At 37.6% G+C, this 576,716-nt stretch overlaps 1 protein-coding gene and 1 long non-coding RNA gene across 3 annotated transcripts; both read right to left on the bottom strand.

The window, feature by feature from the left end:
• Nucleotides 1-90,726: 90,726 nt before the first annotated feature.
• Nucleotides 90,727-568,315, bottom strand: NALF1 (NALCN channel auxiliary factor 1). Its single transcript, XM_065677949.1, has 3 exons — nucleotides 567,500-568,315; nucleotides 102,200-102,371; nucleotides 90,727-91,183 (listed from the first exon to the last, which is right to left on the bottom strand). The coding sequence occupies exons 1-3, from the start codon at nucleotides 568,313-568,315 to the stop codon at nucleotides 90,888-90,890; spliced, it is 1,284 nt and encodes a 427-aa protein (XP_065534021.1). The 3' UTR covers nucleotides 90,727-90,887.
• On the bottom strand, nucleotides 505,368-531,166 carry LOC136013689 (uncharacterized). Of its 2 annotated transcripts, none has more exons than XR_010612319.1 (3): nucleotides 530,801-531,166; nucleotides 511,499-511,619; nucleotides 505,368-507,075 (listed from the first exon to the last, which is right to left on the bottom strand). It is a non-coding gene; the product is annotated as an uncharacterized LOC136013689 (long non-coding RNA). The 2 variants fall into 2 exon arrangements; XR_010612318.1 differs by having other exon boundaries at nucleotides 505,368-507,072.
• Nucleotides 568,316-576,716: the final 8,401 nt, after the last annotated feature.

Here is a 576,716-nt window from a genome sequence, read left to right as displayed (position 1 = left end):
TCACCTGTGTTCACTTTTAGAAAGACCGGTCTATGATGGGAGACCAGGCCCCATTTTCAGATGCTGCACTGCATCACATTTTAGATTGAGGCTCAGGAACAATTTATTTTTGGTGGCACTTGCTTGAAATAAACCTTTCCCCCCACCATTAAGTTCTCTAAATATAAATTGTTGTCTCCTGACATTTTCTTCATTACTTTTGTCTAATTACTGAACTGTAATAACTGGTTATTTTCTGTTCTCCAGCATGTTTTTATTTCATTTCCTTTTCTGCAGTTAGTGACCTGTTTTCTTGATTGATTTAGGTACCATGCTTATATGTGCAGGGGTTAAAAGTCATTTTGGATTCCCTATTCTCCCTGAACAGTTTTAGTCCCAATCTTTTCAATTGCAACATGAAATTGCCTCCTGCAAATGAAGAGTAGCTCACACTGCAACCTGAAGTACACTCCCAATTTTATTCATGCTCAACTTCTTTTGATTTAGTCAGAGTTTATAAAAAGTACTGGATGTAGCCAGTATTCCAAAGGTTTTAATTTTGACATTTTTATTATTTAATACCATTTTTATTGATGCATTTGAAATACCTTATGGGTGTTATCAGCTGTGGAAAAAGTCCACTCAAAGTAAAGTACTTACATATATGTCATTTGTTTTTCAAGGGGTGTGCAGATATTAAAAGAAGCACAATATCAATGTCTTCAGCTATTCAAGTTTACACAGGTTAAACTTGTAATGCCTGTATTCTTTGTATTAAAAAAATGTGAAAACCACTTTGAGACAAATGATCAGACTTTCATTGTATTCCTGTTTGGAGATAATTGAAATATGGATTCATTACATATACATTGCTATCACATAAAATGCTGAAGAATTCTTCATTTTCTTTTCCTATTTTCTACCCTTCCTTTTCCTGGTCTACTGTCTGTAGACTGTGCCTGACATGTTTATGCCCAGACTGACACTTTAAAAGAAAAGATTATTACTTTTATTTTATTTTAAGATTGAAACTGTACTTTTCAGCTCTGAATTTGAAACTAAGTTTACTACTTGTGGGCCACCTGTGCTAGATATCAATCCCCTATATCTAGTGTTTACAACCTATTATCCTGTGCTTATATAGTCAGAATGAGATGTCTGGTCTTATAAGGACATTATCTTAGTGTGCATCGTCTTAGTGTGCATCTTCACACACTGGGGCTAGTAATTGTAAGCTGCAATGTTAACATTAGCCAGCTAATTTATTCCTAAGTGCCAGAATCTTGTGATTCTGTGATATGTGACAAAACTTTTGATCATGGTGTGGAAATATATACTAAAAGGCTCTGCAATGCTTACTAATTAGTAGAAAAACTGGCATTAGTCTGAGAAAGGCAAGTTGTGCCAAAACAATTGCCATTGCAGTAAAACAACCTTGCTATGCTTGTTTAACTACAGTAGCTCTGGATGCATTGTTTACCACATTCTATTGTCTTCATATATGATTTTTCCCAAACTTAAAAGAGGAATTTTTAGATTGAAGAAATCATATGACTAAATTTCTTATAGAGATACTACTATATTACTGGAATTGTGATTTTGTAGATGGATGTAAAAAGTGAAACCTTGCAGACAAAATATTTATAATGTAGAGAAGAAAACACAACTTAAGCCTTCTGGGATACTTCATCAAGCTGTTTTAAAAGACTGAGAAATAAGATTGTACTTGCTCATGGTCAAGGGATTTCTGAAATAGAATATTAAAGGTTTGTTAGAATTAGGTTTCAAACAATGTTGGGCATTTCATGCTTGAGTGATGAAAAGACAATTATTTCTCAGTGTCTTTGCTGCCTCTGGGCATGATTAAATAATGGAATTGTATTCTCAGAAAGATGTGGTTTATTACTTTAAACAGTTTTTCAAGTTGAAGTCTTTATAAATAAAAAGAGTTATAATTTGAAAAAGATAAAAGCCTTGTGACATTTCATCCCCTCTAAACATGGAAGAGAAGGAAATGTGCATAGTAATATCTATAACTTTTAGCATGTGGTTTTCCTGAGGTAGGTATTCTCGAGGGAAAGAAAATGTGATGCTCCCAGGGCCAAAGGGCTCTGCCCATGTTGCTGGGTTGTTTTATGTTTCTCATAGCAATGGCTTATGCAAAAAAGCTGAGTGAACTGATTTGGGTTTGCTGAATTTTGATGGTGTTTCCACAAGTGGAGAATAAACTGAAAAAACCCAACCACCATATTCAGATACTTACTTAACTTTGCCATTCCTGAATGTCTCCAAGCCAGACTGCAGCATTTGGAAAGGCAACCACTCCTTAGCAGGGTTAGTCCTGGAGTACTAGAAATATTCTGTGCCTGTAGAAAGCTTGTAATCAGGTCATTGTCAGGTATCATTTCTGGCCACATCAGGAAATTGGAGAACTGGGCTCCTTAGCAGCACTATGCTTTGGGCTTCAGCCCACAGAAGTGTTCGTGACCTTTCCTGTCCGGCTGACTGGTCTCACAAACAAGATCTGCAGGTGCAGTCAGAACCACAGCTGAGACCAGCCACCAGAAATCAGTGGCTTTTAATCTATTAAAATTGGAATTTCCCTATCTCCTCTCTAGTGTCAGATCTAGCCTCCTAGCCACTACATGATCATAGAATCATAGAATAATTAGGGTTGGAAAGGACCTCAAGATCATCTAGTTCCATCGCCCTTGTCATGGGCAGGGACACCTCACACTAAACCATACCACCAACCTGGCCTTGAACACCGCCAGGGATGGAGCATTTACAACCTCGCAACCCATTCCAGTGCCTCACCACCCTCACACTAAAGAGCTTCTTCCTTATATCCAATCTAAACTTCCCCTGTTTAAGTTTGAACCCATTACCCCTTGTCCTGTCACTACAGTCCCTGATAAAGAGTCCCTTCCCAGCATCCCTATAGGCCACCTTCAGATACTGGAAGGCTGCTATGAGGTCTCCCCGCAGCCTTCTCTTCTCCAGGCTGAAACAGCCGCAACTTTCTCAGCCTGTCTTCATACGGGAGGTGCTCCAGTCCCCTGATCATCCTCGTGGCCCTCCTCTGGACTTGTTCCAGCAGTTCCATGTCCTTTTTATGTTGAGGACACCAGAACTGCACACAAGGTCTGAGGTCTCAGGAGAGCAGAGTAGAGGGGCAGGATCACCTCCTTTGACCTGTTGGTCACGCTCCTTTTGACGCAGCCCAGGATACGGTTGGCTTTCTGGGCTGCGAGCGCACACTGTCGGCTCATGTTCATTTTCTCATCGACCAGCACCCCCAAGTCCTTCTCCGCAGAGCTGCTCTGAATCTCTTCTCTGCCCAGTCTGTAGCTGTGCCTGGGATTGCTCCGACCCAGGTGCAGGACCTTACGCTTGTCATGGTTAAACTTCATGAGGTTGGCATCAGCCCACCTCACAAGTGTGTCAAGGTCTCTCTGGATGGCATCCCTTCCGTCCAGCGTATCAACTGAACCACACAGCTTGGTGTCATCGGCAAACTTGCTGAGGGTGCACTCAATCCCACTGTCAATAATAATAATGAAACTGTTGGGAACAGTCTTCTCTGAGAATAAGCTTCCTGCTCCCCCCGGTCCCCTCTCTGAGAGAAATTTAGCTGGATCAACTTCTCCTCTGAGCTACTGTGTCTCCACAAACTCTGGAACTGGCAAAGGTGAAGGGGAAAAAACAGCTGAAAAGAGGGAAGAGAATCACATCCCTGGTGTTCAGATGGATTTGCATACAATACAAGCAGGAGAGACATATGCAAAATTAAAATGTCTGATCTGTTCTGTTGCTTGACTGCACTAAATCAGGATAACCATGCTCTATTTACATGATATCTTAAATATTCTCTATACTTGTTACGTTCTTAGGATTTTGAATCTCTTTCAACAGGCCACAAAATCTTTGTGGACTACCAGCTTTTCTTTATAGTAAGCAAGATCAAGCTTTGTGACAGCAGCTCAAAAAGCAATACTTTTGTGTCTACTCCTACTCGGCATTATTCTGTTGTATGTATCAAAGCTCCCCTCTTTTTATCAGGTTGCAGAATTGTCCCATTTGTATAACTGCTCAAAGTAAATAAATGATCAGACAACACTAAGTGCAAATGCAATTGAAGCAATTCATTGTTTGGTCTCACATCAAGGAGAAAACATGTCAAAGAACTTGTCCAACCAGAGCAAGGTGCCAAAATCCCTAGATCTAGCCTTGGCATATGGTATTGAACAGATGTACTGGATATGAAAAATCACAGCTGCCAGCTAGCTGATAGCTACCTAAGAATCAGTCAGTGCTAATCTGGTATTCCAATGCTAGATAAGATCTATGTGGTGTGTCTGTGGGTAACTAAAGCTCTGTTTACATTAGGTTGATAAGAATGGATGCCATACAGAGTGTCTTAGGAAAGATGTATCCATTTGTGACTGCAATCCACGTGACAGCTAATTATTTAAAATGAACTTTCCTATTACTGCATCAGAAAACTGCATCTATAAAACCAGGACAGAAATGGCATCTTCTTCCTGAGATCCTATGGGAGTTAGGAGCAAGCAATTGTACTTTGAGTCTGAGTCTTATTTTAATAAGGTCTTTACTGTGAAGTGCAAAAAATCTTTAAAGTGAGTTAAGTTGGTCAGGGTAGCAGAACATTTTATTAAAATTGAAAGTGGGGTCCACAATGATTAGGTACACTAGGAACATCCCTGGTGTAATTTCCCTAATTTCCCTTAGCTATATTTTTCCTTCATCTCTTCACATTCCTTTCAATGAAACTGTTCGGGCGTAAGCAAGGTTAGAATTTTGTCCCATTTATTGTATTACAAAAAATATTGGTTCCACACCACTTGAAAAGTTGCCAGTAAACATTTTTTTCATTGTGGCCAAAACACCTCTTGTTTCTAGCACCTCCAGATGAAATTAGCGCTGTCTTATCAGTGGTATAAAATAAATAAATAAATAACACTCCCCTCAAAAAAAAAAAAAAAATCTATCAACTTCTGAACATAACTATTTTGAGTCTGACATCTTCCTCAGTGCCTCCTATCTATTAATTTGCAAGATTTCAGTGCCTCTCTTTCCTATATCTTACACTTGCAAAAAGAAACATTTCCCAGGTGTCTTAGAAAAAAGGGACAAAGTCTATCAAATTCAGACTTCCTTTTTAGTGTTCTCTCTAATGTCTACATTAATTAAATAAATGCATTTTTAATTGAAATACGTGAAGCTTTCAAGTCAAACTGAGTTCATGTCCTCAGGCACCCTATTAATGGAATTTTGGAGTGACAGTGTGTGCCAACCAGCTGGGTCAGGGCCACATTAATGCATCATCGAAGCTTTTTCTCTGATGGCTCAAACCATTCATTCATTCTAGAATGGAAAATTCTATCCCTTCACAATCCTTGGAGAAGTAACATTTCATGAAGTCTCAACAGATTCCACATGCAGTTTGGAAGATATCTGAACCAGGCTAGTCCTTTTCAAATATTTTATTTTATAGGCTGTCAAGTTTTAACAGCAGTTACTGCTCTTCATCATGAAGTTTTGTCTTCCCTTGTAAGGAGAGAGGATCATTTATTGTTCTTTTACTCCAAAAGAGCTATGCACAAGTGCATTAAGTACATAGAACAATAAATAGTTTCTGGGATTGATTGATGTTATTCTCAAAGGACCAAAGCATTTTCTTTCTTTAAAAGGGAATAAGAAGAAAACAGCACAAATAGACCTGAATAGATATGTGTTACAATGGGTTATCCTTATGCAAATAGAAAGCCCAGTCACCATCAGCAAAATGTATGCCAAAAAAAAAAAGAAAAAGACAAAGAAGAAAAAAAAAAAAGAGAAAGGGGTGGATAATTCCCTTGCATTGTTGACTAATGAAGCTTTCCAAGTTATGTACATGCTGCTGCTGCACATCCTGTGTGTTTTGTATTGGCCAGGGATGCTGGAGCCTGTTCTGCACTTTAACTGTGTAAGACCTTCCAGAGTCCCCCTGAGCAGGTGGACTCAGTCACCAGTGCATGCTGGTTTCCCAAGACTCATCTACATTAGTAAACAAAAAAGACCATAGACTCTTACCTGGTCAAGAGGCAAACTGCTGCAGGCTTATACTTTTATGCCCATGTTATTTCTTCCCTCAAAATAGAGCAACTATACCCTTACACTGTCTGTAGGAAACTGGGGGATATGTTGTAGCCTGAATTTTCATCTGTACCATTTGAGAGGGTGTCAGTTGACACAGACCTAAATTATATGAGGGAATGTATTTATAGCTAAACATTAAAAGTGATCCTTGACCAGTAAGCAAACCCATGATTTTATAAATATCAATACAGGCTAAGGGTGTGGGCATCACCATAGCAGAAAGATACTTGAGAGACAAATTACCTCCTTGTTACAAGACATGTAGACCTGAGTGAAAGCTCAGAAGCCTGAATTTGCTTAAAATATAGGCAGAAAAGGAAGTAAGAAGCTGCTCTTATGCAAAGCCTACACCATTTTATCAAGAAAAAAAGCTGTACACCATCTACAAAGGCTAGCATCTTCTAAATCTGGTCACTTCCTTCTTAGCAGTGTCCATTTTCAAGGGGACACTTTCAGTGTTGCCTACTAAGGAGTCTGGTTACGCACTTATTCACAGCATGAATACAGAAATATCTAGCCATACAACAACTTGGTGCAAATCTCTCAGTTTCCAGATGTCAGAGCCCATCTTACCCTCTACCTCTCTGGCCTTATGAAAAATTAATGTAAGAGGGACAAAATGCTTTTTGTACATGCTGTGAAAGACATCTGCTTCAGCACTTGCAAGTCTGTATTCCAGACCAAGTAAGACTTTAAACTAGTTATGAAGGGGGGAGGGGATTTAACTGGGCCTGTTGGGGACAAGCCCATGAGGAACATGCTAGGGATTGAAGGATGGCGGGCTAAGGAGGACTATCAATCTCTTGTTTCACTTGTGGGAAAGGATAGCTTTTTAGACCCTGTCCCGCAGGGGAAAAAGGGTACTAGGACTGGCTCCCTGAAATGCCTGTACACCAATGCACGCAGCATGGGGAATAAACAGGAGGAGTTAGAAGTCTGTGTGCAGGCTAAAGGTTATGATCTAGTGGCAATTACAGAGACATAGTGGGACAGTTCACATGACTGGAATGTGGTCATGGATGGCTATGTCCTTTTTAGGAAAGATAGGTCAGCGAAGCGAGGTGGTGGAGTTGCTCTTTACGTGAGAGAGCAACTAGAATGTATTGAGTTCTGTCCGGGGTCGGATGAGGAGCAAGTGGAATGTCTGTGGGTACGAATCAAGGGGCAGACTGGCACGGGTGATACAGTTGTGGGGGTCTATTACAGACCTCCTGATCAGGACGAAGGAGTTGATGAGGCTTTCTACAGGCAACTGGAAGTAGCCTCGCGACTACATGCCTTAGTCGTCGTGGGGGACTTTAACTACCCCGATATTTGCTGGAAGACTCACACAGCCAGTCATTCACAGTCTAGGAGGTTCCTCGAGTGCATTGATGATAATTTCTTAATGCAAATGGTGGACGTACCAACTAGGGGAGCAGCGCTGCTAGATTTAGTACTCGCCAACAAGGAGGGTTTGGTCGAAGTGGTGACGGTCAATGGCAGCCTTGGCTGCAGTGACCATGAGATGGTGGAGTTTAGGATCCTGTATGGGAGGAATAGAATACCTAGCAAAGCCACAGTTCTGGATTTCCGAAGGGCCAACTTTGGCCTCTTCAGTCAACTGCTAAGGGAAGTCTCATGGGAAAGTGTACTAGGCGGTAAAGGGGCTCAAGATAGTTGGTTAGCATTCAAGGACCGCTTCTTCCAAGCTCAGGATCGGAGCGTCCCAATGAGTAGGAAGTCAAGTAAGGGATCTAGGAGACCGGCGTGGTTAAACAAGGAGCTGCTGGGCAAACTCAAGTGGAAAAGGAGAATCTATGGATTATGGAAGGAGGGGCTGGCCGCTTGGGAGGAATATAGGACAGTTGTTAGAGGATGTAGGGAGGCAATTAGGACAGCTAAGGCCTCCTTGGAACTCAATCTTGCTAGTCGGGTTAAAGACAATAGAAAGGGCTTCTTCAAATACATAGCAAATAAAACTAACACAAGAGGCAATGTAGGCCCCCTGCTGAACGAAGTGGGTGCCCTGGAGACAGAGGATATAAAGAAGGCAGAGGTGCTGAATGCCTTCTTTGCCTCTGTCTTTACTCCTGCAGACTCTCCTTGAGGGCCCCGGATTTCTATAGCCCCAGAAGGAGTCAGGACAAAGGAGGAGTTTGCTTTGGTAGATGAGGATTGGGTTAGGGATCAGCTATGCAAACTGGACATCTGTAAATCGATGGGTCCGGATGGAATGCACCCACGGGTGCTGAGGGAGCTGGCGGAGGTCATTGCTAGGCCACTTTCCATCATCTTTGGTAAGTCGTGGGAAACGGGCGAGGTGCCTGAGGATTGGCGGATGGCAAAGGTCACACCAATCTATAAGAAGGGCAAGAAGGAGGACCCGGGTAATTATAGACCGGTCAGCCTTACCTCCATCCCTGGAAAGGTGATGGAACAACTTATTCTTGACTCCATCACGAGGCATATCAAGGATGAGGGGGTCATTAAGAACAGCCAACATGGTTTTATGAGGGGGAAGTCATGTATGACCAACCTTATAGCCTTCTATGAGGAAGTGACTAGGTGGAGGGATGATGGTAGAGCGGTAGATGTAGTTTTTCTTGATTTCAGTAAGGCATTTGATACTGTCTCCCACAGCATCCTCATAGATAAGCTAAAGAAATGTGGGCTTGACGATCAAGTAGTGAGGTGGATCGAGAACTGGTTGAAAGGAAGAAGGCAGAGAGTTGTGGTCAATGGCGCAGAATCTAGCTGGAGGTCTGTGACTAGTGGAGTTCCTCAGGGGTCGGTGCTGGGACCGGTGCTGTTTAATATTTTCATCAATGACCTGGATGAGGGAACTGAGTGCACCCTCAGCAAGTTTGCTGATGACACAAAACTGGGAGGAGTGGCTGACACACCAGAGGACTGTGCTGCCATTCAGTGAGACCTGGACAGGCTGGAGAGTTGGGCGGGGAGAAACTTGATGAAATTTAACAAGGGCAAGTGTAGAGTCTTGCATCTGGGGAAGAACAACCCCATGGACCAGTACAGGTTGGGGGTTGACCTGCTGGAAAGTAGTGAAGGGGAAAGGGACCTGGGGGTCCTGGTGGATAGGAGGATGACCATGAGCCAGCAATGTGCTCTTGTGGCCAAGAAGGCAAATGGCATCTTAGGGTGCATTAGAAAGGGAGTGGTTAGTAGGTCAAGAGAGGTTCTCCTCCCCCTCTACTCAGCCTTGGTGAAGCCGCATGTGGAATATTGCGTCCAGTTCTGGGCCCCTCTGTTCAAGAAGGACAGGGAATTGCTTGAAGGAGTCCAGCGCAGAGCCACAAAGATGATTAAGGGAGTGGAACATCTCCCTTATGAGGAGAGGCTGAGGGAGCTGGGTCTCTTTAGCTTGGAGGAGACTGAGGGGTGACCTCATCAATGTTTACAAATATGTAAAGGGTAGGTGTCAGGATGATGGAGCTAGGCTTTTTTCAGTGATATCCAGTGATAGGACAAGGGGCAATGGGTGTAAACTGGAACATAGGAAGTTCCACGTTAACATCAGGAAGAACTTCTTTACTGTAAGAGTGACAGAGCACTGGAACAGGTTGCCCAGGGGGGTTGTGGAGTCTCCTACACTGGAGATATTCAAGGCCCGCCTGGACAAGTTCCTGTGTGATGTACTGTAGGTTACCCTGCTCTTGCAGGGGGGTTGGACTAGATGATCTTTTTAGGTCCCTTCCAACCCTTGGGATTCTGTGATTCTGTGAATGTGTGTTTCCTAAACACTGGCTATACAGGCAGAGAGGGACCTGGTTTTTTTTTTTTTGTGTTGTTGTTTGTTTTTTTTTTTTTGTGGTTTTTTTTTTTTAAGAGAAAAAAATCACTTTCGGCCTGTGAAGAAGAGTTGTGCTTACAAACCCCAAATTGTAGATGGCTGTGGAGTAGTATGCAGGACAACCCCATTGCCTACTGCTGCTGTCATTGGTCCCTCCCTACTCAGCTTGCTCATCTCTCTAAAATATTGTTTTAGCCTTCTGTCTAGCATCACAGAGAAATAAATATGAGATTGTGAGTTCCAATAAATGGCCTTTTTTCTCCTCAAAGCATTCCTTAATCATCTCTTGTAATAACAAGATATGAATACCTTTCTTAATATTTGTTAATATAAATTTTTGTTACCTTGTTGGAGAATTGTTCAGGCAGTCATGATACAATTCATAACATAAGAGGTTCATAACAGAAATGAAAGAGCAGCCACACAATTCAGATCCATCTAGTTCAGCAACACTGCATTCAAGTTTATACTTAAGGAGAAGAAGAAAAAGAACAACAGCATGTGATACTTCTTCCTAATGCATTCCTAGTCTTCAGTAATTTTCAGCTCAAGCATTTTCCTCAATGTCTGTGGCTTGTCTCTTTAGTAACCATTTACAAATCTACCTTTCAAGTACCCCCTAAAGTCTACATATACCTCTTGTATTGACTAGGTTCTTTGGCAGGTTGTTACAAAGGTTAACGGCATGTTGCATAAAAAGCTAATTTTTTCTGTCTTCTTTAAATCTAGCTTCTTGCACTAGAAGAGTGGTGAGTAATGAGTCTCCGGTTCTGTAGACCACTGTGCCATTTGTAGTTCTGTAGACCTTTGTCTTATGATCCAAGCCCATCTCTTTTCTGAGCTGAAGATTTCAGCCTATGAAGTCATGCCTTGTAAGGTACCACTTCTATACAACCGTCCTAGTAGTCTTTGAACCTGTTGATACATTTTCTGAGATGAAATGACTAGAATACAGAATAAAAAAGTGTGAATAATAGACATATATTCCAGAATAATATTTTCTGGTTTATTTTCTTATTTATTTCCTAGTAATTTCTAGTATTTAAATATTTATTTTTTTTTACTGCCTCTTAATGATAAGTTTATGCTTATGTGCAACTACTTATCATGCCCTCAAAGTCCTTTATCCGCAGAGTAATGGACAGATCAAAGCTCGTCTTGTACACCTGAAGACAGAGGTTTTGTTCCTCAAGACCTTGCATTTGACTTAAGTTCCAGCAAAACAAAAGTTTTATTTATCTTTCTCTTAAAAAAATATTTGTTGTCGACACACAGAGTTGTGTTAGAGTGAATTTTCCCTAATATAACTATGAACAAAAGATTTCCTTAGTTCACAAAAAAGTACTTCAGTGTATTTTGTGTATTCACAGGGCATTAGACAAGAATCGCCCATCTTGCATTATACTCATTTTTACGGAGTGTGTAAATAAGAGATTCCAGAGTTGCCCAGTCCTATCAAGACCTAAAACTTACATTAGCACATAATTCAAATGAAAGGCTTGCAGATGGAGAAAGTTGCCTGGCTTATTGTAGTTGTCAGGGTTGAACCCTGCCTCTGTGCTGTAAGCAAGAATCAGTCAGCTATGACTCCCTCCCTCTCTGAAACACCTCCTTCTCCTCACCTCCCCTGACCTCATGCTTTGTACAACAGCTGTGGAAAATCAAATCATCCTGTAAACCTGCTTTCTGCTGGCCAGCTGGCAATGTAGGCCAGGACCAGGAGTGCCAGAACCTTACAGCTGTATGTGTATCGCTGCCTATTCATCTCTAGCATATGCCATATGCCAGTCCCTGAAGTGAGCTGAGAGGAAGATCCATCTGAAATGAAACTCTTTCATCAGAACTTAAAAGTGTTCCTTCCCACTATCTCGCCTTGTTCCTCTGATCTTTTCTGCTAGCCATGTATTCTCTTCTCCCTTACTCTAGGAATCACATGCAGTGAATTAATTCAAGTTTGTGGCCCACTGCTATTTTTTTTAGCAAGTATAAAAAATTCTGTGTGACTTTTTGAGTGGAAGGTGTGGCGAGTCCAACTTGTCTTGAGTAAGTAATGTAAATGTAGGATTTACTGCTCGATGAGTTCAGACAAATCTGTTCAGGCAATTTAGAGTTGATTCGATTTTCTTTCCCATGAGGTCAGTACAGTGCGTATGTGTAGGGTATAAGGGACAAGAGGTTAATTCAAAGATACGGGCTATTCTGCCTACTAAAATAAGAGTGTCTGTCAAAGAACACATACATTTTCAAGTTATTTAAAATGTTTGCTTACTTAAATAATGCTTTTCCCCTTAAAAACCAGAAGCAGACATTTCTTTAGTTCCCAGATTTTTGAACAGCTTAAAATAGAGGTGGCAAAAAGCCAACATGCTTAGTAATGTGCAGTGGCACTCTGAAGGCAAACACAAACAATAAAAATATCCTTCTGCACTGGCAGAGCTGATCACATTTGACTGGAATGTGGATTTCATTTTTTGTTAAAAGGTAAAGCCTTCTGCCATTCCAAAAACACAAACCTCACCACAAGTGGAAGGAAATTATTTGAACAGAGAATTCAGGGCAGTCACACCGTTCTTTTTTCTTTTTTTTTTCAATGCTAAATGTAGTTGAGAAAAGGACTGTTGCAGTGGAGTAAAGTTCTTAGAGCTTTCTTAGTACTCTAGCCTGCATATATACCTCTTCTTGCTTAACCTTTTCATGTAAAATTTAAAAAAAAAAAAGTCTTCTGAGTAGAGCAATATTAAATTTTTATTGCTCATGTCATTTTTCTAAACAGATCCAAAGGTAATTCCAAAGAAAAAAGAGAATCCTTCTACTGTTTGTACTGTATTAATTTTTTCTCTCTTCTGAGTGTTACTTGGTTTAAAACAAAACATAATACTCCTAAAAGTGCAGCAGCAGTGCTCTTCTTGAATTCTTGATCTTCCTGTTCTCTTGGCTGTTATCTTCTGAGAGAATCTGGATGGTTAGCCCTATGTTGAAGATTACACTTGCGAATTATGGGGCTACTCTACTCATAGTGTCTAACTTCAAGCATCCAACTTGAAAACTCAAAAGTCCCTCTCAGGATGTCTCCTCTCTTTAGGCTGCATAGAGAACATGTGCTTCTCAACTGGGAGTCTACCGATTGGTCCAAAACTGCCTTCCCGAGTAACAGTGTGAATTCCTTCCTTCCCCAATATTCTTATTTTTCTTCATTCACCTGAGACTATACTAGTAGCAGTATAAACTGTCATGGAAAGCTAAGCTCAGCTTTCTAGAGCAATAATTTAACAGTGTTGGTAGAGTTTCTTTTTTTCTTGGAACCAAGTTAAAATCTAAACCACTCAAATCTGACCCTTTGGTAACTGAGAATTATCCTCTTCTTTCTATTTTCTTCAAATATTTGTACTGAGTAAACCAAATTTGTTTACATAACTCTGAAAAGTTGCCATCTGGCAATCTGCTGTCTTGATTCATGGCAGAGTGTTTTGTTCCTGCCAATTTTAAGCCTTTGTTTTAAAATGTGTGCTGAAAACAACCCAATTCTCCTTTCCCCTGAAGTCAGTGGCAGAATTCCCACTAGTTTCTGATGGAGCAGGATCAAGCTCAAACAATGATGGAAGGTAATTAAAAAAAAGTAAACTCAAAGTATCATTAAAGGAACTGCAGTACCAATTCTGTTTTTTGTTTCTTTGAAAACAAAACGTAAGGTTTTGCATATATCAGTCAATAGCTCTAGGCAACTTGAAACTGAATTAAATACTGTACTTCTCAGTGAGGTCTTTTTTTCTTTTCTTCTTCTTTTTTTTTTTTTTTTCTTTTAGAATATATCCCCATGAGAAAATAAAGGAAAACATTTGAAACAGTGCATACAGTACTGTGTTTTCTTCTCTGAAGGCTAAAAGAAGCTGCTAAGCAATTCTATTATTCATCACTCAATACATACAGACTTCGTAGAGCAGGTTGAATTGTAGGACACAAGATCATAGCCATACTACTTAGGCTGAAACACCATCAGATCTCACAACTGAGAATAAGGTGACTTTAGTCCCTAGGATAAAGCAGGGTGTTTAAGAAACAGTGATCCACTGTGCTCTAAGATTTACAGAAATCTTTCTATTTATATTAGGGGTAGCTGGATCACTTTTCCCTAATGTTGTCTTCAGTGTCAAATTTGAACTATGCCATATTTGTTGGCCCCTATGGCCAAGAAAAAGGCTGAAGCCTTGATGACCTATGATCACAGAAATGTGCACATCACCCCTTTCCCAGAGCAAGATGTTGGCCTCCGTGTTCTGACCCAATTCCAGGTGAATTCCACTCTGCATCCCTGGAATTGTCCTGTAGTTTTAGCTATACATAAATATATGTTTAATTTTCTTCCTTTAAAACTGTTGCTGTTGTGCAGTGTTACTCGTACAAAACAGCTGTGATATTCTCATCTGAGAGAGCTGCATGTCACTGGGAAGGAAACTGATACCTGCTAAGGTCCCTGGGCTTGATAGATAGCTGTTGCTAGGAATGGTAATGCTTTTCCTTCCCCCCTGCAGACTCCCAGTTTCAGCCTAACCCCAATATTACACACCCCACACACCCCCCACACCCCCCCCCCCCCCAGATATAGATATTATTTGAAATGTAAATTTAGAGCAGATATCCAGAAGGACTTGCTACGGGGAATCAAAAGTCACCTGCCCCAAGCTGCATTCAAGCCTTAATATGTGGTTGGTATGTAGGCCTTTTTTAAACTTTCACCCTTGCTGTGCCAGCAGGAGATGAGGAGTTCTGCCATCATTATTATTTTAACTAATGGACTAATTCTCTGTTTAAGCGATGGAATGTCAGCCATATTGGGTCCCTGCAGGTAGAAGGAAAAGACTACTGGTCCTACTTATATACTAGTTAAACATCTGGAGTCATTGTGTATGGATAAAAGAAAATTTAAACGTGAGACTAGGAGTTAGGTTTTTGAAAACTAAGGAGCTAAATATTTGAAATTTTGTTTTTAATTATTTGGGTTTTTTAGTTAGCGATCTCCCTTCTTACTGCACATATAAAACTGTTTCATTTTAAGTACATGTAGACTGACTCCATAAAGATATATGACGTACAGATCCTACAATTTTAGTCAGCTAGGTAGTTTCTTCTACTTTTCTTGGTGTCTTTGATTCTAGGAGGCCTTACAGAGCCTAGCTAGCCACTGGGCTGTAGCTGCATGCTATTCACCCCAAACTTTCTGTGTGAAAGGTGTGTAGCAAATTCAGGACATTGCACCTGACGCTAGATTGGTTTTTACTTGTGAAATCTTTGTAGAATTCCTCTGAAATCTATGGAGTTACACACTTGACTTGGGGCTCACTATCTCTGACCCAGAGAGTTAACTGTGGGCTGTTCAGCAGGACCCACTGTGATCCTTACAAACACAGTGATGTCTTCTCTTTGAAAGAAAATTAAAGTGTCTCAGACTGTCTTTGTTGTGGAAACGCCTAAAACAAAACTGTCAAATTTAATCCATTAAAAGAAAAAACAAACATCTGAGAACCACAAAAGTGGAATCTTGAATTGTGATATGAAGCTGGATGTGTTTTGACATGGGTTTGTATTCTTTTCACATCTTTTCTCAGGATGTGAGGATATCCTGAAGTATGGGATTGGAGGTAATGTTATTGATATAACACTAAAAAACTCCTGTTTTGTTCCCACTGTAAGCTAGCTCTTACAGCAGCTCGAATGCAAACATTAATTTCCTGTGGTGGTAGGAAATGTATATATTCAGTGGGGATCAACAGGCAGAATTATTCAAGGGAGACAGTGTGCTTCAGTAGTTGCAGCAGGGAACTTGAAAAGGTCCTGGACTGGTTTCACCATCTTTCTAGGTCATTCATTCACTGTGCGACCTCAGATGACTCACTTGACCTCAGTCCAACCAGCTGCAAAGGCAGGTAAAGGAGACACTCTCTGGGGAGAAGATACAGGGTCTAAATTGAGTCTACCTGGAGAAACAACTGCAGTTTTGAACTGGCAGTATTCAAGTTTTATGCATGTAAAAAGTATAGAAAGCTAAATCACTTTTAGTATCTGATTGTGAAGCAGTCGCCATATATTCTCCTTCATGGATCATTTCAAAGCTCACATGACAGCATTAGCTACAGTGTCCTTCCTGTGCATGGACTTAAGCTGCCTAAATGATGATGAGTTAGCTAATAAAGATAACAAGTATTTAAGTAAGATAAATTCTCTCCTAGCTGAACTCTGATGGTCAACAAATATAGAGCCTGCAACATTCTAGTACAGCTTTGCTTAAGCCAGGCGACGTGACAGATCATGCACAGTCAGACTCAGCAGGCCACTGGTGCATTGCCAGACAGAAGGTGCGGTGAGCCAAGTGTGTCCTTCAAACTGAGAAGAGTCCACATCTATCAGAGAATGTGCTCAGAAATGTCTTATGGCAAATAACATAGCGAAAGTCACTGCTAGTATGAATGAGCATGACTATTTGGAGGTTAATGCTGCTGTATGTTCACTGTCCCCACCAGGATATTTTCACTATCATATAGATGTATTCATTAAAATATTCTGCAATAGTTATGGCCAAATATTCAATAAATATTAATTCTTTATTAAAAGAGATCTATATTTTCCAGTCCTTGATGCTGCTGCCTTATGTCCTTTGAAGCACAACTGGAAATTGTCAGTTTTAAGAATGAGATGTGGAATATTCAGGAATAATTTTAAATTGACTTGAAGTGAGCCCTAAATAGATATTATGACAATCTTTCTCTCAACTGACACAGGGTGTTGCTAGGAACAGAGAGTGAGTGACATTTGTCTGATTTCTTGTGTACAAAATGCCACTGAAAATGCTGGAACTACCACCTCTGGTGAGATTAAATATTCAAATTACATTTCTGAAATGTAGAGTCATTATTCTATACTTAGTGCAGACATATTGAGAGGTTTGTAAGGTTTGCCATGAACTTTTTCCCACCCTTCTTTATCCCTTTCCCCTTTGTCTTCCCTCTCTTCCCCTTTGTCTTCCCCTTCCCTTTAATCTCTTCCTCCTACCTCCTCTTCTCCTTTTGCCTCTTTCTTCCTAAACCAGCTCTCTTTTCTCTGTTTCACCTTCTTCCTCTGTCTACCACCTCTCCTTTTTTTGCTTTTCCTCTCAAGGAGGGAGGGACGATGGTGGTGGTAGAGAAATGTGTGTTTTAATTTCTTTATTTCTCCTCTTTTTCTTTGTTTTCTCAGGCAGGTTTCTTCTTTTGTGATCTAGTATCAGCTTTGCTGGTGTAGATCGAAATGAAGCCACACAGTAAGAGATCACACCATGTATTGCTATTTCCTATTTTGGGTTTCTAGTCTAAAAGAATCTCACAAAATCAAGCTTCAAAAACGCATCTGGATTTGAATTATGGAAGGTCAAATCTTGGGAAATCTGCAGAGGTTTAAGTTGTTCTGTGTTGCAGTGTTACTTTCAAAATGTACCAGTTGAAGCACCTCTTAATAATTCTGGAATGTTTAATGTGATTATTGTACACAGAAATTTTTTGTCAGATTTTAATCCCAGGTATAGGCTTTTGTTGCTTATCTCTTCTTTAAAATGATATTCGCACACAACATTAACTTTATGATGTCTTATATGGAGAAAATCTTAAGTTGATCAATTTTTTTTTTGTGTTTCTTAATCTAATGAAGTTTCTTATTTGTTCATTTTATGACTACTTCTTATAAAACTAAACCTTAAATTATCTTTGACAACAAAGGACAAGCTGATTGGTGGAATTTACCTTCTGTGAAGACAATGTTTAATCCTGGAGGGGAAGCCTGTGAGGTATTATTACACATTAGTCTAAACGCTTTCTTATCATATATTGAAAGATTTTCATGGCTGATGTACTGAATTAAAAAAAAAATACTCAGGTATAAATTATTCTAGAGGAGTACTCTGAAGTGTACTACTTTAACCAGGTATCATGAAATGCAGCTTCCATGGGACAGTAAAATCAAGAGATACAGAAAGTGTTTCTTCCATATTGAGAGTCACAGGGTTCAAGCCTTTTGTATAAACATCTCATCCAGAGAAGATTAAAAATGCTCATTCAAATTTGATATGACCTCGATTTGATTTTTTTTTTTCCTTTCCTTATCCCCTTCTCCCACCCCCCATTTAATTTCTCCTAGAAGGAAGAAGGCATTCTGAAACATATTTTGCTCCTCCAGCCATAATGGTTGGCAATACTATATGAAATTACTTTGATTCTTGAAATGAGATAACATTGCTTCATGTGATACATTTGCTCATGGGACATTTATAAAAATATGTTTTAATATGACTAAGTATACTAATTTCTGTTGTGCTTAGTGTTGAACTCTTGCACACTTGTGGGAACAGGAAATATCAGGAACAGGAAATGTTTATTGCCACCAAATGCCATTGTATTTTATAAAAAAAATACCAAATAAAGATAATTTATAATAAAATGTGTAGTAAGGGATACAACTTTGCTGTTTGAAGAAAATATAATATTGATGATATTTCTTCTAGACAAGAGAGGTCTTTTTAGTGAGGAAGTGTATAGAACTGACACTATGCATGTGTTAAAATATGTAAGAGTGATGTATCAGATTATTATTTAAAGAGGGCTAATTTTCATGTACCACTAATCTTCGCTTATGAAGAATGAGACCCAAGAAAAGTTTTGGGTCTATGGAAAAATACCACTTTTCTCTAAGACTGCTGCAACTCATGTAGCCCTAAAAGTGTATGGGGACAAAATCCCCACTGAAACTAAAGGAATTACTTACTTTCCTCTGGTGAGATTAACAGAGAAAAGTAGTTAAATTATAAAACCTGGCAAAATCATTATCTGAGAACATACTTCTAAGCATTCGGGTGATTTTAATGGTTTAATAGCATTTCTCATATGACTAAAACTGAGCAGTAGAGATAGGCTAAATATTCCTTATTAAGTTTTCTGTTTCCTTTTGTTAAAAATATTTTCTTCCTTTCTTTCTTTCTTGCCCCCCCCTTTTTTTTTTTTTTGAGTTATTATTGTTTCCGAATATAGTGCTGGGTAGCTTTTGGTGTGTATGGAAAGGGAAACTCCAAACCTAAATCAAGTAGATATTGCCTTATAAATTGGAATGTTTCTATGATTTTTCCTTAAGGATTTTGGCGGCGTAAGGTTTTCAAAAGCCTCTAAAAATTATTTTTCTGGAGGAGGTCACAGATAACAATCACAAAGTTTGTTAGGTAATAATCATCCAGGCAGGCTGGCAATATTTGATGAATAATGAACCATGAGAGTTCAGATTTTCTATGTATCCTGGTTTTATTAGAAAAAGTTGTACTGATTATATAATAATCAATATTATTATATATAATAAGTTGTATATTAACACTAAGCAGAAGTCTGCAAGATGTTTTTGCTTGCTTTTGTCTCTAATCTTAAGCAGAAATACTGGCATTACCAAGTTGCAAGAAGCATTAAGCAGGCTGTATAGCTTATGCCCGCAGTTCAATGCAATTTGCTGTACAATGGGTGTAGCAGTTCGTGAGGGTAGTAGTCCATAGCTGCCTCAGGCTGAGCTGAACTGAAAGCAAGAGTGTTTACCAAATGAAAAAATGGCTCAGAATTTTCTGGCAGCCTCTGCACATCAGACATCTGACTGAAAGGCACAGAACTCTACCGCTTTCTAGTTGCCCTATGGAGCTTGGTCCCATACACAATTTGTCTACAGAAGTGATTTTCAAATGCTTACTTGATGCCTGCACCTCACATGATATCTTGTTTCATCTCATCTCATTTCATCTGACCTCACGTTATTCTTTTGAATAAGAAACTTCTTTCTGAGCCTTGCAGGTGATAAAATAAAAAAAAAAAAATTAAAATATTGAAAATAAAACTACTATAAATGTGTATGTCTGAGGAAGAAACACATGCTTCAAATTTTATAAATTAGTATGAAGAAGGCCGCCTGTCCTTGCTTCCATTTTTTATAAGCCTCTTTTTTCCTTTGAATTTTCCTCAGCAGCTCCTTATCCATCCAAGGAGGTCTCCCGGCCCTCCTGCTGCACTTCCTTCTAGTTGCTATGCAGCACTCCTGAGCTTGTAGCAGGTGATCCTTGAATATCAACCAACAGTCTTGGGCCCCCCTGCCCTCCAGGGCTATATCCCATGGAACCTTACTAAGCAGGCTCCTGAAGAGGCCAAAGTCTGCTCTTTTGAAGTCCAGGGCAGTGAGCTTGCTACATGCTCTTCTCACTGTCCTGGGGATCTCAAATTCGACCATCTCGTGATCACTACATCCAAGGCTGCCCTGGAGTACCACATTCTCAACAAGCCCTTCCCTGTTGGTGAGCACAAGGTCAAGCATGGCACCTCTCCTTGTCGGCTCCTCTATTACTTGCAGAAGGAAGTTGTCTTCCACACAATCGAGGAACCTCCTGGATTGCTTGTGCCGTGCAGTGCCATCGTTCCAACAGATGTCAGGGTGGTTGAAATCCCCCATGAGAACAAGGGCCTGTGAGCGTGAGGCTTTTCCTATCTGTCTGTAGAGTGCTTCATCCACAGGTTCTCCTTGATCAGGCGGCCTGTAACAGATCCCCACAGTAATGTCTCCCACGGCTGTTTTCCCTTTAACCCTGACCCACAAACTCTCTGTAAACTGCTCACCTGTCCCCAGACAGAATTCCATACTCTCCAGCCTATCCCTAACATAAAGGGCAACTCCCCCTCCCCGCCTGCCAGGCCTGTCTTTTCTAAAGAGCCTGTAACCTTCCATTCCAACACTCCAGTCATAGGAGCCATCCCACCATGTTTCTGTGATGCCTATTATACCATACCCCCGTAGATGTGCACACATCTCTAATTCCTCTTGTTTGTTCCCCATGCTACGGGCGTTTGTATAGAGGCATCTGAGACGAGCTCCAATTTAAGCCGGCTCGTTGGCTGGAGCAGCTGGAATATATCTACATTGTTCCGAGCATTTATTATAGGTGTTGGCAGCTGACTGGATGTGTTGGGATGGAATGATGCCCCCCTTCCCCAACACATCTAGTTGACCAGTCTGGCAAGCCTCCTACCAAAACTGTTCTTCCCCTTCTTTACCAGAGCAGCTCCACCAGCCCCCAGTAGATCTGGCCTACTAACTTCAGTCCTATGTTCAAGACACCCAAACCACTGACTATGACACCACCCTTTTAACCATTTATTAACCTGGCCAATCCTCCTAGCTTTGTCTTGGTCCTCCCCGGTGTCCTGGAGAATTGACAAAAAGACTATCTGAGCACCGGAGCCCCTAACCACCTCTCCCAGGGCTCTGTAGTCTTTCTTTATGGTCCCCAGTCTACTACTACCTATATCCCTAGCACCCACATGGATCACCAAGAGCGGGTAATAGTCCGTGGAACTTACTGGAGCAGGCAGCCTCTCTGTAACATCCCTGATCCATGCCCCTGGTAGGCAGCACACCTCTCTCGAGGCGGGGTCAGGCCGACAGACGAGTGCTTCCGTCCCTTTCAAAGTAGGGTCCCCTATTACTACGACCCGCCGCTTTTTCTTTGTAGCACCAGTAGAGATCTTTACCCGTGTATAATCCAGCTGTTTGTGGTGCAAGTGCGTTTCCTCGTTAGTCTCCTGCAGGACAGCAAAGGGGTTCTGCGTGGGGACAACAGATTTAGGAGGAAGCTCCTTGCCTTTAATTGTCCTTTTCCTCCTTCTTTTGTTATTTTTCTTTGCCACTAATTCCCAATTTCCCGGGTTGGTGGCCTCTTTCTTTCCTTCATGAGCTGGATGGGAAGCTTGAGGCCCCCGCACTGTACAGGGCTGGAGCAAGCAGCCCCGCTTCCTCTCAGCTACCCTGACATCTTGCAGCCCGCTAATAGCATTCCACAGCTCAGCCCCTGCTGCAGGAGGGCCTCCATCAGGGAGCACCGAGCGCAGCCCTGCCCGTCATGCTCCTTTCCCTCACAAGACGGGTGCAGGCACCCTCTACACTCCGAGCTCTGCACTGCAGCCTCCCCTCTCATCGGCTCTGTCTGGGTGCCTACGCTGGCCACCGCTGGGGCAGCCAGAGCAGAGCTCCCAGCGCGGGCCCTGCCCATACGACGGGTGCTCACCATCCCGCCCGCCTGCCCACGCGAACTGCCTCGCCGCGCTCCTGGCCGCTCGTGCTCCCTGGGGCAGGTTTTTAACCACTCAGGGTTGGTGCCGCTGCTCCTGGCTCCGCCCCCGTGAGTCAGCGGCTCTCGTCCGCGGAGCTGCCGGCTCCTGGGCAGGTCCTGTCGAGGACTTGAAGCTCCCTCGGTAGCTCTGGCCGCTCTGAGTTGAGGCTCCCGGACGCTGATCTCTCCCCCGCTCCGGTGTTAAAGGCGTCCTCTCTCGAGCTACTCACCTCAGCCATTCATATGAAAAGGTGTACACATCTAGTTAATGAAAGTTTGATCTAGCTCGAAAGGAAAATTATTTCACAGCCATAGGGCTTGGTAAAGGGCTATTTTAAATAATCAAGTAATTTTTAGGTTGGTCAAAATACCTGATTCATTATAATTCAAAAAAATACATTTCATCAGCTATTGTCTAATTGTAATTCTAAAAAATAATTTCTATTTTCAATTCTTGAATTAGAATGTGAGTATATGTAAATAGTGCAAGTATTCATAAATATATATTTTAAAATTGAATAAACATGAGGTGGATATAACTATTTATGGAAGCACAGTATCAGGAAATTTAAGACTTATTCTGGATGCATTCTGTGTATCCATGCCTCAGTTACCCCTTCTGCAATATAGCTTTTATTTCTTAGGTGTCTTATTGTGAAATTGAGTGAGATCCAGTTTCCTATTGAATGGTATTATGTAAACTGTGAGACCACTGTTGTATAAGAATATTGAAGGAGCTTGTAAAGCAAGCTGCAATAATTTCCAACTGTGTGTAACTGTAAGGTCACGTTTGCTTCAATTTTTAAAATGCTAGAGTTGTTTTGATTTTTTACAATGAATACAAATAATGAACATAAAGCAACTCTCTATGTATACCTAGATACCTAGCAGTTAATGAAAATGGTTGTGGAGAGACAGAAGAAAAGTAGCATGGGTGTATATTCTGTAATATTCTTGTAATAGGGCAGCTGCAGATCTAATCTCATTGCTGATTACATTTTGAAGGGTTTTGTCCAAGAACACAGGAAACAGGAACTGGTTGGGAGCTTCTTAATGAGACGTCTCAATCAGAATATCTATGAGCTGTGAAGACTGAAAGCCTTCTATTTGGATGCCTTCTCAGGTGAAGGAGAGAATTTATGTTGACAAGAAACAGTAATTGCAATGCAGCCAAATGGCCAAGACACTCTTTCATGATGTTCGCTCCCTACCTTGCTTCTGCTACAACACATTTCATTGGAGAACATAAACAGTATCTACCTTTGTGGGCTGCTAAAACATCTATTTGTGGTTTTTTATAAATTATAGTAAATGAAAACCTGCCTGTTTCAGCAGGTGGTTTACATCGGAAGTGGAGACATGAAGTAATTCCAAATTATAGATGAAGATTCCAGTCACTGGACTGTTGATTTTGTCTGTGAGTCTTTCTCTTTCTTGCACATCTCTGGGATTTCACACGGGAAAAGAATGAAAATTAAAAAATCCAAAATAGAATACTTAATTCCTCTTAGCCCTAATAAGAACTTGCACTCCATAGAAGTTTTGAAACCATTAAAGCATAAGTGAAACTAACATGATCATCAGGAAACAGTCAACTAGTTGAAATGTGTTGATTTTGCAGCTACACAGATTTCCAGCTGGAATGTTCCTGATAGTAATTAATTTCCCCCTACAGCACTGTTTTCATTCCCTTGCTGGGAAGAGAACTACAAAGCCTGGCTCTGCTGTAGTGTCTGGGAGCAAAGAAAAGACACTCCCACTTCTCACTGCCTCTTTCTCAAAACTAAACTCAGGTGGAAATTTCACTCCCAGTGTATCGCTTTGATTAATGAGATTATATCAGGTCCAGGGCTAAATATGCTGTAGTGTTCATAAAATGTTCGATTTACCGGAACTCTTTTCTCCTGATGGTTAATACAAGTGTAATGGGCTGTCATTCCCAACTGTTTTGTCACATATTTGCTACATAACCTGAGCCTACATAGGAACTGAGTCTCACTTTAATTATTGAATTAACACAATTTCATGGTTGATATGCTTCTTTCTCACCTCTGGGCTTTATATTTACTGGTCTGCTGTGATCTTTTTCCCTATTCATGCAAGGAGAAATTAATGTGTTTGCTTGGTGCTCATGCATAACTATCCGTAACAATCCCAAATTAAATTTTACCTGAAGAAACAGTCTTGCATCAAAACTTTTCTCTACGGCTCCTTATAGACTTAAAAATAAGCAAGACATCTTTCTTTTCACAGTTAAAGGCATACATTTCCATTGCAGGATGCTTGTATCTAAACTATCTGTTATATATTTCAGTTTTATGCTCATATCTTGAAATGTGTGGCCCAAATTCCTGAGGCATGGTAATTATGAACCTGGGTCCTGTCCTGCCCCTGAATGTCACTCTAGCTTGTTCAAGTGAAATAACTTCCACAGTTTAGATTTCAGAGTATTCAGAATTTTTAGATATCTAGAATATTTAAGTCTTCATCTAAAGCAGGTTCTTTATCATTAGACCAACATTCAGATATATCAGTGCAGCATTTAAAATAGGGCATTGTCATCTGTGGTGGCAGGGTTCCCCATTATCTGCAGTAAAAGCACTTGGGGGGTGCTGTTCTTTTCTTTTGGAATGATGCCCACTGTTTTCTAAGCACTCACAGTGGGACAGACTTAGACTTAACAAAGAGAATCTTGTGCCAAATAAGTGACAGATCATCACATTCATCTCTTCCTTTCACTCTGCCACCTATAAGCCATACGAAGTAATCTCCTATCATGGTGATAAGCATGGCTAAGAAGGCAATACAATGCAGAAAAGATAAAGTCATACTTATGGAAAACTGCAAATGAGTGATTGTAAAAACACACATTTTAGCCTTGGAAAATAAAGTGTTGAATCAAAAGCCTCTTCACTAGCGTTTCTTCCTTTGTTCTCACCTAGTTTCTTTTCCCCTATTACATTATAATTGTTGTTCTCTCATTTCATTCTCATAAGTTTTTTCTCCCCAAGGAGAGGATGAGCGATAGCTACTGCTTTGTCAGCTCACCTGGAAAAGCATATAAGTAGCATGACAATTAACCAATACCACAATATACGTGAGAAGTGGGATATGCTCCTTCCAGGAACTGTTTCTCATAATAAGTAATAATTTTTCAGAAAGACCATTGTCATCAACAGGACCTTAAACTATCTGTGTCTTGAATGAATCTGTCACTAGTAGGCCATTGAGGGCAGTAAGGGTAGTGAAGAGGCGGCATCCCTCCACTACCCTTTCTTGCATTTTGCAAACCAATTTTTCCTGTCTAAAACTGTTCAGTAGGACATAATTCCGTTTTGTTAGTAATTGTAGTGAAACTACAAATACCTTTTTAGCAAGAAAAGTATTTAGTGTGCGAATAGTCTGCTGTTCATCTGACAGCTGAAGGAAATAAAAAGAAAGAGATTTATTATGGTAGTCTCTTGCTTAAAAAAGTTTCTCCCCAGTCTTTTATTCTCCAAAATACCAAATTCAGACAGATTTTTTGTGACTTCGAGAGCTTTATGCTCATTTACTTACTACTAGAATTATTTTACAGATGGAAAAGTTCAGGGTTATGTGCTGTCATCTACAGCATTTACTCAGGGGAATATTGAATTTTTCATAGAAGTTATCTTTTGGAGTTATATGTCACTGAACTTCCTCCAGGAAGAGGGATTGCACACTTGAGAAACAGTTGCCAAGTTTGTCTTGTACTTGTTGAACTTAATACAAAAGAGACACACTACGCTGTTTAAGTACAACTGAACTTGAGGTAGCCTTGTTGAAACAGGAAATCCATATTTTGTATATTCTTTCTTTCAGAGTACATATTGAAAGTACATTTTTATAAACAGATATTATACAATAGGCGGTGCTTTCAGAGTTGACAAAGACCTTGGGAAAGTTAATGTTTTGCTATTATTAACCAATCAAGAAACTGTACTCCCTGCTCATTTTTCTATGCAATGAACCATAATTCTTTTGCTGTTGTGTAACCTTTAATTTTTATGGAACATTACCTGATGATGAATTAAAAGGAACTGCAATGCAAGACCAGAGTGAATCTGCATGCATTGCATTTTAAGGTTTTTAATTGCAATTATTTATTAAACTTTCCAGCCTTTATCTTTTTTATATCGCAGCAAGCCGATCATATTCTAGATTCTTAGACTAATGACAAGAATGTTCTACACTAGAAATGCTAAAAGGCTACAATGTTATACAGTGCTTGCATATCCACCTTAAAACTCTTGAATTTCCAAAATATGTATTTTTCTGGTAAACAGTAAAAGAAAACCCATGCAACTAAGAAATTAAACCAAGAAAATCCAAATCCAGCTGAAAAAGGGTTGAAATGAAGATGAGAAATGGGAAAACAGTTTTAGGACAAAACTGTCACATTTGTTGCCTGTATTTCAACTAAGAAAGGGTTTCTCTCCTGTCCCAGTTCAAACCTTTTAGTTAACAATTTTATGAAACTGTCTCAATTAGACCAAGTTTCTTCTCAATTGTCATCTACTGCACCTTGTCCTTTATTAGCTTAGCCTTGTAGAACATCCTATCAAATCATTTTAAAGTCCTGTGTGTCTAGTAGGATATTTTAAAGTCTATGTGCATATTAGCTGCATTAGGAAGAACCAGCAGGCTAAGCGAAGAGCTAATTAATCTCTGTTTGGCATGCCTGCAATGTTCTGTTCAGTTCTGGGACAGAACAGATATCAACGCACTGGACGGAGTTTGGAGAAGAGATCCTTATGGACAGTAAGGGTGCCAGAGCACAAAATATACTAAAGAAGCTGAAGGAATGGGGCTTTTTTAGCCTGGAGTACAGAAGCAGAAGGAGAGGTCAAACTGCAGTCTTCTGCTACTTAAATTCTGTTTATAGAGAATAATAAGCCAAGCTCCTTCCAGATGTCCACAGAGAAAAGACAAAAGGCAAGTGTCACAAACTGTAGCAAGCAAAAGTCTGATTACATGTAGCTGCTGCCTTCTGGTGATGAAACTCCAAAGAAAGGAATTAATTTTCTTTCTCAACTGTGCCTTTGCAACTCTTCATTTTTATCTAACAGGAAAATGGCTATTTGCCTCACATTCATGTACAGCAAACCTGAGCACAGATGACTGCTATCACCTCCTCACTTCTCATGGAGGGTGAAGTCACGTCATTTTTCCCTTTTAATATAAACAAAATCTTAAATTTTTCATCTTAAGGTGATTCAGCACTCTATTTACTATAAATTGCTCATCTACAAACAACCCATGTCAAACTTACAGCTCCTGCTACTTTTAGCTTTCCATAGTAACTGCAGATGGCACAGTAAAACTTCAGAGGTAAGGAACAGGATAGAGTTCTTTGACTAAGCACACCTTCTACTCTCACCCCCACCACACACAGACTCACATACACACCCTTTGTCAGATTCTGGTGGCACATTTTTACATTGCAGAACTGCACGACGGGGTAAGAGGGCAGGGGAAGTGAAAGCTGACATGAATGACCTCTTCCATGTTTTGTCCACCATGAACATACCACACCTACTTCCTGTACACTGGTTGAGGTAATCCCATTCTTTCACAATAATTTGCACAGGTATTTTGCCTTATTTCTGCAAAAAAAGTCTAACTGGAATGAATTGCTACTATAGTATATGATCAGAAGCTTTTCAGATGTTAATGTGGAATTGCAGTTATGTAAAATTAAAAGCTTTAAAATAGATTGAATAATAATAACCGTCAATAGGTTGGCAGACCGACATCACTTTGTAAGACTAATTTCTATTTCCTCAATATTGTCACATTTGTTAAATACAAGCTCTAGTTGATTTTTTTAATTTTCCTTTTTTGTGATTACTTTTAGGATATCTTTCTCTTCTAGCACTTTTTTATTTGTTTGTTTGTTTTAGAATTTCTGGGTCAGAATCTTAAGATTTTTGCTGGTGATTAGTTGATCTTATTTTTTTTCCCTCTGAATAGTTTTCAACATTTTCTACTTAAAAAGCAAAAATATATTTGTATCATTATTGTCTTAAAAAAAAAACAAGAACTGGAAGGATGGAATGTTAAAGAGGATCCAGGAACTGATTCAGTTTGGTCCAACACATCTGAATCCAAATGAATGATCCCCATAACTCAGCTCTCTTTCTCTCTAATCTCACCAGATAAGCCACTTTGGACCTTAAATCTTTGAGACACATGCAATTCTGGATGCAAGCATACAGACAAAACTTCAGTTCAAATATCCTGTTGACTAAGCTTAGTCAAGATTCGGAAATGATTTCTCTGCCTAAATCCCCTGCTTCATTTGTCATGCTTTAAGCATAACCACAACAGCATTTTGTTCACAAGATAAATTTCATGCCCCTTTTAACTTTTCCACAGTAGCACAGCACACTGACACAACCAACAGGTGATCTAGCTTCAACTCCCTTCCAGTGTGAATGAATTTTGACCCAGAATTCCTTTCTTTGGCAAAATCCTGCTCACTCCTGAATAAAGAAGTGATGATGTTGTGTCTGTCTATAGAAAATGTATGAAGTCTAATTCCAGCCTAGTTGTAAGGACCCTTCAGTAAAAAAATTGAGGACCTAGTGACATTTTCTCCTCTGTGAACTGTTTCTATATTTCATCCAGTTGTGCTTTCATTTCAGGTCCTCACGTGAACCAGTCACTTTGGATTCTCTTCTGAATTTATAACGAATCCTGCACACCGTGACACAAATTTCAAGCTTTCCACCTAGTGACCTTGGAAGCTAAAAGATATTCCTGCCCATGTTTTTTAAAGAACCCAGCTCTGTTGCTGGTTCTAGCTTCTACCCTTGAACCACGAGGCTAGGTGACAAATGGTAATGCAGTCTGGGGTTTCTCCGAATTCCCTCTTAGCCTTTCACTCATTTGAAAATGCACTTCAGTACTCTTCATGCACATGTTCCCTGTATTTTGGGATGTAATCTTATGCTGACAGCTGTGGCCAAAGATCAGTATCTTTTTCAAGGTTTTCTGAAATTCACATGTTCTGTTATTATAGATAATAATTAGGTTTCTTTGAAATCAGAACACCTGCACAAAGAGCAATTTTCTCTTCTTGTAATAATCTACACTGTACTGGATATTGCCAAAATACCTAAAATACCGGTGTCTGAATAGGATTGTTCTCCCTCATTACCCTACATCTCACCTTGGTAGTGCAATGCATTCACAATCCTGTATTTATGGCTAGAGTCCTAACCATGGAAACAATATGTAGTAGCACAAATTCAGTGCTGTGGCTTTACTTAGAGATCAAACTGGCAAAGCAGAGAAGGACTGAAGAGAAAGGTTGCTATTTCAGCAGAAATAATTTGAAAAAGAAAAATGAATATGTGAAACTATAACAAAAAGCCATTCTAAATACTGCTAAATTATTTAAGTCTTTCTTATTCTTTGACACATAAAAAGTCATATACTTAATTTGCATTACTTTAGGCATCACTAAACCAGGGCTTATTTTAACAGCATTTTAAGGCATTGGCTGCGATGCTTTTCCATTTAAATAGGAAAAAGAAGGGGGAAAAAAGGTGTGCTGTGGTGTGAAGGGAAATCAAGTCCTTGTATGAAGCTGTCACCTGGCCAAATTCTCAGCTCTGCATGCAGTTCATTAGCTTTAGAGCATGTAGTGATGCCACTACATCTGGTCCATCTGCCCTAGAGAGAATGAAAAATCAAGTCCCAAAGATGAGGGAAAAAAGTGAGGCAGTTGGTTAGCCAGAGGTATAATTTTGCTTTTGCAGCTATTGGCAAAGTGTACATGGGATGTCCACCAGGAGGACTGGCTGAAGTTATCTCCTGTTTCTCACTCCTGACTGTAAAAGAAGCAGAGCTCCTCTGGAGCTGTAACTATCATTTTCCATCTGGAAAAAAAACACTCTCTGATGGGAACAGGAGCATTTCCACTGCTCTGAATGGAGCTTTAACTAAAACTCAGTGGTAGGACTCACTACATACTGTGCTGGTGAATTTGCCAACATTCGTGTTACATCTTGTTTGATCTCTACTCAAATTTTCTTATACACTGTCTGAAGAAGTTACTGTCAAAATTTGGTCCAAACTTGGCAGATGCAGTAACTGGCTCTCAGTGTTGTTATCTAGTGGGATGTAGCTGGCTGTACATCACTGCAATCAGACTGCAGTAACCTGTAAAGGCATTAACCACAGCAGGAAATGTTTCCTCTCATTCTCTTCTTGCCAAAAATGTTGGATGTGGCAACAAGCTAGGATGGGAATACTGCTTACAGCTCCTTCTTCCTGTCCCCTTTCCACCCCCTATCTGTATCCTGCAGGAAAGGTGTCTCTTCTTTCCCACAAGCTTCCATAGGTACTGGGACAGGCAATCAGAGAAATATGACAGATGTTGCCAAGCCATGCATGACAGAGCATGTCTCCCTCCTCCCAGCTCACATGTTCTTAAGGCCAAGAGTTCCCTTTGTTCTTGAGGAGATCCTTAGCAGTAGGAGGTAACTGCCAAGGAAGAGGCAAGTTGGGATGGATGAATCTTAGGATGAACATCTACATAAACCATGCACTGAATCACATAAGTATAGACATTTCAGAAAATATTCTTAATGTATGAAGTTTTTTTTTCTTACATTCCTTCAGCCGTGCTCAAAATTATAAACTTTGGAGTTTTCCAAGATTTTGACACTTATGGGAAGTGCTTGTGTTTGTACTAAGATTCATTTTAAAGCTAATTATGACTTTTAAATCTTTTTGCAGACAAGATGTTTTGGGGAAGACTTGGTCAGAAAGTTTGTCACACCTACAATTACAAAATTGGAATATTTAAAACTAAAATAAAAAGGCGTTCACATAACACTGAACAGTCCACATTTAAATCATTATTAGAAGGTTACCTAACCCCTCAAACTGTTGATTCTACCTTGATAGCAACCTTGATTATTGACATGTTGCAAAGGCTGCTTCTAGCCTACCTGCTTTTGGTTATAGTAATATTATGAACACCATCTGAATTAGCACCAATTTCCCCTTTAAGCAGCACTCTGTCCTTTTACTTTCTATGCTGTTACATGTTCTATTGTTCTGTGTTCTGTGTTCTATGTTCTATGTTCTATTGTTCTATGTTCTATGTATGTTGTATGCTCTATTGATTGTGTAAATACAAGTATAAGAAATGCTACATAAGGTGTATTACACTTGCTAAACCCTAAACCACGTTGGTACATTCTTGAAGCACTGCAGCACGGACTGAAAGATACTGCTCCAACAACTCTCATTATTCATGGATCATTGACATGATAGACCCTAATGGCTCCCTCAAAGCTATTACAGTGTGTTATATAAATGTGAGCCCTTAATCCATGGATCATTGGCACGATAGAATTCAACATTCTTTCAAAACCCTTGCAGTCTATCAAGTGAATGCATACTATTAGAGATCTCTAATTTGTGGATTATTGCTACAATTGATCATTATACTTCCTTTTGGGCTGCTATGGTCTATGCCACTAACATCTATCCAGTGAGCAATAATCAGTAGATAATTGATGCAAGTATTTCCATCTGTTTTGTCAAAATAACTTGCACAGTTGAGAGATCTCTCATCATCTTTTCTAGACTCTTTAATTCTTTAGTTCAATAACTTGTGTTTTCATTTCTTTTTTTTGCTGCATTATCAATTGTTTCTGCAAACAAACAAGTTCATGTGTTCAAATGGCATTTTACATTCATCTTAGTAAAATGGGGTTTCAGCTTTTACTTCTGTTATTTGTGAGATTAAGCACAAAATGACACAGGAAAAAATACGTGTTGTGGCTTGCAAGTGTGGCCCTGAGACTCCTTTACTTTGTGAACACATATATTATTACATTTTGAGTGGCAGATATGGTAAAATGTTCATAAAAAAACCACGTTTCATTTATTTTATGCATACTAGTAATGAATGCTTTTAAATGGACTTTCTCACACAAATTCTCTATTAAAATTCCTGAAGTTATCAACCTAGACCCTATGGATTTGTAGTCTTGCGAGTAACCTTTTAATGTTTAACTATTAGAAAAGTTCTTATTGTAGCCCAGTGGCATTCAGTTGTTTCTGGCCTCTAATAAAATGGCTAAATCTCACCTCATAAATCCCCATAGCTTACATTCTTGCCTGTTCCTGGTAGTATTGTAGTGATAGGTGGTTGGGGTGGGAAACTGATGGACTGAAGAGTGGCTAAGAGAACCACACCTCCCAGGCTGCTAGGTAGCAAAAGAGCTGAATCCAAAGCTCTTACGTTGCCTGAATTTCCAGCTGAGACACAGATGCAGTGAGCTGGCTGCTTATCTCCCTGTGAAAACTTGTCTTTCATTTTCAGCAAATCATAATTTCTTAACAAAAGAAAAAGAAAATAAAATTTCCAATCATTTGTTTTTCCTCTTGCTGAGTTCTCTCTAACCATGGTTTATCCAAGACCCATGGATGGGTCCAATTCATATCAATAAGGTATAAGTCTAGTACTGTTGCAGTGACTGCAGAATCTCAGTTTTATTAGAAGATTTTCTTTTTAGCTTTAGTGGCTACTAAATAAAACTTGGCTTTACTTACAGCTGCTTGGAGACATGAAAGAAGAGCAGGAGATGGTGAAGCAGCAGTGGTTACTAGAGCCCAAAGCTAGCGAGAAAGCCACTTGCTCCCACACCTGCAGAAATATACATGGTTCTCATTTTCTAGGGGGTGGCAAAGGCTGGTTAAGAGAAGAAATCTGCCTGGGGAATGGACATGGGAAGTGATCAGAGATGGCTGTGGTAACTACAGCATGGAGTAAGATCAAGAGGAAAGTTTACTCACTCTTCTCTGCCTCATCACCTGTCTCAGAGACTCAGACATCTGCTGCTATCAGCCAGAGTATTTGGTTTCCTATCTAAGAAGTTCTTACCTAGTCTAAAACTGCTGATCTTGTTTTTTTAAGAGATAACTTCCATTGTAGCTAAGACTTCTGATTTTGTAAAGCCTGCATCTTTTCACAATGAAGGATTGTCATATTAATTGTGTCGCAGCACAGTGTAAGATATGTGAATTCCCTTAGTCTTTTTTCATCCTTCTTTGAAGAAAAAGATAGCAAAATCAATTGAAACCAGATAGGTCCAATAAATAAAGGGGGAGGAAAGGGGGAAAGTATCTCAGCTGCAAGCATATGTGTTTTTTCAGCTAAGAGCATGTATTTTCGGAAACTGTGACAGCCTCTCAGTGGGACAGTAGTAGGTAGTTTAGGCTCCAGAATTGACTTATGTTAAAATGATCACAATCTGATGGAGATAACCTTGGCAAGTTAATTTGCCTTCCCTCTGTGCTTTTAGAAGAGAAAATCTTAAATTTCCATTGATTTTAGAGAATGTAAACACATTATTTTAACTAGTGCTCTACCATTTGCCTCACAGCAGCGTTCAGTGTAACTCCTCAAAATTACTTTCCAGGATGCAGTTCCTCGTTAAAATTGCTCTGAAGACAAATCTGTAGTGAAAAGTTCCCACCACAGCCTTTTGCCTCACCACAGGTTGCTGCCTTCTCAGATGTATTCATTCAGCTGTTTGTACGTCTGTACTCTAAAGCAGACCGATGAAATGACCTTTGGTGTGCACAGTAGTTGTTTTTTCAACCCTGCTGGTTTGACTGGTCCCATTTAAAGAACAGACTGTGTGGTGCTGTATGGTAAGGTAATGCATAGTGGAGGTGAGCTTGCCTGAGCAAGTGAGGGACAAGGACCTCTAAAATAGTTTCCATGGAATAATAGAATGTTTTGAGCTGGAAAAGACCTTCAAAGACCATTTACAACCCTTCTGCCACAGGCAGGGACATCTTCCACTAAACCAGGTTGCTCAAAGCCCCATCCAACCTGGCCTGGAAAGCTTCCAGGAATGGGACAGCCATAACTTCTTTGGAATACCTGTTCCAGTGCCTTACCACCCACACAGTGAAGAATTTTGTTCTCATAGCTAATCTAAATCTACCCTCTTGCATTTTAAAACCATTCCCCCTTGTCCTATCACTACATGCCCTCATAAAAAGTGCCTCTCCATATTTCTTATAGGCCCCCTTGAAGTACTGGAAGGCTGCTTTAAGATTTTTCCGGAGTTTCTCTTCTCCAGGCTGAACAAGCTCTAATCCTTTAGCCTGTCTTCGTACAGAGGTTCTCCAGCCCTCAGATCATCTTTATAGCCTTCCTCTGTATGCACTCTAACAGGTCCATGTCCGTCTTGTGCTGGGGGCCCCAGAGCTGGCCACAGTACTACAGGTGGAGTTTCATGAGAGCTTAGTAGGAGAGAATCACCTCCCTGGACCTTCTGGCCACACTCATTTTGATGCCACCCAGCATATGGTTAACTTTCTGGGCTGCAAGCGCCCATTGCCAGGTCATGCTGAGCTGCTTGCTCACTATCACCCCCAAGTCCTTCTCTTCAGGGCTGCTCTCAATCCAGTCACTATCCAGCCAGTATTTGTGTTTGGTTTTGCCCTGACCCAGGTGTAGGACCTTGCACTTGGCTTAATTGAACTTCATGAGGCTGGCATTGACCCACCTCTCAAGCATGTCAAGGTCCTGGATGGCATCCTTTTCCTCCAGCATGTTGTCTGCACCAGACAGCTTGGTATCATCTGCAAACTTGCTGAGGGTTCACTCTATCCCATTACCTAGGTTGCCAACAAAGATGTTGAACAGCACTAGTTGCCTTCTCCACTAAGTGATACCACTTGTCATTGGTCTACACCGATTTTGTTGAGAGACAGCTCATAATGTATAAGTTATGGAGGTTTTACTCCTACTTGTGGTATTAGAATGAAGCATTTGTACTGTTGTGTATATTCCGGCAGACACATTTTGTGGTGATGTGTGTGTCTGAACAAGGATGATAAAAATGTTCTACTGACTTTTTCAGAAATAAAAAGAAATATGGAAATTATGTAAAAAGACTGCATTTGTTTTCCTTCTTCCAGTGGCCTTTAGGAGGTGTCTGTGAATGAAAAATATAATAAAAATCAATATTTAAAAACAGCCTGGAATTTCCCTTTAAATTATAGCAGTGTTGCTTGCTGCTGCTACATTAACTGCTCTCATGAAGTTGCTTAATGATATCTTGTTAGTGATGGAAGATAATGAGATGATAAGGGCAAAATTCATTGACCTTTTAAAGCTTTTGATTCACTAAATGACACTGTTAGATAAGCTAATTAAATTTTGCTTTTTCTGCTGGAATGATGACTTGGTTCTGATCTTATTTGATTAAGAGGAAAAGTCAGTGGCTCTTTATGCTATCATTCTGATTTATTAGTATTACTATTGAAAGGTGCCTTAGGGCTCAAGAACTGATTTACTTCTTTTTATTTAGTCCTAAATTATATCTGAGATATTTGTGATAAGACCTAAATTCACTTACATGGTATTTGACAATACTCTTTTGTACAACAGTTCTGTAATATCTCTGTCCTAATATGCTTGCTTCCAAAATCACTATAATAAAAGCATTTGAAAAGATAGACTTGAGATAATGATAAAAAACTAACTTCATCTCAGTTTCCCAGAAGACTTGTCAAGAGGAAAAAGACATTCTGCTAACAGTAAGGCTATAATGAATTATCAGAGAATAACATGATTAGTCAGAATATTTTACTCATGGCAGTCTTATGCAAATGCTCCAAGATAAAAGTGTGCAGGCCCCCGGTTCTGCAAAACTCTTCATCATGCATTTACTTCTAGTAATTTGAACAGTTTAAATGTTAAGTCCTTTAGCCTATCATTGGGAATCCAATTGGGTTTGATGAGACTTCTCATGCTCTTTAATTCAGCATATATTTCTGAATCAGACTCGTGGTGCACAAGAAGAAAACGCTAACGCTGCTGAAGAAAGCATAATGTTTGTTACCACATGCATGTGCAATATAAAACTTTCCTGGACTGATGAGATCTTACTATTGCTAGGTACTTTATGGCAAATATGTTAGTTGATTTACATCTCACTATTTTTAGTCAGGTTATTTTATGAAGCACATTATCTCAGACTGTACACTTTCAAATGTCTTACAAAACCAAGTATATTACCTCCATTCATCTAACTTCATTTCTTAAACTTTTAATCTCTCTAAAACCTGATACCAGGACTCACAGTGTGTTGTTTTTTTGGTTTTTTTTTTTTGAAATCTTGTTGACAGCTATTATTAATACATCTTGTCTTATTTTGTATCAGTTAATAATTAAATAGATCAGTAAATCAGTTAAATAAATTTTTTTTTTTTTTTCGTCACTACTTGGCCTGGGATGCTGCCAGAATGACAGAGCTGTAGTTGGTTAGGCAATTCCAAAGACATTGGTGCTACATTAGTATTCTTCTACTCCTCTGGAATTTCCTGAGCTTATTATTAAAAATGACGCCCCATAAACCAGCAGGGATTCTGAAAGCCTCCATGAAACCCAGTTTAGGTGAGAAGTTTCAGCACTTCCAGACTTTCTGCTGCAAAATTAGGGCTCAGAACTGGAAGTTTTGCAACGGGTTTGGGATCTGTAGCTCCAGCCAGGCTACAGGCACTGTAACTCTGTCTGTCTCTGAGTCAGACTGCAGGAGTCCACCTTATTAACTCCATCCAGAGCTGGGGATAATGTAACATCAGCTAAGGGCAGACTAAAATGATCAGTACAGGACCCTCTATGTATTTTTCAGATGAGATCTCTGAAAATAATTTTTGCCTGAAAAAGTTACAAAAGAACAAGGAGCTGCCAAAATCCACAAAATCTAGGAGAGGGGTATAAACAGAGAGAGGCTGATGGGTACACATAAGGAACAGCAGCATCTTACAGTAGATCAATAGACTTCCGTAGCAAAGGTAGGATGGAATGGTTTTTGTGCAAGACCAGAGAAGATAAGCTAATGCAGAAAGACTCTGTGTTGTAGAGTAAATCAAAGTGAAGGTTTGTGATTCTTTCCAGAAGGAAAAGCCTCTTTCCCCATCACCACGGTGCTTCAGATTGACTACAGAAAAGAGAAAGTGGAGCACAAGCAGATTTTATTATTTTGATGGTGCTCAAACCGTCTAGAATCCATAAAGTAGGGAATGCTGAAGTGCTTTTCAGGTTCCGGGTCTAGAAATGTGTCGTGAATTTAGCAGTGGATACCCATGACCAGTTGGTGGTTATCAAGAGGAGAAACTCAGCCAGATTCCTTAACAAAACTTGTCTAAAATAAAAATTATTTTATCATTTGACTTCTGAAACAATGTCAGTAATTTTGAATGATTTGGATTCTGCCTCTGCCAGATGCACTTAAGTGTGTGGATTGCTACAGATGGCACCTTTCAGATCGAGCAAGGGATATGTTAAGAATTAATGGTCTAGAGAATTTTCTGTTTTGCTTTTGAAAACACAAACATGTATGTAAGGTCCTTTTCAAAGTTCTTTTGGAATCTGTAGCAAAATAAATAATGCTTTACAATCAGAGTTTTAATAAATAATGAGACTGCAATTTCTTAGCATCGGTGATAGATTATAGAGTGCAGAACATTGTAAAAAAGCTACTTTAATGGTTAAAGTTTTTTTTGGAATTCAGGCAATGCAAAATTTTACCATTATTCCTGTAAATTTAGTTGATCTGTGCTTACTATCTTCTGGTTCCTTATTGTAAGAAAACACAGTTACGTCTGTATTAGAGTTAAGGCCACTTAACTTTTCAGGATCTGGAATTTTAGTGTCTATATGAATGAGTTTTTTGAATTTGGCATTGCTCTGTCTCATGCCATTCAGAATTCTCCAAAACAAATCTCCAACAAAGGTTTGGAGCACAGAGGCCTAAGGTGCCATTAGGCACATTCCTAGTGTGGACGCCTTATTTTGGAGAGCAAGTAGTTTAGCAGCATGGATGCAGCTGTTTTGCTCCACTTGGCATCACTGTGAGACTGGATTCCTGGATGTACTTAGTCAACTAGTTCAGGCATAACAATATAGACACAGGTTTGAGGAGCACTGTAGCTTAAATCTAGTGTGTCTTCTACAAACATACAGGACCTTCACAGACATTCAGTGTATCATTCTTCCAAGATGCTATTTTGCTTATTATAGTGTAGCTTTATATATATATATATATTTATATATATATATAGCACAGCTTTATGACGTACAATAGCCAAAACAGATCTCAAGACAGCTAGAGCTGTCAATTCTTCTTTCACATGTCCAAGAATATGAACGCTGCACCATGCAGTGCTAAATGGCATGGCTACTGAAATACAATACTGAGCTGCTCAGACAAAAAAATGTTACAAGCCTACAGGGTAAGAGCAAATATTACTCTACAATTCAACCAGTTACAAAATGCATCACTTAAATATAGAACACCAGATTCACTAGTTCTGAAGAATTTTAACAGTTTTTTGAGTAATGCTGCAAACTCTCTATGCCCAGAATTCCTACTGGCTTCCCAGAGAGACCAGTATGTGGCAGATTTATAGAAACAGTTCATCGGCAGTTTGATCATTCAATAAGCAAAACTGTGTAAGGTACATTTTTCTTTAGAAAGTCATGTCTGCTTTATTCTCCAAACTTTTATTTTCCTGTTTCTAATTTCATTTCCAAGTCATGCAGAACAATATGGTGTAACCCAAAAAGGAAACTAAGTAAAAGGGCAGAATACACTGTAGCATGCAAAATGCAGCACAACAGTGGTGCTGAATGCTAATGAGTAATTATTTGGTCTCACCCCAATCAGTCTTGATCAAATAATTAATTCAGGGGCTGACCATATGACCTGAATTTCTGAAGGCAATTGCTGCATAATATCTTTTTTCAATGTGTGAACAGGTGGTTCACAAAATGCAATTATTTTTAACAAAATAAATTCTGTTCATTTCAGTTTTTCAAAAGCTTAACAGCATAATGTGGACTTACAAAAATCTATAAATGTAGCTTAATAATATTTTGTACCCAAAGAACCTTTCTTCAAGATTACTGCTCATGTAGAGGTCTGTTGTATTAGGTTTTAAGCACAGTAGAATTACCAAATATTTGTTTAGAACCTCCAGGTTATCTTAAATTCCCACCACTAAGCATCTATTTATTAACTAAAATAATATTCAAAGAAAAATTTAGATCTGTATCTTCAACTTGGCAAACTCTGAAAATGTAGATTCTTCCTACATGCAGAAAAGTAAATGAGGGCTAGACTATATTAGTGTATTAATTATTGCATTTTGACCTCTTTTTTCCTTACTTTAAAACTGCTTAAAATCCTGAGAGACAATGATGGATAAGGGATACTGAAGAGAGAAGACAGATTTTGTTTCCTTTGAATATGTACCTAAATATTTTCAATTCATGAATATAAGCAAATATGGAATAAAGGCAAATGGAGTCTCTGAGGAAATCACATTCCTTCTCTGAAGAAATCACACAGACATGCCACGTGAAGATCTGAATTACTGAGTGCTATCTTGAAGAAATGAAGATGGTGTGTGGCGTTACTTTGGAAACTTGATAATTAAAGTTTAATATCCTGGATCCCCATTCAAACTATCAAGAAGTTCAAGGTATCATTTCCTTACACTTCTGACATAGCTACAAATTCAGGAATTAAGTCAGGAGAAAAAAAGAAAAAAGATTTAATTGAGCACATTTGATGTGAATTATTAAAATTTATATAGAACTTTTGAACTGAGTGGACCTGGAATCAAGGTTACGAATCTTGTTCCTGTGGTACCTTGGATCTGAAGGGGGGTGGGGTGGGGTGGTGGTCGGGAAAGATTTGACGTAGGATCTTCAGCACGATCACAGAAAACAGCACTGGAAGATTCATAGCAGTTTCAGTTAGACCAGTGATGGTCCCATTTTGAGTGAAACAGACCTTACTTTTAGAGGGAGGACTGACTATAAATCAGTAAGACAGGTTCTGGAGTTTCTTATTTAGAAGAAGAGGGAAATGGGAAATGACAATGCTCCAGGTTGGAGCATGACCACTTCTAGTGAATTCCTGAGCATGCATACTCAGATAGCTACTGCATTAGAATCAAAGGAAAATTGGATATGAAAGAAAAAAAAAGAACATTGGAAATGTTAATTCATACAGGTTAACAGCCATCAATCAGCATGACAGACTATCCAGTTGCCTCGGAGGAAGACTTGCAAAAATGGAAAAAAATCTCCGGACTCTGGGGTAATAACAACGGGAGGTAACTGGCAAGTCCTTGAATCACATGGGACATATTTGAACTTCCTTCCTATCCTGATGTAGACCTCTACAGATTGTTTCATTTTCTGGCAGGAAAGAATTAAGATCCAGTGGAATCATGAGACAATATAGTACTCCTTTTGGGGATTCAAGGGATCTTTTATTTTGTTTTATGCGATTTGGTATTTATTATGGGTCTTTGAAAACTAGTTTATAAGTAAAATGTATAAATTTCTCTAATACATCAATTCAGAAGTACATTTGAGCAAACATTCTGTCTCAAATACTTTTCAGTTTCTTGTGCTGAGAGAAAAAAATTAGAATAGGTATAGAGTGATTCTTTTCCCTTTAAAAACTCCCAGTTCCCCAGAACTTGGGGAGGCAGATTGCATTTCATTCATTGTGCTTAACAGCTACTAATGTGCCTAATGTCCATAACTTTTCCTGATCTTCTCTGTATATTTACTTGTATTTTTTTGGCTGTCATTAACAAAGATTATATTTCTTTCTGAGGCAGCAAGTTCTTTATGTATGAAACAAAACTGCACACCTTGGGCCAGGAAAAGAAGGTATCTGTGCGCAAGTGTCATGTGTCAATTGAGTAGGCAAGGAGGTGGCCGGAATACTCTCTAATGGGTCTGGGTAATGGTAGGTGTATAATATGGGATGTGGAGTGGATTGCACCAAATATGCATGTTTAAAAAGGCCTTTGTTTTACCATTTAAATTGCACACCTGAAGAAGCTGTTCTCTTTTTACTGACAGTTGTTGATTGTGGTTTTGTGGGATTACTTTTTTAAACATGGATTTTAATTGTTTATCTGTTGTGACCAACAGAGATCATCCATCTCATATTTGTATATTGACGTTTATTTAAAAAGAAAAGGTGATGGTTTGAGACATTCCAATCTCAGAAGAAGATTCTGCATTTTGAGGGGTGAATCTGACATTTAAGCATTTTAGATAAGAAGTGTTTATGTGCTATTAAACTAGAGGGTTTGTTAACATTTGTTTGAGCCCAAGAAACTTATGCTACAGGAAATGGGATTTAGGGTTGGCATAGTCTGATTTTATTTTTTTATTTTCCTGTCTAAGCTTGTTAGAAAAGTCAAAGATATTTTCAGAATGAAAAAGAGTTTGAAAGTGTTGCAAAAACCACACAGACAAAGTAAGAGTTGTCAAAGTAAAACATTTTTTTTTCCTGTGTTTTTTTGCAGGACACAAATATGTATCCGTTTATTAAAATTTTCTAAGACTGTGGTTGTTAGAGATAACTATGTTTGTTAAACTGTGGAACTCATGAGCACTGTCATCCTAAGGAAAGTGCTTATAGAAGAAATCTGGAGACAGATGGCTTTGTAAAGCACTATAGATGGCACCCATAAACCTCCTTTAATGTATTAAGAAACTAAAAGTAGAAGAGAGTACACACAGGTATGATTATGAGGGGCTAAACATACTGGTATAGAAAGTATAGAAAGAAACTGCTGACACAATGCTGATAATTCAAGAGTATTGCAGTAATTCTTTCAAGGACAACCTACTCTTTCTTTATTGCAGAGACATTTATCAATAAGTTTTTCAAGTTTTCTCATTTTAGTGATTAGAGATGGAATGGATGAACCCTGCAGTCGGCAGAGTGGCAGAAGGGGTGGCGTTAATTAACATGTTTGTAACCACTTGCTGTTCGGTATCACAAAGAAAATTGTTGCTCATCTTGACAACTATTTTTCTGATGTTCAGAGACAGTGAATGTAATTTAGAAAGCATCTGCTGACCACATAAAGAAAGGATTTAGGAATGTCCAACAGCCTTTTTCAGTTTGCCTGACTGAGAGTATAGCTGAGAGTTCATTTTCCAGGGTCACTAGGAAACATCACGAGCTTCCCAATTGCTTCTGATGGAGGTATATTGAGGCAGCTTTTCAGGACATGAGTGTGTTTTCTTGTACTCTAACTCTCGTAGTTATTATTTGGAAGCTTTTCTTTTACAAATAAAAACACTCAACCTGAAGTGTAAACTGCTTGGCTCAGAAAACTGTAGTTGATATAAACTAGAATTGAAGCATACTTGTGTCTTATCTTGGGGCATCCTTTCAAGAATATTCATAAATGAAAAGGATTGCACATAGTTATACAATATAAATTTCATTTTCCTTTGCTGCAGGTAGCACTGCTCATCAATTGGGGCTATTTAACCTGGAGAAGAGAAGGCTGCGTGGAGAGCTCATAGCAGTCTTCTAGTATCTGAAGGGGAGCTACAAGGATGCTGGAGAGGGACTCTTCATTAGGGACTGTAGTGAAGGACAAGGGGGAATGGGTATAAACTTAAACAGGGGAAGTTTAGGTTAGATATAAGAAAGTTCTTTATTGTGAGGGTGAAGAGGCGCTGGCACAGGTTGCCCAAGGAAGTGGTAAATGCTCCATCCCTGGCAGTGTTCAAGACCAGGTTGGACAGAGCCTTGGTAGACATGGTCTAGCACAAGGCATCCCTAGTATGGGACTTTGGGTGTTGGAACTAGATGATCTTAAGGTCCTTTCCAACCCTAACCATTCTATGATTCTATGGCATTGAACATTTTTGTTTGAAGTGTTTGTACTTTAACAGTCAGAACTGGTCTTAGGATAGCATGAATGTAATCTAAATGCCCATTCAAATTCTTTTTTTATCTTTAATTATATCCCACCTTTGTTAGCATTTCTGACAAATTATGTAGTGATGATACAGTTAAATATACACAGAATGATCAATAAATAAAAATAGTTTAAAACCTTGAAAATATACACATAAAATCCAAACAGCTAATAAATATACCAGGACTTCATTATGCCTTGTTTATGAGGGACATAAACTGAAACATTTAGATAAACATTATCTAAATTCTCAGATCTTTTTTCATCAATGGTAGAAGCAGTGAAATGTCTCAAAATGATGACTGAAAGAATCACTGATGAAAAGGCAATACTCCACTTATACATTAGAGCCCAAGTATCTATAAAGTCTCTCTGTTTCGAACTATCTATTTTTAGCAAGCTACAGCTACATTATGAAATAATCTTTCTATGAGAGCTTCTGCCTTTTCAGAGCAGAGGACCTGCTAAACATGTGTTCCCTTCTTTCTGAGGTGGGTAGGTAAAGAAGGAATGGTCCTATGTCCCACAGGTGAGGCATAGCTACAAAACCACTTAAGATGAATCGATGCAGAAATGTCTGCTTCATCCAAACCTTTCTGACCAATGTATCTGCTTTACATAATTGTTTGCTCAAAGCAGTCTGCAAGCTGACATGGGACTGTAGCTGTCTATAGCAGCAACTCTCTGTGACTCTCCCGATATGTCTTCATATGTGGTCAGCTAAAAGGAGGTGCTGCCAGTGATCCTTCCAATTCTGTGAACTCAAAAACGTGGATGAACATTTCAGAGAGCTGACAAGTGTGTTTATTTTACAATAATTATTCATCCTCTTACAGTTTACATGAAGCTACAGTTGACATGAGGCATTCTGAGAATGAAGGAGTAAAAACTCATGAAATCTTTTAGGAATATTTCATTAATTGTTTAGTTCTCCATGGCTTCCCAAAGCTCATCTAGGGACATCAATTTATTGTGTGAATATGTCTGCAGGCATAGAGTTCAAGGGAAACCCTGGCTGAAAAAATACCACTCACATAAATAAATAAATAAGCTTTTGTTCATTATTTGCTTTTACTTTATTCTATAAAAGCTAACAGAAACATAAAACACATAGCTGCTACACACTGGAAATGAACACAGAAAAAAAGAATGTTGAACAGTACCTATTGCTTGATTAATTTTAGTTCTGCTCCCTGTATATTTAAAAAGTGGTCTTAAAGACTATCATATTTTGAAGGTTTGATCAGAATGAATATGAGAAGGTATCTGAGAATATGAGAATGTATCTGAGAAATTTTACTTAAAATCTTAAAATTTATTATAGAAACTTCAGACAAGACTGTGGACTTATAGAGCAACAGAGGCCTTAAGGAATGTATCTAGAAATAGCTTAGACATTCTTAGAAATACAGCAATATTATAAAATAAGTCTTTTACATTGATGTAAACAATATCTTGCTGTCTAACTGCTAAATTGGCTAGCAGTTCTCAAGAAATTGTTGAAGCAGATGAGCACGTGAATTCTAAACTGTGAACCCCTAGGAAAAGAAGGCAGTTAGTTGGCCTTGCTTTGAGTATTGCTGTAGAATACCCGTAGCAAAAGATGACCTGAAGAGAAAGATCAGTTCTCCTGTAAGTTGGCAGACACTTAGACATTGATCAAAGCTGATACATACACATAGTGCATTGGCTCTCAATTTATTGAGGTACCAGAAAGGCTGAGAGATCCTCAGTATTGGAAACACTTTGACAGTAGGATTTCTAGGAAAAAAAAAAAGAAGGTATTATGAACAGATATTTTTATTTAGAAACTAGAATTTAATGAGCTCTGCAAAGCCCTTCTATGAATCCTGGAACTTGTGCTGATGGTGGAGGCTAGAAATAAGATTGTTGACTCAAACTGGCTCAGCTGAGCTCTCTTGTCACCTATCAGGTTGTTCACCAGAGTACATGTGCTCTGCTTCCACTCACCTTTTGGATTATTCAGACAGAATCACTGAAACACAGAATTGCTCAGGTCAGAAAGAACCTCTTGAGATCACTAAGTTCACCCCTGTCTCTGCTCAAGCAGGGTCAGCTATAGTAGGTTACTCAGCACCATGTCCAGCCAGGCTTTGAATATCTCCAAGGATGCAAATTCCACGACCACTCTGAACAACCTGTTCCTGGTTTGATGTCTCACACAGTAAAAATGTGTTTTCTTTTATTCATATTGAACCTCATGTGCTTTGATTTGTGTCATTTGCCTCTTGTCCTGTCACATGATACTGCTGAGAAGACTGGCTCTACCACCTTCATTCCAACCGATCAGGTAAATGTGCTGTTCCTAATTCTCTCAGTTCCAGACTCCCAGAAGAACTCAAGCTTGCTTTGCAAAAAATGGCTATTCTGCATTAAGATGCAAACACACCTTTAAGAAACCTAACTAGGTTTGAGCGGTGCTGTATTAATAAATATTGTCAGACCTGAACCAATTTGCAGTGCCTACATCCATTGGTCTGCTGACACAATACGCAGATAATCCAACCCAAATGGGATATCTTTTATATTTATAATCATTAGCAAGAAGTGTAGCTATTGGCTGAGAATTTTGTTTTAATTGCCATTTAGCTTTAATATGCTGTACTTCAGGATAAATATAAACACAGAAACTCGTGTTGAATCATTTTGATCCATTGCATTAGGTAGCTTAACAATGTGACATGCTGAAATGAGAAAATACAGATCTCTGCTGAAGATGTGAAGTGCTTAAAATTACTTTTCATTCAGAAAGAACATATCATTTTAGAAGAGGACTTGTGGAATAGAAATAGCATGGTGGAGGATAAGACAAGCATCTTTCAAGGTCATAGGCTGTCAAAGCCAACAAATTCAATCACAATCTCTAGAAGAAGGAGTTTTTGAAGTATAAATGTTGCAGAATATTTTCAAAAGCTTTGTTATGTAACAGCAGCCTTGGGAAAACAAATCTTTTCAGTCTAAATGCATAATTTCCCACTTTACAGTAGTATTATGATATATAATGTTTCAAAATGTTTAAATAAAGTAAACTCTAATTTAATGCATGGGTGACCGGAGAAGAAAACCTGGTTTTCACAGCATTAATCTATGACTTTACAAAGACAGAACAAAACTTTCTTTCAGGGCATATGATCATAGAATCATAGAATGATTAATTATATTTCTTTTTCTCCATGCTTGCCCAAAATTTCATCTTTAATGACATTTCTTAGACTCATAGAGTTAACGAGGTTGGAAAAGACCTTTAAGACTTCAAGTAGGATTGTGAAATATACGGGTTTCTTTACACTTTTTCTTTTATTATATAGATATATATTAATAAAGGCATCTATTTTATCTGAAATGGCAAGTACTGACATTAGAGTTGGTTTAGGAAGTTCACAACAACTTTAGTAAAACACCAGAAACAAATTTCAATCAATGATTTTTTTTTTTTAACTGTGAGCTAAATGTACTTTCCTCATGCATAGTATCTCTATAAACATTTCCATGTAAACTAATGGCTCACACAACATACTCCAATGCACAGATTTCCACATGTTTTAACAAAAATTACTATGTCTGCATAACATTACAGACATTGCAAGCAGAGGAAATTATATACCTGCAAGTGTGGAGAGACTGTTGTGAAGAAGGCAGAGTGAAGACTAAACTGAAGAATGAATTCACCTTATAAACCATCCTCTAGTTCCTTCAAGTTGAGCTGATGTAATTTACACCAATTAAACCGTATTACATATTGAAATGTAGGGGAAAAGTTAAAATACTTGTTTGCAAGCATTTTGAATGAGGCTTCACCAAGGACCCCAAAGGGGTATGTGGTCAAGAGGAACCTTGAGAGTTCAGATGAAGAAAAATTCCAGATAGATAGTTTTCTACAGGAAGATCTCAACTATTGAATTAATTCCCACAGGAATGAATTAACCCACATCCTTAACATGTCTGAACAAAAATACAAAATGTACTCATTTTTAGAAGACATTCGTGTAACAAAGAAAAATAAACAGAACACAAGAAAGAAAATCTAACATGCTGGAACAGGAAGGAAAAGAACTCTGGAGGCAATTAATATGTAATATGAACTGAAGACAGTTAGATATTGTATTCAGATTTTGTGTTAGTCAAAAATATTTTTTTACTTGAGAAAGCATCTAGATATTGTTTTCTAAAGAAATCCAGAGTCTATTTTTCCTAGTTTGTTTCCTTTCTACCCTTCAGGGTTGTTAGCTTTCCTTAAGGAATCAAATCTCTGCCAGATTTTTCTAACAGCCTCTAAAAGAGTAATGTCTCCATATTAGCTTACCTGCCAAAAGTGTAGCAGAGGCAAAAAAACCCAACTAAAACAGTCTGCTAACCAAAGTTTTAGAATTCATCTTCAAGGTGACTGTGCCAGAGTAACTGTAAGGTCACTGTGAATGAAACAATTGATGGATGAGAAGTAATAACACAGACAATCTTTAGTTTCAAATATCAGAATAACTCAAAATGTCCACACTTTAATTACTTTTGTCAAAACACATATTTTAGAAGCAATCACTTAGCAGTATTGTCAAATGTCATGAAAAATTGAAAACTCAAATACATTATTTTAAAGGATATAACACTATTACACTTTTGAGTGTTATATTTCTAAGGTGGTTGGCAAAATTTTATGTTAACTCTTCCTTAGTACAATTTAACTTTGCTCTGGTTTATTAAACATTTATGTTCATATGAGGAAAAAGACAGTGAAAATTAGGTTGACTAAAAAAATTAAATAAAACAGAATTAAAAGTTGGTTAAACTCTCATGAGTATTGGAATTCATAGTTTAGTCTAAAATATTATTTCTCACATACATAATTCGTAATTTTTGTAATGTTACTATTATTCAATTTAGCTTAAATAGAGTTGCATTTTATAGTTACCAGGGAGATAGGCTTAGATCTGGAGGCAAAGAATTTAATAGTCTGCCATTTTGGAACAACAAAGAAGAACTGGGGTGAAAAGATATGAGAAAGTAACAAGCAACCTATCTTTTGTTTAAAGTACAGTTTAAATAACTGCATGGAGCGGGAAACAATGTTAGTTTTTCAAGTCTGAGCTAGTCATTTAAGTTCCATTGTCAACACAAGCAGAGACACATTTAAAGGTGAAAGGTTTACTCCATTCAATAAGTGCCTAAGATTGCTGGGATGAATCTATGGTGGGAAGTAATATTTCTCTTTCCACTGGCAGAAGAAGGAGCTTTGATTACTAACATGGACTAGATGCCTTACTTTTAGCAGAGAGAAGTGGTCTAACTGCCAGCCCAAATCATATATCAATATACCAACCAGGGCAGTAATATTTTGTAGTTTTACAAAAGCTCAGAAAATAAATGAAAATAAACAATTAACAAAAAGACACATTGCAATTTTACTTGATGTTGCTGAAAGTGATCAAAGATGGAACACTCGAGCTATGACTTGGAGATATGATTACAGACTTCTAGTGAAGTTTGTGCTCTAAATCAGTCAAAGAAATATCATCAGGACAGAAGAACATTTCTGATACTCCAACATTTTGTACAGCTCACTGAAAAATGCTAAGACAAAATTAAAGCATAAAGTTAGTAATTATTAAAAAAAAATAAAAAGCTCAAATCTGAGTTATGGCAGGTGGCTATAGGAAATTAATTGAATTAGTGGATCTAAAGATGCACTATCTGCGTTAATGTTTTGTCCTTTCTGTGAAGGCAGTGTATGTCATTAATTCTGTGCATGCCGGTGGTTTTTTTTTCTCTGAAACAGTCTCTATTTAAACACATGCTACTGAATGGTTATCTCAGACTGAGGATCAAATATGTGTGTTTATTGTATGCTGGATAAAGCTTACTTTCGCTAAGAGTAGTGTTTGTTAGTATGAAAGTTGAAAAGATTTAGAGCAAAAAGCAGTAACTTACAGAATGCAGATCATGTAACAACAGACTGATTTGTATTCTTACTTTGCTTTTATATTATACATAAAAATTGAGTACATGCATATCTCATATTCCATCATTAAATACTTTTTAATGATAGTTTCAGAATCCAAATCCTCTTTAACTAAAACAAACTTTATTTTCTTATATACAGAATTACCCCATGGAGGAAAGAAATTATTTGTTCACTCTCTAATGTTATGAGACTTCTAGTGTGTATTTAAGTTGTTATATTTCTAGGGATCTACAGTTTAAATGTCAACAGCTAAACTAGTTGTCTGAGCACCTACTATAGCCAAAGAAAATGAAGAAGCATTTTTAGGGCACGATTTATGTGATATATTTTAAATATTTACTTGTAAACGCAATGGATAATTATCTCAAAGCAGAGAAAATTATTGTTTGGTTTTGTTTGTTTTGTTTTTTGTGGGGTTTTTTGTTTTGATTTGTTTTATTTGTTTGTTTTTTCTGTATCAGTTTTAAAGAGAGTCTGGATTACTTGTTCGGAAGTATCTGTCTACTTTTTAGATACAGAAGGTTCAGTGAGTTGGATCACATCTTCAGTGGCACATCTGAAAACCTAACCATTGGGATGCTTGAAAATAGAAAATAAATCTGCTCAGGCTTGTGGGTTAACATTGCTGCTATGACACTAAGTTGGGCTTTATGCAGTCATTGTCTAAAATTCACCAAGACTCTACAGTAACTTCTTTGCATATCATCCACAAGTAAATAATACTCTTCAAGGAGGGTTCATTCTTCATTTACAGTCTGTAGAATATTCATGAAGTCACTTCAAGCTAGTCGCATATCTAAATAGAGACAAAACACATAAATAATGACAAAAGATTTTAAAAAAGACCCAAGGAAGAGGGAAAAATGAAAATACAGCTCCTTATCTACTCCATGCTCTTTTGACTTTCAAGAGTATATCTATCTGGAAGTAGCAGAAAGTAAACCTCTTGTTAACATTATACTGGTGCTGAGGTAATGACTTATGGATTCTCTTTTTATTTTAGTTTTGTGTGTTAATGGAAGCGTATTACCAGCTTTTTAGCTTCTTATAAAGTTTATGAACACAAATTAGTCAGAGACACTGAAGTAAAATACAACACTTCTTATAAATGATTTCGAGTTTCTAAAGATGATGTCAAAGTTTCCCTTGAGACCTTTGTTTTGAGGAACTGAGTACTCATCTGATAAGAAGTAAAAGCTAGAGTAAGAAACAGAAAACAAATAATAGGTATTAATAACTACATATCAGGAGCTCTTAAACAGTACTAGTAAGGAATTTTAATGGTCCTCTAAAAAGGTGTGGTAGGCAGGCAACAAAATTGCATGGGAGTGTTAAATACTTAATATCTGTCTGGCTTAAGAGTACTAATAGAAAATATTTCCATATGTGGGGATGTAACAGTCCAGCACTGGGCAACACAGTTACCCCAGGAAAAATAGACAGAAATCTACTGACATAAAGTTGCCTTTTACAAATATGAGATATTTTGCTTTTTGAACTGAGACAATTCCCACCTTTCAAAACAAAACAAAAAAACTCTTCACTAGTCTGGGCAGTTTTAAGGCAAAATATCTGCATCCAGACACAGAGAATTATGTCTGCTTTGCTCAGTCCTTTAAGTGAAAAGCTGCTTAATCATGGACAAATCTTAAGGTGGCTTGTAAGGCAGACTGAGAAACTTTAAAGGTTGTTAGTATAGCCTCATCATCTTTGTATAACATTCATAAAGAAAGTTTCAGAAAGAATCTTGGGAAAGATAACAGCATTTGAGCTGTTTAGCGATTTTCTAGGTAGGTAATATATTGTCTACTATTTGAAGGAAGCTTCCATAGGAAGTCCACAAAGGAGCTATACAAGTAGAAAATACCCAAGAAGTGGGGTGTGCTGTACATTTGTTTTCTTCAGAGACTGTTCTTTCAAAGTATAGTCAACATTCTTCTTTTGTTTAATAGTTAATTTAGCTTTTATAATTCACTAGATACATTTGCATATTTTTACATTATAGTGCAAAATGTTTCAAAAGTTCTTCTTACTTTTACTGTTTCAGTTGTAATAAGCAACATGCAGAAGTCACTCACTACTATATATCATTTAGCCCAAACAACTGTTAATACTCAAAACCTAAAACGTGATCCTTCAGTTGGATACACACTAAAGACAATTCTACATAAAGCTTGACAGATAATCTATGTACTGGCCATATTAAGAAGTAATGTCCATTCAAATAAATTGTATTGTAACATTCACCAGATTTCTGAGGATCAGAGAGAAGATAATATTCTAGACAGACTATCACAATCTACAGGTTTCCCTCCTGGTAACGAAGTCATGGCATTTCCATTTCAGGGGAAAAAAAAATAAATAATAAAAGTGAAAAGAAAAAGCACATAAGATATATTTAATCATTTCACAGTCATTGATTAACTCCTCAAAGCCATCTTCCTGCATACCAGTGGTAGATAAGAAATGAAAGGCTGAAAGCAAAGGAAGCTAATAGCCAAATTGACCAACAGCCAGAGACAGTGAGGAAGCTGCTGCAGTCTACTGAGAAAATCAGATGTGTATGCATAGTTAGTTACACACACGTATAGGTACACAAAACTTCAAATATCTTCAGATGGAAGCATTGAAATAAATCTCTGATTTGTCAATAAAAATACCATATTTTTAATCTAGTAACTACATTAATTTTCCTAAAAACATGTGGTCAGAATAAACTCCTGAAATGAAATAACTACTTAGTATGCTATGTATAGGTTAGAATATAACTCTTATATTTTGCTTGACTAGAGTTTTTCTTCTCAACATTTTCCAAATGTTGAAAAAATAAATGTTTACTTGGTGAACCTTATGTTTTCTTCTCACGCTAGAATTTTCAAATGCATTCAGAATGTCTCTTTTTCTGTTTTCTACACACCAAAGCTTCTTTCCTTCAAAAGTGTTGAACAATATAATTTTAAGACTACAATCTCCACGTTTTTAACCTGTCAGTTAAATGTGTTATTGTTTCTAGTTCATTTCACTTTAAAGTGAAGTTTTAGATAAGGAGTGAAAATAAATTTGAAGGGAGTCTGAAATTATTATGAATCGGTAATTTCCCTAGGTATACATATACCTGAAGTATGTATGTATATAAATATAAAGTGAAAAGAAATACTTTCTAAATATCACCCTTGGAAAAATTAAGTCTGGGATCTGGAAAGCCATCTACATTAATTTGTATTTCATTGTTTGCACTTCAGCACAGCAAAAGAAATCTGTTCACTTAACAGCTACCATTTTAATACTGACACTTCCAGTGTAGAATTTCCCTTTAAAGATTATCTCAACACAGTTATCAACATCTGATAGACAGTTGCACAAGTGCAATTTTGTAATTGGAAATCATTTTCTTACACTCCTGAGCTGCTGTAACATTCTGTTAATTGATACTATTTGTTAAAACATCTGTAATGAAAAGCAGTGTATTTCCATCCAATAAACCGGATTCATTAGTTTGTTGTTAAACACTGTGGTTTTGAAGAATGGATAAGAAGCTGAAAGAACAAAGTACTTTCCCAGTTCTTTGCTTCATTAAACAGTCTGAAGGACTTCTCCAAAGGGCATAGCCTTGAATGCATGGGTTATCTCAACTAACCCTCTGCATTAAAGAGCCTACTTCATCAAGAGAGACCCCTCCGTGCCTGTATGTGAATGATAAAAAGGAACAAAAGAATAAGCTCATTCAAACAGTAGGCATTCACTGAATCCAGGTTCTGTGTGGAAGCAGACTTTAGCATGCTTGAAGCACAACAGAACAGTGAGGAAATAATTTACTCTAGTGCTACAAACTTGGAGAGTGAAAGCTCTCTCAAGTGAGGGAGGTTTGCTTTGAAAGCAGATGAATCATGTTAATTAGTAGTGTGTATATCACAGATCATGAAATAGGCCTTCAGGATTTGAAAGTATCAGCCTAATACTGTAAACATACAGAATGCATTTTGCATTTGCTTCTATTATACTTTTAATGAATGAAATGAGATAAATGAAATGAAATAGGATTGTGATTGAATGACAGCATAATAACCTCTAAGAGCAAATCCCTACACAGAAATCTTTTACTTTAACAAAGCATTATTACTAGGGTTTTTCAAAATGATGCTAAGCTTTTTTGCAAGTAGCAAAAGCAAGATAAGCAAAAATACAGTCTTTGCAAATAATACTCTTGACAAGTTCATCAGCAAGGCAATGCAGCTAATAAAGCCTTTGATCTCATCAGCACTAGAAAAGGGCAAATGGCAAACATGAGTAAGTTTCAACAACAGATACAGACATTACAGATAAGAACTTCCTCAAGTCTGCCTCATCAAGAAGAACGGTACAATACAGCAAGGATTCATTTGTAGCTAATGGAAATGAGCATTGAGAAATTTTCAGTAGATATAGTGAGTTCTTAAGAATTCCTCCTCTTCTCCTGATATATATTTTGACCACGGGATTTTGCAATAGATTGGACTTATAACACCACATTTTGCCAGTAGTATTATTTGTCTGATTTCCTATGGAAATGAGGTTTATGTCCATGTTCAGTTGTGCTTGTGTGAGAGAGTGCTTCTTGCTCTCTGGCCCAAGAACCTTTAAAATCAGCTCTTTTCAGTCACATTCAACAAAAGAGTAGAGGTCTTAGGCTATTAAATTATGCAGGTTTTCTGCAAATAGGCAAGTTGGGAGCAACAAAGGTACCTTAGTTGAGGGAAAAACAGCAACATGAGCACGCATGTTAGACACCTGAGTCCAGAACATATCAAGACATGGAAGAGATAAACACCGCAACAAAAGGAAGGGTTTTCATCAGACCTACCAGCTTTTTAGGCATCAAATGTAATCAGCTGTGAGACAGGAAATGGCAAAAAAACCCCAGACTTAATTAGTTCCAGTGAGCCACAGTTCTGGATTTCCGAAGGGCCAACTTTGGCCTCTTCAGTCAACTGCTAAGGGAAGTCTCATGGGAAAGTGTACTAGGCGGTAAAGGGGCTCAAGATAGTTGGTTAGCATTCAAGGACCGCTTCTTCCAAGCTCAGGATCGGAGCGTCCCAATAAGTAGGAAGTCAAGTAAGGGATCTAGGAGACCGGCGTGGTTAAACAAGGAGCTGCTGGGCAAACTCAAGTGGAAAAGGAGAATCTATGGATTATGGAAGGAGGGGCTGGCCGCTTGGGAGGAATATAGGACAGTTGTTAGAGGATGTAGGGAGGCAATTAGGACAGCTAAGGCCTCCTTGGAACTCAATCTTGCTAGTCGGGTTAAAGACAATAGAAAGGGCTTCTTCAAATACATAGCAAATAAAACTAACACAAGAGGCAATATAGGCCCACTGCTGAACGAAGTGGGTACCCTGGAGACAGAGGATATAAAGAAGGCAGAGGAGCTGAATGCCTTCTTTGCCTCTGTCTTTACTCCTGCAGACTCTCCCCGAGGGCCCCGGATTTCTATAGCCCCAGAAGGAGTCAGGACAAAGGAGGAGTTTGCTTTGGTAGATGAGGATTGGGTTAGGGATCAGCTATGCAATCTGGACATCTGTAAATCGATGGGTCCGGATGGAATGCACCCACAGGTGCTGAGGGAGCTGGCGGAGGTCATTGCTAGGCCACTCTCCATCATCTTTGGTAAGTCGTGGGAAACGGGCGAGGTGCCTGAGGATTGGCGGATGGCAAAGGTCACACCAATCTATAAGAAGGGCAAGAAGGAGGACCCGGGTAATTATAGACCAGTCAGCCTTACCTCCATCCCTGGAAAGGTGATGGAACAACTTATTCTTGACTCCATCACTAGGCATATCAAGGATGAGGGGGTCATTAAGAACAGCCAACATGGTTTTATGAGGGGGAAGTCATGTATGACCAACCTTATAGCCTTCTATGAGGAAGTGACTAGGTGGAGGGATGATGGTAGAGCGGTAGATGTAGTTTTTCTTGATTTCAGTAAGGCATTTGATACTGTCTCCCACAGCATCCTCATAGATAAGCTAAGGAAGTGTGGGCTTGACGATCAAGTAGTGAGGTGGATCGAGAACTGGTTGAAAGGAAGAAGGCAGAGAGTTGTGGTCAGTGGCGCAGAATCTAGCTGGAGGTCTGTGACTAGTGGAGTTCCTCAGGGGTCGGTGCTGGGACCGGTGCTGTTTAATATTTTCATCAATGACCTGGATGAGGGAACTGAGTGCACCCTCAGCAAGTTTGCTGATGACACAAAACTGGGAGGAGTGGCTGACACACCAGAGGACTGTGCTGCCATTCAGCGAGACCTGGACAGGCTGGAGAGTTGGGCGGGGAGAAACTTGATGAAATTTAACAAGGGCAAGTGTAGAGTCTTGCATCTGGGGAAGAACAACCCCATGTACCAGTACAGGTTGGGGGTTGACCTGCTGGAAAGTAGTGAACGAGAAAGGGACCTGGGGGTCCTGGTGGATAGGAGGATGACCATGAGCCAGCAATGTGCTCTTGTGGCCAAGAAGGCAAATGGCATCTTAGGGTGCATTAGAAAGGGAGTGGTTAGTAGGTCAAGAGAGGTTCTCCTCCCCCTCTACTCAGTCTTGGTGAGGCCGCATCTGGAATATTGCGTCCAGTTCTGGGCCCCTCTGTTCAAGAAGGACAGGGAATTGCTTGAAGGAGTCCAGCGCAGAGCCACAAAGATGATTAAGGGAGTGGAACATCTCCCTTATGAGGAGAGGCTGAGGGAGCTGGGTCTCTTTAGCTTGGAGAAGAGGAGACTGAGGGGTGACCTCATCAATGTTTACAAATATGTAAAGGGTAGGTGTCAGGATGATGGAGCTAGGCTTTTTTCAGTGATATCCAGTGATAGGACAAGGGGCAATGGGTGTAAACTGGAGCATAGGAAGTTCCACGTTAACATCAGGAAGAACTTCTTTACTGTAAGAGTGACAGAGCACTGGAACAGGTTGCCCAGGGGGGTTGTGGAGTCTCCTACACTGGAGATATTCAAGGCCCGCCTGGACAAGTTCCTGTGTGATGTACTGTAGGTTACCCTGCTCTTGCAGGGGGGTTGGACTAGATGATCTTTTTAGGTCCCTTCCAACCCTTGGGATTCTGTGATTCTGTGATTCTGTGATTTGTGAGGAAAAAAAGTTTTCTTCAGAGTGGTTCCTCTTGATTTCTTTCCCACTCCTTTTCATATTCTACTATTCATCAATAGATCTCATCTAAGGTAAGAAAGAAAGTGTCTTCATCACCACATAAACTGGTGACACTTTAAGGAGTAATTGTAACTTAGGTAAAATTGCGTTATTCATAAAGAATGTATTTCATGGGGAAAATATTGACTTGTTCCCAGAAGACATGAAAAACTCCACATCTTTAAAATTTTACTTTTTGACATCATTTGAAAACTAATTGAGAATCATGCTTATAACTGACAACTCATGCTTGGCAGCCAATTCTTTCAACACACAGCTTAAATATAAAAGACCCTATATCATCATAAGGAAGGTAGTCTTCATAGAAAGAAAAGAACACAGCTCTGAGCTGCCAGCCCTAGTTTGGTTTGTAGACAAAGACATTTATTTTTTAAATTCCTATCAAAGAATTAGAAGTCTCTACAGAGAAATAAAATTATTTACAGTGCATATGACAATCAACCTTAAGATACAACTAAAAAGAAGTTAAATATCTGTAGTTATTTCTACAAAGAATATGATATATAAATGTCTGATATAACCCTAGCACCAAAGAAATCTATTAAGTCAATTTTTCACTTCTGACTTCAGCCTAGAGTGTATGGATAAAATTAAGAAAAAAAATGCTTTTTTTTTTTTTTTTAACTTTTTTAACTTGCTATGGTGAAATTGGGAATTCTCCAGGTGATGACTAAAATGTCATAGAGTTAAATCACATCAGAAACGTACACAAAATAATATGTAGGATAGGGGCAATAGGAACAGGACCTACACAACTGCTACAGTCATATCTCCCTATGACTTTTGATGTGTATTTTGAGTAGATAATTGAGTTGCTGTTAATAAATATTATGTTAATAAAAATTTAAAAATACATATCTGAACTGTTTGCTGATTTCGGTGGAGCTGCATTTCCACCAGAATGCAGATTTACATTCAAAATTCCTTATAATATACATTACATTATGCATATAGTGTATTAGTATCATATGTGTAATGTATGAATATAGAATAGTCATACTATGTGCACAAGTTCTGTTATAAAAGAATACTCTTTCCTGAAAATGACCAGAAGCCATGAAGCGATTGACATTCAATTGCTCCATTTGTTGTACTAATACAACATTATCTTTTCTTACTTCTATGGCACTAATCACTAAACAGCAAAACCTAGAAGTATTACAGGTTGGCAGATAAAACTGTAGTATATAGACAGAAAGATGAAAATAATTTAATGTGCAATATGGTTACCATGAAGACTTTACTTTGGCCAAGAATAGATTGAACAGTTACAAGACTGGACACAAAAGTTTGCCTGAAAAGACTTTGCCTACGGAGTGAAGTTTGGTGTTTCACAAAATTTGCCTTCTGATATATGATGTTTAGGCTCACCACTGAACATTTCATCCAGCCCACAAACATGATTTATACTGTGCTGTTCATCACTGTTTGTTAGAATAATGTTTGCCATATCTCTAAGGTCTTTCACCTTCTGAATGGTCTTTCACCTTCTGAATGATCTTTCACAGGTGAAAGAGATGACTAATATAACTTGCTGTGTCTAGAAAATAATACTGTAATAAATTACAGACCGTACAGCATGTTCTGTAAGGAAAAGTTAAGGTTATATATAGGCAAGTATTGGAATACTTACCACTGAATAAAGAAATATAGTGAAATAAAAACACCTTGTTTCTCACCCTCTTTTGAAACTGATCTAGTCTAGGAATAACTCCATGTTTGACCTGAAAGCTGATAGAGTCTCTATTTTAGCTAAGTTTATTGAACTGAAAACCCATATACAGGTATATGTATGTACATGTATGTGTGTACACCTACACATCTATATGCATGGAATTAGCTGTAATCAACATGTGCATTTTCATTTCTGCTAGAATTTATTCCCAAGTATAAGTCTGTAGATGGCACCAAGCTGGGTGGGAGTGTTGATCTGCTAGGAAAGCTGATTTGAACAGGCTGGACTGATGGGCCATGGCCATTTGTATGAGGTTCAACAAGGCAAAGTGCCTGGTCCTGCACTTGGGCTATGATGACCCCATGCAATGCTCCAGACTTTGGGAAGAGTGTCTGGAAAAAATATTCAGCAGAACATGACCTGAAGGTGCTGACTGATGGCTGGCGGAACATGAGCCAACAGTGTGCCCAGGCAGCCAAGAAAGACAATGGCACATTTCTGACAATGAAAATGTGTCAGAAACAATGTGGCCAGCAGTGCCAGGGAAGTAATAGTCCCTCTGTACTTTCACTGATTAGACACCACCTCCAATGCTGGGTCAGTTCTGGGCCCCTCACTACAGGAGAGACATTGAGGTTCTAGAGCAGGTCCAGAGAAGGACAACAAAGATGGTGAAGGGTCTTGAGAACAAGTCTCATAAGGAGCGGCTGAGGGAACTGGGATTGTTTAGTCTGGAGAAAAGAAGGCTCAGGGAGACCTTGTCACTCTCTACAACTACCTGAAAGGAGACTGGAGAGAGGTGGCTGTCTGTCTTTCTCGAGTCTCTCTCAAGTAATGACCAATGAGAGAAGAGGAAATGGCTTCAAATTGCACTAGGGGAAGTTTAGATTGGGTACTAGGAAAAAATACTTCCCCACAAAGTCTGTCAAGCATTGGAACAGGCTGCTCAGAGAAGTGGTTGAGTCACCATACCTGAAGGTATTTAAAATATGTGTATATGTGGGTCTTAGGGACATAGTTTAGTGGTGGACTTGTGGAGTTAGGTTAGACTCAATGATCATAAAATTCTTTTCCAACCTAAATGTTTCTATGACTAAGCACAATGGAAAAAAAAAAGGACTTCTATTACTGATGATGTACTGAATTATTTTTTGGTGTTAATGTGCTATACCACTCATTCACAGAAATAAATAACTGGTTTCATTAAGATGGCTCTTATGCAAAGGTCTTCTCCTTGTCTTAATTTCTTAAATACATACTAAAGGAATAATAGTTCTTTCACTGAACCAAGAGATCTTTAGGTCACGTTCTATATTGCTGTCACTTTCATTTGCATTCTTTGACTGAAAAACTTAAATATTTCCTCAAAAATTACCGTAATAGTGAAAAGAGAATTACTGAACCTGGCAAGTAAGTAGAAAGAAGACAATATCACCTTTTTGCTCTAAACCATAGTTTGCCAGTTTAACTATCTAAATGATACATACTACATAGGACTCAGTACTAGGAGATGGTACAGGTCTTATTATCAAGGTAGCTATCAGTGATAGCTATTATTGTTGTACATTCATGGAATAACTGAGTGTGCAATGTTGATTTCTGGTCTGTGACAATCAAGGGCAGTTTTTTCTGCTTCATCGTTAATCATTTTCTTAAACAAACCCTAGTACTTATGCCCAGAAAGCCAACCGTATCCTGGGCTGCATCAAGAGGAGCGTGACTAGCAGGTCAAAGGAGGTGATCCTGCCCCTCTACTCTGCTCTTGTAAGTGGAGTATTGTGTGCAGTTCTGGTGTCCTCAATATAAAAACTACATGAAACTGTTGGAACAAGTCCAGAGGAGGGCCACAAGGATGATCAGGGGACTGGAGCACCTTCCGTATGAAGATAGGCTGAGAAAGTTGGGGCTGTTCAGCCTGGAGAAGGCTGCGTGGAGACCTCATAGCAGCCTTCCAGTATCTGAAGGGGGCCTACAAGGATGCTGGGGAGGGACTCTTCACTGTGGACTGTAGTGATAGGACAAGGGGTAATGGGTTCAAACTTAAACAGGGGAAGTTTAGATTGGATATAAGGAAGAAGTTCTTTACAGTAAGGGTGGTGAGGCACTGGAATCGGTTGCCCAGGGAGGTTGTGAATGCTCCATCCCTGGCGGTGTTCAGGGCCATGGTGGACAGAGCCTTGGATGGCATGGTTTCGTGTGAGGTGTCCCTGCCTACGGCAGAGGTGCTGGAACTAGATGATCTTAAGGTCTTTTCCAAACCTAACTATTCTATGATTTTATGATTCTATGCACTCAGCCAGATAAGACTACTGATCCATCTGAAGATTATCCGTATGAAACTTATCCGTACACATCCATATATATATGCCTGTGTGTGTGTGTGTGTGTGAAATTTGCCACTGGATCGCTGTTCAGCTAACAGTGTAATCTCACGAGTGCTAGCAGTGGCATAAGAAACGAGGTGGGAGACATAACCAAGTGCAGGAGGGTGAGACTACTTGCTCTTAAGATGACTTAAAGCAACTGTGAAATTGCATCCCCCTCATATACCTTCACTGGCTGAGTGAAGTTCAGTGTGAGAGATGAGGTTAGATTCTATTAATGCACCCAATAGTCAGGTACTGCCAGATGTGGTATATTTTAACCCTCATTCATACTGGTTTGGAAGAAAAGTCTTAGCTTTTTTCTCCTCTATTTTCCTCCAATTTGCCTTAGTGTGTGAGTTAAGTGCTACACTGTTAGATGATTTCACTATCAAGAATATAAATATGAAACAGCTACTTGTGATGACTACTTACCTCAGAGTGACATCAGATAGGAAGTAGCATCTTATGTCTTGAAATCCATACTGGGCAATTCAGAATGGCAGTGAAAATTAACTGGTCAAGGCTAAAAATGGTATCCTATAATACCTACAAGAATTGTGCAGAAAGAGAATTTGAGTTTTTAAATGTGGGTGATAGCTTAGTCAAGAAAGACTGTTACAGAGCCCCAGAAATCCTTTTCCCATAATAAAGCAGTAAGGGTAATCACAGCATTTTTGTTGTTTGAAGCTCTAGTCAAGTTCACTGAAAAATCATGGGCAGGATAAAATAATGGATTCCGTGCATTTCACATCATTCTTCAATTTTCTGCCATCTGGCAATAATAGTGTCTGTTTAGCAGCCTCTGTGTAAGGCAGCAGTTTGTAAAAATGCTCGAGTCAAAAGAAAAGTGAAAGCACAAGAGAAAGAAGTATGAATGATCGTTACAAAGAGCAAAGAAACGAAGGTGGTGAAACTGGGAGCAGATTGCTGTAAATAATTCAAAGGAATAAGAGATGAAGAGTAAAAGTGAAACAAGTACTTAAAAACTGGAAGATAAGATGAGCATATCCCTCACGATATTAATAGCTGTATCTAAACTGCTGTAGTCACACAGTCATGCTTGTAAAGCCCTTTGTGTAATGTCTTTGCCATTTGAGGTAAATATTTTGAGAACATTCTTCTCTCTAACAACCTCCACGTAGCCTGAATGTGACAGAGAAGAAATCCAGAATGATTTTGTGGGAGGCTTAGCAGACACTAAATCAGGACCTCCAGGTGTACCACAATGCACATCAATCAGGCATGCAACCCTCCACCTCCCACTATCTAAGTGGAAAAGACCACTTTTAGGAGAGCCTTCACACTTCTGAACCTCTCCACATTCAGAAATGTGGAAATCCAGAAGTTCTCATGTGAAAAGCTTAAGGCTTGGCACACCTATAAAACATAGATATTAAAAGAAATTAATTTGAAAGAGTTTGCAAAATTGTTTTTTCTTAGGTGAAAAATTAAATGGGAATTTGCTTTGTGACTAGTATTTCTGCATTTAAACTTTTGATCTGCATTAGATGTTCACAGACTAGAACGAGCTCCAACCTGCCAAGAAGTCTTCAGAACCACAAAATGTTGAGATGGTGAAAATTTTCATGTTCTCATCAAGTTTATGTCCTTGATAAAATATACATTTTGTTGGTTTATTCCCAATCCAAAGAACTTTATTTTCTAGGGTGGGTTTTATCTCTTGATTTTATCCATCCAAATGCAAGGCTTCTAAGCTGAGATATATTTGCTTCCTCTAGCTGGTGTAGGTAAATTAGTTCTTCCAGAAGAAAATTCACCCTGCTTAATTTTGAATTAAATTAATTACTGTTCTAGAGGGGCTTACCTACCTTTCCCCACTAATTGTGAAAACTAAATGCCAACAATTTAACCAGCTAATGTTAGCTGCAGTGAATCCAAGCTTTAAACTCTGATTCGGGTGAAGAACTATGCATCAAAATCCAGACTGCAGATCCTTCAATATCTGGCTCAGCCCCTGCCTGATTGTGGAGGTACCTTATTTTTTACATTAAAATATTCAAGGTAGGTATGTGTAAACTATATGTATGCCTGTATTTGTAGCACCTGCCTAATACAGGAATCCAGAAACAAGACACCGTTCTGCCTCAGTGCCCTGTAGGGCTTTGCTGGGAATGCTGTACGGTGTGTGAGATTGAGTTCCACACAGAATCTGTTTGCAGTTGCCACAGTTTTTTAAACATCACCAGAAAAGGTTGATTTATCCTGTTTAAGTACCAACGGGTTACAATAGTCCCGTGGGAATGGGAAAAGAGATAGTCTCAAGCCTGACACTTTCATGCTTCAGGAAACTGCCTTAGCAGTCAGGCTGCAGGCTAATGCAGGCAGAGGGAGGAGGAAACATCCACACACTAAACAAAATATGTGTCTGTGTAGCAAGGAAAGCAAGGTGGTGTTTGTTTTATCTTTCCTTCTTCTTAACCTTTTCCTGATTTCCCACTAGCCATACAAAGAATTCATTCATTAACAGAAGATTGAATAATTTGTACAGAGTGACAAGGTGATGATCTGACAAACATTCCTAGAACATATTTAACCTTATTTGTAGGGATAATGCTGGAATTAGATGTGAAACAATTTGTGTATGATTTCTTGTTCAATAGACAATTGCAAACTGTAGAGTAAATATCTGCATCCAGGATCTCTTGATCCTAAACAAACGAGTCTCTCTGGTCTCTTATTATGCAGGAATGACAAGGTGCTCTTTATGCCTTTTTTTTTTTCACTTGCCAAAATGTTGACAGATTGAGTCAATTAATCCTTGTTCAAACAATGTTTCCTGTGGCAAAAGCTATGTTATAAGCTTCCTCTTTCTGTACAGCAATAAACACACTTTTATCATCGTTTTACCTTGTGATAAAAACAGGGAAACCAAAGAAAATCAAAAGGTAGTTGGCACAAAGATACACAGAAATGGAAGCAAAACAAACTGCTTGCTTTTAGACTGCTAAGAAAATAAAACTAATATCAAAGCAATCAAATGTAGATGCAAGAGTTGCTAGCAAAGGAACAAAACTGAAAACAGTCTAATCTAACAAGGTAAAGACTGCCAATCATCCTTCCTTCAAGTCCTAGCAACCCAAACTTGTAAAAACATTCCTCTTCCAAATTGTTAGCAGTGGAGATAATTGTAGGGACATGAGTCTGAATTCCTCATGGCATTGAATGGCAGTCTTGGAACTGCTGGTCTGTTTACTTTCTTGGCTCCGGGGTTAATGATATAGACAGCTGAACAATTGGAAGAGAATTGAACTGTATATGGCAAGGTATTTCTCAAGTGCCAGGAGGATAGATGACCCTGCTGTGTTTTCATTTTATGCCCACCCAAAATTATTTTTTCTGAGAGTTTCCAACTGATCTTATGTTTGCACTAGCTTAAAATTGTATAGTTTTCTTTCCTTGTGCAGGTGTCTTTTGAGGTGACATTTTCCATCCAGTGGATGATACAGTACTAACTTGCTGTTGTGAAGACTTGTACTCCAGCCACACTCAAAATACTGCAACATATAACACAGAAATGACATTTGAAATTTGGGAGAAGACAAAAATGCTTTAAAATTTTTGGCATTGTCATATTAAATAATTTTTTCTTCTTCCCTCTTAGGAGCAGAACAGAATCACACATATAAGTGGTCTGGGCTGAAAACCAGAAAAACCTGAAAACACACTTAAAGGTTCACAGAAACCCTCCTCCTGAACAGTCCTCCTAATGCCCTGTTACATTTCATGGATCAGTGGATATGCCATGCCAGAAAAGAGAGCAAAAATAACTTTACACAGCTATTCCAAGGCAGAAATTTTGTGCATATGGGTCCCTTCAGGGAAAAAAAAAAAAAGTACAGTATTATTTTTCTTCTGTTTCATATTTTACATGCTACTGGATCAGAAGCTTCACTCTCTCAGACTGTTTAAAAAATCCTCCATCTTCTTCCAAAATTTTATGAAAGACCTCAGAAATTAGTTTAATAGCTTTCAACCACTTCTTGTAAGAGTCAGGGATTAAATATCTCTCTGTGACCCTGAATCTATAAAAAGTTTATCTGGTAGACTATACAAGTTGCTTGGCAACATAACCCAAACAAGGATCAAGGCTAAATACAAACAGACAATAAATGTCTGGGAGACCAGGCATGTATATTCCTATATTGTAAAAAAAAATAATAAAAATCAATAAAAATAAAAGAATGAAAGGAATGACTGCTAGCTCTCTTCCTGGAAGCCAGTATGAGATCCGACATGATTGCAGCTTGAACTAATTTAAATTCAAAAATTCTTGTTATTTGATTCAAATATATGTAGGAAAGAGAGCAACATAGCAAAGAACACTGATTTGTACAACTTTGGTTGTGCCTTAAAACTACACCTTCAGGAAAGTAAGCTGTCATGATATAGAGAAAACATCCAGCTTTAAGATTTTTGTCATCAAAAACTAGAAACCTGCTGCACAAAATAAGAACAATTTTAAATTTTCTATTTCTTTCCTCATTCTACTTCTGGCTACAAAACAAGCTGTAGCCAGAGAAATGTATTTGCCCTAACAATTTAAAGATTGGAGTAAAGAAATCTTGTTGAAAATGTAGTCCTAACATTTCAGAGTAAATACATATTTTTCAAGAAAGTACTTCCTCTTCCAGTACAAAATAAATTTTTTGATTCATAAGCTATGAAAACTTTTTCCCTGAGTGAATTTTCCCTAGCCAGTGAACCAGAATGAGGTAGAAACTTCATTTGGATGAGGAGACTGAGAGTATAATTGCTAAATAATACACCAGCTCTTGACTGTTGGTCTGAACTATTGTTAAATATCACTTAAATTCTAAATATTTTACGTTAATTTTTAAGGACATGCGAATGACTGCACTAACTGGGACCTGAACCTGGGAAACCCAGTATCTTGACTCAAGAGATGGCCAGTTTGGGAAAAGTGTATAAGAAACCAGCAAATATTATTCCTTTGTGTATTTTTATACTTTCCAGATAAAAATAGATGCTAAGTCAGAAATTCAGTATTGACCACTGTTTTTGGCTCCTTCCCTTATGTACTCATTCTTATTTGGTAAGTTCTTGCACTAAAGTTTCCACCACCCTCTCCTCTAATAAGATCTACAGCTTAACTGTCCTCTTTGTGAAAGTTTGTTTCTCTGTGTTGAACTCTGCATGATGGTATCAGTAGGTGCTCTTCTGGTTTGGTATTGTGAAGAGCAGTGAATTGTCATGCCTTAGTCATTTTTCCTTGCCGTGCCTGATGTAATTGATACCTGCCCTATCACTTGCTTTTTTTTTCTAAGCAGAAAACACCTACTCTTCCTAACCTCTGCCAATAAGTTATCTCCATTATTTATATCTTTTCCATTTTCTCTGTAAATTTCTGAGAGACAGCAGCAAGAATTTCATGCAGCATTCATTGATTGGGACTTACCACAGATTTATACAATAGCATAATGACAATAAAACTTCTACTTTGTTTCCAATCCCTTCCCTCATAATTCTTTATGTTCCGCCATTTTCCCCCACTATTCCTCATTTTCCCCCACTATATTTAACTCAGTATAACATCAAACCCATTTTATGTCAGTTTTCAATTAGAAGGTCAAGATTTTAAAAAGCAACTAGTGATTTTGGAGCCTTAACTGCATGGTTGTAAACATAAGACAATTTAAGAGGGTAGCTCCTCAATAAATAGTTGTAACTCATCCTAAGCTACAAGTCTTTGAACAGGTCAGATGAGTCAATCGTTAAAATCCTTTTTTTTTCACCACTAACTAAAAACTGAGCTTAGATGATGACCTTGGAAGCAGAAGCGTACAGATGTAGGGGGATTCATCTGTATCCCACCTTGCTTATCTAGGCACACTATGCATGAGGAGATTACATATTTGAAGCATACCTAATGTCAAAGCTATCAGCTTTGTTTTTGTTGCTTAGAAGGAATAAATAGATAGGAAATATTGCAAGCATATGAAATTTGTATGGGGTCAGCTAAAGTCCTCTGGAAGTTTATAGCCCTCTGTAATGTGGAAGGGAGAAAACAATGGGAGAACAAAAATACAGTCTCATTTGACAGTGGTTTGTTGTAAATCCATCAGGAATCCATGTATGACATCACTACTTCTTGCAAACATCTTTTTAGATTAAAGGGGTGAGGCTGTTTTTATTGTTTATTTGGGAGGGAAGTCCTATTATTTGGTAAAAAAACAAGGGATTTTAAAGTTTCTTAAGGCCAGCATCAGCATGGAAGAGCAGATGCATCAGCTCACATGGACTGCTTAATGCAGGCAACATTGTAAACTGCACTCTAGGGAAAGGTTTTAGAAGTGCATTTAATTGCATTTTCCACTTCTCATAACAGTAAGGGATTAAATTGAGACAAAATGTAGTGGAACCAGCTTTTTCCTATCTCCTTAAAGAAAGGAAGCTAACTGAAAACCGTGTTTATTAACTCACTAGGAAAAAAAAAAAAAAAGCCTATCCAAAATTAATGAATTTATAAGCCTATTACTTCTCATGACTAATGGAGAATTTTTCATCTGGAATCTAAATGAGTGTTATGAGAGGTAAGAAATGAGGTTTGGAACCTACTGCATTTATTTACAAGTGTTTAATTCTCATAACCTAATGAAGCTAACAAAGAACATTGCAGCAGCCATATGAAATGAGAAACAATGCTCAATTAGACTTTGTATATTACTGAAGGATGTAACAGGTGATATGTGTTACCCAGTATTCTTATCTATTCATGAGAAATACCTATCTTCTGCACTGCTGTAATACTTACGCACTATCTTCCTACTTGAAAGGATGCAAATTCTGGAGGTTCTTTCCGGAAATTTTCTTCTACAAATTATAGTACCTGTAAAATTTGTATTTATGCTGCTGCTTTCTTTTTCTGGAAGAATTCTTTGCTGGATAAACAACAGAGGAATAAAATATGCTTCTTCAGACAAACAGTGACAGTGATTGAGTCCTCATCTTGAGTGTGGATCAGTGGATAGCTGCACATCTTGAAATAACAGAACTTAACCAGTAAGAAGTGACATTCTCTGTGAAGAGACTGATATGAAAAAACCCCAAAGAACAACTGTTTAAGCTTCCAAGAAACAGTTATTATGAATGCTCCTACTTAATATTATCTTTCTGCTTTTCAAGGAATAGTTTTAGATTCTGTATTCCCATACACAGTATCTCTAGGGATGGGACACTTGATGGCCTGTTTCATTAAGGCAATTAAGAAACATAATATTAAGGCAGTGGCGCAGGCATCTCTGAACTTACTGGAAATATCCCTAGGCTTTTAGTGTCATGTTATCTTAAAACCTGAGCTATCATATGAATATATAAGGATAGACGTCTTGAATCAGACCAAAATTTTAGCAAGACCTGAATTAATCTCTGGCTGTTGCCAACAGCAGGAAGAATAAAGTAATGACGTGGTGATGCTCCTTTTATATGCCTTGTCATTTTCTGGAAAATTGTTGCTAAAGGAATCTTCAAGATAGAATTGGGCCTGACAGGTGTTGATAGACATTTCTTCCAGAAATTAGTGTGACCTCCTTGCTTTTTGAGCTTAGTATGTCACATGGGGCAAAGACACTTTCTGCTGCTTGCTCCCAGTAGACACAGCACTAATGGAAGGAAGGAACTAAATGACAACTTTCCTTTTATAACAGCAGTAAAAATATTAGGTGCATGCTAAACAAGCAAAGAAACATCTTTTCCTACACATCTGTGGTGCCAGTCATTCGACACATTAGTTCCTCCTTGCCACCTTCGGTCCTCCTTGCCAAATTCAGTCCTCCTTGCCACCCTATTCTATCCAACAAAAATCTCTCTAGGGTTTTTTTAATCAGCCGTTGCAACAACAATGGTTAACTTGCACCCTTGCTTGTTGCATACCTCTGTTGCATGATCAAGTACATTTGGAATCATAGAATCATAGAATAGTTAGGGTTGGAAAGGACTTCAAGATCATCTAGTTCCAACCCCCCTGCCATGGCCAGGGACACCTCACACTAAACCATCCCACACAAGGCTTCGTCCAACCTGGCCTTGAACACTGCCAGGGATGGAGCACTCACAACCTCCCTGGGCAACTGATTCCAGTGCCTCACCACCCTAACAGGAAAGAATTTCCTCCTTATATCCAATCTAAACTTCCCCTGTATAAGTTTTAACCCATTACCCCTTGTCCCATCACTACAGTCCCTGATGAAGAGTCCCTCCCCAGCATCCTTATAGGCCTCCTTCAGATACTGGAAGGCTGCTATGAGGTCTCCACGGAGCCTTCTCTTCTCCAGGCTGAAAAGCCCCAACTTCCTCAGCCTATCTTCATACGGGACGCGCTCCAGTCCCCTGATTATCCTCATGGCCCTCCTTTGGACTTGTTCCAACAGTTCCATGTCCTTTTTATGTTGAGGACACCAGAATTGCACACAATATTCCAAGTGAGGTCTCATGAGAGCAGAGTAGAGGGGCAGGTTCACCTCCTTGGACCTGCTGGTCACACTCCTTTTGATGCAGCCCAGGATACGGTTGGCTTTCTGGGCTGCAAGAGCATACTGTCAGCTCATGTTCATTTTCTCATCGACCAGCACCCCCAAGTCCTTCTCCACAGGGCTGCTCTGAATCTCTTCGCCCAATCTGTAGCTGTGCCTGGGATTGCTCCAACTCAGGTGTAGGACCTTGCACTTGTCATGGTTGAACTTCATAAGGTTGGTATCAGCCCACCTCACAAGCGTGTCAAGGTCCCTCTGGATGGCATCCCTTCCCTCCAGGAAAGATATTAGGTATTGCATTTTTAGACTGTCAAGCTTCTTAAAGGTGCAGAGACTTTAAGCTCAGAGCTTGGCAGGATGGCCTGGCTAATTTTACAGTTGAAGTAGGAGACAGCTGGTCTTCACTACTCCTCACCTTCCAACATCAACTGCTCCCATTTAGCTGGTGACAAAGACCTAACCCTAACTCTGACTGAGGTACTAAACCAAACCTGACATACAGTGAGTATTGGTTGCATGCTGATCTGGTGTCTGCCTATAACTGGGTTTGGATGTGCATGGCCTTCTCCTTATTGTAATAGGCTTTCCATTCACTTTGTCTACTAGTTTAAAAAATGAAATTTGAAGAGTTGTATTTAGCCTTAGACCTTATCACTATTACTATTTTTTTCATAATTGCAGAATTCATAAAGCCCTGAGGTTCAAATCCTGAAATCAGTTGATAATAGCAGTAACAAAGATTTTGAATAATCTTTAACTTTAGTCTTGACAGAGTTTTACAAAATACTAACTTACAAAGCCCAGCACATTTGTAAGGTGATTATTTTCTTTTTACTTTACAAGGGAAAAAGTCCCTTTTTATTCCATGATCACTTTTTGTCCATTCTGAATTCTCCCTCTGATGAGTCTGTCTTCTTCACATATGTACAGGCTATTTCTCTCACCCTGCTATCTTGTTAGTTTTATTTTATCTTGACAAGCACAATTGACAGCAACATAGTATCTGAAGTAGAAGAATGAAAAAATAAAGGCAGCTTTTAAACTTCTGCATTCTGCCTGCCCTACACTTTCTTCCATAGCTCTTCAGCGGGCTAGTTTCATTTTGCATTCAAAAATACAATCAGGTGAACAAAGCAGCACTCAATTGGATTTTTTTTTTTTAAACCACTAAATTAAATTATCCAGCTGATGAAGGGGGGAGGGAAGGCTCTGGAAATTCAGGAGAGTGATTTTTTTTTTTTTTTTTTTTTTTTTTTTTTTTTAAATAGAAACCCCTCTGCTTAAAATATAAGAGCATTAAAGTGAGCTTTTCTCCTACTTCCATCTCCAATTACTCTGTTCTTCTTGTTATATCTTTTACTACAATATACCTCATTATATTGTTTAATACAAATGCACTGGGTAGTAGAAAAGATGGTTTGTTGAGAGGTCTTGCAGCAGTAGAAGTAATCTGGACTAGAGAGGCTGATCAACTATAGCAGCCATGGGCAAATTAGAAACTAAGAGGAATGGGAGGCTTATGGGTAAAAAGAGAAGCTTTCAAACAAGGAGAGACAGCAGCTTTATTAAATGTGTTTAGAATATTCATCCTTGCTCTTGTTCACAGTCATGGTAGAATCTACTTGAAGAGGAGTTTTAAATAGTTGTGTAGCCTGCTGATTAAATGCACATACACACAGGCACTCTGGATTGCCTAATCACAACCAATCTCCAAAGAGATTTGAAATCTCTTTCATGAGCCAGTTTCTGTTTGGCTTTATTGGTGATCTGCCCCTAGCAGGGGTGTTGGAACTAGGTGATCTTAAAATCCTTTCCAACCCTAACTCTTCTATAATTCTATTATCTGTAAAACTTTATTAATCTTAAATATGGAAAACTAGATCCACTGGGAAAACTTAGTAGTTGCATGCCCTGAAGTTGAAGCACCTGACTTTACAGTATCTAGCAGAATTTTGACATTGAGGTTCAGTATGCAAATATTGTTTAGTATCATTAAATGCTAGAGCCAGATCACATTGAGCTGGCTAAAGGAGCTGATGAACTCACAATGTACCATTTGTAGGGGAAGGAAGGACATTTTCAGTGTGTTTTCCTTTAGATCGCTGGAATGCTGGACCATCTCTAGTAGCTCTGTGTCTGTATATGCATCACTATTGGATTCACAAATATGGGTTCTTTAGGAGTGCCCTATATTGGCTTTCCGTATATGAACACTGCAACACTTTACATCCCTGCCTTCTCTGAGTTTAGGCTATTATTTTGACGTAGTGAAATATTTCATTTTGCAACAGATTTTGCAGTAGCCTCACAGGGTAGTAACTAAGGTATAAAGTAAAATGAGGAAATACTGAGAAGGTTTTCAATAAAGAAAATTATAAGTGTCTTTTTCTGTTTTGTTATTCTGCCCTTCAAATGTGCATTGCTAAATGGAAAACAAAGAGTTGAAAGTTGTATTTTCCCATTTTAAGATGACTGATGAATTGCATGAAAAAAAGTATGGTAAGGAAAACATAAATGAAAAATATTTAAAAATCACTTGGAATTCCACTTTTCATTTTCAAGTTCTTTGATGGTATTGCATCTACTTACCCTAGGTCTCTATATAGAATCCTTTTTTTTTCTGTTGGATTATATTTATAATATAATATATATATGACCTAAATACAGATCTGATCTAAGCAGATGTCTATCAAATTATTTGCAGTGGGTTTGTATGTGGCCTTCTGTACTTTGAGTCCTTGGAGTGATGATTGTCCATTAATTTACTTTTCTTCCTGCATTTTTTTTCTTAAAACAAACAAAAAAAAAAAAAACAACCAACAAAAAAACACTGTATGCTTGCTCCTTCTCTTTTTGTTTGTTTCTCTTTCTCTGTCCACTCAGCCTCATAATCAATGCAGTCTGAAAAGCTCACTATTTTAGCACACATATCATTAATTAGAGTCTTTCTGATTCCGATACAACTGAAGAGAGATATGGATTATTTTTATATTCTTTCTGTGTGGAAATAAATAAAAAATTTGAACACCTTTTTTTTTCAAAGTATGAGCTTACTAGGAATAATAAAAACATGGGATTTGTGTGTATACTGAAATTAATTACATCTAGCTATACCCACTTGTCTTGAATTTCAAATACAGATTTGTGGTATATGCATACATACCACAGAGAGTCAGCTAAAATGTTGCAGCAAAGCTATATGGAACTGTGGGATTGACTGAGAGCTCCAACAACCTCCTGACCTGGCCAGCAAGATACTCAGCAGATGTGGTGTCTTTCCTATGAGGAGTTCAGTGTGAACTTCTTTCTTACTTTCAGTTGTCTCCCTGACTGGGGCTTTCATGTTCAAGTAAGATTGGTAACCGTAATTAAATGCAAATGCCTTAGGTCACTCTTTCCTGAACAGCTTCGAATAAGAGAACAAAACCCTTTGAACTGAAATTTGACTTTACATGGGAACAAGTGCAGAATGGATTTGTGAAGTAATATGTTCATGGGACACTATGTTATCAGCTTTTGATAAAGTGGTTTGGTTGAAGTCAAAAAGGTCAATACCAACATTGCGTTTGACAGGTTCAGATACAGCCAGCAGGTCCTCCTAATAGTTTGAATTAAATACTTTTGGATGTGAGAGGTACCTTTATTTTTTGTATGAAGACTACAGACTGGGGCACACTTCAACTAACTTTAAATCTTCCAAAGTTAGATGGCCAGGTTTGACCTACTTGCTCAAGATTTGTTTATAATCAGCAAAGAGTTACAGGCATTCTTAAAATGCAGTTTGTCTGACCACTCTTAGAGGTTCCTAACTTGGGAATATGAAGGTGATGTGAGTCACTGAAGAAATTTCTAGTTCTTTCCATAGGGAACATCAAATTACTGTCAGGCCGTGACGTGTACCTTTAACATACCAGAGTAAGAGCCTCCACAATGATCAGTCATACATATACCATTGTCTGTTTCATAATTTACTTTCCCAAAAGTTTCATGCGTGAAGATCTATATGGATCTGAGACATAGGGAGGACATGGGACCTGTCTGAATATGCAGCAATGTGAACATTGATCTAATAATTGCTCATGAGTAATTGCTAAGGTGGAGAATAGATATTATCTGCCTGAGTGTTGCATATGAACTAAGTGAAATTTGTCATATATTCATGCAGAATCTCTATCAGTTCTTAAGGAAGATATTTTTCATCTGAAGAGAGGCAAAATGTCAACATAATTATCTCTGAGCTCAGATAAAGTAAGTGCACTCAAAGGATTTTATTGAAAATGAGCTTCTGAGGCATTAATGCAAAAAAGAGAAGAGAATGGTTATGGTGTCTTCAGTTTGTTTGTTTATATCTCTTGGCCTGAATTTATGACAGCTGTCTGGAAAATTTCCACAGGGAAATGCACATTCAACAACATTTCAAATGTTCCACCAAAACATGTCAAATTCTTCTAATTTCCCAATTGGATCCAAGAAGGTTTCTCAGGAAAAATCTGTCTGATTAACAGCCTGCTTTCTGCTTCCTTGACACTCCCCATGGCAAGCTCCTGCAGGGCTGGTGACCTGGGGAAGCTAAGGAACACTGTCTCTAGTGAAGGCTTCCAGGTTCCCTGCTGTGTATCCAGGCCACCCAGAGCCCTGAGGATGTCAGCTTGCCATGCAGCTCCTAGAGCTTCCAGACTACTGACCACATGGCAGCAATCCTGGCAGTAGGCCAGCTTTGATTTGAAGAAGATTGGAAAGTTGTACTGGAAAAAAAAAAAAAAGAAGCAAACTATATTTTCCCTAAGAGAATGATGCCCAGGAATTGACTTTCAAGGAGAAATATCTGTGTGCTGCCCAGATAGGCTTCTGAAATGGGTAAGAGTGGGTGGCTATTTAGCAGTGTGATTCAGGATGGTAAAAGACTTTCTGAACAGAGACCTTGTGCTGGTTACAGTGAGGCAAAAGCTGAGTTCTGGCACCTGTATTTTGCACTTTTGAGAGATAGCTCTTTGCCAGTTTGTTATCATGGTCTGATTAGGGAAAAGTTGCATGCTTAGTCATTTAATCAGTTTGAACCAATGAGCAATTCATTGCAGATTTGGCTCATTTTGAATGAAACATTTCAGTAAGTGGATGAGCTCCTCAGCTCACTCTTCAGATGGAGATAAAGCTGGTAGCAATGGTTGCTAGGACCTATGTAAGGATCTGGTGCAGGCAGTACCAGCTTACTCAGCCCTGCTATAGCTGAAAGAAGATGCACATTTACAAGCAGCAGGTCTTTTGTACCAGTACAATTGCATCACCACTGTGGAGGGTACAAATTAATGTGTTCATGGGCACTTAAAGTAAGACTTTCCTGATACTAAGTTCAGGCAACTGGGAAAAATCAGCAGAAGTTTGAATAAAATAACACACCTCCAGAGACAGTGCAGCAACTGATAGTACAGCTGAAAAATTTCAGGGAGGTGCACCAGGTAGATTGTGGAAGATGGGCTAACTAAAATGCTAAGTGAAAGATGACAGGTCTTTTCTGGAAAGGTCAGGAAGCTAAGAATAAACCAGGCTTTTTGTGAAGAGGAAAACAGAACTAGGGAAACTGGTGTGAAGAAGAGAGGACGAAGAGCTAAGAAACTACATGCTATTCTTCAGTTTCTTCAGAGACAGAATTTTGTACTGTACACATATTATAGCTTTGTTTGAAATGGTTCCCTGGAGGCTGGGTTGAAAAATGAAGACACAATGCAAAATGAATATGAAATATTATTGCTTTGTAATTGAAAGAAAATATATTAATTAGATTGCAAACAATCTAAAAAAAAAAAATTAAATTATTTAAACATTCTGTTTTTTGAGACATATGCGTAAAATACAGGTACAGAATAAACCGATTGCAAGCATTTTCAAATTATTGGGCTGAGCTGTTAGTGACATAGGATGCATAATTTTCATACTATAAAGGAGTGTTGTCACTGTGGTCTCCATCCTTTTACTTTAACGTCTCTTGTGTAATGATAAACAAATATCCAAAGACGACACCAGCACTGCTGAAATGTACAATATGGGTGTCTAATATAATTATAATTAACAGTTTCCATTCATTTGCAGGATATACCCTGATGGCATTGCTCAAGAGAGGGGAAGCATTAGTGGTAATTATGCTTTGACTTTATAATGTTGGATTGAAGTGGTGGTTTTTGACAAAACCAGAAATAAAGAATGGTTGCTTCGAATGGTGTATCAACAGTGCCATCTAACTGCTCCTACAGAGAATCACAAGTTGGCCCCGGAGAAAAACACCTCAGATTCAAGTCCTTGTATTTGTTACGGTGACTGAATAAAGGTAGTTCCTCTCTCTCTATTTTAAAAATCATAACTTACCTGTCTTTTCTTTTTTTTTTTCCCAAGGAGTAATATTAAGCCTTTGTACTTGTTCTGAATTTGATTGTAAGCAATGAAATTTAGTTTATCTTTGGATGACAGGGGCAATTAAAACTGTAGTGGAAATGTACTTGACTTCAGAAGTTCGGCTTTGCCCGGGGACAAGGTACAAAGCAGTGCATATGCTGGAGGGCAGTGAAAAGTTAAAGGAATATGCTGGAGGGCAGTGAAAAGTTAAAGGAGACAATAAACTGCGTGATCACAGGAATTTCTACATTAAATCACAAAATTGGACTACCAGTTTACTATCTTGCATTTTACAAATATTCCAGAAGTGTGTTGAAGACCGCTTAAAATAGGAAGCAGTAAATAACTAACTCAACAACAGTGTCATTCTATAAGGCTCTGTTTTATTTTTGCGCTACATGATGTAGAGTGAGATGGTCTTATTATTACTGTTTTTTCACATCCTGCTAACACTGCTGCTTCTGAAAGTGACCTTCAAAGAGTAAACATTACAGAATCACAGAATCACAGAATCCCAAGGGTTGGAAGGGACCTAAAAAGATCATCTAGTCCAACCCCCCTGCAAGAGCAGGGTAACCTACAGTACATCACACAGGAACTTGTCCAGGCGGGCCTTGAATATCTCCAGTGTAGGAGACTCCACAACCCCCCTGGGCAACCTGTTCCAGTGCTCTGTCACTCTTACAGTAAAGAAGTTCTTCCTGATGTTAACGTGGAACTTCCTATGTTCCAGTTTACACCCATTGCCCCTTGTCCTATCACTGGATATCACTGAAAAAAGCCTAGCTCCATCATCCTGACACCTACCCTTTACATATTTGTAAACATTGATGAGGTCACCCCTCAGTCTCTTACACTCTTACTTAAGTCTCTTACTTACACTGAGTACAAAAGTTTCTTATTTCCATGGTCTAAATCTGATGTTCTTTAAGCCCATTGGAGGTTTCCAACAATACTTACTCTGCTTTTTTTCTCTCTAAATTCTCTTATTTCCAATTATGTAACTTTTCTTTTACAGGTATCCTTATTGTATTTCTAGGGTTTTTTTTGCTAGTTGTTTTAAAATCTTTTTTGCTTTCTGCTACTTCTTTTCAAAAAAGTAATGTGGCATAATCAAAATACATAATTCTATCAGATTAGGTAAAATCAGCGTATCCTTTACAGCTCTGTTTTGCGGTCTTGTTTTCCACTTAGCTGAAATGGAACTAAGCATAAGACAGTTTCAAGGGAGTTCAAAGGGATGGGAGCTAAGAATGAAAGATCTATAGAAAAAGATCTAGATGCAGTAGACCTGCAAGAAAAACAAAATGAAATAAAAGTGGGCGAAGTTTTTCTTTTGGTCTGAAGAACTTCTGCTCCTAAGAGTCAGTGGGGATTAGGATCTTAAAGCACTTCTGGGGGGGGGGGGGGAATAAAAAAAAATCTACTAATTTTTAGCTGTATCTCAAAAAGAATGCTTCAAATTAAACACGTGTATAGACCAAAGCTTTCCATCTTTACTTTTCAGAGTGCTATGATGATGTTGAAAGCTGAGCTGCTATTACAGGGCTCTCAGTTCTTTAAAATCCAAGTGACACAAGAGGGAAAGTGTAGAACCTCTTTCTCTGCCTGCCTTAGCCCTGTAATGACTCACTTAAAGCCTTGATAGAAGACAGAGAAAAACAAGTACTTTAGGCAGAATTATTATTAAATTAGATGTTTTACTTGGATAGGAAAAGCAATTTGAAAACCCATATAAATGTTTTGCAGAAATGTTCACTATGGTAAGTGTCCAGAAGGCTGAAAATACCACATGGGTAATAAGCTATCTACAGGCTCTTTGTGAAACAAAGTACGTCTTCCAGTAGAACATATTTTTTCAAGGTTAGCTGCTCAGGACTTAATGAGATGAAATATGTAATTTAGAAACATGAACATGGTTTCATCTAGTTTCACCCGTGATAAACAACATAGTATAATAGTCACCATGGAGATACCTTTTTCTGCTTTATGCTTACAGCATATTCTCAGCCTGCAGTGTCTGCTTCAAAGGAGTTGATGGAGCAGGCTAAATTTATGATTGCCACCTGGTGGCTAGAAAAGAAAATAATTAAGTTTTGGAATCTCCAGGATTATTAAGAAATAGCAGTTATGAAGGTGCTTTAGCAGAAAAAGCATTTCTGGAGATTCAGGTGATATTCTGTAGAAAAGCCATCTGAAATTATGCAGAGAAATGTATGCAAAATTTTAATTCATTCTTTGCCTTACATTTCATTTTTTAAAAGACTATTTAGACGTTAAAAGAGAAAATGATACATTAAACACAGGAACTGAGATTTGGTCAATACGTCACTTTTGAGGGGCTCCCTGAACTATCTTCCATCAGCATACATGGGCAGATTTTTCTTAACAGTTGGAATTTGTTTGGAATGACACTTACTTATAAACAGTAGCACTGTTTAAAAACAGTCAAAACCAACAACAAACCCCCTGCTAAGTTCATTTCCTGCATTTGTTGTTTGTCCTACATTTACAATTAGATTCTAGGAGAATGAGAAAATAGCATGGAAATAACAATCAGAGCAAGCAAAGAGCATATGCTCTCAAGATTTAAAATGATGGGATACAAATTTCCCTTCTAGTTTATGACGGACTTAGTATCATTGACTGTTCAGACTTACTGTAATGAAAAAGTAAAGCAAATTGTATTATGAAGTCCCCAGCAAATGCTCAACTATTTCAAATAACAGGATAATGGTACTTTAAAATTAAATTCATGATTCTAGGATCACTATGCCATTTGAAAATAGAACTGGTTATAATTTTTTTCTCCCTGTGATTAAAAAAAAGAAACAAAACCAAACAGTATTTGAATAAAGAAAAGTCCTTGATGCAAAGTAAAATTTGGGGATTTGGAAATCCTGTGCCTCACAGTGCATGGAACATTTTACTTTGCCTTCCTCTTTTCTGGGTCAGGTGTCCTTAGCAGGCACATCCCTGGAGGATCTCCTTTTGGAAAGACGAGGTAATGAGTCATGAAGTAACTGGATATGATGGATAATGTGAAATGTATTACAGCAAGATGCTAAGACTTGGAGAAGGAAAAGGATATGAAGCAAGCAAACTTATCTGCCCTCTTGACTACGTCATTCTTGTTTCCAGGCTCTCTTTTTTTTGTCACCATTAATTTGGAACTGGAAACATGTCACATATGGTGGGAAAAGAACAAAAAAACAGGCAAACAGTGCCCACTAGCCTGAAAGGGAAGGCATTTACCAGAAGAATACAGATCTCAGCCACAGGAAGAATTTGAGCCACCATCACCAGCATGCTGAATACTTTTAAACCACTTTATTGAAAAAGTGTGAAAGTGTGCAGTAACGCAAGTAGAGCAAGAAGAAAGATGAGAAAGAAAAAGGAATTAACTTTTTCCTCAGTAATATCATAGTGACTGCTAAATCTACTCTCCCTCATTTCAGTTCAGTCCTTTGGCACTTGGAATAAAAAGCAGGGGTACCTCCCATAAACAAAGGATTTACATTTTACATTCTTGCATATATTTTTCCTGCAGTGTTGCATATGGTATACATATTCTGGAGAGAAAATTGTTTTAAGAATTTGGAATTATGGATATGGAGACTATGGAAGGCTTGTATTTCCTCTGATTATCTTGAACAGTTTTCTTAGTATTTTTGTATTCAATGAAGAACTTAATTTTCCACCATATTTTATAGAGCCTATTTACCTGACTCAGAGCTCTAGATCTGCTGTAGAGCTGGAGGAGATGTCAGCTAGGCACTGCAATTTACATTAAATTCATTTGTTTGTTTAATCCACTATGCTTATAATGGATTTATTCATGCATTTTATTTAGGGTAGAAATTTATTTATTCAGTTTTAAAATTTGACACTTCAGGGACATCTCTTAAGGAGTGAAATGAGATCTGAATTATAAATGAGACAGTATATCATCACTTAAATGGGAATTTTGATTACCAGAAGATCAGCAAAGAGGAGGTTGCTTAGCTCTAGGTCTTTAATTCAATCACACACAGTACAGGACCTGGCAGAGACATTCCGTGTTAAGTTTCTGAATGCTAAGCATTATTAAGAAAGAGAATGTTCAGGCCTATGAAACATTTGTTCCATTTCTATCTTTGCTTTAAACAAAATACTGTGTAAGTTCAAAGGCAGGATAGATTTGTGTTACTGCTCTGGCTGAAGACGAAGAAAAAATTCATAACTGCTTTCCTATGGGTAAATTTTGCACCAAATTCTGTTCTTCTGGAAAACATAGTATCAACATCCATGACACCTCAGGCAGTAAACAGAAAAAAACCTACCACAAACCCATGAAACTCATGCAATCTGTAAAGCCTCCATCAAACAGCTGTGAAAATACTTGACTGTAGAAGGATTCTTCTTGCTCACATTGCCAGCCCCTTAAGTAACCTAAAATTGCCTACACACAGGAGCAGAAATTCAGAGTATTACTGATGACAAGAACCAGATACTGAGATTAGGAGGGCAAAAAATTTCAGCATGGTTTATTGCAGACAAGTCCGAGTAACTGATACTATTTCGTTCTGTCAAAATTGGTGAGAGTATGTGTAACTGGGTTGGGGATTAGCAGCCACAATGCCCTTTATTTTACATTTCCCTAAAACATGAGATGAACTTCCAGTTTTCTTAAGTCACATGAGGCTACACTGACTGTGACATGGCTTCAATGTATCATTCGATATTTCAAAACACTTGGGGTTTTGATGCAGTTCTTAGTACACATTCTGTTGTTTTGCAAGACTGATTTTTACAGCTCCGTGTGGAAGCCGTGAATTTCTATAATGCAATCACAATCATAAGTGACCTTGAAGAAAACATATAATAGCATAATATTTTTATAAAATAGGAATACACAGTGCTCTAATAAATAATATAAAAGAAGACCTATTTGATTTGAAGTTGACACTGATCGTTCCCTGTATGAATATAATGGTATGTATAATAAAGTTAATATTGACAAGAAAGGTATATTTCTCATATTGTATAATTTGGATCATTCAAAGTTAAGTTTATTATGATTCCTTGGTACTGACTTCACCTAATTCTTACCATAGCACTATAACAGCTTTTCCAGAGTAGTCTGGAAACATAATTTTAGTAGCAGCAGAGGATGTCTTTAAAATAGTGAAGTAAAAAAGAGCAACAATGAAACAAACCAACCCTGAAAAAATAAACCCTTCATAATTGCAAATAATTTTTATAATGACAAAAACAAACAAACAAAAACCCCCAACAAAAAACAAAAAAAACAACCCCAAAACCTATATTCTTGAATCAGCTTCTGGTTTGTTTGGGAAATTTTGTCCATCACTGTTAATGTGCCAGACACAGACTTCCACTTGCCTTTTATTGCTACACAATGAAAGACAAATTGTATTACTAGATTTCATACAGCACTGTGTGGCTTTGCCTATGTCTAGTACTCCTTCTCCTGCTGTCTGACAGCATATCACTGTACTACATTCAGCTGTGCTTCCAGTTTCAGCTGTTTCTGAAATCTGTATGTTGTTCTGAATTTAAGCTTTCTTTAGAGTCCCTGATTAGTTTACTGGGAGGGGGGAAAGCCTCTACTCAAAAGCCTACAGAGAATAAGAGAAGAATTCTATCATAGGAGAGAATGTAAGTCATAAAATATTTGCCTGAGGATTTTTTCCCACCCTACCTCCTATGTGAGAAATCAAGATACAGATCATACAAACCCTGTAAAAAACAAACATGTTCTATGGATCTTTAATGGCAGGAAGAATCGAGTCTCTTCTTATCAGGACATGTAAGGTGGATGTCCCATCATTGGAAGTGTTCAAGGTAATGTTGGACATGACTTTGAGCAACATGACCTAGTGAGGTCACTTCCAACCTAAACCATTCTACGATTCTATGAAATGCTCAGGGGATATTAAGCAAGAAGCCATAGTAAGCAAGAAGTCATGGAAGAGGACTGGATAAGCTAAGTGAGTAGAATGATGAATGCATGCTTGAAAAACTCTTGCATGCTTGTTCTGGTAAATGTATTTACTTTGAAAGAACAGAGTCCCTCACTTTCAGTCTATACACTAGTATAGTCTTGTGAAGCTTTATTGAGAAAAGTGGAACAGCTCAACCTTAAACCTTAAACATAAAAGACGGAAAATATGTTATAAAGAAAAAAAAAAGTGTTCTTGAAATAATGTTACATATAGATCAAAAGCTTGATGAGTTTTACTTTGGTTTACACATATTCCATTTCCTTCTTCTTATTCCCATGTGAATAACGGCCAGCCAGAGAAAATATTTTGTTCTGTGTTCCAAATGGTTTTCTTATAATAGGAACCACACTTAACTGTCACTTGCTTTATGCCTGATGATGTTGCACACATAAAGTGAAATCTTGATCTTCTTGTAGTCAGCAAGAATTTGCCCACAGGTTTGAAACAAAATTGAAGCCTTATGTCTCCTCCTTGGAAGCCAGTGGACTAATGACAAACTGGCATTGCTGGTCCACTGGGCTTAAACTATTGAATCAGTGAAATTACTCTAATTCACAATGTCTGAAGCTCATGGCTGAGAAAATCTGGCTTCAGACTATTCTGATATGCAAAAGGAGTTTTTAGTAAATCTGTATGTTGAAATAGAGGTCATGGTGAACTTCATTCACCCATTACATGTACCTACCTGTGTGAGCAAGTGGTTAGGTCAAAAAGGCTAGTGGCTGTGAAGGGGTGAGTAGAAATATCATATAGGTTACAGGACTGTAAGGAAATGGTGAGACTTTTGGCTTATTTTCTCACTATATTTACAGCTCAGATGATTGTTACAAAAGAGTTTTTATTTTTGCCTGACCTTTGCCACAGTACCTTATGCCAGCTTCACTGTATTTTGGCCCATCTGATCAGGAGCCTGAGCACTTATTTCCACAGATGTGTTGCCATCATATACTGTCAACCAAAATAGTTCCTAAAACATTTGAAATCTGAATTGTAAATGTCCATCTACTTACCTCTTTGAACTGTTGTTTTCTTTATCAGTCCCTTTTGAGAATAAAATGCTTGCATGACCAGACAGACAAATATCTAATATCACTTATTAATTCAGATCCTTGTTATAAACTACTGAATATCCCATAGGTAATAAATAAACATGCATTTTTGTAGGTTCCACACCATTGAACTTTGATATACACATGATATAAAATTAAATGCTTTTCTTTTGTGGGTATTATTTTTCTTCTGATTTTTATTCCCTTCATAAGAAATCTTCAATGAACATCTGTAAAGTGCTGATGCTGTTATATGGTACAGTCTGGAAAACCAGTTGACTATGAGGTAATTACCTTGATCTTTATATTTTTTCAGAAGCATTTTTTTTTTAAATAGGTAGCTGCAGTCTAGGTCAGAACACATTATTTTCTTTTTTTGTTGTTTGTTTGCTTTTTTCTTGAGGAAGAAAAAGAAAGTTTATATTCTAAAAGAAATGTTTAAATATAATCTTTTTTAAAAAATAATTGCACCCCCCAAAAAAAGCCTTGGGTTTAATTTCATTCATAAATCCCTAGTACCAAAAAGTCAGACTCACTGTTTGCATCTTTAAATTTATTCTTAGTAGAGCATTATTTTTAGTATTTTTTTCACAATCTTCAACAGTTTCTCCTGTCATTTTGAAAACAAGTTTTTCTGTGAGTCATTGTAATAAATTATTTCATCAAAGTTCTCTGTAAAAAATTAAAGATAGTATTAGTTGCTTAACTAAAGTTGCTATAATAATACAATATTTAATATATTATTACAATTTACAGTAGTGTTTCTGTTTTTGTTTTTTTTTCTGACAGGACCATGTAGCCCTCTTTTCAATGCTAAGAATCATAGGACATTCCATATAGTTAAAAAACACTGATGCTAGTTTAGCCCATTTCAAATAACATCCAGTCCTTAACTCTGAAGAAAGAAGGAAAAGAAAAAGGAAACAAGATTAAACACAGTTAATTAAATTTGTTTCTAACATGAGCTTTCTGTTCATACAATTTGGGAATAACAGAAGACTAGTATAATTTTAATTGCAAATCTGTTAACATAAGCATGTAATTTGTAGCTGCACAGTTCAATATGAATTTCTAAGAGGCCAAAAATCTGGTTTTGAACAAAAGAAAAGAAAACAAACAGAAGAAACCAAGTAGCTTCTGAAGAACTACATAAGTTGTCATTAGGGGTTAATAATAAAAAATGCAATTAACAGAATGCTTAACTCAATTTTCACTGGTAGGGGTGAAAATTTTGTCAATTGTTTTAAATATTTTTTCTTGTATTTATAATCCTGTGTAATTTTTTGCATATTCAAACCCTGAATGAACCTTGTTAGGTTTCAGAAAAACAAAGGTCTATCAAATCAAAGCTCAAAGCTTTGGCTCAACATGGCTTTTGCATAGAGCTGCAGCTAATTATTTGACCTACCACTTGAACAAACTTTTGGAACATTTCATTCAGCTGTTCACATGCTTATTTATCTTATCCTTGTGAGTTTATATGTGCTGAAAGGGACCTTGGGCTTTTCAAATCCTCCCTGAACTCAGTGGAAGGACTTGCACTGCAACTGGCAGGTGTTGATCAATGGCATTAATCCTAGTACCATCTAAATGAAAACCATGAGTCCCATTGAATTCAGTGGACCTGTGGACTAGCGATAGGTAGGAAACTGATGGGAGAATATCCCTCTGTGAATGAAAAAATAAATCCTTTTGTTTTGTTTCTTCTTTTTTTTTTTTTTTGTGTTTCCTGCAGGTGTAGCAAATATAAAGTAGGAGAGCTTTACATCTTATCAAATGCATTTAATTTTTAAGAGGGTTAATAAGGCAAAAATATGTCCTGGGTCAGACTGGTGACTCACTCAGAGAAAGGGAAAGGTGGAAAGGTGGAGGGAAGGAAGGAATGGGAGAAAGAAAAGAAAATTTTTCTCTCTCATTTGTGTTTAGTGGTCTTCAAAACCCACAAAAACTAGTGACTATTTTTCCCATTGGTCATAGGCCTGATATCTTCCAACTCAAGCAGCTGCTCTGCTTTCTTTTCAGAGTTTTCCTAGAAAGCTCATTAGTAGCTGATAAATAGTTAAGTACCACTACCACATAGGAACCTGGTCCTGTAAAGTGCTAGGTGCTCTTCCCCATCAAATACAATAATTAGAACTGAGCTCACTTGGTTGAAATCCTGTATTCCCTGTGCAAATTATAATAAATGCCATCAAAATTAGGTAATGCTACCAAATTATTGACTGCTTAATACGTAATCTGTCAGCATTCCTCAGAGAAGGAAAAGAGCATCTCTCTCCCACATGTGTGCAGTAACCAGACCTTGCATATTCTTACTAGGCCAATTAATAGTTCATTCATTTGTGTCCACCGCAGCAACACCAGAAAAGAAATAAAGATACTTCTTTTTCTTTCTCATTCAGTAAAGAGTAGCCTGATGATCAGGGAGCGGACAGATGTACATTCACAGGAAACCTAGTCACTGCATTCTAGCTGGTATGGGGTTATCACTTCGTCTTCCATCCATGTTTCATGAAAAAAAGGTGATGTAGGAGTCTAAACCTATCAAAACCTCCAAAAATATGAATCCCAGGTGGAGATAGGTGGCTCTATGCTCAGAGATGCTCAGAGAACAATTCTGAGAGGGCAGAGCTAATGTAAGACTGTCTTGTTCAGTGTAGACCACTGGCTTATGTTGCATCTGCCTCATTAGGTTCTCTTTCTTGATCACCAGCTGCTATTGTCCAGCTTAATTGAGAGGTCTATATTTACCATTTATAAGACACATCAGGGTTTGGTGCTGCAATGATCAGTGTTGTCCTGACTTACGATACATTCAAATAAATCTTGCAGTGGCGTATGCAGACATTATTTCCCTCTGCTGCCTGCTTTATCCCTCTGACAGATGCTACCTCCCTTCTTTAATCCTCCCACTGCTAGAGACTCGATGGAAAGGTATGTGTGCCTGCTTTACAGATGCCCTGGTTGGCAGTCTAGTCTTCCCTCAGATGCCACTCTTTTTGCACTACAGTGGACGTCACATCCTCTTTTCTGCTTATCATACTCTGAGACAATACATTCCGGCAACGTCATACAGGGGTGCGGCTGGAAGGGTAATGTCCGGACTGCTGCAAGGAGAGTCTGACAGCGATTTGTTGTCAAACCTCTTGCCCCTTCTGCTGAGATAGTCCTTCATGTGATAAATGAAGATATACACAGCGTGTAAAATCTTCAACCTTACTCGGAGGGCTGATTAGAAAGCATGCCTATCATTTTAATCCTGCCTTAGTTTGGACAGTTCAGCGCATCTACTGCATTTAAAGCATACTAGTGTTCTTTCTGACCTTTGCAATGGGGCCTGAAGGTGTAAGCAGGGCAAGCGCAGTCCCCTCTCAAGAGGAAATTGAGTCACTTTGTGTATCCAAGAGACAAATGTAGCATTAGGAGAATGAGAGACTAGAGATTGTGCTGAAGTTCTGAAGCTTAGTCTGCACTTTGAACAGAGGCCCATAGGACCCATGGCTGAGACCTCCTGTACTACTGATGCTGGAACTGCCGGAATGGGGTCTGTGCTGGGAACTTACTCTGGAAATCAAAGATTTGAATGAAAAATTTAGAAGGACCATAACTAAGCTTATAGGAGACTGGATGGTGGAATGAATAATCAAATTACTCCTTTCTCCCAAATATGTTACTTTTCCTATTACAAAATATGTTTCTGTTGCTGAAATTCTATCTGGGAATCCACTTTCCATAGTAAGAAATATAAATACAATAATTTTGCCCTATTTATTTTATAGGTCTCATCCTTTGGTGTTTTTACTCTACAGTATGTTGTATTCGTAATAATTGTGGACAAAATATATATGTGTCTTTTAAAAAAGAACTATTTCTATCTACATCTACTTTTTTTTTCTTTTTTTTTTTTTTCATCTCTGATATATTTTGAAGAAGTATACCTTGTTTCTCAGATGGATTTTGGCCCAGATCTATTTTGGTTTTTTGTTTTAGTTTCATCACTCACAGTAGTTCCCTCTCTCTTACTCTCCCTCCAGGGACAGATCAAGTTTGCTAACATTTAAAAAATGCTGGAAAAACCTGGAAAACTTAGAGGTGTTCAGTAAACTGAATTGCTCTGAGTTGTTGCAAAACATGTTGACAAATTATATCCCTCAATTGAGATGGTATGGGCTTCAGTCCTCTTTGCCATCCAAAAAACTAGTTTTAATGAGGACTATCATATTAAGAACTGAACATATTATTTTCCCAGGCTTTTCTAAAATGTTTTTTTCCTGCCAGCTGCTGACAGACAGCAGAGCCTCTTTTTACCTCAGAAAGGCTACTGAATTTCACCTCTGCAATGACAAGGCTTCTGTTAATTTGTCCACTATGTTCTTAGCTAAAGTTTGAAACCACTCCTTCACCAAACTAATATAATAGTAGACAATAACAATAAAACAGAACTGTTCACCGTTAGTATGCCATCACCAGTCTCTTGTTAAGACTCAGTTGGCTAGGGCTGAACCCAGTGATCCTCTGCTGATGCACTATGCCCATAAGCAATTCCTGAGTAAAGACTATGGGACAACAAATTGAGACCTGCGTGCTACAGTGAATTTGTTGTGGGTGCGTGCCTGTACCTGTATCAAGGCCCACTGAAGTCAGCATGCACCTGAGCCCAGATTGAAGCCTGCCTGTGCAGGGCTCATCACAGGGTGATGGCACCAATGGTACAGTGAAAGCTGCAATAAGGAAAAATCCTGAAATTTCCTAAGACAAATTTATTTCTTTCCTTAAAGCTACCTCTATCCTGCAAGTGAGTTTTGCTTGTGCTTTGGATAGTCACTTGACAGGTTTCACTGTGTAAATTTGTGTGCATATACATAAGCTGTCTTCAGCTCTCACGATAAGCAGGTATCTTCTGTGCAGAGAGGCAACGCTTACAAAAAGGACATCCATTATCATAACAAATACAGAGAGAGCAGAAGACAATGTCCTTGTCCCTCACTTTTTAATAGAAGAGTGTAACTATATAAGCAGAGTGCCACATCGTGTACCAAATGAAACTTGACATCTCTGCTCTTTGACATACAGCTCTCATTCTTTCCTCTCTAATCACTTAGAACAACATTATTTTTAAACCTTGAGAAAGAATTTCTTGACAGTCTATGTTTGGTTTGTATCTATCGTTCCACAGATTCTTTGGCAGCTGATGGCTTGGTTTCACCATTTATAGAACTAAAACTTCATTCTAAAGTTTTGTTGGGTTTTGTCTTTAAATTATGACATGCAGAAGGACAGCCTTCACCTGCTATCGTTTAAAAAAAAAAGATACTGTCTCTTTAATGAAAGAAAAGCATCAATATAATGTATTACCGAATGCAAACGCAATAAGGTATAACATATAGCTCTGGTTATGTTATATGACATTTGGCTTAGCAGTATTAACATATTGCACAAAATCTGGATTTTCCCTATTGCAGAAAATAAGACATAAAAGACATGGGAAATTTCTCTCTTTCATATGATCATAAAATAAATACTCTATTTTTCCTTTTTCTTCTAATCAATCATTGGCAGAAATATTTTAGTATTACTCCTTTGTTAAGCCAGCTCTTTATCATGTATGTATTAGGCATACAGTACAAGGAGAAATGGAACAAGATGGCAGTTGCAAGTGGCAAGATGCAAATTTATTCTGGAAAAAAAAGTAGTATGTGCACAATATCAAGCATGCTCAGGTTTGTGCCAGGAAAACTATTATGAATAAGGAATGGATGGAATGGAATTTTGCATCATACATGATCGCATGTTGCTTAACTTCACAGAATAGTCCTTGTCTACTCCTGATGTCCCAGTTGCCACCAAGAGAAGCTGCACACCACACTGCTGGAGTGAAAATGGCAACAGATTCCCCAGCAGTAGCCACCTCTGCACCATGACTCTTTGTTTCAAAAAATTAAAGAAATAGACCTCAACAAGATGACAGAGAAAATTCACAGACCATTGAACTGCAGGCACTAACTCCAGGTGGGGAGAGGGAGAGGAGTTTATTACATCTTGTACTTGTGTAATAATTAAAAGTCTGTAATTGTTTTCTGCTTCTTTTTGCCTCAGTTTAATTTGGCTACTTTTGCATGTGATGATGTTGTCACTGTTTTTCCTTATGTCTCTCATATCGTATGACGCGCGACCGAATGTAGCCTAGCATTGGAGGAGTCATATTTTTCACTGACACGACTTGAAAACATTTTAATAGAAAAATAAGGGATGAAGGATGAAAAAGAGCAGGAGAGAAGAAAGAATATGTCTCAAAAGATAGCTCTCTATAGTTTACCATGAACCAAAACAGAAATAATAACTCTTCTTCCTGTGCCAATTCAATCGGGATGAACCAGACTTGCTACTCTATTGGTACAGTGTAAAAATAGATGACAGTGAGTGACGGTGTGAACAAAAAGATGGAAACATCACAAAAATGGATGTTGGATGGCCTTTGCACAGCAGAGGTAGATAAAGGTTATAACAAACTGTTTACTGACCACGTACACTTACTAGAATTAAGAGGTCAGTTGAACAAGAGCTCACCTAGTAAGAGCTTTCCCAGTAGTGTGACTCATCAGCTGTTGCACAGTACCAGAGCACTGCCCAGTTATTGCTCCATCACTTTTTAATAACATCTCTGTCCTTTCAAAAGTCTACATTCTACCATTAGTTAAGGCTTTTTCATTTGCATTTCTACATTTTTCCCCAATTTTGCATCAGTTCAATATAATTAATACATGTGCCTCTAACAGAAAATAAAATAAAATAAAAAGCACCATGTTTTATTGAACAAAATATAGCATGTGCAAGGAAGGGAAGGGAGGAATTATAGAAACAAACCAGTGTTGAAGAATTTTGCATTAGCTGGTGCTTTTCGTTGCCATGTTTGCACAGATCATTTTAGGCTCCTCAGTCCAGGTTGTAGTAAAACACTATCAAAACAAATACTTTTGCAAAATATTTGAGCTTTTGCAGCTTAACATGTGCATCTTGAACCGCTTAAGCAGCATGGTTATCTTTTTTTTTTTTTTTCTCCAGAATTTAACAGACCATAAAGTGTATACAAAAAAGCATTATGCACCAGTGATTAAATGTTCTTACAACATTAATATTTATCAAGGGGTATTTCATATCTAGAAAGTAGGTAACTATATTTTATTTCCTAAGAGAACATTTTCTATAGTTTTCCTTCATCTCCCAGCTACACAGCAAACATCTCTAAAGTGCACTTCCCAAGTGTAGTTAGAGAATAGGAAGGAATGTAAAGTTTTTAAAAACAGCCCTTATTAACTTTTCCTTCCATTGATTCTACTGTAAACTCTAAAAAGCCTTTTTAAAAAGCAAATTCTCGTACACTCAGCAGGTGAAATGTTCCCACAAAACTAAAAGTAAACAAATTAAAAATCACCCCAAACAATAAAAAATCAGCAATCATATTACAATCTTATCTCTTGACTACTCATATCCTAGAATATCCTTACTAGTTTTATTGCACATTTATGAAAACAGTTGTCTATATATTTAAAAAAAAATAGTTTCTTTATCTGTGCTAACACATTCTTGTGCACCCTTAATAACTAGATCAACTTTCCACAACACGTAGATACTAGAAAAACAATGGACTCAAAACCAAAAAGATACTTTGTATTGTAGATGCTCAAAGGCTTCTAGTGTAATTTTTTGAGACAAAAAGACTTGGATTTTGGAAGCTCTTTGCTCCCACTCTTCATGAAAGCTGCTGGTTATATGACAGCAGGAGAACTCAAAACGTAATTCACAATGAATGCCAATCCTTCACCTCCAATATGAAGGCTTCCCAACTACTCAACTTGCTGAGCATAACTGGTTTTACATAGCATACCTAAAAAAGGCTGCTCCTGTTCAACTGACCAGTGAGAAAGGACTGGACTTCTTCAAAACGGGTATTGGAGCAACAGTTTGTTATATATTTCTTTACATTTTTTAACTGTCCGATCCCACCTTGTAAGGAGAGCACTTGTTTGTTCAGCTAAAAGGAACCCCCTTCATGCTCCTTTTGGGTTTGCTCAGTCAACTGGTTTGTGCAAGTGGCAGAGGCACACTGGAATTGTGTACCCATTCATTGTGATTACACAGACAGAAGCAAATGTATGTTGTCTGTGACGGGAGATGGGAAGGGGAAAGGAGATGAATGGTTCCCATGGGTAAGAGGACAGTTAGGTTGTTTTGGGTTTTTTGTGGTTTTTTTTCTTTTTTTTTTTTTCTTTTTTCTTCTTTTTTATTTTTTGTTAAATTTTGTTTTGTTGTTCTTTTTGTGTTTTTTTTTCTTGTTTTGTAGGTTTTTAGGTTTTTTTTGTTGTTTTTAGTTGTTGTTGTTTTTTCTTTTGCTATGTCATGGAATCATAGCAGTCATTCCTCTAATAGAAACTGACAGGACATAAAAGACAGAACTATCAGATGAACACACACAATGACTAGAAATATATTGACAGAGAAAAGACTTAATTTAGCTTTGAGAAACCGTCCCAAAAAATAAAATCCTGTATTAACAAGTGCAAAAAACAAACAAAAAAAGAAACTCCAAACATTAAAACACAGTGTATAAAATGGTGTGAGAAATTTAAGTCACCATACAGCCTTTTAGTCAATAAAAAGCTGTGTTCATGTGTCCTTGTTGTTTGGGTAATGGCCCATTCTTTTCATTTTACCCAAAAGGTCAATCAAGAAGAGATCTGAGGGTAAAGCACTCAGTCCTTGCTATTTTTGACTGAAGACATTTGGGCCTGTTGTGTTTCTATCATATCAGATGAATCCTTTCTTTTATTCCTCATTGGTTGAATTATCTTCCAAAGTAGTTATACCTCCAAAGCCCAGTCCTGTTGAGTTCTGTGCTGCTGAGACTGTAAGTACTGTTTGTAAGAGCATTAATACGAGAACACACAGTTTAAGTCTGCTGTTACACAGTCTTGATGCTGATGAAACTGTGAGTGATGTCCTGTGACACATTGTTGAGCCACTTGTTTTTATAGTCCCTTTGGATTGATGATCTGATAATAGTCCCCATCTGACATCACAGCATTCTGGTTCTGCATTGGTTGGATAGTTTTCATAGAGCCCTGCAGGGTAAATACAAGAAAAAGCAACCATCAGGCATCAAAAGACTGGCAGAATCTGGTAGCACAAAGAAGCAGTGAATAAATTAGTCTAAGCAAAGAAATCCACATCTTTCAGGGAGCCTGAGGCCCTCAGAACACTGGCCATTTTGTATAATTAAAGTTGTTGAAGGGATATGCATTGTCTAACAGGAAGCAGCACCAAAAGATCATTTAACAGAAGTATGACATTGAGCATGGTTGTGTAAAGAAATGGCATTTAAAAGTAATTATTGATATTTGAACTATAAAGATATTTGAATTCTTCCTTTTTGGGAAGTAACAAGTAATCAAAGCAGACATTTCCATAAAACTTGAAACGATCTTGAAATTATTGCTCAGTCTGTAAGCACATACTAGCAATATTATTGCCCACACAAACATAGGCATTAAATAACAAATAATTGATACACCTACAATATTGATGATATTGATTGTCAAAATAATACAGATCAAACAGCTGTACAGGAACAGCTTCAAACAGAACTGTGCAGAGTGTACTTCTTTACCGTACCTCAACTGAGGTTCTTCAGCTAAAGTGTTCTTTTCAGCATATCCCAGAGGCAAGAACAATCTTTCCCTGCCATGCATCAATCAGATTCCTTGATACGTCTGACTATACATCTAAGCCCTTTCTGCCTTTGGAACTTTACTGAGTTACTCAGACTGATCTGATTATGAATTTTTGAACAGTTAGGAAATCTGTCATTTCCAAAAGATGCAACTGTCTTTTTGGAAATTGTCAATGCTGTCTGCATTACTATATAGGACAGTAACACAACCAGAGTATTCCATTTGTTTCTGACATATATTCTTTTCTACTATATTACAAGAACTTAATTATGCTGTTTAATTAATAGTCACATTCAAGAATCATAGAATTGTAGAACAGTTAGGGTTGGAAAGGACAAATACCTTTTCTCCATTAATCATTAACCATACTACAATTTTGGAGTAAATAATTACTCTATGGCAGTGCTAGGTTTCACTAGACAAGAGCCCTATATATACCGAAATATTAGGATAACAGTTTTGGAAGCAGACACATAATTGTTATCATTTATAAATTAACTTTGCCTCTTGGAACAAGAATTACATTTAATGTAAAGTATCACAGCAATGATATTACTTTCAAAAAGCAATGTCTACAAGTTTAGGCATAGCATCCTTAGGTCCAAGTATCAGACTGCTTGTATTTTGTGAATAACCCGTAAAAAAAAAGCAGCACACCTTTAAATAAGACAAAACTTAACTCTTTTGTTCCTACTTCTATATTATTGATTTACAACTAAAAAAGAAGTGCATTGGGTATGCTGAGCATGTTAAAATGGAAATTAAACCTAAACTCTTTTAGATAGCTGATATAATGGTCTACTATGTTACGTGTTATCTAAGTAAAGTTGCATTTACTTTTTGATTCAATCAAGTTTTTAAAGATACAGGAATGACAACAGCTTGTCTGATTTTCTGCAAAGTCAGTGTTTACTTTGCAGGAAATAAGGCTATTGTTTTGCACCTATGCAGTCAGACACTTAAGGCAGAGCACGAGCACTTGAAAATTCTTTATTCTCTATCAGATCTTCACTGAATGTACTTCATGCTTTTTAAGAGATTGTTTTGCATTTTGGAACTTGTAGACAGTTGTTTATTACAAGTATAATAAAGCACTTACTCCTAACATCATATTTTCTGAGATACATCTTTTGGTGTTTGCGTGCATAAGTGTGTTTTTAAACATGGTAACATACAAGAAGTGCCTCCTAAAGCAGGTAATTATATGATCGGTTCTATGACTGCAGTAGCTCAAACTGTTAGTGGTAATTGAAGAGACACAGAGAATGGTTAATGCTTTGATCCCACTGAGGTTTGTTTACTATTCAGACTATATTTCCTGTCTTGTTATAGGAAAACCCAGACTTCCCTTGAAAATCAAAGCCTATATATACAAGCTGGCAATCAAAAGGTATTTAAATAGTTCATATGCACTTACTGAATTATAAATAAATTGAAGACAACTCCACATTCAAAGCTGCATTGAACTTGTTCCTTGATGCAAAATTACATTTCCTCTTTATTTCAATTCAGCAATTGAATTCAGGTTTTGAAATTGCAGTTACATATTTAATAATCAATTAACTGCGGAACCACTATTCATATGACAGTTGCAGAACATTTATATAAATTCAGTCAGAGCTTTTGCACTGAGATAATAAAACATCATAATTGTGCTTCATCACATAGTTGTTTGAAGCCATAATTATCAGTTTTGGCTCCTTGGATCTAATCAGTCTACTCAGTCAAAGAGTTACAAACCTGTGACTTACCAGAAACCCTGGAAAGCTGGCTACATCAGCCTTGGAAAAACAAGGAGAAAAAAACCTAGTTTGTTCTTTTATAAAAACATTTTATATGGATACAGAGTTTGGGGTAAGAAATCAAAAGGGTATCGTCTTTACCCATCAAACCACCAAGGCTTCTTTCTTCCTCTTCTGTCTTTGTAGTTCAGTTTCTAGATATTATCACTCTGTATTACTTGGATGTTCAGAAATTGTATTTTTGAGACTTACTTACCAACTGTTACTGGCTCAAAACCTAATTTGCTTTTCCCTTTTCACTTAAAACTCTCTGCTCTGGATCTCAATTTCTCAACTTTTCTCAGCACTCACCCATATTGCACCAGTAAAAATCTTGGTCCAGGTGGAGGTTCTTGGATGTTGATCTCTATCAAAGATCTAGAATTTGCCAGGATACTTTCTGGTATCAAACCATTCTCCAGGCAGATATGCTGTCACTCATGGAGGTCACGTAAAAGCGATCTCTTTGCTTTTTAACCAGATAGTTTTTTCACATGCAGATAACATTTTGATGATCAGCACAGCAGTTATATCTGTAGGGAATGTGTGTTACTAATGCTGATGAAAGAATTAGGGCTACTCATTTACTTAGATTATGTTAATGGAGACATGACTGTGGATAAAACCCATGTTTTCTGCTCAGCTGACTCATACTGGAAGAAAAAGGAGAGACAGCATGATCATCATGTTCACTTTGTGCAGAAACAGCTTTGGGGGAAAATCAGCAAACTGCAAATAAGCTTTATACAAGAATTAAAAACAAAAGACTGTCTATGCACGCATTGTCTGCTGAACAGCTAGATCACCAGCTAACTCAGGGAACACTGTGGTTTCTGCCTGAGCACTTTAATTTCGTTTGCACAGGTAGCAGCATACAAACAGGTGGTTGCATTTCCACATCTCACCCCAACACCATTGGGATGTGTCATGCTCATAGCTGGATCTGTATCTGTAGCAGTTGGTCGACTTTGGCCTGCTTCTTGATTTCTTTGCTACAGAAAGAGCTATGGAGCCATAGTATTCTGCATCAAAGAAAACTGGTCTGAAAACTGGTCTGGTTGATATATTTGTTGTCATTGATGGGTAAGTATTTTGGAAAGCCACAGAAATAAAACAGATCTTATGGTATGTTATGGTTCTTCCCCATTTTCTTTCTGTACAACTCTAAACTGTAGTCCTTTTTAGCATAGATTTCAGATTATTTTGAGAGGCGTACCAAGCTTGTGCTTGAAGAAAATATCATGAACTAGAAGAAACCAGATAAGCAGATGTGGTATACCTGAAGTTTTTAATACTTCATTTTATTGTGAAGGCCAAAGTAAATAATGTCTGCCAAGACTGATCCATCCAGCAGTGACATCATTGTATCAGTGACAGCAAATACTCTGCATGACATTTCTCCTTCTGGGGAATTATTTTAGAGATTTCAATATTAACATTTTCCAACTATAGAAGGCAAAAGAACACATTAGATACTATACGACTAGATTTCACTGCTTGTTTACATCTGATCTGGAAGTCATCACTCTTCGGTCTTATCCAGATGGTCCTCTCAACTTCTAAGTGACACATTATGATGCTTCTTTTTAGGCATGTATTTTATACGCTTCATATTATGAAAAGTAATAAAATGAAATATAGACGAAGGTTTAAAAATAAACAAATTACTCTTTAGTCAAGCAGATTATTCTTAAACTGGTGAATAAGGCTGTTCAGCTCTTTTGAAAAGGCTAATTTAAATTTCAGACTCTACTCCAATTGTTGAAGAAGATCTGGGTTGCTGTAGGTTGGTTGGTTGATTATTTTTTTAACACTGTATGTTGGTTATTTCAGACAGTTGCCCCTGGAACATTTCCCTGTCTGCTTGTGTCCACATTTAAGAAAAATACATTGTGCTTCCTCAGCATGAATGGATTTTTTTTTCCCCCCTGAAATATGTAGAGGACCAAATTCCTCCTGCAGTTCTAAATCAGTATTATCACTACAAAACTGACTGAGCTGCTGCAAGTCAGAAAAATAAATGAGTAGCTGACTCTCAAGGCTATATAATGAACCTTTCTAGATCTGCTAACATACAGGATAAGGGTGAGATAACTTGATGCTTGCAAGCATTTGGCTTTCCCTACCCACACCCCTTTCCAGTTTTGCTTCTATTATGTACATTTTTTTATCAAAAAAGATTTACTACTATGATATGATAGGAGTCATACATATATAAGTACTGTGTTATCATAGAAAGCTCAAGGATATCAATAGGTTAATTGTCTGCGCTGTTTTTATAGGAGAAGAACATTTGCAGCTAATAAACTTACTATGATATTCATGGAAAAGCCCCAAAATTCAAGACTAGAAAAGCACTAAACTCAAAAGGATGATCTATTAGATTGACAGGTTCAGCTTGTAAAACCATGTCAAATTTTCCTTGCAGGCAGATCCATAGTAACGATTTAAACCATGCTTGTCAAACATAAATAGGATTTGTCCTGCTGTCTGTGTTAACTAAGTATTTTGATATTTTAGGACCTACTAAGAGGTGTGGGCAGGAGGCAAATGACACATAACTATGAGTTATTTTTAGAGTAAGATTTTGGATCAAGTATATACTTTTTTGTCTGAGTTTCCCAGAACAACATAAAGCGAATAGCATTCAGAGATTTTCTCTTCTTGAACTGTTCTGCAAATAAAAGATAGATTGCGCAGCATTCCATATATCACATTTTCTTGAGGAAATTGCTTTTCAAATTGCACTAGAATCAGGGCATCTGTTTTGAAAGAGACACTCTATAGCTAAACCTGCTAGTGAAACCCAGACACACATCTGCCTCTTGAGAGGAAGCTGCACTTTAAAGAATTGTTCCCAATACCTTTGCTGAGCTTTGTTAAACAACAAACCTCCCCTACAGTTTGTTGAGAATTCTCTGTAATAATTCTCACTACGCCCTTAGAAACATTAGTGTTTGCTAGAAGCATGACTGACAGTTTTATTTCTGGTGAATATTCTTTACTCTGAAGGAAGAGGAGTTTCTGAGGAAGTGTTACTTTGCATGGATCACATAAGCATATGTTACTGATATTTGCCAAAAAACGATGCATGGGAGAATATTTACATTATGCATTCCAAGCCACCAAGACGTTAATCAGAACACATGAAATTAGGACCCTAAATTAATATGAACTGAAGGGAAACATGAGTGAGTCAAAGCACCTGAATCACCTGCCTGCTCAGCTCCTCTGTCACTTTGCTTTCTCCTTTCACAACGAAAACTATCAGAAGCCTGCTCAGCACAGGAGAGGAGACAAATTTGATTTTCCTCCTGGTGGCAGAAGACCCATTCTGATGACACTGCTTTTAGGAAGTACCAGAGTGCTGTGCTGGTTTTGGAACAAGCTAATGCAACACATCTCTGCCTTACTGCTGCTCACTACATTTCCTTCATTTCCTTCACAGAGAAACTTAGGTGCTCTGTTAAATTCCATGACAAAAACAGTAAAGAGTTTGAGCATGTGGCTGGAATTTCCTGCCTGATACTTGCTGCTGGGTGATGGCCCTGTTGTGCCAGAAGGCACAAGAGGCCATAAATCTTGGTCAATACAAAGAAAGACCGTAGCAACACAGCTAGCTCTAATTCACCATTCTAAAGTGGTCCAGACTCGGCACATGGACAGCAGTTTTGGGATTGTTCTCCCAGTAGCCAGAATAGGCTATGTCTGTATTAAGTAGTCTGGGGCAAGAGAAGATATGTAGGATGAAACAGCTGGTGCTGAATATCTTGCGTCAACTCTAAATGCATTTTAAGGGTTTTTAACTCACTCTAGCTCTAGTCTAATTCTGCAGATCAAAATAAGCATTAGCATTTGGGACATGCTAGGTATGTCCCAGTAGCACATCTCCTGGCTTAGTTTAATCCAAAGGAACCCAGTTCAAATCCTCCAAGGCCTCTCCGCAGTGAGTATGAACAGGAGATTTGCTTCAAAAGTACATTCCTGAACTAGATCACTAATGTGGATGCAATTGCAGTGTTGGTGTTAATGTCATATCCTGGAAGGGGCATGCGTGGGGAGAGGTCATCTTTTTGGGTATCTCTGCTGCTCATTTGGTGGAAACTGAGCTCTCATGTTTTTTTGGGTTTAGCAAACTGCAGGCCTAAATGCATAGTTTGGTTGTGAAGAAAGCATTTATGCCTCCTGTATCCTGTCTCTGTCTCCACTGGGAGGTGGCAGCAAGCCAAACAAACAGTTCATGAGCTGGACCAGTAGCCAAGCCAGCTGCTGGACCACATTACTTTGGAAGGCAAGGGAAAAGAAGGAGTTGTGAATTATTACCAGTCTCTTTCCAGTGCTTTGTACATAGAGTCATACATCTTTCATCTCTCTTTTCACACTCAATAAGCATGTGTGAAAGAAATCTTCCACTTGTTTCATTCACACTGGGGGAAAAGAAGAAAAGATGACTACATCTATGAAAGAAAATCTCTCTGGTATGATGCTATTTTCATAGGAATCACAATTAAAAACTTTGACTTAGAACTTTGCATGGGACTCATTCATTGCAATCTGACATGTTTGGGTATGTATGCCTGAACACTATTATTATCTCCCTTAAATAAGATTCTGTTTTGCATGGGCAATTCTAGACATCTGAGCTGCAGAAAGAAACATTAGATGAAACTTAACTCATATGGATATAAACTCCAAAGGTCTAAACTGAAAGCAACCATTCAATTTTAACGAATATGAAAAACAGTGTGCTCCAGAACACTGTCTGATGGAAAGACCAACATTTTTCTTCTATTCCTAGAAGAAAGGGGGGAGAGTGGAACACAAAATCTTTTTAGCTAATCGCATATTTCCGTAATCAGAACAAAACTGTGATTCTGATTGTTTTGATTAATCTCCCAAGTACTTTCTTTTGTGATGCAGTTGAGCCACATCCTTACATGCATTTCTACACAAGATTAAGTTCCGGTGATCCACAACTAGTGTCGCATTCCCTCTCCCTTTCCCACTATCTACTTTCGTTGCAGGTAATCAAGTAAGACATTCTCAGGCTAGAATATGTCTTCTTATACCAGTCCTCAAGAATTTCCAAGAAGTCTTTATTGATCCATAGTATAAACTACTTTTTTAATGTCGTCAAAGAAAACAACTGAAAAATTTCTTGGCTAAAATTAGACAGTTCCATGCTGTGTTCTCATCATGTGAGCCTTCCAAGAAAGGTCCTTGTTATTATTTTTGTTCTTATTCCTTTTTACAACCTCCAGTCCTTTTTTGTTTTGCTTTGTTCTTATAGCATCCAACCTTGAGAAAATTCTACTCTGAAAGCAAAAACCCCAAGTCTGTGGGTTCTCTGCCCACTGATGCCACCATCGACCTGCCTACTGCTGTGGTGGAAGAGGGCTGGTGAGGGAAGGCAGTGGCTTGGTACTGCTGCAGCAGCTCCTAATGCCACCAGTGACATGGAGCCACACCAGTCTCTTACTCAGCTGCAACTGAAAAATGACATGTAGCGTTCACACATCCTGCACTCTGTGCTGTAGTCAACATCAAATAAATCCAGTTATCACCAGTACCCTTTTTCCTATTACTTGCCTTCCACAGTATATTGAAATGTTTTATAGAAGTCAATCTTCTGTCTTTTCATTAGCCTCAGCCTCTACTGGACCTTAGAGGAAATAATCTGTTACCATGGAATGGAGGAAGCAAAGCCCTTATTATAAAATTGTTGCTTCTGAAACATTATTAAAGAAAATCAGAATCCACAAATTCTTGATGTTTCTCAGATAAGTCATCCTGTTTAGGGGGGCTCCTTTATTTTCTCCAGAAACTATTTTCTAATTAATTGTTTTTCTTAGCTACCTAGATAGTCTTTCATTAGTTTAATGGAGGAAAAGACTATCGCACCAACATAACCCAGTTCAGTTCTTGCTGGGTTTCTCTGAAAATGTAAGTGAAAATTTCAGAAAAAGGACCTGTAGCTTTTCTCTCCATGGGATACCATCAGAGTCAGGAGCAGCAGGGATATTCAAGAGTAATTTCAATGAGTGACAGGCTGTGGCAAAATGTCATTCATGAGGAATCCCTGAACATAAAGTTTGCTCCTGCTTTGTTTCCTGTAGCAGAGCTCAATGGTGACCAGCTTCACAGTGAAGTTAGATCAATTGGAGACAGCAGACAACCAGCTGTAAGACTTAAATATCAAACAGATATATCTTTGATCTGACTCTTCTGGGTTTTGCCAATGAATTTCACAAATGACAGGAAGAGCAGAAATCCTAGAACATGTCTGCCAAACAGGAGCTCACAGAGAGAGCAGCAGAAGAGGTTCCTCAAGACAAGGGTGACCTGCTTTCAGTTGCTTTTCTGCAAAAGAAATTCAAGTTAACTGTCAAACCACAAGCTCTGTTAAGGTATTTTTTCTGTTGTTGAACTCACTGTAGTTTTCACTAAGCTGCAGAGAAATTTAATTCTTTAGTCCCACAGCAGCTATTAGTCTAATACCTTATTTAGCAGAAGTAAGTCCTCTTATAGAGAGCTGCAGAGGTTGACCATGGGCCTGTTTTCTGGACAAAGTTTGAATTGCAGCCTTGTACTTCTCAGCATCATCTCTTGCTCACAGCTGCCTAGCGTCAGCATGCTGACTCCTATGGATCCAGGAATACAAGCTTTGCTCTGCTGATGCTGAGGGTCTTGATTTGAGAGGACAAAAAGTTCAACCAAATATTAGTGGACTGCTGAGATGAGACTGAGGTTTCCCTGACTTTAAATGTCTGCAATAAGACTTTGGTGACTAATAGGAGCTACAGCAAACAAGAGAGCAGCCAGCACTGTTAACAGAGCATAGAGAGCTAGTCAGCTCACCAGGTGCAGATGCCTACTTAGACTGAATTAAATAGCTCTACCCACTACACCAGATCTTCAGTGACTCTAGTGAGAACTTAATCACAGAGTTTATGCATGGATACCCATGCTACTAATACCTGCAGTAAAATAAGTTTAATCCTTTGCTAAATCTGCATTTCATCCCAAACTGAGATGTTAAATAAGTAATCTTTGCAAGGTCATGTATTTTGTGTGTCTTAGGAATGAATTTGGACTTGGAGATAAAATAGGAAAAAATGAAGATGTGGATATGTATTTACTAAGAGATTTTCTGAAATAATTACAAATATGGTTTTGTTTATTGTTTGCTTATTCTTTGCCATTGTGTATGTATCTGTATACACACACGTATATACATGCACACCCCCCCCATATATATTGTATACATGTTGTAAATAAAAATGTCCTAAGCTTCTCACTTCAGCTTTTATTGTTCTATCTTAAACTGGAAAATATCACTCATTTGCTTATGGCGTATGCACATTGGAAGGCCTATTTATGAAATGCACTGAAGTGCTAAGTACATCACGTTACTGATGACTACCAAATTGTAACTCAGGTTACAATTCGTTATATTGTCTTTTGCATACGGATGAATATTGCTCATTCGTGAGCAATAGACTACCAGAACCTCCCTAAATCCAAACACTGTTATAAGGTGAAGTGAGTTGCCACAAACATTATGCCTGATTCTAAGATGTTATAGAACATTTATGGGGTTTTATATTTTACTCTGCTTTTAAGTAGCTTACCATGGGCAACTGATTTTGTATCAAGGTTTACAGTGCACCCCTAATTTAATGTTGAGGAAGTCTAATTTCAGATATTTGGATCAGGATGTCAAAATATCTAAGTGTTGAAGTGCCTTTTCACTGATTCAGTGGGAATGAGTTGCCTAAACATCGCCAAAATTCTCAGGTGATACTCTAGACATCAGAAAGATGCAGATAGCATTGATATGAGCTGAAGTTTTGTGAGGATGTCTCCCAGCCAGTCCTGAAAAGTGTGTGAGGCACCTGGGATGTACTAAAGCTACTTCTTGCCTACTATGTCCTCCCTGGTTGGATCTTTCTGAGATAGTGTTTGAGCAGAATGGAAAGTAAAATGAACCAAACCATTTTATAAATGTGTAGACCTATATTAGTAGTACATTTAAAAATTAAAATACAGAATGCAAAAAGACTCAAGAAGAGACCAAAAGATCAGCTCTTTATAGGTGAAGAACTAATCCTTAAAATTCTTTGCTAGTGACAGACCTTTTCCCTAGATATTTACTTTCAAAGAGCTGCACAGTTTTGATTGTTACACCTCAGAATCTTCGTTTATTTAACTTGAGAAGGCAGAGGAACAAAGGTGAATATACTAAAAACTGGACTTGCCTTTTTCTTTTTTTTTTTTTTAATATTGCATGACACAGAGCTTCTTTTCTCAGAGCATTGCATGATACAGAGCAATAAAACTCTTCCCCCAAATTATTAAGCATAAAAAAACCCAAACCAGAACCAATTTAATCTAGTAATTTTGTTTTGTAAAGTTAATGACTATGGCAAGCTGTAGTATAAATGTGCATTACTAAATCTGGGCTCAAATCCTAGCACCTCTGATAGGTGAGGTGTGCTCACCTGTATTTGTGACAGAGAATACCTTCAGGTTGTCATAGTTAGTGCTGATAGAAGAAATATTATTCACACTCTCCTATACATATAGACTTATGAAAACAAGGGAAATTAGCTTTTCTATACTATACCTGTACAGATGAAACTTGATAGTCCTCCATAGATGACATCATCATTGTCTGGTAATATAAAGGGACACCTCGTCTGAACCTCCAAACAGTATTGCTTGCAAGGAATTCTGTTGCTGCAGTGAAACTGTGTGACTTCAAAATACTGGGAACAGAGCCAGGCTTTGTAGACAGTCTAGAAAAAGAGAAGAACCAGAGGTACAGATGGATGACAATAGCACTATCATTATTAGAAGAACATACTGTACTGTACACCTACATTAATGTTGCTTTTAAGTAAATTTTGAGAGAATATCACCTGAGTAAAACATGCTCTTAAATTTTTAGTATCTTCCCACTTCAGGAATGAAAATTTCAGCCAAGTCATTCAAAAGAAGTAGTCAAGACTAAGCTTATGCTGTCATTTTATCTTTGTAAACAAGTATGCCTCTTAGATGCACTTTTTTACTAGACACATGCACACATGCCACAACCCCCTCTCCCTTTATCATATAAAAACTGAGATCCTAACCTCATCCGAAGCAGGTCTGAGAAAAAATTCTGAAAGTGCAAGTAAGAGCTTAAAACTGGGCTCAGGCCAGCTCTGCTCTTATATCATTTAGAGCTAAGCTGTCAGGTTGCAATAGATGGTGCTGCTTCCCTTCAAATAAAACCTTATCCAGTCAGCACAAACACGTTTCCTGATCACCGACAGCTGTAGACTAGGCAAAAAACCTGCAACAGTGAGGACCACTGTCTAGCTTTGGAAACTAAAAGGTACACATTAAAGATGCTGTCATCTGATGCTGTGCAGCCATGGCTGCAGGATCTATGATTATTACAATGATTATCATCATTTAAACAGAAAAGCAAAATAAACATGTAAATTTCAGTTTATTTTGCTTATTTTCTTCTGATCAGTGGTCTCTGTCATAAGGATTAAACTAGCCTTTCAGACACAAAAGTTTTGCATGTGATCATACAAAAATAGATTTTACACTAGGCTACAAAGGTGATGAAAAATCTTTGAGGCTGGCTACAGAGAGAGTTTTGTTTGCTTCTCATTTTTTTTTCCACTTATCTGTTTTGAAGTACATTATTTACTGGCTAGATACTTGCTATTTAAGTTATTATACAAGAAAAACTTCCTTTTTTTATTCATTCAGAATATCTGAAAATCTTAGTATCTACCTTTCCTTTTATCACAAGCTGAAAAGCAATACAGTCAGCTGATTATTTGCCTTCTTCGTAGACCTGTTTTCAATAAAAAAGGGAGCAGACTGCATTTTTTTAAGCACTGAAACTCCAAAACCTGACACCTGAAAAGAGCAATCTAGCTGAGAGTTTGGTTTCATTTCAGCATGTTTCATCTCATCAGTTATAATTTCACTCACGTAAACAGCAGCTTAAATTGCATAATTAATTTAAATGCATTAGTCCCAGAATCACAAAATTTTTATCTTTCCTTGCTTGCAATGGTGACAGGAATGGTTAAGGTTGTCAGGTGATGAAGTGAAGCCTTTATCACTAATCTATGTTTTGTGAGTATCTCTTTATAATAGTTTTTGCTTACTGCATTCTGTAGAACATGATTTTTTTTTTTTTAATTACAAATTCAATTTTAGTTGCTTACAAAGCTTTCTTATCCACAATAAATGATTAATGAGAAGGAAGACTAGGTGATGTGTGTACTTTTTGCTTTTGAATAAACTTCTAAAGAGCAAGTGGTTTTCCCAGTGTTGACTAGATCTCCCACTACACTTTTAAAGCTTCAGCTCCTATGTTGACAAATGCAAAAATAAAATAAATAAAGTAATTGGTTTTTCTATTTTTAGTTAGTGAGCATAGTCTGCCCGTCTGACACAAATGTTGTGCCTGGTAACAGAACAATATTCACAGGTGTTCCTGCCTGATGACTAGTGCTGTACACCTGTTTAGTATGAACACAGCTGCTTAGTATGAACATGTTCTCTTCATAGACTGGATCTAAGAGTAGTAAGGTGGTTTATGAATATATTTGAAAATGTACATCAGTTATAGGAAGTGTACTGAACAGCAACCATGCCTGTAATAAGGAAATGAGCAAACCCATGTATTTACTTAAGCAAGACAGAAAATAAATGTTTATTGAAAAGCAATAAATAATGCAATCATAGGTTTAATTTCAGTATGTTTTCTTCTGTGAACATTTTTATGTATCCAGTCTCAGTTCGTACCCGTCATCTTCAAGAGTTTTCAACTTTGGCTCAAAACTGCATTTGAACTCATGAGTATACCTGCTCCTGAAATTTGTTTATCAGATTACTGTCTTTGACTCTGTAGATGTGTAGATGTGCTACCCAAGAGGGAGTACAGAAGCGTAAGAACTGATCTCATATTTGTGCGTACCACTAACTGACTGCTCAGCAGCCTTTCCATGAGACCCATAGCTGACCCAACTGAGTAAGTACAGAGCAGGTTTATTTTATTTTAGAGATAGTGAAAGGTGACTTCTTTAGCTTAAATATTAGAAGTCCATGATTTGGAAATGAAATGTATTGAAATTTCTAAGAAAATTTAATAGAAAAGTAGTAAAGAAGTTCTTCCTGATGTTAACGTGGAACTTCCTATGCTCCAGTTTACACCCATTGCCCCTTGTCCTATCACTGGATATCACTGAAAAAAGCCTAGCTCCATCATCCTGACACCTACCCTTCACATATTTGTAAACATTGATGAGGTCACCCCTCAGTCTCCTCTTCTCCAAGCTAAAGAGACCCAGCTCCCTCAGCCTCTCCTCATAAGGGAGATGTTCCACTCCCTTAATCATCTTTGTGGCTCTGCGCTGGACTCCTTCAAGCAATTCCCTGTCCTTCTTGAACAGAGGGGCCCAGAACTGGACGCAATATTCCAGATGCGGCCTCACCAAGGCTGAGTAGAGGGGGAGGAGAACCTCTCTTGACCTACTAACCACTCCCTTTCTAATGCACCCTAAGATGCCATTTGCCTTCTTGGCCACAAGAGCACATTGCTGGCTCATGGTCATCCTCCTATCCACCAGGACCCCCAGGTCCCTTTCCCCTTCACTACTTTCCAGCAGGTCAACCCCCAACCTGTACTGGTACATGGGGTTGTTCTTCCCCAGATGCAAGACTCTACACTTGCCCTTGTTAAATTTCATCAAGTTTCTCCCCGCCCAACTCTTCAGCCTGTCCAGGTCTCGCTGAATGGCAGCACAGTCCTCTGGTGTGTCAGCCACTCCTCCCAGTTTTGTGTCATCAGCAAACTTGCTGAGGGTGCACTCAGTTCCCTCATCCAGGTCATTGATGAAAATATTAAACAGCACCGGTCCCAGCACCGACCCCTGAGGAACTCCACTAGTCACAGACCTCCAGCTAGATTCTGCGCCATTGACCACAACTCTCTGCCTTCTTCCTTTCAACCAGTTCTCGATCCACCTCACTACTTGATCGTCAAGCCCACACTTCCTCAGCTTATCTATGAGGATGCTGTGGGAGACAGTATCAAATGCCTTACTGAAATCAAGAAAAACCACATCTACCGCTCTACCATCATCCCTCCACCTAGTCACTTCCTCATAGAAGGCTATAAGGTTGGTCATACATGACTTCCCCCTCATAAAACCATGTTGGCTGTTCTTAATGACCCCCTCATCCTTGATATGCCTAGTGATGGAGTCAAGAATAAGTTGTTCCATCACCTTTCCAGGGATGGAGGTAAGGCTGACCGGTCTATAATTACCCGGGTCCTCCTTCTTGCCCTTCTTATAGATTGGTGTGACCTTTGCCATCCGCCAATCCTCAGGCACCTCGCCCGTTTCCCACGACTTACCAAAGATGATGGAAAGTGGCCTAGCAATGACCTCCGCCAGCTCCCTCAGCACCCGTGGGTGCATTCCATCCGGACCCATCGATTTACAGATGTCCAGTTTGCATAGCTGATCCCTAACCCAATCCTCATCTACCAAAGCAAACTCCTCCTTTGTCCTGACTCCTTCTGGGGCTATAGAAATCCGGGGCCCTCGGGGAGAGTCTGCAGGAGTAAAGACAGAGGCAAAGAAGGCATTCAGCACCTCTGCCTTCTTTATATCCTCTGTCTCCAGGGTACCCACTTCGTTCAGCAGTGGGCCTATATTGCCTCTTGTTTTAGTTTTATTTGCTATGTATTTGAAGAAGCCCTTTCTATTGTCTTTAACCCGACTAGCAAGATTGAGTTCCAAGGAGGCCTTAGCTGTCCTAATTGCCTCCCTACATCCTCTAACAACTGTCCTATATTCCTCCCAAGCGGCCAGCCCCTCCTTCCATAATCCATAGATTCTCCTTTTCCACTTGAGTTTGCCCAGCAGCTCCTTGTTTAACCACGCCGGTCTCCTAGATCCCTTACTTGACTTCCTACTCATTGGGACGCTCCGATCCTGAGCTTGGAAGAAGCGGTCCTTGAATGCTAACCAACTATCTTGAGCCCCTTTACCGCCTAGTACACTTTCCCATGAGACTTCCCTTAGCAGTTGACTGAAGAGGCCAAAGTTGGCCCTTCGGAAATCCAGAACTGTGGCTTTGCTAGGTATTCTATTCCTCCCACACAGGATCCTAAACTCCACCATCTCATGGTCACTGCAGCCAAGGCTGCCATTGACCGTCACCACTTCGACCAAACCCTCCTTGTTGGCGAGTACTAAATCTAGCAGCGCTGCTCCCCTAGTTGGTACGTCCACCATTTGCATTAAGAAATTATCATCAATGCACTCGAGGAACCTCCTAGACTGTGAATGACTGGCTGTGTGAGTCTTCCAGCAAATATCGGGGTAATTAAAGTCCCCCACGACGACTAAGGCATGTAGTCGCGAGGCTACTTCCAGTTGCCTGTAGAAAGCCTCATCAACTCCTTCGTGCTGATCAGGAGGTCTGTAATAGACCCCCACAACTGTATCACCCGTGCCAGTCAGCCCCTTGATTCGTACCCACAGACATTCCACTTGCTCCTCATCCGACCCCGGACAGAACTCAATACATTCTAGTTGCTCTCTCACGTAAAGAGCAACTCCACCACCTCGCTTCGCTGACCTATCTTTCCTAAAAAGGACATAGCCATCCATGACCACATTCCAGTCATGTGAACTGTCCCACCATGTCTCTGTAATCGCCACTAGATCATAACCTTTAGCCCGCACACAGACTTCTAACTCCTCCTGTTTATTCCCCATGCTGCGTGCATTGGTGTACAGGCATTTCAGGGAGCCAGTCCTAGTACTCTTTTTCCCCTGCGGGACGGGGTCTAAAGAGCTATCCTTTCCCACAAGTGAAACAAGAGATTGATAGTCCTCCTTAGCCCGCCATCCTTCAATCCCTAGCATGTTCCTCTTGGGCTTGTCCCCAACAGGCCCAGTTAAATCCCCTCCCCCCTTCCTAACTAGTTTAAAGCCCTGTCAATAAGCCCTGCTAACTCCTGCCCCAAAACCCTTTTTTTTCTCTGGGACTGGTGTATCCCGCCTGTCACCAGCAAACCAGGTGTCCCATACAGCAGCCCGTGACTGAAAAACCCAAACCCCTGCCTTTGGCACCAGTCACGTAGCCATACATTAACCTGCAGAGTCTTCTTATATATCCCTTCACCCTCGCTTGCAACAGGTATGGAGGCAAACACCACTTGCGCTCCAGACCCTTTAACCAGCCGTCCCAGGGCCCTGTAGTCTCTCTTCATTGCCCTTACGTTCCTCGTAATAATTTCGTCACTGCCAACCTGAAAAACCAGCAGTGGGTAGTAGTCAGACGGCTGCACCAGTTCAGAGAGCTTCTTTTTAACATCTCTAATCCGAGCCCCAGGCAGGCAGCAGACCTCCCTGTGGGGTGGATCCGGTCGACAAATGGGCCCTTCTGTTCCCCTCAGAAGGGAGTCACCCACCACAATTACTCTTCTTTTCTTCTTGGTTGGGGAAGTTCTGAGGCATGTGGGTGAGTGACTAGCCCTGGGTGACTCACTAGATAGATTTGCCTCACCATCTCCATTCACCTGGCCCTGAATTTCCAAGACCTCATACCTGTTATTCAAGGGCAACTGGGAGGGAGGAAGGGATTGTGAGGGTTTTCGCTTACCTCTCCGAGGAGGAACCTCCCTCCATCCATCCTTGTCCATTAAGCTCTCTCCTTCTGTCTGATGGTAGGAGGGAAGGGGATCCATATCTTGTTGAACCACTTCCCTCTGCCCTTGCCTTAGGGTGTGGTTCCACCAATCTATTTCACTTTCACACTCTCTAATGGCTCTCAACCTTTCTACCTCCTCCCTCAGTTCAGCCACCTGCCTGAGCAGGTCATTTATTTGCTCACAGCGAACACAAGCAGTGTCACTGTGACAGAGCACTGGAACAGGCTGCCCAGGGGGGTTGTGGAGTCTCCTACACTGGAGATATTCAAGGCCCGCCTGGACAAGTTCCTGTGTGATGTACTGTAGGTTACCCTGCTCTTGCAGGGGGGTTGGACTAGATGATCTTTTTAGGTCCCTTCCAACCCTTGGGATTCTGTGATTCTGTGATATTATGGCCTTCTTATACCCCAGAAAATAGAAGGTTTGGTACGGAATTCTTCTGTATCTCCTAGCAAATTCCAAATACTGATTTCCAGAATCTTAAAACATGCACTGTACAACAAAGACTGAAAATATAAATGAAAATATATATAGGCTTGTATTTTCAGTACAACTTCTGCTACATATTATAGTCTTTTGTATGTGTTCATAGAAACGTAAAATCATAGAATGGTTTGGGTTGGAAGGGACCTTAAAGATCACCTAGTTCCAATACCCTGATGTGGGCATGACACCTTCCAGGTTGGTTAAAATCTCATCCAACCTGGCCTTGAACACTGCCAGGGTTGGGGAATCTACAACTTCTCTGGGCAACCTGTGTCAGTGTCTCATCACCTTCACAATAAAGAATTTGCTCCTTATATCTAAACCTACTCTTTCTTAGATTAAAGCCATTACCTTCTCCCATTACTACTTGCTCTTGTAAAAAGCCCCTTCCCAGTCTTCTTGTAGGTCCCATTTAAATACTGGAAGGCTGCTTTAAGGTCTCCCTGGAGCCTTCTCTTCTCCAGGCTGAGCAACCCAACTCTCTCAGCCTGTCATCATAGAAGAGGTGCTCCAGCCCCCTGATCACCTTTGTATCTCTTATCTACTGCATGCATACAATGCAGAAAAATAATTAAAATGGTATTCTGTTTTCAGCTGGTCCAGGAGATGACAAACCTTTGAAAAATCACAGTTGCTAATAGAATTCCGACAGACAGATCTCAAAGAATGTAAAAACACGTTTTTCTGTTGGTTTTGGTTTTACACTTTTTTGATAACAGAAAAAAAACCCAGATAAATTGTATTATTGATGCATTATGGCAACCACATACAGTAAATAACTGTATATATCTAAATATCTCATCTTTTTATCATCAATAGAACTTTAGGCATTTTATATTTGAAAGAGATATGGTCCTGGCTATTAGATATGACACTATGTTGGAAAGATATTATTATATAAGAATAAGCACATCTTTCATGTGCAGAAGCATATCTACAAAGTCTCAGCAGGGTTTAGTGGCAATTTTGCTCACCTAAATAAATTAAAAATACACTACCTTGTTCCTGTAGGGAAACAAAAAAACCCTAAAACAAACCATTGTTGAAAATGTGCACCAACCAATGCTGGTGTCACATACCTGTATTCACATACATGAGTGCCTTCCAGAATGATCATGTTAAAAATCTTCTTGGTATTTGTAAATGATTAATAATATCATGACAAAATATATTATTAATTTGGCAGATGAATTCATTATTTGGCATTCATTTTATGTCTACAAGTTTCAAGTCAATGTCTGGAAGCAGAAAAATATTTTATGATTTCAGCGGCTAAGCACCCAACACAAATAACCAGCTTCAGCAGTTTAAGGACTCTGAATTAACGCTTCATAAACAAACCATACACTAAACTGCATTTGCCTGTCAAATCCTACAGATAATAATGGATTCAGAGTTAAAGGGACGAAAGCAAGGTTGCGTATGGAGAATTTTGAGAAAATAAAAGAGCACAGTGTGTTCTTTTTCTCTCAGGACATTAAGAAGAGCACCTATTTTTGTCTCTTTGTGGGGAATAGCAGTCCAGATATTGTTGCTTTTTAGGGTACTTTGTGTCTCATATCACACATGAGGTTAGACAGTGTCTCAGAGTTTTTCTTTCTGGTCTTGAAAGGCAATCAGACAGAAGTATTAGGCAATATGGTTACATTATTTGCCTAGATAGGGGCCAGTGGCTGCTGCCAGCAATGTGTACAGTATCACCAGGTAGAATAGTATGAGACCACAGCCAGGGTCATTCCCCGAGATCACTCGTAACTGGTTGTGCAAGTGCATAAAACTAATTTTAATTGTATGACCAGGATTTACTAAGGCTGCAAAAATGATGGGAAGATAAAGTTGTATTTACTATGCATACACGCCCACAGTCTTTCTCCCTCCTCCTCTTATTCTCACTCACTCATACAAGCACAATATATGATTCTAAATAACCTGATTTCTGTCAAGACAGATCGAGTATGTAGCCGGAATCATATGAGTCATACTGCATGAGATGTATCAGTAGAGCAGAATGGAAAAGCTCAATCAGTTTCATTCTCTACAGCTGTCAATTCCTCATAGTTTTCAAGAAATAGATTCATCTCTCTTCTCCCCCTTTCCCTGTTGTTCCTGGCTGCCATTGCCATCACAATTCTTGATGAACACTGAAATTTCCAGGAAGTACTTACTTTAATTATTCTACCTGAAAATGACTTTCTTTTTCCCCCCTCACTGAACAAAAAAATTGGTGTTATTGTCTGGATTGTCAAAATAATAACACAAAAGGAAACCAAGAAATCATTAAATACTGTGTAGATGTGGAGGATGTTGGGAGGGAAAGAAAGTAGGAAGAAAGAAATCACAACAGAAGCTCTCTCTTCCAAAATGGTAAATCTTCTGAAACAAAAGAAATTTTAACTCTTTGCACAGATGCTTTAAAACCATATGCATTCCTCAGCATGAAAAGGAAGTCTTCAAACAGAGAAAAACTTAATAGTTTAACCTACCAGATGAAACAGCAGAGGCCCCTCATGAACTTCAGAGGCATTCTTTCATTGACATTTTCAGTCATCCAGGAAATTGTAACTTATTGGGATAAAGGAATTAACAATATTGCCTTGACAGTCTGATATGATTCCTGCTCAACTTCTCCTAAAGCTTGTGAGTATCTTGAGCTAAATTCTGCAGTCTTTATGTATACTGAGGAATACTTAAGGCTGTGACTGATTAATCAATGATTCTCCAAGAATATTCATGGAATAACTTATTATATAAACTGAGCTTTTTCAGCAGAACTGAAAACAGAAATGCTCACTAAAAAGCATTCATTAAAAAAACACCCAAACATCTGGGTTGCAGAGTAGTGTTGTGGCCTTCAAGTTTTGCTCTGTTCTAAACTAGTGGTCCTCAGCCCATGCTATTTCTTTGACAATAGTGAATAAGCTGTGTATGGAGAGCAAAATCTCCTGTCAGTCTGTTTAACATGTAATTTTCTGTAAGCAAAAGTAACCTTAAAGATTCTAGTGTGCAGCAGACTGTCTATATGCAGCAGGTGATGTCTAATTTCTGCCTGATTCATAGAGTTAGAATGTATGAACTATTTAAAGCCATTACATGTACATTTAAAGTTAGAGCATATGTTTAAATCCCATAGTTTGGCTTTTTTTTTTAGTTTGGGTGAATTGTTGTCTCTGGTATTCTATGACATTATCACAATCATAATGTTGTCTCTTCTAAGGTTTCCATCACATTTTTAAAGTATCTAATTTAGTAAACTTCTTTTACTTCATTTTAGTTCATTTTAGTGTCCCATAACCTTAAACGGCATGGTCACCAGGAGTAAGGGAGTTTAAAATAGTATTAGTTCTTTTCATGAGCTGAGATGCTGTCAATAATAGAGTTGGAGAAAAGCTACTGGCAAAGCCTGGAAAGCCTTCTCAGCCTTCACTTACCCAAATAAAGATATCCATTAATTCATTCAAAACTGCGCTTGAACATTGTCTGAATATATCAGACAATATAGATAGAAAATAAGGGGACAAGATCTTGCAATTATGAGTTTCAGGCCAGCAATGAGGGACCTCAGAAGAGCATGCCTATTTCTTCCCGTGATAAAACTTTTGCTGTAAAATTCACTCTAAATCTTATGCATACTGTACAGCAGAGAAGTAATAGCTACTGTCTGTGCAGTGCAACCTCTAAAAGGCTTTTTTTTATTTGGATCACCAGGGTATTATGAGTTGGTTTGAGTGACAGTGCATCTTCTTTAGGAAACACTTGGGTCAATCTCAGTGTGCATCAGGACCTGCGATATCATGCTGTACAAGCAAAGATGCCTTTTAGATAGCTTACAAGTGTATTTTATATAGACTACAGAACCAAAATATAGATTGCTAACTGGTACAAGACCTGATTAAGTCTGACAAGGCTAGTGTTACAAATGTGAACTCCCCCAGGAACTTTGTCAGTTTTGAGCAGTAAAGGCTGTCGGACTTGAGGAAAACTGCCTTTTGCATGTGTACTATCAAAATAAAAGTCAGTTCTTACAGGAAGCCTTCTGCCCATGAGAGCTGTGGGACTTATGCTGGCATTTCTCTTCTACTGGCCTTCATTACCAGTCTTATTCAGAGACTGTGAACAACCTCAGGATAGGGCTAACTAAGCATATAAATAGCGACTGGATAGGAGGGATCAATCCTCCATAAGGCATCTTTGCCAATGAGAATCAGTGGCATAATCAGGTGATAAAATTCTTCATTACATGAAGTAGAAAATATGTAATAAGTGGCTTTGAAGTATGTGGGTTGCTGAAAATAAGACATTTCACAGGAACAGGTTTTCAATAAATAGATGTTGTTTTGTTTTTTTTTTTTTTTTAAAGTTATTAATTTTATTTAAACGCTATCAAAATACAATATTTTTGACTGAGGGAATATTTCTCAATAAGGTTCAAACACTTCTTTCCAAATAAAGTATTTTCATTCTATTTATACAGCCAAACACTGCTCAAACTATTCACTTAAATATACATCACACTTTAGTACTCTACTACATTAATATTGACTCAAAGCTGTTCTTCTTTTTCGAAAAGCTGCTTTGTACATGCACAGACCCCCACACTCATCCCTGCCCCCTTTCTTTTTTTTTTTTTTTTTTTTTTTTTTTTTGTCTGGGGAATTATAATTTTGGTTTTGATTTATTCTTTTTCATTTGATCCCAAATGAACACAGATTAACAATTTCAGTTTTCTGTAGAACAGACATTATATTTTCCAGTTATTCCATTCTCTGTGCAATTTTTAAATTCTTTGTGTTAAAATATTGCATTAGGAAATGAGAACGTCTGTTTCACATTATGGAAACTTATGCCTGAAATTTACAGTAATTTGGGAACAAGCACATCTGTCTGATGGTTATTGTAACCTTTGATTTAATTTATATTTTATTATAATTAATATTGTCTGTATTGCATGTATCTGCATGGATGGAATATCATATGATAAATATTTCAATATTTATCCAGAATATGTGGATGCCAGTGAATGCAAAATATTGCATTAAGACACAAAAACTTTTAGTGTTTCCTAAATGATGGTAAATTAAATAGAGAAACCTGTTTCTTTCCTGATTTTACTCATTAAATAAATAATTCCATTTGAAAGACACATATGCTATATTATTTGAAGATGGATAAAAGGTAAACGAAGGTTGAAATTTATTTGCCAGAACATTGTTGATTTTAGCTTCAGTTAATATTCTACATAACAAGATTTCTTTTAACCAAATACAAATGACAGCAATGACAAGCTGTTCTGCTCACATCTTTGTTTATATTGGAAACAACAACCAGAAAGATGCAAATAAGCCAGCTCCTAATACGAATATGTGTCTTTGATTATGGAGAAATTACTGCAGAGGAGATTGCATCAATGTCTCACTGTCACTTTGGTAATCTCACAGAGATCAGATATAGAAAAGATCTATAATATTCCTATCTGCCAAAATAAATTACACTTCTGCAAGAACAGATGTGAAAAAAAACCCAGATCCACCAGTCTTATCTTTCTGGTGATTAGCCGTCCAATCAACTGGGGTTATCATAATGATTAACTTCCCTGTTGTTTTATAATACCCTAAAACCTGAACTCATCATCTGTATCAGAATTCAGTCTTAGCTCTTAATATTGCAAAGAAACTTCTAAAGAACATAAACATCCCTTTGGGTGAGCTTAAAGGAAATTGAAGATTAAATAACTCATTATAGAAAGAAGTAGTCTGGCAAAAAGTAAAAAGGGGGCATTAACTAGCCTTTGAATTTCTGAGCTTAATAGTACTGCATCTAATGAGATACCATATTAAAAATGTTCAAATTATTAAAATAAAACAAATTAATAATCTTTAAAATGTCTGATGAGTTTCCCTGGAAGATCTTAGGACAACTGACTTCAAGTCACTTTGCAATGAGCAGGAGCCTGTTTTAAACTTTTACAGTCTGTTCTAAAAATACATCTAAATTCATGAACTAAACGACCTGTCAAGGCTGGAAAGTCTTTGTGTTCAACAGCGCTTTCAATCAGTTTTAAAGTGATGGTAGTCTATATAAATGAGCTCAACATGACATTATTCAGAAGACTGATACTGCTGGCTATGAGTGTATGCAGCGGACCAGGGCACTCTCTTTATATCCTCTGCTTCCTCAAATTAAGGACCTGATTTTTTCCTGCTTACAAAGCTCCAGTCTTGTTCAGAAGAGACAATCCCTTATGGGCCCAAAGGGCCTCCATCAACTTGCAACAGCTGCTGAAGATTCCTGGCAGATGAGGAGACTTGTCACAGGCTGGTATAAACATACATAAAAAAATAGTTTTCTGTGCCTTGAAATTCTCTTTGCATTTGGAATTATAACTTCTCTAAGCATAAGATTTATTCAGTTTCAATGTTGAATTTTCATCTTGATCATGCAGGCTGAAAAATTCTCTTGTCTTAATCCAAACAAGCATCTGAAAATTCTATAAATAAGATGACCAAGTAGCCAATGAATCCATGAGAAATAAGAAAATTGAGGCACCAGAGATAAATGCTTTAGAACCTGAAATCTATGCAAAAAGCTACCCCCCCCTGAACTTCAAATAATGGAAGAAGCCTGTCATAGTGTAGACTCTATTAATGATACAATCTGTATCACTGACAAAAAATTATTTTGATTGTGGTCATTTGAAATTGATTAGAAAAACTTTATTGTGTTGCAAACTATCAAAAGACAAAGCAGATTGGCCTTTCTTTTTTCTCTAGATATTTTTGAATGCACAAAAAGGGTTGGAAATACTACTGCACTATTCTACATTGCTATACTCAATGTCCTCAAGTTGTTCTACCTCTTGCCATTATATCTAATGTATAGGCTGACAAGTCCCCTTTCTCAAAGTTACTGTCGCGCACAACTCTGGTTTGAGGACACACACCTGCACCAAAAGCTGGCTTGAGCCCAGGTAGCCAAACCTGGCCTGAATGGGAATATAATGGGGAACATATATGACATTGCTTTCAACGTCATGACGGCTTGTAATCATTCATTTGATAAATCCTGTTTTCTGGGAAAGCAAAATAAGCTTTCCGAATTGTTCAACAATAAGCTCAACAATAAGCTCAACAATAAGCTCACCCAAGAGCAAGTATCCCAAGTGATGAATTTCCCCAGTCTGACAAGGAACTAGACATTTTCCACAACAGAATTAAGCTTGTTATTACAAGAGATTACATAGCAACAGAACAACCTGCACATACCTTTTGCCATTTCACAGGCTGAACTGGTGATCACCAGCACAGGGATTGTAACACAGTCTTCTCACCTCTGATTTCCAGAGGGACCTTGACATGCTTGAGAGATAGGCTAATGCAAACCTCATGAAGTTCAACCAAGCTAAGTACAAGGTCCTACCCCTGGGTTGGGGCAATCCCAGGAACAGCTAAAGGTTGGGCAGAGAAGAGATCCAGAGCAGCCCTGTGGAGAAGGACTTGGGAGTGTTGATTGATGAGAAACTGAACATAAGCCGGCTTCAGTGTGTGCTCACAGCCCAGAAAGCCAACCGTATCCTGGACTGCATCAAGAGCAGCATGACCAGCAGGTCGAAGGAGGTGATCCTGCCCCTCTACTCTGCTCTCGTGAGACTTCACTTGGAGTATTGTGTGCAGTTCTGGTGTCCTCAACATAAAAAGGACATGGAACTGTTGGAACGAGTGCAGAGGAGGGCCTCTTCATTAAGGACTGTAGTGACAGGACAAGGGGTAATGAGTTCAAACTTAAACAGGGGAATTTTAGGTTAGATATAAGGGGTCAAGTTCTTTGCTGTGAGGGTGGTGAGGCACTGGAATGGGTTGCCCAGGGAGGTTGCAAATGCTCCATCCCTGTCAGTGCTCAAGGCCAAGTTGGAACAGAGCCATGGGTGACATGGTCTAGGCTAAGGCATTCCTGCCCACAGTAAGGGTTTGGAACTTGATGATCTTAAAGTCCTTTCCAACCCTAACCATTCTATGATTTCCCAGAAGAGCTGGAAGCATCAAGTGTCTATCTATGGATCTGAGCAAGCTGTCTGCAGTTTGATCCACAGTGACAGCTCATGACTCTGAGTTCAGCATTCTGAGCTCTTATACCATATAAACACAGTATTCCTGAGACTTCAACCTTTTATCCACCTTTGGAAGGCTGTGTTACTTTTGTTTGTTTGTTTGTTTGTGGTTCTCTATGTATAATCTCACCATAATATATTTTGAGAAATTCCTTGAAATCTAATTTACATGTTCTTTACCAGCATACAAAACCCATAATGCCTCTGAGGTTTATACTTCATGAGCAGGCTCATAGTTCATTGGCTGTCTTTGAACTTTTCTTTTTATATTTTAACTCTCCCACTGCTGGGTTTACCTTGGAGAGAATTCGAGGTGTATAGGTGTATTGTGCATCACTTGTGTTTTTTGATTTTTATTCCTCTCTCTCTTTTTTCTATTATTGTCATTCTATTTTATTTTATTTCGATTACACTCTGATTTTCAAATATTTACTTCACTGCAGTTTTTCCTAGAAGATTTCATGTTCTCCATGGGGTCAAGTTGGAATGAAACTATCTGCTGACACATCTAACAATTTGCATAGGTCAGGTACATCAGGGAAAATATTGAGATGCAGTTTTGCCCTTCAAATTTACTTTCATTTGTTGTTGCTATAGCTTGTTCAGCAAATAGGAGACAACATTGGAAGACTACCAAGGAGCTTGTGAATGAAACACTAGACCTGCTACCAAAAATTGTACATTCTGTCATTAAAAAAAGTTAATAGATGTGTTGAGAGGAGAAAATATTTTACTTTATACTCCAGAATGATTCCCTGAGTCATCCAAAGACTCTCTGACAAATAAGCCACAGACATATTTGGAAGCTGACAAGTTAGTTAAAACAGTATTTCAAAGGGGAATAATAAAACAAAGTGTAAACTGTGATACAAGAAAGGCTAATCAGCCTGACTTCTGCAAAGGTATATTCTCTCTCTAATGAATTATAATTCTTCCAAAGCACAAAAACAAAGATGTGATCCTGGCGACAATTTATTTAGCTCTTCAAAAATCCATTAACAAGGTCTCTAAAATAGGTAGCAACAAATTAGATTATTATTGCCTGAGAATAGTATACAGTCACATATATGAACTGGGTAAGGGGAAACAAAGGAAAGAAAAAAACCCAAACAGTTTTCATCAGTACAAAAGGTTAAAAGCAGGGTGTCTCAGGGTTTCACATATGCTATGTTTCACTTAGTAATGTATTAATGCATTACAAAGTGGGCTTTGTAACAACAAATAACAAGGCAGTAAAAGGTACAGAAAGAAAAAAGTTGAAGTGCAAAAAAAGAAATCAAAGTTCAGCTGAACTGAAAACATTCTGAATAAAGAGTGAAGTGCAGTGCTGAAGAATTGAAAGAAATTAAACTTTGCAAAGAGAATTTCAACTATGTATATACCATAAGGGATTATATGTTTAGCATGTAAATCCACGGAAATAATCTGGGTCTTGCTCTTCAGTGAACCTAGGCAGTTACAGCCAGATAAAACAACTATTGGCTGTACAAATGCTGGGAAATCAGATAGAAACAATACCCTGAACAGCCAATACCACACACTTCCCTGGAATACTGTACACAAAACCAGATAATTCCACCTTGAAAGGAAGGCACAAAAATTAAAGAAAAGTGGTCAGTATTTCTGTCACTGGGACCTCTGAAGAAACACTGAAGGATGAGTTATGAAACTTCAGAAAGGAGAAGGTGGCAGGGAAAAAATCTGCGGAATTATGAGTGTTGTAAAGAAGAGGGACAATTTTCTGATCTCCTTGGTTTATGTCCCAGAACCAGGGGGCAAAGAAATAATAAAACTATAATCTCACTCTTGAAATAATTAAGGGAAACATTTTTCCACATAGTGCATACACTTGGCAGCCATACAATAGCATTTTCTTGAGAACAAGAAACTGAGATTCAGAAAATTATCTTTCTAAAGTAAGGTATATGTTCCTTTGTATAGTTAGTAGAGGAAAAATTATTTTTTAAGACCTTAAGGGTGCCCACCTTAGATGCTATGCATAAGTGCAGTGTCTCTCTGAAGAACTTGCAGGCATTTCTCACTGTTGCATTTATAAAGGCATTCATATTTACCTTAGGAGAGCTACCGCACTAGATTGTTAAATTATAATTATATTATATAATGCCAGCTTATAACTATAATAATTTTATTAATATTATTTATATTATATATTTTTATATTGATAACATATTATATATAATTTAATATCATATCATAATATATTATAATGCTTATAATGCTGGCAGAAAGAGTACTGGTATAAATATAAAAACAAAGTCCATAACAAAAATCTCCCATGTTAAGACTAAACGATTAGGGAGGATCTGTACCATTGTTTATTCAGAAATTTCTGTCTTCTTCCTACGGAAGGTCTATTGCTAACTACTGTGGGAACAAGACTGTGGATGGGATGACATATTCATAAAGTCCTGCAAGTGGCAGTTGTCCTTCTAGGGAATTACTCCTAATTTCAGCGAGTGACAACAGTAAATAAATCATGTGCCTGTTTCACTGATATGTGCCCAAAGCACATGACAGGTTCAGAAGGATTCATGAGCTTCTAATCCTTATTGACCAAGCACTGGACACTCGTATTTGTCTCTAAAGCCAATGAAAACCCTACAAACAGTCAATGGAAATGCATGGTACAATTTGCACACATTGTTTAATAAAATGATAAAAAGTAAAAAGATATGTTTCTACTATACTGAAAGGAGAATTTAAATGTTTAGTAAAAAAAATCCCGATGGACAGATTACAAATGAAAACAGATTAGCTTTTTTTATGATGCAAGTCCATAGTTAAGACCCAAGTTCTCTAATTGCTTGTTGTTTCTGTGATGACTGCAAGTCAATGTAAATAAAGGCTGTTAAAACAGCTGAACTTCCTCACATCTTTATACTAGATGCACATTCTTACTACCACTCTTATACTGGCAATAATATTAGAGTAGCTGTATGTTACATCATATCAGATCTTCTTGACCTAATTTTTAGCTGAATCAGATCTGTGATTTGAGCTCTGTGAATTGCAACTGTGGGAGAAAAGACTAATTGGAAATGAGGAACAAAGTAGTAAGGAAGCCCTTTGTCCTTTTATGTAGTCCTGTTCATTTATGGGCTTAAGGTGACTGTGGAGTCTAAACCTTCACCTTGATCGCTCATGATCAGCTAGAGCAGCAGAAGTATAGAACATGTTTCCAATGCGACAATACCCCAGCAAAGACTGAAGAAAAATGCAGAAAAGCATAGAAAATGTAATCAAAAGAGTTTAATATCTTTTTTTTTTTAACAAGAGGCATTAACATTTCTTTAGTTAAAATTAGGTTATTCTTGATCTCTAAATTTCTGTTCGTAACTTTAGATGCTTTAAAACTCTTGAACATATAGCTATTTTTAAGTTTTCACTGTCATTTTGCAGTGATTTTTGTTCCTTAATCAAACCCTGTTATGTCTGGAAGCTCTGCTGTGACTGTCAAAATCCCTCTTTCCTAAATGCACTCAACATAATAATTGCAGATCTTTCTTTGCTAGCCTGTGACCTAGTTATTTATTCTTTTATGAAGCTGTATTTCTTCTCATATTGACAGATTATATTCTCTCTTTTTTTTAAATTAAGATTATGTCTTTGTGAATATCAAAGACGTCTTGGAAAGTCAGCACTAGCAGCTTAGTCTGGCAACCTGCGCTGTATGCAATGGTATTTTGTGGAATACAGAATGGGTAAAAGGCACAGAACCAAATAAATTTTTTACTGTGACCAGCTGTTCTTCTCCCTACTGGGAATCTCACCCTTACTAATAGCCATCTATCTTTACAATGGCAAGCCTGCGTACCTTCTTTAAAAGTTCTCCTTTTCAGCAGAATGAGGAAATAATACATTAAGCTCCTGTGCTTCTTTGCCTTTAAAGTTCTAAATTCCTTCATAGTTGGTTAATCTCAGAAACCAGCCACAGACATCCCTTTTTTTGGGTGATTACTTTTCCACTGATTGACATACAGAATCCTTCATCTAGGCCATGAACTAGCTGTGTGACATGGTAATTCCTAAAGATCTACTCTCATGAATGCTAACAAGCTGCCTGGAAACTTAGCAAATCTCCCCTGTCTACTTTTTCCCTTCTTAATGACTTATTTATACTAAATTAGTTCCCTACCAGGCTGTTAGCTGATTTTTTTTTCCTGTATAATTTCATTTAATTTCTTTCTTTTGTTTTAAAAATACAATCTGTTTTCAGTCACCTAGTCTTCATGGGTTTGAAACATCACAGACTTCATTGGCTGCAATTGAATTGATGATTTCTGCTTTTTTTTTGGCTAGTAAACAGCCTTTACTTAGTTAAAATTATGCAGGTAAACTGGTCACAAAGGCAGAAGCCCCAGAGATACCGAATTCACACAAGCTCGTAAAAATAGATGACTGAATATAATTAACACAACTGAGAGGTTACAAGCTTAATCCTTATTAAACAAAAAAGATGCCATCTAGGAGTTTAACATAAGACATGATGTTAAGGTTCTGTTGGGTTCTGTTGCTCATGAATATACCTGTTTTGTTGCTACTGCTGCGGTCTCAACATTGTAATAAAAAAAACACACTTATGTTGCTAAATAAAAATTATTTCCACTGTAATTGCTTCCAGAGCAGTTACTCTTCAAATAAACAAGTGGTTCCACCATATGTTCCCATGTTAGGCAATGATTCGGGATATTACATTGTTCTTTAATCAGAGTTGACTGTGAAGAGAGTTGTGTGGCTCAGCCTCATTTGGAGACTTATGATAATCTATTTGGAAAAGATTTCTCAGTAAACAATTCTGTTGGAGATTACCAGAACAGGAACTGCACCTTTCCGTGCCACATCTGATTTAAAGCTATTTATGCACTATTTTATCATGTCTTTCATAGAGCACTTCTGTCCCATGTTGTATCTCCATGCTTTTTGGACCAGCAATAACAAGAACAATATTTAAGGAAATAGTTTCTGCGTTAGTCATCCTTCCTGAAAATCCTGTTTGTAGGAAATTTTGTGTTGGAATATCAAAGGGTGATAAAGGGCTGGAAGATCCATGTGTTTTTGAAAGAGGAAAAGCTCAGAATATAAGCAAAGTGGAGGGAGAATCATGGTTCAAACCAGCTTGAAGTGACAGGCATATATCTCCGTGGGACACTCCCAAGTCTGCAAAAGTGATGGGCCCTGGGACCTGGTCACTCAAGGTTAAACACTCCATATGTCCTTCTATCTGGCCTTCTGTCAGGTATGAATACAGAAATACCGTACCTTTGCCACTCAGTGGAATATGAGATGGAAAGTTCTGAAGCCTACAACCATCTCAGCTGTGTAAGTGTACATTAAGGATCCCAGGACACACTTCAGAAAGAAAACTTGTTAACCCCACTGTTCTGACCAATGTTTTCTATATCAGTAAAACAGTCCCTGGTGCCAGGACTTTGTATGTGCTATTGCAAATTGAATAAGTAGCATTTGCAAATCCTGTAGGGGATGGCTTGTGAAGGGTCTTTCATGAACTGAATCCAAACATGTAGTTGTCAAGACCAAGAGGTTTTTTTTTTTTTTTTAAGGTATATTCTGTTAGCAGATTTGGAGGGGTACAAGAGAGGAGAATGAAAGGGCTGACAAAAACTAAGAACTACAGCAGCATATGTGACAACCTCTCTTTCCCTGCAGCTATATTCATCTCCTTGCAGGCATAACTCAAGATATAGAGATGTATCTTCCTACCTCCATTCAATCCAGTTTGATGTCACCTCACTTCTCTTGTCTAAAATACTCCAACCAGAAATAAAGAACAACAAAACGGACTGTTCCTTTTGGCACGCTAATTTAAAGCTTTTGTTATTTAAGCCTCTACAGAACTTTTTACTTTCTCATTTTGGATTTGCATCAATCATATTTGTCAAATATGATTGAACTATTTTTTCATTAATCCCTTGCTAAGTTTTGTGAAAGGTCACACTCTCAAACACCTATCAGCACCAAATACCTTGGCAGCAATTTAGCTATAGGAAGGGAAGTATAGGTGGCATTTATGCCTTCAGTTTCTAAAACAAAGTCTTATTCTCAGCTCATGTATTGCATGGATGAAGGTTTTATCTGTTTAAAATAATCATTACTAACTGGGCACTCCAGGTGCCAGCGTCATCTTTTTCTGTGGTTTCTGTATAATCAATGGAGACACACTGACTCCTACTAAGACTCACAGAAACAGCCTGCCTATGTATGCTAGGGATGCAGAGATTTAGAGAGATTATCTGTCCCTACTCTAAACTCCTGTATCAGGGGATATAAGTAATTCACATTCTATTGATAAACTGCTACTAATTCTAAATATAGTAAATAGACCCAAATAAGTCAAGGAAGTTTATTAACACTGATTTTACTGGTGAGTCTTGCCTTACATCCACAGATCATGGAGTGAATGAATCACAGAATGTAATGAGATGTCTGTATTTGGGAAATGTGGCGTTTCCCTACACAAAGAAGCTTATGATAGGGAGAAATAGCTATTGTAGTTTATTGTAGTTTAAAACCAGCCAACATGGTTTTATGAGGGGGAAGTCATGTTTGACCAACCTTATAGCCTTCTATGAGGAAGTGACTAGGTGGAGGGATGATGGTAGAGCGGTAGATGTGGTTTTTCTAGATTTCAGTAAGGCATTTGATACTGTCTCTCACAGCATCCTCATAGATAAGCTAAAGAAGTGTGGGCTTGACAATCAAGTAGTGAGGTGGATCAAGAACTGGTTGAAAGAAAGAAGGCAGAGAGTTGTGGTCAATGGCACAGAATCTAGCTGGAGGTCTGTGACTAGTGGAGTTCCTCAGGGGTCGGTGCTGGGACCGGTGCTGTTTAATATTTTCATCAACGACCTGGATGAGGGAACTGAGTGCACCCTCAGCAAGTTTGCTGATGACACAAAACTGGGAGGAGTGGCTGACACACCAGAGGACTGTGCTGCCATTCAGCGAGACCTGGACAGGCTGGAGAGTTGGGCGGGGAGAAACTTGATGAAATTCAACAAGGGCAAGTGTAGAGTCTTGCATCTGGGGAAGAACAACCCCATGTACCAGTACAGGTTGGGGGTTGACCTGCTGGAAAGTAGGGAAGGGGAAAGGGACCTGGGGGTCCTGGTGGATAGGAGGATGACCATGAGCCAGCAATGTGCTCTTGTGGCCAAGAAGGCAAATGGCATCTTAGGGTGCATTAGAAAGGGAGTGGTTAGTAGGTCAAGAGAGGTTCTCCTCCCCCTCTACTCAGCCTTGGTGAGGCCGCATCTGGAATATTGCATCCAGTTCTGGGCCCCTCTGTTCAAGAAGGACAGGGAATTGCTTGAAAGAGTCCAGCGCAGAGCCACAAAGATGATTAAGGGAGTGGAACACCTCCCTTATGAGGAGAGGCTGAGGGATATGGGTCTCTTTAGCTTGGAGAAGAGGAGACTGAGGGGTGACCTTATCTGTGTTTACAAATATGTAAAGGGTGGGTGTCAGGATGATGGAGCTAGGCTTTTTTCAGTGATATCCAGTGATAGGACAAGGGGCAATGGGTGTAAACTGGAGCATAGGAAGTTCCACGTTAACATCAGGAAGAACTTCTGTGATACTCTGTGATTGTTAACTTTTGAACGTTAGAACGTTAGCCGATGGCATTGCTGTTGCTAGGCTTGTGATGTAAGTTAGCCTTTGCATGTTAGCCAATGGAATTGCTGTATCTAGGGTCATAACGCAAGCTGGAAGAACGCGATCGGTATATAACCCAATGTGTGCGCAATAAACTTTGACAATTGCTTGATCACATTGATCGTCTCTGCATTGTCCGCGACTCCCGCGTCAGCATGTATTCATCAACTGTTTGCTAATTTTAAATTGTTTTACAGTTCTAGAAGGTTCTACAGATATTATTATTTAATTGCTTGGTTTTCAGATTCTTTTTTTTATAATGATTTTTCTTCCTTAGATACTGATAAAAAAAGGACTTAATTCATATGAGGTAATTTCTGAAAAACAGTTTGAGGTGATGGAGTGCAAATTTAAGTAAATTCACTAGTCTTTTGTAACTTATAAACAGGCTGATTTTTAACAAAAGAGATTCTTCCGTGATCAAAAGATTTGATTAATTTTACACCAGTATAATTTATGATTTCAAATAAAGCATTATATTTTGTGAATTTTGTAAGGAATTTTAAAATACAGTAGCTGTTGCAAGAGTGACAGGACAAGGGGTAACGGGTTAAAACTTAAACAGGGGAAGTTTAGATTGGATATAAGGAGGAAATTCTTTCCTGTTAGGGTGGTGAGGCACTGGAATCGGTTGCCCAGGGAGGTTGTGAGTGCTACATCCCTGGCAGTGTTCAAGGCCAGGTTGGATGAAGCCTTGGGTGGGATGGTTTAGTGTGAGGTGTCCCTGCCTATGGCAGGGGGGTTGGAACTAGATGATCTTGAGGTCCTTTCCAACCCTAACTATTCTATGATTCTATGATTCTATGTGCTAGACTTTTATGGTCTTTTGCTAAAGTTGTTACTCATCTGTTTCTGTAGAAAAGATAAAGGAAAATTTTCAAGGTGGGAAAGTTTCTAAAGAGCAGAGATAGCAGCAACAGCAAAAGACAAGCAAGCGTAAAGAGTTTGCTACTAACAATAATAGGTCATAGCATGCTGTTACTTTATAATTACATCACAGAAATTAATGATAACTGTTTCAGGTTATTAATTTACAACACAGTACAGTTCAGTATAGAGACTTTATACTTCTAAGTTCACAGTTCTCAGAGGCACTGTCAACACTGGCTAAGTCTCACTACGCTCAGGGAGACAAGAAAAATGTTTGACAAATATGTAAACAGTAGTAAAGATTAAAAGGTCAACAAATGTGAATATGGGAGCCTAATATTAATCCATTAAAGTAACATATATACACACAAAAAAGGGACTGAGCTGCTCGACATCTGCTCACAAAAGCTTTTCCATAAAAAAGCATATATGTGATAAGAAAAGATTTTAAAGCAGAATCTTTTTCTGCTGTATTCTAATTAAAGACGAAAGTGCTGAGGGCATGAAATGTAATTAATTAAAACGAGCAGAAGCTGATTGAAAGCAAATTTAGAGAAATTCACTAGATCCTTTTGGAGCTTAGATCAATAATGTATGTTAATGCTTAATAATAAAATATTCTTGTGGTAAAATATGGGTTTGCTTTAAATAAGGAATGAGGCATCCCAAGAAATAAACCAGCACTGAGGACTACATTTTATTCTGGCCATTATCAGTCATGGGATTGCAACACATGTCCAGGTGCTGACTAATATCTTTTCACTGAAGAGGCCTAAAAGGGATGATTCCCATGATTCTAGAGGAGCTTTTATGATCTTACAAGAAATATGCAGTGTGACTGCGCAATATATTCAAATAATTTTTCTGAGTATGCAAACAGACATTTGTGCAAATGCTTTCAGGATATTTATGCAGTTACTGAGTGTTTTACTTTGCCCCTTGTGCTGTCTCCATTCTGAAGGTCATGTTCATTTTTTCTCCTAAAGTGGCCTGTATTTTGGCTTATCTCAGCCCTAAAGGATAAGCGATAAAGCTGAGAGTTAAATCTTCTTTTGTAGTACAGCTTCGAAGTATGGAACAGGAACTCGGGAAACGAAGTTAATCTTTGTCATATATGCCATCTATACCAATTTTTTTTCACACTGGTTTCTTAATTTGACCACAACAGATTACTTTCAACTCCCAGTACTGTTAGGAACTTCAAAACATTTACTTTTTTAATATATTATTATTTCTCTGCAGAGTCCTTCTGTTTGCACTGCAGCCTGTTTTTTCTTTCAACTACATTTTCTATGCAAGTGCATCTTGTACCTGGACATGACCTCTGGTCAGTCAAAGTTTTATGTATTCTGTATTTATTATCTGTGCTTTCAAGTAAAACTGGACAACTCCCATAGTTTCAGAGTTTAAAAAAAAATATAAACGCTACAAAAATATCAGGAAGCATGGGAAGAGCTGTTCAGGGATATCACTATTCACCTAGGTTCAGCAGCTATTTATATCTAAATGGGCCAATGCAATAAAAGTTAGGACTAGTCACATCAGCCCAAGCAGCAGGATCCTGGAGGTGTTCCTGCATGCCTGGCTTATGGTAAGAGGAAGAAACTAGGGGAAGAAAAGTTTTCTTTTTTCTCCTTGCCCATCTGAGGATGACAGCCTTGCAGGTTTGTCCAGTCCCACCCTAGCCATGGATGCTATCAGAGGGCTGCAAACCCTGCTGTTATTTGGTGGCACTGCTCCCCTTAACCCCCTCCCTACTCCCCACCAGAGATAAATTGCATGCCCCCAGGCAGCCCAGAGCACTAACACTCTCAGTTCGGTAATGTGGCAGTTTTCACTGAGTTGTATATCCCCGAACCCTGTTTAGCCTATCTTCTGATCAAACTGAAGGGTGATGAAGCAACAAATGCAACAGGGCACCTGAGTATCCCCTCGCAGGTGGCACATGGTCACACTCTGGCAACTGCAGGCCTCTGGCTTTTCCTCTGCAAGTTTTACCATTTCACAGGAGGAGCAGGCCACCCATTTCTGTCAAAAATAGCTCTGTCCATTTTAAAGCAGGTGTCTCTATTCCTGTCAGCTTCACTGGGATTTATGCTCTGTGATCTGCATGACTAGCAGTGCTTCTTTCATCACTGTTTCACAAGGACCTGATTTGTAAACCATGTTTTCCACTGATTAAAGAGGAAGCTTGTTGAAATAGTAGGATATTTCAGTGTAACCCAGAACAAGTCCTAAATCACTCAGTATTCATGTGTAAAGTAACTCTACTGTCACAATGGGAAAGTAAGTTTCTTGCAGATGCTTAGACTCACTAGATTTCCTGTGTGTCAATCATCCGGGTACAGATAGATTGCTTAAAGAAATCTTATAAAATCTGAAGAGAAACTACTTGTTATTTATACCATAAAGTGCTTTTGCAGCTCCAAGGAACTGAAATGAGACCTGTTTGTTTCACTGCAGGGCATAGCAGCATGCATGAGAAATCAGGCAAGAGAAACTTAAAAGGAAATACTGAGATGCTCTCTTTTTAAGCACTCTAATCTCTAAGTAAGAGTTAGCAGGTGCTAACATTTTGCACTGATTTCTTTCTCTATTTTCAGTTATCTCGGTTCTGTGGAGGTAGATTCATTTTCTGGGTTCAATAAGTATTCCTTCATCTTCCTTGAAATGGAACTGGGGGCCCTTTGATAAATAGATTAAAAGGTTATCAAATTTCACTGTTGCTTCTACAAGTATCTTTGTTTTCTCTGATGAAATGCTCTTTTGCTGCTTTCTGGAGCAGTAACCTCCATGGATCACAATAAATGTCCCTACTCTTCCCACAGCAGGAAAGAAGGAAAGAAAGCCTTTGCCTTAATTCTTCAGTAAAGACATTGAAAGCAGCACTAAACAACAGGACTCTCTCATGTGCTGCTTTCAACAGGTCCCCAGTGAAAATTACAATGCCAAATTAGCCCCTTACTAATGCCATTAACAGAGATTCACCTTGTGTAATTTCCTCCTGTTACTAATAAGAGCAGTTTACATATTGAAGAGTGAAGGAATATAAAGTCGCAGGAAGCTCCAGTGCCTTTACCATACACTCACACAACCATGTCAAAGACAAGCACGAAGTAAGTGGAAAGATGTGATAAAATGAAGTCTCTAACTTGATCTTTAACAGGTTTTAGGTGATTTAATCACTGGATACAAAAAAATAAGTTATCTCATTAGAGCACCCCTAAAGCAAAACACTTCAGGAAAAATATAGCTCTTGAGGTAGGGACTACTGAGGGGGATGCAGAGGCTGCAGCATGCCATGCCTGAAAAACCATGAGCTCCATGAAGAGCAGTGGGAAATAAATGGTGCTGCTGCATCCACCTCCTTACACGGAACTATGCTTTGAAGCACACAACTGGGGATACAATTTTGCCATAGCATGAATTTTTCCTGGGAGATGCCACTCAGGCTCACACTGCAGCCTCTGGGAGAGAACAGGGACATTAGTCCTCTAAGCAATAAAGCCTAGGAGACAACATGTGCTGTCCGTGAATGCATTCTGTGCTGTGTTGCTCTTGTTGGTCTGAGACAGGCATGACTGGCAATACTTCTTTAGATACCGCTCTGCTTTTTCCTAGCATACCTCCTTCAGATGCACTAAAAGAACACTTGGCCAAATAACAGGCACAGGCAAATATACTGACTTCACAGGGGTTCAAGTTAAGCATGTACCTGAGGGCCTTTCTAAATTAAGGCTGAAGCGTGTTCTGTGAATGGGAATAGTGTCTCACACAACTTTCCTTGTGCTTTGCATAAAATAGACTTATTCCCTATAGTTTTGAAGATTTTTTTTTCTTCATTGATTTACTGTTTGAAAAGACTGTTAAGCGAAAGAGCAAGCTTGATGACAATATAAATGACAATATTTTTAATAAAATGATCAAGACCAAAGGACACCGACTGGCTTATATCCATGCTGCTCAGAGATTATTTAACCCTGGTGGTATATTTAAGTTTTTGCAGCAGCTCAAAGACAGAGACAACTGACCAGTAAGGAGTATGAATATTAGGACCCACAGATTTCTCACTTTTCTTTTATAGGTATCAAATATTCTTCAGATTTCTTATGACCTTAAGAAACATCTGTGACCCTTGTAACCCCCACTGTAGATTCAGCTGCAAAATAAAACACAGTAGTCTTTGGCTTCTGCAGTACTTACTGAGTTAAGATATGAGATACTCAGAGAAACAACAAAAAATCAAGGATATCTTCATATAATGTTGCAGAAGCTCAGGACAATATGAACATCACAGCACTTGTAAGCAATGAAAGCAAGCATTCTGAATATATGTAGGTATTCGGAAAGGTACTTCAGTAAACAGCCATTAAAAAAATACAACAGGAAAACAAAAAAAGGTGTTACAAATTCAGGGACATTTATGGGACAGTCACTTCTTGAGGTCAGGAATGCAATCAAAGCCTATTACCATGTCAGCAAAGAATTTGCACAAGTACTTTTTACAGCATCATTTTTTTTGTATAATGTGAAGGAAAAGCCATTTAAGATCACGAACTAAAAAAATAAATATCCAAATTCTACAAGGACAAGGACAATGACAATAGGACACATTGTTCTTGTAGTGAATCTTACGCTAAAATGTTTTTCTGACAATAGTGATTTCTTGCTATTCTGCAACTTTTGCTATTTTCTATTTTTACAAAAGCATCCATTTTTTTCATATTAAGTAAATAATACACAATGACCAAAGTCTACTTAACCAATGACCTACTTGTGGGGATTTAAAAGAGATAAGGTAGATCTTCCCTCCTCCGTACTTGCATACGTGATGACATCTTACATCACACAGACTTAAGGAAGGCTGAATGGAAAATCGGTACTCTTCAAGCCCCAACAAAGCTCTAAAAATGTTTAGTCATGGAAATAGTTGATATTTTTTCTTCTGAAATAGCCTACAGCTTTGATAAAGAAAAAAAAAAACAGGAAAAATGGGAATAGTTTTGAAACTAAAATGTAAGTATAGAACTATAACATATGATAGAACTTGAGTATCTCTGTTATGGTTTTGGGGAACTTATATGTGTAGGGGAAAATAATAATGGGAAAAAACAAGCACTCGCTATGACTGATATCTAAATAAATTTTAAATGGAAAAATATTTCTAGAGTTTTGTGAAAGCTAATAATTTTTGTAATCCTAGCAAAGCAATGTTCTCTTTTCAAATGCATGCTTTAAGGAAGTTCTGTTGAAAGCTCTATGGAGAGGAGGAGAACCACGTGGAAATTGCTTCTAACTATTTCAACTGTTTCTGTGCACTCTGGGACACCCACTGACTTTCATTAATGTAAAACATCAGGAAGTATGGATTTGCTTGTCAGTTGAAGTAGTAGAACAATAAATCAGCTAAGGCTCTAGTAGTATAATTTATCTAGACATCTTAAGAAAAAAAAGCCTTCTTAATGTGGTATGACTTTGGGACTTAAGTGAAACTAGAATTCAGAGCAGGAAAGATATTATGGAATTGGAATATCAATGTATCCAAAAGCACTGATGTTTCCAAAAGATGCTACATTGATGTTGTGGTCTGGCACAAGATAGCCCAGATCCACACTCTTGCTGAATAATGAAGCATCCAAGTCAGAGAGAATTTAGCCTATGCTGGGGCTCCTAAGAACCTGTTCACATATTTTCTGCTTAAGTTTTTTCTTTGTTTGTTTGTTAGTTTTAGTGTTTTAGCACTGCCATAATCAGTAGGTTACTTCATGTAATTCCGAACAACTAGAATATTTTGATACTGGTCTTAAAATACATTAAATATATTAAATATATATACATATTCATAAGAATTTCATGTGATGTAATACCTTTTATCATGCCATCACATACTGATATACTTTTAATGTGTTTTCTTATGTCATTATTTCCTTATAAAGTTAAGGGTTAATGTATCTCTGCTCATCTTTGTGTGAGACTAGTTAACTAAAATTAATAGTAAAAAGGAATAGCAAATTCACAGTTCAGGGTGTATTAAATTAATTTGCTGAAACTTTAAATAGGCTAGAATGTCAATAGGTCAATAGGCAAATGCTCAGAATCAGGTGAGAATCAGTTTATTTATTTTCATATGTGATGTGTAAGAGAAGAAAAACAGAAAGCAGCCATGAAAGAATATTGTTCTTGAACTGATTATGGAATCCAAAGAAAGTAAACTACCCAGTAAAAAGACAACAGAAGCAAAAGATTTTCACATTTGAGTCTACAAACTGACTTGTACAGAAGGACCACTGAGGGAAAAAGCATCTCTAGAATTTCCGACTCACATAATTATCTTGAAACATTATCCCACTGAAGTGTTACCCTAAATAAGTCAAATATAAGGAAAGTCCTCCAAATAAAATGAAAGCAAAGGATTTTATATGCTTTGAAATTTGAAAAATATAGCAACAGAATCTCTGATCAGTATGTAGCATCATATAACAGAAGAAAACCAAAGTAAATAATTTATTCTTAAATAAATAATCCAGGAGACACTGATATGATGCTATACTAAAACCAAGAAAATAGAAATTTAATCAAGGAAAATATCAGCAAATAGATATTGATCAAAATTCTAGGACTAGGCAAAAAAATTATTTTCTATTTAGTAGGGAAAAAAGTCGCTTGAGTGAACACCAGCAAAAGTTTAATGACCAATGCTGCCAGACGGCATCCTAAACTAAAATTCTTCTGTCATTGCAAACACCGATATATAAGGAGGTCATGCTAAGCTTCTTGTTACAGCTAATGAAAAGAAATATGTACTTGCAAAACATGAATTATCCTCTATTATGTAAGAAGTATGAAAAAGGTAGTCCTTGAAAAAGGGAAGTCCTTGGCCTGGTATCTTTCCTGAATGAGTTCCTCTAATTCACAATTACTTTATCAGCCAATGTGCCCAAGCACAAACTTGAAGTTCAGATGTGTAACAGCGGACCTTCAGGTTTGTCAAAGACGTCATTAGTCTTTTGCATTTGATGGATACAATACAACAGGACCTAGAGCAGCCAGAAATACAGTCAATGAAAAGATTTTCCATTATGCTGAAGGTAAACAATGTGTTATTCTGACATTATTAATATTATATACATTTATTTACTTCTATGCACATGGTTCTTTAGCTGTCTGCAGAGTCTGTGACAAAGGTGTTTCCAGTATAGCCATCTCTCTGCTAGTCCATGTGAGAACAAGTCTTTCAAATACCATTTCAATTGAAGATTATATCTAAAAACACAGGTTCAGAAACTTTTCTGGATTCAGTATTCACCAAACACTGAAATTATGTCCTGACTTCATATTGCACTAGGATTTGGACATACTCAATGAGAAATTTCCACTTTCTTTTCTAAGCCATTCTGGCTTTCCCCGCAAAAAACCTTGTGCAAATGGGGTGTGTTACAGTGTGCTCCTACTGGTCCCTAATTTGGCAGATGTTGCATTCCTCAGGAGATAAACCTGGAAAGCAATGTCTACTTGTTCTTCTACTTCAAAAAGCAAGTAGTTGCAAACACTAGTAGCCTCTGTTTTTTCCTGGGATGCGCTGTCTAAAAGGAAGTAATGTTTCCTGGAAGACAAATTTTCAACACAACAACTTCTTATAGCCGTTAACAAGTCGGACAATTTGGAACACATTATGATATAATATCTATGCTGCTAAAATGAATGTTAATGTAAAGAGCAATAAAAAGAGATTCCTTAGCATCCCCAATGCTGTTGTGCTTCTGAATGATACGATTTTTACAGTCTTCTTCATTAGATTCGACATTTCTCAAAGTCAAACATATAATTTTATTATTTCCATAAACAAGACTTAAGATAGGTCACTGCATTACATAAATGAATGAAAATGACATATTAAAGCACTTAGCTATGCTCATACTTGTATGTATGAATTTAAAAACATCTGCAGTTATGCCTGTAGATGTCTTACATGGTTTTGCTTCATGATTATGTTCAGCCATGTGCTACTATTCAACTGTGGGAAAACAGATGTTCTCTATTAATTCTAAGTTCAGCAAAACTGATTCAATTTATGCCTTAAAATGAATTTATATGCTGCCTTAGGGGTAATCTTTATGTAATACAGGCCATTTTGTTCAGTTTGGCCAAGATTGAATAATTCTGTTTTGTTCTATAGCTTTATCCTAGAGGTAGCACAAAACCTTCTAGATCATAAAAGATTTTAATTATCAGCGTGCTAAACAGTATTATTGCCATAATTCTCTGCAAACAGATAAGGTCAGTGCCATAGAGTGAGTATATTAATACCATCATTATCTCATTCTCATCTTAAGCAATCCCTAAAAATCTCCCTAAAATGTTGCACTCAGAATTTATGACTGGATATGCCAAAAAACTCAATTATCACAGCAAAATCCAAAATTTAGGCTCCTAGTACAGACATCTGGCTTAGGACCCCCTTATGATTGGCAGAGACAGGTATATTGATCAGAAGGACAGTTCAGATACTTCATGGGCTAAAAATCCTGCTTCAGATATTTTAAGCATTTCAGTTTGGTAGATAATCCTTCATAAGATTTTCTTCCATAATCCAAGACCCAAATTTAAATCTGCTGTAAATACAGCGACATGATATTATTTAATAAAAGAAACTGAAGCATAAGATGAAATCTTACATCTGTCAAAACAAAATAGTTCATAACGTAGAAAATTTCAAAAGTTGTATTAGAAAGCCTTATCTGTAAGAATTTGTTTCCTCTTCAGAATTCTTCAGTCCAAGCCCAGAACTGGAATTTTCACTTTTACTTTTGAGAATATAGGAGATTACAAAAGTCATCTAGTTGACATTTTAGGAAGAAAATATTTTTTAAATTACAGTCTGCCAACAGAGTGCAGTATGTTCTCATATGTGTGGTCTCCCATATTTCTGCCACCTAAACCCAGCATTAAATAACTGCTGCTACTGAGTAGTTTCTGCTGCTACCATCAGACTTTCTATGGAGACATAAGTACAATAGACTATCTCAAATGAAAACTGTTACTACCTTTACTTATTTTTATCATTAAATACTTCTGTTTGGTTGGTTTTGCTTGTTTGTTTATAACAGATTTAACTATACAGGCATTTTGAAGGGCTAGTAATGATCTATTTACGTGTTCTATAGGAATACAAAGAAGTTTTAAAAAAGGGAATATTTCAAAAGAGTATGTTTTAAACATATAATTGGAAAAGGAAAACGGAGAAACAAACATGATGTTCTCCAAGGTATGGAAAAAAGTTCCACATAGCATTAACTTTTACAAAAGATAAAACAATTTTAAGGTTAAACTAAACCCAAAAGGCTGAAAGAGGAATTTACTGAGAAGTACGTTAGCAATCATTGATCCAGGAAGGTTCATTTGTTCTGCAATATTACAAGTAAACTCCCAGCAGAAATTTGCTGAAGCCAATACAATCTGTCTCCGACACGCGGTACTTTAATTCATTATGTTTATGTGTTAAAAGTTTTAAAAAAAACAAACAGCAGATTTGTTTTCCATAAGCCACACTTTACGCTTGTAAAGGAGCCTAAGATTATACCTTGCATACTTTTATTATTTATGTTTCCAATTTCTGTCCCAAACTCTCCACATAATATACTTTGTTCCCATTCTTTGATCTAATTTCTTGTCATTTGCTTACTTAACTTTTTTGTTGTTATTTTGTTATAACAGATGTTGGGGTTGTTTACAAGTAAAACTTTTCAATTAATGCAAAGCACTTTTCAAGGCTGTCACATAAAAATTCGTGTTTCTGCAATTAAAAATTGTTTTAGATCAGGTTTTCTATCAGCTCAACATATTTACAGGAAGCCACTGCCTTTGAAGCACCATCTAGGAAACAAAATGGTCTTTTACGTAAATTAAGCATGCTATGCCATTTTGATCGTTAGTGTGATCTCTGAAGCTGGTCTATTGAGATGCATAACTTTTCTCAGTATATCTTTATTCATTCTTCATCAGCTCATGCTTCAATCCTCATTCAAATACAATTAATTCATGACTGTACAATAAAAAAAAAAATAAAATGTCTGGTCTGCAAATCAGGTTCCTGGGTTGTAAAGGCTATTGATGACAGGATACTAAATAAACTGTTACCTGCTTAATCTTTCTTTCCTGAAGCAGATAAAGTGTGCCCAAATTAAACATGGTTTCCCATATTGAAAATTCACTGCTAAACAGCAGGAAGTGTTACCACCTGGTGGTATGGACCAGCAGAAATGTACCACCATACTGTAAATGAGCGAGCTATTATGGAAGGAATGAAATGTTTCCTGTGGCTATTTCAGGTGTATTTCATCTTTTTTGCCTTGATCGTTTGAACTCTCAGTGTGAGTGATTAAATATAATGCCTGACTGTTAGGACTGATTAAATGCATTGCATGACTATTAGGCCAAAGCTAAAGATAATAATGAAAAATAAAATCAAAAGTGGGGAAGAGCTAGAAAGAAACAAGACAGAGATAAATAAGTACTTGGGTGTTGCAAGGTGCCAGACTTCATGATTTATATAATTAGAAAGTTATTCCTTGCAGTAATTCTTATACCTCTTAAGATTACTGATATTTAACCTTCCTTAAGTCCCAGTTAATTCAATTAAGCAGAATTTCCTTTTTCTGGGTATTACCCCCTGCTTTCCATTTGGTTTTGTATAAGGCTAAAGAGGTCACCTCCTTCAATGAAAGAATTGGTAAAAGAAACAGCCATTCAGAAAGATAAGAAAATGCATGACCTATACTTCTATACAACTCTTATCTTACATGATTGAATCATGTTCTGCTGTCACATCCTATTAGTATTTTAAACGTATACATGTGTTTTCATTTGTGCTTACTTCCCAAAGGCAAACTTGGACTAGGAAAAACAAAGTTTACAGCAGGTCATGTAATGGAGCTGAAGCTAAAATTTTAAGGCAGAAGAACCAGGAAAGCAACAATTCTTAAAAAAATTTCTTAGTATTTTTTGATATGGATGTAAAACTAACATACCAATTAAAGTTGGTGTTTTAAGACAGATTTTTCAGTATAATAAAGATTCTGCAGGAAGTCCAAATAATTATTAATAAAACCAGCCCTTAATAATCAAAAGGAACCTCTCATAGGAGTCTTGTTTCATACAAGGACCTATGTTATTCGTCAAAAATCTAGTTAACTCTCTTCTCACCGACCCCTGATCCTCTACCAAATATTTCTTTGACTGTTTTCTGAAATAAAGTTATTTGTCTGCTTGTCCACCTCATTGAACAAAACAACAATAATTCATTGTGCTTGTCACCAGATTATCCTCCTGGCCAATTTTTAGTCTAACTCAGAAAAAACTACCCAGCCTCGCAAACTGGTTGGGACTGGAAAACAAGTGTGGAGTTGTGCCAACACCTACAAGTAGTACTGAATGCAGTGACTGAAAAATATAATGGATAATATATTTGGAAAGTGATTAAGTTTTTATAAAAAATATTTTGTATTAACTGAAAACATTCACAGTTGGATAATTTCAATTAGTAAATAATATCAGCTGGGAAAAAGTGGGGTTATTAAATTCAAAAGTCTTGTATGGAAGTTGTATTGAAAAAGTGTTATGATTTTCCCTTTCAAAGTGGTATTTTTATTTAGAATATTGAATACATTTACTATTGGATACAAATGTAAAGTAGAAATGAAATAAAAATCTAGCAACAATATTCTGCTTGCACTTGGCCAAAATATTTTCATTGATTCAAAATGAATTTTTCTCCACTTCGCAGGTTGTGTAGTTCTAAGTCAATACAGGTACATCAAAAGTTAAAATGATTCATTATCTAATACCTAATTTGTTATAAACAATAGTTTTAAAAAAGTAAAGTTCTAAAAGTAAGCATTATACACATATTCTACCACATGAAATTAAAGCTTTCCAAAAGGTTTGTATATATATATATGTTTTTGATCCCACCCTCTTTCTTGGGGACCACAACCAAACTGTCTCTCTAGATCAGTGCCTTCTGCCACAGCTTTCTTTCATGTTTAACTCTTTCTACTACAAAAGATAATTTAAAATATTATGGAGCTTTGCTGTTTGTTTTCAAACCTGGCATGTTAAGTGCCACCCAACTGATAGGGACCCACAGATGTCTACAGAATCATTATTTTCTTAAACAAATCTTAATTTCTATTAATTAGTTTTCTATCTAATTTTTAAAGAAAGCCTTCTGAAATATTAACCTATGGTTCTTCTAAGTTGCATGTAAGGTCTCTATATATTAATGTAGAACATTCTTATTCTGCAATGTCTATAAAGAAGTTTCCAATAATTGATTTGCTTCATTTACTTGCAAAAATCTTGAATCTCTTTCCATTTAGAATTAGTATACTTGTTTAAAAAATGTACACTTCTAAGATGTTAAAATAAAAGTTTTAAAGAAAAAAAAAGTATCTGATACCAATGGGTTTTCATCCCCAGATTTCCCACCCCTCACCCCCAATTTTAAGGTAGTCAAATCAGAACAGCTGCTTTTGGCAGAAGTCTAGGCAGAATAGAAAATAATACATTGATTTGTATATACCATATCTACTTTGCATTAAATGACTTTTAAAAAAGAAAAGTAAAACTTTAATGTCAAATGTGTATGATTCCATTCCTCATCTTTAAATAATCTTGCAATTTTAATGACCTATTCATTCCTACTAACACTACCTTTTTAAATTGACAGAGGCATACATAGGAGGTAGTATACATGAGAGGCAACAAGTATGGTGAGTGCGTATGTGTGCATATATATGCGTGTAAGAGAGTACTTTCGTGCCATGCTTGTGTCTTTTATTCTTCCCTTATATATATCCAAACCTTTGCTTTTTACAAAGACACTGAATAAACATGAAGAACTAATAGAAAGGATAGTGTAATAAGCACCTGTCTTTCAAAAACTTACTTCCTTTGCAGCAAATAATTCTACAGCATGAAGTGTTCCATGTGTTCAGAAGAGGCTCAGGTTTTCATTGTGGGTTTTTTTCCTGCTGTGTCTGGGAATTAAAACTTTGCTGTAATCCAATGGATAATGTTATATATCTCAGAATATGAAAATATTACTATAAACACCTTTCAAAGTTATTCCAGGTGAAATCCATTGGTTTATAAGCTTTAATTTTAATACTTTGCCAGCCTGACAGTCTTGAAATATGTGCCTAAGAAAAAAAAAGAAAAATGATTTCATACGAATACTTATTGCTTTAAAAATTTCTCTTAAATTAGAGGGAAAAACACTAGGGAAAGGTCTTAATAATTTAATAACAGAACTTAATCAGGACTTAGAGGGATCACTGAAGTCAATTAGCAAGAAAGAGTGCTTGTAATACGCAGTCAGGCCTAGACAAACATAAATAAAATGAAGCAGTGCTCTATGCCCTAAAGATATATTATGTGTAATCACAGACACCATATACTGTACCAGTTCAATAGCAGAAAGATTAATTATCACTAGAACCTATTGCCATATATTCCTTCTGTAACAAAATATTTTAATAAAATTTATTTCAATATATATCTGTATGTTCCTTCAGGAGGAAGGCAGAATAATCAGTACTGTATAAGTTGTTTGCATAAACATAGAAGAAAAAGAGAATCAGATACAGTGATTAACACCAAAGTTATTTCAGAAATAAATTACAAGGAAGACTCATGCATGAGCTAAGCTTTCATAGCTTGTTCTAAGTCATGACAAAAACCCTTTATTTCAAAATAATCCTAGATATATGATAACCATGTTCAGCAGGACAGCATAATGACTATGCTTTTTTCTCCAACTACATAGCTGCTATACAAATGTCCTGAAAGCAAGAAGATAAGCTAATCAGAATCATCCCCTGCCAACTCCTGCAATAGCCAGCTTGAGATGGAGAAAAGCACTAGGGCTGAATGGTGAGAATGTATGGGATGTAACTCCTTGTTTGGACTCCTTTTTAGGTTTCTTCAAATACTCTGTGTCTCCTTCTGAGTATTCCTGCTAATTCTCTCTCTATATAGCCACATTTGCTTTAAATGACCAGATGCATTAACGTATAGAGGAGTATAATGCATAGATTTACCCCTACGTGTCTGGTATAGAACTGCTGCATAAGCTGGACTTGAAGCCTTCTGATTTAATTATGGACAACCTGCCACTCAAGCAAGTTTCTCAAATACCAATATAACCACTTCGTGCTGTTTTAACAAAAAGTGTTGACTGATGTTAAAGCTAAGCCAATCTACCAACTAGCTACTCTGAACCCGATGCTGTGAGTGAGTGGCTGGAGTAGATGATGGGCAATGGTCTTGTCCATTTTTTCTGTTTCTACTATTGAAAAAGATAGCTTCCACCCTTCCTTTACCTACTACTTAATTCCTCTCTCTGGTCTGACTTTTCCGTGAGTCAGTTTAGGGAGCTAAGCTGGTACAAAATTACTATGACCCCAAAAAAGATAAATAACCTCTTCGTATCATTTAAATCCCTGAAACAGTTCATGAACCATTCAGGCAAATTTTTCTTCATGTACAAAATATAAGCGAGAGGGGGAAATGTGTTGCATGCATGAAGAGTGCACAGTGCCCTTTTTGGCCGCAGCTAGCCTTTAGGGTGCAAAGCTGTAGCATCAAATTACATGCTAAGGGTTTTTTGATATCCCAGCAATTCAGGAAAAAGACCAAAAGGTGAAAATTTCCACTGATCTGCTATAACAGCTTAATAAATTTGCAGTAGTGTAGTCACTATTCTGATAACAATATTAATTAAAATAAAATAAATATCTCCTACTGACCATTAAATTTCATTAAACACTCATGCCATTGTTTTTCCTGGACTGCTGTATTCAATAAAAATAAAATAAACATTTAATAGACAAAGTGTGCTTGCAAAGATGCTTTATATATTTCAGTGAGAATTAGATGTTTCATTAATGAAGGACACAGACATATTTTTTCATTTTCTTTACTTTCAAAAAATGTTAATCCTTCTGCTTGTAATTGTTTATGTAACTATGAATATTCTGCTTTCATACCAGGAGCACTTCTAATTGTTGGTCTGTTCAGTTTGTAGAAGAATATGGGAAGATACTATTTCTGAAATGTTTAACTATAATATGGATTTATTTAAATCTCCTTAACACTTCAGTTTAGTACTTAAGATTTCATTTCTAGTAGGCATAAGAAAATGGAAAATTAAAATTTGCAAGTTTACTAATACTCTGTGATTTGAAAACAAAACATTATTTTAGTTACTTTTCAACTGGGTATCAAAAAATTATTTTTAAAACTCTCTGCTACTCACTGATACTGAATGTCAAGATAGTAGTACTATCACCTGGCCCTTGATTTCAGTAATTTCTATGACAGTTTACAGCCTACCTACTATATGTCAGAGCTCATAGTTGATCCATATGTTCACTAAGGTAAGGTTCAGACATGGCACTGGAATTCTTTCATTTCTCTAAAACACCCTCCATAATTTACCTGCCAGAAATCTGAATGCCTTTGCAAAAGAACCCAAGACAGCAAAGCCCTCACCCTTCTGTTTAACAATATGCACAAAGATATTCATTTAGGAACAAAGTAGAAGCAATTTTAAAGAAGTGCATAATTAAAATTCTGTGAGTAGCATATCTACTTGAGTGGCACTCATCATTTTCTTAAGGTAGGTTCATGTTCAGCAGAAGACTGAAGGAGTGCTGCATCCCAACTAGAAGGAAGTGCGGCAGGAGGGCCAGGAGACCTCCTTGGATGGATAAGGAGCTGCTGAGGAAAACTCAAAGGAAAAAAGAGGCTTATAAAAAGTGGAAGCAAGGACAGGCGGCCTGGGTAGAGTACAGGGATGCTGTCCGGGAAGCTAGGGACCAGGTTAGGAAGGCTAAGGCCCAGTTAGGATTAAACTTGGCCAGGGATGTTAAGGATAACAGGAAGGGATTCTACAGGTACGCAGCAAACAAAAAACAGACTAGGGATAAAATAGGCCCCCTGAGGAAGCTTTTGGGAGAACTGGCTACACAGGATTTGGAGAAGGCTGAGGTTCTGAATGACTTCTTTGCCTCGGTCTTCACTGGCAAAGGCTCTGACTGCACCACCCAGGTCTTAGAAGGTAGACGCAGGGACTGTGAGAATGAAGACCTTGGGCCCACTGTAGGAGAGGATCTGGTTCGAGACCATCTTAAGAACCTGAACCTACACAAGTCCATGGGACCTGACGAAATCCATCCATGGGTCCTGAAGGAGCTGGCAAATGAAGTTGCTAAGCCACTGGCCACCATATTTGAAAAATCATGGCAGTCAGGTGAAGCTCCCGATGACTGGAAAAAGGGAAATATAACCCCCATTTTCAAGAAGGGGAAAATGGAAGACCCAGGGAATTACAGACCAGTCAGTCTCACCTCTGTGCCTGGCAAAATCTTGGAGCAGATTCTCCTGGAAGGCATGCTAAGGCACATGAAAAAACAACAAGGTGCTTGGTGACAGCCAGCATGGCTTCACTAAGGGGAAATCCTGCCTGACCAGTGTTTGACACTGTTCCACACGACATCCTTCTCTCTAAATTGGAGAGATATCAATTTGATGGATGGACCACTTGCTGGATAAAGAACTGACTGGATGGCTGCACACAAAGAGTTGTGGTCAATGGCTCAATGTCTGGCTGGAGACCGGTGACGAGTGGTGCCCCTCAGGGATCGGTGTTGGGACCGGTCTTGTTTAACATCTTCATCGCTGACATGGACAGTGGGATTGAGTGCGCCCTCAGCAAGTTTGCCAATGACACCAAGCTGTGTGGTCCGGTTGATACGCTGGAGGGAAGGGATGCCATCCAGAGGGACCTTGACACACTTGTGAGGTGGGCTGATGCCAGCCTCATGAAGTTCAACCATGACAAGTGCAAGGTCCTACACCTGAGTCAGAGGAATCCCAGGCACAGCTACAGGCTGGGCAGAGAAGAGATTCAGAGCAGCCCTGTGGAGAAGGACTTGGGGCTGCTGGTCGATGAGAAAATGAACATGGGCCGGCAGTGTGCGCTCGCAGCCCAGAAAGCCAACCGTATCCTGGGCTGCATCAAAAAGAACATGACTAGCAGGTCGAAGGAGGTGATCCTGCCCCTCTACTCTGCTCTTGTGAGACCTCACCTGGAGTATTGTGTGCAGTTCTGGTGTCCTCAACATAAAAAGGACATGGAACTGCTGGAACAAGTCCAGAGGAGGGCCACGAGGATGATCAGGGGACTGGAGCACCTCCCTTAGGAAGATAGGCTGAGAAAGTTGGGGCTGTTCAGCCTGGAGAAGAGAAGGCTGCGTGGGGACCTCATAGCAGCTTTCCTGTATCTGAAGGGGGCCTACAGGGATGCTGGGGAGGGACTCTTCATCAGGGACTGTAGTGACAGGACAAGGGGTAACGGGTCAAAACTTAAACAGGGGAAGTTTAGATTCGAGATAAGGAGGAAATTCTTTCCTGTTAGGGTGGTGAGGCACTGGAATCGGTTGCCCAGGGAGGTTGTGAGTGCTACATCCCTGGCACTGTTCAAGGCCAGGTTGGATGAAGCCTTGTGTGGGATGGTTTAGTGTGAGGTGTCCCTGCCCATGGCAGGGGGGTTGGAACTAGATGATCTTGATGTCCTTTCCAACCCTAACTATTCTATGATTCTAAGAGATATATAACAAAGGACTTTCCACTGATGATAAAATGTAGAACTACGCATTTCTGTATTTGAAATAATTCTGATGTATGAGAAATATGCATAATATATACACGCTAATATATGTCTATAAATAGGAATTATACATACTTTACAATGCTGGATTTACTATTACAAACTCTAGATTTGTATAGGTCTATGTCCATATAAAGGTCCAATGAATGTTTTAATCTGTAATGGACTGAGGCTAGATATAAAATTCAACTCCAAACAAAAGAAATTAAACTTTCATCTTTAAGAAATAAAACTATGTTCATCTAGAGTAATAATTTTCCAAGGTTATATGCTACAGCTTTAAAATATTAAGGAGCAATTGCACAAAGTATATGATGTTGTCTTATAGTATAAACATAAGAAAACTTATTTTGTGTATAAATTTTATTCGAATTTGAGATGCACAACTGACAATGTTATGGACACGTTGAACCTAATAATCAGAACTTTAGTCCAGTCTTACTACCATAGATGTAGATAGATTATGTATAAACTAAATAAATCCTTGTTACCTATAGAAGTATTAAATTAAAAGTTAGCTACTTTCTTTTTCCATTATACTAACATGGGTTCAAATTAAGATTTAATTTCATAGGTACCTAAATACTTCTTCATGTGTGAAATACCAACTTTCATGATCTCTAAAAAAGAAAAGAGTATGGATTAGGTGGATGAATTTGTTGAAAGCAATTGTTCTTTCATCATGATTACTTGCATCTAGTCTATACTTTGTTCAGGAAGCTTCATTCATCCAAGGTGAAGTTAAGAAAAGATTTTATTGTAATTTTTTTTTTTTTGTAATTCATGTACCTATATATGTATTTTCTATAAAAAAACAAACAACAAAAAACCTAGGGAAAGATTTCCCAGTAGCCCTATCTGAAAATTAATATGCTGAAACAGTTTATAGGGTATAGGTCCAGTTAATATCTCATATGAAACAGATTAGGTAACCACAGAAAAAAAATGTAATAGATATTAGTAATCATCATCATAATAAAAATATATTGTCTTAAAATGTAGTGGGAATATACTGCCCTTGCTGTAGAGCGGACATTATTTCATTTATTGTTATTATTCTTACAATCTCCTATTAAATGAAAAAGTTTATGTCAGACTTTAGAAATACTGGGTACTTTCTTTACAAACAAAATAGTCATCAAAACAGAAGGGAACACAACAGTAAGGAAACTGGGAAAACTTATTTCAAGAGCAAACCTTTTCTGTCAGCTCCCTGGTGCCATACTTTTTCTTAATACAATTTGCTGAAGGAGACTTAGTGCGTTGGCTTAACTCTGTTTTCTAGTTTTAATTCTTTCCACAGTTATTTGAAAAAGCACAAACAGAACTCTCCCTGTAATTTCCAAGCTCTTGAGGAGTGAGATACAAAACAGAAAAAATTCCTTCTACCTTTTCCTGCCTCAGAAGACACAAGAGTTTGGAACAATCTAAAAGTGACAGAGTATTATATATTGTACTCCAATGACTCGGGAGAAAGTATCAAACATGTCTGATTACTAATATTTCTTTCAAAAGAAGATGAAAAAAAAAAGGGCATATTGCAAGTCTGCTGCCCCTGAAATTTCAGGATAATATGACACATCATTTTATTTACTGTTTACAGAGCTGCTAAGTAATTCACAGGCTTACCTAGAGCATTCATGTCCTGTTGTCTACTTGGCCAAAACTGACATGTGAAAGACAGGTTTACTACTCAGCCGTCAGGGAGAAAACTGCTGCACATGGAGAGCAACCACTGCTCTAGTAGTAGGACCTACTCAGGAAGCTATGAACACAACGTTCAACTTTTCCCTGAAGGACAGTGAAAGTGCCAAATCCAACCAGTCCTCCAGTTTCTTTATTCCATATCAGATTTCAGGCTCCTCTCCTCATGTTTGTAATTCAGCAGAGTGTATTCTGAGAAGCCTGAGTTGACTGATTATTTATAATAGCAGTCATGGTTTGGAGGCTCTAAATGCTAAGCACAGCAGAAAGATACATACAGAGAGCAGAAAACCCTGCCCCAAGGAGCTTGCCCACTAAAAAGCAAATCCACTAATTAGACAAGTAAGCAAGATAAAACCAATAACTAACACAATGTTTTAGTAAATCCAAAAGTATTGATGGTAAATTAACCAACTCACAGTATCAAGCACAGCTCCTGTCCTGCCTTCCTTATCTTACAAAATACCAGCTTTCTGTATGCATTTTACAAAATTCAGTGTTTATATTTCTTCTATTTCTGTTATGTCATTAATTCCCAGTAGAGCTGCAGACTTCTCTGAAGGAAAAGATTATTCAGTAAATACATAGGACATTCTGTTTCTGTGCTATTGATATAGTCTGATCAGCTTCTTTGATCATTAATACAAACTGTGGAAAGACAAATAAAGCTGGGGTGACATTTCCTAAGAACAAATGAATAGTTCAGATTAAAACGAAGAAGACTGGAGTGCTTTCTTTCACTAGACATAAAATGCAATGGGAAAACACCTCTGATTGTGTCTCATTTTGTTTCTGAAAGTTGCTGAGGGAACTTCATGCAGTGAATCCTATATATGAAATATTCTTATAACTCCAAGAATCATGTACAAAGTCTAGAAAAGTAAGACTTATCTCCACAATGATTGAGACTAATGGAAATGTTTAATAGTTTTTAATGTAATTCTTCATTCTTTGACACTTAGTGAGCTATTCTTCTGCCAAGCAAATGCATAAAATGCTTTAAAATTACCTCAAAATGAAGAATTTTATCTTTGTACAAAAGTTAATGACTGTATATGTCCAGAACAAGATGGAGAATCATGATGATTATATCAAAATGAGACTGTTTTGTGGAGGTCATTTATATTGAAAGGCAGTTATCTCTGGAATATGCTGTCCTCAGAGCCTGATAAGCACTAATCCTATTGCTGTTTAGGGTATGCCGTTTGAAGCGCACCTGTTTGTAAATGTGTGTTCATAAAGCCAAATCCTGTTTAATGCTATAGTGATCAACTGGTATTTTTATAAACTAAAAAGACATAATATGAACCAAAATACACATAAAAAAAGATACATGTATATATATGTTTGCACATTTATATTTCAACAGTGACGTCTAAGGCTATTATTTTAACATATATGAGGAGACCTGCAGAATAGTTTTGAGATACTGGAGTTCATTGCTTTATTCTGTGCATTGCAGAATAATATAACCAAGGAGAATCTCCTTCTCCAGCCAAAATTTCTCCACTGAAATATGTGATACGAAAACTGAAGCTCATTCATGAAATTTGTGTTGATTCTTGTCAAACTGAGCTTAAGGAGCTCAGCACCAGCTACACAAGATCCAATGCATTCAGGAAAGAAAATTGCTCAAGGGTCTTAAAATGACTGTAAGACCTCAGTGCAGAGACATGAACATTTTGACCCAAACCAAATAATGCAGTTGCTGCAGCTAGTAGGAGGTAAACCTTTAGCTGTGCCCAGCTAGTCAAACAGTTCTCTCAAACTGGAAAGACAGCAGAAGAAACTGAATAAAGAGGTGGTAAAAAGGGGGGTGAAAAATCCTTTTTTTTCAGTCAGAGTGCCTATAAAGGTAGCTAGGCTTTGTTGATGGTGGTGCTGTTTGATTTTTCCCTGGCAATAGGGTTTTTTAGTCCTTAATTTTCCCTTAATTCAGTCAAGGTACTTTAAAGACAGATAATTGAAACACTAGTCCTTTATTCCTTGCAAATGATGATGACTGGGACAGAAACCAGGTCAAGAGTTTTACGTTACGAGAACTGAGAAGTTTCAGCTTACCTCAGTGGCAGCTAATAAACAGTCTGTTTTAGAAAATTGATCACTTACTTAAGAGTTTAGTACAAGATCTAATTTCATGTTTTGTTTGAAAATTTAAGGAAGTGGTGATCAACTCCTTGAACTTCAGTAATTCTACACAGTATTACATTAAATGTAATATTTTCCAAGTCCAAGTCTGAATTATTTTTTCTGTTTTAAGTACCAACCCCTCCAGAGTTAAGAGGAAATTATATTTAAAAGCACTTCACTGGTATATATTAATTCTTATCTCTACTGATGAACGCAAAAAAAAAAAAAAAAAAAAAAAGTCATTTTCAGATAAGAAATAACCAGAAAAGAATAATAAAGTCTTGAGCAGAAATATGAGATCTCCTTGCCAAGGCTCTGTTCTGCTTCATTTCCTTAGCTCCACTGCACTACTTGTGCAATTGCATATCCGCTAATACAATGTTGAGATCCCGTACTTCATATCTGGGTAGCAAAGGATTTTAATGTCACAATATGTTTTCATTGTACGTCTTACTCCTTAGAAATAGTTTCTGGCTCTTAAACGCAGTCTAGAATTTATTTCCTCTCACTTCAAACCTTATGGAGCTTAGCATATTTAAAAGAAAAAAAAAACTATTTAGCTTTATATATCTCTGATCCTTCTCTGTTGGGCCTCAGCAATGACATGTATGTCTTTGAGACACCAATATTAATTCACTTAAGTCACTGTTGAACCTCTGCTGTAGTATCATGTGTCATTCATAAAAACATTTAAATTTTTATGTTCTGTGACTATTTAGGCCACTTTTTTCCTTGAATAGTCTGCTTCCATTTGTCATTACAATCATGACTGTCTATGAAGGTATAAAATTTTTACTTGTTTTATTCTGCATTTCTCTTTTTGAATAGAGACCAGTGGAAAAGACATTAGTATTTGTATTAATGAGAATAAATCTTACACAAAACAATCCTCTGCTCCTCAGAAGAATGAAAATAAAAGCCTTTCAATGCTGTTTTGGAGACAACTTTGAACTTCAAGGATTTATTCTCTTCCATATAACTTTAATTACTGTTCATCACTGAAGTGATGATATTAGAAGTGTAATCTTTATGTTCCCATTATACTCAATAGAAAAAGAGAAAATGAGAGACTGTGACAGATGACAGTAGAGAACCAAGTTAGGATTTCCCCCTTCCCCATCTCTCTTTGCTATTTGCTGCATGTGTGTCTAGCTTCTTAATCTAGAACTTAGTCACCTAAATTAGTGTTCTGGATACCACTGTAAATGTTTATTTTTAGCTTTTTTCACCATAATATGGCAAAACATTTATTAGCATGTTTTTATTAAAATTTATGTGGGTTTTTTTTTTCCTAAGATTCTAATTTTAAAGCACAAAAGATACGCTGTTTCCAACTAGCACCAGAATCTGTTCTTTCATCCAAACCCATTAGTCTGCTTCTTGTCTCATTCCCTTAAGTATGTAAAACCTTTCTTTTATAATATCCTCAGTGTGGGGTCATATTCTCACAGTGATTTGCAACACATCATTATTTATTTTCTATACTTCTAATTAAATAACTAGTTATTTCCTCTTCCAACTAATACATAAAATACTATTGTTATTATATTTTACTTAAACATATAGTTATTTTTGTATTTAGTTTCATATTTATTCATATATACATTATATTATATAGTATTATATCAGAGATAATTATATGATCCAACACAGGCAATCCACTAATGCATTGTGCCATTATTCAGTTCACCTCTATACAGTGTGCATGGAAAACTATTTGCAAACATTCTGACAAATTAGAAAAGGAGCTAAATGTTGCAGCATCTTTGCCTTTCTGTGTTAATTTTTCACGAATATAAACTTCTCCTGTGAGACTTCAATGAATTTCAAGTTCATCCAAGCTTGCTTTGTGAAAAATTACAACTATTTTCAGATGGAAATGAAACTGGACAACATTATCTTACAGTAGGAGCATTGATAGATTGTGGTGATAAAGCCACTCATGTTTTTTATGGAACTTGAATATATCTTTGGCAACCCTGGCCTCTCTTAACTGCTAGTACTTTTACTCTCCTTAGGCATATGATAATGTCAAGCAGTAGCAGCAGCCCATCATAGAAAAAAGGTTAATTAACACACCAGATGGAGATGGAGACCTGTTGAAATGTTCTACAGATTCCTGGCCAAAGTCCAGCCATGGAGGTTATTACAAGGTCCAGCCAGAGTCACAGCTGACACTGGACTCTTGACACCTACAGCACAAGTGAATATATATACAGCCTGTAATTGTGCTGGGATACATGACACATTATACCAGGACATGTTATTGTGCAGGAGCTGGAGCACAAAGGTGGACTAGAGGCGGTCTTGATGCCCCTGCTGAGGAGCCTTCATCTGATTTGCATGATTAAATGAAAATGCCCTCTGCTGTGATTTTCTTCATCCCTTCCAAAACCATTAGAATAGTGACAGGCCGAGGCTTCTAGGCTAACCTAGTCATCTAGGCTCCCTCAGAAGCCAACAGAGACAGAAAGATACCTTCCAAAAAAAAATCATCCCTCTTGTTATAGACACTTACTAATTATATAAGATGAGATCCTAGTTGATTTTATTCCAAGCCCTCTCACTGAGCTATAGAACCACAGGCATAAACATTCATATGGAAGAAAGGTTCATTAACTGCCAATAAATTTAGATACTATATTTATTTTTTATATTTTTTTAACTGCTATTGAAAATACTGATACAGTCTTCTAACATGAAAGAGATTAATTTTTTTTTAGCCAGTTTTAAGCCATCATATAAAAGCTTAGAAGGAATGGCCAGGTTAATAAATGGCTTGGCCAGGTTAATAAATGGTTAGAATGGTGGTGCCATAGTCAGGGGTTTGGGTATCTGTGGAGGATTAGCTTGTCGAAAAAAGGTCAAAGGTCACGCTCCCATCAACGAGCTGAAACAAGACATCTGTGTGGAACATGATGCAAACCTCTCACGCCAGATAATGAGGAAATGAAGGACACCGGCAAACAGCAACATACTATGACCAATCACAGCCAAGGCCACTAAGTGATAAGTGCATGAGAAGGAGGATGGTGGGGGGGTGTACGGTGTAGCTGCAAAAATGTAGAAGCTACAAACCAATGATCTTGTAACATGCAAAAGCTGTAAGCCAATGATCTCTCTGAAACCAAACTATAAACATGCAAGCAAGGTATATAAGGATCCATCTGCTTAGCAATAAATGAGACTTGTTGGTCATCATCTGATGAGCTCGTCTCCCGGCGATTCCCACAGGTATCTTGAACATGGGACCCAAGTTAGTAAGGTCTACTGGGGGCTGGTGGAGCTGGTCTGAAGAAGGGGAAGAGCAGTTTTGGTAGGAGGCTTGCAAGGAGGCTTTAAACTAGATGTGTTGGGGGAGGGGGGCATTATTCCATCCCAACACATCCAGTCAGTTGCCAACACCTATAATAAATGCTTGGAGCAATGTAGAGGTATTCCAGCAGCTCCAGCCAATGAGCCAGCTTCATTTGGAGCTTGGCTCAGATGCCTCTGTACAAACGCCTGTGGCATAGGGAACAAACAAGAGGAATTAGAGTTGTGTGCATGCCTATGGGGGTATGGTATAATACGCATCACAGAAACATGGTGGGATGGTTCCTATGACTGGAGTGTTGGAATGGAAGGTTACAGGCTCTTCAGAAAGGACAGGCCTGTTAGGTGGGGAGGGGGAGTTGCTATTTATGTTAGGTATAGGCTGGAGAGTATGGAACTCTGTCTGGGGGCAGGTGAGCAGTTGATAGAGAGTTTGTGAGTCAGGGTTAAAGGGAGAACAGCTATGGGGGACATTACTGTAGGGATCTGTTACAGACCACCTGATCAAGAGGAATCTGTGGATGAAGAATTCTACAGACAGATAGGAACAGCCTCACGCTCTCAGGCCCTTGTTCTCAAGAGAGACTTCAACCACCCTGACATCTGTTGGAGCGATGGTACGGACTGGCACAAACAGTCCAGGAATTTCCTTGATTGTGTGGAAGAAAAATTCCTTCTGCAAGTAATAAAGGAGACAAGGACAGCTGCCATTCTTGACCTCGTGCTCACTAACAGGGAAGGGCTCGTTGGAAATGAGCATGAGTTGGAAATGAACATGAGCCGGCAGTGTGCACTCAAAGCCCAGAAAGCCAACCGTATCCTGGGCTGCATCAAAAGGAGCATGACCAGCAGGTCCAAGGAGGTGATCCTGCCCCTCTACTCTGCTCTCGTGAGACCTCACCTGGAGTATTGTGTGCAGTTCTGGTGTCCTCAACATAAAAAGGACATGCAACTGCTGGAACAAGTCCAGAGGAGGGCCACAAGGATGATCAGGCCGCATCTGGAATATTGCGTCCAGTTCTGGGCCCCTCTGTTCAAGAAGGACAGGGAATTGCTTGAAGGAGTCCAGCGCAGAGCCACAAAGATGATTAAGGGAGTGGAACATCTCCCTTATGAGGAGAGGCTGAGGGAGCTGGGTCTCTTTAGCTTGCAAAAGAGGAGACTGAGGGGTGACCTCATCAATGTTTACAAATATGTGAAGGGTAGGTGTCAGGATGATGGAGCTAGGCTTTTTTCAGTGATATCCAGTGATAGGACAAGGGGCAATGGGTGTAAACTGGAACATAGGAAGTTCCACGTTAACATCAGGAAGAACTTCTTTACTGTAAGAGTGACAGAGCACTGGAACAGGTTGCCCAGGGGGGTTGTGGAGTCTCCTACACTGGAGATATTCAAGGCCCGCCTGGACAAGTTCCTGTGTGATGTACTGTAGGTTACCCTGCTCTTGCAGGGGGGTTGGACTAGATGATCTTTTTAGGTCCCTTCCAACCCTTGGGATTCTGTGATTCTGTGATTCTGTGATCAGGGGACTGGAGCACCTCCCGTATGAAGACAGGCTGAGGAAGTTGGGGCTGTTCAGCCTGGAGAAGAGAAGCTGTGTGGAGACCTCATAGCAGCCTTCCTGTATCTGAAGGGGGCCTATAGAGATGCTGGGGAGGGACTCTTCATCAGGGACTGTAGTGATAGGACAAGGGATAATGGGTTAAAACTTAAACAGGGGAAGTTTAGATTGGATATAAGGAGGAAATTCTTTACTGTGAGGGTAGTGAGGCACTGGAACGGGTTGCCCAGGAAGTTGTGAATGCTCCATCCCTGGCAGTGTTCAAGGCCAGGTTGAATGAAGCCTTATGTGGGATGGTTTAGTGTGAGGTGTCCCTGCCCATGGCAGGGGGTTTGGAACTAGATGATCTTAAGGTCCTTTCCAACCCTAACTATGCTATGATTCTATGATTTTATGAAACAGTTTTGTGTAGCTATTGCAAATGCCTATGTAAGAATGCTTAAGCAAAATATATCTGAGAAAGTAAAATACTTAGACTCATGTTAAAATATGCAAAATTATTTAAATTTATGTGCAATTCAATCTTAATTTAAATTAAACTGTCTTATAACTTCCTTATTCTGCTTTGTCTCTTACTGCTCCAGGGGTTTTTTTCCTAATGTTTCCTGTGCTAACTAGAAAACAAACCCACACTTAGACGTCCTTTTTTTTTTGCCTGAGTGCAAGTAAAGGAACTGAGAAAACAATGCAGAAAAAAGGAGGGAATATTTCTAAAGAGCACCTTAAAATTCAGAAAATTTGTCATTTGAAACGCTTGTTCCAGATAGTCTAAAATAAAATATTTTGTATAATAAGTACAGTATTGTAGCAATCTCAGTTTTCAGCAGCAATGTAAAGCATTCCCCCCCCTTCTCTCTTTTTTTGAGAGTGTATGATATTTTTCCTTAAATCTCTTCCTATTTAGCTGAAAGGAAACTGAAGTAAGCTTTGTAAAACAGAAATGCATTCAGTGCATGAATCTTGTGCTGAGTAGAAAAGCCAGGAGACTTTACAGCGGTAAGTCTGATCTGTGCCCTTTTCTCTTATTTAAACCTTAACCTGAGGGGTATTTGAGTAACTGCCTACTAAACCTCTGCTTCCCCTTTATAATCACTTCCATAAAAGGACAATTGGTAATATGTATATTTCCAGAACTAAGTGAATTAGAGCCATACAGTATGTCCAAACCAAACACCACATATTTAAAAAATGCCTTGGACTGAGAGTATTATGCAATCATTTTAAAATCTATTGCAGATAAAAATGCAACAAACTCAGTTACTTGGTTCTTTAATCTTTGTATTATTTTGAAGGACTATCTCCCCTCCTTCTCACCCCATTTTTACTGGTTACACAACAAAAAGTGACAATTAACAGTTCAGTATGGGGTCCCCTGTTTTCTGAATTCTATTATGCAATCATGGAGAGATGTCACCACTAATGGCAATAAAGCTTTGCAGCACTTGATCATCTTGCTTATTTTCCCCCATGAGATTGCCATAAGATTAGACATACTAAAATGATTTCACCAGAAATATCGATAAATGAAGTTCAAATTAAATAAAATTTGTTTAAATGTTGGTTATTCTCCATCTTGTATGACAGAAGTTGTAATGAACTTCTGACCTGACTATTTTCTGTTTATTTGTTTAAAATTGTTTAAAGTTTAGAAAGATACCTTAAATATACTTTTGGCTACTTTCTTTGGCATGTACTGGTGGCAGGCTAAGGTGTGGGAGAAATCTCATTTTAGTAAGTACAGAATTTTTGTGTCCCTCTCCCTCTGAATTGCTATAACTCTTTTACACTTCTTTTTAATTGACTTTCATCATACTGTTTTCAAAATTTTAATATGCTAAAATAACAAGAATATCTTATTTTAAATAGGTATTAAGTATTTAAAATCATTCTCAACACAAAGCAAAACATCAGTTATTTTTATAACAGCTTTGTTTGTCCCTTTCTGTTAGAAACTATATTAACATTTCAAGTTATTTATGGTCATTGATTATCTCTTGCAAAGACTGCTACTCAGACACTTGAATTTATGAACTTACACATAGTTTTGACAAAAATGATTTGAATTACCAAAAGTAATGTTTGCTAGGAAAAACAACAACAACAACAATAAAAAAAAACAAACAACCCAAACAACCCCAAATTTCACATTTCAGAGAAATAATTGTTTGAAATCCAAATTTCTTTTTTAATGTTGTTTAACATCATAGTCTGCAAATTCAAAATACTTTTTATTGCTTAATGGTACAATTTGTTTGCTCTTGTAATTTATACTGCAGCTTTGATAACAGGAAAGTTAAGAGACTGTTGAAAGTTTTGAGGTGGAGTCCAAGTAAAAACATTTCACATCTGAATATGTTCAGAATTTTTTCTTCATCTCTTAGTCCATAGCAAGGTCATACTTTATTTCATTTTATTATCTATCAGTTATTTCACACAATGGACAGGCTCTAGATTTATGCACAGAACATAGTATGAAAGAAACATATTTTTCCACTGTTAAATGATAACTGATGTTCTTATCATCTCCCACTGCTATCATCAGGTGCTTTTCCTGTGTAATCTAGAATGAACACAACTGGAAGCCACAAGGCTTGTGATCCACTGTTCCCCTGGCTTACCATTCCTGTTCCAGGAAGTTCCTGAGCGAAAAATAGTAGGACTGTTTAATTCTAGTATTAGCAAGAATTATTGCTTATTCTCACACTTTTCGGACTTTTTCCTAGGCATGTGCTAATAGCCACTTCTGAGTACTAAGCTAAATGGGTATTTGATCCTACCTGTGCATTCTTTACTTTCCTAAACACTACTAAGATATGTCTATTGCCTTTCATTGTCAATGGTAATTATATTTTTAGGTGGGAAAAGTGAATCAGGATGGCACTATAGAACATGGAATGGGTCACTAATGAATTAATCACATTTTAAATTCTCAAAGCACATCCTGTTGGCCACCAGAGACTCAATAAAACTTTGAACAGGCTTCTCTAAGTGTGATATCTGGAATCACGCTGGATGGAGCTCAATTTAAGTAGCTCCACCTTGCTGTTCTGCACGCTAAATAGTCCACTGAAGGCAAAAGCTTGACAATAGTCGCTCCACATAGCTGGAGGTAACTTGGCCATTTATTTACTTTCTGCTTCCTTTTCTGTGTCTTTGGTTAGACTTGGGTCTTGTTTTCCTAAACCACTCAGCTTCAGAATGAAATGGAGGTGGTTGATTGGCATAAATGAGATAGACTGGGCTCATTTCAGCTGTGAATTAAAATATAACAAGACTGAGGCAATGGCAGTTCATTTTCTATATTTCATAGAATTATGTAACTTACTAAAATTATAATCTTTTTTCCCCCTTCCATTTTACAGGCAGAAAATTCTTAAACAGCTTCATCTATACTACCTATCTGACAGCTTTGCCTGGGAAAGTGTATGAATTTCCAATTAAGTCAGACTAGCTTAATTTGTTTCTGTTCATCATCAAAATGTGAAAATCAAATCAAGTATTCAACATATTGCAGCCTAGTGGCACAGTATAAGAGAAAGCTGGTATGTAGCAGAGTTATTTGTTATCTAATAGGCAGCTAAAGATTATAGGTAATAACACAGGTTACTAGGCAGGACCTCTTTTCCATTCCTCCCTGCTTCTTTGGCCTGGAACAGCAGAACAATATACCTTTGAAGGTGGTCTGTAAAACACCTTTTGAAAATGATATAACTAAATGAGATGCCTGCTTTATGCTAGGGCACAGAACCTGTTATTTTTACAGCCCTCAGGGTTTTGAGGGACTATTGTCATTATCTAAATTTGGTTTTCTATCGCTCAATTCCTATCAGAATTCAGTTGATAAAGCCTTCAAAAAGTCAGATACCTACGAGCAAAATAGGTACTCCAGCTAGCATCAGTAGAATTGAAGCACTTTAGGGATAAAACAGCTTTTCCCTGCTTCTGCAGTTTAAATGCACAAGAAATAAAAAACTGTCGGGATTTTAGAAGTGGAATTAAAAGGCATTATTAACCTCCATGAGGTATCATGCAGAGACATAATTTTTACTTGCTATCTTTGCTTGACGTATAGCAACCAGCTTCTTTGAACTACTGGCTAGGTTACTTACATGTTCTATTTCTACTCTATTTTAGTCAAAGTTAGTTAGATTTGCCAATAAATATGAATTATATTCTTTCTGTAACTGAATCTATTTTGACATGAAGTGATCACAGAAGCAGCGCATCTCTGTGCAAAGCTGACAGGGTGGAAGACGCTGACACTTCAGCTAGTGTTTGGGGATAATAGATAATAGATACAAGAGAGGACATACGTGTTATCTTACTATAAAAAAGACATGGATAAAGACAATCACATGTTCAGGACTGCTTGCAATAATTGTCATAAGATGTCAAGGGAGTTCCTCCATAACCTCAAATTAATTATTTCTCCGAAGTTCCTCTGGAGTTCAGCAGGAAGCAATTACAAATGTTCTAATTTAGATGCTAGATGCAGAGGAGCACCTCCACTTCAGAGGTTCTCATACAACAGTTCTGTTTATGGAATAATTCAAGTGTATATACAAGGGTGTTAAATTAAAGACTAGAGATAACTCATACTCACTTCCAGAAAAAAACCCACAACTGGATTCTAGCTCACTTCTTCCCTGTTGCATGAAAGGAGAATATTTTTTTGTGCTTTCACTAGCTGTGCTGTGCAACTCACAAGTTCTCATTACAAATAGTACTAACTCTATGTCACAAAAAGTTTTCCAGAGAAAACTAACTGATGGTATCTCTGGATGAACAAATTTGTCACTGAAAACCCATCAGTGGATCAAATGTCAGAAAAAATTATGCATATTTTATAACAGCTAACATGGAAAAAGGAAGAAAAGGATCTGGAAATTCAAAAAAACTTTGGGTAATGTGACAAAAACTGCAGTACATATATTACGTGGCCATGTTGGCACCTGTCATTTATGCGCACATGCAGACTGAAAGAAAGATGAACTTAAACTCCCAAAGAGAAAGTGTTTCCTTTGGCTGCAGGTCAGAGATGAAAGCAGGCTTAAGTTAAGAGCATTTCAAATAATCTCTTAGTCCACAAGGTACTCCAGACAACAGTTTGGAATTTTCAAAGACAGAAGTAAAAGGCATTTTTTAAAAACTGCCATGAAAGGGAAAGAATCAGAGTAAAGCTAAGCCAGGCAAAAGGCTTTAAGACGTGTCATTAGAGAAGGGTTTTCACTGAGTAAGGACTTATTCTAAGTAAATGTATAGAAGGCCGCTTCAAAAGACACTGCAGTAGCAGATAGTGATTTCAAGCAGAATCTAGGCACACTTTAACCATAGGCTTTGGCTGCAGATACCCATATGTTAGCAAGAGTGACTGCTGGACATCCTGAGTGCATACTGTGACATGAGCCTTTAGTAACACCACCTATACGCAGTTCTTGTAAGGGTTATTGCTGTGGAGCTGTGTAAGAACATAATGCTCCCTGTGACCTTTGGTGTGCCATCTAGAAAGTTCAGCATTGTACAAGTGAAGATGATCCTCTGTTCACTTGTCAGAATACTATAAAGATGGGAAGAACATTGAGGCTTGAGAACCTCAACACAGATGGGATCTAAGAAGCATAGTGTTATCTATGAGGAGTGGATCACTTGATCTTACACCGGGCCAGAGTTCCCAGCACAAGAAGGGATGTAAGGTTGCTAACACTGTTTCTATAATTTCCATTCTTTACACAATAAACCTGTTAACCAACCCTGAATGCCAGTGCCTTTCTCATAGAGATCCAAAAGAATTATCATCTCCCCTGTGCAAAACAAAATGTCAGCACTCCAAGACCAGGACTGCAACAAAACTGAAAACAGACAGTTCTGGTCTGGAAAAGGAATTTCAGTAAATTAAAAGTAACTGAAGTTGGTAACAAACTCACTAAGTAAATGTCTAATTATTACTTTTCATATTTAAGCTCAGACTTGTTGCAAGATAACTGAATTAAATTGTTGTCTTATTCTGTTATATTGTTATATACTTATAGACAAAGCCCTGAAGCTAGTCTTAAGGTTCCAGTTTCTGTTAACTTTATCGCTATTATCGGCTATGTAGTGGAGTAGTGAAATAAATTAAAAGTGTCAAGTCCATCTATTTATTTAGCCAATGCATGTTTTACAATGAAAACTATCACAAACTTTGGGGGGATAGGGAAGGGAAATCTTATCTGGTCTTTATGTGATTGTGGAAAGATGCTCCCTTTCTTCGTAAGAGAACAGAATAAAGTATTTTTTCCGGAAGATTCTACATTATTATTCCATACTAGCTAGTTCATTTTCTGTGTTTTGCTCCCTTGCCCAATTTTTTTGTTGTTGTTATCTTCCACCCTGAATTAAATTTTTTTTTCTATTTCTCTACTTTTTTTTCTAAGAAAAATAACTTTTTAAAATATGGCATTCTGTAAAGGATAATTCAGAGCATGATTTCCTTAAGAAAGTTAACAAGAATTTACTTAGGAAAAAAATTCCTATTCTATAATTCAGATTATTCCTGCAAATAATTTAAAGTACACAGTTTTAGTAAGTAATCATGTTGACATTAAGAATATAGCCATTATAAACCAATCATTATTACACATTAATTTTCATAGATCTGTAGAATTTCAGAAATTAAGAAAGAGCTGGAAAACCAACTCTCCCTCTCTACAAGCAAGCAAACAAATAATTTTTTCTTCTCCTGTACCTATGGAATGAGTAGCAAAAATATTATTTATTTCTCCTTTTTGCATGCTCTCAGTCAATTTTTGTGGGCCAGGCCAACCTACTCCATGGCCGCTGACAACCTGCTCTAATTCCTGGAAAAGAGGGTTTTGGTTTACAACGTTCTGATGACAGGAAAGTAAAGGTCCTCCACCACAGCTGCTTTCAACAAACTATGTATTGGGTAAAAAAAGAAAAGTCTGAAGGAAAATGCTCTGCAAAAATATTTGAACTTAATTACTCCTTTTCAGGACTTTATTAAAATACATTTTAAGCTTTAATTATCTTCTTTCATCTGCTCAAAAATTAGCAGTTTTAAATTAAAAAAGAAATATCCTAGTAATTTGTAAAGTATTTTCGATATAGTAATTTATGTCCTCTGGTTTTAGTCTAGGGAATTAACAAATAAAGGAAGAAATAGAAAAATAAATAAATAAAATAACACTGTTTGTGTTAATCATACAAACTATATCACAGTATTATAACTGCAATAATTGGTCAGCTTTAGCACAGAGATCTTACAATGTCCTCCTAAACATTCTTCATCCAGTAGTGTGAATTTATCAAAGAATTAACAATATTAGAAGTTATTTAATTATTTTCAAAGTTGAATGCAAAATTTCAACATCTGTTAGCTTTCCAAACTAGATGTGCATGTTTAAGCTTGTGAATTTTATGTACCTCCTAAAACTTTAAATCATAGTATCAAAACCTTATGTAACCTACAATCCTTTTTTTCTATTTTAAAAATTATTAGATGAAGTAGGGAAGTATCACAAGTTCTATTTTTCAGTGGAGAATGAAAATCCTTTTCAAAGTAAAAGAATGCCTTGATAATCCACAGAAATGCACTCAACTCCTCTGAAACTTTAATCCTTATAATTAATGACACACTCTTTTCCTTACCCTTTTTAATATGTTTTGTGTAGTCATCCAAGCAATTAATTCGATACATAAGAAGGGCCAGCCTGCTTCTCAGAAGTCTCTGGCAGTCAAGGGGAAAAGTACACAAACTGAACGCAAGGAAAACATCATGACTAAATGATTTCTATATGCATAAATATTATCGAAATCAGATTTCCTGACTCTGGATGTTCAGCTGAAAAGCTCCTCTACATAAGGTTCTCCAGAAGACTTTACATTATAAAATCATTTGCAGAAGGCCAGCATGTGTTTTGGATATAGAAGTCCTGTCCAATAGAACTTAACATTTTAAAAGGCAGAGGTTTCTTAATGTCCAGAGTGACCAGACATCCATAAATTAAAAAATAAAAATAAGAACACAAAAACATGAAGCCCTGAAACTGGACTACTGTATGTACACAGACAACTGTGTCTGTTCACACTGTAGTTCACCTACATGGGCTCTCCAGTGCTCACAGGTATACTAGGTCCATTGTGCCTATTCGTTAGAAGATACATACGCATTATATGAACAAATAGTCCCTAAATGTTCATATTAATCCAATTTATTACTGCAAATGACAGATTTTTCATATTTTTGTGCATAAGCTTCAGGCTGACAATTTTGTTGCAAAAAATCTTTTGTTAGTTTGTATTTTGTCTAAAATCAGGTTCACCAACATAAGATTTAATATAAACTGGATTTCTGAAGAGTATTTGCAGATCCCATACTTAACAAAAAAACTGAGAAAGAGTGATGACCATCATATGAAACACAGTTCTAATTCTTTTCATGATGCTACATGGAATAGTGTAATATTTTTTTACTTGCTAAAGAAGTTACCAACTCAAACCTTATGGTTTTTGACATTTTTGAACCAAGTCATTTTAAGACATGGGCCAACTTACCACAGACAGTGCAGCTTATTGAGCCAGTTAATACACTTCACTAGCAATTTTTTTGTTTTCTGTATTAAGTATTCCACTATGTGGTTTGTGATAGTATATAGAAATATGTAAAAAAAAAAAATAATTATAAAGAAGGTCAAGAGGTACAGCGAGAAGTTAGGAAAAGGATTCTAATTTTTCATTGAACAGAAAAAAATAACCTAATAGTGTTGGTTGGGCCCCACTTCCACCATTTCATTTTCCCATGGGGACCAGGCTTTCACTTTCACAGAGGATCAAGTCATCCTTCCTGGGTGGAACAGAGGGGATATAAGCCGTGTGCCCTATACCTATTACAGGCTGCTGTGGTTGTGTTGCCAAATCAAAATATTGGGTGTGAGACCAATTCCCAGTTGATTCTAGGATGCTGTGGGTTGGGTTTTTTTTGGTGAAAAGCAAGGGCAATTTGGCTCCAGAACCTTATGTCCTATTCATAAAAATGCAATAAAATGTAAACTAGAAAATTCTAACCAACCTTTGACACCAACGTTTAATCCTTTCAACTTTTCACACCGGAAATGCTTTGCAAAGCACCAAAAAGTGTGAAGAAATTAAGCTGCAGTTTTTCTAACTGATACAAAACAACACTAGAGAATGAAATGTTTTTATGAATTACAGAGACAAAATGCATAGCAGTTAAACATATGTTAACTTAATGAATGTCATAATCCATGACTGGAAATAATCAGTATTAATTTTGATGAAATATAAGAAATTAATGAATGAGATCATATCTGTGAGAGCACGTTCAGTAATAAAAATGTGAAAGGAAGCAGAATATTTTCACCTTTTTTCCTCTGGCTTTCTGCTTAATTTCTTTTCCCAGAAATGTTTTGTTACCACACTACAAACAGACTTAAACTCAGCTGTACACCCCTGAGATTGTATCTGTGTTTTCTTTTTTCTAGGACCATTTCCTTAAAGTACAAGTTTAATATCAGCAGAAAAGAGGAATGAGAATATGCGAGAGAACCAGCCCTGCAGGTACGAAGGTCAGTGAAGGAGGGCAAGAGGTGCTCAAGGTGCTGGAGTGGAGTTCACCTGCAGCCCATGGTGAGGCAGGCTGTGTCCCTGCAGACCATGGAGGTCCATGGTGGAGCAGATCTCTACCTGCAGCCCAGGCAGGACCCCACACCAGAGCAGGGGGATGCCCAAAAGGAGGCTGTGACCCCAAGTGAAGCCCACACTAGAGCCAGAGCAGGTTCCTAGCAGGACCTGTGGACCCGCGGAGAGAGGAGCCCACACTGGAGCAGGTTTGCTGCAGGACTGGTGACCTCATAGAGGACCACGCTGGAGCAGCCTGTTCCTGAAGGACTGCACCTTGTGGGAAAGACTCACATTGGAAAAGTTCATGGGGGACTGTCTCCCATGGGAGGGACCCCACACTGGAGCAGGTGAAAAGTGAGGAGTCATCTCCCTGAGGAGGAAGGCGTGGCAGAGAATATATGTGATGAACAGACCTCAACCCACATTCCCTGCAAAGTCTTTTTCTCACATTCTGATGTAAACCTCAGAAGACAAAAAATTCTGATTGTTTGGTATTGCCTGATACATTACCACTGTTTACCATAACATACCTTTGCTTTTCATGCAGACTAACACAAATTACTTTGCTTTCAAAGCCTTTATTTTGATTTTATATTGAGCTTGTTATTAACCACAATCAAATATGCAAAATCATATTCTAAATTTGTACCTTTTTTCCTCAATGACTCTAATTTTCCCATTAGTCATATTGGTATAATCAAGAATTTGACAAATTATGTTTTGATTAATGATTTTTTTTCTGCTTTACTTAATAAGCACACAATGGCAATCACCACTGACAGAAACCTTCTCCCATCTGGGTTTTTATATTATAAGGAATGAATTTGTTATTAACTGGCTATAATTTTCTCCACAAACCAAAAAACAGTATGAACCACAGTCAGAAAGTATGTGTAATGCCTGTTTGCATGTTTAAATACAAGTGGGTACTTTGCAGCATCATTTTATGATTGTTAACATAACCCTGAAGACAGTGTTCCAGTATTCTCAAAACATATGTTTGAGGAACCGGCAGGGATAGTAGCATTTCTTGAAACAGTTCCCTTAGAAAAGAGCAAGCTCAATTTTAAAGATATGGATTCCTTTTATGTTCTTATCCAGTATATTTACAGGAAATAAAGTGGAAATGAAAAATGCAATTAGAATGTCCTTTCACACCCTTCTTTACTTCATTTGCTTAACAAAGAAGGAAATTCATAATGGTCAAATAATGGCTCGAATAGCTTCTTCTGAAGGTTTAGTTTCAAGTTACCTTCCACAATACTGAGAATGTTCATTCAGTCAAATTCTGCTGGTTTTTGGGGGTTTTGGTTTTCTTGGTTGGTTTTGTGTACGTTTGGTTTGGTTTTGGTTTTGTTTGTTAGTTTGTTTTCTTTTCTGGTGGTTTGTTGTTTTTGGTTTTTTTTTTTTCGGGGGGGGGGTGAGGGGGTGGGGTGGGGGGTGGTGCTGTGTGTCTGTTGATTTGGTTTGGTTTTGATTTTTCCCCAGAATTGAAATTGACAAAATTGTATTGGTAAGAGCAAATATCTGTGGATCATATGCAAAGCCAATTTTAACCCAACCCCCCTAAAGACCGAAATTGCTGAATTTTATATTGGTATGTTCATTTTCTCCTAATAGAATTATTGCTACAGTTCTGTCTCTGCTTTACCTGAAACTTACTTGCCCTATTAAAAGTTCAACCAAACCTGACAATTTCCCATGAAAAGTTCAGGTTCTGATACGCTAATCCCAGCAAAACACATTTCATCAGAAAGTCCTCTACCAGATGTAGAAGTAAGACCCTTGAATTTTAATGTAATGTCAGCAAAGCAGCTCTGGGTAACTGACATGAAATATTTAGATGTGCCTAGTTTTACATGCCCATGAAGAGCTGGTGTGCTGTTTACCATTGATTTTTCTGAAACAGACACCTTAATCTCATGTATATTGCTATAAGGCTTAAGGGGCAATCATTTGTCTACAGAAGAAGTTAAGGGTACCACTATAGTTTTGTACATCTATGCAGTATATAGCTGGGCTACAGGCAACTTAAGCCTTAAATAAGCATTTCACAGCTGATTAAATCAAGATATTTAAATGCCTGAAGACACAGATACACATTAAGTAAAATTTCCACAATAGCACATGCAAATGACAGTTCTGTTGCTTTCCTACCAGAATGAGTTAAAAAAATACATCTGAAGTTAATGGAACTCTGTAAATATCACCCAAGACTTACAGAATTGAGTGTACAGAAATAGATTAATGAGAACAACATGGCAAGAACACCTTCTGTATAAGCAGAGAATCTGCATTTCGTGTATGAGGCTGTAAGTGTGAGTGTGCGAGTCACTGAACAGGCTTTTTCCAAACTGCTGCTGGTTTTACGCTGTTATTAGACTTTACTGTCACTTATATTGTCTCTCCAACTACTGCTCAGACTACTACTAAGCATCTCCTAAACAACTACTATAACTGAGTATGTGCAGTCACTGGGGATGGGATACATTTCCAGTTCATGACTGCATATTTATGACTATATTGTGGACATTAACCACCACTTGGAAAAGGGATTTCTACCACTGTCTTTCAAGCTGATGTGTCAGTTAATGCGGTTGTTCAAATGCAAAAGATTGTTCGGATAGTAATGCAATTCTGTTCACATAATCAAAATGAGCTTTCATGAAAACAGTATTTGGCTTATCATACCATATTGAGAATGCCTAATAGAAAAATCTAACCCAACTCCTTATTTCTTTTTCTTTGGTTGATAAAGTAAGATTTAGCTCATCTTACTTTCAAATTCAAGAGTATTTGATAAAATGAACAGACAGACTTTATGGGTGATAGCTTCTATCCTGATCAACAGATGAAAGACATGAAGGATATAATTAGAGAGTGCATATCCATACTGTGGTTTATCATTCTGTGTTAAAAAGAGGCAGTTCACATTTGAGTTAGAAAAAGAAGACAATGTTCCATCAGAGAAGGGCAAAAAAATATTCTTAGATGAATCTTTATACACATACATCTGAGACACATTATGAATTTTGCAAGCAGCTTTTATTTCCTCTTCTCAAAATGTTGTAATTGTAATTAATATGGCTCTAGGTAAGAGATGGTCTAAACTTCTTTTTTTAATCTCTCCCTCTCTGTAGAAGACAGGTGAGTATAGAAAGCTTTGTTACACTGAAATCAGTAATGACTGCTCTCGAAGGAAGGAGTGGCAATTTGGGCAGGGCAAAACCTGTCAGTTTCAGATAAGAAAAATGAGCAGATAATTGCAATCTTCAACTTTCAAGGTTCACTTGAACCTTAAAATTAAAAGAGCAAATTCATATAATTTTCTCCTCTTCCTTATACAAGAGACCTAAGCTGCCCCCTTTATTTTTCTGGTGTAAAGGCACTGACAAGAAGATGGATGGGAGAGCAGGAATATTCCTCCTGTTTGTTTTGCTGGTGCTGGTTGGTTGTTGGGTTTTTTTTAACCTTAATAGATCATCTACAAATGATATAATGACAATATAATGGTGGATTCCATTTTGCATGTTTTTTGTTTCTCTGACCTTGGGACTATTGACCTGTATCAGATGCTACAAAACCATCAGCCACCTGCATCTAGAACAATTATTTGCTCATGACAGCATTTTCTCTTTTTTCTCATTTAAAAAAGCTTTTTTTTCTTTTTAATATATTTAAGTATTGCTGCTACAGGGGAAAATGCATGGAAATACACTTTCACCCTGAAATAGTGAAGAATGCTATTTTTTCATTTGGTTGTGTAAGCTTCCTGTTCATAACAAAACTGGGGGCTTGATGTGGAAGGATTGTTTATCCATGTACACCAACTTCATCACTTACTCTATTTTTAATCAAGATGACTACAAATAGACAATGACAGCCCAACATAGATTTACACAATCAATGTGTAATAGCCCAAGCATTCTTCTAACCTCTGCTACTTATGTCCTACCACCTTTATGGTAAATTTTAAAAAGATATTGATTATATGTAAAAGTTTTAGAGAAAAGTGGAGCTAACCTGTTCAGTGACTTTTACTCATCAGACTCTTAAATAGAAATAATTGTCTTAAACATTTTTCAGTTGTACATAAAAAAAATTAGAGAAATGTTACAGTAATAAAGACCATTCTAATTTTCCTCTAATTACCTTTCCTTTAGAAGAGCATATTTACGAGTCAAGCTTCTACTGTAATTGAAAACTTTATTTATTTATTTTTTCCATGCACCTGAATTGAAAGGGAATGAAACTTCAGTCTCGGATTTGGTAGATTTCTTTACTGGCCAGTATGTTAGAAATTTTCAAGAATTCTACCTAATAAAGCTATTATAGAGGAACAACTAATTTAATAATTTGTACAGAGGATCATTTCAAGGAGATCATTTCAAGCAAGAAGGAAAGTAAAACAGAAATTAATTAACTAAAAGGTTGGTTAACTGTAGAAAGCAGTGACAATAAAATCAGATGTGGACAGAAATGAATAAGAAATACAGTAGGCTGCAATAGTAGCCTACAGAGCACTAACAAAAAATTTGAAGTCATTGAATAGATATTCAAGGTATTTTGTTATATTCATAAGGAAGTATTTTTTGTGTGTTTTTAATTTAATTTTATGGTTAGTATCTAGGAAAAATGGCCAAGCAGAAAGACATAACGAGGTAAAAAGGTACACGAAAAATGCAATAAATTGATAATAGGTAACTCTTTGCAATGTGTGTGTACACACTTCTTTTTATATAAAAAATGGATATATTTTCCAGCAAATAATTTATAAAATCCAACCGCTTGTAATCAAGAATTGAAGAATTCTATTGGTCAAAGAAGATAAGTTGCATTCCTATGATTTTTAAGGTATGATTAATGCTAATTCTCTCACTTGTGTGCTCAAACTTAGCAGTCAAGACCTTTTGCTGCCAGTTAAACCATCCCAACAGCTAACATTGGCACCTCAGAGCTATTAGTAACACTGAATCTGAAACTGTTTAAGAGCAAACAAAATGCTGAAGGTTCATGAAATCAATAATGAACCTCACAAAAATATCTCGCTTTCCTACTGAAAATCCACTGTTACAGTTCTGTTCTAAACCCCTGAACTAGAGCTAGATAAGCAAATTTCAAATCTCCCAGAAGGAAAAGAAAAAGTTGGGATGGACTGATAGAATAAAATTTGTGAACTATCTTGCCTTTTACTTGGGCTAATAGTATACTTGAATTAATGACAAAAGGACATATAGACTTTATTGTTTAGATAGGAGTAACATGAAATGTCCAGACAGAATCACCCTGTTTCCTACATTAATCCTTTACATTTCATCTTGGCCACACGTAAGCAGCTTCCAAAATCAAATAACTATGTATCCTTTACTACTGCATAAGTTGATTTTTTAAATATATGAAAAAAAAAAAAAAAAACCAAGGAAGACTGCATTTGCAGATAGGCACTTTTGCAATTTCAGTCAAACTCTTTACAATGTCTCCCACACTGGAGGTTCTGGATATCACAGTTGATACGCTGTAACTGACAGTGTGAGAATAATATATGACCTCATATAATTAAAAAGTTTAGTCTAATATCACTACAGAAGGGTAACTTAAGTTATACTGTTTAATGAACAAGTAGAGCTTCCTTAATAACACAGTGTTCAGGATGCAGAAATTGTAGTTGAACAGATGGAGACTCTAAAGTTTTACATGACTCTGGCCAGCTTGGCAAAAATATGTTTGTGCATAGCCTGTGTAAACTGTATATTTTAATCTCTGCCTTATATAATAAAGGATGAATAGTTAAGAATATGATATTCTGTAGAATTTATTAGTAGCTGACCAGTAGGTAATTTAAAATTTATTATTATGTTCGCTTAATCAGTATTCTTATATAGAAAGGTAATAACAGAAGTTTTATAAGAGTAAATTTATACATATATATATAGACCAAATAAATACTGTAAAACACAAAGATAGACTTTAGCACCAGAAACCTGTAGCCATAAACTGCTGCAAGCTGTGAGTGGGTTCTGGAGAAGTACTCCTATATACTTGACCTGTTCTTAGATTCTTCTGTGGACATTCACTGTTGACTGTTGAAAAAAGGATACTGGGCTACACATTCCCAATTTGTTCAAATCTAGAGCAGCTTCTTGAAGGTCATCCTTACTTTAAGCACTGACAAAAAATGCTCATAACTTACTGTTAATGGTTCATGTAGTCATTATAACTTTACAGACAGAATTCACATTAACAGCATTCTCTTCCAGACAGTAATAATATTATTCTGCCACTCCAGAGTGCAATATTGAAGTCTGAGCATGTGACCAGAGTAAAAATAACACCCAATTTTTATTGCACTCTGCCAGTCCATAATTCTGTTTGTGGAGTACCACTAGTTGATTAACCTGTCTGTTTTCCACCTTCTTCTATTCTGTAACGAACATAATGATAAACAGCTTTCAGGGGAGGCTATATAAACCAGGAGAAATTTCTCACTATATAGATCTTATTTACAGAATTACATGTGCAAAAAAGACTCAGGTATAAAATATGATGGAAAATGCAATGCATTCAAGGACCATTAGAGCAGGTCCATAGAGTTAAAAATACTACCTGGACTTTATGACAGTTCTAATAGAGATTAGTTCTACTTTAGATCAGTTATTAAGTCAGCTTACACCCAGAAAAATCTTATAAGTACTTCACAAGTTGCTCAGGTGTTCAGCTGCTTAATGGCACACTCCTGATTCACTTAGCAGGAGCTCATGTAAAGTGCAACACCGCTTCAGAGAAATTTGACATACTAAAAGAAGTGAACATCTGTGAAGTGTCAGACTTATTCAGATAAATATTAGGTGGATTTGTTAAATAGGAGGTTGAGAGATATGTTGCCCATATGAAAAAGCCACAAAATTTTTAGTTTGCAACTGAAAATGTTAGCTAGGGTGTCTGATTTATTTTCCTTAAACATTTAATTGGCTGTCTGAAATTCCATTGTCCTCCTTCCAGTCAATTATTTTCTTTGGAACCTTCATGTCTCCTTTGGAAGTAAGCTTACTCAAGATAAGCCAAAAGGTAAAATCATTTGTTACCGTATACTGACTAAAACCAACTCTATTTCACCACAGCGTTTTTGGTTGGTAGTGTCTTCATACTGTGTGCTTTAATTTAGAAATACATGCACGGCTTACACTTTTTAAGCTTTTAAGCCTGGATTTGCTCTGCTCTTGTGTCCTGCTGCTGAGAACAGTCATCACATAGTCATTCTGTTTCTTCTAACAGAGAAGCAGCTGTAATATGAGAAAAATTGGCTTAAATCATGTTGTTTCTAACCATAAGATTTTTCAAAGCTTGAGTCCAGTGTTTGGCCTCTGAGAGTCCGAAATGACAGACCAGTATTCATGGATAGTTCATTTCCTACTCAGATGAAGTTAATCAATAGTATTGCTGCAGATGAAAATGAAAATCCTACAAAATACAGCATTGTTTGTAAGGACTATTGCATTTAGTTTCTGCATTGATTCTAAGAAATGCTTACTCGTAATAGTTTTGCCTGAATTAAAAAAAAAATCTGCTTAAATAAAAGCAATGGTATGCATTTTTTTAAGATTAATTTAAACATTCTTCAGATCATTTCTTGTTCACTTATCCAGTGTTTCTGCATGCCTGTAGTTCCACATCCATCACATATCTAAAAACTAACTTGTTAACATTAGAATAATGTAATTATTAGAATAAAGAAGTATTGTCACTAGTCATTACTCGAGGTACTTAATTTTGAAACAAGAACAGGAAAGCATAGAAAACAAGAGGAGACTGTATACAGTTCTTTTGTACCTGTATTTTTGAAAACTATCAGTCTTAAGCATTCTGAAGGTTTAAAAAACCCTCTAATACTCAAATACTCAAATATTTAAATAAATCTAATCTAACTGTTCTAAATTAGAACTCCATTCCCCCAACGTAAAACTGTGAAAATATAGCACTGACATTTGCGCAAATGTATAATTAATTTCATCCCTAAAGAAAATAATTAGAAAACACTAAGAAGGATGAAAAATGTCATAGAATCACTTGAAAGAACATATAATGTAGAAAGTAAAGAAAAAGTGTATGTATGTAATCTGGGAAAGGGTGGGCATCAAGTCTCACAGATTCAAATGAGACCAATAAACAGCAGAAAAAAGTAACTGTGAGACACAGAAAATGGGTGAACCTGATAGATGTAATTGTTGTTGTCCATATACTTGCCTTCTCTAAAGATATTATTTACAGTAGAAAACAAACAAACAGAATATTGCCATATAGTGAGTATTTTGACAAAGCTACCTCTACTGTTGCTGTTCATATATAGGTTACAAATATTCCATGTGAAGTGTTAGTCAGCTTTGAAAAACAAGCATCATAGAAGTGATACATGAAGGTGGCCCTAATAATTATAAACATTTATATATATACATGTACATAAAAGTTTAAAGTGTGTATACACACACACACACACACACACACTTTAAACTGCTATTACTGCAATATCCCAAGCAACAGTAAAGAACATTTATGGAGCCAGATAACCATTTATGCAAAATAACCCTACGCTACAGGACAAGCAGAAAAGCAGATTATGAAATTATTCTCTTATTAACTTTCATTTGACTCTTTCTGTAGGGAAAAAACAAAAAAACAATAAAACAAACCCAAACAAAAAACTAAACCCTGAAGAAATATTTATGGATGGCAAGTAGTGTCATGACACAATTGCGCTAGATCAAATCAATATCAAACAGCTATGTTAATAAACAAGGTCCTTCAATTTCTCTTCATAACTCCTAATGCTCTTCACTGAAAGTTCCTTAGATCTCTATCCTGTTCTGTTCATCAACAAGCTCGGTGGATACCTAGGACATTTAAGGCTCTAACTTTCCTTCCAAATTATTGACAAAATTTTGTTGATTCAGAAGAAAAAAAAAATCAACTCTAAAACATTTTATGTTCTAGTTGAACTATTTGCCATCAATTTAATCAACTACTTAAAATATTGTAGTTGATTCAGAAGAAAAAAAATCAACTCTAAATCATTTTATGTTCTAGTTGAACTACTTGCTATCAATTTAATCAATTACTTAAAATATTGTATTCAATTATTTTTAATACTTGTTATGAACAGAATACAAAAAAAAAATATCATGTTTGGCAGCTGTGGATTTGTGATCAGACAAGTTGTGTGGTACTAATTCTATTCTCTGGAGAAATAAATGAGTAATTACATCCCACATTTTTCTGATTTAAGATTTGGATATTATAGCTTATGAAAATTTTTGCCAAAAAAATATCATGAATGTGGATGGATAAATAATCCAAAAGGGCAGCAGGCACAGACAAAGCATAGACTGGTCACAATCAATATACAGAGTTTGACTTACTTTTAAACCTACCATAAGTGTGCTCTACCCAAACAGTAGCATAGTTCAAGTATTTTCTGAATATTCTAACAAAATGTTGCTGAACAGAGTATCAGAGCAGCCAGTTGGCTGTATTTTGTCCTGTGAATCTCAGAATTTGTGCTCCCTTTTTCCTACTTCTGGGGAAAATACTATATTCATTGAGTGGATGAAAATACAGGGAAATCTGCAAGATGAATCTTACAGACAATTTAAGTGCTATATTATTATTATTTTCTGTAACAAGTGCTCCTTGCCTAAACATAATGTGACCTAGGAGGCCAGTAACTGTCATTGTGAGAAACGGAATAACATTAGAAAGTACTTCACGGCTGGAATCTCAAAATTCTAAGATCTGGATTCATTTGAACTAGGACTTTAAACAAGACATCTAAGTGACGTTCCTTACATAAAGAGAAAAAAACTGAGAGAGAAATTGGATCAGCCCACTTAAGATACAGACAGATCTGAAGATGGATTGGACAGATTTGTGTCTAAGTGCCTTGGGATAAAAATGTCCATAAATGTCAACATGCTTGTTATTACATGGAGTACTTTAATACCTATGTTGCATAGTCCTGGTAGACCAAATCCTGAAATTTAACCTTATGTATAGTCAATTTTTCCTCAATTAGACATCCCCTGAATTTAATGTGATGTTGCCCAAGTAAAAATGAGTCAGAAGAGTAATATCTGTAGGATTTGCATCACTGATAGCAGCAGCAGCAAATTTCTGAGAAGCAAAACTGTTCAACTGATTTGAGCTTAATTAAAATACAAAAATTGATTTTGTGAAAAATATTATTAGTTTTCACTGTTTCACAGATGCAAAAACTAACATTGATTAGGTGTCTAAAGGCAGAGCATATTTTTTTTCTCTTTTTCTCATTTGTGCTCAGTGTGCTACTGTCTTCAAAAGCAGCAAATAAAACATGATACAGTGCAATATTACTATTGTCATGTCTTTATGGTACCCATTCAAGCAGGTTCTTTCGCTGCCAAGAAAATTGCTTGCAGATCCAGGAACTAAAGGTTGAATACCAGTGGATGATGAGTTTAGGCTTCATGAAAGACATTCACTGTTGCTCATAGGAGTCTTTAGTAAATGAGGATTTCATGTTGCGACAAAGTTGTCACTGAAAGTAGGATATTTTCATTCTTTTTCATCACTTACATGAGAAGGTGGTAAGGTAAATTACTTCCATCTGTAGCACGAACTCAGGAATGATGCAAAGATGAAAACAGATTTCTTTCCTAGCAGACTTGGAGACTGAAAGCTGAATAAATATGAAACTCTATAAAATCTTGACAGATTATGAATTTTGAAATAAGAGCTTCCCAAGAAGTCTCCTTTAATCATTTCACATTTCTAAATTAATCACATTTTTTTTTTATTTATTTTTATGGCTGAGATGTATTGATTTATGACTTAGGATCATAGCAAAAACATAGTCGAATATAGATGAACTTCCACATTAGAATCTGTGCAGGACTGGATCTGTCAGAAAGTCTCAGCCCAGCAAATAACCCCCAGAAACTGATGAACTTCTCTGAACTAACACAAAGATACTTTCCTCCAGACCTACTGAAGTAAGTGGTAAACAGACATGAAACTTAGAATCAGCATTGCAACACCTCCCTTTGCTTCCTAGAAGACTCGGCTCTGACTTTTATGCTCCCATTACAACACACATAATACATGTACACTGCATCAAAATGAAATAATTCTGGAGAAAATAAGATTCTGTAAAAGCAATAGTTAAGTGTTCATGTATTGTAGAGCTCTCGGAGAAGAAGTTTTACATCTCAGAAATATGGTGTGTTCTTAAAAAAATATAGTAGAAAATATTTGCATGGATACAGCCAAATACACGTTTGCCTACTGAATGAATGTATACCAATATGACAGTCAAAGCTGCTTTAATTACCTAAGTGTAAAACTAGAATAAATCTACTTCACTACTGTAAGTCAGAAAAGGAAATACATTTGGGAATGCCCAAAATTAAAATTCTTTATCCTGAAATTCTGATTTTATAATTTACCTCACTTGTGAGTCCAGTATTTTCTACCACTTTATCTCTTACTTTCACTACATGTGTGTGGATAATATTTTTTATACTAAAGCAGAAAGATTTCTGCTAGATAACAGGACTTAGTGTTGTAATGATATTATAGTAAAAAAATAATTATAATTGTTTCTTACAGCTGAGACAAGATAGAGGCTAGATTAACGTTTTAGAACATGGAATTTACAGAGTTTTAGAAAAATAGAACTGAGAACCTTTATTTTTCCTTTCACCTGTACTGTACTGAAAAGGAACTCCCTTTTGAGAAATGTTGCAAATGAACTCTTGTGTAGGAAAAAAAAAAAAAAAAGATAATCTGGAGACCACTGGAAATCTGGAAATAAAACCTCAATCCAATTAATAAGCATAAAGTACTGATTCACTCAAAACTATGTGATAATCATAAATATCTGAAGGGAATTCTCCTTATTGTCTGGATGATTCTTCATATTTTCATTTAAGTATAGTGATTATCAGTAACTATAATAACACTACCATTTAAGAATGCATTTGCTTTCCAAATAATTTCTGAATATTTGTGTACAAACTGCTGAACTGCATCTTTCAAAATGAATATGAGACTGTTCTGAATTCAAGTCCTATGACAAGGAACAAAATACAGTGCTTAAAACGAGAGAAGAAAAAAAAAAAAAAAAAGGGATTTATGTTAACATAATTCTCCCAAATGCACAAAGAGGCTTCTACCAAGAGCTTGTTTTTTTCTGCCATCTGTTCATCATTCTGCCTCTCCAACAATGAAGTTGCAACTGTGATTTTCATTTCAATGAGTCTTCTGATTCCACTGGAAACAAATAAAAGGTTATACTGTTTACGAAGAGTGAAATGCCTAAGTAAAATAAGTGCTTTGATAATTTAAGAAGATGATGCTTAATATAATTATTATAAGACAATTATTTACTGTTTTGAGCAATTGCATTGTGAAATGCAGTTTCACAATGCAATGAAATTTTGCTAAAAACTTTTAAAGAAATATGTGACAGAATTTAGCAACTAGCGAACAAGATCAAATTGTATGCAAACAATCTTCAAAGCAAATTTGGCTACTACCAGGAAGACTGAGGGAGCTGAATTATTTGCTAAACTTGGGTAGATGATAGAAAACTTCCAGAGTGGGTTGTTTAATTCTGTTCATATTTTAAAGTACAATCTTTCAAACTACTACAGATTTACTAAAAGACTGTGATCTTCCCTAGATTACACATACAGATAATTCAATGTGTTGATATCTAAGGTATCTGAACTTAAGAAAATTTTCTTAAGCCCCTATTCCACAACAGAATCCACACAAAATGATCATTTCACAATTCACTGCTTCCATCATATTGCTGGGCTCAGAGTGCTGTAATTCATAGAATAATAATTCTGTAGAGTTACAACATTACTCATTTGCAAAGAGTAAATAATGCAGTGCTGTGTCTCGAGGTTCTATTAATCCAACTTTTTCCAAAGTTGCTAAATATCAAATAAATTATAAAACAGACTTATAAAAAATTCATACATCAAGTCATAGGCAGTTACAAAACGGGTGAAAAAAACTCAACCATGATGAGTCTGAAATAAGAAGCCTCTTTTCCAGTTATTTTTGAGGAAAGCGGAATTCTAAGAGAAGGTTATATGTGGAATGGAAAAACAGTAGTTCCATTGTCTGCAAAATAAAAATTACTTTTATTATCAAAGAGTTTATTTTCTGAAAGCACAGATGGTATCAACATGCTTCAGTAGCCACCTTTCAGTAGCTGAGAATAGAATGAGATTGCAAAGTAGTGGAATAGACCAGGTACAGAGAGCACAGCTGCGTAGCTTTGATGAACAAAATTGAGATTTATTTCATTAAGATCAAGGAGAAAAAAAAAAAAAGCTCAGGTTCTTTCCTTTCTTTGATTTAATTTAGGAAAGTTATAAAGCAAAACTACTCTTAAATTTCATCATAACAGTTTTACATTTTCCAGGTGTTCTTGGGCAATAATAATTGCTCAAAGCCCAAGTTTAAAAATAAGTTTGCTACCCCTAAAAATGTTCTCACCTTTCAGGTTCTTTTTTTCAATTATGCATCCTACTGAAGCATCCCCTCTCAGGACTGGGATGGTTAAGTCCTTGCTAATGAAGCTGTGAATCAGAGAAGAGCAGATATTGCAGCTGCATATAATCAGGCACAGCTCTTACCTGAAGATAGTGGGGCTCAGTCTCAACTGAGTTTAATAGACCTCATCCTTTGAGCTTATGTCTTAATAGTGACATCCACTAACACCACAGTGCCATAGAGGTCTAAGAACAAATCATACAAAACAAAACCTGTATAGCTTATTCATTTCCAAGGTAATATTGATAGGGTCAAAATGTTTAATTGTTATAAGGTGGAAAACAAGCAAAAAAAAAATAGACATGTTCTTGAAAGAGACATTGTTATTTTATCATAGAATCATAGAATAGTTAGGGTTGGAAAGGACCTCAAGATCATCTAGTTCCAACCCCCCTGCAATGGGCAGGGACACCTCACACTAAACAATGTCACCCAAGGCTTTGTCCAACCTGGCCTTGAACACTGCGAGGGATGGAGTTTTCATGAAACTGCTACTGAAGGTTAATGATCATGCTTATTTTCACTGATCTTCCATATGTTGTCATGTCCAACTGGTACAAAAGTGAACTGAAAAGCACATTTCTTGGTGGTTGGTCTTAGTCAGCCCCTCCATTTACAGCTTGCGTTTTCAAAGTACATAAAAATGTCTTACTGTAGTAGGCCTCAGTGATAATTTCTCTGACTACTCAGGCTCATAGAAATGAGCGTGCGGCAGCTGGGGCTGAGCAGAGCAGACACAGGACAAAGTTACAAGGTCCTTTACAAAAACATTAGCATTTCTTGATCTTTTCCAGTGTATAGTAGCTAAATATTTTAGTTTTGTTGGTATTATCTTATTCCCATAAAAATAATAGATCTACACCATTCCTGTTTTCTATGATACCGTACTCTTTAATTTTTCTCCATTACACATGCATATATATAAGTGTGCAGGTAAACACACAAAACCTACTAAAAATTATTATTAATATCTTCACCAGCTAAAAACCACTAGAGCTGCCACTGAACAAACTACTCCATTAAACTCTCTCTGCCACATCTACTATGATGTGTAAAACCACACCCAGTCCTGCGCAATCATCCCTGTACTCCAAATCCAAATATTAAGCCGTGAACTCTTGTACCTGCACCAAAAGACTTTTTCAAAACCTACAGACACATTGACCCACAAGACTCCCTTTGCAGAACTGCATCTACACCTCCCCTTTAACCTTGACACAAATAACAAAATCACAAAACTTCCGCTTAAGGTATGAAAAATATATGAATACTAGTTTTATTCCTAACATCTGTGCCTAAGCCTAATATCCTTGTTCATGCAGGACTTTCAAAGACCTTTCTTAGAAAGATCAGTTGATTTTTGACTAATATGATCCTAATTAAGTCAGCACATAAAAGAAACTGCAAGCAAAAATGTTCATGGTCCTCAACTCATCTGAAGTGAAGCACAATAAAAAGTCACCACCAGCTACAGAGAAAATTATTCTTAGCAGTTCTTAAAAATCATACAAACATTAAAGAAGTTAAAATTGTTCAGATACAAAATCAGCAGAAAAGGAACAACATGAGAAAAAAACCCTCTCCTCCTTTCCTCTCCTGTTATCACCTATCACTTTCCTTTCAAGTGTTCTGGCAGACTGTGTCGCTCACAGCACCAGTTATAAAAATAAGGCCTTTTCCACCACTGGAGGGTATTTGTTCTGCCTATCTAGAATATGAATGTTGATGCTGTCATCTGTGGTAAACACACCAGTGACAAGACTAAAGGGGGAATGATAATATCTCCAGAAAGTTTGCAAGTGAAATGTAAGTTATGTAAGTCAAAAATACTCCTTATGGATCATTGTCTTTCTCTTTTTCTATTGTGAGGTAGTTTTTAAAAAGTTCAGCACTGTGGTGAGCAGTAACTCAAGAAATACACTGATGTACAGCTGGACAATAACATAAGAAGAATTAGAGATATTAAGGTCTATTCATAAGGACAAACTTATTTCCTTTCATAGAACTGGTGGCCACAGTGCCTTTACCACATGCAGTTATCAACTTTTCTCCAAAAAACTTTCTGAATTAAAATCTTTCGCTTTCATGTTGCATCCCTGAGTGCCTTTTCAGAGACACTGAACCTTTAAGAAAGTGTAAGAATTGTATTTCTCCTTTTTTTTTTTCTGCTGGTAAAAGGAAGGTGATTCTTCTTTTAACTTTGAAGAAATAAAGCGTGCATGTATATAAGGCAACTGAAATGACTGTAGAGGAAAAAGTTGGTGTTATTTTGGGACAGAACAGAGAGTAATAGGCTTAAGTTGCAAGATATAATTGGGATCTTGCTGTTTCCATAGCACTACTTGGGTTCTCAGTTTAATGTGCTGCTAGCCTCTAGTTTGCTAGGACAGCGCAGATCCATCTCCTTGTTAAAAGCAGGAGGTAAAGATATTTCAGTGCTAAATGTGTGGAGGAGGCCCTGTGTGAGATGGCTGCATAACCTCGCAAAGTCTAAAACATACCCTTAAGAAAGCAGAACAAAACAATCTAAAACCCCACTCCTGCTTATTGCTTAGCAAGATAAGCAGTGGGATGAGAAATAAAAATAATTTCTGTATTAATCTTTTTGTCTCAATTTCCTACCCTTCTGAGCAGCCACCAGCCTGCATAAGGAGCCATCTCAAGTTGTTAAAATGCCTTTTGAAATTTGTGTATTCTTTCCTTACTTGTGGAACCTTTCTATCACATCTGTTTCCTGACTTTGGCTGTCAGGCTATTTCTGACCTTGGCTTAAGCTCCTGGTGTCCGAAACAGTGTTTGTCTCTTAAAGATTCTTATTTGGTTTTGCCCCCTACCTGCTTTTTGGTTTGTTTTTTTATGACGTTTCCACTAGCATAAAACACCCAGTGGATCACGGACTTCTCTGTTCTGCTTTGGGTAACTTTCCATTGCTTCAAAATAAACTCTTCCCCACAGACAGGGAAGAGAACACCAGTTCTCCTGGGCTTCTGCTAACCCATCATCACAACTAGCTTTTAACAACTGCCTTTGGTCTGGAGGGACACAGTGTAGTCCCCACCAGCAATACTGCATGCACTTTAATATGCAACAACGCAAAAAAAGAAAAAAATAAAAACCAAACCAAAAAACCAAAAAGGCAGAGGAACTTAGTAATAACTCATGAAACAGAATCCATAAATTGTGGGTAGAAAATTATTCAAATAATCTCAGCTGATGAACTTATTTGGCTACTTGATCTTTTTTTTTTTTTTTTTTCTCCCAGTGGAACTATTGAGTTCATTGGCAGGGGGAGTCCTTCTGGGACAGCAAATTACATGAAATCCAGACAATCTCTTCTCAAAAAATCTCTAGGCACTTTTGTCTCTCTAAGCTACTTTTATATGAGCTAAAATGACTGTGGCACACCATACTAACAAAACCCTCATGGATTTTCATCCTCCACTTGTCTTCTGTACTAGATAGTGGAAGGGAGAATGAAAATAATGCTCTCTTTTCTCTCTTTATGGTAAGGGCAGTGCATGTCAGTATTTGTAATATACAATACTAGTGAGATTCAGCAGTTTGTAGATCTGCATTTTTGTCATCATTTCTCATCATTGCTACAAAAGACTTACTGGTCAGAATTTGGATGGATCGTTTTACTTTTCTGTTGCCATTTAATGAGAGAAACTATGTTTTTATATATATCTATATAAATGCATAGATATGTTAATGAAAACCAGAGCATATAAAACCAGAAAATGTATGTTGCATGACTGGGTTTTCAATCTAATTTTAATAAAGCAGGTTATAACTGACTGAAGGTTACCTTTCACAGCAGCCATTAATAGAAGTTAATATTGTCAAGTTACTCTGAGATCAAACCTTGCTTGAATCATTAAGACTTCAAGTTTCATATGCTATCATACTATTTTGCCCTTGAAACTCACCAGTGTTGCACAGACTGCAGAAAAAAAAATTAGGTGGAAAATTACAGGTCAGTGAGATAGAACTAGATCTCTAGTTCCATTTTACACAGAGGCTGAATAAAAATAAAATGAATCATAATTTCCTCTTCTTCTCTGTGACTCTTTTTTCCTGGGAATAGAAAACAAATAATACCTTGGTCTTGCTTTCCAAAAAGTGAACTAGGTGATAATGTCAACAGCCATTCTGTTCAACTTTTCCTCATACAGGAGGAACTTTGAGATCCTGTAGGTTTCTGCCAAATACCTTTGCTTCAGTGCAACAGTAAGGGCAAATACATGCACCATAGTTAGTCCCCAGCTCAGCAGGACGGAACACAGAGTAAGGACACTGACTGGCAAGTGATGACAAATCTTGCGACAGGCCCCAGCTGGCGACTCTGCCCTTCTGACAGAGGCCAACAGCAGAGTCAGCAGAGATAATGTGGGCCTGCCTGTCAGCTGCTTCAGCCCAAAGTCCTTTGCTGGCAGCCTAACTGGAGACTTTCAGCTTTTACATTTACATCTCTGAGGGTGAGAGTTTGTGATAAAGCTGAACCAAACTAATGGCTCACTTCCAGTAAAACTGGCTGTTGCTTTCTCCCATGTTCTCTCATCCTAGATGCCTGCTCTCACCTCCTCCCTGCTGCTGACTTTGGCACTCATCTGACCTCAAAATAAGACAGTTCAAGTTGCTTAGCTAATGGAAGGCTAACAAAACTAAAACAGGAATGGATGCCTACTAGTGTAGGTGGCTCAAAGGAGGAAAGAAAACTGTGCCTGTAAGTGAGAAAATGAGGACTGCTCCCTTTGGTGCAAGGAGCGCCTAGACTGGCTCATTTACATTGTAGAACCAGAGTGAAAAATGGAGAACTTGCTTTATACGGCATTGGGCAGTTATTGTCTCCAAACAGAAAGAAGAAATAGTTGTGGATGGTAAGACAGCCACAGATCAATATGCTAGAATCAGCATGCTGCCATGGGTTATCCAGTATTGAGATTACATTGGAGTAAGCCAGTAAATCAGCAAATTGCCAGGGTTTTCCACCATTATGATCTAACTTTCTGAATTGCTGTTGTGCTACTATCTGAAGCCATCTACACTTGCTCTCAGATTGCTCCCACAAACAAGCAGGTAGGATGAACCTAAAGCATCACTTTGTTTTGTGTATGCTGTAATTATGAAAAGCAATCACAGCATGTGCAGGATACTTGAATTAGCTTTAATCTGGCTACCACATCTGTTAAGAGCAGTGAAACTGAAAGAGTACGGCTTCTACAGAAGTCATGTAAGACTGCCTAGGACCCTGCTTACCTGTTTGGTTGTGTTATGAATGTTTGCTGAACTCAGAGCACCTGAAGACCCTTTTGTGCTTACTGAAGCTTAGTATTAGCCCAGGAAAACTGAAATCAACTTTTAAATACAATGCAGACACTGTCTTCATTTGAACCTTTCCAAAACCGGTTTCTGTTGCCCATGAACTACCAAGAAATACAGCAACCCCATTTTCAGTTTCTCAGAGCTGAAACTGGAAAAGAAAACTTTGGAAGGCTTCCTTGCTTTCTACCCAGCAGCTCTTCAGCAAACTAAAAGCATCCTAAAGAAATACGGCAATTTAAACCTGTCAGCATCATTGGACAAACAGTTTTTGACTTATTTAACATCTCAGATTATTTCTGTGGGTTAACTGTCATTTGGCCCTTGATTACAAGAACAAGAGAATTATCCTCTTAAGTACAGCTTCCTAAGCCAAGGAACTGTTTTGCATCATGCATATTCTGGTTGATGCAGATGCAGTTCTGGAGCTCAGAACACAGACCCAGAGTCCTAGGATGCAAAAATATTGCCATGGAAAAACGTAACAAAAAAAACAGGAAACATCACTAAAGCCGAGTAGCTCTTACTTTCATTTAGCTGGCAAAAAACTCAATTATTTTACAAATTTATGATTCTCTGGTTTGGATCATAACCAGGCAATTGAAACAATATTTGAAGGAAGGGGAGAAAAAAAGGCGGCAGGCAAGACTGCTCTAAACCTTCCTTTCAGCTTCTTGGGCTTAAAACATTTCTGTTCTGCTAATTTCATGTCATTCAGATGCTTGCTGTGAATGTTAAATAGTGCCACAAGGTAGAGCAGATAGTTTTCCATTTACACATCTCAGCCTAACCAAACGAAGGAACGAATCCATGTCAAAGCCTTACGTCAGTTTTCCTCAGACCCTGTAAAAAGTTGTGTGCATTTCTAGTTGAGTACCATATCCTAGTACTAGAATTAATTAAGTATAATATTGGCACACAGGGCCTGGGTGGAGCCGGCAGCTTCTTCTGGAGGAAGGACCTCATTTAATGCGCTGAGAGTGCCCTGGTAATAGAATCATAGAATAGTTAGGGTTGGAAAGGACCTCAAGATCATCTAGTTCCAACCCCCCTGCCATGGACAGGGACACCTCACACTAAACCATCCCACCCAAGGCTTCATCCAACCTGGCCTTGAACACTGCCAGGGATGGAGCACTCACAACCTCCCTGGGCAACCCATTCCAGTGTCTCACCACCCTAACAGGAAAGAATTTCCTCCTTATATCCAATTTAAACTTCCCCTGTTTAAGTTTTAACCCGTTACCCCTTGTGCTGTCACTACAGTCCCTGACGAAGAGTCCCTCCCCAGCATCCCTATAGGCCCCCTTCAGGTACTGGAAGGCTGCTATTAGGTCCCCACGCAGCCTTGTCTTCTCCAGGCTGAACAGCCCCAACTTCCTCAGCCTGTCTTCATACGGGAGGTGCTCCAGTCCCCTGATCATCCTCGTGGCCCTCCTCTGGACTTGTTCCAGCAGTTGCATGTCCTTTTTATGTTGAGGACACCAGAACTGCACACAATACTCCAGGTGAGGTCTCACAAGAGCAGAGTAGAGGGGCAGGATCACCTCCTTCGACCTGTTGGTCACGCTCCTTTTGATGCAGCCCAGGATAAATAGAAAACTTTAGAGGAAACAGCCTGGCTCAGGATAACATGCTTCAATTAGCTGCCTGCACTTACATCTCAGTGAATTATGAAGAAATAAAAGACCTGTACAATATCAGCCTCTCACTTTTCTACTAAATTACTCCATCTAAAGAAAAAGACTGCAGGCTTTCTGAACACTTTGGTCTCAGGCATTTTCATACCTACCTTATAGAAAGCCATGATTAATGTGTCTTTCCTACTATGTCTATGTTAAATATGACAACAAAAAACTGCATCAGAAGCACATTTTATGTAAAAGCAAAACAAAGTCAGACGATTAAAAAAAAAAAACTTCTATAAAATTGGTTCCTTTCTTCAAGAAATAAGAGTACTTAGGATTATCTTCATTGGAATATATTTTCTGCCTTCCATTTTGATGCAATGAAAAATGCAATTATTTCTTTCTCTTACCAGTGCAAACTGACTAGCTAAGTACCTTGCTTTAAACACTCCAAATAACAAGAGACAAACATCAGGTGGGTACAGCAGAAATTTTTCTTTGCAACTATAATTAACAGAAAAAAAAAGCTTAGGCTAGATATACATAAGTGTCTCTTTGCTCTCAAGATGTACAATTCAAAGTCCTAATCAATATTCTTGATGAAGACCATATGAAACAAAACTTGCTGCAGTGAGAATCCAGCTCTTCGTTCTGTTCTTGGATAGCCTCGGGAAATTTTATTCTCTGTGCTTTAGTCCCTTTGTTCCTTCTGTATTATGGGAATAACAGTATTGGTAAATGAGCAAATGCTTTTAACAATATTTGTATGAGTATTTGCACCCATGAGTTCTTGCATTCTGCGCATAGAATCATAGAATAGTTAGGGTTGGAAAGGACATCAAGATCATCTAGTTCCAACCCCCCTGCCATGGACAGGGACACCTCACACTAAACCATCCCACCCAAGGCTTCATCCAACCTGGCCTTAAACACTGCCAGGGATGGAGCACTCACAACCTCCCTGGGCAGCCCATTCCAGTGCTTCACCACCCTTACAAGTAAGATCTTCTTCCTTATATCTAACCTAAACTTCCCCTGTTTAAGTTTTAACCCGTTACCCCTTGTCCTGTCACTACAGTCCCTGATGAAGAGTCCCTCCCCAGCATCCCTATAGGCCCCCTTCAGGTACTGGAAGGCTGCTATGAGGTCTCCACGCAGCCTTGTCTTCTCCAGGCTGAACAGCCCCAACTTCCTCAGCCTGTCTTCATATGGGAGGTGCTCCAGTCCCCTGATCATCCTCGTGGCCCTCTGGACTTGTTCCAGCAGTTCCATGTCCTTTTTATGTTGAGGACACCAGAACTGCACACAATACTCCAGGTGAATGTACTTATTAGCCTCTTACAATACGCTACGTCTGTGAGCATTTCTGTCAGTATACTATTTGAGCAGAATGTATCAGGAACTGGATATAACAGGAAAGCATGGCAAATTTAAGCTAATCTATATTAAAAGTACAAAGTGAAAAGTCAGTGACAGTAATTTATATGACCCTTATATGCCAGTAATAATTATCTTCTCAGCAAGAAGTTTCCAAAACTCCAACCATTTTTCCTATAACTAGTACAATGCAAATAGAAAGCTGTATGAAACTGAATACAAATCCAGGCATGCATGCTTTAGCAGCAATAGATCTTTATTTAGGCCTTCATTAATGAAGCCTTTTTTCTCATTTTGTTTCTGCTTCTCATTTTTTTTTTATTTGAGACCTTATTTGGTCATTGCCTCCTGTATTCTTCTTTTAACCAGTCATTTACTGTTCCCATCGAAACATATGCCAGTTTTATCTCTCGCCATACTTTATTTTATACTTTATTTTATACTTTATTATTTTTGCATTTGTTTTATGCTTCTTGTCTGCCACATTTTCACCTCTGGATCTCCATCAAAAATACATTTTCTCTAATAGCTGACTCATTTAGAGAGGTAAAGACATAGTTGAATTATTTCATTTCAGTTTTTGTCAAGATAGAAGTAAGACCTAAAAGTGTTAATCTGAGGCTTTCAGAGACCTTGCAAAATGAAATATTAATCACGAACAGTAAAACAGATCAAGAAATAATGTGCACAAAAGCTCACAATCCACCTAATACCAATCTGCAACAGTCAAAATAATAACAGAAAAATTCAATTGTAATGAGTGTAATAATTTAACTGAGAGAATTATGCATCACTGGCTCAATTTACCAAAGTATGTTGCAGATTTTGCACTGTTTGAAGTCTTAGTGAGCTACAGGTGTATTTTAAGAGATATTTTAGACAGAAGCCATTTAATGAGTGGCTTAATTTCATGAATTGCTGGAAAACCTCAAATGTTCTTAAATCATGTTCAAAAAAGTTAGAAGATACAGTCTTGCAGTCAAAGCATTCAATTTTCTTCAATTACTGTCTTTGATACAGTTTGACTCTCTACAAAAACAAGGAAAAAGATCTAGTGAATGTAAAGAAGAATGAATGGGACTTAGCAGTATTAAGGGATTTTTCCAGACCCCAAAAATAGGTGGAAGAGGTGTAATTGCAAAGGCCATGCAGAGAAGTCTTCACAGGCTTCCTTCTTCCCATGGTCCTTTGCAGCCCAAAGGGGGAAAATACAAGTTGGTTCAGGGAAGCTATAGTGAACAGGATGTGTAGAATGGATCCATAGAAACAGGGAGATGCTACAATGGCAGCACAGATGCTTCTTAGATTAGCATTCTGTGCCTGCCAACCTTCAGAAAGTTTTACTAATGCTTTGTATTAAAGAAGCAGAGTGACAGCAGCATAGATTATAACTGTTAGAGATGGCCTCCATCTTTATTGTTGCTGCAGGTCCTGTTGGAGGGTGATGCTACAATAAATTTCTGCTGGTGAGCTTATGTCATTAAACAATATTCATACTACTAAGCAAAAAAAAGTCAAATATATTAGAAAAAAACTATGTAGTTGCTTTTGTAAAATACAATATTCAGCACTTACACACATAGATTCACTCACACATAAAATTGTGCAGCATATTTTTGAGGCTGTCTTTCCATTGTTTTTATTAAAAAAGTTAGGATTATCTTTAAATCTTGGCACAGACTTCTCTCCAATGGTATAACAATCAGTTTCTTCTTGCTCAGCAACTCACCCAGCACTACAGAACAATTGCTAATAAAGTTTAAGGAAAGTTTCTGCTAGATACTGTAAGTAATATGAATTTATACCCCACCAAAAGTTATAACCTTGGAGGCGTCACCTTCTCCTGACATAGCAGATATGTCACATAAATATGTTTACTTAACAAGCTATTTCACTGAAAATCTCATGAAAATAAAAGCTAGCTAAGCGCCACGTTTTTAAGAGCATTTAAGGAGATGGAGATACAAACAAACCTTTAGGGAGTTTTTGAACTTTTTTTTTATTTTTAAATCATCCCATTCTCCAGTATATCAGTGGATGTCAGATTCTTTACAGCAGGAGCCATCAGCTGGTGAGTTTTTAAGGAGCTCATAAGTAGCTGGCTTACAGGTCCCTCGGGTTATTCCTCTGCTGAGCTTGTGACACACAGTCAACAACAGAGATGAGCTGGCACAGACACTTTTGGGTAGTTTGAACATTTGGCTTTTTATCTCCCACTAATCAAATACTCCCACACTTCATAGCCTCTTCAGCTAAGGCACGTGTCTTCATGCAGGGTTTTGATATATGACACCTGTTGATTACAGGCCCTCTCATGATAAACCAAAGTGCTAGTACACCCTATCTTTAAAAAGATATTTTACTCCTGCAGAGATTCAGACACATCACTGTGTTGAGGGTAAGTTTGTCAGTTCTCGAGTACATTTCAAGTACAGTCTCCCAGAGGTCTTCATTTCTGTGGAATCATCAGCTCCTGGCTCAGATGCCACTTCTCTGGGACTGCCTCAGAAATTTGGGTTGAAATCTTTCTAAAAGCCCATTTATTAAAAAGCATTTATCAATAGTACTGTAAGCAACATGCTCATTCCTTGTGATTTCAACTGCTTGCCTCTGAAATGGGGAAGCACTACTACCTCTCCAGAAATTTCTTTAAGATAACAAGAACCCTCTGCAGAAGTATAAGGACATGCCACTGTCATACAGACACAGTAGTCTTTTTGTTTTCATTATTAGTAAGTCTCTTGATCACAAAATACTAAAAAAAAAAAAAAACATTCTGAAATCCATAGATCTATATTGAGCTGATATTTCACTTCTTAAAAAAAAAAAAAAGTTTATAAAATAGTCCATCATCGGGTTTAAGACTATGTTTTGCAGACTTCAGTGTTTTCTGTAATGCGGAAGGCTGCGCATTACTGTGGCTAAAACAAAACAGCTTCTTAGAAAAATCATCTGCCTTTAGTGAGAACAGATGTTTCAAACTGACTTTCAGATTGAAACATAAACTCCTCTAATTCAAGGTCATGTTTTACTGTAGGGCAGCTGAACTGCTTTTCGATTACATATGGAGGGAGTATCTGGAGCTAAGCTTATTTTGAAGCAATGAAGTTTTGCTTTCCAGAACTATATTCAGTCTGTGGGGAAATTTTCCAAATGATTCTACTTTGCATGAAGTGTGGTCCATTTATCTGAGTAAATACTGATGCATTAAGTGCAGCAGTTCAATGTTGTTGGAAGTTTATACTGAAATTAAGATAAATTCTTTTTTTTTTTTCTCATGAAGCAATACTTCTGTAAATGATCCAGGTACTATAATTTAGTTAGACATCATGTTAATTTAAAACTAATGCTTTGGTTAGACTGATCAAAATACTACAGCTCCAATGTCAAATGTTAATAGCCAAAATGAAGGGCACATCTAAGGGAAATACTGTAAGAAGCTCAAAATAATTTGGAGTTTTTATAATTGACACTATAATTTTTGTTTTATGAATCACTAAGCCAAACCTACTAAATGCATAGTAATGAAAGTGATATGTTTTGTAAGAAAGCAGTGAAAAGAGATAGTTTTAAAGCTATTGTGCAGTTCTCTATCCTTAAATAATGTTGTCTTATTCAAATATCTCAGCTAAAATATATCAGTTTCAAAAAAAAGAGAAAAGCATTTAAGAGACAGCTGCAATACCAGTTGTAATCACATTAGTTAAGAAGGTCATACTACCTTTATCTTGAGAGAAAAAGAATGCGTATGTGTTTTATGTTGGAGACTGCAGTGCACTTGATCAAAAACTGTATTTTTATATGCTTTTGTAAAAGAAAAATTATACAGGTGAAACTTGTTCAAAGTAAGCTGTTTCCAAGAATCCACAAGCCTTGCACCGTTGCCACAGTCATACTTTACCACGAAGAAGAAAGGACACTGTAATAGCATGCTTGCATGAGCTTGCCCTTGAAGCAGAAAAGACCCTGACTCAACCAAATAATCTTGACAGAAACACAGCACAGTGGACAACTGCTCCTGGTTACCCCTCCCCCCTGCCTCCCCCTTTAATAATCTGTATACCAACCATGGTTCTCCACAGAAAGCAAGCAATTCAGAAAGATCCTGAGCTGTACATTCCTTTATCTGGCCCATGCTTCATGGACCAAGTCACCATAGGACAAAAGGTGATACTGCTAAGTCACTTTCTTCATAGAGCAAAGAAAAGGAAGGTGTAAAACAGATGGGCTCTTGTCTTACCTGACTCAGAGAGGCAGAAGTATCTTTGTCATTGATCTGGGTTAGAGAAGTGTTCTACTGCTTCAGACTAAGGCAAAATATTCAGATGTCCTGCAAGACCTATTCCAGGAGTGAAATGTTAGCAATTCTATAGCCCCTACAGAAGCTGTAGGAGGGAACAAGAATGACACCTGTAGCAGCAACAAAGTTACATAGATGTGTTTAGGGATTTTTTCATCGAATGCAACACTATTTTTTTTTTCTTTAACAAGTCATAGTTGAGTAATTATTTTAATTTTGCTGAAGATCCAGCAGCAAATTGATTCAGAAAATGGAAACAAAACATACAGAAGAAATTTTGCAATCTTAATCCAGAAATGTTTCCCAATGCATAAGTATTTTAATTTGCTGACAAAGGTTTTTTGGATGATATTTTCGGTAATTGTTAAGAGTAGTTTCTCATAGAAAAAAGTAACAATATATACCCTTAGAAACCCTGATCTCCGTTTACTGCTTTCATTTAAGGTTTGACCCATTTTTATACAGATATGGAGACATAAGATGTTATCAAGAGGTAATGAAATTTATTTCCATCCACCTTTCAGATAAAAACAAGGATCAGGTTTAACATATATATCATATATCATGATTTATTTAGGACTGGTGGCATTTGCAACCACTCTCCAGATGTTTTCAGAACAAAGTACAGTTCTACTGTTATGAGCTAGTATATTTCACAATCACATTCATAAATGTACCAAAATATGTTAACCCTTAATATTTGGGTCAGGAGGTTGTCATCTCTGCCTCACCCCCACCTCCCAAACTTTTTTATTCTGGTGGCTGGAAGCCTGCTTTTAGCCTAGATTTGTTCATAACCTCTGTGTACTTATTCCTTTTTATAAAATATTACCTGTTGTGTATGCGTTTCTTCTCCCTCACAAGTATTTATGTCCCTGAAGGATTTAGAAAAAACAATTGTATCCATTCTCAGCTACTCTCTTGATAAAGTGCAAATCTTAGGATTGGGTCCTCTAAGGTACCTGTGTGCCTAACTCCTATTTGGGTTACAAACTCCCACTGAAACCAATTACTTCAGGGGGCATTAGGCTCCTCATTAGGTCAGTGTCTAAAGAACTTGGGAGAGACTGAACTGCAGCATCTCTGCTTTTCTTTCATTATCTTTTTCAGACACTGAAAAAACTGCACCAAAGATAGCATCTTCTCAGTGCCTTGTAAAAAGCTATTAATATTCTCCCAAGTCTTTAGGTTAACTTTGCCTTGATCTTAAGTTGACTTTGCCTTTTTATAGGCTGAATCATACTTGAGGTACTGGCTGTGTCCAACTACTGTAATCAAGCCTTTCTACCCACGGTCATTGCCAGTAAATGATCTAATAGTAAAATTACTGTTACTAATCTATAATTGCATACTTGTAACTATAAAATTTCATCCTAGTTCAGCTATGACACCTGAGGACAATCACTTCCTCCTACATAGTATTTGATAAATCTCTGACTACCCACACCCTCTAGCTTAACATTTCTGTGGTTTGATGTCATCAACATAATTAATATGCCTCTCAAATACCTTTTGGTGGATTTAGAACTGGCTGGATGGCTGCATGCAAAGAGTTGTGGTCAATGGCTCAATGCCCAGCTGGAGACCAGTAATGAATGGTGTACATCAGGGACTGGTGTTGGGACCAGTCTTGTTCAACATCTTTGTCGGTGACATGGACAGTGGGATTGCATGCGCCCTCAGCAAGTTTGCCAATGACACCAAGCTGTGTGGTTCGGTTGAAACGCTGGAGGGAAGGAATGACATCCAGAGGAACCTTGACATGCTTTTGAGGTGGGCTGATGCCAACCTTATGAAGTTCAACCATGACAAGTGCAAGGTCCTACACCTGAGTTAGAGCAATCCCAGGCACAGCTACAGGCTGGGCAGAGAACAGATTCAGAGCAGCCCTGTGGAGAGGACTTTGGAGTGTCTGTTGATGAGAAAATGAACATGAGCCAGCTTCAGTGTGCACTCGCAGCCCAGAAAGCCAACCGTATCCTGGGCTGCATCAAAAGGAGCATGACCAGCAGCTCGAAGGAGGTGGTCCTGCCCCTCTACTCTGCTCTCGTGAGACCTCACCTGGAGTATTGTGTGCAGTTCTGGTGTCCTCAACATAAAAAGGACATGGAACTGCTGGAACAAGTCCAGAGGAGGGCCACGAGGATGATCAGGGGACTGGAGCACCTCCCATATGAAGACAGGCTGAGGAAGTTGGGGCTGTTCAGCCTGGAGAAGAGAAGGCGGCATGGAGATCTCATAGCAGCCTTCCAGTATCTGAAGGGGGGCTATAGGGATACTGGGGATGGACTATGCATTAGGGACTGTAGTGACAGGACAAGGGGTAATGGGTTCAAACTTAAACAGGGGAAGTTTAGGTTAGATATAAGGAAGAAGATCTTACTTGTAAGGGTGGTGAAGCACTGGAATGGGCTGCCCAGGGAGGTTGTGAATGCTCCATCCCTGGCAGTGTTCAAGGCCAGGTTGGATGAAGCCTTGGGTGGGATGGTTTAGTGTGAGGTGTCCATGCCCATGGCAGGGGGGTTGGAACTAGATGATCTTGATGTCCTTTCCAACCCTAACTATTCTATGATTCTGTGATTCAACTCTAGTCTTTGAATATTTCTACTAGCAGCACCTCTTCAGTCTTTCGATTTATGTCTCCACACAATGCATCAGTGTTTGCTCCAAGGTGGGCTCTTGTGGTTTTGAGCAAGATTTGGAAAACATGAAAATCTAGAACTTAATACCTGAAACTTTGGACTTGCTCTCATCATTGCTTTGTAATTCTTGTGCTACTGCTCTGCTTTCCCATCCCAGTTAGCAGTTCCCCATTGGTACTGTATCAGTGATTTACTGTCAATGCTGCACTGAAGTTTCTGTAGATTAAACTAATTATTAAGATTACTTGGAAGATCAGTTATCAAAAATACACGCTTAGGTTGTTGTAGTCTACCTTTGGTTTAATTTCATTTTCCATTTACTTCAATGAGTCTGTCCTGGGTTCAGCTGTAACAGTTATCTTTCTCCGTCTTTGTAGCTGGTGCAGTGCTGTGTTTTGGCTTTCAGGTTTATTTTGTGAAGAAAGCTGATAACACACTGATGTTTTTAGGTTTTGATAAGTAATGTTTACTCCAACCAAGGACTTTTTCAGTCTCATGCTCTGCCAGTGAGGAGTGTCACAGGAAGCTGGGAGGAAGCAGAGACAGGACACCTGACCCAAACTAGCCAACGGGGTATTCCATACCACAGCATGTCATGCTCAGTATATAAACTGAAGGGAGTTACCCAGAAGGCCAGATCACTGCTCAGCACTCTGGGTCACTGATCAGTGGGTCAGGCTGGGTATCAATTGGTGGGTGGTGAGCAATAGTATTGTGCATAACTTGTGTTTATTGTTGGGGTTTTTTTTTTACCTTTTTAGTTTTATATTCTCTCCCCTTGTTATTTTCCTTATCATTATTGGTGGCAACAGTAGTAGTTTTGTATTATACCTTAGTTACTGAACTGTTCTGATCTCAGCCCATGAGGTTTACATTCTTTTGATTCTCCTCCCCATCCTGTTATGAGCTGGGAGGGAGGAAGAAGGCGGAGAGTGACCAAATGGCTGTGTGGTCTTGAGTTATGGGCTGGGCTTAAACCATGACAGAGTGTAAGTGTTCTTTTCATTTGATCTTCTTCATCTAAGATGTAAGCGATCTCCTGAACGGTTGATTTATCTGCATCTTCTCCCCCAGTAGATTGACTCCAAATTTATAGTGATTTCTCTATCTGAAAATGTCACCCTGGTGTAGTGGCTCTCCTGGATGTTCCACACTTGCAGATCATCTCAAAATTGTGCTGCGATTCTGCTGCTATCTGAAGCCAGACAGAGTCAAGCTTGTAGCTGCTATTTTAATATGGTAGTGGAATGCTAAAGATTTAGCTACATCAGTCAAGCAAAAACATTTAAGTGTCACTCTTGTCTTTATAAAAGGTTAGACAAATTGTCACTCCATTAAAAATACAAATGTAAAGTGCACTTAAACACTGACCAAGTTGTTACGCTGATGAAACTTAATTACCTGTTGTCCATGAAATGTAACATGCTGCAGAAAAACTCAATCACTGAGGCACAGTCAACATTATTCATGCATTAATCAAATGCTTAACCTGGAGTGTTAAAAGACTTTCATTTTGTCCTTGTTTATTCGATCATCACACCAAAAAGGAAAATATTTGTGTACTGGTCCAAAGAACATTTCAAAGAACAGCTTGAATTGCCACATGACTTTTTTTTTTTTTTTTTTTTGCTACCCGCCATACACATTGCAGAAGGTTTTGCCTTTGTGTTTACTATTATAAACCTGTGGTGCTTCCCTCCTTATACTTGCCAGTGAAAAATATCTGGTATTTGCAGTCTCTTCCGACTACTCCCCAATTAAAGCCAAGCATGATATCCAAGAAGCTGGATGTTTTTAATGTACTGTCAAGATCCTTTCTTAAATGAATGAAAACAATACTTTTAGTTACATTTCACAAACACAAAAATCTGCCAGGTTTTCTTTGCTCCTATAATCACAGGATCAAGAATTTTAGCACAAGTAATCCAGCAGATCTGCAGTTTTATTGTCTTCCCTCCTTTCCCCCTACTCCCAGTTCCTCTCCCGCTCAGATGAGCTCTCACCATCTGATGACTGCAGAAGCCTGATATCTCCTTAATAATATATTGTAACCACTGTTCTAGGGAAGGCAGAACAGATAAAACTGAAAAGATTTGCAAAGCTATTCCTTGGGCAACCATCGGTTTTGAATACACTCAATTAGATTTACAAAAGTAGCAAGAGCAAACTATCGAACTACCTCTTATTATAATTTGCTCATTTACACTTTGATAAATAAATTATTATGCTGTATCAGTTCTGTTCTGCTGTCATGATAAAACTTGCATTTATATAACCTGTAATCAGTTTCACTATGGACACAAGGTAAAAAGTTGGGGCTGTTCAGCCTGGAGAAGAGAAGGCTGCATGGAGACCTCATAGCAGCCTTCCAGTATCTGAAGAGGGCCTATAGGGATGCTGGGGAGGGACTCTTAGGGACTGTAGTGACAAGACAAGGGGTAACGGGTTAAAACTTAAACTGGGGAAGTTTAGATTGGATATAAGGAGGAAATTCTTTCCTGTTAGGGTGGTGAGGCAATGGAATAGGTTCCCAGGGAGGTTGTGAGTGCTCCATCCCTGGCAGTGTTTAAGGCCAGTTTGGACGAAGCCTTGGGTGGCATGGTTTAGTGTTAGGTGTCCCTGCCCATGGCAGGGGGGGTGGAACTAGATGATCTTGAGGTCCTATCCAACCCTAACTATTCTATGATTCTATGATTCTAAAAATTGATTCCAAGATGACAAGCACAAATATTTTTTTACATACTGCTTGGTTTTCAGAATTTACAAATGGTTTGTAGCAACATGCAAAAGGGAAAGTGCTGTTAGAAGTATGTCTACTGCAATTTTTACTGTGCTGAGAACTAGAATGGATGTGCCATCCACCTCTCACGTGCTTGAACTATAGCACATATTTTGCTTCTTGCAGTTTACTTTGCTGCTACTGTTTTGTCAGAAGAGAAAAAAGAAAAGTGTCGTGGTTTAAACCAATCCACACAGGTCATCCACTCACCCCCTACCCCCCCCCCCCGACCCTCCCCACTCCCGGAGGGATGGGGAGGCGAATCAGGAGAATGTAACTCCCACAGGTTGAGATAAGAACAGCCCAGTAACTCAGGTATAACACAAATCACTACTGCTACAGCCAATGATAATACTGATAAGAGAAAATAACAAGAGAATACGATACCACTGCCGAACGAGTTCGACCCCCCCCCCCCCCAGAATAGAGAGAACCTGCCCTTCCGGGTAACTCACAGTTACCTCTCTGGGCATGACGTGCTGTGGTATGGAATACCTCTTTGGTCAGTTTGGGTCAGGTGTCCTGTCTCTGCTTTCTCCCGGCCTCCCTCGTCCCCAGCAGAGCATGAGACTCACAGAGCCCTTGGCCAGAATAAACATTACTTAGCAACAATTAAAAACAATCGGTGTTATCAGCTCTCTGCCCAGGCTGGAAGTCAAAACACAGAGCTTGCACCAGTTATTAAGAAGGAGCAAAATGGCTCCTGGTAAACCCAGGACAAAAAGTCTTTTTTATACCTACACAAGATAAAAAAATGGATTTCAACATGAGATCAGTTAATCCCAGCAAGCCTGAGATGCTTTGATAAATGGTCCACATGCATTTTTCTTATGTAGGTATTACTCCATTTAAAGTTTTTCAATGTCTATAAATAAAGGCATTAAATATCACTCTTTCTCACCATTGGGAATCTTTTAAGTCCTTATTTTTCAGGTCTTCAGTGAAAGTGGAAAAAATATATTTAATCTCACTTTGTTTTCCCCTTCATAAAACACTCGCTGGTTCCCTTTTTCTATTAACTGTTATGCAAAGCAGTTGACAAACTTGAAGGCTAATAATAAGGATATGAGGGGAAAGGTATAAAACTTCCTGCACATCACACGTAAGTCTTTCACAAACTTCTCACAGTTTTTGTTTGTTTTTTTGTTTCTTTTTTCAGATCCTCAACATCTCACTGTTGTAGCTATGGTAGAAGGAAGTTGAACTGAAAAATTCAGATGTACGATTTTGCCAGCTTTTTTATAGCACAATGTCATGGTACCCTTTTGTACCCAGCTTTTTCTCAGTACCTACCTAACATCTGTGCCATTATATTTACAACTTATCATGACCAGTAGGTTCAGAAAAGAGTTTCAATGCCATGGCCAAGCAAGAGTTTGAGCAAGAATGGGAAGCCCAAGTAATTTCATTAATGCAGCCCTCAGTGTTTTCCAAATGTTGGGAATTTATCTTTAAAACATTTCCATGAAGTAACAGAACTGCCAGTGCTTACACAGATGCCAGAAACCTGGACTTGCCCCACCTACAGCTACAGATGATTAGGAAGAAACAAAAATGTGGAAGTTGACTGCATGCACATACTTGTCAATCACAGAAAACTTAGTTGATTCCTAGACATAACTTCTGAAAGTTTTACCAAACTGGAATAGTAAGTAGCCTAAAACATTTCTTACATTCCATTTTTTTATAAGGACTCAAGCAACTCCAGCAGCATCTTATTTGCTCTTATCTTATGAACAGACTTTCCTAACATTGTGTTGATTATAAGAACTGGTAAATTTCCACAGATGACAGTTCTGACACCTACTTCGAGAGTATTCCAGTAAAATATTTATGTTAAATTCTGGTCATACCAATATAATCTCATGCTATTGTTTCTTCTCTAGCTTTATTAAAGTTGTAAAAAAATTTTAGGCCTAAAACTATAGAAAGACAAAGAACTAGCAAGATATTTGTTATTTTTTAAACTTTGCTTTGCTTTGTTTGCTTATGCATAGCATGGTGTCAGAATCTGAGTGCATGTATAATACTAATATATAACTGGCACTTTTTTTAATTTCAGATTTTCTTAAATTTTCAGTTGTTTCATTTAATTTCATAGTGCTTACTGGAAATTTAAGATATACTATCTAACAGCAGTTGACACAGAGTAATAAATCAGTTTTTTTGGAAAGTGATTGCCCCAGTCTGAACTTTTTGTTTTGTTTTCTTTTGCTTTGTTTTGTTTTGTGGGATTTTTTTTTTTAATTCAGAAAATGTTGACTTGCTCAGTTTCAAAATACTAACTATAAAACACAGTATCAATTCATGGAAACCGAGAGAACAAACCCACAAAGATTTAGAATTCAGGCAGTTCCACATCATGCAGCAAACTTTCTTTACCTAAATTCTGTTTTCACACATTCTTTACTTAAATCCTGTTTTCACAGCAAGTAACATTTCAGTGATTCAAATCATGTCGACTGCTGCCGCCTTGAGAGCAGAGGAGTGTAATAAACGTTTTCAATTTGTCTGCACTGGTTTAGCAGAATGGAAACATCAAGTGGAGTTTTCACATTTATAATGAATATAGTCAAAGAATGTATTTGTAAAAATGCATATTTAAAATATGAAAATAAGATCAAAAGCAATGTTATGAGCATTGAGCCATATGGGAAGAGGGCTGTGCATTTTACTAAGATCTGAAGGCTACTGCTTATGCTCAAGTCTCTCGAGTATTTTAATAATTTGTTTTTCTGTGTTACATTGATTAACAGCTGGCAGGCACATTCCCATTTGTTTCCAGACAAGACATGTGTCGTCCAGTAGTGAGTAATCTTTGCTTTTGTTGTTTAATTCTTTGAAAGAATAGCCTTTGAGAGCCAGTAACAGGACTATGGTGCCAGGCAGAATAAAATTGGTTTGCATAGCGGCCAACTTGGCTGAAAACATGCAGCAAACATGAAAGCAAACATGAAAGAAGCTGTCTTATCTTGAAATTTAAAATTGAAAGGTGATATGAGATGTATCTAAGAACACAGCATCAGTGTCTCTTTTGTTGACAGTTCTTCATTAACCATATCCAGTTGTATGTTAAAAAGTAGGAGCAAATCATAGAAAATGATCATATGAATTAATCATTTACACCAGCAAGGTATTTGGGCTACATGAAGCAAATTCTGGTTTTAGACACAATCTTCCACTGGGGGTGCAGAGACTTCTCTCCACCTGCTTGAGACATTTCTGAGCTTTTCAGCACCAACACAGCCCTGTACCTTGAATGCTGAGGATGGAAGAGAAGTGGCATCAGAAATCTAAGAGCTTTAATGCAGGGGGTAATGGGTTTGCTGGACAATGACAATCAGAAAGGAACACAGAAAGCCTGTAGAGAACCAATGGATTTGGCTTCCTTTACTTTATTATCTTTTCAGTAACTCCAACAAAATATATTTGTGGATGCAAAGCATAGCTGCTTGCTGTAGAAATGCCACTAAGAGCTACCTTCAGAGTATTACCTTTGCAAGGATCCATAAAAAGAATATTGTGAAACCTGTTCAGCTGCAACAAACTTCCTTCTGCTCCCAAGCCTGGCAGAGGATATGTTTAAACTTGACGATGTGCTGCAATTTATGAGGTCACCTTAGCAGATCATAAGAGGGCTTAATCATAGAATCATAGAACAGTTAGGGGTGGAAAGGACCTTAAGATCATCTAGTTCCAACCCCCCTGCCATGGGCAGGGACACCTCACACTAAATCGTCTCACCCAAGGCTCTGTCCAGCCTGGTCTTGAATACCGCTAGGGATGGAGCATTCACAGCTTCCTTGGGCAACCCATTCCAGTGCCTCACCACCCTTAGAAGTAAGAACTTCTTATATCTAACCTAAACTTCCCCTGTTTAAGTTTGAACCCATTGCCTTTTATCCATTCACTACAGTCCCTAATGAAGAGTCCCTCCCCAGCATCCCTATAGGCCCCCTTCAGACACTGGAAGGCTGCTATGAGGTCTCCACGCAGCCTTCTCTTCTCCAGGCTGAACAGCCCAACTTTCTCAGCCTATCTTCATATGGAAGGTGCTCCAGTGCTCTGATCATCCTCATGGCCCTCCTCTCAAGTTGTTCTAATAGTTCCATGTCCTTTTTATGTTGAGGGCAACAGAACTGTGCACAATACTCCAAGTGAGGTCTCACAAGCGCAGAGTGGCAGAATCACCTCGTTTGACCCGCTGGTCATGCTCCTTTTGATGCAGCCCAGGATACGGTTGGTTTTATGGGCTGCGAGCGTGCACTGCTGGCTCATGTTCATTTTCTCATCGACCAACACCCCAAAATTTCCTTAGTCAAATTTATTTTCATCTTTCTGAAAAGATTAACTGCTTCAAATCATTTAAACCATCAACTATTATACTTTTTGCCTTTTTTCTGCTACTACTTTAAGATCTTGAATGTGAAATTCCACATAAAACCAAGAAAGTAACACTATTTAAGTTACAGAGTCATTGTTTAATAACTCACAACAACCTTAAGTTATCTCACCCAACTTCAGTTAAATAAATAACCTCTATTCTTTGGAAAATGGTACCACAACCCACACCCCCTGGACACACTCTATCTCAACCAATTCTTATCTCTCTTGTTCTTTAGCTCATTCTCACCATTTTCTAGCAAAAATATTGCTATTTTTTAAAACCATAATACTACATGACATTGCAAACTGGCCTGGGTTCAGATGACTTTGTTTAAATCATGACGCAAACCTTTCAAGCATATACATATTTATATCTTGCACCCAGTCTATCTACAAATACAGAAGTCAATTAATGAATAAATTTCAATTCTGTAAAATTAGACTGTATTCAAATATATAATATGCATATACAATGTTTAGGCTTTTACAAAACCACCCATATACATATGTATATGTCAGTGTGCACGAACAGTAACAATAAAGCACATAACAATAAATAGTATGTACTCATCTGTGTATGTATGGATGTAGACATGTGACTGGGTCTGCAAATGCATACTCATCTACACTCCTAAAAAATTTCATAGCAGATTAACATTATGAATATCAGTAGTCATGGATACTCAAATTATTATTATAATTCCCATTTTCTACTAAATTATTAAATACCAAAACCAGATGAGACTTCCTCTTTTTCAAAACAAAGCACATATGATGCTACTTTATGTCAAGTTCATGACAAACATTCTATTAAAAAAACTGAATGTGTCGCTGGAATATGTGTGATCATTATCATTTAATGTCTGTAGGATTGAGGCAATATAGAAATTCTCCGTTTCAGAACAAACTAACTGCTACAGAACTTTCAGAAATGTGATTACATGGAAAATTAATAATATTTTTATATGATTCATCTAATTTGTCAAATATTAACAAAACAGTTAAAAAGATGTGGTATAAAGAAGAAACACCTGAATATGTACTGGCTAACCCAAATATGTATGAAATACAGTACATGACCACAGGTTTTTTATGATTTCTACATAAACAATAGAATCTCTTAACACTGATTTCCTCACCTACAGGAGCATGCTGCACCTTTTACATCATCAAGTGCCCCCAGAGTGTCTATGCTAGACAGTTCACTGTGCATTAAGCATCAGAAATACTTTTACCTTACTGACAGGACAAGTGTGGCACTAATCCTAACTAAGCACTTTCTCTGCAGAGAGGTAGATAGAAAATAATAATAATAAAAAAATGTATAACAATACTGCTAACACCTTGGATCATTTTACATCGAGTATGCAAATGTTTCTAATAACATACCACAATAGGAAACTGTTATGTCTCCATCGATGCCCAAAAAATGTGTGTGGTCAGAAAGCATTCCCCAATCACCCTGGCACTTACATGAACTCATAAGGAAAACTTATGATAACCTGCTTATTCACTGGCAGGAAATTTATGGGCCTGTCCACAGTGAGTAGACAACTTCTGTGTTACTCTGCTTTGAAGGTCAGATAAGGAAATACTTGTTCACATATATAAAGCTACACGAAATTAACAGATCAGAAAAAAAAAAAAAAAGAAAAAGATCTGGAAGTAAGCTTGGTAGCCTGGGTAAAGAAGATGCAAAAGTACAGACAGCTGCTAAAGTATTTTTGTATCACTGCCTTATCTTCCAAGATTTTGGGTTGGGTTGGGTTAGAGGTTTTTATGAATATTGTATGCATAAGAGACTGTTGTGGTCAGAATTTTAATCCTGACACTTTTATGTTTATAAGGCACCAAACTGGTTTCCACGGCCAGAATAATAAACACAGTGGTTCACGACTGAAAATCTGGTTCACATTTCCAGCAAACTGGGGTTTGAAAAAGAGACCAGCTATGTAAGTATATAATAAATATTCCCAACAGATGGTTGTGACTCTTAGGCAGCTGGCTACAAAAGCTTCAACATACTCTAGAAGACCTTTTTCAATTTCAGATCTCAGCTTTCAAAATTCATTCCTCCATAACTTTAAGAAAATGGATAAACCTATAAAAGTCAACAAGGCCACTTATGATAGAAAGTACTGCCATATCATATGGGAAAGTATATCCCATTGATAGTGGGATCAGGCTAGTATATAGCAGCCCAATGCACTCTATCTTACATGCTTTAGTGATGTTTTCTTCTGATGTGTGAGTGATGTATACACAATTTGTTTGAAAGCCACAACAAAAGGACAGCTTACTGAATGCCATAAAGTAAAACTGCTATGTGATGATAACCAGAAAATAACCATGATGATAACCTCCTTAGAAGTGGCAGTATCTGTTACATTGAAGGAAATTGAATTAAAACAAATAACACCTTCAAAGATAAAATCTACAATGCAGTAATAAATCCCACTGACTGTTTCCTCAAAATTACCTGAAGTTTCTAAGTAGAACGCGATGAAAAAGCAGAAAAGGAAGAGAATGCATTTTTAACCCCCTATTACAGTTCTTTTCCATTGCACCAAGTGGTGTAAAGTTACAAGGTGCTCAGTTTTTTGCCATTTTCCTCATTCTGGTTTTGGCCTTTGTTTTACCATACCTTCTCTGCAGAATCAGAAAAAACACTGTATTTACGATGGCTAACAGAAAGTTAAGGAAAAGAAGTAGAGACTTTTGGAGATACAGGAAAATGAGGACAAATAAATACCATGGGGAACATTAGTTTTCTTGGGATTACATATTTGTTCTTTCATAAAAAGCAAGATTATGTATACTTATACAAGTCTGAACAGCCTTATAGATGCCAGAAAGTGAGATCTCTATTATGCCACAACATTTGCATACTATTTACATAATATGCTCTCCACTTTTAGGAAAATAGGAAAAGGTGGAAAAGGGTTTGGATTAGCACCTTTCAAATGTTGGTCATGTGAACCTGGTTGAAAAGCAGAACTGAGATTTTTTGCTTTTTATGAGCTAGATAAGTAGGGAATGTAATAATTCTGAGTAACAGTCTGTATTGCTTGGACAAGTTTCTAAGCCTACCAGAGTCCCAACTCTGTACAATATAACTAGCAATGCTCCCTTTACAACTTCTCTCTCTCTTGCCTACTTAGAATCTAAGGTTTTCAGAAAAGGGAACATCTCTTACTGCAAGCTCTCTAGGATCTCTTCAAAGGTTTCTAGAGCAATACATGGCACATGTTCTCCTAAATAGGAAACAAAAAGATTTATGTAGGCACAGGGAACACAGATCCTTTGATAACATCATTTGAGAAAGCATTCCTGAAGAAGAGATGTCAGTAAGGAAGTATGAAGGAAGGAATAAAGAAAGAAAAATGTACTGAGGAAGCCCAGAAAGGATTAATGTTCAGTTAATACGAATGATTTAAAGCACCTTTTTATTCCTTATTTCAGCATCTATACAAAACTGATGAGCACAAAATTAAGAGCAAAAAAGCAGTTGAGATGTGATTAACATTTCTCAATATCAGCCTCTGTATTCTGACTGCCACACTGTCAAGGGGATAAAATTATGTGACCTCTCTGCTATGCTGCAGGCAGATGACATGAGCAGCATGCTGAAGAGGCATAGTTCTTTCTGTATGTACCTATTTATGTACTTTTTCAACTTGCTTTCAAAAGACACACAGAAGCTGAGGTAAATCACTGCATAACAGCCTCAATAAAAAATATAATCAATCTACAAAAAAAAAAAAAAAAGGCAATTGATTTGATTCCTGTTGTCTAAACACAGCAACACAATGAATGGATTCAAGTACAGTGAAGTGCAGGGAAACACACAGCAGTTTGAAAATGCTTTTTCGATAAAGAATTTGTTTTGTGTCTATGCAGTTTCAAACCTGTCCTCTGAGGTTTGTTTATATCCTGTAAAAGCAAGCCTTGCAGCAAAAACAATGACCTAGATACCTCTTCTTTTTCCTGTTGTGCACTAACCACCAAATTACAGAAGCATTTCCCTTTTGTCTGAATATGGGTTATTTTTGTTACTATCAATAGCATTTATTATTCAAAGTGGCAAAGAGTTGTGAGCATTCAACACATGTATATACCCCAGCCCAGCCAAAGGCAAAGAGTTAGGGCATTCCTTTAAGAAAAGTCTACAAGAATCACCTTGCAGGTGGGAAGACAGAGAACTCATTTGTCCCAAATACTGGATTAGCACAGTAATTACAAATTTACTGGACAAATTCCAATAGTAGTGCTCCACCTAAAAGCACAAGTGAGATGAATATAGCCATTCCTAGTGCACTTTGTACAGCTCCCACTCATGTCAATGTTTATTAAGGAAAATCTGAGCACAACTATTATATCCTCTTGGCTACATAAAAAATGTGAATGTGCATCTAGTTGGAGGATTCGAAACCAAAAGATAAGAAAAAAAAAGGTAATGAGCTCCTCAGTGAATTCAGGACTGTATTTTCACAAAAGAACTGATGTTCCTTAGGCATAGAATGAATTTATCAGTAGAATCTTAGGCAGCTAGAAGCTAGGTATGTATTTTTAGATTACAGTCTTGGAATTAAACTGATAAATTTGACATACCAGTTTAAGTGCCTTTACAAATCTGCATCTGTGGCAGTGCAGCAGCATTTCCATTAACAGGTGATTTATGTGCAATTACCACAAGCCATTTACTTTACATGTCAACCCTCCAGTGTGGCATTTGTTCACTGCACCATTTGACCCAGGTATCCTCTCTGAAAACAAGATCTGTATGTACTGCTGCACCATTTCACAGGTATCTTGGGCTATTTTTTGTGAAGTATGCCTTAAAAAAAAAAAAAAAAAAAAAAAAATCCTAAAGAAAACTCTGAAGAAGCACTACTTTTTATAACAACAAAAAAATTGTCATTAACAGGACCATATTATCAGATCAGTGTAAGGAATAGGACTATCACAGAGAGGTCTTATTTTCTATAACTAGCCCTAGTAAAGATTACACCTTTCCCCCTAAACAACTGCAACATGTAAGAAGTCTCCATTTCAGCTGACTTTTGGTAACTTCTAGAAACAAGTCTTCACACTACTGCAGACAGTAACAGGTAACAAATTTATGAGCATCTGACAACTGGGCCTCTAAATTATTTTCAAGTGCCACTTATACAATTTTCAGAACGTATTACTTACATTTTCCATGAAGTAGAACCTTATAAGCCTTACTTCTACAATGTTTCCATCAATGCCAGATTTTGTATGTGAGAAATAAAACATCATATCCACAATATTTGCAAAGGATAACCAGACAGAGAAGTTGAAAGACTGGAACTAATCCAAACATTTAATTATTTTTAAAAAATGCACAATTTTTTTAATTTTTTTTTTAATATAAGACTAGCTAGGCAAATGTGCCTGGGTTTGAGCAGAAGCCTTGAAATAAAAATGTTCTCTAACATTGTTAAATGACAAAAGAATATTCCTGCACCATGAAACGGATTTGCTTCCCCTTCTCTCCTGAGTGATTACACTTCCAGGGAGAAAGATCTCCTTTCTATCTACTTAATCAAAAGCTGCCACCATTAGTAATGTAGCATAAGTGTACTGACTTCCACAGGACACCCTCTTACACTCCCTTTTAGGCAGGACTGAATTCTGTTGGTATAAAAGTATTCTCCTTACTTGATCCTCAGAAAAGCTTTACTCAATTACATAACAGAAAGTTTTGTCTGCAGATTATTAAGGAATGAGTGAGTTCAAGAAAAACAAACACCCTTCATAACTTATTTTTATTCCTTCTCAAATAACATGAGAAACGAAGTAGTGGCACAGACAATGGAGGGATATCACCAAGAAATGAGATTTAAACAAGTATAGAATAAATAAACTGGGTTGAGTCGGCAAAGTGCAACACAGTCTTTGTTACAGTTCCATGAAGACACCATTAAAAAAAAAAAAAAAAAAAAAAGAAAGAAGGAACTTAGTGTGAAAAAGAAGTACTAGCTTAGTTTAGTTCCTTTTCACTGGTCTATTTGCATATACAATATGTTTAGATATAAGTCTGACATTTCAGGTGGTTTCTCTCTTGCTTTATATTTTGCAAACCAAATAAGAAATCTATCAGTGATGGTATTAAGAGAAGTCTATCAAGTACCACCACCTATGCTGGGATTATGAGTAGCTCAGGTGTATTTTGCTTGCTTCTTACTTTAATTGTTGCAAGAACTTTTAAACCTGTATTTTTTTAAAGAAAGAAAAAGGGTCAACTGTATCATTATTGTATTTTGTGCTGGCTTGTAGGCAATTTTGTAATTGCCCTTTTCATAACACTTTGAAGTACTTCCAAGTTTCTTAAAACTTGGAACATTTGGACTGTAACATAGCAACCACAGAGCTATAAAGTGTAATACAATAAGAGAGATAATGTCTCATATCTTCCTGATCACATAAAAACTAGTATTTAGATACTGATGTAATATATCTTAATGGTGTCATTTGTGCTAAAATAATAATAAGGGCAGAAAGGAAATAAGGGCAGAAAGAAAAGCAAATGAATCTTTTAAGAAGGCAATAATGTAGAAATGTTAAATTTTGTGAGTATGTAGGTATATATTACATATGTAAATATATTTACATATGTAAATGTTTGTACACTATAAGCTATATATAAAGAACTGCTGTCATGTGTAAATAAGTTGTCATCTGGGAGAACAGAAGAAAATAAGGCTAATCTGTGCCTCCAACTTTTCAGTAAGATATTTGGGGTATCTTTGTGGATTGCAGCTGTTACTTGCATGCCTCCAAGTAGGCTCAATTTCAAAATTATTTCAAAATACAAACTGATTATTTAATTATCTAATTTATTAAGAGTAGTTAGCCATTAATTTATACTGAGAACAGAACAATCAATCAAGGCAACGTCCTATGTGGTAAAGCCACAATATTTATGCAGGAATTACTGCACCTAGCTAAGGGGTTATGAATGTACGGGGAAAATTCTTTGATGTGGTTTTGAAGAGATTAACTATGGAAAATTTGTCACAAGATAAATTAGCCAAACATATATATTACTGTTCTGTTCATTTCAGTTTTGTTTGTACAATTGAAGAGTCATCTAGTACTCAATAACTTCTCCCTAAATAAATAAATAAATAAATTTTCAACTCCCATTATCTGAACTTTTTTATGTTTTTTTCACTAAACAAATGTATGCTGAAAGAAGCATGAACTTTAATCTCCAGCCTAGAATTGTGGTCTGCCTTCCTAATAAAAGAACAATAGTGGACATAAAGATTCAGTTATATATTTATTGCTGACACACTTATCACCTTGTGTACGAAGTTGTGGTTACCTGAAATGGAGAACTTTTACTTTTTTTAATTTAATATACTTACCTCCACCCAAAGAAAAATTGCAGGATCCTTCTCAGAGTGAGGTGGCAATACCAACACCTTGAATTCACTCGCACTTTGTGTATCTTCAAGCAAGTTAAGTTTTACCTGAGGCTCATTTTTTACGAGCAGTTCCAAAATTTTTTCAGCTTGTTTGCTGTAACACAGAGAATATGATGGAACTGAAGCATTGCAAAAATGAGCCTTGCATTTTATTCATGACCTTAACAGTAGAAATAGAATGAATGCAAAAACCATCTGAAATCTTTAAGAGAAATTTTTCTATTAATTTAAAAGGAAGTGTCCCAGGCCTTAGATCTCTCCTGTCAAGTGCTAGTACCTGCATACGGAAAAAAGAACTGATAAATGAATTTTTGAGAACTCATCCTGTAATAAGCTGCTAGCTTCCACTGGCAGCTACTTAAAAAAAAAAAACAAACCACAATATAAACCACAAGACTACATGCTGCCTGCTTTACATGTCTAAAACTCTTTTACTGTAAGAAAACTGCCATAAAGTGGTCATGCTATAACAAGTAATAAACCAAAATGTGATACTCTTATGACAGTAAAAGAGATAAATAGTAAATACAGGTTTCATTTTGCTTTTCACAAATACACGGAAGTTGTCAGGCTGGCAAGTTTCATGGCTGGCAGATTGGGGGAATGAAAGGGAGGAGGGAGGGAAGGGAGGAGGAATGAAAGACATGCATATAACTCCTTCAAGCTGGGTACTGATGTTTTTTTATTACAAATAATTTATGTTCAATAAACAATTTCTTTCAAATTAGGCAGCATGGGCAATTCCTAACCTACACTACCATTCCAAGTAGAGATGAAGGAAGATTACCAGGAGGACATCAGTAATTTTGTATGTCTGAGGCTGTTCAATTCATTATTATATCATGGATACGAAATCATGCCACAGTCCAGGAAGCAGAACAAAATCTCTAATTTTCTCTGTCCAGAAGCCCTAAGATTCTCCAGATTCAGAGAAAAGTCATATAGAAATGTGAACTGAGGATGTGATGTATGGGAAAGGAAAGGACATCTGTTTGCATTTTGGGAAGATCAAAAAGCAGTGAAAGTGAATGCCTGGTATCAGAGATACATTTTGTATAGCAAATAAACAAGAAATGTAGATGGACCTAATAAGAAAATATTTTGTATTTCAAAAGGAAAATCAGTGGTATTGTTAGCAAAGGGGGTAGGTATGAAAGTCTACTGTAGCTGTTTCCCACAAAGTTTAGTTCTCCTTTACAAAAGTATCCTTAGTTGGAAAATACTAAGTTGCTCTCAAATGCTGAATGAAATCTGTGGTCTCAGAGTATTGTGAAAGTATGATGAATCAGAGTGCAGTGAATTTAAATGAGAAGTTACATATTCTCTCTGTAGTTTTCTCATGGACAGAGTAAGTAATGTTATGTTTCATAAGGTGTATAATTTGACTAAAATGGTTTCTGTGAAGAAAACAATATTTACAACCCAAGATTTTGATACTATAGCTAACTCAAACTATCAGTCTTGTCAAGTTGCTGATACCCCATAATGAGAAATCACTGGTAAAATTCTGGTTAACTCCACTGAAATTCTACAGAAATAAATCAATTTTGAGGCAAAATTCACAAAGAAAAAAAAACCAAAACCAGACTCCTTGCAGATTCAAATCCAATTCCAGGGACATATTCTCCTATCCCCAGAAATTACTTTACAATATAAAAATGACAAAGTGGTTAGCTTTCCTAGTTACAGAAAGTTTGAAGAAAGCAATAGTAGACAACAAACATTTTCACAGAAAGATGTGAAGTGATCAAGCCTATAAGGCAGGCTGGTGCTTTCTTACACAGTAAATCTCCAAATAATAGCTTTACAATTCAAGTGGTGACCATTGTGATTTGTGGCAGCTTGCACTGCAAGCTATTGCCCTCTGCTCATCTGTTATGCAACTGAAAAGGCAAATCAGACAAATGTTAGGAATGTTTCAGTATATTTGAAGAGCAGAGTAAATGTCTTGTTACAGTAATAATTTATGTAAACCCAGATATATCAGTATTTAAAGTTAATAAAACAAGAAAATACAACCCCTTAGGTAAACAATTATGTTCTCAATGAAATAATGTAATTTCCTGCAGAAAAAAATAGGGTGTCATGTTTTAATGGTAAAATGATATTTTATACTTAACTCAGAAGCCACTATGTCTGTGAAAACTACTTTTTTAATTGTGCTTTTCTGTTCAAGGTGCCATTTGTGTTAAGTACAAAAGTGAACATACATGAGACATGAGACTTCTCCCAGATTTCAAGCAGCTTCAGAAAAGAAAAAGTGTCTGGATCTGGAAAGCAAGGAGGAATTCCTTTGCACTTTCAAAAGCTCGTGAGAGAGAGTTCACAGGAAGCTGGCATCATCAATAATGCCTAAAGGAATTCATGGAACAAATAAAAGAAAATAGATAATTTCTAAAGACATATTTAAACAGAATTTCTGAAATTGAATAAAAATAAAAGTTAAAATCCTAGACTGCTCCCACCACATTTTCTCAGTAATGAAAAAAATTAATAATTTTACCAGCCTTTGGGAGAGAGGCTATTTTTATCTCAGTGACAAGGTCTCCTTGTGGTATTAAGAATATGAGAGAGATTTATTACAGTTAAGAGGACATTGTTGGTAAATTTTGGAAAAATACACTGTTTTAATGAAACTAGGGGGGTTTTCTGCAGTGATTTTGATGTAACAGGATTATGAATTCAGTTTTATCAAGTTATTAAAAGGTAGGAGATTGGTTCTTACAGAAGCAGCGGCCACCTAATGCAGATTTAAGGCAAATAAACCTTTTTTCTTGTGGCTGTTTTCACTCATTTTTTTATCCAGTGAGAAACTATCCAAACTGGGGGGGGGGGGGGGGGGGGAAGTGAGGAAAGTGGAAGGAGGAAAGAAGGAGGAAGGGAGAAACCAAAACTCAAATACAAAACAGAGCCATTTTTTTCTCTCAGGTACTTGCAGGCAATATTTTTCAGTACCATCTATTTTAGGCACAGTCTTTAAAGGCACTGAATAGTGATTCTAAGTAAAAATAAAGCTGAACTTTAAAATTTTAATTTTCCAGACTGACAGAAGTGTAAATGCAATGAACGCGTCTGAAACATACTGATAAATAAGAGGCTACTGTCTATTTTTTTTTTTTTTTTTTTAATAGAATCATAGAATGGTTTGGGTTGGAAGTGACTTTAAATATCAACTAGTTCCAACCCCACTGCCATGGGAAGGGACACCTTCGACTAGACCAGGTTTTTCAAAGCCCCATTCAACCTGGACTTGTGAAAGGATAATGGAAAAGTTATATATGCAAGAGAGAAAGGACAGTGGCCCCACTCTAGAAACATCTTAGCACTGTGCAGCCCTGCTTGTTGCAGGCTTTGGAAAATATATTGTGTATGGGCAATGATTTCAGGTTAAAAAAGTAAAATAATTTTGCGTAGCTGATTTCGTGTATGAGACAGATGGATCTCTTTCATAACAGTATTGCCCCGGTGATAAGCAAGTCACCCAAATCAACGTTTTTTAGAAATGCTTATTAATAGCTTTTCTTATTTTCTGGATTAGCAGTTTTTGGTTTAAGAACAAGCATCAGAAATGGAAGCGTGAAACGGTTGTTCCTAGCATATTACTGTTACTCAAAAAAGAAAAAACAAAAGAGTCATGATAAACAATGCAGGTTTTTTTTTCCATCTGATATTGATGTTTAAAGAATAAGTTTTACCCTGTGTTAGTTACCTATTTCGTTCATCTAGAATAGAAACAATTAGCACCCTTAGATGGATAGCAGTTCAAGACAATCTAAGAAATGTATGCTGCCCCTCTCCATTGACAACAGAGGGCAGCGAGATGACAAGCTTCAGTTAAACACACAAGTGTCAGGAAGGAGACTAATTCAACAGTGATTAATAATTTTGGAAAATCATTACAATAAAATCTTTACTGTAAAATTTGTTTCTAATGGTGATGCTTGATTTTTCCATATAAAAAGTATCATTTACTCTAACAAAGACATTGAATAGAAAAATACTTTAGAGTTTATAAATAAGTGAGATACTGGACTAAAATTACCATCATCCCACTGGAAATTCTATATTTTCTCATAAATTCTGGGAATAAGCAAGAACACTGATCACATAAAATGTGAATCCTAGTGGCATGTAAGCAAAAATGAGAATTTAACTCTAATTAGGGAGTTTCATGTAATATTTAGGTAAAGATAAATATAATTTCCTGAATATTTGAAAAAACAAGGTTAAAAATGTTACCAGAATTCTTGTGTACTTTTTGGTTTAGAATAAAAGGCTTAACCAGAGGAATATACCAAAGAAAATAACTGCTGGAATAAAACATTTGAAAATGTGCCTCTGGGCAGCATAGCTGACCTTTGTTTTTGAAGATCCAATGACTCCATACACAAAATACAGTGTGACTTTGTGATAAAGTTAAAAAGCTGTTGCCCCACCCGTGGCAGAATAAAACAAACAATATCTTTCCAATACACGTTACTAAGCAGGGGCACTATGTACCTTCTGCAAATAAACATTTAAAAACATCTTTTAAAAGACACAGTTACTGTCCCTAATTAAGAACAACCACAGATTTGCTAAATTAAAGTTTGGAATCAGCTTAGATATTCAATGATATGAAAATATGACAGGATTCCTACATATACCAATCTAGCTGTGCTAATCCATGGTTTTCCCTTTGCTTACCCTGCCAAGATTGATGTCAGCTATTTCTTTTGAACTCTTCTCTGACATATGCCTTTTGCTGGTTACTAGGCAACCAGCATCATCGAGAAAGCTAAACATGTGCACCAACTATTATTCACATCAACGCTTTGTTTCAGAGTACCTCAAAACATCTTTGTCAATTCACAAGTTTGGTTTCCCAGCCTTCAGTCCCTGAGGAACGGCTTCCCATCACCTAGTTCAGAAGGAAATGTGGATGCCGCTTCTTTGCACAAATAAAATCCTCTGAAAATATTATTGAAGAAAAAAAACCAAAACATAGGTCTAGAATTCTGAGGTCTTGATAGCTTTTTTCCTTAACCTCCATCCCTTCCACTCCCCAAAATAAAACCTTAAATATTCATTATTCTTTTAATCCCTCTTCAGGAAATCTTTAATGAGTTAGCACAACTGAAGTATGTGTAAAGATTTACACTTGCAATTGTAAGTAATTTTCTAAATGGTCTTGTAGAGGTTGTGAGAAGAAAATTCTGAAGCATAGCATCAATACTGGGCAATTAAACAGGAAAATAGAGAGTCCAATGCAATGAGCTGACACTTTTGTGGTATTCACAGGCAATTTTTCAGGTGAATGAATAAAAACAAATTAAATCACCATACAGAGTAATACAATCTCTAATATTTTCTGTAAATCCAGTGCCGTGTTCTGAACACATGATTGTGGAGTCTGGTGGTTAGTCTGGAAAGGTCTGTGTATGGGTCAAATAGCTCCCACTCTGAAGCCTATTAATTTTATTTACTGTTTACAGCTGATGAGAAGTGGCTATAATTATGATAATTAACACAAAATTTGCCAGGATTCCAGTTTCAAAAAGATTGCATAGTAAAAAACCCAAAGCACATGCAGATAAGCAGAGAAAAATAAAAAGATGTGTATAAAATAATGAGAGTAATAGGCACGGCACCTTGCCAATATACATTTTTTATGATCCAGTGGTTTTATAAAAATGAGAAACAGAGCTTTAGACAAACCATAGTCCTTTGAAACAGAACCGCTGACTAATATGTTAACATAATTTTGATATATGTTCAGTCCTTTCTGATGTGAAGCTACAAGAGTATAATTACAACTTCATTCTCACTGTGTAAGTGGGATCTCTTAATTATGTTATATAAGGAGAAAAGTAATTTCATGGAGTATTTACACTATGAACTTAAATCTTTCCTAACTGGAAATGTTATTTCTACTATAGCATTCATGTCTCGCTTGCATTTTCTTGCTGGTTTTCTTTGTTTGCTCTTGGGTTTGTGTTTTGGGGCTTTTTATTTATTATTTTTATATACAAAGTCCATAAAAAGATTGCTCTTTCCTTTGTATGTCATATGGCAGCACACAGTCAGGAAAATAACATAATTATTTTGATTTCTCCTAAGTAACAATGAAGTGAAACAGAAACTGGAGATGTTTTTTTTCCCAATTCTTCACTGTTAGAGAGCTCATCAGTAAAAACTATACAGTGTAATACTAGTTCAGTTTATGTTATATTAGAATAAAGGATGAAAGGATTTGGAGGTTTATTTACCAGTTATACTCTACACAAGTAAGTATTTAATCTTCACACAACCCTGGTCACAACAAATGGTGATATAATTTTTTCAAGCGAAATCCTTTTATGAAGATAGGATTGCTTACATTTGGACTTACTTACATGGACTAATGTTTTAATATTAGCTAATTGAAGATTTTGAAAAGGAAAACATCTTTCAGACTATGAATAAGAAAATTCCCTGTGCACACATATATATATGTATATGTATATGTACATGCATATAAACACATGTATACACACACGGTCCTACATACGTATGTGAACTCCTCTTAATATAATAATTCTGGATGGGAATTATATCAGTTAGTTAAGTAATGGGCAACATCTTTTGTCCTTTAACTGTGGCCTTGACTGTTCATTTCCCATGAGCAAAAACTCACCACTTCTTTCAGAGAAGTTTAGAAATTTATAATCACAGGAATGCAAGATAAGCCCCAAAAGATATGAATACAGATAAATGCTTCAGTTCAACTCTCTCTGAAAGTCAGAATTTATTTTAAATATCCACATCTCATTAAAATACGGTACCAATTAGAAGCAGTGCTGTTCTGCAGAGGTTGCTGGAGCTAATTTGTGTGAAGATAAATCCTGGCACAGAACTGGCATAGCAAGACCCGCATGGGTCTTCTGAAACTCAATTTTAATTTTGTGTATTTTTGTTTGATGCTAAAATGAAAATTTAGTTCTTGGGATAAAATATATGCAGTGGCCACATGGTTTGTGATAGTTCACAGACAGGAAAATTACAAGCTTATAACCAGACTAGTAGGAGTTCTCAGTTTATCTAATCATTAAGAATAATTTATTAATGATTGATTTGTAAATGCAGTATTTGTGGAGACAGTTCAAACAGCTATTTTATGCTCCCCTCTGTCACATGAATTTCAGAAGATGTATCATTAGAATGTAGGTTCATATTTGTGAACATATTTGTTGGGGTTTTTTAAATAATTTTGCCCCCAAAAAATCAAATTTTTTATACCCCTGAAATGTATAAAGATGACCTCACATCTTGTGCATGGAAGTATCCCTGATAAAAATTTTAAGGAACACTAGGAAATGAAGAGAGAAAACTAACAAATCCCAGCAAGTAGGAAATGATAAAATATACAATATTTTACTCTCAGTGGAAAAAAACCCACAAAACAACAAAACAAACAATTAAAAGTAAATAAACTTATTATAAGTTTTTAAAAATGAAAAATCAGGTAACTACTTTACTCTCTAATTCCCCAAACCTATTTTATTCCATTTTATTTAAATTTTCCCTAACTAAACAAAATCAGCTTGCAGAAATGTGTATTATTTTTTGTCTCATCCCTTTAATCTCTGTTTGCAAGAGTAACATAACTTTCATATTTACTCCACAGTTATTCAGTGTTGCTATCTCCCATCACAACACTAGTTGAGACAGCTCCTGTTCCAGTTCAAAGACTTTCTAAAAGTTGTTATAAATTAAACAGAGAAGGAATAAAAAGAGAAAACCCATTCTATGCAAAGTCCAGCATCGTTGTTAATGTTGTCTGTATGATGTGCAGCTCTAACAGGTATAAACTTGTCAATAGCATTGCCTCTGTTTTCACATCATAAGCAAGTAATCCAATATGATTTGGAAGTAAAAAGTATAGTTTATTTCTCATTCTTTTCAAAGTTATTTCTAGAAGAAGAATTGGCTATGTTGTGTCTTACAGAGTTCAATAAGGTATTCTAAATTTTCTGAGGTTAACACAAATTACAGTAATCTTAAAAAGGAGATTGTCTTTCATGACTGGCGACCAGTTAGTCAAAGAATTATACAATAATCTCAAAAAATCCCACCAAAAACCAGTAAAAAGAGCGACAACGAATGAATGCTTTCTCTGGGTCCAAAAAATTCTAAGAAGTTTCAAATAGAAACCACTTCAAAAAAGAAAGAAGTCTGAAATATAGATCTGCTTCTTGTTGTCCGGCTTAATCCCCTGAGTCTGACAATCGCCTTATTCAGAAAACTAAAATAAGCTTCCTGCCTTCAAAAATCAACTAGTAACTTAATATCCGCCAAAAAAAGAAATAACAAAATGAGAAAATGCATCTGCATTACTAAAACAACTAAAGTTTTGGTAAATCTGCAATAACTAGCACCTAGTCCTCAGTTACAATATCAACAATAATGAAATAATGCATCAGACTGAAGCTGGTAAGTCTTCTACCTCCACACCATGCTGGAAATCTGCCATCACAGCTGGCTGGGATTTGAGAACTGAACAGTTAATACAGCACACCAATTTAATCTTCAGTTGTTACAGAGGGATTCCTGAACTTCAGAGCAGCCTTTTAGTCTCTTTCCTCTAGGACTGATCCTTTGGCTAACAGGAGTCAACAGTAATAGAGCAGAGAATAATTTTTTGTTGTTTTTATTTTTTTTCATAAAATTCAAAATCCTGGTGTGAAGCCCAACACTGTACTCTGTATTGATTTCCCTTTCCTCAGTAGTTTGTCTAAGTGTAAGGAGACTCAACCACTCACTAGGTTCTACAATCCCATGTCACACTGAGGAGCTGAACTTTTGTAAATTGCTTCACAGGCAGAGCAGTATGTATAGCAACAGTGATTTAAACGCCTGAAGATAAGGCACAATATTCAAACTCATTTTTCTCCAAGAATGTTCCTACAGCTCAGACTTGGGGTCAAAAGTTCCTATAAACATAAAGCAAAACTGAAAAGTTTATGAAACTAATAACCTGCTGCATCTGAAGTCATTTAAAAAAATCTATGTATACACAAGTTTTTCTTCAATTTAGCTATCCTAGTATAGAGGTGATCCAACTAGGTCTTTTATTTTGCCTGAACATGTTTCCTGTGTTTTTCCTGAAGTACAGCCTGATAATTGGACATCTTATTTTTGTTATTATAGGCATTTCAAGTGCTATCAACACTTTTATCAGCTAAGATGAAGAATTGAAAAGCAGCATGCAAGTATGGACAAGCATTAGCAGGAATAATGTGGAGACATTCAGATATCATAGAATCATTTACATTAGAAAAGACTTTTAAGATCATCATGTCCAACCATTAACCTAGCACTGCCAAGTCCACCAGTAAACTATGTCCCTAAGTACCACATCTACAATTATAGAATCATAGAATCATAGAATAGTTAGGGTTGGAAAGGACCTCAAGATCATCTAGTTCCAACCCCCCTGCCATGGGCAGGGACACCTCACACTAAACCATCCCACACAAGGCTTCATCCAACCTGGCCTTGAACACCGCCAGGGATGGAGCACTCACAACCTCCCTGGGCAACCGATTCCAGTGTCTCACCACCCTAACAGGAAAGAATTTCTTCCTTATATCCAATTCTTTTAAATACCTCCAAGAACAGTGATTCCACCACTTCTACAGGCATCCTTTTCCAATGCTTGACAACCCTTTCAGGAAAGAAATTTTTTCTGTATCCAACCTACACCTCCTCTGGTGCAACTTGAGGCCACTTCCTCTCGTCCTACTGCTTGTTATTTGGGAGAAGAGACAGAGAGCAACCTTGCAACAACCTCCTTTCAGATAGTTGTAGAGAGTGATAAGGTCTCCCTTTTCTTCAGGCTCCTTTTCTCCAGGCTAAACTGCCCCAGTTCCCTCAGCTGTTCCTCATAAGGCCTGTGCTCTTGACTCTTCACCAGCTTTGTTGCCCTTCTTTGGACCCACTCCAGCACCTCAGTGTCCTTGCAGTGAGAGGCCCAGCACTGAACAGTGTTCCAGGTATGTCTTCACCAGTGCCAAGTACAGGGGGGTGATCACTGCCCTGGTCCTGCTGGCCACACTGTTTCTGATACAGGCCAAGATGCAACTGGTCTTCTTGGCCACCTGGGCATAAGCTGGCTTATGTTCAGCTGTCTATTGACCAACATCCCCAGGTCCTTTTCTTCTGGGTAGCTTTCCAGCCATTGTTCGCCAAGCCTGCAGTGCTGCATGAGATTGTTGTGGCCCAAGCATAGGACCCAGCACTTTGCTCTGTTGAATGTCAGGCAGCTAGCTTTGGCCCATTACAGAATCACAGAATCACAGAATCCCAAGGGTTGGAAGGGACCTCAAAAGATCATCTAGTCCAACCCCCCCACAAGAGCAGGGTAACCTACAGTACATCACACAGGAACTTGTCCAGGCGGGCCTTGAATATCTCCAGTGTAGGAGACTCCACAACCCCCCTGGGCAACCTGTTCCAGTGCTCTGTCACTCTTACAGTAAAGAATTGATCCATTGATCCAGCCTGTCCAGATTTCTCTATAGAGCTTTCATACCCTGCAACAGATCAACACTCCCACCCAACTTAGTGTCATCTGCAGACTTACTGAAGGTGCACTCAATCCCCTTGCCCAGATAATTGCTAAAGATATTAAACAGAACTGGCCCCAACTACTGAGCCATGGGGAACACCACAGGTGATCAGTGGCCAACCAGATTTAACTCCATTTGCCACCACTCTTTCAGCCTACCCATCCGGTCAATTTTTACCCACTGAAGAGTACACCAGTCTAAGCCATGAGCAGCCAGTTTCTCCAGGAGAATACTGTTAAAGGCTTTACTGAAGTCTAGATAGACAACATCTACAGCCTTTCCCTCATTCGCTAAGCAGGTCACTTTGTCATAGAAGGACATCAGGTTGGTCAAACAGGACCTGCCTTTCAAAAATACATGTTGACTGGGCCTGATCACCCGATTATCGTGTATGTGCTGTGTGATGGCACTGAATACGATCTGCTCCTTAGCCTTCCCCAGCACCAGGGTCAGACTGACAGCCTTTCCTGTAGATGGGCGTGCTTACCTTCAGTCAACTGAGATCTCCTGGTTAGCAGGACTGCTGACAAATGATTGAAAGTGGCTTGGTGAGTGCTTCTATCAGCTCCCTTAGTACCCTTGGGTGGATCCAATCTGGTCCCATAGACATGCAAGTCTAGGTGGCACAGCATGCTGCTTACCATTTCTCCTTGGATTATGGGGCCTTCATTCTGCTCCCTGTTTACACAGGCAACTGCTTGTCAAAACTGGTGCTTTTGCAGGTTTTTACCCCTCTTAATTTTATTCCTTCAAATTAGCAAAACCAGCCATTTAAATCACTTTTTGTCAACCTTGCAAGCATTCTCACAAGTGCAACAGCTTCACTTGAAGTTGCGACTTCTACTTTAATAATTGTTTTCCTAAAGAAAGGAAAATGCCTCCAGTAGAAGCACGTTTGATTCCAGAAGGTGCAGAGTACCCCATTTCCTCTGTTTTAACACACAGTCTGAAATAGAAGGTGTAAAGGAGTATCAGGTCAATGATGTAGGCAGTATTTTGCAATGTAAACCACATTGCTGCATTTTTAACGAAAGACTGGAAATGATGTCCCAGCTGTTGACAGGGTTAGAATAGCAACAGTTGTCAAGCCATGCCTGCCAACCATGGGTATAGATTGTATAATATGTACAAATTGTTCTAGGATACTGGTGTTCTGTAAATGACAGCTAATGAGCACAGACGTGATATTAATGCAATCAAGATTTAAAACAATATTGGATGTGTAAGGATTCCAGTACATTCATACCTGCCTTCTTGAAAATACTTAGGACAGATACTAACCGGACACACAATAGCTGTCATGAATTCAGAAACCAAACATATTTTGCTTTGTTTTTTAAATCCTCATTGAGTGCTCTTCTGTATTCTCACACAAAGAACCTCTGATGGATATTTGTTCCATAGCAAAATTCAGACTTGCTTTGTGAAGAGATGAGGGTGGATTTGGAGGCTAGGTGACACCCTGCAGGTGAGGAGCCTGTGCTGGCCACCATCCCCCAGTACTCAGCATTACCCAGCACTAGGTTAAGCCAGCCATGGTAAGGAGCCCCTTTCACTGAGCAGAGAGGGTTCAGAGCCATTTGTAGACCACTACTACACATATTATCGCTACTTATAAGAGAAACGAAGAGACACAGCACATCTGTACTTTCTCATTTGTTTCTTTCAGGGTATCTAACACATTCCAGTTGTGGTACAAGGAGCACAGGAGGAATTAAATAGATTTGGGATTATTCAAAAGAGAATGTTCTTCTTTCTCAGCTAATTATTTTCAGACTATATAGAAAAGGGGGAATTTTCCTCTTCTTTCACTAAAAAAATAAACGATTTATAATATATTCCAGGGAAAACAAGTGTTTTAAAAGTAACTTAAATTGACCTTTTTGAGACTGAAGGTACACTAATGTGTTAATGATGAATTTTTAATGCCAGTCTTATACAGAGTTTTATCTAAGAAATAAAAAATCCATTGTTTTACAACTATAAAAAGTCTTTGAATATTTTAATAACCAAAATAATATAGTATCTTAGGAGGAGGACAACTTGATTTACTTGAAATTGCCCTTTGAATCTACATACGTCTTTCATGTTATTTTATTTTATTAGTACTGAGTAGAATGGGCTAGTTCAGAATGAAATGCAATAGATGCATAGAGGGGCTTCTCTTTCCTTCTTTTATTACAGGATAAATTGCATTTCTGCCCTCTGATTTTGGAGTTTCTAGTATATATCTCCTGTTCTTAGTCCTGATAAATGACAGCACTAAGCACTGAAGTTTCTAGCTTAGACAAAGCACTAAGTTTCTAGTATATATCTCCTGTTCTTAGTCCTGATAAATGACAGCACTAAACACTGAACTGCCATTTTGTTAGAAGTCAAGATGCATATGAGGGTATTTTCATGCCCCACACAATCTATGCCTTCAGGCATACATGGGCTATATGGTTTGCTTTGTTTAATGCTTTGTAACCATAATCACAGCTGAGAACGACTGTAGAAAGCTCACATATAAAAACGCTTTTCAAATTATTTGTAATAGAATGTTTTGTAGACTTTTTCAAGGATAAATAGTTTCCATAAAGAATGCCTACTGTTAAATAAAAGAATTTATTGACATCAATTTTCAGTTAATTTTTATTAAAAGTTTAATTTGTAGTCAGAAAAAAAAACCCTCCATCATCCAAATAGAGCTAATAGTCTGATTAATAGGCTAATTCCTTTAGTAATATTTAGCATTGAGATTAGCAATGTAATATGGAAAAAGGCTTGAAGGAAAACATGTAAAACATGCTTGGTGGCTTATGCTTTCACAACTCACTTTTGTATCTGTAAACTAGTTTTTGTATTGTGAATTGCTGCAAATACAGACATTTTCTTTAATAATCATCCTTTGTATGACTTAATTGCAAATATGTTGTTATTCTAATTCCAAAATTTATGCCAAAAAATAAGGATAATCAGGAACTTCCAAGGTTCCTATGACTCAAATAAGTGATGAAAGTGTTCTACTAGGTGAAACATATGAAACCACAAAAAGATACTCAATGTTTTGGAAATACTATCTCTGATCAGTAATGCGGGCTAGCAATTGTTAAGTAATTTGCAGAAATCCATTAGAAAATACAAAGTGTAAGGAATTTAAGGGGAAAAAATATTCAGGCATGCAATGACAATGTAGAAACTTTTTTTTTTTTAATTATTGCAGCTTACTTGTAAAGTTGCTGTTGTGTGCCTCACAAGAAGCTGATATCCTCCTTCCTTAAATTAAGAATTCTTCCATATCCCAATATGTATTGCCTTGAATGATTCTTTGTCAAAAAGGCAAGTATTCATGCTGTGAAATTTTAATTACATACTTTTCAAAACATATAGAATATTTTCATTGCATGTTTTACAAGCCTTAAATATATTTTAAAATATTTTTATAGCTATTTTATCTCAGAATCTAGTATTTACTAAATTAATTCCAGGCTAGCTAGCTTTATCGAAGTGCTGTTTATGCAGAAATGATAATTAGTTTTGTTTAAAAAATGAGGTAAATGATTCTCTGCTAAGTGCTGTAAAAGTTTTAATATAAGACCTCACAATCTTTTGGAATTTATAATACATTTGAAAAACCAAATATGCCCATGCCTCTTTCCCGTCTTTTGAAGGAGATGAAGTTCACAATAAACAGAAATTAGCTAACTCTAAATTTGCATTGCACAGCTACAAATAATATCCTTACTTTCAACAACTGAACATATTGTACAATTGAGTGTGAAAAATTGAGTGAATCATGACCCAACTTGCCACATTTTGCTTAAAACAAAATATCTTAAAAGAATTAAAAATGCTCCAATTCTGTCATTTCTGTAAGAAATGCCCATACTTACTTGCAAATAAGAAAAACAAATACAGCAATTAACTTTCCAGGCACAGGCTCGTGATTCTAATTTAAAGAAAATAAATTAGAAATATCTAAAAAAATATCACAGTGATTAATTTAACTATTCAGTCATGGGCATGGAAATTTAATGGTAGTGATAGAAACTGCATTCTAGCTCAGCCCACACCAAACAAATGTTAACTCAGTGAAAGAGCTGCTTTAAGGACACAAACTTTTTAACAGTGCCAAAGAAAATGAAGACTGGATATCAAAATACTATTGTTTTCAAAGAATTTGAGAGCTAAAGGCTGTCTTCAGTTTTCTATTCACATTGACTTCCAGTGCCCTGCCATTAGTCTATAATGTTTGTCTGAACCCTCTGTAGCTTTCTCAGGAGGCAAACACGCTCTCACATGCAGATTCCTTTAATTCTCCTGAACTAGCAAGTGACTGGTTTAATGCAAATGCCCCAAAATATGTGAACTGACCATGTCACGTATGTAGACTAAGTGTACAAAACGTGTGTACAGGCATGTCCTCTGTAACTTGTGGCATGCTTTTCAAAGTACACATCCATGCACCCACCTTATTAAAATTTTTATTTTCCTCTTTCAAGTAAGCAGTACTTAACTGTTCACAGTTTTCTGACACTTAATGCTCTTCCAGGGAAAATCCCCAATACAGCAATTTAAAAAAGGCACTGACTACAGATTTCCTTTTCTTAAAAGGCTTTTATAGACCTTAAAGGATGCTAACAGCCAAAACCTGACTTAAAGATAAATTTAAAGGAGTGCAACCAATGTCTCATTTCTTCCTGAATCCTCAGATTATTATATTCAGTCAAGATGAATGAATATTCCTTTTTCCTGCAAGCCACAGTCATCTTCATAAGGCTCCTTTTTGTGGCCAGCAACATTTATCTTCATCACATTAATGATGAATGACACTTCATACTGCACTCTATGAATCACAAGTTCTCTCATTTTTTATATAAATTAGGTAGTTCAAGTCTTTTCTTTTGGCTTTGAGGAATAAAATAGGAACAGAAAGCCAAAATAGAGGGCAGAGACAATTCACAACATTTTCAAACATGCAATGTGTGAATTTGCAATTGCACTAACAACCAAGTGGGAATGATTTTGGTAGCATATTACTATCAGCATTAATTGCTCCAACAGGGAAAAAAAAAAGTAATCCTCATTCATCTAGAAAACCATTTCCTTTGAAGTGGTCAGATGTTTTCTTTATGAAACTATATGTATTCGTGGAAGTAAAAAATGTGTATCTTTGGTCTGCCCTTCTGATAAAAAGTACAGGGAACATTTTAAAAACACTTTCATAATAATGTTTATCACTCAAGTCTAAATTTCAGTAACCTCCATAAATTAGTCCAAATGCGCAATAAAGAATCAAGACTTGTGGGAAGGAAGCACTGCAAAGAATTAAAAGACAGGTCCATTTGCTATAATTGCATTGTTTGCCTTCAATGGGAAAACTTACACTGAAAATGCTATTAGAACACAAATTTGATTCTGACTTTTGCAGCCAGCAGAGCATTGTAGGTCAATGACATGTTGTGCTGGAAGCCTCAAGTGGAACATTCACAGTCCTAGGTACATTCTGTAAGTGAAATAATAAGCTTTCACATGGCTCAGTTTTTTGCGCTTATAGAACTCCCTCGTCTTTAGTGCAGACAAGATATTTTTGCAAAACTGATCACCTGTTCTATAAATACATGTCTGTTTATAATCCCACTGAATTCAAGAGTCATCAAGTTAATGCTGGAATTTATAGTTTTCTGTTTAATTTCTCCCATTCTGTCATCATCTTGAGAATCTCTGATTTTGTGTCTTCCATTTAGCATTCAAACAACTCTCAGCCTCCAACAGACACTGGACTCAGCTTCACCAGACTAGCCCAATGAAATCTACAGTTTCAAGGTCAGGAATCCATGCAATCTCAATGATGCTTTGAGAAAGGTCAAACACTAAAAATGAGATTAATGGAAGCCAGGATCTGTGAGTGAACTCAACAATAATTTCCAACAATGGAAATTAGTATGACTAACACTCTGACAGAGAGAATTTGACAACAGTATGGAAGAAAATGGCTACCTCAATTCAAGATTCTCAACTATGGCCCATATTCTTTGTGTTCATTCAAACAAATTGATAAGGTCACCCTGAAATGAGGGAAAAAAATGATATCCTGACAGCTTTCTATGCAATAATTCAGCACTCAGAGAACTCATACCTCATGTGGGAAGAAAAGTGGTTCAAAGCTAGCTCTGGGAACATCCAACTGGTAGCCAAGAGGACCACTGATGGAAAAGGTGGTTAAATTGGTCAGTTGCATCAAGCTGTGGCTATTCATATACTTATCATAGAATTACACATTCATAGAATAGTTAGTAAAACTCTCATTCTTTTAGAAGAAAAAAGCTTACAGAAAAATAAAACTCTCATTCTTTTAGAAGAAAAAAGCTTACAGAAACCTTTCAAGGAAAACGCTTTTTCAAAACAGGTGTGAATGCAGTAGCTGTTACGAGCTAGGTGAATCTTTACAAACTTTTAGCTTTTGCACCACAAAATGCAATCTGCATTCACAGATACAGGTTGGACAGAGAAGAGTTTCAGAGCAGTCATGCAAAGAAGGACTTGGGGGTGTTGGTTGATGAGAACCTTAACATGAGCAGGCAGTGCGTGCTTGCAGCCCAGAAAGCCAACCGTATCATCGGCTGCATCAAAAAGATCATGGCCAGCAGGTCGAAGGAGGTGATCCTGCCCTTCTACTCTGCTCTTGTGAGACCTCACTTGGAGTCTTGAGTGCAGTTCTGGTGTCCTCAACATAAAAAGGACATGGAACTCTTGGAACAAGTCCAGAGGAGGGCCACGAGGATGATCAGGGCACTGGATCACTTCCTGTATGAAGACAGGTTGAAGAGGTTGGGGCTGTTCAGTCTGGAGAAGAGAAGGCTGCGTGGAGACCTCATAGCAGCCCTCCAGTATCTGAAGCAGGCCTATAGGGATGCTGGGGAGGGACTCTTCATTAGGGACTGCAGGGATAGGACAAGGGGTAACGGGTTAATACTTAAACAGGGGAAGTTTAGATTATGTGTAATGAAGAAGTTTGTTACTGTGAGGGTAGTGGAGCACTGGAATGGGTTGCCTAAGGAAGTTGTGAATGCTCCATCCCTGGTGGTGTTCAAGGCTGACTGTTAGACAGTCTTGGGTGGCATGGTTTAGTGCGAGGTATCCCTGCCCATGGCAGGGGGGTTGGAACTAGATGATCTTGATGTCCTTTCCAACCCTAACTATTCTATGATTCTATGATAATATATAGAACACGTGGATACTTCAGAATGGCTATACTTATGAATGACATCCTCAGTTACTTCCCTACAGAAAATGTTTGTCCTGAGGAAACCATCATTCTTTGGAGAATTTCAAGAATAAACCCCCTCTGTTCTGGTTTAAAGAACACAGGGTTTCTCTAACCCTCTGTAAAAGGTCCAAGAAACAGATGTTTCAAGCTAGAGAATCAGTGAAACAACTTGGTTCTGGAGCAAGTTCTCAATCTGTTGTTCTGTGATTCAGTAACTACCTCTCAGTAAGACCTTAATCTAGATCTGGGATGCAGACACTAACTGATCCGCGTGTATTAGCTGCATCTCCTCTTGCTACTGATGCAACTGTCACCCTTCAAGATTAAGGGCCCTATGCCTTCTATTAGAAGTATGGATTTCCTGTGCAGTTAAAGCTATAGTCCTCTTGCAATTCTTACGCAATCTGCTTACCTAAACCCCAGTAATAGCTTTTTCTCTCGTACAGTGACAGAAAGGCCCAGTCATGAGTGACCTCATGAGATTGATGGACTTTTTTTCTTTATATTTGAAAAAAATATTGAGTAGAAAAAAATTCCTACTCACATTGCATTTTGCACAACATGGCAGTTCTCCATGTTCAAAACTGAAGATACAGCGTCACGTTCTTACGGAGAGATATTTTGTTTTCATAAACTTCAGTAAACACTAACTGCATAAATCCCTCATAAGCCAATATAAAATAAGCTTATCTTCCAGCTTATAGGAGAGGAGCTTAGTATCCACTTCTTTCAGATTAGCAGATTCGGAACTGCACTGGATAAGCATTTCAAAAGCAATTAAAAAAGTAATCCTTGATTTTTGATAAAGAACTTGAAGATCCAGTGACCTGTGAGCATATTAAAATACTGTTATGTTCAAAAATGGTTTTTAATTGAAGAGCATTTGTTGTGTGCAGGCAACCTATCTGAAAAATAAAGATCATTAGAAGTGAGAGTGGGCATTTACTTTACACTTGCTTTAAAAACTTCTTTGTTTTCATAGAGGTGAAATTGGTCATGTAAGCAGCATAAGCCTTCTTTTGCAAATAAAAAGTAGCCACGAAAAAATTTGACATATACATGGGATGGGAATTGAGAACTCACAATGAAATCAACATCTTGATTCACATAACAATCCAATGGTGTAACAGGTCCTACTTGCTGAGTAAAATATGATTATAGCTAAGAAAAACTTAGCCATGAGTTTTTTCATTACAGTGGGTAGAACTGAGTGACTAGGTAGGTGTTTGGCTACTGAGCAGTGCCAACTCAACACACAAGACAACCACAGAGGGCTTAATTTTAGGCTTTTGAAGACTGACTGCCTTTTTATGCAATAGTTTCTGTCAATACAAAGTGAAAAAAAAATAAAGAAGTCCTGATAGATGAGACTTTGAGCGGCTGGAAACTTCAAAGACTATGTTATGATAGAAGCTGTGAACATAGACAATATCAAAAAAATCAGTTTTGTTGCAAGCGTTATAGAGCATCGTTAAGCTGGTTCAGTTGTGAGATGAATACAAAAACCACAAGGCAGGCATCTGAATCCTCAAAAAGTATTGCTTCTGCAGAAGCAGAAAGATCCACAAAATTTTACAAGGTTTGACAATGAAGTGGCTGCATAGAGTCTTTTTAATGTGGAAAATCAAGCAAGTTGAAATTGTTAGCAGGACATTTTTTTATATTGGTCATTTTTGCAATCTCTGAACTTTTATCAGATTTACTTATCTTTTATCAGATTTACTATACTAAAAGCAATCACCATGAAAATTTGCATTAAAAGACTACCTGACATTTGATGCCTTCATACAGTCCCAAAGTGCAGTGTACTTCAACAAAGTACAGAACAAGAAAAAGAAGAAGAAAACCCATTAAGCTCCTAAACCAAATAAAGGCACTGAGAAACTTTCTATTCAAGTATGAAAAAAAACCAACCAACCCAAACCCAGGCAGTTATTTAATTATGATTCAGTTGTGATTTAACAATAAGAGCAAGCAAAGGTGAAACACAGTGTATGACCATGCTGCTTAGACCATCTTAGATTTTTGTAGTACTAGACAATACTTGAAAAGAAGAAATTACAGAACTTCAAAAAGAGACACTATTTCTGTCACCACTGCCCTTTTACTCTCCCACGGTGAGTAAGTTACCTAAACAATCCCCAAATATGTTGTGGATTTTTTTTATTACTTCAGTGGAAAAACCTCATAGCACTAATGTTTCATGCAGACAGAAACCTTGATACAGTTATTAAGTGTCTAACTCATGTTTATGCATACAGGCAAAAAAAATCATAGAACCACTTGTTTTGCATAAGTATTTTGCCTCCTTTTCAGTCTCTTCAAAGGAAAAGATAACATGAAGGTAATACCTTTTTCTTCTCATTAAGCTAAATCATCAGGAGTTAATTTACACATATTAGGGAAGATGATGCTTCTCTATAGATGCAGAAAAGACTTCTTCTTGAGTAACTTACAAAGAGACTTTGGATTCAGTACAACAGAGGGAATAACAAGATATTAGGACACAGAATGACAGATGAAACCAACATCAATGAAAGTACATGGTTATTCAGCAGGATTAGTGTGAGGCATGATGCAGGAAGAACATTACATTCTGCCTTCCATTAGAAAGAATAGCATTAGCTAGATATTTTCTCTAAGGTTTTAAGGGAGAAAAGTATTTTAAAGAGAGACCTGAGCAAAGAAAAAGAAGGTTTTTTATGATTTTTATGTTAAAAAAAAATAGACAAAGAAAAATATGTTTTCTTAAACCAACTAATGTCAGTGTAGAATTATTTTTTCTGATTACCAAAGTATTTTCCTGTATATCAATGAAACCGGAAAATTTCTAACCTGTTTTTCTAGATAATCTCCAGATAAATAATTATAGTTTCTACTCAGATAGTTAGTTTCCACCTAATGCTGCTTTTGTTTGAGAAATTTCTGATAAGCCAGAATAAATTCGTATTTCAATATTGGCTTGGAGCAGAAGTTAACGCTGCAAGAGGATCAGTTAATTTCATGACAAGAAGTAAAATAACATATTGCTGGCTATGCGGTCAGTTGTGAGTTTATTCTCTCTCACACCTGCGAAGGCCAGATTCCTCCCTCCCTTGCAAAAGAAATCAGAAATTATGAATGGTGAAACGGAGTGCATAAGCAACCTGTTTATTGAGATAAAGGAAATTGATGATTTCTTGGGTATAACAGAAAATCTTATTAATTCCTTCTCCCCCAGCACTGCGGTACATCCATGATGCAAGGGAAGAAAACACCTAAGGGGAGCAAACCATGAGAGAAGTAACACAGTACTGATCAATGTCTTAGGCTCTCAGACGTGGGAATGTATTTGAGAAAATGGTTCACACTCTCATGCTGAAAACATTTAAAGATATAGTACATCATCACCATGTCTGAAAAGAGCAGAAGGGCCTGCGATAACCATCTTCCAAGATGACCAGACTTTATAGATCCCATCCAAAGAGGAAAAGGAAATTATCACAAAATTCCCTTTGTCCACAAGTAGGTAGCAGTGATGCCTAGATTACTATAAAGCAGTGGGATTCCTTAATTTGCTCTGATTGAAAAGAACTTTGGAACTGGACAGCATACTCACCATCACTATTATGGAGGATACCAAGAGCCATTTATAAGAAAAAGAAGCAGAAACAACCAAGACATGAAATGCTTTTATTTTGTTATCTGCTGTCCTAAGAGCTGGCTTAGCATTCAGTGTAAACTTTTAACACAGCTTATTCTGGCTAAAGACCGTTGGGTTCAGAGTCATACTTTCTTTCCAAGAAAATCTTTTCAATTTTGACAAAATTTTCTTCCTCCCTGTAACTACTCTGTCATTTGAATGGACTTCAAGTATTCATTTCTCTCTACTTGCTGATTATGTTGTCAGACATGACTGTATATTTTTGGCAAAATAACGTTTCCAGAGACCAACACAGCTTTATATTTTGCATGATAACTACTCAAAATTCAGGGATCACCTACTTGAGTCAATATATATTTGAATATGCATCTAATGTCAGAAATTAGAGCTGACTTCTGGAGGGTAAATGAATTATCAGCAGCACAGAAACAGAGCACTGAGGGAAATTGTAACAGTGATGATGTATATTTTCTTAAAGGATATATACTGGTACTTGAAAAATTTGGCATGACACATAAAATAAAACACAGATGTTTTGTATTGCACTATACAATCAATCACACACATTGAAACCAGTAAATCCAAACATTACCATTCCAGGTATGCATTTTCATCCAGAAATGTTGGTAGCTGACAAACAGGTAAACTTTCTTAGCACTGTATACACTAAACAAGAGAAAAATTGTGGCTCCACTATAAATGCTGAATATAAGATATTTCCAAGTGAATGTTATTAAAATTTGCTTGCTTCTAAACTTGTTAACAGCTTATTAGAAGGTGGAGGTGTTGTCATATTTTATGATGTGAGCTGCTAAGTATCTTGGTCATGCTAAACTGTGCCACATTACCAAAGCACTCATCACAAAAACTCTTTTAAGTTGGCATAAGAATAATGCAACTTTTTTTTTTTTTTTTTTTTTTTTTTACAAAAGAATGAAGCCAATAGAACAAATAGATTCATAAATGCTTGCAATTTTGTTCTGACTACCTCAAGAATTTTTATGATCTTCAGACAATATATCTGACAAGTCATGAATGTGTTTCTGTAATTAAGACCTTGCAGTATGCAGAGGGTGAGAATATATACCTTATACACCAGACATAGCCATCATACAGAATTTAATTCCTTGTAAACCTTCAGCATCTCCAGTCAGCACCACTGTTTACACTGAGATATTTGGTAAACTGACAGTGAACTGGAGGAACAAGACTTACTAAAAAAAAACCACCACCACCACAAGAACAACACGAAAACAAGCTCACACAAAACAAAGCCCAACCCAAACAAACCAAAACCAAAACAACAACAAAATAGCCAAACCAAACCAAAACTGAAATAGTAATGTCACTCAGGTCTGAGTATACAGACCAAGAACATGGCATGCCACATACTTTGTGGGAAGTTAAGTAGTGTTATTTTACATTTCCCTTTAACGCACAGGACCAAAATGAGGAAGAAACTAGCTTGGCTTTTGGCTTTGTTAAGCACTCAAGAACTTCTTTCTGCAAGTAGAATGCAAAGACAGAATGTCTTCCAGCACGTAACAGGAATAATATATGAATTAAAATTTAACAAAGTATTGCTACGTTCTTGAAACTAACCCACATTTGCAGCACTATAGCCGCCCTAAAATCTAACCTTTCCTGATTACTTAGCTGTTTCAAACAACATTTGGAAAAATAGTTCTAATATTACCATTACCGTTTCTTTACACTTTCTAAATTTTGACCTGTCAAGATAGTATTTCTCAAGATAGAAAAAGAGAAGAGGTCCTTCCATCAGCAAGAATAATATATTACAAATATCCATCCATGGGCCAGAAAGGGAGAGAAGAAAACTGGCAAAAAAATTAGGCTTATGGAGAGTTTATTATTTCACAAGAAACTGGAGAACAAACAAAAAAGTTTGAGAAGCCCCATTTTAAAACATCTTCCAATAATCCATGAAATAAGTCTTTTGGGTCCTGTCTTTGGACTAAGGAGTATATTGAGGCAAGCAAATATAGTTTTGACTCCTGTGGTCTGGCACTTTGATTTCTTGAGTTGGAAAATAACTTTTTTTCAGGTAAGCTATTAATTTTCATTATTTTAATGAAATTCTGATTCCAGCGCCTTTTTTTTTTTTTTTTTTTTGGCATCAGTTATCACAAATTATGCCAAGCACTGATGTTTGAGTTCATCAGGCTTTAAATGGAGGCATCTTCTCTAAGTGCCTGTGCTAAGAGTGGGAAATCTCGTAGGTACTGAAAAGAGATGATAGACTGAGAGACTAATTTTAGGTATGCTATCTCTTTTCCATTAGACAATGCTGGATTTCTATTTTACACACTCAAGTCTTCTAAGATTGGATGGAATAGCCCCGACCTTTAACACATACATCTTTTCTTTGTGTGAATAAGGCGCACATTTAGAAAAACAAGAACTAGAAAGTTCCACAGACTACACTGAATAACCCTAGCTTTCAGTGTTCAGGGATTTGGAAATCATACCTTGGCATTCCTATTAACAATAAACAATGAGGACTTCAATAACTATAAATAAAATGCCAGGTAGTGTTACTTTTATTACTTCTGTACATAGCTATGTCCTGTGCAGTCACAGTTCACACAGCTGAACAGATACATTTAATTTTGAATTTATCCTTGAGCTGAAAAGCTACATGCAGTAGTACATTAGACTGAACTTGAAGATAAAAATGTTTGAGTACTGTTATGTACTGTATTTGTAGCCCTTGTAAATGAAAAAAGACAAGGAAGAACATTATTTACTCATTCACTGTACAGGTACATTATGGTCTCCAGCATCAACACTAGTAAGAAGAAAAGTAAGAAAAAGTACATCTCACACTTTCTGTACAGAGAACAATTTGCTCATTACTGATTACATGATCTCCCAAAAGCACTAAGTTAAACTATGGCAATTCTTGTAAAGCCATTTGACTCTGAAAATGTCAGTCACTGGGTGCAACCCATACAGTTCAGTCCTACCATGATCAGCCATCGTTTTGAAATTAGCATCCATGATCAAAAATTTTGCTAGCCACAGATAAATGGATATAAATGAGAAATGTTATTTCTTTTTAGAAATAACAGTTTAGAATGGGGTTTGCAGAGATTTCTGCATGGATGGTAAAACTTGTGCTGTGTCAGCTTCCAAGGCAGAAGAAAAATCTTAGCTTTGTCAGTCCAGTACCTTTTAATGACACTATACAGCTGCTCTCTTTTCAATATAAGTTATGTTACTGTCAAACAATCAACCCGAGATACATAATAACTTAGCTAAAAGGCTATGTTATCATGGAATAATCAGCTCTGGATATATAATAACTCAAAGGTGATTGCACACTAACATACTTATTGCACCCTTTCCTGCCACTACATGCAGACCGAGGAGGTTCAGTAATAGGAATGAAGAAAATTCCGCATATGTTCTATGTGGCTTATGTGTGAAGTGTGAAGTTGAAATGCAAGCAGAAAAGCAGGACAACATACTCTTGAAATACAGATGAATGTTTCTCCATGATGAAGAAAACTGTGGTATAAGTTATTCAGGAAAAAAAAAAACAAAAAACTACAACCTAGTTTAAAAGCAGTTTTGAGATATGTGCTAGGGATGGATTACAAAACTGGATTACTCAGGCTGCTCAGGGACACTGGGCAGGCTCCACCCTTGCAGGTTTTTAAGACCTAACTAAAGAAAGACCTGAACAGCCTGATCTGATCTCACAGCTAGTATTGTTTTTGAGCAGCGGTGCACCCATGAGGTCCCTTCCAGGCTGAATGGTCCCATGACACAATCTCTGCCTCCACCAGAGATATCTAGTCCCTTTTTTCCTAACCCTGTGCATAAAATGAGACTCATTACTATTCCTTGTCATGTATTCTACTAGTGGATACTATGTAGGATACAATAATGAAAATGTATTGAAATAAAAAGTAGTGTTAAAGGAAGAGTAAGCATAAATAAAATATATGCAAATATTAATTTGATTTTTTTTTCTAGAAATGTGTGTAATTTTGTTTCAACTTCTGATGGATATTTGTGCAATGGATACTTGCGGAACGCGAATTTCAAAATTTTGTGTTCAGATGTATGAATGGAAAACTAATTCTGCTCCTGTAATCAAAGACTGTTTAATCCTTTTCTTATTGCTGTAGCTTAGCCACTAATACCCTTCCAAAAGGTGGAAACCCTATTGGAATGTAAGTATTGGAAATTATCATATGGTTTGTCTCTTGAGGACTACTTGTCCCCATTACCTAACTCAAAACTCTCTGAGTGCTGAAAGATAAATTGCTGAAAATACCATATCCAGGGAAATCGTATTCTACTTGCAGATATTCCAGAAGCAAAAAGAGTGGTGAAATTTATCAGATTAATTATTTATTGTGGGTTATTATTAACACATTATTATTATTGTTTTATGTTATTATTATATGCTGTTATATTGTTATTATAATTATTTCCATTGCTTCATATTTCCATATGCCACATTCTTCACTGCTGGATGTCAGGTCCATATATTTAGTGGTGCACTGATTAAAGAGATAATTAAGTTCCTTTTCCTGACAAAATCTTCCCATTCATAAAAATACTTTCACCAAGTCATGCTAGAAGCACTGCAACTGCTGATAATATGCTGTCAAAGAAGACAGAAAGGAAAAAATTATTTGCTTGAAGATCCTTCCTCACTGACTAGTATAAGATACTAAGTAAGTTTCCATATGCTGGATTCAAGAAAGAAAAAGGAATTTTAGAGAATACAAAAAACCAGGCAGTTTCCAAGGTGATGGCCAGAGAATACTGATTATCACTTGTTGAGAATCACGAGAGAAACAACATAAAAAACTCCACAAAAAAAACTTCCCCCACCCCCAGCCCTTCAAGATTCTTGGAATTTCGACTGTAATGTTTGGCCCTCTTTACATGAATTACTTGAACTTGAAAACATACAGTCACACTAGCAGCTCTGTGCTAGTGACACAAATCATGTTAGATTTGTTGGAGGTATTTCAATAACCAGACAATATTGATTAGAAAGGATGAAAAGGTGAATAGGGACTTTTTCAGGTCAAAATGTCATAATCTTGTTTTTAATGGGAAAGGAGCAGAATGTAGATGGTGTGAGACCAATTATGAGATGCAGGGAAACAGCATTTTAGGATTGCACAAGAAACTACGGGATGTTTGGGAGGAACTGGACATGGGTAAAGAACAGGATTGAGGTGGAACAAATATCTGGAAAGGAGGGATAAGGGTTTAGAAACATCGGTCGCATTCAAACCATGCAGACAAGTGGCTGGTCAGACCATGCCCTCTGCCCAGTCAATGTAGTTTGTCCTGTCTTCTCAGTGAACTGCATTTCCGATTCCTTTCTTGCATGGGAAGACTATGTTCAGTGTACACGTGTGTATGGAGGTCTGTATGCCAGCAGCTGGAGTCAGACCAGGAGGACTGTCTGCGTGTGGTATCACCAACTACAGAGGTCAAAGAGCCTCCATGTTGAGTTGGTATGAGTGCACCAGCATGTGATTGCTGGTGAAAATCAAGCTGGACTAGCTGGCAAGTAGGATAAGAGGTTTGGGAACCAAGTTTTGAAGTAACCATTAGTCTGGGCCAGACAGTGCAGAGACAAAAGGACCAGCAAGTTGGCCAAAAGGTCCAAGTCATCTAATGTGGAGACCACAGATAGAGGGTCACCACCTACTAAGGCCATAGCTTTGGTCCAGCTATCGGCAAGACTTTTTGGTAAATGTGTGCATCCCTGTGTGTGAGGAGATGAGAGGATGAAGATACAGACTGCGTGACTGAAGCAATCTATGGTACATGGGAGCATGTGTGTGTGTGCAGGTCTGAGTTATAGGAACAGGAGAGGGGCCATGGGCTTTAGTGGCTGGCATGCTGTGATGTCGCATTGCATGTGTGTGTCTCCGTAGGAAGACAGTGAGGACCCAGGGGCCAGCTACTAGTGGCTGAGTAGGTTTTCTGACTGGGTTAAAACCTTAGAGTGTTTTGGAGGCAGCAGCAGAAGCAGAAGCAGGAAGGGAACAGATTCTTCAATTTTCCATTAATAACATATTTTTTCCTCATCTTGTGGCTGTGTCACAGGGGCTGAAGCTTGTCTCCTTCACCCCCCCACCACAAAGAAGATGGTGAGATCACATCAAGCCATGGTGTGTGTGATAAAGCCAGAATTCCTCTTAATCCCCATGGTGGCTATTTCATGACATGAGAACTACAATTTTATTTTCATAGTTAAAAAGCTATTATTACTCAATAGTTCTATTATAAAAGCACCTGCAGGCCCTGCTTTATGATTTGGGACTGGTTGTGATAAGCATTGCTTTTGTAGAGAGACATTTACTTCCTGCCTAAAGAGACTGCGGTCAATGGACAGGCTGGCAGCTGAAAAGAGCTATTACCGGTCCCAAAATTATTTAACCCCTTTTCAAACAATCCAGTTTTGCCTTTAGCACACAGAAGACAAATGTGTGTTTCTAGGTATGATGAAAATCAAATCCTGGTTAGATCTTTAATACTTATGTGCATATATTTACATTTAATGTTTTTGTTTCTGTATTTTTTATGATATATAAGAGCATGAAAAAAGAGGACCTGATTATGACTCATTGTATAATAGTCCATTTTCATTTAAGGAATCTAACATTTGTTTTTTATTATATAGCTCGTGATTTGCAAAAATAATATATATATCTTGCTTTCTAAAGTCAGTCAACATATCTGATGATGAATTATCTGCCATTATGCCATTTTTCAAATTTGCACACTAATGTGCTACCAGTTATTGCAAAAAATAACACGATGAAATACTATAATTGTTTTATCATTGTTAGATAGAGATGTTAGAAAAAAGGCCAAAAGAGCAGAGGAAAACAAAGGCGCTGTGGTGAACACTGTAAGTCAGCAGCATCACAGAGAGGTGGGAAGCCTGTGCAGATTCTAAGAAGTACTTTGGATCGAAGGCCACAGGATGGGGGAAGTGTCACATGCTTAAGCAGGTGAACAAGCAGAGCTTGCAGCTTGTGGAAATGTCTTTAGATAGCTAAGAAATCCCATTAACAATCTCTCAGCTGCAGGGCTGTGAAAAGATGAGGTACAACAAGCACTGATGCGAAACCTCAGAAAAAAGGAATCAGAGGGAAAAATTAGTCTAGAGTGTGAAGACAGATGACCCACGTGTTTGACAGTGTTTTAGCCTGCTCTCTTAAATAAATGAACAGAAGCAACAGTTCATCATTGTTCTACCTCCTTGTCTCTCTTGCAAACCCTGCATGTATTAGAGCTCTCTGACTCTCTCCTGCATGATTGCACTAGGACATGAAGTCTGATTATTCATGCAAGAAATGATTAATTTTTGTTTTAATTTATGGAATATCCTTTGCTGTGTCAATGCTGTGATTAAAAAAAGATCTTCACTGCATAAAGTAAATGTCTTAAACATGAGCATGCTATAATTAACACCTAAATGTGTACAGGTGTAAATGTATCAAACAGAGCTATGTGGCAATGATGACATTCACACCAGATGTCTGAACTGTATGGGTACTTTTTTACTTTTGTTCCTTTTTGCCTGCTCATGCAAATCAAATAATTCTATGAAAACTCACCAGTTTTAAGAAAAAAAAAGTAGATTTTTCCCTGAAAAAAATTAGTAATGTAGCTCTAAGACCTCTTGATAGTTTCCTGGCTGCATATGAGTGTGTGTCCACATATCTGCCTCATGTCTATTTGCACATTTGGGTTTTTTTTCCAAAAATCAACATAACTACATGTATTCAATCCACATCATGTTTGTTCATTTAGATTTAGCAAAGAGAATTAATTTACTTCTGATTCCAGTGAAGGAAATATTAGTAAAGAACTAGTACTAAGGAAAAACAACGGGTTAACTGGTCACTTTTGTTTATAATGAGAGGATCAAAATCGAGTCAGAACCTGAAATATTTGATGAATATTTATTCTTTACTTCGGAGAAGAAAGAAATCAATTTGCTTCCTTGCTCCCTGCCCCTCTAAATTTTACTGCTAGATGAATCTGAGCAGCAAAGGATTTTAAGTTTAATTTTCAGCTGAATTATTTCAGGTATTTTGTTTACTGCAGTTTCTCTAACAGTTGGCACAGTGGAGAAGACAATAGCTTGTTACATGGATGCAGGAATGAGTGTCTAGCTGTTCTTAAAATGGCTTTTCCGCCAAAGAAAACACACTGTGGAATGACATCCTTAGCTACCACATCTGAACAAGGATAAATAGAAAATGGGACACAGTCTAATCTTAGTTGTCCAGTGTACATTTCAAAACATGTTGGTGCACTGACATAGATAGCATTATGTCACAACATAACATGATGTAACAAACTTGATTTCAAACAACTGACATATAAAACAGAATTTGCGTATTAACATGTAATTAGAAATTGAGTCTGTGAGCTGAAAAGAATTATTTTATTTTAAATGCTTGCTTGGCAGAAAATCTAGACAATAAAACAATACATTTGTTCCACATAGTGACGTGGAAAGACTAAAGACAGCATATACAATGTCACGACATAAATGAAGGAATGTGACAATAAGTAACTTGTTTTGAATAACACCTACAGAATACAGCAGCCATTGGAAAATTTTCATAGCCCACTGCTGCAATTTTAAAGATATTATCCTCATTAGATTTCACTTGAACCACTCAGTAAGATATATCTGCCAGCTTTATAAATGTATTTCAGCATATACTTGAGCTTTTTTTGAGTAAGACAGACTTTGTATAGGGAAAATCATGAAATTACATTGCTGGAAAAGGAAATATATTTTCATTATTTGAGTCTTTTTCTTAACTAAAAAGAAATCCCTAGAAGAAGCTTAACTGGTGTTTAGCAAAGCAATCGATGGAGCAGCTAAGAGAATTGGCGGGGAGAATGGGAGGGGTAAAACAATTTTTTTTATGAGTTCTGGTGGAGGTTATGAATCAGTCCTGTTGCAGAGCATCTTTATGTTATGTAGACATCAGTTTGTGACTTGTCAGTGGTGTGTGATGTTTCTCCAAGATCCACAGCAAGAGACTTACAGCTGTCCTTCAAGAAGGGATAGCCAAAATGCAAGGAAGCACTACTACAGAAAAAGAGATGCTTTGATGAAATAGCACTTTCTCAAACAGAGTAACAAGCAGGGGAAAGGAACAACAAATTAGATAAAATTTTGAACAATAAATTATTTTTTAAGTGCAAAAAAATGCTAAGAAGAAAGAGGCAATGCATTCTTTAACGTCTTTTATTTGTTTCTTATCTCACAAATTCCTGAGCTGTAAATAGTGTTTTCTTTTGTGAACCTGTCCATACTTGTTTGCTACCATTATCAGACATTCCTGAAGACATGACTTGTAAATGCAGGAGGCCTACAAGATTGGATAGCCAGAAAAGTTTGTAATTAAACTACAATGAAGCCAAAGGATGAATTTATGAGAAAGCAGGAGGATTAAAACTAATCCTTAGGCTTAATGTAATTGTGAAAAGTTCCTGAAAAACCATAAAAGATAGTCTGCTGAGATCAGAGGGCCAAGTGAAGTAAGAAGAAAATAGTGCAGAAAAATCTCTGGTTTTATGTATTTGGCTTGTTAAAACATTTTACTAATTCTTTTTGGGACAGCGCTTATGTGCTCCCAAAGTCACAGAATCACAGAATCACAGAATCCCAAGGGTTGGAAGGGACTTAAAAAGATCATCTAGTCCAACCCCCCTGCAAGAGCAGGGTAACCTACAGTACATCACACAGGAACTTGTCCAGGCGGGCCTTGAATATCTCCAGTGTAGGAGACTCCACAACCCCCCTGGGCAGCCTGTTCCAGTGCTCTGTCACTCTTACAGTAAAGAAGTTCTTCCTGATGTTAACGTGGAACTTCCTATGTTCCAGTTTACACCCATTGCCCCTTGTCCTATCACTGGATATCACTGAAAAAAGCCTAGCTCCATCATCCTGACACCTACCCTTCACATATTTGTAAACATTGATGAGGTCACCCCTCAGTCTCCTCTTTTGCAAGCTAATGTTTGATTACAGTACATTCAGTGAAGCTCAAATTTGTTGATGATTCACTTAATGAGGGATGATAGTTAGAGAAAAGACCTATACTACGACTGGCCATAATGTCTTTTTTTTTTTCATGAAAAGAGTATAAATCCTTTGCATAATGCTAATTTAAATAAAGTTATGAGTGACATTTCAATGGATAAGCAATGTGATGGTCAGTAAATACTTCCAAGGATTCTTAGGTACAATAGCTAGCTAATTATGAATTGTTATGCTTATGAGGGGACAGTATATACAGAGAAAAACCCCAGTTATCTGCACTTCTGATTTCAGGAAACCTTGAATTCAGAAAAACCCCTAAGTACTAGAGAATAAATGTGTTCTCATGATCTGCATTAACTGATTTCCTTTCAGTTTATCTTTATTTTTAAAATCTAACCCGTAGCTCATAATAATAACAAATAAATTCTAAAAGAATTGAAGGCTGCTTATGAACCTAACCATAAAACAATACTAATTTGCTTCAATCCCTTTTTAGCATGGCAAAACTAGCTGAGCCCTTGGTGGCATATTCTAAGTTAGAAATTAAAGCACCACCCAGGAACAAGCCAGTGTTTAATTTTAAAACTATAAGCACATCATCCTTCTTTAGTACAACCTCCCCCTAGAAGTAATACTTGGAGAAACAGATTATGCTGAACCTGAGATAAACAACCTGTGAGCTTTATTGAGACTGGCTGTAAACATCTTCAGGTTTGACTCATTTCAGTGAAAGCTGCCACAGCTGAATGATTGTGGGGATCAACTTTTTAACAGAACCAACATCAAACTAGCCATTTTTCCATTTGGACAGTGAAAAATAGAAACAATGTGTTTCTATCCTGTTCAAGCTATGCTGGAGATACTGAATCATTTCCTATCAGAATTATTAACTTCAAATGACAATAATTTCCAAATATATAAACCAAGTTCAGGTAGCCCATTATCTGTTTGGATACTAGATAAGGAAATGAAAAAATCTTTATCTGTCTTTGTTCTTTATGGATGCATAGCCACAAGATCTCAAAGAGAATTTGTCACTAGCACTAGCTGTAGGAGACTCAACAAAATCACAGGAGAAAAAGAAAAATTAAATCTAGGCAGATGAGAGTAGGCTGACTATGCTAAATTATTTTATACTAGCAGTAAAGTGAGGAATACAAAGGATGTGGTAAACACACTAAGAAGCTAATTGATGTGGGGAAAAAGCTTAAAGTGATACACTTGTCTACAAAGCAAGGTTGCAGTTATTACTGTTGTTACAAAATGAAAGAAAACATTCCTATAAGAGATGCTACCAAAGTGTTTGTAGTACCTTAAAAAGCCATTTCACTATTGCACATACTATGTATGAAAAACTTACATACATGCAACCTTAAGCTAATGCTGTGTTTGTTTACATCATGTGCTTGTGGTAGCTTTCATGTGAGGATGGAATTAATATTGATGGACATTTAGTCAATTGACTATAAAACTAAGTAACAGTAATTAAAAGGATATAACTTCTATGGAAACACTCCTGAAAGAATGCATGGTGAAAAAATTGTATATAGGGTAGATTACCTCTCTTCTACCACAGATATCTGCTTTTTAAAATCCATATTTTGTTCCTCTCAATTTGCATATCTAATGCTGAGTTAACTGAAATCTGAGATCAGCAGATTCTGATATTTCTTGCCCTTTTCTAAACCTGAAGACAATGATAGCTATTCGAGTATGAACATCACACTGCTACGAATATCTTTATACATAGAGGAATATAGTACTGGTCTTAAAATCACTCTCAAAAATATGTTCTTCATTTCTGAATATCAGAACACAAAACGGTTATCATTTCCAAAGTAGTAACTGAATCTCTGTTTGCCAAGCAGTGGTAGAATTATGTTGAATGAGGAGTCCAGGAAGATCACAGACTTTTATTTTTTTTTTAGTTTGCAAGTCATTTTTCCTAATGATTGTATTCAACAGAAATGTCCAAATATTTATTGTTTGATTACTTGCAGTTTAGGGGTAAATACACTGAGCTGTTTCAAAGGGATTTCTCCCTATCTTAAGATGCATACAATCCTTTGTTAAGTATTTTGATTTCCGTTTTTATTTGTATGAAAGAAAAACAATTATTTAATATAATTACTGGCATACTATTGACAATTTCTCATTTAATTCATCCACGGTTAATATTTGCAAGGGCAACTGTTGTGATATTTTTAACATTCTTGTATAACAGTAAATGGTGATTTCCATCTCCACACACCCCCCTTTTTTTTTCTTTTTCCTTTTCTTTGTTGTTTTTTTTTTAAATGATGTTTCAGAATTCTGTGAAAGTTTGTGTTTTTATTTACTGCCTTTTTCATTCACTTAGTAGTACTGCAGAAATGTTACACACTCTAAATGAAAAATTAAAAAAAAGAAAAAAGAAGCAACTACCTGTAAAACAAGCTATATTCAGACTTAGTTTAGCAGTGGCAATTGTAATAGATTTGAACAGCTGAAACATTTCCAAGCTTTTATGCATAAAAGCAGAGATGAAAATGGAAGATCTGCAATTCATGCTACTGAATCTGTTACAGCATAGTTTAGACTGCAAAAGAGAAGCATCATTATTCCCTGAATTCACTTTACATACGGGAATGAAAATGTTTTCATAACCTAAATGGTAAATGGTATGTTTTCAATGTGCTTGTAGTTTTTCCTCAAACTCTAACCTTAGAAAACACTACCACTGATTTAATGATTCAATGGTTTTGCCTGAATTTGGAGCTAAGCTCTTCAGGAGTTAGTGTACTCATTACTAAGAAAAGAAACACTTCAAGCAAGAGTTTAGATATTTGTGTATTTCTGCCACAATGCTGTTTTCAGTATAGGGAATGAAATGTTCTCAAGGATAACTAGACTGTAGGTAATATTTTATCATTAAAATTGTTTAAGCATTACAAATCTCTATGAAAATACAAATTCTGACCCTGAAAGGCACTGGATACCCTCGAGTACCACAAAGTGCCTCACAGAGGATGCTTGGAATACCCATTCAGTCCTGCTATGTTAGAATTCTGTCAAAACTTAATGTGGGAGTATACGAACAAATGTAATTTTCTCTATGTACAAGCCTCTCAAGCAAACGAGTCAGGGCTGTAATAAATGGCAGCATGATGATTTTCAGACACTAGAAGTTTCCACTTAGCACAACAAAAAGCCACACATTTAAAATTCTGAGACAATCTATAAGAGAAGGTTAGCCATGTCCTGATTTTGTTTCTTAGTAAGTTGCTATTCTGCATTTTTAAGTCCTCCAGCATAAAGTATTAGATGTCGCTATTGCCATCTTAAACGTTACATGCACATACCTCTACTATGCTCTCATGAGACCCCACTTGGAGTACTGTATACAATTCTGGTGTCCTCAATATAAAAAGGACATGGAACTCTTGGAACAAGTCCAGAGAAGGGCCACAAGGATGATCAGGGGACTGGAGCATCTTCCGCACGACGACAGGCTGAGAAAGCTGGGGCTGTTCAGCCTAGAGAAGAGAAGGCTGCGTGGAGACCTCATAGCAGCCTTCCAGTATCTAAAGGGGTCCTATAAGGATGCTGGGGAGGGACTCTTCATTAGGGACTGTAGTGATAGGACAAGGGGTAACGGGTTAAAACTTAAACAGGGGAAGTTTAGATTAGATATAAGGAGGAAGTTCTTTACTGTGTGGGTGGTGAGGCACTGGAATGGGTTGCCCAGGGAAGGTGTGAATGCTCCATCCCTGGTGGTATTCAAGGCCAGGCTGGACAGAGCCTTGGGTGGCATGGTTTAGTGTGAGGTGTCCCTGCCCATGGCAGGGGGGTTGGAACTAGGTGATCTTAAGGTCCTTTCCAACCCTAACTATTCTATGATTCTATGATTCTATCAGTAAAAGACTATTTTTACACTACTGTGAGATGCAAGAAAAGTGGAAAAAATTTAAGCCTGTGATTCCTTCTAAAGAAAATTCCTTCACTTTCTAACTAATATTAATTAAAAGAAGTATTTGTCAAATGTTAAAAGATCAATTTATTTCCTCATTCTTTTCAAGTGTAAATTTCAACTGCATCCAAATGAAGTTTAACCAAGTTAAATTACTGAACTGTGAGTCTCTCTGTATGTAAGCAATAAGCTTCATTTAAACCAGCCTGGAATTCTAGATTCGAGTCATTTATTCTTATTAGTATTTCCTGCACAAAGTAGAAAAAAATATCACTTAAGGAGAAATCAATTGGTTTAGGAATTATTTTAACTGCCACTCTTCTTTAGTTCCGTAGGGAAAGATGTTCCAAATTTTTCTCATTAACTGCATACCTGTCCTTTTCCTCAGACACAGACTATCCCATTACATGTTATTTCTAAGAGTACTTGGGCATGACAGAACAAACTAGGGAAGCATAGTTTCCACTTGTATCTATTCTCTAAGTACAGCATCCTAATATGAGTCAGAAGTTCGAAGAGATTCTGAAAAGCCTGGCTTTTAAATTTTCAGGTAAATCAGTGTGATTTGACTTCTTCTGATGAATCTCACCCTTTCACTCAGGAAATGGTTACCATCACTGTCATACAAAATAGTACTTCTGAAGAAACACATTTCTAATAAAACAGATGGCACCATATGAAACAGTTCTCAGAAAAAGATGCCTGAAAAGCCTTACAGAATTTTCTTAACCAGCTTATTCCCTTGCCTTGACTTGAAAATACAAAATATAGCTGTCTGTATGTGTATTTGTTATCATCTTAATGATTTATTTTTCTTAATAATTATTTCCATTCCATATTGTGATGAAACTGAGACCATTTCAGACTGAAAATGTGTCCAGTACTTTTAGAATATTCTGATAAGGCATATAAAATCTGTTTCTATCTCTTTTTTACATATAAGGATGAACAAGAAGAAAAATCTAAGCCTGCCATTTTGTGAATTGTTTTCTTGGTTGCTGTTCTGGCTGGTTTAGAGCTGAGAGTCAGCAGGGAAGAATTTTCCTTTGTTATGACCAGAAATTTCATCCAGGACAATGGAAAGAGTTAAATTTCCTTTAGAAGTTCTGCTCTCAGCAGAAGGCTATTTTCTGAACTACAAGTGTCAGGTTGAAAAATTGCAAACCAGCGCTATGGAAATAAATACCAAAAAAAAAGAAAACTTCACCCAGAAAAATGTGTTTCTGGTTGGCTCTTTTTTCACCATTAATTCTATATTCAAAATTATGTATTTATCTTCAGGAGAAAAAAAAAAAAAAAAGCCTCTGAAACGCATTTCACTCTAGTCTTGTCTTACTTGCAAATTTAAAACATAGAACTTCTATACTTAGAAGAATGCTTGGAGGTGAGACACCTGATGAAAGCTTATATTGCATGTCTCCCACTGGAGGGTAAACTCTGTGGGCATCTTTTCAAACATCAACAACCAGTGCAGGTTCTTTTCCTCTACAGAAAAACCCATTCTTTCTCAGCATGCTGCCTTCTGTGAATATTCTTCTGATGTTCATGAAATCCTATATACCATAGAAATGAACATTTTACTCAGTTTCAAAATCTTGTGGCTTTGAATCTTTTTCCATTCAGATTTATCTTCTACACCCTTTTCATCTACTACTGCTGTGAACTCATTGATAGTGGGACATGAGCTGCTGCATGAAGGTCACAGACAGAAGACACACTTGAACAGGCAGCATGTTGTTGAAGTCTGGATGAAACTTAGCTCTAATACACCTATTATGATGACGAATTTCACACCTTAAATAAGAGAAAGAATCACAGTTTTAAAAGGAAAAGGTTTTTAGGACAGAGAAAAAAGGAGGGAGATGGTAAGACGCTTAAAGGCAGAAGTCACCATTCCTGATAGTCTGGCAATAAGAGATTCAGGGACAAGCTCAGGAGAAAGAGTTGAATCTCAAAGCATCACATGGAGTACTTGAATTCTGAACTGAGTGATAAAGATGTACTTTTCTAGTCAGGACCACTTCGTACTCTGGAAGTATCTTGTTATTATCGTTATTATTATTGTGACCATTTATTGCTGTAATCTATGAGTGGTTGTTTTGTTTTTTTTTTCTTGTTACATCTCTTTTTGGACTTGTTTGTAAATCTGAGGAACTTCATGGTGCCACTAACACTTTAGGTTATATCATGAGGAAAAGATTCTTCAACCTGCTCAGACAGATTGAAAGTAACAGCCTGAAAAGAAAGAACTAAAACCTCCTTTATACAAAGTGTCTTTTCAAGCCTCCAATTGCACAGGAAACATATAATGACAGTAGATGAGTACTAAGTATGGCAGCCTAAAATGCCAGTGGCATCCATTCAACCAGGTGGAAGGACTGAACAGAAGTCTGACATCTTCTACTGTGAGTCATGACCATTTTAATGTTAGCTACATTTTGTGATGCCATCATCCTAACCCAGTTCAGGCAACTTTATTGTGGAATAACCTCAATTTCCACCAACAGATTACTTCAACAAAAAATTATGTATTAGTGATGCAAGCAGACACATCTATCCCTATCTTCAGTCTTTCAAAAACCCTTGTTTGAAACCTCTGAAGAGGGTCTCTTACAAGAATAAAACTTACTCATTTACATCAACAGTAATTTCTTCCTACAAATAATTTTCTTCTGTTTCTCTAGATTTAGTTCTTCAACCAACATTTGAGGTACCCAGCAGGAGCTCCACCTCTTTCAGATCTGTCCTTATAAGGAGGCTAATGTAGGAAACCATGAAACTTTCTTGAGGCAAGCTAAATCTCTGAGTAATCTTTTAGCTAACCAGGTGACAGCAAAATCAGCAGAGAGGAGCAGGATGATAATCCTGGATTGTTCAAATAATCTAAGAGGTTGTTAGTAGATACTGTGACTATTTGGAGCTGAGGAATAGAAAGAAGCTCCATAGCACCAAAGAGAATTAACTGGAGTACTTATTTACATCTTCCATACAGAAAAATGTATCAGGCTCTTACCATCAAGATGAGTTACTAGATGATAGGCTCTTACCACCAAGATGAGTTACTAGATGATAACCAATAATGAATTGAACTTCTTTCATTCCTCACAACAAATCTCCCACTGCTAACAGGCAAAAAAAAAAAAAATCAGCATTCTGAATCTATCTGTCATCAGTTATTTGTACATTTCTGATATACATCTACCATACATCAAAACCAGCAGACATATTGAATATGCAACATATTCAATATGTAACTCATATTCAATATGTAATTCACATTGAATATGTTACTTTTTATGGATAAAATTTCTCAATCTGCTGAATACTCAAGTTACGTTGTTAGTGTTTAAACCTTATCTGATGGATGACACTACTGGAAGCTAAAAGAAGTCTGTAACATTAGCAAGTTACATTTATTTTGTGGCATTTATTGCATTACAAACTAGAAGGACTAATTTAAATATAATATTTATGAGGAGTTTTCTGGAAGTAGATTTCTTCCTCTTCTTTTTCTACCTTTGCTGTTGTTCTTTCCCACTTTTCTTACTAGACAATGACGACGTGTTCTCAATAAACTACTTTCTCTGAATTGCTACTAAAGACATGTTTGAAGAAGATACACAGTTTAAGACAGCCATGTTATTCCTGATTTAAAAAAATAATAATTTTTTAATTCTACTTTACTAAACATCCATAGCTATATATCTAATGATAAATTGCTTCCCAGTAGATTTTTTTTAGGCTATACATTGTATTTATGATGGATAAATAAAGATAAATAAAGAGACAGATACCAGACTGGAAATGAGGAAGTTAAAAAAAAAAACGAGTTTGATCTGTAATGTTGACAGAATATGTTGGTAAATTCATGTCACTAGGTGAGACACCTGGCAATGAGTTGTGAATGACAGCATGAAGTAATTCAGAAATATCTGAAAGGGTGGTAAAATGCCATCTGCCCATGTTGCCATTGCTATATTAGCTGCAGTCAACCTAGCAATAAAAATTAGCATACCTGCTTATCTTGAAGCAAAGCTGTCTAGAAATAGAATCACCACAAAAAGCATGTTAGTTGCACTAACATTATTCAAGGCTTTAGCTACATTAATATAAAGCACTATTAGTGAAAATGACTTGAGTTTTCTGGAATGTGAATATTCATTAAGATGAATGGAGATCAATGACTGCAGAATGTCTTGAAACTTGATTCTGCATGCGTACACTAAGTTTAGGGGCCTGTTTGAATAACTCACTAAAGAACTTAGTTCTGCGCTACCAGTCACTGAGTTAAGTTTCTGAGAGTATCTGTCTCAGAAGGTTAAACTGAATTAAGCAACATGTTCTGTGACAGTAAGAAAAAATACATCCGAGAGACTGTCGCACATAATGGTAATAAAATCTTCATAAGGACCCACAATATATATTGCCTTGAAGAACTTATGTTAATAAATTTACCATATATATATTAATAAATCTAATACATTAATATTAGTACCACAAATCTGAATGTGTGTTTGACATTCATGTCTGTCCTGGGTCACTGCATTTGAATCAGTCCATGTTGAGGCAAAAAAAAAAAAAAAAAAAAAGGGAGAAAAATGATCTTGTAAATATATTGAAAATTTATAGCCTTCAGTGTTAATTATCCTTTTACATACACCTTAAAATAAGCTGCTGCTTCATCTCATTCAAGGTTTGACTTATGGCATTCAAAGTAAATGCAAGAATAAAAGAAATAAATACTTGTTATCTCCCAGTAAATTACAGGCTTTCACAAGCTTGTATTTTATAGTCTGATGTTAAGGAATATAAATATAAAGCACACTATAAAAGCTTTGTCAGTGATCACCCAAAGGACTTATAAAAACTCTTCCTAACAACTGTCGGATCTTTAACTAAAGGTCAAGTGAAATAATACTGGAAGCCATGGGGAGACCTTCAAGTTGTCATGTAACAGGAGATTACTTTTTGGAGATTCCTCTGTTTACAATAACAAAATGGCATGAATGTCAATATATATACATATATTGCTACACAAGATGACATCAAGGGATTTGGGAAAGACCAGTGAGTAGGATAAGGAGAAAAATATCAGGGAAATTATTTAATATCCTACATGTAAATTTTTTTGCTTGTTTGTTTGTTTGTTTTTCTCAGTGAGTGTCAGGAAGCTGTGAAATATATTTTCAGGAAGATATAAACTGAAGGTTTTGATAGCTTTTGCCAGGCTTATAGGTCCATTCCTAAAGAAAAGCAGGAAAAAGACCTAGCAGATTAACAGGTGAAAACAAGTAGTCAAATGGGAAAAGAAGAGGCAGCAGTTCATGGTGGTAATGACATCTCTGTAATAGCACTTCAGAGGAAAGCTGCTTGCAATCCTTCTAATATTGTTTGCCCAGAAAAGTCTAGCTTGGCTAAAGTACATATGTGAGGCTTCTGACAAGTATAGGTTTCCCAGCAAGAAACACACAGAAGAAAAATCACTCTTAGACAGCCAATACACGAGACACTTGGAATCTCTGTGGCTTTTAGGAGATCAAATTTCATAACAATACAAACTAAGAAATTGAACTTTCTCTTTTAAGTAAATGCCCTGTTGGTTAATTGGTAGAAAAAGTCTGACTTTTTAAACTGTTTGAGTATGAAATCATTCAGAGAAGTCACCTACAGCAAGTTGCTCACGGTTGTAACTAGTTGGGCTTTGAATCTCTCCAAGCTTGGTCCGTAACACCTCTGGACAACGTATTTTCAACCACCTTCACAAGTAAGTGTTCTCTTACGTTTGACTAGAATTTTTGGTATGTCAATTTGTGCTTGTTGCCTCTTGTTCCTTTCACTGGCATCACTAAGAATGGTTCATCTTCTTTATTCAACTCATCAGAGATTTGTGCAGATTGATGAAATCTCCCTCTACCTTCTCTTCTCCAGTCCCTTCATCATCTTTGTGGCCCTGTGCTGGACTCGCTAGAAGAAGTCCACGTATCTCCTGTACTAGAGAACCCATGACTATACCCAGCACTCCACATGTGACTTACTGTCAGGGTTTAAATCCAGATGGCAACTAAGTACCATGCAATTGCTCACACACCCTTCCATCCTTCCTTACCACCACGGGTGGGATGGGGAAGAGAAACAAAAGAATGTAAAACCTGCTGGTTGAGATAAGAACAGTTTAATAATTAAGATAAAGTACAATACGCTACTACTACTATTAATAATAATAGGTACATAACAAGAAAAGACATAAAACTAAAAGGGGAAAGGTAATAAAACCCCAATAAACACAAGTGATAAACAATATAATTGCTCACTAGCCACTGACTGATATCCGGCCTGACACAAGCAGCAATCAATCCCATCCAGGTAACCCCCCCAGTTTATATACTGGACATGACATGCTGTAGTATGGAATACCGCTTTGGCTGGTTTGGGTCAGATGTCCTGTCTCTGCTCCCTCCTGACTTCCTGGGACCCTCCTCATGGGCAGAGCATGACAGACTGAAAAGGATAAGTGATCAGGGTAAATGCTAATGAGCAACAACTAAAACATTGGTGTGTTATCAACATTATTCCCAGACTAAAGCCGAAACACAGCACTGCACCAGCTACTAGGAAGAACATTAATACTATCCCAGTTGAAATCAGGACACCAATGTTGACCATAGAGGAAGGCAATATTCTGCCTAAAGCAGGCATTCTTTGTTGATGAAGAATACAGAAAAGGTCTAAATCAAAACATTTTGCTGAATGAGTAAATTTTCCCATAAACACATTCAAACTGAGGAGGTAGGATGATGGGGAAAAAAGAAAAAGTGGAAAGCAGACAAATTAATTCTTATTTGAGAATCTAGATTCAGTCAGGGGATCTGCAGCTTTAAATACTGTATGGTTTGCAGGTATTTTGGGTCACATACGAATTAATACTAAGCAAGATACCAGTAACATATGTGTTTGACTTGCTGAGTTTTTTATTTACTGTTCCTGCTATAGAGAAGGTGGTAAGTTTTGCTCTTGTTACTGTAGGCCAAAAAAAGCTTTTTGAAAATGCATCTTTGATAGGCTTTAGGAATTTCGTTTTTTTAGCTGTTTTCACGAGTTATCTTTGAGAATACTCATATGTGGAAGGAAACACATTGGTTTGGAGGCATGCACACTATAAGCTTTTAATATATGCCAATGTTGCTATGTCCCAGTTCCCTATCCCTACTCTTTCAAGATCTGTGGTTGAACAGAAACTCTCACTTGTCTCAGTTTTGAGGTGACGGTGTGATGTACATAAATTGTGATTTTCAGGAACCTTCCTAAATGTCACCTACTTGAATTTGTCTTTGGATGTGATTAAGCCGGAGTACACTCTTAGATCTTCCCTAAAATGACTGTCCAATTGTACTCACAAGTGCTATTGTTTCCCCTACATAGCTGGCCCATTGTGGGATTAATAAGAAACATAGTCTGTGATTACCCACTTGTCAATGCTGGAGTCCAATCTTCATCACTGATGTGATGACCGAAGTTATTTTCCCTAATTTTCTAAAGTAATAGAGGAACATTACTGTTGATTACTATCAGCTGCTACGTCTAAGGACATAAGTGGTTTTCAATTAACATGACCTGGGCTAAGTCGTGTTGACTGTAACGATGAACATAACACATAACACTACTGTATAGCTTAGATATGGATAGCTTCTTACATGGTATAGTCAGTTACATCCTTACAAAGTGAGCAGATCTTGCTTGTTTTAAGTGTAAAGAGCATTCTCCTTACACTCTTACATTGCCTGTCTTCATCCTTTTGGAGTTTGAGCAGGAATAGGCAGACTCCACAAAAGAGCTGCTCCTGTTGGCTTCATAACCTGTGGGTTGTTGGCTTATATGGGACTTGTGAGAGGTACATCTAGCTAAGCAGCAACAGAATCAGTCTCTTCCAAGGTGGCTTCTGGAACTGTTCAACTAATGCTGGACAACCCAAAATACAGTTCTGAGGTTATTCTTCTATTTTATAACAGAGCCAAGAGATGTCAAAGAAGATTGGGAATCCTTTTAGCTAGGCATCATAGAGTGCATAATAAAAAAAATCTCTTCCTTTATTTCAAAAGACTTTAAAAATCATGTTCCATTTCAATGATGAAAAAATAAGGTTCAGAATTGCTGAGAGCAATTAAGATCTTTGTAGGAGGTCTGAAAACTGAACTTGGATATTTTGAAATCAGCACAGTTTAAGAATCAAGTCCCATTATGGCTAGCCTAAAATACAGAGCAGTTCAGGACATGGACTAGAAAATTGCGTAAACTTTAAAACTTTTTCAGTCAGCTATAGAGTGTCTTTGCAATATTCAAATTAACTGTTATGCAAGCTTTTCTTTTTTTTTTTTTTAGTTACTTGGACATTAGAACACTTTCTTTTTTACAGCAGTTTTCAATCAAGTTTTCTAATTTTAGGCTCTTCATCAGCTCTTAGCACAGTATAGAATTTTTGCACGAAATTAAGTTGTGTAGCTTATTTGATTCTGTATCTGAAAAAGAAAAAAAAAACCTTTTGCTAATTCTATTCCTATTTCAAATTTAGCTTTAAAGTTATACTAAAGTTATAACTGAACAAATGAACATAAAAATATGACAAACTGTGATAATTGCATTCATAAATGTACTTTGAACCCTTAAGCACTTATTTGATTTCCTTTTTTAAAAGGGTATTACAGCATTGTGATGCAGCTCTGTTGCTTTTTCTTTCTTCCCCCACCACCTCCCCCTAAAATCTGAAAAACACTAAACACAGAGGATGTTCCCTACACATGCAGTATAACTGATGAGATTGGGTTTGAATTTAAGAAAGGTTTTTCTTGAGCATAAGGAAGGGAGTCTGTGCTCTGTGAACAGCCTTTCTGAAGTCAGCTTCTACTTGAAGTATAGGAAGCTGAACATGTACTTTAACCTTCATAAGATCAGACACTAAAAAGATAAGCAATGCTTTATTTTCAAGGCTTTAAAATACAGCAGCATAATCTGAGCTTTCCCCATACAGGTAAGTCATGGCAACTGCATATGTAGCACTGCTGCTTTCCCTGACATATTGCTTTTGTCACCACCTCTGTCTCCCTCAGTGTTGCTCTGATTGCTAGCATTTATGTTGGTGACAAGGAGCAGTGACAGCAGTGCAGCAGTAGGCATCTTCAGTCTCCGAGATACATCGTCATTTTAGGCATCCGTTGGAAAGAGACAATCTTTTATATAACAGAATGTGAGGAGTAACATAAGATGTGCAACATGAATAAAGGATGATCCCCATGTGCTCTACAGAATTTCCTTAAAAGCAAAGGACCAAAGTGTAGCTGGAAATGTAGGTTATATCTGGCATGCATTTTCTATACATTTTTAATAAGATAGCTTATACTATATAAAAACACAGTCAAAACAGCCTTTAACATCCTCAGGTAGTGGGTTTGGCTTTAGGTTTTGTTTTGTTTTGGGGTTTTTTGTTTGGTTTGGTTTGGTTTTGTGGGGTTTTTTTTTTTTTTGTTCATGTGCTGGAACAACTCATTCTCAAGGAAGAAATTGCCAAAGGTAAGGATTTAGTTACTTTGACTAAAACAATTTATGAACTCTCCAAGGGAAAGACAGAGGAAGAAATAAATGCAAATGTGAAAAAAAATAGTTTCTTCTATTTTCCTATTCATAGACTGCAAGGAAAAAAATACAAAGAGAGACACAGGAAAAAAAAAAACCCACAAAAAAAAAACCCAAAGACACAATCAATCATCCTTACTTTCCAGGAATACTTACATTATTCTGATATTTGTTGTTCCCCCAGACATAAGACAAGGGAATGATATTTAATGAAAGGTCCTATTTTGAATAAGGTAAAAGTTCCTAAGTTGGAGCCTTATAGAGCAGGGGTGTTATGGACCCATCTAGTAAAACAGGTGATGTTTTCTGACTTAGTTCCTAGGTTTTCTTTGTCATCTTCATGGGCTCATGAGTGGCTGGCACTTACAGCCACTTATTTCCTCATGCCTACCGTAACAAACCATTTGTAAGCTGTAACTTGCTCAAATGCAACCAATTAAAACTTCATACAGCAGCGCAAAGAAAAAGGAGCAAGACATTCAGGAGTTTTACAGAAAACTATAAACTTGTAAAGTTAAAGGGGTCTTCAAAACCAACAATAAAACCAGTGAATTTCACAACCTAGTTCTAGCATTGCATTGTTTCCTTTTGCAAATTCCTACGTAAAGAGTTATTTCTCATCTCTCTGCCCAAGCGTTAAGGAGCTTGCACAGACTACAGAACACTTAGTTCCCTTTACCTTTGGCATCAGCTCAGCTCATTTAGTCTGGTGTACGACATCTTATACTTCCAGCTACCAGTCACAGAAAGTTTTGCCTTCTCCACTTTAAATCAGCCAGACTGCTGTTAGTAATTAAAGGTAGTTAGTTGCTACCTGGCTTGTACAAGTACTTGTGATGCTAATTATAGCACACACTTTCTCTCTTTCTTCCAGGAATTTACAGCTCCCCTGTAGCTTAAGAAGGAGAATAAAAGAGAATTATCTACAGAAAGGGGAGCAGGAGGGGAATTACAGAGGAAGTGATAAACAGAAAAGACACTCATGAATTCTAAGAGTTTGGGAGAACATAAGAGAAACAAAGCCTGATATTTTTTCTAAATGCTGAAGACAGAAAAGTTAACTTTTCTGGTAAATTTTCTGCTGCAGTTTCAGTCTTACATCATTCAGAAGCACAATTTTCTAAAGTTTAACAGATGTGGAAGTTTCTCTAGAGGTCCAGCAGGTTATCTCTTTACCTGGCAAGTGAACAAATGGAACAAAGCCTGCCAGAAGCCCTGCATCCCATTTTTTTTTACTTTCTGTTAATCCTATCTGTTTTTTGTGCCTATTATTTTTAATTTTCCAGTACTGCTTCTATTTCTATATGTTGCCAATTACCTAAGATTACCTGCAGGAGTATACATTACAACCTAACAATGACTAATTGTTACACATGATTACTTTATATTTTTAAGATAGATTATAGGTCATTATATTCAGTCATACTGCATTAGTTGATTCAATAAATTCCAGCTAAAGGATTTTATCTCTCTCTCTCTCTCTCCTAAATGACTTCACTCTTAAGCCATTTTGTCTACAATGAAGTTAGGAATTCATTCACATTTTTCTAATTCAAAATTCTAAAACTGTGATATGTCAGACTTCTCACATGGTGGAGGTGTACTGGATTCAAATTACCTCTGAAATGTTTTCTTCTTTCATGCTTAAAATCTTTTATGGAGACTGTATCAAGCAACTGCTTATGAAAAGATAATAGCTATGACATTGCTAAAAGGATTTCACACAATTCTTTTCAGCTTCATTAGATATTGGGGGTTTTTCAACCTTCTGTGAGTCAAAAATAAAAGTCAAATTTATGAAATTATTCTTAACAGTATTTATAAGTAGCTGAGACCGAATATCTAGGGCTTGCCAACAGCTAAAATCAAGGGCTAATGAAGGCAATCTAGAAATCTGGGCAGGCTTTTTAGGAACATCATCAGAATCAAACTTTCTCTGCAAAATGTTTCAGAAAAAAATAACAATTTCTTCTTCTTCAACCACCTGCCCCCCCCCCCCATTTAATTTCCTCCCTATCCTCATGATAAGCATTAGTTTTAAATCTGAAAAACATGGGATCTTTTAGCTTTTCTGTAATCTTCTTCAAAACCTTTCTATTTCTTAACTCTGCAATACACATCTTTCAAGAGAGGCTTTAATTTCTACCATTTGCTCAGAAATTCAGCAAACATAATATTCCATTATGGGTGTCATATTTACTTATTTACTTCATACTTACTTTCCAATGCATGAAAGATTATACAATCCACCCATTGTGCCACACGATAGCTTGGTATCAAACATTAAGAAATTCCAGACTATGCAGCATCCAAGGCTGACAGCAAATTTATTCAGTTCTGCTCTCCAGCAGCTTGAGATCATTGTAAATAAATATTAATAATTCGGAAAAAACACTGTTCAGGATTCAGTACTTTGAATAAAACCCATTCTTCCCAAGTGGAGGATGGAAAAAGAAAATCATGACACTCTGTTAAAAGAACAAGCTTGAGACATTCTATCAAGAAGGAGAACGACTAAAGAGCAAAATTAACAATAGCACTTCAAAAGCAAGCTGATAATAAAACCAGCTTTTCAAACTTATATCCTTCTTAACATAGCATTGGACTTCTTAAAGGAAGTCAGCTTTCCACTGAAAGAAAGCTCATTAAATTTGAAATGATCTTATAGATGGTGTAGGTATCTAAAAGTTTGTTTCCATAAAAGTAGAGCTTACAAGTGGTTAAGATGCCTAACTGCATACTGAAGCCCAGACTGCACACGTCTATAAATTAAGAGCCTTTACTACATGATTGGAATCTTTAGGTATTGGCACTATTTAAACAAAATAACACTGATTATGGTTTATTACAGCTCAGAGGCTACTAAATAATATTTCTCACTGTCTGGTTATTTCATGAACACAAATAGAAACACACAACTTTGCAATTGCAGTCCCTATTATCCACCTAAGTCCACATCTGAAGCAGATATCCATAACAGAGGAAGACATGCAGAATTCTCTTGGAATAGAAGACACAGTTTTCAAAACTTGCTTTCTGTAACCCTGAGTATTGTGTAGGAAAAAAAAAAAGTCAATAGAAATTAAATACTAATTTCTTGAAGAACATACTACACCACATAACACATCCAATTCTGCCCTTTCTGGGAATGTATTCATCATGTTGCTTACATAATACACTATTCAAGCACTTTAAAATACGCATTATCAAAGCCTATATAATTTTGAATAAAAACTTTAAGTTCTTTTCTCTTGCTTTTTTTCCCCCAAGACTTTATCCTCAGTTTTGCAGGCTGTGGCAATTCAGCTATAGGCCATTTGGGGGAATGAAGCTATCACATTATAGAAAATTTCCTGATGGACCGAAAACCACCAGCTGCTACATCTGGTTTTGGCCAGAAGCCTAGGGTGTGAATGCAACCCACTCGGTATTTTATGCACAGCCAGTGAATATTACTTTTCTCCTGATTATAATGGTGACTGCCTCTTTTAAGAGATTTAAGCTGAAATATAAACTCCCCCAAATATTCTGAATCACAGTGATCATTAGAGTGAGTTACTGGTAACAAGTGACAGAATCAGACAACCCTCACAAATTCATTCCTCTAGTATTTGACTGCCTATTAAAAAAAAAAAAAAAGACCAAAACAAAAACAAACAACTCAGTGTAGTTACAAACTTAATACTAATAATTACAGAAGAATGTGGTATCGGCGTCAGAGTTTCTACCACGATTGCAGAGACAACTGGAATTGAGGATCAACTCTGAGCTTTATAACAGCACTGCTCTAAAGTCAGTCCTTCAGAACTGTATCTGCACACATCTCTAATCAGATATATTTACCAGTAATGGCACTAATATAATAAGAGTAAAATTAATAACAGACCTTCTTTTCATTGAGAGTACTGTGAGATAGGGCCCTGCTCTGGTGTCCTGGGTTCAGCAGTAGCAGTCATTTTTCTCCTTCTTAGTAGCTGGTGCAGCACTGTGTTTTGACTTTCGGCCTGGGAACAGGGCTGATAACACAAATGTTTTAGTCTGATCAAGGACGTTGTAAGTCTCATGCTCTGCCATGGAGGAGGGAAAGCCAGGAGGAAGCAGAGACAGGACACCTGACCCAAACTGACCAAAGAGGTATTCCATACCACAGCACGTCATGCCCAGGATGTAATGGAGAGTTACCCGGAAGGGCTAAGGGACTGCAGGGTTGGACTAGGTATCGGTCGGTGCTCAGCCAGGTTGGGTTGGGCGAGTTATCGGTCAGCTGGTGCTGAGGTGTTGTATTCTCTTCCCTTGTTATTTCCCTCATCATTATTGGTGGTAGCAGTAGTGATTTGTGTTATACCTTAGTTTACTAAACTGTTCTTATCCTGTTCTTATCTCAACCCGTGGGAGCTGCATTCTTTTCGATTCTCCTCTCCGTCCCTCCAGGTATAGGGGGGAAGGCAAGAAGTGGGGGAGTGAGAGAGTGACTGCGTGATTTATGGCTGACTTTGTTTAAACCACGACATCTGGTATATGGCTTTCTCTGCCTTCCATAGAGAACATAGTCTACTGTGATCAATTTACAGCTACCCTGTAGCAACCAGAAGGAAAATAAAGCAAACATAGAATCAAAATGCAATATAATTAACTAATAATGATAGCTATACTAAATTCAGTAATGTTTGAACAATATTAAAATATGAAAAGATTACATCTTTAAAATTTTTAGTGCAAATTAATGTCCAAGAATTAAAGTAAACAGACTGTTTTACTAAAACTCGCTATTGTGAATAGTGAAGGAAAGACAAAAGTAAAGCTACTCAAACCACTAGCTCTTTGTCATGTTATAGAAAAGTCAAAATGCCAATGTGTCTTTTTGTCCTTTCACAATGTGATATAGGGCTGGTCCATGTACAAGAATATAGTGGAGGGAAGACGGAGGGAGAGAAAAAAAAGTAAGTATAATCTCCACAAAAATGACAAAGGAGCTGGAGATGTGTGTGGGAAATGCTGATTACCGCTCGTAAACACTAAGCATAGAACCAGAGCCTTAACAGTCTTGAGAACAACTTGTACCTGAAGGTTCAACAAAATTTACCTTTGAACAATAACAATATCACAGCTCTTACCCTCTTCCAAAACAAACACTATCAAGATGTCTAGCTCAATGAATACATCCAGTTGCCAGAGTTTATGCAGACAGCAGACATTCTGTTGGAATTAATAGGAGGTTTTGCCAAAGATATATTTTTGTAAAATTACTGTGCTATTTTGGGTGCCTGTGTTTACAAAGAGTTGGATAAATTACTTTTTAGTATTCAAAAGAAAAGATTATTGAGACCGAAGATTCATTATTGTTTTTATAAACTAATTTGACAGCTGTTGATTTGACCACTCAAAACAATCTCTGAGCATTTACAGTCGAATACCATCTCAAATGGAACTTCTTCTGGTGAAGTATATTACCAACCACACAATTCAATTATTTCTGAGAACAAGCCTGAAATGTTCTAAAGTGTGTAGGGAGACAGAGGCTGTCGTTTGGAAATTCTCCGTATTCATTAAAATGTACAGTTCTATGCAAAGTATAGTCTGCATTTAAATGTTCTTAAACTGTATTATTCAAATCAGAAACTGATTTACATCTGGGTGCAAACCACCTTGTTGCATACAATCCATTTTGTTGATAGGAATAACAATAAATAATAACCAATGATGATCAAAAGAAGAAGAAGTGACAACAAAAGCTTCCATAGGTACATTTGTGATAAAGACTAGGAAAAATGTGGGCCCTCTCTAGAGAGAAACAGGAAACCTGGTTGCCTGTTTTTAGAAACAAAGAAAAAGGAAGACTCAAGGAACTAGAGGCCAGTCACTCTCACCTTGGTGCCCAGCAAAATGATGGAGCAGAGCCTCCTGGAAAATGTGCTAAGTCACATGGGAAAAAAGGAAGTGATTGGTGACAGTCAACTTGGTCTTACCAAGGGAAATTGTGCCTGACAAATTTGATGGCCTTCCCCAGTGCATTTAACCTCATTGATGGATAAGGGAAGAGTAACTGACATCATGAAGACCTTAGGCCCACTGTAGGAGAGGATCTCGTTCGAGACCATCTTAAGAATCTGAACATGCACAAGTCCATGGGACCTGATGAAATCCATCCACGGGTCCTGAAGGAGCTGGTGAATGAAGTTGCTAAGCCACTGTCCACCATATTTGAAAAATCACGGCAGTCAAGTGAAGCACCTGAAGACTGGAAAAAGGGAAATATAACCCTCATTTTCAATAAGGGGAAAACGGATGACCCAGGGAACTACAGACCAGTCAGTGTGCTATGGCTCAACGTCCGGCTGGAGACCAGTAATGAGCGGTGTCCATCAGGGATCTGTGCTGGGACCGGTCTTGTTCAACATCTTTGTTGGTGACATGGACAGTGGGATTAAGTGCACCCTCAGCAGGTCTGACGATAACACCAAGCTGTGTGGTTCGGTTGATATGCTGGAGGGAAGGGATGCCATCCAGAGGGACCTGCACATGCTTGTGAGGTGGGCCGATGCCAGCCTTTAAGTTTAACTATGCCAAGTGCAAAGTCCTACACCTGGATCAGAACAATCCCAGGCACAGCTACAGATTGGGCAGAGAAAAGATTCAGATTAGCCCTGCGGAGAAGGAAATTGGGGATGTTGGTCCATGAGAAACTTAAAATGAGCCGTCAGTGTGAGCTCGCAGTCCAGAAAGCCAACTGTACCCTGGTCTGCATCAAAAGGAGCGTGACCAGCAGGTCCAAGGAGGTGATCCTGCCCTTCTACTCTGCTCTCGTGAGAACTCACTTGGGGTATTGTGTATAATTCTGGTGTCCTCAACATAAAAATGACATGGAAGTGTTGGAACAAGTACAGAGGAAGGCCACGAGGATGATCAGGGGACTGGAGCACCTCCCGTGTGATGACAGGCTGAGAAAGTTGGGGCTGTTCAGCCTGGAGAAGAGAAGGCTGCGTGAAGACCTCATAGAAGCCTTCCTGTATCTGAAGGGGGCCTATAGGGATGCTGGGGAGGCACTCTTCATCAGGGGCTGTATTGACAGGACAAGGGGTAACAGGTTAAAACTTAAACAGGGGAAGTTTAGATTAGATATAAGGAAGAAGTTCTTTACTGTAAGGGTGGTGAGGCACTGGAATGGGCTGCCCAGGGAAGTTGCGAGTGCTCAACCCCTGGGGGTGTTCAAGGCCAGGCTGCCTTGGGTGGGATGGTTTAGTGGGAGGTGTCCCTGCTCATGGCAGGGGGGTTGGAGCTAAATGATCTTAAGGTCCTTTCTAACCCTAACTATTCTATGATTCTATCATCTTCCAGGACTTTTGCAAGGCTTTTGACACTCTCCCACAATACAACTTTATTTCTAAACTGGAAATTTGAATTTGATGGATGGACCAGTTGGTGAATAAGGAATTTGCTGGATGCTTGCACTGTCCGAGTGGAGACCAGTGACAAGTGGTGTTCCTCATGGGTCATTACTGGTACTGACACTGCATAACATCTTTCTGTGTATCCCAAGCTTAAATACAGGCAGGGTGGAGAATGAATTAAGAACAGCCCAGAGAAGAAGGATTGGAGGTACTCGTAGCTGAGAAACTCGGCATGACCTGGCAATGTGCACTTCGGGCCCATAAAACAACCATATCCGGGGTTGCATCCAAAGAATCACGGCCAGCAGGTCGAGGGAGGTGATTCTCCCTGTTTGCTCTGATGAGACCCCATCTGCATTACTGTGTCTAACTCTGGGGGCCCCAACAGAAGAATGATGTGGAGCTCTTAAAGTGGGTCCAGAAGAGGGCCACAAAGATGATCAGAAGGGTGGAACTCCTCTCTTATGAAGACAGGCTGAGAGAATTGGGCTTGTTCATCCCAGAGAAGAGAAGTCTCTGAGAGACCTTACAGAAGGCTTGTAGAGACTCTCAGACTGAATTCAGAATACACTGGAAGATACTGATGCTTGTCGTAAATTCAGATGTTTCTTTCTAAAATATGTCAATCTACATGTAGTAATTTGATATGGAAAATGAACCAAATTTTAAGGAGTATAAATTCACATCATTTAGTGTATTCAATAAATGCTGAGAATATGAAGAATCTTAGATGCAGTAGCTGTTTCACAATTATCCAGTATAAATTTTCCTCCTGTTTAATATGATCATCTAGCACTGACTACCATTGACAGTAGATTATGTGGTTCATTGATTCCACCTAATGCACTTATTCCTAATAAACTGTATGTTTAAAACCGTTGAAATGACAATATGGTATTCTGAAGTGAAACAATAAACTTCTATAAACATAACACACAAATTATGCTTATGCTTAGTGATTCATTACCCCTATGCTAACCTAATGCCAATGCTTAACTCTGTGGTTATACATAAAAAACTATCTTTTATCACAAAATTCTGATCTCTTAACTCATGAAAATAGATTTAGACTTTTGCTAAGATTGCTGAAAATATTAGGTAATCACAAATAAAAACATAAATATTTCAGTTGCAAAAAGTACCTAAATATTTTAAGTGTTGTATTTTATGTGTGCCAAATGCTGGAAGCTGCAACAGCCAGATATCAATATGCCATTGAAAGACTATATAATGCAATATGGAAATATCTTAACGTATCTTATGTAATAAAATGTTTTGACTATGAGATAGAAGTGAGTTTGAGACTGCTTTAGCTTAAGTTTTCATAATATAGCTAAAATTATGGCATAGCTAACATTATAGCAGCTATCTCCCTGGTAGTTCATGTATACGATTTATATGTGTTATATTTAAAAATAATCTGTTGCAAGACTATTGAAGGTCACTTTATCAGATAAGCAAGTCTATTATATAGGAATTGCAGCTATTTGTTTCAGTTTATTTGGGACTGGAACAAGGTATCATGAACTTACAGAAATCTTTGCTCTACCTTATATATAGTGCTTGTTACTTATTAAACAATGACTTTTCGGGTTTGGTGATTTGTTCCTTTTTGTCTGTGCATCTGTAAACATGTAATTGACAGACCCACGCTTCTCCAGCTCTCTGAGGTAGGCTGTATAATACTTTTGCCTTCCTACTGCAGAGAAAAATTTGAAAAAAGTGTTTTGGTGAAGTACACTTTGCCCTAGAGGAAAATTTGCAAATATATTTAATGACTCTGTTTATCACATTTCCTAACGCACATGGAAAATAATGTGATCTCTCTTGAAGGTTCTTTTCAGTTTTTTTCTTCTGCAAGTGGGAGAAATATTCTTCACTGAGAAACAGAAACACTACTGAAGCTGAGAACACAGAACTGATTGAAGGAATGATACCTGGCACACAGCAGTGAAGACTAGTGTTCAAAGGTGGCCAAATTTTAATTCTTTTGAGCCAGCCACTAATAAAGGTGCTAACTGCTGTTTAGAAAACACAACTGCATTAGTACCTGAAGTTACTAATAACAAGACAATGTATATTCGAAAGTAGTTCATTCATCCAAATTCTAATTTTCTCATGATCCGGTGACTGACTACATTTGATGTGCATTTTCTTATTAAATATGACACTGAAAATTACAAATTCGGTTAAAGGCATAATATTAAACAAAATTAGTATTTAAAACTGTGTATAAACCTGGTATTTTATCTGATTCCCTCTTAAAGTAACAGTGTTCTTGGCATGCTAGTATACTCAGCATTTGCTCAACTACATTGCAACATAGGAGAAAAAAACCTGTTTTGAGCACCTGAACAGAAACCAAATAAACATCAGGTATCTTAAAGGTCTTTTCAAACCTAAATGATTCTATGATCACCTAATAGACAGGCTTCTTAGAAATACTATTGACGCAGAATAAGCTTAACTACATAAAGCTAGGTCTTCAGTTCACATATACTGCCAGAAATTGTTGCTAGCAACAGAAATTGCTCCTGGAGTAAGAGAAAAGTGGAGAAAGAGAGGAATCATACACTGATCAGAGGGCATGAAAACACAAAGTAGCTTAATCTACAGATGGTAGAGAAATAGTTCTTTTTTTAAGGCAACCCCTGAAGCAGGCAAAAAAGAACATCTGCAGTAGAGAAAAATAAAATCTAAAACCAGCACTAGCTGAAATCAGATCGGCCAACAAGAAGGATGAGTGGTCAGCTGCCAAAAACATACAATAAAAATGTACAAAACCACATTAATGATAAAGTCATTGGGAATCCAAAACATTAGATAATTCTACAGTAAACATAACTGTTGATTACTAGAGATAGACTATCTGGATCGGAATATTTAATTTGCTTTCAAATATGTTTACTGTATTTGCTTAGGATAATCCTTGAAGTTCTGCTTACATAAAATTAAATCTAAATAGTCTGTTGCCATAACAACATATTACACTAGTTTTCTAGTTTTATTTTTGATCATTCGACTACAGGCTTGTTTGCTAGGATCTTTGTGACTTAACTCTTCAATGTTTCTCAGTGTTACTTAAATGAAGACACCGCATATTTATTTAATCTTGAGGATAATTCATAATTCTTTTCTTTGAAGAAACAAGACAGGGTCAAAGAATCTGACATGGAAATAACAGAATCAGAAAAAAATGTTGTACTTTCATCGGTATGATAATAAAAAACTCAGAAAATGAAACCAGATAAATGTATTTCATACTTTGATGGGTTTACTGGCATTATTAGATTACAGGATCACATTTCTGCCAGTTGGTCTCAACTAAGACAGGTAGGCAAAGTCTTGATTTCAACAAAAAGATCTAGATTGTGTGAAAACACATTAAATTAACAGATGGAGAGGAAAAGCATTAGTTATTGTAGTTTGCCATTCTTTTAATCTTCTTCAGTTTTACATTTGGACCTGTCAGATTTCCTTGTTACCTGTTTCATACAATGAAGATTTATTCTTAGCTCTTGTTCCTAAGTTATAATAAGCCCAGTAAAAATACCTGATCCCTTATCGGCAGAAACACCTGACCATCCCAATTTAACCTAAAAAATATTCACTTGGTTCTGACATTCTCCAAGCAACTAAACTTAAAGAAAATTAAGAAGTGCTGTATGAGATACAAGTTAATCTATTCTTTCAAAGGCATTATCTGGGTCTACAGTGGAAAACTGTGTGATTTGAGACATCTGAGCTAGCACCAGTCTTGGTTAACATGTTTATGTGGTTCAGCTCTGAGGCCCCTAGACAGGGCTCTTTCAAATCTTGCAAGCAGTGAAACCTTATTAGTACAGCTAACAAACAGGCTTAGTCATAATATATTGTTAACAGTTCTGCAGATTGCTTTATTGTGGTCCTTGCATGAAACAGATGTGTCATAAAAGGTATAAAGAGGATGAACATTAAACGATAAATAAAATAGGAGAATCTTTCATATTTACTCTCTGGTTACAAATGTCTCTCAAGCTAGTTTAAAAAAAAAGCTAAACAGCTGCCCAATCTACACACGACTTTTCCCAGGAAAACTTTTCCATTAAAATATGTGAGAGAAACTTACCAACATATTTTGCCATATTTTGGATCATCACTAAGTACTTTTAATTCAGCTTCATACATTAGATAAAATTACAGTAAGAAGTTGCAAGGATAAGAAAAGATTGTGGTGTTATTAATGAAAAAAATTTAAAAGCATATAAAAAGTGTTTCTGCCAATGGTGTTTTGTGTCCCACATTTGTTAGTTGTGGTTTTATTTAGTGCAAAATGAAATAATCATGAACGTATAAAATACAGCAAAAACTTCACATCAGTTTTGTGTGCGAGATTTGATAATCCTATTATTATGATGTGTAAAACTCTACAAACATAAATCAGAAATTAAGAAGTTTTGAGAATGCCTGTAAGTAACTAAAAAACCCTGAGTAATCTAATATCTCAAGAAAGGTTTTTGTGGGCGAGACACGGTAAAAGTGGAGCCATGAGTGAAGTGCTAGGGCAGATGAGTAGAAGATGGAAAAGCACAATGTACGGTGACATAAGTGACTAGGGAGAGGAGGGAACTGGCAACTGAACTCAGCTCAGAAGCTGAGGTAAGAAAAAGAGATACTTTGCTCCTATCTTCAAAATTGTCATTAATCCCACAAAATTGGGGTAGTGACTAAAGAATCAGTTTTTTAATTAAATTTCAATTCAATAAATCTTTATTTAGCTGTCAGGCTCATTACAGCTCTGAAGTGACACTGCCTCTAAAAGAGAGGAAGCTGAACAAAACCATTTGTGAGAGGGTAAGTTGCTAATACATGTACCCATGCTAATGCCTTTGAAGAGTGAATGCGAACATGTGAAGTATCATTATTTCACTGTCTGAACTGCATAAAGCTTTCTATTACTTTCATCTAGCAGAACTGGAAAGCAACCCTGCACCAGAAAATTTTTTTCATGCCAGGTGATATAGTAGAAAAGGATTCTCCACTCTTGGATATTCTCTGGCAGTAGAGAGTAACTATATGTTGGATTATAATAATAATAGCTATATGATAGATTCACCTCTTATTCTTATTTTATAAAGAGTAAACCCCATCCCTGTCTTTTAAATGTAATTATGGGCACCAGTCCTTGGCAAAGGATCCCAAGAACACTTCCCTCCTAACAACATTAGCTCAGATAGCTATAGGCATGAAGAAGACAGGAGTTCAGTGGCATCCATCTTCTTAATGTTTTCAGCTGACTAATTTAATGAATGTCCTTGCTCAATACAGGGGTTCTTGCAATTTAACCTTCCAAGATTACACTGGAGAGTGGTGAGCCTATTTGTTTGACACTGCATCGCATATGTAAAAAAAAAATTTCATTGATAATGACATTTCAGATTTTCAAATATATTTTGAACCTGAAAGTTCTACTTCAAAATATTGAGAATTGCTTTAGTTCTGGAATGACTGAGTGGATTGCTACCATTTCCACTTCAAAGCCCAACAAGAAACGAGAAATGTTTGTTTGTTTGTTTTCCTGAAAGCAGGATTTCTGATTCATTGAGATATCAAACTTATCTTAATTCACTATTCTTCTCCAAGTTCAACATGGTTACTGAACTCTGACAGAATTTGACACATCAAATTTAAGCTGGAACTTCAGTTTTACTTTCTTTTTTTTTTTTTTTTTTTTTTTACAAGGATTTTCGAACTAGTGGTTGCAAAACTCAGATAGGACATGAGAGAAGACCAGCTTTTGCTTCTAATAGGCTTTAAACTCATGCTTCCTCCATTCTTTGCCTCATTCACTCCTGTCAAGTGTACTACATAACAAGGCCATGGACCATTCAAAGAATAGCATATACGGGAAAGAAGTGACACATTTGATCTATGCTATAATAACAAACTAAACAATCTGAAAAAAATTGAAATTCACTGGACCAAGTCAAAAGCAGAAATATGATGACAACCACAGTGTAATGTTTAGGACACATTCCTACAATCTCTGGATTCTAACCTAACCAGGTCCCACAGAAAATATAGAAAGAGATCATTAAGACGAAAGACCAAAAGCAGTCCTTCATTACTTTCTTAAGTTATTTTTAGGTACCAAGAAAAATACAGCACTGGGATGCAATAGAATCATAGAATAGTTATGGTTGGAAAGGACATTAAGATCATCTAGTTCCAACCCCCCTGCCATAGGCAGGGACACCTCACACTAAACCAATGCCACCCAAGGCTCTGTCCAGCCTGGTCTTGAACACCGCCAGGGATGGAGCATTCACAACTTCCTTGGGGAACCCATTCCAGTGCCTCACCACCCTTATACACATCAAGCTCATTATTTGGGGTGTTTTTCTAGCATTTCTATATCAGCAGAAGAGCTTGTTTAACATTAGAAACATGAATTCCACATGCAATAATCATGTTCCTTAGCATAACTTATTTAACAAGTCATTATTTGATCCTGACTCAAAATGACAATCCATTCATTGGAAGTATTTGCCTAATGATTTCAGTTAAAGACTGTTAGCTATCTTTTCCCCAAAGCTTTCATTTGGAGTACTTGAGAGCAACTGTATTGATATGCTGTAGTTGTGAAAGCAGAGGCAAGCAATTATCCAATTCCAAAAATTTAATGAGGCTCAGGTGGATTTAGAGCCACAGTCTGATTTGCCCATTATATTCAAGGTCTACATGCAGTGGGTTCAATGCTTCAGAAAATTATGTGTTAGTTTTTTTCAAATTACTTGCATTTTTTATTTTAGTTCCTGTACCAAGAATCTTAGGTACTTTCTCACTATACTTCCACAATCTATAGAGTTCTGTACTACTTTGAATTTGCAACACTTATTCCTGTGCTACTTACTTAGCTAGTTCCAGTGCATTCTGAGAGAGACAGAATGTGTTTTACTAGCAATTTTTCAGCTAGGGAACTACTTAGGGACAGCTTTATCTTAAAACTGACAATTTGCTTATCACAGAATCATAGAATCATAGAATAGTTAGGACTGGAAAGGACCTTAAGGTCATCTAGTTCCAACCCCCCTGCCATAGGCAGGGGCACCTCACACTAAACCATGTCACCCAAGGCTCTGTCCAACCTGGCCTTGAACACTGCCAGGGATGGAGCACTCACAACTTACTCGGGCAACCCATTCCAGTGCTCCACTACCCTCACAGTAAATAACTTCTTGCTTATATTCGATCTAAACTTCCCCTGTTTAAGTTTTAACCTGTTACTCCTTGTCCTATCACTGCAGTCCTGAATGAAGAGTCCCTCCCCAGCATCCTTGCAGGCCCCCTTCAGATACTGGAAGGCTGCTATGAGGTCTCCACGCAGCCTTCTCTTCTCCAGGCTGAACAGCCCCAACCTCTTCAGCCTGTCTTCATACGGGAAGTGATCCAGTGCCCTGATCGTCCTCGTGGCCCTCCTCTGGACTTGTTCTAACAGTTCCATGTCCTTTTTATGTTGAGGACACCAGAACTGCACTCAAGACTCCAAGTGAGGTCTCAGAAGAGCAGAGTAGAGGGGCAGGATCACCTCCTTCAACCTGCTGGTCACACTCCTTTTATCAGTTGTCATCAGTGTTAAAAACAATGCCAGAACACTTTAATTTTGCTCTCAGAAAATAAATAAATAGGTAAACATAGGATTCAGAAATTAACGGCAATTAAGCTGAACTTTGTTTAGATGAATGCTTCCTGACTGCAGCAAAGAGGTGATGCCAACATTCACATTTTTATGAAGGGTAGAAAGCCACTTCATATTCTATCATGGGAAGTATAAAGATGTGGACAATTAAGAAGGGAACTGGTGGTGTTTCAAGGCAGTCTGAAATTCAAGAAGAGGTTGTTGCTTTTTTTTTAATAAAAAGTCTTATTTTTATAAAAGGAGGACACTTTAAGTGTGTTTATGTAACCACACTGTTGAAAGAAAAAAAAAGCAGCTGTGAGAAGATAACAAATGAAAAAGAGCAAGGATGGATGGCACCTGGAATTTTCAGCCTTGATAACTATTTACAAAGTGTGCAACTGTAGGTCCCTCGAGCACACCTTTGAACAGTCGGTCACTTGGAGTTGAAGGCAAAGCACTGAGGGTTATTTTGGCTGTCAGGTTTAAATAACAACCAACTCCCTACTCCCTTTCTGCTTAGCATATGCTTCACAAACAAGGTAGATCACACTCTGCTACAAAATGTTAGGCTGTAGTGATGGGCATAATGACCTTTATAGTGTGTCACATCCTGCAGAAAGTTATGCACAGCAATGTATTAGATTGTTTTCCTTTCTGACCATGCCACTCTCTACCGGAGTTGGTTTTTTTTACGATTGCTTAGATTGCCTGGGAAATTGGATTCTAATTCACAAGCAGTCCTTCCACTATTCAATTATTAACTAGCAGCAATACACTGGAATTTATACTTCATGTGCTGCACTTCACATTTCTGGAAATGTCAATAATACTTGGATAACTATTGACATCTGTTATGCAAGATATGCTATTGTTCTCTGGACTATTAATGATCCATTATTATATAAAAGCATATACTTTTGCCCATGCATTTTGCCAGTAGCTTTATGTGGTACAGTATATTCCTCAAGGACTCTGATTTTCCAGGAAGACTTTAGACAGAGCAGTGAGTAAAACAGAAAACCACCAATTTTGTAGAAAATGCTATTTCAAAATATTCAAATCCCCTTTGGAGTGTTCAACGCAGAAAGATATAGACAATAACTAGGTGTTGGGGAGTATGCATATATTGGGGTTTGGTTGTTTGTTTTTTTTTATTCTGTGGGGGGTGTTTTTCTTCTCTCCACTATGAAAAATAAACCTATTCATACGGAGCCACCAGCAAGCTTATCATTACTAAGAATTTGTTTCAGGTAAACGAGAAGTTATGTTTAATGTGGTCACTTTTATTTCAGCAAGCCTCTGAATGTAGAAAGATTTCATGTTGCAGAAAGCAGACTATGCTTAAATTACAAGAAAATACATGTCTTTTGACAGTTACAGTGTTACCCAAACTCAGAAAAATCTTCACCCAGCTTAAAATACCCATTGGAATAGACAAATCTTGGACAGGCATAAACCATCTGTTTAAATATTTCAGGGATTCAGTAAGAACACACATCAAAAGAAGCATTGGGTTTATGTCCTTTGATAGTATGAGAGAACTGTGGGATTTCATAATTCCTAAAGTATCTTCACACATCTCTGCTATCAGCTCCTTTTCCCAGTTAGTACTAGGGCATAGTCCTGAGCAACCTAACCTGTCACTAGCCCTGTTTGGAGCAGGGGGGAGGCTAGAAGACCTCAGTAAACTCCATCTGTCTCTAAATCTATACTGCCACACCATAAGAGAAAATTCCTGGTAGTTTTTCTAGGACATTTGCTAGGTGCTTTAAAAATTAGAAGCTGCTAATCTACAACATTCTTGGTAAACAGTGAGCTCTTAGGGGTAAAACATTTTAGCTGCACTGAATGCATTTCCTTTTAATATATTGGTAAAGTCACTGCAGCTCTTTAAAAAGACTAAGTGAAAGGGTTAGAAACTACTGACTAGCACAGCTACCCCTAATAGCACTATTCCTTAAATAGAGGCGTACTAAGGTGTACTTACCTGGCATTCTGTTCCCTTCTTGGCAAGACACTGCTTCCAGACTGGAATTTTTTCTTCTGCTCCTACATCTCTCCTTACCCACCATGCTCCATCTATCCTACTTGCACTTCTATTTCTTTTTCCTCTTTTCAGGAAATAAATCTCATTGAGTTTTAAATAATAAAACTTTATTCTAGAACTAGTTTGTAAAGTATCAGGAGGAAAAAAATAATCTTGGGAACTCCCAAAATGTTCCGGAAAAAGTCATTCCCCACCCCACCCCCACCCCACCCTGTTATACATTAATGTATAATAAACAGATACTGTTGAGGTAAATATGGAAGACCCAGCTTTGCTGTAACTCAGCATATTCAACTGAACTTGCTCTCTCACTTCCCATGTTTTCACTAGGTCATACATGCCATCTGCATAGCCTATCTGTGACTATCTTATTTCAGCAAGAAATCCTGCCTCAGGTGAAAGAAATTTCTCATATGATATGCCCCAATGAAGTTTATTTTTCAAGTAGCTGATACTTTTCTTTTCACAGTTTCTAATAATCTACATTTTTCTCTATGATAAGCCATTTTGTTTTCTTATTATAATCAGATACTACCTTAAAGGAAAGGGGAAAAAAATCAAACCAAAAAACATTTTGTAGGGCTTACTCTTTTACTCCCTGTGAGATATCAAAACTAATCACAGCAACAGTGGCAATATTTTCTGTAGTTTCTGCAGAGCTTACTTGGATGCGTTTAATCCAAACCTGTGCTCATACTGCTAATTTATTCAACTGCTTTCTTTCTCATTTCTTCTTCAAATGTCACCTTCTTTTTTCTTTTTTTTTTTTAACTATTAGATTACATACCACTAAATTGAGAAATAGCCTTAATCAGGACATTTCCCAAGGAATGGAATTAAACCTAATGATACTTATCAGCAAGAAGTGCTCCTTAATTGGGATAGTAATTCACTTAACTGGGATGCCTGTAGGTTATTTACTGTAATCAGATAAGGACATCTGATCCTTATTTTCCTGAGAAATAAGGAAAAGTGCTAGTTCTAGAAAGAAGCTGTTATAGCAATGCTGTATTTCAAGTGCAATACCCTCATTTCAGTTGTTGTTCACCTATTCACAGCTATACTGTGGACAGAGCTTTACGGTCATATAGGCCACAAGTATCCTTTGAAGCAATGGCCAAGAAGGTGACATATTGAGTGTTCCTTAACTCTCACGGTAGCATGAAGAATATAGCAGCTTGTGCTTTGAATAAACTGGGAATTCATTCATGAAAGACGAGTGATTACTTGATCTGCCTGTCAGCAAGATCACATAACCAGTACTGGACTAATGGAATAGTCTAATAATGGCTAATAACAACTACAGAGTAACTAATGTCACCCAACAGATTGCTTTTAGAAGGTCCTTGAGGATGCACATACTCAACAAGAACTTGAGCAGTGTTTCAGTAAGCTGCAGCTGTTTTATAACTGCAGATGTAAACTGTTCTCCCTGAGCTATTTAGGAGACTATGCTCTCTGGGATGGCTATATTAAGAGAGTGTTTAGGAAAGTGTTTCAATATGCTACTTTAATTCACTGTATTTTAGCTCACTTGGTCACATACAACAAAAGTTGAACTGCTGACAGAAGACACAATAGTGTTTTCAGCTCCTTAATGAGACAATAGTTTTTGAGATGGATAGGGCTACAGAAAGCTACTTCAGACTCAAAATAGCATTTTACTAATTATACTCCATCACAGCATTATGCAGATGAAAGTATTCAGCCTTTCAGTACTCGACATAATGGAACCAACCATGCAAAGCATCACTTTCAAGATAGAGGTTGTTACAATTAGGACTAAAACCAACAAATACCAACTTTTTTTTTTTTTTCATTATTAACAATTTTACTGCAAGTTGGGTGCACCAGAGCTTTAAAAGTTATAGCTAATGGACAAGCCATTCTTATTCTTGATTGCTCTCATCCTGAAATTCACTGTTACTCTTTCTATTTAGTTGAGCCTTGGTTTACCTGGAGGTCAGGAGTTTACTGCATCTAAGCCTGCTACTCAGGGTCCTTGGGAACGGAAAGGATGAAGAATGACAGATTCCATTAATACAGATCACTTACCTGGGCATTCACAAAACAGTAAGAAAGTGAACATGAAAACCATGCTTTCTAACACGCAGAGTTAATGCCCACCACCCTAATTTCAAAGATCTTAGAAAGCAATTACTCTTTCTTTTGCTTTTCATTCTCTAGTGGACATTTCTGCTTCATTATACAGGACTGTGTGGAGCTCAAGAACCATTTGCAGACCTTGTCCACAATTTTAATGAAAAAATAAAGTAATAAAATCTGTATTTCCATTAAAGAGAACTACATCTCTTCATTTTTTTTTTGCAGCCACTGATATAGGAAGGAAGCTTTATAAATTCATTAATAGTTAACCTGGATTCTCAACAGTGGGAAGATAACATTAGCTTATAAGTAGGGGAAAGAAAATACTAGCTTAGAAGGGTGGTCTGATAGCAATTTTTCAGCTGCTCAGCTTATGTTTTCAACTCAGCAATATCATCACAACAATAACTCACAAAGTCAATATGCCTTCATTGCAGACCTCACAAATAGACATGAAACAGGCAAGAGAATACATAAATGAGCAGATAACTTTGAGGAAGCATTTATGGACTGAATCATATAGGTATTCTTTCTGGTACTACTGCTACTGACATCATCTGGCACAATATTCTCCACCTGATTAATCTACCTAAATCAAACAAAGTATGTCTGTTCAACAGTTCCATTGCACCAACACATTTTGGAATGGAGTTCTAGGACAGTTGAATAAAGAATAGCCTACTTTTGTATGCTTTTAGAGATAGATCAACCTTTTGAAATGAACTGTGTATAGCAGGGGAGATAGTGAGCTTCTTCTAGCAGCCTCCAAAGATGCTGTGCTATGTGCAACAATACTGCACAGCTTCTACAGAATATTCCTAGACATCAGTCTTTTGACAGACATTTGTAAAAAAACAGAGCTTTTTTAAGAAGCATATAGTCTCTTCCCTGACCTAGCAGTACAGCCAAATCATATGGATATACCAATGAGTTGTTTTGGGGCGTGAACCTAACAATATGAGATGAACTATCTCATTTTTGACATCTCTGTGGGAGCCACCTGAACCACATACAAATGGTGGGGCAGAGGTTGGATACTTCTTGCTCTCCATTATGATCATCACCCTTCTTGCCCAGTAGCAACATGCTATTCACAGCAGTCCTATTTAGAATTTATATCAGATTGGCCCTCTTCTCTCAGGAGGGCATGTGAACATATTGTGCATTAAATTGCAGAGTCCTAACACCTAAGAACACTTTGGTGTTGTATTGGATGTGTATCCCAAGTGCTTACAAAACAATACTAAAGAGGTTTTTTTGTTATTGTTAGTGTCAGACTGTCCTGGGTTCAGCAGTAGCAGTCATTTTTCTCCTTCTTAGTAGCTGCTGCAGTGCTGTGTTTTTGAATTTCAGCCTAGGAACAATGCTGATAACACCAATGTTTTCAGTTGTTGCTAAGTAATGATTGCTCTGATCAAGGACTTTCTCAGTGTCATGCTCTGCCAGGGAGGAGGGGAAGCCGGAAGGAAGCAGAGACAGGACACCTGACCCAAACTAGCCAAAGAGGTATTCCATACCACAGCACGTCATGGCCACTATATAAACTGGGGGCAGGTACCCGGAAGGCCGAGACCGCTGCTTGGGTAGGTCTGGGTATCAGTCGGTGGGTGGTGAGTGGTTGTATTCTCTTCCCTTGTTATTTCCCTTATCATTATTATCATTGGTGGTAGCAGTAGTGATTTGTGTTATACCTTAGTTACTGGGCTGTTCTTATCTCAACCCATGGCAGTTACATTCTTTCGGTTCTCCTTCCCATCCCTCTGGGAGCAGGGGGAGGAAGGGGGGGAGGGCGTGAGCAAGCGGCTGGGTGGTTCTGAGTTACCGGCTGGGGTTAAACCACGATGCAGACTAAATGCACAGAGTTAAATTCTCCTCTGCTGAAGATGATATAATATTTTTTATTTGGTTTCATTTTGATCAAAGGTTGATTGCCAGGGGAAAAAAAAAAAAAGAAAAGAAAAAGGAGTAATTTGAGGAAAGGATTTTCTGTCTCATTACAGAAGAATAAAACTGTTTGGGCAAGGGCATATTTAAATCACAACTTGGAAAACACAGATCTAGCATGAATAACAGATATGGTGTTATCACAGTATGCAACAAACAGCACCTGCATCATATGACCACAGTGATATCCCTGCAGAAAAATATCACTTCTCTTAAGCAGAGCTTGAGATTCCATTCTATTAACAGTCAAAAGCAAGAGAGAACTCTTTTGCTGATGGAAGAAGTATTCACCTTTCAGCAATCTCCTTTGTGATGGCATTAGCTGTGGTGTAACTTTGTGGTGAGACAGATCAGAGGATTGATCTCAAGAACAACCAGATTGAAGGGAACAGAGGGACACGTTGTGCTTGATGACAGCTTACAGTCACATAGAAATTAAATTATTCCAGATATCTTCTAAAGTACTGCAGATAAACAGACTTTTGACCAAATTTAATAATTATGGTTACTACACTGTTCTGTGTGGACTACCTTGTGTCAATCTATCTGAAGCTGCTTCAGCATTAGTATTACATATCATTGCACAATGCAGATGTGCACAAGGAGAATTTTCAGGCAATATGACAAAAATGTTCTCTTCATTTCCTAAAAGATAGTAGTTTACAGTATAGTTACAATACCTACTCTATGTAATTAGTATACTAGTAGTAATTATTCGTATTAAAAATTTATATCAGTGTGGATCTCTATCAAGTTCAGGACTACATTGTGCTATTTTTCTTTTCAGTATGAAATAATTTGCTAATTTCTAAATTAAAAGAGTCTCTCTGGAGTTGAAATAAACAAACAAACAAACATAGCAGATAGTTACTTCACTCCTAAAAACTTAAGTATAACTAATTCTACATTTTCTGCCATGCTAGCCACATGACAAAACAGGAAGTCAACATTACAGAGTAGCTGAGGCACATTAGTTACAACTTTATGTTTTTACGTACCTGCTACAATTAAGTCAACACATTTAATTATGTGTTAATAATTCCATTTCATAGTTATTTCCAAGGTTTCAGGTTTGGTTTTTTTCCTGCTGAAAGGTAATATTTAAATATAGAATTGGGGATTGAAAATCAAACTCTTTAATATAGTAAGATGGGTATACGTTTTTTGTTTGGACCTAACCATCCCTCCTGAATGTTCAAACAAATATGTCCACATGCCATAATGATTAATACAAATGGAGATGTGTATACAGCTTGTCTCTGTGTTTAGTGCCTTGTGGTTAGGACACTGTCTGGCTGAGGATGTGAAAGACTTAAAGTCAGGTACTACTGAAGTATACAAAAGCACTGATGAGTTTTTAGTGGGTTCCCCTTGAGACAAAGAAGAGAAGAATAAAGTCAGAATACACATGGTCAACTGTGTAATGCTGGCTAAAGAGACAAATATTATTTCTTGATCCAAGCCCTGATCTGTTTATTCCCTGAAGCATGAGATTATGATGATGAATGAAATTCTCTTTGTTGTAATTTTTTCAACACAATATGCCACCTACATGATCTGTCATTCACAATTCAACATCATTTTACGTTTTAGAAAGTATATCAAGACCTCACTGCTCTTTTCCTCAAGAATATGAGATTCAAATAGCTTTGTGAGTTTTCTTTATGTGAAAGAAAACACAACATATTTTCCTACTATGAGCTTAGACAGCTCATGGACACTTAAGTAAGGGGCATTTCTAAAGCGTATTTTTTCAGCTATAAAGATTTTATTTACAGATGGCTTTGCATTAAGTGATCTTCAATGTATACATAACTAAAATCAGTAACCAAGGCTAAATTCTTCCGGCCATTAAATCTTTAAAGTATAATCCTACTGTGACCTTGAATGCAGAACTGCATTACTAGCTATATTAACTAGTGAAACAATAAAGACATCAAATTTAATTCCAAACTAAGAACGTATCACATTTTTCAGTACATAACTGCAGGATTTATAATTACAGCTGAAGAAATACCTTGCACTGAAAAATAGTGTAAAAATGTGATACTCTGGGACATTCAAAATGAATCATAAGTTTGTGACAAATTTGTGAATAACTTTGGCTGAAAAAAAAATAAAAATCAATTCTTTCATCACAGCACATATTTCATTTGGAAATAATGATAGAATTAATTAAAAAGAAAAACATTGAAAAATGCCAAAAGACAAACTTGAGCAGTTTATGTTGAACGTCATTTTAATCCAGCATCCTAACCTTACACTGCCTGAATGACAATTTCTTTTTTATTTTTAAAAATCATTCTTACAGTTGGTGTAACAAGAAGGTATATGTTCATCTTGGGGTTTTTATGGTGGGGTGTTTTTTGGGGTGTTTTTTTTTTCCTTTGGTGTTTTTGGTTTTGTTTGTTTGTTTGTCTGTCTTGCACAATATATCTAGAGAGATAGCAGGAGAGGGGTAACAAATTATTAAAGGAATGATGCCCAAAATCCCCTATTTTTGTTATTATTTAGCTATATTTAATTGTTTCCTATTTGGCTTTGAGCAAGCCAAAATAAAAATGAAGAGAATGACTGTGACTGTCTCACAGAGATTTTGTTCATCATCAAGTATGGATCACTGCTTGGTTTTTATAGCCTCTTTTAACAACTGAGTTCAAAAATTCCAGTAACACCAAGTGCAGTTCTACAGGAAAAATCTTAAAGATCCATCTCACAGATAAGTTTAGCTGTGGTAATTCCAGTAGCTCCCACTTTCAGCTAATTCTATGCACAGGTGCTTATTTAAAGTCATGTCTTTGACATGGGGTTGGCACAGTGGCTCATAAACCAATTTACAGCCCACATTCTAAAGTAAACAAGCCCTCAATTTCAGTTTTCTTCAATTCACCAGAATGTAAAAAGGAACAGTTTAGGAGCTATCACACAAGCATCTGAACTGTGCTAGCACAGATGCAGAGGGGTAACTGAGAGGGGTTTGGAACATGGAAAGTAATGCTGCAAGAAACAACCCACCAGCTAAGCCATTCCCAGAGCAAATCAGAATCTTCAGACAGCAATTCCGCACATACCCAGAAGGCAAGCCTCATTAGCTATCTTACAAACACAAATACAGATGCAATTACTAGTTTATTAATAATTAATTATTTAATAATAATATCTTATTAATCATTGAGGCAAATTATTTTTCATCGACTCTCACTCAAGCTTTTAAAGTTCATGTTCCTTTTTTCTCTTTGAGAAAAGACATCTGGTGCTCACTCATTCTTTTGTGAATCTGTCTGTATTATAAAGGGTGGTGATGTTACGCCCAACTCGGCAGCCCAGAACAGCAGAAACTTTCCCTAGTGAACCTGGGTTCACATCAAAGGAGAAAATCCACAGTCATAAATTGTCCTTAGATAGAATTCCTAACTACATGAAATAAGATGGTGTTGTCATTAAATGGCAACTCACCTGAACTCTTCACCTGAAAAATTCACTTTCTGCACCTAAAGCCACTCTCAGTAATACCTGTTTGTAATTTCTAACTGGAGTGTGGTCGTGGTCCAAAGTAGCTCCTTCACACTTTTCCTTTACCCCTCTAATGCAGCACTTGGACAGCTGACAGTTGTGTCTTTTACTAGCTACTTCAAAGATGGTCTGGCACACCCATTACCATCTGATTGCCTCCTAAAATCCTGATAAACATAATTAGTATTCTCATATCTTTGCACTGCACAATTGCATTTTAATATCTTTGTGATAAAGAAGATAACGTAAGCAAAACATGTTCTTTCAATACATAAACTAATTAATTTTAGGTCTTAGCTCCTTTTATAAGACTGAAATATTCCAAGCCTAGAATTCCTACTGAATTAAACCTTAACTTGAAGTGGTTTCCCAGCACTTATTCTCTTTTCAACTTCTGCTTTTGAAGTACTTCAGTCATGAAAACTCTTTTTGCTGTACTACTAAAAAGAAACACAGACCAAGAAAAACAAAGTATGTGATACTTATCTTTTCTACCCATAAAACTAATTTCTCTTGATAATAACACAACATGAAAATGAAATGCATAATTATTACCTTCCCTACTCCCTCAAAGCTTGGAAAACACCGTATCACTTCTTTTGGTTTAGGCTTTCTTTTGCAGAACACGTTTATGCTGATTATGCAAGTAAATGAACTTTAGAGCATAAAAAAAATAGGATTAAAATTAAAATTATCCATTATTGCAAATAGGTGTATTAGAATTGTAACAGCATAAACCACAGCAAGCGCACAAAAACTTGCTTTGGATTAATTTCCATAAGCAGAGCTGTGGAAAGAAACAAGACTGCTGCTGGAGCTCTGGCTTTGTTTGTGGTTTTGTTGGGTTTTTTTTGCTTTTGATAAGTCATGAGTCTCCTGGGGAAACAGAAACATTTTGTTAAATGTTCAAATTATTAGTGACATAAATTCAGTTAAACATTAATTAATTAAAGTAAAATGAACTTCTTCCAAATTAAAGCTTATGTAATCAACATATTTTATCCTCCTAAAAGACAAAACTTTAAAACATGTTTCTGTTACATATCAGCCGTTCATAGGCACAGGAGGTATTTTAGAAAAACACACTGTATACTAAAAATGGCTTTGAGATATACAGTATGTCTGGAAACCTAAACCAAAATGCTAGATGCCTGAGTATAGTCCCAGAAATACTCAGGCTACATCTGTACATACCAACTTAACAATGTCACTGCATGGGCTCATGTCTGGACAGTGTTCCACAGGCTGCAGAAGCAGTAACATCGTCTCTGCTGTGGGGCTTCGGCCCATGCACTTATTGCTTTCCCAAATAATCCCTCAGCATGGGCCAGTAACTGGCTATCAGAATGTGGCCCCCTCCTTTACAAAATGGGTGACATTAGCCAGGTGGACCAGAGTGTTGTGGTGCTCCATCACCATCTCTTTCTGACCACACCTTGTCTACTGCTGGGTACCTTTGAAGTCCTTCATAGTTAAAAGTCAGAGCCTATATGTATAATGGTAAGGAAATTAAACACCAGGATCTTAGGGAGAACATAAGTGGAAATTGTAAGATGTTACCATAATAAGTTACTCCTTTTTCCCTGTCAAGATTTTAATGACAGTTACCTAAACTTAGACTTACAAAAGTATAATTGCAGGATGGTTACTGTCGTGTAGATACATCTGGCCTGGTCTCAAACTGGCCAGCTAAGGTAGCACAGGTCGTGGTATTGAATGTTTTGTCTATATTCTCACTGCTTTTTAGTGGTATAAAACATGTATGTAAGCCAAGAGAAGGGATAGGAAAGCATCAGCTTAAGGAAGATTAGACTGCTATAGTAAATAGAGCTAGTCAAACACCTCTACAATTGAGTAATTAAGAAAAATATAAAATATATTTACCAATACATATATTTTTGTTCTAAACTGTGAAATGAGCAACAAGTTCAGCAGTTACCATACTTAATTTCATTTTGTAGCCAACAGGCAGTCTGTATATACGTATATGTATATATATATTCAAAAATACCAATTTTGCTGGAAAAAGAAACAAAGGTTTGTAGCTGAGTGAACCTACACTTAAATACGAGGGACTGTTTTCATCAAGTTCTTTTTCTATTACTTAGGATTCTCCCCACTATCTACAATCCGATTTATGAAAATGCACTTTCTCAGTATTAATATTTGGTTCACTCTATAACAATTTATCCTGGCTTTGATGAATTTCCTTGACAAAAATGTGGACTGATGTAAGCAGTTTTAAATGACTTTTCACATGCGACATTAGATTAAACTAACTTCTCACACAAACAAAAATTTCTGTATCTCTCATAGGCAAATAGAGGATCATTAGCCTTCAGAATAAATGTTTTCCAATAAAATGATGAATGAATAAATAAAAAAAGTCAAAAGCATACTTAAATGTTATAGTAAAATCCAGAAACAAGGATGAATGTAGATTTGCCCTTAGGCAGTCTTAACTGTAGACATGTTCAAAAATGTTAAATGTATCTAGGTTTCCCTCTGTCAGAATTTTCTTATTAGATTAATGTTATTAAATATTAAGATGCTATTAAATATTATATTAAATGCTTTAAATTATTAAGATATAAATATTAAGATAGAGATATTAATAAAAATCTCTAAATATACTTAATGTATCAGCCAGTCATATGCATAGTCTACTGTGTTAAACTCCACTACTGATATCGTCAATCATAAAATGATATATAACTTAAGATAATCTTCTAACATGGTAATCCTATCTAATAAAGTTATCATTCAAATAACTTGAGTAACATTTTCAGAAGATCTCTTCCTTCATCAATGCACAGGAAAGCTTCTGAACGAAGTATGTCCTGAGAAGTTTTTCAATTCCAGAATTTTTCAGGAATGTCACATTACTTGAAAAGCCTCATAAAGATACAGCCTAGATAAAGTCTAAAGAAGGGCCTCAGCGATTTAAATGATGACTGAAAACTCATATTTAGTTACTGCCTATCCCTATAAGCACCTCAACTTTCCAATATTCCTATTGCCACAAATTCAGTCTAAATTAGTTCTAAAATCACATGAAACATTGCATCATCACAGTAATGTATCAGCTGACAAGTCAAGCACAGCTATTGGCCACCACAAAAGTATGTTTCTCTTCGTTTCCTGCAAATGAGCTAATGAAATTAATCCTTTTCAGGGTGGGCGGGAAGTGAATGGCATCAAACTCACCTCTCCTCTTCTATATTATTACATAATTTCAGGAGAAGAATCCTTTTGATGCCCCTCCACTCTACAGACGTCAATTATAATCCATTGGAGTAGAAAGCAAGGGTGGCACCTGGAATAAAATTCCAACTTTATCTACTGGTAACAACAAAAACAAGTGGTCTAATATGCTAACCTCTGCTCCAATGATGAACTCGTCTAGGTTTGGATCTCATATCCACCCAATACAGCTCCTTAAGCCAGGCAATGGTTTGATGATCCCTGACCTTGAATTCTTCCTGCAGTTCGCAGTAGAGAACAGCACAGCTTCAAAGGGAGAAGTGGAGAACTTCCCCCACAGCGGCATATTCCCCATAACCGAGATGCTCTCCAGAGAAGTGAGAAATCATTTGGAATTGTTTCAGGATAGAGGTGGATACCTAACTTGCTTTCTAATGTCCCAACCGAGGGAATCCCATCCGCTGCTTTATGAAAAGAACACCATCTTTTCCTCTGGATTTATGTATGGACACTGACATTCAGATGGAGGTTAAGGAGCTCTAAACCCCAGGTACTCTCTCCAAGGGCCCCATCTTGAGCAGCCTGTATCACAACATAGCTTTCCAGACTGAGCCAGTTGGGCCAGGGCAACTGAGCATGTTGTCTAATACAGGTCTACTGCAAAAACCAAATTAGCTGCCACTGCTTAAGATGCTACCCTTTTTCCATGAGCCATTCTTATTTTCCTGATGCATCAGGTATTATCAATTGAGTAAGAGAAGTAGTTGAGTTATAGTAGTATCACAGTCGGCCTTCATAGTTGATGAGAATTGTGGCTGCTTAATTCCAAACATGATAAAGGCTTTAAAAGTTAATGTGCAGCTTGTACTGAATAATAACAGGAAAATATTATAATGAATAGTTAATCATCACTTAATTAAATTTTCAGTATACAAGGGCTACTAAGCAATTAAGCAAATATTCTGTACTTAAGGGCATAATTAAAGGGCCTTCTTGCTTCCTGCATACAATATAATTCTAAAAACTTTGCATTTCTCATAATTTCTACCAGAAAATACCTGTGAGGCAGATTATGCAGCAACATTTCATTGTTTCCCCAAACCTGTCACAAATAAGAGTAACATCTTACATAATGTACATGAGAATCAGTTGCAAAAGCAATTGTTCATTAAGTCTTCATTAATATTAAGGGTCAATGCCTATAACTAGATTGCTAAAAAAAATAGAATATGCTCTTTTCAACTGTTTGATACCTGTGACTGATTCATCACAGCCTTCCATCTGTACTTAATAATACTAAGTCTGGCTGCCCCACTGCTTTTGAGAGGTACATTTTACTTTGTTCAAATTATTTAACTGTACTTGTTTCTTCCTGTGGGTTTTACCTTTTTCCAGTTCTCCTCTCAGCTCCGTTGAGGCGAGGGAGAGAATGATCAGGCAGCTGTGTGGTAGTTGCCAGCTGGGGTTGAACATGATACTATGTACGTACAATTTTCCTAAGTTCTGCAGGGCTGTGAACAATACCTAATGTAATGTGGTTAAGCTCCTTTTTAATGTATTATCTTTAAAATAATTATTAAACTGTACTATGTATGAAACAACAGCCAACTGAGAAAATGCAGAAACAAAGGCAAATTTTGACAGTTGCTTTGTTCTATTTGTGGCTGACATTTTGATGCATATTTCCTTGGATTTTCTCCTGGAAGGCAGGTAGGGCATGGTTATTCTAATTTTAGTTTACCAAGTGCAAAATGAAAAGACACAAAAAGAAAGAAGTTCTTCACTATTCCTCTTCAGAAAACTTATGAACTGAGTGAATCATCACATTTCTTTGCTATTTATCCTACCAGATTAGCATATTTGGATGTCAGCAAAATCATACCCCAATCCCAATCTACAATTTCCTAAATGTAAGTGGTTGCACAGCTCTCCACGCCTACTCATAGTCTACTGCAAGACACACACAAAAAAACTCCAATCCCAAACAAAACCACCACAACAACAGAAAAAAAAATCCCCAAAAAAGCCAAACACCCAAAACCAGCTAGTACCCCCTCCTGTTCCTGAAAACTCTCTCTGATAGCAACATTTTAAACTGCCAGTGCCTTCCTCTGTCTCTCACTTTCTGTCTGGTTAAATACTCATGTCATCATTGGTGTACACCATCTCATCTCTTCATGAAGACAGCTGCCGAGATCGAAGCTGCTGAGAAAGCAATGACTTTGTAAAATAAACCAGTCAAAAGAAAATAAAACAAAGTTATTTTTTCCAGTGATGACATGCAAGTTCAAGCCAGTATAAAGCTCACATGCACATGCATTCATTCTCAAGAAGATAATTTAGCAGCAGACAGAAGCTATAAATTATAGACATAAACATGATTTTATGTTGAATCTTCCTTAGGATCTTCAACAATCCATATTAGCATTTAGCAGTCTACCACTGTTTTTATGAAGAGAATGCTAATTTGACAGCACACCTACTTTCACTCCTTCACATCTCTCTACATAAGAATCCCTAAATTGCAGAATAAATTTTATAGTAACACAGCATTTGAAAATCACTGAGGAGTTCTACTTTGAATTTACAACTTACTAAACAAATACCTTAGTTACTGAAAACACATACAAGCATTTTTATTTCTCTGATGTTTCCCATTAGTCAGCTGTATGTCTGTCTGTTAGGACACAAAAAAACTTTCAGTAGGACATTTTCTGACAAATTTCTGTTTCTTCAGAAAATGTCCTGTTGGTGCTATTCAAATGATCTATGGAATCTACTGTATTCCAGAAAAAAACTTACCTAAAACTTTGAGAGATCAGTAGACTGAAGTCACTATAATCTGGGATGCATTTTTACAAAACATTCCTTGAATCTCACCTTATTAGCATCTTTGTCAGGTCACGATTTCCCATCAGACTACTTAGCCTCCTAGTTATGTTTTTCTTGAACCTGTAAACTCTGAAACTGTCCAGCTTTCAGGGAATTGTGTGCTTTGGGAATCCTGTTTTCCATGAAAACTACTTAAATTAAGAATTAAGAAGAAAATATTCTGTAAGACTTGCCTCATTTCCTTAAAGTCCACAGTGGAATATGCCATATGGTCAAGGGCTGCAAAAAGCCATATACATGATCTATTGGACTCCAGCATCAACTTAGACCTTCAGAAAACTGTTTTCTGCCTAGGAGAACTCCATTTCATAATTACTGAGATAAAAGCAAAAGGAAGAATGAATATTTGTATCTCTTCTCTGTGGGGAAGTAATGTATTGTGTAAAACTTCTCCAGTTCCTTTTGCAATGCATTGTGGGGGAAATAGGAGTAATTGATAGGAGTAATACAAACTGTCCTTTGGATATTCCTCTATCTCTGTCATTATTTTTTTTTTTCTGACAGCAGAGACTCTTTTTTAAGAGTTGCAACAGTGCCATGGGATTCTTGTTCACAGAATTTCATTTGTCTTTCTAGTTTGCAGCCTCTGATCCAAGAAATAAAATACCAAGAGTTTGAAATATAAGCATGAGAAGCAGCAGCAGCAACAGCATACTCAAAACATAAATTCCTTGGGGACCATTGCAATAAAATGTCAGTTAAACAAGATTCTATTGCTAGTTGTCATATGACAATGAGTTCCCTTCTGATTATGTGTTATAGAATCAGAAAGTAGTTAGGTTTGGAAATGAACTGAAGATAATCAAGTCCCAACTACCATGCCATAGGTAGGGATACCTCGCACTAAACCATGTCATCCAAGGCTCTGTCCAACCTGGCCTTGAACACCGCCAGGGATGGAGCATTCACAACTTCCCTGGGCAACCCATTCCACTGCCTCACCACCCGCACCATAAAGAACTTCTTCCTTATATCTAACCTAAACTTCCCCTGTTACCCATTACCCTGCCCCTACAGTTATTAATAAAGAGTCCCTCCCCAGCATCCGTATAGGCCCCCTTCAGGTACTGGAAGGCTGCTATGAGGTCTCCATGCAGCCTTCTCTTCTCCAGGCTGAACAGCCCCAACTTTCTTAGCTTGTCTTCATAAGGGGGGTGCTCCAGCCCCTGATCATCCTCGTGGCCCTCCTCTGGACTTGTTCCAACAGTTCCATTTCCTTTGGAAATATGTGGTTAACAGAACTATAATTTATCAAATGGGATTTAACATGGAAAAGGTCTCTAGATCAAGTTCACTATTAGGTTTTGGTAGCTTCTGACAGCACAAAAATGTGGAAACATCTTTAGTGGAAAGCCATGAATAACTTGATATAAACACTAAAACAAATGTAACCCCTTTTAATACAGGTTAATAAGGTCATTTGTTTATGATTCTGAAAAAGGTTAATACAATTTATGCTAGACAACACAGGGTAATGAAAAATATAGCTTGCTCAGCTCCTTCGATATTTCTTTCTCTTTTTAATGTGATAACAAAAGTGACTGATTAGGTTAGTAAAGTCAACACCATATTCACAGGTCTTTTCCAATTAGGGATATAGCTGCTATGTAAACCAGAATATAAATTTGTACGGCTTTTGTTTCCAGCTCGTATTTGTCTAAGTTTCCTTTTTAGATACCCAATTTAATTGCAGGTAATGTATAGTCATAAGGGTAATTAATGAATTTAGATTCTAGTGTGGCACTATTACCAAAAAAAGTGTCACAGTGCTTGAATACCTGAGCAAGGGAAATATTAATTAGGCGTGGATCAGTTACTTTATCCACTTATTTTTAGTGGTACTAAGAATATTTTGCAAGCAGTTTAAAAAAAGTAATGAAAAAGAACTGGAGACAGTTCAGAAAGAATGATCTAGAATGATGAAGGGACTGTAAAATGTGCCATTAATGTCCACTCAGCAAAATTCACTCCAAAATCAATGTAATTTATCACAGTGAAATTAAATAGTTAATTAATCATACCTGAGTTCTGGTGTCCTCAACATAAAAAGGACATGGAACTGCTGGAACAAGTCCAGAGGAGGGGCCACGAGGATGATCAGGGGACTGGAGCACCTCCCGTATGAAGACAGGCTGAGGAAGTTGGGGCTGTTCAGCCTGGACTGTTCTGTGACTAGTGGAGTTCCTCAGGGGTCGGTGCTGGGACCGGTGCTGTTTAATATTTTCATCAATGACCTGGATGAGGGAACTGAGTGCACCCTCAGCAAGTTTGCTGATGACACAAAACTGGGAGGAGTGGCTGACACACCAGAGGACTGTGCTGCCATTCAGCGAGACCTGGACAGGCTGGAGAGTTGGGCGGGGAGAAACTTGATGAAATTTAACAAGGGCAAGTGTAGAGTCTTGCATCTGGGGAAGAACAACCCCATGTACCAGTACAGGTTGGGGGTTGACCTGCTGGAAAGTAGTGAAGGGGAAAGGGACCTGGGGGTCCTGGTGGATAGGAGGATGACCATGAGCCAGCAATGTGCTCTTGTGGCCAAGAAGGCAAATGGCATCTTAGGGTGCATTAGAAAGGGAGTGGTTAGTAGGTCAAGAGAGGTTCTCCTCCCCCTCTACTCAGCCTTGGTGAGGCCGCATCTGGAATATTGTGTCCAGTTCTGGGCCCCTCAATTCAAGAAGGACAGGGAATTGCTTGAAGGAGTCCAGCGCAGAGCCACAAAGATGATTAAGGGAGTGGAACATCTCCCTTATGAGGAGAGGCTGAGGGAGCTGGGTCTCTTTAGCTTGGAGAAGAGGAGACTGAGGGGTGACCTCATCAATGTTTACAAATATGTAAAGGGTAGGTGTCAGGATGATGGAGCTAGGCTTTTTTCAGTGATATCCAGTGATAGGACAAGGGGCAATGGGTGTAAACTGGAGCATAGGAAGTTCCACGTTAACATCAGGAAGAACTTCTTTACTGTAAGAGTGACAGAGCACTGGAACAGGTTGCCCAGGGGGGTTGTGGAGTCTCCTACACTGGAGATATTCAAGGCCCGCCTGGACAAGTTCCTGTGTGATGTACTGTAGGTTACCCTGCTCTTGCAGGGGGGTTGGACTAGATGATCTTTTTAGGTCCCTTCCAACCCTTGGGATTCTGTGATTCTGTGATTCTGGAGCAGAGAAGGCTGCGTGGGGACCTAATAGCAGCCTTCCAGTACCTGAAGGGGGCCTATAGGGATGCTGGGGAGGGACTCTTCGTCAGGGACTGTAGTGACAGGACAAGGGGTAATGGGTTAAAACTTAAACAGGGGAAGTTTAGATTGGATATAAGGAGGAAATTCTTTCCTGTTAGGGTGGTGAGACATTGGAATCGGTTGCCCAAGGAGGTTGTGAGTGCTCCATCCCTGGCAGTGTTCAAGGCCAGGTTGGATGAAGCCTTGTGTGGGATGGTTTAGTGAGAGGTGTCCCTGTCCATGGCAGGGGGGTTGGAACTAGATGATCTTGAGGCCTTTTCCAACCCTAACTATTCTATGATTCTATGATTCTATGATTTATAAATTAATACAACCAGACCCAATACTTGAAGTAAAAGATGAGTAGATTCTCACAGAGGCTTGCAACAGCACTTTTTATGAATCAGAATAAATTTCTAGTGGAGTTTAACCTTTCTGTCAAAAATATTCAACGAGATTTTTGAATTTTGGTAACATTTTTATTTCAGTTTGGTTTTCAAATGCACATTCACTAGCTCTGTACTAACGAGTGAAGTTCTATGAGCTCTGTTAGCATACATGACAAGTCCTCTGAACCTTTAAATTGTGACTCTACAGAAAGTGTGAAATTAGTTATTTGAGAGATGCAACCTCATAACTCCTCTACTAAGGGACATTCACAGAAAACTAAAGTTTTAGCTTTGTGCTTCCCTTTGCAAGCACACTCTGCTTGAAGATATGTCTACTTTGGATTGCTCATTGCAGTTTTACTTGTGCATACCACTTGTTTCCCTTGTCAGGATGAATGAATCTGACTTCATATAATTTAATACTCTTATTACACTATTTGTACTGTTAATCTAAACATTAGTACCCTCTTGTACTCTTTTGCTTATAAGATGTATAAAAAGATGCATAAAAATAATATAAAAATTATGTGAATGACATTGCACTGAATGAGAGCTCCTTTTTTATATTCATTCACTTGGGACAATTTTTGATAATATTAATAATGGCAATTACAGTCCTGTTTTATAGGAATCTGTAAGTTAACATCCATGATTGTTATTGGAAGAAGATGAGAAGAAAATAAAATGTGCTTGCAGACAGAGTTGTTTGTGTTATGTGCAGTGCAAAGAGAAACATCCATATATTATGTACTTTTAATAACGCAAGAGTGTCAACTCACATATTTAGAGGCCCAGCTCTGAAGTACCAAAGTGTAAAGAGTTTGTTTTTCCTAGTAAAATACACCATTTCAGAACAAAGGTGATTCTTCATAAAGCACAGAGCTGTAGGCACAAGGAACATTGGTAACCTTGCATGCAATTTAGTACTGAATGAAAGCAGTTCCTGGGCAGAGTTTTTGCATGGATAAAAAGAACTGTCAAATGAAGTTAGAAAATGGTGTGCAAATTGAGAACTGTAGAACACTATAATTAACTGAAAGAACTGGCAAGCTTGGGCTTGATGACATTAGTGATCAAAAGTAATCTCAGAGGTTTGGGGACTTTGCTCTAATTTTGAAATCTTAGAGATAAATTATTTGTAAATACTATTTTTCTGTATCTGCCTCAGTTCTTGTTAGACTATTGTGTTAAATGATTTCTACATTATTTGCAAATTATTTTATTGCCACAAAAGCTAAAATTATGCTCTACGGAAAAAAAATAAAAATCCATCCTCAAGATCATGTCTAAAAGACGTCCTTTTATTTACTGTGATGTTTCTCTCTTTGTTTTTTTTTTTGTTTGGTTGGCATTTTTTGTCTCATAAATAGTCATAAATGTTTCTCTCTTTTGGTTTTTTGTCTCATCCATCATATTTGAAATATCATGGCAGTCAGGTGAAGTTCCCGACGACTGGAAAAAGGGTAATACAAACCCCATTTTCAAGAAGGGGAAAACGGATGACCCAGGGAATTACAGACCAGTCAGTCTCACCTCTGTGCCTGGCAAAATCTTGGAGCAGATTCTCCTGGAAGGCATGCTGAGGCACATGAAAAACAATGAGGTGCTTGGTAGCAGCCAGCATGGCTTCACTAAGGGGAAATCCTTCCTGACCAATTTGGTGGCTGCCTATGATGGGGTTACAGAACTGATGCAGAGGGGTAGAGCAGTTGACCTCATCTACCTGGATTTGTGCAAAGCGTTCAACACTGTCCCACACAACATCCTTCTCTCTAAATTGGAGAGACATCAATTTGATAGGTGGACCACTCCGTGGATAAAGAACTGGCTGGATGGATGGACGCAAAGAGTTGTGGTCAATGGCTCAATGTCCAGCTGGAGACTTGTAACGAGTGGTGTCCCTCAGGGATTGGTGTTGGGACCGGTCTTGTTCAACATCTTTGCTGCTGACATGGACAGTGGGATTAAGTGCACCCTCAGCAAGTCTGTCACTGACACCAAGCTGTGTGGTTCAGTTTATATGCTGGAGGGAAGGAATGCCATCCAGAGGGACCTTCACATGCTTGTGAGGTGGGCTGATACCAGCTTCATGAAGTTTAACCATGACAAGTGCAAGGTCCTACACCTGAGTCAGAGCAATCCCAGGCACAGCTACAGGTTGGGCAGAGAAGAGATTCAAAGCAGCCCTGTGGAGAAGGACTTGGGGGTGTTGGTTGATGAGAAAATGAACATGTGAACAGTGTGTGTTCGCAGCCCAGAAAGCCAACCATATCCTGGGCTGAATCAAAAGAAGCGTGACCAGCAGGTCAAAGGAAGTGATCCTGCCCCTCTGCTCTTGTGAGACCTCATTTGGAGTATTGTGCGCAGTTCTGGTGTCCTCAGCATAAAAAAGACATGGAAGTGTTGGAACAAGTCCAGAGAAGGGCCACAAGGATGATCAGGGGACTGGAGCACCTCCCATATGAAGACAGGCTGAAGAGGTTGGGGCTGTTCAGCCTGGAGAAGAGAAGGCTGCGTGGAGACCTCATAGCAGCCTTCCAGTATCTGAAGGGGGACTATACGGAAGCTGGGGAGGGACTCTTCACTAGAGACTGTAGTGATATGAGAAGGGGCAATGGGTTCAAACTTAAACAGGGGAAGTTTAGACTGGATATAAGGAAGAAGTTCTTTACTGTAAGGGTGGTGAGGCAGTGGAATGGGCTGCCCAGGGAAGTTGTGAATGCTCCATCCCTGGCAGTGTTCAAGGCCAGGTTGGACAGAGCCTTGGGTGGCATGGTTTAGTGTGAGGTGTCCCTGCCCATGGCAGGGGAGTTGGAACAAGATGATATTAAGGTCCTTTCCAACCCTAACTATTCTATGACTCTATCAGTACACACAATCCCCAAATGTGATCAAAATTAGTAATCATATCGTGCTGTATTATTTAGGGAAGTCAGATTCTCTCTTTTGACCTCATTTGCCATCTATAAACAGGAAATTACATGCATATGTTGATTTTTTGTTTGGAAGGAAGATATTTTGTTGCTGTGTAAGCATTCGTACGTGTGTGTTGGCTTTAGAGAAAAGACAGATGAAAGGTATAACAGGAACAGAAGGATTCCTCTCTCCTTGACACAAAAGCTCTGTGGAAATCAAGCACCATCATCTACTTCAGAGTTTGCTGAGTTGCAGGGAGGCTGGACTCATTCCAAGGCACCCTTGGAGACCTTCGTGCCCTCAAACTTCAGACTATTGGAGCTCTGGAATGTAGATCAGAGCAGGATTTCCCACTGGGTAACTTGCAGTGGGCTCGTTCAGTCTTTTTTCTATTTCCAGGAACTGTAGAAGTCTGTCCTCAGCCTCTTCACTCATACTGAGCTATGTTTACAAGTACCAAAAGTCTTCTGTGTGACAAGCTGTCGTGGTTTAAACTGATCCACACAGCTTGCCCACTCACTACCCCCCGGACCCTCCCCACTCCCGGAGGGAGGGGGAGGAGAATCAGGAGAATGTAACTTCCACGGCTTGAGATAAGAACAGCCCAGTAACTAAGGTATAACACAAATCACTACTGCTACCACCAATGATAATATTGATAACAGAAAATAACAAGAGAATACGATACCACCGCCGAACGAGTTCGACCCCCCCGAAGAGAGAGTGTGCCCTTCCGGGTAACTCCCAGTTACCTCCCTGGGCATGATGTGCTGTGGTATGGAATACCTCTTTGGCTAGCTTGGGTCAGGTGTCCTGTCTCTGCTTCCTCCTGGCCTCCCCTCGTCCCCAGCAGAGCATGAGACTCACAAAGTCCTTGGCCAGAATGAACATTACTTAACTACAATGAAAAACAATCGGTGTTATCAGCTCTCTGCCCAGGCTGGAAGTCAAAACACAGAGCTTGCACCAGTTACTAAGAAGGAGCAAAACGGCTCCTGGTAAACCCAGGACACAAGCAGAAAAGAGCAAGCACACAGGCCCACTAGCACTTCCTTAGTTTGCAATATTGCAATATTCTAATACTGATCCGATCAAAAACAATTTCTTCCACAAGCAAGTCTTCATTTAAAAATAAAGGTTTTGTTGAACCTCAACCTTCATTTTGTTGAAATGAAGGTTGGGGTTTTGTCCTGTCACAATTCTCTTTATGGAATCACAGAATGGTTTGGGTTGGAAGGGACCTTAAAAATCATCTAGTTCCAACCTCCCTGCCATGGGCAGGGACACCTTCTAGTAGACCAGGTTGCTCAAAGCCCCATCCAACCTGGCCTTGAACACTTTCAAAGATGGGACAGCCACAACTTCTCTAGAAAACTGTTTTAGTATCTCACCACCCTCCCTGTGAACAATTTCTTCCTTATAGCTAATTTAAATCTACCCTCTTTCAGTTTTAAACCATTACCCTTTGCCCTATCAGTACACACCCTTGTTAAAAGTCCCTCTCCAGATTTGCTGTAGGCCCCCTTTAGGTACTAGAAGGCTGTTCTAAGGTCCCCCTGGAGCCTCCTACAGACTGAACAATCCCAACTCTCTCAGCCTGTCTGTATATGGAAGGTGCTCCAGCCCTTGATCATCTCTGTGTCCCTCTTCTGGGCTTGTGCCAGGAGAACCATGTCTTTCTTATGCTGGGGGCCCACAGCTGTATGCAGTAGACCAGGTGCGGCCTCATGAGAGCAGAGTAGAGGGGCAGGATCACCACCTGCTGGTCACACTCCTTGTGATGCAGCCCAGCATACGGCTGGCTTTCTGGGCTTCAAGCACACATTGTCGTGTCATGTTGAGCTTCTTGTCCATGAACACACCCAAGTCTCCTCAGGAAATGGAAAATAAGGAGGTGATTGGTGACAGCCAACGTGGTTTCATTACAAGCTAATAAGGAAATGGAAGTTTTATTTCCCCTTTTCCGGTTAGTAGGAACTTCACTGGACTTCAACAACTTCTCAAATAGGATAGATAATGGCTTAGCAACTTCCTCTGCCCATTCCCTCAGGACCTGCAGATGCATCTCATCTCATGGGCTTGTACACCTTCAAGTTCCTCAAACTTATCTCTTATAGCAGGCAGTTCTTCATTCTCAAAGTCCGTGCCTTTGTCTTCTGCAATTGGGCAGTGTGCCTGGAGAACTTGCTGGTGAGGACTAAAGCAAAAAAATTGAGTACCTCAGCTTGTTCTATATCTTGGGTAACCAGATCTCTTTCCTTCTGGAGAGGGACCACATTTTCCCTAGCCTGTAACCAGTTCTGTAACCATTCGTTAATTCACCAGGTTTCACTGGCTTTTTCAAACCCTCCCTCTTTGACCATAAGAACTGATTAAAAAACCACCTGCATTCCAAAGCCCCTTAACACTGCTCCCAGGGCCCTGTAATCCTTGATACTCCTCAGACTGCTACTGGCTGTATCAGCTGGCCCCCATGAAACAACAGCCACAGGTAATAGTAGACTGAGAGAATGGACTTTATTGCCAGACAACAGTTTCAAATTACACTGTCTGTTTTTCTGTTTCTCCCCTTCCTTTAGTAGACAGTGAACCCAGAGTAAATATTTTTTAACACTGAGAGGCAGAAGCCAACATGTAGAATTACAGCTTTCATTTAACAGCAACATTTCTGGCTACGTTTGTATTAGTTAAATAAATAAAGCAAATAAGGAAAAACTTCAAATAGCTAATAAGTAGCATGATGTAAATAATTCACAAGTCTTGTCCACTGCAGAAATCAAGTGTTTTCTTACTAACTATCTAAAACTAGCCTGTAGCCTCTGCACAAGAACATTAGAAGGAGCAAGAAGAAGCACTCCCATGGCTGATACAGAGGCATCTGGCAGGCTGCCTGGTAGGATGTGTAAAGCAATACCACCCACATGGTCCAATGACAAAAACAATTCCTCCCACTTTCTAGACTGTGTCTTAGGCTCTGCCAGCACAACGTGAACCTTAGTTACAAGCAAAATTTAAGCAAAATTAATATATCTTCATGCAGAAAAATTCGAGGTGACACAACTATGCTTCATCTCATGTATGCAAATTAACAGCCTATCTAGTATCATTCTGCAGCACAGCTAGTTTCTAGCATCAGGAACCAGTCATGACAGGTGCTGGCTGATTTCAGTTTCCAAACCTGGAAATCCCAGCAAAGCACGTAATTTGATTGTATATGCTTTGGATTCTGTGTATTTCTAAAACCATTCTTTAACACTTAAATTACTCAAGCAGCCCTTGTACAATCTGTTAGATACATGTATAATTTGCTATCCTGGTGAATGAAGGCAATTGAACCAAACAAAATTATCCAAAGCTAACATTCCTTTTAAGAGCACTATTCTGCCCAAGGTTTTATTCTACTGAGTCTTTTGCTCTGCATATTTTCTCCTAACCTCAGTTCTTAAAAAAAAAGCTTTATTCTTTCTCTTTTTTTTTTTTTTTTAATTCATGAAACTGAAACTTTGGCATCCTGAAAAAGACAGAATGAATAAATAACACATTTACAAAATGGATGTATACATCTGTGCTAGTTGTTGAGGAGTGTTTTTTGTTTGGTTGGTTTTGGTTGTTTGGTTTTTTGGGGTTTTTTTTTGTAGGCATTAAAAAGAAAAAAATCACATCATATCTGATCCTACAAGGCAGGCCAGTTGAACTCAAGTAGGGTCTACTTCTTTATGTTGACTATTAAGGGACTTTACAGAATTAGCTCAGATGCAGTCATGTGTACCATAGGCATGTAAACCTGCCCAAGAATTCTCATGCTATTCCAGTGGATGTGACAGATGTGCATCAGGCAGGTACCAACTAGGAAACAGAAAGACAAACATATTTCTTAAATGTCTAAAATAACTCCTCTGTAGAATGTCCCTGTGATATGGGTGTAGGAAGCATTCAGCACAGAAATTTAGTTCTGAGTTCATTTTCATGCTTCCTTTTCATTTTACCTCTAATTGTTTGGCAGATTCAGCAGCCAAGACATTAGTGTTATTCCAGAAAAAAAGGAGCAGGATTTGTGATACTTTACTACTGAAGTAGGCTGAAACTTCTCACACAGAAGCTCATATCTGGATTTTTGGAATGCAGTTTTGAAGTAAAAGATATTAGGCAGGCATATATACAGATTATAGATAGCTTGCTGGATTAAATGGAGAAGTACTGGGCAGAAGAGGTATGATTCTAAAAGAAGTCCTGACAGTTCTGTTTATCTTCCCAGTCAGGCTAAGCTTACAGTATTATTTAAGCAGGCTTTTGCTTCATTCTCCATCTTCCCTCTTGCCCACACTCCCCAGCTGATGATCAAATCTGGAAAGAGCAATCACTGGATGTAAATTCAGCACAAAGTATAATAACCATTTGTTTTGCAGCAGAATAAGTATTCTCTTTCTCCCTTAGAAGTAGCTCACCCAAACTTGTACGTGTATGCGTTTCTAAAAAAAAACCACAAAACAAACCCAAACCACAAAACCACAAAACAAAGGCAAACCAACTAACCAAGTTTGGGGTTTTTACTGGCACTATTTGAAATTACAAGTATTTCTTAATGTTTATATTACTTCTTTTCACAACAGAAAAACCTAACAGCCTTACAAGCATTTCATATACAATCATACTCAGAAAAGGATCACTGTAAGTTTCTAGATATATTTCATTCCCAAGGTTATTGCTTTCTCTGCTGTATTTCTACTCTCAGACAAGCTCCAGTGAACCCTGACTTCTTAATTTGATAGTTACATGGCAAGATTATTTTTTTTTATGCTGAACTATAATTTCAGTAAGAAGTTTCTTTAAGGAATCCACACATGATATTGTAAAGAAATGAGTATGCAAAAATGTCTCTTTTTAATCAAGTAAATCTAATACTTACTCATCCTCAAAGTTGTATCTTGCTCTTAGAAGTGCTATTTTTATTGTTGCTGGCTTCTTAATACTCTTAGTAATAATATAGTGTTTATAAAGAAATGAGACATGAATTTCTCTACTGAAATTTGTCAGTATTACGTAGCTCACTCTAGCAATATTAGTCATGAAACGCCTGCAAATTAAGAATTGTGGCTTTCTTTGAACTTAGTTTACAACATCATGATTAAATGTCAGCCTCATTAGTATAGGAGTATTTTCACCATTCCAGTTATTGCAGAAGCAGTGAAGAACAACCGGAGAAGCAGATTACTGTAGTTAACAGCTTCATTTTCTCTGTACAATCCACATGAAAGTCAGCTGCTGTGTTATAAATGAATGAAGAATAATAATTGCTGTTGGATTTATATAGAAAAATGAAAGAACCAAGTTAACTTTTTGATTCACAGTCTGAGTTTCTATGTATGCCAATTGAAAACAAACGAAACACACACACAAAAAAAAACCAAAAAACAAACCCCTCCCACAAAAAAGAACAACACTCCCCCCCCCCAAAAAAAACCAACCAAAAAACCCCCCACCCAGACCACTATATATATATGTGTGTGTCTGTGTGTCTGTGTATCTGTGTGCCTGTTGTTCCTCCTGCAAACACAGTATCTTAATTGGGAAGTCATTGAGATGTGAAGAGTCACTGAGACACCATGAAGATGAAATCACTTCTTCACAGGAACAGCAGAGTCACTCCCTTTCTGCCATGAGGGAGAGATTCTTGTAAAATAATTGCTAGTGGATGGGCAATTGCTATGCAGTGACTGAAACTTAGAAAGCAAATCACAATCACCTGTTGTTTGTTTTTTCTTGCATCCATAGACTGCAAGTGACTTGGGACAAGAACCGTCTCTTCCCGAGAAAACAGTCTCCCATTGCTGAACTGAGGCACAACTAAAAACAATTCAGTAAATCTGTAACTAACCAATTTAATTAATGTATTTGTAACTGGATTTAACATTATTCCAAAAGTGGTTCAACTGAATATGACCCCTGAATTTGAAAGGCATGAGTTGTTTCTGTTCCTTTGTTATTTAAAAATATGCGTCAGTGTTTTGACCTTGCTAAACACTTCAGAAAAAATGAAGATATTATTTCTGTGAGAGTGTTAAAAGCTATTATGTATAGAGCTTTGGTAGTTTTCTTTTTAAATGAATCTAAATAAATTCATAATGGTTCTTCACCAATTTGATTTGTAGCTTCAAAATTTCCATGGAATGCTCATCAAATGAATTTTAAATTTGCCTCCAAGGTCATGCATACTTTTGTTTCCCTAATTTGAAACTATTCTTTGTTAATCTAGCAGTTCCCTCAAGATAGTATTGAAGGTTTTCAAAATTAGTAAGCTTACCAAATACATATATTTTTGGAAATCTAGAATGAAAATCATCCATTTTTTCTCAGTAATTTAAGAGTTAAATCTACTTCATAGTTATTAAATGTCTTATTTTGATTGATAGCTTCTCCCTTGTCTCATTGGTATAGTGACTTTTTATTATTTCCTTCTAACTCACTAGCTGAATCATATTCAGAATCAAACTGGAAGTGCTTGAATTGTGCATCTGAAACCTGAAAAAATCTAATGAAGTGACTTTTTTTGTAGGACATTTTTAGATTAATTTACTTGAACAGGATAGGTGCTTTCAGAGTTTGGGCATACAGAAAGACTGCAAGACAAAATGCCCCTAAAGAGCTTTTAGGCATATTTGATAAAACATCTACAAGTAGCTCTAATTTATGTTCTTAGTGAGCAAATGAAACATTTATTTAAATACTGAGTAGGTCTTAAGGCTATAACAAAGGTAAGAAGCTGTCTTCATATGTGCCTTTTTTCCATTTCAATGAAGTAAGAGCTTTGCTTTTGTCCCACAATGAAATGAGTGAAAAGACATCATAGGATGGAGAAAAAGTTAGGAGAGATGAGAACATATTTCTTAAGTGCTTTGTTTTGGCCTTTAGAAAAGGAATAATACAACTCAGTTAATGTTCTCTCTGTCACAGAGCGTTAAAAAAAATCATACAAAATATCTCACGGCATTTCATAAAGCTGAAGACATCTTAATTGACTGCTTTTGAATGAAAGACTCTTCTATTCTTTGGTATTATATACCTACATTTTAATAGGCACACATTTTGGTAGGAGTTTTTGTCCAGACATTTCTCCTCCGATTTTTAGTTAAAAAGTGTTTGGCATACAGAATACTGCAAATTGAATTTTTAAATCCTATATACTCTGCATTTTCTCTAAGTTAACTCTTCCATCTTCCACAGAGGAAACAAAGCATTTCCAAAGGAAACAATAATATCCTTATTCAAAGCTTCATCATGAGTGTTATGTTATGTACCATCCCTGTAACAGAGGGTAAAAACGCAGTGGCTCTGTTCAAAGAAGTAGTGGAAGCGGGAGTAGTTGCAGGGAGTCAGATAAGCGTTAGTGTTTCTTGACAACACTCCACCTCTGTATGAGAGTTAAAAGGACCACTTGACTGAAAATTGGCTGAAAAAAAAAAAAAAATCCATCCAAATAACACGTTCCCAATGGTGGGGAAAAAAAATGAAAATGAAACCAAAACATTGAACCTTTTCCCCCAGTGCTTTTTACTAATATTACTCCCTGAAATAAAAAAAAAAAATTAAAAAAAAACAAAAACAAAAACAAACAAAACAACCAACAAACCACATAAAACCCCCAAACAAACAAACCACAGTGGAATGGAGAGACAGCTCAAGGCTGTTGTCTTTAATTTCTCTGGACCTGTGCTGGAAAATAAACCCAGGCGTAAAAAGAATTATGAAATATCACCCTGTTTACCACCTAAAAGGAGAAAGCCAGCATGTACAGATTGCTTGTGATAGTGAAATTAAAAAGCAAACAATTCTGACAGTGAAATTAAACAGCAAACAATCCTGACAGTGAAATTAAACAGCAAACAATTACACATCCATAAAAGAGAATACCCATCTGAGCAGATGATGGCATACATTTATGTGTTGAAAGTCTACATATACCCAAGCACTAAAAAATAGAGATCTATAAAAACAGATTACAAAACTCTCGATTTCTACATTCCTCTTACACAATACTTGCAAGTTAATTCCAGTAGAGCTAGCTGCTGCAGAAACATCCAACACACTCCCAAAATACTGAAACAGGCAAAGGACATACATGCACTGCTCTTCACAAATTGGATGTATTCAAGCTCGTGTTTAATGTTTAGGGTGGCCCACTATATCACAGTACCTCAGAGTCCAATGTCTTAATCTGAGTGATGTGGTTTAGATTGAGAATTACATATGGCTTGTAATTGGGACTGTTCAATTGTACATTAACTCCTGAAAGACCATCACTACAACTAGCTGGATTAACTGACCCTGAATCAGTACTGAAATTGCCTGTATTGATACTTGAAGAAATTGTCTATTTTGTTCTCATATTGGTCTGTCCTCTCCTGCAATCCACAACTAAAGCTATGATGCCAGTCTAATGATAAGACCTGGAAGTGCAATGTTTTCCACATTTCACTTAGCAAAATATAACTTGGACAGCTCATATGCAGTGTTTGAAACAGTACTGATTCCTTTTTTTGGCTTGGCTCATACATAATAGATTGAGGGACAGGAAATCACAGTGCAGTTTGATTCATGGAGAACACTGAAAATAGTTGCAGGATGTAGAGCATTAACTGCTGACAGGCTTTTGGTCAACAAAGCCCAACACAGCAAATGAGGACAAAGTATTTTCCCTGAGCAGTAGGTTTCTGAGTTCTGCTTCAGATGTTTACAATACAGAAACTTTACAAAACATTCCTTCTGAAATTTTGAGGCTACTTCAGATCAACAGCTTTAACCTGGCATGCGATGACCTCCACCTGTAATGGTTACTGGGGCCTCCAGCAGGACTGAATGAGGCAAATCTATTTAATCTTGTTTTATTTATGTCATCAGATATATAAGCAGAATAATATAATACAATACCTACCACTAGCTGAATTTTACCTAATAATATCTCTTAATGAATGCAATTATATTCCTGAGGCATTTCATCTTTTAACATTAACTTCTATCAGTCTGCCTATTCTGTAGACAACAGCATTCATCAAACGTCATTTAAGCAAAGGGGTCTAAGTACAATATATCACTGGAACTGATAGCAATTTATTACACTGGATACATAAAAACCAATGCGTGTTCCATGTACAGGAACTAGTGAAGCTTGTCTTCTGTCAGATTTATATCCACCATTCTTTAAGCCAAATCACTGTAATAGCTCCATGCTCTTTTTGATGCCACTACCTTTTGCACCATGAAGTTCTTTAATATATCCCTGCTCCAGCTTTCTCCAATCTGCTAAAATATATTACAGTGTACACACATCCCTCTTTTATACCCTAATAGAGCTAGATCAGCAAAAGCATATGCAATGTCTCTGGGACTACCCACTGAGTTGAGGTCAGGGAACTGCTGAGCTCACTTTCCATATTTCTATCCATGGAGGTATTCAGGGGGAGCGCTCCTCTCTCTCCACCAAGTTCCACAATACTTGTGTAACATACCTTTGAAGCGCTTAATCTTTAGTTGGATTTGACTAAAATTTGCAGTAGGTTCTAAAATGAAGGAGGGAGGAAAGTCAGAGATAATCAAAGCAAATTTGCACAGACTTCATTTCCTCAAGAACCACAGTAAGATTTGATTCACCTAAACGTGTGTGAATCTTCACAAAGTACTTTAAGAAATATAGGTATGTTAAAAAATTAGTAAAGGATTATGCAAATGTCTAAGCTTATCATATTAAAGTTCTTTAAAAGCCTCTGTGGATGAAAATACATGCAAAATACCTTCTTAGACCATTGTGGCCTTGTAGTGCATACTGAATAACTTACTCTATTTTTCCACTGACTGATTTAAGAGGTGCATTTAAAAGTATCTCTTCAAGTCCTACATTTGCATACAATCAAAGATTTGTTAGCAAGGCAATTCTCTGCACAATTCTCTGTCTAGCTTGAAGCTGCATTTGATACAACCTCTTCTAGACAGAATGCAATTAAAATTGCTGTTACTAGTCAGAAACCAGAGCTCTTTACTAAAACCCTAAAATATTAAATTTGCTAAGAAATATTTACTTTGCCATGTGAGATTGTTTTACACCAATGTTACAATTATATTCCCAGCTATTTTATGTGGAAATATATTCAGCAGTTTCTTGATGATCAAAGTCCAAGATGGAATTTATGGTCAAAACCAGACAGGAAACTGTTCCAAACTGTATCTGAATATCCAGCAATCCAGTAATTAGAGCAAGTGTTTAAGAGAAAGAAGAAACAAACTAAACCTCCTGCCTTTCTAATTCAAGTTCTTCAGTTTCACAAGTAGAAACCCTAATTTGATATCTGTGATATCTGTACGAAGCAAGTAGCAGATGCGGCCTCACCAGAAGGGTAAGATTTTATGTCCTTTTTTCTCACTTTATGTTGACACAAGTGCCTCTGCAAGGTTCAGAGTGGTAAGGCACGCACAGACTTTCAGCTTTGGTGGTCAGAACAGCTTTCTGCTCTGGAAAGGCAGTCTGTAACGATATCTAGTGAGATCACTTGAAAACTTATTTCCTGGATTGCTGTGTAATTCCACTCATTTAGTTAAGTAGCTGTCACATCCCTGTGTGGGCTGTGAAGATTCGTACACTGGGCATGTTTACAATGTGCTTCCAAAGAAGAGGAGCAACAGAAAAAGCAGCATAAACACGGAGAGCATCCTCAGATTCGAAAACTGACTCAATATCAGGCACGTGGCACACTATCCACTGAGCTGTCCTATCTGTTACAGCATGGAAACACATTCAATAGCTGTTGATAACCTGGACTTGTTCTGCTAGTCCATTAGTTCACATTCAGTAATAGAAAATCTATTGCCCATGGCAAAGAAAAATAAATGTTACATTATAGAGGATCTATAGCTGTGTAACTGTCTTGATTTTATGAACTCTTACTACCCTGAAGCAAGTGACATGGGCTCAGCATGCTACACTGCATTACTTGAAGTAAGATTCTCCTCTATTTGCTACTCAGGAACCCACACAGATGCTTTGTAATTTCTTTGAGTCCCTGCTTTCCAGCCAATTTGCACCTTCTGTAATCTATTGTTAATATGCTTTTTATATAATAAACTGAGGATGTGTTGGGGAAAGGCAGCAGGTAAAAAGCATTATAGTGTTGTTTTCAAGCAGCAAAAAGGTAAAGTTAGTCAGTCTTTACTTCTGAATCTTTTATGTCTAGCACTTCCTACCATGAGTAAGCTTTCACCTTTGCCTGACCCACCTGTGTCATTATTTGTTGCACTAACACTTAACCATTTTATCTTCTATCTCCTCTGCGAAATTCAACTCCATGTGTTCAATATGCCTTTTCTGCTTGGCAGTACTTACTGAAGGAAATGAACTTTATAGCTAAGTATTTCTGCAAAGTATTTTCCACTGATACAACAAAGGCATATTTCATACATAGACAAAATTTTACTTTAATTTTGAAAGAGTAATAGCTGAAAGAAGGACCTATATCTAAAAAAGAGACATTAGTTGTGCTCATATCAGCTACAGAAGTATAAACAGCATGTTGGAGAGGTAAAAACCATGACACTTTTTTTTTTTTCAGTCTCCATTGTGTTCTTCCACTACTTTAATTTTTATTCTTTTGTTTGAAAAACAAAATCATTCTTCTGTGTTCCTGAGAGCAAATGGTTTCTCCTGTCTTTTCTAACCAGTTGATAGTGATATACGGAGAACACATCCACCGACAAACAGAAAAAGTTTTAAGACTAAGGTAACTTGTTTGTTTAATTTTAAACCAGAAGGAAAATGCAACTGACTCTAATAGGAAGCCTCAGAAAACACCATGTGATCTGTGTGATGGACTGCTTAGCTCACTTTGCTTTTTTCAGTGACACTCCATGTCTTTTTGTGGAAACACTAATATAGCCACATCCTTCTAGAAAATGGGAATAAACTAACCTAGTATTTCCCTAGTGAAGAGATGATCAAACATATATATTGACAGCCTGTGAGATTTTTTGTCGCTGTACCTCTGTTTCTCTGTGTGTGTGCATTTTAACTATTAAAGATGCATAAACATAATGTATCACAGGCTGCATTACAGTCAGTGGACAGAAATGATCAGCTACAGTCTAGTAAATTCCAACGAAAAAGATACTGGCTACTTTCTCAGCCAAAAAAAAACCCAATACAAACCAGATCCCCAAAACCCCATATTAAGGCGGCTGCAGTTCTTCTGCAGGTATCCAAAAAACAATATTCACTTCCAAGAAAAATGTATGTAACAGAGATGGCCACAGGACACAGGTACACCTGTTCCTAACAACTTCAGCTGCTTAAAACTGGAAGTGACCTCCATAATTTTTTGGATTCTCCACAAACTCTCCTGCCTTACATATCTTAATTTTTAATTATACAAATATTTTTCCACAAATTCTGAGACATCTCTCTCTTCTATGTGAAATTTTTCAGGATGGCACACCAAATAACATGCCTAAGCAAAGTTCTTTGGCAGCTTTAATAAAAATTGCAAAAACAATATAAACAATGAAAATAATACTGTGGAGAGTACTAGAGATAGTTATCTGTACTTCAGGATACATTATTACACTATTTAAGCTATAACATTTTATTGAGCCAACCCCAGCATACTTCACATCTCTTTCAAATAGGGAATATTTTTTCTGAAGTGAAGTCAGTATTTTTCCTAATGATTAATCATTAAAAAGGTCCATAGAGAATGAAATATCAGATTCATACCAAACTTGCATTTTTAAAAACAGAGATTAAGCAATCCTACCAAAAGAGGCTGGGAAAGTATTGTCTTAGAATTTATACATAAAATTTGTATGAGTCCAGAGTTTTATCTGTAATTTGATTATAAGAAATAAACAAACTTTCCTGAAAGAAAAAACTGCCACTGTATGGACTAACATTTGTGAAATATTAATTATCAAAATAGTTTCATTTCACTATCAAATTGGAATTATAACCTACTTGGAACTACAACCTGTTTCATCATTTGAACAGAAGTTTATTTTCTTTCTGTTTTCCCTTAAATGATTCAGTAAACCCTCTCACTAACCCAAATCTCTTGTCAGCCCAAAGCAGTCCTGCTAGCTTTTTAATGGGTTAGATCTTGACCCCAGGGAAAATTTATCAATTTACACACTTTAAATCAAATCAGGATTAAAGCAATTTACTAATGACATGTAATTAAACAGCAAATACTATACTAGATCAGTATCAGAAACACATCAAAACAGTCATAGACACTTGCAAAATCTTAATACATACCTTCAGAGTTCTAAATACTAATTATATATCATCCCAATCAGTTTTATACGACACCACCCTGCTGAGGGTTCTCCCTAGCTGGGTTGGCCAGAAGCTCAGCCCCCACCCCAGGAGTGTGTCCCCTTTTGGCACACCCCTCCTGTGGGACCAGTGGGTGCCCTAACTGTATGCTGTCCATGTGCTGTGCTGTGCACCCACTGATACATGTGCTGGTAAGAAAGCCCTGTATCCCAGTAGTGGGATGGCTGACCTGTACCCATCTAGCAAGGTGACTGCTGCTGTGTCAGAAATCTCTTTGTAATTCTCTATTTACTGTTTAATTTTGCTGAGGGCTGTCTTCCACTTTAGTGTGATCAGTGTGGGGCAAAGGCAGTTTTTGACCGTTTTGGATGCCCTCCACCTTCCCCTGCCCCCCCCCCCCCACCGTTACTCCCAATTTCCCATTGTGTCCACTGCAGTTACAGAGGTCTTTTTGTCAAGGGCCAGCGATGTGACCACCCTCACAATGTTCGAGGCAAAGTCTAAGCAATGGAGCATTTCCAGCTACAGTTTGGAAAACAGAGGCAGATTGAATATAAAAATCCCAACAGCCTTTCAATGAAAATATTAGTGGTTTAGCTGCATGCTGTTTGTATCTTTAGATGGATGCCTCACAGGGCTTTTAAAAACATGTTACATGACAAAAGAAGAGAATGCTACTTCTAAGGATCTTAAAGCAAAAGCATACAATTATTTGCAAGACCTTGCTATGCTACAATGAGGCCAAGGAAGAATTTAGATGACATAAAGAAAATAAATAGTAAAATAAAATGCTATAACGATTACCTTTTGTCTGCCTACCATCTAAAGTGATTCTTGAGCTCTTGGAGAGGTGTTAGGGAGCTTGCTCCAAAGGCCCAGGGTGAGAACTGGGCTACTCCAACATAAGACTGTTACTAACACAGACCATAGCACAGCTCTGACATTACCTTATTTCAGAACAGGAGTTGAAGTAATGCCTGTACTGAGCCAGAGGATCCAGCTAACAAGAAAACACTTAGCTAAAAGGTGAATGGTAAGGCAGCAGAAGTAATAACCATGGCTAATGTGCCACAGAAGCATCAAATCTCTGGAAGGACTGAAATTACTGAAGGTCACAAAAATAAGGGAGGAGATTATTGAATAGTGTGACTTGACCAAAGGTAGGTCAAGATGACTATAACAGAACACTTGCACAATGCTTATGCATTAGGTAAGTAATGCTTTCAAAGACAAATGTAGAACTAATGCAAGGCTTATTAGACCCTTCAAGGCCTCCCATCCTCCCTTTCTCATTCCCTCCTTCTCTCCTTTTCACTAAGTATACTTACAGTATTACCTTAAAATCTAAAGAATTTGAGCTTTGGACAGAGAATTGTCCAAATGTCATGGGACAACTACAGTATCATAATGCATACAAAGCCTACCTGAAGGTAAACCTAGGCTAAAACATCCTATAATTGGAAAAAAAAAAAAAAAAAAGCCAAAACTAACAAGCCAAAAGTATTTTTTCATTCCTTGCATGTGAACCAGAAATGCCTGTTGGCTGGTTAAGAAAGAAAGAGGTAAAAGCAAGACTGGGAACATTTTCTTTTAAATATAGTGTGACTGATGATAACTGTACTCACCTACAGCTTCATACTAATTTATGCAGTATCTACAAGTTCATCTAAATTGAAGGATCCACTTACTTTACCGTTCTTAATAGTATGAGCAGATTATCTTAGATAGTCAGATCCTCACAGTTTATACCAACCTTGCCAGATAAATCTCCACTAGAATTTCCATTTTCCAGTTTGGAAAATATGTTTATTTTTCAGATATAAAAATACTGAGAGTTCATTAAGAAAACTAAAAAAAAAAAATAAAAAATAAATAAAATGGGTAAATAAAGGCTTTTTTATGTCAGAAAATACTTCCTAAGGAAATGCTTCCAATAGATACATAGATCAGCTTGACAGATAGTTAATTCCTGGATAAAATGGGAAAGAGCGTTGCCTAGTCTACTTTAAGACCAGAACTGCTCCCAGGCTTCAGGTCTTCTGAGACTGAAAGGAGTCCATAATTAAAACAGAAATTTGCCTGATTTTTTTCTCTGAAATTCATCATACACAGCAATTTTAACTTCCAGTATAAGAACAATAATAAAAGTAATATCAACATTAAATTTTATTTTATTGCAATTATTATAATATTTATTATTAAATAAATGTTGTTGGAGAAGACTGAGAATTTTAAATAGTGAAATGGGAAAATTTTGGAAAGACAGTTTGGCATTTTAGGCAAATATATCTATAAATCTAATGTTCTTGCACTTCACGCAATAATATTAGGTGCGCACTAGTACTGTGATACTTTAGGGTCTGTCATGATTTCCATTATAAATCCAGGCTTTGAAGAATTGAAACTCAGCTGTGAAAATTTTCTTCTGCTACAGATATGGTATTGAAGACACAACTTGAGAATGCATTTCTTTAGTGTCAGATATGTACCCTGATAGCCCCATACCAGCTTTGAAAAATATCTTTAAATTTTAATAAGAAAAAGATTTAAAAAAGAAAATTCTACTCTCTAAATGGTTTTGCAAGTATATCTGTGAGAAATGTAAACAGAAAGGTTGAGAACCAATCATACAAATCATACAATGTTCCTGTAGCAGCATCTAGTAGTCTGGAAAATATTACATACTCCCCATATATGGGGAGTATGACACAAACTGCTTTGGAAGCATTCCCATTGGACTACACTGCAAATCAGCAAGTAAATGGATCAAACGCTTTCATTATCAATTGGGTTAAACAGTTCATTCTTAATTGGGCTAAACAGTCCTTTCTTATGTGGGCAGTCTACAGGACTTTCATGGAGCATTAGTCATTAATTTAACTGGGAGTACTACTGAAATAGAATACTAACTGTGAGTTAACTGGAGAAAACATGATTGTAAGATTGTATAATCCAGGTCTGGGGACTTGTCTACACTGATGCTTGATCACATCCTGTTTAGGATTAATAAAGTGAATGCAAGTGTCAATAATATAAAAGAAGTAGGTCTAAGAAATGGAGTCACAAGACCCATCTCTGACCATCGTCTGAACAGGCAATACCAAAACTGTAGCTGAGGTACGTCTACTTGCCTCACATTGGTAACTGTGGTTATGTTTTCCCTCCTAAGTCTTTGAAAAAGAACTGGAAATGACATATAGAAAATTATGAATGCACATAGTAGGTTTTGTTGTAAAGCTAAGGCTCTTTCTGGGTATTGAAGATTTAACTTCTAATGTATAGCGGTAAGTGTAAAGTTCAGATAAACTAACAGCTATAGATAACAGAAATGGACACGCTGCAACCGTTCTTGGCTGTGTTTTTCATATGTGCTAGGGCTAACCTGTGCATGCCACATCTATAACGTTCATAAGCACATTTTTTTCTCCAGTATCTTCCTTGCAATTCATGTAGGGCTTTTTCCACATTTATGGGCTCAGTTTCATCATTCATTCTTTAAAGTACCATAAACTTTTACCACAAGGACATTTCAAGTTAGTTTCCACAGTTACAAATGAGAAGAAAACTTTTTTTAGTCTAGTATCGAACCACATTAGCTATAAAGTTTCTCCACCAACCGCATAAAGCCAACCATATCCTGGGCTGCATCAAAAGGAGCGTGACCAGCAAGTTGAAAGAGGTGATCCTGCCCCTCTACTCTACTCTCGTGAGACCTCACCTGCAGTTCTGGTGTCTTCAGCATAAAAAGGACATGGAAGTGTTGGAACAAGTCCAGAAGAGAGCCACGAGGATGATCAGGGGACTGGAGCACCTCCTGTGTGAGGATAGGCTGAGAAAGTTGGGGCTGTTCAGCCTGGAGAAGAGAAGGCTGCGTGGAGACCTCATAGCAGCCTTCCAGTATCTGAAAGGGGACTATAGGGATGCTGGGGAGGGACTACTCATTAGGGACTGCAGTGATAGGACAAGGGGTAATGGGTTAAAACTTAAACAGGGGAAGTTTAGATTGGCTATAAGGAGGAAATTCTTTACTGTAAGAGTGGTGAGGCCCTGGAATGGGTTGCCCAGTAAGTTGTGAATGCTCCACCCCTGGTGGTGTTCAAGGTCAGGTTGGACAGAGCCTTGGGTGACATGGTGTAGTGTGAGGTGTCCCTGCCCATGGCAGGGAGGCTGGAACTAGGTGATCGTAAGGTCCTTTCCAACCCTCACTATTCTATGATTCTATGATTCTGTATTCACTGTTCCTCACATAAGAAATAAAATAACACAATTTAGTGTTAAATAGAACAAAACTTAATTTATATGTTCTGGCAGTTCAGGGGAAAAAATGATAAATTAAAAATATTCTGGAAAGATGACAGTCATGAATAAGTACTGACATCAGTATGGAATATTTCTTTATCTGGATCCATTTTCTAACCATTTTGAATGAAAGTTGAAATACTAGTTTCAGACAGAGAAATTTAGAAATTTTGACTTAACACTGCAGGTCTCGAGGAAACTACAAAAAGATTTTTTTTCCTCAATATCATGAGAAAACACAAAACAGAAGTGGAAAATTCAGTAACAGGGAAGTCTAACAATTGCAATGATAGTCAGGCTACTGCTGGAAAAGACACTATATAGCAGTCTCTGCAGAAGGCAACTAAAGCCAGTATGAGAGGTGACAAAGAAATAGTGAAATACCCATTTTTTCTTCTTTTTCTGGAGCAAAAAGGTACATCAGAAGTCCTAAACCGTAGCTAATCTTGTTCATCACAGGAAGCAAACACAAAAATGCCAGGGCTATCTGCCTTCATAATCTTAGCATAGTTGCATGACCTCAAGTTTCAGGTATTCATGAACTGAAATACTAGAATATCATAAAGGTACTTTCTGTGTACACAAACTTCTCACAACATTTAAAACAGAAAAATAAAATTAAAAAAAAAGAGACATGTTTTGAAGAGATAATAGGTCCTTAAAATTTTCTTGTGAAGTCATGAACAGAAAGTCTTTAAAATCATGCTTGAACAAATTGGCTTGACCCTTTTCAGATTATATAAATAGGAAGAAAACATATTTCTACTACAAAACCAGGTTGTGACCTATTTTTGGATACTCAGAATTGGTTCAACCTATAAATTTGGTATAAACAGTCTTCTAAGAAGAAGTCAGCTTGACACATTAGATTTCTTGCTTCATATATGAAATAAGAAGTAATATAATAGGTGCACAAACCTTGCAAAAAAACTCTGGTAAAAATTGTCCACTGCGCAGAACTGCAGTATATAATTCACCTTTAGTGAAAGAGGTAGAAATAACTGATCGTGTAGGGACATGTGAGTAAAAATCCTTCTGTACATCTCATATCCCTTTCTCTCAACTCCCAAATAGAGGTGGAGAAATTAATCTTATTCTTTTCTGAATCAGGTTAGAATTACTGTCTCTGAGAACTGGTGGGAAAGAAGTAAGGTGATGGAAAGCCTAACCCATTCACATAGAGTCAAAGGTATGATCACCTTGCAAAAGAAAGAGAACACCTCCAGTGACGGAGTGACAGGATGTGCAACCTCTGCATTAAGACAGATTTTTGCATCCCCATGGTGCAAAATGCCTTGCTGGGTACCTGCCAGAGTGGTGTCCATGCCATGGTCCCTATGCCAGATTTAGATAGCAGACCACCATCTGTCTATTGTAGTACCAGTTAGCCAGGATATCAGAATACCATTCAGATTACCATAATTTCTTTTCAACTATAGGTTTAGACATCCTGTCTAAATATATTTATTTTTACAGCTTTCAGAAGAGGATAAAGGAACTCAAAATACGAAGCTTTTAATACTAATTAATTTGCATGTGCCTACAACAAAACCTTCATCCCAATGTGCTACAATAGCTGTTTCTTTAGTCTTGCTACATTTCAGAAGTATCAGTCTGAGTTTCTTGTTGCTCCAAGATTTTTTTAGGAAAAACCTAATACAAGTTCTCTACTTTCAGAATTATTGTCCTGATTGAATAAAAAGAGGATCTTGTGTTTTCTAAAAGCCTTTAATGGTAATAGGAAGATGAACAAAATACATTGCTTTCCAGGTTTAGCAGAATACAGATCAGCCAAGAAATTTGTTAAAACATAGAACTATTGTGAAAACATCAGCTATTGTAGACAGTGGAAATGTCTGTTAAGGAAATCCACAAAAATTTGTAGTATTCATTTTTACAAAACAATTCCAAGATTTACCCAGTTAAATTAGCATTATAGATCTCTGGGGGATTTCTTAATTGGGCACTGTTATGAGCAAGAAAATTACATTGGCTACACACAGACAGGGCATTTCCTTCCAATAAGCAGAATGAAAAGTAGGATCTATACCCCCTCCCTTAAAATCTTTCTTAAATTCACTGCAGTTAAAAATTCACCTATGAAAGATAAAATAGATTTGCATGCCCAGGTAGGGAGTCTCCCATCTGTGACTTTAAAAGGAAAATTTGGTCTTCTTGTGTTGCTTCTATTATTCTCTGTTCTGCAGAGGCTACTGCAGTTCTGGTGCTGCATAATCATATTTCTCTCCTCTCCCAACAGTGTTCTTTCACTTCTTAGCATCCTGGCAACACTGTCTCCTCAGTCTTTCCTCCCTCCCAGTGCTCTCTCTTTTCTTGAGGAGCTTCTTTTCATTAAGGATGCTTTCAGGGAGGAAAGGCACAGCTCTGATCAAATCAAAGGCTCTGGAGCAATCAGACAGCACAAGAATCCCTGGTGATTGTAGAAATGCAGTAAATCACTTTGCCTGCCCTTGGAGAGGTAAAGCCACAACCCCCTTGCTATGTATATAGATACGTATTATGGCAACTGTTCTGAAGTTATATGATTCTTTGCTTCTTGAAAGAAAAAAAAAAAAAAAAACCACAACCAAAACACAAAAACCTTTACATGCAGAGGAGAAGCAAACTATGTAGTACAATATGCAGATGAAAAACTAGAAACATCACAACTTCTGGCTAACAAGGCAGTATTAGACATGGCAAAACCACAATAGATATTCCCAAAGTGGCCAGGCACTGGCAGAGGGCTCTAGACACCTCAAGAAAATGGACAAATACACCCCGAAATAAATAAAATCAGAGGAATATAAAGCATAAGATCTTCAGAAAAATATTTTGCTATGCATGTAGGAGAAGTAGCAGGAAAAATATTCTGCCCCATAGAAGTGATAATCTAGAACCCTGATCACAAAAAATAAGTGGCTGAACTTGATTCAAATACGGGGAATTTGGTATTGTTCCCAAGTAAATCTGTACTCATAGAAACAGAACCTCAGAAAAACAGTCAGAAATATTTCCACCATTCTCAAGATGCCTTTCTTCAAATTGTCTGTCATGATACTAATGCCTAAACCTTCCTTGTCTCTGGCAGGGCTTTGCTGACATTTCAGAAGATACCCAGTGCTAAACCACTACTCCTTGTCCTATTCCCACTGGATACAAATAACAGTTCCCTCCCTTCTAAAATAATCTTCTTTTAAGTTGGCATGCTTATGTTGAAGTAGGCTAGATAGATTAAAGCCACATATCTAACAGGAGTGGGGGAAGGACTATAATTGTATCCTTTCCATATGCCAGCTATGCTAAAGAAAGAATTTTGCATATTATAGATCATAAAGTCATTGTACACACAACTGTTATCAATGATCAGCATTTCCCTGTACCTCTCCCAGACATCACTGTAATTTGGTGTAGCAAAAGTAAAGCTGAGATTTCAGTTGCTGCTCTGGGAAAATGCTGTGTGTTCTGACAGCCGCTTCTGTTGTTGCACTAATTCTTTGTAAGCAGGTAGTCATGATCATTATGACACCAATAATTATGCTAGACGACATGTTTTGAAAAATGATACATAATCAGAAAGGAGGCCATCCGACTAATTTTAGAGCATTATGGAATACATATTTAAGAAGCTTTTCCATTTGACAAAAGCTCATCATACTGGCATTCAGCGGTTGGAATCATTGCTAGAATGTTTCTTAAATACTATTTTAGAACGGGATTTCATAGTAATAAGTACTGCCTTCTTCCTGAGCCTCCTTTTTGGAATTGAAAGAGGAATATTCAAAGCATGAATAATAGAATGTACTAAAAGTGATAGCCTAGTTTTTAGAGGTCAATTTGCTTTGCAATCTGTCGGAAATGTTTAATAGAAAGAATATCACAATAGCAGTGTGGCATTAAATTAGGCCATTTGTCCAAACAAGGCCATTCCACTGATTGTTAGATACTTAACTACTTTGTACAAATTTCTCTAGCAGATGTTAAATGTCAATATTTAAAAAATGCAAAGAAATGATTAAATGGAAATAGTACTACAAAATTTTCTTCTGGCTTTAGATTCTGACATTAACTGTGTTTTCACAGAAAATGAAGACACTTTGTTGTGGTTTAAGCCCAGCTGGTAATTCAGAACCACACAGCCACTTGCTTTAACTGCTTAAACCATGACACACTTATAACCAGCATTTGACTAATGATATTTTGGTCACTCAGCACCTAACTCTTTGCAGGCTTTTACATGAATGCCTATACGCTCCCTCCTGCTTCTGTGGTACTGTTCTTGTGAAGCAATTACATTTTGCAAAGAGCCCAACTTTGCAAATGGTACAGCATTTGGAGATGCACTCAGAGCTGATCCCCAAGATATAGGGCACTGATTATGGATGCTTTTAGATGAAGAACGGTCTTGAAGACAGGCTCCAGGGTAAATTCATACGCTGTTCATAGGAATTATTCCTATATTATTCACTTCTTGCTGAACAAGACGTCATACCCACAGGAAGAAAGGCTCAGAAGGCCAGCAGTGTATGCTTGCTGCCTGGACTAGTCATGGTGTTACATCACCTGGTTTTAGGTGACAACCTAGAATTGTCCAATCATTGGTGATGCCACACGAACAAAGCTTGGTAGGAGGATGAGATAAAAAAAGCTGAACCTTTCATGGCAGAGCTAGGACACTGCCTGCCACAAGGCAGAATTTTATTTTATTTTTTTTAAGAAACCCTATTTCAGTCTTCTGCAAGAGCTAAATGGATCTGTCCTGAGATATCTCAGAAATGCATCAGACTCACTACCATGCTGACATAGTTGAGATGACGCCATAAATTCATTTCTAGCACCTTTTTTCTCTGACTGTCCGCCTGAGCTGACACAAAACCATAAGAAAGTGAACATTTATCCTCTTGGAAATCCACTGTTCATCCTGCCTTTAAAAGCCCAACCCAGCCTCAATACCAAACAAAACATGTTACTGGAGAGATCACTAGATTACTCTCCATAGCTGAAGGTGTTCAAAAGAGAAATTTGATTTCCTGGCCAGTTACCCACTTACAGGTAGGATGATTGACAGTAGCTCTTTAAGTCTGAAGCACAGTTCCATTTTATGACTTTGGATCTACAAAATAATGCTTTAAACATGCTATTTATTTATGTTTAAGCAAAATGAAATCATTAAGCCCTTATGAAACTTTGCACTGAGCAATACATCATCTGCTGAACCGTAACTGTGAAGATTTGAATGCCTTATAAAAACGGATTTGGAATAGCTCATCCTGGTTTTGTCCTCTAATGCCTATGAAACCTATTTCTGAAAGCCTTAAGTTTTCCTCATGCATTTCTTTTGAACTGAAGTCCTAACATCTGTGGGATTCAATTACTCCAAGTGAGAAGCACAGTAATGGAAAGAATATGTAAAGGAATGGAATAGATCATGTGTGGGGATTATGGGCACAGAAGAATTGGTTAGTGTGAAATGACAGGGCAGCAAGGAAGGCATACAGGAAGCTCACTAGCCTGGACTTCAGGAGGGCAGACTTTGTTCTTTTGAGGGATCTGTTTGTGGATTACCATGGGATAAAGACCTTGCAGGAAGAGTGGCCCAAGAAAGCTGGTTAATATTCAAGGATCACCTCCTTCAAGCTCTGGATCAATGTATTTCAACAAAGAGGAACTCAGGAAAAAGCACTAAGAAGCCTGCACTGATGAACACAAAGATCCTTGACAAACTCCAAACACAACAGAGAAGCCAACAGAGGCTGGAAGCAAGGACAGGTAGCCCAAGAGGAATACAGAGAAATTGTCTGAGCAGCCAAGGTTCAGGATAGCAAAGCTAAAGCCCTGGTAGAATTAAATCTGTCTGGGGACATCAAAGACAAAATGAAAAACTTCTCCAGGTATACTGGTGACAAAAGGAAGTCTTGGGAAAACATGGACTCTCTCCAGAAGGAAATGGGAAACCTAGTTACCCAGGACATGGAGTAAGCTGAGGTACTCAACAAATTTTTTGCCTTTGTCTTCACCGAAACAGGGTCCAGCCACAGCAACCAAGTTATGGAATGGCACAGACTGGGAGAATGAAGAACCACCCACTGTAGGAAAAGATCAAGTTTGACCAGGTCTGAGGAACTTGGAAGTTCCATGGAATCTGATAAAAGGCATCTGTGGGTCCCAAGGGAACTGACAGAGGAAGTGGCTAAACTACTGTCCACCGTATTTAAGAAATCACGACAGTCTGGTGAAGTTCCTGATGACTGGAAAAGGGGAAATAAAACTTCCATTTTTAAAAAGGGAAAAAAGGAAGACCTGTTCAACTACAGGCCAGTCAGTCTCACCTCTGTGCCCAGTAAGGCCATGAAGGAAATCTTCCTGGAAACTACACTAAAGCACACAGAAAAAGGAGGAGGTGATTGGTGACAGCTAACATAGCTTCACTAAAGGCAAATCATGCCAGGCAAATTTGGTGGCCCTCTTTGAGGAGGTTACATCATTGGTGGATGTCCTGGGTTCAGCAGTAGCATTTTTCTCTTTCTTAGTAGCTGGTGCAGTACTGCGGGTTTGACCTTCAGCATGGGAACAGCACTGATAACACTGATGTTTTTAGTTGTTGCTAAGTGATGATGACTCCAATCAAGGACCTTCTCAGCGTCATGCTCTGCCAGGGAGGAGGGGAACCCGGGAGGAAGCAGAGACAGGACACCTGACCCAAACTAGCCAAAGAGGTATTCCATACCACAGCATGTCATGGCCACTATATAAACTGGGGGCAGGCCCCCGGAAGGCCCAGACTGCTGCTAGGGTAGGTCTGGGTATCAGTCGGCAGGTGGTGAGCGGTTGTATTCTCTTCCCTTGCTATTTCCCTTATCATTATCATTATTATTATTGGTGGCAGCAGCAGTGGTCTGTGTTATGCCTTAGTTACTGGACTGTTGTAATCGCAACCCATGGGAGTTACATTCTTTCGATTCTCCTCCCCATCCCTCAGGGAGCAGGGGGGAGGAAGGGTGGGGAATGAGAGAGCGAGCTGCATGGCTGGGCTTAAACCATGACAGTGGATAACAGAAGAGTGACTACTTGTGCAAAGCATTTGACATTGTTCTGCATGACATTCTTGCCTTTAAACTGGAGCGGCATGGATTTGATAGATGAACCACTCGGTGGATAAGGAATTGGCTTAATCATAGAATCATAGACTGGTTTGGGTTGTAAGGGAACTTAAAGATAATCAAGTTCCAACTCCCTGCCACGGGCAGTGACATCTTCCACTAGACCAAGTTGCTCAAAGCCCCATCCAGCGTGGCTTTGAACATTTCTAGGGATGAGGTATGGTCATCCTTGGAGTGGCCATACTCAAGAGTTATGGCCAGCAGCTCCATGTCCAAGTGAACACTAGTGGTGAACAGTGTTCCTCAGAGGCTGATATTGTGATTAGTGCTGTTTAACATCTTTGTTGGCAACATGGACAGTGGGATTGAGTCCACCCTCAGCAAGTTGGCTGATGACACTGAGCTCTGTGATGCAGTTGACATGCTAGAGGAAAGGGATGCCATTCAGAGGGACCTGGACAGGCTCAAGAGGTGGGCCTGTGCAAACCTCATGAAGTTCAACAAGGCAAATTGCTCAAATCGTGTTAGAGCAATCCCAAGCACAAACACAGACTGGGCATAGAATGGATTGAGAACAACCCTGAGGAGCAGAACTTGGGGTGCTGGTGGAAAAGAAGCGCTACATGACCCAGGAGTGTGTACTTGCAGCTAAGAAAGCCATCCACATGCTGGGCTGCACCAGAAGAAGCATGACCAGCAAGCAAGTGATTCTCCCCCTCTACTCCACTGTCATGAGACCCCACTTGGAGTACTCTGTCCATCTTTGGGGCCCCCAACATAAGAAGGACATAGACCTCTTGGCACAAGTCCAGAAGGGTGTCATAAAGATGACCAGAGGGCTGGTGCATCTCTCCCATGAAGACAGGCTGAGATAGTTGGGCTTGTTCAGCCTGGAGAAGAGAAGGCTTCGGGAAGACCTTAGAGCTGCCTTCCAGTACCTAAAGCTTAAAAGAAATCTGGAGAAGGACTTTTTACAAAGACGTATAGGGACAGCACAAGGGGGAATGGTTTTAAACTGGAGAAGGCATATTTGGATTAGATATTAAGAAGAAATGGTTCACTGTGATGGTGGTGAGGCACTGGAACAGGTTGCCCCGAAAAGTTGTGGCTGCCCCATCCCTGGCAGTGTTCAAGGCCAGACTGGATGGGACTTTGAGCAACCTGGTCTAGTAGAGGGTGTCTCTGCCCATAGCAGGGGGGTTGGAATTAGATGATCTTTGAGGTTGCTTCCAATCCAAACTATCCCGTGATTTGATTAACCTAATATTTGGATGAGAAGTGAAATGATAAAAGCAGGATTCTGTATCAACTTTACATCACCTTTGTCCTATCTGTGGTACAAATATTTTGAAAGAAGCAATCTGAATTTTATTGTCTGATAATTCCATATCCTGTGAGAAACTTAATCATTCTGCACATCATGCTTAAAAAAAATTTGATATAATTTCTGATTTTGTCAGGGGAGGAAAAATCTTGCAATAAAAAAGAATTGCTTAAAGTCCAATTACAGCAGCAAACAACTGTATTCCTATGCTGAGAAAGCTGGTTATATTTCCTGTCTTCGTATTTTCACAATCATAGTTATTATCTCTCAATTCGACTGCCAAGCAGACAGAAGAGATATAATGAGTTAGATAAAGCATAGAGATCAGTGTCCAGTGAGGATATTCACACTGGCATGATGGTCTGCCCCTGTGCTTGGTGCAGAAATCAAAATACATACGACCCAGTTTAATAACTTTACACTAATTTGACTGAGCATGATTACAGAAAGCAGTGACTAAGTCATTCACACATGATGCAAGTCATTGCTACTTAATCATTTGCCCTGTGTCCTTGTAATGACCATGGCACATTGTTGCCCACTGTTTTATCTGGTAGCAGTCCAATAATGGCGCCTTTAAAATAGTTTCTAGAAATTACAGTAGAACTGTTACAGTAATAATCAGTTACATTATTGCAATCAGTAATTATTACTGTTAGAGTAATAATTACATCACTGCACAGTATCTACTTGGACAATATGGGTGCAATTCCTTACAGATGCATTTGCATGTGGATTTTAATTTTAGTACATTATTTGGTTTAATAAGTTTTCTTCTAACCTAGGCAAGTACATGCAAGCATTATTTCTGTGAAATATCCTTTTTCTATGTACCATGTACTTGTCAAGTTTCTAATTTAAAAACAACATGAAGCCTTTATGAGAATTCACGTTAACTACTAAGACAATCTCCATACACATTTATAACTTTAGTATGTTCCAAGGACCAAATTGCACTACATTTTAATATTCATGTCAAAAAGAACATGCCAATATTACAAAAATATTTTCTGCTGCTTTCAAGGGTGTGAATTTAGCAGAGATTTAAAGCACATGTCTAAATGGTTTGCTGAAAAGGGATCATCAAAGAATCCATTGGCCCATGTTAGGGCAATTATTTCGAAGTCTAGCTGCCAGCTGGCTTTGCTCTGTTCCTCTCTGGACAATGGAACTTTTCCCAAGGAGAAAAAAGACAGATAGAAGGCAATTCATCATCTTACAATTGAAGCACAATTCATGTATTGAAATAAACCCATACAAACTATACTCAATTTAGAATAGGATTGTAGAATCATAGAATAGTCGGGGTTAGAAAGGACCTTAAGATCATCTAGTTCCAACCCCCCAGCCATGGGCAGGGACACCTCACACTAAACCATTCCACCCAAGGCTTCGTCCAACCTGGCGTTGAACACTGCCAGGGATGGAGCACTCACAACCTCCCTGGGCAACCCATTCCACTTGCCCACCATCCTAACAGTAAAGAATTTCTTCCTTATATTCAATCTAAACTTCCCCTGTTTAAGTTTTAACCCATTACCCCTTGTCCTATCACTACAGTCCCTAATGAATAGTCCATCCCCAGCATCCCTATAGCCCCCCTTCAGATACTGGAAGGCTGCTATTAGGTCTCCACACAGCCTTCTCTTCTCCAGGCTGAACTTTCTCAGCCTATCTTCACACAGGAGGTGCTCCAGCCCGCTTATCACTTTTCATCCTCGTGGCCTTTCTCTGGACTTGTTCCAACAGCTGCATGTCCTTTCTATGTTGAGGACACCAGAACAGCACACAATACTCCAGGTGAGGTCTCACAAGAGCAGAGTAGAGGGGCAGGATCACCTCCTTTGACCTGCTGGTCACGCTTCTTTTGATGCAGCCCAGGATACGGTTGGCTTTCTGGGCTGCGAACACATACTGCCGGCTCATGTTCAGTTTCTCATCAACCAGCACCCCTAAGTCCTGGGGGTGCTGGTTGCCCAACCTGTAGCTGTGCCTGGGATTGCTCTGACTCAGGTGTAGGACCTTGCACTTGTCATGGTTAAACTGCATGAGGCTGGCATCAGCCCACCTCACAAGCGTGTCAAGGTCCCTCTGGATGGCATCCCTTCCCTCCAGCATATCAACCGAAACACACAGCTTGGTGTCATCGGCAAACTTGCTGAGGGCGCACTCAATCCCACTGACCATGTCAGCAGCAAAGATGTTGAACAAGACCGGTCCCAACGCAGATCCCTGAGGGACACCACTTGTTACTGGTCTCCAACTGGATATTGAGCCATAGTCCGCAACTCTTTGCGTCCATCTGGCCAGTTCTTTATCCACCAAGTGGTCTGCCTATCAAATTAATGACTCACTAATTTAGAGACAAGGATGTTGTGAGGGACAATGTTGAACGCTTTGCACAAACATTTTAATATTTAAACATTTTAGAATTTAAATAATTTAAGTACCAAATTATTCCTGTATTAGCTAATTCACTTTGTTAAACTCTTGTTAGCTTTACTTATCAAACAATTAAGTAAGATACTAGTCAGTTTGACTTACAGTTGCCATTACCTAGGCCTAATTATGAATTCCTTGAACCTTTCTTATGAGGACGCATTGATCACAGGTCCTTCGGCAATAGTAAGTATTTGAAAATTTGAAATTAATTCAGATTATGTGAGTCGAAATTTGAAAAGATAGACTATTTTTGTATTTGAATGTTCTCCTTATTCTTGTTTTGAAGCACCATTTTTCAGAATTTTCTCACCCTACTCCAGGAATTCCATATTTATTTCATTTGCTCATTTATTTCTGATAAATTATTCTTTTCAGATTAAATTTTCTATTCCTTATTTTCTTCTCAAAAAAAAAAATAGTTTTGTTCGTTAAATTTGAGAAAACTCTTCAAATTGGAAACACATTGGGAAGTAAATTGAAAGATTATTTTTTCTCCAAAAATACAGTGTGAAACTAGATTATTTTTTAAGGTTACTTTTTCAGTTTCTTATATAAAATTAACTCCCTGGCAATCTGCTAGGCAACATGAAATTTTAGAAATAAAGTGAAATTGTAATTGGCTGTAAAAATATCATTTTGCAGCAATTAAAGTACATCATGCTCACTAAGTTTTAGAGTAATGGCAATCTTTAATTAAGCCTTTGTTCCTTTCCCCAGATTTTCCTAAGGAATAACTAATGCTGTCAGAAGAGGATGGACAACTATGGGGCAGAAGCCCAAAGAAGGCAAGTTATTCCTGTGCTAAAGGAAGCTTTCTTTCCCTAGGCATGGCTCAGATCCACATATCTCGTAACAGGCTGAGTCCTTTTGCTTTCTAAGAGTTACTTTCTTCACTGGCAAATTTGTTCTTTTCTTTTTTTCCTTCGTGTTCAGGACATTACTCAACTGCTTGCATTTTCATCTGTGTCTCTCTCCTTTTAAAATCTAAATGAGTGTTGTCCAAGTGCAGAGTAAAATATATAATCTCAGCTTCTCAACTGGTACGTAATTCCAAAATTTCATGCACTTCAATGAATATAAGCTGATGCACTGAATGCATCAGCACAAGAATCTCCTTCGCTTTGGAGCACTGTCATTTGACATGTGTTTTAACTTCAATAAAGTGAGTATAAAATACTGTGGACATATATTTTAGCATAAAATTCAGTATTGCTGTGACTATGCATATATCAGATATAAGCAGAATTTTATTTCCGAAAAAGACGCTTGGTGACATAAAAGACCTTTTAGCGTGAGCAATGCATATTCTTTATAGAGATTAAAATGTGTTTTGAAAAAGATCCTATAAAAAACAATTATATTTGTTGCTAGAGATCCTCTGTATAAGTCCTGTTCTCCCTCCACCAGCTGCTGTTGAGGGCATACCCAGATTCCCAGGGCAGCAAAATATCACTGAACTTAGGACCCCTGACATCACAAGGCTGTTGTCAAATTAATGACACTTGGCAAAGAAATTTACAGGGGCATTAACTAAAACACTGGCCAGTCTTTCATAAGATAAAATACAGAAAAGGACACCTTTTAATTAAACTTCTGCAGGAAGATGTCCTCGGGCAGCAAAAGCTGGGCTCCCCCTTGCCTCTCTGATTCTGACGATAAACTATTGAGTCCTGAGTGTACAAAAGGCTACCAACTCCCAGAAGTACAACCTGTGAAAAAGTAACAGCTATTTTTCCAGTCACTGTCACTTCACTACAGCTTGTATTTTCTCCAAGTTTGTTCCCAGGTTTAAAGCCATGCTCCTCAAATTTGCCCAGCAGACATAAAACCAAGATTAGAGCTTCTACATGAATTTGCTGCCGGAATGGGATGGGCCAGAGGTCAAGGAAAGCATAAGCTTTTGACAGAGTCTAAAGAGCAAATTTTTCTCCTCATTGACACTATTGGCCTGACAGAAAAGACACATCTTCCCTTAACCCTTCCCTCACCAAACCCTACGGATTTATTGCTTGGTGATGCACATTGACTGGTACTCTTTAACACAGCAAATGTATATCAGACCTCATGTTGCAAATATGCACAGATTTCTTCTTTGAGTAAGCACATGATATTGATTGTATTGCAGCCCATAATATAATAGAAAAGAAGTTTGAAAATAAATATTAATAACACATTGATTGCTGTAACATGGCAATTACAGAAAAATCTGCTAACACATAATATTATACATTTTTACTTAGTATCCTATTTCTCATAAACATTAATAGGCAAACCCAGGAAATTCTAGTCCATTATATAGTCAGTTATAGGATGGCAGATGAAAATAAGAGCTACCTTTTAAGTTACCTACTAAACATGAACTGTCAGCCAGATACCGTATCAGGCTTTCCTTCTGAGGCATATAGTAAGCTAAATCCTGTAAATCCTCATACATATATTGGCCATACAGATAAAACATCAAAAGTCACTTCAGTGAGAATTTTCCTGCTTAAAACCAAATGGAGTTAGATGTTTCACGATCAAAACCCTGTTCTTTAAGTAGTCTTTCTGTTTTCATTGAGATTATTTGAAAAGTAAGATACCACTCAGGCTAAGAAATGCAGAATCTATCCCAACATTCGTGCTATGTAGACAGCTTAAAACTCAGGAGACACTTGAAACATATAAGCTGAAGCTTAAAATCCACAAAATGGATAAACATACTTTATTTGACATTAAACTTGCAAAATGTTTTAAATAACATATTGGAATTCTAGGCACAGTAACTCCCTTAACCACATCATATTAAATCTGGGTTCGGGACACTACTCAGAACAAGCAAGAAGTATTTGCAAAAAACTGCACTGAAGTGTGAAAAATCAATTAAAACTTCCAGCCACCCCTGGATATAAATGTTTTCCATAAAATAAAATGTCGTTAAAAAAACTCATCTTATAATAGCACATGTAAAAAATAAGCCATTTTAGGTGTGTATATATATATATATATATATATATATATAATGCTAGGAGATAAATTTAAACTGAATAGACACAAAGAATTTTAACTGCAATTTTAAATAGGATTAATTGGATCTTTAAATATCAAACCCACAAAAAAATATTTTTAGCATGCATTTTCTGTTTTATATTTATACATATCATTCCTTACATAACTCACAGACTTGGACCTGACCAGGCAATCTTAGCTAAATGAATACTGCATTTAATCTGTGGAGCCAAAAGCCGGCAATTGCTGCTGTATAACTGAAGCCTCTGTGTAAAGCTAAACATCACCAGATCTGCTGTATTGCTCTGCAGCTTTGAACATAAAGCCTCAATATGCCTTCACCAGTCTTACCCTTCAGCCTTCCCCGTGTCCTGTGCTCTCACGACATCCTCCTTACAGTGGTATCTCAACTCTGTCACTTCATTGCTTAATCTCATCCTGCTGCATTTAAGACTCCTATACTGAGGGGTAAGGAGTTAGATGAATCCCTCTGTAATTCTGCAATTTAGCAAAGCATCTTCTGACAAAGGGCAGCAGTCTCAGGCTTGTAGTAAGAGGGGAAATGGAGCTATCCAGCTGTTCCAGTAATTGAACTAGGAGGACATCACCAAGGGTATCAGTCAAGATGAAGGGACATTGGTTGCAGCTCCTTCTTTTAACGGTTAAGTAATTGCAATTTGTAATTCCCAAAACTCTTTGAGACTCTTAACTTCATTTTAGCAGGGGAAAACTTACTAAAACAAACAAACAAACCAAATTAGCTTTCTTTACTACAGTAATGTCTACATTTCTGACAGTACTATTTTTATACTAACAGACCTGCTGAGAAATCTAGCAGTCATTCCTCTAAACAGATTAAAACAGAAAAATTAACACCTCACTGGATTAGAACAGGAGGTTCAGAGTTTACTGTCTTGTCACTGACCATATGTATAGACTGCAGTTGGGGGAACATTTATTGTACTTACGGAAGTACTAAAAGTAAATTTAATCTGTCTAGTTTAGGAAACAAATGCTGTGAGAAAGTGTCAAGATGAGTTTACACAAACCTCTCAGAGACTCAGAATACTTGTTTACAGTGCATAACACACTGCTGAGGATTTTTTGCATCTATTTTTTGGAGGGTTTTGGTTTGGATTGTTTCTAAGCTAGAGTGCTCATATGCTTATTAGGCCTCTCATTACACTCCCAGTTCTAGTAGAAATCACAGGCAATAAGGGTCCACAGAAAATGTTTAAAAGGGGAGTATAAGAAATTCATCAGCAGTACCTGAATAACATTTACGATAAAAATTTCTTTGAAATGTAAATGGTTAAAAAATATCTTAAGACAGTTTAATACACTTTCAAATATTTTTTCCCATCTTTGATGTGACAGTTATGGAAAATACAATTAATTGACTGAGTTAAGGACAGAAAATTGGACAAAAAATGCAAAAATAAGTGAAGAAAATAAACAGTACATTTGAGCACATGCAGGAATGTGAATTAGTAAGGGTGTCTGATGTTCGGTTGTGTAAATTATTGATCTACTCCAATCAACTTGTCATCTGGTAACCCAAACTCAGAATGATTTAAACTGACATCCCTGAAGAAGTAACATGTTTATTTTCTATAAGCAGGTAACACAATGTGATTTTCAGGGATATTTTAAGAAAGCAACAGAAAGGAGAAAGTTAGCTGACGAATAATAGCCTGCAACTGAGGCTATCCTGTTATTGTTAGAAAGCTCATACCAGTTTAGCTCTGGCATTTCTCTATAGATGATTCTCATAGTTTACATTGATTGACCTTCTCTTGGAATCCAAATCCCAGCGAGTCAGCTACTACTATATACAAGGAGTACATGCCAGCCTGTGCTGTAACCAACTGTCCCTGCTCATCTCTTGTCAGCTTGTGCCTCTTAACTTTGTTGAAACAGAGAGAAACATTTTCACTAAGGTTGAGAGAGAAACATGAATGAATGGAAGAAAAAGGCCAGAAAGGTGTAGAACTTCTGCTGGGGTTTCATTCTCCATCCCTGCTCATGATATCTTCCTGCTCCTTCCTTCCCTAACCCCAGTATGGCTCAGCTTGAAAACAGGCTGTCTAAATTATTCAACAGACCCCAAATACAAAAGCGGAGAGCCAGAATAAAAATCAGATCATGAAGGTAAGTATGGAGGAAAAAGGTGTGGGGTGTTTTTCTTTACCAGAAACAGCACAGGCAGGTGCAGTCATAAGGAGGGATTTTCATGGGTCACTTTCTTTTCCAGCACTCACCTTTCAGAAATAGCAGCACTCAAAACATTTGAGTATGTGTGACAGGTTTATACGACACAAAGCCTAGCACTAACAGCATCTGACAGGCTCGAACAGAGTCCTGCAGGAAAACAGTTTAGGAACTTCTTGCTTTTAAAGCTGAGGAAAACAATAACAAATCACAACACTCTTACCATATGTTCTTAGGCACAAAAATGTTTATTGACTTTATGCAACTCATGCTTTCACTTGCTGTAGGATTTCATTTTCTTGTAGCGGCAACAGTAGACCAAATGAGTCTATTTGGTGAGGCTGCTATGCAAGCCGAGGAAATGGTTCTGATGCTAACATTGTGTCTTCCCTATCTTAAACAAACACATGCCAATGCTTATTTCAAATTAGCAACCACATCCTACACATTACAAACCATCAGATCTCAGCTGCTATCAAGCTGTTCCATGCTGCCAGATATCCTTGACATTAGATCATCTGATAGTTGCTTGGTGGTTGCTAAGGCAGAGTCTTGCTAAGTCTCATTCATGCAGAATAGGATTTATTCACTGCTTCAGTTTCCCAGCTCCCTGTCTTCCAAAATGAGATCCAAAATGGATTTGGTGGCATATAAAAAAAAAAAAAACTACATCCTTGTTCAGAGTTTTTCAAGAAATACCCCTTATGTTGGTGTTTACAAATGAGCAGGACTTGATTGTGACAAACTTCAGACAGAAATTTGCCACACAATCCTGAATTTGAACTTTGCATAATGTCTGCTTTTCTGCTCTTCAGCCTTATCAAACTACCCTCCTATCTCTAAAAACATTTCTAATTAGATTATATCAAATATTATATTAATTAGCAGAATCCATATTTCCCCAGTACATGGTGTAGTTACTAATTCAGATGCAGATTTGGCTAAGGAAAATCTAAATTGTTATTTAGCTCACTGCAAAAAGAAACACAGCATTGCAGTCCTTATTTCATTCATGCTTTGCTGAGCATAGAAATCAAAGTGATACCCACAACAAAGGAAAACCACTTTGTGTGCCAAAGCTCATCTGGTTTTAATACACCACTTTATCTCATGATCACTTTCACACTGTCTGTTGTTTTAGCAAAACAGCAACATGCCTATGCTTTCATACCAACAAATTCTATTATTAAAAAACAACTACATAGTTACATTTAACATTTTTCTTCCAAATTATTCAATTGCTAAGGGAAAACAAGTCCACATGTATAACATTCAACACATTGATACACTTTCAAAATATTCCTTTACAGATGACATGTACATGTGGCTAGTACTGAGAGCTGGGGAGATTTTGGGCTGTTTGTTTATCTGATGTGCAGCTATACTGAAGTTGGAAGAAGGTTACATTTGCAAATACCAAATTAACCAAAGTATGCCTATTCCAAAACATGCTACCAACATCACAAAATTATGTCTGCATATTACTAAAATTATCATAGAATTTATTTGGGGTAAAACAAATGCTCAGACTCAGTGAAGTTCAAGGAAGAGGAAAAGTGACCGCTTCACTTAGCACATCAGCGATTAGAGCCACTTACTGTCACTGTGAAAGGCAATTTTTATTTTTGCTCTCTTGCTTGGCAACATTTCAAGCCAAACCTTCTAAGAAATATTTCTAAGAGCAGATTTTTTACTTTCTTTTCATACCAACAAGTTCTACTATTAAAATTAGAACTAGCAGAATTAGATTTAACTTTTTTTTTGTTCTTTCTTTCAAATGAGTCATTGGTAGAGCAAAAAGGCTGATCTTTATATATTATTTGCTCATACAGTAGAGTAAGCAAAAATCTACTTGTCTGGTTGCTAATGTTTAACAAAATTAAAAACTTGTGTGGCAGGGACTGGTAGCAGGTTAGGAAATCATGTACTTTGACTCTGAAATTATTGCTTTATTAAGAACCTGGTTTCTTTTATGAAATATAAGAATTCCAGCAAGAAGGATCATTAACTCTATGAAGTGTTGGATTCATGTCTCCGAAGAACAGATGAGAGAAATGCAATGACCTGTGTTGTTGATGAACTTTGTAATTATTATTTACCTAACTTAATGGGAACAACACATTTATTCAGAAGTTTAATCAAAATGGTCAACATTAGTGTGCCTTAGTTTAAACTAAAATATGGGATTTTCACAAAATTTTCAAGAATCAGAAACGTGTTCACATAGTAAAGCTACAACAACTAATTTAACTTTAGGGTATGAGTATCAAGTTAGGATATTTACTTGTGCATTTCTCTAAAACTGGACAGCACATACTATGATATTTCAGTGTTCATTTTATGTTCCTTGAATTTTGCATGAAGCTGCTTCTTTTCCCCACATGGAAGTTTAGTAGCAGTTATGTGGACTTTTGATCAAAAAATGAGGTGTCAAGACTGCTAAGGACAGCATCAGAACTTTTATTACAAAATGTGGTTGAGATATGAGGAAATTTGTCAGAGAAGTGTATTTTAAGTATATCTAGTGTAATGTACATGTTTGGGGTCAGGAAAGAAAAGCTGTTATTCTTTACAAGCAGAAGTTACACAACAAGGGATCCTGCAGCGTACAATTCTGTTATATAAAATCTTCCTTGTGGCACAATTTTCTGTACTTTTATCATGCATATGCATTTCAGTGCAAGAAAGTTTAATGTGCATTAGCCAACTCAAAAGTATTGTGGGCTGCAGTTGTTTCCTGCTTGACCTATTGAAGCCTTTTTGTTGTTGCTGAGATTTTTTTAGTACATGAAAAAAAGCTCCGTTGCATTCAGGTGGGGCTACACAGATAAAAAATCTGCTCCAAAGTCAACAAAAAAAAAAAAAAAAAAAAGAAGAGGAAAAATAAAGAAACACACATGTGAGGTCACTTATGATTAGTGCCTTTTACAGTACTACCATGCTCACAACTGCTGTGCCACCCATTCATTAATGCACTGACTTGCTATTGATCCTCCTTTACTAAGCCATCTCCTCTCTACACAACAACCAAAAGTCAATTAGCTGTAAGAAGTACAATTAGAATTATGTCACCTACTTATTAATACAGCAAGTTGAAAGCACTAAATTCAGGTTTTTCTGCATGCTTGTCTTTGGTACAAATATGTGTCAGAATATGAAAGCATGTATCTGTATCAATAAGAACAAAAAGGGCTCTGATAAAATTTGTAGTACGGACAGAAGGCAGGAAAAGCTATCACTGCAATTGGAAGAAGGTATTTTTTTTCCTTTGGGGCTTTTGGTTTGTTTGTTTATCAGTCAATTGAAGTCAGAGTGCAGCATGGTACAGCACAACAACACAAAGGCTACAGACACAGGTAGATTAAGGAAACAGGAGTTACTGTGAAATAATGCTGAAGAATAAACTACTGAGTTATACTAGAAGAATGAATGCACGCAGTAGAAGTTGTGGTACTTCATAAAATCTTAAAACAGCAGTAGGTGGTTTTTTCTTGAGCAGGGAAAAGGAAGATGCCAGAGAACAAATTATGCACAAACAGGCATGAGAAATAATGTCTTAATGTTTTGAAACATTAGCGGGTTTTTTTTTCGTGTCCCACAAGAGCTTCCCTAGACTTCTGAATGGTTTCCTCCTTCTCACTACTCCTCTGCTTTGATATGCCAAATGAAGGCTTTTTCAGGTCTGATGGAAATAGTATCCCAAAACCACCTGTATTTTCAGTTAAACAATTCAGCTTTTTGCATCAAAGTTGTGATCCAAAAGCCTTATTTCCAGCAGAAGACATACAAGCATACAACATCACCCCAAACATAAATGTGCATGTGTCTTGACCTTTCAGTTTCCTTGAGAGTGAGCTAACGCCCACTGAATGTGACTATTAAAACAAAGGGAAGAAAAGCTTTGCTGCACCCTGCCATTTTCAGAAAGAAAATCCAGATAATGGAAAGTGCTTGACAGTGCTTGCTTTTGTCTCTCCTCTTGCATGTTCAGCTGTACCTAATCTTTTGTTTGCAGTTAGACAAAAGCCAGGACAAATTACATGTTTGTTTATGCCTATTCAACGAAAAGGAACAAAGGTTTCAGTATCAGCTATAGAAAATGGAGTTATTTTTCTAACTCTTTACAAATATTTAAATTGTAAGTATTTGAGCTGCAAAAATAGCAAGCCTAGCTGAAACTGCCATTTCCCAAGAAATGCGAAAAGACCTTTTTCTACAAAAAAAAAAAGAAATTCCTTTTCAGTTTTTATGCAAATACTTTCACAAGTAGATAAGAGGAAAAATTTTTAGGTTTGTTTTTACAAGACAAGTTAGATTTTCAAGTATTACAGTTTGCAGTTCAGGTTTTTCTGATGAAAGAATGTAGAAATTGAACAAATCCACAAAAAAATTTCTTCTATTTGGAAATCATTTGTTTATAACAACTCTGAGGTACTCCTGGACCTAGGAAATGTTATACTCCACAAATTTATCTAATTTTAAATACATGCTGTAATTTTACAAGGTAATTTTTGCCATTAGTTCAGCTGCATATTATATTTATCTCTGACAACCATGTACAACTTCTGACAACACTGAAAACTGTAGAACCATGTTGCTTCTTGCAGCATGTTTTATGCAGTCTGTAATGTACTAAGCCCAAAACACAGACACTTTACTGTACAACATGGAACAGTGGGAATGAATAAATGTCTTCCAGGAAAGGCAAATTATTGAAAAAAAGAAAAAAAAAAGAAGAAAAAAAAAAGAGAAAAAGTTAAATGTATTTTCTACTGCATGGCTTTCACTGTTTTGAAAAACTTAAGAGCTTTTGGCACTGGACACTGGAGTGAGTGGTGGCCTACTGTATCATGATATGAACCCTGCTACATTACACACTTAAGTTTTGAAATGGAGTTGTGATGTAGCATCGTCTTTGGTATTGACACTACATTCATTGTTACAGTCCATCAGTGTGTTTCTCTTCTTCGGGCTGTATTCTGTGTTAAGGGATAATGAAAAATATTGCTGTTTGTGAAGTGAAGGTCCTTATTCATTGCAATGCAAAATCTGTTAGCTGCAGGACAGAATTTTGATTTACCCATACAGCTTTGTGTGGAATACCAGAACAGTAATGAAGCTACAATATTAAGACAGAGCACCGGATACACTGAATTATGATACATATATATGGATATTCAGAAGAAAACCCTGAACCACTACTATCATAGGCTACATGCAACTAACAGGGCTTTGGTTTAATAATACAGGTACACAGAGCTTGGGAATGGGCTGGAAAAAAATCTCATCATTTTAAAATATGGTTGCTAAACTATAATTATCCCATTTGGCAGCAACTAGACAAATCAATTGATCATTTTGCTGATCGCTTAACTATTTAATGATTCACCCTTGTAAGAATCCCTATATAGTGCTGCAGCAGCAGAACAATACCAATTCTGTAAAGAGTGAGTGTTCAGTTTTGTGTAGCCAAAGAGATAATGTCAATCCACTTAACCTAGTACAGAAAATGAGAGTTGGATTTCCTTCTGGAAAAGTGTTTCAAGATAAGCAAATTACATCTTGGTCTAGAGAATGTCATGGATATCAGAAATTACATGTGTAACTGCATATGCATAAGCATCTGAGATAAGTCATCCTTGTGTTTCTGTAGTTATTTCCACAGCATATGGGTATGTGTGTATATACCAAGACTGTTTAGTATTTCTTAAATTTTTCTACCTCTATTCTACTAGTTGATCTCAAAAGTTATCTCACACAGTTTATTATATGAAAGTACATAATACAATTCCTTGAGTTTAAAAAAAGTATTTCTGATCTGGGACCTGCGTTTCTCTGAAAGAGTGCAATGGGAAAGTGTTTGGGGAATGACCACAATATCAGAAGAGCAAATGAGTCTTTAAACATTGTTCTAATGTGCTTGCATGTTCAGTACCGAATAAAAATCAACTTTGAACATAGTCTAAAATTATCAAGTACTTTTTCAAACCAGTTCAGGACAGAAATGGATTCTTTAAATCTTAGTTTTGTGTATAAGCTGAATTTGTCACAGCAGTAGTCGGCAAACTATATGCTCTTGTGTATATCTTATTAGCTGCTCATCCACTGCATTTTTAGGTGATTATTTTTTTTTAATAATCTAAATTATTAGAAAATACTTATTCATCCTAAAGAAACTCTGTTTTTCTGTAATGCATAAGCTCTGAAAGTTCATGATTATTTGCTACATACTCTTCACAAAGGTTGACACAAGGTTAAGCTGTCATAAAAATCCCTGCTCTGTACTGTTAGGCAAAAAAGACATTCAGCCTCAGAGGGACTGAGTTACCTTGTCCTAGCAGCTGCCTGTAGCCCTGACTTGCTCTTCTGCTCTCTGCTAAAATAAAGGAGCAGTACTTCCTGTAATTTTCTTGGTCAATATTAGGTAAATCTCTCTTTCATGGACACACCCTTGTCGTGGGGAAAGAGCTTGCGTGCCCTTGTGAAGTTGGGAGCTATGCTGGTGGTGGCTTATGCCTCCGGTAGGGTCTCCCATGCCAGACAAGTCTCAACTGAAGGGTCAAAGTGTGTCCATGGGCAGGATGGGCTCACTAGCCTTCAGGCAGCCATCCTAGGAGAAGGACAACTCTAACATCAAACCCGGGCAGATGGAGCTCATTTAGCCCTATAAGGCCATCCATCTAAGAGAAGGACACTCTAACCAAACCTACGACCTGAATGACTTTGCTGTCACCATCCAAGCTCTCTAGGCCCTGGCAGATAAACCTCAGGTGTAAAGGGTGGGGCCAGTATTGCACACACTGTGCCTCACCTAAAAAATCCACTGCGCAGGCCCGAAGGGTTTACCCACACTTGCAAAGCCCTGTAGCAACAGGCAAGGGACGAAATGGCAGGTGATAGGTGCACTGGAAGTCACAGACCCAACCCTGCATGCAGGCGGTTCAGGACACTGATCGCTCGAGACTGACCCAGGAGATGACAGTCTTGTTCGGCAACATCCTGAATGACCAAGCAGACTTTTTTCAAGGAGAGCACTGCCTGCTCCATATGGAGAGAGGCCTAGAAAAGGTGGCCTAACCAAAGCTCATCTCCCTCTCCACCTTGTTGGCCAGCCACGGCCAACGGGCATCTTCTGTTGTGGTCGATTAAAGACAAAGAGACAAAGGCATACACCTGCCTCCAAAGGTGTGTCCAAATTGACACTCGCATGTTGGAACATCAGAACCATGCTTGATACAGCAAACAGTGGGCGTCCTGAGCACCGTTCTGCACTAATTGCCCACGAATTGTCATGACTTATCATCGACATATTGCTGCTCTCAGTGAAGTTCACCTTCATGAGGAAGGTAGCCTTAAAGAACATGGTGCCAGATATACACTCTACTGGTCAAGCAAATCCAAAACTGAAAGTCATCTTTCTGGAGTTGGCTTCATAATTAAAAACTCCATCGTCTCTAAACTTGAATATTTGCCAATAGGTCATTCCAATTGTATTATCTCCTTGCGTCTTCCACTAAGCAATAAGCAACATGTTGCTCTTTTCAGCATATATGCTCCAACTCTGCAAGCTGACTCTGCAGAAAAAGAAAAATTCTACTCCGACCTGCGTCACCTCACTCAAAAGGTTCCTATAGAAGATAAGACCATAATCCTTGGTAACTTCAACGCCTGTGTAGGTAAGAACTTTGAAGCCTGGAAAGGAGTACTAGGCAAGCATGGTGTTGGTAGCTGCAATGATAACGGTCACCTCGTGCTGGAATTTTGCACAGAGAAGCAGCTTACCATCACCAACACTATTTTCCAGAAGAAAGACAGTCGGAAGACAACCTAGATGCATCCTCGATCTAAACATCGATTATGTCTTAGTGCGCCAGAGAAATATTCATGATTAGGTAAATCCGTACAAAATTTTTAAGTAAAAAAGTTTAATGTGGGAAGATGCCATTTCATTTACACTGTTTGCATTTTGGCAAAATCTATTTAAGATCTTTGCAGATGTTTTTTTGATAATGTGACATGTCCCATTCATAGAACTTTAGTTTACTGTGAGCATTTTAGTTAAAGTGAATTCTGAATAGAATCTAAGCCATTCTCCAATCTTCCTTACGTGTAACAAGCTACTCTTTGTCTTTGTTGTTTTGGGGTTTTTTAATAACTTCAGCCAAAAAGGAACTACAGGGTAGTATTTTATCTCTATATAAAGGAAACAAACAATAAGGAGTTAAAGTAACAGAATCATAGAAGAGTTAAAGTTGGAAAGGACCTTAAGATCATCCAGTTCCAACCCCCCTGCCATGGGCAGGGACACCTCACACTAAACCATTCCACCCAAGGCTTCATCCAACCTGGCCTTGAACACTGCCAGGGATGGAGAATTCACAACGTCCCTGGGCAACCTATTCCAGTGCCTCACAACCCTAACAGGAAAGAATTTCCTCCTCATTTCCAATCTAAACTTTCCCTGTTTAAGTTTTAACCCGTTACCCCTTGTCCTGTCACTACAGTCCCTAATGAAGAGTCCCTCCCCAGCATCCCTATAGGCCCTCTTCAGATACTGGAAGCATGCTATGAGGTCTCCACACAGCCTTCTCTTCTCCAGGCTGAACAGCCCCAGCTTTCTAAACAGATCTAAACAGATCATAGGAGCAAAGTCAGGTGTGGCTATATTCTAAAATGTACTGAATTTTGCTTTAAAATGGAAGGCAAGTGCTTTTACCTGATGGAGAAAAAAATGTTTGGCTGATAACCTGTACCTTGCTGGAGAAAAGAACAATACTGTGCTGAATATGGCCAGTAAGCAATGAACTGGGCCCCCACTCTGAACCTGCCTTTCCTCATTATGTGTTGCCATGCTAAACCACTCTGCTCTTGGCATGAAAACAACCTACTAACCCACTCTGCCAATAAAATTTATTTATACATGTGTGGAAAACAACCCATTTAGAATGAAATGCAGAGAAAACATAAGCTTTCTCCTTACCTATAATACTACTTTACTAAAGGAATTTTTGTGATGCTCATAATTTTCAACTACCTTTAGCTTTAACTGAAGTTCTAGGAGCACTCTGAAGGTTTGGACCACTTTTTTTTATAACTCAAACCTGAAAAACCTCCTAAACACCCCTTACCTATTATATGCTCACTTGCTTTTCATAGACAGCACAACAAAAGAGATCACTAAAGGTATGGAGGAGGCAAGAATCAATTTTGGGAATGCTGATAGCTTCACACATAAATTTACCTTCAAGCAATTGCTCCAGTAATATGTGTCTTATTCATTATAGTGTAATGAATGTATTTTAAAATACATTCTGACAAAAAACAATAAAATAATTTCTAATAAATTCCATTTAGAATATGTGTATTGGAATCTACTTTTATTAACTTATGAACTCTAAGATCATCAAATGTAACCTCTGATTAAAATAAAGATTTGCCAGTGGATTTCTTTTAATTGCAAGGCGCAGCATATTCGATTTTCCTCAGTATAGATGTCTGTAGGCACTGGATTATATTTTCTCAAGTACCTTCCAGAAAGTGTAGCACAAACCTATCACCTTCCTCTGGACTAAAGCTAGGAAAGTCAACAGTTTCAGCAAGTGTCAACATGCGGTCCCACCTGACATTTTGTGGCTATTATTTAATAAACATCTCTAAGGGCAAAAGTGGATTTCTGCTTTTAAAATTTGTATTATTCTCTGCTTTTTTTTAATGAAGTCACGACGCACAGCTGGCTTAAGCTCCCACGTCAGTGTTCCCCATGGATCTCCTTGTGTCTCAGAGAGCTGAGTACACAAGTGAGAAGGGCAAAACACAGCATGAATGTCCTAACTATGTGTTTTTTGAGCTGGCAGGACTCTTTTACCTGGGCAGCTACCAAACATGATCTTTTGGAATATGTAACTACTTTAGGAGGAAAGTATGAAATAAACCAAGAATACACTCAAAGCATAAAGCTGGGGTTTTGTTTTGTTTTTTTACAAAACTATGCATTTATTTTGTATACAGTCTACTAAGGTATCTGCTAGAAACTTAAAAGCAGATATGGCCCAAATAAGAATAAAATGCTGGCAGCATTTTATTTCTTTTATTTCAAAGAATACGTACCTTAAAGTAGGTACTCTTTTAGTTGAAGATACGAGAATCAGAGCTAATGCCTATGTTTCCTTTCTTTGCGACACTGAATAGATATTAGGAATACACTTAATGGACACTTGAGCGTTACTATGTTGCTGCTTTTCTTCCTTCTTTCCCCCCCTTTCTAGATGGATGGTTTTTGTGGGTAAAGAAAAAACAAGGCTCTCTACAGACTGACAGTGGCTAACCCCAGCTGCTTCCTGTATATTTCCTAAGTCAAGGACCTCACATTACCAGTTGCTGTGACACATGTAATGTCATTAGAGAGGGGATAAACAACTTCAAAACCATCTACAAAGCCCAACATCTAATTAGTCAAACAAGCAGGCTGGGAAATCAGAAACACCAGGGCCAACTCTATCTTGCAATGTGCTCTGAGAAAAACCATGCCAACTGCATCTATGCTCCATGGTAGTATTAAAGTGACTCCAGGTACAAATAATCATGATCAGATGAAACAAAGAATCAGTTTTCTAATTTTTGAGAAAAAATGATGGATTTTAATACGTTATGTCTGTGTTATAGCAGGAAGGGGGACAAAAAAATGATACCTTGTTCAGTGGTGAGTGAAATATCACCTGGAAATTGTAGGTGGAGGATGCAAGGGCATTTTGGGTGGGGAGTCTGAGATTTTCTTCTTGGCAAATTAATGTAAGATGCCTGGAAAATATCCAGCAGAAATCCTGTTCTCACTGTGGTGGGGCTGGGAAAGACAGTTTAACCTTCACACTGGCAAAGAGGCCTTCAGATAGATTGATATGTCCCTTATCCTGAAGGCCTATAAGGCTTGCCTACATGCACGCACGCGTGACTTCCAAAAGCACTCCCATACACTACCAAAAATGGGGTAATGGAAAAGACAGAACCAGGAACTTCCCTGAGATGCACAGAAAAAAAAAAAAAAAGAAAGAAAGAAAACAAAGCAAAAAGCAAGTTCTGCCTGGAGAACAGAGTGCGGGGGGGGGGGGGGGGGGGGGAGGAATAATTTAGGTGCAGGTGATAATACACCAGGCTGTATTATCCAGAGAGGCTCCTGGAGATTTTCAAAACTGAACTAATCTTGAGCAACCTGATCTACTTTGAAGTCACCTCTGCTTTGAGCAGGTGACTGGGGTCGATGAACACCAGAGGTCTCTGACAACATGAATTATCTTGCAGTTCTGTGATATCCTACCAAGTTTCAGGGATGTGGTTCTTGAACTTTTAGCAAGGACTTTGTGTCAGGGCTGGAATTTATATTTTGGGAGAGGTTGCTCTGACACAAAGAATGAGATTATTATTCTTCAAAGCTGAAGCAGATCTTAATATGTTTGTAGACATTTGATTTCATTTCATCTATTATTTTCTGTCCTCTGCATCATTTCAGGCTTCTTTCTCGACCTGGACATCTTTCTTAAGACTGTTTTCAATTGTGTGAGTCAGAAGCAATGTCTTCTATTGCCTCAGTTGTTCCTTAGGGGACTGTCGGACTGTTTTGGCTTATTATTTTGCATAGCACTTCTGCTATGAACTTTCTCCTGACAGCTGTGAATGCCATCTCTAACTCTTCCTTATATTTCAGTAGTCATTAAAAAAAAAAAAAAAAAAGGAGGGGGGAGAGAAAAGTCCTTTAATAATAAAACAGATGTGATAACAATTATTGACATGCAGCCAAATTATAAAGAATTAAAAGGGTTTTTCTGTAATGAACATGTCAAATTTTTCTGCCTTACCAGATATGCTGCAATATTATTGGGGTGGGTTTTCTTAATGCAAGGCTCCAGGGCAAAAAGGATCTGGCACAGTAGGATTTATCCATTGCCTTGATCTCTAACTTAAGTCAGCCCTTGAACTCTTGAGCAATGTTACTCCTAGATTTCTAGGCCTGGCTACTGCAGATAAAATAAGATAAAAATTCTGTCCTTTCTGTTAAATTCTCTTCATTCCAGACTGAAAACATACATAAAGGGAAACATATTACTCACTCTTAGAATATATATAGACTCTCTCTCTGTTTCCTCCTCAACTGAGATATCAGACTGTAACTGCACAAATATTACTGCTCAGAAGGTTACGTGCTCTTCAGAAATTTTGTTAGAAATGTTGTAAGAGCTAAATAAAACATTAAAAATTACTACAAATTTCTAACTTTTCACTAGAAGTTGACATGTAGATTAAATTGAATTTTAATTAATTGTTAGAGGAAAAATGGGAACAAAATTGTTTTTGAAAAAATGCTAATGCACATTTCTAATGCAAGGTGTCTAGAAACAGAAAATTCCCCTGGTAGCTACAAACAGAATGGATTCAAGGTAACTGAGCTAAGCTTTCAAAAGGTTGCCTGAGGTAAGTCTTGCCTGAATAGCAACAAGATCCGTGTACATGTTATTAACAGCAACAGGGTTGGAGCACCTCTCCCATGGAGACAGGCTGAGGGAGTTCAGCCTGGAGAAAAAAAGGCTCCGGGGAGACCTTAAAGCAGCTTCCAGTGCCTAAAGGGGGCCCACAAGAAATCTTATGAGGGACTTTTTATAAAAGCAAGCACTGACAAAAAAAGGGGAATGGCTTTAAACTGAAAAGAAGGTAGGTTTAGATTAGATATTAGGAAGGAATTCTTCACTATAAGGATGGTGAGAGAGTGGAACAGGTTGCCCAGAGAAGCTGTGGCTGTCCCATCCCTGGCAGCGTTCAAGGCCAGGTTGGATCGGGCTTGGAGCAACTTGGTCTAGTGGAAGATGTCCCTGCCCATGGCAGGAGCGTTGGAGCCAGATGAGCTTTAAGGTCCCTTTGAACAGAAAACAGTCTGTGATTTTGTGTTTAAAGCATGAAAAAAGGAATTACAATATAAAGATTTTCTCCAAGAAAAATTAGACCTTTTCATGGACTGAGAAACCACTACTTTGGCAAAGAGTAATTAATACCCTGGTGTACCTCGGAAATATCAAATCTTAGGATCAAATTAGCTCCTATTCTAAAATGAATTCCACTGCTTCTGAGCTTACAAATGTTTTGTACAGTACTTCCTTTAGCAATTTCATTTACAGAATTTATTGTATATGGAAGTTAGTGGGCATAATCTTTTTTCTTATTTTCCCCCTCTGCATTCTATCAGTATTTGCTAGCACACAGTTCTCTAAATATTTGCATTAATACCCTCCTCACTGTATCAAATTATAGTTGCAGTGTTGCTCAGTCCTCATGATATTCTTTGTTTCTTTGGAATATATCATCCTTTTTTCTTTTTCTTGGCTAATACTTATTTCCTTTTTTCTTTTTCATAACTTAACTAACGCAAAGAAATCAAACTGCTTTTACTTTCCAGCAATTATAACTACATAACTACATTGCAATCCATACATAAAATGTAACTCTGACAAAATCATTTTATTTCTATTTTGCAGAAATTTTCAGTCTTTCACAAGCATTGCTGCTGCGTAAACCAAGTATTTTTTTCATTAGGGCTTGAACAATCACTTGTCATTCTAGTGAACAAAAATAAACAGAAACAAAAAACCAAAACAAAACAAAAAAACCCCAGGCAAACTGACTTACTGTACAAAGATGAAATTTCCAGGTTAAAATGAAAGAACATAGTCTTACCACTTCCACATTTACACCCCTGTACCTGACTTTCTTTTTTCTTACTACACAACCCACTGAAGACAATATTGCTATGTAATTCTTACTGCGACATGAGAAAGAGAGAGAAAACATCACACTGATCACTAGTGCGACATGAGAGAGAGAAAACATCACACTTATCACTAGTGCGACATGAGAGAAAACATCACACTGATCACTAGTGATAGCAGCTGTTATGTGATTTTGTTATGAAGCGATTTCCTGCTGCTAGAAGGCTTGAAATAGCATTTACTCCTGGAATTGTAATTCCATTTATTTATTCATCCTAGCCTAAATAAGAAGCATAGATTAATACATATGGAATATTTCATGGAGATAACCTCTTTAGAAAAAATGTTTTTACTAATATTTGACATGTTATTACAAAATAACTGGTGTCAGAAATCATATCTAAAACAACCAAAGCTATACTAACTTCAAATATCAGTCTTTGTTCCTTGTAGGACTAGACTTCCACCCAATTACCTTTTATGAAGAGTAAATTGCTTACATCTTATTTACGTACTTTTATTTAAACATATATGGATCACAGTTACTTTAGGCATCTGACACCAGTCATCCAAGTTATCTCTATGGTGAATGAAGAGATACAGTCTCTAGAAGCCAAAAAGCAAATCCTATAAGATGTCTCAAGATAGGTATGTTGTTATAATTATTTTTCTCCTCAGATATGACTACCTTAAACAATCTGTGCAGCTTATATATCTATTATTAAGTATGATGAATCGTACCTGAAATGAGGGAGTCATTTTTGTAAAATTATCCAATTAAAGGGTTATCCTAACAAAAACAAAGACCTAAGGAGAATCAGAGGAGCTATGAAAAGCAGAAAGTCCTCATAACCCAGTAATTACTACAAAGAGAGCACACACAAATGGTTAATCTCTAAGACCACCCAAGTTAGCCCATAGTCTCTGGTCAAATGAGTCACAGAAAGGAGCTTTCTCCCTGTAATGACAAGCAAATTAATGACCTTGCTGTCTCAATGAGCATGGGACTTAGTGGCAGCAGAGTTTGGGGGAGAACTTGAAAATTACCAAAAGATATTTTCAGGGTATTGCAGGATGTGAAAAACTTATTAGGTGATGTTGAGAAGAGTCAAAGTGAGGGAAGAAGGAATCAAATTGGATCTGGGAGAACAAGCATGAGGGAAAAAAGGACAACATGGTCTGGCCAAGTGCAACAAGAATGAGATACCACAAACTGGAGGGTCCTGAGCACCCAGGTGCTAGCAACTCCAGGAAGCTGCAGTTTAGAGGCCTGCTACAAAGTGGATTGCGCATGTAAAGCTAGCCATGCAAGAGACTTGTGTACAACCTGTGTGTGTGTACACTCTGCTAATGGGCTCTGATCCTGATAATCTGGAGCAGAGGAAAAGTCTGTGCTCATATTGAGATGAGAGCTGTGCTGAAAAGGACAAATTTTCCTGTCTTTGTCAATCTGTGCACCCAGACATGTCAATACTGTACATATTTCTCTGCCCAGCCTTGCACTGGGCTGGACCTGAGACAGAAGGAGCTCCCCAGGTCCTGTATGCCCCTAGGTTCAGCTGCCTCTGGTGAGGTGCAGACTCACTCTGCCATGTGAACTACAGAACTACAGAATGGCACCAGGGCAGGCTTGCTCTGCAGCTGCTTACAAGGGCAGGACAGCATTACTTAGCAGCAAAGCACCTGCCAGGTATCTTTCATACTCACATCTCACTTCATTATTACCTGTCTCTAATTCCCCTAGAGGAGAACCTTTTAAATTTTAAAGCGATAGCTCTATATGGAGGATGGAGCGAGGAGGTAGGTGGTTTCTTCTCCCAAAAAACAAGTCATAGGACAAGAGGAAATGGCCTCAAGCTGAGGTTTAGACTGGATATTAGGAATAATTTCTTCAAAAAGAAGGTGATCAGGCATTGGAACAAGCTACCCAGGGCAGTGGTAGAATCACCATCCCTGGAAGTGTTCAAAATACATGTAGACAACAACCTTAGTGACATGGCTTAGCGATGGACTTGGCAGTCCTGGGGTAATGGTTGGACTTGATGATCTTAAACATCTTTTCCAACCTAGCTGATTCTATGATTCTATTCTCTAAACCCCAAGTGACCTATGGAACAGGGTTTATTACATGTTTTCAATTAATTTTTAAAAACAGTTAATAAACCACCACCACCAAGAAACAGCAACCAGTCTACAGGAAAACAAAATTTAAAAAATCAGTATTGAGTAATCTGAATCTTAACTTACATGAGCAAATTGATAATGTGCTCATTTTAGCTGGAGACTGCTTATCTTCTTTGTCTACTGGTTTTCAAACAGTTGACTGCAAAGAAAATTAGTGAATGAGAGCACTCATTAATTCTTTGGTGGTTCCTTCCTCTGCTTTCTGCAGCACTAAATTCACATTCATTTGGTTATCTGTATTATTACTAAATAAAAAGAAAAAAAAAAAAAAACAAACAAAATACCCCTATCAAACTGCTATTCAGACACAATTATACACAAATTAAGACTCAAAAAGCTCTTATCCCTGCTGTTGACTATAGAGCTTCTTCGTGATCTCATGCATTGCTCACATTAAGTACCATCTTGAGTGACAACAACAGAAACTTGAATCACACTTTAATCTGTGATTGCATCTGAATATATTTCATCCATCTCCCTGAATATTTATTTTTAATCATGCTGTAGCACCATCTACCAGAACACAGCGAAACAAGACATGAGAGGACTTGTACCATACCTAATAGTCCAAGTACCTGTCCTAGGTGTTTTATCCAAGAATGAGGTGTTGCTGCTCCACTACAACATAAATATTAGATAATAAAAGTATTCTGGAGTGTTGGAGTATAGCCTACAACCAATACAAATATGACACAAAAGCAATGGGATTATAACTTTCAAACAATATTTTGCTATCGATCTAGGTTTAGAATACTCTTCTAAAATTTATTTTTTAAAAGCTGAATTGTTGGTAGCAGACAAATAATTAATGATGGGAAATAGAAAAAAAAAATATAGGGAAAGGTAACAGGTTAAGGGAGAATGAGAGTTGGAAAAGACAAGGAAAATAGAAAAATAGAAAAAAAAGAATGCAGGAAAAAGGGCATCTGAGTGAAAGGTAGTGGCAGAGAGTACTATTTACATGAGACAGACGAAAAAATGCAAGAAGAAAGAGAAACCTGACATAACAATCAATAAAAAGGCTTAGAAAAGTGAAGAAGAAAGAAAAGAAACAAGAAATCAAGAACTAATGGAGGGAAAAAAGGATTTTTGACTTATTTTTTTCTGTGCATCTCTAACTAATGGAAAAGACGATATGTGGAATAGGGTATGAATAAAGGTAAAAAAAAAAAAAAAAGATCAAGGGAAATCTCTAGTGATACTACCAAAGAAGCAAAAGCAAGGCAAAAAGCAGAGGAGGAGAATGTGATATAGCTTATGCTGCAACTATCAACATTTTAAATATATCAACATTTTACAATATATTTTCCTTCTCTTCATTTCATTATAGTCTATACTTTTGTAGAAACATAGTCTTGAGCTATATTCTGCAAATTGTTATATATGAAATATCATCTGCAATCTTAAACTTCTAAAAGTAGACAACTGCTGCTAGATATTTTCCGTAATACAGCAGATGTTTTATTTGAGTTTAAAGCCAATAGGTGGCATTAGTTTATTATCATAATGGTATTTTTTTATTTTACATTGGTGTTTGTTATAGATTTGACATATGATTCAGAATTCCTCAATACAGCATGAAAATCTTAAGTATGCATTTTCAATGTGCGTCATTAAGATTACATTTCACTGCTCCTTAAATTATCTGGAAATTATAAACCCTTGAAACACACATAATATACCATTCAGGTTTGATTTTCATGAAGATTTTCACTGGTACAAATTACAAAGGTAATTTTTAGTGGATGATTTCTTTATATGCTTTAACATTTTGAGAGGTCTTTTGCATCAATAAATCTTCACACCATGCATAAGGCTATACAAAGAAATAACGACATCTCAGCGGGTCATGGAAGAAACACCAATCACAGATTAAATCAGACTGAAATTGCTAATTTCCACAAAAGTAAGAAACAAAAGAGCAACCTTATTGCTTGCCAAAAATTTCCTCCCATTTTATGTTTTTGGCCAGCATGACTGGAATAATGAAGGTCTCTAGGACAGAGGCATAGACTTGGGCAAGCTTCTTATAGTTTTGCCCCAGTTGAGGTAAGATCAACCCAGTCCTGCATCATGTTTACAGTACTATCAATCAGATTTTTATCAGTATAGCTGAAAGGGAGGCAGATAACAATACGAAAACATTTTAAATAGTATCTGTCACTTTAGTAAGATCCACTTTGTAGGGTTTTTATAGGGAGATTCTCTGCAGTAAAGTATTCTCATCTAAATGCATCTAAATCAGAATCTCTAAACCTAAAAAAAGTTTACTTTGCCTTCTTGAGTAGAATTCTGCTGGAATTATGACCTTTGAGACTTGGTCTAGAAAAGCCTCTAATTTCAAATGAAAATAATTATTCCTTTACTGTATTTCTTTTAACAAATTTTGAAAAATAGCACTGAAGTCTTGAATGAAACACCTCAGTTTTCAGTTGCCAGTACAGAGAGCTGGTCACATTTTTTCTCCCTCCTTTTCTCCCACAAAATTACAATTCCTTTAGGCCTGCAGGCAGTTTCTGCAAAACTGCCAGAGTCTGATTTCTTTTGTTTTCCTTTTTGTGAACAAACCTTGTTGTTAAAAGGAAAAAGGGAAAGCTCATTCAGATGCAATACCTTGTTGAAAAGCTCTTCACAAGTGTTAAATACTTATATTCATAATTAGATATCATTGACGTGTATATACACTCTTAACTATACAATCCCTGTATGGTTACTGCACAATGTATTTCCTCGGATGTCATACTGGGACGTACAGGTACAGAATTCTGACATCTTTTGCTTTTCATTATCTTCTGCTTTATAAATACTACTGTTCAGTGCCTTAAAGCTCTGTTTAAAGCTTAGCTTTTACAGATTTTTTTTAATATAAAAAAATGTTGAGAACAATCATAGATATACCTCATATCTTACCATCTATGTTAAAAAACTTATATTTCTGAGAGGTAAAAATGCTCACTGCTACTGTGTTCCACCAGCTAAAATATTAGCAGGAATACCAACACCTACAAAATTGTTTTCCTTTGAAAAATATTTTGAAATCTCAACACGAAAAGTCGGCAACAGTGCATTCAAAGGATGCAGGATCAAAACCCTGCAGTTTTAGATGTTAATAAAGTTCACATTCAGTGAGATATAAAAGTCCATTAAAATCACATATTTGTAATCTAGCATGTTGCATAGGCAGAAACTGTACCCAGGTATGCTTATTTTCTATGCCCAAATTCCTTAATGCTTCAAGACATTAAATTTAGGGCTTGAAGGGACATCAGCTACTATATCCAGTCTCCTACAGCTTGGGGAAACAATGCAATAGGGACTGAACTCAAAAACATTATCCAGAATATCTACCCTATTATCATCTGTACAATAAAGGCTTAAGACACCTCTAAAATATGACGCTTTTAAGGCTACTAAATAAAGGACCCCATGCCTCGAGGCATCTTGAGAAGCAGATAAGAAGGTTACCAGTAATGAATTGAATTGCTGAAGTGCAGAGAATTTGTTATCCAGAAGTCAATGCAGTCACTTCCCTAATGATCTCCACCCATTTGCCTGAAGGAAAATTGTTTCCTATTTCCTGACATGACATATCTGATAATTACATTAAATTGGCTTATAAATATGGGAGCAAATAACAATAACCACCAACTTAGAAATTTGGAAGAGCTCCTTGAATGGAGAAGCTGAACAATCATATTCATCCCTAATTCTGAGCACTGAGATCTTGGGATTTGATGTAATTACTGCTAGAGTAAGCCAGTTACTTTCCAGAAGTGGGATTTATTGCTTTTGTGTATTGTACATATGAAATGGATATTTAGATTCAAATAGTTGATGGGGATGTAAAGACCAACAAATTCAGGTCATGGGTTGGAGGAGAAGACAGAATTGCAAATGGTATTGAAATCCTTTACTGTTGAATTATTAACACAACACTCCAGTGACAACTATTAGAACAGATGCTTCAAAAATTTGAGCAGAGATATTTGTAGTCAGCTTCTCAGCTACAGAAGAAAACCTTCATTTTTCATTTATATGAATTAGTTTCTGAGATACTACTTAAATGTTGGCTTGTAAAATCACCCTTTTAAATCCAAAAACATATATCTAGATTATTATACTTTTGCAACTATAATGTGACCAAAGGGAGCATTGGAACAAAACAGTGACAGACGACCGAATCAGAAAGAAGACTTCTTTTCTTAGGATGTGTTTTAATGTAACCAAAGAAAATTTGCACTCTAAGAATCCCTGTCTTAATTATGCAGCCAGGGAATACATAATTAACTACATGGACAAATGTACAATGGTTCAGAACCCAATAAAAAATTCCCAGTATAGCAACTGTTGAGTAGAGAGAGGTTTTCAATACGGATTAGAAATAGCCTCAACTAAGTAACCAGTTATTAAAAGTAACATAGGGGTGAAGAAACTACAACTACCTCCATTTAAAAATATACTTTGTTTCCCAGGCCCATTCCTTGAAAGAATCAGACTGACCGGTCATAGCTTTTCACCCAAAATGCTAGACTTCTGGTCATGTTTATTAGAAGTCCTTGGAGAAGGAACATAACAAGAGCCCTTCCTTTCCCTAAACCATGCATGTTCTTCAGAAGGTCCATTTCTCTTTTAGCTAAGGGACAACAGATAAAGAAACGACGTGTAAGATGTATACTAGAATTTATGTTGAGATCAGTATTAAATCTGAGTATGCAAAGCTACCTATAGCATATTTCCACCACTTTCCTTTAAAACATCACATAAAAAGGTATAACCCACTTGAATGGTTATAACTGGTACTTCACTGACTATATAGGAACATACAAGTCATTTACAAAGTCCTTAAGGATGTGACGCAAATCACCTAAGAGAGGCCATTCCACTCTGAAATTTATGTAGGAACAATATCCAGACCCATGTATACATCTGCACAACTTCTTCTTTTTACCCATTGACAAATCTTTTCTAAATCCCCGTAGCTTTCAGGGCAAACTGTGTCATCAGGATTTTTCAAGCAAACCCACAAAATTATGCTCCTTTAACCTAAACTTTAACCTTTATATCTTCAATATATCACTTGAGTTAAATAATGACTCTGCTGATTGGAAAAGAGAGACATTTTTCCTGTCTCAAAATCATAACATTGCTTAACATTACATATTAATAGATAGATCTAGTCAAAGTAATGTTGCATCCACAATCAGTTTTATGGTACAATCTGTGAGCATAAATGGCTACAGTCAGGCGTCAAGCTGAAATCTTTTCCAGGAGCAAAAGCCTGCCACACACTATGTATCTGCCACTACAGATTAGGTCTAGCCAGAAATTATGTGAAAAGTTGGAAAAATTCAGTTTGAGAAAATACAATCAAAATTCTGCCATGCATTTTGAAGAACTTCCTAAGCCTGGGGAATTGATTCTTTTGGCTTTCCTTATTCCAAAGTGTTCATCCAGTATGTCTGCTTGCCCTACTCACGCCCTGGAATTCCTTATCTGGGAGTCTCCTTTGGATCCAGCTCAAGCCACATGTACTGAAGTCCTTGGCTGTAGGATGACCTTGTCCCAAAGCCATGAATGACAGTCCTAGATCTGCAGCACTCTATTCGATAGACCTTTAGACCAAAATGCAACTTAACATTTTCTGACACTTCGTAACTCCATTGTGGACAGTTCTACTCCTGAATTACTGTCAGAGCAAAATAAAGTTATTTCTTTTGAAATACAAATTCAATAAAATAATTAACAATTGAAGGTGGGATAACCTATAATAGTAAGTTTCATCACAATCTGCTTGCAACAGGGAAGATAAAGATGAAGAGGTTTGTCTTGAGTGATGAGAAGGGAGAATGTTTGGTTCACATTTAAAACTTCAAAGACAGGTGAGCACATCTGCAGCATACTCCCAGGGACTTGTGGAGACATTTGGTACTTTGCATACATGGGCAATAGCAAACCTACATCTACAACTGAGTGCATCACAATTTCATTTTGTTTGCTAGGGAACATCCAATGCTTCTACTTTCTTTCCAAGCTTTCAGTTTGTACCAGGTAAACCAGTCAACTGTGTGGCAAGACTCTTCTTAATAAATGACCATGGTGGTTTTCATTATTAATGACTGTGAAGTACTCACCTAATAAAGGTATTTTGAACAGTGGTTTCTAACACAGTCATGTATTAACACAAACAAAATCAGTTACTCTGCTCATTGATTTTTATTCCTCACTTCTTCATGTTTTGTGTAGGGGTGACAGCTTCAACCTGCTCTTCACTTGTCTAGGAACAGATAATTACCACACGGGTTGCCTCAGTTCTAAGTTATTCTGCATGTGGTGACTGCTAGCTTTTTTTAAGCAAAAACTAGATGTGAAAAAATACAGAAAAAAAGAAACTGAAAAGTGTCAATCATTTTCTCTTTAAAATGCTAGTTTGAAATAGTGAGAAGAGCTTTATGGCAGGGCTGTTCTGTTGTTTTTTTTTTTTTTTTTTTTAATGTCAGATAAGAATCAAACTGTCTAAAGTACCAGGGGACCTTAACTACCCTGTCTGTCCTTATCTAAATGATAGAAGGCTTACGCTGGCCTTATTGCTTAAATATGATATATATTCAGTAGCATTTTTCTTTCCCTGTGCTGCAGACAAAAGAGAAATGGCAATGCAAACATCTAGTCATAACTAAAAGCTACCCAGGCAGCAGGGTCCTTTTGGGAAGCTATACAGTAACAGTGTCAACCTAGAACAGCTTAAGGTATTTAGAGAAGAGATTCAGAGCAGCCCTGTGGAGAAAGACTGGGGGGTGTTGGTTGATGAGAAAATGAACATGATCTGGCAGTGTGGGCTCGTAGCCCAGAAAGCCAACCGTATCCTGGGCTGCATCAAAAGGAGCATGACCAGCAGGTCGAAGGAGGTGATCCTGCCCCTCTACTCTGCTCTCGTGAGACCTCACTAGGAGCACTGTGTACAGTTCTGGTGTCCTCAACACAAAAACGACATGCAGCTGTTGGAACAAGTCCAGAGGAGGGCCACAAGGATGAAAAGTGATAAGTGGGCTGGAGCACCTCCTGTATGAAGACAGACTGAGAAAGCTGGGGCTGTTCAGCCTGGAGAAGAGAAGGCTGCAGGGAGACCTCATAGCAGCCTTCTAGTATCTGAAGGGGGCCTACAAGGATGCTTAGAGAGGAACTCTTCGCTAGGGACTGTAGTGACAGGACAAGAGGTAATGGGTTAAAACTTAAAACAGGGGAAGTTTAGATTGGATATAAGGAAGAAATTCTTTACTGAAGAATACCTTAGGGTGGTGAGGCACCGGAATGGGTTGCCCAGAGAAGCTGTGAATGTTCCATCCCTGGTGGTGTTCAAGGCCAGGTTGGACAGAGCCTTGGGTGGCATGGCTTAGTGTGAGGTCTCCCTGCCTGTGGCAGGGGGTTTGGAAGTAGGTGATCTTAAGGTCCTTTCCAACCCTAACTATTCTATGATTCTATCACTTTAAAATGACATGGCAAAAAACATACCCTACAGGGTAAAACATATTGTCTTGTAAATATGCAAATTTGCTCTGACAAACTGTTACAGACACTGCTATCTCTGATACTGAGAAATCAGCTTTGTAAACTAGTTACTAACCACAGCAGTTAGAACAGCCGTATTTCTTCAGAGATGAAACAAAAGGTCCCACCAGGTGCCACAGAGTAATGGTGCCACTGTATAAGTGACATAAATCTAAATCACCAAGGTTGCCTGAACTATTGTGTTAACAGTGGCATGCACCTTTTCAGAACCAAGTTTTATCGTTTGCACAACCTGATATTTGCTGGCTAACAAGGACAAACCTTAAATTCTAGCTTTTGAACATTTCCAATTCACCATATAGAAAGACATTGGTATATTATTATGAACTTTTTTTGAGAGAACTAATGAAATGAGTTTTTGCTTGATTCTTAATTCAGACAGAAGTTTTTCTTTCCTTTGCTTCAATTTGAAATACGAAGTTATTTTACTTTTCTAACTAAGCCTTTAATTACTATTGTTTAGGTATGACAACTAAGAGGAACAAAGATTGTCTAATCAAGATGGTTGAAAGAAAAAAATCCTAAAAATATTCCATGCTTTGGAGAGAAAAAATTACACGAGACACAACAACCCTTCCCCAAAAGTCAGAAGATTGTTCAAATGACATTTTGTCCCAGTTCCTGTTCACTTTCCCAAAGCCTTCTGGACTACTCTTCCACTGTGGGAAAGAAACCATAATTTATCATAGTCTGCTCCTTGCTTGCAGGGTCGTATTAACCTCACGGTCAGGCCCTGCCATCTCTTCTTGGGTAACCATGAAGGATAGTTTTCCTGTCATCAAAAGATGACAAAAGAACATCCCCTTTATTAGTTTCCTTTTTCCTAGCTTTTCCTTACCAAAAATAGACAAAGCTGCACAACTGTTTTAATCACATTCTTTGAAAAGTTGTCAGGTTATTTGGAAACTCACATTTTGTTTCTTATCTCTTCAATATGTTGCAGTTGTTATTAAAAATGAGGTGCATATTTCAAGGAAAAAAAAAAAAAAAGGAAAATCCAAAGTTTAAATTTACACCATAGGGACATACTCTGTTCAGAAAAGCAAAGATCTCTGATCAGTGATGTTCTGCCCAGTTCAATGGATATCCCAATATGTCACATTCACTTAAATATTCACTCCTTGTAACTCCTCACACTGTGAATTCTCCCCATTCCTATGTGCTGCACCTGTCTTTGGGCTCTCAGGAAGAAGGGCAACCTGCACCCAAAGACGCCACAGGGCCTATTTTCTAAGCATGACCCCATCACAATATTGATACCCTTGATCAGGTGACTTCAAAAAATGAAAACCAGAGAGTATAAATACTCATCATATGATCCTTTATTATGTGGTTCACTTAAGTATACGCTTATCTTCCTATTCAGTTTAAATACATGCAGCCATACAAGCATAATACAACAAAACACACCACAAGCCAAATGCATGGAGAGATTTTTGTTTAATTGAAACGAAATTTGATTATCAGCAGAACAGATGAAACTCCTTCCCACTGTAGACTATTTCCTGGCTCGATTCCTACTTTCTACCCCCATATGCTCTGTTATTTCATTTACTAACAAAATACGCCAAAAATTGGTATGTAGCACAAAACAGTCACATTTTTAACAACAGACCTATACCTCTGCTCCCAGTTTTCAGGGAGGACAAATTAATCAGAAAGTGTCTATGGAAACTTTTAGCTCGAATATTACCATTGTAAGTAAAACTGAGTTAGTAAAACTAGAACTAGAATAGAAATATTGCTAAAATTTAAGTGATTTTCATGCAAGCACAATATGAGTAAAGGCATCTAACAGCTTCACACTGGGATGAGCTGCAATGATGAGAGAATAATGGGAAAAGATAGGAAGACATTTTTCAACAGAATACTTGTTTCTTAAGCAGAAATTGTCTATAATACATGTGAGAAGGTTCTATTAATATCCCTGGGTAAGACTGAAAGGACTGGAGCAGAGAAGTGCATGTGTTATTGCTGTTTCGTACCTAACAAGTTGTTTGCTGCCTTCTCTAATACATATTCCTTATCAAGCTGTGGAGGTGCTGATAAAAGCATTCTCCATGTCCTTTTCCTATCCTTTCTCATAAAACATTGATGAAAACAGAAAAGGAACTGCACTGGGAAAAAAAATATATACAAAACATCCACATAAGCTGAAGTATCTCTCAAGCAAAAGACTTACTTTTCTGTTAAAGAAGTGTTGAAAGGGCCTTTTTAAAAAGTATCCCTATCCAAAAGGTGTTCTAGCTGACAATATTTGGAGCAGCAGTATTTAAGCAATGGCCACATGAAATTTTTTAAAATATTAGTATTTTTAAGACAAAACAAAAAAATACAGATTTAAAAAATCCGTCTGGGACCACAAACGGCTGTGTCCTCACTAGACAAATATTCTGGTGACTGAAATTTGGTTACAGCTTTGTACAAGGTGGCAACAGTTTTAGTCTGAGATCATCTCGGCATATACATAAAAAATGCAGGCTATGCAGCGGAAGACTTTCAAAAAAAGTACCCAAATCCACATTCTCATGGGTAAAATTGAAACCATGAAACTATAATGAATAGGATGTGCTTATCTTTGATTTACTGTCTCTTCCACAAACAGTCACTGCGAAGTCTGCAATAGAAAACACATGGTGTTCGATAAAATATTCCTGTTTCTGCTGAGACAGAACACATAGCAAAAGTACAATCTACACAGCAGCAGTAAAATCTTCTACAATGCTTTCTTTTTTCTCCAAGGTTAAATGTCCTTTTTAAGAGGGTTTTTTCTCGCAAAGCCCACCAGGAACATTTTTGTGAAAGGGTGTCTAGCTCGTACTCGAAACACGCACATTTTAATGAAGTAATTTTCCCTACTAAATTTTCAGTAAATACTGAAGTCCCTTATTGCCTCTAGTAAATATACATAATATCTGGCATGAAGTATGAAAGCAGCAGTTCAAGGACACCTGAACTGAAGAAGTGAGAAGAGGAAAAGACACTGGAATATGCTTCCAAAATATCTGCTGTGAAACAAGCTGCAAGGAAGCTGAAACAGCAGCAAATGAAAGAGCTGGAGACACAGTCACATACAGATGATACTTTTGACATTTTATGTTTTGTAACTCTTGGATGATTTTTCCAGTTTCTTCACTCTTGCTTTGGCTGAGTAAAGGTGATTTAACCCTTCTTTCAAATCGTGCCTAGTATGAAGTATGATCTCTTTCTCAGCCTTTTCACCCCTGCCCGAAGATTATCTGTTTTATTATACACATTTTGAAATTCTTGAGTTGAGAAATGTGCTTTCCAGCTTTTTCAGCTTTCCTCTCCAAGAGGTGGCTTGAGGTCAGGTAATACTGTACACCACGCAGCAGCCAAAAGAAATCTCTTCTCTAGCTAGTTCTTCTCTGTTAAGAAAAAGCTTACAGCTCTAAGAGTACACTTTTTAGAAAAGAAAACTAGCATATGTTCCTTTATGACTGCACTTCACAAATATAAATATCAAAACCAATAGAAAGTGCAGCTTATTTAACCTTTTGCTGTGTATTCATAGGATGTGATATTCTCTCCCAGAGAAATTTGCTTTCTTGTATTACCTCTTTTGTGGTTGCCTGAGTTGTCTGGCTAATACAAAATGCAGTGGATTCTTTATAGAACTGGGATTGCTCTGAACTCTCATTTTATTGTGTAACAAATTCAATGAAAGTCTCTCTTGATTTTCACAAGAAGCTTAAAAATAATAAAAATTTCTTTTTTAATACATACTATGATTTGAAAGACACAGATGAAGCTAGGCATGTCACAGAAAGTAGGAGAGACTGCTGTAGAGATGTTCTATGAGAACTATTTTTTTCTGGTCTTTGGCCATTATTCTGCAAATCAGTGTGGCCATCAGGTATTGACAAATGTGTCATCAGTGACAATGCTGAATGAAAGGAATTGAAACAAGCAAACACTTCTTGAAGTATTTGGGACAGAGGTTTTGGAATTGAATTTAATGTGTCTTCACAGACTGTAGTGATGAAGTTCTTCTCCCTGTGAATGTCTGTTTCTCTTGAATGGCGCACATTTGGCACTATTGAAATGGCATTCTGTTCGGATAATAATCTAATAAATCACATTTCTCAGGAGGAGAAAAACATTTTGCATCTCTACACTAGGCAACTGACAACAGCAAGTGGCTCATAAAGAGACCGTGGAATTAGTATTCTGAAACTGTGCAAGAAAACGATGCTGGGGAGGGTCCTATCCACCAGTCACACAAATGTGCCAAAGAGTGGTAGTGTGATGCCATTTTGATATAGATTTAACATTTTAACAAGCTGAAAATTATCAGCTTAACCAAAGGTTAGAGTAGGGTACTGACAGAACTGATTTGATTCTAGTCCAGTTTAATTTAAATGCTGGCAAGGAAGCCTGAGGCAGTAAATGACAAACTGGTCACTGCCAAGATGTTTTGGACCTCCTTTTTAGAATACAAAATTGGTTGTTTCTGGTTTTTCCAGCCCCCATGCAATGTTTATACTATTACCAATATAAGCAAGTGGGATCGCTGTCCCAAATGCAGGTATTTGGCAGAAAGTCCATGTTTTCACAGCATTTCATGAGAGAAGTCCTACTGTGAATTATGAATGAATGATAACTACAGAGGTACCCACTCAAAAGAATATCCCTGATTTCTATCCCCTCAGTGGTCAGTCAGCCCTCTCTGTCTTTTACCATTCCTTCCGGACAGACTGTTGAGAACAGATGAGTTCATCCTTCTGTCTTGTATTATTCAAAGAGCTTCTTGATAGGAAACTTAGCTTCTGCTATTTCACTATGCAAGTTATGGTCTTGTAATAGGCTGATATAGAGATTCATACCCAAGCTCAGTTATTCTGACAAACCATAAAGCTGCCATTGTATAGGCAATCCAGCTTTTAGTAGTAGAGCATGCAATGTTGCTATGGTCAAAATCCATTTATAATGTGTAAAGCAGCCTTTCAAATCAATCAGAGGCAGTGATCTGTAAAGAAACTGCATCCCAAGGAATCACCTTGTGCTTCCATTTTAATGCACAGCATCATTACGCATCTCACATCACATAAAATCTGACTTCTGTGAGAACAGATGAGGGCACTAAATTCTTTTAACTTCCACTGGCATGCCTGTAAGTATAAATTATGTTCAGAATTGCCTGGAAGTCACAAACATAAAGCAGAAAACTAAATAAAAACATCAAAATTACTTAATTTTTGTCCTGGCTCTGTATTACATGCAAATGAAAACCTGTACACAGGACTGATGTTCAAACCCTGCAAGCCATTATGTGTATGAGAACCTTGATGCTCACGGGTAGCCTGAAATCAGCAAGGAAATCCAATGGGATAAGACCCATTCACATGTGCAGTATTTCATCATCTAGAACATTTCCATGCTCCAATGAAAGTGAAACCTCCAAGACACCAATGAAAAGTTTATCAGCTCAGGATCTGACAGGCTTCTCAGCACTCTGTGAAAGCTTCAACCACTGCTCCAGGAAACTAAGTGGATGGAAGAAATTTAAAATTTCAGCAGCAAACACAAAACCAGCCGCTGGCAAAAGAAATGCTAGTTACAAACTCAGTACAGCAAAAACACTGATGTCCTACTTCAAGTATCAACAGCACATTCCCTGATGGCCCAGCTAGATGACTTCTACTAATTCCCATATCTCCTACTGAGTACAGGAAGACTGTTGTTCCATCTGTCAGCAGCAGAGGGGAGGGGGGTAGGGGGAAGTCACTTATGCCAGTTTGCTAAGAAATAATATCCATCTTATAGCAGCAACAGCAGCATAGCAACAATATGCCAATATGCAAATAGCAGAGCTAGAGCCCTGTATTTTAGAGGTTTCTTGGTTGTGCTAAAGACACATGAACGTGGCCTATGCAAAAGTCAGTCCCACTGCTACAGTTATTGCTGGCATTGTTGAAATTACAAATGCTAAATTTGCAAATGCTGGGCAAGGCCTAAGGTACACTCCCTTGGACTGTGGGGAGTAAAGAGGCATGTGACCTCCAGGGAGGACTTCATGTCTAAAGACAATATTTCACGGAGATATCAAAAAGTAGTTATTAAAAACATGAGGAAAAAATTGTTCCAGGATATGGGTAACAAAACCACCAGTATGGCAGAAAGTTATGGCAAGCAGTAGTAGTTGACTAAATATCTGCTTCTTCTATTCATTATTCTGCTTCTCATCAACCAACACCCCCAAGTCATTCTCAAGGCTGCTCTCAATCCATTCTCTGCCCAACCTGTATTTGTGCTTGCGATTACCCTAGCCCAGATGTAGGACCTTGCACTTGGCCTTGTTGAATTTCATGAGGTTTGCACTGTCAAGCCTGTCAAGGTCCTTCTGGACGGCATCCCTTCCCTCCAGTGTGGACTGCACCACACAGCTTGGTGTCATCAGCAAACTTGCTGAGGGTGCACTCAACCCCAGTATCCATGTCACTGACAAAGATATCAAACAGCGCCTGTCCCAATATCAACACATGAGGGACACTACTGGTCACTGGTCTCCACTTGGACATTGAACCATTGACCACAACTCTTTTGAGTGTGACCATCCAGCCAATTTCTTATCCACTGAGTGGTCCATCCATCAAATCCACATCTTTCCAGTTTAGAGACTAGGGTGCTGTGTGACACAATGTGAAATGTGTACAAGTCCAGGTAGGTGATATCGGTTGCTCTTCCCTTACCACCAGTGCTGTAAACCTGTCATAGAACACCACCAAGTTTGTCAGCCACATTTTGCTCTTAGTTAAGACATATTGGCTGTCATCAATCACCTTCTTGTATTACACATGCCTTAGCATACTTTCCAGGAGGCTCTGCTCATCTTGTCTGGCACAAAGGTGAGACTGACTGGCCTGTAGTTCCTCAGGAGTTCCTTTTTTTCTTTTTTAAAATGGGGATTGTTTCCCCTTTTCCAATCAGCAGGAACTTCACCAAACTGCAACAACTACTCAAATATGATAGATAGTGTCTTAGCAACTTCATCCACTAGTTTTCTCAAGACCTACAGATACATCTCATCAGGTCCCATGGACTTGTACACCTTCAAATTCCTCAAACCTGGTCTTCTACAGTGGGCAGTTCATTCTTCCAGTCTCTGCCTTTGCTTTATGCAACTTGGCTGCTGTAGCTGGGGCCCGTGTCAGTGAAAACCGAGGCAAAAAATTGAGTACCTCAGCTAACTTCATGTCCTGGGTAGCCAGACGTCTCATTTCTTTCTGGAGAGGGTCCATGTTTTCCCTAGACTTCCTTTTATCACCAACGTACCAAGACAAGTTTTTCTTTTTGCCCTTGATGTCCTTGGCCACATTTAATTCTACCAGGGCTTTAGCTTTCCTATCCTGAGCCTTGGCTGCTCAGACAATTTCTCTGTATTCCTCCTGGGCTACCTGTCTTTGCTTCCAACCTCTGTAGGCTTCTCTATTGTGCTGAAGTTTGACCAGAAGCTTCATGTTCATCCATGCAGGACTCTTGGTGTTTTTTCCTGAGTTCCTCCTTGTTGGAATACATTGGTCCTGAGCTTGGAGGAGGTGATCCTTGAATATTAATCAGCTTTCTTGGGTCACTCTTCCCTCCAGGGGTTTATCCCATGGTACTGTACCAAGCAGATTCTTGAAGAGGCCAAAGTCTGCCCTTCTGAAGTCCCGGGTAGTGAGCTTCCCATGTGACCTCTTTGCTGCTCTACCATTTCACACTAACCGATTCTTATTTGCAGACCAGCTCCAGTTTTGATCTGTTCCATTCCTTTCCATACTCTTTCCACTACTGTACTTCTCACTTGGAGTAATTGCACCTCATATATTTTAGGACTTGAGAATGTAAATATATGAGATTGTAAAACCAGCTGCTATCATACCACATGTCACATTAACTAATCCTTCTATATGTTGTTCCATCTTGATTCACTAGTTTTTGCTTTGGCTAATTCAGGCAGCTCAAAGGAGGCAAACCAATGTATCAACACGGGAACAAGATGCAGATCATGACCCTGTATACAATAAAAGTAAGTTAGTTTAGAGAATGTGACTTCAGTGAGGAAGACACACAGGATACATGCTGATGGGAAATTTGGATTAAATATGTGACTTGATTTCAAATGACCATCACAAACCACATCAACTCTAAATGCTACAGAATTTTGCTCTCTGAATTGAATAATGAATTTAATATTTGAACAAAACAAGAAGTATTTAAATATTTCACTTTTCAGGAAAAAAGGGGCAGAAGATTAAAGAGAAATTTATTTGACATAATTTTTGTACATGTGTTAAGTTAAAACGCAGTGTGCCATTAATGTAGATGAATTGTATTCCAGCCAAAATACATCTCTTGACTGTAAGAATAATTGGGCTGGGAGGGTATGTGAATGGCTAGAGATATCGTCTCCTGTCAAATTGAAATGTCATTCTTTTTTAAGTGCAAACATAAATATTACTGAAAATCCCTCAATTTAGCATGGAAGAAAAGAAGCATGATGTGTCATTTTTTTGTTGATTTTGAAGAGAGGTGAAATGAAAACTGACTTGTTTCCACTGCAGCACATGCTGATGTCCATCCCAGCACAATGCGCTTGAATAGTTTCTTGTGGGCTGCTGTGGAATTTGAATATTCAAATACTTACCAAATTTAAGGAAGCACAGTTAGCCGATTAACAGGTAATAACGCACAAGCATCCAGCATATGCACTGTAGCCCTTCTGAGTTTTGCGAGGCAGTTATTTCAGCCATGCTAGTGCCAAAGTAGGCCACGACAACATGCTCCTATATTCCTTCTAAACAATCATGTCTCTCAAAAGGAGTGCCTGGTGCAACTGGAAAATAACAACTTTATTTTGTAAATGTTTATGTTCAGTCCAGCTCACCACGTCTGAATGTTCAACTGTACTTAAACAGAAAAGGTGGCAGAAATGTGATGATGTGGAGCAGTACCATCCTCCTGCACACATTATGTCTTGGAGCAGCCACACCTGTAATAAGTAGCACAGCCTAAATAATGAACTTGGAGCATTCATTTCTACTGAAGTTCATAGAAATGTTATCAGTGTCCATTAGGCCATGTTTCCATGGGAAACCCCTCAATGGAACATACTTGCCTTTGACTGAAGGTTCTCTAAGCACATGTATAGATTGGCATGTGTGAACACCTTCAGCTGTCTTGACTGTCTCATTGTATCTTTGCATGATATAGCAGACACTTGTATTTGATCTATTATGTGGGAAAGTCCTTTCTGAAGCAACAACAGCTAGAAGGAAGAAAGTGGTTCTAACTTGCAAGCTTTTAAATGGTATTTTTTAAGTTGTCTTTAACTCTGAAGAAATTCCAGATCAGAGTTTCCTGATACACAATAATAGCAGTAGGCTTTCTGAAACATTGTGAATAAAATCTACATGTATTATAAGAGGGATACATAATCACCCATTGATGGAAAATCTGAAGAGCCATTTCTCAAAATATGAAAAACCGTCTCTCTGAATTATTACAGTATTTCTTAAAATTAACTAACCCTTTTTCAGAACTACATAACAAGTGGAATAAGCTTCCCAAAAATTTAATAATTTTACTAAATATGGAGAAATGTTATTTTGCCACAAAATATAAAACAGTAGAAAACTTCATGGGTGAAATGTGCTCATTTGGTTTTTTCACTTTGAAATTGTACAGTGAAGAAACAATACATATATCCTCTCCACTCTAGACTGCTTTGTTCAAAGAGATGTTTTAAAGGCAATGAAAAAAAAAAAATTAATCACTCATAAAAGAAGTGTGATACATAATACCTCAAAATTACCATCACTGCTTTTCCCATGACTGAAATCAGAATATCTACAGGTTCTAATTACCTGCATTCACTTGTTAAAAATCAGCCTTTTCTACACATTTATTCTACAGTAAATCCAAATATTCTTACCCACCTTTTAATTCAGGCTGAACTCGTGCAAAATATAAAGTCAGAATAAATGCTACACTTATCAAGGTTACTTAGTCTTTTTTGTTGTACGTTTTCCAGAAATTCCTGTTCTGTTCTGACTCCTATTTGGTAAAATAACTTGCATTTTATTCTACCTTATGGAAAGTGTTAAACATGAAGGTAGATTTTTGGAAAGGTTCTGATGAGAAGGCAGATAATACACTCCAGTCCTAAAACACTTTCTAGTATGTATCTTTATTGTTTGTGTATCATTTCTTGCATAAGCGAGTATAAACCAATTTCAATGAACAGCTTTGTGTATGGTTATAGTTTCCATGTGAAACATGCAAAATTACTATAAACCCATAGGAAATTAACTACCAATCAAGAAAGGAGACAGATAAATGTAGCAAATTTTTAAAACTGTAAGATAGAACTGTCCTGGTTTAAGCCCAGCCAATAACTCAGAACCACACAGCCGCTTGTTCACTCCCCCTCTTCTTCTTCCCCCTCTTCCCGGAGAGACAGGGAGGAAAATAGAAAGAATGTAACTCCCACGGGTTGAGATAAGAGCAGTCCAGTAACTAACGTATAACACAGACCACTGCTGCTACCACCAATAATAATAATAATGATAAGGTAAATAACAAGGGAAGAGAATACAACCGCTCACCACCTGCCAACCGATACCCAGACCTACCCGAGCAGCGGTCTGGGCCTTTCAGGTACCTGCCCCCAGTTTATATAGTGGCCATGACGTGCTGTGGTATGGAATACCTCTTTGGCTAGTTTGGGTCAGGTGTCCTGTCTCTGCTTCCTCCCGGGTTCCCCTCCTCCCTGGCAGAGCATGACACTGAGAAAGTCCTTGATCAGAGCAATCATTACTTAGCAACAACTGAAAACATTGGTGTTATCAGCATTGTTCCCAGGCTGAAATTCAAAAACACAGCACTGCAGCAGCTACTAAGAAGGAGAAAAATGACCGCTACTGCTGAACCCAGGACAAGAGCTAAAAAATAATTTAAATTAGCTGCCTTTTAAAAGGAACCCAGTAAGTTTTTACAGGGAAAAAAAAAAAGTTGCCTTTGAAATGCGTGAGTCTTTTGTGCAGTTATACCTTTAGTCAGGTAGCCCTTTGCTTGCCAGAAGGAGAATTTCTTTTCACATTTCTTGGAGGCTCTTAATACTGGCATTGTAAAGAGCACCATCAGCAGAGAGATGACTTTTCTTAATAAACTTTTGTACCACTACTATTTTTTATTTGTAATGAAGTATTCACATTTCCCCCTTATGTCTCCATTTGATTATACGGATATTTCAGATTTCCTTTGTAAAATGGGAAACCTGATGTATATTTTTCTAATTAGACGTTGAACCATACACATGTTCATGTGAATGAACACAAAGAATGGATAGTCAACATTCACAGGTGCTTAAATTTGACTCAAAATTACTGACATATGTAGTGAAGATGGTTCTATGCATGAGAAAGCACCACAAATTCATACAGACCAAACTCTGTATTTTTAGTAAAAATATCTTGGATTTATACTGAAAAAAAAAATATTCCAAAGACTGTGACTCACCAGTTGAAAAACTAAAGATGAAGATCAGATCCAGAAAACTCAGGAACTGGGGGTGTCACAATGTAAAAAATGTTTCCTGAAAATGATTCTCCCATGAATAAAGATTTCATTAGAAATCTTCTAGGGAACTCATCCACTGGAAAAATAATTTGTTTCCTTTTCACTGACTTCCAGCTAGTCTGAGGTCACTTTTCTTTGTATTTTTAAAGAAGCTGCTTCATCATACCCTTCTCCTACTTTGTCAAAAGTCAAAAGGATTTATTGCAAAGTCCTCAGCTAAGCAGAAAGGTGAAAGAGAATGACTGGGTATTTCTAATAGCAATCACAATAAAAAGTTACTCCATTGGACCATGTGAATAGTACCTGAATATTAAATTAGATTCCCATCTCACATTCTGACAGTCAAATTTAAAAATGCATATATACATATATATATATGTATACACACACACACACACACACACACAAACATATACGCACACCTTCACGACCAGGTATCAGATCACAATCATGTGCTCTGAATTATTTTTATTTTGCTTCTTTCCAGCTCTGCAGAAGTGCAAGAACACAAAAAGACAGGGAAGAGGAAAGGAGGTTTGATCAGCATGGCAGAAAACATTCAACACACTTGTAAGAAAGAACCAAAAAGTCAGATTACAGCCACAGGCCTCTTATGGAGGTAGGACAGTCAACTTAGCCATTTCCCAGCTTCCACAGCTATTTGCTTCTTACAGTACAGATGCCAGCAGCCACCCTTAGGTTATAGATTTCCACCATGATCACTGCAGCATATCACATTGAAGATGATGAAGCATCTTAACACTGAATGACTGGTAGTAAATCAGCTTTATTAACAGTGCCCACAGAAGTTGCCAGTTCTTTTTCAGTCCTCCCTCCTCCTTTTCAAAAGGGCAATTCATGAACTGGGGTTGAGTAATGGTGCAACTGCTAGTACAATTTATGAAATGAAGATCATATCTTAGAGGATAAGCAGTGAGTATAATAACAGGTTCAGCTGAACTATTTGGGAAGAAATCTTCACGGCCAAAAAGGCTTTCTTACTACTCAGCTACTTTCTCTTGTACATAAATCACCCAAACATATTAGAGATTTTATACGTTGGACTGAGATAGATTTATCAGGGAAGTGCTGTTTCAACAGAACACCATAGGTTTTACATCACCTTTAAGCATGTGATTATCCTGACTGAAGTCAGAATGAACTTAGGCACAGAGCTGGGAGAGGAATTATATTACCAGCTCCAGAGGTTTTAGGACCATAAAAATGTTCTCCTCTCACAATTCTGTGCTCTCAACATATAAAAACATAACCAACAATCATATGAGCATTCTGTGAAATACAGTATTATTACAGGAGAGTCATCTTATTTATGGTGTGTGGGAATCAAAAAGGAAAGGAAAAATAAAAGGGAAAAGGAGGGAAGGAAGAAAAGAGAGGAGAGGAAAGGAAAAAAAAAGAAGAAAAGAAAAGAAAAAAGATTCAGATTTATGCTAGGGAAAAGAATATAAAAAAATGGAGAAGAAAGACACAAAGGAGACTCAGGAAAGCATGAATAGCAGAAAATTGAAGACACAAAAAGGCATTATAGAGAAGAAAAGAAAAAGCACAGTAACACCAAGAAACAGGATGAATCAAGACAAGATGAGGATAAAATAGAAAAACGGAAGGGTTACAGAGAGGTGATGATACTAGATGAGGGGAATGAATAAGATGCTGGGAAGCTTAGGGAGAGTGAAGGGAGGAATGAGTTGCAGTTACTACTGATTATGAAAATTTCATGAAAGAAGGTAGTATAGGGACCATCACCTATTATAAAACCTTCATTTGGAAGGCTTGCTTTTTTGGAGTGATTTATATAATTTAATTATTTTTTTCCCCCCTGCTTAGTATATTTATAATATTACTTTTGTCTTTGCTTGTTAAAAAGATACTGTGGCTGACTTCAAGATAAAACCACACATTCTAGAAAATGAGTTTTCAGGTGTTATAGTTCTCACAAAAGCTTTTTTTTTTTCCTTTTAATACCTTTTTTTTTTTTTCCCACAGAAGTGCTCACCTGGGACATACATTCAGAGAACTCTTGCTCTTCTTAGGCATGTAAAGTAATTGTTAAGCTGCTTTTGCCTCCAGCCTTATGAACAATACTGCTGGAAACACATACTAACAGAGAGATTCATTGCTAATTGCTTAATTATATCTATTCCAAGAGCCTGATCATAGATTAATTCATATCTGGTGGGATGCTACCTCCTATCCAAAGGCCATCTTTCTATGTACTTTTTAATTTTCCCTGTAATTGAAGATCCAGAGTCCAGAATGCCTATGTGGCTAAATGGTTTTCACAGTTGCTTTGAGAATTGAAACCCACTACAGCAGTATTTCGTTAATGTTTACAAGATGAAAATGGTACTCTTGGGTGGCAAACCTCTTTAGCTACACAATGCACACCTTTATTTCTTCTACTGTTTCTTTTATGAGAGACATTTCTAACCCATTGGCTAGGATGCAGCATATAAAACTGAACTGTTGGGCTGGATTATTCATGTATGGGTTTCCTGACAGTGCAAACAACATACAGGTAATAATAATCAAACTAATTAGCACATGTATAGCACTTTGTATCCTGGAAGCATTAAACAAACGTTAACTAATTAATTCTCACAACACCCGTGTGAGGAAAGGAAGTAATTACCCTGAGCCCCATTTAACACACTGAGAGGTTAAAGCATTACTCTGGCTGGAAAACATAAGCCATGGGTTGGTATTATGGTGCTTTATGTCTGTGATTTCTCAGTGATACTGCTCTTCAAGAGCCAGGCCTGCAAGCTGAGATTTTACTCTGGTAGAGGGAACAGTAGGTTCACTGCTGGCTTAGCCAGGGCACAGCCAACACAGACAGCACTGCTGGTGATGTGGGCTTCTTGTAACCTCCTGTGTAAGATTTTGCCTTCATAAAGTCCTTCCTTCAGTTCTACTATGTCCTTTCAGTTCCACTATGTCTTTAGTATTTTTGTGGTTCCAGTGAGGCCTTTATGCCTGTAGGGGCCTCCCTGCATTTCAGCTGCAGTCCTTTGGACTAAGAGCTTTGGATGGGTCTCCAGTGTAAGGTGGGCTCTAATACTCTAACACTCAGCCTATGCATCAGAGAGGAACAACTGGCAAATCTTCCTTGCTTGCCTTTGAGGACTGATGGAGAGAAAGAAGCGATGCTATCTCTGACATTAACATAAATATAATTTCCTTTTCTATTCTACACATAACGAACAGGCCATGTTCCTGCAATTCATTTTGGAAACAAAAACAGTTCCCTTCAGTGAAAACAGGTTACCAAGTGACTGTGGAACTAAAATCTGCCTTCTTGCATGCAAGTGAAATAAGCATGAGTATTCACATGACACACTATTCATCTCCCAGATCAGTTTTATGAACAAGTCATACAGAGGCAAAATGTGAACTGCAAATCAGGCAGCCCGGGTATTGCGTTAACAGGTTGACAATTACAATAAATACTCCCAAATTATAATAGATCTAGGTCAAGAGTAGGTCAGGACAACATATTGATTGGACCTTCCATTTCACTAGCATTACTTTGTAATCCAACCTGTTATGGAGTACTGCTCATGTAAACGCTATGCATATGCATTACACATTTTGAGGACAGAACAATGAGCTGGATGCTGCCTTCAAGAACTTACAGGTTAAAAAATACAGAGCAAGAGGTACAAGGCTATAATGAGAACAGAATAATGTGTATAAAGCCATGCAAAAAGTTAGAGGTAGGGTCCCTGTTTTCTAAATCTCTGCTTACATGGTTTTAAAAATATAAACACACCTGCAGTGGCTATAGTTTTCCTATCCATAAAGCACGGAAGGTCCAACAGTCAGATACTTTTTTATTGTCATTCTAATATACTGGAAAATTGAGTGAGCTACAATTTTCTATTGCTAGAAAGCAACAGGAATCTGTAAAGTCATCACAAGGGATAAAAAAAGTAAGGCTTTTCTAAACTTTGTTTCTTTTATGGATTTTTCTGAAGAAGCAACAACATGTACATTGCCTTACCTCAGACTTCCAATAATAATTCTTGTTCAGCTTAACTTTTAAATGCTATCTCTTAGAGAAAAGCACACTATCAGCTGTAATATCTACATGTAGACCTTTCTAAGATGTCAAACAAGTTCAGGAATAAACTCGGATTTTACTCTAGATGAGAATGAAACAATTAGGTAATTCACCTAATGAAGTGTTACACATTTGTGAAACTAAATTGGTTTGTAGTGTAGATATATATCAAGAGAGGTACTCAATGGTAATTAATCATCTATCATTATTGCAGGACTTCAATTGTCAACCACAAATATGCATAAATTCCTCTCATTAACAGAAGTTTAATCACTTAAATCCAAATTAAAACTATGGCAGGGCTACCAGATGCTATAACCCAATAAAACTAGCATATAATAAACAAATGAAACAAAATCATCTCCCATAATATAAAACCGGGGGGGGGGGTGGGGGGGTGGAAGGGGTGGGGGAACAAACAAAAAAGAAAACAAGCAAAAAAAACCAAACCAAACAAACCCTAACAAAAACCCCCAAACAAACCTAAACCAACCAAAAACTCAGTTGTTAATTCCCATGATGGTTCCAGTATCTGTATTTATGAAATATTAAGTGAGCCTTGAATCACCCTGATAACTGATGAAAACCTTGGGAAAGGAACCAAGGAACCATCTAGGTTGGGCAAAGAAGAGATTCAGAGCAGCCCTGCAGAGAAGGACTTGGGGGTGTTGGTTGATGAGAAAATGAACATGAGCCGGCAGTGTGCGCTCGCAGCCCAGAAAGCCAACCGTATCCTGGGCTGCATCAAAAGGAGCATGACCAGCAGGTCGAAGGAGGTGATCCTGCCCCTCTACTCTGCTCTTGTGAGACCTCACCTGGAGTATTGTGTGCAGTTCTGATGTCCTCAACATAAAAAGGACATGGAACTGCTGGAACAAGTCCAGAGGAGGGCCACAAGGATGATCAGGGGACTGGAGCACCTCCCGTATGAAGACAGGCTGAGAAAGCTGGGGCTGTTCAGCCTGGAGAAGAGAAGGCTGCGTGGAGACCTCATATCAGCCTTCCAGTATCTGAAGGGGGGCTATAGGGATGCTGGGGATGGACTATTCATTAGGGACTGTAGTGATAGGACAAGGGGTAATGAGTTAAAACTTAATCAGGGGAAGTTTAAATTGGATATAAGGAAGAAATTCTTTACTGTAAGGGTGGTGAGGCACCGGAATGGGTTGCCCAAGGAAGCTGTGAATGCTCCATCCCTGGGGGTGTTCAAGGCCAGGTTGGACAGAGCCTTGTGTGGGATGGTTTAGTGTTAGGTGTCCCTGCCCATGGCAGGGGGTTTGGAACTAGATGATGTTGAGGTTCTTTCCAACCCTAACTATTCTATGATTCTATGATCTAATAGTCTGGAAACAACATTGTGGCATTCCTAAATCCCTCTGTCCATGGGGTGCTACTTGGGGAAATAATGTTTCTTTGGGATACATGAATTTTCCAGGCTTCTTTTTATTTCCAGAATGACCTACAAGACCTGCTTCACTGTCACTTCAGACTGACTTACTGTCTCACTGTATCAGACAGGTGTATAGTGAATGCATAGACTATATGCATACAGTGAATGCATGTATAGTCAGAGTGAACGTACCAACTCCACTTCTGACTCCATATTTGCAGCTCTGTAAATTCACCATTTCTGCATTGTGTGTAAAGTAAAAACATCTGTGCTACATTGGACTAACTTGTTGCTATCTACTTTGACCTGGTTCGTAAAATAAATGAAGCTGCATTCCCCACATAAATCATTAATTCAATAGCTTTCTACACAAAAAAAAAAAAAAAAATTATCTCTCCAGTCAGACTATGCATTAAAGAAAAAAAAGTCTATATGCATGTTTATATCCACATAAAAAGCCTATTTCAAATCACTGATTAAGCTGGGATTTATATTTCATAATTAAATGATTCTACACAACTGCTGTTATGGGAAATGTGTTTAAAATTTGTACACACTCCTTAATAAAAATGCTAAATTAACAGAGAAAAAAAGTACAGAATCAGGAACTGCCAAATCCAACTTTCACAGTGTTTAATCAGCGCAGCTTGCAACTGAAAAGTACTGCTGATATTTATTTGAATCTTTTAAATACAGAAAAGATTTCAAAACTTTATAAAGTTACTAGAACTTAGTAACATGTGTCCTCTTTCATAATCTGCATATTATTGATACATATTTAAAGTTACACTACGTCTCTAAATAATAAGTCTGACATAGTCTTGTATAGACATAGGAATTTTAGCTGTTAACTAATACACGGCTTCAATAGGTATTTCCACAACTGGCTTCGCTTCCATGCTGTTACAGCTGCATTTCTAGATTTTGACCAATAGGTGGCACTATGAATTTCTAGAAAATAGCTATAAATTTAACACATTTGATTGCAAATTAGATTCCAGGTGATCAGTAGCCAAATTAACAGCTAGATATAATTAGCAATTATATAGCAGTAATTGGAGTATGAAGAAGGCATACATGGAAAAAAAATAAAAGAAAAATAAAAAAGCCCCTAATAAGAGCTATGAAACTCAAAACCAGATGGAATAAGAAATGATAACCTGATCAGAGGCTGTCAGAAGAAGGTTTACAAGCACTGAATTCTGGCAGCAACAATAAAATAACATACAAGTTGATACAAATTAGAAAGGCACTAATTAGCAAGGTACACATTTCTGTGATATAATTTCTCTTTACTTCAGAAAATATGATCCCTAGAACATGGCTCAAGCTAGGCATCAAAACTTAAAACACCTGAAATAAAGTTTTTTGGAAAATAGGTGAATATATGAACATGTGATATGCATGCAAAATTTCAGATTATGCCAAAGTTGAACAAAAATTACTGTCTGACAGGACAGCCCTGAAATTGTGAAACATACCCACTGAACCTGTGACCAAGGGAAAGGCATGCAAATGCCAGTCATAGGCCATCCTGACGCACAGACGCTTGCAAGAGTTTGTACAAAATATGTGAAGCAAGAGTCAAGGTACTGCCATGCCAGAACACGTTTAAAGAATAAACAAGATAATGGGTATTTCTAACAAAATGTGAAACAGTAAGCAAAAGAATTTACTGCTGGATCCTAATTGGTTTGCTAACATCAAGTACTGCACGACATAATAGACATCTCTCTATACACACACGCATACATGTGCACACAAATCCAGGTTTTTTCATGTATTCTTCCTTCCTCTCCTCATTACTCAAATTTTAAAATGGAGACTATCACCCACTGGAGACAATTTCCCCAGAAAGGTAACCAAAATTATTCTTCCCAAAATTTTACTTAAAGGATTAAAAATAAGTGAGAAATGTTGCAAAAAATGAATGCAGTATGTTATCTGAATCTGAAGAAAGAACTCATTGAACATGCTTTACAAAACAGCATATGACATATCAAAGAAAGTTTACTAGAAAGCAAAGCCTTTCAAAGTAGTGTAAGACTATTTTCCTAAAGACACAAGGACTGGTTCTGAAATAAGAGAGTGATGGAAACTGCAGATAATTATTTAGATATTTTTTTTCAAACTCAAATGCTTGCATTTATTCCACAAATTTGTATTTATTCAAAGCTGAAGGTAAAATGGTTTACACCTAAATTTCATTTAAATATTAAGATACATGACTATGCACTTTTTGGAGGGAAAATAGTGCCATCCATTAACAGAATGAAAAGCTTTTTTGTAAGTGTTAAGGAGTAATGTAAGCAATAGGATAATGTGAAAACCATGACTTTTTAATTTGCTTCCTAAGGCTCAAAATGTCTAAAACTGTAAGTAAGCCTGGCATTGTCTCAAAATGCTTTTTGTTAAAGACCTTAACAATTTTTCCAAAATGAAATAACAAAAATGGATAGAAAGCAAACAGTTTGCAAATAACCAAACCTTCATTGTACTGTTAAATATTAAGTATCTATCTGAAAGACTCTGCTACCACTTATGGGGGTTCAGTAGACAAAACTGAGAATGGTGGGGAGAAAAAAATAAATTACTTCAGCTTTTTAAAGACATCTTTTTACTAAGAAACTTAGAGACAGCTGTTATTAACATCTATCACAGATGTCATATACAGGTTTCCAAGAAATAATAATAAATCTGTATGCCAACATATGAACATGGCTTTTTGTGTTAAAGAAAGTTTAAACGAACTTAATGAAAAAGAACTTTATCAAATTTTCTACAGTAAATATGAAAAATGCAGAGCATCTTCTTTTACTCAAAAGGTTGAAAAACCAATGGCAACAATGTAAATTCTAGAACTGATGAAATATCCATCAATGAAATGGAATTAAAGAAGTTGCAGAAGGAAAACAATGTTTAGATATATTACATTAAAAAATTAGTTTTTCTTTTTAATATAAAAAAGGGAGAGAACATCTAATTGTGACTTAAGAAAATTACTTAAGAAAGTTTTGAACAACCCACCTTTGGCATTCAAAGAAGATGAACCACTAAACCTACTAATGGATTTTTAAACACTTTAACATGTCATGACTGACTAGATTTGTTAAGGGAGTACAGTGGATGAAAATAAGAAAAAAAAAAATCTCACTCTTCTTCTTTTACAGAGTAAGCAGAACCCAGAGCTCTGCTGTTCACTCACCCCTACAGTGAAATTTGGCTGTTAAAATGTATTAGAGACACATTTTCATAATACAACACCTGAGCACCTAAGTATTCTTCCTCCACAGAGCTAATGCACAATAGGTGCTGATTATTCACATGCTTTGAGATACTTTTAAACCTTACTGTTTATGACCAACTGTCATTTAAGATGACTAGTTGTTTGCCTAAAATCCTTTCCCAATTAATCGCATCCATTCCCACTGGTGCCTGGGATTTTGTTCTGTATTTGAACTTTTTTTTTTTAATATATTAATACTTGTAAGAATTGGTGAAGTTTATCATTCTGAGACTATGTGTAGTTTCGTTGTATACAGTCAGCAGAAGCAACAGGTCATGACTGCTTTTGCAGATTATTTGGTTGTCATAAAACAGAATGGAATCAAGATCTATAAATCTTAGTTTTGGTAGCAAAAAAAAAAAAAAAAGGAGAGATATCTAAACAAAATACAAGTGATGCTTGGTGCACTGCATTCCTTCTGCAGATCCCTTCCAGCTCAAGAGCCTTGATTTGTTCAGCTTTAGAGAACACCAATTTACACAACTATACAGCCTTAGGTAGAACAGTGGGTTCTAACAGCCCTAGCAGACAGATATTGAGGAAGAAATCCACAGCAGCTATGGGTATCTCCATTTGAGCTCAACTGTCGCTTCAGGCCTCTTCCATTATACCTACCACAGTCAAGATCAGCACAGTTCCACTTCTCTCTTTTCTGGACATCAGAAATATTTTTTCCACATCCCAAAGAAACTGTACAAACAGAACTGATAATTTGAGGCTAAATGGATCTGAACAAAAAGATCTTCAATGTTTCCTGCCCTACTTTTCTTTCAAGAGAGATTGGCTTACTTTTTTGTGATTGTTTAGTTTTGTTTACAGGATTCAATACCCATAAATGAAGGAAGTTGACTGGGTTGAACGTGACAGACACAAAAAGTCTTTGGTTACCACCTGTAAGCAACATCATAGCAAGCTTGTTGTGGGTATGAAAGCAGCCCAAGCATGTATATAAAATCAAGTATGAGGGCATGTCAGACCGCTCAAACCCTATCTAAAGAAACTCGTGCACAACACTGTCTTCTTTGTAGGAATAAGACTAATCTGAACAACACAAGCATGAATTCAGCTTGCCTTGTAGCAAATACTGTCACTAACAGCAAATCACTCATTCAGAACTGCAGTGTCACAACAATAAAACCGTATTTATTTAGGAAAAGAAATACAAAACTAACTTAATTGCCTGAAAAATACCATGATAATGAAATACTAGATCAGTGAACGTTTCCCCAGAATAGCCTGAGCAGATCTCAGCAGATGGTAACAAAAAGGTATGGCCATACAAAAAAATCCAGCATACTTCAGGTTGGCAAAGACATCCATGAGGGTAAAAGCCAAGCACAGTCAAATATACAAGATAGATATATATATATATTTGAATATTGCTTGGCTTTTATACATATATAGATATATCAGTTCAGGGATAACAGCAACATAGAAATAGAATTGCCTCCACCAGAGGTACCTCCCTTAGCATGTTCTATCATGTCATGGTTTAAGCCCATACAGTAACTCAGCACCATGCAGCTGTTTGCTCACTCCCCTCTTCCCCCTCCCTGGGTGGGATGGAGAGGATAATCAAATGAAATATAAACCTCATGGGTTGAGGTAAGAACAGTTTAGTAACCGAAGTACAATATAATACAATACTAATAATAATAATAAAAAGGGAAATAACAAGGGAGAGATATAACACTAAAAGGGGGAAAGGAAAAAAAAACCCACAACAATAAACAGCAGTGATGCACACTACAATTACTCACCACCAGCCGACCGACATCCACAGAATCACAGAATCACAGAATCCCAAGGGTTGGAAGGGACCTAAAAAGATCATCTAGTCCAACCCCCCTGCAAGAGCAGGGTAACCTACAGTACATCACACAGGAACTTGTCCAGGCGGGCCTTGAATATCTCCAGTGTAGGAGACTCCACAACCCCCCTGGGCAACCTGTTCCAGTGCTCTGTCACTCTTACAGTAAAGAAGTTCTTCCTGATGTTAACGTGGAACTTCCTATGTTCCAGTTTACACCCATTGCCCCTTGTCCTATCACTGGATATCACTGAAAAAAGCCTAGCTCCATCATCCTGACACCTACCCTTCACATATTTGTAAACATTGATGAGGTCACCCCTCAGTCTCCTCTTCTCCAAGCTAAAGAGACCCAGCTCCCTCAGCCTCTCCTCATAAGGGAGATGTTCCACTCCCTTAATCATCCTTGTGGCTCTGCGCTGGACTCCTTCAAGCAATTCCCTGTCCTTCTTGAACAGAGGGGCCCAGAACTGGACGCAATATTCCAGATGCGGCCTCACCAAGGCTGAGTAGAGGGGGAGGAGAACCTCTCTTGACCTACTAACCACTCCCTTTCTAATGCACCCTAAGATGCCATTTGCCTTCTTGGCCACAAGAGCACATTGCTGGCTCATGGTCATCCTCCTATCCACCAGGACCCCCAGGTCCCTTTCCCCTTCACTACTTTCCAGCAGGTTAACCCCCAACCTGTACTGGTACATGGGGTTGTTCTTCCCCAGATGCAAGACTCTACACTTGCCCTTGTTAAATTTCATCAAGTTTCTCCCCGCCCAACTCTCCAGCCTGTCCAGGTCTCGCTGAATGGCAGCACAGTCCTCTGGTGTGTCAGCCACACCTCCCAGTTTTGTGTCATCAGCAAACTTGCTGAGGGTGCACTCAGTTCCCTCATCCAGGTCATTGATGAAAACATTAAACAGCACCGGTCCCAGCACCGACCCCTGAGGAACTCCACTAGTCACAGACCTCCAGCTAGATTCTGCGCCATTGACCACAACTCTCTGCCTTCTTCCTTTCAACCAGTTCTCGATCCACCTCACTACTTGATCGTCAAGCCCACACTTCCTTAGCTTATCTATGAGGATGCTGTGGGAGACAGTATCAAATGCCTTACTGAAATCAAGAAAAACTACATCTACCGCTCTACCATCATCCCTCCACCTAGTCACTTCCTCATAGAAGGCTATAAGGTTGGTCATACATGACTTCCCCCTCATAAAACCATGTTGGCATCCCTATCTGAGCAGTGATCTGGGCCTTCTCGGTTACTCCCCCCAGTTTATATACCAGGCATGATGCTCTGTGGTATGGAATACCCATTTGGCTAGTTTGGGTCAGGTGTCCTGTCTCTGCTCCCTCCAGGATTATTGTGCCCCTCCTCACTGACAGAGCATGAGAGACTGAAAAGTCCTTGACTGGGGTAAGCATTACGTAGCAACAACTAAAACATCAGTGTGTTATCAGCATTATTCCCAGACTAACACCAAAACACAGCACTGCAGCAGCTGCTGGGGAGAAAATTAACCGCATCTGAGTTATCGGTATACAAAGGAACTCATCAGGTTGGGACCCAAGAGTGTGCACCCATGTACTACACTCTCTGCCCTTCAGCAGCACTAATTTGTTTGGCCTTCCTGCTATGTGACATGGCTAGACATTTTCCATTTCAAAACAAGGAAAAACACTCCCTATTCCAAAATACTTCCATAATGAAAGTATAGATTTATATTTTTTTCTCAAAAAGCAGTGCATTTCTAGCATAAATAACCTAAGCAATAACTTGTTAAGGTTTTTTTGTCAGTTAGGGGCAGTGCTTTTTGCTTGTGTCATTATAGTAACTTGAAGATTAGAAAGTCGTCATCAGTTACCTGGCCTAGAGTTCAGATTCTGCTACAGCCTCAAAACAAAAAAAAATTATTCACCCCTATCCTCAAGTCATTCTGACAGCTCTTGCTAAAACTTCTTTTGGATTAGCAATTAATGTGGAGCAAGAACAATGAATCCATACTGCCGAATAGTTGGTACAGAGTGCCTGATCACCACACTGCACAAAACTCAGGAAAAGTTTGTTTTTGAATAGCTCTGGTGTGGTGTGGAGCATCCATTAGCAGTTGGAGTGCACTAGGAGACCTGGAGCTTATTTTGCTGTTTAGTTTTACTTGCAAGGAGTCCACTGTGAGACCATGAAACCAGACAGCAACTACTGGAAGATACCTTCAAAAGCCCATGTCTGACCTGAACCAAAATGCTTGTGTCAGCAGACCATGGAGTATCACAATAGGCTGTGACCTATGTAGATCTTGCTCAGGCTGAGAGGATGAACTCAGGTGAGAAGGGCCCTCTCAGGAGAACAGGGAATGAATAAGAACATAGTCTTACTCACTTGAAGGATTACACTAGAAGGAGCAGAGACAGTATCCATGATGTTGAAACATAAATAACACATTGGTCTACAGACTGTAAAATAGAGCTCTTTTTTATAAAACAAAGCTTTATACATGTATGTGGCCCTGCACTTAAAAAAAACCCAAAAAAAACAAACAACACACAAAAAAAACCAATCAGCTACTAATATGCCCAAATACTCTGTAACTAGCCACCAGCAGCTCTAGCAGGACAAATAGCTTTGTCCTACTACAGCTTGCTGTTTCTTTTAAGTCCAGGGCTCAGTTATTGAAAGAAACGGAGACAGCACTGAAGGACAATGGGGGAAAAAAGACATCCCTCAGCTCATTTTTTTTCTATAATTGCTGCTGCTTTTGTGGGTAAGGTCTGACAAAAAAAAAATGATTGATTTGCTCTTCTACCTAGGGCTTTTTGCTTGCCTGGTTATTTGAGGCAGAGCATGTTATTTTTCTTCATACTTCTAGATTAGGAGTTCCTCATTTATTATCATAAATAAAAGCTACAAATCTTTTAGCAAGATGCTTTTATGTGGTTTAATTTTATATTTTCTAGTTATACTCGGTGCATATTGATTGTAATTACAGTTTACAGTTCATCAAAATAGCAATGTTCTTATACATAATAGAAGACAACATCCTTTCAGTCATGGATAGTTGCTAAATTCACAAACACCCACTTCCCATAGTTTTTACTGAACTTTATTTTTAGTTTTGTCCACCTTAGCTCAAACAGGGAATTAGCAATTCTGAGCTTCTCACTGTAGCATGCAATATTTGGGCCTGCTTACAAATATTTACATTAAAATAAGTGATTCCTCCAATTTGTTTGCATTTTCTGTAGAAATTCGTAACATTTGATTATGTTCAAAAATGACATAACTCAAAGATTGAAAGCTCCTGAGTTTTCCACAGTTTTTGAAATGAGAGAGTTCTTATAAGAGTTGTAAAAAAACCCAAGGTGAGACAACAGCACAGCATGAAATCATAATTACCCAGAAGCTCAGCTGCTTAAAATAGGTAGAGCTCCACTGGGTTCAGCAGAGTTCATGTTCTTTCACTGCTTTAGGATGCTGTCTGATCATGCAACACCTCTCACCCACCCTCCTCAATCCTGCATTTTGCCTTTTCTACTTGAAAACAGACTATTAGAATGCTTTGCATTCCAATGTCAATTTAATGACAGTTGATCTATTTTAACAAACTTTTCAAACACTGTTTCCAGATCTATTTTTATTTTTAATAAGGCTATGTAAAAAGCAAGTATAAATAAAGCCCTGATACAATAGTACTACATGAACACATGTGTTTTGCTCAGAACAAGAACTCTGGAGAGATAATTAACTCAAATTGCAGGGGTTTTGTCCAAACACTCTGCAGTTGCAAGCAATTTCCCCACTTTTGACTACCTTATAATTATAAATGGTCTGTATGCCAGACCACTTTGTCATTTTTCTGTTGGCTAGTAAGAAATAAAAGCTTAGGCTGTAGTCTGCCTTCTTTAGTCCATACTGTACCATCTCCATGATTGCTATGAGAGAAAAGGATAACTCTAACCTTAAAGTCCCTTCACTAAAAATGTTGCTAATTTGTAAATCCCATTGACAGCCACTACTAGCAAGAAAGGTTTACATGCACTTGCATGCCTTAATATAATACACAAATTCCTTCTGCAAAACAGTCATTATATTAACATCTAAATATCCATTCATAATGACAGTGAGCCTTTTTTAATTTATTCATTTATTTTAAAATAAATTCATTATAATTATAGAAGTTTAACTCATGTTCAGAATATTATTAATATTTACTTCCCTGTGTACCTAACCACCACTGCTATGGCAACGCTATCCTTAGAACATGGTCTGAAATGTCTGCTCATTGAGGTTGATGATTTGGTGAAATAAGCAGTGTGGGAGGTGGGGGTTGAGGGGGTAAGAAAATGTGTTTGGTCAAGTTAAGGTTGTGCAGTCGTTATCAGTCTCAAAAACAAGAGTATTATTCATCTTGTCACCAAGCTGGACTTCTTGTTTTAAGGTTTTGTATTTATTGCAGGAGATGTTTCTGTTGAGTTGAATATTACTTCCTGGTAGTAGTCTAATTTATCTGAGCAGATATTAAAAATATATTATTTTTACACATGTATTAGATCAGCAGCTCAGTATCGGATCTATGTGAATGTCCAGAAAAATGTTTTTATTTTTGCGGAAGTCATCAGGTTTCCATAATGGCAACATGACCATTAAATAGCTATCACTGAACATCAAAGAAAGAAAAGGCAAAAACATCTGATATGAAATTCAGTGTTCCTTCTTTCCTGTGTTTTCTTAATGACAGTTACAAACTAAAACCTCTAGTGATGACAACTTCCTACCATTCCTTCTCTTTGTTTCCAAAGGAGCAAAGACATTGATGCTGGAGAAGAGACTGGACTATGAATATAATTAGATTTTAATAACGATGAACTGACAGTGTTCTGTGAGACTGGGTAAAACACATATTCCGGTATGTAACAGTCCTTTGTGGACCACTTTTCCCTTGCCTTTGCTGGGTTTTCTGTTTTAATTAGCCTCGTGGGCTAAGGGAACCACTTTTCAACACTTCACTCACTCCAGTGTCACGGTAAGATCCCAAGCAGCCAGCCAAAAATTGTTTCACAAAAAATCTTAAAATCAAACTTTTAAAAAATAATCGTACATAGCAAATTCTTTTCTTCTGTCAGAGAATTACCCAACTACAGTATCTTTGCACACTGTATTTGGGTACATTTGGGCACATTAAGAGAAAAAGACACGACACATGAACACACATTTGAAGGATTCTTTATTTTTTTTTCCCCTACGGAAAATGGAACTGATTATACTGCATCCAACCTCAAAATTTATGCATCAGTACCTATTCCAAAACAGGCATTATGTATTTGTGCATTATGTATTGTGCAAAAAAAAAAAAAAACAACACCCCAAACACAGAAAAAGAAAACCCAAAGCACTTCTCTTCTGCATTAACGCATACCTAAAGCCTTAATAACCAGCCTGGCATCTGGAAAGGTTCCTTTGATAAAAATAACAAAACTCCTGCTGAAGTTGGTGCATCTAATGGTCCACTCTAAGCAACCTCATTCCCTTTAAATAGATTCAGGTTCAATTTCCACAGATTTTAAATGCATTTTGGCCATTTTAAATTATACTATTTGTATTTAATCACTTCTAAGTTGAGTAGTCATCACTCAAGCAAAGATCCCATCCATAATAAAGGTTATTAGATCAGAATGTAATTAATGGTCATTGAAAAGAATCCAAGTCATAAATTTATAAACCATAGGTACGTAAGCTTTGAGAAGTATTTCGAATCGATCCAAACCTATTTCAGTATCAGAAATAAAAAAGGTTTAATCTTATCATCAGGTACGTAACATTAGTGAAGTATTATTTATTTATCGAAATTATAATTTTTTTTTGCATTGTCCCCTCTTAGCTTTTTGTGGACCCCCAGCCTACTCACTGGTGGGGTGGGGTGAGAAGCAGAAAAGACCTTGACTCTGCGTCAGCACTCCTCAGCCATAGTTGAAACATCTCTATGTTATTAGCACTGTTTCCAGCATAAATCCAAAACATAGCCCCATACAAGCTACTACGAAGAAAACTAACTCTTTTCCAGCCAAAACCAGCACATGTATTCATTTATTTGTCTTTTATTTGTCTTTTATGTTATGCCACTTTCTGGGCTTGCTATGAAGAAAATAAACAAAAACACCTCAATTTCATCTTGGATAAGAAAAATATATACACATTATATATATATATATATATATATAAGAAATGCAGAAAACTTACTTCAGCAATTATGAGAATTCAATGAAAAAAAAGACCACAATATGCTCTTTACTTTCTCAGAATAAACAGAAATCCCAGTCTGACCAACTGAGACTGCAATTAGCTGACATTGCTACTTGCAGGTAAAGAATGTGAAAGACTCGACACCGATTCTAGACTCTTCTGGTGCTAGTCAGATGTAAGGAATGTACTGACTCTGAGTCTTCATCCCAGTTTCATTCCCAGTGAAAGCTACAGTGTTATCAAATTCTGTAAGAGCAGTGAAAAGCTAGAGGTACTCCTCACACACTTCAGAACGTAAAAGACAAAGTTTAATGAGATAAAGTACTGACCCCAGTCAGTAAAGCCAATTTAACAGAATTAGTATTGGGGTCCCACTAACCGCAGTTAGGACACGCCCTCCCTAGATTTTCAAGATAATCAGTATAACAACTTGTTACTAAAGGCAAAAACACTGCCAGAAAGCAAATATGTGGTGGAACGATAAAAGATAGGAAGGAGAAACAAGGCAACCTTCATAAAGGTCAGTGGGAGAGATAACAAGGAGCAAACAAGGGAGCTCAGTCTTTAGCATCCTTTTAGTCACTAGTGTGTTATACCTGATTAAGATGAAATGGTTGTTATGTCTGATGGTGTGTCAGAAGAAATGGGAGAAATGTTGCATGATCATCTCTATTCGACTGGAAGAAGAAAATCCAGCAATGAACATAAAAGACAGGGAAAAGAGAAAGCTCACAGGGAGCGCCGGGGCATGAGGTGGGAGTGGTGGGGGGGGAGGGAAGGAAAAGTGGGATAGTTTCTTTTCTAAAATATGGGCATGAAGAGGTCTGAATCGTTTTATGTATATGAAATGAGGGATACACCCCTGCCTCCTTGGGGAAGTAGCTTAGGAGAGTAAACATGGGTAAATTAGAGCTTGCTGTGATAAGATAGGATGGTGTAAATGTCAAGGATATTTTCAGTGGGTTTGAACTTGTTTTGGAATATAGAACCATAGAATCATAGAATGATTTGCATTGGAAAGGGCCTTCAAAGAACACCTGGTTTCAATACCCTTACCACAGGCAAGGATAACTTCCCTCAAAAGGTTACAGCTCAAAGCCCTATACAACCTGGTCTCAATACTTCCCAAGATGAGGCAGCCACAGTTTCTCTGGGCAGCCTGTTCCAGTGCCTCACCACCCTCACAGTAAAGAATTTCTTCCTAATCTTTAAACGTACCCTCTTTCAGTTTAAAGCCATTACCCCTTCAGCTCTTGCGCAAAATCTTACTTCAGGTTTCCCATAGACCCCTCCCACCCCCCGCCTCAGGTATTGGAAGGCTTCTCTAAGGTCTTACCAGAGCCTTCTCTTCCCCAGGCTGTACAAGCCCAACTCTCTCAGCTTGTCTTCCTAGATGAGGTGCTCCAGCTCTCTGATCATCTTTGTGGTCCTCATCTGGACTTGCTCCAACAGATCCATGTCCTTCTTATGTTATGGTCTTCAGAACTGGATGCAGTACTCCAGGTGTGGTGTCATGAGAGCAGATTAGAAGGGAAGAATTGCCTCCCTTGACCAGCTTATTTTGATGCAGCCCAGGATACGGTTGGCAAGAAGATTTGAAATAGACATCTACTTCTAAATATGCATACATCAGTACTGTTTTCTCAAAGCTCCACTTCTGAGGAGAGTATTTCCAGAATATGGTACAAGCACTGGTCAACATGACATTTTGCAGAACTGCTCCCTTAGTCCTTATCTCCTTGTTTAACCTTAATTGTGCTTTTAGGCTTCTTCACTTCCTCCACTTGGGAAAGGAAACAAAACCCACTGTGGTAGCTGACTGCAATGAAACCTACTGAGAAAAGAACTGACCTGCTGCTGAACTCAGATAACAAGCAGCTTATGCCTACAGACAACTCATGCCCTTTAGAAACAGGAGCCAGACAAACAGAGAAAGTTGCATGGGCAATTACACTGGTTATTCTATCTTGCCTTCATGAAATGAACACATAACCCAGTTCAAAATCCAGTTAGAGATACCAGGAATACACAGTATGGTAGTTAGGCCTCAAAAAGCAATGAGGAAGAGAAAAAAATAAAGTTTTGATTCACCTATTTGTATTTATATGGGCTATACTGTCCTTTTTCCTTCCTCATATTTTTCCATTTCATACACTGTCAAAGTCGGCTCATGCAAATACACGTAACTGGACTTGGATAAATCTTAGCCAGCTCTCATTTCTTACAGTGAAAAGAATAATGGCGTGTCTGGTGGCGGATGAGAAGGCAGTACAGTCTATGTGTCTTAAGTATAACAAGCAGATAATCTTACTTTGCTGTTGTATTTTCAGAAACATCAGAGTCCAAAATAACACTTTCACACACGTAACCAGGAGCTGTCAGATTTTCATGAAAATTGCAATGCACTCTGAAGTGTCATGCTAAATCTGATTTCCTGGTATAAGAAGTACCTATGAGGTAGCTCATCTAACAGCACAGGTGAGCCAAAATAACTTTCTCGTCTATATAGCAATTTTTTTTTTCCAATATTTAAGAAAAAAAAGTTAATGAAAACAAAGTGGTGTACAGCAGAAACACAATGAATGACACGGACCTGAACGAGCTGTGCAGAAAGAGTGGCTTTTGTATAGGCTAAATACCAAAGAACAAAAAAGGCATCTTCAGTACAAGCTCTGTGCTTTAGACACAAGTTGTAATACAGGATTATTTAAAACACTTTTAGCACTAATTCACAATAACAGCAAAATATTCAGTCATACAAAGGAAGAATTAGAAGAATTTCTGAAAATGTTAAACCATTTCATATTAGCTTTGTTCAAAATTAAATGTTTAATTTCATTAGCACAAAATGTTTCCTTTCAAAATTAGGAAAACAAAACTTTTTTTAATTTTGAAACAAACTTTTTGATCTTGAAAAAAATATTTTAGAGACCACAAAATGAAATGAAGCATCCTCTCTGCATTTACCTAAATATTTCTTTGAGAATGTAGTAGCTTGCTTATAACAAAATCTTAGAGAAAAATGTTCAAGTACAAGACATTGCTTATTTTTCATAATTTTGTTTTAGCTACAGAATTGAAAAAAAATAAGGTAAAAATAAAAAACAAACCTCTGCTTAGCATTAACCCTGAATTTACTTAAAAATTCAGATAGAAGCACATACACACTTTTTAACAAGAAGTCTTTTAGCAAGATTTCTGAACTCGATAATACAGATTGTATAAAACAATAAAATTTTAAAGCATCCTTTAATAAATGAGGCAGAGAACTTTCCTTACTACAAAATGGGTGATCTTTGCTGAAGTTCAAGGAAAATGGGACCTCATCTTTAAGATACATCAAATCTCAGATTATTTGGGTGCTGAAGACCAGGTAAAAATTAGTATGCTAACATCAATAATGTATTACCACACTTTGGAGTTATGATGGTATTGAATTAATGATTTAAGACTTGTAGCGTGATGAATATTGATGTTTCTGTTAATAAATGTAACTTTAATAGTTCAGTTTATTTATTTTGGGGGACAGCTGCCTACAAAACCCTAATTTTAAATCAAAGGGGTTTAGTTAGTCATTTTACATTTAGTCACACCACCTCCTTGCCTTCAGAATCCTGTAATTTAGAAAGAAATAAATTTGTGTTTAACTCTTTAAAACTAAGGGCAAGAACCTTCTCTACTCTAATATCATGCTGAAGCCCCAGGGAATAAGGTCCAGTTGTATCTGGATTCAGCACCCATTTCAGAAGATGGCTCTGAAGATAGCAGGGAGATGTTGGACCATGCCCGTGGAACTAGCACACGATCATGACTCAGTATCGCAAAAAATAAGAATCAGGGGAGAAACTGGAAAACTCTCAGCTTTTAAAAACATCAAACTAACAAGGAGACTCAAACAGATTCACATGAAGCTTCTCTATCCAACATATTCCAGAACTAAACCAAAGAGGTTTGGGACCCCCTAAGCACAAGACTGTGATGGACAAAAATCATACAATGGTACCTATGAGATGATTTAAGCTGTAATCTGCTGTTGAAGCTCACTCTCTGTCACAGACCCGTGATGGAGTCAGTTGCGCAGATCCCATACATCACTCTTTATTTGATACGAAACTTCCCAAAATCCACTGACATAGGAAGGCTCTGCCTCTGCTCCAAATACAGAGTCGAAGGCTGGGAGCACAGCTCAGGCCAAGTAGTATTTTAGTATGTTGAGACACTACTGAGCCAGCGTTTTTTCTTTGGTTGTAAAAGGAGTGTGAATGGAGAGAAGTAGGTTAATGGGGACCACGAACATTCATTTATCTCTTCTGCTGAGTAGTGCTATACTTGCCTAAATTTTCTTACTCTTTTTATCCACTCTGACCAAGGAAGGAATAGGAATCATGCCATAAGGAAAAACACACATTTCTTTTTAATGAATTAATCTACTCATCATTAAAATGTGTTAATCACCCAATAACCAGGGACATTACTAAGATAATTATTACAGACTATGAAACAGAGGTTATTGAAATGAACACTTAGCCACTAAAATTAATTCCACAGCATTTATGCTTCCTGCATTAACAAAATGTATGTCTTGTCTTTGGGTTTCAGTAGGCATTTACAGATATGAAGTGAGGCTATTCATGATTTATGTATATTCAATGAAGTACATGCTAAGAAAGAAGAGTTGTCACTCTGCCTATGAAAATGTTAGCAAACAAAGAGGAGTTTATAGGAATCAAAAATATTTTTTTTGTCATGATTTTCTGCACATCTAGTATGTAAAACTTAAACATTTTGCCTACAGAACTAGAGGCATGAATCAAGATTACCATTCCAGAGGATTTCTCATAGGATGGAAACTGGTTTGTATTCAGTATATGTATATTGACCTAGATACTTATTCCAACCTTACCACCAAGGCATCTAATGATGTTCTAGGCTGGTTGAGGAACTAAGTTCTCAAACAGAAGATGGCAATGCATCCACCTTATTCTGAATCAAAGAAGCTCAGATACCTTAAATATCACCAAAACAAGGTGATTTGGTGCTGTGGGGTTCTGGAGAATGCACATCCCAAATTACAGTTCGATTGTAAGCCCTATCATGTGACCCGGAAGAAGAATGATTTTAAATGGGTCCTGAGCAATAACAAGCCTTTGAGCAAATTAAACAAGCCAAACGGTTAAAGCCTCTTTGGTATGGAGGACGATGGCTGAAGTACAAATATGGGGAGGCCTGGCAGATTGACTATATCACACTCCCACCAACTCGCCAAGGCAAGTGCCATGTGCTTACTATGGTGGAAGCAACCACCGGATGGCTTGAAACATACGCCGTGCCCCACGCCACTGCCCGGAACACTATCCTAGGCCTTGAGAAACAGATTTTGTGGCGACACGGCATCCCAGAGAGAATTGAGTCAGACAATGGGACTCTTAATCCCAGGGTCATGGGTTCGAGCCCCACACTGGGCGCCAAAAAGAACTGTCGTGGTTTAAACCCAACCACAAAAGCTCGTTCACTCACGGCTCCCCCCCCCCCCCCCCCCCGACTCTCCCTGCTCCCGGAGGGATGGGGAGGAGAATCAAGAGAATGCAACTCCCATGGGTTAAGACAAGAACAGCCCAACAACCGAGGTATAACACAAACCACCACTGCTACCACCAATGATAATACTGATAAGATAAATCAACAAGAGAATACGATACCACCGACGAACGAGTTCAAACCCCCCTGAAGAGAGACCGTGCCCTTCCGGGTAACTCTCAGTTACCTCCCTGGGCATGACGTGCTGTGGTATGGAATACCTCTTTGGCTAGCTTGGGTCAGGTGTCCTGTCTCTGCTTCCTCCTGGCCTCCCCTCGTCCCTGGCAGAGCATGAGACTCACAAAGTCTTTGGCCAGAATAAACATTACTTAGCAACAATGAAAAACAATAGGTGTTATCAGCTCTCTTCCCAGGCTGGAAGTCAAAACACAGAGCTTGCACCAGTTACTAAGAAGGAGTAAAATGGCTCCTGGTAAACCTAGGACACAATTAAATCTTTTTTTTTTCCCTTTCTTTTTTTTTACCACTGATTTTAAGCTTGACTGCATATGTTATCGACCTGTGTAAGAAACTTAGCTATCGTCAATTGAGAAAAAAAAAAGGAATGGTAGAGATAGATTTAAGCTGACTCTAAGATACAACTGTCACTATGTATGTCCTACATAAATACAATCTATTTAGTTTTATTCCCATACCTCTGAACAGGTAGTAACAGATTTCTCATTTACAGAAACACCTGCTTGTTTTTTTTTCTTCCATGTGGACATTATTCTCAGTTAGCCACGAAAAATTATTTGAATGCTAACTACTCTGTGTTACTCCCTGACAGTAATAGAATCATTATCTAGATATGAAGGAGCTGGTTAAGGTAGATACTGAAAACATTGGACTATGAGTCACACACCAGGCATACAGTAGGAGTTACTTATCCCTGTTTCATTTCAGGCCAATAATTTCTAGGGATTCTGCTTGTAGCTCACCAGCAATATACCACAAAAGCAGGTGTCTTCACTCAATTAAAAATGCCTATTTTCATCTACACCATAAATGCAAGTACAGCTAAGAAATGCAAAAGAAAAACGCTGAGATTCTTCAGAACACTGCACATGTGCTAAAACACATATTATGACTCTGAAAGGTGATTACATCAGCTCCAAAGGAACAAAATTCCCTGATCTTGGCAATGATGTCCAGCATCTACTGGATACTGCTTACTCTCACTAATGTCATCTGGGTTTTTTTGTGGAGTCGTCACTTTTCGCTGGCACTGAACATCTGCAACATGATGGACTTGATGATCTTAAAGGTTTTTTCCAACTTAGTTGATTCTATGATTCTGTGATGAGGGCTGGCTACAGAAAGTTCTCTGAACTTGTTTGCATGACTTCCTATCAAATGGCATTCAAATAAATGACCATGAAATAATTTGCAAATGGATTTTTAATAGGTGGATAAACATGAGAAGTGAACACTCCACATATTCTTGCCTTTAGGTATTTTTTTATTACACTGCTGTCAAATAGAGAGGTGATCTATAAAGAAAATAACAATAGGAAAATACAGAATAAGTTCAAATATATTAATAACATTTTCTAGGAATCCTTCAAAGCCTCACAGTTTTTCTCTTTGTACACACAAGTGCACATGTCTTCTCTCCCATGTCTGGGTGGGCATTTTCTGAAATTAAAGGCTCTGTAATTTCTCAGAGCATATTGGGTTGTTTCAGTAAAACTCAGGCAGTACATAAAGAAAACAACCAAAATAGCAGAAAAGAAATATCCTTTACTAAGGTAATTACTATGCTTTATACAACCAAATGAGGTCTGAAATTTCTAATTACATAAAGAGTATATGAATATTTCCTCTAGCATATGGGATTTAAGGGGAGAGTTTGAGAAGATACAAAAGGAAATGAGCACCTTGAGAGACTAAGTATGATACCAACTTGATTTCATTACAATAATTTGTCAGCTGCTGTCTGATTAAAATGAAACAGAATACACAGACAGGCTCCTTTTTTTTTTTATGATACTAACATTGACACTTATTAGAAAAACTTATAATGAAGTTCAAGAGTTTGTGTGAAGGCTTATTAATTTTGAAGTTATTTACTCTTATTTCTCGTTTGTTTTTTTTTTTCCTCAGAGCTTGGCAAAAGACCAGGCAAAGTTCACTACCAGAGGGAAGAGTCATTTTGTTACAAAAAGCCAGAAGCAATTTTATGTAAAATGCAAACTGTTTCTTGAAGCTTTATGTGAGAGCTAAAACCACTGAACTCCAGAGAAAAAGACAGTATTTCAGAAAGAGCAAGGGAAGAAACAAATACAAGGCATGCATGCTTATTGCTATGAGTGTATAGAGTTGCATGGTAACTTTTAGTTATTTACTGGTGCTCACCTACCAAGTCTCAAGCATCCCATGGGACAGGAGGATCTTGATGCCAGTTTACATTGATAAGGAAAGCAGGGCCAAGTGATTGTCTTGTCTGTGTGGCCAGTGCAGCCATGATCAGTGCTAACTATGCTGTTTCCTGAAAATCGCTGTTCCTGACAGTTCCTAACTTTTCCGTTGACTCCACAGTGCAAATCAAAACACCTTTCATATTTCCCTTTTTCTCTCATCCTTCTCCCTCCCACCAATAAACAAAATTTCCTGCTAGCAAGTTAGATCAAATATGTTAAATTTTTTATTTATACTATATTTAACCTGTATACGTACAAACACATGTAAACAGAAAATTGGGGCAGTAATATCTTCTGAGGACTAATGAAAGTGATCAAGATGCTTTAATTCTTCTTTCAAGAAAAGATTAATTATACCTCCACTATGCTCAGTTATAACAAACAGGACAATAGTGAAATACTATCTTCATGGGCTCCTGCACAGTAGTCCTTCATGAGTCTACATTAACTTGATTTTCCAAAGCTGCCAAAGGTGTGAAAAGAATAGGAAAAGAAAAAGACAGAATTGGCTGTGCACATATATAAACTCAAGCATGGCATACCTATTCTTACCGTATAGCAACAAGGCAAGTTCTCAGCTCTGGTTCATGGCATGGAGTATTATGGGACTCTTCATCAAGGACTGTAGGGATAGGACAAGGGATAATGGGTTTAAACTTAAACAGGGGAAGTTTAGGTTAGATATAAGGAAGAAGTTCTTTACTGTGAGGGTGGTGAGGCACTGGACGGGTTGCCCAAAGAAGTGGTAAATGCTCCATCCCTTGCAGTTTTCAAGGCTAAGTTGGACAGAGCCTTCAGTGACGTGGTCTCATGTAAGGTGCTCCTGCCCATGGCAGGGGGGTTGGAACTAGATGATCTTCAGATCCTTTCCAGCCCAAGGCATTTTATGATCCTATCATTACTGTGTCTGCCACCTTGCAAGGTAGCTGAGCACAATCTGTATTTCTCTACAGTTAGGACTACAACAGAACACCTGTGCACCCTGAGGTATTTATACAGATAGCACACTCCTCTGTGTGAAAAGATGAACTTAAAATCCGTGAGACTACGTCTTAAAATCCGTGAGACTACATCTTAAAAGCCATGAGCCATGAGTCCCTATAAATTTCTTACACACTTAAAAACAGTTCTAAAGGCAAAATCTGTATTTCAAAAATATGCAGAAGAGGGGTTTTTTGTTGTCAGTTTGGTTTTGGGTTTGTGTTGGTTTGGGTTTTTCTTTTGTGTTTTTAGGAAACAGAGGCAATGACTTGTGCCAACTGCTTTGCTAGCACAGACTGGCTATTTTTCATATAAAATTGATGGAAGGCTATTAAGAGTCTGATAAAACCTTGGTGCTTTTATTTAACACAAGTTCTCATTTCAAAAAAGAGTAGAAAAAATAAAACACCAGACTTCATGAACAGGTCAATTTCTTAATAAATAATTTGATGTTTTAAATCACTTAATTTGCACTTCCATCGCTTGATTTGCAGGCAACCTGAACTCTAAGCTGTATTTCACAAAGCATCTTCTACTGTTCTGCTAAGGCGTACATATGTGTCAGGGGGGGTACTGCAGGCAGTTGGATCTGAGTGGTTTTCCCCTTTTCCACCAACTCTGCGTCAAGTGGACACAGTAACTGATCTGTGGCAGCTCAGTTAGAAACTTAGGCTATGAATGATTTGTTAAGCATTTTTATTCTAGGCAGAATGGCCCTTTATCTAATGTATTTTGCGTTTGAAAAGACTGTGAAGTGTTAAAACCTCATAGCATTCCATGAAATGTTTCACAATTTTTAATATGTACTAATAAAAATGTGCTTGCGTGAATATGACAAGCTGAAGAGATAATGAGCTAAAATAAATTTGCAGAAATATTTTACATATCAAAAAAGTAACAGGGCTGTGCACTTGCTTCAGGTAATTTTATTTGTTCTTTTCAAATGTGAAATTTTTATGCAGCATTTTAAATCCTTCCTGCAAGGGCATCCCAAAAAATATTTATTCTCATTATCCCATCAGGTAACATATTTAGGGAATGACCATTATCCTGAATTTTATTGTCAGTTTGTGAGATTTTCTAAAGCATGCAGTCCAAGCAGTGGCAAAAAGCACCCAAAGCTTTTGTGTGTATCTACACAGGTGTGCATATTATTTTTCATATAAAAACCTTAAATTATCTCCTTAGTATTTTTCATTAAAATCCCGACAAATGAAAAGCACAGACACTCTTCCATGAAATATGCAGCAAGTCTTCAAAGAGCTTCACTGACTGACACAATAAACCTTGTATTTCTTTCATGACAGTAATTTGTATTGACAAGCATTGCTTTTCTCCCGAGTCAACCACCACCATACAATTAGTCTTTTCTAAATCTCCCTATTTAAGCCAGGGAGCTGAAGCCACTTTGTAATTTCCTCAGGTATATCATTCAAGGATCTAGTTTGTTTTTCTGGGGGAAGGGTTGTGCTGTTTTTCTTAAATGGAAATCACTCTTTAATGACTACTCTCTTGAAAATGTACTTTTGATCAGACTTTATCCTTTCACATTTCTTTCCCTTCCTTTTCATTACTGCAGTCTCAGAACAGGTTTGTCAAATACCATCCCGCTCCTCAGTTCTTTCTAGAAATTTGCAGGTTAAACAGACAGAAAAACTATACAAATCCCACATGAAGAATGCTGTCTCTCAAATTCAAGCAGACATTAAAGTTTTTGTAACCTTTTCAGTGGGAACCTGTTTGAAGCATGGGTAAAGTAAAATATACACTTCCAGCGACTGATGCTGTTACAGACTCCTTTTAAGTCAATACTATCTTGTGTGACTGTTGCCTTGTGTCATAGTTTTCTGTAGTAGATGCCAGATCCATTTAGCCTTCACAACAGCTGAACCAATGACAGTATTTTTTTTCCTCTGCAACTTTGCAACTTCTGAGGTTTTCAGAATTATCTTTGTTTCTTAGTGAAGCAGATGCATTTTGAGCATTTTAGTTTAAACAACATTTTGCAGGGTACAGTTTTCCATAAAACAGAGCACAATGGAGAAAAGCATCCTTTGCATTTGGGGTAGCTTTGCAGAAGTCACCATGTTCAAGTCCACGGACTGCCAGATTTGCAGCAGCATTTTTCATTTCAGATCAATAGAACAATGTTTTCAACTACTTTTCACTTCTCTTAAGACAGAATTTAACCATCTAATTAAAGCTAGAATTTCCTTTCTCTGTTCTCATACTTTCTTCAGGTTTGAGTGAGATACTGACTGGACACACGAATGAGAAGATGGCTCCATCCCTGGGGTGTTTCCAAGACCTGGCTGGGCAAAGCACTGAGGCAACCCAGTCTGATCCCACAGCTGTCTCTGCTTGGAGCAGGGGTGCATAAGGGACCTCTTGAGGTCCAAAATCTATGTGTTTTCAGTAAATTAGAATTTTCCAGAGGAAGTATTCTGATCAGCTTTAGATTCCAGTTTTTCTTGAAAGAAAGTTCATTTGATATCTGTGCTCCCACAAACTGACAGAGACTTTTTAATGTTCTAGAGGACTTCAAACAACCTCTTGGCTATTCTGCTAACCAATTATGGTAATTTCTTGATTAAAATGTCACCACAACAGATACAGAGGATACTCTAACATATGAAACATTCAGTACATTATAATTCGATCTCTTAATATTATTTATGAGTCAAAATTGTAAGCATGAGAAACTAAAATTAACAAGGTTGATTCCATGCTGAAGCTAATTTTATGTAATGTGAGTAACTGACTTGATATTTATATGGATAAGAGAGTGGAAAGATTTATGGGGAATAGGAGGTTAGACACGAAACAATTGTTAGGAACTGAAGTATGGCAGGTATAAAAAATCCCATCTTCAACTACTGTTTAGACAGCTGATGTCTATATGAAAAAAATGTTTGCAGGAAAATTTATTGGAGCTTTACAATTAGAAAATTAGTTTTTCATCAATTAATTACATGCAAAAAGATTTTATGCAATGACATTGCAAACAAATTAGTTCTTTCTAGTAGATTTAATCTGAGCATTTCAATTTATACTTCTAACCGATGTCACATTATCTTCTTGTCTAGGCTATATTTAAATTGTATGATTGTTAAAATTGCACTCGTCCAATTTCTCTACTGTGAAAGCTGAAAGGATTTTGGACTAAAAGTCTCATCTTTTATTTGCTGCTTTTTATTGAAAATTTCCAGAGAAAGACTAAAAATCAAAATTAAGCTGTGCAATAGTTAATGTGTTTTTTATTATTTTAAAAAGCGAACACTAAATCTGTGTATAATCACATCGGTGGGTGGTGGCATTACAAAGGCAACAGCCAAACAGTGGAGAGATTCATAATCAAGTTTGCCCGAGATTAAGCCATTGTGAAAGTATATAAATAAAGATCAAAATTGTTTGGGGTTTTTTGGGTTTTTTTTCAGTCACGGTACAATTCTTTGGAGTTGAGACATTAGTCCGGGTACCTAAGCGCTATTATTTTTCACATCATTAAAAAAATTATTTGAATTGATAGCAATCCCCGTATTCTACTTGAGAATTTCGTCATTGCCATTTATTATATTAAACCTACTCATGCACATATTCGGAGGACCCAATATTCACCAAGGATGTGTAACTGTGAACAGAGAGAGAAGAAGAAACTTGCAAGGCAATTGAGGACAGTTCTGTCCAAGTAATGTTAAGAATATATCTCAATATAATTTCTGAGTCTAGAAATACACTTTAGGTTCAGGCTCAGTGATTTTGTAGGACTAGGATGTGACTATGTTATGTTTCAAGATAACCTTAAGTTTCTCCATGCAATTTACACTTTGTTTGGTCTTTGGGTTTTGTTTTTTTTTTTGGTCATGACTTTAATTAGGTCCCTATTCATAAACACAGAGCTATCACTGCTGAAAGATACCCAGACAGTAAATTCTATGCAGGCATGAGTGTTAACTATCTGCTTAACTCCCTTGAGTTTCTACTGAAACTTCATCAAACTAAAAAAGGAATTTTAATTTCTAAATGTTAATCAAGGTAAATAAAACATAAATAAAACCCTAGTACCCTTCTATAATTCGTAGAAAGTATTTTTGAAACTTACTAGGTGATTATATAAATTCAATTCCACAAGTACGTGGAATATTTCAGATTAAGGTTGCTTCATTTTTGCCACCTCCAAGTTATCATCACAAATAAGCAAATTTGACAGCTTAATCTTTAAGGCTCAAAAGAGCGAAAAGCCTCATTTAGCTCAGTAGAATATTTTTTATAGGAAAATCAGGGAAAAAATAGGAAGAAGCAAGAAAAAGCAGTTTGGAAGCAAACACTAACATTTCTTTCAAGACTGATGATTGTATAAGAGGCATTGGTATGTAACTAGGATCGATGTCTTCATATGATCTTTCCCAACTACACACATCTTGAGGGCAATTACTCTTTACCTTTTAAAGAACACTTCCATTAAATTAGAATTATTCACTTATTTTAAGAAAACCATGTGTGCTTAGCCATAAATTAACTATTTCTTTCTGCTCTGAAACTTGAAAAATTTTAAGTCTGTAGAATTCAGGGGAAACAGGTGCAGTGAACAAATATGTATTTTCCTGCAGTTCAAACATTATTACACATTCCCTCTCTAACATCCTATTTCCCTCCAGAATTTTTCAATATTTATATTTACTATTCTTATTATAATCTAAAAACCTCTATTTATGGAACATACTCTATTAATTCAACATTCTTGACACATGCAAAAGCCATATAAACACATGGGATATTGAAAAGATGGAGATTTCATGCATACATTATGGCAGGTGAATCTGTTTTCACAAACAACCAACCTCAATGTAACACTCACTGCAATGTTTCCATGCAATACTTTTTTTCTTTCTAGGTTAGTGTGCTGCCTCCTGAGATAACAATCACCACAGTAGGACTATTGTGCAAAAATAAATGAACCCATACTGGAATATGAAAAATGGACAAAGAAATTCAGCAAGATTTATTGAACTGACCTGCTACTTTGAAAGAGGTTGAGGAACTTTAACTGGACCTCTCCATCACTCCATTGTGCATTCCTCTGTGTAAAGTTTGGGAGGTTTTTTTTTTACTGTGGAATGTATGAAACAGATCTGCAGCACCAACTCCCTGCTTTTCTATGGATCACAGAATGATTCAAAGTCTCACTAAGGCATAAAGAACCACGTAGTCATAGAATCCTATCATAGAATGGTTTGGGTTGGAAGGGACCTTAAAGCTCAGCCAGTTCCAAACTTCCTGCCATGGGCAGGGACACCTTCCACTAAACCAGGTTGCTCCAAGCCCCATCCAACCTGGCCTTGAACACTGCCAGCGGTGGGGCAGCCACAGCTTCTCTGGGCAACCTGTGTCAGTGTCTCACCACCCTCGCAGGGAAGAAATTCTTCCTAATATCTAATCTCAATCTCCCTTCTGTCAGTTTAAAGCCATTAACTGACTTCAAAGTAATTCAGTGTCACTCTTTATGAAAATGCTGCAAGAATTTTTAGGCAGTTAGGAGACTGTTCTCATACTTGGAGTCTTTGTTATTAGCAATATCATTTTTATCAGTTTCTGTATAACAAATTAATACTGTAGGTGGTAAGAGTCCACAGGAAAACAAGAAGGCATTGTATAAGTAAAAAATAAACATTTTTCTTGTTCTTTTTTGTTGTCGTTTTGGCTAAGAGATAAAGCAAACAATTTGTTCTTCAGGCATTTTCTGGCAATTTTTTTGGAAGCAAAAATTGTCCATGGCTCAAGATGGGGCTTTTCTTATGTTCCCTAAAATAGCTGGGTTTCAGACCTCATGTGCACCACATACCTCTCTTCTTCTCAAGACAAATTTCTGATATGGATTGTGAATGACTCCTTTCCTACAGAATGCATCTAATTTACAAAAGAGAATAGAAGTTGCTAGCCTTTGTTAACAGAAAATATTGTTAAATGTAATAATAATTAAACTGAGAAGTCTTTCCAGGACTCACAAGCACAATAATCTAAAAAAAAAAAGCAAAATGTGGAAGTAAAAACTAAGAACTAAGTCCTGCACATTTTGCTAGGTGCAGAAAGACCGACCTAGAAGAAGGCAACTTGCCTTAAGACCTGTCTGTATAATGTGTATACATGGTGGTAATTTTCTAAAAATATAGAATCACAGAATCATAGAATGGTTTGGGTTGGAAAGGACCTTAAAGATCAGCTAGTTTCAATCCCCCTGCCATGGGCAGGAACACCTTCCACTATACCAGGTTGTTTAAAGCCCCATCCAACCTGGTCTTGAACACTGCCAGGGACGGAAATCAACCTATTCCAGTTTCTCACCACCCCTCATAGGAAGAAATGCCCTCCTTCTGTCTACTCTAAATCTAACCATCTTTCAGATTAAAACCACTGCTCCTTGCCCTGTTACTACAGGCTTTGGTAAAAAGTATCTTTCGATTTTGCTTTTAAGGCCTCTTTATATACTGAAAGGTCAGAATACGGTCTCCCCAGAGCTTTCTCCAGGCTAAGCCTAAGTGTCTCAGCCTGTCTTCACAGGAGAGGTGCTCCTGTGCCCTGATCATCTTCGTGGCCCTCCTCTGGACCTGTTTTAACAGGTCCGTGTCCTTCTTAAGTTTGGGGCCCCAGAGCTGGACCCAGTACTGCAGGTGGGGTCTCATGAGAGCAGAAAAGAGAGGAAGAATCACCCCCCTCAGCCTGCTGGCGATGCTTCTTTTGATGCAGCCCAGCATATGGTATGCTTTCTGGGCTCCAAGAACACACTGACAGCTCACATCCAGTTTTTCAGGTACCAATATCCCCAAGTCCTTCCCTCCAGGGGTGCTCTCAATGCATTTATTCCCAAAAGGTATATTGATACTGGGGATTGCCCCAGCCCAGGTGCAGGACTTTACACTTGGCTTGATGAACTTCATGAGGTTCACATGGGCCCACACCTCAAGCCTGTCAAGGTCCCTCTGGTTGCCTCCCTTTCTTAAGCACCACTGCAAGCACCACTCAAGCACTACTTAGTTTGGTGTCATTCACAAACTTGCTGAGGGCACACTTAATCCCACTTTCTATGTCATTAATAAAGACACTGAACAGTTCCAGCTCCAGTATGGACCCATGAGGGACATTGCTTGTTAGTGATCATTATTTGAACAATAAGACACTGACTGCAATTTACTGGATGTGGCCATCCAGACAATACCTTATCTACTGAATAGTCCATATCTCTCCAATTAAGTGGCAAGGATGTGCATGGAAGCACATCAAAGGCCTTAAAACAAGTCAAGGTACACCAACTTGAACTTGCAGTTAAGTATTTAAGCTACTGCCTCTAAAACTAAGAACCAAACCTTTCCTCAAAACAGAAAACAAGATCACTTTCCACATATGGCATGTCAATGCTTTCATTTCATTTAATAATGCAGTAGCAAGTTACGGATCACAAATAAAACATGAAGCAAATGTTTATTCTGAATTAAGGCTCTCTGTCTTTAGCTCAGAGTGTGCTCAGTCAGTTGTAACTTCCAAATGCACCAGGAACAGACAAAGCATGTTTACTAGACCACACAGTTGAGTAAAGGAAGTGTTTGCTCTAAGTTGCGCTGACAAGACCTGCATATAAAAATGCTTTTCTAGGACCCTAGTATCCTTTAAAATTAATTAATTTTCTACCCTTCAGAGTCTGCAGTCAGGTCCTATATGTGGGAGGGACAGAAAAAATGCAGCTAGGTTACAAATTTTCACTTTTAGCTATCAATCAAATATCAGCTCAATCCAAAAGTTTGGTGGTTTTATTCTTGAATTCTGAAAGTCTGATATAATACAGCTTAATGGTTCAGCAACAGACATGAAAGAACACTGACCCTAGGCTTTCCTGATATTTTATTTATCTGACACATAAGAGACTATCTGGTGGAACTAGTTAATTTTTCTCTTTTTCAAAAGTTCATATCTTTGCTGTGGTTGTTCTTTTTTTTTTTTTTTACACACTCCTCCCCTTTTTTCATCTCTGCTTTATTTCTGCCACCAACAGTACCAGTGTCTATTGCCTTTTTGCATTTCTCATCACTGGAAAAACAACAGTTGTACACTGCTGGCTCCTTCATGCTCGGAGCCTTAGCAGCACGGAAGCAATGCTCTGCTTGCTTGCAGAACTGCATCCTTCTAGGAGCAATCTCTCAGCTTGGGGATCCCTTCATTGATTCATGAACTTTGAAGTACAGTTGCAATAACTTTAAATGTGAATCTTGGTAAATAAATATTATCTCTAAAGTAAACTCCTTTAAGATGACATTCCTCACATTCTAATCACTTTAAATATTCTCCTAAATTGTTATCCTGAACATAAGTGCTTTCTCCTCCCCAAATAAAATAACAAATGTAAGCCTATGAGGTTTTGTGGTGGTTTTTTGGGTTTTGGTGGTTTTGTTGTGTTTTTTTTTTTTTTTTGGTAGCATTATGGTTTCTGTGCAAAGAATATTTCTCCAGATTTATATTCCCTCAGAATAAGTCAGTAGCCCATTCACTGCTAACTTTCAGAAAGCTCAGCCAAAACCAACAGATAATGAAGGGGTTTTGTAGTAAAAGCAGAAGTTCAAAGTAATTTTTTTTTTTTTATTACAGGGACAGCATTCCATTAAGCATTTTGAATTGTATGGGTATCAGTGTTACTGAGTTTGCCAATGTATGAGGTTTTTCTCATCACTGGTATTTTACATTACCATATGAGACGGACTACAAACTAGGGGTATTTGTTACTTTTCAAAGGAGCAAGGCTATGTTGTTTACATTTTCTTTTTATTGTCATGGAAAGTACATTTCCTAGGTTCTCTAACACTAGTACAAACAGAACAAACACACAAATGAAAATCCCACCTCAGTGTACATGGGATTATATTTTCTCTATATAATCATTCTGTCATACAATGCAAATCAGACTGACTAAATCAAATAGTACAATTACAGTTCAGATTCTAGTAAGTAGCTTGGAAGTAAAATTCTTCTGCCATGTAACATTATTGCATATGAAGCCTTATCACTGGACTAGAAGTTTGAACATAAGAATTCAACAACGACACTGAAAGATCCTCCTGAATCTTCCTTCCTGTTTACCTCTTCCAAAACGTCAACATGCAATATTTCTCTCTCTTTCTGCATAAAGGTATATTTACACACATGCTGCCTATATAATTAATTACTTTCGTGACATATATGACTTCCCAATAGATTCGTTACCGTTTAACTTGTGTTTGTTAATTTTTATGTAGCATTTGATCTTTATGGTGGTTTAAACACAAATATTTTCCTGTCAGGATAGCTTAGGAGACATGGAAAGAGGAACACGAAGAAAAAGCAGCTAAGTGAAAACTTTGAGTTACTGAAAGAATGAGAAATTATATTTTATCAAAATATGTTTTTTTAATAGGAAAAAACCCCTCATAGAAGTTGTGATTAAAACTTTTATTTTACTTTTTGAAGTAACACAAAAGGAGTATGAGAATAAAGTATGCATAATTACATGGATCATGATCATGAGTTCCTTGATACTTCCTGTTTTTTTAAACGAGTCGGCTATGAACCATACTTGCGGCAGTCCTCATAGGATTGTCCAACAGAGAAGGTAACTCCCTTTGGAACACGCAAGATGCTTTGATATAAAAATTGCCTTTGTTTTCAACTTTTTCCAAACTAGCTAAAACCACTAACCCCAAAATTCATAGGTAAAAAAAACCAAAAAAAAAAAACCAAAAAAAAACCAAAACCATGACATTAACTTGAAAGATAATCTATTGGGTTTGACTGTTTCTTCACTGACCTGAGATTTTCATCCGAGAGCTTCATTCTTACCAATGTTCTTTCAGCATTTCCTTGCAGAGATAAATTTTGATAAGAAGATGTGAGTATAACATGGAAGAAAGTCACATACTTGCTCCAGGGTCCAGAACTGTCTTTTCCTCTGCTCTCTGAGTTGAACTTTTAAGTCCTTTTCTCATCAGTTCAAGTCCATTATGGCACACAGGACATGTTCTTCTTTGTGTACATCCTCTAAGCATCTATGTATAATACCTGCTTGTCTCAAACAATTGGAAGTAACATACGCCTCTGCTTGAGATAAACTGGGTAGATGCTGAAGAGGGAAAACTACTTGAGATCAAACAGAGGTTTCTGCTTCAAGGCTGCCTCTGCTTTACTGAACTTTACAAAGAACAGTTGTCACCTCATGCTTTTTCTTTCAAACTGCTCAAGCAGCCTTAATGTCCAGCGACTCTAGTGACAGCATGTGCCTCTGTGGCTTACAGAAGAATGTCTGCTGAGAGATACAGAATCGGCAGATGAAGATTCCTGTAAATTGAAACAAATAACAATTTTTTTAGACAATAAAATCCACTAACTTTGCTCTTTATTTATTTAGTATTTACAAAGTTATATAAAAGATGTCATTTGTTGGATACAGATGGAACTTACTTCTGAAGCCAGGAGAAGTCTTCACCAATAAGGAGCAGGATCATGCGTTCTGCCTGGCTACTTCAGAGAACATGGAAGGGGAAAGAGCATCTCCAAGGTAGATGCTGAAGATGTCTTTAAAGATAAAGCTGATGACTAATAACTACCCTTTTAAGAACTTTCAAGGAGCACCAGATTTGTGATAAATGCTCACTCTGTGCTTGCTAACAATATGCTGCTCTTCCAGAAAACAGAAAACCAACATATAGATTTACTTACAAACTACCACTTGGGATAGGCTTTTATTATATACTCTGAATTTATATGGTTTTATTAATATTTACCATTTTTAATGCATTTAGCAGGTGGTGACTGAAATTATTTCTTCTTGATGCTTTCTTGAATATAATACAACATTCTTCCCTCCCTATGTGCTTTGCAGGTTGAGAGAAAAAGAGGCTTTGTCCTAACACCCAAACAATTCAAGTAGCATTTTTAGGAAAACATTCATGAAAAGTAACATAAGTCATTTAAAAATAGGTGATAACACCACTACCAACAGCCAAAACCATACTGCTGGAGGCACTGTCACAAAAATAGTAGTTGCTCCCTTTGCTCCAGGCCTGCCTAGGCTCAGTTTTCAAGAGGTAACAACTATCGTGTTGTTTGAAAGGCCCTTAAGTCTTCTAGGAAAAAAAAGATACACTAATTGTTTCGATAAAGCAATCTATTACAAGTTCTCCTCAATGTTTCTTCAGATAGCAAAGTTTCCTAAATATGTTTATATTCCCCAAGTCTTCTAGTACTAGTCAAGCTACCTGATGCCAATCAAAGTTACTACCACTGAAGGTCCCCACCCAAGTGTTTCAAATCGAGAGAAGTCAGGTGGACCTACAAAATCAGTTAAGTTCAAGGCAGCAACAACTTAATGCTTAAGACTCAGGATAAAAATGGGCATCGTAATATACATACATATAAATATCACCAATGCATGGTACTTCTTGTATCAGTAAAATGTAGCTGGGGCAAATATGAAAGTGAATATGCTCTCTTGTGCAAACTCCTTATACCTCTGCTTCATGTTCTGAATTAACTGGTTCAGTTCAGTAAAAAGACCACTTTTTGACCCTCTGTGGCATGTGTTGGACTCCTACCTTCTACTCATTTGAAGTAAGAATGCTGATAGAGCAGCAGGGATTTAATGCATCAACTTGGAAAAAAAAAAAAAAATCACAACAGTGTGTTCTACTCTCTCCTTGCTTTTTAATGTAATTTTGATGGCATACACTCATGATAAGGAAATATTATCTTAGCAGTCTATGAGCGAACTTAGAGCAACGGATTCTAGGAATGTGGCTTGAAATCAGTCTCATGAAAAATCAAAGCAAGTATTCTCATGGTCACACAAGCAATACACTAGCTAAAATTAAGGATGAAAAGAAGGCTAATGTTTACCTAGAATGTAAGAGTAGGTGGTTAAGATGAGATATGCTGTAAAATAGTTCTAAGAAGACTACAAATAACATCTTTCTTTTAAGAGTCTGACATGTAACGCTTAATTATCCTGTATGAAAATTCAAATGTACTTTAACTAAAATGTGTATGAAGATGCACTTTTAAACTGAGTCATTTATCAGTACTTAGGTACAGCATATCATAAGCCCCATAATTCTTGAATGTGTCTAACTGAATCATTCACATTAAAAAGTACCTGGCTTCTTTTAAATACTACTGTACACAGCAATTGTAAAGCATTCATTTCACCAAGGCCTTTTACATCTCATACATTTTTATTAAAACTGCATTACACACCTGCAAATAAAATATTCTCCTTCAGGTCAGACTAAATGTTAAAAGTTAATATTTTATAGCTTAGTTAAGCAACACATACTATGTTGAGTTCTGGGCCATCCAAGTTCAAGAAGGCTGTGCACAAGTCAGAGTTCAGAGAAGGGCTAGCAAGATAGTAAGAAGACCTAAGAGGAGAAGTTCATTTATTGTGACAAAGAGCTTAGGAAATTGTCACAGCAGCCTACCTGAACAAGTTACATAAATAAGAGATTCATCCCAAGTAATAGCAAGTGATGTAAGAAAGCACAACAGTCACCTGCACTTTCAGATTGCACTGTAGGATGAACTTTTCACTAGGATGGTAGTGTACAACTGGGACAAGATAGCAAGAGACTTTGTGAAATCTCCATCTTTCCAAGATTCAGATGGAGAAAAACACAAGGAGCTGGTGCAGTGTTTGAAAGTGTTGCATTGACAGGGCAGTGAAACTAGAGGACTCCTAGAGTTGTCCCCAAACCAGCATCTGTAGGGCTATATGAGGCAAAGCTGATTCAATTTGCTTGTTATTAAGCTCCATTACATGGAGCCTAAAGGGCTAAAAAGCAGAAAACAAATGTCTGTTTTTTCTTTTTTTTTTTTTTTTTTTTTTTGATGTCCGAATTCAGACAGCAGGAAAAACTCTAAAGGGTAAGGAAAGATGCAAAAACTCTCACAAATCCACAAGCTTGAGACAATAGAATATGTACATTTTTGCTTAAGTCCGTATCATTTATTAATGTCTTGGCCCTTAAAATCTATATTAACTGTTCTTTTGTATAATAGCCAGCCACAGAAACTGTCGATGCTTACGTAGAGGGTTGATGGCAGACTGCATTCAAAAGGGAAAAAAAGTCAGGTATACTTGAAGAATAAATTGAGATAAATAACCTGATTTTATTATGATAAATATAATTCCATCAACTTTTAGCAGACTTCTTATTATCTATTTCCTAAGAAAGTAATTGAGTTTCTCCTAGTATATGGCTAAATAAGTTTGAAATATTAAGACAAGAATCCTGATGGATAAACATCTCCCTGTTGGATAAACTTCCTCTCAAAATAGACAGTTGTTTGAAGAAACTGTTCACATAATATATTAATATTCATAGAATCATAGAATATGTAAGTTTCCTCTGTTTCCATATTGCAACAATTTTGCTTCTGTTTCCTCTTTCTTTCCTCAAATTAAATAGGGCTTTAGCTCTATGTTATTCCTAATTTGAGTATCATTTTATCATTATGATAATCTGATTAATTTCAGAATTCAAAAAGCCTGCCCTTTGCTTTTTCAGAGGAAAGCCAGGGACTTCATCTTCAGCTTGAATTTTTCAGGAGATAAAAAGGCAAATTCTGTATTTCTACAAAACTGGTAAAAAAATTAATTAAGGATAAATGTAATTTTGGCACAACATGCATACTATTTCAGTCACGTATATTTATCCTATATGTGTTTCTGTTTCTTTGAATTTCTGTACTATTTCACTACATTCACTTTTCAGTTAAAGGGTTATGAGGGAGCTAACTAACCACTGATTCATTCTGCTAAAGGGCATAAACTTGACTTGAGCTACAAATTCTTGATCTGAAACATGTTGATGACTAAAACCCATTTTGTCTTCTTTATTAATCAAGAAGTTCTTTAGTTTTTCCCACTGTAGTAATTAAACAATTTTTTAATTCAGGAATTGATTTTGAATTCATAAGCAGAGCAGTTCAGTCATAATCCTGTCAGTGCAACATAATGAGTACCAGGGAGCATACAAATGAGCTGTGACAATTAAAAGGAAGAAGGGATTATTCTGAAACTCAAGGAAAGAAGGAAGGAGTTCCTTGAAAAGAATGAGAGAGAAAAAAAAGTTATTGTATCAAGCACCTTGGAAAGAAACTTGCTCCTGAACCAAAACATTAAAGACAACCATATACTATCAACCAACTGAAGAATCACAGAATTACAAAATGAGTGAGGTTGGAAAGGAGCTCTGAAGGCCATCTGGTCTATCCCCCTTGCTCAAGCAGGGCCACCTACAGCCTTTTTTTCCCAGGACCTTGTCCAGGCACCTTTTGAGTATTCTGAAAGATGGAGACTCCAGCTCTGCTCTCTGGGCACCCTGCATCAGTGCTGGGTCACACTCCCAGTAAAAAAAAATGTTTTATGTTCAGAGACAACCGCCTGTGTTTCAGTTTGTGCCCACTGCCTCTGGTCCTGTCATGGCACCACTGAAAAGAGCCTGGCTCTGTCTTCTTTGTACCTTCCCTCCAGGTATTTATATATGTTAATAAGATTCCCCTAAGCCTTCTCCAGCCTGTAAAGTCACAGCTCTCAGCCTTTCCTTATAGGAGAGATGTTCCAGGCCCGTTATCACCTCAGTGGCCCTTCACCAGACTCTCTCCATTATGTCCATGTCTTTCTTGTATGGGGAGCCCAGAAATGGACACAACACTGCAGGTGTGGACTCACAAGTGCTGAGAAGAGGGGAAAGATCACTTCCCTTCACCTGCTGGCAATACTTTTGCCTAATGCAGTACAGGATACCAATAGCTTTCTTTGCAGCAGGGTCATTTTGCTGGCTCATGCTCAACTTGGTGTCCACCAGGATCCCCATGTCCTTTTCCACAAAGCTGAAGACTTCTAAGTCTAAGGACAATAAAAAGTTTAGTTACTATTTCACAGTCATTTTTTCAGCAGATTGTGAAGGACTTGGTCAGAGAATTTAAAATCAGGAATTCCTGAATCTTTATTCTCCATTTTACCATTGTGATGTACAAGATTGATACCCAGCTTGTCATTTTTATTCATGCAGGTAGGCTAGAGTTTTAGAGACCATGCATGATACTATGTGAAGCTGTGCATTCTGTAACTTTTAAGGCATTATTGTTCTTTAAAGCTTTAGCACACTTTTTCAGCTAAGGTTGCTCTCTCCCCTAAAATGAGGGCTAATATTAATGGGCTAATAATTAATTTTTTCCTATCAGTTAAAGGGAAGAGGATAATTAATTTTCTGTCTCATCAGTTGCTTTCAAAATTTCTTTCAGCAAATTCAGTACAACAAAGGAGTCTCTTCACATTTCATGTTTCCTGTGTCGTGCCAAATATAGAGACCCTAAAAATGAAGCATATACTTTATTTCCTATAATTTTACCAAAAGAGAACAAGAAATACCCTCAGTAATGTAAAGAATCAAAATGTGAGAAAAGAAGTGGATTTGAATAATCATCCCAATCTGCCACTGCTTCTTGTTCTTTTCTTCTGAAAGAAGCTTAACTGGTTTTGCATCTTTTTTGGTTCTCCTATTGTGCATCTTGCTTTTTTCTTTACAGTTCTTTTTTTAGTTTTGCTCATTTTTTGTTTTCTTCAGCAGGTCGGAAACTCATCTCTCAACAACTCCTTCCTGCAGATCTCCCCCAGTGTACTTCCTTTAAACTCCCTGAAACCCACAGTACACTTTATCCCACAAAAAATAAGAACAGAATGTTACTGGTCTGTGTTTTTATAGCCGATTTGCTATAATCACTTTCCTTTGTATTATATAACAGAAAGTACAGTACATCATCTTCAAGAACAGGGAGGCTTTGTCTCAACTATTTTTAACAGATTTCTGTTTGTGCTCTTCCCATCCTCTTTTCTTCAACTCCCCTGTGATCTTCCACACACTCCACAGTGCCTGGTTTGACAATAAACACTAAATTTTTGGCTCTTGTGGTTGAGATCAGCTGAGGCAATGAATTGTTGAGTCTGGATAGGCAGGGTTATTTACATTTGTTAAAGATTAAAAAATATACGTAACCTGGCAGACAGCACGCAATACAGAAAATAAATTACTTTCATTTTACATATTTTATTTTTCACTCCATGGCATGCTGAAATTTTATTCTTTTTAGCTGTCTTGAAAATGTCACTCTTTTACATTTATGAAAAATTGACCAAATATTGAGTAAACTGGAAAAGAAAGAAAACACTAGCCTGCCATTTGAGTAGCATTGATAAATGTAAACAAGAATATAGAGTCCTCAAGAGGAAAAAGGTTTCATAACTTAGAAAAGCATATGTGAAAGCTTTGTGACAGAAGCAGGTTTCCAACACAACCTACTTTCTTGGAGAAATTGTTCTCATTTTCCTTTGAGGACTCTTTCTCTCTTTCCCTTACACCTTCATTTTAATGGGATTACTGAGTACATTCTTCCCCTCCTAACCTCATGTGCTCACTGTAATTCAAGCATTATTTAGCATTTACACCAGGTGTAAACCTGAGTTACCTATAGTCATGTACATTGGGAAGTCATTAATAACCCCTTCTAATTGTCTGCTCCTCTGAAATGCTCATTTCAGGAGAGTTTAGCCCACTACACTGTAATTTTCTAACGTTAGGCAACACAGGTCCTATCTTAGCTTACTATTCACTGGCTTTCTTCACTTTCTAGAAAACACATTATGTATGCATCAACAGCAGCTTTTCTGTGTCAAGCACTGTTGGGTATTAGTCTATTTTAGAATGTCTTATTTCAAAAAATCATGTCAACTTGCACTTGAGACTGTTTACATGCAGCTCCAGTAAAGCCGTATTTTCCCCTTCTGGAGGCAAATAATTTACTTTGAAAATGTGCTAATTACTGCAAGAGTGTTGTTGAAAATATGACAGTCTATATTTATGCTCAAATACCATATTTATAGTTTGACTTTTTTTTTATTTTATATTCTTAGAACTAAGTGCCTCCTCCCCTTTCCCTCCTCCCCTACACACACTAGCCCACAACTAATAAGAAATGAATCAGCTTATTGAAATGCAATATAAACTTCTTCACCCTTTATATCCTATTCTTTTAGCTGTTGCCAAGATGGCTGAATCCCATTAGAGAATGTAGCTTTAATATATAACCAATTAGAAGAGGTTTACTGTAAATGCTACAGAAAGTGACTATTAAATTTACTAGATACTAAACTTTTCATACTTTTCACCTATACACCTCACTTGTGCATTGCTGTGGTCTAGAAATTTATGAGCAAGAGCTGTGGTTCCAGAATGGGACTGGTGTAATGCTGGTATGCGTACACACTCCATTGAGCTGAGTCGTGCTTTAAGAGATTAAATGGAGCGTGCAGGAAAAACAAAGGTTTTATGTTATTGCTCTTGGCACATGATATAATAAGATGCAATATGGCAATACTGCAGCATTGGAATGGGTTCAGGAGTCAGAATAGATGTAGGAACAGCAAAACTTAAGCAATATTTCAATATTGCTGTTCTTACATTATCTATCTTAAATGCCATTCTTACAATTATCTCAAAACACTGCTGTGTAACTATGAAGTTTCTAGGTTTAACCAGTATTTAGACTCCAGCTATAAAGAACAGATTGTTTCTTTCTTTATTTAGGTATTTATTTATTTAGCCAAGAAAAGCTAAATAAATGTTGAAAAAATTATGAAATGGGAAATAACATTGACTTCCTACTAGGTGGTCTCGTTGCTGTGACAAACCTGCCCTAAGTGGTTTTCCATAAAAAAAACTATGATCCAAGATGACAGTCTGGAGACACACTTGGTATTCTTTTTGAGTTGTGGTCATAACAACTAAGCTTGGAAAACCACCCTTCCATGCTAAAAAATCAACTGTGTAATGGGCAGCTGTGCCTCACCTCACTGGGAGGGTGGCAGTTCAACATGAAGTCATCAATACATTAAAAATTAACTTCAATTGTAATACAAGTCAAATTTCAGCAGAAGTTGCCAGTCAGAAAAGCAGTTATATGGTGTGAAAGATCACACGCAGGCCAGCCACTGCGTAATGGCATACAGTGTGCTACTGAATACTGACTCAGGTCTAGCCTATGCATAACATGGGCAACAGAATGAGAGGAACTCAGTATAGGCATAAACATCCGTAACTCTACTGCTGGCCTTGCCAGACCCCTGGAAAGCTAAGATGATTGCTTCTACTGCTGCCAAGATACTGAAAAGTGTGTGTTACAGGCTATTCTTAACCAGTAAGACCATGGTTCTTACCTCCACATTACCCACAGTAATTTGCAAGACTGTTCCTCCCACTCACGGGCACCATTCAGCCAATAGTCTTTCCCTCTCTGTCCTGGGTTTACCAGGAGCCGTTTTTCTCCTTCTTAGTAATTGGTGCAAGCTCCGTGTTTTGACTTCCATCCTGGGCAGAGAGCTGATAACACCGATTGTTTTTCATTGTAGTTAAGTAATGTTTATTCCGGCCAAGGACTTTGTGAGTCTCATGCTCTGCTGGGGACGAGGGGAGGCCAGAAGGAAGCAGAGACAGGACACCTGACCCAAGCTAGCCAAAGAGGTATTCCATACCACAGGACGTCATGCCCGGAGAGGTAACTGGGTGTTACCCAGAAGGGCACACTCTCTCTTCGGGGGGGTCGAACTCGTTCAGCGGTGGTATCATATTCTCTTGTTATTTTCTCTTATCAATATTATCATTGGTGGTAGCAGTAGTGGTTTGTGTTATACCTTAGTTACTGGGCTGTTCTTATCTCAACCCGTGGGAGTTACATTCTCTTGATTCTCCTCCCCATCCCTCCGGGAGTGGGGAGGGTCGGGGGGCGTGAGTGGACAAGCTGTGTGGATCGGTTTAAACCACGACACTCTCACAGGAGTATTACAGCAGAAGTAGACTCTTGTAATACCATACTAAAAAGCTGTTTATGCATCGCATGTATAAATGGAGCAAAGATCACCATACCCATATCAAAGTGTCATTTTTGCTCCATTTATACACATGCTGTTGTAAGGTTTATGGATAATATGTAAAGAAAAGGAAAGCAATTCAGCACACTGCTTCCCTCTTGTTCATGTAAAACTCTGTATTAATTCAAAGGGACTTTGTGCAGTAGCAGATGACCAAGTTCTTCACTTCTGAGCTCACTCCACCCATGCACAGTTGCACAGTAAAAAGTCTCCATAACATTAAAATTCACTCTAAACAAAGTGAAATACTACAAAACTTTAAAAGCTACCACTGGTGTGATGGTCTTAAATTATTCAACAATCTTATGAAAAGTGCTATAAGGAAATAAAGGATACCACTCATGCTTTCCTAACACACTTGGATTTTTTTCCCCATTGACTCATAAATTTTATTTATTAACTTTATTTTTCTCACCACAACTGATGTGAAGATAAGGGTACAGAGGACATAGATTCATGAATGCTATAGTGTCTTAGAGGATGGTATGGATAGGGGAATAAAATACACCAATGGATCATAACCAGTCACAAGAAATTTTGAAAAGCATATAAATTTCTGGTCAAGAAGAGAGATGTAAGAGAAGATGTGTGAAAATAGAGAACAAAACGATGGCAACAATCAGGAAAGAAGAAGCTATGTTCAAAATGAGACTCCTACCAAAAGAAAAAAAAAAAAAAGAAAACGAGAAAAAAACAAAACAAAACAAAAAAGGGCACTGGAAGACAAGGGTTTTAAGCCATTATGTGAAAAAAGCTCACGTCTTGTGAGTTTTGACCACTGACTCCCATATAAAATACTTCCTTTGTCCTCCATACAAACTGACAGCCTATGATTGACCACTGACTCCTATATAAAATACTTCCTTTGTCCTCCATACAAACTGACAGCCTATGAGATGGTGATGAGTTTACATTCACATTATGAATGGAAGTCAGTGAAGAGAAAAAATGGATTACAGTTCTACCTTAAACTGACTCGACCAAATCCACTATTATTCTACTCCCTCACTATTAAAAGTCAGATTCTGTACACACTGAACACATTAATTATTCATACGGTTATATTTTTTTTTATTTTTCAGTCGCCTTTTTTTTTCCTGGCCTGCTGCCCTAGATTCACTATTTCTAGTCAACAGTATTCAGAAAATAACAAAGGAGCCGCTCTGACGAAGACAGCATGATCTAAAGCTTTGTCTTGGGGAGTGGAATTGAGGTGAAAACATGACACTTGGTAATTTCAACTTTCTCATAATCTTTCTTTCTTAGCACTGAATGAGTATGAAAACAGTAAATCACTTTTGAGATTTCACTTTTATATTAGTTCATGAAAACTAAGACCATTAGTTTTTTTCCTGACAAAGATGTACCTTTTGGGTTGCTGACTATGAACAGGAAGTAAAAATGTGTGAGGAATATGCAAAGACAACCATGCAATTTGTATCAGCATTTAAAAAAAAACCCCACAAAATAACAGCTAAAAAACCTCCACAACTCATCCAGTCATGGCTCTCACCTGAAAACGTGAAATACTGAGTCTCTAGAAAGTCTGCAAATGAGTTTTCAAGAAGGGCACGAAAATGTTAGGTTGAAATGTAACCACACAAAACCACAGTATAAAACACTTCTCAACAAGTGTAGCAAAAGAAAATTCTGCGCAATGTACAAATTTAATCATCAATTGCCACTTAAAAGGGGACTGAATTGATTTCACACTCCGACTCTAATATTTTTTACTTTTGTTTTTCTGTCAATATCTCCCAATCCCACAAACTGACTCTATCAAGAAAACTTCTCTGGAAACACACATAGAACATCTTACGAAGGAAGAAAAAAAAAATAATAAAATGGTGGTGAAGTCCAGCCCTCACAAAGGGGAGGAAAGAAAGTGAAATTTCCCTGGAAGTTAACACCATGCTGAAAAAGCTTTTTTTGTATATCAGCAGGGTATTCTCAAGCTACAGATCTCTTTAAACAAAAACTCTCTATTACATTACTTGCTTTCCCAAAAGTGTGGTCAGTGAAAAGCTTGATACCAGCACAAGGTGTGGTTCATGACCTGGTAAATGGGACACGTTCTCAGCTAATTGGTGTAAAATTAGTGATGTTGCAGCAGTATGCTATGTGAAAAAAGAAAGAATAAAAGAAAATCAGAGTTTGGCTATATGAAACTGGCAAGTTCATTTCCTCTTGCCTTGTTGCTACTCAAAATCACTGTCACGTACAGAGTACAGAAAATTTTTAAACTGATAATTCAGATTGATACAGAAGAAACAAACTTAACACTGAACTTAAAAGGACACTGGACTACCTATCCTAAATCATTTAAAAAATGAAAAAGTTGAAATGAAAAAGAAGTAATTTCCAATTTCTTATTATAAACATTTTTTCTCATTCTATTGTACTGGTCAATTTCAAAAACTAAGTCTCTCTTCTTCCCAGATGTTATCTTGTATTACTATACATAATTGCTCTGTTCTCTTGTGTATTGCAATGTTATTGAGTATGAGATTAATCAAATAGCAACCTGACACCAAAATCAGAGAACAATTCAGTATTTTATATCCAGTATAACTCAAGTCTTCTTAATTCATCCTATTCCCCAAAGAATCAGCTGCTTTCTTGGTGTTCCATTTTGTTGTTTTTTGTTGGGGTTTTTTTTCTTTCCATTTGTTTAATATTAGACTCCTTGGAGCCCTTCATTATGACTTTTGAGACAGAGCCCTGATCTCACAGATTCAGTTTCTGGGTAGGAGCTACTCCTGTCCATATTAATAATGTATGAAATTATATCAATATTTATTTTGACTTAGAATAGCTTTAAAGTTCTGTAACAATTACACTGTTACATCTTTATTACCCACCCCAAACAAGCCTGGCAGTGTGTATAGTATAGTCAACATGCTCACTAAACATGCACTGCTAAACAAATATGCTATAGCTGTGCTTGGAGAGGCTTTAGATAAAGCTGTTCAGACTTCCCAGCAAGGCTTAGCCAATTAAATACACAAAACCTACAGTTTCTTTTACTGCCTTATTTTTTGTATAATAGTATCAGAGACTGCAATCAATGTACTTTTTCTAATATTTTTTTATTCCCTCAAACGAAGAAGGGAGACAGAGGAAGAGACCTGAAATGGGTATAGAAGAAAGCAATGTTCATGGGTTTTGAAAGTGACAGGAAATAAGGCAATACATTTAAAATATGCAAAACAGTATGAAAGCATCCTGGAAGGAGGCTTTAAGGTCTGAACCACCGATGTCCCCTGACACTCAGCTAGTTTCCGTGCAGTGCCAGGAATCTGTGACACCTCTCTGCTCCAGGTCTGCCAACTCTTTCAACCGTCCTGTCATGTTTGGCGAGACCACTTGTGTGCAAGGTCTTGAAGAATCAGATCCCGGCAGTAAAAGGTAAAGCAGAAGAAAAATGTGTCATGAAGGAGCACACCCTAGCAGGACCAGTCTTAAGTCATACTTTGACTTCCTTTGGTATATGAGTTAAAGCAACATCTATATCTCTCTTAGCTGCACCTGACATCTTTTACCAGCCTTCCACTCAACACTTGGATTCAGAAAAAAGACGCAGCTCTAAGCATGTATTATGACAGTATTTGTAACAGCAGCATATAATAGAATTAACTACTTTTCTGTTTTGCACTCAGTTTTACTCACTTTCTAAAAACCAGAAATTAAAACAATTATTTATCTGAAAACAGATGGATATAAAGGTGTGTTGGATAGGTCAGCTCAGCATCTCCTTGGTGAACCATGTGTTACTGTAGTATTTGTAAGGAAGAGCAGTAGAGCCATAAGACATTTATAGTTTTCAAATGTTTTATTTTGAAAATGCATTACATATGTCAGTTTTCAGTCAGCAAAACCACGCTTGTTTAAACATTGTAACATTACACAAATATTGATATTCAATTATTTTACAAAATCATAGAAAAGAAAGAGGTATTTTTAGGTAAAGCCTGTGTCATGAGAGATAGAGCTAGCGGCATGTTTATAGCTTTGGGGCTTTTTCTTTCAAGGGAAACAAAACATAACCCTAAATTTAAATCGGAATTGTAAGTTCAGGACTCTGCAATCTGGGAAATCCATAGAAGTTCTATTTCCCCCAGCAGCAACTGAAAAAGTGGGGGAGGAGGAAATCATATTAAATCCCTGTGTCATGGTCTTTCATTCCACTTACAGAACATTTCACTCAGTTTGTCTTTGTTTTGGCTGCAAGAATATTTCATGGAACCTCCATGGCATTTATGAAAGAGAGAAGGTGTTCATAAAAACTGAGGTTTATACCAAAATAAATATCTTTGGTTTTAGCAACCGAAGCTTTTTAAACAAAATCTACTGATACAGACATACTGATATAGGACTTTGTAGTTCAGCATTTATCATTTACAAGACACATTTGTGCATTTCACATAATAAATTGCTCCCTTGCAGTTTGAATTTGACCTCTTTAAGAAACCTGTATGTTTTTTTTTTCCATGACAGTTCAAACAATGTCACCATGTAGGACCTTTTCTCTGCTTAGCAGTATCTGAAAAAAGTTGAATCTCCAACTAATTTTATGAAGTCTATGTGCCTAATGGTTTCACAACATTGTGTTCTATTTGAAGTAAATAAAGTTGATGAGGCAGCATTTTGCTGCATCACAAGACCAAAATCATTGTAATAAGGAAGAAACATGACTGCAGCACAGCAAGCACAGAGAAATTATATTTCATTTCATTTACTGTGTCAGACATGACTAGAAAATGGAAAATCTAGTCTTAAAAAAACCCCAACCAAACAAGATTATATGAAAAGGTTCAAAAGATTCCAGTTTTGCTGAGAAAACAGATTTTAATTCAGAAAAAAAATAGTCTGACCAGGCATTCCTGACCAGCTGTTGTCAGTATATCAAAATTTTTAGGGCTTGCGTCAAGAAGCTGCTTATGTTTCCCCATTAGCTTCTAATGCAACCTGGGAGGGAAGAAAAAAAACAAACTACCATATATTATATATATGCATGCAGGAGTACATTACAAGTAGCTCAACAGAATGATTCTGAAAGTTGATGCAATACATACCTTGAAAGCAGCTGTAAAATGAGCTTAAAAATCCATTGTTATGACTGACTAGAGTGATTACTTTGCATGTACAAATCAAACCTTTTCCCATTTGATGCCAACAAACCAGCTCCTTATTGTATTCTGAAACTCAATTTCCACTAAATAATAATATTTTTGGCAAACAAAATATGGAAAGAATTTTTACTTTGTATGATTAATCTTAGTACCAAAATGTACAATTTTTTTCGGAGAAAGAAATTATACTCCTAATAAATATACCACTGTTAACATTTTAGCTTTCTACAAAATACAATATGTTTCTGAGTTTCTGTGCTTTGATAATCATCACTTCAAAAAAACTTTTTCATCTGAGCTTTTTTTTTTTTCATTTACATTTCCTCCACTCTTCTAAATACCTTTAGCCAAACAAATTTCTACCAAGTTTAGCAGTGGTATCGTAAGCACTGGGAATTAAGTAGGAAAGGGGCTTTTAATTATGGTTACATAGATTGCTTTCTCACAAATGGACTGTTCAGCCTGGAGAAGGGAAGGCTCCGTGGAGACCTCATAGCAGCTTCCCTGCACCTGAAGGGGGCCTACAGGGATGCTGGGGAGGGACTCTTCATCAGGGACTGTTTGACAGGACAAGGGGTTAACGGGTTAAAATTTAAACAGGGGAAGTTTATATTGGATATAAGGAGGAAATTCTTTCCTGTTAGGGTGGAGAGGCACTGGAATGGGTTGCCCAGGGAGGTTGTGAGTGCTCCATCCCTGGCAGTGTCCAAGGCCAGGCTGGATGAAGCCTTGGGTGGGACGGTTTAGTGTGAGGTGTCCCTGCCCATGGCAGGAGGGTTGGAACTGGATGATCTTGAGGTCCTTTCCAACCCTAACTATTCTATGATTTTCTATGATTCTATGAAACGCACACGGAAACACATACATAGTTCATTAATGAACAGGACACCACCACAACAACATATAAAGATGTACGTATACACATGTAACTGCATATTCACAGTAAGGAGAGATTCAGACTATCCTTATCAGAGCATCTCAGCTGGGTTTGGCATAAAAGGAGAGCATTAAATACATACACAGGGAAGAATATGTGCCCATTATTACTATCATTACGGGTGAGGTGTCCCTGCCCATGGCAGGGGGGTTGGAATGAGATCATCTTGAGGTTCTTTTCAGCCCTAACTATTCTATGATTCTATGATCATGCAGATATATGTTACTTCATACACATATACATAATCCTGGCTGTTTAAAAGCACATGCATGTACACATATGTAAGCACATATATTCCTATAGAAACATCTGTGGGAATGTAATCAGCCACATTGCCACAGTTAATCACCTATCCTACCTACAATGACAAGTACAATTATTTTTATTGCCATAAAATATCCAAGGGGTAATGACTTTAAACTAAAAGAAGGTAGATACAGACTAGATATAAAGAAGAAAATTTGCATGATGAGGGTGGTGGAACACTGGAACAAGTTGCCCAGGGAGCTTGCATATGCCCCACCCCTGGAAACATAAAAAATCAGGTTGGACATGGCTTTGTGCAACCTGATCTAGCTGAATATGTCCCTGTTTGTTGCAGGGGGGTTTGGACTAGATAACCTTTAAAAGTGCCTTCTAACCCAGTCTATTCTATGATTCTATGATGACCTGAAGAGAATAGGCTAAATAGTCCACTTCTGATATTTAAGACAAATCAGGTCCACTCACTGCAATCCAAGAAGCAGGAAACAGATGATCCAGTCTGCAGCTGAAGGAAAGCCCTTCAAAAGTTCCCCCCTGCCATGTCTACCCAAGTTGCAAGTTGAAATTAAACACAATTGTATTGAACAATAAATTTTCTAACCATTAGGTTAATGAAATAGGCAAAGGTTAATCAAATTATAAATAAAAAAATAAGCATTAAAAAAAAAAATCACTCCAGAATTGAAAAAGATGTTAATTAAAGCAATCAGTATTTCATATATCTTCATTAGAAATGTCAAATGAAACCAAATCAAACCTAATTTAACATATCTCAGTGTGTAATAATCCACTCAAGTAAGTTAGTCCTGATGCCTTATTATATACTTCCCCTAAGTTACAATCAAAACACTGTCCAAAACTAAATCATATTAAGGTTTCACAGCCATGCTTTCTACTGCAGCATCATGGATTAAGAAGTCCTTGAAACCATGTTTCTAAACAAAAATAAGTGGGAAAACAACAGACTGGAGAGACATGATTTGGTGACACCATTCATTATGAAAGACATAAATGAAATGTGAAGTAAGTCAGTCAAATGTTTTTGGTTTTGTTTTTTTTCTTTATCATAGAGATTAATGCTTCATGCTTTTTTCTTTCTTCTATAGCATTTTGTTTTATAACTTAAAACCAGCACCTCATTGGCTGGAACAATCCAAACATTTATATAAAAGGGATCAAGGGACTATTTTCTTATGAATATGAGAGGCATCACTGTCAAAAAAACCCTGCTTTATTTTCCTGACTGTTCTCCAGATGACTTTGCAATCTTGAATTATTTACATCTTGACAAAGGCTGTGATATAATTCCAGAAATTTTACAAGAGGATCTCTCCAAAATTTTCCACCTCAGTCAGCAAGACATATGATACTCCCTGAGCATAACAGCTTTCCTGCCAAAAAATAAAATGTGTTTCTGCCTACTGCCAACCCACCTGACTCTACCTGAGAAAATTCCTTGCCATGTCCAGCAGCCTTTTCACCCTAAACCCTAAATCCATTCATTCTTGCTCAACTTAATACACATTCCTTTACCCACCAAATCATGAAACATAATTTGATAGACCTAAAATATACTAAAGTCCTACCTCTCAAAAGTGGGCAGGGGGCATTAGTTATACGAATGTTGATCTTGTCATATTAAGTATGGACTTCAGAGAATAGGATCTCATCTGGTCTGAATGGATTTCCCCTGACTGCCAGTGATCTATGCAGAAGAAAAGAAAGGCAATGGTGTGGAAGTGCCAATACTTCGGAAGCAGGAACGATTCCCACAGAAGGCAGGGAGACACAGCCAGCAGCTGCCAACAGCCACTTTTAACTACAGTTTCTACTGAATTCAAAGACCAGGTCTCCTCAAAAGGTACACTGGGAAAAATTCAGTCTAAAAATCACGTTTATACTTGTTTAGTACAGTCTAAGAATCTAGGATGAAAGGACTTTGGTTTGATTATGATTAAAGAAGATAAATCAAGCAGTAAGTTCTTCCCTCCAGAACCTTTCCATCTAGTAAGACTGTAATCTCTAAACAGTCAGGAAAGATTCAAAACCGCTTTTGCTTCTCGTTTTCATGGCTGTTTAGCTCAGAATCACGGGAACACTCAGAAGACTGATACTACTGTGTAGGAAGCCAGAGCAGCTAAACATAAATGGTGGGAAAACAAACTTACAAGAGTAAGATCCTAGTACAGCCAGCTCTTGCTGTTTAAAAACGTAGCTACAGACAGAGAAAAAGTTGCAGAATCAACTGGGTTATTTACTCTGGCTTGTAACCTTAGCTCCTGGTTGTAAGCGTTGACAGAGGTGGAAATGTCAGTGCTAGGACAGGAAGGGAGCAAAATCAAAATGATAGCACAAGCAAAAGAAGGACAAAAAAGTTTGAAAGGCAAAAGGCATGGAAGAGTCAGAGAATTTTGTAACAGCTGAAAGGAAAAGGCCAAACCTAGATACTGCCCACCCCATGTAAATGTAAGCATGTAGTTAAGGATTCTTATTTGAGTAGTGAGTTCCCTATACAGCAAATCAAAGATGGCAGCGCCTTCAAAGCAGTGGTATAATTATAGCTTAAGTCTGATCCTGTGAATCCCTCTCCTGAAGAGAGTCACCTCTCTTCAGACTGCAGGACACCTGTGCTGCCTGAAGTTGATGACGTAAATAACTTCTCCATACAAATAACTCTGTGATGGAACAGGTTCCTCCCACAAAAATCAAAAGCTGAGATTTTACTTCAGGAAGTTTCAAAACAGCCTGAATTTCACATCACAGCTCTCCATTTTGGCAAGTATACATAGTAAAATACATAAAAATACACAGTAACAGCTGAAGATTTACTCATAGTAGAGTGAAGCCTTTCTGTCCTATCTTCAGGTCAGGGTTTTTTGCCAAATTTGGCCATCATTTTGTTACTAGAAGGTAATACTGCAGCCCCTAGGTCTACGATGCTAATTTTTCAGGAAGAATGTCTTAGATCATTTTCCAGCTATGGCAATGCAGCCAGACAGATATTTACTGCACAATAGTTTATGAGTTGAAATAAGTCAGGATATATGTATATATATATACATATACACACACACACAGAGTCCCTACACTTTTTGTATGATATATTATTCACAATACTCCTGGTTATGTTACAGGTAATTATAGCTTAATTTTTCCTCTCATGTCCTCTGTGGATATGACACTTTGGATGATGTTCTGAACACTGAATTAATCTCTTTTTCATAGTAATGACAGATAAAAAAGAAATTACCTATTTTTACAATTTATTTTTTTTTCCCCTCCAGAATTCATTTTTATTGCTTTCTAAGCTTCCTGGTATCATGTGTTTTCCTGTTTTCTTAGATTTTAATGTTCCAGTCTTCGATTTCCTGTATAAAATAGCTGTAAGTGGATTAAAAGACAAGCATTAAAGATACAGCACATACTGCATAATTAGATGCTGAAATATTAGCATGATACAATGCTGATGCTTTGAGGTGCCTTTTAACTCTTTGTAAACATATTTGATCCTTTCGAGAGGCACCTGAACAAAACATTTAAAGGAAAACTGTGGAAGTCCTTGAGAATCTTTGTTGCTTGTATAAAGATGATTTTTTCACAAGACTTTTCTTCATTAAGTCTGAAGGAAAAAAACAAAGAGATAATTTTCAAGGAAAAATTATTTTCAGCTTTCCTCGATATACATTTTGTTGTAATTCTGAAATTACCAGAATGAACCAGTATCTTTGATCCTGTCTTTGAATGTTGGCCAAAATCAGAGTCATTCAAACAATATGTAAATATTTAGATATTCACATTTTAAAAACACAGCATAGGTAAATCTGATGTAATCTATTCTTCTACATTAACTTCTCTTGGATATCTAAGCAAAGGAGGATTGAAGCAGAAATTCGAAAATGGTTTAAAATACGTAACATGTTAACTTACAGTATCTAGATATTTCAAAATATATTTTAGAACTTTTATTGTGTATGTTCACACACTTTTATCTATACTAGTAAACACCTGTAATCCATTTTTAATGTAATGTCATGCATTGTATTAAATTTGAGGAAATAAAGGCTATATGTGACACCATATCACAGACTTGAAAAATATCTTAGTTTTTATTAAGGTTAAAATTCATGTCACACAGAGCCAGGAAAATGTGACATAAAATACGGTCTCCTGTACATGTATGACTGTGTATAAATTTTTCTCTCATATAGGACCCTGCAATATTCAATGCATACTTAGATCATTAAATTACTACCAAGTACTTTCCTTTTCTTAAACTGCTTAATATAGGGCCTTATTTATTGGCTATTTTACAGACCTACATTGAAGGCACAATTAGTCATTCCTTGCAGGATTTGAGAGTGATTATCTGTACAGCACAGGAGTGTTTGAAAAGTTTTTGTTTTTTTTTTTTTTTCCTCTGCACCTATTCAGTGAGGTTAGGACTCAGTGAAATTCCATCTAGGCAAAAAAGAGATACTGAAGTAAAAGACATAAAAACTTAAACAGGAGAAGTTTAGGTTGGATATAAGGAAGAAATTCTTTACTGTTAGGGTGGTGAGGCACTGGAATGGGTTGCCCAAGGAAGCTGTGAATGCTCCATCCCTGGCGGTGCTCAAGGTCAGGTTGGACAGAGCCCTGCGTGGGATGGTTTAGTGTGAGGTCTCCCTGCCCATGGCAGGGGGGTTGGAACTGGATGATCTTGAGGTCCTTTCCAACCCTAAGTATTCTATGATTCCATGATTCCAACACTGGGTAATCAACTCATGGAATCTAACAATTATTTTTTAAGAGTACTTTAGCCTTCAGAGATGTGTTCAATGCTGCTTTATCTAATCAGAGCATTCCTGAGATCACAGAACAGACTAAGCACACTTATTTTAGATCATTAGGCCAGTCTCCTGGGAGGTATAAGCTAGTTGGAGTCCAGAAACTGCCGCTGAACATATGCCAACTAGGATTTTTCCCATTTGGCCAAATCTGGATGGAATTTTACAAAGGTAGCAAAAGATGCCTATCTAGCATGAGATACATGAGACATATCTCAACATCCCATAATGTCTATTATCCTGTTCTAAATCTGTAAGGTTTGAAAGAGATTTATGATCCTAGCCCTTTTCTTGAAATTAAATGAACTGAACTGGTACAAATTCAGTAAATCTGAATAAATCACTGGTCAGTAATGCTTCAGATCACACAGTCAACAATTGACATGCAGCTGAGAAAGTGACCTGCTGCTAGCCCCACTGGTAACTTTCTATTTTTCTAAGGTAACACTATATTAACACAAGAATAGTAACACTACTTACAGGCAAACCATATCTGCCCACCTGATTTGCGCTCACCTCCTTGCCTGTTTTCTCAGAAGTGAAATAGCCTGTTTTATGTACTCAGAGTACTTGCAGATTTGGTTGTTTCTGTAGGTACAGTGCAGTAAGTCACATTAAGTTATGTGATATTAGCCTAACATTGCAGTCACTGTAGCTGACATTCAAACTATTGAATATCGAATTGCAGCAGAATCTGTCTGCAGTAATTAATTATTAATTAAGCAGACTGGGAGAAGGGAAAAAAGAAAATGCAGAAAGTGATGTCAAACACACTGATACTCAGAGGTCTCATTAAAAGCTGTAATGAACATACAGCTGTTCACCTTCTGCATACCAAACTATGTAAGTCATTTATAGATCTTAATTTCTGACTAAAATGAAAGATCTGAAATTAAATCTAAACACATAAATACCTAGGTTCTCAGCTTTATAAACTAACCTGAGAAACCACAGTTATTCCCCTCAGGACTATTCAGAGCAACGAATTCTAAACTTCTGAAACTACTTGATTGCTTCAGGCATAAGTAAAAATAAGGTAAGAAAATATGGTTATTCCTTTTACTTGTGTTGTGAATGACATGAAACAATACAGTTGCTTCATGAGAAGATTTTGGTATGCTGCGGCAGTATTTAGGTTCTGTCTGGCAATATCTAGTAGGTGTCTCTTTTTTTTCACCCTGAAAACTCAATAAACTACCCTCCATATACAGAATGGCAGACAGGGAGTGAAAAGACTGCTTTTCATAACACTTTTAATGCTGCCTTTTTAAGGAACACATCTTTCTGGAAGAATATCACATATATAAAATAAATGTATACCTATTCCTGGTAAATGATCTTCTGCAGTGTACCAATGGCATACACATGGATTGTGCATGAAGTAGCTTGAGAGCCAAATTATCTGCCTAGAAATAGAACCTTAAACTCTGTGAGATTATATGTAGCTCCATACTGATCACTCTGAACTAAGACATACTTTAAAACAACAAAGCCAAGAAAACAATGTGATTTGTTGAAACTATTTAGTAATCAACATGAAAATTAGTCAGTAGCATAATTTACGTGGTCAAAATCAACAACAGTAGCAATGTGAAGGAAGTAACTGAATCATTTCTAATGAAGTTCTACCATGAATAGAGTTTACAGGTGGTAAAACTGTAACAGGTTAAGACACAGATTCCTCCAATTTGCTTAGGCTGCTAAATCACAAATTTGAGTCAACCATATTGCCATCGCCTCAATTCAATGAGGAGCTGAATAAAATTTTTACTAGCCAACTAAGAAATTGTTCTTTGGGTTCTTCCTCTTGTATTATTAAACATTTACGGGGATCATCATGACTATTCTTTCAGCCACTGGTATGTGACCAGAATCTGATGTGCTTGCTCAGCTGATTACATCTAGTCAGATCCCTCACATAAAAAAAACCTAAGGAGAGGTTGCACAGAGGAAATATAACCCTGTAAAAGATGAGAAATACTTTTGATTAACTACTTCAGTGGCACATTCCTTCATTTGACAACTTGGGATAAAGAATAAGCACATCAGTTTTACTTCAAGTATTGCACTCATATAGAGGCAAAGATGTGTCACCTTCTCATGATGTCTCATGGCAAACTGCACACACTTCAAACAATGTATATCAACAAATAGATGGTTTAGTTTCACAGTGTACATTACAGGAAAAATCTTCCCTGACAGCCTATTTGTCAGTGCGTCGGATGCAGCACTGTAACACCAGACCATCTGGAGATTCCAGTGAAAAAAAAAAACCACTTAGGGTGAAATTCCTCCTTTGGCTACTGCTCACTGAAAGAAGACAGAATAATGGGCCTTCTTTACAGTCTTTCATAACACCAGAAACCAGAAACTGACTGTGCTGCATTTATTTGTATTGGTTTGGAAAAGAATATGCTGTAGCAATAAATGCAAGACTGAGACATGACAAAACACTGCTAAGATTTACTCCTCCATTTTCACAAGGGGAGGAATGTGTATTCCATATACATGCATTTTCAGTCCTCAAATGTCATAGCACAAAACTCAGCAGACTACTTAGATTCAAAGAGCAATTTTCATGAGATTTCTTGATGAAGCCATGCAAACTACTGAATTATTTTGACTCATGTGCATCTAATGACCCACGGTCACTAATGAGTTACAAACTCCCAATGCTCAGAAGATAAAACTCACTAATGTGATCATTACTTTAATTAGCCAGGTGGAGTTTTAACAGCAATGCTGTCTTACAACAAAACATAATTTTTATAATTAGACAGTGTGAAATCTGGTATATATTACTTCAGACCAGCCTGTATAATAGACACAAACAGAAAGAAGAGAATCTTCACAGTTCTTACTGTGATTTGTGATTTCTACTTGCTGCAAAATAACATTTAATGAGCCTGTTGGGGGACGAAACTATTGGGACTGTAGATAGTTATATAAATTATACCCAGATAAATACCAGAAAGAATGAAAAATACCCAGATATAGTTGGGTATTATTACCATTATTACCTGGTTTGCAGGTAATAATATCCTCAGGGGAAAAAAAAATCTAGATTGGACAAGATATGTGTGAAGTAATTAAACAACAATCTCACAGTAGTCACACTGTACTTAGTAACAAAACACTAATCCATTTAGATTTGCTCACATTTGCTGTTAGATACATTATAATTGAGGAATACCAAATGCCATGCTTTACTCTGGGTTGCTGCTGATTAACAGCACTAGAAGCCAAACTTAGAGCTTTTTAAGAACAGATGGTGCTTCTTTCCTCTTCTTACTGGTCAAAAATTCAGAGAAAATAAGGATGAAGACGGATGCAGATAGAGAAGAGAAGCAACCAAAAGAGAAAAAAAAGTTTGGCACATCCCATAAGCAGCTATAGAAACAAATTATATCCATTTTCCACTGTGGGTGTGCAAGTTTGAGGATTCACAGATGGCTTGGAATTCAGCTTCTCATCAGAGCTGAATCTGTTTCCAAGATGGTCTGAAAAAGGGGTGCCAATTGCAAAATGTTTCTTTTCCCACTTTTACTACCTGAGAGCTTCCCATCTTTACCTCCTTTTTCTCTAAATTAACAAAACATGAAGAATGGAGGTATATTGATGCACTGGAAAAAAATGGGCAGTGCCATTATTTGCCCAGATCAGACAACTAAGTTGTTTTCACTGTGGGTTTCCTAATGCCTAAGGGGACTTGAGGAGTTCTCATATCCTCCCACCTACTCCTTATAAATAAAACCATGACTCACTTTTAAAAATTTCGAATCAAGTGAGTCATTCTTTTACACGACCAGCTTGAGACACCTTAAAATGGTGGTCTCTCTTCCTCTAACAGGGGGACAGGAACATTTCAAAATTCCAGGAAACACAACCAAATGCAAAGGGAGGTGCTCTGCTTTCTGAGAATCTTTATCAAAGATAAAGAAAACCATCTCAACTGTGCTGAAGAGTGTTCAGTCAGCAATTAGAAGCTAGAGTCAGTAATTAGGTGCTAGAACACAGTGCCAGAAACAGACTTGCTGCTGTAAGGAAGGGACTACTCTATGATTCCACGATTGTCCATCTTTGTTTCAAAGCACAAAGAAGCCAGTTTGGATCCTGGTATTTCCAGCTATACACTGACTGAAGCTTTTTCTTCAAACTCCACCAACCTATCAACACATCTTTTATATCTTAAGATGCTGTACCTGCCCTTCAATTACACCAGGCTCTCTCTCCTAGGACTTGCATTAGCCTCTTCTGTAAGTTTAAAAAAAACAAGCAGTTCACTCCTAGCACATCTTCCTATAGATTAATGCTATCAAAGAAGAGGGAAATTTGTTTTGATCTCTGCCAGACTCATCAGTGAACCTAAATCCCCTTGTTCACTGACTTACTGCATTATTTTCTTTCTCTATAGTGACTCACTTTAAATTTTCATCCATACAGTTCAGCTCAACTGCAGTTGATCAATCAGTGAAAATCAATTGCAAAAGCCTTGCTGAGCCCTTATTTGCTTCTGTCACAGTGTTCATGGGGGCTCTTAAGAATGGGAAAGGCAAAGATGCACGTGTCCCACTTATGACAGACAAATCCCCTACGTCCTATCAGATGAAGGCATTTAGTATTTTTGCAAAGAATTTAAAAAATGCAGTTCAACTCTGTTTCTTATCACAGAATGTAGGCAAATGCATACCAACCTATTTCTTTGCGGTCTGCTAAGTTTCCAGTGGAACTCTCGTGGAGTACATACTGAAATACCTCCTGTTTTACAGATCTGATGCAGTAATGTTAGCAGCGTGTGAATGTTTTGACATGCCAGACACTAGAAAGAGGACTATTAATTAAAAACTTAATAATATCTGTAGGTTAAAATATTAATAAACAAATAATGCCTAATTGTTTCATAAACATCTGAAAACATGACAAATATAAAACAGCATGAAATTGAAGTTTAGAATCCAATAGACAGATTCTGTTTACACATGTTGGTGTTTGAATTACAAAGACATATTTCCATAAACCTTTACTTCACTAAAATCACCTTGGACATGAAACAAGACAGAAACTTCTATTCTCCATTCTCCTTCACTGTTCTTAATAAACTGCTGAGAAATTTAGCAGAGGGGAAAGTTAAACTGAGATTTTTGTTTTCTGAAATGAAAGTATTTTGTTAACAATTATTCCCTCCCTATACATGCTATCGTGTATTTCAGAACTCTTAATAATGTCATGCAGCAATGAAGCATTTACCTACTGCATCTGTCCTACTGCATCTGTCAGCAACATGCTGGTTTTTGAATCTTCATTCCTCACCATTTTTTAAATACTGTCTCATAAAGTCCATCTTTCCTCACATACTTCCAGAACTCAGGTTTTTTTATGATGGTAAAAAAATTTGTTGCTTATGTTTATGGTTCAAAGATGGTGTTCCCCACAAAACACAAAAGAAAACGAAGAAGATAATACTAAAATATCAAAACCGCAGAGTGTATTTTACACTATTCATTGCAAACACCTCTCTGGACCAATCACAGCTTGAAGGTAATAAGCCATCTCAGTCATAAATAAAAGTAGTGAACATGTAACACCGTACTGAAGACATGACACATATCTTAAATACTAATTCAATCAGCATCACAGAAAAGTTCTGTGAAAACCAAATTACCTTCCATCTCACCGTCACAGATAACATCCTGTCATGTCTAATCATTGGGGAAAAAAAACATAGATGCCAGAGACCAGTTCACATTCAGTTAATTATGCTTAACTATATAATAAGAACTGCCAAGTAGTAAAATGCTTTTACAACACCAATTTCTTCTTATATTTTAAGAGCAATCCTTGAACTTCATGACTCTTCAGAAGGGTTGAGCATGTTATCTAGTAGGTCAGGACCTAGCCCATATTTTTGCATGTATTTATTGTGGGTTTTTTTCTATTATTTGAAACTACATCATAAATGACAGGATACACCTGTAGAGAGGTTGTTTAAAAACCCGAATGTCTGAAAATCCCCAGAAGGTGCATGAAACAAAGGAGCTATAAAAGCATCGGCTCAAATTATTGCTGTTACAGCTTTTTATTTGCTTACATTCGTTGCAATGTGAAATGCTAGAACAGCAAACTGCAATTTTCTTACTCACAGTAAAGTTATTGTTGCAAGTATAAAAACTGTGGGTGGGACTTACTTCAGGGTTTAAAAACCTACAACAGAGCTTGGAGGCTAACCTATTGCAGTTAATGAAACATAGAAAACAATTCAATAACTAACCACTGTGTGTCTTCTTCAGATAGATTGGCTGAATTACTTTCTAGACTCCATTGACCACATGGGGTACTTAAGACGCCCTACAGATAGTGTTTTCTGGCACTGAATTTCGTACTTGGTCTGCTTGACCAAAACCAAAACCAAACCAAAACAAAGTTAAGATTAAACAGTAGTCATTGCTAGAAACATAACCATTACAGTCTATACAGCCACATGTGACTCCAAAGTTTATGACAGAAATCATGTTCCACTATAGGAGTACAATACCTTGCAGTTATACAATCATTATGTTCCAGAGCACAAAGTAATTTAAAACATTGAACATGTATTAAAAATAGGATGACAAATGCTTTAAGGTTTCATCTGATTTGGAAAGAATGTCCCTTATACTGAAAGAGCTGATTCTCAGGAAATGCTTTTTATCCATGGCTAAAGTTTTCCCTTTTACAGGGGAATTTGAGTGTTAATCTAGCAGATTTCCAGATATCCAAGGCACATATTGTCTAAAAAGCCTTCCCAAATGACTCCTCTGCAGATAACAATAAACTTCATAAAATTCATAGCAAGCCCTGTATCAGTTTTGATGCTATCCAGACAACAAAGGCAATTCTCCCAAAAACATTACTTCTACTGACGTAAGTAATTAACAGGTCAAGTTAGTGTGTCATGTTCACAAGTATTAGATAGAACTTATTTCTTCACTACAAAGCATTGGCTTCAGTATTAATTCCTAAACTCTTAGTTCTGCCAACAAAGAAAATCTGCTAATAAGCAAATTCATGCCCTTTTGTGAATTTAGTAGACCCTTAAGAAAAGTGCAACTGCTTTTTTATACACACAGACCGCATTGTCATGGTTTAAGCCTAGCCGGTAACTTGGAACTACACAGCTGCTAACTCACTCCCCACCTTTTTCCCCTCCGCTCCCAGACGGATGGGGAGGAGAACTGAAAGAAGGTAACTCCCACGGGTTGAGATAAGAACAGTCCAGTAACTAAGGTATAACACAAATCACTGCTGCTACCACCAATAATAATAATGATAAGGGAAATAACAAGGGAAGAGAATACAACCACTCACCACCTGCTGACAGATACCCAGCCCCATCCAAGCAGCGATCTGGGCCTTCCAGGTAAGTCCCCCCAGTTTATATATTGGGCGCGACGTTATGTGGTATGGCCAGTTTGGGTCGGGTGTCCTGTCTCCACTTCTTCCAGGCTTCCCGTGCCCCTTCTAACTGCGAGAGCATGAGACTGAAAAAGTCTTTGATAGGACTAAGCATTACTTAGCAACAACTGAAAACATCGGTGTTATCAGCACTGGTCTCAGACTAAACACAGCACTGCACCAGATACCAAGACGGAGAAAAAATGACTGCTACTGCTGAACCCAGGACACCTACAAAATGCTAGAACAACTTCAACATATTTTTATTATTCATGAGCACACAAAGAGCTTCCTATCTTAGACGAAACTCAGACATGCTAAAATACTAATACCACAAATGGCAATATTTCTTTTTCTCCTAAACCAGAGGTACTTCTTTTTCAGCCCCCAAAATTCTTTCTCAAAGACCTTTAATCTCAGTAACTAATTCAGATGGTTCTGTCATATGCATTAAAGAAAATTCTCTTGACCACACCACATTTTGCCCAATTTATAGATATTTTGTGAGGAAAAGGGGGAAGAAATGTAATCTCAATTTAGGTTGGTTTTAAAATCAGTAGGAAAACTTACAGCTGCTCCCCAAATTATTCCATTCTTTTTTTTTTATTTCTCATTGTGCTACAGGCATGTATATATATATATATATATATATATATATATGCTTTTTGTTTTATTATGTTGAACGTTTCAGTTTTTTGAACTAAGGCCAACTTTAAGAGATTAATTGCATCTTGGAGTTAACTATTTCATTTTTCACTGATTAGAACGGGAACTACTCATCTGCCTAATTCATAAAACTGAAAACTAAATTAATTCACAAGACTATCCCACCCTTGGATACAGCTGTAACTGGAGGACAGAGGATACGAGCAAGGGAGTGATTCCCTTAACTTCCCACACAAACTCAACCCACAGCTCTGTGAGCATCCTGAATGCTTTTGACTGTATTGCTGAGCCCACCCCCTTATGTCGTTCAGTATGACTGGACTACATTTTGCATGCATGTTGTGGCACTCGGGTAAGTTTAAAAAGAAAGTGACAGGATTGCACTGTCAAACTGACAGCACTTCGAATTTGTCTTCTCTTTTGCAATACCTCTGTCAGGAGACAACTGTCGTCGTTGTCGTCATCTGCATAAATCCAAGGCTCAAGGTTTGTTTGTCTCTGACCTTCTCCAGCTGAAAACCTGGGTATATCTCTATGGGGATGTGAGAGCCTTCCAGTCTTTCATCAAAACTGCCTATGGTTCATACTATTTAAGTCATAGAATCATAGAACCATAGAATAGTTAGGGTTGGAAAGGACCTCAAGATCATATAGTTCCAACCCCCCTGCCATGGACAGGGACACCTCTCACTAAACCATCCCACACAAGGCTTCATCCAACCTGGCCTTGAACACTGCTAGGGATGGAGCACTCACAACCTCCCTGGGCAACCGATTCCAGTGTCTCACCACCCTAACAGGAAAGAATTTCCTCCTTATACCCAATCTAAACTTCCCCTGTTTAAGTTTTAACCCATTACCCCTTGTCCTGTCACTACAGTCCCTGACAAAGAGTCCCTCCCCAGCATCCCTATAGGCCCCCTTCAGGTACTGGAAGGCTGCTATTAGGTCTCCACGCAGCTTTCTCTTCTCCAGGCTGAAAAGCCCCAACTTCCTCAGCCTGTCTTCATACGGGAGGTTCTCCAGTCCCCTGATCATCCTTGTGGCCCTCCTCTGGACTTGTTCCAGCAGTTCCATGTCCTTTTTATGTTGAGGACACCAGAACAGCACACAATACTCCAGGTGAGGTCTCACAAGAGCAGAGCAGAGGGGCAGGATCACCTCCTTCGACCTGTTGGTCACGCTCCTTTTGATGCAGCCCAGGATACGGTTGGCTTTCTGGGCTGCGAGCGTGCACTGCCAGCCCATGTTCATTTTCTCATCGACCAACACCCCCAAGTCCTTCTCTGCAGGGCCGCTCTGAATCTCTTCTTTGCCCAGTCTGTAGCTGTGCCTGGGATTGCTCCGACCCAGGTGTAGGACCTTGCACTTGTCGTGGTTGAACTTCATGAGGTTGGCATCAGCCCACCTCACAAGCATGTCAAGGTCCCTCTGGATGGCATCCCTTCCCTCCATCATATCAACCGAACCACACAGCTTGGTGTCATCGGCAAACTTGCTGAGGGTGCACTCAATCCCACTGTCCATGTCAGCGACGAAGACGTTAAACAAGACCGGTCCCAACACTGATCCCTGAGGGACACCACTCGTTACTGGTCTCCAGCCGGACATCGAGCCATTGACCACAACTTTGCTCAGATGCACTGTCCTTCACAACAGCTACTTTTTATATGTTGCAAAAGTTTAATACTAGTCAATTATTATTCTTTTACTTAACAGAATTTTAAATCTTATGATGACAAAACTGCGCCTAAACACATTTCAAAGAATTACTAGTCATAAAAAAAAACCAACAAAAAGAAAACCAAACAAAACCAAACAAACAAAAACAACCAAACAAGAAAAAACAACATAAAACACAGAACTTCTGAATGAGTGGAAATACAACAGAATAATGCACACTAATCTATGACATTAATCAGGCGTGCAAAATCAAAATTACACAGTTGTGTTTGTGAGTACAGTCTCTGTTTATGACTTACAACATTAAGCAACTAGTAACACAGATGTGTGCCTTAAATATCTAAGAGTCAAGTTCAGAATTATTTAGCTGAATCCTGGGAGAAACATTTCATTAAAATACCATGATGATCATTATTTATTCCCAGTGTAGACTGCATTTTAAAAGCTTATCAAAATATTTTACTATTGAACAACATTTTACAGAGGTGAAATGCACAACAATTGTTAGCAACACAGTTATCATGGCTAAATTAGATAGTTCACTATGATTAGAGTCATCTCTTGTTATTTTTGACAATGTAATAGGACCCAGAAGGCTTCAGACAATATCAGGTCCTTACTGTGCCAGATAACACAAGCATGCAATGAAGACAAACACTGAGCATGAATGGACCTGACAGAAAAGCATCACAAATACTAAGTCTGTAAATTAAATATCATCAGAACTACCAGTGACAGTTCTGGAGACTGTAAAACTATGTTGCATGCCTTGAAAGAATTAAAGTTCAGTAAATATAATAAGCACTCACAAGTGCACTGTCCTTCTGGGATGTTCTTTTTCCTCTACTGCCCATGCATAGATTTTATAGATCTACTGCCCATAATAGATTAATAACTAAATAAACAGCAAATAGCTTAACAACTAAAACTAAAAAAAAAAAAAAAAACCACAAAAAACCAAACAAACAAAAACAAACACACACACAAAAAAACCAAATGCACAAACAAAAAACAATCCCACCTCTAAAAATCTGCTATTACAATCTGAAAGGACACATTTACAGAATGAGTTTCTAAATCAAATTAGCTTTTAAAAAGGCTTTTGTAAATGGAATTTATTTGCCTAGGAACAATCAGCTTGGCAAACACATCTTTTTCTATCAAACTGGTTAACATAAATGTGAAAGCATCAACTATTACTTTGATTTTCAGAAGCCACCATCAAAATTCCAATTAAAAAAGGTCAATTGTACAGGTGGGTGAAAAACAAAAAAGTAAAAAACAGTAAAAGCAAAGCCTCTGAAACATTTCAATCAGCCAATCAACTCCACTTTGCAGTAGCAACCACGCTGTGTTTAACTCACTGCTGGGCTGACAGAACCAAAAAAAAAAGAAAGAATTCCCTAATTTCACACAGTGATTTTTCACACAGATAATTTTTCAAATTATCTGAAGTAACTGGATACCTATAAAAATTTTATACAGTATAATTGCAACCAAGGGTCAATTGACTTCTCAGGGTGCAAAATTAGGCTGTTTCACTGTAAAGGAGCCATTTGCACAACTTCTCTGGATCAAAACTCAGTTTGCAAGTTTCCTGAGGATAAAGCATGAATTCTTCATCACCTGTCTTAGTCCTCTGAGCACTCCCAACTGCCACCTGACACTTCGGGAAGAGTTACTTGTTTGCTTTAATTTGTCACAGCTGCATAGACTTCCTTTAAATGAAAAAACATATTCTTATTATCAGTTGAAAAAAACTGAAAAAAATAAAGCTCAGATTTAAAATCAGAAGCTCCAACAGTTCATAATGACATCACCTAATTCTCAGAAATATTAGTCATTTTCAGCTCTTTCACTGACACCAGTCTATATGCTAGAAGGCTTCCTATTAACAGAAAGGAGATGACTGTATTACCAAGTGCAGCATAATAAACCTTTGGTCCAAATTTTGCTATCCTCTGTTGACATTCTGATTCCCCCAAGTACTTAAGATGCTTATTCACCTTTGAAATAAATGACCTCTTCGTAGCTGAAGTACTCTTTTGAATTCAGGCAAGTTGTACAAGTTTCTGCCACCCAAATTTATTGGCAACTGAAGTGAAGAAGGCTGAATTTAACTCTTTGAGAGTGTTCTTCTGTTTTAGAGTAATGAAAATAACAGCGCATCACCTGGATTTGCTGCATGCATAAAGTGATCTCTCTGCAAAAGTAATGGTTGCTACCTTTTAAATTAGTACATTCTAAATATGAGGGTTTGAATGACAGTGGGAGTAATAAAGGCATGAAAAGATAACATGAAAAAATCCAAGTTGTAAAGCAAGCTATGGGAGGGATCTGAGGCACAATTTGTGTGCTCTGCCTCTAAAGTACTGTCTCAGTTCCACTAACACAAATCATTTCAGTATATTTTAGTATCTGTACAAATGACAACAAGGAGAATAGGAGAGATTAGGACTTATTTCTAAAAATAATGTGACCATATGTTCTCAATTAAGGATACTAAAAGGCTACCAGGTTTTCCATGTGCAGAATCACATCTTCAGGCCCACATTCTCAGGACAAAACATCTGATGACATGGAACATGAATGAGCTAAGCCTTTCTATTTTAAAGAACAACACTAATATGAACAGAAAGGGATGAGGAAAATACAGTTTATACAAATATATAGAAAATAATCGGAAATCATCAGCTGGCACAATTGGCACTAATGGACATCTATGGCACTAAACAATTCCACCAAAATAATATCAGAGGAGTAAAATGCAAGAAGCCAAGCAATTTAAATTTTAAGCACAATAATCTCCAGAAGTAAACTGTTATATTAACAAACAGAATTAGTAGGAGAAAAACAAGTCACTGCACCTCCATCCTCATTTTGCCAGCATTTACTGATTATTTTAACTGGGAAGAATAGAACATGGTACTTCTAGGAACCTGATCTAGGGAGAGAACACACAATAAAATTACTGACAAGATCAGGACCTCAGCATTACATAGTAAAAATTATATTTAAAAAAAGAAAAAATAACCAAAACCAAAACCCAGAAAACCCACAAACCTAATAAACCCCCCCAACATGGTTTCCAGGTACAAAATGTATATTGATTTTTTTTTTTAAGCCTCACAAGACAGCCAAACTCCTTAATCTTCAATGATAAAATTGTTATTAAACAAAAAAAAAAAAAAGGAGAAAGCATTGTTGCTTTTATGAAGTTTAACCTTTATTTAAGTCTGGCTTCTGAAATACAGAACAAAAAAAGAGGTTCCTAGCCTAAAACCAGTCTAAAAGCCTCAGACTAGACTACAAACGAATGCAAACTGTGTTTCTCTGTAAGTGAATTATGTTCATCATTATAAAATTAATAAAGGCAGACTACATTATTTATAAATTTTGTTTAAGATTTAGGAAAAGAAAGTATCTTTATTCTGCATGGATCTTTTGTAGTTTATCTTCTTTACGAACATTACAAGTTAGGTACAAGATTGACTGGGTAAAAGTTAATAGATCTGAGAGCTGGCACTTGTTCCACAACCCTACTTAAGGCAAAAGGTGGAGGTAGGCAAGAGAAGAGGAAAAAGAGAATCAAAACAAAGGTCACAGATATCAGAATATTTAATAATTTAGAAGTACTGTATGCATTTGTCTTTTCTCCTGAAATATCTTGGGAATTTAAGCCCAGAATGCTATTTACCCTGCCAAAATAAGGCCATCTCCTCCAGTGGGCATGTAGAACAGCTTTACACTCAGGTCTTAGGCAAAAAATGTCACATGTCTTTCTGCCAATGTAATTCCCCAGCAAAAATCTTCCCTGGGTAACAAGATTCATATGCAGCGAGGATGAATGGCAAAAGAAGACGCGCTACACTGAGAACAGCTCAGAACTATAAGAAACTCAACAGAAAGCTGAGATATGAAGAACAGATTTACATCAGGCTTCCAGAAGCTCAGCTGTCTATATAACCCTCTGGATTATTACTAGCTAAAACTGCCAACCAGATTTTAATCCCTCCCAACCCCCATCATTCTTTTTCAACATTCAGCAAGTACTCACCTTCCACTATTTGACATTGAAATCTGCAATTCTGTACTTTCACAAGCTCTTTACAACCTTTGCTGATATTCATATTTGAAGTGAAATGCAAAGGGTAGGAAAAGTCAGGCAATTATATTTTGAAAGTGCAATGTTCTGAACAGAAACCCCATATAAGCCTGGGCACTTCCAAGCCTCTTCTTGACAATAAAAAATCATAAAGAGAAGTATTCAGCATTTGTACAAGCCTTCCATTTAGATTTTTTTGAACGTTAACATTCCAGCAGGGAATCATTTGGACCCAACACCTAAAAATAGCAGAGCAGATATTAAAAATTCTTTGAAAATATGTCAATATTATCACTGATATTCTGCAAATGAAGAAACTGGGATACTCAGAAGACTAAGAAAAATGTTTAAACCAAAATACCTGACGCTTTTCTCTCTTAAAATTTGTCCTTAAATGCTAGACACATTGCTTGATTACCAAGAATATCAAATACTAAATAATCTCATTGATTCCAGACTAACCAAGAGGGTCAACTAGCTCTGTGTGGGTCTGCTATCATTGCCAACAGAAAGGCAGAGGCTTATTGGGGTGTAAACATGATCCTCAGGAGACGTCACTTGTTCATTCTGTGCATCATGAACCTGACAATTAGATGAGTTGACACAATAGCAAAAGTCATCTTTCCAATTGGCTTGGTCCAGTGCTCAGAGTTTGGAAACAGTGACCCACTTTTTGCAATAATGAAATATGTTCTTTTTCACCATCACCACCTCCATGCTTTCTCCATACTCTCTAAATCTTGCTTCATTTGTTTCTAGCATCTTGCCTGCTTGTTTCTTGTTTACCAAAGCCCTCTTCTTTCTTGCTTCAGCAATTTGTACGTAACACTCATCAAAAACATTCATAAATACTTTTATCTCCTTTATTTCTTAATACAACTGTGTTTCTCATCTGTCTACATCCCTATTCCAGCTTCTGATCTCTTTTCATATCAAGTACCAGATGTTCCTCATGGCCTCAGCACCAGCAGGAAACCTGGCAAAGATGCAGTGGTGCTGACAGATAAGCTAGGTGTAAAAAGTGCACTCACTGATAGTAAGGTCAGAGGAAAAAATCTAAATTAATTCTCTGCATCACTGTTGACTGCAAAGCATCTTAGGAAGCTTCCAAACCTCTAATTTCAATTTAAAGGGGAAGGCATCAAAAGAACTTGCTCAACTGAAATATCTATAGAAGGGTTTTTGAAAGGACTCAGAGGAAGAACAGTAAAAAATCCACCACCAACTGAATACATCACTCGTTTTCTCTAGGAATTGAACTGCAAAAGCAAGAAGCTATCATTCAAAGCAGGCTCAGTAATAGAGGACAAGAAGTAGTAGTAGTAGCAGTAGTAACAATAATACTGCAAATTTCTGAAGCACTCCAGGATACCTGATTTCTAGCCAACACATTGATAGCAGAATAAAATTTGCAGACCCCTAGTAAATATGGTGAAGGTTTAGCACTACTTTTTTCAATCAGACTTGGCAAAATTGTTATAAGGCATTTTGATAAAGTCAGTGAGCATGGGAGATGAGTGAAATGGATGGAACAGGGAACTGGAATTCCAAAGAGCTCTTGGAAATGTCTTTCAACTGAAGAGGCCAATAATAAATGAATGATATTCATGGTATTCATAAATTCAAAATTATTCACAGTAATCAAAAATAAAACTGGCAGTAAAGAGTTAATCAAGGAAGCCTTGTTATTACGGGATTGAATTTCACCTTTCATTTTAGTGATCAATAAAAAAAGATGCAAAGTAACATACATGGAGAAAAATAATTCTATCCACAGGTATATGATGCATTATATTAACGGTTGTTATACAAGAAAGCTATGTTGCAAATACTGTTAGCGGTCCTCTGGAGATGGAGTGGTTCTCAGTGATCAGAAAGTCAAACAGAGTGCTAGGAACTGTTGAAAAAGAAATGCAGAAAGAAAAGAAATGCCTTTGTATTGGTTAGTAGTTTGCAATTTGGGCTGCCCCATCACAGAAAGAATAAATTTAGAAAAGGTTGACTAGAATGATCAAAGGTGAGGAACAGCTTCCATCAAAATTGAGGAGAAACAGAGAACAAGGATGGCTTTGCATTGAAATCTGGAGATGTAGGAATCTAGAAAGCAAAAAATTATGCGGAAAAGAGGAATAGGAAAGGTTTTTGTCTTTTCCACAGTGCAAGGCCTCACAAAAATTTGCAAAACATAAGACTTAAAAGCAAACAGTAGGGAGTACTTTTGATAACTAATCAAATTATGAAACTCATTGCACAGGATGTGAGAGAAGTCCAGGTGTAATCAGTACTGAAACATGGTCATTCATGAAAAAAGACTTATTTCCAGAATTTCAGAACTTCAGGAAGATGTACTTCATGAAAAAACCATGAGATATTCAGTCCTGAATTGCTGATTTGATTCAGTCTGAACTCTCGAGGTCCCTAAACGGTTGTGGTGCAGTTGATACATGCAAGGGACAGAAGCTATCCTATCCAGGAGGACTTAGGCTCAAGAGGAGAGCCCATGAGAACCTCATGAAGCTCAATGAGGCCAAGTGGAGGGTCACTTGCTTCTGGGTCGGGGCAATCCCTGGTATCGATAAAGACTGGGGGATGAAGGGATTGAGAGCAGCTCTGAGAAGGACTTGGGGGTAGTGGTGGATGACAGATTGGATATGAGCCAGTAATGTGTGCTTACCACCCAGAAGGCCAATCATAACTTGGGCTGCATCCAAACAAGTGTGACCACCAGATCAAGGGAGGTGATGCTGCCCCTCTACTCTGCTGTGGTGAAAGCCCACCTGGAGCACTGCATCCAGCTCTGGAGTCCTCAATACAGGAAAGTTAAAGCCATGTCGAAGAGGGTCCAGAGAAGGGCCACAAAAAAGATAAGAGGGGTGGAGTACCTCTCCTATAAGGAATGGCTGAGAGAGTTGGAGTTGTTTAGTTTGGAGAAGAGAAGGCTCTTATTCTCTTAAGGAGAACTTATTGCAGCCTTTCAGTTCCTAAAAGGGGCCTGTAAGAAAGATGGGGAAAGGCTTTTTAGCAGGGCCTGCTGCAGTAGGATGAGGGGTAGTTTTAAACTAAAAGATGAGAGATGCAGCTGGACATGAGGAAAAAATTCTTTACAATGAAGGTGATAAAAGACTGGCATAGGTTGCCCAGAGAGGTGGTGGATGTGCTACCCCTGGAGACATTCGAGGCCAGGCTGGATGTGGTTCTGGACAACCTGATCTAGTTAAGGATGTCTCTGCTCATTGCAGGGGAGCTGGACTACATGACCTTTGAGGGTCCCTTCCAACCCAAAGTATTCTATGATTCTATAATTCTAGACTTCAAACAGGAATTATTTTTCTGTACTTTCCTATTTCTTACTCTCTTTCCTTAAAATCATCTTTTGGCCAGTAGGCCAAGTTAGACTATTACATGGACCATTACAGTTGCTGCTACATTTTAATCTTATGTTCTAACAATTTTTTAAGCTTTTTCGGTGCTTAACATATGCAACATCTGCTCTTCTGCAGTATTATGCCCTAAACTCCTAGCTGTACAGTGAGACTTGTCTCTTTCTCCCACACATGATTTGATGTTGTAAAGCTTATGTTTGGTTACTGATTCTTTGTGTATCACACAGCCCACTTTCATTCTCATCCTTCAGCTCCTATCCTTATAAACCCCTTCCTTCTGTCAGCCTGATAACATTAATTTATGCTTATAGTTTCTGCTCCAATTTCATTTGCTCAAATTATGTTCCCTTTCCTTTTAGTCCTTTAATATTCTACCTGCCCTTCCAGTGACCCTTGTCACTCTTGGCTAACTGATGTATTATATCTATTTAAATTATGGCTTTCTGGGTTTCCTTTTCAGTTACTTGCCTGGAAAACTAACTGCACTGTGATTGTGCTGCCCTTATGATGCATAAAGTGCTACTAGCTACCTGCATGTTATTGAGTAGATCACATTTTCAGTTCCCAAATGAACAGCAGAACTAACAAAGGAGCTGCATCTTTGATCTCTGTTTTAAAACCCATGTTGTAGCCTATACTTTAGAGAAAATATCATATACAGCATCATAAAATATTTCACAAATAAATATGTCTGCAACACATTAAATCCTCCAAAGCAAAGTAGTAGGTTTATCAAGCAGCATTCAATCGCTGATTCAAGCTGCTTAAATTTACCTGTAAGAGGCACATCACCCCGCTAAGAGGCCAGAAGTATCAGCCAGAACCCAAACAGAACAGAGAGAGAACCAGGGTGAGAAAGAGGCAGCAAAATGAGGAATTCAACCAGCCAACTGACTATTGAAAGTTACCAAAAGAGAAATCATAACTTGATTTTCCAATTTCCAGAAGCATAAATGTGCAGGTTACAGAAAATGGAAAAATAAAACAGAAAGTGCTTAAGCAGCTGAGTGTGGTACTATACTAGAACCCCTACAAAGAAGAAGAAGATGAGCTTTTTCTTTATGTTTTTAGATCTCACAATGTAATGTGTTTTTTTTTAACAGCAAACTTAATAAAATCTGCCTGAATCTTATACTTATGTCCCATATTTTGAAATCTTTAATAAACCATTTGGAACATTTTTTAAATTACTAAGTTCACTTCTGGAAGTAATGTACCTTGAAATTAGATGAATGATTCTACAAACAATAACGCAGTTATCAGAAAGAGCCATCAAAATATTATTATCACTAGTTCAGTGATGGAGGCAGAGTAGTGTTATAAATGGGATTGTTTTGATATGCACTGCTATATTACAGAATCACAGAATCCCAAGGGTTGGAAGGGACCTAAAAAGATCATCTAGTCCAACCCCCCTGCAAGAGCAGGGTAACCTACAGTACATCACACAGGAACTTGTCCAGGCGGGCCTTGAATATCTCCAGTGTAGGAGACTCCACAACCCCCCTGGGCAACCTGTTCCAGTGCTCTGTCACTCTTACAGTAAAGAAGTTCTTCCTGATTTAACGTGGAACTTCCTATGCTCCAGTTTACACCCACTGCCCCTTGTCCTATCACTGGATATCACTGAAAAAAGCCTAGCTCCATCATCCTGACACCTACCCTTTACATATTTGTAAACATTGATGAGGTCACCCCTCAGTCTCCTCTTTTGCAAGCTAAAGAGACCCAGCTCCTTCAGCCTCTCCTCATAAGGGAGATGTTCCACTCCCTTAATCATCTTTGTGGCTCTGCGCTGGACTCCTTCAAGCAATTCCCTGTCCTTCTTGAACAGAGGGGCCCAGAACTGGACGCAATATTCCAGATGCGGCCTCACCAAGGCTGAGTAGAGAGGGAGGAGAACCTCTCTTGACCTACTAACCACTCCCTTTCTAATGCACCCTAAGATGCCATTTGCCTTCTTGGCCGCAAGAGCACATTGCTGGCTCATGGTCATCCTCCTATCCACCAGGACCCCCAGGTCCCTTTCCCCTTCGCTACTTTCCAGCAGGTCAACCCCCAACCTGTACTGGTACATGGGGTTGTTCTTCCCCAGATGCAAGACTCTACACTTGCCCTTGTTAAATTTCATCAAGTTTCTCCCCGCCCAACTCTCCAGCCTGTCCAGGTCTCGCTGAATGGCAGCACAGTCCTCTGGTGTGTCAGCCACTCCTCCCAGTTTTGTGTCATCAGCAAACTTGCTGAGGGTGCACTCAGTTCCCTCATCCAGGTCATTGATGAAAATATTAAACAGCACCGGTCCCAGCACCGACCCCTGAGGAACTCCACTAGTCACAGACCTCCAGCTAGATTCTGCGCCATTGACCACAACTCTCTGCCTTCTTCAAATATATGCACCAAAACTTCTTACTGTGATATTAAACAGTAGCAAAAAATCTATGGAACTGGACTGGAGGTAACAAAACAAGATAATATGCTGTATATTCCAGAAAAAAACCCTTTAGCATTATTTATTCCTGCCACTGCTTAAACACAAGAAAGTGAAATCACTGCAACCAGAGTAATCTATAATTTCCTGGGCCTGGAAGCTACAACTGTTCTGCTAAATAAAAAGGGCAAGGCCTCCAGCTCTGGAAGTAAGTGGTGAGCAGAGCTTGTGTCCCTTTAGCTAAAACTTTTCACATCCCAAAATAGGTAGTCTCATCTATGCCACTTATTGAGAGAAATTCTTGATAATGATAACTTTGAAACAAGCACGGGCATTATCTTGGAAGTGTGTTAGTACAGCCAAAAGCTTTACCAGTGAGTGTGTTATCAGACTCTGAGGGGAATTGTTGAGGAGGATTGTGTAACAGTGCTCAAGCCAGAGTCATGGCTCTGTGAAGCTTATCGATGCTGCCTTAATCAGAGCAACAACCTCTTCATTCCTGTGCTTGACCCTTCTCCAATTTTCATTCTGGACATATTATGGAGAGGAAGGTACTTGATTAATATTTCTTGTTGTATGCCAATGCAGATATTCTTTTCCAAAACAAGAGGAGTCTAGAATTTACACATCACATTCCTTTCCCCAGTTCTTCAGATGGAGCATGCGGATAACACAACTGCACCCAAGTGACACACTGCTACTAGGACATACACTACCAGCTGATGCAGTAGAAGACACAGCTTCCTTGGGTACCTCTTGCTACCTCTTTCCCATCCCCTCTTCCATACACCTGTTTTGGTGTTATCTGTGATAGAAAAGTTAACACATTGCTCCGCACAGCTGGCTTTGCCTAGGTAAGAGTCTAGCCCCAAGTCAACATTCAGATAACAGCTCTGAAAAGTGCTGATCCTTCAAAGCTTTTAAAATGAGTTGCCTGTACTTAGTGTTCATTCAAATTCTGGCAATTACTCATTGATTTAATTGTTTGTTAATTGGTTTTCTAGGAAAAGTATTATATGGAGCCCAAAAGCCATTGTGACGTGAAATGACACTGAAATGATACAGGATTCAGCACCAAAAGTTAAAATTCTTTTTTAGTAAAATAGGTATTATTTTTACTAGCACCTGGTTTTAGCTTGAATTTAAATTAAGGCTGTTTGGAATCAATAATTTAAACAACTTGTTCTTTCACACAGCTCCAAGGAAGTCATTGAATTACAGCAGGCACGTAGCTTCTCACTATATTTACGAAGTCTTTAATGGACACTGGGAGTGTTCTTCCTGTTTTATTAATTTCCATTTAATTGCAAACACTTCTTGTTCAGTCCTAATCCTAACTGAAAGAACTGTCTGAATTGTCGATTAAGCTTAAACTATTTTAGCCAAATTTAGGCTAGTTTTCATTAGTAATTGCATAGCCTGAATTAGGCTAGTTTTCATTAGTAATTGCATAGCCTGAATTAAGAAGTATTCCTTTACCAAACTTCCTAGTATCTTTTAATGAGATAAAACTCAAGTGATAGCAGTTCTCTAAGTAAGTAGTCCTTGAATGTATTTCACACCACTTTTGCATTTTAATAGCACTTAGTATAACATTTCCTTTTCATTTGTTCTTCGCTCAGTCTGTAAAGTCACTGACCAAAAAGAACCATTGAAACCAACAGCCAAGTCTCTGTAATCCCAGAGTGCTCTGTGCTCTAACCAGTAACACACTGAAATGGGCTTCCTTTTCCTTTCTAACTTCCTCATTTTTGAGAATCCTGAATGAGTTTCGGGGGGGGGGGGGGGGGGGGAGGGATGGGCAGGAGGAGGAGGGGAAGGAAAAAAAGGAAACAGCTTGACACACCAAATCCTGCTTCTTCTCTCCAGGACTACTGGGTGATTAAGAGACTCTTGAAGATGTGCCTGAGTATCCTAATCAGTGAACTCGGGTCTCTGAAACCATCAGTGAGGATCTTAATCACAAAAAAAATCCTTGAAAAGAAGGAAGACACCAGCAGTATTTCTGCTTCTTGGAAGACTGATATCTGCCTGGGTTCAGGAAGAAACCTGGGATCCAATTGCCAAACCAAAGGGAGTGATGCAGTTTGAACACCGAAGTGCATTCAGCATGTTGCCAGCTGCTGCTACAGGGACAGGCAGCTCCCCTGGGCCACACCTGCAAGGTCTGTGCAAGTACTTCAAGCATTCTGGAGGAATTAAGACAGCACCAGACATGAAACACTGATGTTTAGGCCACAGAATTGTCTTCCCAGAGGTGAGCAGTGGAAACTGATGCCCTGTTGGTTAACCCAAGGTAGCTAAATCTTTTCAAAAACCTCACAAGCAGCAAAAAAATCTCACAAGTAGGTTCAGTATCTATGTAAGTCTCCCAGATCTCACTGGTGTATCTCCAAAACCGAGCACTGCTTGGCTGAAAAAGCCCAAGCCTCTGGAGTAACACCTCAGTTTTTTAATGAGATACTTATAGACAAAACTTTAGTAGATTTTCATATTGTTTTTATTTGAAAGGTACAAGTGAGATGTTGAACTGTTCCCTGTTGAACAAAAATAATTACTCAACCACACTAACTTCAATAAATAAAATTTTGACCTTATTATCATGCATCCCTAAAAGTGTTTCCTTGTAGTTCTTTCCTCACATTTTTGGAGGTTTTTTGTGACTAAACTTTTGTTTAGAGGTAACACGGACTTTTAAGCAACCAAACCTTAAATGCGTCCAGATGCTGATCTGCAAATACTGTATGCTATCTGTATAGCATACTTTCAGTTTTCAAAACACGATTATTTAAAAACTAACTAGCTGTTGCTGTCATGATCTATGGTCACTGCATACAGCGTGTAATATGTAGCATCACTGATTTCAAAACAAAAAATAACTTTTAGCAAAAAAAAGTTGGGAAAATTCAGCGGAAGAAAGTTTGTCTGGAAGCAGAGGGACAGCATTCAAAAATCTCAGGCCTCCTTGTGACTCCACTGGCATATCTTGTTTCACTGGACAGGTCATGTAGTTGTTGTCTTTACAAATGAGAACTATGGCTGCTTGTGGACATTGGCAGACAGGGGCAAGAACCAAATAGTGGATCAAGGTGGAAGTTGAGGAGCTCAGAATCTGTTATAAGTATTTCTGACAGCATTTATATTGAACTAAAATCAGTTCCAAAGTGAGACTAGAGGGTTAAAATATTGGTAACTGTGCAATTTCTCACTGTTGTACACAGGCAATATGAGTTTACATATACATATTTCACACATGCAGCTTAAGCTTCTGTCAAAAATTCCTAAAAGCTCAGCACAAACCTGTTTAAAGCCAAATTCAGAGCTCATACAAATAAGAAATGGATTTACATCTGCTACATCTTAAACCTATCTTCCACATATAACCTGTCATGACTTGCCCAGCAGTTGCAGTTCAAATAAAATCAACAGGCTTTATCTGAGATTCTGCAAATCTCACTCTACAGCTAGTTATCTCAGCTTTTCTTCCAGAGCATCCAACTGTATCCACAGGTCTCCCACAGAGACTGAGCATAACTACAGCTGTCACAGTTCACTGGGCTATCAATATCTCTGACACCATTGCTTCTTTTACAGATTGCTATTTGCCTCCTATTGTTCTCAACCTCTCCTTCTTCCTCTCTTGATTCACTTGGGTTCGTCAGAAACTTCATTACAAAAATAATCTTAAATACAACTCTATCTTTAATAGTATGATTTTGAACTATCACAGTACAGAACAGCATTCCCAAAGTAATTTATCATGAGCACCACCAAAACATATGAAAATTAATAAAACATAGGAAAAATAAAATCAAGTTTTCCCTTTTTGACCATAAAATAAGATCTGACAGACAAGCACAAGTAACTCAAAGGAAAAAAAGGTGATTTTGGTTATGCTCTCAAATTCTGTATTATTTAAAAAGCCCAGTAACATTATAATGGAAATAATGATGCTTTGAAGAAAATCTGTGTTTTCCAGAATATACAAGCACAAACACAAACGAGAGGTCCAATTAGTTATGAAAAATCATTCCCCCAAATTACCAGCACTATCTATATAAATATTCAGTTAAAATTGAATTGATAGCATGTTAGGTAGTTCATGTGTTGTATGTGACACAGTCACGCAAATGCATGTGGCTGTTAGATGGGTACTAGATGGATACCAGATCCTGGTATACTCTCTGTACTGGGTTTGTACCTTAATGGTTGTTTTTATGGTAGCAGTGTGTTCCCTGTGTTTCAGAATATGATGAAATTAAGGTTCATTAATCAGTCTGAGAAGCCTCAAAAAACTGTATGTCTGTGTGCTGGCATTTTTGCCTGGATATACAAAAATGATGTGTGACATCCTCCCGACACAAGACAAAAGTGCAGTCAAGAGTGGAAGGGTTATGGCACCTGCCAGACATGGCTTAACCAGTGTAAACCTGGCTGATCCCATGGTGGTTTAGATGGTCCTTTAAAAGACTAACTGATTCGAATTTGTTGCTGCAGTTCTCAGCAGAGCATGTGTGGGAAGTGCACTTCGCAGCGAAATCACATCAATATACTGAGGGCACAATAGGAAACACAGTAGGGAGATAAGAGAGATTTGGGCATTTAGCACATGTGGGAGGCTGGGGAGAGGCACTGAACTGGGCTCTCCCCCTTCTTGGCAAGTGCTCAAGCTGCTCTGGGCAGCCAGCAGGTACAGAAGTTCAGCTTGGTGATATTGGAGACTGTATTAGCACAGATAGCTAAAAAAACCCTTCCTTGTCCTCTGCCGGGGACAAATTCATTCACAAACAACTCTTGATTTAGTTGAACTGCAGAGACGATATAAAAAGCCTAAAATTTCTGCCTAATCCTGTATGATTTATCACCTCTGGGAGTTCTTCTAATGAAGGAACACAAGTCCCTCTTGCTTTCTCCTGTTATCCATTAGAAAGAATGTATATGAATAACAGTGCTTAATTTTCCTGCTTTTTTTTTTTTTTTTTTTTTATTCCCTCAAATGTGCATGGCTTTTTGCTATGTCTTGGGAGTACGTCTTTTGCTTTCTCATTTTTCCCATTTGTTCTTGTTTTGGCTAGTATAGAGTTAATTCTCTTCATAGTAGCTAGTATGAGGCCATGTTCTGGATTTGTGCTGGAAACAGTGTTGATAACACAAAGATGTTTTAGTTACTGCTGAACAGTGCTTGCAGAGAGTCAAGGCCTTTTCTGCCTCTCACCCAACCCCACCAGTGAGCTCAGGCTGCACAAGGAGTTGGGAGGGAACAGAGCTGGGACAACTGACCCCAACTGACCAAAGGGATATTCCATACCATATGGTGTCATCCTCAGCATACAAAGCTATGAGAAGAAAGAAGGGGGGGGTGTTTGGAGTGATAGTGTTTGTCTTCCCAAGCAACCATCACGGCACGATGCTGTCCTAGAGATAGCTGAACACCTGAACCCCTGCCTGACAATGGGAAATGGTGAATAAATTTTTTGGTTTGCTTTACTTAAATGCGTGGCTTATGCTTTACCTGTTTTAAATCTATTTTAACATTTTTCAGGTTTTTTTATCTAAAACCTGAAACTCATTTTATCTCAACTGATTAGTTTTCTCACTTTTACTCTTCTGATTCTCCCCCCATCCCACCAGGAGAGAGTAAGCAAGCGGCTGTGTGGGGCTTAGTTGCCAGCTGGGGTTAAACCATGACAACATTAATAATAGTACTTATAATAAAAATAATAATAATGAAAGTAAACAACCAAATTATTTGGATATTGTTAACTTTAGGCTTTCAAGAGCTGGACTGCAGCACTTTATGCCATGCATGTTTTGCTATCAACAGTGTGAGGCATTAAATAAACTAAATTATCCACAAGTTGTGCATAAAGTAACTGTTTAGGTGGACTGCCCTGAGATATGACAGAAGTTCCTGAGGAACTGACATTGGCAAAATTCTGAGTAATGACTACTGCAAATGCTTTCTCTGGACCCATAAGGGTGGGAGGGAAAAGCAGACAGAAATTCATATTTATTTGTTCTTAAAAAGGAGCGTAGCTTGCTTTCACTTCTTACATAGAAAACACCTATGTCTTCCTTCCCTCTGAAGTCAGTGTAATTCCTCGTGTTTCGAAATCAACATAAATCAGGCTGCTCTACTCTTCTGCCATTTCAGACAGCAATAATCTTCCAGTAGCAGTTATCCTTTTGCACTGCACCAGCATGTAACACAGGGGCACCAGAACAAGGCAAAGACACCACAGAGTCCCAGCTGACAGAATCTTCTAACAAATTAATTCATTTTTCACTGTTTTTCATTAAGTAATGAACGTTAAGTTCGGCAGTAACCGATCACAGTAAGTGACCTGGAAGAGGAAAGTATTCAAAGCAGCATTAAATTTGCACAGCATGGTAGAAATTTGTTTATGAAGACAGGATTCTAAAACTTTCTTCCCTTCTTTTTCACACACAGATAAATAGCATCTTCAGAGAACGCCTCACCATACTGCTGATGTGTTTTGGGGGTCTGCATGGATACTTCTGTATGCAAAGGAAAAAACCATTCTGCAGAAGAAAAGAGAATCTCTTTCCTCAGTGTCTGCTTCATGAAGTGCCATAAATTGATGGAACAGTTTTTAACAGTGTGATTGCAAACTTAAACCAAAGTGAGTATATTTGGTTTTAATATCTATGCATCTAGTTAAGAATGATCATTAGTAATCGAATCTGGAATATTTCCTGCTAATTTTCATTCTACTTTACCAAGAATTACACAATGGATCATGCAATGAGAAAGAACTCTTCACTTGAAGGTGAAAAGTGTTAAAAAAAAATAAAAAGATTTTTATTTTTATGCATTTTCACAGCTGGTAACCTTAGACTCTGACTTTTTGTTCTTGCTGTCCTTTAGCATTTTCCTTCTTGCTCTGTCCTTCTTTCCTCTCCCTTGACAATATCACTAAAATATTACATCTGATGCTCTCCATTAACAGATCTAAAATAAAAGTTTACATAAACGCATTATGAAGGAAAATCTGGTTTTCACTGCAAAGAGTTTCTAGTAAAGTTCAGTGAATTAATAAAAAATGGGCACTGTCTAAATATCATGTTTCCCAGAAATGATGCAAGGACTTTAAACATGCAAAGTGCATCTACACCATGTTTTTATACTTGGTCTTCTCTCCCAGTGTTATCAAGTTTCTCAGACGAAATACATTTCTGTCAAGTCCGTAAAAGCCCTACAACTTATTCTTCAGTTGGAAAATTGGTGTCCTTATTAATTCACATAGAAATAGCAACAAAGACTAGTCTTTCAGCCCTATTCCAGGAAAATGCTGTGTGCTAGACCAACAGGGATAAAAGATACTCTGTTTCAACACTCTTCTCCAATATATCCTGCAGCTACCCCTGATTTTGTGGTGGGGTTTAGACTGGATGTCATAATAAAAATGTTTTATAATTTTTTTCATACTACTCAAAATTTTAAATATTGAACAAGCTCTAAAGCACTAATTAAGAAAGCCTTCAAAACTACTGTTAATTTTAAGTAGATGTAAAAGGCTTTTCTAGACATCATTAAAAGAAAGGGGAAAGGTCATACCTTGCATAAAGCTATCAGCAAATAAAAGCACAAGAAGCATCAATAAAAAGTATAACTACAAAACAATGCAGAAGAAAAAAAAAACCCACCAGTTAACAAGTAAAAAAACCAGGCATCTCGATGCTGTATTTTAAGTCACAGGCAAAGATACTGCCATTTGGACTTCGCATGCCTTATAGTAGTGAAATTAGATAATTATCTAGCTGAGAAATAGGCAAGTTTTCAAATGTCCAGATGGTTCCACCACCCACCTCATTTAGCAAAACTTCCTTTATTCACACTGCTCTAACATGCTGCCCGTTTCCTCAATTTGTACCCATTAGCTGACAAGAAAAGGGCTGAGCTCAGAAATCAACAGGCTCTGACAGGAAACCAGTTCCCAGGGGCCCTCTTAGAAGTAGGTTTTTAAGTGATGTTGCCCAAGAGACAGCTGTAGCACGTAAGTCCATATCTGAAGTAGTATTAGGGAAGCAGGTGAAAGGATTTACAGTACAAAGACCTTTTTAATATTCTTGATAAGCTGCAAGGAATGATTGTTAGCCCATGGGAAGGTGAGCGCGTGGGCTCAGGGTCGGAATGGTAGGGTAACTTAATTCCTGTTCGTAAGTGAATAAAGCTTCCGCATCTTGCTAAGAGATCCAACTACGGAATGCAGTTCATATACTGTGGTAGATGTAAGGGACAAGGTCAGATTTATGGTGGAAGGCATCCTTGCATCTGCGCACACCTCTCAGAGTTTCCCAGGGTCCGGGAAGGGGTGGCCACCTCATTGCATCTGTAACCATGTCCCAGGCAAGGGCTTGATTTGCTGTGGGTCACATTCTAAAATATGCAGACCTGGCAGCAGAGGCATGCGTGGCTGTGAAAGGGAGGAGAGGTAGGAATGCACAAACAAGGTCATTTGACAGATGTCATCTTCCAAAATATCAAGAGATGCTAACTTCTAATTAATTTTATGTTTATGAATATTACATCAGGGTGCACCAAATTCAGTCTGCATTTTCACTAACACTTCTCTGATTAACCTGGTGATCCTAAAAGATATTCTAAAGCATCACTGCTTTAACTGCCTTAAAAACATGAATGATCATTATGCCAGAATGGCAGAGATCACTTTATTTAATTTGTAGTATGTGGACAACAAAGAATAAATAAAATGTTTGAAGTTTTGTTTTGTTACAGTGAAAGCAATCAGCAAATAATGAAAGCTCCATTTCAAGGTCTTTAACGGTAACTGCCTCAGAGAGAAATGTAATTCACCTGACACTGAACAACAAAGCTGAGATGCTGTGATGACTGTATCTGTTACACAGCCCGGGAAACATATTAGATAATTATCTGTAGGCATAATGATTCCCTGACAAAACCTAAATTAAAATGGAGTCGCTACTGAGAGTACATATTAGTAGTTAAAGGTAAATTACAAAGCAGGCATTTTATAATTATCCTTAAATCTTTCATTTGAATCTAAGACATTGAGTGAAGGTTAAAAGAAGGCCATGCATGTTGCAAAGCAGAAATACAGTGAGGGGATCAAAAGCACCTCACTTTAGCACTGTGGAGGATGCCACAGACTGGCATATGAAACAGATTTTGCATTGAAATATAGTGCCTACCCAGCATCAGATAGCAAAAACTTCATTTTGCTTATAAGTAGTTGTGTCAAACTATCAAACTTTCTTCATACAACATTAATAGGAGATGCTTTGGAACTGAGAGTGTATGAGTCAGTACTGGGTGGCAAATGATCAAATCTTTAATAACTACTAAACTAAAATCTTAATCTAAAATCTTTAATAACAGTCTAAAATCTCCTAAGAACACAATCTGCATTGGGCACCCTTTAAAGAAGAAATATACATCTCAGAAGAAATAAAAGTGGAAAGACACATAGAAAGATTTGTATTTACAGGCCTTAAGAATATCAGAGGATGTTGATCTGACCTGCAAAATATAGTCAGTGTAGAGTACTGAGCTGATGGATGCTTTTGGTTATTTCTACCTTCTGCTACAAAACCAGTAAGAGATTGCCAATATGTATGCAATACCCTTAAAGAGAAAAGGAAAACAAATGAGACAAATCAACAGACTAAACCTTAAAAGGGAAAGAGAAAAGCATCTGAGGCACTCTAATTTATCTGTTTGTATTATAAATTATCTTCTAGAAATAGCAGTATATAAACACTATCATCCTTTTCGTCCTTCAGATATATCTATTATCCCAGGTAAAGGAAATACGAGGACTCATAAATTCAGTTCAAAGGCAACAATGCTTTTTCTTTGGTTGGCTTAATAAATGCTTTTAAAATATTAGTCTTTAAAAAGACTTCCTTGAAATAGCTATTTATCTATACTTCTTAAAGAATTGCATTCTTCCTTCATTACAATATATACATTAAGATGAACCGCTGTTATTTCTGAATACAAAAAAAAAAAAAAAAAAAGAAAAAAAGTTTTATAGTGGTCTCTCACACATTTCAGAGTAAATATCTCCCAGAAAGTCAAAAGAATCAAGAGGCAAACAAAACAGCCCAATAGCTGTACTTTGCTGGTTTCACTGAACAGAACAAGAGTGGAGTCGCAAATCAAGGTTTTCGATTACTACAATCTGCAATACTGTAATTTCTAGAGGGATTACCACATCTTTGGATTCCATTACATTTCTTTAATACTTCATTTGTTTGAAATTTTATCAGGGACATGAAGGTTAATTTACTTTTCTGACAAATAATGGACAAGACCACAATACAGTTGCACTCCCTGACTCCCTTGCATTATCAAATTCATTCTACTTGTCCTCCCCAGCTATGATGGTAACTGCATTTTTCCTCAGGAATTAGTGAAACATCAGGATGGAAGAAGAACGGATCAAATTATGATGTTTGCCTTGGTAACTATTGTCTGATGCTGAATTGTACCTGTCAGAACCCTTTGTGCATTTCTGTTGAAAAACTGTAACAATCTTTACTCTGTATGGTTTCCTTCATCTCCTTGGCTCAGTAACATTAATACTACAGTGGCCAGTGCTCAGCAATAAGCTTCTTTGCCACAGCTAACACAAATTGCTTGCTGTTGTTTAGCAGAACTGTTTCACTCAAGCATGCTAAGGAAATAACCTCCTTTCTCCTTTTCTTTAGATTTCAAAATTTACCATCCAAAGCAAAAGAAAATGTCCAGCTGTTAAAACAGCTATTAATGCCATTTTAGCTGTTAGGATTTTTAGAAAAAAAACTTGTAGTAGGATGTCTAATGACATTTCTCCCTCTTCACATAATTCCTGACTTTCAGCTACCAGGCACTTGGTTTCGTTAATACTCAGTTAATATCAGAATATCATGCCTGTATAAAAATATAATTCTTTTTTTTCCCCTTGAGGCTCGTCTACACACAATTTCTATACCAGTTTATTTTTGCTATGAGGAGGCTGCTTTTACCAAATTAATTAAGCAAGTAACCTTCAATTTTTATTTTAACAAGCTGGTGGTAGATTGCGTCTTACCAGACAAAACTAAATTTCCACTTAGTATCAAAATAAGCTGCCCTAATACAAGCAAGTTTTTTGTTTCATTGTGTTAATAACATTGCAGTAAATTTTTTTACATGCTGCAACACATTAACTATATTAGCAGTACTGTGCAGAGAAGCCTCTAGAAATCACAGTTTTCAGAGAAATGAAGATGTGATAGGATGAGTAAAGGCAACCAGGCATAGGTAAATATTACTCAGTTATGTAAAGGCATAACTATAAATCACATATTTCAACTAAAAAAATTTAATAGACCTTAAAAAAAAACAAACTTGTGCTTACAATGTTGGTATAGAAGGGGCCTCTGAGTCCTTATCTATCTCACACACCTCGCAGCTTTCCCAGGGTATGTGCTACAGGTACACTCTAATTTTCTGAGAGTGAAACATCCTCACAAGTGTGTCTCTTCCCAGGTGTGTTTTCCACTTATCTATGTTCCTCCAGAAGAAACTACAGTGTGCTCTGAGTTATCTGGCTCTAAAATGTTCTGTAGCATATTCCAGCACATAGATACAGATATTCTCAAAAGGTTATAAAGACTCCAAATTATGTATATCTGACTCCTGGCATTCTCTGCATATTCCCTTAAAATGAAGAAGGTTGTCTACATTACTGATGACATCCATCCATTTATCGGTTCATACATTCAAGCACACATTCATTTATTCATGACTAAATCAATAACCACATTTCCCACTTCCACCCAAGCTGAAGAGCACTTTGTTCACAACTTGAAGGAGAAATTCAAGGACAAGAGGTTAATGCAGTTAGAAGGGAGGACAAGGAAAGGCTGATCTAGCTAATGCTACACTGAAAAGTATCAGAGTGATCTCTGAGTAAATCACTAACAATAAAAAGCTATATGGCTGTATACCCACAACAAGTCAAGGAAAGACGTGTTCCACTGTTCTGTTCCTTGCTTCACTTTCTCTTAAAGGACAAATGTGTCTAAAACACAACTTTTACCATTACATATAAAGGTTCTATTGCCTTTGATATTCATGAAAACACTGTTATTCTCAAGCTTTCCAGAGTTCAGAAGTTCCACTGCAGAGGAACTGAACAAGTACAGAGATGCAGTATGTTAAAATGCTGGTAATTATCACAGCGAGTTACAGAGAACTGTGGATTGGCGTATAGAGAACAAGGAAGTATGGTCTTCACTTCTCAGGCATCTTACTTTTACAATTCTAAACATTTCTCCAAAATAACAGAAATATCTAATATACTATAAACACATACACAATCTAAAGAACATAGCTCAAAACAATGTGCAAGGTTGCTATGGCCCAGTTCACATCACCTTTAACAGATGTCAAGCTAATCCACTCTATCAAATGACTGCACAATCTCTTAAATCAAAACCCACATGGACACATTCAACATAAAGGACACCACAATATTCAGCCTTCATGGACTTTGCTACTCTTGCTTTCTCAGGTGCTTTCTCAGCCTGAAACAAAATTGCACAATATTTAAAGATCTATACTTTCATAAAACAAGATTCTTTAATCTCTTGTAAAATTTGAAGCTATCACAAATAAGCAGAAAAATATAGTTGTGAACAAACATCACAATACTGCATCATAAAGAAGACTGGAAGGATGAAAGGAGGTGTAAGCAGTTTCACTGCTTAGGACCACGTATTTAGGAGTGCATCCTGTACTGAGACAAAGTGAAGGATCTAGGTGTTGACTTCATTTAGCAGAGAGAAACCAACAGCACAATCCTGAGTACAAATTAAACAGATGCCTCAAATCTAGAAACATTCTTGAACACAAGAATTTTCTCATTTCTTTTCTGCAAGCAACTAGTTACATTTGAGTAGAGGATTTGCAGCAGTGGCAGAAGTGGCTAGTTACTGTTCCAGACAATACACACTGTGGCTCTTTGCCACAGCAACAATAAAAGAAGCTCAGGCAAACCTGGTAATATCTTGATTACACGGACTGCAATCCTGCTCAGAAAACTGTGAATTGAAATTCCCTAGCACTCTTAAGAAGTAGTCTTCCATAGCAATGAAAATGAACACTTCTTATTCCCTACCTGGGAAAAGAACTCCTTCTCAAAGAGGCAGAAGAAACCCAAAGAACTGAGAAAACTAAAAATCTTGGGGTTTTTTTTCTACAGACTACTAAACACACGACCCTGGAGTTTAGCAAGACTGACAGGCTTGGCTGGGCTCATTTTTAATTGGTTCACTAACCTCATCTGATCTGAGCATACGGAGTTTCTGTGCTGTTCAGTTTTGTCTAGCCTTTCTTTGTTAGCCATCTCTTGACAAGCATTCTGTTACAGGTTTGTGACTTCTAACTGGTTAGAAACAATTCACATTAAATCAAACCATCACATTAAATGTTAGCCTCCCACACAAAAGATTTGACAGTGAAATCTGGCCTCAAGGAAACCACAACAGGTTCTTGCACATATGCAATTTTTGGTAGGCATTTCACTAGAATGTAGGCTGATACAATGGCATGAATGAGAGTAACCAAGGAGCAAACCCCAACTTTCAAATCAGAGCATTCCCATTTTTATTGTTATTTCAGCATCCTCAGCTCGGCTCTGACAACTGGAAATATTGCTTGTCCTTGCTTCTTCTCCTGCTTTTAAATATTTGCCACACTCCTAGAAAAGTTCTTTGAAAAGTTGAATGTTATCTCTAAATGTTCAAAATAAATATTCAAGAATTTCTGATTTAAATAAGATGCACTTGGAATCTCTGCCTCTTAACGAAAGTGAGAAAACATCTGTTTCATTTCAGCTTCTATTAGTAAACACACCTGATTTCATTTGGCACATACCACATTTTCATTATTTAAGGAGAGGATCCTCAAGTTACAGACATGCATGAATTTCATAGAAGCTTTGAGTGAAGTCACATTACATTGCACTACATCAGTTAGGAATCCAGCCGTTTAGTATTACTTCAGGTGGTAGGCGCTTTTTAAGAACACTACACAGGTTTTTTTCCAGTTTAGTATCTCAGCGCATGACCACAATATAAAGTATCTCCAACAGGAGATAAAGTGAGGTCTGACGAAGGCACTGCCTCCTGACCTGAGATTTGGTAGATAGCTCTGGCAGTAAAAGTCAAGGTGTATAAGAATCAGCTTGGATAGACATCATGTGGCAAATACCACTCACTCAATATTTTTAAATCCTCACCCCATGCTTTTACTGGAGTTTCTCATGTTGTAGCAAAGGTGGCAGAAAATGATGTGCTGGCGCTGAGGCACTCCTGTTTGGAGCGGGGACAGCAGTAAAGAGCCTGTCATCACCCTCTAAATTGGCATGTCTGCCAGTGCTTCTTACTAGCTTTGCTGGTTGGATGTAAGCATGAGTATGCAAAGCTGGCAGTAAGATGACTTTTTCCTACTCAGGGTGTCAAAAATGTAGGTGACAACATTTGCCTTTTGGGCTTGGAAATTCAGGGAGTGGTATCGTGTACCTTAAATTCTAACTCCCTTTCCTGAACATTATAACTCTCAAACTACCTTCCTGCCCTAAAAATAGTTTTTATTCTGTTTTACAGCTTCCATAGCAGGTTCAGACTCAATGCAAGGTCTACACTGCTTGAGTGACTGCTTGAATTGAATAAAACCAGCATTTTCAAGCAAATAGCATCAAAACATGCTGTGTTAAGGCCTTGCACACATGGAAACGCTATCGGAGCCAGATGTTTCTGTTGTTGGTTTTTTAGGTTTGAGTGAACATGAAAATAACGGAAACTCTAATTCCTTCCTGGAAACAAATTTGAGATTTTCAAAATATTTCAGTGTTGTGGATTCATATGTTTCAGCAAATGTGTCAATATTTGTTTCAATAAAGTAGAAATGTTTTATTTTTGGTAATATTATATGTAAGGCAACAGTTTTTTGTGTCATCATCATCACAATCTTACCTTATTTCTGTTCAACTCGCATATTATACTGAATTTAACACACATTATATACAGTATAGCTCCTAAACTGCAATGCAAAATACATTAATTTAAAAAATACGTAGTCAATATTGGCAAAGAAACAACTTATATTATGAAAAGTTACATATTGCCTGTCACCAAAATGAAGGTTTAAAATGTTTAAAAGAAATTAAAATTTTCTTTTGGGTTGTTTTTTTCCAGTTTTTCAGCTCTCTATGTATTAACACTATACTCAATATTCCGTTTCAAGCAATTTTTTAACACCTGAAAACTTTTGTCAAAATTTCCTTCACTGCCCTGTTTATGACAGAATAATTGACACTCAGAAAGAAAACTGCTTAGCCTTTTGGATCTCCAACCTGTCTTACAAGACAGGACAAGCCTTCTCCATAAAAACATTACTGCTGATGTTAATGAAACTGTGTTTCATTGTTGGAGCCATGGTGGGATCCTCTGTAAAAGATATTTAAACTCTGCCTATATGGAGAAAACAAGAGCATCTGGGAAAGAAAGAGAAGAGGCATGACTACAGTAGACAAAAAAAAGCATAGTATGATTTCTCAAGAAAAAAAGACCCAACTAATTCCTTCCCCATTATTAGGCGAGCTGCTGAAGAATAAGACCTGCGATCTGTAAACTGTTTATTCTGGGACCACAGAAATTTGGGGGTTTGTACAGATTTAAGCTTAGTGAGGCCATCTTATGTATGGTGTTTAGTCAGTACAGTAATGCATGTACTACATCTTCAAATTCTATAAAAAAATCTGAAGAATTACTTTTCCTAAATCTTTCTCAGTTTGACCTAATTCTTCACAATGCCTTCTAGCAATGTCTGTATTATTTCATTTAACATGAGGATTTACAATGTTTTAATTATGCTAGTGTCTTGTGCTCACTCTTGTAGCATCTGGCTTGAGAAAGCATTTCCATTAAACAGGTTTTTACTTGCAACACTGAGACAACTACTTCTGTTACAGTAGATTGATCTATGTTACGAAGTGAGAAAAGTCTAGAGAGTACCTGATACACTCTTGGAAACCAGACAGATACGCAAAATTCAAATACTTGGCAACTTTATCCTTAAAACTCAAAATCTCAGTGTTTTTTTCTTGCTGGAAAGAACAGTGGGTGATTATTTTATATCTCTACTAAATACACCCTTACATTTCTAATTGAACAAGTAGTTTTGTGGACAAAAATAATGAAAATTACTCCCCTGCCCAGCGCAAGTGTCTGTAGGATCAGGGACTATGGGTCTGATACAACAAAATATTTATGCTAGTAATTTTTTTTCATGAAGTAAAACTTCTAATGCAAGATTAATGACATTTCTAGAAGCACCTTCTCCCACTTACTAGCCCTGGTTGTTTATAACCAGTTTAAATTAGACACATGTTGCTGTTTTTTCATTGGAATCTTACCTAAAGGTCAACAAAATGTCTCCCAGCATCCAAAAAAAGCTACTTTTTTTCTGGTTTATCAGTCAGTTCATCCCAACAGTCAGCTTTTGCCTGAAAGGATGACACAATGGTGAAAGACCTAATCTAAAGCCTAGTGAAAAAAAATTTATAAAAGTAAAAATAATTAAATTGATAGAGTTTTAAAATGGGCAAAATGTCCACAAGACTAAATTGTCAACAAAACTAATTTCAGTAAGGGAATCAAATGCCATGACACAAAAATTATAATTATGCTTCTATGGTTTAGTAGGCTTTCAACTCTTTATTAGTGTGTTTGGGATTTTATTACTTTTATACTATATTAAATATTGTCTAGAAAATTCTTATTCTCTTATTGTCCCTTATGCCATTCCAAATGTCTTTCCAAATCTTTAGATAAACAAGTTTCAAGGTTTCTTGAACTTTGATATCTCCACTGCTTCTCCAGAATTTCATTACAAATAGCGCACAGGAACATTCAGTACAAAATCTGCTTCAAACAATGAAAGATACAGGAAACATTTAGACATATGAAGGTGCCCTCCTCACAGTGCTGACAACAGCCTGAATTATCTACGCTGTTAAATGACTACCATTGTCCTGTAACCTAAACTGAGAGTTGTATCTGAAGTGGTTTACAAGAGGCATTCTGTAAAGATTATTTTTAAGGATAATCATTTATTTCAAACAAACATGACCAGTCAGGTTTGGGATTGTGGGGTTTTTTTTATTTAAAGGACAAGTTGCTAACTTATTCTAGGCTCATTTAGCTGTTCAGCTCACCCACACCACTAATAATACGTCAATAAGCAATACTTCCATGTATTATGCATGATCCCTAATGTGAAAAGGTAAAACAACAATGCAGTGCAATAGGAAAACAAATGCAGATTTTTTCACCAAAATTAGAGGATGCAAGCGAATGAACAGAATAACTATGTAATTGTGGCAAAGCTGTTCAAGCTGGCCACCCAGAAATCCATTGAGGTTAAGTCTCATGTCCCTCAGCTACTATAAGATATTCTGAAATACCCTTTGATGCTACAGACCAGAAGACTACTTTTTCTTTTCTTTTTTTTTTTTTTTTTCCTTCTGGCACATGTCCTGAACACTGGTCCTCTGTCCGTTTCTTTACAAAATATATTAGCAAGCTCTCTGAAGCAGTGTTGATACTTGGCACTTTGCAACAAATAGTGTAAGCACATTCTCTCGTACATGGCTTCAACCTTGAGAGGTATCCTGAATTTACAGCTCACGTTTTGGCGGCATGTGGCAACTGAAGGAAACAGACAGGAAAGTGTCACATGGGCATTGTGACCTGCTCCAACCTCACTTAGTTACTATGATGAAATAGCCTGGGGGCAAATAAGACTCTTTAGTCTATTTAGACTCAGAAATCTTTGCGATTTCATGGTCCTAGAACATAGTCCTCTATAGTATTGCAGATTTATTTACAAAAGTGTGTAACTTCTCAAAATCTTTGTGCTTCTTCTACCCTTTTACTCAGATTTAGACTTTTTACTCCCTTTTCTATTATGAGGACATAGACAAGCTGTGATTCCGAGATGCACTTTTTCATAGAAGAAGACTCCTTCAGGTTTATACAATTCCAAATTAGTAACAATGGTGTCGCTTCAATGTAAAAATATAGCCTGCTCTGTATGACAGCTGCCCATTTATTTGTAAGATCTCTGACTGAATGAAAAACTGTATTTAATGACATTCCATTATGATAACTGTGACAGGTGCAATATTTTTCCATGCCACTTCCTATTGACTTTGCAGCAAAATATAGACACACAACACAGAACTGAAGGCAACCAAACCTTAAATTCAGAACAGGATTTTCTGTCTGACAGATACATGTAGAAATTCTCCAATACTGAAAAGAATGAATAACGCTTACAGAGACTGTGCACATCACTGCAATTAATTAAATGTATTGCCAGCCTGACTCTGCCAAGTCCTTCCACAGGTTTCTGAAGTCAAATGCTCCTTGTGTGTCCAGTGTCAGCCTTTAGATTTTGAACATGGAGAAGATATTCTGGAGTATAAATCTGGTTAAGGAATCTGCATAATAACCATAGACATTGTAATGAGCTGTGAAGCCTGTTTTTAGTCAACAAGGTATTGGGTTTTGCATAGGGTTTTTACATGCTTTTTGTCTCTGCAAAGAACTTCAGGTACTAACTCTCTTTGATAGGATTTCCATTTTCCTGAGTTTCTGCTTTTATTTCTAGACACATCAAAGGTGTGAATTATTTCTGAAATGTGTTTTGTTGTAGTATTGAAATTGTGATTAAAGTAAGGTTACTGATTAGCTACACTTACCAGAAATGCAAAACACCTCAATGTCAGTATTTGGAGGAGACGGAAGGCTCCCGTGGTAGCCATGGTAGGAATCTGCAACAGAGTGATCTTGTATTTTCTAGAAACGTTCTCACACAAGTCAAATAAAACATGATTGTTATTCATATGTGCTCTTTTAGGGATTTATGGGTACCAAACACACAGCAAAGTGAAATTCTGAAAATAGCGGCTGATGGATACTTGAAAAACTAATGCTGAAGAAGTATCAGAGTTCTTATTTAAAGAGAGCTCAATACATCACATAAAATCCACAAGCTTGAAGGCAAGGACAGTCCATCATAACTCACATTATCTGGGGTGGCAACTAATAAGAGGAAAGACAGAAATCAAATATGATTTGCATATATGCATACATACATCATTGCATGCAGAACTCTAGCCAGATATTTATTTACATGAAAAAAGCCTATAAAACTCTAAGATCAATTAATTCATACATGCATTTTACTAATATAACTTTTCTAGTCACTGCATGAAAAAAGAACTTGTTAATTTGTCCGAAATCCCAAATCATTTGGGAAGGTGAAGCTACGCAAAGAACTAAATGGAAGAACTGCTGCATGATGCCTTTTTTAAACAGTCTCCACACTGATTTCAAAGAAGATATTACTATTTGAAAGTACCCTTATTTCGTAATGTCAGCAGTTAGTGAAACTCACCTTACCCTTTCACCCCAAGCATGGGAAGTATAGTAGAGTGTCTTGGCATTATCTTGAAGTTCAAGTGTTTATCTTTCGGTTTTCTCTCCCCTTCTTGTCTCATTCTCTTTACAACTTCAGGGCCAATATAAAAGGCAAATAAGTCTTTAATTCTCCACAAGTTCAAAGCCAACAATTTAATTTAGAGCTACCTTTCAGACAATATTGAAAGTTCAGCTTTAGGAGGAACAGCGACATTGTGTGAATGGCTGCCCGATTCGACAGTAAGCAATCCGTGAGCACCACAAGAGTGCTCAAACATTGCAGTATTGTGCTATAAACACTTACTTGTGAGGTCTCTAAATTATCTGTTTTGTACTTCTCAATATTCCAAAAGGATATCCAGAAAATATATGCTTTCTGCTATTATCTATGCTTTTGTAGTTTATGTCATCTTTACCTAAACACACTGTGCTATGAAGTTATATTACTGCAGTTCTTTTTTCATTATACAAATACATCTCTCCTAGATTGTTGAAACTATCACATGAGTAAGAAAGAACCACAGTCTTTACAGTCACAAAACTTTATTTGGAAACTTTAGACTTCAAGGGCAATTTTGCCAACGTGTAAGTTTAGCTACTCTGGTTTCATTTGGCAAAGAAAAGAATGTGTGAGAAAATGTACAGTATATTGCTTATTATCTGCATATACATGACAATTGAGCTAGCTGTATGTAAATCAGTTTCCTAGGCATAGAGTATTTAAAAATACTAACGAAGCAAAATTCTGTTGCCTGGTGCGTGATTTATGCTGCTCAAACTAGTTGAGTGACAGCTGATATTATTATCAACATTAAATTATCAAGTCTTTTTCACACAGCGAAAGACTTTGTAAGATACAAGGTAACCAAATAAGGTTAATTTTCACTCCATCAGCAGTTGTTAAAAAATATTTTTAACCCAATAATTGTCTATTATATCTTTCTTACATGGTAATGGAAAGAGAGCTTGTATTTAAGTTTTCCATGCTTTTATTCCTAATACAGAGAAAAGTAAAAAATAGTAGCAGCACAGAAAATTTCTCCCTCCCATCTGCCAAAGTAGGTAAAAAACACTATTCAAGTCATTCCATTTAAGCCTTAATCTTTTTCCATTTTCTGCATTTTCTATTCCTGTGAAACAGCTAATGTTTTTCAACTCCATCATTTTATACCAACAAAACACTGTAATTTCTATGCTCCCCTCTCTTTCCCCCCCACACCCATCCATATCAATTTTGAATAGACTGTGTGAAATTCACCCATCTGCTACTTCTGTTTAACTTGTATGCTTCTGATTTTACATAGTGGTTGCTGATACTCATTTGAACAACAAAGACAAGGGCTGGAAGCCTGAATTTATCTATCTACTAACAAGCTGTCTGTAAAGTCATTAGTTTATACATATTTTAACATGGAGAGAGAGAGAAATAGAATATTCCTGACAGGATCCTCTAGCTCTGTTAAAAGGGGTTTTGTTGTTTTGGTTTTTTGTTTGTTTTGTTTTATTTTTCTTTTTTGTTTAGTATTTCTCACATGGAAGGAATTAGGAGTAAGAAAAGATTACTTAGTCTCATATTATGAACTGGCAACAAAAATCTGATTTATTAATGATTGCGTTTTAGCTTTATGCATATTGATGAAAATAATAATGGTCAAAATTCTCTACCCTTATTTTGGTTTAGAATGTCAGATGTTTTTTGTAATGTGGCAACCAGATGTGGTTTGTATGTATAAAATAACTTATTAGATTTATTTATTTATTTATTTAATCTAGGGCCTACAATGATTCTGAAGACTAACTACACAGCAAAAAACCCCTATAAAAATTCAAATTATAAATTTCTTTTGGGACTTAAAATCAGTATAAACATATATATACACACACATATAGAGTATGTATGTATGTAGCACACAGCTATTCTTTTTCTCTTTTTTTTCAGATGTATTTTGATCTGGCTACCGGTTTTACATCATGGTTTTTCCAACTGGCCCAACTCACATGCCCTTAATAACACACTTCTGCTCCCTATAGTCATATAAATCACAATATCAAAATTCTATTACATGAAAACCTGATTAGATTACACCAAACAATAACAGCCATAGTTAGTTAAGAGATTTCAGCTCATTCATTTCTGCTATCAGTAAGTGATTTATATCCAAATAAAATATATTTGTCAATAAAATAGAAATTAATAGAGAATGTAAAATGGAGTTTTGTAGCCTTCCTAGTTCTGAAAGATTTCAAGGTGCCTGATTTCCAAAGCATGAACCTAACTAAATGTTCCCCTGTTTCATAAGGCTGAATCCTGCCCCAGCTGCAGCAAGAATGCAGCACTGCATTAAAAACAGATTACAAAAATATATATATATATATATACATGTGAGAACTAGGAATACTTTGGTGAGGCTTAAGTTTTACCATTTGGAATGAAACTTCAGTTAAAGAAGTCTATATGACAGATGTGATAGTTAACAAGTATTTCTGACTAAGAAACAAGTTTGCACAGTGCAGACCTACTCATCAGCATAAAAGGATGTGGAAAGATCGTTTAATATGTTTCCTCTCCTAGTTTCGTTTTCTAACAACTACATCATGTTTTGTGAAACTTCTCAGTGGGTTTAATTTTGCTTCTCCCTCAAATTCACGTTGATTGCAAACACATTATTGCTGCACACCATATCTGATTTAAAAGGGATATATATTTGCATGTAGTTTCTGCGTTGAAGATTATTATCTTGAAATATAGAATTAAATTGGAGAACCTGATAACTAACCAGTAAGATTAATTCAACCATAAACTTCTGTTGAAAATATATTCACCTGCTCCTTTGCTTGGAAATCTCTCAGAGTGCATTCACTATCTGGGATCTTGCAGGTTTGGAAGCACTTTTCTGTCAACAGATCAACTTCGAAAATGAGAAAAGAACCTTTCAGACTAACTGTACTGAACACCTTTTTTCACTCTTTTTAGATGACGATATAGATGCAAACTAAAAGCACAATCCAAAATTCCTTCTCCTTTTGTTTTATTGGATGCTCATGTGTGAGTTACTGGACTCCCCAAAAATACTGCTGTCTGGCAGTTTTTACGTTATGTTCCTCACAATCATTTGCTCATCATTTAGAAAACAGCTCCCTTTCATGCATTTGTAAATTATTATTTTTTTTTCAGTTATGTGCCATTATACGCAATAAAAGATTGACTTAGTTTGTATTTTAGCTGCTCTTTGGAACTCAATTTGGAGTTAGGAAAGAGGCCTACACCTGATCAGCCATCCAGGACATTAATAAAGTATTACATTTAAAATAATTGGTGTTTGGAATGGTGACAGATTTATTGCATCAAAATGTCTGCCAGACAGAAATGAGGAGTAAGAGATAGCCAAGGCTCCCTCCTAAAATAGCCTTCCTCCAGCAGGCTCCCCACTGCCTACCTATAGCAGAGGGCGTGTTGAGGGGGTTTTAGTTGCTAATTGCACAACACACTGATCCTGATCTGTTTGACTAACATGACACTAAGCTGGCAGCCATCCTACTAACCACCTCGCAGGAGCAGCAACGTGGAGCTCACATAACCCTGTGACCCTTGGCAGTGCCTCCCAGGTCAGGATGACATTAACCATCAGTATCCGGCATCCCCTGGTAGCACCGTGCCTGTGCTGCTACTGTAGTGGGATGAGGGAAACAGCAGACTATGTGCTGAATCATTTCAAGACACCTGAGTTTTCTCCAAATCATTTTGGAGACTTCCTCTCTCAGTTTTGTAAATATGAGTTCATTAAAAGCTGAAGCCTCCCTGGTGAAAACACGCCTCCTTCATTTCTCCGTATTTCAATTTGTATGTGAAAATAGCAGTGACTGATATAAAAATGTTCCCATATTGCTTCACTGGTGTCAGAGTAGGCAACTATCTGAAGTAAAAACAACGTACCTTTTAAAATACTTTCTTCTCTTTCAAATAGCTTTGCAATTCTTCTTCTATTGAACTTAATTCATGAAATATATGTCAATGATATGAATTAAGTTGCAGAAGAGGAATTTTTTGACCAGTATCCCTCAGAAAGTAAACACATCAAGATACTCCATCACTCTAATAAGAGATTACAATAAAATGAGTAGTCTGAAAAAAAAAAAAAAGTGAAATCTCTACATCTACACAACGTGGCACAATTACTTCTCTAATTTGTTTCTGATACCTGAAGATCGAACAGATACAAAAAACAACTGTCAGCCTAAATGTTTTGCATAATTTTTCTTTCTCTTGAAGAAATTCTTTTGAAATTGAGAAATAAAGATTTTCAAAGATAACGCATTAAGTACAATTAGACATTCCAACCTAATTCAGCATTTACTAAAGTAATAATTTTCTTGGATCATTATAAAATCAACCAGATTTTAATCTTTTCCTTCCAGAAGGACACCATCAGTTGTAAATGTGTGTTGAGAATTTACTTACTGTGAAAACTTGACCAGAAATGTGAACTACAGTATAAATTTAAAAATTATCTTTCTGAATCCAAATCTATTTTTTAATGAAGTCCTACTCAGAATTCATTTCATCTGTCTTTTTTTTTTTTTTTTTAATCTCACCTAGCTACTCTTTTGAGCTAGAAAGGGATTTTTTTGATTTGTTGTGATTAAATACCTCACTTTCAGTTTGGTAATTTTGCCATTTGCAATCCATCCTCAGATTACTTTTTGCTGCATTAATGATATAGAAATACTGGCTGTAAGACTAATCTCAGCTGCAGCCTGAAGCGTGACTGTAGCTTACTCTCAGCTTTAAACTGGTTTGTGAATTGCTTGCAGTACAGCTGCTATACCATCGCCTATGCTGCAGACTGCCACATACCCTGAAGCAGCCCAGTATTTTGGCAACTGCAGCCTGCACCGAGCTGCTTCTCCAGTCACACCTCCAACTACAAGTGAAGAAGAAGTGAACTACAAGTGAAATCAAAAGTTTAGCTGAAGAGATGATCTAGATTTAACCATGGGTTGAAATATCATGATTTCAGACCCTGGTATGGAGGAGCTGGGGTATTTTCTGAAGAATACCCGCCATAAAAACAGACATGGCTCTGGTGAAAGATGATGGCCTTGAATTCCACAGTGCTAGACCTACTTTGGGTAGTCACAGAATCACAGAATCACAGAATCCCAAGGGTTGGAAGGGACCTAAAAAGATCATCTAGTCCAACCCCCCTGCAAGAGCAGGGTAACCTACAGTACATCACACAGGAACTTGTCCAGGCGGGCCTTGAATATCTCCAGTGTAGGAGACTCCACAACCCCCCTGGGCAACCTGTTCCAGTGCTCTGTCACTCTTACAGTAAAGACGTTCTTCCTGATGTTAACGTGGAACTTCCTATGCTCCAGTTTACACCCATTGCCCCTTGTCCTATCACTGGATATCACTGAAAAAAGCCTAGCTCCATCATCCTGACACCTACCCTTTACATATTTGTAAACATTGATGAGGTCACCCCTCAGTCTCCTCTTCTCCAAGCTAAAGAGACCCAGCTCCCTCAGCCTCTCCTCATAAGGGAGATGTTCCACTCCCTTAATCATCTTTGTGGCTCTGCGCTGGACTCCTTCAAGCAATTCCCTGTCCTTCTTGAATTGAGGGGCCCAGAACTGGACACAATATTCCAGATGCGGCCTCACCAAGGCTGAGTAGAGGGGGAGGAGAACCTCTCTTGACCTACTAACCACTCCCTTTCTAATGCACCCTAAGATGCCATTTGCCTTCTTGGCCACAAGAGCACATTGCTGGCTCATGGTCATCCTCCTATCCACCAGGACCCCCAGGTCCCTTTCCCCTTCGCTACTTTCCAGCAGGTCAACCCCCAACCTGTACTGGTACATGGGGTTGTTCTTCCCCAGATGCAAGACTCTACACTTGCCCTTGTTAAATTTCATCAAGTTTCTCCCCGCCCAACTCTCCAGCCTGTCCAGGTCTCGCTGAATGGCAGCACAGTCCTCTGGTGTGTCAGCCACTCCTCCCAGTTTTGTGTCATCAGCAAACTTGCTGAGGGTGCACTCAGTTCCCTCATCCAGGTCATTGATGAAAATATTAAACAGCACCGGTCCCAGCACCGACCCCTGAGGAACTCCACTAGTCACAGACCTCCAGCTAGATTCTGCGCCATTGACCACAACCAGTCAACCAGTCAAATAGTCAACCAGTTAAGCTCGTGCGTAGCAGTCCTAGCCAGAGCAATGAAATCACTGGCAGCTACATAGACATTGCCTAGCAGCCCTTACTACTCTATGGAGCACAGAAATCACAGAATCACAGAATCACAGAATCCCAAGGGTTGGAAGGGACCTAAAAAGATCATCTAGTCCAACCCCCCTGCAAGAGCAGGGTAACCTACAGTACATCACACAGGAACTTGTCCAGGCGGGCCTTGAATATCTCCAGTGTAGGAGACTCCACAACCCCCCTGGGCAACCTGTTCCAGTGCTCTGTCACTCTTACAGTAAAGAAGTTCTTCCTGATGTTAACGTGGAACTTCCTATGTTCCAGTTTACACCCATTGCCCCTTGTCCTATCACTGGATATCACTGAAAAAAGCCTAGCTCCATCATCCTGACACCTACCCTTCACATATTTGTAAACATTGATGAGGTCACCCCTCAGTCTCCTCTTTTGCAAGCTAAAGAGACCCAGCTCCCTCAGCCTCTCCTCATAAGGGAGATGTTCCACTCCCTTAATCATCTTTGTGGCTCTGCGCTGGACTCCTTCAAGCAATTCCCTGTCCTTCTTGAACAGAGGGGCCCAGAACTGGACGCAATATTCCAGATGCGGCCTCACCAAGGCTGAGTAGAGGGGGAGGAGAACCTCTCTTGACCTACTAACCACTCCCTTTCTAATGCACCCTAAGATGCCATTTGCCTTCTTGGCCACAAGAGCACATTGCTGGCTCATGGTCATCCTCCTATCCACCAGGACCCCCAGGTCCCTTTCCCCTTCACTACTTTCCAGCAGGTCACCCCCCAACCTGTACTGGTACATGGGGTTGTTCTTCCCCAGATGCAAGACTCTACACTTGCCCTTGTTAAATTTCATCAAGTTTCTCCCCGCCCAACTCTCCAGCCTGTCCAGGTCTCGCTGAATGGCAGCACAGTCCTCTGGTGTGTCAGCCACTCCTCCCAGTTTTGTGTCATCAGCAAACTTGCTGAGGGTGCACTCAGTTCCCTCATCCAGGTCATTGATGAAAATATTAAACAGCACCGGTCCCAGCACCGACCCCTGAGGAACTCCACTAGTCACAGACCTCCAGCTAGATTCTGCGCCATTGACCACAACTCTCTGACTTCTTCCTTTCAACCAGTTCTCGATCCACCTCACTACTTGATAATCAAGCCCACACTTCCTTAACTTATCTATGAGGATGCTGTGGGAGACAGTATCAAATGCCTTACTGAAATCAAGAAAAACTACATCTACCGCTCTACCATCATCCCTCCACCTAGTCACTTCCTCATAGAAGGCTATAAGGTTGGTCATACATGACTTCCCCCTCATAAAACCATGTTGGCTGTTCTTAATGACCCCCTCATCCTTGATATGCCTAGTGATGGAGTCAAGAATAAGTTGTTCCATCATCTTTCCAGGGATGGAGGTAAGGCTGACCGGTCTATAATTACCCGGGTCCTCCTTCTTGCCCTTCTTATAGATTGGTGTGACCTTTGCCATCCGCCAATCCTCAGGCACCTCGCCCATTTCCCACGACTTACCAAAGATGATGGAAAGTGGCCTAGCAATGACCTCCGCCAGCTCCCTCAGCACCCGTGGGTGCATTCCATCCGGACCCATCGATTTACAGATGTCCAGTTTGCATAGCTGATCCCTAACCCAATCCTCATCTACCAAAGCAAACTCCTCCTTTGTCCTGACTCCTTCTGGGGCTATAGAAATCCGGGGCCCTCGGGGAGAGTCTGCAGGAGTAAAGACAGAGGCAAAGAAGGCATTCAGCACCTCTGCCTTCTTTATATCCTCTGTCTCCAGGGTACCCACTTCGTTCAGCAGTGGGCCTATATTGCCTCTTGTTTTAGTTTTATTTGCTATGTATTTGAAGAAGCCAAATTAAACAGATGTTACTGAAATATTTCACTGAAGTTCCCTCTTACATACTGTATACATTGTTGATGGGTACGACAGGAAGAGAGAGACAGAGAAGAAATGTTTTTCATATCAAGTATTTGTTATTTGCTAACGACAAACATGGTTTACAGAGTACTAAGAACGCTGTTGCTGCATGGAGGACTTCTGGCCAAAGTCTCAGCTCAAACACCAGTGAATACAACACCACCACTGAGTATTTTACAGCATCTGCAATGTAGCTTTGCAACTTATCCTATCAAACTCTTCCTGGTAGCAAAAGTGAAAATGAAGAAGCCAAGCGGCTCACCTCAATTCAAAGTGGATAAATCCAACTGAAACACCACCATAACAGTCAAGTAATCCTTGAGTGGGTTACTGCAAGTCCCAAGTGCAAAATCCTGCTAGACATTAGATTTAAGGTAAACAGGAAAAGAAGACACAGCCATTTTCTTAAATAACTACAGCAGATGTCCACATGATGCATGGAGATTGTCTAGAAATATAAAAGCAAATGCAGCCTCATTAATAGTTCAGCTAACTTATTCTACAATTAACACAGACTTCAGAGAAATGGCAATCAATACAGCTGTACTACTTTCTTCAGCCTGGAAGCACATCATCATCTCTGAGGAACGTCGCAACCCACACAGAGACAGGATTTTGGTATGCAGGGAAAGCTCCTTCCAGCTCTGTGTAGTGTGTTTTTTCTCTGTATCACCTTTCCCCATGCACACCCACCCTGGAAAGGGATGAAACCTTTGAAAGAGACGTGGGGAAGAGGGTACACAAGAGTGGCTGGCAAGGGAGAACTATTTCACCTAACTTTTTTCTAAAGGGTAGGTGTGGGTCCCTGAACAAGTCCAGCCTCTTTATCCCTGTCTTATGTCATTTCGTTGGCCTCAGTGAAAGTTTTAAACATCACTGCACGTCTGGGCATTTACTGTGACCAGACAAATGCCACCACTAGTTTCAGGATCTTGATAGAGCACATATGGAACGAAGTTTGGAGCTGTGAGACATCTGGTTATAAACAGTACATGAGCCATTTGAGATTTAAGGTTAACATCTGACGCACCCATGGGAATGGGGGGTTTTCAAAGGTAGGGCAGATCTGGAGAGGGGACTTCCCTCAGAGACGAAGGCACTTCTGAAAGTGCCATTCCTTCTTGAGTTAAAGGTTGCTACCAAGTATTTAGCATCATGGAAGATATTCTGTATATCATCATTTGTTTATTCAAGTGTCTGTCTTACTATTTGCTTTTACTGAAAATAATAAAGTTATCAAAAAAGTCTGTTTGTCATAGATTTATTGTAAGAAGAAAACTCAGTCGAGATACTAACGATTTTTGATAAGCCCAGCTGTCAAATTGAGAAAATATATGTAATACCTTTGCAGCATAACTGACAGAAACTGTGCCAGGCCATAGTAACACAGTAGTATGTACCTGCAGCTGATTAATTTAATTTTAGCAGTAACTTCGTTTGAAACCTGTAAATTTGGCCTACAAAACTTTTTTGATCACTAGGACCCTGGAGTAGTCTGAGAATGTGACGCATCAGCCCAGGATTACATAGGATATGGGATGCTGAAATAAATTTGGACAAATAGAAGATTAAGTTTACAAATGAAAATATAACTATATTTTAATATATTGTGTTTAATAAACTTTATTAAAATTTAAAAATATTTAAGTCACATGTGTAAAAATGTCTTAACAATAGTTACTTGTGAAGATAACAGGCCTCTCCTAAGAAGCCTAGTCTAGTACTCCCTAACACTGACTAAAAATCTGTATCTGCGCAAAAACCAGCTGCAAAGTGCTGCTTTTCTTATTTTCTAGCTTTTAACACCCAGACTGTATATGATGCACACAAGGTCAAGTAGAATCAAGTACAGAAACCATACAGTCTGATACTGGAATCCTGGGCAAGTCCAAGGTTGAATGTTAACAGCAGAAAAACAGATTAATGATGAACTATCAGAGGGCTGCCTATAAAGCCCATTGAACTTCAAACACCAAAAAATACCTTTATCATCCATACCTGACAAGAAGCCTTATTTCACGGTTCCAAAAACTTGAAGCAGACTTGGAAATGTCACAACTACTGGAACAAGTACATAGGTAATATATTGTTTTAAAGGCGTAAGCTAGTAAGCTACTACCAAAATATATTAAAGATGAAACAGGATCTGTCCACATATAATTTAACTCTTCATCACTAATAATGACTTAAATGGAGTCAGATCGAACTCCAAATCCTGGAAAATACTTTTCCTCCTTTTGTCTGTAGACCTCTTTCTTCATCAGTTCTTTCAAATTGGGTACTGCTTCTTCCCGGAAAACATGTATTTTAAATACATTATGAGTTCCACAGTGTTGGGCTTTTCAAATACAATGGTAAGAAACAGGAGTTTTAAACTGTATTATGAGAACAATCAGTAAGTTAAACTAGTTTCTGTAAGCAATTATTTCTTGTGAAATGGTATTTTGGGCTATGTAGTCAGTTATGCTGCCATTTTTTTCCTTAATGAAGCTTCATGACAGGAAATAATCCTGTGGGAATTGCCAGTAGAGCAGAAGATCAAGAAAGGAGAGAATATAAATATGAAGGCATTTTCACTTTGTGACAATTAATTATGGTGCCCATGAATAAATATTTGAATAGTGTTGTTAGTACAATGCAGTAAGAGCTCTCTGGTGGCAAAAAATTATCATTACATTGCATCTCACTGTTTTACAGGTAATAAGGGGGTTTTCACCTGCTCACTTCTTTTCCCACTTCTCCTGAAAATATAAACAAACTGTGTTTACAGAAATATGCTTTTTAACTGTGGAGTTTTTTCCTGTTAAGAATTTTAACTTAATAGATTCTACACTTCTAAACTTCTATTCCTGCACTTGGTTCCTATAAGAGCACTGATGTCTGCCCAAGGCCTGCCTCAAAACATCAGTTCTGAAATTTCTTATTCATCTTATTAGGTGTTCCTAATGGCCTTATTTTATAGTTCACTAGTTGATACTAATAGCATTTTTTAATTATTTTTAGTGAAAAGACATACTACACAGTGTAAAACAAGCTGTTTAAGAGTATGCACAAAAATACATGACAAATCTCTACTGACTCCTTTCTGACAGAAGCTGAAGCTGACACTCCAGTTTTTCTGCTGACAATGTTTAAAATGCAGGCAGGATGTCAATACAAAATTGTATCTGCAGTGGGAAACAAGTATAAGTATACTTAATAAAGTAATACAATACAATGCAATACAGTAAGTACTGGCCCAGCATGCTAGTTATGAACATACATATCTCTACATCAGCAACTTAGTTGAGAGGTAGTCTGCCTGACAGAAGTATCTCACTTATTCCTTTATTTTACATCCCTGATGCAGTTGTCCTCACAAAGTAATTCCCTACATACCCTCGATAGTGACTAGACAGACCTACTTTTGCAAATATCAGAGGAAGATCCTGCCCACCTAGTTAACGGGCTTAAAATTGCAAATAATGTCTTCTTTCACAGCTTCAGACATATGTGCATTGTTAACAAAGTAATTAATTCAAGAATGGTGAAAACTAAGAGCCATTTTTAAGAATATTAATACATATTAAGATTTAATGTATCGCCAACATTTTTCATCTAGGTTTTGTAAAACTCTCTGATTTATGCTCCATGCAGAGAACATGATTCATGATATCACTATCAGACGTCAGAAAAGCAGAGACCACAGTCCAAGTTTGTCAGTCTGTCCCAACCTCTTGCTCCTCGAGGTCATTTGGAGCTGGCCAACACCTAGGAACTGAGCCAGACCAAGAAAAGCGGGAATATTTTCTGCAGTAGATTAGCACAATTATCAGGCAGTCTCTAACAGGGTGATACAACATACATAAACTGCAAAGACTTCTCCTAGCCAACTTCCTTTGTCCCCCTTTTTGAACTTTTATTGATGCCAATATGGCACAAGCCTGATTTAATAAGTACTAAAAATTACATTGCAATGGCTGAAATGTACTTTTCTACTGAAGCTCTATCAGCTTTAGCAAGAAACAGGATCTGTAAAAATGCAAATGGTTTGAACAGTTCTCCAGCCCAATGGCAGCTAATTTTGTCAAGAACAGAAAGCTTACATATGTCTATATATGCCAAATTACTTGCCTGCAAAGTGCTCAAGGTTGGATGCCTCTAATTCATGCTTCAAGGAGATGTAAATTCTCAGCGGGTATAGACTTTGAATGCCTACTTGTAATGCAGAATTTTCTTTAACAAATACAAGTTTTGTGTCCTACAAACCACAGCAATTTTAGCATGTATGGTTAAAATCTTCATTCACATTTATACAGCAGTGTCAATGAACTGGCTATATACAGATTTACCTTTCATCATCCAAAAAAAAAATCACCAAATAATCAAGGGAGACCATGAGGTTTTTCCCCTTGAAAGTAATGGGAGAAGAGTTCACATTTTACTGAATGAAAACTAACTCCTACACTATCCTATGCACAGCTTTAGCTCATCCATTCACACATTTCCCAGGATTTCTTTACCTTTTGGTATCTAAAAGTGAACAAAATACAAGAGTGAAAAGTAACAACAAATATCACATATTGCAGACATCTGCCTTGGCTGTGAATTCAATATAAAGAATATAGTACTGAAACTGGCCACTTTTACACAGATTGCAAAGATATATGCTCCACCCAGAAACAAAAAACAAACAAACAAAAAACAAACAAACAAAAAAAAAACCACCATAAAAAAGTCAAGCTCTTCTCATAGTCCAAAATTCTTTCCATCTGCTTTCTTTCCACATTTGTTTACACTGTTGATTCCTTCGATTAACCACAGTGCTCTACCCTAATGATGCCCTCCATTGCCATTATCATTATTACCATAAACTGTGGGCAGAAACATAGAATAGTGGAAAGTGTCTATGTGTAAGAAATCCAAACACAAAAAAAAAAAAAAAAACAGAACTAGTTCTTGTCTTACTGAGCTTTATATAACCTTTGCATGAGATTCAAAGTTCAGACCAAAACAAATCTTACCTTTCCCACTGCTTATTTTGGTTTTTAGACATGAAAACCACTTTGACAACCTAACTACTCTCCTTAAATTTAGAGCAAAGGAAATTGCAATTCATACATTGGAAACCATTATTTTCCATAAATAATTAGTTAAAATACGTTTGTGTTACTTATTGTAGAGTCAAAGCTCATAAGCTGTGAAAAAGACCCTGATAAAAATACCCTGTTAATGACACAGAGTGTACTTGGTCAGCCTCTTTGCATCCTTCTGAAGGGAGAAGACATAAATCAGACAGTTCAAGTGGATGTTTTGACCACTTGGTCAACCCAACTGTCGTAACAGAACTTGGTTTCAGGAAATGCTGTAAGATTTCTTTCTGTCTGCACTTTGAGGAAAGGAATGGGAAGAGTGCTCTCAGCACTTAATACTTTATTATGGGGAAGTGAGCTTAAAATTCCTGTCTGATGAAAACTCATTTCATAATAATCTGTCAGCCTTCTCTGTGGTGGCCAATGAGGAACTTCAGTCCTCACTAAGAACCTCCACCATGGCTCTCTGAGTATATACTGCTCCCTTGTCTCCCCACTATGTATACAGTTAGTCCCGAGAATAAATATTTTTAACGCAGAAAGTGTGTTTTAACACAGTGTGGAAAATAGCATTATTACAGAGGGTCAAACAAAAAACGAGACTGAAAGAGAACTTCCAGGAATGAATGGGAGTTGCTGCACCTTGGACTGAAGTATGCAGAGTGTCCTTCAATTAGCACAACCATTCCCAGCAAAGTCTATGAACAACTGAAATGAAAATAAAGATCTGAGTATTGATAACGTAATTTAAACATGAGAATAGAAGGCAGTTTTTGTTTTCAAAGTATCTTAACGTATTTTTGTGACTCCCCACTGACATTTCAATGAAACTTTACCATGACATTTAATTACCATTGATTTGGTTTTCTGTATACAATCAATGGCATGTTTCTTGGAACGTGTTTGTCTCATAAAATGTAATTCATGTTTGGAATATTAATATGGTAGAAGAGAAACTGTCACCAAAGGTAAGAACCCAGAACATTACTTATTAATCTAATAGCAGCCTTCCAGTAACTGAAGGGGACCTATAAAGGATCCTGGGGAGGGACTGTACGGATAGGACAAGGGGTAATGGGTTAAAACTTAAACAGGGGAAGTTTAGATTGGATGTAAGGAAGTTCTTTACTGTAACACTGGTGAGGCATTGGAATGGGCTGCCCAAAGAAGCTGTGAATGCTCCATCCCTGGCGGTGCTCAAGGCCAGGTTGGACAGAGCCTTGGGTGAGATGGTTTAGTGGGAGGTGTCCCTGCTCATGGCAGGGTGGTTGGGACTAGATGATCTTAAGGTCCTTTTCAACCCTAACTACTCTATGATTCTGTGATTTGTTCTGATAGAGAAGACATTCAAAGCAACCAAAAATGCATTACAATTTCTAGAAACTAGCTGATCTGACAGATTATTAAAAAAAAAAAAGCAACCTGAAAAAAAATTGTGCAGAAGGAAATCCTGAGTTTCTCCTAGCTGAAACATTTCATATCAGTTTAAAATGAGCTAAGTTAGATGTGGGAAAGAGCAGGCTCTTGTTAGGAGTGTTCATGTCACTCATACAAAAAAGGATTAATTTGCAATCACTGCACTTTACAAAAGAAAGTCTTTAACTTAAAAAAAGAAAAAAAGGAAAGAAAGGCCGTTTAAAAACAAAGGTTCAGTTTTATTGAAACTTAATGTTGATACTTGAAGGGGTCATGCAGTATTCACTAAGTTGCTGGGTTTAATAAAACCTGAAATGCTGACAAATCTGCACGAATTTGTCAGGGATCTGGATGATCCAGATCATTTGACAAAAGATCTGGAGTTTTCAGTTATATTATCTGTCACAAGATGAAAAACACAGGAACTGGCAACAAAACTACTAAAATGGACTGAATTTTATTAGGTACTGGATGTTACATTGAAAAAAAATCACTTCTTTTTTTCCTGTGTGTATTTCATACAGTCTCAAAGAGAAAATAATAACTTTGAAAATGTTTATTTTACATGGAAAACTATAAAACTCTAATACAGGATCATTACAGTTTAAATATCAACACTAGAAAAAAAGCACACATTCACAGCTGCTTTCTTGAATGTATGTAAATATGCATTTATTTGAAGATGCAGCTCTCTATCCTGAAATGATAATACCTATTTCTCAAAGTGATATTGTGAATGATACTGGGAGCCAACACTCATGGGTAAAATAAGCATTAGAAGGTTTTGCATATATTACAAGTTGCAAAGTCCATATAACAATTTTTTTAAGATTTAAGTTCTTAAACTTAAGATATGCATTTTTTGTACATTTATTACAACTGAAAACTATTACCTGTAATTTTGTAGTGCACATGGAAACATGATTAGCTCTCTGATGAACATGTTGACATATCACACAAGTAATTTATTGTATTCAGTTAAAACCCACGATAAATTTTCTTGAAGGTGTTGAATTCAAGCACTGTGTTGGCTGACTTCAGACTTTTTATTGTTTGAGAAGTCTCTTGTATACTTCCTCACTGCATTTGCGACACTAAATTGTTTTCTCAAAAGCAACAAAAAAATCCCAGCTTATAGTCTCTGGGATAATTTCGACCTGGCTAATTTTTTTACAGAACAAGAATCTGTCAGTTCAAAATGGTTTCATATTATTAACTAAAGATCCATTTTGTACATAGGAGGTTGTCATAAATTTGTGTATGCTCCTAATCTGAACCCCTGAAAGCCTGCATAGTCTTTTCTCTGAGATGTGTCTGGAGTAAAAAGAATTCCTAGGCTTTAATGGTCTTTAAGAGATGAGAAAGAGCATCACCCATTATGATAGCCTTAATATCTAAACAGGTATGATGGCTTTTTTTTTCCTCCTGCCCTCCAGGTCTGTAACTGGATATGTGCATTACCACTTCTGATTGCTCTGTTTCCCTTTAGGATGCTCTTTCTCACCCAAGAGTACAATAAATCTCTCTTTTGAGAATGGTAATGATGCCTAAAGGAGTGTTTGATGTCCACATATAGAATGAATGCTTATACAATCCTGGATGCCCTGGGTACTTACACAAGGACAGCCTTATTAGAGTCCACTGTTGTTTACATCAGCAACAATCTGTTGGCATCAGATTAAAAAGAGCAATGACATACGTCACAAAATAGGATGAAAATAGAAAAAGCAGATGGACATTAAGAGAAAGTGAAATGCAGTCAATGATGGGTGGATAACCAGGAGGCAACAAATATTGCATACATTAGCCACCAAGCTCTTTATTCTTTAACACTCTTCTTCACTTGATATGTCTGAGTCACAGTTTCCGCTTCAATAAGTCATAAGGTAACATAACATAATACACAAGATAACACAATACATAACAATATACCTCTCAGCATGCTTACGTGCTGCTCTCCAGTTTTATAACCACAAGGCATCTTCTTGCGCATTTGTCCTCCCCATACTATGCTGCTCAAGGGTTGCTGCCTGTATGCAGAAGTGTACACGTTCTATTCTACAGCAGTAGCCCACAGGACTTCAGTGTGCATTACAGTACCCTTAGTTCTCTGGACTTTATTAATCTCTGTTTATACACAACTTCCTGGAAAAAAATGTAATATCATTATAATACAGTAGTATAAAAGCAGTGTTGTCATGGCCACATAAGCTACAAGTCAGCATTCGCCCTCTACAAGTTTATGATCAAGGTTCAGAGAAATAGTCTTTATTGCACCTGCAATATATAATACTGTTGCTGTGCCTTTGTCACTGATTTATCTCTTAGTGAAACTCTTCCTTCGTTGTGCCCTCCTTTCACTCCTACATAAAGAAACTGTTGGCTCACACTGATGCTCTCAGAAAAGGAAGTAATCTATAACTGCCTCAGCCAACTCAATTTAATCAATTAGAATAGAAGCAATCAATTATATCAATTACAACAGCAGTATGTTTAGACACAGCCAAAGCTGGACGTAAATACTTATCCAGTGAATGAGCTGATTCTGCAACATTTTTTTGATGTCTAAAATGACATTTAAGTAGAATCTATAAACCAAATTAATAAAAAAAAACAATACACTGACTCCCACGTTCTGGTGGCCTCAACATACTAGAGCTACAGTCATTGGCATCTACATGACTACAGTCATTTAGCATCTCTCTTCATGGCATGAGGGCTTCTTCGGTGCAATGTTCCACCTCCCATAAAATTTCTCTGTGTGCAGTACTGTGTCCAGAGGAATATTAAAAGCAGTTCAGTTTCACCAACTCTCTGAAGCATTATGTTGCACATGAAGTACAGCAGCCACAGTCACATATGTCCAAAAACACAGCTGGAACAGGCAACCCTGCCCACCCTTAACATTCATCCCTTTTCTAATGACAATGCTATTACATGATACATCTATTCAGTGTTACCACTCTCTCTCAGCTTTACTTAGTGTCCTAACCACAAGTTGGCAGAAACACCGAGAAACTGAATCACATCTTCAAACATTTGCAGCTAAAGTGCTATGTCTAGACTGGTTATTCCTGGAGGAGACACCCAGCGAATTTCATGAAGTTACACGATTTAAAAGCAAAAGTCCAGGAGACTTTTAACATATATTAGAAACTGATGGCTGACTGTATCTCCACATGCAGGGACTTATGATGCATATTGGAAATCATACGGAATCAGGACACAGATCAAAAGTGGAATAAAGGACTCTGCCCAGGGAGGCAAGCAAAGTGCTTCAGAGGCAGAGCATCTAATGAAAGGTATTAATAGCTTCAGTGCACCACCTGTGACAGTACTTCATTTTCCTAAGTAAGAAGGGCTTTTATAAAGATCTAGTGACAGAAAATAAATCTGGCTCATTTGATCATGATTTAATTCCCATCAAATTATTTAAATGTAATAATAAATTTAAAAAATAGTAATCAGTATGCTTGATTTCAAAAAGGAAATGAGAGAAAAAAGGTTCCTCAGTAAAACTAAAAGAACTTAAAGAACAGAGGAACCTGCATGCAGAAATTGCCTTAAATTTCTAAAATCAACATTTAAATTCCTTGTGGGAATTGCATTCCATCTGAGAAGAGAATTAGGTTAACATAGCAGTGAGGATGCATCTGAAAACAGAATTAATATAGATGTTGTTGGAAGGATGTCTCATTAAATGACAGAACACTGATACTCAGTATGCTACAATGAAAACAAACACATCCTAACAATCCTTCTGTATTTCATCCATTTCAGGAATTACTTATTTACTGTGACTTATATAAAATATTTAATTTCTCAGTTTCATTGTTTGAAGACATTTTGTAGACAAGAGAATGAAGTAGTTGTCACTTCAGGATTATATTTCCCAGACAGTAAGTTTTTATTTTCTTTATGCCTTATTTAAGTTATGATTTTGTGGTTTAATATTTTAGAGGTTAAAAATTTTTACTGTATCATAAAAATATTTGTATTGTAAAAGTGTATTTTGCATGTGATCATTCCATAGTTCAGATGTGATAATTCTGACAGGCTATTATACACTAAACATTCAATCCTCAGAAGTCAAGATCTGAAAGTGTTATCACTAAAGAAATGAGCAAGTGCATCTACTCTACATTTTACAATACTGCAAAATGAATACTATATTCAAAGATAGTTTCAAAATGTCTAATGTTAAGCTAATTTTTAAATTTTCATACAGCCTTGCTTTTTTTTTTTTTATTACAAACTGTATTCAGCAATACAAAATTTTAGCTTTCTTTTCAGTATTTCTTACTGTATTTGTTCATTATTAAACAAAAGGATGAGATCCATACTCAAGTCTTCTATCCTCTTTTCTACCATATGGTTTGTTTTAGAAAAATAAACATGCATATATAAGTTTCTGCATCTTTCAAGGCAAATGGCAGATAATTTGTAGCTTCTGGATAAAAGAAATAATGGCAATTGCCCTTTCTGTGGGATTTAAGAGACGCTCCAGACAGTGCAGGACACAGATGTTAGCTCATATGCAGCTGACCACAGCTTTTCTCAGATACTAAAATTACATGAGATGATTCCACCCTTTGTGCCTTCCCAATCTGAGCTGCTTTAGAGTAACAGAGGTTCTTATAACTAGAGTACTTTTGAAATTCTGTCTAGATACAGCTATCTCATAAGATTACCAAATAGATGGCAGCATTGTTAAGAATTTCTGCAATGCTGCAGCCCACCTTCTCTTTAAGTCTCTGCTCTCCATACACTTTCTGTATTCAACCAAGATGAAAGAATTTCTTGGAAAGCAGCTCTTCTACCTTCTTTCCTCAGTGCTAAAGGGATTTTTTCTGAGTACATCTTGAGGTTTTAGAGTTTTTCCATGCATCTTTGACCTTTATATGCATTGTAAGTGCATCGAAAGAAAGTCTAAGCTTTTCTTCCTGTACATAAATACTCAGCTACATATACCTAGAAGCTTATGAGCTTTTAAAAGTTACTCAGAACCTATGAACTACTTAACGTAAGAGCCGCTGAGGCCTTAGAGTCCCTATCAATATGTAGAATTGTGAGGACTCAATGTCATTGAAGATCAGGCACACAGTGTTTTCGAATTATATTCTTTTTCAAAAACAGTTAAGTGTCTAATAAACGATTGGGAAAAAAAGAGTACGCAGAAAACCACAGAAAGCCAGGAAATTCAAAGCAAAGATGAAATGGTTTATCAATCAAAACGCTGGACTAGAAAATCGAAATTTAGAAGTAAGATAACTATGATCTATTAATTATGTCTCTTCCAGTATCAGCCCACTTCAACAACTTGCAGTTTGTGCGCGTGTTTATTGGGAACTCCTGAACTGAAACTGCTTAGCCTTTAATGTGCATACCATGGGTGCTTCACAGCCTAGAACACAATTAGATAAACATTTGCCCAAACTCAGCTTGAATGTGAATACTAAAATTATCATTTAAGGCCCTACTGTAAGAAAAGGGTTTTCTTTTCATTTTTATTTTACTGGGCATTTTGTTATTTTTAATTTTTGTTACTTCTTACTTACCTGTTTTTACAATGCTACCAGAATGAGATATCCAAGTATTATGTCACATCATGTGTTTTAAGTGTTCTCTTTTTCCTCATCCAAATAATGTCTGTATGCCTGCTGTATACCTAGATATTTATAAGTAATGCTTACACAGGATACTGAGCTAATTCATAGAAATACCCATCCAGTGTATGTATGGATGGATGTAAGTGCATATGAAACTTGTTTCCACCTGCATAACTGTGGTCTAGTAGTGTTAGCACCCATTAATAATAATGATTTATTTTGTAAAGCACACAGAAACCCTAGTTGGGAACAAGACCCCCCATCTCATAATCACTTAGGTTACCTATTATACTGACTGTTAAGCAAAGAGAATAGAAAGCACAAACCAGCTTTACAGACCACAGCTTCTTAGCTCACTCTACTGAGAGTTTTTCATTACATACTCTAATAAAAGTGAAGACAATTTTAAGACCAAATGATCAAAAAGATGAATTCACAAAGACCACACACCAACATGGAGACCTATGAGAAGTTATCAAATTGTATAATGCTTTTTCTGTCACTAAGGTGAAACTGATTTTTAAATCCAAACTAAACTTTCATATATATAAGCTCTAAAGACAAAATAATACACATGAATCTATGTAGCTACCAATATTAATACAGAGATTTAGCAAAGCAAAGCTATTTACGATTCAGAAAGTCACCTACGCAACCCCTCAAGGAAAATATTACTAACCATTTATTGGTGGTGTTTTGTTAAAACTGTAGTCAGAATAGGCCAACCTCCAATTGTCTACATTAGAGCTGAACAGTAAAAAGGATAAATTGCCCTAGCATGAGTCTTTCCATCTTCTCCAATAACACAGCTACCTGCAGTGCCTTATAAAATTATGGAGAACACTGAAAATGAACTCATTGAAAAATAAACACCCAAGTAAAAATAAATACTCTCCTCCCAGAGAAGGATAAAGAAACAACAGCAGCAGGTTCCATGCATATCATGTGTTCGCTTTTCAGTTCTTTAAAAAAACAAAAACCACAGTCATCAAGGGAGCATTAAAATCATGACCATAAAACAACCTGACATGAGTCTCTGAGTAAAAGCCTGGTAAGTAGCAAGCCTGATTTGGGCTGTACTTTGAGTGATAAAACATACCTGAAACAGATTAATCATTGTGAGCCACACTGCTCAGTTAAGTGTTTTTAAACAGTCCGAAGCATTAACTCCATCTTTTGTCATTGGAAAATCCACCCACCCTCCACTCCAGCAGTACAATTAGGAATCTTTCTTCTCCTTTCTTCCCTTTTTTAATAAAATAACACAATAATCTGTTGGACTTAAGAATTTCACTGACTTTGTAAGCAGAAAAATAATAATTTAAGACAGGCTTTTTCCCCTTTTTTATCTTCAGGTTGTTCATATAATTGTAGGTATCCACATGCAATGCGCAAATTAAATATTACATTAATATTTTTATTAGGTAAGCCCATTTTTATGCCTTGGGTAAACCAATTTTCCCTCCTGTCTTGTTTTCTAATGTATTCTTTCAATGAAGCTCTCCTGTACACATTTCCATACAGTACCTCTACATGATTTAAAGAAAAATGCACTACTTTAAAACACTGGCTACTGTCAAGATGTCACCTTATTGGGATGACAGCAGTTTATTATAAGAAAACTCATGCAGCAACACAAAGTATTCTCCCTTTTTTTTCACTGGTGTGCTGAAATAGTGTTTCTTAGGCAGAAAAAAGCAGGACCAAGAAGAAAACGTGAGGAAGAACCACCTACGTATAGTAATCCAGTTAAGATAGCAGACGACCTAACCTCCCTATATTGTCTATGGGAAAAGAGAAAATCCTTGAGAGGGGACTGAGAGACTAACTTCCTAGTTTAAGACTTTAAATCAGGTGGCATATACACACTTTTTGACTCTGTGATACTTATTTCTGTGGTAAGATGTTCTCTGTATGTCAACTGGAAAGTTTTAACGCTGTATTTAATTTAAATTCATTTTTCTTTGACCAGACAAAATAACGCCACTAGACTTCATACCAATGCATTTCTTGTATGTCTACAACTTCCTCATTGTACTAACCCAGACACCTCGCCTGGTGTTTCACACCACTTTCCACAGGCTACATTCCTCCGATTTCTTTGCAGTCATGAATTCCCTACCCCACACCATAATGAGGTGCAGCAGAGGGTGGCGAGTGGCACCCACAAGCAGTACGTGTGGCATACACCAGGCAACTGCTAAGCATGAAAGTCAGCCATTGGTTTTCCTCCTCTGTGTAGGAACCATTGCTCAGAAACGTGATGGGAGTTTCAAATCCTTTAGAGGTCTTCTTGTCCCAGATGGCAGAAACTGGCCAAAGGTTCAAAAGTTAGTTAAGGGTGGCAGGAAAAGGAGGCAGACAAATAGCATGTTTACATCTGCTTTACAAAACTGAGCAAGAGGGAAATTAAGGCAATTACCTCTGCTTCACTGAGCTGATTCCCAAAGTCAGTATGCCTCCTCCCAGTGTGAACCCCACTTACCTTCTAAGTATACTTTATTCTTTTGTTTTTTATGGTAGGAAGTGGCTGAGTCTATTGTTCTGGGTTTAGCTGTAAGTTATTTTTCTCCTTCTTAGCAGCTACTGCAGTGCTGTGTTTTTTACTTTAGCCTGAGAACAATGCTGATAACACGCTGATGTTTTTAGATGTTGCTAAATGATGCTTACTCCAATCAAGGACTTTTCAGTCTTCTGCTCTGCCAGTAAGGAGGGGCACAAGAAGCCTGGAGGGAGCAGAGACAGAACACCTGACCCAAACTAGCCAAAGGGGTATTCCATACCATAGCACGTCATGCCCAGTATATAAACTGTGCAGAATCACCAGGAAGGCCCAGATTGCTGCTCGGGTCAGGCTGGGTATCAGTCAGGGGGTGGGGAGCACTGTAAGCACCACTTGTATTTATTGTTTTCTTTTCCTTTTCCCATGTTAGTTTCGTATTCTCTCCCCTTGTTATTTCCCTTATCATTATTATTACTGGTGGCAGCAGTAGTGGTTTTGTGTTACACCTTAGTTACTGGACTGTTCTTATCTCAACCCAGGGGATTTATATTCTTTCAATTCTCCTTCCCATCCCTCACCGGGATGGGGGGAGAACGAGCACGCAGCTGCGGGGTTCTTAGTTACTGGCTGGGCTTAAACCACGACATCTATGCAGTATGATAAAAATTAAATATAAGATAGGACTGAAATACATTTTTTTAAGTAACACTCATTTAATTCACTTTGTAAAGACCTGTCATTAGTTTTCTTATAGTGACTACGTTGCGAATACATAGTTATGTGCATACATGTTTTTTTCTCCAAGCAGGTAATAATGCATAACAAGCCTCAACATGAATCCATTTGATTTTCTTCCATTCACTGTCAAGACATAACACAAGACCATTAAAGTATTTATCAGAATTAACTGATAGTACACTAGGAACTAGGATGCCATTCCACCTAGTCAGCCATTAGCTGAACACATCACTTCATGCACGTAGATTCAACTTGTTATCTCATTTCCAGATTTCTCACTGCCAGCACTTACAAAATTGAGACAAGACACAGAAATGTCTCAAGATCTATCGATTAAATACACTAAGAAAAATGCAAGGACTGTCTTCCAAGTGCTGTCAATTCCAAATAAAGTCATGGGAGCAGAAGTTCTCTGCAAAGTCATTTTCCTGGACCATTAATTCTGAATTGCCATTTACAGAATAATTGCACTTTTGTTTCCCTGGGGATCTTGCTGGTGTGCTTGAACCTGTGCTATCCTTCTTAACCCTCACATCAAAATATATACAGCAGAAATAGAAGTCATGAGCTTACAGGTCATTAGTGCAGAACTGGGCCTAAGGGTATCTTTAATAGATGTGATGAGGACATCCTTACAATGACTGCATTTTTAGGGGAGTAGAAAAATTTTGTACAGAAGGACACAGCTGGATCTATTCTGAGAAAGGTTAGTTGGGACAGCTGAATGTCCCTGAGGAGATAATAAATTGCATTGGCCAATTTGATAGAGGTGATTTTGAACTGGAGGAAATCCAAACAGCAAAAGCCTTTTGAACAGTAAATACTTCCCCCATTAATTGCTGAAAACACAGGTAGGCTTGAGGGAGTTTCAGTTCAACTATGCTTTTTTTTTTTTTTTTTTAGGTAACTTACAGATAAAAAATGTACTGTACTTGAAAACTACTCTCATGACTTTGATGAGGCTTGTGTTGAGAAGAATTCCTCTCTCTTTCCTTTTAGGAACTACCAAGGGAGGAGCAAGGCTAACAAAGTTAATGACTCAATGTCAGAAGTCAGAAGTGGCAGATCTGAGGCAGGAAGGAAGCCTGGCTGCCTCCCTGCTGTTGCGCAGGGTAACTAGGAAGGCTCTGCATTAGCAAGAACATCGTCCTGGCCACACTTTTGTCAGGCTCTGAATAGAAGGTCAGTGTCTCCCTCATTGTCCCCTTCCAATCAATATTTAGTCTGCTCAGCAGCCGCCAGAGCTGGCTGCCTCTGAACTTCATCGCTGTTAGTTACTGAGAAAGTGGCTTATTATGACAACTCAGATCTCCCATCAGATGTGACCTGCAGCGGCTGCCCTGTCTCTTTCAATCTACTCCGAAATACAAAGATGACTCCAGCACACAGCATTTACTGTACAAACCACTGCAGAGAAGCTCCTGATCAATAGGAAAAGTAACAGCCTACAAGGTAACTAGATGCTAAAAAATATAGCTATGAGGACTTAAAGTTTTACTTCCTCGTCTTTTACCAATCAAAGTTCCAGCACTAATGGATTTTTCAAAGGCTGTTTCGCTTTTCACAAGACCTCAGGCAAGACACACGGTATCCATAATGTTACAAGCCAGCCAGGAATTTTTTTTTTTTTTTTTTTTTTTGAGAGAGAGAGATGTTAGATGAACACACAGTAATAGAGTGATTTTAGTGAAAATTATGCAGACTGTGATTTCAAATAGCTGGTAACAGTATAGACAACTTCTAGTCCCTCGGTTAGTATTTGGAGCAAGGGTATAAAACCACCATGGCAGTAGTTTCAGGAGCCGCTAAGTGAATGAGCTAGGCAGAAAATCACTTGCAATGTTGTTACACATATAGCACACAAGAAGTTAGCCTGACTAGTCTACTAGCTTTACAGTGCATCTGTTTGTTAGTACATTTTACAACACTGATATATTTCCATTCATGTAATCTTACCTGATTTTCACATGAAAGCAGCAGCTGGGAAAGAATGTTTATCAAAAATAACTTTTCAACCTTAAGTCTCAAATTATCTGTTTAGGGAAGAGACTATTGCATTAACATAACATAGCAGACCTCCATCCACTACAAATAGACCTTCAGCTTCAGTCTGAACACATGCATTCAGACCTGTTATTCCTTGATAATGAAATTGCTTCAGGAATTACAACACTGTTGGGAAGCGATACCACACCATTACAAGATTCTCTTCTCTTTAGTTTAAAATTTAGTTACTTATTTCAGTTTGAAATTTAGTTACTGTACAGAACACTATTAGTTTTACAGAGAAAACCATGAAAAAGTTTTATTTTTCTATAGTAATCTATTGTGAATTCTTTTGGCTTTCAAGAGACCAACCACAAATCTATTGGTAAATTTTCTGCAGGATAAAAAAGCTTTTGGATGGCATCTGCTTAAACTCTGAAGCAAGTATAATAGAATCGGTTCTCAAAAGCCACTACTGGGGCTAAATCTTTGACCAAAGCAAACAAATGATGATTAAAATTATAGTTACAATACAGTTGCATATGTAAAATCCTATATATAAATCATTCCAACTGCCTTCCTTCCATTAATGTAGAAATTTCAAAATACTCATAAAGAACATTTCTAAAGTATCTAATTACAAAGTACTGATAATCCAAACAAAACTAAACTTTTCAAGGCTTGCACACTATTTGTAGAGGAATTTTGATTCACCAAGAACTGTGTTGTGACCACCTTTACATAGATACCTCAGGGAAGGGAAGTGATATATTAGTTAAGGCACAATTTTTGAGCTAGGCTCTATTCCAGATTCTGTCCCAACTTCCTCTGTGACCTTGAACAAAGCACCTAGTTCTCTGTATTTCAGTTCCATTTCTAGAAAATGAGGACAAGGAAATTGTGCTATCTCAAGAGCCCTGTGAAATGAAATTAATTAGCAGTTGTGAAGCACTCATATGATGTGGCCATGGCAATCTTCAGTCTGACAAAAATGGGGCGATGTAGTAAGGGCTTTTCTATGTTCTGTATACCTACAAAAAAAGTCAGTGCTACAAGCTTGATTCTTGAGCACTTGGCACTAATGAAATCAATCACAGTCTGTTTCCATCCCTTGCTTGTCTCTGAAGGAACACAGCTATATAAAAATTGGATTATAAAGCAGCATGGTTGCTATACAAATATACAATTTTTATTTGTCTGCCAATCCAAAAACAAGAAGAAAAAAAAAATCAGAGTTCTTACTCCTCCACTAAAACCAGCTTCTCTAAAATATATTTTGGGGGGCACCAAAGCAAACAAACAAAAAAAAAAAAAAAAACCAAAAAACAAAAACCCCAAAACAAATAAACAAAAAAACTTAAACAACAAACCAAAAAAACCTAACAAATAAAAAAAATTATTAAAAAAAAAAAAAAGGATAACCAGATTCAGAAAATACCTAGCAGAGGAGATTCCCTTTTACCTACTATTTTAGTAGCTAGCATACTCTGCAGTGATCTCTCCTATGGGAGACACAGCTTTAAATCTCATGGCTATTTCGCACCTCCCACATCCCACATTTCTCACCTATTCTCATTATTTCCATTTGATGCCTTCCTACAAATTCATCACAGATTCATAAATAGTTTGGGGATGACTTAAACTGGGGGTGGGACTGGCATATTTAGTATTCATGCAACATTTTTGGAGATTTTGATGCAAAACCAGCATTTGTAAAAAAAGTATTGATAACAGTTGAGTGATACTGCATATGCATGTAGAGCTGTTATTTATATGCTTATATATTGCCTATTTATGTTATCTGCAAACTAAAAAGCTGAACGCTCTGGTCTGTTCTGAAATTTTAAATAGGTAATTCTCTGTAGTATGTGTGTTCTCACCTCGAGAATACTCAGTATGTCTGGAGAGGTTACACTATACTAAATCATTCCTGTGAGGTGTGCACCATGAATATCAATTCAACGAATATAACATGAGTCATTAATGTTTGTAAGGGAAACAGGAAAAAAACATATCAATAGAAGAAACTTTTACACTTAGGCTAAATTGGCAATTTTAGGACTGTCCTTTAGAAACGTACATCTCTGTAAAAATGCTAGATATCTGTAAAAATAATTGTTCACACAAATTTAATAATATACTTCCAATAATATTTTCAGTCATTTGAATAAAAATTGTTGTCATATAGCTTCAAATTAGTTCACTGATTATTCTTCTTCCTGCCAGTACTTGATGTCAAATGCTGTTGCTGAAAGCCTTAGGTTCAAAGAGATGATTCTATTCCCCTTGATGCTTCAAAATAATAAGAATTCTTAAAGACCATTTCATGCACACATATCTATAAATGCTCAGAAAGCATATGAATGCTTCACTACTATTGTATGTACACATATCCACAGATGTTCAACATATGTTCTGAATTAAAGTGGTCATTCACATTCATCTATAACTTTTGGCATTTCCATAGCACAAGAGTGTCTGCCCATGATGTGTATGCTCAGCACCCGGCACAATGCCTTAATAATCCCACAGAAAAAGTTGGAGCAAAGACGATCAATAGGACAGAAGTTATAGACATTGTAGACTGAAGAATGCTCAAGTATGGCCAATGCTATTCTTCCCTTTCTGACACTTAATTACAGTCACCTGCCTTTTCTTCCTTGAAAAATAAAGATTATTACTCTCCAAACTTTATTGCAGTAATTACAAATACTGGCAGCCTGGTCGTACAGAGCCTTACTGTGAAGGCAACAGTTTATAAATGAGTTTTTGAAAGGCAGCACAGAAAGGCTCGCACTCTAGATTCAACATAATTTAACATACATACACAACTGGATTTGAGAGGCAAATAATGCAACCATAATTTTCTGTAGAAATTGCCTTAAGTTTTACTAAGATGCTCAAATAAAAAGACCCTAATTCGGGTGTTATTCTTGCTTAGCACATTCTGGCAGAGCTTTTAGTAGCCACTTGATAATGGACACGATTACCAGGGTGTTCCAGGCTCCTGGTGTACTGTTATAAACACATGCTTCTTTTCTTATTTTTCTTTTTCTACAAGACATGTATCACTATTAATACAAAAAAAAAAAAAAATCCTTGAAAGATTAATTTTAAACATGTAGACAATGTTATTTCATTGGAACATTGGAAGTTACTTCTTTTCTAACCTTATTAGGAATATATACATGGCAACTAGAACTTCTAGAGATATGGGATTTTTTTTAGAGAGAAAAAACATTTTGGATATGTAAACCTATAATTTTTGTTTATTTTATAACTGGGAATAAGTTTGTGTAGGAAAAATATTTTTAACTCAGACCAACAATAAAAAATAAAAAATATATTTTCATTAAACAAGAGGATTTTTAATTTTATCTATGATAGCTTAACTTTCAAAGGGTAACATGAAAGGAAGAGGGAGAAGCTTACTGTTTTATTGCTATCACACCTGACTATCCTCAGATTATTTTTAAATACTGACTGTGGATCCTTGGAAAAAGCAGGTTTTGGCTTTTCTCTAACTTCACCCTAATTCTGTAGTTATACAATACAAAAACTGACTTGGGACATGGCAAGGACATATTTGTAAACAACACTTTTTGCCAGATCAAATTAGAATTTTTTGCTTTCAGTGGGATTCTAAAAGATGTTAAATCCCCAGATACTTTGTTGCTGGAGGATTCACTCAAAGCTTCAAAATGTCAAGTTTTTCTATATGTATTTGACCAAGGCACAAATCCCATGATTATGCTATACTGATGTGTGAGATTTAGATACCTGTTAACACTGTAAGAAATACTCAGGAGTTGCTGTCCTTCATCAATAATAAAGCCAGCTGTGCAGTTTTGAGATCTAGCTGTGTATTGCAGATAACTCATCACACAAACATTGCAGAAGTCTCCAGAACCATAAGCCTTCCCCAGCTAAAGGAACTAACCACAACTAATAATACAGCTATGTTAAACACCATACAACTGTGTACATTGTCCTTTCACATCACAGAATCACAGAAACGCCTGGGTTGGAAAGCACCTTAAAGATCATCCAGTTCCATCCCCCCTGCCATGGGCATCATCCACTAGACCAGATTCCTCAAAGCCCTATCCAACCTGGCCTTGAACACTTCCAGGGATAGGGCAGCCACAGCTTCTATGGGCAACCTGTGCCAGAGACTCACCACCCTCACAGTAAAAAATTTCTTCCTAAAGTCTAATCTAAATCTACCATCTTTCAATTTAAAACTATTCTCCCTTGTCCTCTCACTACATGCCCTCTCCAGATGAAGCTCAACATGAACTGGCAGTGTGTGCTTGCATCCCAGAAAGCCAACATTATGCTGCATCAAAAGAAGCACGACCAGCAGCTCGAGGGAGAGGATTCTCCTTCTCTACACTGCTCTTGTGAAACCCCCACCTGCATCCAGCTCTGTGGCCCTCAACACAAGAGGGATATGGACCTGTTCAAATAAGTCCAGAGGAGGGCCATGAAGATGATCAGAGGGCTGGAGCACCACTCCTATGGAAACAGGCTGAGAGAGCTGGGCTTGTTCAATCTACCATGAACCCACCCACGGGCTCAAAAGGCTTCACAGATGGCAGGTTACCTGGCTGTGTAGCCTCTGCAGCCTTACAACTTCAGTTGTGTCAAAGAAGGAAGCCCCATCATTTTTGTGGAAAAGGTGTGAATTTGCTGACTAACCCTGTTGCAGATGTAAGCCCTGATCCTGCATCAAATTCCACATTGAGTACTGGGTCTTTCGGCAAACAGTACTGCAAGACCAGAACTGAATTCCCAAGTAGGCATTGTCTCTTGGTTGTTTCTTGATTGGCTTGTTTGCTTTCAGTAGAGCTTGTTTACTGATAGGAAACCATCTGAATGTCCCAGCAGCCAGAATGGTTTACTTGGTGTCCCATTACATTTATATGGCATGCAGTAATTCAGACATGGGTTTAATAAATGAGGGTATAAAACAGCAATTGTGTATTTTACCCTACCAAGGTCAATTAAAATTATTTGTTTAGTTTTTATACTTACTTTGTTGTACAAGATGATTGGAATGATGGGTCTTGCCAAAACTATGCTGCCATGAGGTTAGAAGGAAAACTTCTGGACGTATGCTTACATTTGCCTGATCTCTAGTTGTCATTTCAGTGATAACTACCGGCGGGTTCTATTAAGGTGAAGAGGTGATGAAAGAATGTAAGAGATCTGGTAGCAAACCCATTTAGGGCAAGAGAGGCTTATTGTATCTTCTGCAATAGGAAAGTAGGCAACGACAGATGGTGCAGAATGGAAAGTTCACAGCAAACGCTCCTCCTTTAGCTTATAGATACTTTTGTGAACAGAATATACATACCTCCCTACAAAAATCTAGTCTTCAATTTGAAATCGAAATGAATATTCAAGTACCCATCTTTCCCAGCTGCTATGTATGATTATGCTGTTAAAGATAGGCAAGCTAGCTCAAATGACAGAAGAAAAGTCCAACCTGAATCTCCAACCAAATGTAATCTTGATTTTGAGGTTAAAAAATGTTTTCAAGTACTGTTTGAAATATACTTCTAATTCCTCTTTGCTTGTATGCTTATTTAAAACATGGCCAGAAAAATACTCCATTGTAACTCGCAAGAGCTCAGGAAACTTTTATACTTTTAACAGAATATATATAATGTGAAATGCTTTCAGTAATTCTATGGGCTTAGACATTTATTTCTATGTCAAATTGTGTAATATCATCTTATTAAAAATTACTGTATCATCAGAATTAAGATTGTCTACAACAATCATATCCTGTATCTATACCCAATCTCATTACACTGCCCAAAGAGTCAGAAACACATTTAAATGAGATAAATAGCTTTAAATAGGCTGTGAGGTGGACTTGAAGGCCTAATTATTTAGGAATTTTGGAAACTGTATTAAAACACACAAATCTGGAGAGATATCTCACACCAACCTGGCGTGAGTTCAGTACAATTCAAATCAATGTTCCCACTACCAAGGTTAATCTTGAAAGAATATTGTGTAATCAAGACAAGAATACTGTGTAATCAAGAATGAAGCTGAACACTTTCCCTAAAACCATGAAGGAGGAGGCTTCAGTTTTAAAACTAATTTTTGTAAGCTTTGTTCCCTGTTTCATTCTATGTTTTATTAATAAGGCATTGCTTTTTACACTGTAGGCATCTACAGTCAGGTAATAATTGTTTCTAATTTTCAGTAAGCTGCCCAAAAGGTATTCTACACTAACTAAACTACCAAGTGCAAAGCTAAAAGTCATTTGCAATAGTATTCTTGACTGGAATATTGTGACTGCTCCTCCTGCAATGTCATTATGGAGCACTTACAAAGGATTCATCACCAGCAGGGCACTCACAAACAAACAAATTTGTTAGGCAACACACATCTTCAGCTGAGAAGTACAACAGCGATACACCAGACAGATGGGCATGTTTCTAAATTCATTGGGGTTTTTCCTCATTATCTGCAACTATACATCTGATTCTGTTGCGCTGTAACGTGTTCTTTTATCTACCTTTCTACTATCTGGATTTTGATTGCTTCTCTGGAAGTATTCCTCATCCCTTGCTCCCAAGAGTTTCTCCACTAAGTCGTATTAGGAGAAACTACTCACATAGACTAACAGATGCATGTAGGACTCAAGTTTCTATTTTCTTTGTTTTCCATACTGCACATACACCACACCCCTTGAACGTCATCCAATAGCTCTTTAAATGACATGCATGATTTTTCATTACATTCTCATTATCTTTCATAATCTAAGAAAATTATGTCAATGGAATAATACTTTGGACTAGAAGAGTTCAATGAGAGAAGTCTCTCCACTGGTTATGCAGGTAGTAGAAGAAGACTGGAATTACCGCCAGCTGCACTCGATTTTTTTGACTCAGCTGAATATTAACTTCACCTTGCATCTGAAATTTAGCTACTCGTTCCAAATGCTTTGCACCATTCTACTGTCAGTCTTCCAGCTGCAGACATTAATTTCACAGGTGTCTATGCATCTATTATCCTAAACAAAATCCTCATTCTTTCATACAACAAGCTATAATGGCTTTTAAGTGCTTTTCAGCCTTGATGAATAACCCCCAGCAAGCACCACAATCGCAAGGAACAGGTCCAAAACATAATAAAGTCCCTTGGACAATAAAACTTCCATGTCCTTAGCTAGTTCTATGCAAAGTATTGGTTGCTTTTGACAGTATCTTGCCTACATTTGTTGTTTGGGGTTTTTTTGCTGCTGACAAGATATCCAATAACACTGCATATGCACATCACTGGTTCTGAACTCACAGCATGTGCGTCAGGCAAAGCATAATTGATAATATAGCATGGAAAGCAATTACAGAAAAATCAGGCCAAGATCTTGCCGGAAACTGCCAACAAGAACATTATTACACAGTATTTTCTGCAGTCTGATTTTACCTTTTTCTCTTTCAGATGGTGAGGATTATGGCATTTTGACATCCTACAGTATTTCTTGGTTTTCTATATAGAGAAAATAATCATGAAAAGGTGCGTATTTCCACTGGATACCATCAAGACCTGTACATAAGTGATCATTATGATCATTTTACCAACTTTTGAGACAGACCTGCATCTGCCAATGCACTATCACTACTTTTATAAAATCACACCTTTTGATTAAGTGGTGGGAAGTCACGGAATTAAATCACTGTTCCTTAACTAATATAGTTTTAAAATTTTTCTCTTCCAGTTCTTCCCTTGCCTATGCAACATCTGTTCTTCTTAGCAAATAATTTCCTGCCCCTCGCCTTCTTTGTAAATGTTCACTCCCTGCTCTGGGACTGGATGAAAATTTCATCCCTTCTGCATGACTAAATACAAATGGAGCTCTGAGACACTTTGGGAAAGCCCTTCTACCAAGGAATGACATTCTCATTCTTCTAAAGCAAATTTAAAACTATATGCTTCAAGTACAGATATTTAAAGATATTTAAGCACTGCAAAAAAAATGTATGTTTTTTTTCCTTCTCTACAAATAGTATAATACAGTTGTATTCAGGTTTTCCAGCTTAATCCAAATGGAGAATGCTCATTAGAACCACAGAATCTTTCAATAGCTACTGTATCACAGACAATAACAATCAGTTGTAAAGAGTATTTTAAAAAAGAGTATCAATAATGAGGTCAATGAAGTAGTCTCTCAAATGTATTTGTCTCTAAAATGTGTTTCATATTTTCCAGGTTAATATACTGTATGTCTGTTAAGGTAAAAAAATCCTCAATATTCTCAACACAACCTTTTAATTGAATTTACAGAATTTGTTTCCAGTCAAATGGTCCACAGGGGTAGCTAGGAAGTCTAGTATTTCCCAGCTAAAATCAATGGCAAAATGTTCACCAAGTTCAGTGGGAAAAGTCAAGTCTGAAGAGAAGATCGTCAATCTACAAGCACAGAAAGCATATGCCACCATTTAAACTGCAAATACATTTTCACAGAGTGCTTTCATCCAGATTTTGGCGATAGGTTTTACATCTATTGGGAAGCCATCATTGCACACTTCTTTTTATAAAGTGTTCTAAAAAAGTGAGTCTTAGATATTTTTTTTCCTTATCTCTTGCTGTATGATACAATCAGGGTAATAAGGAATGTGAATGTAATCTAGATGCACAGCCAGCATTCTCAGACAGTTCACACCATGCTATTAAAGAGTCTTTCTGGCTCATTTTTAATAGTATTGCAGTGTTCCTGAACTGTTTTTATTTTCTTTATTTTTAGGAATGTGTTCTGCTTCCTTCAAGGAAACACCAAATAAGGTGTTAATGATCATCTTTTCTCTAGATAATTAAAGAACTTTCCTGAGAAATATCATGCTGTTGTTCAGGCATTTATACAATGATTACTAGCAGATATCAAGTGTTTACACTGAATATGACACAAATTAACCTAGCGGGAAGCTCATTACTGCTGTGTGCTTAAATGGATATGAATTAACATATGTGCCCGTCTAAATCTGAAAGTGGGAATTGTTTAGCTTGCTGAAACTGGAATGGTGTCGCTACTTCCCATAAAAGAGACAATTCTGTTCTGTGTTACCATAAGAAACCTGTTAAAATCTAAACAGCTGTCATAAAACACAGGTAAATCATTCAAGTTTTCTACACCAGTTTCCTCCCACAGCTTCCTTTCTCCTCTGTCTTTCCTTTCACCACACATATGCTCTTCTGCTTAACGGTATGTACTTGCTTTCCACTCTCCTTGTCTTCTATTACCGATAACCTACTTTACAGCAGTTATGAAGCCTAATTTATCAACTCTGAGACTGATGTAAAGACCTATGGATCTCAGAACTTATCAGATGTATAAAATAATTTATCATATATAAAATTAATTTGAAAATATTCCAATAATGTACTACAAATGCTTATGCTACCTACCTGTAATTAAATACACTTGATAGGCATTTTACATAATTATAACAAAAGGAAGTTGATATTCTATAAAAACTGATAGTAATTTAATAGTTGGTCATTTATAATACAACAATTTGCTTTCTAAGGGATTGCAATGGTTGTACTGCTTCAGGTAGAAAAGGTAGTTTGACTACTACTCTGATTTTGATTCAGGGCGACAATACAGAAGAGAGAAGCAATAACATACAAGAGCACCCACCCCTGTGGTTTCCAAATCTATGAAGAGAGCCGCTAACGAACACAACACAAAGAATGCAATAATACGCCATTTCTTGACAATAAATCCAAAACTCTGATATAGAGAGAGCTTAAGAGATACTGTATTATTTGTTATCATTACAACCTAATCTTTGTATCAAAATTTAGCTTACTTTGATGAAGACCTATGGCTAGTAACAGACGGAACAAGTGAAAATATCAGAGCCTGCTGAAACTGGAAAGGTACCAAGATTTCAGTGATATGTGGGAAAGGGTGAGCCCTAAAATGATTTTGAAAAATTAGGTTTTTTTTTTTCCCTCAAGCAGCAGAAAATGTGACTTGTTCAACATTATAACCTGAAAAATATTTTAGGGCTATTTAAGAGAGGAAGATCTGCTTAACAGGGACAGTCTGACCTTAGAATGTTATACAAAGAATCTTAAACCAAAGAGTTTCAAGGTCAGATGCGTCTTTGCTTCTCTCAATGACACACATGGTGTGCAAGCAGTGCAATGCCTTTAACTGCTTCTTTTCATGGACAGTGCCTCTATTGACTTAAGAAATGGGGGTTGCTCAAGCATGTCAATATGCTCAGGAGGAAATCCTCAGTACCCACAAACACTGATGTGAAGTAGCCTCGTAACAGCTGTCCACTTCTTGGAATTACGTAAAAATGGTTCTTTAATGTGCGATTAATTTGTCACAGGAATGCCAAACAAATGTATGCAAAGTGATCAGTATACACAGATTAGTGATCTTGAGGTGTGAAACCTACATCTGCCTTAAATAATGATAATGTTCCAACACAATGGTAGCAGTTTTAATGACAGTCTATGTTTGAAAAAATTTAAGCTTTGAGTAGATCCCTCAACTATCACTCGATGTAGCCTGTAACAGTCAAAAGTTTAGTTCCTCAAAATTGCTAGAGAGTTCTGCGAAACTCAAGCAAATTGCTACATGCCAGGTGCATTCACCCTAACTTACAACTAATTCTGCTCACCACGTGGTCTCTATTGGCTCGATGTCTGTGAAGATCCAAATTCTGTCCACAAGAAACTATGCTAATTTTTATGGGGTGTTTATACAGTCATGGATGCCATATGTACCTTAGGTGCTTGTAACAACAGAAACACTGTAACGGAAATAAACTGTGTCACTGACACTGAAATAATCCCTGTGAATAATTAGACACATTCAGCTAAGGAGTATAAATCAAAGCTTTTATAACACTGGAAATAGCATTCCCTGGGAATAAAAAGGTGTGACACCTGTGTTGAAGTGTTGTGGTCAGAAGTAGATAAACACAGAAACTGAAGGTAATAGGCAAAAGAAGAAATGAATACCACAAAAAGGATAATGCAAATGGTAATTACAGGCAAGTCCTAGAAAATGAGTCTGTGAACTCTGATTCATAAACTTGGTTGGATCTAGCTATAGCAGCTGAAGAGGTTGCTGTTCCCAGCTGTGATCCCACAATCTCTTCTAGAGGCTATGGACATCCCTCAGTAACTGCATTTCACATGATGTTTCATTGGCACGAACCTCCACCATGTCAGGTGAAAGGATGGTTTTTTTTTTGTCAGCAAGACAAGGATAAGGGCTGTGGCAGCCCGGAAACAAGTGTCCCCTCCATCCCAGTGTTCCTGCAGTGTATGCAGAGGAGTGGCAAAGACACCCCAGTGCAGCTGCAGCTATGCTTCTGAGGGCTCAGGAACTGAAGTTCTAAGTTGCAACATCATGGAAGAGCTCAAACCCACACACACGGGGGGTGGGTGGAGGCAAAACAAAAAGCTTGCTGTTAAACTAAAGAAAAGATAGGAGATTCACGAAGAGAAAGACAAGGCTGAAAAGCAGTTTTCTCAGTGTGAGAACCAATGTGAGAAAAAACAGTGTGAACACCATGGACTTGGTACATGCTATCCAACAGTTAAGAACTGATGGGTGCTTCCATTAAAGGGAAGGTGTTGGCTGGAGGTCTCCTCCCAAGAAGGTCTGCTGACTGTAAGTTCCCCACAGCTCTGATCTGAAATGGTGATCTGGACTTTAGTCTCTGAGGAGCTTCTCACCTAAGAAATTGCCCTTTCAGGCAGTGACCTAACCCACTAAGCATGAGCAGAAGTATCCACTTATATAATTCACTTTTGCCTAGAAACATTCCGATGTCACCTCTAAAAAGAACACTGTAGTAATAGACATCCCATCTTATGTTTCCCCTGTATGTCCCGTATTAGTTGTTCTCATATGTATTTAAGTCAAGCAGGTTCTGTATCAATGAGTATAGCTTTTAAGCTCCTAGAGGCAGCCATGAGAATGAAAGGTATGAATAAGTAAGCCTCAAAATACCTTATGTCATCTTTCCCAGCTAGACGACTGCAGTCTAGAATCATTCTGCAATCATTTCTGTGTGACTTGCAGTTTCCTAGAAGAGACGGGGACCAGAAGTTTGTATAGATAGGTCTGCCCAGACGCTTGTCATGTCTGCCACAGCCTGATGCAGAGAATGGTGCCCTTACTGATAATGGTAGCACGGATGACATACAAGGTCATTTAAAATCAATCCAGCTCATTGTAGGTGCCTGAGGGATAATTCTGAGAAAGAGAGAAGTATGTTGCAAACTGTAGAAAGGCGGGAGATAAGGCAACCAAAACCTTCATCAGGCTTCTGCATTTTCCAGCTTGACAACTTTCTTTTGCCCAGCAGGTAACTGCTTTAAGTCTGCACACAGAGTTCACTATATGTGGATGTCTGCTTATACCGTGTCCTGGAGCTGGTAACAAATTGTCTGATACAAAAGTGAGAACATTACAGGTACCCGAAGATGGAAAGATAAGAGATTTACATTAGAAGACTAACAGCCCTGAGATCACATCCTGTATGTTTTCAAAAATCTTAAACTAGCTATGTCTAAGCTGTCTTACCCAGTGAAATCAGTATCATTTTAATCAATAAGAATATCTGGGCTGCAGATTTTTTTAGAAGGTAAGAAAGCTTCAAAAATGTATTAATAAATTTTCTGCTTTAGCATGTAATTAGGAGACATATTCCCAAATGCTAAAGGCATCAAGTGATTCAGTGGAAACTATGAAATGACTAGGACTGCCTACAGTCAAAGCACTTACTTATATGCTTCCTAATGAATTAAAGCTAACTAAGGCAACACATTACACATTGCCAAAAGTCTATTGAAGAACACCTCAACAGAAGTGTTCTTCTTTTGTTCCAGCATGCTTCCTGTAAGCAAAATTTTCACTGTCACTTATGTGTATTAGTTTCTAGGCAAACCTAGTACTGATCAATAACCTCTAAGTTTATGCGGTGTGTATCTTCAGCAAAGATCACTAACAGCATATCCAAAAAGTGATATAAAAGAAAGTGTGTGACCAGTGAAATTAATGTGAAATACAAGGTTGAGCATTTTACTTGTTGATTTGGCTTGATTTTGTTGTCTGAGCTTCATGGAGGCATCGGGTAATTGGGCTTTCATCCAGTTCTAACTCACTTTTCAGTTAATCCTGCTTGCCATTCAGAATATTTACATACGGACAAGAAGAACAGAGCAATCACAAAAATCTGCAAACATGGAAAAGCTGTCATTTTTACCACAGTAGCATTTGCTGCATGGATAGAAACCTAAAACCCAAACTTCAGATCACTTATGCAAGTATTTGCTCACACTTTAACGCTGAATAATATTGCAGCAGGCATATTAGAACTTTACTGATAATACTGCCAATATGACATAAAAATAGTTTACAGTCCATTTTAAGATCAACTTAACATGCCAACCATTAATTTACAAGAAAATTACTAACTGAGAAGACAATTAAACAGAATTCTATTTCCAAATCTTTCATCTTTTCCCTCTGTGTTGATTGGAATTTGCAGATTTTCACCACACCACAAAGCTTAGACACTGAAATAATACCAGCGAAAAAAACATGCTTTTTCAAAAATAATCACAATGAAGTTTTTTTCAAGATTATAGTGTTCTCCTGCACATCATTCTTCCAGTTCCAGCAGATCAAGATACTTATGGTACTCTAATTATTTGGAGGTTATATACATTTTATCAGGCAGAAAGGCAAAACAACTTTTACAAATGAGTGCTCCAAAGCAGTTAATCACCGAGTCATTCCGATAAGAGAGTGGAATATAATGCATCAAAGTAAAGGCAGTTCTGCTAATTTAGTTTTTGCATGTATAGTCTTAAAAGACCTTGTCCTGGGTTTATCAGTAGCCATTTTGCTCCTTCTTAGTAACTGGTGCAAGCTCTGTGTTTTGACTTCCAGCCTAGGAAGAGAGCTGATAACACCGATTGTATTTAGTTGTTGCTAAGTAATGTTTATTCTGGCCAAGGACTCTGTGAGTCTCATGCTCTGCCGGGGACGAGGGGAGGCCGGGAGGAAGCAGAGACAGGACACCTGACCCAAACTAGCCAAAGAGGTATTCCATACCACAGCACGTCATGCCCGGGGAGGTAACTGGGAGTTACCCGGAAGGCCACGGTCTCTCTCTTAGGGAGGGGGGTCAAACTCGTTCGGCAGTGGTATCGTATTCTCTTCTCTTGTTATTTTCTCTTATCAATATTATCATTGGTGGTAGCAGCAGTGGTTTGTGTTATACCTGAGTTACTGGACTGTTCTTATCTCAACCCGTGGGAGTTACATTCTCTCGATCCTCCTCCCCATTCCTCCAGGAGCGGGGAGGGTTGGGGGGGGGGGGGGGGGGGTGAGTGAACGAGCTTTTGTGGTTGGGTTTAAACCACGACAGACCTGCATTTTACAGAGGACAAAGCAAATGTGAGCAAGAACTCTACATTATTTTGCTTATCTGTTAATAACAAATAGTAGAAAGGATATCTTTTTGCACCTTAGAAGCAGTGGTGAATGTCTGGACTGCACAAGTAATATTGAGCTTCTTCTGAAATATTGCTTTAGTTTATTTAGTTCTACCAGCCCAGTAAATATCACAAAGTATTTACAAAGTTGTCATGTTTTAAGCCTACTAGGCTGCTAAACCCCACAGAGCTGCTCACCCACTCACCCCCCAACTTGTGTAAGGGAGAGAACTGTAAGGGTGAAAGTGAGAAATCTCCTGGGTTAAGGTAAAAACAGTTTAATATGTAAAGTAAAACTTCTTTACAAACATTAGTGTGTTATCAACACTATTTTGCTCACAAATCCAAAACATAGCACCCTACAAGCTGCTATGAAGAAAATTAATTCTACCCCAGAAAAAAAAAAAGTATAAAATTAAATATAGCATAGAAATATTTGGAAAAGACTGAAATATTTGGAAAATGCTTAAAATTAATGTTACATAAATTTAGCGGCAAAACACTGTGCATGACAAATTATTTTCCTCAGCTTCCAGCCAATCAGCTGGCTTAGATTCCCATTTGCACGTCAGTACGTATTTCAAGCACCTACTAGTATATTAATAATTTCTGTCATTTTAATATACTGGCACAGTAGACATTACCATGTAGTAGTACATAAATCTACATAGCTGCTTTGTTATCAGTTTCGTTGGCAATGCAATTTTTATCCTGTCTCTATGGATATATGTCAGTTTGTGATACTGTGCATGTGGATGTCCCTTTGGATGCACCTTTGAACTTTCTTTAGGATTTGGTTTAACCCTGAAAGTAAAGGACACAACAAAAAAAAACTAAAATGTCAGGACCCATATGCTAGCTTGAGTAGGTTTCTTTTGAACCCTATAATTCAGAGGTAAACACTAGCAGAGGAAAATCAAATTGAAAATCAAATCAAATCAAATTGGATGCTAAAACAGTATCCCACAAGGATTTTCTAAAAGACCTCATGAAAATCTCTACCAAAAATTAGTGCTTGCTTAAGAGAGAAGGCATAGCTTTAGAAGGCTAGTCAGAAAAATAATCTTCCCTTACTCTACAATTCAGAATAATCAACTTTCCACTATAGCAGTATATGCTCATTTTCTTCCCTTTACTGTCAGACTAGACCCAAAAGTCTAGTCTGAATAACAGTTTTCCCAGAACCATTAAGATTCACAAGAGTGTATATGTATGCCTGTGTCTGTGTTCATACCTGAGCAAGGAAGCAAATCTCAAAATCTCATCTTATCCTTCAGAACATCACATTGTATCTTGTAATTTTAATTATACCAGAATTTCTCCATACTTTGAGAATGAGCTAGTACTTCCCCTACTAACTCACAAAAGAGGAAGAAAAAGAAACAACTCTTTAAAATAGTATTATTACCAATGGCATATCTTTGTGACATACTTACTGTCTTTAACCCAAACTTTCTTTTTCACATTTATCAGAATACTTCTTTTATATTCATTTTAATATTGTATCATACCTGCCTACCTACTGAAGCATTTCATATTAACTTCAGCTCCAGTACTGTTCTCCTTTTCTTAACAGTTCCTGATATTTATCTTGCACACAGATCTCATGGGCTGTATCATAAAAAAGATGATAGTGCACCTGAGAGGTGCACTCCAGCTAGCGACATCAGCCAAGAATTAACTAATGTAGACCCTGAATAGTAAAAATCATACTTAATATGACAGAATAAAGCAGAAATTTTGCAAAATCATTTATTTTCCTCTGTGGAAAATTACAATTTTCAAAAAATCACATTCCCCTTCCAAATGACTCCCAACCATCTCAGCTAGTAGCAACTCATTAAAGTGAATAATGTAGAAAAGGTGGTCATTAGGAAAACCCTTTTCTCCCAAAATTTCTTTGCTTTGAAAATGATGCTCAGACCCTAGGTGTAAGTGCTTATAAGTAACACTACAAGACTTGATCTTTATAATGGGGTTAACATACTGCTGCACAGGCACAGAAGGATGGGTACCACGTCTGCTTGCCTCCTCAGGCACTCTAATGGCAGCAAAGCCATTTGCTGCACCTTCCTCTGCTTGCTTTCCCTCCCTCCTACATGGATACATACTGAGCCCACACCCTGGCCTTCTCCACTCCTTCACTTGAAGCGTGCATGGAGATTGCACAGATCATATGAGCCACACCTGTAGTTTCAAAGAAGCTGTAGCAGAAGGGGAGTATGTGCCCCTGCCTGTGCTCTCTTATTTGTTGCACAGCAGCTAAAGATTAATTTGATTAATAACCAAATTATAAAGTTGGTGGTTTATTAATAACTGGTTTTGCTTTCATTAGGGCTATCATTAAGTGTTTCAGAACACAATGTTTCATATTTTTGTTAGTATTTTCCCTTTCTCATTTGTATTAGCGTTCTACAATCTCATCATTTTTGACATTTATTCTTCTATTTCTTCCCTGTGATCTTCTTGATTTCTCTGTCAATTATCATTTTATACACATTACAAATCACTTCAGGGTCTGCCCATTCCGAAATATTAATCATTTGCTTTTGTAATAAACAAGTACTTATGAAAGAGCTGCATACAATGTTGTGTTTTTTTAAGAACTGTATTCCACCAGAAATCCACTCTTACTGTCCTATAGCAATGTATAGAACTGCAACAGACCTGAATTGCAGGGGATTTTAAGGCTCTTGTGCAGGTAAGGCAGAACCAGCATTCTCTGGAACAATGTAGGAACTGCTGCAATACCAGCTGTCGCACTGGAAATTTAACACACAGCCATCACATATCACATCATCTTTGAATCTCTTCATTGTACAGGAAAACAAGGAAAGTCTTGTCCTATCTCTTTTTGCTTGTCCTACTTTCACTGAGCTGCAATGATGGAATTTGTAGCTTGCTTATGTCATTAGTTCATGAAATCATATAGAATGACCTCAAATGTCTAAGTGTCCAACCACCTGGCCCACATCTATAAAGCCATTTAATTCCTTAACTGGGTAAAAGGCAACTGCACTTTGTAATTTGAGTCCACATCCTTTAGACAGTAACAAAGCCAAATCCATCCTGAGACTAAAACACTTTGTTTGGAGGAGGGAAGATGATTCTTTTACTGTTTGCTATTGATATTTTGGCTAAAGAACCTCCCCTATGATGACAGGCTGAGAGAGTTGGGCTTGTTCAGCCTGGAGAAGGTGGCTCTGGGGAGACCTTATAGCATCCTTCCAATACCTAAAAGGGGCCTACAAGAAATCTGGAGAGGGACTTTTGACAAGGGCATGTAGGGATAGGAGAAAGGGGAATGGCTTTAAACTGAAAGGGAGATTTAGATTGGCTGTAAGGAGGAAGCTCTTCACTATGAGGGTGGTGAGACATTGTAACAGGTTACCCAGAGAAGCTGTGGCTGCCCCATCCCTGTCAGTGTTCAAGGCCAGGTTGGATGGGGCTTTGAGCAACCTGGTCCAGCGGAAGATGTCCCTGTCCACGGCAGGTGGGATGGATCTAGGTGATCTTTAAGGTCCCTTCAAATCTAAACCATTCTATGATGCTATGATTCCATGATTTCCAACAAACTATTGTCTTGCATTTGTTCAGATTGCTAGTTGTGCTTATATAAACAGCCTGCCTGCCAAATGCATATCCATGGTAACTGATTTAATACAGAATCAGACTGCAGTGGTGTTAACTTGGTGTCATTAGTGTCAATGGCAGATCTCCTACTGATTTCAGTGTTGCCAGTAACACTGCTGTTCTTATAAATTGCACCCAGAACTCTCACCACCATCAGCGTTATCGAATACTGAGCATATCTAAAATATAAGCTTAAGAAGGTTTCAATATCAGAGAATTGCATACTATCATTTCTACCTTATTGTCTCTAGAACTCTGTAGCTGACATATAACATGTATCTGGTATACATGGAAGCATCCTGTTGAACTGGACCCTGGTATCACTTACGATCCTCCTGTACTTGCAGACAGTGCTGAATCAATCTTTGCTATTCCTCTTGCCTTTGAGACTGTTCCTCCACACCTTCCAACTATCAAATTAGTGTCTCAACTTCCGATGCCTCAAGTGTTTTCATCTGACACAGCCATTTATTGATTGCATTATTTATGATGTTACTGATGCTCAGCTATAGCATTAACTCATTATTCTTCCCAACTGCTTTTCCCCCAGTCCACTCAATGAAAAGAAGCCTTGCCTTAATTTTAGCAATATATGAAGTCTGGACAGGTTAATCAAGATGACCAATCAATCGCCCAACTCAATACCAATCACAAGGCCCTCTTTGGAGGCATTACAGCAGGAAACCTTATTGTTCTGTTACAGCCTTGGATGATACCTGTTCAATGATGTCAGCTACTGTTCACTAATTACTCCACACCCTGTGAAGACTTTCAAAATGGTTTTTTTACAGTGACCTAGTGCACAACTTTTCTTCTGAATTTCCCACAATGTCACATCTTAGTTCACTAATTTTCCAGTAAATCTCCCCACTTTCCTGCTTTTCTTTGATAGACAAATTAATATGCTTATGAAATTTTTGTTCAATGACCTCACTGGTAAGTCTAAGTACAACTCAAACTTTTTACTATAATTAGTTGCTGATTTATGGCTGCTCAGCACCAGTACTAACTGTCAATTATTTAAATGTAAATACATTGGTTTTGGGGGGAGCGGGGGAGAAACCACACAAAAGAATGGTTTCAAGAAATAATATGAGAATCTTGCAGCATTTTTAAGGAACTTCTGCATAACATAAACACTGTGCAATATTTAACCTTCACATTTGCCCAAAATAGTCCAGGAGCAAGTAAGAATACCATGAATAAATTAATCCCAATTACAGAAACAACTACGTCCTCATTGTTACAAAACTACCAGCATTATAAAACAAGCATATGAACAGCACACAAGTTCATTTGATTCATAGTATCATGATTTCTTGGTGTCTGTGGATCTGAGAAGCTTTCAACACATTCTGAAAGATCTTGGGCATAAGGATTTTGTGCATCTGATTATATATCAAAAAGTGTATCAGTTACCCACTGTACTAGTTGCATGAACTGTTATGAATATGTTGTTTATGAAAAGTAAAGAATGTACCCATATAAAAATGTGCACTTTCCTCAAAAACTTTTTATACGGGTAAAAGCCTAAAGTCAAGTTTGGTTTAACTAACTCCCAAGGAATTACAGAATAGAAAATTTTATTTTACACCGCCACATACCACAGATCCAAGCACACATACGCTTTTTTGGATAGACTTGATTTGTACTCTGCCAGACCCAGTCCTGTGGGTCCCATCTGTTTCTGGAATTAAATTACATAATCTTAAAGTCCTTCTATGAAAGATTATCACATTACCTGACAGAAACTAATAATAAATAGGATTCATAGGCCACTTTAGCTTAGCCTGCCAAACAACATTGCAGATACCAGCAACTGAACTGCCATTTTCACAGAGGATAAGCAAAGACAGGTCAGGGAGCATTCTGCTGTTAGTGAAGAGACCATACCTATGTTTAGAATGATTAAACTTATTTTCTGTGCCTAGTTACAGAGGACATAGAAAAGTGTTTCCTCTGCAGCTCTTTCTTTTCTAATATGAGTACTTTTTCTGGAACCAGAAATACTTTACGTCATGAAGCTTTCAATTCAGTGTGTGTATGTATGCATGCATACAAATGTTTCTCTTTCAGAGGACTACTGAAACTGAAGGTATAAACATCTGCAGGAAGCATCCTTATATACCAGAAGGACTGCACAGAAAAATTCAGAGTCTAGATCTGCTTCAAGACTGGTAAAGAATTTGGCCTTCATTTTCAGAGTTCCTGTGTAGCCCCAGAAATAATAGGAATTATAAACGTGAAGGTCTTTGGGCAGCACCACTTATATTTCCACAACGGAGGGAGGCAGAGGCTGTGTTCAGAGGTGGATTTCAACGCTGGGTGAATCAAATTAAAATATTTGTTTTGGCAAAGCTGAATTAAAGATGTATCATCTAAGTAAGCCTCTACATTTTGTGCACTAGTATACAGGGTGTTTTTCTGTAGAAACATAGTAAGATTTTACTGAAGGAAAAGCTTGGTAAAAGGCTGAAAAGGATATTGCAAGGACATCACCAGCCTATGCTGTTGTGGGTTTTTTTCCTCAAGATCTCATATCAATATTCCAGTAACAAGTAAGAAAGCAAAATTAATATTCTGTAATTAAGGCATGTAGGAAAATACATAAACAGAATGAAAACCAAATTCTTCGAAGTATAAAGCATGTGGAATTTTCTAGCAAATTAACAACTAACACTAAGTTTAAAGCAATGCTACTGATATATGTACATCAGATATACTTAGGAAATAGAAAGCCGTATTTAGCAAAAGGGAAATATTGCAAACAATTTTTAACAGGTCCACTCTAAATGCAGAGGAAAACACTGTCATCCTAAAGGCAGTGAGGTGAGCTTTAAGTGTGATAATTTCAAATTATAGTACATTGACTAAGCTAACATCCACACCAGAACAGTTTGATAGAAACGATAAAAAGTGAAATAAGTGGAATACTAAGTTGTTTCTATCAATACTAATTATATGACCACAATAAGGTTAAATTAGTTGACTGCATAGTCAATATTCTGAGTAGTCTAGGGTTTATGTCGTAATTATTGTGTCTTCTTTAACAGAACAAATTAAAATTTCAGTGCTGTGCTATAGGCTTAACCTTTTTCCCTCTGCTCCTTCAAAGTTTTTTCTAGTTAAATAGTTTTTTTTTTCCTAGTAGCAAGATACCTGAGGCACATTTACTTAATCTGAATCAATTTCTACTGGAACTACAGTTCAAGTCACTCATGCTTAAAGAAATGTATTATAAATTCAGATATCCAGATATAAAAAAGAAACTCAGATATAAGAAAGAGCAAACTCTGCATTTTTTTAATTGTAGCATGTTTTTTTCATTGCAGAAAGTTTTCTTTTTATAAATTTTCAAAATAAAAGAAACATCTATGTAGCATTATTCTTTTTAAAGTCAGAAAGCCAAACCAATCTCTGCAAAAAAAGTAATTATATTAATTATATATACAATTTAAAAAAATTGATGGTTTTATGATCTGAATTCTGTTTCCCCTACAGCAATTCTGAAAAGGTTACAAATTCATTGTACATTTACAAACAACTGAATGAAACCCAGTAGTATTGACTATTGTAACAGTACCTTCTAGAGATGTTATAAACATTGCAAGGAAAAGACATTCAAAAAGAATGGCCCAGAATCCTATCAGTCAATTTTAAGAAAATAAATGCAAATGCAGATATATTGAATAAAATATCAAATCTTTTTGAAGATACTGTGCATTACAGTGATAATAAATTGGCTGAAATTAATTTGCATTATTCCACTGACATTAATGAAAACTGGTGGGTTTTGTTGGGTTTTTTTTTAGGACAGAAATAATACATAGTTTTCAATGTAAATTATTTAATGCTCTATCCACTTGCTCCTGTAGGAGATCAGCCTCAGACCTAGGTAAGGTTTTTCACTGAAGATCAAACAGTGTGAAGACAATTCTTCTAAGGTTTTTTAAAGCAAATATTTTTCTATTTGTTATCTTTGCTACAAAAGGCAAAACCAAACACTTACGAGCAACTATTAAAGTCTGAAATTTCCATATCTTCTAAATAACTCAATTCCACAAAAACAGAGCGCTACTTTCTGTAAAACACAGTCAAGAAAATGACCTAAGAAGAAATATCTTAAAAAAGTAAAATCAAAATATAATCTATCTAAGTCTCCCTTTTCTTCATACATCTCATAAAACTATTCAGAAATATCACTACTCAACTATCCACGGAAGTCTTCCTTATTTTAATGATCCATGAAACGTAGGTGAAATTCGCACCAATTAAAAAAGATACATAAAGCTGTTGAAAATGATAGCAGTAAACAAGCAGTGGCTGCCAAAACCATATGGACAAAGGAAGAGTTAGGAAGCAAAATAAAATTCAGGGTACAAAATATCCATTTCTGTTTTGAACGTAATAGATGAAAGGTTCGCCTCGGCACCATAGTCAGTATACTAATTTTTGTGCGGGACAAACAACAGTAATAAATGCAGCTAGCTTTCAGCTTAAATACAGTAGACTGATAACTCTCATTTCCAACAATTAAATACTAGTCTATAAACTTTCCATTGACTCTTCTTACAGAATACCGAAGATGTATTCTGAGGTGTATACCTTGATGTGTGAGGAAAAAAAAGGTTGATGATGTGACCGTGTTACTATGTGATATGCCATTTTGGTTCTGAAAACCTTTCAAATCTGCTTGAGTTGCTTGATATTTTGCAGCCAGGAGATGGAACTAAGAGGAGAAAATGCTCATAATCCTGACATATAGGACATTTCCTTCACTATTTTCTTGGGTCTTGTAAGAAGTTTTTTTCAAAATGGAAAGCAGTGGTTATAATATGAATCTTCATGAGTGGAAAAAAAAAACCTGACTTTGAGGAATAATTTTAATTTTTACAGTCTTGGCAATACCCCATTAGCTTAGAAGACAAAAATATAAGGGAGTCCTAATACACTTTTATTGACAGGGTATGAAGTGGAGCGGGGAAATATTAAATTTTCAAACTTAATTCAATTTCAAATCAAGATTTGGTAGAAAACGCTTTTTTAAATAGTGGTTATAGTTAGCTGTCAAAATACTCCTTACATGCTGTCTGGAAAAATTATCATTCATATTAATTTGTCAGTACCTGTCCCACACTTCATCTAGAACGTTATAATTCAAGTTAAAGTTGTTTTTTGACAACTATATTTATTGCTCCTAAATACCAATATGTAGACAAAACTTTCCTGATTCTCGATGCTGCTTGCATGGTTTTCAAAGCTGTATTTCAGGTTAACCCTTTATAATTTCCATGTAAAGTTATATTTGGTAGGGGAATGGGATCTATTGTTATGAAGAAGACAGTGTATGTCTTTTGATCTGTCAATTTAGTGATATATATTATTTTTCTGACATGCTACCACATCAAAGAAAGCTAGTCTACAAAAGCCTGACCATCACATTTTAGGAAACTTGCTTTGCATAATGTATCTCCATTAGTGTTTCCATAAAAGTTGTCAGTATGCCAGTTAAAGGCCTTCATGCATTTCTGTCACTTCATATAACAAAATGTCAAACTTGCTATCGCACTGAAGACAAAAACGTACACTATGTAATGCAAAATCAAGACGTGCACAACCAGAGGATGACAATATTCTATAAATGGATAGCTGGTATCAGACTGAAATCCAGAAATTAGAGTCTCTTAGGTATAATGGTTTCATTAAAATGTTCAAACAGTGTCTCCAAAGCTAATTTTCTTTCCAAAGTACCCATGCATAGAAAGTACAGCAATAAGACATCCCCCTGCTATGCCTTTCTGAATAGCAGATTAACTGCAGAACTAGAATGATGTCAATTTGTTTCAAAATATTGCAGCGAAGCTTTTGAATGGATGAGCAATTACTAACAGAGGGTGCAATTATAACGGAGTCACAGGGAATGCTTTAATATGGTTCTTCTCTATGTACAAGAAACAACAAGAAAATGTAATGAAAGAGGAATAATGAGACAGCTGGGTTTGACAGCACCTTGGCAGCTGTCACTAAGAAAGTAAGTGCATTAGTTCAGTGGAGTCCATTCTTCAAGAGATCTTCTAAAGAAGGATGAGGAAAATTATCATCTTGTCAGAGGGTAGCTGGAAGCATAACCAACAGTGGCTACAGAATATTTATTTGAATCAAAACAAAATTTAATTTTTATACTAATTAGCACTTAAAAGAGTGTCATTTGGGCAGTTTTAAAAACAAAATCTTTGCATTTCTTCTCTTCTTATCCCAGATACCCAGTTCGTTTTTTGTTAGCTCTTTGGAGATGATACAAAAATCTACTCACTTGTGAACTCTCTTCCCCACAAGCTCACTCAACAATTCACTCTTTTGTTTTTGAATGAAATTTTTACAAAGTGCTTTTTGCCATTTGTCACATTAAGGTGGCTTAATAACATTTCAGCACTTGAACAGGTCCTGCCTGGAGCCAGCTGGTCTGCCTAGACAAGTTTGGGAGGAAGAAAATTAAGTTTCAGAAGCAATGGGCCAAATTCTCCTTTCAATTATCCGTTGTAACCTCATTACATGCAAAATCAATGATTCAATGTGCTCCTATGTTTTGCTAGTAGAATCAATATAATTGTCTTTTATGATATTCAAATACTACAAATATGGCAAATGTTTTTATTAAAGATAAAACAGCTGTAACAAATCCCCCAAACAGAAAAGAAAACTTTCCCTAGGCTACTGCTAAAGTTTGTATTTTGACAAATGTGTTTTCTTAAGTTACCAAAAACTACAAGAAACAAAACTACAAGTTCAAACTGTAATGTGCCCAGTTCTGGGCTTCTCAATACAAGAAAGACATGGACATAACGGCATCAAACAAAAGGCCACTAAAATGTTTAAAGGACTGGAGCATTCCTCCTATACGGAATGGCTGAGAGAGCTGGAATTTTTTAGCCAGAAGAGAAGTCTCGGGGGGATCATGTTAATGTGCGTAAATACCTCACAGGAAGATGCAAAAAGCACAGGGCCAGGCTCTGTGTGCTGGAGCACAGGCAACAGGCACATGCTGAAATGCAGGAGGTTCTGTCTGAACATCAGTGAACACCTTTTCACTGTAAGGGAGAGCAAGCACTGCATGGGTTGCCCAGAGAGGTTGTGGAGTTACCATCCTTGGAGATACTCAAAAGCTGTCTGGACATGGCTGGTGGCCAAGTGGCTCTAGGTGGCACTGTTTGAGCAGTGAGGCTAGACCAGATGACCTCCAGGGGTCCCTTCCAATTTTACCCATCACAGATTTTGTGATTCTCTGAAATATTCATACACTTTGTACAAAACTATTGAAAAAAGGTATGAACAAAAGATACGCAAAAACACAAGCTGTTTCTTCAGCACACTACTTGTAAACCTCCCAAGTAATAAATTCTCTTTGAATTGTCCAAGTAACTCACCCAAGAGAAGAAAGGTATCAGCATACCTACGTGGATAGTATACTTTATATTTGAGGCATATAATTAACAGGCTTACAATAATTTACAATTTCAACTTTAAAAACATAAAAAAAATCCATGAAAAATGCATTCCATCTTTATGATTTTTTTTTTTATGGAGGTATAGATAACTGAATTGGAATTCTTGAACAGTCTCAGTGTTCATAAAACTGCTAATCCCAGTGTAATAAAATAATCAGGTTTCAGAACTCCAACACAGCATTCAGCTGTTCATTGTCTTGGAAGCAAAGTTAGATAGACCTTTATCAGCCAAACACTGGGCATAGAATCATAGAATAGTTAGGGGTGGAAAGGACCTTAAGATCATCTAGTTCCAACACCCCGGCCATGGGCAAGGACACCTCACACTAAACCATCCCACCCAAGGCTTCTTCCAACCTGGCCTTGAACACCGCCAGGGATGGAGCATTCACAACTTCCCTGGGCAACCCATTCCAGTGCCTCACCACCCTAACAGGAAAGAATTTCCTCCTTATATCCAATCTAAACTTCCCCTCTTTAAGTTTTAACCCATTACCCCTTGTCCTATCACTAGAATCCCTAATGAAGAGTCCCTCCCCAGCATCCTTATAAGCCCCCTGCAGATACCGGAAGGCTGCTATGAGGTCTCCACGCAGCCTTCTCTTCTCCAGGCTGAACAGCCTCAACTTCCTCAGCCTGTCTTCATACGGGAGGTGCTCCAGTCCCCTGATCATCCTCGTGGCCCTCCTCTGGACTTGTTCCAACAGTTCCATGTCCTTTTTATGTTGAGGACACCAGAACTGCACACAATACTCCAGGTGAGGTCTCACAAGAGCAGAGTAGAGGGTCAGGATCACCTCCTTCGACCTGCTGGTCACACTCATTTTGATGCAGCCCAGAATACGGTTGGCTTTCTGGGCTGCGAGGGCACACTGCCAGCTCATGTTCATTTTCTCATCAACCAACACCCCCAAGTCCTTCTCCACAGGGCTGCTCTGAATCTCTTCTCTGCCCAACCTGTAGCTGTGCCTGGGATTGCCCCAACCCATGTGTAGGACCTTGCACTTGTCATGGTTGAACTTCATAAGGTTGGCATCAGCCCACCTCACAAGCATGTCAAGGTCCCTCTGGATGGCATCCCTTCCCTCCAGCATATCAACTGAACCACACAGCTTGGTGTCATCAGCAAACTTGCTGAGGGTGCACTCAATCCCGCTGTCCATGTCAGCAACGAAGATGTTAAACAAGACTGGTCCCAACACCAACCCCTGACGGACACCACTCGTTACTGGTCTCCAGCTGGACATTGAGCCATTGACCACAACTCTATGTGTGCGGCCATCCAGTATCACAGTCAAGACTTGTTTGAGTAAAACTTACTGCACCATCTGTCAAGTTCTATCGGTACATATACACAACACAGAAACTGCCCTTTTTATTACCATTTAGAAGTATGCCTTTTAATTTTCTCACATATATAAGTTTCTTGGCTCCTTATTACTCGTTAGTATTGTTACTGGTACTATCTGCATAAGCACATAATCTATAAAAAAAAATCAAATTACCTATTAATTTATAAAAAAAATCCACGATATCTGTAGTTATTAATGCAAGGCAATAGAGTATTTAGGAGCACAAGAGAGACGGTCCATGACTTCATTGTGCTATGCGTTCTGGTACTGCGGGACTAGAATATGGTGACTCCCCTAAAGCACTTTTGAAAGTCCTACTTCCTGCACTTTCATGTTGTAGTTCATACCTAGCTTTTACTTTGTACAACAGGAAAAATATTTTTAAAACATGCATAACCATGGCAGAAATTTAGAGGCAGAAGCACATGAGTATTTTCTTTCATATCTCATCAGTAACCACTTACATTTCCACATTGTTATTATCCTACATACATCCCAGAGCAATCCAAACAGGAAATTAGGTCTTCTGGGTTTCTCTACCATTTTTCAAAAGAATCTGTGTATGAGAAGATAACCTACTTCCTAGACTATATTAACACATGATAATTACATTTTCAAAGCAAAAAGGAGCACATGTCGTTTGTAGTCTTTGATGGTAACTTTAAATTGCACTCACTGCTTTATAGCAAGTATCTCACGCTAACAAAAAAATAAAGTTATAAGACTGAATAATTGTTCATTGCTTTCCAACTTCAAAGTGCCTTGTAAATATGACCTAATTCATCACAATTTTCAGTCCTCAAGGGAATTGGGTACACAACAGCAGAGACAGGAAAAGCAATACAGACAGGGCTAATGGTCAAATTCCATAATTTTTGCTAAGGCATGAATCTCCTCAGGATTTTCCTTAAATAAAAACTGAATCTAAATAAGGAGGTAAAATTTTTCAAAATCAAGAACTGTAGCTAAAAGTGCAGCTCTCACTGATTTAGTGTCTAGCGTTTGGCAACAATGCTTTCAGAAATCTCCATAACTCTAGAAAACACCTGAGGATAATGACATTGTGCCAGACCTTCCAAAACTGCCTGTAGCAGATATAAATTCCTTCCTCCAAACCACAAATCAAGTAAGCTCCTTGCAGATCTCTACTACCAGTTTTAGCTTGCCTTTATCTCCCTATAATAAGATTTGGCTAGTCTGCTCACATTATATATGGGCCCCTTAACAACTCATTCAACTTTTAGCCCAGAAGCTTCCTATTCCTCAAGCACAGAACGCTTCTTTCCTGCAGTCACTGCAGCATGTAAATATAGGACTACAGTGGATCTATGGCTTTGAAGCCATGCACATTCATCTAACAGGGTATTCCTGAGGATTCAACCACGTAACAAAGGAAGCATCATTGCCATGATTTGGCCATGTCTGTATATCTATAACTTTATGTGATCAGTGAAAACAGGAATGAAAATGAGAAATGTTTCAATAGATGAATTCTGGAGTCAGCAACGAATGATATTTGATGTCGGCAATATTCCTTATTTTTTTTTTTACCAAACTTTAATCAATGAACAATAATTAATGCATGGGTTTAAGCCATTTTTCAATAGTTTAAAGATACATTCCATTAACGTTTTTAAATTATTTATATTTACACATCTACATTTAAATACATATATATACATTATACAAATATTTACTTATATATTATGAAAAACATAGGATTTCCATGAAACAGAAACAGCTGAGAAAGCAGGTTTGCTGACACTGAAGATCATTTATAATTATCATAAATGACTGCCCAGATAAAATGCCACTAGACAGCTATGTAACTGTTTGGAGAACCCTGGCTAGGCCTCCAGAACCTTCTTTTCTAACATTATGTTATAAAATAAACTCTATACTGTTTACACTTAAAACAGCTGACCTGAAGACAAGGTCTTGTTTATCTGCTTTTGATACTTTACCAGTATTCCTTTTATTTATGGCTACCACTGAAATAATGAAGGAGGGAGGGGGATAAACAAAGTAAGAAAGCAAGTAAGCAAGAGAAAGAAAGCAAGCAAGAAACAAAAGAACCCCATTCATCTTTTTCCTATGCTAAATGCCTGGCTTCCACTTAACAGCAGTATATAATATGGGATCACCTAACTAAGAGGAATTATCCATCAGTTTGCCAGGAACAGCTAAGCCAACAAGTAATTGGAAATATGGAGGAAAATTAATAGAAAAAACACATCCGGCTTTGTACAGCAGTTACCTAAACTAAGCCATGTGGGATGTTTTTACTTCTTAGAACTGGATTAATAACTATGACCATAAACAAAGCCATTGTGTTTTCTTCTAATCCAGCAGGAAAGCATGTATTAGTACTGCAAACCACTTTTTTTTTTTTTTTTTTATGAATGTTTGGCCACTAGACCTCTGGCATTTCACGCACATCAGACCACATATGCTGGGAAGTTTCAAAAATGCTTCTACTGTTTTAATGCTTGTACAATGCTTGAGCACTTCTGTGAACATTTTCATTGGCCTAGAAGACAAAACTGCATTTTCATTTACCAAAAATGTGTGGGGTGGACAATAATCCAGTGCAGCAATGCTGGAAGATGTCTGCTACCAAAGTGCTTCTCCTTTCAGGGAACTAGATAAAACAGCAGTACTGGGCACATAACATGATCTCTTCGTTAGTTTCGATAATGCTGTATTTTACTCTGCTTGTAGCTCATTTTATGTGTTTAATGAGCTCAGATGCAAGTAGATAAATAGAACATACTGCATAAGTAAATCGGGAGTAGTTAAAAGGTCAAAGTTTGGACCTGATCAGGAAAATAAGAATCTTAAAAATGACCACATGCTACTATATATATCTACTTTATGTGTCTAACTATGCTGCCAGCTTTCCCGAAGCAGGGAAGCTCCACAAGTCACCTGGATTATCCCATTAAATCGTGCAGGGAGAGAAGCAGTTCTATAAATGCCACAGGATAACATCACTGCTACGCAGTTTCAACTTACCATCCAGAAATTACAAGACAAATTATTGGTCTGCTAATTGAAATTAAGAGCAGGCATACAACATTTGCTAACACAGATTCTACAGAAAACCTCAGCTGGCTGTACTCGGCAAACATTCCATGGAAGTGTGACCACCAGCTGCAGCAAGATCAAGTCCTTCCTCTTCACTGCCCCATAGGCATCCCCCAGACATGATCTTCTTTCCCGCAGTGCTGCCCCACCTACTTGGAGGGAGAAGAAGTGCTATGAGGACTTGGTGGTGTCTCACTGTGCCTGGATTTCTCACAGCCTGGCTCTGGCAGGGGTGGAAGAGAGCCACTGCCACCACAGTACACAGACACAGAAGGCAGAGACTCAGTGCTAAGGATGTGTCAGAGACGAGCCACTGCTGAGTTCCCACCATGCACAAGACCAAGAAGCACACTGTCCCAAAATACGCCTTCCACAGCAGTAACTTTCTTGAACAAAATCACTTATTAATTAGCAGCCACCTGTTCATTAGTAATAGAACTAGGAAATGAAACAGGAAAACTCAAAAGTTTATTCCATAAAGCTGTAACCTAAGAAAACAACCAAACAAAAAAAATCTCACATAATTAAGTCCTGCCACTAGTTGGTGGTTTGAGTTTGGCTGCAGGGAGCTTGTGCTTGGTTTTTATTTAATATACAAATTTATCTCAGTTGTAATGTTGTCATGATATTTTGTTACAGAGGAAATCAATTGAAACAGTTCATTTATTTGGTTTTCTTGTTCCTGCGGAAATGGAAAGCTGAGCATGTCAGTGCTGTGCATGTAAACCATAAAATAAATTAAAAAAAAAAAAAACCAAAACAAAAACCACAAAACATAAACTTTATGTGTAAACCGTAAAAGTACACTGGCTGAGGACAATAGTTTTAACTAACTGGAACAGACAGCAGGCCACTTTCATTATTCACCCTAAGAAAACTAGAATATTAAAAACCAAGAACAAAAAGTGAAAAGTAAATTAGAAGTAAATTAGGAACTGATTTTATGAATTCCTGTGAGGATCTTGCTAGTCTTCATATATAAACAGCAATCAAATACAAAATAGTTTCACAAATAGTGTGCAGGATAGGAGCAACAGATTTCAAACAATGTTAATAAAAAAAGTAATCTAAGGTACCATTAGCCACAAAAAAGAAAGATCTTTAAAGTGTACCTAATTATTGCAGTCTTGATTAGGCCTATTAAAATATTACTACTGTTTATCTCATTGTGTTTTTTCTTTTTTTTTTCATTGTTTTTCCTGGTAACATTAATTTTTTACGTTGAATACAAATTTTAGGGAAAATGTGAATAATCTAAGATTCTAATATGCATTATGCCAAGAGCACACTAAATTTAATTTATTTCCTCTTAATAAAATCAGAGAAGGTCACCAGAAAGTTTAGGAAGGAAGATACTAACAGAAAACTCCATCCAAAATGATCTAATCAATTACTTTTCATCAATCACATATCTGGGAGTAAATCTGCACTGTTTGGCTCAGAATGACATTTGCTTAAACCCTATCCACATGCTCAGTGTCGAGCACATGCTTATAACTTGGTGAACAAATGTTTAGAGACAGAAAACTGAATCAGGATTCCCATTCCTAAGTAATTCCTCCAGAAGATGAGCTGGTTGCCAAAAGCTATGCCTAAGTATGGAATCTGATACTAAAGTGAAACCAGCTTTGTAATACCCCACCAGATCAAAACCATCACAAGTTCATGATGCACACCATCAATCACATGCAGGTGTCAGCTGCTGGTTCGAATGTGTTCAAACAGGTTTTTCTGACAAATCACTGGTAAGCTCAAGGACTGGTCAAATATTGTCTGTCCACTGCTGCCCTTACACCACCAGCATAAGTGTGTGAGGGCAGCATAAACTCTGTATATGCTTATATACAGATATATAACTTATATAACTAAGCGCTGGTTAGTTTGCCAGAAATGTAATTGTGTGTCAATTCCTCATCCAAATGAAATTAGCACTCCTGGGTCACCCAGGAGCACACAGATCAGCTATTAACAACTGTGAAACAAAAGCCTAATAACATCTACTGTAAAATAGGCATATCAATAGTTCTTGCCATTGCCAGAATATGGAGAGGATTAATTCAAATCCCTGTAAATCCCAGAGGCCCTTTCTGTTGTGGGAAATTCAGCAAAATAGTCATATTTCAGAACTTACTTTTTTCTACTTTGAAATTGTCTTGACTACATATATCAGTATTACTGTTCACACTACGTAAGCAAAAGATAACAGCAGAAAGTAAACACAAAATCCTAAATAACGTACCTCATTCTGATATCTTTATTATCCAAACTACAATTCAAAACACTACCCTACCCAAGTAACTTATTAGAGAGGGATTTTTTGGTCAAATTCTCATGGGAAAGCTTACCTTAATAACAAAAAATGTTATACTAGATATTCCCTGAAACATCTGAAACTTTATATGAGTCCATGAACTGATTGGAAAATTGTAAATAAATTATTACAGTAAGTGAAAATGGTGCACATTTGTACAGTCAATGCTGGAAATTACTTTCTATATTGGGATATAAATAGACGGCAACAATAATCCCATTTTGGCTAGTCATCTTTGCAGCAGGATGAGCTACTCAATCCAACTTCAGAACCTGAAGGCTACTGAGCTGGTGCAACTGCCATTTTCCCATTTCTCTTTCATCCCATTACATGAAACTACCTGGTTTCTAGCATATTACCTACAGTCATCCCAGTAAGGCAGAATCTCTGTAAGAATTCCTTTCTTATTTCCAGCCCTTTCTGCATCCTAATAAGAACTACAACATCAAAGCTCCACCCATGATTTGAAGCGCAGAGCTACTTGGAAGTCCAGCTTCCATTTTTTTCCAAGGTCGCAAAGAGAAACTCAACTCCAGCCTGTTTCTGGATTTACAAGTAAAACTTAAACAAGTGATGGATATACACACCTTGCTTTCACTGAATATTTGTCAGAGTTAATGACTATATCAAGTAGAATGAACTCACTGAAATATATTTCAAATAAACAGAATAGAAGCAAGAGCCTTTTTGCAGCCCTTGGAACAGAAGCATGTGTCATGGAACTGACAAATGCAAGTTCCAGCCCAGGCAAACTGTAGTTTACCCCTAGGCAGAACTCAGGAGAATAAACACGACTGCAAATTTTTCTTTCTCATCTTCCTATAATTCATCTTAAATCTTTCCCATCCTACTACGATTTTCCTCAACAGATTTTGTTTCAGCTTACATAAGGTACTGGCAACTCATACAGTGGTGAGCAAAATTTCTAAGTTAGCAAACTTCTGATGTTACCTTTAGTTTGAAAATAACTCTCTCTGGTAGATCACTGGGTCATATACTCAAAATCCAGTTCAGTGTCTTCTCCCACACAGATTCAAGCAATATGATTTTATCTTTCTTTTTTTCCTGAGAGAAATTACACAGAAATGCAAACCTCAAAGTTGCTTTCCATACTCCACAAACTCAGAGTGCCAGAGTGATCACTTCTGTCCTTGAACTTCTGCTCCCTACTTGCACTGTATTGAGCTATCTCAGTAACTACCAAATATTTTGTTAAAAACCTGTTGTATACAAGTATAGAAATAGAACTTTCTGGCGTTCCCTAGACAGGAAAGTGAAAAGAATGAAGTCTGTGGATGGAGTAGAGGAAGCTTTTAGAGGTAGATGCAGGAGACTGAAAGACGTAAGCATGCAGAATGGGGGCTGGCTGGACAGATAAAACAAAGATACAAGTGGACCTGTTCACTGTTTTGGGCAGTCAGACAAGTTGGAAAGAACAGATTATGCTTTGGTCAATGAAGAATTCCTCGACTTGAGGAGAGTGAGAAATGACAAATCAGTGGCATAATCAGCTATTTCTCTGTACTAAATGGAAGAGAATCTGGTGCTGATCCTTGATCTTGAAGCCAAGTGGCTTACATGGCATCTGCCTAAAGAAGGTCTGCCTAGACACTTCTCAAGGGGAACTGTGTTAAAAAAAGCCGGATGTAGTTGTCCTAAACAGATCCAGGAACTGAACTAACCTAAAATGTTCAATTCTTGACCACTACAGCTTCAGTTCCCTTGCCCTTTTTAATTTATGCATATATTCAGCAGCATAAACATTTCCACAAAGTACAAAGCAAGCAAGACTGCAATAAGAAGGGATTAAGTTATGCTCAAGCAGTATATGTTAAACACTTAAATGTGTAGGAAGGGTGTACTCCTTGGAGTAAAATATGCAATTGCCTTTTGATGGGTTGAGTTGAAAAATATGAACAGGTATTTATTAGGCCATTTGGAAGTCCCACCCCAGCTTGACTTCAAGCGGACTAATCTAAAAGGATACTTTCAGCCCTGGAAGTGTTCAAGACCAAACTGGAAAGAGCTTTGTGCAACCTGGCCTAGTGGAAGATGTCCCTACCCATGGCAGGGGCATTGGAACTAGATGATCTTTAACACATCTTAAAACCCAAACCAATCTATGCTTCTATGCTACCATGTATGACTGCATGTCTCTATTCCTTCATAATTTATCAAGGGGTAAGCTGTTCTGTAGACTTTTTGTTTCTTGCAAGCTAAGGCAGAAGTAAAATGAAAATGAGAAGTTTCAAGTATCACCATACTTGGGAAGCTTGCTGACTCCTTGGGGGACCAGTGGGCACTCGACTGTGATATCACAAAATTTACTTTCAGTCACAATCCAGGGTGAGAGCCAGTGAAGCTCATCTCAGTCCTCCCAGGATCCTGAAATGACAAAAAGGAGTCAACACCCCCAGAAGCACAGTCCTTTCCTGATTGCCTACAGGTCCCAGGCTAATAAACTAAAACCTTTTGCTGTTCTTAGGAAGATACTGCACTATCTTTTTCCTGCTTTCATTAACAGAAATCAAGAAAGCTTTTGTAAAATGTGATATATATATATATATATATCACAAGATGCAGCAGGGAAAAATACATCTAACATACGTGTTTTTAAATATTTTTCAAATACTGTTCCCCTTCTGTCTCATTTACTGCAACATCTTCTCCCTGTCCCATCTTTAGCTGAACAGCAGGTGGAACAAAAAGGGAGGGAGATGTTGGACTACTGATCAAGAAAATGGCTCTGTTGGCACAGGTGTCTCACATTTATTGCCCCCCCCCCCCTTTTTTTTTTCCCTGTGCAAGGCAGTAAAAAACAGTGCCATTCCAGCTGGGGATTTCAGATATAATTTTGTTTACTTATACTTACTGAGATGATTTATCTTTCTCCTTTCTATTTTGAACAGATTGTATATCTCTATTTCCCACTTTCAGGCAAAGGTACTAAATCTTTTTTAAGCCTATTTAAGATACAGCTTCCGCTGTGGGTAAAATAAATATGTAACAGGATCGATTAGAATAATTTTTCAAATAGTTCTAGGTGAAACCACTGACTTCCTAACTTATAAAACACTATCTCTAACAGAAAATATGAATTTCTGTGTCATTATTGAAGCGATGAGCAAGGCTTTAGTTTGAATTAAACTTTGCAACTTGGAAGGGGAATTGAAGCATTTTAGTCACAGCATCCTTCCAGAAATTAGAGAATTTGGTCTTTCAGTATAGAATAAATTTTCTGTCAAGTTAAAAGCAAATCTTCTATTTAAATGATTGATTACACTGATTTTAGAAGTGCCATTACAAATGTTAGCAGCATATATTAAAAATGTTCAATTCAGACAGTTTCTTTCTGAGAAATTCAGCACCAAGTTGTTTCATCATGACTGCTGGGTGATTTTATTCAAAATAACTGTAAGGTTAATTACGTAAATATACTTGTGTAAAAATAGTAAGTGATAAGAGTTAAGGTTGAGGCCTTTATAATACACATATTGCTGCTTTTATGCTGCAAACATTAAAATATTTTGGCCTGGTATCAACATACCATATTCTCCATTCTGTATGAATTTTCAATCCACATTTCTTCTTACAGTCACAGAATCAGCTAGGTTGGAAAAGACCTTTAAGATCATCAAGTCCAACCTCTACACCAGGACTGCCAAGTCCACCACTAAACCATGTCACTAAGGGCCAGTTTTTGAACACTTCCAGGGATGGTGATTCCATCACTTCCCTGGGAAGCCTGTTCCAGTGCCTGCTCACCCTTTCGGTAAAGAAATTTTTCCAAATATCCAATCTAAATCTCCACTGAAAAACAGCAAATCAGCATAATAACATACAGAATTATATTTATATCAATTGTACAGCCAGTTTAATATTCAATACATCCCTTGTATTGTGGCCTGCTCTCCTAATTTAAGAAAGAACATAGAGTGACTAGCCTCAAACTCCCTGTGAAGCCGCATTTTTCAATATGAAATTGAGAAAGTTCTGTGCTGGTTTTCCAGTGGAGATCAGTTTGGCCTCATGCTATACAAATGGTTCGTAAATATGCACCTGAAGGAGCTGCAGAAGAAAGGAGAGAACAGGAAGCTGCTGTTTGGTAATGGGGAGGAAAGCCCAGACAGGGGAAGGGAGTTTTCCACACTTCTAGAAGTTCAAGACATTAGCAAAAGGCAGCCTCTGCTACCCAAGCAGCCTTTCTGCTACGGAAACAGAAGACAAAGCTCCTCCATAACCCATGCATCATTTCCCATGTTTCCTACTCCATGCTCAGAGTCTTGCCTAAAAATCTATCTCCCAGCAACTTGATCTTCAAAGTTAAAAAGAAGGTTTATAATACCAGGCAACTTGTTTCTTTTATCTGGACTATGATAAGCTTCAAGTGACCTGAGCTGGAAACAGAGAATAGAGTGTCTGTAGTGCTGCTCACTGTTCCACCTGAAACAGATTTTCAGTGCTCTTAACCTAAGTGAAGAGTTCTTTAAAGGGATCAGGATCACACGGAGTAGACGGCTTTGCTTCTAAATACAAGAAACCCTGACCAAGTATATGGACACAAAAGGAACTCCATGCAGGAACAACTCCGGAGTGTGTAAAAGACTTAATTTCATGTCTTCTGATTTTCATTAGTTTTTTTTTTACACCCTTTGTAGTTAAAGCATCATAGGAAAAAGATTTCTAAACAAAAAGATCATTATCTCACAATCAGATGGACAAATCAGTTTAAATTTATGAAATACTTAGTGCACATCATTTTTCTCTGTCTTCAATACTACAAAGGCATAAATTTCAGATTTGTTTTAAAACAGCGAATGCTCATTTCCAACTGTTATAAACCGAATCAATCCATTCAACTTTGACATAGAAGTAACTTTTTTAAGTTGTCAAATAAATACCTTATAAATAAAAAAAAATTGTTACATGTGTATTTGATATTCTATTAGAAGAATTTAAGCCTCTGTTATTTTATCTTTAATTGCAATTTAAATTCTAAAGATGAGCAGTACTCAAAAGAGAACTACTAGTTTGGTAAAAAAACATCATAAGTCTGCCTTAATCAAAACCCAAAATCTGGCAACAAAATGTAGTTGTAAAGGGTTTGCTTTATATATTGCTGTGAAAAGCTTTGCAATGTTAATATTTCAAAATAAATACTTTTGTAGAGTTTCTCAATGATTAATAAGCTTGCCATTTTTAATGTAAAACATGAAGCACACATTTGTATTCCTAATAATAAGTAGATGGAAGACTGTAAGCAGTTCAAGAAAATAAATTACATTATTCTTTAACATCACGTTCTCTGACATCACAAACATCACAATCAAGAATGACAATGCAGAATCTGCCACATTATGTTGAAAAAACAAACCAAGTGCTTCTGCTTTGACCATAACATACCCTAGCATATTCACAGAGCACATCTGAATTTTTAGTTTTATCTTGCTGACTCATCCATCTCCCTTTAGCAATTTTGGTGCCTGATAACTGGCTACATCCCTCAGAAGGCACTACTGTGACAATTGCTATTACCAGAAATTATTATTATTCCTCTGGCCAGAAGCTGTCTGCTTATCTACCTAAGTTTTAATTCTGAACTCATCTCCATACTATTTCTGTGCCCACTACAAGCCCATGACAGGCAGAGAGAGTGTCACACAGCGTGGGAAGGCGGAAGCACCGAGTTGGTTTCCAGATGCTTCCCTCTCTGCCGCTCTGGCAGAAGGAGCAAGCAGGGCTTGCCTGCCAAATGTGGCAAAACCACTCCTAGCTCAAGGGAAATCTTGGCTTTGCTGAAACCCATGGAACAATGCCCATCTTCAGCAGAGCTGGTTTTTGCCTCTGCGGTGGTGATGGGAAAGGACAAGACAGCTGATAAAGTGAGGAGGGCACTGGGCAAAGGAAAGAGAGACACCATGCAGCTGGGTGAGGTGAAGCCGTGAAGGAAGGAAGTCAGATCTTGGGTCTTTGGTCTCACTTGATGTGCTACATTAAGATGGATGATACTCACAACATCACTGGAATTATTTATTAACCAGAGTTGGCAAAACAACACACTCACCATCCTATTTTTCTTTATTATCTTACACAACTTATTCGTATGCCTAACCTGAGCCCTGTAACATTTCATCATTGTCCTCTTTGTCCGTCTTCACCCCACCATCTTTCTTACTACATGTCATCCTCATTCATCATGTCATATTTAAAATTTAGATGGCAATATCTCTTGGAACAAAGCTGTATCTCACTGAAACTCCTGGACAGAGCCTGCAGCACATCCTTCTTAGCACGCAAAGTAACAAAATCAATACAGGTTTACTTTAATCATTCTCATCCTTATAGCAAGAAAGGACAGAATTAGGTTCCCCAGAATCTAATACTATCAAGATATCATTTGATTTCATCATCCTTGAACCCTCTAAATTATGTAGTATTCCCTTCATCTTTAGACTGCAGATCATTAAGAGTAGCTGAGGCACACAATTTCAAGGATCTCTTCCCAAAAATACACTTTCCATCCTTCATCTCTTCAGAAAACCATACCATGATCAGCTAGCTATTCCTTGGTGAGAGACTATGGTGCTGCTTACCACCTAGTTCACATTCCCTGCTAGTGATCTGCATTAACACCAGCCACCACCAGTTTTTGTTCTCTTTAACGTGATGTCACTTGACACAGCAAAAGCTTAAAAACACTGAACTCTTCACTTTGTCAATTCTCCTTCCTTTTGATGATGTGATCTGGATTCACAGCCTTGCAAAATGTATAGTGGAAAAGAGGTATAAGAGAAATGTGGCCAACAGACCTGTCCAAAATCACAAGCAGCTGTATCTACACCAATTCTTGCCTAATACCCAGTGGCATGGAGAACTGGATATCCTTTTTTCCTGTACTAACCTTTAAACATACATCAACACTGAATTTCGAGCTTGTTAGCTTACCAGCACTAACTCAGCTCACCTCCTGTTACTACTTTGCTACCAGGCTTGACATTTCTGGGCATATTGATGTCCTTTCCTTCATTTATTTTACATGTAATTTGTCCTCATACACTGCATCATGCTTGATACTTCAGAGCAGACTCCCTAGCGCAGATGTCAGCAATCTGACTAGAACAGTTTGCTGAACTGCAGGTTTATTTCTCAAACCCAGGATTATGTTTATTGCCAGTCACCTTATTGATATAATCTTCAATGCATTTGGCAGCAGAGCCTGGTTCCTGCTTATTTGGACCTCCAAGAGCTATGATCTTCCTAAGCTGCCTTCCTCAGGAAGCAGACCTCACCTCCTGGACCCATGCTACATCATGGCATCCAGAATTTACCCCTCTTCCATATAATAGGTGGTGACTTATTCCCAAGCAGAGTTTTACTTATTCTTACCACTGCACTGCCCTGGTAATTCAAAAATAAACAGAAGCTTATAAACTATGGAGGGAACTGGCAAACTTGGCACGCCTAGTAAGAACATTTTAACATGTATTAATTCACACACATATTTGGCAACCCTCAAAAGATATCAGCACTTGAAAATTAATTCATAGAAAACTAGCAGCCTCTGATGTTTTCCATACCCTTAGATGACTATCCTAGCATTAAAGGCCAGAGGAAATTCTGACAACTATCAGGGTGGAGAGTAAAGGCTGCAGAAGGCATTTACAGGGAAAATGAAACATTAGAGTAACACAGGTAAAGATGCTGCAGGCCAAAGGGATTTTGGCTTACAGACAATATAGTTTCCCTCTTACTCCTTCAGTATTACTCTCTAAACTACTGCTGAATTACAAGGTTGGAAGGAGGTTTGCAGATAACCTTGGTCATGTGAGTTTGTCACCATGTCTAATAAATTCTCCTTGTCCTACTAATTTGCAATAATAGCAAATATAAATTTGATTCCAGTTCTCCATAATTTCACAAGTGAACACAAACTTATTTGAATTAAAAGAATCTGTAAAAATATACTGAGAATTCTGTAATCATTTACACCAACTACTGCTGCTCAAGGTTGCTCATTTCAGGTGAAACTCTAGAACAGGCAGTTTGAATGCAACTGTGAGAAACTTTATCTTCAAAATATCAAAATTATAAATTTCATATACTGTATTTTTCTGTCAAGTTCAGCCAGGAGGCTATAACACATCTTCACTGTCTTGTTCCCTCCTTTGTGTTCCTTTGCCAGGTTTTCTAGGTGGAAACTGCAAGCACCTTTCTTATCATAGTATCAGCTGCAATGTTTTTTCAAAATGTAATTTCTACAAAGCTCTGGTGGTTAATATACATCAATGCTATAATTTACTCCAAGAAATCATTTGGTAGATTGTAAAATACAGAAGAAATTGGGTTCTTTTTTCCACTCACTTCAAGACTTTTAATTAATCTTTCCACTATGAATGGTATATCAAAATCAGATATTTTCATGAATCCAAATAACAGGAAAATTAATCAAGTTAAGCAAAATACTTTAATAATCTATCCTTACATATTCTAAACTTTCTTCCTTTAATGCTAGACTTGACATTAATTTTTTTCTTTGAAACTTAGCATATGAAGTATCAATATTTGATTTTCAAATCTTTTGATCACTAAACACATGGTAAGTATGTTAACATTATACAAAAAGTATTGAAACTACCATAGTCTCTGACATTTCCACTTCACTACAAATGCTTTAAGAACAAAACTAATCCACTATGTAAATATATTTCATTGAAAAATTTCTGTCCATCTATAGAATTAAATTATTTCCCCTGAGAATATAACAGGTAAAAATGAGAGGGGGAAGGACAGAAGACGGCAAGAAAAAGCATTCAGAATCTGGGAGCTGTTGGGCAGAGGTAGCACACGACATGTTTAAAGAAAAAATGTATTCTGCTTCCATTGTGTCAGGTTAGCAGTAAATACCAAAGGTCAATTTTTTCACTTTCTGGGAATCCTTCCCATGTCATGCTGACGCATTTAGGTTTTACATAAATTAACATGTGATTGCTAGACTAGATGGCTAATGGAATATATGTTTAATAATGTGAAAGCTCAAAATCCCTTAAGACTGTTAAATGAGATACCATTAACTCCCCTGCCAGAAAGGATGCTAGTGGCATGTCAGAGACAACATACTTTCCAAATGAGTTGACTAGGAAACAGTCTCACTCTAGGAGAATGAGAAAATTTACAGAAAAGAGGCTGCCCCATTCAGTCAAATACTCCACATCTCACAGGAGTCCTGCCAGACTGTTACCTTGTGCAGAGGACTACAGTGCTAATTCCTTGTGCAGGAACAGTGTAATACATTACTCTCAAATCCAGCCAGCTTATCCAAGAAGAGACACTTGTAGCAGTTGCCAGTAGAATCAATAGACTGAAATTAATCATCCACTGGCTGAACTCAGTAGGAGCCAGCATGTGCTAGAGTCAGAGGAAATGTAAGAGAGTCACACTTCTTATCTGCCTCAAGATTATCTTTGACAGTCTCACAGCCAACATAATTTGAGAACTCTAGTATTATTCAGCTATGTGCCAAGCCTCAACCATCACTTTTGATTATTTACATAAGACAAGGGCCCCCAGAGGACCTCCTCTTTCATTTTTCCCAAGGGTACAGGGAAAGGAAAAGAATCTGATATCCACTGTCCTGTGGAGGGAGACTCTTACGGTTCCCAGTAGAGCATGAGGGATCTAGCAGTCGGAAAAAAGGAAACCCAGGATTGGTTTCATCACAGTCTTCTTGCCTGATCTTGAGGAGTCAAGCTCTGTACCTAGTGACTCACTTTACCATCTGCTCAACATCACAGGAGTACTGCGAGGATAAATACATTAAGAGTAGGAGGCACAAGTTACTACAGTGATGAAGGCAATATAGTATATGTCAGCTACCAAAATGAAGGTGTAATTGTAGTTTATGCTATGCTCTTCTGCAGCAGTAGTAGAGAAAAGCCAGCATAGGCTTTAGTAGGTGGTAGCTGCCACAAAAAGCTATTTTCCAAAGAAGCTGAGAAGCTCCACAAGAGAAACTGATTCCATATAGTGATAAATTTACTCACCTCAGAAAAAAAATGACTCAGGTTCAGTTTCCCACACCATAAGCTGTTCATTTACATAAACTGTAAATTTAACAACAACATAAGCGCAACAACAACATGCATATAACAACATAAATAAGTACCCAGTAGGTACTCAGTTGGGCTATGCTGTACTTGGCATCAAGATATTCTTCTAAGTTGAAATAAGAAATTGAATGCATATCTTCTGTGTGAAATGACAACTACTTTTGTTTTCCAGTTTCAGCAATTTTAAGAAGCATTACCTTGATTTTAATCTCCACAAAACATTTATTTTAGAAATTACATACTTATCGGTTGTATTCTGACAAGTTTTTATTTCTTCTCTTGTCAAGAGAACAGCAAGTATAGCTTTGAATCTGACAAACGAGTAGCTTTTGCCTCTCAACAACTTCTTAGTTTCCTCTATACACCATCATAGCAGTTTACTATTTCACTGTTACTGAGAGCACCTTGGTGACCAAAGTATTTTGTTATGCTGAACACCACATTCTTCTCTTACTATTTGCTTATTAATTTTGAATTCCACAGGTGTCCTTATCTATAAAAAGTATAAAGGAACAAACTGTTAAATTCTGTTGGTGACTTCCAGATGGTCTGTGATGAAAAGCTTACATCAATCAGTGCCTTAACATTTAAAAAAAAAAAAAAAACCTCTATTCCCAGGGTTTACTCAATCATTATCTCAAGAGTCCCAAGTTCTTAAAATTAAATATTGTATACAAATGAAAAATATTTTCTTTAATTTTTGTTTCATTTTAAGTGTTTCCTTATTTATTAACAACTGTGAGGTTATTGTGGGAATCTAAAATAAACTAAAAAGCCACTGAAATTATTTCTTTCAATTATTCATTTAACAATGAACAATGAAAACTGGAGAGGAACATTTTACAAGAGAATGTAGTGACAGGACAACAGGTAATGGCTTTAGACTGAAAAAGGGTAAATTCAAAGTAGATATAAGTAGAAATTCTTCACTATAACAGTGGTGAGGCACTGGCACAGGCTGCTCAGAGAAGCTGTGGCTGCCTAATCCCTAGGAGTGTTCAAGGCCAGCTTGGACAGGCCGTTAAGAAACCTGGTCTAGTGGAAGATGTCACTGCCCATGGCAAGGCAGTTAGAATTAGATTATCTTTATATATCTCAACCCAAATCATTCTAGGACTTCTTTACAGCCTTTCTAAACAACCTTTGACTGAGACTGAACTTTTTTTTTTTTTTATTTTTGCTTTTTTACAACCCACAGACAAGTCACTGGAAAAGATGGCAAGGAAGCCTTGCTGTTTACCAAGGCTGAGCTCTGGCTGCCTAAATAAAAAGCTGTAAGTCCAAGCTGGCCACAGTCAAATGAATTATTCCACAGCCTCAACATTTACTCCTTGAACTTGTGTCAAGCTACCACCACAGGAACACTACTTCGGCTCAATGTGATTGAATTACAAAGAGAGATATATCGTCTGCCTTTTTACCACCAACTGATATCTGTTTACGTCTTACAAAAGAACAGCTTTGAGATGAGAATTTACACAAAATACTGATTTCTGGTAATTTTTCACAAATATAAATGCATATATTCTCCTTACAGGTTTAAGCACCTAAACTACATTCCTTTCTTCCCTAGTATAATACTCCTTTTACATTCTGCATTTCAGAAACTTTGATTTTCAGGAAAGATTAGGTAAAAAAAATTGTTTCTTCTATGAAGAGCAAAGATGGAAAAGAGCTTTCTTTTCACCAAATTTGAAACACCTCTTTAGTTGAAGAGAGATCAGCCAGTAGTGTCAGAAACCACTCAGTCCTGCTGTGCAAACCTATGACACAGCAGTGTGAAAACTGTCACTCCAATGTTTATTCATACTTCCAGACACTCAGGTGGTAAAGACTTAAAGCATCCTAAGTAAACAAAAAGTGTATTTGAACTACTATTTCATGTCATCTCGTATAGGGGCAAATTTCCATCTAATCTTAAAGAAACTGACAGCGCTTTAAAAGTTTCTTTCTGGTTTTCCTCATTCAGATTATTAAGCAGTAATTATTACAAACACGCTCTTCTCCCAATTCACGTTCTGAATTGCAGATGTCTCTACATACACATTGATAGAAGTGTTCATCTTCATAAGTAGCAGTAATTTCACATGTACCTGAAATATCCTTTCTACTGCAAAAAGTACTCAACATACACAAACTTCCTAGCTGTGATAGGTCACATAGAAAGTGATCTGACAGGCTGACTGGAGAAGCTGTGACTCCCCATCCCTTGTAGTGTCCAAGGTCAGGTTAGATGAGGCTTTGAGCATTTAATCAACCTGGTCTAACAGAAGGTGTACATGATTTTCATGGAAAATGTGAAGGGACAATTCAGCTAACAACCAATTTTTGTTTGCTCACAAAACTTGGCCTTTTTAGAATCACAGAATAGTTAGGGTTGGAAAGGACCTCAAGATCATCTAGTTCCAACCCCCTGCCATGGGCAGGGACACCTCACACTAAACCATCCCACCCAAGGCTTCATCCAACCTGGCCTTGAACACTGCCAGGGATGGAGCATTCACAACCTCCCTGGGCAACCAATTCCAGTAACTCACCACCCTAACAGGAAAGAACTTCCTCCTTATATCCAATCTAAACTTCCCCTGTTTAAGTTTTAACCCATTACCCCTTGTCCTATCACTACAGCCCCTAATGAAGAGTCCCTCCCCAGCATCCTTATAAGCCCCCTGCAGATACTAGAAGGCTGCTATGAGGTCTCCACGCAGCCTTCTCTTCTCCAGGCTGAACAGCCCCAACTTCCTCAGCCTGTCTTCATACGGGAGGTGCTCCAGTCCCCTGATCATCCTCGTGGCCCTCCTCTGGACTTGTTCCAGCAGTTCCATGTCCTTTTTATGTTGAGGACACCAGAACTGCACACAATACTCCAGGTGAGGTCTCACAAGAGCAGAGTAGAGGGGCAGGATCACCTCCTTCGACCTGCTGGTCACACTCATTTTGATGCAACCCAGGATACAGTTGGCTTTCTGGGCTGCAAGCACACACTGAAGCTGGCTCATGTTCATTTTCTCATCAACCAACACCCCCAAGTCCTTCTCTGCAGGGCTGCTCTGAATCTCTTCTTCACCCAGCCTGTAGCTGTGCCTGGGATTGCTCCGACCCAGGTGTAGGACCTTGCACTTGTCATGGTTGAGCTTCATAAGGTTGGCATCAGCCCACCTCACAAGCGTGTCAAGGTCCCTCTTGATGGCATCCCTTCCCTGCATCGTATCAATAGAATTTTCTTTTAATCTTTATAAGCATTATTTCTATATGCTAGGAAAAACAAACCAAATATAACTAGGATTGAACAGGTTAAAACACAGAGGTTTGTGTGCTACAATGCAAGCATCTCTGAAACAACAATGGTTAATAACATGATTGTTAATAACATGATATGACTTGCATCTGGCTAATGGATAGCAATGCAGCAGCAGCTTAACGTGGTTTACCATGACAGTTTTCTGGTAACACGTAAGCTCTCAGGCCAGATAAATACTTAGGAAATAAGCCGAGTCAACTAACCTGACATCTGGGTCTCCCTTCCAAGCACAACACTGGAAAAAACAGGACTTCAACTACACTGTTCAAATACAGCAATTGAAAGCACTTTTTAAATAGACGGCACATGGCAATTTTTCCATGTTTGTTTACAGGGACTATTTTAGTTCAGAACCTGGGGGACGCTAATGTGAACTAAATTAAAATGCAAGTACAGAGGTGGTTATTGTTGGCTATCAATGGCTATCAGTAGTAAAGCTACCTGATACCCTCATCAATTTTTCAGCTTTACACCCTTGTGTACCAGTACACGGGACAGAAACACTGAAAACTATTTCTGCAGAGATGCAAAAAAATGCAGCGGTACACTAGTGTCCTGCATTTTCCTGTTCAGATCTTGCACTACTTAAGACATGCAAGTTTTACAAGTACCAGGCTTTTTTTTTTTTTCCTCAAAAAAAGAGATAAAAAGTTCAGCTCTAGATCTATCAAATTATTTAAGAAATTTTTCTCCTGCAGAAAACTGTCTAGCTGTGTGTTTACGTATTCTAAATTAAATACGTATTGATTTTTACTACAGCCTGCTAGAAATACTTCACAGTTTAACTCAGAAAATGTTCAAAACCAGTTTGAAAATTCAATTAAACATTCTGAATCATGTGAATTACAGTTTTGTTATCGTTGTTATTTTAAAAACAGCAAAAAGCACTGGGGATGAATCAAAACATTTTATAATATTATAATTTGACTGAAGAATATGCAAATCAAGTATTTATAAAGATATACCTCAGATTAATCCTTCCAGAAATTTTAAAAGGTTGAGAGACCAAAAGGCATGATTCATTCTGATTCATATTACTCTGCATAAGGGAGTTAGACTCACATATAACCAATGGATAAATAGGCCTGCCAATATTTAGCCTGTATAACTATTTCTCTGTATAAACAGGGGCTTTTAGTCTCCAATGCTCTCTCTGTAGCACTTCTCCCAGTTCCTTTCAGTACTAAACAAACCTCTTCTCTGCCTTCACCACAAACTCCTACATCCAATTTACACTGCATCCCACTTAGTTTAAAGAATAACATGAGAGAGTGTATTTCTAGAGAGTTGTTAGTTCTTGCATGTTTTGCTGTAAAAGAACTAATGGTCAAGGTTCATTTATTGCATGAACCTCAGAAAGAGCACAGCTGGAGCTGCAGTTATTACAATTGTGATGTGAATATTATTATGACAATGGAGTCTTCTTTATGGATGAGTGTTGTACATAAGATGTACGTACTAATAATTAGTCAGAAAGGTTCTGGCTTTTACAGCACACGGTTCACACCAGCACAGCAGAATACAACAGAATACAACTAATTAATGGCATTGCATTTCCCTACTTTATGGTGAAAAAGCACTTCGCTATTATGTGTGGTAAACTATACAGCAGATACATTATATTAAGGACTTGGCAATCTATACCTCGCTCATAGCAAAAGGCTGATCTATAGATAAATTTTTAGACAGTGGGTAGAAAATATCAATAAAAGCTTTACATGCACAAATTGAAATAATGCATTTCCTATTTTATGTTGCAAATAGCATGAAAATATTCATTATTTTAAAGATTCAACAATTTATTGGAGCTGTATCGCTGCCCTTAAAACAGGACTTCTTAAAAGAATGTGTCTGAGAAGCTTTCAAGTTGATGAAAAGAAAAAATACAGTAGCAGAAATTTTCAGGTTTTAAAAATGTGCTTTATAAAATATTCCATATGTCTTACAACATGTCTTTTTATGTTTGCAGGTTTAAAGAATATTATGTATTAAATATCATGGGGAAAAGTACAAATGCATTTCTCAATATGTATACTACTAGAGGGATGCATCAAAACGGTGTTATGCATGATAACTCTTCAACCTGGATCACCCATCAAAAGGATTTCTCTCAGTGGAATACAAAGAGCTCTCCAAATTTCCCAGTTTGGGTTCAGTAATCCCATCCGACATCAGATCAGTTATCTTTATGGAGCTAGAGCTGCTGGTGGCCTGGATTTTAATCTCACCCGAAAGGCAGATATGATTTGCATAGGATCTCTAATTTTTTTTTTTTTTGAGGGGGGGCGGGGGCAGGAATTGGGGTGGGAGGGGAACAGAACCACTTCTTTTACAATAGCTTTAAAAACAATCTGTTTAAATCCTATGACTATTTGAAATACCAGAATTCTAAGGGACAGTGTTCAGCCATTTCTGACCATATGATCTGCTTTTTGCTCACAAATTTGAATCGACAGTGATATGGCAGAACATTATTTTATAATAGGCCTATGCCAGCCAGCAAATTACAAATGTAATAATAAGATTTTTTCCAGCATTCACATACACATTTCTAATGTGCTAATTAGTTTTTATAACTTAACAGCAAAGTAATCAGTGACTAATAAAAAGCTGCAACCATGTAAATTTTATGCCCAGCAGCTCTACCTTTTAACTTGGGGGGTTTATACTGTATCATATAAAAGCCCAGAACTAATAAACCATATCAACTCGCTACATCAGCCAGCTACTGACTGTGAAGTATTTAACTTGCATTTTACTTGTATACATTTTTAATATATCACAGTATGTATACATACACACAACTTATCTTCAATGCAAGCTTTCCATTTTTATCAATACAAAATCTTTCTTACTATAGAAATGCCATTCAACTTGCTCACAACTTTTAAAGAAATCATGGTGCACTGCTGAACTTAGAGGGGTGGGATTGTTCCAATATATAGCTTTTAACAAAGGCTTTTGTATGTTTTGTATTCATGTGCATAATATTCAGCAATTAATCCCAAATTAAACAGAGCTAGGAAACCTAGGACACTCACAAACTTTCACAGCAAGAATTTTACAAGTAAAAGAAAAAAGCAGTTGACATCACAGGTAAGGAATAATAGTCTATGTTAGGAGGAAGACAGCAATGAAAAAATTTCATCTCAGATAACTTTGACACACTACCAAAGCAAGCATTGACCTCCTCAAGGCTTAAATATACAGGAAAGTGCATCATTAGCATGTTTTCCAAAGAAATAAAATATGGAAAAGGAAAAAGAAAAGGGAATAATGTATATGTTAATATGACCAACAGTTCCAGATTTTATCTGAAACCAGAAATGTTCAGCTCATTTCATTTGCAGCACAAAATCTAACATTATAGTTCATTATGCACATTTAATAATACCTGGATAAAAAACATCTACTCCATAGTCTTGTGGAAAGTAATGTCTTAGAGAGCACTAATTTTGAAAGGTTCACTATGTATTGGATTGCTTATTTTTTTAAATGCAAAGATGGTAAATTTACATCAGACACTAGGAAGAAATTCTTTACTGTGCTGAGGCACTGTCACGAGTTGCCCAAAGAAGCTGGATGCCCCATTCCTGGCAGTGTTCAAGGCTAGGTTGGATGGGGCTTTGAGCAACCTGGACAAGTGGAAGGTGACCCTGTCCATGGCAGGGGGGGTTGGAACGAGGTGAGCTTTAGGGTTCCTTTCAACCCAACACATTTTATAATGAAGAGTTAATGGCTGTGGGCAATTGTAACAAATAGTATTCAATTTATCATTATGAACGTGATTCAATTTATCATTATGCATTCAAGTTATCATATAGTATATCATTATGTAATATAGATAACGATATTATTATTCTGTATCATGTCCTATAATAGTAACTGTGACCTAAAGCTTTAAAAAAAAAAAAAAATCTTTGTTTACATTTTAGCAAGCAACCTAAAGGATAGCTATAGCCAGTTCTGTAACAGCATGGTGTTAGTAAAACAGTGGCCATGACACACATGCATTTCTGTACACAGGGGTGCAAAATCAGTAACAAACCAACAGATACAACTCTGCTGCAGATGCTCCCAAACAAGCAAAATAAAACAGATGGTTTCAAGACACATGGTACCCGAAGTAGAATCATAGAATCATAGAATAGTTAGGGTTGCAAAGGACCTCAAGATCATCTAGTTCCAACCCCCTGCCATGGGCAGGGACACCACACACTAAGCCATCCCACACAAGGCTTCATCCAACCTGACCTTGAACACTGCCAGGGATGGAGCACTCACAACCTCCCTGGGCAACCGATTCCATTGTCTCACCACCCTAACAGGAAAGAATTTCCTCCTTATATCCAATCTAAACTTCCCCTGTTTAAGTTTTAACCCATTACCCCTTGTCCTGTCACTACAGTCCCTGATGAAGAGTCCCTCCCCAGCATCCCTATAGGCCCCCTTCAGATACTGGAAGGCTGCTATGAGGTCTCCACGCAGCCTTGTCTTCTCCAGGCTGAACAGCCCCAACTTCCTCAGCCTGTCTTCATACGGGAGGTGCTCCAGTCCCCTGATCATCCTCGTGGCCCTCCTCTGGACTTGTTCCAGCAGTTCCATGTCCTTTTTATGTTGAGGACACCAGAACAGCACACAATACTCCAGGTGAGGTCTCACAAGAGCAGAGTAGAGGGGCAGGATCACCTCCTTCAGCCTGTTGGTCACGCTCCTTTTGATGCGGCCCAGGATACGCTTGGCTTTCTGGGCTGCAAGTGCACACTGCCAGCTGATGTTCATTTTCTCATCAACCAGCACCCCCAAGTCCTTCTCTGCAGTCTCTAACTACTGTCAGTCAGTGCAAGTGAGCCCATCAATTCCAAATCAGAATCAAAGCCTTAACATCCCCAAGTAATTCCTGACCCTGTGACACTGTGCTGGAGATCAAATTCTGAGACAGCATAACTTTAAGCACGTTGCATGCTACTGAAGTAAAAAGGCTGGCAGCAAAACTTCAGATGATGTAATAACATTTCCTGAGTCTAATGCAAATGTCTGGTTTGTCACTTAAAAAGACTCTAAAACAATCAGATTTACAAAATTAAATTACTTCATATAATGTTTCAGTGCCTAGATTAGCCATGACCTTTCTTCATCTGATGACTTTCTAAACATGATGGACATTGATCTGTGGCTCAAAATTGAAGAGAAGGCATTTAGGATTTGAAAATATAAATCAGGTTAATTCAAATGCAGTGCTAAAGTAAGGTGTGCAATTTAATTTTGATATTTCTGTCAAAACATTATTCAGTTGTAACTGTACCTTCCTAAGTGTGGGATGATAATTTCCTTTACAGGAAATCACTCAGAAAGGTTTCTAAGGAAACCAGGCAAGCAAACCAAACTAATATCGGGTTTTATATGACAGCGAATGCCACACAAGAGGAGTTGGAAGAGAATTTTCATGGGAAAATACTGTGAATGTGAATAAAGATAAATCAGGTTTAAACAGCAACTGTTAGAGAATTCTTTGCTTCTTACTTGAGATATTTTACTAGGTTAAGCAAAAAAAGAGGTATCCAGCATATGAACAGGAACACAAATATCAATATGAACAGTGGCGTGTGGGAGACAATCTATTTAGCAAAATCCAAATGTAACTAAAGGAAGGTAAGAAAAGGAAAATGTAGATTATTTTAATGCCACTTTTAGAGTGGGTAAAGTGAAATGGGAGGAATCTCAACACTGCAGTAATGACAGATGCTTTTGTGGTTTGACTACGGTCAGCTAAAAATATGGCTAAAGGAGACAGAAACTGCATGTAAATAAACTAGATGGGAGTGTTTTTTTTCACATGCAAAGCACGTCCAGCCTGAGTGCTGTTAAAAATCAGACTCCCAACAAGAGAAAGGAAGAGAGGCTACGTCTGAATTTTTGATTTTTCAAACTTCAGAGGTACTTGAGTCCTTCTAAAAATCCTGAATGTCTTTCATTTAATATTCCTCTGCAGAGGCCATTTCTTGCTTTCTTCCCTAGCAGAGCTAAACTGCTCCCATAATGTCTAAGGGATCAGAGGGAAGGGGGTGGTTCAGGCAGTGTGGGGCTCCAACCATGAATTAAGGCATCTTCTTGTTTAGGGTGTACGTGCAACATCTTTAAAAAAAAAAAAACACAAAAAAACAATAATAATCAGGCTGGAGGCATGAGTTTTTTACTCTTGGGCAAGAGCAGTCATACTGGGAACTGGGAGCACAGCAGGTGACTGTACACAGCTCTACTATGGCAGGTGCTAACCATGAATAATGAAGAGGCTTTGTGCTTCAAACCAAACATCTCTTACAAATGAAAAAGACACAACTGACTTAAATGTTTGAGGTTATATGGGAGGTGAGGTTTCCAGGCAGAATTAATTACCTCCATTAGACCATTTCGTATCAAGGGAAGCATTACCTCAGCACTTATGGGTACATCCATATTAGATCACCTGCAAGACAACTCATTTTCCACCCACCTCCCAGGCTTTCTTCCTCTTGAAACCCAGGTGCAGGAATGGGGAGGACTGTACTTCCAAATAAAGTAATACTGGGGTATGTCTTACTGATCTTAACTGGGAAGATCTCTCTGGACCTATAGGTATAATCCAGTTTGTGGCTATGTGGGTGTCATAGCATATCATATGTATCGATCATACTAAATATTCTAGATTTACGTTTTTTCCAAAGATACTTCAGAGCTTAGGCTACTATTTATGGCATCTAGATAATCAAATACCAAGTTTTAAGTTCTCTTTTTATACAGGATAGAGTCTTGCGTTTCTTTTCCATGTACTGTGTCATGATTAATAAAATTATATTGCTTTTTAGATGACTTTGGTCTTTCTTTTGCTGGGATACTAAGTAGCTAGTTCTATTTCAAGTTCCAATCACAGGACTCTTTCTAATTCTCATTTAATATCTGATTTTCTCAGCTGGACAACTTTCAACTAGTATGATGCATCAAAATCACTATTAATATCAGTATTAGTATCTTAAGAGCACACAAATCTTTGATTTACAGTATTGGATAGCTCTTCTCTTACAATAAATTATATACATTATTTTATTTACCACTGCTTGGATATCTTTATCATATTGTCAGCTACTGGAATGTAATATGTCATTTGCAGCTTCAGGTACATATCCTTTGGATTACTCTATTAGAAAATGAGATAAATGCAAAAAATATTGAACTATTTTATCACATATCATGAACAAAAATGAGACAATATAATAAGGTTGCTTTACTGCACCTCCTGAAAATATTCACTTATTAATCACACAGACAGCTTTTCTACTTTCCTTACCCATTGGTGTGTTTGATTAGCAACCAACTATATTTTGAGATTTTTGACATCCATGATGGAACTGATCTGGAAGTAAAATTATTTCACAAACAAAAATATCAGTATGTTTAATTATCCCTGGCAGATCTTTATCCATACCTCTATGCAGGTAGCAAAATCCCAAACACTCCGGGTGCAACAACCTGCTGGGTCTTAAACATGCTCTTATAAACGGGGAGAACACACCCCTTCACCTGAACTTTGCAGAGAATTAATCATTTACCAATCTCTATACCTTAGAACAGGAAACAGAAGACATTTTGCTGTCATAGACAAAAAATTTTTGGTGAGAAGAAGGCTTGTGTATTTTTGCTCCAGAAAACAAAAACAAAATGCAAGCATTTCACTTTCTGAACTTCCCAAAAGGGAAATCCCTGTTAATCAGCCCATCTGCAGAAGAAATGTTTATTTGGATTCTTCTGAAGAAGGTAATTAATTACTTATTTTCTTGTCAACAAATCAAACCCTCAAGATTTATGTCTTATCTTAAAGCAAAAGGTACATCCTTATTAAAAGATATTTTAATATCCATTTTTCCTTTTGAAAGTCACATTATTTCTCCCTTTTGCAAGCACATATACACATATTTTATGAATATCTAGGCAAAATAGGCACAAATATCTAGGCACAAATATGAATTTGTGATTTAACATCATACAGACATAGGAGAGGAGAAATTAATGTAAATCATAAACCAAGTACTATACCTCTTCCCTTTCAAAAAAAAAAAAAAATCCTTTAAGCAAAAACTATCAACAGTTTAAATAGTAAAGGCAGATGCTAAAGGGTCACCTACTTTTCCATCTTGCAGTCATTGCCAGGATAGTTCTGTAGATATAAAGAACAAGCCACTGAGCCAGATCCCGCTGTTCAAGAAATATGTTTCACAGCCAGGTAATCGCTTTCCTCAGACTGTTGTACCAAAAGGAGAGGAAAGACAGACAAAAAACCCTACCTGTAATGTGGTAGACTGCTTCAAGAGGATATGGTCATAAAACGTTCTGAACTTTGTTTTATTGCAAAAATCTGTAACCAGACATCTGCCACAAAAAAAGTAAACTTTCAAAATAAAATTCCAGCACTGTTAGATCACAATACTGTAGATTATAACCTCTCATAAAGATTAATGGCAATTGGAAATTAAAGAATGTTGTTGTTTTGGGGGGGGGGTGTGTCTTTGATTTGGTTTTTTGTGTTTGTTTGTTTATATTTTACTTTACATCTTTTGACAAAGACCCTTCCTGTAATATCATTTCACTACAGATCTCTTCTAAAAATTGTTGTAAGACACTACATATTTATGTTAAAAACGAACAGTTAAGGAAGCAAGAAGTTTCACATTTTTAAAGGTGTAACTAAAACAGGCTAAACTAACATCTTTCCTTTACCCTTCAGAAGTCCGCCATATCTCAACAGGCTGAGAGTCAGTATGACTTGCAAGAACAAATTGTTACTAGTCATTACATTCTACCAGTGTCATACCATTGGTGGACTTGAAGGAAAACAGATATTCAACAGACTCCTCTGTCAGAAAACAGACAAATGAGTAAGCTATGAATGTCATGGACTTGTATTTTTACATTGGTGAACAATTTACCTAAAACACTATTTTAATCTGAATATGAACACTGAATCTACCTATTTGATGTACTTTAAAATTACAGGTCAAGTCCTCTACATTGTAAAATCTGCTGAAAAAAGAAATTGTTTTGAGGAGTAAAAATAATTCATGTGTGACAGATATTCACTGTAGTAATAACCGTTTCTAAATTATGGATTTATGCAACAGTATGTCAGAAGCAGCAGGTCATGCTTATTCTGGTGTCCTCATTTGAGATTGTCTTGCTATAACATGGTCAGTTTCTCTGTCCTGAGAGCAGATAACCTGGACTGTGTGTGGGTGTTATATTGTCACACTTCCAGTTTCTTATTATTTATAATTTAAAAAAACAAAATCTTATCATGGTTGGCTTTTTATCAAATGATGTGCAGTAATTTTGCTAGAACAGCTCTTGCAGTCACAGTCAAGTAAGTTGGAGTCTGATACTGGAACAGGACACCCAGGATACAGCTCTGTATCTTTTTTCTTCAGTGGCACATGCATCAGGGATTCAGCACAGCATCTGGTATTTTTATTGACTTTTTTTGTCTGTGCAGAAAGGAAAAGAGACAGTTTCTTGCATGACAGTTACTTAGACTTGAAAAAATGTAGGAAAGAAGCTTTAGTAGCATTTAGGTGCTGATGTATGTCAAAGAGTAAAGAGTAATGCAAGTACCACAACCAGTCCGTAAATCAATAATCAGGAACTGGTCATGGACTTCGCCATGACATAGAAGCATCTATCTCCTTCACACATCACAAATTTCTTCCACTGTTGTGTCATCTGTCAGAAAATTGCATAGGTGTGTATTTGCAGACTCAAATCTGCAGTGCATTGAAAGCAGTGAAATAGTTCTGTGTCTGGTTATTGAAACAGGTATTCTACACAGAAGCTAAACTTCTGGCTCTTTTTTCCAGCTTCAGAGGAATAATGTCAGGTTACAATAGAAATCTGCCTATTAAAGAAAAAGGTGGATAAAACATGAGAAAAAAAATATCTTTGCCTCTAATTTAGAGATGGCTAAACCAACTTAAACTAAAATTCATTTTCCAAACTTTCACAGGATGAAATCCCTTTCTAACAATTTTGTTGCTACAATAAAGGCTTGAAAAATCAGAACTTATAATGGAATCTGTGATAGGCCATTAACTGTAGTGGATGCCACCATAAAATAGCAGGGAAGCTTGTCAGTGGGAATACAACTTTCAAGGGACTTACTTTTGTAGTTATATAAGAATATTAAATAAAGGTAATATAATACAGGAAACCCTACTGCATTAATTTTACTTCACAGGTTTTACTGTACCCATTTTCCTTCAAAGAGGGAGGACAAGAAGGGGGGGAGCGAGTGAACAAGCTGCGTGGCTGGGTTTAAACCACAACAGCCTCTTTACTCATTTCCTCATTAATATTCTTCTTAATAGATAAAAACTCTTCAAACAAATGTAGTAAATTGGACCATTACATGAACTCAAAGAAGCATGCTTAAACCTGAGAATTCAAAAAGCTTTCTGGTTAATCTCATGTTCTCAAAAGCTAGCATTGCCTTGCTGCTGGGAAATATCTGACAGGACATTTCTAACAGATGACACATGGTGGTAAGAATGCATTAGGGTTGAAAATGGCAGTTGCCTCCAAAACTCCATTAGCTCATCTGAAGGTGAAAGGTATGTCTGTTTCTCACACCAGTAACCATCCCTGTGCAGTAAATGGTTTTGCCAAGCCCACTACTGCTTTCCTTATATTTTGCTGCTGAAGAGCTGTGGTTTATCAGTATTTGTCTGGTTCAAAATTAATATATTCTATAGAGTGAGAGGAGCTTTTGTTTGTATTTTCTTTCTATTTTGCTTGGTTTTGTGCCGGCAAAGACCTTAACTAAAATACACAGCAGACATAATCACACACACAGACTTCATGAAGCAGACAGCAAATCATAAAGAAATTAAGAGAATTTATAACTTGGTCTCCAGTTAAATTTCATCCTCTCTGCTCCATATTTTTGCAGCCTGTGGGTGGGTGAAATAGTAAATAATGGATTATCATTAAAAGCATACCTGAGTCATCACAGCTCTCCAGTGAAAATGAGCTTGCAGGTAACAAAAGCTGTTGAGTCTCTTTGGTTAAGGAGGTATTTGTAGGATGCTGATCCCAGACACCAGGAGATTAGGGTTCTAAACAAAACACATGTGAGTCCCAGTGATTGGGAGTGTTCTCAGCTGAGTTCAGCCCACCAAAAGCAATTATCACAACCCTATCCACAGTTCTAACATTGACAGCCAATTCTTTTAGTATAGGACTACTTAACAACATCAAACCCTAAATAGGCTTTGAGCAAGTTAAGTTGTACCCTGCTAGTTTATACAGTTTTTCCTTTATGTCCTGATTAATAACCAACTACTTCTATACAAAAGGCTGGGGAAACTGTAGTTAAAAATGTGGTGCCACCAGCTTTAACTTACATCTATGTTACACATTACGCATAAATATAACTGATGGAAATCAATCTCTAAAATTCTATTATATTATTCTCTCTCTACTTCTAACAGGAGGATCAACATCTTCGTGGATCTTCATGGATTTTCAATGAAGCAGATTCAACTGATAATTTTCATGCTCTGTTGGGAAAAAAAACTAATTACTAACATAATGAACACTAGAGAGCACTTTTGGGGTTACTTTTTTTAGGTATCAGCTTAGATTTTAAAAACACTTTAATTTTGTTTACTATTCCCAGAAAAAAAAAACAAAAACAAAATGCATTTTAGAAATGTAGTTGGGTAGCTTAGGGTTTTTTGTTTTGTTTTGTTGTTGGGCTTTTTTGGTGTGATTTTTGGTTGTTGGTTGGTTGGTTGGTTCTGGGTTTTTATAAGAAAATATAAAACGTGTTTTATATTTGTTTGCCAACTCAGGGTCTCCTGTGGCCCTGACTTCTATTTTTGCACTTACTTTTGTGGTGTCATAGTAAAAGTAGTGAATTTTTTTTCACTAGCGTAACCTCTCTTTGCCTTCACAGGTTATCTGCACTATCTGTCAAAAGAAATGATCTTTGTGGTTTTCTCTAGTCATAAGTAGTGCAGCCCAACATGGGTGAATGAAACTTAAACAACTGTCATAGATCAGATAAATCCACCTTATTGTTCCTGTTTTGCCTCACTGACTTTAAAGTTCAGATTAAGCATTAACATAAGAAATGTTTACACTGGCCAGAAGACCTCAGTGAGTTTTCTCATTGTGCATATTAAGAACTTAAAAAATTCTGGTTCTTATGCTAATTTTTGGTCTCTCAATAAAATGCTTAGAAAGAGCATGGATCAATTTGTTTTCACTCTCACATTAAGACATGTCCTGAAGTCTGATAAATATGAGCTGTAAATTAAGATCACCTTTGCTCCTAACTTTTCATTCAGTGAAAATATAAATTTATTTTACATATCTGACAAGTCATCTCTCTCTAATCTATCTAATTTACATAAATACCAAGACTCAGACATTTAGTTAGCACTTTTAGTCAGCCAGATTTTACATCTATTGAAATCCTGAGAGCCTTTAACGTTATTACTTGCTGAAAAGGATTTGACCTATTTACTTTCACAAAATGTTAATTTAAATAAAAATCTAGACATGTGCTACTAAAGTTATTATTAACAGTAAATTAAGGAAGAAAAGTATTAAACAATTATAAATTCAGCATTGAATAAGACCATTAACTGTATGAATGACAAAAATAATCCTTATATAGATTATAAGAAAATGGCTACTTGATTATCAATGTCAACTAAATAGCAGTCTTAACCAATCAGCTCTGCCTTCTATAGAACTGCATGGTTTAAACAGGGTTCAAGTTACTATCTGACAGAACTTTATAGCTACCTATACAACCACTGTCTTCAACCACTCCCAACACACCTGTCAGTGGAAAGGCTAATCCAAGATACAAGTATCATGCAACTCAGAAGTCTGTGCTCTGAAAACTAATTCAAGAACGCCTACTCAGGTTTTTGAGACAGTCAAAACTTGCAGGTTTTCTTGAAAACTTCTCCACTTGACTGAAGTTGAGCTATACAGAAGCCCTCAGTGACATGGCTTAGTGGTGGTCTTGGTAGTCCTGGGGGTAATCGTTGGTCTTAATGATCTTAAAAGGTCTTTTCCAAGCTATTTGATTCTATGATTATGTAAAGTTCCCATCTTCCAGAAAGCAGATATCCACTCGAGTACACTGAACAACTTGTTTTGCTAGTTTAGCTCATATCAAACTAAATCAGTAAGATTGCATATATCTTGGCTGAATGGTACCATGGTCCTACTAGTTCTACTACCTGTTCATTACAGTATAGTCTTTCGGTGACAGATTTGCTGAGAAAATGGAGACTGGTGCCTATCCTCATGGAATTTTGAGGTGATTGAATTTACAGCCATTATTTTTCCAGGACAGTGCCAAGTAGCATGCTACAGAAGACAGTATAGTCAAAAATGGAAACCACATAAGATCAAAAGGAGAAGGTCCAGGAAGGAAATCCAAACCAAAACTGAAAAATGAGGCCTTCAGGGTTCAGACTTGAGGATAAATCACCTCTCTGTTCACTACCATGTGGGTCCAGAAATACCGTATTTCTTCTTGCATTGTAGTATAAAACCAACAGAGGGGATAAGAAATACTCATCTGTAGAAATCCTCTCCTTGGTAATTTAAGTCACAGGAGACCACTCAGGGTGAAGTAAACCTAGAACCTCAGCTTCCTGAATGAAGAGCAGTCTCACTGCTGAAGAAAAAAGGTTATATACCATAAAACTCAGGGCGTGATCTTTGGGTTCAGAATTCCTTTTCCACAGACATGGGCAACCCCAGCACACCAAAGAGAAAGAATTTCAGCCATACCTCAGTCAAACTTTCCGCTCCTCTGACTTCAACACACTAGAATTCTGCACTGTGTCTAGTGTAAATCACAACCTGGTTAGCTAACACTCTTCTACATCAACATACTTATCCTTACAATATCCTTAGCTTCAGCTGCCTGATTTGCTACACAGAGTCTCTGCAACTAGGGATGAATGCTGCCAGTATTGCCCCTGCTTTCTGGGCCTTCCCCAAGTAACATTTATCACTATAGGTTACAATGCAGAATCTGACCTGTGATATTTTATTTTCTTCCAATATAAAATGTGGAATAGGGTGGTCACATTCCTCAACTGAATCATACATGGGGGAGTAAAGAAGTTTGCACAGACTCTGTAAGTGCAACTGCATCCCACAATGAGAGAAAGCATGTGATGCAGTAGGCAGTATTTATGCTGAGTAGGGGGCTTCAGCCTTCTTAAATATCCTGAATAAAGCCACTCAAGACAAATAGAGAGAAAACTACAGTTATGTCCTGAACACAGTAATAAATTCAGAAACATGAAATACTGACATTTCTCAGGAGACACAGCTGAGTTTGAAACTAGCTATGTTACATTGCCAATTAACCTTCCTAAACAACAACATTTCTCCATTTCCTAACTCTCTGCCAAAGTAGTTGTGACATGGACTACCTGTGCAAAAGTAGCACGTACTTAACAATATGAGCTCTACTTTACACTGATCTAAAATAATCTTTCTTCTCTGCTTCATTTCTCTTTTTTTGGCTCGAACAACATTCATATATGTATTTAACAAATACTTATTACATATGGTTTTAAATGTTAAATTACTTTGCCCAGATACCAAGATATATGCAAAAAGTGGATTTTTTTTTAAGCTGACAAAACCAAATATTTAGGAAAGAAACTGAGGTAAAAAACAACCAACCACACAAATAGAATCACTGCAAGAACATTCTAATTATCTTAATAATTAGCATAGCTTGGATTGTGGGTTTTTTGCTGTCTATGGTCTTTGTATCTTGGTTCTTGATGGACTCTGTATTACAGATTATGTTTACAAAAAGTTTCAATGAAATTGAAAAAGTCAGAATGCATAATCTTCCATTCAGACATACCCTTGAGCAAATGCCAAACAATGACTGAACTCATTTAAATATTGAATGAAACAGTTCCCTTCAAAATTGTTTTTTCATGTTTAGCTTCCCTTTTATTTGTCAGAAACCTTTACAAAATGTTGAGGCCTTTAATAAAGATAATCATAATACAGTAATTACATGAATCATACTTTGATTTAAAGAAATTTAACTGCTGCTCATAATTTAACAGTGGAATTAAGATACTTTTAAAGAATACAAATGGTTTAGTATTTCTTTCCACTCTTCATTTACTTCAGTCTACATTCTGCATACAGATCATCCTCGCCATTTTGACATTGCCCTTACACCCAATGCTTCATGATGAGGAAGTTCCTTCCCATTTTCACACACAATAAGGCTGCTTATGCCTGTAAATATCTCAGCCAGGTGTTAATTCAGCTGAAAGAGATATCTCCATGGTATTTTTTCTGATGCTACATAGGTACTCATCCATGCTTCTTTCATCTGTGACTAACTGCTTGCAACTTTAGCTAGGCACTGGAAGCAGCCTCGCTGGGAACATTTGGTGCCCTGACTCATGGGTGCTGGAATGAGCAAATAGGAAAAAGCTGATACATCCGGAAGAGCCTGAGGCTGAATTCTCAAATTCAATTACCATTCCTTTGGACTAGTAGAGAGATAAACTAAGCCATACAAAATCTCTAAAAGACTCAAAAACCACATCTAGATTACTTATTTTTTTTTTAGAGAGCAATCTTAAGTACTTGAGAGAAGCTGTTGGTAAAACTATTCATAGAAAGGGACTGATAATGCTATTCAGATTTTTATTTCTTTTTCTATGTAGAGTATAGAAAAGACCTAGTTCAACCTGCATTCTGCATTTAGATCTTTTTGGTCAATCTCCCTGAGAGCAGAAATTTAACCAAGTAGCACAAAATTGGTGGATAAGTATAAAGTAGCTACAATGAGGCTAAAGTATTTTTCAACAAAGCATGAAATTTTCTCTATTTTAACAAAATCCCATGCTCAGAGAGTACTTCATACTGGTCATAGAAGAGGAACTCAATCTTTATAAAACAGTCTTGTTTTATTTCCAGCTTTATTGTTATTTCCTGCTTTTTCCTTAACTTTTAGGCTACCACAAGATCAGTGATTTCAACTGTGTTAGACCTGTACTACATATATGGACAGGACAGAAGAATCTAACACCATTTAGCAGAAGTCACACCAGGTTTTCCACTTTTTTTTGAAGTCTCGAGTTATGCTTTTGCCTCACCCAGTACAACCAGCCAAACATTTCCTAATTCAAACTTATTTGAATCATTCTTGACCAAAATCTGTGTGGCCCTCTCCTCCTGCCTGGGTAAATAATTGGTAGCGAAGTCTGGAGAAAAACTCATTTGTTTGTCTCTGTAAACTACACTCAAAAGACAAAGCTCAGAGTGAAGCCAGAGTGATCTAATTTCAAATGGTATTTCAGGTTTCAACCACTAACTTTGGTTCCTAGGTGTAGATTTACTCACATTTTTCACTAACCTACAAATTGTCTGATTCACACTTTAAGTTTACTCCATCTCCTGACTGAAGACAAGAAAAAAATGAGGTCTTCTAAAGGTTCCACTTGGCCATTTTCCTGGGAAGCAGATTTGTCGCACTAGCTAACCCATTTTTCAACAGCATGAATTCTCACTGCCCTGATTATTATGTGCTCATTTGCACTAATTCAAAGTCAGTTCACGAAACTAACACAATCTAATTTGGTAACGTTATCTATCTACCTATAAACTGAAAAAAATTATTAAGACAAGGTTCAGCTGTGTGGACAGTCAAATTTGGAAATCTATTTATCTTTCTAAAAAACGTTTTAAGTTATTTTAGAGAAGTCTTTCTACAATGAATGGCTAGGCTACAGTTGCCCAAAAGTGGTGTCTTACAAGTTCTGGGGGAATAAAATGGTGTCTCTGTGGCTCAGTTTTGTTCCCAAAGATATAAAACCAAATATTGTTCTTGATTTTAACTGAGGAAAATCCTATTCTAAGTCAAATTCTTCTGTTTAAATGCATTTCTACCTAAATGCACTTAAAGTTCATCCAATGAAATATAAAAATATTCTACAATATAAGTAGTTGATAAAAGACACAAACTATTAAATTCTGCTCACTGTACGACACAGCTTCTTTAACCAAGACAAATTGTGTATCTCAGCTTCACAGAAGCAACTTGATGTGATTCCTTACCTAACCTCAACAAGACAACATACTAAAAAAGATGCTTAGAGTCAACAGTCCGTGTTGTATTAGCTCAGCAGCGCCAGAGACCCTTTTTAAGAAATATTTCTACTGCTATTCTGCTAGAACAGGCACTCTAGCTAATCTCAGCTGCAACTGTCCTACACAGTAAGGAAAGTGATATTCAAAATGATACATGCTTATGCTATGTATAGCTTTCCTTTTTAAAGCTTACTCTTAGCCACAAAAGCCGCTCCTGTGCAATTGCCAGAGGATCAATGTATTGTGCTTCCTTTGACTAACTCCACCAAGCAAGCTGAAAGTTGAATGAGCTGAAGTATTTGAGTGCCAAACTTTCAATTATCATTACAGCTTTAAAAAAAGCCAATACTATTTTGAGTGCAGTTACAATAGCAGGCCACCTGTGAATAGCTAGCTGGAACACCACATTGACAAAAGCCTCATTGGCTTACATGAACTAAATTTCCACCCTCTAGCAATAACCTAAACTGTGAAACTCACTTGTCCTTCACTGTTCTCTAAAGCTGCATCTGCACACCAGCTATTTTTCCAAGCCTTTTATCACACATTTTTCTCAAGAAATTAAAATTATTAAGCACATGAATGCATGTACAGACAGATGTGTTGAACTAATAGCACTCTTATATGGAAGTGATTATCATGATCCGCACCATTTTGATGGGCCATTTTTATGATTAGATTTATCTATCAGATTTATTTATTTCTACCAACGGGGCATCCCATTGCCACCATTAGCCTCTGTCTAGAGAAGTGAACATATTTGAAGCTGTAAATCAAGAAGATGCTGACAGACATGAGCATTTTACTGTCATCTGACAGGCAGAGATGCTGTCAAGGTTCTAGCTCAGTTATACTTTAAATTCAGGAATCCGTCTCACAAAGACATATGCACTGTCTTGGTTTTTCTTTCCAGGAAGTACTCACTGTGAATAAAATTAAACACATATCACAGCTCTAGTAGATCTCTCCAGCTGAACATTTATTTTAGTCTAGTAGATGTCCATCTCTTCTTAAGCTTCCCTTGGTTGACATGATTTCCATGGAAGATTTCCTGAAAGCAAGGAAATCCTCTGCCAGCAATGAGACTACACAATTTCCCTAACCAACACCACCCACTGCCACTTCTACGACAGCTTTAGTTTGTCCTCTCCCAAAGTTCAAACCTGTGGGTTTACCATTTCCTTCATCAAGAACAGGCAATGAAGAAAGCAAACAGACACAAAGCCGCAAGTTCTCTATTTAAACCGATACAGTCTACACAATCAGATAAATTTTAAATACCTACACCTCACTGTTTTCCCACCTTAGCTTTATAATTCATAGATATCTGAGCAGTTTGGGATAATTTTTTTCTAGATAGCGCTTTCCTTCTGAATTGTAGAGTCTTCCTTCCTTTCTCCACATCTAGCAAAGTCCTTAATTTAACCTTGCCTCCCTGATATACAATCATAACCCTCTTGCATATGCTTTTCTTACCTTTTTGAAGAGAACTTTGAATTCCTCTTCCCTAAATTACTCTTCACGCCTTTCTTAATTTTTTGAGGGGATTGGAGAGAAGGAGGAGGAAATTTGTTTCTAAGACTATTATCTACCTCTGTTTTCCATGCCCCAGATTATATTGCCTATAGATGGGAACAAAAAAATTGTTCCATGTAGGATGCTGCCTGGTAGCCTGGTAGATCCATGTAGGATCCTGGTAGCCTTATATGCTTTTATGTCAATAGGCTCAATCTGGGTTTTGAAGACTCTCCAGTGTCTTTCTTCCAAGAGGTAAGATGCCATCCTGATATCAGACAGTGACTCTCACATACATACACTCAAGAATATTCAGTGATTCAGCAGAATACATCCAGTTTTCAAAAAACACGTATTTCCTGGACTGTCACAAGTGATTAAGTCTTTTTGAAGGTAATGACTAACCCATAAAAAGGTTCTTTCTATAGATAAGATGTATTGTTATATTCAAGTTTGTTACTGCGTTGTACCTCATGGAAACCAGAAGCTTAATTCCTTGACAAATCCCATGGTGATTCTGTGACGTAACTGCTGTTTCTGCTATAGCTTCACATACATTCTGAAGCAGGCTTTGTTTGCCTGAAATTGTATTATAAAATCTGACATTCCTTTTGGCTTTTAATACTGCAGTCATATATTATTTGGATTTACAGACAGTAAAAATATAGACTTTCTAGAGTGTATTGATTTTTTTTTTTTATTGTAAATAATACAGTGAGCTGGCATGTTCTTATTTAATCTGTTCCATTCACAAAATGCATGCATCCTCTGCTCTTGGCACAAGAAAAATCAAAGCTAAAAATCAGGAAATAACATCTCAGAGGTACAACTGAAACCTGCAGGCCTTAACTCTACCCTATGTCGGTCCACCCATCTAGTGATGTACCATTATTGATAGCAGAGGGACCACAGGAGTTCAAAAATGGACTAGTAACATAGCAATTTCTGCCCTATTTCCCTATCATGTTTAGTGAACATATTCTGACTCTCTGCTTTTGAGAAGGCAGCAAACTGGTGATAAGATAAATCGAGTTCATGTGCTTGCTTGCATCTGAGGTCATCTTAAGGTGTTTTTAATATTATTTTTGACCAAGATATTAAACTCCTTCTGTAACAATTGATCAGTATTAAACTATTAGAATACGCATTGCTAGATTTCAGAGTTACTGAACAAAAAGCCGTAAACGTTCTTATAACACAAGATAATAATTTCATAAGCTATGTTCACAGACTTTAAATAGCACCATTTGTTTATGGCTGGTTCACATTCGAGCTTACCTTCAAAACCAGACTATGCAGTTCTCTTTAACTTATTTATTTGATTCTCACAAAGAAAACTACTTCTGAACAGTCTGCATTCTGCAGTATTTTCCCAGAATCAGAGAAAAAAACCTGCATAGCTAATGCTGTTTCTCTTCTGAACTCAAGTGCAGAAATCCTGTTTTTGCTCAGAGCTCAGTGTATAGATAAAAGGAAAACATGTAAATTTTGAGATTTAAGTATATAACATTAAAGCTTTTCTCAGTTCTGATATCACTCCATTTTTCTACTAAAGACTCACTCTAGCTTCTCTTTAAAAGGTGAAGTCCGTTCTTCATGCTCTGTACAACATTACAGTACTCAATGCTGCTGTTACTAATTATTTCAATGAACTGGATGTACAGTGCAGCTTTGTAAGTTTCATAATGCAATCTATTTTTTTCAGCTACTGTTCTATTTATATTGTTTCTTCCCTTTCTAGAAATCAGATGACCACAACATCATGTTGTTTTAAATGTTTCATTAGTTCTATGTAGACAGAGGTTCATCTAGTTTACTGTGAAATTTTCTTGATCTGTAGAAAATTACTATACACACTATAAAACTCACACCTGACTTCCAAATTATCTCTGGGGATGTGAAGGCTGCCTTCAGTTTCTTTCAGCCTGGCAACTGACAAAAAATTCTCCCACATTTCCTTCTTCCTTTTCCCTTCTCTCTATCCTCCTTCTCCATCACACCTGCCTATGGCAAAGATCTACCCAGACGTGCAATAGCAAAGCCACTGGAATAAAAGTATAAAAATGTGACAACATGGACATAAACCTCTTCCCAGGTTCATTAGCTGTTCTTACGCACTGCAATACCACCCCGTAAACCTACACCACATGCTACATCTCAGTTTATTTCTTTAAAATCACTTTTTCCTCTTCGCCTTTCAGGTAGAAGTCAGGTAGTTCAAATGGTAGAACATTAGATCATTAAGAAAAGGACAAAAAATAAGCAAATATTGTCAAAGAAACACAGAAACCACCTGAAGAAATCCTACCTATAAATATTCAATCTATGATGTTTAGAACTTAAATCTCTTGCTACTTCACTATAATAAAGAAGAACTTTTCCTGCCTCTTGGAGAGCTCTGCATAGTTCTCAGCCTGATCTCCCTGCTGCCTGCATTTTGGGTGCTAATCAGGCATGTATCTTATGTTTATCATTCCCTCTCCTTAGCAACCAGGGTACAAGCAAGGGAAGAAAATCTAATATGAACATGCTTCATTGAAGATTACCAGAAGAAGATTAATGCTTAGTTGTATCCACCACATTGACTTAAGGAATTCTTAGCATTGCATTTCTCTTTCTGAAAAGTGTTGCATCCCGAAGCTGTGTTCTTTAGAGGTAATTTTGTGACAATTTTCACACTAAAAAGCAAAAGGCAGGTACTCATCCTCATTCTTTCTGAGGAACACAAGAAAATATAAATGCTTTTTCTAAAGCAAACTCAACCAGGTAAATAAAAATCATGTACTTTCAGCAAATTTTCACAATCTTTATTTTTGTTCACCTTGTGCTTTTGAGAGGCATACTATTTTTTAATTCAGAGGATTAGCTAAACTACTCTGTTCCTTCCTTGGTTTGGGTTTCAACCTACACAGTCCCAAGAGGGATGATGATACTGTCATGGAAGGAAATGCACGGAGACTGAAAATAAAAGATGAAGTCCAAGACTCTCAATATATCCTCCAGTATCTCCATATGTTTGCTTAACAATACTGACAATGTGGGTAGTATAAGTAGTGTGAGACTATTCTCAAAACTGTCATAGTACAAGCATATACACACAAGCAATTACAGTATAGTAGCCGGCATCCTGCACATCTGCATTATACTTCACACTGCAGTAATTTATTCATGAAACCAAAGCACAGAGAAAGTCAAACTATGCAACAAAGACTCACTGATAGTCAGTAGTTGAGAATTTTCTCCTCCCCTTCTCCCCCCCCCCCCCCAAAAAAATACTGGCATCAGAGTGCTGCTAATGATAAGCTTGCTGTGGGTTACAAGGAAACAACAAAATTTGTACGGGGGAACCATGTACATTTTGAGTGATTCAGTTCATTAGATTCCCTAATCCTTGCATTTGCATGGAAAATAATCTGAAGCTACATCCCCCGGCACTTAGGAAATTTAGTATTTTCTTTTACAAAGCCTTGCTGCAAACAACATCCACACCTCCTTTAGACATCTAATCCTGCAGACTGTCTGTGGAAAGCCTCCAAAGGCACAGCACTCAATATCCTCCACTGTGCAGAAGGCTCTGATGCAGAGGCATCCTGCAGAGGCACTTCACTTCTCAAACATGTTTTGAAGTACCACATAGCTTTCCCCCTAATACACAAAATCAGAAGAAAAGCCAATGGGAGATCAGAGGCACGTCTATAAGAAGATGGATCTGTAATCCTACTTTCCTCCAAGAGCAAAAGCACCCAATCTGCAGCTATTGCGGCAAGCTGATGCCCAAATAACCAGATAAAAGTTAATCTAACTTAATTTTAGCTATCTAGTCCAACCTGTCATCTTCTTTAGGTATCTGTCACCTGAGGCTCTCTTCATAGTTTCATTTGCCCTGTCACATATGCCTGTGTCAGAAGAAGATGTGTGACCCTTTGGAAATGCTATTTTCCGCCATTCGATACACTAAGTTAAACTAAGACTTTAAGTTAAACTAAGACTAACTCTTAAAGTTAGAGCTGATGAATATCTCTCTATAATTAATGGAGAGAGTGCAGAAACTCCAGAGGGTAATTTAACCCGTCTTTTTAAAATGCCTGTTTTAAGAGAGGAAGTCATTTTTTCCGCATTAACTATGTAAGCAGCAAAGTTAACTTGCTTAACTAGACACTTAGCTTTTGGACAGTAAAAGTTACTAAGATTAATTATATCCTACACATTCTGCAGCCTATAAGGGGAATTTTTTCAACCCCTTTAAATCCTTAAAAAAAAAACCCTCTTAAGCTTGTTTATTCAGACTTTACACAGAGGTCATGATTTAGTGCTCTGACATTGAGACAAATGTAATTCAGGGATGCCTAGTGATGCTTTTCTTCTTTTGACCTGGGAAAACGCCTCTAAGTTAAAAACCACTTCTGATGTATTAGATCATCTTCAGCTCATGGATCAATACATAGCTGGAACACATCTGTGAAAGGCTGGGAAAAATCCCGTTTCATAAAAAAATTCAATATGGATAAAAAAGGTAATATACAAATCTCTTACGAAAGGCCAGTACTTACACCCACTTTCATGCTAGCAAATCTAATTGTTCTGTAAGTGTCAGCAACTCTTAAGTTGAAGTGCTAAGTACTAAAGGAACGCATCATTTGCTTGTGAATCCTGTTCATAAGTGGAATTCAAAAGTGATTAATTGACAACACTTGTATTCTTACATTTTACAGCACTCAGACATTTCAAAAGGACACTGCCCTGCTGCTCCTTTACATTAAGAAAACACAGGTAATTCTATGTTTTTATTAACTGAATTATGGCAAATTACCAGCCTATACCATGTAGTAGCCTTAAATACAAATTAGAGACAGAGAACATCATTCATCTCCAGGTAAAACCCTTCACTGTAATATAGAAAATTTAACCTTTAAGAAGGTGCTCTTAACTAGTCCTGTCTGCATGCAATTGGTCCCTCAAAAATAAAAATAATGTTGCTCTGTAGGCAATTTTGCCTTTTTGGAGAAAACTGTCCTGAGAAATAATTCCCTGGGAGTTAATGGAAACCTCCAAAATAAACAGTCCCTCACTAACTCTCATAAAGGCTGAAATAAATGCATTTGATCCCCCAGACCTAAGAAATTCCAGGATCTCATATTTGATCCCTGAGTTAACAAGACGGAAGACAAGCCTTACAAAATACTGTGCATAATAATTTTATTTTTTTTTTTAGTAAAGCTACCCAGGCTTTCATTTGGAAGCTCCATTACACAAATAGTTTTAAAGATACTACAGACAGAAAGCGTCAAATTGTAGTCATCCTAAATTTACTGTAATACCATTTCAAGTTTCTAGTTTAGAAACATTTGAGAGGTTCATAACATTAATATCTTAACATGCATTGAATTCTGACTTCTTATGCAGATGCTCAGTCCCGACGCAGTTTTAACATCCTGAAGTGCAGTGCAGTTTATGCATTTTAGAAGCTAAAGGATGCATGCAAACATACCCTCTTCTGTTCATTAAAAAAAAGCCAACAACTCCGTAGCAAAAACTAAGAGACATTTTTCCATAACAGCCATTCCCTAGGGAGACCTAACTGATCTCCCTTCTGGACACAAGGAGCTCATCTTAATGCTTTTAATGCTAATCATGTTGATTTAGTGGAAAAGAACTTAGAAAAGCAGGTACTACATAAAGAAAACAATTACAGTGCTCAAAAAGTGAGTTAACCCTTTTCTTCAACATTCATTCAAAATGCTGCCTATTTGAGCTTGATCTTGGCGCCAGCCACTAGCAAAACTATGAGCTGCTGCTATTTATTCTTGTTGCCAAAGATCTCAAGGAACTGCTTCAACTGCTAGTGACTGCCAGCACATGGGAACATCTTGTGCATGAAAACATCTTCAAGCCCGCCCAGACAGAGCAAAATGTATCATTTTTTAAGGTGGAAAACCACAAAGGATTATTTTAAGCCAGTCAATTGCTTTCCTGAGGACTGATGCAAGGAGCACTGAATGCACACACCCTGTGGTACTCCAGCAGACCCCACCTGCAATGCGATGGCCACAGGATGTCACCTACATCAAAGAAGTTAGGGCAGCACCTTTTTCAAAAGTCAGCAGTACAGAAAGTGCCCTCCCCTTGCTCTGTATATGTATTGTATATGCTCTCTCAGTCTTTGAATGGTGAGCTTCTCCAAGAAGAGAGTGTCCTGGCAAGCAATTATTCTTCTCATGGAGGTGACTATTAGAAGAAGAAAACAGCCTTCATGGGTGCATTTTAGAAGAGAGGCTTCTTTTCACTGAAATATTACCTCAAAACATTTAGGTTCACCTTGTTTGTGATAGTCTTTTAGAAGACATTTGGGTTTTCATTAATACAGCATAACTAGGTAGATGGTAAGTGAATTATTTTTCTCATTATGTAAAGAAAAAAATAATATACAACTTGTTCATGCAAAGGAAAGCTGTGTGATAAAGCTTTTGGCCTTCAGTAGGTCTTTGAAAAGTAATGTGTAAGGAAGTATTGTCACTGTTTTAAACAGTGAAAGAACTTCTTTTAATATGTCAATCTGGAAAGCAGGTAAAATTAAATAAACATTATCATACCTCTGCAGCTGCCCATCAGTCAGCTTTTGCTAGCTAAAAAGAAAGCAGAAATACTTTATCACAAAATCCCTAGCCCCTGAGTATATGACCAATTACATCCAAACAGAACGCAAAACCTGACATGATATCAACTTCAAGTTAGTTGTTCACAAGCACAAAATTCCTACTATTAAGTCAGCTAAGCAGCTCAGGTTCATGTTAAACGGATCTGCACACCACACTGTCTGGATTTCTCTTCCATCTAGAGACCTCATCTCCTGCCAGTCTATATACAGGATGTTATTTCTCATGTAAAGAGATGTAAGCATTGCATCTGGCTGTAAATGTTTTCTGTAACAGCAACATCTTTAGGTGAGCCACTTGTAGTAAAGACAAATATTTTCCTGTTGGCTGCCTTCATCATTTATTTGTATTATATGAAAAAAAAAAAAAAAAAAAAAAGCCCCAAACCCCACAACAAATAACACCTCAATGCTACAATGAAACTTTATTCTTTACTGTGGCAGTGAGAAGATCTTACAGAAGTATCCAGAATGATTAGTGACAAACACCAAAAATTCTGAATATTTCATCTTCTGATTCACTTCAGCAACCTGTATTCAAAAGGCATTACATTATTCCCTGCCAAGTACATTTATCTGACTTATGTGCATTAAAAAGTATTTCTTCCTGTGCTTTTTTCATATGCTAGAAATTAGATCCTAATTTGTATCCTAAATCAGGATATGAGTGCTTAGCGCCTATGAAAGCCAGGCCTGTTCTCTTACTTTCCCTTGAACACTGTTCCCTAAGAGTATCCTCCTAAATACTTCCTACTTCGATGTTTCTGAGAGTAGGAGAAAGAAGGGATACTATTGCCATCACTGTAAAACAGCAACAGAGGTAAAAGAGATGTACCCTGCACCCACTGAACATATTTTGATGTTTGCAATAGCCCTTGTGTATGCTGGAAGGCCCAGAAGAAGCTATTACTGAGACAAAAGTTCTTCTGGGTCTTTTACCACATATATAACTTTGGTAGCGTTTCAAACCCTGTAACCTTAACGGCTTAAAACATTCACTGGAATGCATATCTTGAGGTAGGTATGCTCAGATGAGAATTACTTCAAACAGGCTAGCTGCTCCACTACTGTTCTGTTTGAAGCCTAAAATCATTAATGGGGTAGCTAGGAGAGTATGAGTAGTTACTTCATGCTTCTTGTAGCATAAGAGCACCCTCCTTTGGCAATGGGATGAGGATTCTAGTGCAGCAGCAGAGTTTTATATGAGGCAAAAGCTATCTAAGACATATAAAAAAAAATCTACAGATGTGATTGGAGATTTTCCTTCAAAGTACTTTCAAAATTATTACTAGTACTGGTTGTATTAAAAATACTCCCAAGCAAAATCGAACTGGAAATATGGAGGGGAAAAAAAATAAAATTTGAAGACAGAGCAACTCACCCCTAAACAGTTTTCATCCAAATCTTACCAACTACCACTTGTTGCTATTCCTACTGCTTCATTATGTTCAAGTCACTGAATATCATCAAGATGTGGATGGCACTGAATATATACTAGCAAATTCCCTACACCTTAACTAAGTTCACCAGCTACTAAGCAATTAAACAAAGAGCATCCCCCCACCTGATTTTTTCAGGTGGGATGGAGAGAAAGTTTAAAAGAAGTGCTGTTTCTCTGAAGGAACAGGACAAAAACCATGCATATTAAAAAGCAGCACCTCAGAAAGTAAGTTACGTGCGTGCATAGACGCTGCAACACATCCAGGCAAGAAGAGACTTGGAAACAGTGTTTCAGTGAAAATTTCCAGGATTCTCCCTTCTGGGTTCCATGACCCAGAATTCCCAGAAGCTACACTTTTAGCCTCTTTCTTTGGGAAAAACATGTTATTCTCCCTTCCAAGTGGTACAGAGTTAAAAATAAAATAAAATTTAAAAAAAATTAGTCTAAACCCCAATCGGATCTTTGAACAAGGAATATTCAGGTTACTTCTGGGACTGCAACATGTAAGCTATTGGTGGATTTGCCAGTGTACCTGGAACAGAACACTTCTGATATTCAAAATGCATAAACAGTGACAGGCACATCTTAATAAGAAAGTGGGATGGCTAAATGAGAACATATGCAGTAACTATATGAAAAATATAACCAACAGAGATCCTGACTGCGCTCCCAAAAAGCTAAAGGAGAAACTGGACAAGACAAGGATATAGAAGGAAATCATTATTTTTCACATTTTGTCTCAGATAGCACTGAGGCAATACCAACCTTTTTAAGCAAAGATAAGGAGCTTTCAACGACTCAGATATCGTAAAAAGAATGGCTGGAACAGACCAATAAATAAAAGATCAATATATACCAAGAATGGAATGTTGTTTATTCAAGAGTCCCAAAGCAATTTAAGACTAACGCAAAAAAATGCACAATTACGCATTCTCACATTGAGATCAGTTTGTATATGGAACCATGCAGGAGAGTGGTCATATTCATGTAATTACTGAGAACCAAGGAAGAATTCAAACAGCTCCACAAACTTATTACTGCAAGAATAAATACACTGAGGTACCAATTAAAAATAAAAGTGTTAACATCTGGACTAAAGTTAGAAGCCTTAACACCTTGTATGTCTCCTTAACCTGTTAGAAATCTTTTGGCATGTTAACAAATAGCAGATTAAAGAGAACTCGCTAATAAACATTTGCTGGACTTCCAAAGAGCCTCTGACAATGCTTCCCACAAAGGGCTGTTACAGAAACTAAGTAATCACAGGATGAGAAGTAAACCATTGTCATTGATTACAAAACATGTACAAAAAGCAGAATACAAAGACAGAACACATTTATTAGCAGTCACTGCTCCATGTGGCTAAATGTTAACAGCAGGGTGCCCCCAGGTTCTTTACTAGGAATGAAAGTGTTTAATCTATTTATTAATCATCTGGAAATGGGACTGAAAATAAGATAGAAATATTTACAAGTGACACAGCAAGTCTTAGGTTAATCAAGGCCAGAGCCAACCAAGGAGGTTTTGGGTTGCTTAAAAGAGCCCAGTGAAAGGGGCAACAATGGCAGATGGGATCCAGCACTGTCAAGGCTAATAGATGCACACAGGAAAGAACCATATGAAATACTTTGTCTAGAATTAAAAACTCAGTATGACCACTGAAGGAGGGGAAAACCCTCTTGATATGCATGGATCAATGAAAACACTAATCTGGGACCAACCACTATCTAAAATAAAGACACTGTTGAGAAAGAGTTTTAAAAGAAAGAGTACTGATAAAGAGATTACAAAGGCTAATATTTATTTATTTGGGGGGAAGCCTGACAAAGGAAGAGGCTAAAAAGATGCAATGAATAAGATAAATCACAAATAAATTATATAATTATCTCTCTTCATAAGACAAAAAAAGAATTCAGCAAAACTGAAAACTGCATAATTAAAACAGATATTTTCCATTTAAACAAAAGAGATGGGACTCCATATCTGATGTTACCAAACCTAAAGGTTCCATTTTCATGAAGGACTTTGATTTTTCTGTGGATTTATACATTAAACTTCTTCAAACTAAAAGCACTATGTTCTGTAGAGCAAGCCAGAATCAAACCAACACAAACAATAAATGAAAAGATACCTCTGCAGTCACCCTTTTCTGTTTCATGGGTACACAGCTTATTCTTACCCCAACTTCTATACACTGTAAACTACACTTCTCAGTTGCAGGTCTGCTGTCATGGATACTCATATTTCCTCTCTCAGAAAATTGTCCTTACTGTGACATATTGCTATATCAAATACCCACAGTCAAACATACCAGGAGAGGTTAGTTTGGTAGAGAATCTGAGGAAGCGGGAAAAAAAAAGTCTATGTAGTAGCAAACAACAAAAAGGAAAGAATAGCTATATCCTAAAAGATATTTTAAATTGTCAACTTCACTGGTGAACATGAATTGGAAGTGTTGTATTTAGCACAACCCTGCTGCATCACAGCAAACCATGCTGTGTACCAATGTCCTTTAGCGTGTTCAAACACATGAAACTGTGTAAGACCAACTGCTAATAGCGAAATCTTGATATATTAGGCAAAAGCCTACATTGTAATGTGTCACAGCTGCAGATGTACAGATGTTCTTCTCATTTATGTGTCCAATATACAAACAAAATCCTCCTCTGTCACGCAAGAAACTGCACTAAAATGCCTTCATCAGTCAGTAGCCATTAATATGACCCAAGCCCTGTTTTCGCGAAGGGCATATAAGAAGCAAATCCCTCCAGTAGTATTTGAATATATTCCAAGTTGTATTTTTTTTCTGGTTTTGGTTACTAGTTTGGCTATGCCACTTCTATAATTTAAACAAATAAAATCTCCTTCTTTCATCCAACTATTTGCCACTAGACATCAGAAAAAAAAAAAAAAAGTCCTACAGGAGCTACAAAAAAAATTCAGTAAGAACTACAGGAACATTGATTCTATCCTCATTATTACATAAGAACAACAGAACTAATGCATGAAACATAGTGAGAACCAAACTTAGATGAAATTTTGGTGGGTTTACCACACATTTAGAGAAAATTAGGATTCTGAATGCCATTCTAAGTTCATTTAAAAATGAAACTTATCTCTAACAAGTTACCCCTTCATGTATGAAATTATACTAACAGAAAAGTATATAAAAAGGTATTTTATTGAATCATTGTATGATAAATTGACTACTGCCCAATATGAATTAACAGGAAACTTTGCAAACTAGCAAACAATATTCTGTCTGGTCTAGCATTCGTTTTACCTCCCAAGCTTATTCCTAAAGATAGGACATGACATCAAGCAGATCACTGAGCAGTGTAGTATGTCAGTTTCTATATAGTGGTTGCCAAAAATACACTCTCTTCAGTTTTCTGATTCTTCAGAATCAGCTCCTTCAGGCTTCAGGATAAAGAAACGTAAGTATAATCTAAGATACATCCAATTGAAGCCTTATAGGAATATGTTGTCTATCTATTTAGTGTAAGGTGTCCCTGCCCATGGCAGGGGGGTTGGAACTAGATGATCTCAAGGTCCTTTCCAACCCTAACTACTCTTATGATTCTATGATTCTATTCTTGTGATAACCTAAGTCAAATACGCAATTTGACTACCTGCCCCTCTGACTGCTTTTCCCGCTGGCAGGACAATGTCCTGCAGCTGTTGGCTGGTCTCCCTTGCAATTCCTGGTCAGCTCCGGAGCATCTGGTGGTGAAGGAAGTGTTCATCACCTGCAGGTCTCTCCCTGATGTTTCAATAACACACACTGATACTATTTCAGCAAACAATTTCTTTACCCATTTTGCTAGGAATCACTTCTTGCCTCCTTTTAGCCTCACACAAATTTTCAGTTGGGGAAAACATAGAAAAAATTCCTGATGGTTACCAAAGGCTAAAAACATTAAGCCCCACAGGTCTTCAAGAACATTGTTAGTATTGGAACAAGGCTGATCATGATCTCTAGAATTTACTTGTTTCCCAAAAGCACAGTAAACTAACTTAAAAACAAGTCAATACATGGCATGAGTTCTCAGGTTTCAAAAGCAATGACCACCTATAATTACTGGGAATATTGCAATAAAAATCCCTAAATAATAAAAATTGGAAAGGTAGAACTTCCCCTACTAAGAAGAAATATTCTACCAGCAAGGCAATATTCTTCTAGCATCATAATTTCTTAAGAACTACACAGTATTTTCTTAACCTTTCACAGAAAAAAGCTTTACTCTGTGGAGAAAAATAGTATCAATAGCACAGATACAGTTTTGTCCTCTATGCTGAAAAATCCAAAGAAAATTAAGTCCTCATAGGTATATAGAAAATTAAATAATTAAAAACCAGTTACTTAGGCTTTCCTGCATATCTGGCTACCAGTTCAATAGTTACCTAAATCCAGACTGAACACTGTCCCGCAACCTTTTCATTTCTTCTAGTAGGAAACAAGAAAATAAGCTAGAAGACAGGGAGGGCAGTATTTTATTAAGGAAGGTTAGACTTGTTCCACTGCTGCCAATGTCCCTCCCTCTCCACATAAATTTTTCAGTTTCCTGCTTGCTTAGATGTTTTTGCATTGTTCTGAAACTAAAAACTCAAAGAGTTGCCAAAAGCAGCACTGACGGTTCTGTTGGTCCTTACGTCTCTGCACAGGGAAGTTGACGTTAATTCCACAGCGAAGACAAAGGCAGCCCAAAGAGTCCAAAATGCAGCAGAGTGCAGTGGTTCTCGGATGCACAGAGGCTTGGCAGCTGCAGGGAAGGCATAGAGCAAAAATCTGCACCAGCCGAAGACAGAAGGGGAGGGGAGGGGGAAATAAACAATAATAGATGATCACTAATGCCATGATTATATAAATCCAGGTGCAGTGAATCATTTGAGAGCTCCAGCTCAGGGTCTTGAGCTGCAGTCCTGAAGAAACTGCTGAGCACTTTGGGAATAATCTCCAAGTGAGGGTTGAATTTCAGGCTCTTTACCTACGGCTACATGAATATTAACAAGGAGTGTGGCTCCGTCGAAACACTCTACTGTAGACTGAAACAGTGCTGAGAGCTTGCCATCCACATTATATGTGTTTCATTGGGTTTACTTCAGGCTAACCTTATTCCTACAGACTGCATGTCCCTTACGCCTGCAACCCATCACACGTGCTTCTGTGGCACTTCTTCGCCTTTACTTTCAGAAAATGCCATGCAGTTTGGGCGCTCTCAGATTTGTCTGTGACATGAATCAAGATGTAACAAGAATGGCAGTGGGAGTGGGAGACTTGCTTCGAAAGCACACCCCTGACCTGAACTAAAATGCTAATGGAGACACAGCCTCAGGGCAGCTGCCTGTACACAGTTCAAATACTTGAACAGCTGCCCAAGTGTGTACAGAACCTGTAATAAATAAATAGTTGCCTTTTAGCTCTACTAAGACACAAAGTGAAGAAATGAATTTGAAGCAGCACCAGCCCTTTGAGGAATAACAGGTGCACCACATGATGCACTGCATGCTACGGGCCCCCCGCATTGCCAAATTACTGTAATATTTGAGTCGCTCAATAGCACCATCACTTGCAAGTGAAAAAAAAAAAAAAGTTTCAGGTCTTTTGTTTCTCTTTCAAACGTATCATCAAATCATTTCAAACATCTCTTTATCCATACATACCTTAAACACCATTTTCTATCCTGTACACCACAAATTTAGAGCAACCCAAAAAATCTTACTGATATTCACAGATCTTTTATTCCTCCCTGTGAGCCTACTGGTCTTCCATTCCAGTCCTGAGTCTGGTAAAATTCTGACATGTAAATATTTCCTGCAAACTGTAAAACATGTCATCTCTTCCTCTTGCAGATCTAACCATCTATAAAAGGAGAAAAAGATCTCTTCCATCCCAAATATCAGCTCTCTTCAAACCAGGATTATTTAAAAGCTATAAAAAAAAAAAAAAACATGCTATAAATATTTACATTCATACCAAAATATAAGGAGGAATGTTTCTCCAGTAATCAAACAGAAAAAAACCCAAGTAGACAGGAAACTGCAAAAAAAAAAAAAAAGCTTATATAAATATTTCAGAAGTGACTGTAATTCATGGTTATATTGCACAAGATAACATATATAAATATTTCAGAAAAAAACTAAAACTCAGATGATACAACAGTAACAAAAACCTGATCTCCCAGACAATCACAGCAATCGAAAGATCCTAGTCTTAAGAAAACCCCACAAAGAACTTCATTATGTAATGAAGAAACAAAGAAGCAAAAACAAAAGTAACCTAAAATATTCCAATTAAGAAAACAGAACACTTGATTTAACTTCTTTGATAATCTATTAGTATTAGGTAGCAGAGATACATGGTGATTTAGGTGGTTTTGTTCCAACCACTGATCCAGATTTCAGTCCAAACACATGGAGCCTCTCTACAAAGGAGTTGCAAAGACCAATGCAAAACAGGGTTAGTGCACATCCTGGCTATGACATCAGCAATTTACTGTTTGCATACTCCACATTTACTGTGGACCTTTTCTGAAGTCTTGACGAAAGAAATAATTCACATTTCCAGATCAGTCGGAAAACAAACCAGTGAATGAAAAAAGGAAAAGACTATTTAGAAACAACTGTTACATTTTCCTCTAAACTGTTCCCTAATGTTACACAATCCAGGACATATCAAAGATTTCCATAGGAGCCTATACTTCAGCACTTTTCAGGACTGTCCTAGCCTCTCCAAGATGCTTGGTCCCACTTCAGTTAACTTCCTCGTTGCACTTTCTGTAAAGACACACACACATATATATGTATCATATCTATACATACGTATGTGTACAATATCTGTAATTCTTATTTGAGTCATTGTTAAAATTACTACCTTTTTTTATGAATGTTGAAATGTACTAGAGAGCAAAACTCCCATTACTTGATCAATTCTGCAACTTATGCTTAAATTCTAACAGTATATATACCAGCATAAATACAGAGTGTGTTTACAGCAATCAAAGCAGCTTCTCTGGATTTAAATGAGCAATGCTACTGATCAGCATCTCTCCTTTTAACCCCGGTAGATGACCTACACTCTTTGCTGGAACAGGCAAATTAATTCTGCTTTGTCTTCTTCAAGATTTTCCCCCCTGGACAGGTGAACAAGTTAAGCTCATAATATTTTTCTATAGTGTGCCTGAAAAATCAATAGAATAAGGGAACGGAATCAAGTACAACAACAAAGAAAAGGGAAAAAAACATTAATCTGACAATAATTACAAATCAGTAACGTCAGTCAAAGACAAAGAAATGAGCATTCAAAGCACTCCTTATATTGCTTTTTGTAGTAAGGCTTGTAAGGCAAATCAGTATGCATCAAATCTGTCCCTTTGATTTTATATATTTGACTTTTAAAGTGTATCATGTGCCTCCTGCTCTCACAACAGTTATTACATTTAAGTAAAGCCATTGATTTCAATGACATGACACAGCCATTGAAACCAGTTAATCCTGGCTTATGTCACTGTAGATTCCTGACGAGAGAAAATTGTTCTACATTTACAAATGAAAATAAAACAGTATTTTAAATTCACATCTGTCATACAGAGATTGGCTTGCAGTACATTTACTCAGGTCACGTCACAGGAATCAATCTCAGCTGCTGAATTTTTAAAAGCCATCGTTACAGTAATAATTTAATTTCATTAATATAGTAGGGTTGCAAAAAATGGATATTTATAAGATTCAGCTTTAACATTTATACGATTTAAATAAAGACAAAAGAAACCATAATGCACTTCTAAATAAACTGGGATATAAAGCAACAAGCCTCATTTCCTAAACTCCAGTGATATAGTATACCCTGTTAGCTAAACTTAGCTTATAATAGGGGTCATTTCCCCAAGCACTGTTCTATCAGAAGGCATAAAAGAAAAAAAAGTACAAAAATTAATTCTGCTTTTAAGACAATTTGCTAATATTTCAAAAACACCTTATTCAGAAACTCCGATTTTTTCATAATACTGGTCCAAGTTCTGTCAGGTTCTGTGTAGAAATATTTACAGGAATACTTTAGCTCCAGAGCAGAATGGGACTGGAAATGAACATCTCTCATCTCTGAATGCATGAAGAATTTTAAAAGCCATCCCACGAGACTTTGGCTATGTTTTTGTTTTGCTTCCTTTTTTTAAGTGAAGAAACTCAAGCCAGTGGATGCTAATCCCCATGTATCTTCAGCCCTGGTCCTGCTCCAGCTGCATAGCTGAAGTGTAGGCTGGGGCATCCCCCTGCACAGGACTCTTCCCATACTTGTACCCTTCTGTGAAAAAACAACTTCCTTCTTATCAAAACTGCCCAGTCTCTCTTTAAAACACTGTATCACAGTATTAACAGCTTGAACATTTTGTGGAAGGAAAACATGAAAGAATGGTCTTGTACTTACAGAGGTATAAAATCTGCAATCCTCCAAAAGAGATGCATTTGGAATAATTTACTTCACAACAAAAATGTCAATGAATTAAATGAATTAGGCTCTGACAACACAGATCCTTCTCCACTGATTACACCACTTGCCTGACTTTAACATGGCTGCAATCAGTACAGACGCCTGCCACTGGAAAGCCACCAGAAACTTTCTGAAGGAATTTACTAATGATCAGTATTCTAAGTAGGTATTACAGTAATATTCCTCTTGAAAATTTCCAGATGCTTTAGTTTTTTCCAAAGCACAGATTTTGGACTTTTTGTAGCTGCTTTTAATAAAAAGCTATGACTGACATACATAATTTTATCATTTTTATATTCAACACCGAAATTTAAATATATAGTTTTCTCATTTTAAAAATAATTTACTTTTAAAGTGAGATGTGCTATACCAGATTTCACCAGGAAGCGATCTTCTTTTAAAGTCAGTTATAAATCTTTGAATGCATAAGAACTTTTAATTGCAACTGGGAATAAATAAAATGCCCTTGTTATCCTAAAGCTCTTCTACACAGAAATCCAGTTTCAACTAATATCATATGCAAAGGAAATGTTAAGAGTACCGACAGGAAATTTGTATGTAATTTTTATAAGCACATTTTTTCAAAGTAGCCTTAAAAAAATGTATTGTTTATTCAGTTTTGCTTTTGTGTTTTGGGTTTTTGTTTGTTTGTTTGTTTCCTTCTGCAAGCTGGGTTTTATTTTAAAAGATGTCTGGTTTTTAATCCAGTGTGCACATATACAAATACAAAAATTTGTCTCAGCAGAGATCATTTTAGTGCCTTGGAAACCATAACTCTAACAACAGTAAAGATACCCATCTAAATGATTAAGTTATTGTAAAAATGTTTTTTTTGACTCATGAGCTTAATAAATCAACTAATATGAGTTAAGTATAAATTTTCCATGCTAGCAACAGATTTTCTGTCTGATATACTGTTCCTTATGAAGAAGCTGGGTACATGAGTAAGTGTTTTATATTTGTGGTCTTCTATTTAGTTGTCTATTACTACATACAGAAATCTGCAAGATACATAATTAACTTTTAATACAGATTTTAAAGCATTTAAGAGTCGCTCAAATTCTTCCTTTACAGCTCTTTAAATCCAAGTATGTCTCTGAATGAATATATCTCACACAAAATTTGTTTTTCTGAAAAGAACCTGTGAGTGTAACCCCTCAAATACAGAGAGCAAACTAACCAATGAAGAGCAAAGATCAGGAAATCATCAGTCAACAAACCCTGGAACCACTCCTATTGTCCTAAAGAATGCATAAAATAAAAAAAAAACTATTTTTCCAAGTAAAACTGACAATCTATCTTTTCCCCTTCCCTTTCATAAATAATGTTCTCTGGTTCTGGATTGCTAATATTTTAAAAATGTAAGAAAGATACTTCATTATGATGTTTCACTGATACAAAATGTGTCGACAGGCCCAAGATACCATTTACATAAGTGTTCAGGCATACTGAAAGCAACATCTAATCTAACATGCTGAGGATCAGCAAAACTTAAACATTCATTTTAAAAGCATTCTAGGTATCACACTTGCTGCCTGGAAAATATCTCCTGAAAACTATAATATATTGCACATTTTAAAATAAAAGAAAAAAAAATATTTTATAAATTTTGTAATAAATTTGAAATAGAATGGCTTCCCTAAGGGACTTCCCTAGATTAAATAAAATAGCAAAAAATAAAAAGTTTTTAAAATGCCACTGTCATATATCAAAATGAAAATTCATATTTATTCAATTTGTAATCTCTCAACTACAGTTTGCCCCTTATTTCATTGAAATTGGTTAAAATATCCACAGTGACTTCCAAACTGCTGCAGAATTTCTAAAAATTGAGACTCAAACATATTGGGTTTTGGCAACTTAAGATCATCTTGGGTACTGATTTTAATCAGCAAGTTGTCTTCGAATGATGAAATCTCTGAATGATCTCTCAACATCAATCTACATGAAAGGTGAACATTCACATCAAGATCTCCAAGACAGTTCAAATGACCAAGACATTCATATAGAACTGCTGAAGTTTATCAGTTCAACATTTATCATTACCATTCATTCCAACAATTTGGTTGCATTTGACCAGTGTTTCAAAGGGCCCTATTAGGTTCTTCCATCAAAAAGCTTTACAACAGTGTTATTTCAAACACAGCGTTTGAAAAATGTCCACTAGTTTGCATGAAAGAGATGAGATGAAGGGTGAGAGAATACCAAGTGTTGATCTCATCTCTTTCTCATTATGGACTGAGAGCTTACTGGATACAACTCTTCAATGTGCATGCTCTAAAGGAACAATCTACGTCTTTCCTGTATCTGCCCTGTTTGCAAACAAGGTCAGATCACAACTCCAAAAATAAATCTGGCCGTTATTTTTTTAACATTATCTTCAAATTAATAAAATCTCTCTACAAGCCAGAATGTGTCTCTAGTGCCTCACTAAATCTGTATTCATCTGATTGATGCTGTAAAGTAAATCAAACTATCACACGCTCTCACTTAGCAATGTTTGCTCTACAGTTCTGACAAGAGAAGAGAACAGTGAAAAGTACATAGAAAAGTACAGTATGGTTATTTTAGTAAAGTGGCATAAAAGTCTAAGAATATGTCTCTCCCGAGTGACAGAGATTGGGTAGGCTTGGGAGTTCCCTCTGATTTGGTCTAAAGAATTAAAATGAAGCCCAGTGTAATACATAGGAATTCTCACACACATAGACAATATACCAAAAAACCCTAACCTGCCTTCTAAAGAGATGAGAAAATAAAAGAAATAATCTGTAGCAGATTTACCTGCAAAAAAAAATTGTTATTAAGGAGATGAACTACAATTTTTACTGTTATAGTAGAAATAACAACTGGAAAAGTAATACATAGAAGCTCTTGGCCTCCCCTCTCTCAAAAAAGTGATAAAAATATAGTTAGGTCATACAAGGGCCTTTCCTGTTCTTTTCCCTAAGAAGCAGACTGCATAGCTCACACATCCTTCAGTGACAGAGCACAGTTATCAGAGACGTGAGAGAGGCTTGTCATTTCACTAGGTTGGTGTGGGACAGCACAAGTAGCAGGATTTCACAAACTTTCAAGCTTAAGAACACAATTTCATCCAAACTTACCAAAATCACTTTGTTAGGATTCATCTAATATGACTTTAGATGTCAACAGTGGAGGTGTTTGCATCAGAGATAAAATGACAGTATGTGCTCTTTAGAGACAATGAACAGAAAATAGGTACTTTTAGGGCATAATCCATCTGACCTATTTTTAGATGTCCAGTTTATTGTGAACTGACTCATGCTCTAGAATTGCCTATGCATCCCCACTGACTACAAAGAGAGTCAACTTTTGTATTTGATGCAGATGTCCATCCTCAATATCTACTTTTTCTTTCTTTTTTTTTTTTTTCTCAGATGAATTACTTAGTTTTTCTGCCTTACAGGGTGTTATGAATGATACTTCTCAAAAAGTAATATTTAAGAATTCAGCTTCTAAGTTACTTTTTCCCTTTTAGGCAATTCACAGATCTAAACACATTATGGATCTTAGTGCAAGACTGAAGTGATAAATTACTAACTATAGACCACATGATTTTTAGGCAGGATAAGTGATAGAACTATAATTTGCATTTTGATTACTTTTCCTAGAACATCAAATGAAGAAGCAAGACTGACGCATTCTCTGCAAGGTACATGTGAAGCATACTGCTTAATGCAAAGAGAACTAGTGAACAAAGCAAAATTGAGGGCAGAGCCGTGAGGTCCCTAGCCATGTGAAGCTAATACCATAAAGTATTAAATGGTGGCTGCTGAACTAGAGTGGAAACCTCTTCAACTACTCTGTGCTAGTCATCTGCAGTCCTTTTTTCCTAAATCAGGAAAGAAGTACCCATCCACACTATGAATGGGATGAGTATCTGTAAGTTTAACTAAATGCAAACTTTAATAAAGTTTGGTGGGGTGAACTCACTTCTGGTAAGAAAACCTGGGAAATCTGCTCCTGTAGGAATGAAGAGATCTGGTCCTAATCCAACAAAGCATTTATGCAATTCAGTGACTACAAGAATGTGCATAGGGTTCCCCGAGTGTCATGTCATTCATCTAGCTCAAAACCAGAGACTGAAGCAGACTGCCAAAATCAGGATTTCAGGCCAAAATACAAAGTCTGTCAGTAGGTAGTCAGCGTTGCTCCTTATATCAATATACCAGTGCACTATTACAAGACTAGTTATACTAAATTCATCCACATATTTATCTTAAATTAGTTCAGAAAAATAATTAAACTTCTACTTTTTTTTTTACATCAACTGAACAAATAGTATATGCAAACATCAACTTATACAGTCACACTTGTTTCACAGAATTTTAAACAACGCTTTTAAAAATATATACATGTAAGTATCATGGCTTTTTTAAAACAGCATATGATTAATTTTTTAAAAAGATTTAAAATAAATATTTATATTTCAACACATTCTGAAAAAACATCAGTTTAGTAATTAAAGTTTGTTTCCCATTTGTATCAGATGCTGACCATCAGTGCAGATTTTTGAAGGTTTAATTTTTAAGCAGTTCTTCTGATTAGCTTATCACTTCTGCATATTACAGAAATATTGTGTGATTAAGATGTGCAATTGAAACATCTAACTTTGTGGCAGATGCTGGTCTATGCGGCCTTTTGTAACAGAAGGGTTCTTTTATCACTTGAGATTTTGGTTTCGTATTTCTCATCTGCTCTTTTATGCCGGCTTAACTGAGAAAGTTTAAATCAAAACCTAATTAGACTACATATGCTGTTTAGGAAAAAGTTCTTGGCAAAGTCATGATTCATATAAGGTTTGATATTTTCAGATAAATGAGAACAAATGTGGTTTTAATTGTTTTAAATAAGTTTCAATCATCCTCTTACTCAAATAAAAGCAGCTGGACACAGTTCTTTGATTCTCCCCTCCCCCAAAAATCACTAGTAACAGAAGAACTACATTCCTATAAACTGTATCATCTACGTTAGGTGATGAAACCCTTTATTGATATGCATGTTTCCAACCAAACAGTAGTATAACTCATCTATCCTCTTACATATTTCTTATACCAATATCATAAACCTCAAATTGTAATTTACTAAACAATACTTAATTCCTGATAAGAAGAGAAAAAAGGTCTGTGTGTACGTGTTGAGTACCTAAGAGTTCAGCTAAACTTCACTCTTCAGCAATGTTGACATAAAAAGAGTTGATATGTTTTTATTTTTCTCCTTTTATATTCTAGGAGGAAAACAGAATTAATTTAATGTTATTTTAATTATAATGCACTTACCTGAATTACACATTTCAATATTTTAACTAGCACTGAGGAAGACCACATTTTAAACACTTTCAACTTTCACTGGATTAAAGAAACCAGTCCCAAAAAATAGTAACTGATGCTATGGTCAAGCATTAATAAACACATCTGCCAAGAAAGCTCTGGCCTCTGATACTTTTCACAAAGGCATAAGCTTCATCTCCTAAAAAAAAAAAAAAAAAAAAAAAAAAAAGGAAAAAGAAGAAGAAAAAAAAAAAACAAAAAAGAAAAACCTTTACATTTATATGTCCTACTTAGTTATTTGACCCAATTTTAATGAGAGGTAGCCAGAATTTTCTTTTATTCCACAGAGCGATTGCCTGCTGTCTTAAGAACAAGAACTTGAGTATTTCCCCTGACAAAAAGCTAAGTCATTACAAGGAACTGTGTCTTCCAACATCAAGCCAATACAGTTCTCTGTTAATTGTCTGAATACAGTACTGGGTTACACCGCATATAAAAATGGTATTCTGGAAACCAAGAAATTATGGATATTGCCAAGAACAATCTCTGTAAACATAACCATAACTGTATAATATGCAAAAGCAAAACTTCATAAATATATAAAAAAAAACTTAATTAAATTTCAAATAGAAAACTAGAAATCCAGATTTTCAGTTAGTCTGTTACTTTAGTGATTCACTAAGGCTACAACACTTTATCATGTCATCTGGTTGAATATGTAATGCATTCAAATTCAAAACCTTACAGTTACCGTTTAGCCATTACTGACGTGACTATCAAGACAAGAAAACAAGATATAAAAACATCAGATTTGAAAGGTATTTTTAAATAAGTTGAAGATGGATTTATAGTGAGAAAATACTGATATTCCAAACTTCTAAACAACACATAAATCTACTGTCATCCTAACAATATAAAATGCATATGCATGTTATTGCAACTATCAAAACCAGTGATATTCCAAATGTTCTAACACTCAAAATTCTTAGCATTTTCTACAAAATTTTCAAAAATCCCAATGCAACTCAGTAAGAAGTTTAATAGTAACACCAGGATGGCATTCTTTAAAAAAAAAAAAATCAAATAAAGAGTATACTTATACATTAAAACTGAAACCAAATCCCACCATGCAGAATAGCTAAATGTGAAATGATAATCCAAACAACTCCTGTCTGCAAATTTCTGCAATGCAAAGCAATTTATTTAAAATATTCTTCAGAGATCAGAATACATGTAGTGAAGCACAGAATAATTTGAAAGTGAAGTTCATTTTCTTACCGTTTTAGATAAAGGAATAAAAATATAAAGTCTGAGGTTTAACCTCGTACATCGAAGTAATTTGATATGCACTATTTGTTATAACCAATACTGCTTTCTGGAAAGGTGTAACTTGCTGGACTGTGAAATCCCCATGGTCTTCACTCTTTACTGTTAGAAATGTGTCAAGGGTGGGAGATGGTGGTGGGGAGAGTTGATGAAGGGGAGATTAACACCAAATTACAAGTTTTAGGTTGATCGTTATTGGTGTAAATGTTACTTACTTTCTCATCTCTAATAATTGGTCAACTGCATGAAAAGCTCACTCTTTCTGTAAATGCAGCCACCCTCCCGTTATACTCAAGATATCTTTAACAGAAATAGATCATTTAACAAGACTTTCATTATATTAACCCAGTGCTTACACTCGTGTCTATTGACTAACATCAGTATTTTTAGCATTTTGTTTAAAAGAAAAAACAGCTCACCTCATAAACCAACCAAATGGTGCGTACTTAAAACGCATAATCAGATGTCAAGTTATTTTCTATTCTGATTCTTAAACTAAGAAAAATCTAACGTCCAAAGCTCAAAAAAAAAAAAAAAAGTATCTACTTACATAAAAAGTTATTCTCCTGATTGAGTTTTATAAATGGATTATGCATAAACAAAGACCAGCAAAACACTGCAACAGTCACAAAGTGTTCACGGTTCAAGTTTCTAGTTTCACCCGTACACACTTCAGGGCAGACCGGATGCAAGCACATCAACACACGGCTATCAGACCGCCGGACCTGCTAAACGCTTGGCTTGCTCAGCCACCAGAATCAACCAGAAGGCTCTAGGGGGACCGAGGAGCACGAAGGTGGGACGGAGATAGAAGAGAGCACGGCCGCTCTCCAGCGTAGCCACGGGCTGCGGTTGCCGCCGTTCAGCACATTGGACAGCGCTCACAACGCCGTGCCCCGGGCCGAGGGAGGGAACACCGAACTGTACGCACTGTCGGGCTGGGTTGGTTTGGACGTTTTTTCCTTACCCTGCTGCAACAGCCTTTCATTTGTAACAGACTGGTTGGCCGAATTCTCAAAACGTAGAGCAATACCGTCTGGCACCCGGAACCGAAGAACTGTAGGTCACTGGCACTGCATTTCTATGGTTCATTTATATGCTTCACACAATGTTTTAATGTCAACAGCTTTTTCCCCATCATTAGACAAGTATTTTTCCTTATACAGTCACTGAAGGGGAAACTGTTACACAGTGTACACTTGCTGTTCTTTTAATTTTCAACACTTTTTACACCACATTATACTATAGAGCAACTGCACACTTTGTGGTGAAGTTCACTCAGACTAAACTGTGACACAAAAAAATTCACTTAAAGCGTGTAGATGTTGCCCATTTGGAAGCACAGAGCAGTCGGTCAACTTCTAATTAAAGAGCCACTGAAATGGAAACGATGTCCTTAACAGCAGTAGACATCTGTTTACAGTCAATACTCTTTTTACTTATCCAATTCACTCTGGAAATAAAACACATTTTATCAGTAACTAAGTACATAACATATATAAAGTGAGCGTGTATACACACAATTTATAACCTAGAAATCGGGAATTCAAAATTACTGATGAAACTACTTCAGTTTTGTTAGGTTTAAAAAGGAAGAATATATACAGCAACTTTCCTCCTTGATCGAATTAGATAACATGGTTATTTCAGCTCCTGGAGGGACTGTGGGTTAAGTTTTCTAGCAAAGATGTGTGCAAATTACACCAACTTATTGGTGAATGGTATTCTTTAGGCATGTACTATTACCATGAAATGATTTCAGAAGGCCCAGATGAAGTTACAAACCACAAAGGTACTGTTAGGCCTTCTGTTCAGAGCAGTGATTTGTATGCACTTACAGCATACAGTTCCACTGCTGAAGTAGGATTCGGTTGACATACAGTTAACATAATGTGACAACGTTTGCTATAATTCAGTTCAGAGCAGAAATCATACTCCTGGCCCACCTCTCATCCAACACTCAAACATACAGGGGAGAAAGCATGCAGTTACTTGTTTTACGGCACCAATGACAACACTTTGTCCTTTCCTGTCTTGAGAGCTAGGCCAACTAATCTTGTGCAAAAGTAGAGAGAAGACAACCACAGACAGCCAAAGTGGGACACTTCCTTCTAACAAAAGAAAAGAAAAACCTCCAGTTTTCTCCGAGAGGTCATGAGTGGCACCAAGGAGAACGGCCGCAGCTCACTGAAACACTGTCACCATCATCTCCCAATCAAGGACTACCGTGGTGCCCCTTGGCATCCACTCTCGTTCTCCAGCCTTTCCCAACTCCAGAGATTCTGGCAGAGCGCCTGGAAAACGGTCCCACTCCTCTCTTCCGAGGTGGGCAGCAGCTTCCCTGCTCCGCCGCACCGCTCACCGCCGCCGGGGCCACCCGGAACAGAACCCTTCCCGAGCAGCCGGTGCGCGACCTCGGCCGCCGCGGGTGGACGAGGCTCCCGTCCCCCGGGCACCGCGCCCATCGCCGCCCCGGCCCCGGCCAATCCCCGACCCCGCCGCGTCTCAGGTCCAGGAGGGCCCGCGGGCAGAGCAGAGCCGTCGGGCGGCCCCGACACCGGCCGCCGTCCGTGGCCCCACTCATTTGCATGCAGACCCAGTCGCTGCCTGCCGCCAAACTGCACCCCAACCGGCTGGAAGCCGGCAGCCGAGCCGGAGCCAATCGTATATTCATGAGGAGGGGGAAATCCAGTGCTGCACTCCCAGAGGACGGAGGATCACTTTTTTTTTTTTTCCTACAAGCTTCCCCCTCTCTCCTCCTCCCTTTTAGCAATGCGCTAGCGGGGGCTCCCCGTCGACACCCTCCGCAGCTCCGACTGCACCCTAAAAACAACGGCCGGCGGCGCCAGGGGCAAAGACCGAAGCAGCTAAAACAAGCAGCACGGCAGCCACAACAGACGAGGGAGGCACGCCAGCCCGCCAGCCAGGGACAGGAAACACAGCAGGGGCTCCTACCTTACAATCCTCAGGACACGATTTCACCGAGTACTCATCCGACTGTAAATATTTCTGAAGCATAACCTCAAACTCTTCGTATTTCTCCTGAGCGTGCTGGTCGTAGCGCTGGTAAGCCTGGACGCACTGGCTGCAGGAGCCTCCCCCCCTCAGCACCACATCCAGACTGCAGTTCAAAGTGTCCGGATTGGACAACCCGGCGAACAACTCCCAAAGCGTGTAAGAATTACAAAAGGAAAGGTAAAAATCCGTCAGGTCCCAGCCGGGCGCCGGGCTCTGCCCCGCACCCCGCGGCCGCCCGGGCCCCCCCGGCTGCCGGCACAGCTCCTCCGAGTCCCCCACGCTGAAGCACTGCCGGGACGAGGAGCCCAGAAGGGGGCACGTCTCCAGGGGCCTGGCACTGGAGTTCCCCAGGAAAGCAGCCTCGCCGTGCCCGTGCTCGGTGCCGTTGGTGCCGCTGCTGCCGCCGCCGCTGCTGCTGCCGGGGGAGGGCGGGAGGGAGGGCGAAGGGGGGGCGAGGAGCCGGGGCGCGGGGGGCGCCGGCTCCCCCATGCCCGCCAGCAGCTCCGGCTCCGCGGGCTCCGGCTTCTCGGGCGGCGGTTGCTCCTTCTCTCCGGTCCCCGTGAATTTGGCCTCGGCGCAGAACCACAAGTGATCAGAGAGCAGGACTGTGAAAAACAAGAGCGATGCCAGGGACAGTCGCCATTTCTGAGCCCTCTCTGAATCCGTGAAGGGTTTCTCGTTCTCCCGGGGTGCGAACCAGATTTTTAAGCCGTCATCATACTGCCGACTGCACATCCAAGCACCCCTGGTCATATTTTGGGAACGCACAGCCCTGGCCGACTCCACCGTGAGGGCTCCTTTGCCAGTGTCACCACAATATGCATTGACTTAAAAGATTGGGGTATTTTCTTGCCTGCCTTCCCTTCTCTCGCTCCTTCGCTCTCCCTCTTTCACTACCCCCCCCCCTCCTCCCCCCCCCCCCCCCCCTTCTTTCTCCCTCTTCTTTCTTTCTTCTTTTTCTTCCTCTGAGATATTGTTGGGTTTCACCGGTGGCTCTGCCTTGATCTCACCACACGAAGCAGCCCCAGTCCATCCAACGCGGAGTGCCGTGCAGAAGATAAGAGCAATAACGCAGAGAGGAGGAGGAGGAGGGAGAGGAGATGGTGGTGGTAGTTGGTGGTGGCGGGGCTGCGCGGATGGTCCTTTCCCCCTCTCACCCAGGCATGGTCAGATCGCAGCTCCCCATCTCCCTCCTGAGAAAAGCCCGTTGCCCCCGGACAGCTGCATGCCGCGTCCCCCGCTGCCGACGGACGGCTCCGGGAGGACTCCTCGCCTCCTCTTCCTCCCCGCCGCCGCGGCTCTCCTCTTCCTCAGCCCCGAGCCGCGCGGCACATATGCCTGCACCGCTGTCTCCTCTTTCTCCTCTCCCCCCTCCGCTCTAACTGGAGAGACGCTGCTGCAGGGCTCCCGGAGCGCTGCCGAGGATGCTGAAGAGGAGGAGGAGGAAGAGGAAGAGGAGGAGGAGGCTGCCGGGGCCGCCGCCGCTGCTGGTGACAATGGTCTGCGGCTGCCGCCGCTGCTGCCGCCGGGCGCGGTGTCCCCGGGCGCACGGGGCGGAACTGCCTGGCTGGGGGCCCCCGACGGGCACAGGCATCTTGGGCCCCTGGGCTAAGTTGCCGCCATCTTCGTCCTGAAGAAACACTTTTTTGGGGGGAGCTCTGCCTTTTGCGTCATCTCCTCCCGCGCCGAGATCTCTCTATCCTGGCGCATTGGCAGCAGCAGAAACTCTGCCTCCTCCCGCTTGAGGAGGAGGAGGAGGTGGGAGAGGCACATGGGCCCTCCAAAGGGCTTCCTCAGTGCAACTCTTTCTACTTGTGGCACCGAAGGGACTGGTTGGTACCACCCTCTAGCCCTCTCTCCTTCAAGGTCTCCTTCCCCTTCTGGCCCATGCCCGCACAGGATGGTGGCTGGAGCGTTCTGTCGCCGTGTCTTGTCCTTGCCAGAGTAGATCACAAATGGTGTATGAAACTCCAGGCACTGGATCCTGGCAGGTTTTGGCCCCACATTAAAATGCTTGAACACAGCTGCCTGTCTTTCAGCCAACTAGCTGGGAAGCATAATGCCCGTAAACCACAAGCTGTTCCCCCAAGAGAAGTTTTGCAAAGCCCTGGTCCAGCACAAGCTGGGTAAATACTGGCACTGGCAGACTTTTGTGTTACACCCTTCAGATCTCACTGCCTGAAGACAGAAGCAGAGAGAGCAGGCTTAACTCTCCCGCTAGAGTGATGAATCACAGATGAGCTCCATTCAGATTCACAACAGAGATCCATCTCTTTTTGGTACCAACCAGAAGGGTCTTTTGCTTAAATACGCATAGTTTTGTCACTGCTAAATTGCCTGCATCTTGCTTGCTGACACACCTTAATGTAACAGCAACAGAAAAACCTGGATCCCACGTGAGACAAGAGAAGGTGTCAGCTAGAGGTTGAACATTACCAGATGAAGACCTGGAGTTACAAGGTCTTCCTCTCAGGACATAAGGTGTGATATCTGGCCATAGCATAACCAAGACATGTATTTGAATTTCTCCACTGGACTGGGGTCCAGAAGCTTTGTCCACCCTGGGGTAAGGGAACAATTAGAACTGCTAGTGGCCATTGAACAAGGTCCACAATGTAGCCCAAATGGTGGCTTTTCTCCATTATTTGCTTATAGAAAGTTTTATTTCTTAACAAACATCGCTGACAGCTCTCTAATTTAGCTTCAAAAGGTGTAGTGGGAAGAAATCTGAGACTAAACTATCAGAGGAGGACAAAACTTGCACATTTTTCGACTGCAGCTGTTGTTAAATGAGGGGTGAGCTTACCAAGGAAAGTGATGGAATTTCCACATCAAGGCTGGATGTCTTTCAAAAGGAGATGGTATACCTCAAACAGAAGACACAGACCTGAGAGAGAAATTGCTGAGAGAGGTTCTATGCCCTGTGTTATGCTGGGGGTCAGAGCTCATTGTCATAATGGTCTTGTTTGGCCTTAAAAGATCTGAGTCAAATTCTACACTGAACGGAAGTTATCTGTGGATTTCATTTTTATAGACTATTTAAAGACACAAAAATAAGTACTAATATTTTAAGGAAAAGTCTACAGTACTCATTTCAGAACGCACGTTTGCAATTCTCAGTCAATCAGCTCACACCATCTGCTAATGGTACATTATTAATTTTGGTTTTGGAGCTTTGATTACAATGATTTGACACACCAGGCCTTGTACTCTATCTGCATTTTTGTAATACTTTCTGTTCTGGGACAAGACCATGACCAAGCTTTTAAAAGGGAATCAGAAGAACTTTATTTTTCTGACATACAGTGTCATTTAATTATACTTGTTTGGTTACATATTTTGTGGTGCAATAGAGGGACTGAAACAGGATGAAAGAACACCCAACTGGGATAAGCAGGTTCTTGACATCAGGTCTGAAATTTTAAGACTCTGCTCTATTCAGATAAGTAGCACTGGCCACTCAGTTGTTCTCTATTTGATAGCCGAACTCTGGGTGAAGGAGGTTGCTTTTAAAGTCCACACCTGCAAACAGGCTTAACTTACATGTTTTCTTAAAATGCTGCTTTCCTTTTGTCCTGTTGGGGAAATGAGAGGCAACTTTGCATTCCACTGGAAATTAGAAATGTTCTTTATCTCCTTAGCCATACTCTTTATCTCCAGATCTTCTAAAACATCATGTAAGATTGAATTCCTAAGTCTGTGCTCCTCTGTTTACACTTGTCTAGGATCAAAGCAAATGTACTTTTTAAGTCAATCTGCCTGTATTTTTTAGATATACTTGGCTTCTCAAAAAAATCCATTTTCACATCACGCATTATTTTCACACATTTCCTAACTTTTGTCTATAGTGAGAGTTCTTTTTCAACACCTAGTGATAAACTATAATAAGGCATTCAGCATTCCAGAAATGAGCACGTCCTTGCTTTTCCAGTGACGGTTTTCTGTAACAGAGAATGTGTCGTGCAGAGCTATTGTTTCGCCCGTTATGTTTCCCCCCAAAACTCCATTCCCTTTCCACCTAGCACGGTGAATAACTTACAATGTTAGCTGCAGCAGCTGGTTCCTGGTGGATCTGAACAGATGCAGTTCAGTTCTCTGGTGCCCCTTAGTGTTAGGTCTTGGAGCTCAAGGGAAAAAAAATAAGGCTGTAAAATACTGCCTGAAAATCAAGAAGCTGATTGTGCGGTGGGGGAAAGAATCTGAAATGTACACTGTAGCTGCTTTCTCTCAAAGCTCCTAAAACTTTGTTATCATAAAGGTGATCTAAATACCAGAATTTTATTTAAACAAGGTTAATGAACCTGTGAAAAACAGGGACAAACTTTCCCCAAAATATCATTACAGCAGTATGTCCCTATATTCATCATTCATCCTAAATAATTCTAGTGGCACAGAATATTGGCTTCTTTTTGAAATGACAGTTTTTATTGGGAATATTTATTACTTGTGTTCCAAAGCTTGGCAACTGTGAGAAGCTCATAGAAGTCTGTGTCCCTAGCTGGTGGGGTCAACAGATTTTTCACAGATGGATCTCCTTAAAGTGATGTGGTTCAGTTTCAACTCTGCCATACAGTGCTTCCATCAATACAATCAGAGCTGATATTTTTTAATTCTTTGACTCATCATATATATGATAGCTAATTTATTGAGCACTGATGACAGAATCTAACAGATGAGCATGCACAAGATTCAAGAGATTTGAAGCTGCTGCTTAACCTACATACCACGTGTTTTCTTCATGAAAGTACTTTAGCTTACCAAGCAGAAATAATTCCTGATGTGACATGTTAATGATAATAAACACTCAGAATAGAAGACTTCACTGTTCCAAAGTGAATGTTCCTTTTTTTTTTTTTTTTTTGCCTAATAACTTGCATACAGTAATTTCCTGCATTAGTCTCTTGCTGTTCTCTGACTTTTTGATACAAAATTATAAGGTCTTTCAGATAGTTTTAACAGGTGTGAGAGCCATGTCTTGTCTTTATAATGTATATTCTTTATATAAGAAACTCATTTTCTAATTGCTAAGTAGCACTTCTCTTTGTAAAATCTTGTGGCAGACTATTTTTAGAAGAGTAGATTTCATTTTATTTTTGGTTGACTGTATCTACTGATAGGAACATTTGTTGCAACAATTATTAACAGAAATACTCAGTTAAACCCTTGCATTGGAGTGTCATCCAGCACTTTTAATACCAAGTAAACATTATCAGGCCCTCTACTAGTTCGTCATATTGTTTTTCACAGGAGAAAAGAGCTGGTATTCAATAGGAATATCTAGACATTCTTTGCAGGCAAACTGATATGTCAGGTATGCACTTTAGCATCCTCAAGAGTTGTATAGTTTTAGTTTTATTTCTACTTCTTACAACAAATTGTGGGTGTCATTTTACCCATTACCTGGCAAGGGAGACAGAGATTTAATTATGTGTGTCTGTTTGCTAAGAATAATATCCATGATGGTTGTAAGATACAACCCTGAAGAGTTCATTTTATTTCCCATCACATTTCTGATGTTTTAATTACCCATTCAGTATTTTGCAGAAAGCTGAATGTCCTAGGTTCAGCAGTAGCAGGCATTTTTCTCCTTCTCAGTAGCTGCTGCAACACTGTGTTTTGACTTTCAGCCTGCGAACAGAGCTGATAACACAAATGTTTTAGTCTGACCAAGGACTTTCTGAGCCTCATGCTCTGCCAGGGAGGAGGAAGAGCTGGAAGGAAGCAAGAGACAGGACACCTGACCCAAACTGACCAAAGAGGTATTACATACCACAGCACGTCATGCCCAGGATGTAACAGGGAGTTACCTGGAAGGGCTGGGGCATGGCAGGGTTGGACGAGGTATCAGTTGGTGCTCGCTCAGGTGGGGTTGGCCGAGTTATCGGTCGGCTGGTGCTGAGGTGTTGTATTCTCTTCCCTTGTTATTTCCTTTATCATTATTATTATTGGTGGTAGCAGCAGTGGTTTGTGTTATACATTAGTTACTAAACTGTCCTTATCTCAACCCATGGCAGTTGCATTCTTTCGATTCTCCTTCTCATCCCTCCAGGAGCAGGGGGAGGGCAAGAAGCGGGGGGGAGTGAGCTGTGTGGTTGGGTTTAAACCACTACACTGAATTTTTGTGAGAAAGCTTCAAGCATCTGGGCTTGATTGCCCCAAAGCAATGGGAAATTTATGTTAATGTTAGCAGGCACCGAAGCTCCTAATCCCTGTTTAAACAGCTTTTAATACAGATTTTAAGATTCTTATGCTCTCCTTCGTTCCCACTTTCCACATTACCTTCAATTTTGTCCTTTTGGCTTGATTTTTTTAAGCTTTTCTTACAAAATTAGAGGATTAATTATCACCCAGTAAGTTATAAAGGTTTGTCAGACTGTATTTTAAAAGGCTGTGCAGTACAAACTTGGAAGATATTAATGTTTTTAAATTGATTGAATTATCTTGCAGATGTTTGCTCTGTATCCTATGGGAGTTCTGTTAGAAAATGAGAACATGTTTTTTGTTGTTGACATTTTCAGCCATGGAACAATGAGCGGATAACATGGGATCTGGAAGTCTGATAATTTCTCTCCAAAAACTGTTGGTCATCTTTATCATGACATCTTTATAATGAAAGCTCAGTCACAATATTACATCCAGCTGGTATATTTGGGTGTAAGTTAAAATGAACTGAGGCTATTCTTCATTAACTGAAGCCATCAAACAAGTGAATTATAACTTTTGCACATGACTGCAGAAGGAAGAGAATAATATAAATGTCTCGCACAAATTAGCCTGTGTCTGTTAGACTAAGGTCTGATCCAAAGCATGCTGAGATCAGGGGAAAAAAATGCAATCAGTTTTTAAACCAGGCTTGTAGAAAGAGAACAGACAGAAGAATAGATTCCCCCCATATGGGAATGGAAGAAAAAGGGTTGAAAGAACCACCAAAAGTTAGATTACAGCTTTTAAAATATTTTTCCTTCTTTCCCTCTCCTAATATAATATATATATAACACTAATTACATGCATTTGTTGTCTTCTAATAAATGTTATAGCCTGATTATATGGTTTTACAGACCATAAAGGTATGTAAAGGTACCTTATCAAAGGTATGCTTTTTAATCTTTTGTGCTTGGTTGCCTTATGAATATGCCACCCATTCCTTGTGTCAGGCTTCATCTCACAAGAAAGAGATAATACCTTTTTCTCAGTTATACTCTTTTATAATCTTTTTTCCTTAATAAAATTAAGAAGCAATGTGTGCATTATGTAAAAAGTCTTCAGTTTGGTTGATTAGCCAAATAGATTTAATTTGCTCTCTCTCACTCTCAAAGAAAAAAGAAAATAAAGGGTACTTTTAGATATAACTTCACTGTTTTATTAATAATCTGGTTTTCTGTTTAAGCATGTCTTAAAATATTTATCAACTTAAGTTATAATATCTGCATTAGGTAGGTTTTCTTTGTGATGTATTGATACGCTGCTATTCCAGAATTCACATTAACTTATATTTGTAGCCCGTTTCCACTCTTGCCTGTGATATGAAGAATGTGGAAAAAAGAGAAAGAATTAACCCAGGTAATAATGTAGGTTACCAAGTAAACTTCTCCCTGCTTATTACCCCACATTTTTTTGCAGTTTTCTGGAAAATGTGCCATCCTAGAAAGCTCTTTTCAGACTGATCATTCAAAAGTTTGGTAGTATCTTTATGTTTTGAGTCCTTATGGCTGCAGTGTCACTTTTAAATGCATTTGAGAGTGTGGGCATGCAGGAGAGAGATCTAGCAGATTCCAGTCGGAGGTTGTCACAGCTGGGGGTTTCTTTTGACCAGAAGAAATACCCCTACTAATAAAACATATGTAATTACGCATAGTTTTGATACAGAGCTTGACCATATGTTGAACAGTTGTACCTGTAATATACATATTTGTCTTTATTTATATATTTTTATATATATCCTCAAAAATGTAAACGGTTTTAACCTTTAATCTCATCTAGCCTTAGATATCTGGACTTAAGCATTCAGTCAAAGGTTATCTTTTCATCATCTTGCTAATAAAAAGATAGACCTATCACTAGGGCACAGCTTATTCCATTCTTAAATAGGTGTCTGTGACAGACACTCTTGTATGACAAGTCATCTGCCATATGAATGAACCATACGTACATTGACACTCCTTATTTTTTGACCCAGGAGTATCCTTTTCCACCGAGCTGTAATATCCTGTATTCTGCTAAGTGGCTGCAATGCCATCTGCCCAGGAGGGAGAGAGAAGGTGGTTAGTTTTTCCTCCCTGCCTCCCCTGCCTTATAGGGTGTTCCTGTGAAGAAGGCATGTGACTGAAATTGTAGGATGACTCAAGCTCTTGCAGCCTTCTTGGAGTCATCCCACAATCAGTTTAATGTGTCTGCTGTGAAGCCAAATGTCTCCTTTTGTCTGCAACATCACCAGCAATTCTCTAAACTTTGGCTTCTTTTTTATACTCCTTAGAAGAGATTCAGAGAATTGAGTGCAAGCTGCAATTAAAGAGTTCCTGGGATTTTTTGCTTCCTTCACTGTTTAGATGGGACATGATTTGGCAAAGCACCCATTACCTCTTCCTCAGCATCTCCATTTATAAACAGGAGAGGATGTGAGAATTAGCTAATGCCTGCAAAGTGTTGTTTTAAATAATAAAAATAATGAATTTACCTCTTGATGGGCTACTGTGTAGGTCAGCATATCGTGTTGTTTCTTATCTCATTTATCTTCTAAAGACTGAATATTTGTTATTGTTTTGAATTTGGTTGCTCTCCTTTTCTAAGTGGCATACATACCTTAGAAAAGGAGAGCAACCAAATACCTTTGTGAATAAAAAAACTAAAGATTTTCTACAAGAAGTATCTCGTTCAGTTCTTTCTCAGTTTTGGAGTAAATGAACAGTGTTGCTTCTCTTATTTACCAATAAGATATGTTACTTAGTATTTGGTGATATATTACATTTTCATCACATTACATTGCTAGGAAAACAGAGCTTCATTTTCATGCTTTTTTCTGGCGGGGGCGGAGACAAAGAAAAGAACTGTAATTATACTTTATTCTCCTAATTCGTTTCACTAGGTCTTAAATTTAACTCATATATTCTGCTGAAGTTCATTTTTCTTCTCTTTCCTTTCATCTTGTTCTCTTTTT

The sequence above is a fragment of the Lathamus discolor genome, chromosome 4 (assembly GCF_037157495.1).
Source record: "Lathamus discolor isolate bLatDis1 chromosome 4, bLatDis1.hap1, whole genome shotgun sequence".
NCBI lineage: Eukaryota > Metazoa > Chordata > Aves > Psittaciformes > Psittacidae > Lathamus > Lathamus discolor.
The sequence above is the reverse complement of the archived record's forward strand: the minus strand, read 5'-3'. Positions and strand labels throughout refer to the sequence as shown.

Coding starts and splice junctions, on each gene's coding strand:
- NALF1 (XM_065677949.1), bottom strand. CDS start 568,315: ATGACCAGGGGTGCTTGGATGTGCAGTCGGCAGTATGATGACGGCTTA. Junction 102,372..567,499: donor CGTGTCCTGAGGATTGTAAG/GTAGGAGCCCCT, acceptor CTCTTTTTCTAG/ACTGTCTACAAAGCCTGGCT. Junction 91,184..102,199: donor ATCAAGTTTCATCTGTACAG/GTATAGTATAGA, acceptor TTTACCCTGCAG/GGCTCTATGAAAACTATCCA.